Here is a 576,716-nt window from a genome sequence, read left to right as displayed (position 1 = left end):
GATGCAGGGGTGGTGATTCCCACCACATCCCCATTCAACTCTCCTATTTGGCCTGTGCAGAAAACAGATGGGTCTTGGAGGATGACTATGGATTATCGTAAGCTTAACCAGGTGGTGACTCCAATTGCAGCTGCTGTCCCAGATGTGGTATCATTGCTTGAGCAAATCAACAAATCCCCTGGTACCTGGTATGCAGCTATTGATCTGGCAAATGCTTTTTTCTCAATTGCTGTCAGCAAGGACCACCAGAAACAGTTTGCATTCAGCTGGCAAGGCCAGCAGTTTACATTCACTGTGCTACCTCAGGGTTATATCAACTCTCCAGCCCTATGTCATAATATTGTCCGCAGGGATCCTGATCATTTCTCCCTCCCACAAGACATCACACTGGTCCATTATATTGATGATATCATGTTGATTGGACCTAGTGAGCAAGAAGTAGCAACTACTCTAGATTTGTTGGTAAGGTATTTGCGTGGCAGAGGATGGGAGATAAATCCAACAAAAATACAGGGGCCTTCCACCTCAGTAAAATTTCTAGGTGTCCAGTGGTGTGGGGCCTGTCGAGATATTCCTTCTAAGGTGAAGGATAAGCTGCTGCATCTGGCCCCTCCTACAACCAAAAAAGAGGCACAATGCTTAGTTGGTCTCTTTGGGTTTTGGAGACAACATATTCCTCATTTAGGTGTGCTACTCCGGCCCATTTACCGAGTGACTAGAAAATCTTCTAGTTTTGAGTAGGGACCGGAGCAAGATGAGGCTCTGCAACAGGTCCAGGCTGCTGTGCAAGCTGCTCTGCCGCTTGGACCATATGATCCAGCTGATCCAATGGTGCTGGAAGTGTCAGTGGCAAATAGAGATGCTGTTTGGAGCCTTTGGCAGGCTCCTATAGGAGAATCACAACGCAGGCCCTTAGGATTTTGGAGTAAAGCTTTACCATCCTCTGCAGATAACTACTCTCCATTTGAGAAACAACTGTTGGCCTGCTACTGGGCCTTAGTAGAGACAGAACACTTAACCATGGGCCACCAAGTTACCATGAAACATGAGTTACCTATCATGAGCTGGGTGTTATCTGACCCACCAAGCCATAAAGTTGGGCGTGCACAGCAGCACTCCATCATAAAATGGAAATGGTATATACGAGATAGAGCTCGAGCAGTTCCTGAAGGTACAAGTAAGTTACATGAGGAAGTGGCCCAAATGCCCATGGCCGCCACCCCTTCCACCTTACCTTCTCTTTCCCAGCCCACAGCTATGGCATCTTGGGGAGTTCCTTACAGTCAGTTGACTGAGGAAGAGAAGACTCGGGCCTGGTTTATAGATGGTTCTGCACGATATGCAGGCACCACCCGAAAGTGGACAGCTGCAGCACTGCAGCCCCTTTCTGGGATATCCCTGAAGGACAGTGGTGAGGGGAAATCCTCCCAGTGGGCAGAACTTCGAGCAGTGCACCTGGTTGTTCACTTTGCTTGGAAGGAGAACTGGCCAGAGGTGCGTCTGTATACTGATTCCTGGGCTGTTGCTAATGGTTTGGCTGGATGGTCAGGGACTTGGAAGGAACATGATTGGAAGATTGGTGACAAAGAAGTCTGGGGAAGGGGTATGTGGATAGACCTTTCTGAGTGGGCAAACAACATGAAGATATTTGTGTCCCATGTGAATGCTCACCAGAGGGTGACTTCAGCAGAAGAAGATTTTAATAACCAAGTGGATAAAATGACCCGTTTGGTGGATACCAATCAGCCTCTTTCCCCAGCAACTCCTGTCATTGCCCAATGGACTCATGAACAAAGTGGTCATGGTGGTAGGGATGGAGGTTATGCATGGGCTCAGCAACATGGACTTCCACTCACCAAGGCTGACCTGGCCACAGCCACTGCTGAGTGTCCAATCTGCCAGCAGCAGAGACCCACACTCAGTCCCTGATATGGCACCATTCCTTGGGGTGATCAGCCTGCTACCTGGTGGCAGGTTGATTACATTGGACCACTTCCATCATGGAAAGGGCAGCGATTTGTTCTTACTGGAATAGACACATACTCCGGATATGGGTTTGCCTTCCCTGCACGACATGCTTCTGCCAAAACTACGATATGTGGACTTACAGAATGCCTCATCCACCGTCATGGTATTCCACACAGCATTGCTTCGGACCAAGGAACCCACTTCACAGCAAATGAAGTGAGGGGATGGGCACATGCTCATGGAATTCTGTGGTCTTACCATGTTCCCCATCATCCAGAAGCAGCTGGGTTGATAGAATGGTGGAATGGCCTATTGAAGACTCAATTACGGCACCAACTAGGTGGCAATATCTTGCAGGGTTGGGGCAGTGTTCTCCAGGAGGCTGTGTATGCTCTGAATCAGCATCCACTCTATGGTGCTGTTTCTCCCATAGCCAGGATTCATGGGTCCAGGAATCAAGGGGTGGAAACAGGAGTAGCACCACTCACTATCACTCCTAGTGATCCACTAGGGAAATTTTTGCTACCTGTCCCTGCAAGTTTAAGCTCTGCTGGTCTACAAGTCTTGGTTCCAAAAGGAGGAGTGCTTCCACCAGGAAATACAACAATAATCCCATTGAACTGGAAGTTAAGGCTGCCACCTGGCCACTTTGGGCTTCTTATGCCTCTGAATCAACAGGCAAGTAAGGGGATTACTGTACTGGCTGGGGTGATTGATCCTGACTATCAAGGGGAAATAGCACCGCAACTACACAATGGAAGTAAAGAAGAGTTTTCCTGGAATACAGGAGATCCCCTAGGGTGTCTCTTAGTACTACCATGCCCCATGATTCAAGTCAATGGAAAACTGCAACAACCCAATCCAGGCAGTACTACCAATGGCCAAGAAACTTCAGGAATGAAGGTTTGGGTCACCCCACCAGGCAAAGAACCACGGCCAGCTGAAGTGCTTGCTGAGGGTAAAGGGAACATGGAATGGGTAGTGGAAGAAGGTTGTGATAAATATGAACTACGGCCACATGACCAGTTACAGAAACGAGGACTATGATGACATGAATATTTCCTCCTCGTTTTGTTATGATTATGTTTGTATTTGTCCATAAAGAAAATATTTTTGCTTTCTTCTCTGTTTTATCCCCTTATCATAAGGCATAAGCTGTAACGTTCATTTTGAAGGTATGGTTTTAGGTGATGTGTACAACTGCCAAGTTGACAAGGGGTGGACTGTGATGGTTGGGTTCATGTGTCAACTTGGCTAGGTGGCCTAGCTGTCTGGTCAAGCAGGCACTGGCCTGATGATTGCTGTGAGGATATTTGAGGCTGGTTAATAAACCAGCGGGTTGGTTTGTCGGATCATCAGTCAATTGACTGCAGCTGACTGATGACTCATCAAGGGGCGTGCTTCCACAGTGAGAGAATGCAATTGGCTGGATTTGGTCCGGGTGATCACTTGGAGGCTTATAAGCAGGACGGTTAGAGAATCTTCACTTCTTCTTCAGCTGCTCAGTGAAGCATTTCCTGGGGAGCTCATCGAAGTTGCCAGTTCGTTTCCTGAGGAGTTCGTCAAAGTTGCCGGTTCTTTTCCTGAGGAGTTCATCAAAGTTGTCAGTTCGTTTCCTGAGGAGTTCGTCGGACGTCTTCCTTGGAGTTGACAGCTTATTGACAGCTCTGCAGAATTTGGACTCGTGCGCTCCTGCAGTTGCGTGAGTCACTTTTACAATTTGATAATCAGAGACATCTCTCATTGATTCTGTTTCCAAGGAGAACCCTAACTAATACACTTGGGTTGCTTCCATCTTTGGGCAATTGTGAATAACACTGCTATAAACATCTGTATGCAAATATCTGATTGAGTACCTGCTTTGACTTTTTCTGGGTATATACCTAGTAGCAGGATTGCTGGGTGACATGGTAATTCTATATTTTGCTCCCTGAGGAACCACCAAACTGACATTTCCACCAGCAATGAATGAGTGTTCCTATTACTCCACATCCCATCCAACTCTTGTAATTTTCTGTTTTTTTTGAAATAGTAGCCATTCTAGTGGGTATGAGATGATATCTCATTGTGATTTAGATTTACATTTCCCTAATAGCTAGTAATGTTGAGCATAATTTCATGTGCTTTTCAGCCTTTTGTATTTCCTGTTTGGGAAAATGTCTATTTAAGTCTTTTGCTGTTTTTTGTTTTTTGTTTTTTTACTGTTTCAGACTAGTTTGTTTAGGCGTTCCATTTTCACTCTTCAATAGATTTTTTATATTTCTCATATGCTTCTTCACTCATTAGTTCATCAAATTCTGAAGGATTACTCTGTCGTCTTGATCAGCCAACCATCTTCATAACAATGATTTTTAAATTGTGTTGTCTGTCTTTTTATTTTTGAGTTGTAAGAGTTCTTTATATATTCTGGATATTAATCCCTTATCCGATATTTGGTTTCCAAATTATTTTCTCCCATTGAATAGATCATCTTTTCACTTTCATGATGAAGTCCTTTGATGTACAAAAGTTTTTAATTTCAAGGAGGTCCCAGTAATCTATTTGTTCTTTTATTGCTTGTGCTTTGGTTGAAAAGTCCAAGAAACCATTGGCTGCAACAAGATCTTGGAGATGCTTCCCTACATTTTCTTCTAGGAGTTTTATAGTCCTGGTTTTTTATGTTTATGTCTTTGATCCATTTTGAGTTAATTTTTGTATGGGTTGAGATATGGGTCCTAATTCATTCTTTTTTCATATGGATATCCAGTTCTCTCAGCACCATTTGTTGAAGAAACTATTTTTTCCCAGTTGAGTGGACTTGGAAGCCTTGTCAAACCTCAACTGGCCATTAGATGTGAGAGTCTATTTCTGAATTCTCAATTTGATTCCATTGGTCAATCGATCTATCCTTGTGCTAGTACCATGCTATTTTGACCACTGTACCTTTGTAATGGACTTTAAAGTCAGGAAGTATGAGTCCCCCAACTTTGTTCTTCTTTTTAAAGATGTTTTTGGCTATTCAGGCCCCCTTACCTTTCCAAAGAAATTAGATAATTGGCTTTTCCATTTCTCAAAGTAGGCTGTTGGAATTTTGATTAAGACTGTGTTGAGTCTGTAAATCCACTTGTGTAGAAGTGACATCTTAACCATCTTTAATCTTCCAATCCATGAATATGGTATTTACTTCCATTTATGTAGGTCTTGTTTTATTTCTTTTAGCAATGTTTTGTAGTTTTCTGTGTACATGTCCTTTAAATCCTTCGTTAAATTTTTTCCTTCATTTTTGATTCTTTTAGTTTATTTTGTAAACAGAATTTTTCTCTTGATTTCCTCCTCAGCTTGGTCATTAATAGTGTATAGAAACACTGCTGATATGGGGGCATTTATATTGTACCCAGCCACTTTTCTGAATTCATTTAAGAGCTCTAGTAGCTTTGTTGTAGATTTTGGGGGACTTTCTATATAATTTAGGATCATATCATCTGCAAATAGTGGAAGTTTTACCTCTTCTTTTCCAATATGCATGCCTCTTATTTCTTTTTCTTGCCTAATTGCTATGGCTAGAACTTCCCAGTAGAGTGGTGCATAACAGTGGTGACAGTGGCATCCTTGTGTTGTTCCAGATCTTATACAGAAAACTTTCAGTCTTTCACCATGGAGTTTGGTATTAGTTGTGGGCTTTTCATATATGTCCTTCATCATTTTAAGGAAGTTTCCTTCTTTTCCTTTCTTTCAAAATGCATCTTTGAAAGCCTTTTTCCGCAAATTGAGATGATCATGTGTTTTTTCCCCTGCATTTTGTTGATGTGATGAATTACATGAATTGATTTTCTGATATTGAGCCACGCTTGCATACTTGAAATAAAACTCACTTGATCATGGTGTATAATTCTTTTAGTGTATCATTGGGTTTGTTTTCCTAGCATTTTTGTGAGGATTTTTGCATGTGTATTCGTAAGAGAGATTGGTCCGTAATTTTCTTTTTTGGTAGTATCTTTACCGACTTTGGTCTTAGGGTGATGTGGGTCTCATAGAATGAGTTAGGTAGTATTCCTTCCTCCTCAATTTTTTTGGAAGAGTTTGAGCAGGGTTAGTATTAATTCTTCTTGGAATGCTTGGTAGAATTCACCTGTGAAGCTGTCTTTTCCTGGGCTTTTCTTTTTTGGGAGGTTTTTGTTGACTGATTCAATCTCTTTGTTTGTAATTGGTCTGATGAGGTCTTCTGTTTCTTCTAGAATCATTGTAGGTTGTTTGTGTGTTTGGAGGATTTTGTCCATTTCATCTAGGTTGTCTAATTTGTTGGCATAGTTCTTCATAGTATCCTCTTATGATTCTTTTTATTTCTGTGGGTTCATTGGTAATGTCTCTGGACTCATTTGCTTTCATTTATTTGCATTTTCTCTCTTTTTCCTTTGCCTGTTTGGATAAAGGCTTGTCAATTTTATTGATCTTTTCAAAGAACCAACTTTCGTTTTATTTTATTCTTAATTGTGCACTAATCTTTGTTATTTCTTTCCTTCTGTTTGCTTTGGGGTTAGTTTGCTGTTCTTTTTCTAGTTCCTCTGGTGTGTGATTTTACCTCTCCTTTTTTAATGTAAGCACCTAGGTTTATAAATTTCCCTCTCAGCACTGCCTTTGTTATGCCCCATAAGTTTTGATATGTTTTGTTCTTATTTTTGTTTGTGTCAAGATATTTACTGATTTCCCTTGCAATTTCTTCTTTGACCCACTGATTGTTTAAGAAAGTGCTATTTAACTGTCCTTAAATAACAGTCCTCTGCCTGTTATTGATTTCTAGCTTCGTTATATTATGATCAGAGATGATGCTTTGTATTATTTCAGTTTTTCTATACTTATTCAGACTTGTTTTGTGACCCAACGTGTGGTCTATCCTGGAGAATATTCCATGTGCACTTGAGATAACTGTATGTCCTAATGTTTTGGGGTGCAATATTCTGTATTTGCCTGTTGGGTCTAGTTCATTTATCATATTATTCAAGTTCTCTGTTTCCTTACTGCTATTCTGTCTAGATGTTCTATCTGTTGATAAGAGTGGTGTATTGAAGTCTCCAACTATTATTGTAAAGATGTATATCTCCCCCTTAATTTTTGCCGCTGTTTGTCTCATGTATTTTGGGGTACTGTGGTTAGGTGCATAAATATTTATGATTGTTATTTCTTCTTGGTGGCTTACCCCTTTTATTAATATAGTGTCCTTCTTTGTCTCTTATAACAGCTTTTGACTTAAAGTGTATATTGTCCAATATTAATATAGCTACCCCAGCTCTATGGTGGTTAATACTTGCATGGGATATCTTTTTCCATCCTTTCACTTTCAACCATTTTATGCCTTTGGGTCTAAGATGAGACTCTTATAAACACCATATAGGGGAGGCGGGGCAAGATGGCAGACTGGTGACCTGTATGTTTTAGTTACTCCTCCAGGAAAGTAGGTAGAAAGCCAGGAACTGCGTGGACTGGACACCACAGAGCAATCTGACTTTGGGCATACTTCATACAACACTCATGAAAACGTGGAACTGCTGAGATCAGCGAAATCTGTAAGTTTTTGCGGCCAGGGGACCCGCGCCCCTCCCGGCCAGGCTCAGTCCCGGGGGAGGAGGGGCTGTCAGCTCCGGGAAGGAGAAGGGAGAACTGCAGTGGCAGCCCTTATCGGAAACTCATTCTGCTGATCCAAACTCCAACCATAGATAGATGGAGACCAGACACCAGAGAATCTGAGAGCAGCCAGCCCAGCAGAGAGGAGACAGGCATAGAAAAAAAACAACACGAAAAACTCCAAAATAAAAGCGGAGGATTTTTGGAGTTCTGGTGAACATAGAAAGGGGAAGGGCAGAGATCAGGCCCAAGCTCAGGCCCTGAGGCGCATATGCAAATCCCGAAGAAAAGCTGATCTCTCTGCCCTGTGGACCTTTCCTTAATGGCCCTGGTTGCTTCGTCTCTTAGCATTTCAATAACCCATTAGATCTCTGAGGAGGGCCCGTTTTTTTTTTTTTTTTTTTTCAATCCCTTTTTCTTTTTCTAAAACAATTACTCTAAGAAGCCCAATACAGAAAGCTTCAAAGACTTGCTATTTGGGCAGGTCAAGTCAAGAGCAGAACTAGGAGAGCTCTGAGACAAAACGCAATAATCCAGTAGCTGAGAAAATTCACTAAACGCCACAACTTCCCAAGAAAAGGGGGGTGTCCGCTCACAGCCATCATCCTGGTGGACAGGAAACACTCCTGCCCATCTCCAGCCCCATAGCCCAGAACTGCCCCAGACAACACAGTGTGATGGAAGTGCTTCAAATAACAGGCACACACCACAAAACTGGGCGTGGACATTAGCCTTCCCTGCAACCTCAGCTGATTGTCCCAGAGTTGGGAAGGTGGAGCAGTGTGAATTAACAAAGCCCCATTCAGCCATCATTTCAGCAGACTGGGAGCCTCCCTACACAGCCCAGCAGCCCAGAACTGCCCTGGGGGGACGGCACTCACCTGTGACATAGCACAGTCATCCCTCAACAGAGGACCCGAGGTGCACGGCCTGGAAGAGGGGCCCACTTGCAAGTCTCAGGAGCCATACGCCAATACCAAGGACTTGTGGGTCAGTGGCAGAGACAAACTGTGGCAGGACTGAACTGAAGGATTAGACTATTGCAGCAGCTTTAAAACTCTAGGATCACCAGGGAGATTTGATTGTTAGAGCCACCCCCCCTCCCTGACTGCCCAGAAACACGCCCCATATACAGGGCAGGCAACACCAACTACACACACAAGCTTGGTACACCAATTGGACCCCACAAGACTCACTCCCCCACTCACCAAAAAGGCTAAGCAGGGGAGAACTGGCTTGTGGAGAACAGGTGGCTCGTGGACGCCACCTGCTGGTTAGTTAGAGAAAGTGTACTCCACGAAGCTGTAGATCTGAGAAATTAGAGATAAGGACTTCAATTGGTCTACAAATCCTAAAAGAACCCTATCAAGTTCAGCAAATGCCACGAGGCCAAAAACAACAGAAAATTATAAAGCATATGAAAAAACCAGACGATATGGATAACCCAAGCCCAAGCACCCAAATCAAAAGATCAGAAGAGACACAGCACCTAGAGCAGCTACTCAAAGAACTAAAGATGAACAATGAGACCATAGTACGGGAGACAAAGGAAATCAAGAAGACCCTAGAAGAGCATAAAGAAGACATTGCAAGACTAAATAAAAAAATGGATGATCTTATGGAAATTAAAGAAACTGTTGACCAAATTAAAAAGATTCTGGACACTCATAGTACAAGACTAGAGGAAGTTGAACAACGAATCAGTGACCTGGAAGATGACAGAATGGAAAATGAAAGCATAAAAGAAAGAATGGGGAAAAAAATTGAAAAAATTGAAATGGACCTCAGGGATATGATAGATAATATGAAACGTCCAAATATAAGACTCATTGGTGTCCCAGAAGGGGAAGAAAAGGGTAAAGGTCTAGGAAGAGTATGCAAAGAAATTGTTGGGGAAAACTTCCCAAATCTTCTAAACAACATAAATACACAAATCATAAATGCTCAGCGAACCCCAAATAGAATAAATCCAAATAAACCCACTCCGAGACATATACTGATCACACTGTCAAACACAGAAGAGAAGGGGCAAGTTCTGAAAGCAGCAAGAGAAAAGCAATTCACCACATACAAAGGAAACAGCATAAGACTAAGTAGTGGCTACTCAGCAGCCACCATGGAGGCGAGAAGGCAGTGGCACGATATATTTAAAATTCTGAGTGAGAAAAATTTCCAGCCAAGAATACTTTATCCAGCAAAGCTCTCCTTCAAATTTGAGGGAGAGCTTAAATTTTTCACAGACAAACAAATGCTGAGAGAATTTGCTAACAAGAGACCTGCCCTACTGGAGATACTCAAGGGAGCCCTACAGACAGAGAAACAAAGAAAGGACAGAGAGACTTGGAGAAAGGTTCAGTACTAAAGAGATTCAGTATGGGTACAATAAAGGATATTAATAGACAGAGGGGAAAAATATGACAAACATAAACCAAAGGATAAGATGGCTGATTCAAGAAATGCCTTCACGGTTATAACGTTGAATGTAAATGGATTAAACTCCCCAATTAAAAGATATAGATTCACAGAATGGATCAAAAAACATGAACCATCAATATGTTGCATACAAGAGACTCATCTTAGACACAGGGACACAAAGAAACTGAAAGTGAAAGGATGGAAAAAAATATTTCATGCAAGCTACAGCCAAAAGAAAGCAGGTGTAGCAATATTAATCTCAGATAAAATAGACTTCAAATGCAGGGATGTTTTGAGAGACAAAGAAGGCCACTACATACTAATAAAAGGGGCAATTCAGCAAGAAGAAATAACAATCGTAAATGTCTATGCACCCAATCAAGGTGCCACAAAATACATGAGAGAAACACTGGAAAAACTAAAGGAAGCAATTGATGTTTCCACAATAATTGTGGGAGACTTCAACACATCACTCTCTCCTATAGATAGATCAACCAGACAGAAGACCAATAAGGAAATTGAAAACCTAAACAATCTGATAAATGAATTAGATTTAACAGACATATACAGGACATTACATCCCAAATCACCAGGATACACATACTTTTCTAGTGCTCACGGAACTTTCTCCAGAATAGATCATATGCTGGGACATAAAACAAGCCTCAATAAATTTAAAAAGATTGAAATTATTCAAAGCACATTCTCTGACCACAATGGAATACAATTAGAAGTCAATAACCATCAGAGACTTAGAAAATTCACAAATACCTGGAGGTTAAACAACACACTCCTAAACAATCAGTGGGTTAAAGAAGAAATAGCAAGAGAAATTGCTAAATATATAGAGATGAACGAAAATGAGAACACAACATACCAAAACCTATGGGATGCAGCAAAAGCAGTGCTAAGGGGGAAATTTATAGCACTAAACGCATATATTAAAAAGGAAGAAAGAGTCAAAATCAAAGAACTAATGGATCAACTGAAGAAGCTAGAAAATGAACAGCAAACCAATCCTAAACCAAGTAGAAGAAAAGAAATAACAAGGATTAAAGCAGAAATAAATGACATAGAGAACAAAAAAACAATAGAGAGGATAAATATCACCAAAAGTTGGTTCTTTGAGAAGATCAACAAGACTGACAAGCCCCTAGCTAGACTGACAAAATCAAAACGAGAGAAGACCCATATAAACAAAATAATGAATGAAAAAGGTGACATAACTGCAGATCCTGAAGAAATTAAAAAAATTATAAGAGGATACTATGAACAACTGTATGTCAACAAACTGGATAATGTAGAGGAAATGGACAATTTCCTGGAAACAGATGAACAACCTAGACTGACCAGAGAAGAAATAGAAGACCTCAACCAACCCATCACAAGCAAAGAGATCCAATCAGTCATCAAAAATCTTCCCACAAATAAATGCCCAGGGCCAGATGGCTTCACAGGGGAATTCTACCAAACTTTCCAGAAAGAACTGACACCAATCTTACTCAAACTCTTTCAAAACATTGAAGAAAATGGAACACTACCTAACTCATTTTATGAAGCTAACATCAATCTAATACCAAAACCAGGCAAAGATGCTACAAAAAAGGAAAACTACCGGCCAATCTCCCTAATGAATATAGATGCAAAAATCCTCAACAAAATACTTGCAAATCGAATCCAAAGACACATTAAAAAAATCATACACCATGACCAAGTGGGGTTCATTCCAGGCATGCAAGGATGGTTCAACATAAGAAAATCAATGTATTACAACACATTAACAAGTCAAAAGGGAAAAATCAATTGATCATCTCAATAGATGCTGAAAAAGCATTTGACAAAATCCAACATCCCTTTTTGATAAAAACACTTCAAAAGGTAGGAATTGAAGGAAACTTCCTCAACATGATAAAGACCATATATGAAAAACCCACAGCCAGCATAGTACTCAATGGTGAGAGACTGAAAGCCTTCCCTCTAAGATCAGGAACAAGACAAGGATGCCCGCTATCACCACTGTTATTCAACATTGTGCTGGAAGTGCTAGCCAGGGCAATCTGGCAAGACAAAGAAATAAAAGGCATCCAAATTGGAAAAGAAGAAGTAAAACTGTCATTGTTTGCAGATGATATGATCTTATATCTAGAAAACCCTGAGAAATCGACGATACAGCTACTAGAGCTAATAAACAAATTTAGCAAAGTAGCGGGATACAAGGTTAATGCACATAAGTCAGTAATGTTTCTATATGCTAGAAATGAACAAACTGAAGAGACACTCAAGAAAAAGATACCATTTTCAATAGCAACTAAAAAAATCAAGTACCTAGGAATAAACTTAACCAAAGATGTAAAAGACCTATACAAAGAAAACTACATAACTCTACTAAAAGAAATAGAAGGGGACCTTAAAAGATGGAAAAATATTCCATGTTCATGGATAGGAAGGCTAAATGTCATTAAGATGTCAATTCTACCCAAACTCATCTACAGATTCAATGCAATCCCAATCAAAATTCCAACAACCTACTTTGCAGACTTGGAAAAGCTAGTTATCAAATTTATTTGGAAAGGGAAGATGCCTCGAATTGCTAAAGACACTCTAAAAAAGAAAAACGAAGTGGGAGGACTTACACTCCCTGACTTTGAAGCTTATTATAAAGCCACAGTTGCCAAAACAACATGGTACTGGCACAGAGATAGACATATAGATCAATGGAATCGAATTGAGAATTCGGAGATAGACCCTCAGATCTATGGCCGACTGATCTTTGATAAGGCCCCCAAAGTCAGTGAACTGAGTCATAATGGTCTTTTCATCAAATGGGGCTGGGAGAGTTGGATATCCATATCCAAAAGAATGAAAGAGGACCCCTACCTTACCCCCTACACAAAAATTAACTCAAAATGGACCAAAGATCTCAATATAAAAGAAAGTACCATAAAACTCCTAGAAGATAATGTAGGAAAACATCTTCAAGACCTTGTATTAGGTGGCCACTTCCTAGACTTTACACCCAAAGCACAAGCAACAAAAGAGAAAATAGATAAATGGGAACTGCTCAAGCTTAGAAGTTTCTGCACCTCAAAGGAATTTCTCAAAAAGGTAAAGAGGCAGCCAACTCAATGGGAAAAAATTTTTGGAAGCCATGTATCTGACAAAAGACTGATATCTTGCATATATAAAGAAATCCTACAACTCAATGACAATAGTACAGTCGGCCCAATTATAAAATGGGCAAAAGATATGAAAAGACAGTTCTCTGAAGAGGAAATACAAATGGCCAAGAAACACATGAAAAAATGTTCAGCTTCACTAGCTATTAGAGAGATGCAAATTAAGGCCACAATGAGATACCATCTAACACCGGTTAGAATGGCTGCCATTAAACAAACAGGAAACTACAAATGCTGGAGGGGATGTGGAGAAATTGGAACTCTTATTCACTGTTGGTGGGACTGTATAATGGTTCAGCCACTCTGGAAGTCAGTCTGGCAGTTCCTTAGAAAACTAGATATAGAGTTACCATTCGATCCAGCGATTGTACTTCTCGGTATATACCCAGAAGATCAGAAAGCAGTGACACGAACAGATATCTGCACGCCAGTGTTCATAGCAGCATTATTCACAATTGCCAAGAGATGGAAACAACCCAAAAGTCCTTCAACAGATGAGTGGATAAATAAAATGTGGTATATACACACGATGGAATACTACGCGGCAGTAAGAAGGAACGATCTCGTGAAACATATGACAACGTGGATGAACCTTGAAGACATAATGCTGAGCGAAATAAGCCAGGCACAAAAAGAGAAATATTATATGCTACCACTAATGTGAACTTTGAAAAATGTAAAACAAATGGCTTATAATGTAGAATGTAGGGGAACTAGCAATAGAGAGCAATTAAGGAAGGGGGAACAATAATCCAAGAAGAACAGATAAGCTATTTAACGTTCTGGGGATGCCCAGGAATGACTATGGTCTGTTAATTTCTGATGGGTATAGTAGGAGCAAGTTCACAGAAATGTTGCTATATTAGGTAACTTTCTTGGGGTAAAGTAGGAACATGTTGGAAGTTAAGCAGTTATCTTAGGTTAGTTGTCTTTTTCTTACTCCCTTGTTATGGTCTCTTTGAAATGTTCTTTTATTGTATGTTTGTTTTCTTTTTAACTTTTTTTTCATACAGTTGATTTAAAAAAGAAGGGAAAGTTAAAAAAAAAAAAAAAAACAAGGAAAAACAAAAGATGCAGTGCCCCCTTGAGGAGCCTGTGGAGAATGCAGGGGTATTCGCCTACCCCACCTCCATGGTTGCTAACATGACCACAGACATAGGGGACTGGTGGTTTGATGGGTTGAGCCCTCTACCACAGGTTTTACCCTTGGGAAGACGGTTGCTGCAAAGGAGAGGCTAGGCCTCCCTATGGTTGTGCCTAAGAGCCTCCTCCCGAATGCCTCTTTGTTGCTCAGATGTGGCCCTGTCTCTCTAGCTAAGCCAACTTGAAAGGTGAAATCACTGCCCTCCCCCCTACGTGGGATCAGACACCCAGGGGAGTGAATCTCTCTGGCAACGTGGAATATGACTCCCGGGGAGGAATGCAGACCTGGCATCGTGGGACGGAGAACATCTTCTTGACCAAAAGGGGGATGTGAAAGGAAATGAAATAAGCTTCAGTGGCAGAGAGAATCCAAAAGGAGCCGAGAGGTCACTCTGGTGGGCACTCTTATGCACACTTTAGACAACCCTTTTTAGGTTCTAAAGAATTGGGGTAGCTGGTGGTGGATACCTGAAACTATCAAACTACAACCCAGAACCCATGAATCTCGAAGACAGTTGTATAAAAATGTAGCTTATGAGGGGTGACAACGGGATTGGGAAAGCCATAAGGACCACACTCCACTTTGTCTAGTTTATGGATGGATGAGTAGAAAAATAGGGGAAGGACACAAACAGACAAAGGTACCCAGTGTTCTTTTTTACTTCAATTGCTCTTTTTCACTCTAATTATTATTCTTGTTATTCTTGTGTGTGTGCTAATGAAGGTGTCAGGGATTGATTTGGGTGATGAATGTACCACTATGTAATGCTACTGTAAACAATCGAAAGTACGATTTGTTTTGTTTGACTGCGTGATATGTGAATATATCTCAATAAAAGGAAGATTAAAAAAAAAAAAACACCATATAGTTGGATCATGCTTTTTAATCCATTCTGCCAAGCTGTGCCTTTTGATTAGGGAGTTTGATCCATTAACTTTCAGTGTTATTACTGTAAAGGCAGTACTTACTTCAGCTGTTTTGTCCTTTGGTTTTTATATGTCATATCTTTTTTCTGTCCCTCTTTTCCTTTATTGTTACCTCCTTTTCTGTATAATTGATATTGTGTAATGCATCTGCAAGCAGATCTTTTTTGACAGACTCTCAGTTTCTGTTTATCTGTGAATATTTAAAATTCTCCCACATTTTTCAAGGACAGTTTTTCCAGTTTAAGAATTTGGCTGGTAGTTTTCCTCTTTTGAGGCCTTAAATATACCGTACCACTGCCTTCTCACCTCCTTGGTTTCTGATGAGAAATTGGCATTTAGTCTTATTGAGGATTCCTTGTATGCGATGAATCATTTTTCTCTTGCTGCTTTCAAAATCTCTCTTTATCTCTGGCATCTGACATTCTGATCAGTATGTGTCTTGGAGTAGGTCTATCAGGATTTATTTGTTTGAACTTCTTGGACATTTATATTTATGTCTTTCATAAGAGTTGGGAAATTCTGGGTCATTATTTCCTCAAATATTCTTTCTGCCCCTTTTCCCTTCTCCTGGGATACCCATGATGTGTTTATTTGTGCACTTTTTGATGTCACCTGAATCCCTGAAAAACTTTGCAGTTTCTTCTAGGCTTTTCTATCTGTTCTGATTGTATGATTTAGATTTTCCCAAGTTTTAGTTTGCTGATTCTTTCTTCTAACTTTTCAAATCTGCTGTTGTATGTCTCTGTTGTATTTTTATTCTGTAGTATTGTGCCATTCATCCCCATAATTTCTGTTTTTTTTTTTTGTACTTTCAGTATCTTCTTTATGCTCACACATTGCTTTCTTAATATCCTTTATCTCTTTAATCATATTTTCTTTCATGTCCTTGGATTGATATAGATTTGTTTGAGCATCTTTTATTAGTTGTTCCAATTTCTAAGTCTCATCTGAAGTTTTAATTCATTCCCTTGACTGAGCCACTTCTTCCTGTTTCTTAGCATGGCTTACAATTTTTGCTGATGTCTAGGCATCTGATTATCTTGATGATTTAACTCTGAAGGTCCATTTCTCCTTCTTGACTAGTTTTTATTGTTGATTAGCTTTGTCCTAAGATTCTTCTTTGATACTTGGTCTAACTTATTCTAGACATTTGGAATAGCTTATGTTTAACTGTTCAGATTTTCTAAGCTCTTCATCTGATTCTTCCCCTGGATATGCGGTACAATTTTTAAGATTGGACTCTTTTTTTTGCAATTTTTTCTCCTCTGGGTTAGAGCTTACTTTCTTCTGTCCCTTCTCTAGGAATCGTGATCTGTTCTGTTTGTTTTTGTACAGACTTTTGTCTCCAGATTCTATGATTTATTTAAAATTTTTCCCTCATTCAGTGCCCCATTTTCCTTACACTTTTCAGTTCAGGGGCCCATCATATCTTATAGTGGTTCAGTTTACCTACTCCCCCTTTGTTTTCCTGTGAGGATTTTCTTCCTCTGGTTTCTTCCCCATTAGGGTTTCCTGCTCCAGAGATCCAGATTGGGTCAACCCAGAAAGGTGGATCACTTCAGAAAAGTCCATTTTGCCTTTAAGTGTCCAGCCAACTGAAACAATTGAATGAGGGCACACCAGTTCATACCAGCCTTTCTATCATGGGGTCTCTCTCTCTCAATCTCTCTCTCTCTCTCTTGCCCTTTGGGGCCTTTTTATATGTAGTACCCCTCAGCAGCTTCTTTTCTATCCTGGGTTTCTGTGAACTTAGGTCCCTGTGCCTGGATATGCATGGAATTCTAACTCACTGCTGTGAGTTGCTCTAGTCTTAGTCCATAGTGGGGGGACCTGGGCCATCCTGCCTCTGTGTGACTCCTAGGCTACATGGGACTGAGTGAGGGAGAGCAGGAGGAGAACAGGAACCAATTAATGTCCAGGGTGGAATTCTCCTACCAGAGGTTTTTCTGTTTCTTAGATTCACCATTTTTGGAGTCCTTCTCTAGTCTCTACTGTCCTCCAGAGTTCAAAGCAAGTGGGATTTTCCCTCTTATTCACTAACTCTCTGGGGAGGCATTTTTAGGGTGTGTCTTACATTGCCATGTTGATGATATCACTCACAAGACTGGATTTTGTCCTTAATAATAACCTTCATTGATTGAGTGACTACCATATGAGAGACACTACACTATGTACTTAATACACTGCCTCATATACTGTTTATAAAGTTTTTACAGATGAGGAACTCAAGTGCAGAGAGGTTCTGCACCAGTGTCTCCAAACAAATATGAAAAAGAATGCACTTGACATATGATGAAAAATGATGCCACAGTGAATTATGTTGATGGTTGATTAGAATGGTGTTTCCTTTGTGGCATACTCACTTTCCAACAACAAAGCAAAAAGCATTTTCATGGTAAGATTGTCACACATTTCGTAAATTCAGGGATCTTTTGCCAGTGGTGCTTGGAAATTGTAGTTATGACTTTTTGATAACCTGGCAATTGTTTTGTAGATAAGTAGATTTTTTTTTATTATGGAACTTCTGCCTGGAAAAAAACAATCATAATATTTTACTTAAATGCCCCCAAATAAAGGTTAATTATGCATAATTAGGAATAAACACTGACTCTCTGAAATTGGGTTTGCCTTTTCCTTTTGATAATGAGAACCATGTGATTTGCTGTTTTCCTTTTTGCCCTGACTTTGAAAGCCAAATATAGAGATACTCAATAATAAAAATGTTTATTAATCCATATGCTTAGAATATGTGCTTCCTCTTCTTTTCTTTGACTCTGGTTTTTATCTAGTCATTCACTTATTTAATAAATAGTTGAGTACCTAATATATACCAGACCCTTTACCAGGTACTGGTGATACAAAGATGAACACAACTTGGTTCCCACCTTCAAGCACCTCAGGGTCTAAAGAGAAAACTTATATGAGACAATTAATTGTAAGATAGTAGGAAAAATGCTATAATAAATTACAAACCTAGAAAATGGTATAACAAGATAGAAGGTTCTGACTGATGAGGAGTTTTGAGTTGAGTCTTAAAGTATGAGTAGGAGTTTGAAGTATAGGTGGTTAGATGGGGATGAGGGGTTGGGAAAGGGTATTTCAGGCAAATATGTAATCATTTTACTTTTATTTACCTTACTGGATAAATATAATTTGTTGAAAACTACTTTAAATCCTTCTACAAAAGAGATGGGAGGATAGATATAGATAGATAGATAGATAGATAGATAGATAGATAGATAGATATAGACTAGCTGATTCCTGTGGCAATGGAGCCTTAGGCAGTTAGGGAACAAAGAGGCAGGCAGTCTGATCACAGACCCAGGAATGAAAGGTATATTTACCTGTAGATCTAGAGCTCTTAAATGTCTACTTCCTAAGGAATTTTGAAGCTTATCCTGTTCATCTTTCCTCATTGCTGCTTTTCTCAGTGGCAATGCTATTTTTCTCCTCTTTCACTGCTCACAGGGCATTTGCACAAGTCTCAACAGATCTGTCTGTTTTTATTAGTGAAAAATGCAATCCAGTTCAGTCATTTAACCTACTAGCAGTGACTACATTTTTTACTAAGGAAATTGTCTCCCTTAAATGCTGAGGCTGTTGCATTATATTGTTGCTGAGGGTGTACAATTAACTTATCTTCTAACTCTCCCTGTCTTCTTAGTGGTCTCTTTGCTTTGGAGGGAGTGTAGAGTAAAAAGTGTGGACTTTGGCATCAAAGAGCTGACTTTGAATTCTGTCTCATCCACTTACTAGCTATGTCATTTTGGGCAAGTTACCTAACCTCTCTGAACCTCAGTTTCCACATGTGTAAAGTTATGACAATAATGTCAGACTTTCAGAATTGTTGTGGGACTTGCAGGGTGTTCTAGTTTGCTAATGCTGCCGGAATGCAAAACACCAGAAATGGATTGGCTTTTATAAAAGGGGGTTTATTTGTTTACAAAATTACAGTCTTAAGGCCATAAAGTGTCCATCAACAAAGGGTACCTTTACTGGAGGATGGCCAATGGTGTCCAGAAAACCTCTGTTAGCTGGGAAGGCTGGTGTCTGCTCCAAAGTTCTGGTTTCAAAACGGCTTTCTCCCAGGACATTGATCCTTAGGCTGCAGTTCCTCAAAAATGTCACTCTTACTTGCTGTTGGGGTGTTTGTCCTCTCTTAGCTTCTCTGAAGCAAGAGTCTGCTTTCAATGGCTGTCTTCAAAAATGTCTCTGTAAACTGCAGTTCCTCTCTCAGCTTCTGTGCATTCTTCAAAGTGTCCCTTTTGGCTGTAGCAAGCACGCTCCTTCTATCTGAGCTTATATAGTGCTCTAGTAAACTAAACAAAGCCCATGCTGAATGGGCGGGGCCACACCTCCACAGAACCTATCAAATCAGGGTCATCACCCACAGTTGGGTGGGGCACATCTCCATGGAAACAAAGAATTACAATCCAATCAACACTGATACACAATCTTATATATATATACACAAGATTGCATCAAAGATAATGCATCAAAGATAATGGCGTTTTGGGGGACATAATACATTCAAACTGGCACAAAGAATTTCTTTTAAAATCCTCCTTTCCCTCCACATTCCCATCTCCACTTTTCTAGGGATTTTGCCTTCCCTTCTCTCTTGCCTTCTCTCTTGCCTAACTGGCCACTCCCTACCTGCTAAGCCTTGCCCAAGTCAAGATCCTACCCCTTCTGTTCTGTTTGTCCACATTGGAACACAAGCTCCCTAGGGCAGGAAACCTGTCTTTCTGCATGTTTTTTAAGTGCTGTGTACATTTAGAAACTATATAAATAACAAATATTACATAGTCAGAATAAACTTGTTAAGTAAATACCTTAGGTATTATCTCTAGACTCTAATTATACTAAATCAATGGACATGAGATGTGTAAACAGAGGCTGGCTACAAAATAATAAAATTTCACTTTTGGCTGCTCTACATCGGAAATAGGCTGTCAATGTGGATGAATGACCAAGGTGTTTCCTATTCTCCATGCCTTATGAGCAGAGTCTTAGCTACTGCTCACACCAGGGATCATACTGAAAGAGCCAGCAGCAGGTCAAAAACTAGCCCAATGCAATTGTCTCCCACCCTCATCCCCCACCCCAGCCAACACTGCCACTGCCAAATTGCTAAAACCTCTCAGGTGAAATTCCTCCAGCAGGTAGGTGTAGGTTGTGCTTAACAATTCTTTGCTTATGTGTATGTTGTTTCCTGGTTATTTTATAGGTCTGATTCTGTCTCCTTAACTAAACTCTATACCCCTAAAAAGTGCCTTTCCCTTCTTTTTTATTCTCCAATAATAATGGACACTTAATCATTGTCAATAATTACTTGTTTTGACTTGAAAAACTGCAAAAGTGATGGTCCCTTCTTTTATAGTTTTGGCTAATTTCTCATTTCTTTTTTTTAATGCAATTTTATTGAGATATACATCTGAAGTATACAATCAGTGGCTCACAGTGTCTTCACATAGTTGTGCTTTCATCACCATGAACAATCATTTCTTTTAAAATGTTTTCAAATTATTTATATAAAACATTTCAAACATACAGAAAAGAACCAAATATAATATGATACTTATGTACCAAATCCCTCAATTAGACAGATGGTAATATTTTTCCATATTTTCTTCAATGCTAATGTTAAAACACAGGGAAAATCACCCCCATTCCTTCTTCTTCTCCCTTTATCACTCAAAGGAAGATACCTTTCACTTGATCCACATCTTTCACATCTAAAGAAAAACTACTACATATATAAATATCCATAAACAATAGATATTTATTTTGTGTTTTAAAATTTTACATACATTGTATTGTAGATATCTTTCTGCACCTTTATTTTTTCCTACAAGATTATAATTTGAGACTCATCCATGTTGATATTTGTAGATCCAGTTCATTCATTTTAGCTCCTGAACAGTAGTCCATGGTTCTATCCACCTATCCCCCTTTGGAGGGGCAGTTTGGCAGCTCACACCTTTTTGCTGTTCTAAGCAGTGCTGCAGTGAGCATTCATAAACACCTCTCCTTGGTCATGAGTTTTGCTAGGCAGAGAGTTCGGTGGATAACAACAGAAGGCTCTGGAACCTTACTGTCCCAGCTCAAATCCCAGCTCCAACCCAAAATCACAACAGTGTGATCTTGGGTGTGTTACTTAAATTCCCTGTGCCTCAGTTTCCTCAACAGTAAAATTAGGATGATAGCACCTCCTTGGAGAAAATAAGGCAGTAAGAATCTTGTACATAGTAAGCACTCAACATAAAACAGCAATTATTATTATTGGGGCAGAAACCTAGAAAAAGGGTCTGAGCACCTTTGACTTTACTAAGTATAGCCAAATTGATCTGGAATTGGTTATACCAATTTACAGCCTTACTAGCACTGTATGAGTTTCTGTTTCCCCACATACTCACCAGAACTTGGCATTAATAGTGTGGCTTTCTAATCCTTTCAACTTCCAAGAGATCTGTGAATGGGACGAGGGCGCAAAAAGAAAGAGGTATGGTGGTAATGAGTAACCAGAAAGATCAGTTGACCAGCAGGAGAGAAAGAAATTAATGGAAGTTTTGCAAAAGTGGGGAAAAGGGAACTGTCTTTCAGGTAGAACATAAAAGTCATTTAGAGTCAGACTCAGTGGAAACTTTGGAGACAAATAGAAAATAAGGAAGTCTGTTGCTAGTGAATGACAGTAATAGAAGGGAAGAAACTCAGTAGACAGCAGAGGCCTGTTGGGAATCTGTTGGTGACTTAAAAAGGATCTGAGGTCTCTTGGGTAGTTTAAGTAGAGACAAGAAGAATTCTTTCTCAAAAGGGATGAGAGACCAGATAGAACAGAAAAATCTGAGGATTCTAGAGAAGCCAAAGTGAGGAGATGGAGCTTCAGGGAAAAAAAATTAATTGGAAGTGTTATTTTTCTCTGAATGTCAAATAACCAGAGTCCCATCTATGATAAAATGTCAGCCTTTACAGCATCTCACTGATTTTTATCTTCTAACTCTATTTCTGCAGTTACTCTACCCTCCAGATCCTCATTCCCTCACACCTATGTGGCTACAGTGGCTTGCCAACCGTGTGCTGAACCAGACTGGCAAGGCAGGTGTTATGATCCCCATTTCATGAATGAAAGAACTTAGGTTCAAAAATATCCACTACCTTGTTCTGTTCAAGATTGCACATCTTGAAAATGGTGAAATAAGAACCAGAACCGAGGTGTTCTGAGTCCAGGTCCAAGCTCTTTGCACCAAAAAGAATTGAAAATCATCTTAAATCTTTCCTTCTTGGACTCTTAAACTGCAAGAGAATTCTTTTTTTCTCCCAGGACAGTCACAACTCCTTTGTTTGACTTTCAGGACCTTCAATTAGGTGGCTTCAGTCTCTCTCCCAACCCTATTTCTCACCAAGCTCTTAGTAATAATCTTATCTCTCCGCCCAAGGCATCTCTTGGCTGATTTGTGGGCTCACCAAGTTCATTCTTACCCCTGTGCCTTTGTTTATGCCATTCCCCTCTCCTAGAGAGCCTTCTCTCCTCTATCTATGATCCTTCTAGGCCTGTCAGGTTTTGTACATTCTGTGATTGCTTCAAAGCATACTCTCTGAACTGCCATATTGGCTGTTTTGTCATGAAATATTCCATTTTACATTCTCTTGAATTGTTCTCAAATTTCCTACCCTATGCAACAAAATAAAAAGCAAATCACTGTGGGCAGTTGTTTGCTTGCTTTGTATTTTCTTACCAACTACTTGTCATTATATAGATTTTTCAATTATTCTTAGTCTAACCCTAAACATGTATCAGGCTCACAACAAATACTTGAAAATTGATGCGATACTGAAGAATGAGAATAGGAAATAAGTATGAAGACTTGGAAGCTACGATAAAATCATTCATCAAGGTAAAAGACTATCAGGCGTTGTGGAAAACTTAAATGGCAAAGTTGTAAAGCAAAATGGTTTAAAAGATGCTGAGAAAGAGATCAGGAATAGGTGGAACACAGCTTCTTCTGCTTTTCCTTCTATCATGGCTCTGGTCTTCTGGTAGTCTGCAAAAGAAGGGAGGTGACTTCTTATGTTTGCTAAACAAACAAGCACACCCGTTCTCAAAAATAATCAGAATTATTTGCAAATGATGATTCCATCCTGTGCTCATGCAGCTAAAGTTGTAATTGGCATTTTATGAAATGATGAAAAAGATTCTGTTCATGTTCAGTTTTCCAAATTTAATGAGTATTTTGTGAGAACAGAGGACTGTAATCAAGTACTGGTGGAGACATACCAAGAAGGTTTTAATCCTTGGCCTTGGGAAGCTTTAGGAAAAAGCACTCATATCCGTGTACTCACAAAATTAAACAGGTCCTTTGCAGAGCAACATGTAAGCAAAAGAAAGCTAATATATCCATGTTGAGAAGATACTGAAAATGGGAAATAAAAAGAATCAGGCAGAAGACTTCCAGAACAAGGAGAGTAAAAGAGAACTTAATTTTATGGTGAGTATGTACAAGGTCATAGAAATGGAAGCAAATGACCTATCACAGTGTGCCTGGAAAAAGTAGATATTATTATTATCACTATTATTATTATTAGTGGTACTAATATTCCCATTTGGTAATAAGAGACATCTGGGTATTTAAATTAACTTGCCCCAAATCATGCAACAAATTACCGATGTAATTGAAACAGGCATATTTTGGGAACAGTTTACATCACAAAACCCTGAAGCTATATACATTTTTAATAAATGCAAAATAGGTAGACATCCTTAGGTACTTCTTAAACAATGAGTAGAAAAATAAAATAAATTCAAAAAATGCTTGCTTCACAAATATTGCAAAAGACAAGCAAGGAGCCTTTTTTTTTTCCCCTAGTAAAGGAAGTCAGAGAATTTTTTTTTTTTTAATAATCATTAGCAGTATTTCCTGTGGGAGAATATAGATTTCCATGAGCCTGTGCCAGAATTCCACATTACTACCCGAATTCAAAGATTAAGGATGAGTTTTACGCACACCCTAAATTTTTGGGAACACAGGCCCTGCCATTATGTAAGATATACTGGAGAGGATAGTGTGACTCTTCTCCTCATGGAAAGGCCTTATTCTGATCCAAAATATATATAAATTATATTAAATGCACCCAATCCATTAGCCAAACTGACAGATTATCATCCAGATTAACACGCCTCTATCTCTCTGTCTGCATTTACACAAATCAGAGAAGTCTCCTAGAATGACCAATATTCTTGTTTCAATAATCTGCCAAAACATAAAATGGGAAGGATTCAGAATAGAGGAGTAGCTGGTTTCAAATACTATTCAGTGTTCCTCCCAGACGACTTCTGAGAGCCTAGCACATTACTGTATAGTATGGGCCTTTGTTCAGGTTTATATTTCCCACCTGTATTTCTTTTTCTCTTTCCAGCAACAGTCTGCCTTTGTGCCAACTCCTAAATAACCATAAATTTTGTTCTTATAAACCTTAATGAATGCTTGGCCAAGATGCTGTAACTATTGGCTTCTACATTGGAGCATAAATGGAAAGGAAAAAAAAAAGTATGCACTGTGAAAAACTGGATAAAATGGAAAAAAAGATCACAGCAAACCCAAAGTCGCAATTTGCCTTTAATGTGAAGGAAGCCTTGTTTTCACGGTGTGGCAGCCTTCAGGGGTTTTAATCTCAAAGTGGCTGATCAATTTAAGGTAAGTGGCAGGCATTTGGCCTGGTTCCCAGGCTTTGCTCTGCTGCTGTGAGAAAAGAAAGGATTCAGTCAGTCACACAGACAACAGGCATCATCAGCGGCTCCCACATTCCAAGCATTTTAACACAGATTAGGTTGGCATGATTCTACTGTTTACTGAAATCTCCTAGGTGTTGCATTTTTCTTTCTCCTTGCTGTGGTTATCCAAGATGGTTTTCTCAGGTCAAGACCTTCATATGCCAAATAGCTTGCAGGGCTGTGAGGGGGAAAAAAAGAGCATGGGTCAAGACTTCTGATTAAAATGCTATTCCAGTTGCTTACTGCAAAATATGAGACTTCAGACAGCAGGTAATTGAGCACTGAACTTTTGCCTAAGGCACACATCTAGACAGGAACTGTTTTACATGCATTCCGGGGGGGTGGGGGGAGAGGACAAAGATAATTTCTTTAACAAGGACAAATTTAATTCAGCTACAAATACTCAAGAGATTAACAGGATGATTTGTAGCCATTTTCTCTTCAGATTTTATAAGCATGAGCTTTATATATATGTTGAGCAAGATCACAACCAATATACTCCATTTTTAGTTAACATTTTAATATCATATATTTTTGTTTTTTTTCCAAAACTGTTAATATTAAATGATGAGGTTGACAGACACCTTTACCATTCACATTTTCTTAGCAAAAGTGAATTTTCTTAATCCATTTAACCTATAAACTAAGTTAAAGAAAATTGCATTCAATTGATCAGACAAAAAATGGATATATTGTCTGTCTCGTGTTTTTTGGCTGCATAATGCTTCATGGAAAATTTGCATTTTAAAATACATTTTCGCAGTTAAAAAATGCCTAGTCTTACTTCAATATATTCAAGAATGCTTTTTCTTTAGTCATCCGCATGGCTGCTTTCCTCATGTTTTTTTCTCTCTAGGAATTTGGTCAAAATAGGAAACTAATATGGATTTTTAAAAGTAATTTTTCCAGCTATTAGGCTTTTCAAAAGCAAAGTCCAAAGTATTATACTTACTGCACCCAAAAATGCTTTCCTAATATTTACATACATTTTCATATACATGTTTCTTTCCAAATTAACACATTGTTGCACTTGAGTAATTTACATTAAGAATATATGTTCTTGTTTGTAAGGGTTAGCTTAGAAACTAATGCAATTTATTCATTTATTTTAATTTCAGTTGCTATATATACAAGTGTGGTTTTTAAAAAATAATATATGACCCTTCAGTGATTTAAGGAAAAAAAAAAAGGAGGCAGGTGAGACTCAGCCATCCTTCTGCTCCTGCTGGATGTGTGGTGTTGACACGCGATGCCTGGAACTGCAGCAGCGATCTGGCAGCCAGGAAGGGAGCCAGCCCACGAGGCCAAGCTGGTATGCTGAGAAGGGCAAACAAGTAAAATGGAAAGAACCTAGTCCTCAATTATGTCATTGAGCTTCATAGCCTATAGTCTTAGAACTATCCACCTTGGGATTTCCTCTCATGTGAATGAATAGATCCCCTTTCATTTACTCAACAGTATTTATTAAGCATCTACCATTTCTTAGGCCCTGTTCTAGATGCTTGAAATGCCTCCATGAACAAAATACACAAGATACCTGTCCTTGTGGGGCTTACATTCTAGCCAGGAGAGACAGAAAATAAACTGAAAATATAATTAGAAAATTCTATAGTATGTTAGAAAGTAGTAAGTGGAAAAAATTTAAAAGTAGAGCATGATAAAGAGGATCAGAAGTACTGAGATGGAGGGGACAGATTTTGATGTTGAATAATGTGAGCTTGGGGCCTTACCGAAAAACCTGAGATCTGAACAAACACTTGAAGAAAATGAAATTATTCTTTAAGCCAATAGCAGGCAGGTTTTTTGGGTTTTGGTTTCTTGTGCTGTTGTTACCTGCAGCTGAAAACCCTCTAAATGAGAGAGAAAGAGACTGATTTTTTTGGTGTATATCTGTTGCCAGTCCCACTTGGTTCAAATTCTTGAGTAATTTATAATAAGATTAAGATTCCTTCCTTTGCTTAAGTTTGAGCTAGGTATCAGTCACTTACCACTGACAGAGGATAAACTAGTAAGATATATTTTGGACATAAATAAACTATCTCTGGTTCCAGGGACAGCAAGTTCAAATAGATACAGGACCATAATTCTTTCCTCTGTGTAAGAGATTTATTTCCCACATTAGGGTGTCCAGGCAGCCATAAACATATGGCTTGTGTAGTTTCTAGCTTCACAGGTGGAGTAAGAGGACACTCTGGATCCAGATGGAGTTATAGAGAAAAGCTTTGTGTTGGGAGTGGTAGTAAAAACTGATGGACATATTCCAAAAGGGGAATTCTACAGGAAGAAAGATAAAAGAAATAACAGAAGAAGAGGAGATGGATAACTAATATGCTGTACCTAAGAGGTAGAAACAGGAAATACTAGCTAGAAGCAACCCCAGTTTCCCAAAAGATGCTGATGAATTTCTTCAACTGTACATTTGCTTTGGGTAGGGTTTTGAAATATGCCATTCATTTGTACCTCAAAGCCCTAATGCATTTTGTCACTGGCTCATCAATGCAGAAAGATGACCCTTGATCATCTGCATTACCCATAAGACATCCCCTACTAACCCCCCAACCCCACCAATGTAGGGCTGAAAAGTCCCAAAAAGACAGAGTGGGAAAACTGGAACATAGAGTATGTAACTCTCACATCATGGCTGACATTGGGAAATCTTCATTTCATTATTTAGAAAATGGGTCAATAAGAATACCCGCCTAATAGGAATCTCACAGTGTTATTGTGATTAAATGATAGTGCATGCAAAGCATTAGCTGCAGTGCCAGGACTTGATAAGTACTCCATAAATATTAGCTATATACCTCTACTATATCCATTTACTATAGCTGTTTATATTTGATCCTCATTTGGAGACTTATTTTATGGGTTTATTTTTAAACATTGGTGTGGAAGACAAGGTTGTGTGCATACTGTGATAATGTGCATACTGTGTGGTTGTGGGTGTATTCTTTTGTGTGTGAGTTGTTAAGAATTTGGGGGCACTGTGTGTGTGTGCATGTATGTATATGAATGCTTGTGTATGCATATATCTTGACCTCCTCATGGTATCATCTTCTCAACTATCCAACTGGAAAATCCACCATCATCTTGATTTTCCCTCTCATCTTTCTTAAATGTCCAATTAGTCACTGACTCCTAGGAAGGCAGTTGAGGTATCATTAAAAATCTAAGCTGGACAGGAGAACCTAAGAGGGCGGCTAGGTGAGACAGGGCAAAAAAAAACACCTCTGTGAAAAATACTAGATAAAAACCAGAAGGTGACCCAGAATACCGGTTTCAGTGATGCACCAGCTGGACAAAGTCTGCTAGAACCACAGGGGTCATACACTTGGTGAAACCGGGAGTCTGCATTCTGAAATGAGTGAGTAAGCTGACTGAAAGACCTGCAGCTGTACTGAGATGTGGGGAAGCCAGGGGTTGGCGTTTGGAGACGGACTGGTTCCTAAAAAAAAAAAAACGGAAAAACCCAGGAGTGGCTGCAGTTGTGATGGTGAGAACCACGCAGTGAAGCACAGCAGGAACGGGCTGAGCCGGCCTCTCAGTGTCTGGCGTGGAGGATAGCCTGCTGCAGGTTCCCTCAGGGCCAGGGGAGCAGAGGGGAGAGCTGGAAGAAGAAACCCCGTGGCTTGCAGCTGGCTCCCCGGTGGGCTGGAGACACTCCTGCACAGGGCCATGCCCACAGCCCAGAGCCATGCCAGTTATCCCAGAGCTGGGAAGGAGGAACTGTGTGAGGAGTGGGGGAGGGGTTGAGATGCCCCATTCAGCCATTTTTGCATCAGGCTGAGAGCACCCCTGCACGGCCTGGCAGCCCGGGGCTTCCCTTGAGGGATGGTGCACACTTGTGACATAGCACAGCATTCCTTCAGCAGAAGTCCTAGAAGATCACAGCTGAGAAGGGGGGCTCGCTCAGAAAACCCAGGGACTCTACGTCAATGCCAGTGGTTTGTGGGTCAGCGACAGAGAGGGTCTAGGGCAGAACTGAAATGAAGGCTTAGACTCTTGCAGCGGCCTTGAATCTCCGAACACCTGGGGCGGGGGTTGAATATTAAAGCTGCCCTTCCTCCCTAGCCACCCAGACACATGCCCCACATTCAGGGCAGACAGCTCCAGCAACAAGCCCAAACTGAGTTCACCAACTGAACCCCACAAGAATCATTTCCCCACACACCACAAAGACAAAGTTGAGGAGAACTGACTTGAGGGGTAGAGGTGACTTGCAGATGCCATCTGCTGGTTAGTTAGAGAACGTGTATGCCACCAACCTGTATTTCTAAAAAATTAGATTGTTTTTTTTTTTACAACTTGAAAGAACCCTATCAAGCAAAGCAAATGCCAAGAGGCCAAAGACAACAGAAAATCTTAATGCATATGATAAAACCAGACGATATGGAGAACCCAATTCCAAACACCCAAATCAAAATATCAGAAGAGACACAGTACTTGGCACAATTAATCAAAGAACTACAATCAAGGAATGAAAACATGGCAAAAGATATAAAGGACATGAAGAAGACCATGGCACAGGATATAAGGTACATAAAGAAGATCCTAGAAGAGCATAAAGAAGACATTGCAAGAGTAAATAAAAAAATAGAAGATCTTATGGAAATAAAAGAAACTGTTGGCCAAATTAAAAAGACCCTGATACTCATAATACAAGATTAGAGGAAGTTGAACAATGACTCAGTGTCCTAGAAGTCCACAGAACAGAAAATGAAAGAACAAAAGAAAGAATGGAGAAAAAAAAATTGAAAAAATCGAAATGGATCTCAGAGATATGATAGATAAAATAAAACGTCCAAACTTAAGACTCATTGGTGTCCCAGAAGGGGAAGAGAAGGGTAAAGGTCTAGAAAGAGTATTCAAAGAAATTGTTGGGGAAAACTTGTGCATAAATACACAAAGCATAAATGCCCAGTGAACCCCAAATAGAATAAATCCAAATAAACCCACTCCAAGACACATTCTGATCAGACTCTCAAATACTGAAGAGAAGGAGCAAGTTCTGAAAGCAGCACGAGAAAAGCAATTCACCACATACAAAGGAAACAACATAAGACTGAGTAGTGACTACTCAGCGGCCACCATGGCATGACATATTTAAAATTCTGAGAGAGAAAAATTTCCAACCAAGAATACTTTATCCAGCAAAACTCTCCTTCAAATTTGAGGGAGAGCTTAAATTTTTCACAGACAAACAAATGCCAAGAGAGTTCGCCAATAAAAGACTTGCCCTACTTCAGATACTAAAGGGAACCATACCGACAGAGAAACAAAGGAGAAAGAGATATAGAGAATTTTAACAGACATATATAGAACCTTACATCCCAAATCACCAGGACACTCATATTTCTCTAGTGATCACGGAGCTTTCTCCAGAATGGACCATATGCTGGGGCATAAAACAAGCCTCAACACACTAAAAAAAAAAAAAAAATTGAATATATTCAAAGCACATTCTCTGACCACAATGGAATGAAAATAGAAGTCAATAATTTTTGAATTGTAACTCCACTGTTTACTTCCTACATGATATAAAATACACAAACTCTAATGGCAAATCAGTGGTTTTGAACTCAATGTAAAATATGTAATTTTTGACAAGAACTATATAAAGTTGGGGGAATGGAGGAGTATAGGAACTTAGCTTATGTGTCCTATTGAAGTTAAGTTGGTATCAAAGAAAAACAAGATTGTTATGGATTTAAGAGGTTAATTCTAAGCCCTGCAGTAAACACAAAGAAATTATCAGAGAATATGACCATAGAGATGAAAAGTAGAGTATGGGTTAAGAGAAATGGGAGAAGGGGCAATGGAGAGTTAAGAAATGAGTGTAGGGTCGCTGTTTGAGGTGAAGGGAAATTTCTAGTAATGGATGGTGGGAAAGAGATAGCATTACAACATTCTAAATGTGATTAATCCCACTAATGGAATGCTAGGGAGGGGGTGGAATGGGAAGATTTAGGCTGTATATACATTTCCACAATTGAGAAAAAAAAACAAAAGACAGTCTAAGTAGATGACAATTGAATGCCAAGGATGACCCTGGATGGGATCTGAGGAGGGAGGACAGGAGGCTCAAAGGGACACAGTTGAGACATAAGGAAAAAAAAAAAAAAAAAGGAAATATAGAATATAAGCTTTGTATCAATGTTGAATCTTTTGTACTTCTTAGCTGCATTTAATGGGATTGCATAAAAGAATTTTCTTGTTCATGGGAATTGTATATTCGAATTATACTGTTTGTTCAAGAATGTGTGCAGCTAGCTCTCATATGTTCAGAATACAGAGCAGTAGATGATGGATGATAGGGAGGGAGGGAGGGAGGGAAAGAACTAGCGGTGTGACAGCATGTAAAAGTTGGTGGATTGGGGTATCAGGGGAGGGGGGTCAGGGTATACTGGAGTTCTGTGTATGGGGTTTGTATTGTTTTTGCAACTGTTCCTATAACTTTGAATTTATTTCAAAATAAAATTAAAAAAAAAAAATGAAATGAGATTAAAAAAAAAAACAAAAAACCCTAAGCTGGCTTTGGAATCAAAATCCCAGGTTAAGTCTATTACTAGTTCTGTGACACTAAGCAAATCACTTAATCTCTCAGAGTCTCAGTTCCTCCTCTTCAAATCAATGAGAAGACCATACAATCTCCTAGCATGGTACCTGACCCATAGTAGATGCTCAGTGAATTTTGCTTAATCTGCATCTTTCTTCAAGACACTTCTCAAATCTATGCCTTCTTTTCTTTCCAATTGAGCATCCAATTTTCTCTCACCCAATCCAAATTAGGCACTGCCACCAGCTCAAAACAGAAAATAATTTTAACTGTATATGATGACACATTTCTGTTTAAAAGTCTCCAATGGCTTTTTACAACCCACAAGACAAAGTTTGGCATTTTGAGGACTGGGACTTCCTTTCCAAAACTTTATCTTCTGTTTTCTGTCAAAAGCACTCCATTCCAGTCACACTTATCTACTCACTGCCCTGAGAAACATTCCATGCACATATCCCCTCATTACACTTGATGTTGATGCTCATGCCATTTGGAAACCTCTGCCTCTTCTGTCTACCCAACTTTACTGTTCCCCCTAGAAGACCCACCTTGGTTCCTGTTCTAGTTTGCTAATGCTGCCAGAATGCAAAACACCAGAGATGGGTTGGCTTTTATAAAAGGGGGTTTATTTGGTTACACAGTTACAGTCTTAAGGCCATAAAGTGTCCAAGGTAACACATCAGCAATCGGGTACCTTCACTGGAGGATGGCCAATGGTGTCCGGAAAACCTCTGTTATCTGGGAAGGCACGTGGCTGGTGTCTGCTCCAAAGTTCTGGTTTCAAAATGGCTTTCTCCCAGGACATTCCTCAGTAGGCTGCAGTTCCTCAAAAATGTCACTCTTAGTTGTACTTGGGATATTTGTCCTCTCTCAGCTTCTCCGGAGCAAGAGTCTGCTTTCAATGGCCGTCTTCAAACTGTCTCTCATCTGCAGCTCCTGTGCTTTCTTCAAAGTGTCCCTCTTGGCTGTAGCTCCTCTTCAAAAGGTCACTCTCAGCTGCACTGAGTTCCCTCTGCCCGTCAGCTCATTTATATGGCTCCACTGATCAAGGCCCATCCTGAATGGGTGGGGCCATGCCTCCATGGAAATTCTCATCAGAGTTATCACCTGCAGTTGAGTGGGGCACATTTCCATGCAAACAACCTAATCCAAAGATTCCAACTTAATCCCCACGAATATGTCTGCCCCACAAGATTGCATCAAAGAATATGGCTTTTTCTGGGGGACATAATACATTCAAACTGGCACACCAGGTCTTACTAATTCACACTTTCTTTAATATACAGTTGGCCCAGCTCTCCTAAGCGCTAGACATTAATGCTTATTTTCATTTTAAACTACCTGATGGGTAGAAAATGTTTCAACATGCTGCCTAAAACTTCAGTGAAGTTAACTTGAAAACCAAATGGTATTTGGTGCAAACAGACTTTTTGTAGAAACAAGCAAAGGACCTGAGATTGACATTCTAATTAAAATGCAATGAAATAAAAAGAGTTGGGACCCAGGAGCCTTAGGCAGAGAAGAACACAAGAAAATAAAGCTCCAGAAATGTGCATTAATTGTGCAGATAACTTTGGACTTTTCATGAGTTGTGGCACTATGGAGGAAAACTGCATTTACCTGTATGTGTTTCCAAAGAGCTGGAGAAACATTACTGACATTTGAGTTACAAATTAATAAGAAATGTGGAGATAGTTGGCATGGAGTGTCTCACTGCATTGCAATTCATTTGTTGGTATTTTTCACACAAACCACCAAAAACACCAAACTCTTGACATTTCCTTTTCATGCTTATGGTTCTCTGTGCTGTTAATGCAGCCATTCTCTGACCCTAAGGGGATCCTAATTTACTTAAATATTCTTTATTATTCTTTGCAACTTACTGTCTGTGTGTGCTATGTGTACTTTCTCTTCTCACAATCCTTGTGTTCAAATTCTGCACTTATTTATTCATTTAAAATTTATGAAACACCTATTTTAAGCCTAAGCCCTTAGTATGCTAAGATAAAGGGGTTCAAAAAAATTTGGCTCTACAGTTCACTTGACATAATATTGATAAAACTAGTATTTTTTGTGTCTTTACATGGCAGTCTTTTAGACTTTATATATATTATCCCATTTAATCCTCACAACCACCCTGTGAGGCACTCTTACTACCATTTTACAAGTAAGAAAGCTGTGACTCAAGAAGATGAAGTAAATTTCCCATTATACACATAAAAGTGGTAGAGCACTGATTTGAAGCCAAATTAAAGTCGGAACGTTCATGCTCTAAACTATCCTGCCAGTCTTACATACATTCTTAGGGTGAAAAAAAAATGGTTCTTCCATTTGACTAGTTATGTGAGTGAATTAAGACTTGAAAGTGGCATTAACTACTTATAAATGCCCTACTTATTCATAATGTCCTCAGAAATCTTTGCTACTCATTGCGGATAATATAGTCAATGTCTCCTAACTTCAACTATAAAATAGAGATTATAATACCTAATTTATAGCAGTATTATATTATTGCATCCATGTAGGAAAAATGCTAATACAGTTCCTGGCACCTAGTAAACATCATTATATGTTAGTTCCCTTCATCATGTCTTAAGCTCCCCTTAATTAATTTAAATGTTTGCTGCAAAATTTACATTGTTTTCATTTAGTACTCTCTATGGGTAACCTCTCACTGTTACGTTTTCTACTACCGTCTATATGCTGACTCAGAATTCTACATGTCTAGCTCAAATCTCTAACCTGACTCTAGACCCTTAGATCCATCAGCCTCCTGGACATCTCCTGGATTTCCATAGGTAGCCTTATCAGTTAAGATGATTCCCACTGTCAAATGACAGGAAATTCAATTCCAACCAGCTACAGCAAAAAAAGATTTTTACTAGTTCACAATATTGAAAAATCCAGAGCTCCAGATCCATTTATTTGTGAATGTTCTGCTCTGTCCTCCTACAAGTGATGGCTTCATCTTTACTCTGTTTACCCTCGTGGCCACAAGATGGCTACTAACAGCAATCAGGCTACCTATTTCCTTATTCACATGTCAGGAAAACAAGATTGCTTTCCTCATCTATAGAATAAACTGCTGATCCTCACTCTGAAACAATCCTGTACCAATCATTGTGACCATGGAATTGCTCACGATTGACTGGTTTAGGTCTGGATTACATTATGTTGCTGAACCAATTGCTATAACAAGGGATGAGAATGTACTGATCAGCTTGGCCCATTTACAGTCCAGCTCTGAAGCAGAGGGTCAATCTTTTCACACCCAAACCCAAGCCCTCTAACACAATAGGGAGAGCTGAATTAGACGTAGTTATAGATGCCTTCCCAAGTACTTCCATTATTTTATGCATACTTCTACCATAGAATTTAACATGCCATTTTATAATTTTATATTTTCCTTATCTCTAACTTGTACTATAATATATTAAAGGAAAAGAATCACATCCTAGTTGCCTTTGTATTCCAAAGCATAAAAGTATGTAAAAATAAGAATGAATGAATGCATGAATGAACAAACTGAAATCCAAATAAGAAGGTATGAGTTCTACATCAGACTCTGCTATTGACAGACTTGATCTTGGTTAAATCATTTAGCATTTCTGGCCATAAATTTTCTATTCTATAAGATAAGGTTGTTGTACTAGATTAACACTATGTGACCCAACCCAGCTATTATACTGAAACATCATGCCTAGTTTTGGTCAGCATACCAGAAAATTGATTAGAAACTTAAAAGGACAGAGTAGGTCCTATGAATAAAATACTATGAGTGGTCATTCTAGAGTAGACTCAAATAAGGTTCATCAAGTCACTGGAGTCATTGATCATTTTTTCTCCATGCATTCAAAGGAGTAAAGAATAGCAAAGAAGTTTAAAAGTAATTCTACAGATATTTTGATGAGGAACAAAGAAGAATTTATTGATGGAAAAGGAGAAAAAAATGCTTCAATAAGAGAAACATGCTTCAGAAAATCTTTGAAAGATAATGTCTGTCCTAGGTAATTTATAAATGTACCTACCTAAAGCAACAAACTGAGTCAAGTAATTTATCAACATTTCCTCTAATTCTGTTAGTCTAGAGATTGCTTTGCCCTTGATCCATACTAAAGAAAAATATCTCTCTGTGGCAATATAGGATGTTTCTCCTATCATAGAAGTCCAGATTGTGATCCTTGTGTTTATGAGATCATTATTGGCATGCTTCCTGTTTTCTCCTTCTACCATGCTCACACCTTTCACCAACCTAGGCCACCCATACAACTTTTTAATAGAAAAGAAGGAAGTGGGAAAACTTACCCCTCCATTAGCCTTTCTTTCACTGATAATGTTAATAAGGAGTAATAATATATATGTGTGTATGTTTGTGTATTACTGTGTGTATATATACACACATATAAAAATACACATGTGTGTATATATATACATACATATGTATAATGATATAAAATTATCTCATTGATTCCCATAGCAGCCCAATAAAGTAGGTGGTTTTATCAAAACCAGTTTAAAGATTAGGAAACTGCCTAGAATAGGATAGGTGAAGAGTTGGCAAACTTTTTCATAAAGGGTCTGTGATGGTTAAGTTCATGTCAATTTGGCCAGGTTATAGTGTCCAGTTGTTTGGCCAAGCAAGCATTGGTTTGATTCTTACTGTGAGACTATTTTGTGGACTTAAATCATCATTAAATTGATTGTATCTATGGCTGATTACATCTACAATCAACTGAGGAGATTGCCTTGTCATCTAATCAGCTGAAGATTTTAAAAGGAGAAGGTGATGATTTCAGTTGTCACAAGAGAGAATTTCCATCTCTATTTTAGCCAACCAGGTTCTCCTGGAGGATTCAACAAAAACTTTCATCAGAGTTCCTAGCTTGCAGTCTGCCCTACAGAATTTGGACTTGCCCATCCCCACAGTCACATGAGACAATTCTTATAAAAATTTCATAATACATACCTATATCTCCTGTCACTTCTGTTTCCCTAGAGAACTCTGACTAATACAGGGTCAAAGTAAATATTTTTGGCTTTGTGGGCCACACAGTGTCTGTCACAATGTCTCAGTTCTGTTTTTTGTCTCACAAATACAGTAATAGACAATGCATAAATGAATGGATGTGTCTGTGTTCCAATAAAACTTTATTGACAAAAATAGCAGAGTGGACCATGTACCGTAGTTTGCTGATCATTGGAACATATAACTAGATGTGTTTTATTCTGTTAAGAAGGTAGTCAGTCATCAATATCTAGTTTACTAAAAAAACATTTTAGTTAGAAATGATTGTTTATTTTTAAAGCATTTTTTCTATATTTGGTAAAGTGATGTGATGGACTATATTAATAGATTCCCTAATATTAAAATATCTTTGTTTTCCAAGGTAAACTTTATTTGGTTGTATTGTATTTTTAAAAATATATTTTGAGTCATAGGAAAGAGATGAAAGCACAGGCTCTAACAGTCCAGATCTAGGAGAAAAGGGAATTACAGGGAAGTAAGCCCAGCACTCTGTGTGAAATTCTCCTATAAAGCATTTGCTGATTCTTAAGATGAGCACATGGAGCTAGATGACAGAAACCAAGCAGAGAGCAGTTTAAAAGCTCAGCAAAGATTGGGACAATCTCATGGTACCAAAGAAATAAAAATTGGAACTTAGAGACTACCAAGGAAAAGAAGCACTGGTGAACATGCCCAGGCTTTCAGTAAAGGCCTTGAAATGGAAATGCCCTTGGAGAAAGGGAAGACCAGATAAGAGTGATCCGCATATCCTCTATCTATCTTCCAGAAAAAAAGAAATTTGAATCTTCTCTGGAAGAAGACTACATCATCCAGAGACACCACAGTTTTTCATATAAAATTTCTGATATTCAATTAAAAAGTATCCCAGGAAACAGGACAAAGACCAGGAGAAAACAAACAAACAATAAAAACAGAACCATAGGATATTTAGACAATGGCACTATCAAACACTAACTTTAAAACAGCTCTGATTAATATGTTGAAAAAAATTGATATGAAGATAAAGAATTTCAGCAAAGAATTGAAATCTACTTTTAAAACTATGAAATGGCAGCCCTACAATTGGAAAAAACTGAAATTACAAATTGATAGATGGATTAACAGCAGAATATATACAGCAAAAGAAGATTAGTGAACATATAGAAAATATCCAGATTGAAGCTTCAAGAGAAAAAGAAATAGAAAAAGTTAAATAAAACACATAGGTCTAACATAACTGCAATTAGAGTCTGAGAAAAAGAATAGCAAAAGAATAAGGCAAAAAAAAATATGTGAGGAGATAGTAGCCAAAAAATTTCCAAAACTGATAAAAGACAGTAAATCACAGTTTCAGTTTTAAGAAGTGCTGTGCAACCCAAGTAGGATTTAAACACACACACACACACACACACACAAATAATAATAATAATAGTAAACAATAATAGTAAAACCCAAAGATTTAAAAGAGAATAACATGAGCAACTTTATACCAATGCATTTGAAAATTTAGATGAAATGGATGAAAACATAACTCACCACAACTATCATGAGAAGAAAAAACTAAAGACAAAGTGAATGTCTAAAAAACATCCAGAAAATGTTTATTATTACCTTAAAAGCTACAATAATAAGACTATCAGCTGACTTTTCAACATAAAAATGGAAGCTAAAAGAAAATAGTTTAGCAACTTTAAAGGACTGGGGAAAAACCAAAAAGAACAGCCAAACTACAATTCTATACTCATTAAAGATATCCTTGAAAAACAAAAAAAAATCAGGGAGACGTCTGGTCTGGACAAGTTGACATAGTCTCATTTCTCCCTCCTTCTTCCTACTAAAGTGCAACTATAAAATCTAGAAACTTAAGAGGCAAAGGAGAACTTTAGAACGTGGAAAGAGGAGGCAGAAGTGGTGGGGACCCTAGGACAGCATAGGAGTAGGGTGTCTTACAATTTGCCATCTAAAATAAGAAGGTGACTCTGACAGCGGCCCCATATTTGTCAAGTTCTGAAAGAAAAGAACTGTCGAGCACAAATTCTGTATCCGGTGAAACTATTCCTCAGGAATAAAAGGGAAATAAAGAGATTCTCAGATGAGGGAAAACTAACAGACTTTGCCACCAGCAGACTGACCCGTACAAACTGGCTAAAGGAAGTTCTTCAAAGAGAAAGGAAATGATAAAAGAAAGCATTTTGGACATCAGAAAGGAAGAAGGAACAATGGAATTTTCAGAAAATATGAGTTGAGTAAATACAATAGAATATCCTTTACTCGTGATTTGTCTAAATCATATTTGATGATTGAAACAAAAGTTATAACACCGTCTCATTCTCAAGAAAATGACATGTTAAAGCTGGGAAGATAAAGAGACTTAAATGGAAGTAAGGTTTCCACACTTTACTTGAAGTGGTAAAATGTTGGTACCAGTAGCTTCTGATTAAAAAATATGTAACTATATATAAATATATAATTATATATGCGCATGCACACACACACACACATATATATAATCTTAAAGCTGTATTTACCTCATAGCATAGTCTCAGAATATTTAAAGTAAAAACTGAAAAAACTGAAAGAAGACAGACAAATGCACAATCAGAGTCTGAGAAATTAACACACCATTCTTAGTAACTGAAGAACAAGCAGACAAAAAATCAGTTACTTTGAGTAACATAATTAACTTGACATATATATAGCACAGGGTACTCAATAAATTCAAAATATGATTTATCAAGTGTACATAAACTTCTCCAAAAATAGACAATTTTCTAGGCCAGAATGTAAGTTCCAAAAAATATTAAAGGGTTTAAATCATATATACTTTGTTCTCTGATGACAATGAATTAAGCTAAAATCAATTACAAAAAAATAGGTTGAAAATACATGAAAGTTTGGAATTAAGTATAGATTCCTAAATAATGGATAAGTTAAAGAAGAAATCACAGTAGAATGTATTAGTTTAATAGATAATTTATAATTTAATTATAGAATGCATTTGTTTAAATGATAATGCAAAAAAAGAGATGTATCATGACTTATGGGATGATTAGAAGAAACTACATAGCCTTAAGTACATAAATCAGAAAAGAAGCTGAAAATCAGTGATCTAAGTACCCAGCTCGAAGAGCTAGGGACAGAATAGAAAATTAAACACCGAAACAGTAGGGGAAAAGGAAATAATAAATATAAGAACTGATATTAATTAAATAGAAAAGAACTGCATAATGGAGGAAATCAAGAAAGCCAAAAAGTAAAAAGTTGATAAAATCGATAAACACCTAGCAAGACTAATCAAAGAAAAAGAGAGAAGGCACAAATTACCAAAGTCAGGAATAAACCCAAAGACATTTAAAAGATAATAAGAGAATAAAATGAGCAACTTTATACCAATGTATTTGAAAATTTAGATGAAACAGATGAAAACATAACTCACGGCAACTATCATTAGTAGAAAAAGAAAATGTGAGTAGGCCATGTCTACTAAGAAACTGAATTCATAACTTAAAACATTCCCACAAAGAAACCTCCAGTTCAGACGTCTTTACCAGTGAATTCTTGGAAATGTTATTTTTTAATTCAGTAAATAACAACATCTTACACAAATTTCCAAAAAAACAGAAAAAAAAGGGGGGGGGACTCCCAAGTCCTTTGATGAGGCTAACATTATCTTGATATTATCCTAACAAATACATTATAGGCAATATCTCTCACAAATTTAATAGCAATAGTCCTAAACAAAATACTAACAAGTAACAAGGATAATAGATCAAGACAAAGAACAATTTATTTCAGAAAGGCAGTTAGTTTATTATTGGAAATTCAGTCAGTGTGATTCAACACATTAACAAAAGGGAAAAAGACATGACCATCTCAAGAGATGCAAACAGTGATTTTAATAAACCTTTACATTCACTGATTTAAAAAAAGAAACTCTTAGCAAATTAGATATAGACGAGAACTTCCTTAATATGATAGTCTTTACCAAAAACAAACAAACAAACAAATAAAAACAACATAAAAAACCTAGAGATAATGTCATCCTTAATGTGAATTATTGAAAGCCTTTATTCTGTGACTGGAAATGAGACAAGGTGTCCATTATTGCCACATCTAGTCAACATTGTACTGGAGGTCCAAGCCAGTTTAAGGCGGCAAGAAAAATAAATACAAGTTATAAAGATTGGAAAAAATAAAAATACAACTACATATTTTACAGATAACATGATTGTGTATCTAGAAAATTAAAAAGAATATATTGGAATTAATTAGTAGATTTAGCAAGTTGGCTAGATGTAAGTATAGCATACAAAAATCAATTGTAAGAGAGGGGCAAGATGGTGGCATAGAGAGGTATGGAGTTTAGTTAGATCCCCAGAGCAAATAAGAAACAACCAGGAACAACTAGTAAATAATCTGGAACAACTGCTGGGGGACAACCATGACTGTCCACACATTGTACACCAATCTGGATTGGGTGGAATGGCTGAGATCACAGCATAGAATTTGTAAGAAAAAACTGCAAAACCACACTGAGAGCTGTCTCCCCCCATGGCAGGCTGAGCTGCAAGACCTCACTGTAGGAGAAAGCAGCATTCTTGGAGGCAGCAAATATAGCTCAACCCAGCTCCAACTGGGGTTTTAATTAACAAAGTGGACTGCTGAATACAAGCTACAAACATAGACAAACTGCTAGCAAGGAGCAAAGTACCCTGAGGGTGCCCCCAGTAGAGAGGAGGTGGGGCTGACAGAGAGAAAAAAAAATAATTAAAAAAAGAAAAAAAAATACAGAGACTTTTAGAGACTTACCTTAGAGAGACAGAAGGCAACTGTGCCCCAGCAAAGGGAGCCCACAAGACTGGTTGCTGTCTCTGGCCAATGAGCGAAGCTGGGGAGCTGTGGACTGGCTCTGAAAGGGGACTTTTTCTCCCATTTTCTCTCTCTCAACCTGAATGGTTCAGTGAAGAGAGCCTCAGTCATTTTCAGCTTGCAGCGCTCTGACCCAGACAGGGATGGAGTTTAGCAGAGTCAGAGAGACAAAAGAGCTATTCAAATGCAGAAGATAACTCCCAGGGGAGAGTATCTTCCCTTAAAGGAAGGAGGTGCGGCCAAGTTCTAGGACCGGCCCTCCCTTCAGAATTCAGAAGGCCTGGGGGAAAACAATCAATCCAGAAACAACTTAACCTGAAAATTAAAGGGACCACATCTTTTTACACCAGTGGGTAGTGACAGGCTGACAGGCACCACCTTCTGGGTAGGTTAGGAAAAGTACAGTGGCTAGAGGCCTCACAGGAAAGTCTGTCAATCTTCTAAGACACACCTTCAGGGAAAACTGATACTGAATGTTGCCCCCTTCTGAGACCTGAGCCCATTCTGGTCAGGGAAAATCTGATTGGGGCAAACAAGGAAACCAGATGACTAGACAACAGAAAACCACATTTCACACTAGGAAAGATGAAGATATGTTGCAGTCAAAGGAACAAACTTACACCTCAGTCAAGATACAGTTGAGATATTGTTTCACTTTAATGTAACAATCAATTAAAGATTTTCAAAGAAATATACTAAATCAAATAAAAAACCAAATCGAGTTCAGGGAAGATATGGCAAAAGAGATGAAGGATATAAAGAAAACACTGGGCGAACATAAGATAGAAATTAAAAGTGTGAAAAAACAACTGGCAGAATCTATGAAAGGCACAGCACAAGAGATGAAAAACACAGTGGAGACATACAACAGCAAATCTCAAGAGGCAGAAGAAAACACTCAGGAATTGGAGAACAAGACACCTGAAATCCTACACATGAACAGATAGGGAAAAGAATGGAAAAATATGAGCAACATCTCAGGGAACTGAATGACAACATGAAATGCATGAATGTGCAAGTCATGGATGTCCCTGAAGGAGAAGAGAAGGGAAAAGGGGCAGAAGCAGTAATAGAGAAAATAATCAACGAAAATTTCCCATCTCTTATGAAAGACATAAAATTACAGATCCAAGAAGCACAGCGTACCCCAAACAGAATAGATCTGAATCAACCTACACAAGGACACTTAATAAGCAGATTATCAAACATCAAAGACAAAGAGAGAATCCTGAAAGCAGCAAGAGAAAAGTGATCCATCACATACAAAGGAAGCTTGATAAGACTATATGCGGATTTCTCAGTAGAAATCCTGGAGGCAAGAAGGAAGTGGTGTGATTTAAGATACTGAAAGAGAAAAACCACCAACCAAGAACCCTATATCTGGCAAAACTGTCCTTCAAATATGAGGGAGAATTTAAACTATTCTCTGACAGACAATGAAAGAGTTTGTGAACAAGATACATGCTTTATAGGAAATACTAAAGGGAGCACTACAGACAGATAGGAAAAGACAGGAGTGAGAGGTTTGGAACACAACTTTTGATGATGATAGTACAACAATGTACATACACTGAACAAAGATGACTGTGAGTATGGTTGAAAGAGGAAGGTTAAGGGCATGTGGGACACCAGAAGGAAAGAAGGAAAATAAAGACTGGGACTGTATATCTTAGTGAAACCTAGAGTGCTCAACAATTGTGATAAAATGTACAAATATGTTTTTACATGAGGGAGTACAAATGAATGTTAACCTTGCAAGGTGTTAAAAATGGGGTGGTATTGGGGAAAAAATACCATCAATGCAAACTAGAGACTATAGTTAACAGAAACATTGTTTTATGCTCCCTTTAATGTAACAAAGGCAATATACCAAAGCTAAATGCCTATAAGAGGGGTATATAAGGGAAAATTATCGGACTCTTGGCATTGATGATGTTGTCTGACTCTTTTATTGTACTTTATTTTAATTCTATCTTTCCTTTTGTTGCTTTTTAGCTGTTTTTTTTTTCTTTCTTTAACTTTTTCTTTTGTCTCTCTACCTTTTTTGACTCTTCCTCCTCCTTTGTGGAAGAAACGGAAATGTCCTCATATAGATAGTGGTGATGGTGGTGAATGCATAAATATATGATTATACAGGGAACCATCAATTGTTTACTTGGGATGGAATGTATGGTGGGTGAACAAAACCATCTTAAAAAAATGGGTTGAGGAAAAAACCTTGAAGGCAATATGTTGAGTGAAATAAATCAGATACAAAAGGACAAATATTGTATTGCCTCACTGATGTGAACTAATTATAATGTGTAAACTCATAGACATGAAATATAGGTTACCAGGATATAGAACAAGGCTAAAGAATGGGGAGAGGTCACTTATTATGAGCAGAATGTTTAACTAGGTTGAACTTAAGTGTTTGGAAGTGGACAGAGGTGAAGGTAGCATGTTACTGTGAGAATAACTAACAGTGCTGAATGGTTTGTGAATGTGGTGGAAAGGGGAAGCTTAGAGTCACGTATGTCACCAGAAGGAAAGTTGGAGATTTAAATATGGGAATATATAAAACAGTGAATCTTGTGGTGGACAATGTCCTGATTAATTGTACAAATATTAGAAATCTCTGTCATGAACTAGAAGAAATGTATAGCATTATAATGAGAAGTTAATAATAAAGGGATATGTAGGGAAAATATATACCTATTACAAACTATGTACTACAGTTAGTGGTATTCTAACATTCTTTCATCAACAGTAACAAATTTACTATACCAATACTATGAGTCAATAATGGAGGCAGGGGGTGGTTAGGGGTACGGGAGGATTTGAGTTTTCTTTTTGGTTTTTATTTCTTTTCTGGAGTAATGAAAATGTTCTAAAAATTTGGAAAAAAATTAATTGTGGTGATGGATGCACAGCTGTGTAATGGTACCATGGCAACTGATTGTGCACTTTGGATGATTGTATGTTATGTGAACAATCTCAATAAAATTGAATTTTAAAAAAATCAATTGTATTTCTATATACTGGTATCAAACAAATAGAAAAAAATTTAAAGAAGGTAACATTTACAATAGCATCAAAAATATCTAGGAATAAATATAATGAAAGATTTATAAGATCTCTATACAGGAAACTATAAAATATTACTGTCTCACTAAAGGGTAAAATAAAGAAAAACAATCCAAGTAATTAAGGAAGACAGTACTTGACTGTTTAGTGGAATGCAGTGAAAGCAAATAAATCATGAGCTCTTTTGGGGTTTTCTAGTAGTATGGGAAAAGAGATCCTGAAATTATTTTAGATGTCATATAGGATAATCATATCACTAAAAAGGTTGATGTTCTTGGGAGCTATAGAAGGCATACAAATACAGAATGGGAAAGGCAAAGGAGAACCCAATGGAAATAGATTGGAAATGGAAATAGTGCAAATACATAAATTCTAAAATATATATGTATATGTATGTATGCATGTACATATATAAAATGTATAAATCTATGTGTATATTCTGTGTAGGTAAATATACAAGTGTGTGTATATATATGTGCAGTAAACAATGTATATCTTTCCTAGCTCAGCATACTGAAAGGAACTAGAAATAAAGATATCTTGGTAGCAATGAGAACATCTAGCATCCAAATCCTGGTTTCATTAAAATGGACCAGAACTCCTTGGAAAAACACTGATTCCAGGACTGGAGCACAGGAGATATACAAAACGAACTTAAACATCTTGTTTTGCCAGAAAATAAGGAAGTGCTAAAAAACAGCAACAACAAAACAATGAGGACATATCATGAGAACTTGGGGGCTCCCACTTGGCAATTCTGGGACAATTTAAGCATCAAAACAATTAAGGACAGTAATGAATTATAAACCACTAAAAATTAGGAATCTGTATGTTCACCAATAAGAAATTCATAAATAAACAAATAGAGATGGGAGGACTCTTGCTAACAAAATGCCAAGCATTGACTGATAAAAATGAAGGGAGTGCTAAACTTGGAAAATCATCAATTTGCAACCATCATACTACAGATTGCTTAGGCAAGAATAGTCAATGCCTGCTAAATCTAAGAGGAAATTTTCATGAAGAACAGGATATTTGTTGGTCTAACTATCTCCCCACAGATTGCTTATTATAATAATGATAGGAACCATTCAGTAGAGAAATATGACAATACCTTGACTGAGTGATCAAAACCAACATCACCAATGAGGAACAGATGGATTTCATGTGCCTTACGATCAGATACCCCGAGAAGGACACAACACCACTCAAGTAGTATTCTGGCCAGGAATGTATAATGTGGCCAGAAGTCCTCTGATAATGAGGAAACATCAGGCAAACCCAAAAATGAGGACTATTCTATGATAAATAAATAAATACAAATGTCAATGTCATAAAAGAAAATTAAAAAGAAAAGATTGGAAATATTCTAGATTAAAGGAGACTAAAGAGACATGACAAATAAATGTGGCGACTGTTCTTACACTGGATAATGTTCTGGAAGAAAAAATACTTTAAAGGATATCATCGGGTCAATAGGTGATAGATTAAAAATTGTATCAAAGTAAAACTTACTGAAGTTGATAACTTATATAAGAGAATACCCCTTTTTTTTAGGAAAAACACACTGAAGTATTTAGAGGTAAAGGGCCATGATGTATGCAATTGGTTCAGAAAAGCAGCAAGAGTGAGAGATAAGAAAACAAATAGGGTAAAATGTCAATAGGTGAACCTAAGTAAAAGGTATGGGGGCATTCTTTATGCTATTCTTATACTTGCAAGATTTCTCAAAATTTGAATTTTTTTCCAAATAGAATATTAAAAACAACAAGAACAAAAATACTCAGGGAAGTTGAAGAGGGACTAAATGGAGCAATGTACTATGTTTATGGATTGAAAAATCAATGTTGTAATTCTCAAAGCATGGTCCACAGACTGCTGGAGGTCTCTGAGATCTTTCAGGGGATCTACGATATCAAAGCTATTTCCATAACAATAGTAAGACATTTTTTTGCCTTAAATTGTTTGGACAGTTGCCCTGATAGTGCAAAAGCAACACTGGGTAAAGCTGCTGGCACCTAAATGCAAATCAGGGAAGTTTACCAAACTGTATGGGATGGCATTTTATTCTTTACTGCCATGCACTTATAGTTAAAAAAAAATCAAAAGCCAGATTCACTTAGGAATGATAAGCAGTAAAATTATTAATTTTATTAAATATTAACCCCTGAGCACACATCTTTTCTTAAATTCAATTTTATTGATATATATTTACATAACATACAATCATCCATGGTGTACAATCACTTGTTCACAGTGTCATTATACAGTGGTGCATTCATCACCACAATTAATTTTTGAACCTTTTCATTACCACACGGAAAAAGAATAAGAATAAAAGTTAAAGTAAAAAAGAACACCCAAAACATCCCATACCCTCGATCCCTCCCTATTATTCATTTAATTTTTGTCCTCATTTTCCTATTCATCTGTCAATACACTATAAAGGGAGTGTGAGCCACAAAGTTTTCACAATCACACAGTCACACAGGTTAAGCTATATAGTTATACAATCATCTTCAAGAATCAAGGCTACTGGGTTGCGGTTCAACAGTTTAAGGTAGTTCCTTCTAGCTGTTCCAATACACCGAAAACTTAAAAGGGATATCTATTTAAGCATTAGAATAACCTCCAGAATGACCTCACAACTCTATTTAAGAGATCTCTCAGCCACTGAAACTTAATTTTGTTTCATATCTCTTCCCTCTATTGGTCAAAGAAGTTGTGCTGGTGTGAATGTATTATGTCCCCCAAAATGCCATTATCTTTGATGTAATCTTGTGTGGGCAGAGGTATTAGTGTTGATTAGATTGTAATTCTTTGAGTATTTCCATGGAGATGAGACCCACCCAACTGTGGGTGATGACCCTGATTGGATAGTTTCCATGGAGGTGTAACCCCACTCATTCAAGGTGAATCCAAATTAGTTCACTGCGGCACTATATAAGCTCAGACAGAAGAAGCGAGCTTGCTACAGCCAAGAGGGACACTTTGAATAATATACAGGAGCTGAGAGAAGAGCTGCAGATGAGAGACAGTTTGAAAATGGCCGTTGAAAGCAGACTCTTGATCCAGAGAAGGTAAGAGAGGACAAACACTCCCAAGAGCAACTAAGAGTGACATTTTTGAGGAACTGCAACCTAGAGAGGAATGTCCTGGGAGAAAGCCATTTTAAAACCAGAACTTTGGAGCAGACGCCAGCCATGTTCCTTCCCAGCTAACAGAGGTTTTCTGGATGCCATTGGCCATCCTCCAGTGAAGGTACTCGATTGTTGATGCATTACCTTGGATACTTTATGGCCTTAAGACTGTAACTGTGTAACCAAATAAACTCCCTTTTATAAAAGCCAATCCATTTCTGGTGTTTTGCATTCGGCAGCATTAGCAAACTAGAACAGATTTTGGTACCAGGAGTGCGGTGCTGCTGAGTTTGCAAATACCAAACATGTTGGAACGGTTTTTTAAATGGATAAGGGGAAGATTCTGGAAGAATTGTGTGAGGAGCTTGATATAAAAGGCCTAAACTGCTTTGAAGAGACTGTTTGTGGAAATATGGACTCTAAGGATACTTTAGATGAGGGCTTGAGCAGAAATGATGAGTGTGTTTTTGCAAACTGGAAGGAAGGCGATCCTTATTTTAAAGTGGCAGAGAATTTGGCAAAATTGAGTCCTGGCTCCCGGGGATGAATGTAGACCCGGCCTTGTGGGACTGAGAGTATCTTCTTGACCAAAAGGGGGATGCAAAATGAGACAAAATAGTTTCAGTGGCTGAGAGATTTCAAATGGAGTCGAGAGGTCACTCTGGTGGACATTCTTATGCACTATGTAGATAACACCTCTTAGGCTTTAATGTATTGGAATAGCTAGAAGTAAATACCTGAAACTACCAAACTCCAACCCAGCAGTCTGGACTCCTGAAGACGATTATATAATAATGTAGGCTACAAGGGGTGACAGTGTGGTTGTGAAGACCTTGTGGATCACACCCCCTTTATCTAGTGTATGGATAAGTAGAAAAATGGGGATAAAAACTAAAGGACAAATGGGGTGGAATGAGGGGATGATTTGGGTGTTCTTTTTTCACTTTTATTTTTTATTCTTGTTCTGGTTCTTTCTGATGTAAGGAAAATGTTCAGAGATAGATTGTGGTGATGAACGCATAATTATGTTATCATACTGTGGACAGTGGATTGTATACCATGGATGATGGTATGGTGTGCGAATGTATTTCAATAAAACTGAATTCAATAAAAAAAAAATTGAGTCCTGGTGTCAGATGGAAGGCAGAATTTGAAAGCAATAACCTGGACTATTTAGCTGATGAGATCTCGAAGCAAAATATAGAAGTAGCCTGGCTTCTACTTGCAGCTTATAGTAAAATGCAAAAGGATGGAGATAAGCTGAGAAATGAACTAATGGTTTCAAAGAAACCAGAAATTGATGGCCTGAAAAACTCTGGGCTTCCAGGGGGTGAAACCCCAGAAGCTATAGCCCAACATGGGAATGTAACCAAACATGGAACCCAGCCACCATTTTAGTACAAACCAAGATTAGAGAAGGAGTTAAGCAGAAAGGATTTGTGGAAAGTCCTATTGTCTGACGGCTTTGACCCCTGTGTGCTTCATGCAAAGCGGATAGAATTTTTGTGAGCTCTTTACAGACAGAGCCACTGCCGGTTGGGACTGGAGGAGACAGACAAGGAACAAATTGAAGGAAAAATTTCTTCAAAGACAGAGCCATGGAGGTTGAGGTCTGGAATCAAGAGATCTCAGGCTGGGAGAGCGGAGTGGCCCACACGCATGGAAAGGGTGAATTTGCCCCGCAGGTCAAGGGTGGGCCTTCCACCTCGTTGTTCGGGAAAGGTGTTGCGACTTCAGGCCTCAAAGAGGGTGGCGCACATTCCCAGGGGACTGGGGAGAGCCTGGCCACCACCCCACTGTTCTGAAGGGGTTAAGCATGTTACCTGGTGATGGAAGGGATGTTTGAGGAGGGTGAGGCTGAGAAGGTGGTCTCCCCAGTATGTGGATATGTTGGAACACACCCCAGCGTTTGGAGAGGAAAGGGCTGCCACAAGGCCCTTAGGAAGGGATAGACTCCTACTCTCTCAAGCCCAAGGATGCAACATCATTCTGTAAATGACTCTCAGACTTTGAAATCTAATGGAGTTTGCCCTGCAGGTTTTAGGAACTGTTTTGGTCCTGTTAACCCTGTTATCCTTTCACTTTCTCCTTACGGCAATGGAATGTTTACCCTATGTGCCAGTTTGAATATATTGTGTCCCCCAAATGCCATTATCTTTGATGCAGTCGTGTGGGGCAGACGTTTTGGTGCTGATTAGATTTGCATGGAAATGTGCCCCACCGAAATGTAGGTGATAACTCTGATGAGATATTTCCATGGAGGCATGGCCCCACCCATTCAGGGTGGGCCTTGATCAGTGGAGCCATATAAATGAGCTGACAAACAGAAGGAACTCAATGCAGCTGTGAGTGACAGTTTGAAGAGGAGCTACAGCCAAGAGGGACACTTTGAAGAAAGCACAGGAGCTGCAGATGAGAGACAGTTTGAAGATGGCCATTGAAAGCAGACTCTTGCTCCGGAGAAGCTGAGAGAGGACAAATATCCCAAGTGCAACTAAGAGTGACATTTTTGAGGAACTGCAGCCTAGAGAGGAATGTCCTGGGAGAAAGCTATTTTGAAACCAGAACTTTGGAGCAGATGCCAGCCACATGCCTTCCCAGCTAATAGAGATTTTTCTGAACACCATTGGCCATCCTCCAGTGAAGGTACCCGATTCCTAATGTGTTATCTTAGACACTTTATGGCCGTAAGACTGTAACTGTGTAATCAAATAAAACCCCTTTTATAAAAGCCAATCCATCTCTGGTGTTTTGCATTCCGTCAGCATTAGCAAGCTAGAACACCCTATGACTGCCCCTCCTTTGTATATTGGAAGCACATAACTTGTTTCACAGATCCACAGCTAAAGGAAAATTATGCCTTAGGACCGACCATGGCTGTAATTGATTATGATGGGATCTTATACTTAACTATTGTTAATGAAATGATTTAAGTTTCTGTGATATTGTGATGGGATGAATGTATTTGTATATGGAAAGATCATGTCATTTTGGGGTCCAGGGGGTGGAATGTGCCAGTTTGAAGTATTATGTCTCCCAAAATGCCATTATCTTTGATGTAATCTTGTGCAGGCAGATGTATTAGTGTTGATTAGATTGTAATTCTTTGAGTATTTCTATGGAGATGTGACCCACCCAACTGTGGGTGATGACTCTGATTGGATAGTTTCCATGGAAGTGTGATCCCACTCTGTTCTAGTTTGCTAATGCTGCAGAATGCAAAACACCAGAGATGGATAGGCTTTTATAAAACGGGGGTTTATTTCGCTACACAGTTACAGTCTTAAGGCCACAAAGCATCCAAGGCAACACATCAGCAATCAGGTACCTTCACCGGAGGACGGCCAATGGCGTCCAGAAAACCTCTGCCAGCTAGGAAGGCAGCTGGCATCTGCTCCAAAGCTCTGGCCTCAAAACGGCTTTCTCCCAGGACGTTCCTCTCTAGCAAGCTTGCTCCTCTTCAAAACATCACTCCCAGCTGCACTCTCTTTCCTCTTTGAGTCAGCTCATTTATATAGCTCCACCGATCAAGGCCCACCCCGAATGGGTGGGGCCACGCCTCCATGGGAACATCTCATCAAAATTATCACTGACAGCTGGGTGGGACACACTCCAAGCAAATCCAACCAGCACCCAAGGGTCTGCCCCACACAAGACCACAAAGATAATGGCATTTGGGGGACACTCAAACCGGCACACACTCATTCAGGGTAGGTCCAAATTAGTTCACTGGAGCACTATATAAGCTCAGACAGAAGGAGCGAGCTTGCTACAGCCAAGGGGGATGCTTTGAAGAATGTACGGGAGCTGAGAGAGGAGCTGCAGATGAGAGACAGTTTGAAGATGGCCAGTAAAAGCAGACTCTTGCTCCAGAGAAGCTAAGAGAGGACAAACACTCCCAAGAGCAACTAAGAGTAACATTTTTGAAGAACTGAAACCTAGAGAGGAATGTCCTGTGAGAAAGCCATTTTGAAACCAGAGCTTTGGAGCAGACGCCAGCCATGTGCCTTCCCAGCTAACAGAGGTTTTCCAGACATTGGCCATCCTCCAGTGAAGGTACCAGATTGTTGATATGTTACCTCAAACACTTTATGGCCTTAAGACTGTAACTGTGTAACCAAATAACCCCTGTTTTATAAAAGCCAATCCATTTCTGGTGTTTTGCATTTGGCAGCATTAGCAAACTAGAACAGAAGGCTTTCTCAATCCCATAATGCCTGGGTGAAGCTCATCCCTGCCAGTCATGTCCCACATTGCCAGGGAGATTTACACCCCTGGGAGTCATGTCCCACGTAGGGATGAGGGCAGTGAGTTTACTTGCAGAGTTGGCTTACAGAGAGAGGCCACATCTGGGCAACAAAAGTGGTGCTCTCATGGTGATTCTTAAGCACAATTTTAAGTAGTCATAGCCTCTCCTTTGCATTAAAATACTTCACGAGGGCAAGCCCCAATCGAGGGCATGGCCTTCTATTGGTAGCCCCCAATGCTTGTGAGCATATCATTAATTCCCCTGGTAGGGAAATTTAATATTTCTGCATTTTACCCCAGTCCTCAAGGGGGCTTTGCAAACACATTTTTATTTTCTGCCCAAATTACTCTGGGATGTGTTGGGGCTTCACACTAACCTCTACAAACCAACCAGATTTTGCTCCCTGTTCAACATTCCATGTAATTATGTTCTTTGAATAAACTGATCATACAAGTTAAATTATATGCTGTGCTACAAAAAATATATTTTGCACCTAATAAACATATCTTCATTTAGTCTTACAAAAAAATAGAAGTTTTAAAAATCCATCACTATTGTCCTTTATCCTTGTTCTAGTTTGCTAATGCTGCGGAATGCAAAACACCAGAGACAGATTGGCTTTTATAAAAAGGGGGTTTATTTGGCTACACAGTTACAGTCTTAAGGCCATAAAGTGTCCAAGGTAACACATCAGTAATCGGGTACCTTCACTGGAGGATGGCCGATGGCGTCCGGAAAACCTCTGTTAGCTGGGAAGGCACGTGGTTGGCATCTGCTCCAAAGTTCTGGTTTCAAAATGGCTTTCTCCCAGGACCTTCCTCTCTAGCAAGCTTGCTCCTTTTCAACACATCACTCACAGCTGCACTGAGTTCCATCTCTTTGAGTTAGCACGTTTATATGGCTCCACTGATCAAGGCCCACCCTGAATGGGTGGGGCCACGCCTCCATGGAAATATCCCATCAGTTATCATCTACAGTTGGGTGGGGCACATCTCAATGCAAACAAACTAATTCAAACATTCCAACTTAATCCCCACTATTCTGTCTGCCCCACAAGATTGCATCAAAGAATATGGCTTTTTCTGGGGGACATAATACATTCAAACCGGCACATTCCACATTCCACCCCCTGGACCCCAGAAAAACATATTCTTTCCAAATACGAAATACATTCATCCCACAATACCACAGAAACTTAAATCATTTCAGTAACAATAGTTAAGTACAAGATCCCATCAAAATCAAATATAGGCATGGTCAGTCCTAAGGCATACTTTTCCTTTAGCTTTGGATCTGTGGACTTAGAACAAGTTATATGCTTCCAATATACAAAGGAGGGACATTCATAGGATAAACATTCCGATTGCCATAAGGAGAAAGAGTAAGGAAAACAGGGTTAACAGGACCAAAACAGTTCCTAAAACCCACAGGACAAATTCCATTAGATTTCAAAGTCTGAGAGTCATTTACAGAACAACGTTGCATCCTTGGGGCTTGAGAGAGCGGGAGCCTAACCCTTCCCAACGGCCTTTTTGGCAGCTGTTTCTTCTCCAAATGCTTGGGTGAGTGCTCCAACATATCCACACATTGGGGAGACCACCTTCTTGGCCCCACCCTCCTCAAACCTCGGGGCAGCTCCCGGATTCCCTTCCATCTCCGGGGCACAAGCTCAACCCCTTCAGAACAGTGTGGTGGCAGCCAGGCTCTCCCCAATTCCCTGGAAATGTGCCCCACCCTCTTTGGGACCTGAGGTGGCAAAACTCTTCCAGAGCATCGAGGCGGAAAGCCCGCCCTCAACCTCCAGGGCAAACTCACCCTTTCCATGCATGTGGGCTGCTCCACTCTCCCAGCCCGAGACCTCCTGACTCCAGACCTCAACCTCCATGGCTCTGTCTTTGAAGAGATTTTTCCTTTAATTTTTTCCTTGTCTGTCTCCTCCAGTCCAGACCGGCAATGGCTCTGTCTATAAAGATCTCGCAAAAATTCTGTTGGCTTTGCATGAAGCATGCAGGGGTCAAAGCCATCAGACAATAGGACTTTCCACAAATCCTTTCTGGATAATTCCATCTCCAATCTTGGCTTGTACTGAAATGGCGGCTGGGTTCCATGTTTGGTTACATCCTCATGTTGAGCTATAGCTTCAGGGATTCCTCCCCCTGGAAGCTCATAATTTTCCAAGCGATCAGCTTCTGGTCTCTTGGACCCCAAGAGTTCAGTTCTAAGTTTATCTCTTTCCACTCGCATTTTACTATAAGCTGCAAGGAGAAGCCAGGATACCTCCTCCACATGTAGTCTGGAGATCTCCTCAGCTAAGTATTCCAGGTTGTTGCTTTCAAATTCTTCCTTCCATCTGACACCAGGACTCAATTTTGCCAAATTCTGTGCCACTTTAAAACAAGGATCGCCTTTCTTCCAGTTTGCAACAACACATTCATCATTTCTGCTCAAGTACTCATCAGAAGTATCTTTAGAGTCCATATTTCCATAAACAGTCTTTTTAAAGCAGTTTTGGCCTTTTCTATCAAGCTCCTCACAATTCTTCCAGAATCTTCCCCTTATCCATTTAAAAAGCTGTTCCAACATGTTTGGTATTTGCAGACTCAGCAGCAAAAGCACCCCACTTCTCTGGTACCAAAATCTGTTCTAGTTTGCTAATGCTGTGGAATGCAAAACACCAGAGACGGATTGGCTTTTATAAAAGGGGGGGTTATTTGGCTACACAGTTACAGTCTTAAGGCCATAAAGTGTCCAAGGTAACACATCAGTAATCGGGTACCTTCACTGGAAGATGGCCGATGGCGTCCGGAAACCTCTATTAGCTGGGAAGGCACGTGGTTGGCATCTGCTCCAAAGTTCTGGTTTCAAAATGGCTTTCTCCCAAGACCTTCCTCTCTAGCAAGCTTGCTCCTTTTCAAACCAGCACAATCCTTTAGTCTGATTTACCTTAGTCCTAACCAAGTCCATTTTGTTCATATCTCTAATTGAAGTCTGATATCTCTTTCCAGACTCCTTAACATTTGCTGAATGGGGTAATTTTGACATTTATAGCTGCCAGACTCTGGCTCTGAGTCTCAGGTGTCACACAGATACCCAAAGTTCCAGGGACCATCCAGGTTATACAAAAAGAGATCAGCATCTCAGAATTTAGAAATAACCATTACAACTCAGGAATAGATGTAACTGTTGTAAGAGCTTACTATCTAGTAACCTTGACAATAAGCCTTCCCCTGATAACCTAGGCTCTCAGACTCAATTCTCAGAGCTTACACATTATAGATAGTCCAAATTAGTGAGGCCTTATAATGTTTTTCTTTTCATTTCTGGTTAATTTCACTCAACATAGTGTTCTGAATGTCCATTCACCTCACAACTTCATTCCTTCTCGTAGCAGCTCAATATTCCATTGTATATATACACAACAGTTCCCCATTCCGTTCATCAGTCAATGTACCCTTAGGCCACCTCCATTCACTGCAAATCATGAATACTGACACCCTAAACCCCAGTGTGCAAATATCCCTTCATGTCCCTGTTTTCAGTTCTTCCAAGTATATACCCAGTATCTGAGTTGCAAGACCATATGGCAACCCCATGCTTAGCTTCCTATGGAACCACCACACTGCCCTCCAATGGGCTGTACCATTCTACTCCCCCCCCCCAACAGTGATTAGGTACATCCCTTTCTCCACATTTTCTCCAGCACTTGTATCCCACTGTTTATTTTTAGATGGTTTTATTCACACACTATACATCCCATCCTAAGTAAACAATCCGTGGTTCCCTGTATAATCATGCAGTTATGCTACACTACCACTATATATATAAGGACATTTCCATTTCTTCCACAAAGAAAAAGGAAGAGGTGAAATAAGTAAAAATAAAAAAGAAAAAGAAAAAAGTGACAAATAAAAAGCAATAAAAGAAAAAATAAATTTACAATAAAATACAATAAAAAGTCAGACACCACCACCAATGTCAAGAATCCCATACCCTTCCCTTATATCCCCCTCTTCTAGACATTTAGCTTTGGTATATTGCCTTTGTTATAATTAATGGAATCATATTACAATGTTACTGTTAACTATAGACTCTAGTTTGCAATGATTGTATTTTCCCCAATACCACCCCATTTTTAACACTTTGCAAAGTTGACATGGATTTGTTCTCCCTTATGTAAAAATATATTTGTACATCTAATCAAAATCATTGACCACTCTAGGTTTCATTAAGTTATACAAACTCTGGCTCTGAGTCTGAGGTGTCACACAAATACCCAGAGTCCCAGGGACTGACCAGGATATACATGAAACAGCTCAGCATCTCAGGATTTAGAAATAACCATTACAACTCATGAATGCATGTGGTTGCTTCAAGACCTTACAATTCTCTCTCCTACATTTTTGAAGGACAGTTTTGCTGGGCATAGAATTCTTGGTTGGCAGTTTTTCTCTTTCAGTATCTTAAATATATCATACCACTGCCTTCTTGCCTCCATGGTTTCTACTAAGAAATCCGCATATAGTCTTATCGAGCTTCCCTTGCTTGTGATGGATTGCTTTTCTCTTGTTGCTCTCAGAATTCTCTCTTTCTCTTTGACATTTGATAATCTTATTACTAAGTGTTTTGGTGTAGGTCTGTTCAGATCTATTCTGTTTGGGGTATACTGCACTTCATGGATCTGTAATTTTATGTCTTTCATAAGACATTGGAAATTTTCAGTCATTATTTCCTCCATTATTGTTTCTGCCCCTTTCCCCTTCTCTTCTCTTTCTGGGACTCCTGTAACACATACTTTCATGCACTTCGTGTTGTCATTCAATGCCCTGAGACACTGCTCATATTTTTCCATTCTTTTCCTGTTATTTTTTGTGTATGATTTCAGATATTCTGTCCTCCAGGTCATGAATCTTTTCTTCCGCCTCTTCAACTCTGCTGTTTTATGTCTCCATTGTGTTTTTTCTCTCTCATATTGTGCCTTTCATTAGTGTAAATTTTGCCAATTGTTTTTTCAAACCTTTGAGTTCTTTATGTTCACCCAATGTCTTCTTCATATCCTTCATCTCTTTTTCCATATCTTCCCTCAACTTGTTGATTTAATTTTTGAATTGATTTAGGAGCTTTGTTTGATTAATTATTAGTTATTTCAATTCCTGTATCTCAGTTGAAGAGTAAGTTTATTTCTTTGACTGGGCTATATCTTTGTTTTTCCTAGTGTGATTTGTAATTTTTTGTTGTCTGCGCATCTGGTTTCTTTGATTACCCCAATCAGATTTTCCCAGACCAGATGGGCCCAGGTCTCAGGAGGGGGCTACATTCAATTCAGGTTTCCCTGAGGGTGAGACCCAGCAGATTGTGAGACTTCCCTGTGAGGTCTCCAGACTCTGTGCTTTTCCTATACTGCCCAGCAGCTGGTACTTGTCAGCCTGCAGCTCCCCACTGGTGTAAAGAGGTTTGGTTACTTTAATTCTCAGGGGAACCTGTAGTGGCCTGGGGCAGAGAGTGTCAGAAGCCAAGCTTAACTTCTTTCTGGTTTCTTTTTTTTTTTTTCTTTCTCATCCCCCCCCACCACCAAGGTCCTGGGTCTTAATTTTCTGAGAGAGGGCAGCCATTAGAGCTGGGGCCCACCCCCCTTCTCTTGGGAAAGATACACCCTTTAGTGAGTTATCTTCTACAGTTGAATTCCTCCTTTGTCTCTCTGACTCTATTAACTCCACCCTTGCCTGGGTTAGAGCTGACAACTGAAAATGCCTGAGGCTTTCTCTAATGAGCTACTTAGAATGAGAGAAAAAAAAAGGAAAAAGAGAGAAAGCCCCTTTTCAGAGCCAGTCACCAGCCCCCCAGCTTCACCAGTCAACCAGTGTTGGTACCCAGTTCTCTGTGCCCTTTTACCAGTTTTATGAGCTCAGCTGTCTCCAAAAGCCTCTGTTTTTATTTATTTATTTATTTATTTACTTACTTACTTACTTACTTACTTACTTATTTATGTCAGCCCCGCCTCCTCTTTTCGGACCTCAAGTTTCCTTTCCTGCTTGCTCTGGGTTTGCAGTGTTTGTAATTTGTATTCAGTAGTCCAAATTTGTTAATAAAATCTCAGTTGGAACTTGATTGAGTTTCTTTCCCTTGAGCCAAGTAGCCTGCTTCTTTTTTCCACAGGGAAGTGTTACAACTCAGCCTGCTGTGCCACTGGGAAGAGGCACCAGCTTCACCATTTTGGGAACTTTACTTACAGTTCTATGCTGCATTCTCAGCCATTCCCCCCATTTCAGGCTGGTTTACAATGTGTGTCCAGTCATGGATGCCCTCAACAGTTGTTCCAGATTATTTACTAGTTGTTCCTGGCTATTTACTAGTTGCTCTAGAGGACAAACTAAATTCCACACCCCTCAGTGCCACTATCTTCCCTTGCCTCCCACATCCCTCTTTTTTATATATATGTATATATTTTTTATTGAGATTGTTCACATACCATACAACTATCCAAAGATCCAAAATGTACAATCAGTTGCCCACAGTACCATCATACAGCTGTGTATACATCAACACAATTAATTTTTTTTCAATTTTTAGAACATTTTCATTACTCAAGAAAAGAAAGACAAAAAAAAGGAAGCTCAGATCCTCCCATACCCCTAACCATGCCCCCCTCCACTATTGATTCATAGTTTTGGTATACTACATTTGTTACTGTTGATGAAAGAATGTTAAAATACTACTAACTGTAGTATATAGTTTGTAATAGGTATATATATTTTTTCCTATATGCCTCTCTATCATTAACTTCTAGATATAGTGTCATTCATTTGTTCTAGTTCATGAGAGAGATTTCTAATATTTGTATAGTTAATCACTGACATTGTCCACCACAAGATTCACTGTTTTATACATTCCCATCTTTTAACCTCCAACTTTCATTCTGGTGACATGCATGACTCTGAGCTTACCCTTTCCACCACCTTCACACACCTTTCAGCACTGTTAGTTATTCTCACAACATGTGACCATCACCCCTATCCATTTCCAAACATGTAAGTTCACCCTAGTTGAACATTCTGCTCATAATAAGCAACCACTCCCCATTCTTTAGCCTCATTCTATATCCTGGTAACTGATATTTCATGTCTATGAGTTTACGTATTATTAACTAGTTCATATCAGTGAGACCCTGCAATATTTGACTTTATGTGTCTTACTTATTTCACCCAATATAGTGCCCTCAAGGTTTCTTCATCAACTGATTTCTTTTAAGATGGTTTTGTTCACAAACCATACATTTGGTCCTAAGTAAACAATCATTGGTTCCCTGTATAGTCACGTATTTATGTATTCAGCACCATTGCCACTGTCTATATAAGGACATCCCCATTTCTTCCACAAAGATTGAGGAAGAGTCAAAGAAGGTACAGAGGCAAAAGAAAAAGAAAATAGAAAGAGAGAAAAACAAACAAACAAAAAACAAAATTTGATAGCTAGAAAGCGACAACAGGAAAGATAGCATTAAAAGTAGACTAAAGAGGGAGAACCTAAGACGGTAGCTAGGAGAGACAAGACAAAAAAACACCTTCATGAAAAGTACTAGATAAAAGCCAGAAAGTGACCCAGAAGACCACTTCCAGCAATGCACCAGCTGGACAAGGTTTGCTAAATCCACAGGGACCATGCACTTGGTGAAACCAGGAGTCTGCATTCTGAAATGAGTGAGTAAGCCTGCTGAATATCCAGCAGTCACACTGCGGTGTGGAGAAACCATGGGTTGGCATTTGGAGGTGGACTAGTTCTTTTTTAAAAAAACCAAAAGCAGCTGCAGATATGGCAGCGAGAACTGCATAGTGAAGTGTGGCAGGAACAGGCTATGGGTACACCTCAATATCTGGCATGGAAGATAGCCTTTCATGCACCCACTGCTAATTGTCTCAGAGTGAGGAAGGCAAAGGTGAGTCATGAGGGGGAAATAACCACGCCCTTTGCAGCCATCTTCCCAGCAGGCTGGGAACGCTCCTGCCTGGCACTGGCGCCACAGCCCAGAGCTGCGCCAAAAAAAAACACCAGTGTGACAGGAAGTGTTTCCAGCATCATGCACACACACCACAATATCGGGGGTGGACAGTAGCCTTTCACACACACACAGCTAATTGTCCTGGAGCTGGGAAGACAGAGCTGTGTGAAAAAGGGGAAATTAACATGCCCCATACAGCCATCCTTACAGCAGGCTGGGAATGCACCTACACGGCCCGGCAGCCCAGAACTTCCCTTGAGGGATAGCATGCACTTGTGACATAAAACAACCTTCCCTCAGCAGAGGCCCTAGAAGGGCACAGCTTGGAAGAGTGACCCACTTGGAAATCCCAGGGACCACATGCAATTACCAAGGACTTGTGGGTCAGCGGCAGAGACAATCTGTGGTGAGACTGAACTGAAGGTTTGGACTCTTGCAACAGCCTTAAATCTCCAGGAACACCTGGGAGGTTTGATTATTAAAGCTGCCCTCCCTCCCTAACCGCTCAGACACACGCCTCACATTCAGGGCAGACAGCACCAAAAACACACCCAAATTTGGTGCACCAATTGGACCCCACAAGAATCAGACCCCCATGCACCACAAAGACAAAGTTGGGGAGAACTGACTTGACGGGAATAGGTGACTCGTGGATGCCATCTGCTGGTTAGTTAGAGAAAGTGTATGCCACCAAGCTGTATATCTGACAAATTAGAGATTAGACTTTGAATAATCCTACATATCCTAAAAGAACCCTATCAAGTAAAGCAAATGTCAAGAGGCCAAAAATAACAGAAAATTTTAAAGCATATGAAAAAAATAGACAATATGGATAACCCAAACCCAAACACCCAATTCAAAAGATCAGAGGAGACACAGTACTTGGAGCAATTAATCAAAGAACTAAAGACAAACAGTGAGACCAATGGCACAGGATATAAAGGATACTAAGAAGAGCGTGGCACAGGATATAAAGGACATGAAGAAGACCCTAGAAGAGCATAAAGAAGAAATTGCAAGAGTAAATAAAAAAATAGAAGATCTTATGGAAATAAAAGAAACTATTGACCAAATTAAAAAGACTCTGGATACTCACAGTAGAAGACTAGAGGAAGCTGAACAATGAATCAGTGACCTCAAGAACCACAGAATGGAAAATGAAAGAACAAAAGAAAGAATGGGGAAAAAAAATAAAAAAAAATTGAAATGGACCTCAGGGATGTGATAGATAAAATAAAACATCCAAATATAAGACTCATTGGTGTCCCAGAAGGGGAAGAGAAGAGTAAAGGTCTAGAAACAGCATTAAAAGAAATTGTTGGGGAAAACTATCCAAACCTTCTACACAGTATAAATACACAAAGCATAAATGCACAGCGAACTCCAAATAGAATAAATCCAAATAAACCCACTCCAAGACATATTCTGATCAGACTGTCAAATACTGAAGAGAAGGAGCAAGTTCAAAAAGTAGCAAAAGAAAAGCAATTCACCACATACAAAGGAAACAACATAAGACTAAGTAGTGACTACTCAGCAGCCACCAGGGAGGCAAGAAGGCAGTGGCATGACATATTTAAAATTCTGAGAGAGAAAAATTTCCAACCAAGAATACTTTATCCAGCAAAGCTCTCTTTCAAATTTGAGGGAGAACTTAAATTTTTCACAAACAAATGCTGAGAGATTTTGCTAATAAAAGACCTGCTCTACTTCAGATACTAAAGGGAGCCCTACTGACAGAGAAACAAAGGAAGGAGAGAGAGAGATGGAGAAAGGGTCAGTACTAAAGAGATTCAATATTGGTTCATTAAAGGACATTAAGAGAGAGAGGGAAAAAATATATCTGACAAACATAAACCAAAAGATAGGATGGCCAATTCAAGAAATGCCTTCACAGTAATAATGTTGAATGTAAATGGATTAAACTCCCCAATTAAAAGATATAGATTGGCAGAATGGATCAAAAAATAGGAACCATCAATATGTTGCATACAAGAGACTAATTTTAGACACAGAGACACAAGTAAATTGAAAGTGAAAGGATGGAAAAAATATTCCATGCAAGCTACAGCCAAAAGAAAGCAGGATTAGCAATACTAATCTCAGATAAAATAGACTTTAAATGTAAGGTTGTTATGAGAGACGAAGAAGGCCACTACATACAATTAAAAGGAGCAATTCAACAAGAAGAAATAACAATCATAAATGTTTATGCACCCAATCATGGTGCCACAAAGTACATGAGACAAACACTGGCAAAATTAAAGGAAGCTATTGATGTTTCCACAATAATTGTGGGAGACTTGAACACATCACTCTCTCCTATAGATAGATCAATGAGGCAGAAGACCAATAAGGAAAATGAAAACCTAAACAATCAGATAAATGAATTTGATTTAACAGACATATATAGAACATTACATCCCAAATCACCAGGATACACATTCTTCTCTAGTGATCACGGAACTTTCTCAGAGTAGAACATATGCTGGGACATAAAACAAGCCTAAATAAATTTAAGAAAGTTGAAATTATTCAAAGCACATTCTCTGACCACAGTGAAATACAATTAGAAGTCAGTAACCATCAGTGACTTAGAAAATTCACAAACACCTGGAGGTTAAACAACACACTCCTAAAATAAATAGTTTATAATGTAGAATGTAGGGGAACTAGCGATAGAGAGCAATTAATTAAGGGGGAATGATAACCCAATAAGAACAAATAAGATATCATGGGTAAATTTAATGTTCTGGGAATGCCCAGGAATGACTATGGTTTGTTAATTTCTGATGGGTATGGTAGGAACAAATTCACAGAAATATTGCTATGTTAGGTTATTTTCCTGGAGTAGAGTAGGAACATGTTGGACTCTGTTGTTATCGTTTGTTTGAAATTTTTTTTTATTGTATGTTTTTTTAAAATTTTTTTTTGATATAGTTGATTTTTAAAAAAGTTAATTAAAAAAAACGAAAAAAATATGCAGAGTCCCCTTGAGGAGCTGGTGGAGAATGCAGGGGTGTTGGGCTCCCCCACCTCGATGTTGCTAATGTGCTCACAGACATAGGGTACTGTTGGTTTGATGGGCTAAGCCCTCTACCATAGGACTTGCCCTTGCGAAGACTGTTGCTGCAAAGGAGAGGCTAGGCCTCCCTGTATTTGTGCCTAAGAGCCTCCTCCCAAATGCCTCTTTGTTGCTCAGATGTGGCCCTCTCTCTCTAGCTAAGCCAACTTGGCAGGTGAAATCACTGCCCTCCCGCCTTGTGGGATCTGACACCCAGGGGAGTGAATCTCCCTGGCAACATGGAATATGACACCCGGGGAGGAATCTAGACCCAGCATTGTGGGATGGAGAACATCTTCTTGACCAAAAGGGGGATGTGAAAGGAAATGAAATAAGCTTCAGTGGCAGAGAGATTCCAAAAGGAGCCAACAGTTCACTTTGGTGGGCACTCTAACACACAATATAGACAACCCTTTTTAGGTTCTAATGAATTGGAATAGCTAGCAGTAAATACCTGAAACTATTAAACTACAACCCAGAACCCATGAATCTTGAAGACGATTGTATAAAATTGTAGCTTATGAGGGGTGACAGTGTGATTGGGGAAAGCCATATGGACCATACTCCCCTTTGTCTCATTTATGGATGGGTGAGTAGAAAAATGGGGGAAGAAAAAAAAAAAGGCACCCAGTGTTCTTTTTTACTTTAATTGTTATTTTTCACTTTAATTTTTTATTCTTATTATTTTGTGTGTATGGTAATGAAAATGTCAAAAATTGATTTTGGTGATGAATGCACAACTATATAATGGTATGGTAAACAATTGAATGTATGTTTTTTTTTGTATGACTGCACTGTATGTGAATATATCTCAATAAATATAAATTAAAAAAAATAGAATAGGCGGGGCAAGATGGCAGACTGGTGAGCTGTAAGTTTTAGTTACTCCTCCAGGAAAGTAGGTAAAAAGCCAGGAACTGCGTGGACTGGACACCACAGAGCAATCTGTCTTTGGGCATACTTCATAAAACACTCAGGAAAACGTGGAACTGCTGAGATCAGCGAAATCTATAAGTTTTTGCGGCCAGGGGACCCGCGCCCCTCCCTGCCAGGCTCAGTCCCGGGGGAGGAGGGGCTGTCATCTCCGGGAAGGAGAAGGGAGAACTGCAGTGGCTGCTCTTATCGAAAACTCATTCTACTGATTCAAACTCCAACCATAGATAGACTGAGACCAGACACCAGAGACTCTGAGAGCAGCCAGCCCAGCAGAGAGGAGACAGGCATAGAAAAAAAACAACACAAAAAACTCCAAAATAAAAGCGGAGGATTTTTGGAGTTCTGGTGAACACAGAAAGGGGAAGGGCGGAGCTCAGGCCTTGAGGCGCATATGCAAATCCCGAAGCAAAGCTGATCTCTCTGCCCTGTGCACCTTTCCTTAATGGCCCTGGTTGCTTTGTCTATTAGCATTTCAATCACCCATTAGATCACTGAGGAGGGCCGTTTTTTTTGTTTTTTTTTTTTTAAATCCTTTTTGCTTTTTCTAAAACAATTACTCTAAGAAGCTCAATACAGAAAGCTTCAAAGAATTGCAATTTGGGCACGTCAAGTCAAGAGCAGAACTAAGAGAGCTCTGAGACAAAAGGCAATAATCCAGTGGCTGAGAAAATTCACTAAACAACACAACTTCCCAAGAAAAGGGGGGTGTCCTGCTCACAGCCACCATCCTGGTGGACAGGAAACACTCCTGCCCATCGCCAGCCCCATAGCCCAGAGCTGCCCCAGACAACCCAGTGTGACGGAAGTGCTTCAAATAACAGGCACACACCACAAAACTGGGCAGTGGACATTAGCCTTCCCTGCAACCTCAGCTGAATGTCCCAGAGCTGGGAAGGTGGAGCAGTGTGAATTAACAAAGCCCCATTCAGCCATCATTTGAGCAGACTGGGAGCCTCCCTACACAGCCCAGCAGCCCAGAACTGCCCTGGGGGGACGGCACTCACCTGTGACATAGCACAGTCATCCCTCAACAGAGGACCCGGGGTGCACAGCCTGGAAGAGGGGCCCACTTGCGAGTCTCAGGAGCCATACGCCAATACCAAAGACTTGTGGGTCAGTGGCAGAGACAAACTGTGGCAGGACTGAACTGAATGATTAGACTATTGCAGCAGCTTTAAAACTCTAGGATCATCAGGCAGATTTGATTGTTAGGGCCACCCCCCTCCCCGACTGCCCAGAAACACGCCCCACATACAGGGCAGGCAACACCAACTACACACGCAAGCTTGGGACACCAATTGGGCCCCACAAGACTCACTCCCCCACTCACCAAAAAGGCTAAGCAGGGGAGATCTGGCTTGTGGAGAACAGGTGGCTCGTGGACGCCACCTGCTGGTTAGTTAGAGAAAGTGTACTCCACGAAGCTGTAGATCTGATAAATTAGAGATAAGGACTTCAATAGGTCTACAAACCCTAAAAGAACCCTATCAAGTTCAGCAAATGCCACGAGGCCAAAAACAACAGAAAATTATAAAGCATATGAAAAAACCAGACGATATGGATAACCCAAGCCGAAGCACCCAAATCAAAAGACCAGAAGAGACACAGCACCTAGAGCAGCTACTCAAAGAACTAAAGATGAACAATGAGACCATAGTACGGGATATGAAGGAAATCAAGAAGACCCTAGAAGAGCATAAAGAAGACATTGCAAGACTAAATAAAAAAATGGATGATCTTATGGAAATTAAAGAAACTGTTGACCAAATTAAAAAGATTCTGGACACTCATAGTACAAGACTAGAGGAAGTTGAACAATGAATCAGTGACCTGGAAGATGACAGAATGGAAAATGAAAGCATAAAAGAAAGAATGGGGAAAAAAATTGAAAAACTCGAAATGGACCTCAGGGATATGATAGATAATATGAAACGTCCGAATATAAGACTCATTGGTGTCCCAGAACGGGAAGAAAAGGGTAATGGTCTAGGAAGAGTATTCAAAGAAATTGTTGGGGAAAACTTCCCAAATCTTCTAAACAACATAAATACACAAATCATAAATGCTCAGCGAACTCCAAATAGAATAAATCCAAAAAAACCCACTCCGAGACATATACTGATCACACTGTCAAACACAGAAGAGAAGGAGCAAGTTCTGAAAGCAGCAAGAGAAAAGCAATTCACCACATACAAAGGAAACAGCATAAGACTAAGTAGTGACTACTCAGCAGCCACCATGGAGGCAAGAAGGCAGTGGCACGATATATTTAAAATTCTGAGTGAGAGGAATTTCCAGCCAAGAATACTTTATCCAGCAAAGCTCTCCTTCAAATTTGAGGGAGAGCTTAAATTTTTCACAGACAAAGAAATGCTGAGAGAATTTGCTAACAAGAGACCGGCCCTACTGGAGATACTAAAGGGAGCCCTACAGACAGAGAAACAAAGACAGGACAGAGAGACTTGGAGAAAGGTTCAGTACTAAAGAGATTCGGTATGGGTACAATAAAGGATATTAATAGAGAGAGGGAAAAATATGGCAAACATAATCCAAAGGATAAGATGGCCGATTCAAGAAATGCCTTCACGGTTATAACGTTCAATGTAAATGGATTAAACTCCCCAATTAAAAGATATAGATTCGCAGAATGGATCAAAAAAAATGAACCATCAATATGTTGCATAAAAGAGACTCATCTTAGACACAGGGACACAAAGAAACTGAAAGTGAAAGGATGGAAAAAAATATTTCATGCAAGCTACAGCCAAAAGAAAGCAGGTGTAGCAATATTAATCTCAGATAAAATAGACTTCAAATGCAGGGATGTTTTGAGAGACAAAGAAGGCCACTACATACTAATAAAAGGGGCAATTCAGCAAGAAGAAATAACAATCGTAAATGTCTATGCACCCAATCAAGGTGCCACAAAATACATGAGAGAAACACTGGCAAAACTAAAGGAAGCAATGGATGTTTCCACAATAATTGTGGGAGACTTCAACACATCACTCTCTCCTATAGATAGATCAACCAGACAGAAGACCAATAAGGAAATTGAAAACCTAAACAATCTGATAAATGAATTAGATTTAACAGACATCTACAGGACATTACATCCCAAATCACCAGGATACACATACTTTTCTAGTGCTCACGGAACTTTCTCCAGAATAGATCATATGCTGGGACATAAAACAAGCCTCAATAAATTTAAAAAGATTGAAATTATTCAAAGCACATTCTCTGACCACAATGGAATACAATTAGAAGTCAATAACCACCAGAGACTTAGAAAATTCACAAATACCTGGAGGTTAAACAACACACTCCTAAACAATCAGTGGGTTAAAGAAGAAATAGCAAGAGAAATTGCTAAATATATAGAGACGAATGAAAATGAGAACACAACATACCAAAACCTATGGGATGCAGCAAAAGCAGTGCTAAGGGGGAAATTTATAGCACTAAACGCATATATTAAAAAGGAAGAAAGAGCCAAAATAAAAGAACTAATGGAACAACTGAAGAAGCTAGAAAATGAACAGCAAACCAATCCTAAACCAAGTACAAGAAAAGAAATAACAAGGATTAAAGCAGAAATAAATGACATAGAGAACAAAAAAACAATAGAGAGGATAAATATCACCAAAAGTTGGTTCTTTGAGAAGATCAACAAGATTGACAAGCCCCTAGCTAGACTGACAAAATCAAAAAGAGAGAAGACCCATATAAACAAAATAATGAATGAAAAAGGTGACATAACTGCAGATCCTGAAGAAATTAAAAAAATTATAAGAGGATATTATGAACAACTGTATGGCAACAAACTGGATAATGTAGAAGAAATGGACAATTTCCTGGAAACATATGAACAACCTAGACTGACCAGAGAAGAAATAGAAGACCTCAACCAACCCATCACAAGCAAAGAGATCCAATCAGTCATCAAAAATCTTCCCACAAATAAATGCCCAGGGCCAGATGGCTTCACAGGGGAATTCTACCAAACTTTCCAGAAAGAACTGACACCAATCTTACTCAAACTCTTTCAAAACATTGTAAAAAATGGAACACTACCTAACTCATTTTATGAAGCTAACATGAATCTAATACCAAAACCAGGCAAAGATGCTACAAAAAAGGAAAACTACCGGCCAATCTCCCTAATGAATATAGATGCAAAAATCCTCAACAAAATACTTGCAAATCGAATCCAAAGACACATTAAAAAAATCATACACCATGACCAAGTGGGGTTCATTCCAGGCATGCAAGGATGGTTCAACATAAGAAAAACAATCAATGTATTACAACACATTAAAAACTCGAAAGGGAAAAATCAATTGATCATCTCAATACATGCTGAAAAAGCATTTGACAAAATCCAACATCCCTTTTTGATAAAAACACTTCAAAAGGTAGGAATTGAAGGAAACTTCCTCAACATGATAAAGAGCATATATGAAAAACCCACAGCCAGCATAGTACTCAATGGAGAGAGACTGAAAGCCTTCCCTCTAAGATCAGGAACAAGACAAGGATGCCCGCTGTCACCACTGTTATTCAACATTGTGCTGGAAGTGCTAGCCAGGGCAATCCGGCAAGACAAAGAAATAAAAGGCATCCAAATTGGAAAAGAAGAAGTAAAACTGTCATTGTTTGCAGATGATATGATCTTATATCTAGAAAACCCTGAGAAATCAACGATACACCTACTAGAGCTAATAAACAAATTAGCAAAGTAGCGGGATACAAGATTAATGCACATAAGTCAGTAATGTTTCTATATGCTAGAAATGAACAAACTGAAGAGACACTCAAGAAAAAGATACCATTTTCAATAGCAACTAAAAAAATCAAGTACCTAGGAATAAACTTAACCAAAGATGTAAAAGACCTATACAAAGAAAACTACATAACTCTACTAAAAGAAATAGAAGGGGACCTTAAAAGATGGAAAAATATTCCATGTTCATGGATAGGAAGGCTAAATGTCATTAAGATGTCAATTCTACCCAAACTCATCTACAGATTCAATGCAATCCCAATCAAAATTCCAACAACCTACTTTGCAGACTTGGAAAAGCTAGTTATCAAATTTATTTGGAAAGGGAAGATGCCTCGAATTGCTAAAGACACTCTAAAAAAGAAAAACGAAGTGGGAGGACTTACACTCCCTGACTTTGAAGCTTATTATAAAGCCACAGTTGCCAAAACAGCATGGTACTGGCACAAAGATAGACATATAGATCAATGGAATCGAATTGAGAATTCAGAGATAGACCCTCAGATCTATGGCCGACTGATCTTTGATAAGGCCCCCAAAGTCACCGAACTGAGCCATAATGGTCTTTTCAACAAATGGGGCTGGGAGAGTTGGATATCCATATCCAAAAGAATGAAAGAGGACCCCTACCTCACCCCCTACACAAAAATTAACTCAAAATGGACCAAAGATCTCAATATAAAAGAAAGTACCATTAAACTCCTAGAAGATAATGTAGGAAAACATCTTCAAGACCTTGTATTAGGAGGCCTCTTCCTAGACTTTACACCCAAAGCACAAGCAACAAAAGAGAAAATAGATAAATGGGAACTCCACAAGCTTAGAAGTTTCTGCACCTCAAAGGAATTTCTCAAAAAGGTAAAGAGGCAGCCAACTCAATGGGAAAAAATTTTTGGAAACCATGTATCTGACAAAGACTGATATCTTGCATATACAAAGAAATCCTACAACTCAATGACAATAGTACAGACAGCCCAATTATAAAATGGGCAAAAGATATGAAAAGACAGTTCTCTGAAGAGGAAATTCAAATGGCCAAGAAACACATGAAAAAATGTTCAGCTTCACTAGCTATTAGAGAGATGCAAATTAAGACCACAATGAGATACCATCTAACACCGGTTAGAATGGCTGCCATTAAACAAACAGGAAACTACAAATGCTGGAGGGGATGTGGAGAAATTGGAACTCTTATTCATTGTTGGTGGGACTGTATAATGGTTCAGCCACTCTGGAAGTCAGTCTGGCAGTTCCTTAGAAAACTAGATATAGAGCTACCATTCGATCCAGCGATTGCACTTCTCGGTATATACCCGGAAGATCGGAAAGCAGTGACACGAACAGATATCTGCACGCCAATGTTCATAGCAGCATTATTCACAATTGCCAAGAGATGGAAACAACCCAAATGTCCTTCAACAGATGAGTGGATAAATAAAATGTGGTATATACACACGATGGAATACTACGCGGCAGTAAGAAGGAACGATCTGGTGAAACATATGACAACATGGATGAACCTTGAAGACATAATGCTGAGCGAAATAAGCCAGGCACAAAAAGAGAAATATTATATGCTACCACTAATGTGAACTTTGAAAAATGTAAAACAAATGGTTTATAATGTAGAATGTAGGGGAACTAGCAGTAGAGAGCAATTAAGGAAGGGGGAACAATAATCCAAGAAGAACAGATAAGCTATTTAACGTTCTGGGGATGCCCAGAAATGACTATGGTCTGTTAATTTCTGATGGATGTAGTAGGAACAAGTTCACTGAAATGTTGCTATATTATGTAACTTTCTTGGGGTAAAGTAGGAACATGTTGGAAGTTACGCAGTTATCTTAGGTTAGTTGTCTTTTTCTTACTCCCTTGCTATGGTCTCTTTGAAATGTTCTTTTATTGTATGTTTGTTTTCTCTTTAACTTTTTTTTCATACAGTTGATTTAAAAAAGAAGGGAAAGTTAAAAAAAAAAAGAAAAAAGAAAAAAGACAAACAAGGAAGAAAAAAAAAAAGATGTAGTGCCCCCTTGAGGAGCCTGTGGAGAATGCAGGGGTATTTGCCTACCCCACCTCCATGGTTGCTAACATGACCACAGACATAGGGGACTGGTGGTTTGATGGGTTGAGCCCTCTACCATAAGTTTTACCCTTGGGAAGACGGTTGCTGCAAAGGAGAGGCTAGGCCTCCCTGTATTTGTGCCTAAGAGTCTCCTCCTGAATGCCTCTTTGTTGCTCAGATGTGGCCCTCTCTCTCTGGCTAAGCCAACTTGAAAGGTGAAATCACTGCCCTCCCCCCTACGTGGGATCAGACACCCAGGGAAGTGAATCTCCCTGGCAACGTGGAATATGACTCCCGGGGAGGAATGTAGACCCGGCATCGTGGGATGGAGAACATCTTCTTGACCAAAAGGGGGATGTGAAAGGAAATGAAATAAGCTTCAGTGGCAGAGAGATTCCAAAATGAGCCGAGAGATCACTCTGGTGGGCACTCTTACGCACACTTTAGACAACCTTTTTTAGGTTCTAAAGAATTGGGGTAGCTGGTGGTGGATACCTGAAACTATTAAACTACAACCCAGAACCCATGAATCTCGAAGACAGTTGTATAAAAATGTAGCTTATGAGGGGTGACAGTGGGATTGGGAATGCCATAAGGACCAAACTCCACTTTGTCTAGTTTATGGATGGATGTGTAGAAAAGTAGGGGAAGGAAACAAACAGACAAAGGTACCCAGTGTTCTTTTTTACTTCAATTGCTCTTTTTCACTCTAATTATTATTCTTGTGATTTTTGTGTGTGTGCTAATGAAGGTGTCAGGGATTGATTTAGGTGATGAATGTACAACTATGTAATGGTACTGTAAACAATCGAAAGTACAATTTGTTTTGTATGACTGCGTGGTATGTGAATATATCTCAATAAAATGATGATTAAAAAAAAAAATAGAATAAAGAGTCAGGCAACATCACCAATGCCAGGAGTCCCATACCCTTCCCCTTTTGTGTATTGCCTTTGTTATATTAAAGGAAGCATAATACAATGTTTCTGTAAATTATAGTCTCTAGTTTGCATTTATTGTATTTTCCCCCAATCCCACCCTATTTTTAACATCTTACAGTGTCGACATTCATTTGTTCTACCTCATGTAAAAACATATTTGTATGTTTTATTACAATCGTTGAGCAACCTAGGTTTCCCTGAGTTACACAGTCCCAGTCTTTATTGTTCTTTTGTTCTGGTGTCCCACATGGTCCCAGCCTTCCTCTTTCAACCATATTCACAGTCATCTTTGTTCAGTGTTCTATATTGCTATGCCACTATCTCCCAAAATTGTTTTCCAAACCTCTCACTCCTGTCTGTTCCTCTCTGTCTGCAGTGCTTCCTTTAGTTTTCCTGTAGAGCAGGTATCTTGTTGACAAACTCTGCCATTGTCTGTTTGTAAGAGAATATTTTAAGCTCTCCCTCATATTTGACGGACAGTTTTGCTGGATATAAGATTCTTGGTTGGTGGTTTTTCTCTTTCAGTATCTTAAATATATCACCTTACTTCCTTCTTGCACATAGTCTTATCAAGCTTCCTTTGTATGTGATGGATTCCTTTTCTCTTGCTGCTTTCAGGATTCTCTCTTTGTCTTTGACATTTGATAATCTGATTATTAAGTGTCTTGGTGTAGGCCTATTCAGATCTATTCTGTTTGGGGTATGCTGCGCTTCTTGGATCCGTAATTTTACGTCTTTCATAAGAGATGGGGAATTTTCATTGATTATTTCCTCTATTATTGCTTCTGCCCCTTTTCTCTTCTCTCCTCCTTATGGGACACCAATGATACATATATTCTTGCTTTTCATTTTGTCCTTAAGTTCCAAGAGATGTTGCTCATATTTTTCCATTCTTTTCTTTATCTGTTCTTTTGTTTGTAGGCTTTCAGGTGCCTTTTTCTCCAGTTTCTGTTTTATTCTGCCTCTTGACATCTGTTGTTGTATGTTTCCATTGTGTCTTTCATCTCTTGTGTTGTGCCTTTCATTTCCGTAGATTCTGCCAGTTGGGTTTTTGAACTTTCAATTTCTACCTTATGTACACCAAGTGTTTTCATTATACAGTTCAGCTCTTTCACCATATCTTCCCTAAACTTTTTGAATTGACTTATTATTAGTTGTTTCAATTCCTGTATCTCAGTTGAAGTGTAAGTTTGTTCCTTTGACTGGGCCATGACTTCATTTTTCTTAGTGTAGGTTGTAGTTTTTAGTTGTCTATGCATGGTTTCCTTGGTTACCTCAATCAGGTTTTCCCAGACCAGAACAAGCTCAGGTCCCAGAAGGAAGAAATAGTCAGTATCCAGTTTCACTGAGGGTGTGTCTTAGAAAATTGGTATACCCTGTGATGTCTCACGTTACTGTCCTTTTCTGCCCAGCAGGTGGCGCCTGTCAGCCTGTAATTCCAGACTGGTATAAGGAGGTGTGGCCCGTGGCTGTTTTCCCCCAGGCTCTGGTGTCTGGTTCTGAATGGAAGGCAGGTGGTAGGGCTTGGCCCCTCCCCTTTCCTCTTAGAGAAGATAGACCCCCCTAGGGGAAGGTCATTAGCATTTCAATCGTGTCTCTCTGCCTGTGCTATCTCCACCCTTGTCTAGGTCAAAACACTGGGAACTGAAAATGGCTGAGGCTTTCTCCACGGAGCCAAAATAGGGACAGAAAGTCCCCTTCAGGGTTAGTCTGCAGCGACCTTCCAGCTCTCCAAGGTCAGTCATCACCCAAAGCCTCTGTGTGCTTGTTGGGGATTCATAGCTCATAGTTAGCTGTCCACACTTGCTAACTAAAACCCCAGTTGAAGCTCAGCTGAGCTATATTCGCTTGCTGGGAGAGAGCTTCTCTCTAGCACCAGGAGGCTTTGCAGCTCTGGCTATGGGGAGAGGGGTCTCCCAGCTTGGATCTGCAGTTTTTACTTACATATTTTATTCTGTGATCTCAGGCATTCCTCCCAATTCAGGTTGGTGTATGATGAGTGGATGGTCACGTTTGTCCCCCTGCAGTTAGTCTGGATTATTTACTAGTTGTTCCTGTTTTTTTATTAGTTGTTCCAGGGGGACTAACTAGCTTCCACTCCTCTCTATGCTGCCTTCTTAGATCCCCTCTCCCACATCTCTCTCTCTTTTTTTTTTCTCCACATTTTTTTTAATTAAATTCAGTTTTATTGAAATACATTCACACACCATACAATCATCCATGATATACAATCCACTGTCCACAGTATGATAACATAGTTATGCGTTCATCACCACAATCTATCTCTGAACATTTTCCTTACATCAGAAAGAACCAGAACAAGAATAAAAAATAAAAGTGAAAAAAGAACACCCAAATCATCCCCCCATCCCACCCCATTTGTCCTTTAGTTTTTATCCCCATTCCTCCACTCATCCATACACTAGCTAAAGGGGCTGTGATCCACAAGGTCTTCACAATCACACTGTCACCCCTTATAATTGACATTATTATGTAATTGTCTTCAGGAGTCCAGACTGCTGGGTTGGAGTTTGGTAGCTTCAGGTATTTACTTCTAGCTATTCCAATACATTAAAGCCTAAGAGGTGTTATCTATATAGTGCATAAGAATGTCCACCAGAGTGACCTCTCGACTCCATTTGGAATCTCTCAGCCACTGAAACTATTTCGTCTCATTTTGCATCCCCCTTTTGGTCAAGAAGATACTCTCAGTCCCATGTCCCACATCTCTTTTTAATAGTCTGTGTGACAAAATGAGAAGTGCAAAGAAAGTACTTCTACTGGGTCCCAAAATAGAAAGATTGTCTCAAGGAAAAGCACTTGTGCTATTGTTTGGTTGTGAGCTGAAATAGCCTCTTTTTTTTTTAAATGAACACTGTACTTGAAAGAACAACTGACAGACCACTTAATGGTAACTCAGACTTAGCTTTTTGGCATGCATTTTTTTTGAAAATGAACAATGTGAGTCTGTCATTTGAAGGAAAATAACTTACAATATTAATTGCTAATGCTAAAATTTGAACTTTCAAGCAAAAATAATTATAATTTTGGAACACTTGTACCTTCCAGTGTGCTCTTAATAGTTTCTTAAACACTTTTTTGATGAGCAGTAGGTGTTGTTATTGACAAAGGTGGATTTTTAAAATATTATATAAAAAAACTGCATCAACATTTGGAAGATCTGAATAACTTAGTGAACCAATATTTTCCAAATGACTGACGTATGATGTTACAAAATCATGCATGTGTAAAAAGATCCATTCAAAGTGTAAGATCAACCAATATATTTTAATGTAACAGTGTATGAAACGTTCATTGATTGGTCTTACATTTCACAGTGCAACTAAACTTTAAGGAACTAACACTTGTTGAGTTTCATTGTAGTATTAATGAAGAAAATTTACCATTTTCTAATAGGCTATTAAAACACTCTTCCCTGGTCTGAGGCCATAATTTCTTCATACACCTCAATCAAAACAACATGTCACCACAGATTGAATACAGAAGCAATATGAGCATCCAGCAATCTTGTATTAAGCTGGATATTAAAGAGACTGGTAAAAATGTAAAACAATATTACCTTTCTAGTAGATATTTTTTTGTTTTAGAAAATATTATTATTAATTTAAAATATACTATGTATATATTTTAACATGTAATGAGTATTGTTATTTTTAAATGAATTAATAACTAATATTTCTAATTTTCTAGTTTTCATTTCTATTATGATAAATATTGAAAGATATAGCCTAGATACTCAAGAGCTCTTTGGGGTCCTCAATAATTTTTGAAAGTGTAAATGGCTCCTGAGGCCAAAAATTTTAAGACCATCAATCTATAGATTCAAAGCATTCACAATCAAAATCTCAGGAGGTTTTTTGTTTTTGTGTGTATGTGTGGAAATTGGCAAGCTGATTCTAAAATTTTAATAGAAATACAAAGGAAAAAAGACAGCTAAGAAAATAGTGAAGATTAGAAGGCTATACTTGATAAAACTAATAAGATTTATTGTAGAGCTATAGTAACTAAAAGAGTGAGAGAATGGCACAAGGAGAGAGAAGCAGAACAAAACAATAGAATAGAAAATCCAGAAACAGACTCTAAATATATTGTTACCTGATTTTCAACAATAGGGCCATTATGAACAGTGGGGAAAGGATGGTCTTTTCAGTAAATGCTGCTGTATTAATTAGATATACATATGGAAAAGAAACTTGACCCCTACATCAAATTATACACAAAAATCAATTGCAGATGGATTGAAATGTATATCACTAAAGCCTCTAGAAGATAACATAGGATAGCATTATGTTTAAGATTGATAAAAATACTAACTTTAATAGGAAAGATTGATAATTTGGACTTACTAAAATTTAAAGCCTCTATTCATCAAAAGACACCATTAAGAGAATGAAAAGACAAGATATAAAGAGGGAAAAGATATTTGACATATATAAATCATACAAAGACCTTATGTCTAGTATAAATAAAGATCTATAAATCAATAAGGAAAAGACAGGCCCAATTTTTTTTAAGGGGCAAAGACTTAAACAGGCATTTTGTGGAACAGGATATTCAAAGAGCCAATAAACATGAAAAGGTACTCAATATCATCAGTTATCAGGAAAATGCAAATCAAAAACAAATTAAGATACACACCCACCAGTATGGCTAAACTTAAAAAGACTGACAATACTAAGTGCTGGTAAGGATACAGAGCAAAGGAAACCCATACAATGTGCAAATTGGTAAAATGATTTTGAAAATTTTGTTGCCAGTAGAATTGAACATATGCCTATCCTTATGATTTGGCAATTCAATTCCTAGGTACAAATCCAACAGAAATGCATATGTGTGCATGAAAAGATAGTTAAAAGAATATTCTTAGCATATTTTCTTGTTTATTAGAGAAGTTGTGGGTTTACAGAAAACCATAAATAAAATACAGGATTCCCATACACCATTCCACCAACACCACTTCACATTACTGTTGAACATTTGTTACAATTGATGATAGCACATTTTTATAATTGTACTATTAACTAAAGTCCATGGTTTAACTTATGATTCACTAAGTTAGGGTTTTTGTAGTGTAATTCCATGGATTTTTAAAAATTTTTATTCTGTTGCCATACCTACAATCTATCATTTCCCCTTTTAATCATATTTAGATATATATTTCTGTGCTGTTAATTGCATTCACAGTGTTTTGCTACCATCACCACCATCCATTACCAAAACATTTCCATCATTTGAAATAGGGACCCTGTACATTTTAAGCCTTAACTTCCTATTCTCTATTGCCACCCCATCTCCTGGTAATCTATATTCTAGATTGTGACTCTATGAATTTGCTTATCCTAATTGTTTCCAACTGGTGAGATCATACACTATTTGTCCTTTTTTGTGTGTGGCTTATTTCATTCAACATATCTTCAAGGTTCATCCATGTTGTTGCATATATCAGAATTTCATTCCTCTTTAAGTTGAATAATATTCCAATGTATGTATATTGTGCATTTTATTTATCCATTCCTTGGTTGATGAACACTTGGGTTTCTTCCATCTTTTGGCAGTTGTGAATAATGCCAATATCAACATCAGTGTATATGTCTGTTCAATCCCCTGCTTTCGTTTTTCTGGGTATATACCTAGAAGCAAGATTGCCAGATCATATGGAAATTCTATATTTAGCTTCCCGAGGAACCACCAAATTGTCTTCCACATCAACATCATTTTGCATTCCCATCAGCAAATGAATGATTGTCCCTATTTCTCCAAATCCCATCTGTGCCTGTTTGGATATATTACCCCCCCCCCCCACAAAAAGCAATGATCATTTAATCCAATCTTGTGGGCTCTTTGGATTAGGTTGCTTCCATGGAGATGTGACACACCCAACTGTGGGTAGTACCTTTGATTAGATTATTTCCATGGACGTGTGGCCCTACTCATTTAGCATGGGTCTTGATTAGTTTATTGGAGCCCTATAAGAGCTCAGACAGAAGGAGCTCAGTGCTGCAGTTGAGACAGCCATTTTGAAGATTGTCACTGAAAGCAGACTTTTGATGACACTTTGGAGATACTAGCCCAGAGTTTGCCCCAAGAAGCTAAGCCCAGAGACATTTGGAGAATGCCATTTTGAAACACAACCTGGGAGCAAGCAGATGCCAGCCATGTGCCTTCGGAGCTAACAGAGGTTTTTCCAGACTCCAACAACCTTTCTCCAGTGAAGGTATACTCATGTTTATTCCTTGGCTTGGACACTTTTATGACTGTAGAACTGTAAATTTGTAACTTACTAAATTCCCTTTATAAAAGCCAATATGTTTCTGATATTTTGCATAACAGCAGCATTAGGAAACCAGAACACTATACAACACTTGTAATTTTCTGTTTTTGTTTTTTTTTTTTGAACACCAATTCTAATGGGTGTGAAATGATATCTCATTGTGGTTTTAATTTTCATTTCTCTGATGGCTAATGATGTTGAACATCTTTTCATGTGTTTTCTGGCCATTTGCATATCTTCTTTTGAGAGATGTATATTCAAGTATTTCGCCCATTTTTTAATTGGCTTATTTGACTTTTTGTTGTTAAGTTGACAGATCTCTTTACATATTCTGTATATTAAACCCTTATCAGATATGTGGCATCCAAATATTTTCTCCCATTGAGTAGGTTGTCATTTTACTTTCATGATAAAGTTCTTTGAGGCACAAAAGTTTTTAGTTTTGATGAGGTCCCATTTATCTATTTTTTCTTCCATTGCTTGTGCTTTTGGTGTAAAGTCTAAGAAATTACTGCCTAACACAAGATCCTTGAGATTCTTCTCACATCCCTATATTTTCTTCTAGGAGTTGGAAAGTTCTAACTCTTGATGTCTTTGATCCATTTTGAGTTAATTTTTGTATATATGGTGTGAGGTAAAGGTCCTCCTTACTTTTTTTTGCATATGGAGATCCTGTTTTCCCAGCACCATTTGTTGAAGAGACTATTCTTTCCCAATTGAGTGGACTTGGCAGCCTTGTCAAAAATCAACTGGCCATTAGTGTGAGGGTCTATTTCTGAACTCATAATTTGATTCCATTTGTTGTTATATTTATCCTTGTGCCATGCTGTTTTCACCATTGTAGCTTTGTTATATGCCTTAAAGTTAGGAAGTGACAGTCCTGTGACTTCTTTTTCAAGATGTTTTTGGCTATTTGGGGCCCTTTACCCATCCAAATAAATGTGGTAATTGGCTTTTCCATTTCTGCAAAGTAGGCTGATGGACTTTTGATTGGAATTGCATTGAATCTGTAAATCATTTCTGTTAGAATTGACATGTTAACAATATTTAACCTTCCAATCCATGAACACAGAATATCCTTCCATTTATTTAGATCTTTGATTTTGTTTTGCAGTATTTTGTAGTTTTCTCCGTAACAGTCCTTTACATCATTAAGTTTATTCCTAGATACATGATTCTTTTAGTTGACATTGTAAATGGAATTCTTTTGTTGGTTTTTTCTTCCAATTGTTCATTGCTGATGTATAGAAACACCACTGATCTTTTCCTGTTGATATTGAAACTTACCACTTTGCTGACTTCATTTACTAGCTCTAGGAGCTTTGTTGTGGGTTTTTGAGGACTTTCTGTATATAGGATCATATCATCTGCAAATAGGGAAAGTTTTACTTCTTCCTTTCCAATTTGGATGCTTTTAGTTTCTTGTTTTTGCCTAATTGATCTGGCAAGAACTTCTAGTACAATGTTGAATAACAGTGGTAACAGTAGTCATCCTTGCCTTGTTCCTGATTTTAGAGGGAAAGCTTTCAATTTTTCACCATTAAGTAGGATGTTCACTCTGGGCTTTTCATATTTGCCCTTTATCATGTTGAAGAGGTTTCTTTTGATTCCTAGTGTTCTAAGTGTTTTTATCAAGAAGTGGTGCTGGATTTTGTCAAATGCCTTTTCTGCATCAATTAAAATAATCCTGTAGTTTTTTCATTCATACTGTTAATGTAGTGTTCTGGTTTGCTACTGCTGCCATTATTTAAAATACCAGAAATGGATTGGCTTTCATAAAGGGGATTTATTAGGTTACAAATTTACAGTTATAAGGCCATAAAAATGTCCAAACTAAGGCATCAACGAGAGAATACCCTCACTGAAAAAAGGCCAATGGCATCTGGAACACCTCTGTCAGCTGGGAAGCCATGTGGCTGGTGTCTGCTATGGCTTTCTCCATGTCTCTGGGCTTCTGTCTCTCTTAACTTCTCTCAGCTCTCTACTTGGTTCTCCTGGGGCATTTCTCTCTAAGCATTTGGGAGTCCTCTCTTAGCTTCTCTGGGGAAACTCTGGGCTTCATCTCTTAGCTTAGCATCTCCAAATGTCCATCTGTGTGCATCTCCAATCATCTCTGTTAGCTCTTAGCATCTCCCAGAGGCAAACTCCGGATTATATACCATAGCTTCTCTCCAAAATGTCTCTCTCAGCTTCTCTGAGCTCTTTGTTTCTCTGAGCTCTCTTAGAGGAATCCAGTGATCTAATTCAGAACCACCCAGAAACCAGAATGGGCAGGGTCACATCTCTATGGAAATAACTTAATCAAAGGTCTCACCCACAGTTGGGTGAGTCACATCTCCATGGAAACACTCAATCAAAAGGTTCCACCCAACAAGATTGGATTGAAAGATCATGGTTCTTCTGGGGTCCATAACAGTTTCAAACCTGCACATGTGGTAAATTACATTAATTGATTTTCTTATGTTGAACGATGCTTGCATACCAGGGATAAATCCCACTTGTTCATGGGATTTCATAATTTTTTTAATATGCTGTTGGATTTGGTTTGCTAGCATTTTGGTGAGGATTTTTTGCACCTGTAATCATGAGAGATAATGGTCTGTGTTTTTCTTTTTTTGTGGTATCTTTATCTGGCTTTGGTATTAGGGTGATATTGGCTTCCTAGAATGAACTAGGGAGTGTTACCTCTTCTTTAATTTTTTGGAAGAGTTTCAGCAGAATTGGAATTAAGTCTTTTTGGAATGTTTGGTAGAATTCCCCTGTGAAGCCATCTAGTCCTGGGCTCTGCTTTGTTGGAAGATGTTTGATTACTGATTCAATCTTTTCACTCATAATTGGTTGATTGAGATCTTCCATTTCTTCTTGAGTCAGTGTAGGTAGTTTGTGCATTTCTAAGAATTTGTACATTTCATCTGGGTTACCAAATATATTGGTGCATAGTTGCTCATAGTGTACTCTTATAGTTCTTTTTATTTCAGCATTGTTAATAGTAATGACCCCCTTTTCATTTCTGATCTTAGTTATTTGTATCCTCTCTTTAAAATTTCAGTCTAGCTAATGATTTGTCAGTTTTACTGATCTTCTCAAAGAACCAAATTTTGGTTCTGTTGATTTTCTCTATTGTTTTTCTTTGTTTGTTTGTTTTTGATTTTATTTATCTCCACTTTAATCTTTCTTATTTCCTTCCATCTACTTGCTTTAGATTTAGTTTGCTCTTCTTTTCCTAGTTCTTCCAGTTTTGAGATTAGGCATCAGATTTGAAGTCTTTCTTCTTTTTTAATGAAAGCATTTGGAACTACAAATTTTCCTCTCAGCGCTGCCTTCACTGTATCCCATAAGTTTTGGTATGTTTGTATTTCCATTTTCATTCACCTAAAGATACTTTCTAATTTCACTTTTGATTTCCTTTTTAACCCATTGTTTGTTTAAGAATATGTTGTTTAATTTCCACATATTTGTGAATTTTCCATTTCTCCTCCTCTTTTTTTTTTTTAATTTCTAGCTTCATTCTGCTGTGGTTGAAGAATATACATTGTATTATTTCAGTACTTTTTAATTTATGGAGACTTATTTGTGACCTAATATATATCCTATCCTGGAGAATGATCTGTGTGCATTCAAGAAGAATGTGTATTTTGTTTTTGTTGGGTGTTCTATATATGTCTCTTAGGTCTAGTTGGTTTTGAGTATCATTCAAGTCTTATATTTTTTTATTGATCTTCTGACTAGATGTTCTGTCCATTATTGAGAGCTGTGTATTAAAGTTTCCTATTACTGTAGAACTGTCAATTTCTCCCTTCAAATCTATCAGTATTGTTTCATATATTTTAGGGCTCTGCTGTTACATGCATATATATTTATAATTATTATGTCTTCCTGAGTAATTTTCCCCTTTATCAGTATATAATGACCATCTTTGTCATTCATAACTGTTTTTGACTTAAAGTATATTTCACCCAATATTATTATAGCCACCTGTTCTGGTTTGCTAATGCTGCTGTTTTGCAAAACACCAGAAATGGATTGGCTTTTATAAAAGAAGGTTATTTGGTTACAAAGTTACATTCTGAAAGCCATGAAAATGTCCAAATGGAGACATCAACACAAGTATACTTTCACCAAAGGAAGGCCAATGGCATCCAGAAAACCTTTGTTAGCTGGGAAGGCATGTAGCTGGCATCTGCTGATCCCAGGTTGTGTTCCAGCTTCACTCTCAGCTCCTGTGCATTCTTCAAAGTGTCTCTCTTGGCTGCAACATCTCCTTCTGTCTGTGAACGCTTTTATAGGACTCCAGTGATTCAATTAATACCCACCCTTAATGGGTGGGGTAACACCTCCATGGCAATTATCCAGTCAAAGGTCTTACCCACAGTTGATTGAGTCACTCTCCATGGAAACACTTAATCAAAGCATTCCAACCTAATCAATACTAATACACCTGCCCCCAGATGATTGCATCAAAGAACTTGTCATTTTTGGGGACATAATACATACAAACTAACACAACACCCCAGCTCTCTTTTGATAATTACTTGCATGCTATATTTTTTTCCATCCTGTCACCCTCAATCTACTTGTATCTTTGACTTTATGGTGAGTCTTTTGCACACAGCATATAGTAGGGTCATATTTTTTTTCCCCATTTCCCAATCTCTGCCTTTTGATTGGAGGGTTTAGTCTATTTACAGTCAAAGTCACTACTGATAATACAGGACTTTCTTCTGACATTTGCTATTTAGCCTGTTCTGGTTTACTAAAGCTGCCAAAATGCAATATACCAGAAATGGATTGTCTATTACAATGGCGGCTTATTAGTTCACAAATTTACAATTCTAAGGCCATGAAAATGCCCAAATTAAGGCATCAACAAGATGATAACTTCACTAAAGAAGGACAATGGCATCCAGAACACCTCTCAGCTGGGAAGGCTTGTGGCTGGCATTTGCTGGTCCTTTGCTCCTGGGTTGCCTTGCTTTCAGCTTCTGATTACAATGGACTTCTCTTTAAGCATCTGTGGGTTCTCACTTAACTTCTCCAGGGCAAACTCTGGGTTTCATCTCTTAGCTTAGTGTCTCCAAACATCTTTTTGTCTGCATCTCCAAGCCTCTGGGTCTATGTTGGCTCTGAGCTCTCTCTCTCTCCCTGAACTCTCTTAAGGGCTCCAGTAAACTAAGACCCATCTTGAATGGGTGGGGTCACATCTCCATGGAATTAATCTAATCAAAACGTCCCACTCACAGTTGGGTGGGTCACATCTCCATGGAAACAACCTATTCAAAACATGCTACCCACAATAGGTCTGCCCCCAAGGGTGGATTAAAAGAACATAGTCTTTTATGGGGTACATAACAAATTCAAACCAGCAATATTCCACCCTCTGGACCCCAAAAAGACATGTTCTTTCCATATGCAAAATACAGTTATTTTATTACAATAAACAAACACTTAAATTATTTCAGTATAATTGTTAAGTACAAAGTCTTATCAAAATCAGTTACAAGTGTCATTTGTCCTAAGGCAAAATTCCCCTCTGGTTGTGGACCTATGAAATTTAGAACAAGTTATCTCCTTCCAACATACAAAGGAGAGACAGGCATGGGATAAACATTCCCATTGCCATAGGGAGAAACTGAAAGGAAAACAGGGGTCATGGGACCCAAACAACTCCTAAAACCTGCAGGGCAAACTCCATAAGATTTCAAAGTCTGAGAGTCATATATAGAAAGACACTTTATCTTCAGGGCTTCAGAGAGTGGCAGTCCCACCCTTTCCAAAAACTGGTGCAGTGGCCCTGTTCTCTCCAAATGCTGGAGTGATTGCTCCAACACAGCCAAGAATTGGGGAGACCACCTTGTTCTTGGCCCCACCATTCTCAAGCATTGGAGTACCTCCTGGACTCTGCCATCTCTGGTGCTAAGGCTCTCCCCTCTCTGAACAATGGGGTGGTGGCCAGGCCCTCCCCAATCCCTGGGGAATGTGCTCTACCCTCTCTAGAGCCTGGGGCAGCAACAGTCTTTCCAAACAATGGAGAGGCCAAGCTCCCCTCAATTCCCCAGGCATCCAAGATCCCTTAGGCAGCAGCGCTTTTTTTTTTTTTCATTTTTATTGAGATTGTTCAGATACCATACAATTATCCAGAGATCCAAAGTGTACAATCACTTGCCCCTGGGTACCCTTATACAGCTGTGCATCCATCACACTTAATTTTTGTTCAATTTTTAGAAACTTTTCATTACTCCAGACAAGAAATAAAGTGAAAGATGAAAACAGAAAAAAAGAAAAGGAAACTCTAATCCTCCCCTATCCCTAACCACCCCCCCTCAATTGTTGACTCATAGTATTGATATAGTACATTTGTTACTGTTTATGAAAAAATGTTGAAAGCTACTAACTTTAGTATATAGTTTCTAATAGGTATATAGTTCTTCCCTATATGCCCCGCTATTATTAACTTCTAATTGCATTGTCATACATTTGTTCTGGTTCATGGAAGCGATTTCTAGTATTTGTACAGTTGATCATGGACATTGCCTACCATAGGATTCAGTTTTATACATTCCCATCTTTTGACCTCCAACTTTTCTTCTGGTAACATAAATGACTCTGAGCTTCCCCTTTCCACCTCATTCACACACCATTCGGCACTGTTAGTTATTCTCACATCTTGCTACCAGCACCCCTATTCATTTCCAAACATTTAAGTTCATCCTAATTGAACATTCTGCTCATACTAAGCAACCACTCCCCATTCTTAAGCCTCGTCCTATATCTTGGTACCTTATATTTCATGTCTATGAGTTTACATATTATAACTAGTTCCTATCAGTGAGACCCTGCAATAATTGTCCTTATGTGTCTGGCATATTTCACTCAGTATATTGCCCTCGAGGTTTTGTCATCAACCCATTTTTTTTTTTTAATATGGTTTTGTTCACTCACCATACATTCCATACCAAGTAAATAATCCATGGTTCTCTGCAAGGTCATACATTTATGTGTTCACCACCTTCACCCCTATCTATATAAGGGCATCTACATTTCTTCCACAAGGCAGGAGGGAGAGTCAAAGAAGGTAGAGAGGCAAAAGAAAGAGGAAAAAAAAATGACAGCTAGGAAGCAGCAAAAGGAAAAATAACCTTAAATCAAAATAGAATAAAGAATCAGACAATACCACCAATGTCAAGTGTCTAACATGCCTCCCCTATCCCCCCTCTTACCTGCATTTACCTTGGTATGTCACCTTTGTTTCATTAAAGGAAGCATAATACAATGATTCTATTAGTTACAGTCTCTAGTTTATGCTGATTACATACCTCCCCCAATGCCTCCCCATTTTTAACACCTTGCAAGGTTGACATTTGCTCGTTCTCCCTCGTAAAAGAACATATTTGTACATTTTATCACAATTGTTGAATACTCTAGATTTCATCAAGTTACACAGTCCCAGTCTTTATCTTTCCTCCTTTCTTCTGGTGTCTCACATGCTCCCCACCTTCCTCTCTCAACCGTATTCATAGTTACCTTTGTTCAGTGAACTTACATTGTTGTGCTACCATCTCCCAAAATTGTGTTCCAAACCACGCACTCCTGTCTTCTATCACCCTGTAGTGCTCCCTTTAGTATTTCCTGTAGGGCAGGTGTCTTGTTCACAAAGTCTCTCATTGTCTGTTTGTCAGAAAATATTTTGAGCTCTCCCTCATATTTGAAGGACAGCTTTGCTGGATATAGGATTCTTGATTGGTGGTTTTTCTCTTTCAGTATCTTAAATATATCACACCACTTCCTTCTTGCCTCCATGGTTTCTGCTGAGAGATCCGCACATAGTCTTATTAAGCTTCTTTTGTATGTAATGGATCGCTTTTCTCTTGCTGCTTTCAGGATTCTCTCTTTGTCTTTGACATTTGATAATCTGATTATTAAGTGTCTTGGCGTAGGCCTATTCATATCTCTTCTGTTTGGAGTACGCTGCGCTTCTTGGATCTGTAATTTTATGTCTTTCATAAGGGATGGGAAATTTTCATTAATTATTTCCTCTATTATTGCTTCTGCCCCCTTTCCCTTCTCTTCTCCTTCTGGGACACCAATGATACGTACATTATTGTACTTTGTTTCATCCTTGAGTTCCCGGAGACGTTACTCATATTTTTTCATTCTTTTCTCCATCTGCTCCTTTGCATGTAGGCTTTCAGGTGTTTTGTTCTCCAGTTCCTGAGTGTTTTCTTCTGCCTCTTGAGATCTGCTGTTGTATGTTTCCATTGTGTCTTTCATCTCCTGTGTTGCGCCCTTCATTTCCATGGATTCTACTAGATGTTTTTTTGAACTTTTGATTTCTGCCGTATACATGCCCAGTGCTTCCTTTACAGCCTCTATCTCTTTTGCAATATCTTCTCTAAACTTTTTGAATTGATTTAGCATTAGTTGTTTAAATTCCTGTATCTCAGTTGAAGTGTACGTTTGTTCCTTTGACTGGGCTATAACTTTGTTTTTCTTAGTGTAGGTTGTAATTTTCTGTTGTCTAGGCATGGTTTCCTTGGTTATCCAAATCAGGTTTTCCCAGACCAGAACAGGCTCAGGCCTCAGAGGGAAGAAATATTCAGTATCTGGTTTCCTGTGGGTGTGTCTTAGAAAATTGCTCCACCCTGTGATGCCTCGGGTCACTGTGCTTTTCTGCCCAGCAGGTGATGCCTCTTAGCCTATAATTCTTGACTGGTGTGAGGAGGTATGGCCATGCTCCCCCAGGCTCTGGGGTCTGGTTCTGAATGGAAAGGGCCCCACCCCTTTCCTCCTAGAGAAGACAGACCCCCCAGGTGGAGGTCATTAGCATTTCAATGGTCTCTCTCTCTGCTTGTGCTGTCTCCACCCTTCCCCAAGTCACAGCTCTGGAAACTGAAAATGACTGGGGCTTTCTCCACTGAGCCGAAAAAGAAACAGATAGTCCCCTTCAGACCCAGTCCAAGGCGACCCTCTGGCTCTCCAAGGTTAGTCGTCACCCAAAGCCTCTGTCTGTTTTTTGGGGATGCGCACCTGTAGTGAGCAGTTCACACTCACTACTTAAAACCCCAGTTGGAGCTCAGCTGAGCTATATTTGCTTGCTGGGAGAGAGCTTCTTTCTGGCACCACGAGGCTTTGCAGCTCAGGCTATGGGGGAGGGGGTCTCACGACTTGGATCCGCAGGTTTTACTTACAGATTTTATGCTGTGTTCTCAGGCATTCCTCCCAATTCAGGTTGGTGTATGATGAGTGGATGGTCTCGTTTGTCCCCCCGCAGTTATTCTGGATTATTTACTAGTAGTTTCTGGTTTTTTGTAGTTGTTCCAGGGGGACTACTTAGCTTCCACTCCTCTCTATGCCGCCATCTTGCCCTGCCTCAGGCAGCAGCCTTTTAAGTTCCGGGACAAACTCACCTTATGTACCTGGATGGGTGGGTCCACTCTCTTGGCCCAAGTTCCTTGACTCCAGACCTAAGCTTCCATGGTTCTGTCTTTGAAGTAATTTTCCCTTCACTCTGTCCCTTTTCCACCCCTTTTAGTCCAGACTGGCAGTGGTTCTGTTTATACAGATCCTGCAAAAACGCTGTTGGTTTCCCATGCAGCATACAGGGATCCCAACCAGCAGACGGTAGGACTTTCCACAAATCTTTTCTGGATAACTCCATTTCCAATCTTGGCATGTACTGAAATGGCTGACAGATTCCATGTTTGGTTAAATTCTCACATGGGGCAGTATCCTCTGGGGTCTTACTTTCTGGAAGCCCAGAATTTTCCACACCATCAATTTCTGGTTTCTCTGTACCCAGAGTTCAGTTCTCAGCTTATCCCTTTCCTCTCACATTTTACTATAAACTGCAAGAAGAAGCCAGGCCGCACTTTCCACAATTAATTTGGAAATCTCTTCAGCTAAATATCCCAGCTCATTATTTTCAAATTCTGCCTTCCATCTGACACCAGGACTCGATTTTTCCAAATTCTCTGTCACTTTAAAACAAGGATCGGCTGGGAGGGGTGGGGACACTGGGGATGCACTTGGTAGTTTGCCAAGCTGGTGGAGTTGGGTTTCCCTTGGAAGGGGTCAGCCACTTCCCACTGGAACCCCTGGACACAGGACCCTCTCTGCATCCCCACCTTGTAAACCCAAGTCCTCCAAGGTCAGGATCCTGCGGGTGGAAGCTGCATCATTAGCACCCTGAGTTGAACAGAAGTGCTGACACCCTAACCCACGGCTTCAGCCACAAGGGTTACTGTGTTCCAGGTGTTAAATTGCTGACCTTGGTTGTGGTGGAGGCTGGCACAAATGTCTCCTGCCATCACACTGGATCATTCTCCCACAGCTGCAAAGATGCCAGGTGACTCTGGATTCAAGAGACACTTCCAGGCTCTGTAATCTTCATGTCCATGTCCAGGAAGCCACCCATGGCCATCTCAAAGATGAGGCCCATCTTGGTGCCCAAGATGATCTGCTCTACTGGAAGAAGCATTCCATATCACGAGTATCGATGCTAACAAAGTTGCCCAAGTCCATGGCCAGGAGTGTGGACAGGATCACCAGCAGCTCCACCGGTGTCACCACAGTGGGGCAAGGGCTGAGGCCAGGACCAGAAATGTGGCCTCTAGGGCCACTGCCACTACTGCCTCTTCAGCTGCCTCTTCCTCAGACTTCTCTTGCTTTTTTTTAAAATTGAGATTGTTCACATACCATACAATTATCCAAAGATCAAAAGTGTACAATCAGTTGCCCACGGAACCATCATACAGCTGTGCATCCATCACCACAATTAATTTTTTTTTCAATTTTTATAACATTTTTATTACTCCAGAAAAGAAATAAAGACAAAAAAAAAAAAAAAAAAAAAAAAAGGAAATTTAAGTCCTCCCATACCCCTAACCCCCCCACGTCCATTATTGATTCATAGTTTTGGTATAGTTCATTTGTTACTGTTTATGAAAGAATGTTAAAATACTACTAACTGTAGTATATAGTTTGCAATAGGTATATTTTTCCCTATATGCCCCTCTATTGTTAACTTGTAGTTATAGTGTCATATATTTGTTCTAGTTCATGAGAGAGATTTCTGATATTTGTACAGTTAATCATAGACATTGTCCACAAGATTCACTGTTTTATACATTCCCATCTTTTAACCTCCAACATTCATTCTGGTAATATATGTGACTCTGAGCTTACCCTTTCCACCACATTCACACACCATTTATCACTGTTAGTTATTCTCACAATGTGCTACTATCATCTCTGTCCATTTTCAAATGTTTAAGTTCACCCTAGTTGAACATTCTGCTCATAATGAGCAACTGCTCCCCATTCTTTAGCTCATTCTATACCCTGGTAACTTGTATTTCATGTCTATGTGTTTACATATTATAAGTAGTTCATATCAGTGAGACCCTGCAATATTTGTCCTTATATGTCTGTCTTATTTCACTCAATATAGTGCCCTCAAGATTTCTTCATCAACCCATTTTTTTAGGATGGTTTTATTCACACATCATACATTCCATCCTAAGTAAACAATCAGTGGTTCCCTGTATAGTCACATATTTATGTATTCACCACCCTCACCACTATCTATATAAGGACATCTCCATTTCTTCCAGAAAGAAGGAGGAAGAGTCAAAGAAGGTAGAGAGATGAAAGAAACAGAGAAAAGAAAGAGAGAAACAAAACAAAACAAAACATAACAGCTAGGAAGCAACAAAAGGAAAGATATCATTAACCTAAAGTAGAATAAAGAGTCAGACAGTATCACTTATGCCAGGAGTCCCATACTCTTCCCCTATGTCCCCCTCATATGCATTCAGCTTTGGTATATTGCCTCTGTTATATTAAAGGAAGCATAATCCAATGTTTCTGTTAATTATAAAAAAAAATAAAAAATAAAACAAGGATCATCTTTCTTCCAGTTGGCAATGATACATTCATCATTGCTGTCTAAGGCCTCATAGGAAGTATCTTTAGAGTCCGTCTGTATTTCTACCAACAGTGTCTTCAAATCAATCTAGGCCTTTTCTATCAGGCTCTTCACAATTCTTCCAGAATCTTCCCCTTACCCATTTATAAAGCTGTTTCACCATTTTTGGTATCTGCAAATCGCAGCACCCCACTATTGGTACCAAAGTCTGTTGCAGTTTGCTAAAACTGCTGAAATGCAATATACCAGAAATGAATTGGCTTTTACAATGGGGGTTTATTAGTTCACAAATTTACAATTCTAACATCATGAAAATGTCCAAATTAAGACTTCAACAAGGGGATACCTTCACTGAAGAAAGGCTGATGGTGTCTGGAACACCTCTGTTAGCTGGGAAGGCACATGGCTGGCATTTGCTGGTCCTTTGCTGCCGGGTTGCATTGCTTTCAGCTTCTGATTCCAGTGACCTTCTCTTTAAGCATTCTGTGGGTTCTCACTTAACTTCTGTGGGGCAAACTCTGGGCTTCATATCTTAGCTTAGTGTTTCCAAATGTCTTTCTGTCTGCATCTCCGAGCATCTGGGACTGTGTCAACTCTGAGTTCTCTCTCTTTCTCCCTGAGCTCTCTTAAGGACTCCAGTAAACTAATTAAGTCCCACCTTGAATGGGTGGAGTCACATCTCCATGGAAATAATCTAATCAAAAGATCCCACCCACAATTTGGTGGGTCACAGCTCCACAGAAACAACCTAATCAAAATCTTACATGGTGTGACTGTGTAATTGTGAAAACCTTGTGGCTCACACTCCTTTTATCGTGTGTATGGACAGATGAGTAGAAAAACTGGGGACAGAAATTAATTAAAAAATAGGGTGAGATGGGGGAATAGGATATTTCAGGTGTTCTTTTTTGCTTTTATTTTTAATTCTTATTTTAATTTTTTTATAGTAACAAAAATGTTCAAAAATTGATTGTGGTGATGCACAACTATACAATGGTACTGTGAACAACTGATTGTGCACTGTGGATGACTGTAGAGTATGTAAATACATCTTAATAAAACTGAATTTATAAAAAGGAACCCACCCACAATAGGTTTGCCCCCCCCAAGAGTGGATTAAAAGAACAAAGTCTTTTATGAGGTACATAACAGATTCAGACCAGCACAAAGCCTTTGTAAGTCTTATACCTTTTTTGTCTGTCACTTCCATCAATGGAAATTTATCTGAGTTTTTGTGTTGTACCATAGTGAGTGCCTTCTCACTTCTAACTGGATATATTTTTATTTATTTGAGTTTTTGTGTTGTACCATATTGAGTGCATTCTCACTTCTAACTGGATATATTTTTCTTCTATTTTTCTTATGGTTACTGTGCTGGTTTGTATATCTATGTCCCCCAGAAAAAGCCATACTCTTTAATGCATTCTTTTGGCAGCAGACATATTAGTGTGGATTGGGTTAGAACCTGTTGGTTCAGTGTCCGTGGAGGTGTGACCCACCCAACTGTAGGTGATAACTCTGGATAATTTCCATGGAGGCATGGCCCCACCCATTCAGCATGAGCCTTGTTTAGTTTACTGGAGCATTATCTAAGCTCAGACAGAAGGAGCTCATAGCTAGCTGGAGCTGAGGCAGACATTTTGAAGATGGCTGTTGGCAGCTGATGCAGACATTTTGGAGAACAGCATTTTGAAAAACAACCTAGGAGCAAGCAGACACCAGCCACGTGCCTTCCCAGCTAACAGAGGTTTACTGGATGCCAATGGCCTTTCTCCAGTGAAGGTGCCCTTTGTTGATGGACACTTCATGGCTTTAAGACTGTAACTGTGTAACCAAATAAACCCCCTTTTATAAAAGTCAATCCATTTCTGGTGTTTTGTATTCCAGCAGCATTAGCAAACTAGAACAGATTTTTGGTACCAGGAGTGGGAGCTGGTGCTGCTGAGTTTGCAAATAGCAAACATGTTGGAACAGCTTTTTAAATGGATAAGGGGAAGATTCTGGAAGAATTGTGAGGAGCTTGATAGAAAAGGCCTAAACTGCTTTGAAGAGACTGTTTGTGGAAATATGGACTCTAACAATACTTCTGATGAGGCCTTGAGCAGAAATGATGAATATGTTGTTGTGAACTGGAATAAAGGCAATCCTTGTTTTAAAGTGGCAGAGAATTTTGCAAAATTGAGTCCTGGTGTCAGATGGAAGGAAGAATTTGAGGGCAATGAGCTGGGATACTTGGCTGATGAGATTTTGAAACTAAGAGTTGTGGATATAACATGCCTTCTCCTTGCAGCTTATAGTAAAATGTGAGTGGAGAGAGATAAACTTAGAACTGAACTCTTGGGTTCATAAAAACCAAAAACTGATGGTTTGGAAAATTCTAGACTTCCAGGGGGTGGAACCCCAGAAGCTATAGCCCCACCTGAGGACTTAAACAAACATGGAACCCAGCTGCCATTTCAGTACAAGCCAAGATTGGAGAAGGAGTTAAGTAGAAAGGATTTGTGGAAAGTCCTATTGTCTGATGGCTTTGACCTGTGTGCTTCATGTGAAGCCAATAGAATTTTTGCGAGATCTTTACAGATGGAGATGCTGCCGGTCTGAACTGGAGGAGAAAGACAAGGAACAAATTGAAGGAAAAATTTCTTCAAAGACAGAGCCATGGAGGTTGAGATCTGGAGTCAAGAGGTCTTGGGCTGGGAGAACAGAGTGGCCCACACGCATGGAAAGGGTGAGTTTGCCCTGGAGGTTGAGCGCGGGCCTTACGCCCTGATGCTCAGGAAGAATTTTGCCACCCCAGGCCCCAAAGAGGGTGGAGCACATTCCCAGGGAATTGAGGAGATTCTGGTCACCACCCCACTGTTCAGAGAGGGGAGTGCCTTTGCCCCAGAGAGGCAGAGTCCAAGTAGTACCCTGATGTTTGAGGAGGGTGGGGCCAAGAAGAAGGTGGTCTCCCCAGTGTGTGGATATGTTGGAGCACTCACCCCAGTGTTTGGAGAGAAAAGGGCTGCCACAAAAGCCTTTGGAAAGGATTGGACTCCCATTCTCTCAAGCCCCAAGGATACAACCTTGTTCTGTTAATGACTCTCAGACTTTGAAATCTAATCTAATGGAGTTTGCCCTGCAGGTTTTAGGAATTGTTCTGGTCCCTTAAACCCTGTTTTCCTTACTGTTGCTCCTTATGGCAATGGGAATGTTTATCCTATGGATGTCCATCCTTTGTATATTGGAAGTAGATAACTTGTTCTAAGTTTCACAGGTCCACAGCCAGAGGAGAATTATGCTTTTGAACAGACCATGCCTATAACTGATTTTGATGGGACCTTGTACTTACCTATTGTTACTGAAATGATTTAAGTTTTTGTGATATTGTGATGGGATGAATGTATTTTGTATTTGGAGAGAATATGTTTTTCTGGTATCCAGGGGGTGGAATGTGCTGGTTTGTATATTTATGTCCCCCAGAAAAAGTCATATTCTTTAATGCATTCTTGTGGGGGCAGATGTATTAGTGTTGATTGGGTTGGAACCTATTGGCTCAGTATCCATGGAGATGTGATCCACCCAACTGTAGGTGATAAGTCTGATTGATAATTTCCATGGAAGCATGGCCCCACCCATTCAGCACGGGCCTTGTTTAGTTTACTGGAGCACTATAAAAGCTCAGACAGAAGGAACTCATAGCTAGCTGGAGCTAAGATAGACATTTTGAAGATAGCTGTTGGAAGCTGATGCAACCATTTTGGAGAACGCCATTTTGAAACACAACCTAGGAGCAAGCAGACACCAGCCACGTGCCTTCCCAGCTAACAGAGGTGTTCCAGATGCCAATGGCCTTTCTCCAGTGAAGGTACCCTTTGTTGATGGACACTATGGCCTTAAAACTGCAACTGTGTAACCAAATAAACCCCCTTTTATAAAAGCCAATCTATTTCTGGTGTTTTGCATTCTGGCAGCATTAGCAAACTAGAACAGTTACCATGGGGTTGAAATTTAACATCCTAAATATGTAAGAATCATATGTGGTTTGATACTAAATGAACTTCAATAGCATGCACATATGCTTTTCCTATACCCCTTTGTCCCCCCACCATTTTTTTTTTGGTATTTGTTGCCATTTATGTTTCTGTAAGTTGTATGTCTGAAAACCTAGATTGATCGTTACTTTTTATGCATTTGCATTTTAGCACCTGTAGGAAGTAAGAAGTGCAGTTACATACCAAACAATATAACACAATAATATTGACTTTTATAATTATCCAAATGGTTCCCATTACCCTAGGTCTTTATTTCTTTATGCTGCTTTGAACCACTGTCTAATGTCTTTTCCTTTACTTTCTTTAGCATTGCTTGTAGGGCCAGTCTAGTGGGTGATAAACTCCCTCAGCTTTTGTTTATCTGAGGATATCTTAATCTCTCCCTCATGTATTTTAATATTTTTTGTTGTGAAATAAAACATATATACAGAGAAGTTATAACTTTCAAAATATGATTTAACAAGTGGTTATAAAGCAAATTTCAAAGAATGTTTTGGGTCACAGTTCAACAATTTCAGTTATTTCCTTATTGTGAAATAAAACATATATACAGAAAAATGGTAACTTTTTAAGTATGACTTAACAAGTTGTTATAGAACAAATTTAAAAGAATGTTCTGGGTTACAGTTCCACCATTTCAGTTATTCCTTCTAGCTGTTCTAATATCCTAGAGACTAAAGAAATATATTTATATGAAGATTCAATATTCATAATCCTTTGTTAAATCCTATCTTGTCTGTTGCTACTCCTCCCTCTCATTTGATCACTATCTCAATCTTCAGGGATATCTGGGCAGTGACCAACCTAACTTGTTCACATAGAAAAGAGATGTTGACATCATGGTCATCCTCATTTTTGAAAGAAAGTACCTCTGGATATAAAATTCTTGACCAGCAGTTGTTTTCTTTCAGCGCTTTAAGTTTTTCAGCCCACTGCCTTTTTGCCTACATGGTTTGTGATGAAAAACTGGCATTCAATCTAATTGGGACTCTCTTGTCCATAACACATTGCTTTTCTCTTGTAGCTTTCAGAACTCTCTCCTTGTTCTTTGCATTTGATAGTATGATAAGTATATGATGAGTTGTGCTGGTTTGAAGCTGTTATGTACCCCAGAAAAGGCCATGTTCTTTTAATCCATTCTTGTGGGTGCAGATCTATTGTGAGTTGGCTTTTTGATTAGGTTGTTTCAATTGAGGTATGAACCACCCAGTTAAGGGTGGGTCTCAATCCTTTACTGGAATCCTTTGTGAGAGAATAAAGGATAGAAAAAGCCAAAGAACTCAGAGAGAAAAATATCACTCAGAGAAGTTGAATGAGCCACTGAAGCCAGAACCTGAAAGTAATGAAACTGGGGAGAGAAGGACCAGCAGACACCAGCCATGTGCCCTCCCATATGACAGAGGTGTCCCAAATGCCAGCAACCTTTCTTCGGAGGTTGATGCCTTAATTTGGACATTTTTATGGCCTTAGAATTGTGAAATTGTAAGGTAATAAACCCCCTTTGTAAAAGCCAACCCATTTCTGGTATATTGCATTTCGGCAGCTTTAGCGAACTGAAACATGGGGTATATTTTTCTTCATGTTAAATCGTTTTTGGTGTTCTCTGGACTTCGTGGCTGTGTATATTCATATCTTTTGCTAAGTTTGGGTAGTTCTCTGTCATTATTTCTTTGAGTGTTCCTTCTACCCCTCTGGGACTCCCATAATGCATATCTGGTGTCTTGAAGGTGTCCCAGAGATTCTTAGGCTACTTTCACTTTTAATAATTTTTTTTCATTCTATTCCTCAGCCTGGTGCATTTCAAGTGTCTTGTCTTCAAGTTCACTGTTTCTTTCTTCCACCAGCTTTTATCTGCTCTTGCAACTCTCCTGAAAATTTTTCATTTCAGTTATTGTGGTCTTCAACTCCACTAGTTCCTGTTTAAAGGAGTTTGGTTGTCCCCTCTGTTTCCCAGGATACAGACCTCCCTCACCTGGATGTTTGAATTTGGCAGGCCTTTGCCCCAGACTGTCTTGTCTGCTTGTATAGTTTTTTACTCTTCTTTCATTGTCTTAACCTGCTTTTGCCTGCAGGGCAAATTCTGGGATGGGGGGCACATTAGAGAGACTTTTCCAAGGTTAGTCTTTCCATCCAAAACAAGGCCAGGGACCAAGAAAGGGGATGAAGACCAGTTCCAAAGTGCCTGAGAGGGGATCTGGAAGGATGCCAAGAACCTCTCTGAAAGCTCCCCAAAGCTGATCTTTCCCAGCCTGCCCAGCAAATACAGCCCTTCAATTAACTATCTTCTGCAGCCCTGAAGAAGCACAGCACCTTTAAGTCTCTACCCCCACCACTGCAGCCCCTGCCCAGGGAGGGTTGAAACAATGGCTGCCACTGCCTTTGTCTGGAAGGGGTTGAAACAATAGCAGCCTTCAGAAATGGGCCTCCAGTGATTCAAAGTCGCTAATCAAAAGCCATGATCGGTGATCAGCAGTGCCCACACCTGTTATTGGAGAATAGGATTTTTTATGTCCCTTTCTGTCACCAGTGAGGGGTGAGACCCCTTGGGGCCCTGCTGCGAAAGTAGGGGATGGGTGCCAGTAGCCACTACATGGAATTTATTATTCGTTACTGTAATTTATCAGCCTCTTCCTCCTGCTCATCCCTGGATGCTGTACAGTGTTCTTCTGGCTTCTGGAATTTCAAAGTAGTTGTTCCAGACAGTTCCTGCCTGTTTAATAGTTGTTTTGGTGAGAGAACTGAGTCCTGGAGCTCCATTCTCTTCCGTCTTCCCACAATCCTCTTAACATATTGTTCTAGTTTGCTAATGCTGCTGGAATGTAAAACACTAGAAATGGATTGGCTTTTACAAAAGGGGGTTTATTTAGTTACACAGTTACAGTCTTAAGGCCATAAAGTGTCCAAGGTAACACATCAGCAATCGAGTACCTCACTGAAGGATGGCCAATGGCATCCGGAAAACCTCTGTTAGCTGGGAAGGCACGTGGCTGGTGCCCGCTCTGGAGTTCTGCTTTCAAAATGGCTTTCTCTTAGGATATTCATCTCTAGGCTTCAGCTCCTCAAAAATGTAACTCTTAGTTGCTCTTGGGCCATTTGTGCTCTCTTAGCTTCTCTGGAGCAAAAAGTCTGCTTTCAAAGGCCATCTCCAAAATATTCCTGTAAGCTGAAGCTTCTCTCAGGTCCAGTTCCAAAGTGTCCCTCTTGGCTGTAGCTCCTCTTCAAAATGTCACTCTTAGCTGCACTGAGTTCCTTCTATTTGTCAGCTCATTTATATGGTTCCAGTGATTTAATTTAGACTCACCCTGAATGGGTGGGGTAATACCTCCATGGAAATTACCCCACCCATTCATTGAATGATCTCCAAGACTCCCAGCTATCATTCCTAGCCCTAAGACAGTGGTGAAGCCTCCTGATACTAAAATAGATAATCCAATGTTCTTCTTGTGTCCCTCACAAATTAATAAGAAATATAGCTAAATTTGGGTGGCCCTTACTGGGTGTGAGATACCATACTGTTTGCATTCATTAGCATATTTAAGTGTCCCAAGAGATACATACTATTAAATTATTTTACAGGTGAGAAAATAGGTTGAGAAAACTTAAGAATGTTTCCCAAGTTCACTATCAATCAAAATCCTTAGTTGCATTTAAGTGAAACCAACAGCTTGGTTTATGCAACTAGGAATATATTAAAAAGGCATTGCATTACTCCCAGAATTGACAGGGTGGACACACTGAGGACTGTGCTGCTATGAACAATACCTCAAATCAGGTCATGAAGTTCATCCAGTGGGACAAGGCTGTGTTGCTGCACAGTACCGGACACTGTGACCCCCACCTCTGCATTGCCAGCCCTGGATCCAAGACACAGTACCAGAATAGCTGCCACTGCTACCCCAGGGACTAGAGCTTGCTGTAATCTCTTCCACCAACAAGGATGACTCTTTGTCCCCACTGCACCAATCATATTATAAACACATGATTCATTCCCTGGTGTGAAAAAGAATGATACATGGGCTCTAAAATTACAAGTCTGGAAAGTAGCAGAGCAGCGTGCTTGGCTCCAAACCTAAAGGGCTCATCTACCAGGAAGGCTGCCTCCAAATTGGTGATGTTACCTTACCATGTTAAGGACCAGGTAAGGGAAGCGGTGTTAAAAAACCCAACACCACCTCATGCCACCATATCAATTAGATCAGAAAGCTTCCAAAATGTTGCTTGACTAATTTGGAGACACAGAATAAGACTACTAATAATCAAAAAGGACATCTGAAAATCACCAAGCACTTTAATGAAGGAAAGCAGGGAGGATCTGGTATGACAGCTCAACCAAGAGCCATAGCTGCACCATGTGGGTCTGTGCGGCTGCGCACTGACTCAGAAGAGGGGTGGGGAAGGGGAGCCACTTCTGAGTCACCAAGACCACATCCTGCCCCTCCCTCATCTTTTCCGTGGAAGCTGCCCATCAGTCTTCTTGGTGAGATCCCCACCTGAAGCATGGGCCTCAGATATTTGCAACAAATGTCTGTGAACCTAAGAAGTCCCATTTTCCAGGAACCTTTTGGCCCTAGTTCTTTCAGTGGCATCTATGTGTGAAGTTGACTATGACTAAGTGTGAAACTGATAGTCTGTGCCTAAAGACTCAGAGTTCAATTAAGGATGTTTGTTTATTTGTTTTTCACCATGCTTTTTGGGGCACTAACCAATATCTAAAATCATGTAGACTTGCCTTAAAAAATGTTTTAATTGATTTAAACTGAAAGAATATTCTTAATCTGGATACAAAATGCCCACTGGATAACAACTTAGGAGAGATGTTTTCTTTCTGAGAACTGTGCTATAGACACATATTCATTATTGTCAAAGACTAAGCAGGCACTTTATCATACTGATTTATTTTAAACATGGAGCCTACAATTCAAAATCCTCTCTATTTATCTTCAAATAAAGGATAAGGTGAAAAGTCATTTTTAAAATAAAGACTACTTAGTAAAATTATCTGTTGGGAGTTCTTTGTGTTTTGTTTTGTTTGTTTTTTATGTATGTTTATTTTTTGTTTGTTTTATTGGAGATGGTAATAGGAATTGGATTAGAAAGGCTGTGAGGTTGTGGTAGTCAGAGTATAAAGGAATTTGAAAGTTCAGACTAAGGAGTCTAAACTTCATTCTGTAGACAGAGAATAATTCATAAAGGTTTTTTTTTTAATCTACTTTATGTCTAACAATTTTATAGTCAAATAGTACAAACAGAGAAGTGTAGAAAACATGTGAACTTCAATCAAAAATTATAAAGTAAAAATTATGCAACCACAATTTAGGTCATGAAATAAAATATTGCCAACACCCCAGAAAGTTCCATAAGAGGCATTTAAAAAGTAATGAAATATGACCAAATAGAGACAAAGAATAAAACATTCGTGTTCAGTTTAACATGCCCCTACCTACCAGATTAAGAAGTCGAAGACTGACAGAACCACAGAAGTCTACTGAATTCCCCTCCCTAGTCAGAACTCCTTCCTTCCCTGAGAGGTAATCAGTATTCTAACAGTTGGAATAATTTTTTATGGTTTTTATCACCTGGGTATGCATCTCTAATAAGGTAGTATAGTTTTGCCTGTTCTGAAATTTATTTAAATGGAATCATATTTTATGTTTCCTTTGGTGGTTTGCTTCTTTTGCTCAACAATATTATTTTGAGAGTCTTCGGCGTTGTTGCTTGGAATTTATAATGCATTTACTTTCTTTATTTTAAATACTTTATTCCATGAATATATCACAAGTTATTTCTCCATGCTACAGTTCTACGGTGGAAGATATTTAAGGTGTTTCCAGTTTAGACCTGTTGCAAACATTGCTCTGGGATATTGTGTATGTGTGTGTGTGTGTGTGTGTGTGAGAGAGAGAGAGAGAGAGAGAGAGAGATGTGGATAGACAGAAAGAGACAGAGAGGAAGATATATCTAGCAAGTTAGACTCAGGGATTAAAAAATCAAGGAATTCATTTGGGAAGCCCAATCACAAAAGGATTAAAAATTGAACTTGGTGATTAACAAAGGAAGTAAGAGAGGATGGATTCTTAACAGTAGTTCACCAGACAAAAGGGATGCTTTTTTGAAACTTTCATAGATACTGCCAGATTTCCCTTTTAAACATCTTCATCAGTGTATACTCTCACAGAAGTATTTGTGTATGATTGACAGTGCCTATTCTTCTTCATTTTTGTGAACTTTTAATATTATCAATGTTGAGCATCTTTTCATGTGCTTATTGGGCATTGATATATCTTTTTTGAGTAGTGTCTATAGAAGTTCTTCATTCATTTTTAAATTGAACTGTTTGTCTTTTTGTTGTTGAGTTATAGGAGTTTTTTTATAGGTTCAGGATATTAAATCTTTATCAGATATATGATTTGCAAAAATTTTTCCCATTCTTTATGTTGTCATTTATTTTCTTGATAATGTCCTTTGATGCACAAAGATTTTTGTTTTGATGATACCCCATTTATCTATTTTGTTCTTTTGTTGCTCTTGCTTTTGGTGTCATATTTAAGAATCCATGGTCAAATCCAAGGTCATGAAGATTTATCCCTGTGCTTTCTTCTAAAAGTTTTATGAGTTTAGCTCATGTATTTAGACCATTGATCCATTTTGAGTTAATTTTTGTGTATGTGTGAAGGAGGGGTCCACCTTCCTTCTTTTGCATGTGGCAATCTAGTAGTCCCAACACCATTTGTTGAAGGTGATGGCGTTTTGATGTGTCAACTTGGCTAGGCTACAGTCCCCAGTTAGTCAATCAAACACTAATCTTGGTGTTGCTATATTTTACATATATAATTAAAGCTTAAGTAAGTCAGTTTACTAAGTGGGCCTGATTTAATCAGTTGAAAAGCTTTAAAAACAGGGCTGAAACTTCTCCAAAACAGAGAATAAATTCCATCGGTGGACAACAGCTTCAGCCCTACACCTGTGAGTTCCAGCCTGCCCGTGATCTTCCTTCCTGAAGACCTGACCCACAGATTTCAGACTTGCTTAACCAGCAGCCTCCAAAATCACAGAAGCCAATACTTTGTTTTATATCTATATATGTATATAAATATATATGTATGTATACGTATATTATATGTATATGTATTCATATGTACCTTTCCCTTTCTGCTTCTCTGGTTGGATCCTGACATATGGGATAATATTTTTACATAGTCAATCTATCAATATGGTCATTTATAGCTCCTGGATTTTGTGTCTTGCCGGGTTAGGCTTCACGCAAAAGATATATGGCTAAAAATGGAAAGTCCTCCTTTGCTACTCCCTATCACTCCTTCCCCATGTAGAGATAACCATTATCAAAAAATTGGGATGCATTTGTGCAGCCTACTTTTTAAGTAAAAGAAATTAATAACCCTAATATGTGTATGTGTGTGAAAGCCTAAAAAGTGGGTTAGAAGAATACACCCTAAGTTATTGGCAATGATTCTTGTTGATGGAGAAGGGATGACAGACAGGAGTGAAGTAGGACTTTCAGGACTTAGTACTTTTGATTGACTAAATCTTATACAATGAGAATTTATTCATACTTTATTTGGGTGGTATTTTTTAAAGACCAAAGAAAAACTTACAAGAAGTTACCATGACTCCAAGATTTAAAACTTGGGTGATTAGTAGATACTAGTTCCATTGAGAGAAATAAAGATGTCAAAATCAAGATGGTTTACTGCAGTCATCACAAACCCCAAAGCCTTTAGGGGCCAGGCTTAAATGCAGAGTAGGAGATAATAAAAAGGCTGAGTGTCGTGTCTTCCTAGAGAGATCATGCTTGGCCTAAATTTCAAAAGCCTATGGACCAAATAAAACATATCTGCAGGCCAAATTTGGCTTGTGGGCTATAAATGTGTCACCCTTGCAACTTTATAGGAAAAGGTAAGGTTGGTTTTGAAACCAAGAATGATAAAATTTGAGCCTTATAGAGAACTTAAAAATCATAAAAGTTAAGGCTCTCATAAGAACAACATAACTTAGTAGGGATGTTCTTTTCAAAAGGTATATTATAGACATTCATTTTGTGTTTAAGAATTTCATCCTGCTCTGACTCAATTTAGGCAGAGGTGCTATGGGCAATACAAAATCCTATCCATCTACCTTCACATAAAGGGGAAGTGAAGAGACCAGTTTCTCACATTTTCTAGTACATAAAATTTAATAAGAGCCCTATAAAGATTAGGAAACTGAAATGTTGTGAAGTTTAGATTTGACAGTGTGACATTCAATAGAAGATCTCATTAGAAATAATATTAAATTATAAAAAGATGAAGGGGAAAATAAGAGGATCAGCATTATAACTACGTTTCAGCACTGACCTCACACGTATCAAGATAACTCTGAGCTGATCAGTTACAATAATGATGATAGCATAGGAATGCAAGGTTGGTTTACCAAAACTTAATTAATTAACACACCACATCAACAGAATAAAGGACAAAAAACCACATGATCATCTCAATGGATTCAGAAGGAGCATCTGACAAAATCTAATATCCTTTCATGATTTTAAAGAAACGAACAAACCACTGAACAAACTAGTAGAGGGAACTTTCTTAAACTGATAAAAGACATCTGTGAGAAACCAACAGCTAATATCATACTGAATGGTGAAAGACTGAATGCTTTCGCCTAAGATTAGGAAAAAGACAAAGGATATCCCTTCTTGTCACTTCAATCCAACATTGTACTGGAGGTTCTAGGTAGGCCATTCATGCAAAAAATAAAATAAAATCCTAAGGAATCCACCAAAAATTATTAGAACTAATAAACTAGTTCAGCAAGGTTTCAGGATACAAGATCAACTTATCAAATCAATTGTATTTCTATGCATCTGCAACAAGCAATCTGAAATGAAATTAAAAACCAATTATATTTTATCATAGCATCAAAAAGTGTAAAATATATAGGAATAAATGTAACAAAAGAAGTACAAAACTTGTATTCTAGAAACTACTGAAAAACTGTTGGGTGGGTAGGGGGAGAAATGAGGACTGACTGCTAATAGGCACAAAGGTTTTTTTGGGGGGTTGATGAAAAATGTTCTGGAATTAGATAGTGGTGTTGGTTGCACAACTCTGATATATTAAAAAACCATTGAATTGTACACTTTAAATGGATGAAGTGTATGGATGTGAATTACTTCTCAAAAAAGCTGTTGCAATAAAATTTAAGTTATATTAAAAAATGGATGACAGACTGCCCGGCCACAGTCCTACAGTGAAAAGTGCACTCACTTTGGAGTAGTAACTCTAAAGGTGTACTAAGGCCGAATATGTGGAAACTGGTTAACCCTTACATCCACCTCTTTATATAAAGCCCAAAGTGTTCCAACTTTTCCTCCTACAGTTCCCCAATCTCAAATTGAATTCAATATAACACAATTTGGCAGAACCTAAGTTTTGAATGGTTCTCTGGGAGTTTTGGCAGAATAGAAGACCGAACAAGATGATTTATAAAAATCAGGAATGGGGTGACTTTTTGAACAGAGGTACCAGACAAGCTATAAGGCAAAGAGATGATTTCAAACAGTTCCAGCCTCTGAATTTCAACTTTATTTGCAGGTCAAACATAATTTCTATATTCACTTACCACTGAAAAGATTGTCGGTTTTTCCTAATTATTGTGTACTTACTACATGCCACACACAGTGCTAGGTGCTGGAAAGATAACAATGACTAAGGCAAGTTTTCTGCTTCTGAAGAGTTCACAGCTTAGATAATAAAGTAATAAATAAATGCTATAGTGGAGGTCCATACAAAGTGCTGTGGGAGCAGAGAGGAAAGAGCAACTGACTCTGAGTGAGTAAAACTGAGAAAGCTTCCTAGGAAGTTGTCCTTTTAGCTAGATCTTGGAGAATCCAGAAAAGGCCTGCAATGTCATCTAGGCAATTTTCTACTTATGTAAAATTCTTATTATGCTATTAAGCTAGTATTTAGATATATCTTTATGTAAAAAGAGGCAGAATCAAATAAATACTTAGCACAAAGTTACTAAATATGCTAAAAAGTGATCCAGAGAATAATAGAGATGAGTTCGTGGCTTGAGACACTTGTGGGCATTCTTTATTCTGCTTTTTAACAAGGACACATATGATTAAGAAAATAATCTTTTGTCAGCCCTAATTTATCTGACAGTTATGATTCTCCTGTTTTTATTTTGCTCTTATCAAACAGATTCATTTCTGTGCAAAAGATTGTGCTGACCCACAAAATCATTTCCTTGTATGGATGGAAGTGACCCCAACATGTGGTCCAAGCATACTTGACTTTAGGTCAGTCTGGATTTAATTACTTTTGGTTAAACTTTTGTTTTTCCCTTAAAACAGTTTTTAGAAAGATTACCCACAATTTCCCTTGATAATCTGTCTTTTGTCACCCATAGTCTTAGATGTCATCTGTTAAGTGAAAGGAAGTGGCGTTTTAATGTGCAATTGCTAGTAAAAACAAACTGGAAATCCAAAGACTAGTGGGATGAGATTTCTCAAAAGCTTGAATTCCTCTGAAACAGGAGCTTATCAGCAAATGGCCTGTGAACCAATTTTGGTCCCCAAATATTTTATTCTATCTCTTAATGGGCAAAGTGCTTTTATCTCACTATGGTTTGTCAAGCAAAGACACCCTACCATTTGATTTCCAGGCTGACCAACCCCTGCTGTGAAAACTGAAATTTCTTCCATCAGTTTAATGGGAAAGGGGCAGAATCATGATAGTAGGAAGACAGCTTTTGTTTTAGGAAAAAATAAGAAACTACCCTCTCCCTGAAGAGAAGGTTTTCCTTCCTCTCATCCTTGAATTTTATTGCTAATGTTCAAGGAGCAAATGCCCTTTCCCACCTACTAGGTGGGAAAATTTCCTAAGGGGCACAAAAGCAGAATTTTCTTTCTTCTCAAATAAAAGGTTAATTGCAGATGACAGCCTAAATATTGAGTGGAGAATTGGAGTGGTGGCCCAATATAATTGATATTAAGGATCAGCAGGCTTCTGGCTTCCGTCCCCAGCATCTGTGTTCCTACGAGAATCAAACATTAGTCAGCTATCATCAAACCGCTTCCCAGGAGCCTTTGTGCCAAGACCCTCGAACCCAGAGCCTCTTTCAGAGTAAACCCAGACTAGGCCTTCAGTCTATCCTGGCCAACACCAACTCTTTCCAGAGAAGCCTGAGGTAGACCCATCTCTGATGGGCCCATCAGAGAGGCAGCCCAGCAGATTGGCTAAGAGCTAGAACTCTAAACTTAACTGCATCATCTTGTGCAGTGAGATAACCTCTCTATGCCTCAGAGCCGTCATCCATAAAATGGGGATAATAATAGTACTTACCTCCTAGGTGGTTATGAAGAGTGAATGTGGGCATACATGCAAAGTGAAGGAATATTATAACTTAAGAACAAAGGACATTTATTTAAATTGAGTATATTTAGCTGTATGAAAAACTCCCTACATTATCTGCATTCTTGTCATTTAACCTTGAATGAAAACTTCCTCTTGTTCTGTCATTTGGGAATCACTTCATCAAGTGATTGTCAAATTAACCCTGTGTATTTCAGATTTGATTTCTTTTGCAAAACATTGCTTCTTTCTTACTTATTTTCCCCACCAATCACTAGTTCTGCATGCCTAGATGATGATTATGTGCAAGAGAAATGGTACTTCTATCTTGCTCATTGTAGGGAACAAATGGTAGTGACAGGAGGAACAGACAGGGAAGTGTAAGGGCCACTCCAGACATATATCTTGCCCTGTAAACACATCTCCATGCTGCTCTGGGCAGTTTCTACTGACTTCCCTTTCCCAAGCTAACCGCTATATCCTCTGGAAATTCTGGAAATCGCTTATGTAATAAAGGAACACCCTCTCTTTCCCCCAACTCTTCTCTAAAAGTATACCACCTTGCCTTAATTAAGACATGGTTTCCCTCGAGGAGGCTACAATTTCCTAGGCAGTCTCTCAAGTAGAGGTTACTCATTTCCCCCTATTCTGTCCAAGGTAGAAGGTGGGCCAATGTCTTGTACATTCCAAATACAATTTCAAGACCCTTCTTACTCCGTCTTTGTATAAAATTGCTTGAAATACTCTCTTCCCATGTTCTAGAATCCCTCTCCTGATTTTTCTCCCACCTCTCCTGCTTCTCAGACTCTGATCAGATCCTTTGTTCACCACCCCTTCAAGTATGGCATTCCCTGGTTAAGTACCAGACCCTACTCTTTCTCACTTTATATACTTCCCCTAAAAATTCCCATCCACTCTGTAGTTTCAAATACCATTAATTTTCTTATGAATCTCAAATTTTTACCTCTTCCCCAAAACTCTTCTCTGAGCTTCAGACCTATTTGTCCAACTGCCCACCCTCCCCTTGCATATCCCATAGTATATTCGTAATGGAACTCATTTTCCTCCCCCAAAACCCATGTTTCCTATCTCAGAGAATGGACTATCACCCATTGCTGAAACCTAAAGGGACACTTAAACTCTTCTTTTCCCTTCACCTTCCCAGTCTCCAGAGCCAAAATCCAATTTCTCATCTAGATCAATCAATTTTACTTTCTAAGCATCTCTAGAAATCTACCATTGTTCTTTTTTTGTACCAGCCTCTACTCTTCTACAAGTCCCTATTATCTCTTGCCTGCCATAACTCAACTCCAGCCTTGTCCCCTCAGTATTCTCTCCCCTCTGCAGAGTGATCCTTTTAACACTCAAATCAAATTACAGTATTCCCAGGCCTAGAACCAATCTGTGGCTTCCCCTACTCAGACTCCTTAACATGATGGCAAGGCCCTTCAGGATCTGGTGCCCGCTTCCATCTGCCGCCTGTGCTCCCCTCCCTGCACACCCAGTGACTGACCCAGTGACTGTCAGTGTCCTGAAAAAGCCACACTCTCTTAGGACTCTAGGCCTTTGCGCATGTTACTCTCTTGTGTAAAACACTGCCTGGCTCATTTTTTTTCCTCCTTCAGGCTTCAGCTTTCCCTGATGTCTCAAGACTGAGTTAAATGCCACTATTGCATGCTCTCTTAGCATGCTTTATTATTGTAGAATAATAATTGTTTGCTTAATTGTTTATATCTGTCATCAATCTGTAAGGTCATGAAGACAGGAGCCACACTGTTTTTATTAACCATCATACCATACCCCTTGGGCCTAGCACTTGGCCAGCTCACAACAGGCACCCAATAGTATTTTGAGTAAATGAATCAATGCAGTTGATGAATGTTTTGGATTTTCAGCATTCTTAATTAGTAGATGGACTGCTTGGGTCCCAACAGGAAATGGATAGCACACTCAAATTATTAATTTGGGGATACTTTGTTCACAAAGGAGTTATATACAAATGTGGAGTACAGGCAAACCACTAGGAATGGTACAGTAACTTGTGCTCTTACCGCCCTTAGGCCAGAGGCGGTTACAAGAACAAAAAGGAGAAAGAGTCATGTATGAGTCAGCAACTTGAAAGGAGCCTTTGGTTAAGAGATACAGCCAGCTCAAGACTACTGTATCAGGCTGGGTTCAACCAGAGAGGCAGAACCAGTAGGAGATACATATTAAGAGATTTATTGCAAGGGATTCACTTACATGATTGCGGGTACAAAATCTGTAGGTGAGGCCATCTAGAACTCTTGGGCACCAGGTGAAGCTCCTTCCACAGATGGAACTTCCTCTTCAGGGAAGCTTCAGTTATGTTCTTAAAGCTTTTCAACTGACTGACTCAGACCTGCCCAGATTATCCAGGATAATCTCCCTTACATAGAGTCCGTTGATGACGAACTCTAATCACATCAACAAAGTCTCTCACAGCAACACCTACATTAGTATTTGATGGAATAATTGGGGTCTATTGCCTAGCCAAATTGACACCTAAAACTGACCATCTCAGCTACCTTGAAGAAAAGGATCCAGAGGAATTACCCATCCTGTCCTTACTCTCCCCCCTCCTTCTGCTCCCCTTCCAGGGTTCTCTGTTGGCTGAGCTCAACCAGTGGTCAGAAAGTAGGGAATCCATTGATAGAATCCTTACAGGTTACTGGAGTCCAAATTGCCTTAGTGGGTGGCAGGGGAGTAGAACCCAGCTCCAGACCACACTCTGTGGGTTGACAGTGAGATTTCTCAGAAAGGCGGGTGAGAATTCATACTGTGCAGTTTTGAAGACAGACACCCTTTGAAAGGGAGAGGAGCCCCAAAATTATGGAAGGAGGCTAGAAATGATGAGTATTCACAGAGGGCTCCCCTGTGAAAGGTTTGACTGTTTTTGTGCTTTTCCTTTGGGCTATGGAGACAGACCCATGTAGTATATAATTTCAAATGTTGCCCTCTTAAGTCAGAATTCCCATTAATTGCATCATTACTTCCTGATTATTTGGATTTACCTTTACAGGCTCATGTGGTAGGTCGTGAAGAATCAAGAGCCAGGCAGTACTTAGGGATGTGACCTAGTCCAGATCCTCTTTCCTGCAGGAAGCCATGTAGGGAAGCAGGGGAAAGAGCTGCCAGGTGGACAACTCAGGTTCGATGAGGTATACCCACTTGCCAGTCTTTCCCAAGTGTAAAAGTGACACTGGCTAAAGGTAGACTATCTCCTGAGTGATACTTACTTTTCATGGTTAAGAGGGCATAGTTTGGAGTTACACTGTTAGTGTGCATATCTCTGCTTCATCACTTGCTGGCTATATGATCTTGGACAAGTTAATTAACCTATAAAAAGAGAATTGGGGTTAGTGAGGGTATTAAATAAATTAATAAAGATTTCAGAATAGTACCTGGCACATATTTCAATAAATGTTAGCTATTATTATTATCATTGAAAGCAACTTGATGTTTTTGATTTCCTAAATATAGTAAACTTCAAAAATTCCCCATGAACTTAAAGCACAACTTGGCAAACCATGCCTGTGAGCCAAATTTAGCCTGTTGCCTGTTTTTGTAAATAAAGCTTTTTTGGAACACAGCCATATCACATCATTTACATATTGTCTATGGCTGCTTTCATTCAGCAGAGTTGAATAGTTGCCACAGAGCAAGTATGACTACAAAGCCTGAAATATTTACTTTCTGGCCCTTTACAGATCAAGTTTACCAACCTCCAGTTTAGAAAATGAAAGTGATAACTTGAAAAAATATTAAATGAAGCTGCTTTACATTCACAAAAATATGTGTAAATACCATGCATAAAACTTGATTTTTTCCCAAACCTTATCAATCTTTACTCCATAATTAAAAATAAGGGCAAATTTGTTCTCCTCCGTATTCCTCAACCCCCACCATTTTTACCTTGACTAAAAAGAGAAGCTTGAGATAAGACTTCAAAACTAAACTTTAAAAATGAAGAGTAGGAAAATTCCTTTTCCTTTGGTTGAGTATGCGCAACTTTGATGACCATCTGTCTATGGTAAATTAGTCCAGTAGGTTAGAGAAGGGTGCTACTGAAGCCAAAGTCAAAACTTTGACCCCTAACTGGGTGCTGTATACAATGACCTTTAACACAAACTAATTCCAGTCATCTCTCTCACCAAGGCATGTAGGTGTTCACAGTGATATTCCAAGAGACCCTTCAAAATTTATCATCACTGGTGGTACAGTCAATCAATAAACAGTCTTATATAGTGGTTCAGATACATCCTATTTACCCACGATGGATGTTGTATTCATGCACCAAGCTATTATGTGTATTCAAAGAAACACATGGGCTGCCCAAGAAGGGGTTAATCTGAAAGGTAGGGTCAGTTGATGATAGAAGAATTATTAAGCTACTTAAACTCACCCCACCATCACTGCCAGCAATCTGCCTATCCTTTATTGCAATGTTTCCCCTATTTTCCCTACTTTATTACTATATGTTCTTGACCTTGATTTGGCAACCTTGCTTTCTTAAGTCCTGTTTTAAACTCGACAACATGTTACTCATCTCCATCTTTCCTAGATTTTCCTTTCCATGTTTTTGTTCAAACCTGGTCATTTGACCCTGAATCAGTGTTACTTCCTTGGTTACTTGATTTAGGAGAGATGGATAAGCTCCTCCCACACACATAAAACAGTCCTCCAACAGCAACAAAAAGCCTGTCACTGGAAATGAAATCAAATGCGGAGAAGGTCAAGTACTAAGGATTGTATTTCCTAACTTCATACTGTCATCAGTATTATATCCATAATCAATCTGCAATAAAATCTGCATGTGAACTACATTTATGAAAGGTATACAATTGGGAAAATGCTTTATTTCTAAAACACAGTGTCTTGTCTCTTAGCCAAGCACACTTATTTTAAAGGGTTGGTATGCAATTAATGTATTGGAACACATGACTGATTAAAAATAGCAGCACTGATAAGTTCTAACTTTGTTCTTTTGCCAGTTTTGAAGTTCCATGGGAGCAAAGGATTTAACAATCATAGTAACCAGATAAAACCATTGCATATGTATGTTTGTCTGCTTTGTCTTATTGAATATGTCCAAATGTGCATATGTAATACAAATCAGGTACTGCTACAAGCATGCATTCTCAGTTCAGTATAACATTATGACATTATGGCACTTGCATCACTTAAGAGTTTCTTATAGATAGATAGATAGATAGATAGATAGATAGATAGATAGATAGATATACAGTTTTATCAGTACACCACACAATCCATCCTAAGTGTACAATCACTGGCTTTTGGTATAATCACATAGTTATGCATTCACCACCACAATCAATATTAGAACATTCTCATTTCTTCTGAAAAAAAAATCCCATAGCCCTTATATCCCCCTATTATTGACATTTAGCTTTGGCATAGTGCCTTTGTTACAATTTGTGAAAGAATATAACAATGTTACTGTTAACTATAGACCTTAGTTTGCATTAATTGTATTTTTTCTCATATAACACTATTATTATCACCTTGTAATAGTGACATACGTTTGTTCTGGTTCATATAAAAACTTTATTGTATTTGTACAGTTAACCACCACCATCGTCCACTCTAGGTTTTGCTAAATTATACAGTCCCAGGTTTTCTCTAGCTTTCCTTCTGGTGACATACATGACCCTAGCCTTCTTCTTTCAACCATACTTACACTCAGCTTTGTTACTTACACTTACAGTATTGTGCTACCATCACACAATATTGTGGTATCCATTTCCAAACATTTACAATCAACCTTATTAAACATTCTGTACTCCTTAAGCATCAATTGCCCAATCTCTACCTCTTTCTATCTCCTGATAACCTATACTCTCGAATTTAACTTCCAGAGTTTTCTCATTATATTCAGTTCATATTAGTGAGACCATACAATATTTGTCCTTTTATTTCTGGCTTATTTCACTCAACATAATGTCCTCAAAGTTCATCCACATCATTGCATGCATCATGATTTCATTCCTTCTTACAGCTGCATATTATTCCATAGTATGTATATACCACAGTTTGTTTACACACTCATCAGTTCATTGGTGTTTGGGCTGTTTCCATATTTTGGCAATCGTGAATAATGCCACTATAAACATCGGTGTGCAAATGTCTAGTCATGTCCCTGCTCTCAGTTCTTCCAAATATAAACCTAGTAACAGGATTGCCAAATCGTATGGCAATTCTGTATTTAGCTTCCTGAGGAAATGCCAAACTGCCTTTCGGAGCAGCAGGACCCTTCTACATTCCCAGCAACAGTGAATAAGTGTACCTATTTCTCCATATTCTCTCCAGCACTTATAGTATTCCGGTTTTGTTTGGTTGGTAGCTTGGTTTGTTTGTTTGTTTTGATAACTGCTATCTAGTAGGTGTGAAATGGTATCTCGTAGTTTTGAATCGCATTTTCCTAATAGCTAGTGAAGTTGAGCATCTTTCCATAAGCTTTTGACCCATTTGTATTTCCTCTTTGGAAAAGAGTCTATCCATAATGTCTTTTTGCCCATTTTTAATTAGGTTGTTTGTTCTAATATATATTTGACATATTGACTTACTCACGCACACTGATTTTCGGTGGGATTGGTGTTGATAATAATGATAAAGCATAATTCACAGGATGGGTCAAGAAAACGAACTGTATTCCTCAAGTTTGCCATAACTTAAACTTTATGCTTCCCCAAGTTCTTTTTGAATTTTATTCTCTATAACTAAAGTTTTTTTCCAAAAAAAAATTCTTGAGCTGTTGAATTTTATTTATTTTTTTTGCCCATTCTTTAAAAACCATTTCTACCTTGCCAATTCCCAAAACCAAATGTACCAAAATGTTCATTTCCTCTGCTTCTGAGCTTCTAGAGAAATTAAATTAAATTAAATAACTGTGTTAATTGTTTGAAATAAAAAATGTGGGGGGGGGGGCCTTCATACTTAACCAAATATGCTTCTACTATCCTAAGTCAGCTCCTAGTTATCTTTCTTGGCTGCTCTCTTGGGCTGAAGTTATAATAGAACCTCCTGCTTCAGAAACAATAGCCTTCACATTGCCTCCAACCAACTCCAGGCTCCTATACTCACTTATTCCCTCACCTTTTCAAATTCTCCCTATTCATTTTCTCCCCTCAGGCTACAAACATGCTTAAGTCTTTGGATCCTAAAATTAAAAAAATAAATAAATAAAAATAAATTGAAAAGGAAACAATGTTTATGCTATGTACCCTCCCTCAACTAACAACCCTTTCTCTAAAAACTTTTTTTTTTTAAACTGGCATACCTCTTCAAATAGTCTATGGAGATTATCTACACTTCAACTCTGATTTCTTCCCAGTGTTCTGCAGAAATTATTGTGGTCTCTTCCTAGTTGCTCGTTTCTATGATATTTGACATGGCTGAATACTTCTCAATGTTGAGGGGAACCTCCTTTTTTTCCTGGCTTCATGTTTTCTGGTGGAACAAGGGCAACTAGAATAGCATCTTCTTTGCCCTCCACAGGGAAGAAGTGCATTTTCTGGCTGTTGAGCTTGGGAAGAGGAACTGGGCTTGCTTTTGCTTCCTCAGCGTCTTGCATTCTTCCTTGCCTCTCCTTGCTGTAAGATGGTTCAGACTGACACCATTAAGACGTCTGTTTCTGTTAGCAAGCCTGCTTGCCTAACAGACCTAAGGCAGGTCCTCCAACTTAACCTTTATTAGTAATGAAAGCGATTGTTTTGATCTCCATCTGCCTCTCTCAAATGGTTCCAAAGTCTGTAGGATAGAGGGGTGTTATTTCTTGGCTCCTCCCCAAAACTCCAAAACATGCTTTTTCAAACTCTTCCTATGGCTTTGTTTTCCTTCTCCCTTTGCAAATACCTGTAAATTAACAATGTTACGCAACCAACACCTTCTCTCCTTTCAAAACATTTTCATCATTCCAAAATAAACCCTGTACCCATTAAACAGTTACTTCCCAGTCCCTTCTCCCTACCCCCAACCCCACCCCCACCCAACACCTGGCAACCACCAGTTTGCTTTCTGCTTCTATGGTATTAATCTATTCTGGATGTTTCATATAAAAGACAGTATGTGAGCTTTTGTGTTTGGCTTTTTCATTTAGCATAATATTTTCCAGGTTCATCTGTGTTGCAGCATTATCAGTACCTCATTCCTTTGTATGGCTGAATAAAACTCCATTGTATGTATATGTCACAATTTGTTTATGCATTCATCTGTCCATGGACATTTGGGTTATTTCCACATTTTGGCTATTGTGAATAGTGCTGCTCTAAACATTCATGTACAAAAATTTGTGTGAGTACCTGTTTTCAGTTCTTTTGGGTATATAACTAGGTATAGAATTGCTGGGTCATAAGGTAATTCTATGTTTAATATTTTGAGAAACTGCCAGAGTGTTTTCCCAAGTGGCGGAATCATTTCACGTACCCACCAGCAAGCAGAGTAACAGGGTTCCAATTTCTCCAAATCCTCACCAAAACTTATTATTTTGCAGTTTTTAAAATTATAGCCATCCTTGTGGATGTGAAGTGGTATCTCATTGTGGTCTTGCTTAGCATTTCCCTAATGACTAACGATGTTGAACATCTTTTCATGTGCTTGTTTGTACACTGCATTTTTATTGCATTTTTTTCTAATTATAAAAGCAATCCTTGTTATAGAAAATACCTAAAATAAAACAAACATAAAGATAAATATAAAAATCTACATGAACAACTGATTATACACTGTGGATGGTTGTATGTTATGTGACTGTATTTCTGTAAGATTGTAGGAAAAAATATAAATAGAGGTAAAAGTGCTGGAGAAAACATGTACAGAGGGATGTACCTATTTACTGTTGATGAGGAGGCAGAATGGTGTAGCCTTTCTGGAGGTCACTGTGGTTGCTCCACATGAAGCTGAGTATGTGGGGTATTGGGGTCCTGCAACCTCATTGTGGGGTGTGTATTTGGAGGATCCGGGAGCGGATACATGGGTGGACATTTGCACACTGGTGTTTGTGGAGGCAGTGTTCATGATTTGCAGTGGGAGGAGGTGGCCTAAGGGTATGCTGACTGAGGAACAGAATGGTGAACTGTGGTGTATGCATACAATGGAATATTGAGCAACTACAAGAAGGAGTGAAGCTGTGAGACACGCAATGAGGTGAATGGATCCCGTAGACAACAAGTTGAGTGAAGTATTGTCAGAAACCAAGGCAAACACTAATGCCTCACCAATACGGACTAACTACAATGTGTAAACTCAGAATTAAATCTTAGAGCACAGCCTAACAGGGAAATGATTATTGTAATGGTCCCTAGATTGTAAGCTCTTACAGCAGTCAAATCTATTCCTGAACTGAAATGGCTGTTTCCAAACTCTGAGATGTTGATCCCTTAATGTATAACCTGATTGGTCTCTGGAACATTGGGTATCTGTGTTACACCTGAAACTCAGAGCTAGATCAGCAGATATGACTATCACTATTTAAGCATATAGCAACTGTTAAAAAAAAAAAAAAAGCTGAAACAGAGCCCAGACTTCAATTAGAGATATGAATAAAGCAGATCTGGTTAAGACTAGAGCAAATTGGGCCAAAGAGTAAAGGTTGAAACTGACTGTGTTCAAACCTCAACTTCCATGTGAGACCAAGGGAAGAGATGTTTATTTGGTGTAGGATCTGTATTTTCTAAACAATATAACTTCTACAGTCAGTTTGTTTAAATTACATGGAACTTTGAATAGGAAGTGAGCTATGGTAGGTCTGTATAGATTAGAATGAAATAGCAACACATCCTAAAGTAATTTGGGTGGAGAATAAAAATATATATTTGGGACCCCCTGAAGAGTTGGGGGGAGAATGCAGAGGTGTTGGACTTCCTCACCTGGATTGTTGCTGATGTTCTCACAAACATCAGGGACTGACGGCTTGATGTGCTGAGCCCTCTGTCTTGGGGCTAGCCCCTATGAAGCTTGTTGCTGTAAGGAGAGGCTAACCCTGCTTATAATTGTGCCTAAGAGTCTCCCCCTGAGTGGCTCTTTGTTGCTCAGATGTGGCCCTCTCTCTCTAACTAAGCCACCTTGGCTGGTGACCTTGCTGCCCTCCCCACTATGTGGGGCCTGACTCCCAGGGGTGTAAATCTCCCTGGCAACACAGGATATGACTCCCAAGGATGAATCTGGACCTGGCATCCTGGGATTGGGAACGTCTTCTTGACCAAAAGGGGGATGCGAAATGAAACAAAATAAAGCTTCAGTGGCTGAGAGATTTCAAATGGAGTCAAGAGGTCACTCGGTGGACATTCTTAACGCACTATATAGATAACACTTGTTAGGTTTTAATATATTGGAATAGCTAGAAGTAAATACCTGAAACTACCAAATTCCAACCCACTAGCCCTGACTCTTGAAGATGATTGTGTAACAATGTAGCTTACAATGGATGACAGTAAGTGTGATTGTGAAAACCCTGTGGATCGCACTCACTTTATCCAGTGTGCGGATGGGTGAGTAGAAAAATGGGGACAAAACCTAAATGAAAAATAGGGTGGGATGGGGGGGTGATCTTGGGGGGTATTTTTATTTTTATTTTTTATTCTGATTCTGTAAGGAAAATGTTCAAAAGTAGATTGGGGTGATGAATGCACAACTATAAGATGGTACTGTAAACAGTTGATTGTACACCATGGGTGATTGTATGGTATGTGACTATTTCTCAAAACTGAGTTAAAAAAAATCTATAAGCCTGTTACTCAGAGATATCCATCTTTAACATTTTAGTGGCTTTCCTTCTAGTCCTTTTTTCTAGGGGTATAATAAAAATTACATACTTTTAAAATATTAGAATCAAACTTCATGTACTCTTGTATTCTCATTATTTCATTTATAGTGAATATTTTTCCATATCATTAAACAATTTTCTAAAATTTTATTTTCAGTGGCTGCTTAAGATCCATCATATGGATTCATCAAAATTTATTTAAACCACTTCCTATCATTGTTTTTATTTTTCACTGTTAAAAATACTAGCTACACAATGCAGGAGAAGATGGCAGCATAGAGAGGAGTGGAAGCTAGTTAGTCCCCCCTGGAACAACTATTAAACAACCAGGAACAACTAGTAAATAATCTGGAATAACTGCAGGGGGACAAACGTGACCATCCACTCATCATACACCAACCTGAATTTGGAGGAATGCCCATGATCACAGCATAAAATCTGTAAGTGAAAATTGTAGACCCAAGCTGGGAGCCCCTCCCCCCGTAGCCCAAAATGCATAGCCTCACTGTGCTAGAGAGCAGCATTCTCCAAGCAAGTGAATATAGCTCAGCTGAGCGCCAACTGGGGTTTTAATTAACAAATGTGAACTGCTCAATACAAGCTATGAATCCCCAAATAGCAGACAGAGGTTTTTGTTGACGACTGACCTTTGAGAGCTAGAGGACCTCTCTGGGTGGGAAGGGAAGCCCAGAGGACCTGGTGCTATCTCTGGCCAATGGGTGAAACTGAGGGGGCTGCAGACCAGCCCTGAAAGGGGGCTTTCTGTCCCTTTTTCAGCTCAGTGGAGAAAGCCTCAGCCATTTTCAGTTCTCAGCTCTCTGAACCAGACAACAGTGGAGATAGCAGAATCAGAGAGACTATTCAAATGCTAATGACCTCTCCCTGGGGGATGTATCCTCCCTAAGAGGAAGAAGGTGGTGCGAAGCTCTACTACCTGCCTTGCATTCAGAACCAGACCCCAGAGCCTGGGGGAAAACAGCCACGAGCCATACCTCCTTACAGCAGTCTGGAATTACAGGCTGACAGGCACCACCTACTGGGCAGAAAAGCACTGTGACTTGAGGCCTCACAGGGTGTATCAGTCTTCTAAGACACCCTCAGGGAAACCAGATACTATAGCCTCCTTCCAAGACCTGAGCCCATTCTGGTCTGGGAAAACCTGATTAGGGTAACCAAGGAAACCAGATGCCTAGACAGCAGAAAACTACAACCTACATTAAGAAAAATGAAGTTATGGCCCAGTCAAAGGAACAATCCTACACTTCAACTGAGATACAAGAATTGGAACAACTAATGCTAAATCAATTCAAAAAGTTTAGGGAAGATATGGCAAAAGAGAAGAACCTTATAATGAAAACACTGGGCATATGTAAGGTAAAAATCGAAAGTTCAAAAAAACAACTGGCAGAATCTATGGAAATGAAAGGCACAACCCAAGAGATGAAAGACACAATGGAGACATACAACAGCAGATCTCAAGAGGCAGAAGAAAACACTCAGGGACTATGGAACAATGCACCTGAAAGCCTACACACAAAAGAACACATAGAGAAAATAATGGAAAAATTTGAGCAATGACTCCAGGAATTGAATGATAACATGAAATGCAGGAATGTATGTGCCATGGGTGTCCCAGAAGAAGAAGGAGAGAAGAGAAAAAGGGCAGAATCAATAATAGAGGAAATAATGCATATTTCCCATCTCTTATGAAAGACATAAAATTATGGATCCAAGTACAGTGTACCCCAAACAGAGTAGATCTGAATAGGCCTACGCCAAGACACTTAATAATCAGATTATCAGACATCAAAGATAAAGAGAAAATCCTGAAAGCAACAAGAGAAAAGCAATCCATCACATACAAAGGAAGCTTGATAAGACTATGTGTGGATTTCTCAGTAAACAGGGAGACAAGAAGGAAGTGGGGTGATATATTTAAGATACTGAAAGAGAAAAACCACCAACCAAGAATCTTTTATCCGGCAAAACTGTCCTTCAAATATGAGGGAGAGCTTAAAATATTCTCTGACAAACAGACAATGACAGAGTTTGTGAACAAGATACCTGCTCTATAGGAAGCACTAAAGGGAGCACTACAGACAGATAGGAAAAGACAGGGGTGAGAGGTTTGGAAAACAATTTTGAGAGATAGTAGCACACCAATGTAAGTACACTGAACAAAGATGACTGTGAGTATGGTTGAAAGAGGAAGGTTAGGAGCGTGTGGGACACCAGAAGGAAAGAGGAAAGTTAAAGACTGGGACCGTATAACTCAGTGAAACCTAGGGTGCTCAATGATTGTGATAAAAGGTACAAATACATTTTTACATGAGGTAGAACAAATGAATGTCACCATTGCAAGGTGTTAAAAATAGGGTGGGATTTGGGGAAAAATAAAATCAATGCAAACTAGAGACTAGTTAACAGAAACATTGTATTATGCTTCCTTATTATAACAAAGGCAAATATCAAAGCTAAATGCATAAGTGAGGGGGACATAGGGGACGGGTATGGGAGTCTTGACATTGGTGATGTTGTGTGATTCTTTATTCTACTTTAGATTAATGTTATCTTTCCTTTTGTTGCTTCCTAGCTATCATGTTTTGTTTTGTTTTTTCTCTCTTTCTTTTTTCTTTTTCTTTTGTCTCTCTACCTTCTTTGACTCTTCCTTCTTCTTTGTGGAAGAAATGGAGATATGCTTGTATAGATAGTGGCGATGATGCTGAGTACATAAATACGTGACTATACAGGGAGCCATCTATTGTTTACTTAGGATGGAATGTATGGTGTGTGAACAAAACCATCTTTAAAAAATGGGCTGAGGAAGAAATCTTGAGGGCACTATATTGAGTGAAATAAGACAGACACATACGGACAAATACTGCGAGTCTCACTGATATGAACTAATTATAATATGTAAACTCATAGACATGAAATATGAGTTACCAGGATATAGAATGAGGCTAAAGAATGGGGAGCGGTCACTTATTACAAGCAAAATGTTAAACTAGGTTGGAGTTAAATGTTTGAAAATGGACAGACGTGATGGTCACACATTATGAGAGTAACTAACAGTGCTGAATGGTGTGTCAATATGGTGGAAAGGGTAAGCTCAGAGTCTCGTATGTCACCAGCAGGAAAGTTGGAGGTTAAAAGATGGGAATGTATAAAACAGTGAATCTTGTGGTGACAATGTCCATGACTAGCTATATAAATATTAGCAATCTCTCTCATGATCTAGAACAAATATATGCCACTATAACTAGAAGTTAATAATAGAAGGGCATATAGGAAAAAATATATACCTACTGTGAACTATATACTACAGTTAGTATTTTCACATTCTTTCATCAACAGTAACAAATGTACTATACCAATACTATGAATCAATAATGGGCAGGGGGAGGGTCAGGGGTATGGGAGTATTTGAGTTTCCTTTTTTTTCTCTTTTTTTCTTTTCTGGAGTAATGAAAATGTTCTAAAAATTGAAAAAAAGGTTAATTGTGGTGATGGATGCACAGCTGTATGACAGTACCATGGGGAATTGATTGTACACTTTGGATCTTTGGATAATTGTATGGTTTGAGAACAATCTGAATTAAAAAACAAATTGCATACAATGAAACAGAAAAAAAAATACTAGCTACCATTTATTCATGTTTATTACCTGTCAGTAACTATCTTGTGGCTTTTTACAAAGATTGTCTCATTATTTATCACAACTCCATAACGAAGTTATGCTATCACCATTTTACAGGGAAGCAAATTGTGGATCAGAGACTTGATCAACTCACACAACTAACTGGCAGCAGAGTTTATACCCCAATCTGACTCTAAGCATGTGCTCTGAATCACCTTTCCATTATTCCTCTGTAAACAATAATATGATAATCATTATAGCACATACATCATTATATACAGCTCCCATAATTTGTTTAGAATAACTACCTAGAAACAGAAATGTTTGGTTAAAAAATGTTCAATAACCATTTTAAGAAGTTTCGATCATACCAGTCATCCTTTTTTTGTTATAAAAAAAAGTCAAAAAATCAGGTAAATTCACATTTTTTAAGGTTAAATCCTTATATTACACCATTCTCAACAATAAAGTCCAGATTAATTAGAGCTAAGTATTTTTAAAATAAATAAAATTTGGAAAGTAATATAGGAGAGTACGTTTGTAATGTTAACATTATATGAGACCAGAACTTCAGATGCTATAAAGGAAAAGGTGCACTGAATTAACTACAGAAAAATTAACAATTTTATTCAATAAGAGGTGCCCATCAATGAACATTGGTTGAGTTAGGCTACTCAGAAACTAATTATCCTGCTTTTATCATCAGCTCTGGATTCCTGTTTGGCCACCCACTCTCCCCCTACTCACAGCTATTGTGGGTCCTGTGCAGTTGACTCCATCTGTGGCTCTAGTGAGGTCAGCTGATCCATGCCGTAGTAATAAAAGCAACACAGTTACCTGACAGTGATTGTTTCAGAAATGGGCACATGATCCAAATCAGAGATACCAGAGCGAAATTCAATTTTTGGCTCCTGTTTGAACTGTTCAGGAAATAGATCTCCCCTCTTCTACAGGACTTAGTGTTGGAATCATATGCATTGGGAGCTATAAAGTAGAACCTGAGAGTGAAACCATAATGCTAAAGACAGAATGAAAACTCCATAAAAACAGGAATTTTTGTCTGTTTGGCTTAATGATGAGTCTTCATTTCTTAGAGCATTGCTTGTTGTGTAGTAGGCACTTCTATCTTTGTTAAATGAACAAGTGACCTGAGAGAGAGGCAGAAACTACATTTTTTTTTAATTCAGTTTTATTGAAATATATTCACAAACCATACAGTCATCCATGGTATACAATCAACTGTTCACAGTATGATCATATAGTTATGCGTTCATCACCACAATATATTTCTGAACATTTTCCTTACATCAGAAAGAATCAGAATAAGAATAAAAAATAAAAGTGAAAAGAGAATACCCAAACCATCCCCCCATCCCACCCTATTTTTCATTTAGTTTTTACTCCCATTTTTCTACTGATTTTTTTTCAATTTTTTAACTTTGTTTATCAAAAAATTAAAAACAAACAGGCAAACAACAACCAAAAAAACCCCACAACATTTCAAACAAAGCAATGGATTAAGGAAAACAAATAACCTAAAATAACTACTTTGCTTCCAATATGTTCCTATCATACCCCAAGAAAATTAATAAACCATGTCCGAACAGAGGAGTAAGAAAAACAAATAATCTAAAATAACTACATTGCTTCCAACATGTTCCTACCATACCCCAAGAAAATTAACAACCCCTAAGAAAACAAAGGAATAAGAGAAAAAAAAAACCTAAAATAACTCTATTGCTTCCAACATGATCTTACTATATCCAAGAAAGTTTACAAACCATAATCATTCCTGAGCATTCCCATAACATTGAGATTACCCTCCATAGTTTATCTGTTCTTATTAGATTATCATTCCCCCTCCCCTAATTAGTATCTCTAGGTCCCCTACATTCTACAGTATAAAACATTGTACATTTTTCACACAATTCACATTAGTGGTAACATACAATATCTCTCTTTTTGTGCCTGGCTTATTTTGCGCAGCATTATGTCTTTTTTTTTTTTTTTTTTTAATCTTCATTTTATTGAGATATATTCATATACCATGCAGTCATACAAAACAAATCGTACTTTCGATTCTTCACAGTACCATTACATAGTTGTACATTCATCACCCAAATCAATCCCTGACACCTTCCTTAGCACACACAGAAGAATAACAAGAATAATAATTAGAGTGAAAAAGAGCAATTGAAGTAAAAAAGAACACTGGGTACCTTTGTCTGTTTGTTTCCTTCCCCTATTTTTCTACTCATCCATCCATAAACTAGACAAAGTGGAGTTTGGTCCTTATGGCTTTCCCAATCCCATTGTCACCCCTCATAAGCTACATTTTTATACAACTGTCTTCGAGATTCATGGGTTCTGGGTTGTAGTTTGATAGTTTCAGGTATCCACCACCAGCTACCCCAATTCTTTAGAACCTAAAAAGGGTTGTCTAAAGTGTGCGTAAGAGTGCCCACCAGAGTGACCTCTCGGCTCCTTTTGGATTCTCTCTGCCACTGAAGCTTATTTCATTTCCTTTCACATCCCCCTTTTGGTCAAGCAGATGTTCTCCGTCCCACGATGCCAGGTCTACATTCCTCCCCGGGAGTCATATTCCACGTTGCCAGGGAGATTCACTCCCCTGGGTGTCTGATCCCACGTAGGGGGGAGGGCAGTGATTTCACCTTTCAAGTTGGCTTAGCTAGAGAGACAGGGCCACATCTGAGCAACAAAGAGGCATTCGGGAGGAGGCTCTTAGGCACAACCATAGGGAGGCCTAGCCTCTCCTTTGCAGCAACTGTCTTCCCAAGGGTAAAACCTGTGGTAGAGGGCTCAACCCATCAAACCACCAGTCCCCTATGTCTGTGGTCATGTTAGCAACCATGGAGGTGGGGTAGGCGAATACCCCTGCATTCTCCACAGGCTCCTCAAGGGGGCACTGCATCTTTTGTTTTCCCTTGTTTTTGTTTTTTTTTTTTTTAACTTTCCCTTCTTTTTTAAATCAACTGTATGAAAAAAAAAGTTAAAAAGAAAACAAACATACAATAAAAGAACATTTCAAAGAGACCATAACAAGGGAGTAAGAAAAAGACAACTAACCTAAGATAACTGCTTAACTTCCAACATGTTCCTACTTTACCCCAAGAAAGTTACCTAATATAGCAACATTTCTGTGAACTTGCTCCTACTATATCCATCAGAAATTAACAGACCATAGTCATTCCCGGGCATCCCCAGAACGTTAAATAGCTTATCTGTTCTTCTTGGATTATTGTTCCCCCTTCCTTAATTGCTCTCTATTGCTAGTTCCCCTACATTCTACATTATAAGCCATTTGTTTTATATTTTTCAAAGTTCACATTAGTGGTAGCATGTAATATTTCTCTTTTTGTGCCTGGCTTATTTCACTTAGCATTATGTCTTCAAGGTTCATCCATGTTGTCATATGTTTCACCAGATCGTTCCTTCTTACTGCCGTGTAGTATTCCATCGTGTGTATATACCACATTTTATTTATCCACTCATGTGTTGAAGGACATTTGGGTTGTTTCCATCTTTTGGCAATTGTGAATAATGCTGCTATGAACATTGGCGTGCAGATATCTGTTCGTGTCACTGCTTTCCGATCTTCCGGGTATATACCGAGAAGTGCAATCGCTGGATCGAATGGTAACTCTATATCTAGTTTTCTAAGGAACTGTCAGACTGACTTCCAGAGTGGCTGAACCATTATACAGTCCCACCAACAGTGAATAAGAGTTCCAATTTCTCCACATCCCCTCCAGAATTTGTAGTTTCCTGTTTGTTTAATGGCAGCCATTCTAACCGGTGTTAGATGGTATCTCATTGTGGTCTTAATTTGCATCTCTCTAATAGCTAGTGAAGCTGAACATTTTTTCATGTGTTTCTTGGCCATTTGTATTTCCTCTTCAGAGAACTGTCTTTTCATATCTTTTGCCCATTTTATAATTGGGCCGACTGTACTATTGTCATTGAGTTGTAGGATTTCTTATATATGCAAGATATCAGTCTTTTGTCAGATACATGGTTTCCAAAAATTTTTTCCCATTGAGTTGGCTGCCTCTTTACCTTTTTGAGAAATTCCTTTGAGGTGCAGAAACTTCTAAGCTTGAGGAGTTCCCATTTATCTATTTTTTCTTTTGTTGCTTGTGCTTTGGGTGTAAAGTCTAGGAAGTGGCCGCCTAATACAAGGTCTTGAAGATGTTTTCCTACATTACCTTCTAGGAGTTTTATGGTACTTTCTTTTATATTGAGATCTTTGGTCCATTTTGAGTTAATTTTTGTGTAGGGGGTGAGGTAGGGGTCCTCTTTCATTCTTTTGGATATGGATATCCAACTCTCCCAGCCCCATTTGTTGAAAAGACCATTATGACTCAGTTCAGTGACTTTGGGGTCCTTATCAAAGATCAGTCGGCCATAGATCTGAGGGTCTATCTCCGAATTCTCAATTCGATTCCATTGATCTATGTGTCTATCTTTGTGCCAGTACCATGCTGTTTTGGCAACTGTGGCTTTATAATAAGCTTCAAAGTCAGGGAGTGTAAGTCCTCCCACTTCGTTTTTCTTTTTTAGGGTGTCTTTAGCAATTCGAGGCATCTTCCCTTTCCAAATAAATTTGATAACTAGCTTTTCCAAGTCTGCAAAGTAGGTTGTTGGAATTTTGATTGGGATTGCATTGAATCTGTAGATGAGTTTGGGTAGAATTGACATCTTAATGACATTTAGTCTTCCTATCCATGAACATGGAATATTTTTCCATCTTTTAAGGTCCCCTTCTATTTCTTTTAGTAGAGTTATGTAGTTTTCTTTGTATAGGTCTTTTACATCTTTGGTTAAGTTTATTCCTAGGTACTTGATTTTTTTAGTTGCTATTGAAAATGGTATCTTTTTCTTGAGTGTCTCTTCAGTTTGTTCATTTCTAGCATATAGAAACATTACTGACTTATGTGCATTAACCTTGTATCCCGCTACTTTGCTAAATTTGTTTATTAGCTCTAGTAGCTGTATCGTCGATTTCTCAGGGTTTTCTAGATATAAGATCATATCATCTGCAAACAATGACAGTTTTACTTCTTCTTTTCCAATTTGGATGCCTTTTATTTCTTTGTCTTGCCGGATTGCCCTGGCTAGCACTTCCAGCACAATGTTGAATAACAGTGGTGATAGTGGGCATCCTTGTCTTGTTCCTGATCTTAGAGGGAAGGCTTTCAGTCTCTCTCCATTGAGTACTATGCTGGCTGTGGGTTTTTCATATATGCTCTTTATCATGTTGAGGAAGTTTCCTTCAATTCCTACCTTTTGAAGTGTTTTTATCAAAAAGGGATGTTGGATTTTGTCAAATGCTTTTTCAGCATCTATTGAGATGATCAATTGATTTTTCCCTTTTGACTTGTTAATGTGTTGTAATACATTGATTGATTTTCTTATGTTGAACCATCCTTGCATGCCTGGAATGAACCCCACTTGGTCATGGTGTATGATTTTTTTAATGTGTCTTTGGATTTGATTTGCAAGTATTTTGTTGAGGATTTTTGCATCTATATTCATTAGGGAGATTGGCCGGTAGTTTTCCTTTTTTGTAACATCTTTGCCTGGTTTTGGTATTAGATTGATGTTAGCTTCATAAAATGAGTTAGGTAGTGTTCCATTTTCTTCAATGTTTTGAAAGAGTTTGAGTAAGATTGGTGTCAGTTCTTTCTGGAAAGTTTGGTAGAATTCCCCTGTGAAGCCATCTGGCTCTGGGCATTTATTTGTGGGAAGATTTTTGATGACTGATTGGATCTCTTTGCTTGTGATGGGTTGGCTGAGGTCTTCTATTTCTTCTCTGGTCAGTCTAGGTTGTTCATATGTTTCCAGGAAATTGTCCATTTCCTCTACATTATCCAGTTTGTTGACATACAGTTGTTCATAGTATCCTCTTATAATTTTTTTAATTTCTTCCGGATCTGCAGTTATGTCACCTTTTTCATTCATTATTTTGTTTATATGGGTCTTCTCTCTTTTTGATTTTGTCAGTCTAGCTAGGGGCTTGTCAATCTTGTTGATCTTCTCAAAGAACCAACTTTTGGTGATATTTATCCTCTCTATTGTTTTTTTGTTCTCTATGTCATTTATTTCTGCTTTAATCCTTGTTATTTCTTTTCTTCTACTTGGTTTAGGATTGGTTTGCTGTTCATTTTCTAGCTTCTTCAGTTGTTCCATTAGTTCTTTGATTTTGGCTCTTTCTTCCTTTTTAATATATGCGTTTAGTGCTATAAATTTCCCCCTTAGCACTGCTTTTGCTGCATCCCATAGGTTTTGGTATGTTGTGTTCTCATTTTTATTCGTCTCTATATATTTAGCAATTTCTCTTGCTATTTCTTCTTTAACCCACTGATTGTTTAGGAGTGTGTTGTTTAACCTCCAGGTATTTGTGAATTTTCTAAGTCTCTGGTGGTTATTGACTTCTAATTGTATTCCATTGTGGTCAGAGAATGTGCTTTGAATAATTTCAATCTTTTTAAATTTATTGAGGCTTGTTTTATGTCCCAGCATATGATCTATTCTGGAGAAAGTTCCGTGAGCACTAGAAAAGTATGTGTATCCTGGTGATTTGGGATGTAATGTCCTGTATATGTCTGTTAAATCTAATTCATTTATCAGATTGTTTAGGTTTTCAATTTCCTTATTGGTCTTCTGTCTGGTTGATCTATCTATAGGAGAGAGTGATGTGTTGAAGTCTCCCACAATTATTGTGGAAACATCAATTGCTTCCTTTAGTTTTGCCAGTGTTTCTCTCATGTATTTTGTGGCACCTTGATTGGGTAGAAACTACATTTTAATGTCATGATTTGAACCCTGATTCCAGTTGTACCTGCCAACAGTCCACTCCTGAGCTTTTTAGATATATAAGCCAATAAGTATCCATTTTTATTTAAACCAGTTTGAGTTGAGTTTTCTGTCACTTGCAACTGACAGAGTTTTAATTGATATAACCAAGCTCAAAATTAAAAGACAAATAGCAGACCAAGTGAAAATATTTGAAACATATATAATAGACAACAGAACAAAAAACAGATTCTTCAAATCAAGTTAAAACAACTATAACAACTACTAACTAATGGGGAAAAATGGGCAAAAGTAATAAATAGGCAATTTACAGAAATAATACAAATGGAACATATGAAAAGGAGTTCAACCACACAAGCAATCTGAGAAATGTACAATAAAACAATATGGTGTAATTTAAAACATATAATTGGCAAAATTTAAAAATATTGATAAAATACAATATTTGCAAGAATGTGCACAAACAGAATCTTTTCTATGTTGACAAGAATAAACTTGGCAAAGCCTTTTTTTTTTTATCATCATTTTATTGAGATATATTCACATACCACGCAGTCATACAAAACAAATTGTACTTTCGATTGTTTACAGTACCATTACATAGTTGTACATTCATCACCTAAATCAATCCCTGACACCTTCATTAGCACACACACAAAAATAACAAGAATAATAATTAGAGTGAAAAAGAGCAATTGAAGTAAAAAAGAACACTGGGTACCTTTGTCTGTTTGTTTCCTTCCCCTACTTTTCTACACATCCATCCATAAACTAGACAAAGTGGAGTTTGGTCTTTATGGCTTTCCCAATCCCATTGTCACCCCTCATAAGCTACATTTTTATACAACTGTCTTCGAGATTCATGGGTTCTGGGTTGTAGTTTGATAGTTTCAGGTATCCACCACCAGCTACCCCAATTCTTTGGAACCTAAAAAGGGTTGTCTAAAGTGTGCGTAAGAGTGCCCACCAGAGTGATCTCTCGGCTCGTTTAGGAATCTCTCTGCCACTGAAGCTTATTTCATTTCCTTTCACATCCCCCTTTTGGTCAAGAAGATGTTCTCCGTCCCACGATGCCGGGTCTACATTCCTCCCCGGGATTCATATTCCATGGGCAAAGCCTTTTTTGAAGACAATTTGTCCATTTCCAGAATTTCTAAGTCTAGGTATCTGTCCTGGAGAAGCACCCATATATATGCTCAGATGCAAGACCAAAGGTCTTTACTATAGCATAGGTTGTAATGGCCCTAAATTGGAAATTGTCAAATAAATTACCATAGACCTCTATGCAATATTTAAAAAGATTGAAGCAAATTTTTGTATACTAACTGGCAAAAAAAAAAAATCTCCAAAATATATATTTAAAATAAAAACATATAATTACCCAATAATATGTTAAATTTTACAGAAAATGTGAGTAATATCTCATTTGTGTAACAAAAGAAAACTATGTTGGTAAATAAATGTACCCATATTGAAAAAAATCAGGAAGGATACCCACCAACTCTCAACAGTGTTTGCAACCAATATCAAGAGGTGGTTAAAGTGGAACATTTACTTCTCACCCTGTATACTTCTGCACTGTTTGAAATTTTACAATCATTAATGTATTAGTATTACTAATGTATTATTTATGCAAACTTATGTTTTAAGTATTCCTCATCCTACTCCTACTCCTTTTTCTATTCTTCCAGGCTTTTTCTAAGCATACATAACTCAAATAACACTGGGCTCAATAGTTCTGTGTTTCTCCTTAGCTTGTTAGTACCATGTGAGAAAATGTAAGAACATGTCAGAGTTGCCCTTATGCCCCAGGGTCTGCACTGCTGGGGTCACTAATCTTTGCAAAGCTCTGCTCAGGCTTCGGCAGCCTACACACAGTCATGGCTTCAAGTTTGAGCCACATCCCGTTGCTCCACTTAGGCACCCCAATATAACTCCTTCAGCAACTTTTAGCACCCACCCCAATATAACTCCTTCAGCAACTTTTAGCACCACAACTCATTCTTCCTCCTTCTTCTGGGTTGGGCTCTTTTAGGGGGTCCCATAGCAGGAAGGCATATGCCCTGAGGTGTTATAGCCCCTTTTGGCTTTACACATACACAACCTTTCTCCCACCAGAACGCATCCCCATAGAGAGAATAGCTGGGTGGTGCACTGTGCCAGTTTGAATGTATTGTATCCCCCAAACGTCATTATCTTTGATGTAATCTTGTGTGGGCAGATGTTATCAGTGTTGATTAGATTTCTTTGAGTGTTTCTTTGGAGATGTGCCCCACCCAGCTGTGGGTGATGACTCTGATTGGATAATTTCCATGGAGGTGTTGCTCCACCCATTCAGGTGGGTCTAAGTTGAGTCACTGGAGCCATATAAATGAGCTGACAGGCAGAGGGAACTCAGTGCAGCTGTGAGTGACGTTTTGAAGAGGAGCTACAGCCTAGAGGGACACTTTGAAGAAAGCACAGAAGCTGCAGATGAGAGAGAGTTTGAAGACAGCTGTTGAAAGCAGATTCTTGCTCCGGAGAAGCTAAGAGAGGAAAATACCCCAAGTGCAACTAAGAGTGACATTTTTGAGGAACTGCAGCCTATAGAAGAACGTACTGGGAGAAAGCCATTTTGAAACCAGAACTTTGGAGCAGACACCAGCCACGTGCCTTCGCAGCTAACAGAGGTTTTCCGGACATCTTTGGCCATCCTCCAGTGAAGGTAGCCGATTGCTGATGTGTTACCTTGGACACTTTATGGCCTTAAGACTGTAACTGTGTAACCAAATAAACCCCTTTTCGTAAAAGCCAATCCGTCTCTGGTGTTTTGTATTCCAGCAACATTAGCAAACTAGAACATGCACCTTCAAATAACAAAAGCCACTAAAGATTCAGTGTCACTTTTGGAAGAACTAATGGTGCAGATATTCATGTGAAATGATGAGAAATGGCTTTTGTGCAAAGCTATTTATTATAGCATTGTTATAATAGCCAAGGATTGGAAACAACCCAAATGTCCATCAAAGGGAACTGGTTAATAAATGATGATATATCTATACCTTAGAACATTAGGCAGCTGCAAAAGAGATTGAGGAAGTTTTCTTTATACAGATAGTTGAAGAAGACATGTTAAAAACAAACAAAAAAAGCAGGGTGCAGAACAGTATGTAAAATATGCTACTTTTTGTAAACACATGAAAAATAAGAATCTCTATTTTTTTTTTGGCTTGTATACGCATGAAGAAACCATGGAAAGATATATAACAAATTAAGAATGGTGGTTACCAGTGGCAGGGGTAGAGTGGGAACTAGGTAGATGGAGGACGAGGATGGTCAGGAGACCTTTCATTGTGTATGTTTTTGTACTTTTTGGCTTATAAACCATATTTATGTTTTACCTATTCAACCGCTCAGACCGTCAGATTTTCTTCTCTTAAGGTGGAATCCTTTCAAGGGGGACATGAAGCCTTGCAAGTGAGATTCCTGAATCCAGTCTTTGCTATGTTTTCCCCCAACAAAGATCTTCTGCGGTATTGTAAATTCAGTCAGTGTAAATGGGAAGAGAGGGAAACAGAACACTGGCCTTAAATACCTAATTTCCCTTACTGTATATACCCTATTTTACACAGCAACAAAGACATGTATACATGATAATATGTATCATATTGACATACAAGGAATACTCCTAGGATGACAAATATCATAAATTTACTATATTGATTATAATGATCTACGATTTCCCAGAGACACCATGGCCCAGAAGGTACTTAAGCCTCTGTAACAGGCTGGAAGCACAGGGTATGAAGCTATCAGGATTGCCTCTAACATGTACCTGTGTCATTTCTCTCTTTGTACAGTTGGATTCCAGTAATTCTCTGGTCCTTATGGTGGGAAAAGGCTACCAATGGCTCTTGGAGTGTGTCCTTGGTCTTGCCACACACAGAGAACCTGGTATCTTTCTCCTTTTCACTTATACTCTGGCTCCTGCTCCCACGCTTGCTGTTTTCTAAACTTCCCAGGCAATGCCTTCAATCAGCTGTAGCCTCCTAGACAGTTACATGGTAGCTCCAACTCAATTAAGTGGAACAAGACAGGAGAAGGGGCAATCAAGAGAAAAGTCTTACTTGGAGGCCAAATTGGCAGGTTGGTATCCTTTACAATACTACACAACTTACTTAACCTTGACTATTCCTAATTTTAATGCAATGAAAGCCCTTGTTAATATACTTTTGCACATTTGTCTGGTTATTTCCTTGCATTAAATCCTTGATACATGATGGTTATTTCCTTGCATTAAACCTTGATACATGATGAAAAAAGTGTTTCCCAGAAAGATGGTATAAATGTACACCAATAACAGCAGGGTGTGAGCATGCCCATCTTACTGCTCTCTCACCGTACTTGGTATTGTAATTTTTCAACTTTTTTAAATTTGATTCCACATTTAATTTTAACTTTCATTATTTTGCATTTTCCACATTTGGAACTTACAACTTGCTGGGTTCTGATCTCCTCCAAGTCCAATGTAATTATATTATTAATATCATAATCATTTACTTCTTTGTAATTCAGAAAATGCTTCTCAGATCAAGCCACTTTTGGACTTTATGAAGCTTCTACTTTATTCTTTGAAGTACAATAAATCATATTTAATCCTAACTAAGTAATTTATACTTTAATTTATACTTCGTCCTATTACTTTCTTTTACTTCAGGGATTGTGTTTCAGTCATCTTTGAATCCTTTGTAATATTTTATTTAGGGCTTCGCATAGAGTACATGTTCAATAACTATTTATTGAGTTTAAGTTAATTAGACTCTCAGAGATGGGAAAATTCATTCTCCTCCAAGACCAACTATGAAATAGCAAAAGGAAGGTAAGTGTTTGGTCTAACAGAAGCTCAACCCTTAAGAAGTCAAAAAAGTGATTTGTGAAAATCTTTCTAGTCTCTTCAATATAAACATTTCCACCAGTGTAGACAGTGCTATGTGACTCCTTACATTATTGCCGATACACAATCACTCTTCCTTTGAAATATCTCTGATATATATTCCTTTTTTTCCACTCTTAATGACATTGTCTTGGTCCAGGTTTTTCTGATGATATTGATCTACTCGGAGTAAGGAAATAGACACATATATGTAATTTACATATAATCATATATTATATTGTGTTGCATATTTATTTATATATACACATTTATATATGTTTTGTTTTGTTTTGTTTTTTACATTTTGATACATGGAGGGATTACTTATGGAGATATTTTTTCTTGTTGTCCTAGTGTTCACCTCCAGGAAATAACAGCATTCACACCCTCAGGGGTCATTTGTTTGCCCTAGAGGAGGGAGGGCCCAAGTTAACTCAGGAAAAACAAAAGAAATGCTTAGATTTTGAAAAAGTCACAGCAGAAGCCATAGTTTTGACAGCCCAGGGGCTTCTGATTTGGCATAGCCAAGCTTTTTGAAAAAGAAAAGTGTTTTTGAGTGTTAAAAGTTTAACTTTGAATATAAAAAGCCAAAACCCTGAAGGACTTGGGCCAGGAACTTTATAGCATGAAGATAAGAGTAGTGCCTGATGATAAAAGCGATTGCAGGAAGGGCTGGTGAGAGAAGAGCTGGAAAGGAGCCTCGCCTCACTCCTCCTGGGTTTCAAGCTAGAGAGTGGAGTAATAGTGGCTATGTAAGGTGGCGCTTAGGAGCAGCCCCAAGCACCCTCCATGTGGTGCCAGAAGAACGACTGAAAATACCCCAAAGAAAGGAGCAAATGTGACTGAAATGAAGCCAAGAGACTCCAGAGTCATAATTGGCAAAAGGACTATGAAGTTTGTGGTCTTCATAATCAGGGATTCTGTGAGTTTGGGGTCTTCCGAGCAGGAGCCAAAGGGATAGAGACAGACAATCAAAAATCATATTGAATTTCTCAGCAGATAACAGCAGGGGATGAAGAACAAATGAGGATCAAACACCCCCTTCCTACCATAATATTATCAAAAACCTCCAGGAACTCAGATGTAACTTGGGTAGAAAAGGGACAGGAATACATTTTAATTGACAAAGTTTAAATCTTAAATAACTGAGCTTCCTTAAAATCAATGAGATTAATTTTTCCACCATAATGTGGAATAGAGGTTTAAAATAGAGATTTAAATGAGGAGAAAGAGCTACATTTACAAAATATTTGTGCATAGTATATAATATACTTCAGTATGTAATTATGTAATATTTAATATATTAAGGTATATATATTGAGTATAATATATAAATGAGTATAATATATATATTGAGTATAATGAAAAAATTAAAAATTATCAATACCAAAAAGTATACTTTGAAACAAAGAGATAAAATATTTGTGAGATACTTATATATATATATATATATATATATATATATATATAAATTAAATATATATATAATTGGTAATGACTTTTTTAATCCTGAAAAGATGGTATTAAATAAGTAGTGCATTTTATACTTGGTGCCTTAGAATTAAGAAGCCATAGTAGTATTTGGATGACCACACTCACTAATATATAGACATTCTTGGAGAAGAAGAATGGCATATGGCATAGGATTGAGACTTGAGAATCTCAGCTCTGCCACTTCTGAGCTGTGTGACTAGGGCACACAATAAAAATCCTAATTTCTAGGGTTGATAAATCAAATAAATTCATGCACATAAAGAACTTAAGTCTTGCACCTACTTCATAGTAAACAGAAACTAAATGTTAGTTATTATCATTGTGTGGACATTTTAAAGCATAATATTTGCTTTTCTGTGCTACATATCTGAATATTATTTATAAATGTGCATGATCTATTATACAAGTTACAAAGAAAGGCTTGGGTTTTAAGGTTAGTCTTTTATTTACATGCAAAAATATCTATAGGGCAAGGAAAAAAAAGAAAAGCTGGCTATGAATTTTGAACTCTAAATTTTTAAATGATTAAGTTTAATTCAAACTTTCAAGTGAAATTGAGACCAAAAGCCTATGAAAATGCCTAGTAAGAGAAAATAGGGGATTCCAAACGGTGCTTGACAAACATTCATTCAATACTGCAAATACTTAGATGGGGAAAGATGAATGACTTGGTTGGGCAGCAGTCATTGTTAAAGGAAAATAAAGTGGAAGAAACTGAAATATTTAGGTACCTATCAAGAAGTGATGAAAGCCAGCTGTGGAAAAAGATTCTGTAAGGGAGAGTTTCTGTATTACAAAGGAAATAGCTGTTCTATGTCAAGAAGGAATCAGTGAGATGGAAATCAAGGAAACCCACCACAATAAGATGTCATATTCACAAAAGCATTGTTCACATAAAAACACAACATCTTTTTCTACTGTGCAATGATTTTAAAATTTTTCTTCATCACTGTTAGGAATTTACCACCAAACTTTTGTGGCTGTCTCAACTTTAATATTCATCTTAAAAAAATCTCTTGGGGCCCCAAGAATATATTTGCCATGTCTTTGGTCCTTCACATGATATCTATTTGGTTGGATCAGGATGGGAGAAATATCTATGGCAAATTGTTGTCACAAATATCTAGATTTCTAAACATTTGCGATAACAATAACCAATGAATCTGAATGATTCTTAACACATTTAAATATGCAAGAGTATTTAAATACTGTCAGATATACCTGTTGGCATCACCTTTCTTGTAATAATAATACTGGTGATGCTGATGATGACAACAACCACTTATCATCATCTAAAATATCTTGAGATTTGGCTCTAAGTAGTCCGCTGAAATGCTTTTCTAATAAAATGCATGACAACCAGAAAATGAAACTGACTATCAAAACAGCCACTGTTGACATTTGTGTTCCTCGAAACTTCTGATGTTTTAAAGGAGCATTTAAAACAGAAAGCGAATGAAAAGCAAACCGAAAGTAGCTAATTTCAGATATTCTTCAACAACATAAAATACTTTGGGGTCTTAAATTCAGGCTAGACATCTTGAAGGAACAGACCGTCTTGCAAGATTTCCAGGACTTCCTGTGTTCAGTTAAGCCAGCAATGCCACGAGATGAGCCTTTCTTGTTTATTTTCGTACTTCCACTTCCTGTCAAAGTACTGTTAAACAGCAAATTCAGAGGTGCATGCACATTTAAAACAACTCCAAGTGTGCACAATTATGTGTTTAATTACCTCCAACAGGTTCAATGTCTTTAGAGATTTCTGTGGTTTTCACTGTACTCAAATTGGCTGATGGAATTTTAATTTTAATTCAAAGGTGATTATCACTGACTCTCTCATTCCCTAAGGTCATCTAAGTAGTAGTGTTCTTCTTTCTTGAAGAATAACTGTAATGACAAAAACAATAATGCCACCCATCAGAGCAGTGCCTTGTGGCTTATGCCAGTTGTTCTCAGGTTGTGGTCTCCAGACCAGCAGCATCAGCGTCACATGGGAACTTATTAGAAATGCAAATTCTCAAGCTCCACCCAGACCTTTTGAATCAGAAACTCTGGGGGTGAGGACCAGCAATCTGTGTTTTAGCAAGCTCTGCAGGTGATTCTGATGCATCCTGTACCAGTTTGTATATATTATGTCCCCCAGAAAAAGCCATATTCTTTGATGCAGTCTTGTGGGGGCAGATTGATTAATCTTTTTGATTAGGGTGTGACCTCTTGATTGGATGTTTCCATGGAGATGTGACTCAACCCAACTGTGAGTAATACCTTGACTAGATTATTTCCATGGAGGTGTGGCCCTGCCCATTCAGTGTGGGTCTCGATTAGTTTACTGGAGCCCTATTAAAGCTCACAAACAGAAGGATCTCAGAGCAGCTGCAGCTTAGAGAGACATTTTGGAGAATGCCATTTTGAAATGCAACCTAGGGGCAAGCCAACACCAACCACGTGCCTTCCCAGCTAACAGAGGTTTTCCAGGCACCATCGGTGTTCTTCAGTAAAGGTACCCTACTGTTGATGCCTTTGTTTGGACATTTGCATGGCCAAAAGACTGTAACTTTTTAACCAAATAAACCCCCTTTATAAAAGCCAATCCATTTCCGGTATTTTGCATAAAGGCAGCATTAGCAAACCAGGACACACCCTAAAGTTTAAGAACCACTGGCTTACACAATTATTTAAAAAATATTATCTCACTGAATCCTCAAAACGTTGTGACTTTGGTACTCATCCCATTTTACAGAAGAAAATAAGGCTCAGAGAAGCTTAAATGGCATCCAAAGATCACACTGGTAAAGGCTTGAACTACACTGGCTGAGGCTTGAACCAAGTTCTTGTGCCCCAAATCTACTGCTCTTTCTATAGTATCATAGTTATCTTCTCAAATAATTCAGGCATTTTCCTAACATGTAACCCCACCACCATGTAAGTCTTGAGATACTTCACAGAATTGCCCAAGATAATGGAAATATGCCTAACCTACTGAATAAACAACAGGAATTGGCCCTCTCTTGGAGCTCTGCATGTTTCATAGCAGTGGAACGCAGAGAGAACCAGAACCTAAAAATGTTCCCATCAGGTGAGAACAATGGTTTGTTTGGTCCAACGCTTTTATCAGGAGGTATTTGTGTTGGTCTTTCCACTCAATGATGCAGTATAATTCGTAACAGTAGAAGAGTGCAAACAACTGAAATGCCCTTGAGAAGGGAATGATTAATTTAGTTTTGCAGCCATTATAAAGAATAAGGCAGCTGTATATGTACTCACATGGAAAGATCTCAAGATACGTTGGTAAGGGGAAAAAGTAAGGTGCAGAACAATGTCTAGTATGCTATCATTTATTGGTGAGAAAAAATAATAACACACATACATATGTTTGTAAATGTATAGAATTTCTCCAGAAGGACAAATAAGAAATAGATAATATTGGTTTTGCCCAGCAAGGGGAACTGGTGGGGGCTCTGAATGAGGGGGAGGGAGACTCACTTTCATTGTATAGTCTTTTGTGTCTTTTGAATGTTTTAAAACCATAGTTAAAATTACCTATTTCAATATACATTTATTATACTTATTTATTCGTTTCTATTTATTATATATTGAAAAGAACGATTACAAACTCTTAAATATCCTGTCTTTCCTCGATAATCCATTATGGATTTCTTCCCCAGAAAGCTTATAAGTTTGCCTAAGCTACCTTAGTTCTCTAAATTTCGTCTTAGTGGGTGAAGCTGAATTTATTCCTTTTAAACTTGAAGCACTGCTTCCAATTCTAGTATACTAGGATTAAATAGGAAGTTGTTCTTAGGTCTACATTTCAGTTTTACAGAATGCATAAGAAAATCCATAAATTGTCTCATTAACTTTATCAGCCCTACTAAAATCAAGTACCTATAACACAGACATTGTCACAGTTCTCATCCTGATTCAGTTCTGAAACACTACATAGTACTTCACTGGCTTCTCTACCTTCCCTTGTCCATAAAAGTAAAAGTAAAGTTTTGACTCCATGATCATGAGTGAGCAATGGTGATTATGCTAAACGAGGAGGTGGTTTAGATTCTAAAAATCCCCACTGGATTTTTCTTTCTTCTCTCTCTGCCTCTGTCTCTGTCTTTCTGACTCTCTTCTGTGGCGTGCACTCTCTCTCTGGCTCTCTGACTTTCTCCATTCTTCGAAAGCTGTTAAAAACTCCCAAATCCAAAATCTTTCAGCAGGTCTGGGTCATACCCTGGTCCTGGAGCTCTCTGCCTCACTTCTTTTCTAATGCAGGCAAACTGCTTTCCACCCTGGATCCTCCAACCTTGCATCCCTATGCTGTAAGTACTATTAAATGAGCAAATGTCCAATAGATAATTAATGAGTTGTGAAGTGCCCTCACAGTTAGGTGACTTCTTCTCACAATCAGAAACTCTTCCCCCACTCTTTACCCCTTCTAATAATAAACAATAAAAAGATGAGCAAGGGGAAAAGAAAGAAAAATAAGTCTGTATAATTAGTCATAAGAGCCAGTTATAACTAAGGAAACTGAGATGAGCAATGGTGAGTTCATTTAGGAGGGATGTTAAAAATTTTTCAAGTAAAGGAGTAAGAGAGGGTGCTATATACTGAAAATTAATGTGCAATTTCTGAAATATGTAAAATTTTGAATGATTCATATATAAAGCTTAGTAGGCTGTAGGAAGCAGGATATGGGCTAAGTGGAGATGTATGTACAGGAGCTGGTGATACTGGGAAATTCCCATAACACAGCACAACATGACTCAAGAAGAAAAAAAGAAAACAGTGAAGGGAAATAGGTTGTGATGGTTTGGTGTATTGGGTTGGCTGAAGCAGCCCTATTTTTAGAGGACGCACCATCCTAAAAGAAAATATGAAGTTACCTAATTTACTAGTTACCAACTAGTATTACAAATGATTTAAATCATCTAAACTAAATAGGTAAGGGAAGTTTCAAAAATAATTCACAGTTTGTTAGCATATGACTACTGGGGCTCTGAGACCAGTCTCACTCAGATAAATATTCTAATTTATAGCCAAAGGGCTTATCCATGTTGACTGATTTTTCTACAGTGAATGTACATTATGTAAATCTGCAAGGATGAGGAAATGTAGAATAGAGAAGAGCTGGTTCTTCTGCTCTTCCCCAGCTCATCCTCAAACCCACTTCAGCTGATCAAAAATATTATTATATTTTCCTCTGTCCCATAACTTGCTTATTACAAGGAAAACAGTAGTAAGAAGGTACTCTACAGAGGTATTGTGGTTCTTAGGGCTAAGGGGATTTTTAGTTTTATCTTGGTTTTTAGCATGAATTTTTAAAGCAACTTCATTTACCTTCTTTTCTATTCTCTCTTTTCTATTAAATGGGGTTATTAATGATAAAAAATAGCTCCAGGGTGAAGGATGTTATAAGTTTATTGGCATTCCAACATCAAGAGTACAAACTATGTATCGTTCTATGTGTTCCCTCTTTCCTTTCAGTTTCCCACAAATCAAGATTGGTTTCTGCCAACTTAATATGATCATTCTCTAGCAACTGAGGTGTTTCAATTATCTATGCAGGTGATGGTCTTTGCAGGTGAAATGCTCATAGTAAATAAATAAGCACTTAGTAAAATGTATCCTACTTAGTTGCTTAAAACAAAAGCACTATTTGACAACTAAAAATAAACAAAGAAAGGCTTAGGGTTTTGACAGTTTATTTAACAAACATTTAGTTAGTACTTATTGTGTGTTTGGCACTGTACTAACCACTTTGGATGGCAATATGAATAAAATAAGGCTCTTGTTCTTGAGAAAATCTCAGTCTAGTGGAAAGACCTGGAAAAGTGAACAGATAATTTCAATGCAGTAAGTGCTGCAATAGAGGAATATGAATAGAAAATTGTAGGAGAGTAAGGGACTACCAGTTCTGCTTCAGGAAGTCAGCTTAGGCTCTCAGTTTCATCTTGAAGAGAGAGTCAGAGTTTGGGGGGCATATCCTTAGCATGGGGGAAATGTGAACAAGGCTTTGTAGAAGCTGGTATTCTGGTTGGGGAGGCTTACCAGCAGGTAACTATAATACAATAAGAAAAGGACTTTCCATGGAACCACACTTGGAAGGCTCTGGCAACACCAAAGGCAGAAGAATTCATTTTGTTGAAGGTATGGGGGAGTAAGTTGGAGGGCCATGGTCAGTGAAGACTATTACAGCAGAAAGGAGGTAACACTAGAGCTCCATGTTACAGGAGAAATAGAGATTTGCCAGACAGAAAAAAAAAGGGTAGAAGAGAAATGAGCATTCCAGAGAAAAGGAGCACTTTGACCCCAGTTATAAAGTCACGAAGGGAGAACACTCTGGAATGTAATGATATATGGGAGTTGAAGACCAGGTAATTAGAAACTAGCCTTGGCCATATTATGGAGATCATATGACACACTAAGGAGTTTGGACTAAAGTATATCCTATAGGCAGCTGGGAATCCAAGGTCTTTAATCCTGAAAGTGACATGTTAGAATCTAGTTGTAGAGAGATGGCTTGGTGAAAATCTGGATTCAAGCTTCCAGGTGTGAGTTAATGAGCTCCCATCTAGACTGGTGAAGTGGAATGAAGAATGAAGGACAGAAGATGACTTTTCAGGAGGTAGGACAGAGAAGAAGGGAGGAGAGATGAAAGGGGGTCGCTGTTCACTCCTGGGCATTGGAGAGGATGATGGGGTTCTGACTGAGCTAGAGAGAATGGAAGAAGAAATCTGTGTTAACAATCCAGAGGAAGAGCTCTGTGTGTTGAATTTTGAGGTACCTAAAAGACAATTCCTATGAGCAGGTAGAGATGCAGATCTAGAGCTAGAGGAGTTGCCAACTTGGAGATGGAAATGGGACTCATGAACAAATGAAGGCCAAAGCCCTAGGAATGCATGAGATTGCCTGGGAGAAAAAACAAGGGAAGGGTGAGAGAGGAACCCTAAAGAACCCCCACTTTTAAGGGATAAGCAGTGAGAGAGGAAATAGGACAGGAAGACATAGAATACTCAGAAGGAAATGAGGGACCAAAAGAGGAAAGTGGGATAGAGCTCAAAAGAGAAGATGCTTTCTTGCAAAAGAAACTAATCAATGGCAAATGGAGGAAAATTTAACAGTGTCCATTGATCAGAGGCAGAAATCAGATGATAGTGGATTAAAAAAATAGGAATTGATGAATAGAATAAGTCATATGGACTTCTTAAGAATTTGTTGAAGAAGAAAAGGAGAAACGTAAGCCTTTAGCACTTTATTAAAGGAAGCTGAGCTAAAGAAAGTGGTTGTATGTGTAGCTGTTTCTTTATTTCTTTAAAGTCTGGAGAAGCCAGAAGAGAAGGATGGGTCAAAGATAACATAAGAGGAGGGGAGATAGCTGATAAAGCCAGATCTTTTGAGCACTAGGTTGAAGGCTGAGACTTGGAAAGGGGTAGAAATTTTTCTTCTGGGGTAAGAGGGAAGAAGATAAGAATTGGTTCAGGCCTCTAGAAGTCTGAAGATGGTGAGGGAGGTAAGCTCAGGGAGTTTATGTGTGATGACCTCTCCTTTCTTGGAGAAACAGCTGGCTAGGAAATCTATGAGAGTGAAATGAGAGTAAATAAGCTGAGAGAGAATGTTGCTAATAAATACCAGTATCTTTCTGGTTCCTTTAAAAACACTGCTTCACTTTGTTTAGTGAAAAATACCAAAGTCATATTCAAGAAAGGCACTTAAACATGACTGGAAAACTGAGTACAAACTTCTAGATGGCAGCATCTTTGCAGAGCAGAACCTAACACAAAGGTTATACAGCTTTGCCTGAGGCTCAACAAATGATCTCAATAACATTTCCTTTAAGCAACTTTGGGGCAAATAATGGGTTTAGAATTTAGAACTTGTTTGGAATAAAATGTTCTGGTACTTCTTATCCTGCAAAACAAAACAAAACAACAACAAAAAGCAGGCCTTTCCCTAGTATGGAAAAGATGTTAAGCCTAGCAGAGAACTAGCACGTCTCTCCAGCCTTATTAGCAACTTAAACCACTGATTATCAGGTCTGCTGTGTGCTGCACGGTTGCCCTGAACAAATGAGCCACAGACACAATTATGAAAGAAAGACATCAGACTAGACAAACTGTCACTTAGAAAGAATTAAGACAGCCATATTATATGCTAATCTTCAGCTGATCTACCTCTGCCCTGGTGTCACTACTCTCCAGAGGCTACCTAATCTCATTGAGACAAGAAAGCCAGTCTAATTGTTACAGAAAATGAAAGCCTTTGATCTCGTATCAGTCAGACTAAGAGAAGGATCCAGCAGGCATGAGGACCCTCTTCCAAAGGAGAGTTACTACTGCAGGAAGGAAAGCAGGAATAGCAGGAATATCTAACTTTGGTAGTCCATGAACCTGGTTTACGTAAACAAGGATTGAGAAGTATTAAGTTCATCCCAATGAATGAATAAGATTTGTTTGCTTTTACTTATAAAACACAAACAGTACTATTGCTATGAAATCCTTTCAAATTATCAACTTTCAGATATGTATTATATATTAGTGCTGGAAAGCACAATGGAAGTCCAATAAATGTAAGAACACCTGCCTTTTAGCATATAACTGTAAAGGGCAGGTGTTGCCAATGCCAACCTACAATATATTGCCCCTAGTAAAGAATTTTCTTGGAATGGTTTTATATTGTGATTTAAATAGCGTTTGCTATGCTTTGTAAAAAATTAGGTAGCTACATGTGCAAGAAACTGGCTTTGCAATAATCAGAATATCTAAGAATATACTAGTGTTTCTGTAAAATTATCAGACCATTATTCATATGTCAGGAAAATCATAGAAATTTATGATGTGTATTCTAATGTAGAAGGTACATGTTTCAATAATTATATCAGTTATATTTTACATACTTAATATAATGATCATTGCAAAACTAGTCCAAGACTATGAATATATAAGCAAGATTAAATTAATTACAGTATTTAAGGGAGAAAAAAATTAGGAATAATACAGTGCTTTCCTTTTAGGTACAGAGGATTGCTTTGAAAAATAACTAGTTTAGTGGTTCAGCCAACTGGATCTCATTGGAGGTAAATAGCCTGTGGTTGGGAAAGTGCATCCTTCCCACTGTTTGACATTTTTAAAGCTGGGGAATTATGAAGAAACACGCCAAAAGCAGTGTCCTAAATGAATTGAGAAAGATATAAAATAATATATCTTTCTTACCAGAGACAGTATCCATAATGATAAATAATGAAATAATGAAATGGACAACAACAAATTAATGTTGATTTGAATGAGTCTAGAACAAGTTGTGGTTGTCTAGAAATATATAGTGAAGTCTTCAGAATAAATTATGGCCCTATTGGGAGTTTTCTTCCAATAATTTACAAGCATAGACCTCAAACTTTTGGACTACTCAATTGCCCACTTCTTTTTCCCAACCATTTAAAATTTATACCAGTTCTGTGTTCCACCATCTTAAAGGCACTGCAGCTGTTATTTACTAAACTCTTATGAGGGCTACTTCCACTTTTCTGGAAGAACACAGCACCTGGCTTATGAATTTCCTCCACATCCTCATTCCTTATCATCATGCCAGCAACTTCAAAATTCATGCTGTGGACCCATCAAATACCTCAACTATATAGTCCCATAATCTTGCTAACTGCAGTCCTCCAACTCCACCTGCCTCAGCCATGCACCAGCAAGATCACTTCCGAATTTTAATCATTATAGGTCCATTCTCCATCCACAACCCCTCCACCACTCCACTCACCCACTCTCTGCTTACCAAGTTCAGTAAACACTAAATCCTTCATTGTTTAATTCATCCATGAATCCTCTTCTCAGCCCCTTTTGCCAGTTCCAGTAACACCGAGGCTCCCGTCATGTTCTTGTGACCCAACATGTCAGTGGACAAACCCACATCACACCCCTTGTCAACTTTTTCTGTTCATGCCCAAGGACATTGCTGGAAAAACCTGGAACTGCACTGACTCACTATAACACACTTGTTACTATGCACTGGGAATCCTGAAAGCAATCCCATGATTCATTGCCGGGAACATTCTCCCAATAGCATCTACACACATAATTCTTGCCCACCATAGCCTCCTCTGTCATTCCTGTATCATTCATGACAAAGACTTCCTGAAGCAACCAAATATAACAGGCTCATCTCCCCTCCAATTCTTTTCACATGTCTGCATGCTTAATCCAAAGCTGGCAAATGGTAGACACTCAATAGATATTTATTGAATGAATGAATAAATAAATGAATCTATACCTGGATGCCCTACTTCCAAACCAACTCTAGATATGTTGAGTTACGGAAGGAGAAATAAAAAGGGTCATCAAAGAGAAAGACTCTTTTCTTTGGGGATGGATAGGAGCTTTCCTGTTCTTTCTACTCCAGCTGTCACTATTACCTTCAACTCTAGTCTTTGTGTGTTCTATTGATTTTTCAACAAAAAGTTTTTATAGAGCTATTTGGAACATGAAATTGGTCCCAGATACAATTACTCTAAATAAAATTTTTAAATATAATATATATTTAACTGTTGCCCTTTAAAATGTTGTGTATGTAATCAAGTTGTATTTTTTATTTAGAGTAATTGTACATGGCCTGATTCCATGTTCTAAATATCTACCTTTATAAAATCAGAAGGGGCGTAACATCATTCCCAAACTATCCTGGTCATTAGCATTTTTTTTTCCTACATTCAAATTCTAATGGCCTGGTGGCTACTCTGTTTTTTCCCTTCTTCAAATATATAGGATCCTTATGATACTGTTAAAAAAATGGGAGGCAGGGCAAGATGGCGGCATAGAGAGGAGTGGAAGCCAAGTAGTCCCCCTGGAACAACTACAAAAAACTGGAAACTGCTAGTAACTAATCCAGAATAACTGCGGGGGGACAAATGAGACCATCCACTCATCATACACCAACCTGAATTGGGAGGAATGCCCGAGAACACAGCATAAAATCTGTAAGTAAAACCTGCGGATCCAAGTCGTGAGACCCCCTCCCCCATAGCCTGAGCTGCAAAGCCTCGTGGTGCCAGAGAGAAGCTCTCTCCCAGCAAGCAAATATAGCTCAGCTGAGCTCCAACTGGGGTTTTAAGTAGCGAGTGTGAACTGCTCACTACAGGTACGCATCCCCAAAAAACAGACAGAGGCTTTGGGTGACGACTGACCTTGGAGAGCCAGAGGGTCGCCTTGGACTGGGTCTGAAGAGGACTATCTGTTTCTTTTTCGGCTCAGTGGAGAAAGCCCCAGTCATTTTCAGTTTCCAGGGCTGTGACTCGGGGAAGGGTGGAGACAGCACAAGCAGAGAGACAGACCATTGAAATGCTAATGACCTCCCCCTAGGGGGTCTATTTTCTCTAAGAGGAAAGGGGTGGGGCCTTTTCCATTCAGAACCAGACCCCAGGGCCTGGGGGAACACAGCCATACCTCCTCACACTAGTCAAGAATTATAGGCTAAGAGGCATCACCTGCTGGGCAGAAAAGCACGGTGACCTGAGGCATCAAAGGGTGGAGAAATTTTCTAAGACACACCTGCAGGGAAACCAGATACTGAATATTTCTTCCCTCTGGGACCTGAGCCTGTTCTGGTCTGGGAAAACCTGATTTGGATAACCAAGGAAACCATGCCTAGACAACAGAAAATTACAACCTACACTAAGAAAAACAAAGTTATGGCCCAGTCAAAGGAACAAACGTACACTTCAACTGAGATACAGGAATTTAAACAACTAATGCTAAATCAATTCAAAAAGTTTGGAGAAGATATTGCAAAAGAGATAGAGGCTGTAAAGGAAGCACTGGGCATGTATACGGCAGAAATCAAAAGTTCAAAAAAACAACTAGTAGAATCTATGGAAATGAAAGGCACAACACAAGAGATGAAAGACACAATGGAAACATACAACAGCAGATCTCAAGAGGCAGAAGAAAACACTCAGGAACTGGAGAACAAAACACCTGAAAGCCTACACGCAAAGGAGCAGATGGAGAAAAGAATGAAAAAATATGAGCAACGTCTCTGGGAACTCAAGGATGAAACAAAGTACAATAATGTACATATCATTGGTGTCCCAGAAGGAGAAGAGAAGGGAAAGGGGGCAGAAGCAATAATAGAGGAAATAATTAATGAAAATTTCCCATCTCTTATGAAAGACATAAAATTACAGATCCAAGAAGCGCAGCGTACTCCAAACAGAAGAGATATGAATAGGCCTACGCCAAGACACTTAATAATCAGATTATAAAATGTCAAAGACAAAGAGAGAATCCTGAAAGCAGCAAGAGAAAAGCAATCCATTACATACAAAGGAAGCTGAATAAGACTATGTGCGGATCTCTCAGCAGAAACCATGGAGGCAAGAAGGAAGTGCTGTGATATATTTAAGATACTGAAAGAGAAAAACCGCCAACCAAGAATCTTATATCCAGCAAAGCTGTCCTTCAAATATGAGGGAGAGCTCAAAATATTTTCTGACAAACAGACAATGAAAGACTTTGTGAACAAGACACCTGCCCTACAGGAAATACTAAAGGGAGCACTACAGGGTGATAGAAGACAGGAGTGCGTGGTTTGGAACACAATTTTGGGAGATGGTAGCACAACAATGTAAGTACACTGAACAAAGGTAACTATGAATATGGTTGAGAGAGGAAGGTGGGGAGCATGTGAGACACCAGAAGAAAGGAGGAAAGATAAAGACTGGGACTGTGTAACTTGGTGAAATCTAGAGTATTCAACAATTGTGATAAAATGTACAAATACGTTCTTTTACGAGGGAGAACAAGCAAATGTCAACCTTGCAAGGTGTTAAAAATGGGGAGGCATTGGGGGAGGGATGCAATCAGCATAAACTAGAGACTGTAACTAATAGAATCATTGTATTATGCTTCCTTTAATGTAACAAAGGTGATATACCAAGGTGAATGCAGATAAGAGGGGGGGATAGGGGAGGCATGTTAGGCACTTGACATTGATGGTATTGTCTGATTCTTTATTCTATTTTGATTTAAGGTTATTTTTCCTTTTGCTGCTTCCTAGCTGCCATTTTTTTTCCTCTTTCTTTTGCCTCTCTACCTTCTTTGACTCTCCCTCCTGCCTTGTGGAAGAAACACAGATGCCCTTATATAGATAGTGGTGAAGGTGGTGAACACATAAATGTATGACCATGCAGAGAACCATCGATTATTTACTTCGGATGGAATGTATGGTGAGTGAACAAAACCATATTAAAAAAAAAAATGGCTTGATGACAAAACCTCGAGGGCAATATACTGAGTGAAATAAGCCAGACACATAAGGACAATTATTGCAGGGTCTCACTGATAGGAACTAGTTATAATATGTAAACTCATAGACATGAAATATAAGGTACCAAGACATAGGACGAGGCTTAAGAATGGGGAGTGGTTGCTTAGTATGAGCAGAATGTTCAATTAGGATGAACTTAAATGTTTGGAAATGAACAGACATGTTGGCAGCAAAATGTGAGAATAACTAACAGCGCCGAATGGTGTGTGGATGAGGTGGAAAGGGGAAGCTCAGAGTCATACATGTCACCAGAAGGAAAGTTGGAGGTCAAAAGATGGGAATGTATAAAACTGAATCCTATGGTGGGCAATGTCCATGATCAACTGTTCAAATAGTAGAAATTGCTTCCATGAACCAGAACAAATGTATGACAATACAATTAGAAGTTAATAATAGAGGGGCATATAGGGAAGAACGATATACCTATTACAAACTATATACTACAGTTAGTAGTATTTCAACATTTTTTCATAAACAGTAACAAATGTACTATACCAATACTACGAGTCAACAATTGAGGGGGGTTGGTTAGGGATAGGGGAGGACTAGAGTTTCCTTTTCTTTTTTTCTTTTTTCATCTTTCACTTTATTTCTTGTCTGGCGTAATGAAAAGTTTCTAAAAATTGAACAAAAATTAAGTGTGATGGATGCACAGCTGTATGAGGGTACCCAGGGGCAAGTGATTGTACACTTTGGATCTTTGGATAATTGTATGGTATCTGAACAATCTCAATAAAAATGAAAAAAAAAATCTATATTTTCTGTAGAACAACAACAACAAAAAAAGGTCACCCAGATTGTTCTTTATGCTTTTTTCACAGGCTGTTTCTATTATGTATACTATTTTAAATTTCTTATGATCTCGTTTAAAGTATGTGTTTATAAATTGTAAATTGTGTTTTCCTGGTTTCTTCATCTATGGCTTTTTTTTTTTTTTTTTAATGTCTAATATGGATGAAGTCCAGGAAACTCAAACAATATCTAACAAGATCTGGGCAGAGGAAGGAGAGAAATGGCAAATAAACATTTTCCAGTGTTGGGTTAGGATGATATTCGATCTTTCAATGTGTTCAACAAATGGGTTTAATAATGCACATTTCAATATAAAACAGTTCACAACAGAAATATTTGCTACTCAGCCCATTTATCCTGGGAATTACACAACATGGACCATTTTCAATAACTCTTTTCATTATAATGATTTCCTCCTGCTCAAGCAACAGAGATGTACAAACCATTTTGGTCTAGAAATGTAATATGTTTAAGATATAAATGTATTAAAGAAAAATTAAAATGTAATCATTTTCATCCCTTTGGGGCAGTGTTATACTGTCTTTCTCAAGGTAATTAGCTTTCTTAAAAATTTCCAACGAGAATATAAAATAGGCTTTTATTCAGAATACACACAACTAGACAACTTGAAAATGTCTGTTTGTTTTAAAGGCTTGGTAATTTACTGGTAGGTCAAAACAAAAGATGAAGATATACTTTTAGGAGATCCATTGGTTTCTCTTAAAGTAGCTTGAAAGTCTTGAAGTGCCTCTTAAATCATAAAAAATAACATTTTAATATAATTTTATACTTAATATTACTTTCTAATGTTAATCCATGTAGATTATATAGATGATATCTTTTACTTAATAAGTACATTCAAATATGTAAAACCTCTTCAAGCATTCTGAATGAATGGAAGTATAAAGTCGTTCATTTGATCATTCATTCATTTATTCAGCAAACAGGTATTGAAAGTATATGATGCATAAGATTCAATACAGAATTAATTCCCCAAAGAGTTTTAGAAATAGTAGAGGGAATTATGATATATTTCCGTATCAGTATAATTTATAGCAATGACCACAAAGGAGATGCTATAAAAATGCATAGTACTATGGAGATTTGTGATCATTATTTTACAAGTAAACAATTGAGAATTTAGCACTTTGAATTTTGTTTTACAAAGCTGCCTGAATGATAATCACATAAAGCACTGCCCTTATTCACAGTTGTATTATTTTGGGCTTTATGCACTCGGAAAATTTTACCACCTTTGTCTAATTCATGGGGATCAAAAATTCAGGGAACATTTATTTACTGAGCAACATTGTGAATAAGGCACTAAACTGTGCACTAGCAGTATACATTAAAAATGAATATGGCATGCATGGTCCCTTCACTCAAGGAGTTCCTAATGTAATAGGAAAAGGGAAAAACCATGTTTCCACTGAATGTGCCTTTCATTCCTCTCCACATTCTCACCATCACTGGAGTTTGAACTTTATTGGACACCAAAGCAACCACATTATTTCATGGATGTCCCCTAGGAGCAGCAAGGAAGACAACTGGTTATGGTTGATTTTACGGTTAGCCCATGATTGTTGATAAGACCAGTCAGTGTTTTCTAAAGCAATAGGCACTGCTGGTATGACCCACACACGGGTTAGAAGTGCTGAGATGGCATTTCTGATCAACTTGAGCAACCAACAGTCTTTGATAAAGGGCCTCTGATCTCTAAAGGAGGGGCTGCTTCAAAGAGCAAAATTCTACCCAGGAAGTGAGAGATGTGAAAGATCACTTCTTTGGGACTCTTTCTGGTGACATGACAGGTCCTTTGCCTCCAGAACTCATTTTGTGAATGAGAGCAGAAATAGCAGAAGAATGGAGGAAGAGACAGGGAGAGCTAATAAAGAAAAGTCTGTGAAGTGAATGAGAGAGGTAGTATAGAAGAAAGATAAGAAGGAAATGTAGAAATTATGAGCGAGAGGGAGGGAGAAAAGGAAGAAGGGAAGGAGGGAGGGAAGGAGAGAAAGAAGGGAGGGAGGGAGGAACGGACAAAGGGAGAAAAGGAAGAGACTCAGCATATACTACTAATAGCAAGGGCTCCAAGAGTGTGACAGCTGTACCGGTTGGACACTAGGTTCTGTGCCATAGGAAACAGTAAATCCTGGGCCATATGCCTGGGAACATGGACAGTAAAGTGCTAAGAAGTGAGAGCTGTTTTAATAGAAGAAATATTAGTAATAAACATAGCTAACATGTACCTTCTATATGCTAATCTGGTAAATGCTTTACATGAATTAGCTCATTAAATCCTCACAACAACCCTGTGAGGCAGGTAATCAAACAACCCAAATAAAGAAATTGAGACTCAGAGAAGTTAAGTAATTAACACAAGGACACAAAGGTAACAAGTGGCAGAGTACAGATTTGAGCTATCAGAGTCTGTCTCCAGTACCCCTGTTCTTAACACCATACTACCCATCAATGCCTCTCATCAGGCATGTAAGAACTTGGAATAATAAAATGATAGGTGTGCTGGTTTGAATGTATTACGTCCCCCAGAAAAAGCCATATTCTTTGATGCAATCTTGTGGGGCAGACATATTAGTGGAGATTAAGTTGGAATGTTTGGATTAGGCTGTTTGCATGGAAATGTGCCCCACCCAACTGTAGGTGATAACTCTGATGAGATATTTCCATGGAGCCATGGCCCCACCCATTCAGGGTGGGCCTTGATGAGTGGAGCCATATAAATGAGCTGACAAACAGAAGGAACTCAGTGCAGCTGTGAGTGATGTTTTGAAGAGGAGCTACAGCCAAGAGGGACACTTTGAAGAAAGCACAGAAGCTGCAGATGAGAGACAGTTTGAAGACGGCCGTTGAAAGCAGACTCTTGCTCCAGACAAGCTAAGAGAGGACAAATACCCAAGTGCAACTAAGAGTGACATTTTTGAGGAACTGCAGCCTGGAGAGGAACGTCCTAGGAGAAAGCCATTTTGAAACCAGAACTTTGGAGCAGACACCAGCCACGTGCCTTCCCAGCTAACAGAGGTTTTCCAGACACCATTGGCCACCCTCCAGTGAAGGTACCCGATTGCTGATGTGTTACCTTGGACACTTTATGGCCTTAAGACTATAACTGTGTAACTAAATAAACCCCCTTTTGTAAAAGCCAATCCATGTCTGGTGTTTTGCATTCCAGCAGCATTAGCAAACTACAACAATAGAAAAGGAGCATTATGGACTGAAACATAAATCTGGCCACCTCTGGCTTCCAAACTGCTTCTTAGTCCTTAAATGAGGAGAGAAAAATGGTTTATGCAAAACACATATTTGTTACTCACTCATCCAGTATAAAAGATATTTTCAATTAATTGAATATAATTACTAGATAGTCTTAGTAATTTTAGATATAATTTTATCTATGGTGTGTAAGACAAACTATTCTTAAGTAATACCTTTCTGAACAATCCCAGCTGAAGTACCCTAGGAAGGAATTGGCTGGGTTAAAAAATACCTAAATTTAGGAGGATTATACTAAGGTATATAATATAGATTGTTATTCTTAATTCATAAATGGTCACCCAGCTAAGGACTGGCTAGTTGTAAGCCTGAGTAATAGGAGGGGAGTTCATTTATTTATTCATTTATAAATGTGTTATTAAATAACATTTACTAAGATGGCAGACTGGTGAGCTGTATGTTTTAGTTACTCCTCCAGGAAAGTAGGTAGAAAGCCAGGAACTGCGTGGACTGGACACCACAGAGCAATCTGACTTTGGGCATACTTCATACAACACTCATGAAAATGTGGAACTGCTGAGATCAGCGAAATCTGTAAGTTTTTGGGGCCAGGGGACCCGCGCCCCTCCCTGCCAGGCTCAGTCCCGGGGGAGGAGGGGCTGTCAGCTCCGGGAAGGAGAAGGGAGAACTGCACTGGCAGCCCTTATCGGAAACTCATTCTACTGATCCAAACTCCAACCATAGATAGACTGAGACCAGACACCAGAGAATCTGAGAGCAGCCAGCCCAGCAGAGAGGAGACAGGCATAGAAAAAAAAACAACACAAAAAACTCCAAAATAAAAGCGGAGGATTTTTGGAGTTCTGGTGAACATAGAAAGGGGAAGGGCCCTGAGGCGCATATGCAAATCCTGAAGAAAAGCTGATCTCTCGGCCCTGTGGACCTTTCCTTAATGGCCCTGGTTGCTTTGTCTCTTAGCATTTCAATAACCCATTAGATCTCTGAGGAGGGCCCGTTTTTTTTTTGTTTTGTTTTGTTTTTTGTTTTTTTTTTAATCCTTTTTTCTTTTTCTAAAACAATTACTCTAAGAAGCCCAATACAGAAAGCTTCAAAGACTTGCTATTTGGGCAGGTCAAGTCAAGAGCAGAACTAGGAGAGCTCTGAGACAAAATGCAATAATCCAGTGGCTGCGAAAATTCACTAAACACCACAACTTCCCAAGAAAAGGGGGGTGTCCGCTCACAGCCATCATCCTGGTGGACAGGAAACACTCCTGCCCATCGCCAGCCCCATAGCCCAGAACTGCCCCAGACAACCCAGTGTGACGGAAGTGCTTCAAATAACAGGCACACACCACAAAACTGGGCGTGGACATTAGCCTTCCCTGCAACCTCAGCTGATTGTCCCAGAGTTTGGAAGGTAGAGCAGTATGAATTAACAAAGCCCCATTCAGCCATCATTTCAGCAGACTGGGAGCCTCCCTACACAGCCCAGCAGCCCAGAACTGCCCTGGGGGGACGGCACTCACCTGTGACATAGCACAGTCATCCCTCAGCAGAGGACCCGGGGTGCACGGCCTGGAAGAGGGGCCCACTTGCAGGTCTCGGGAGCCATACGCCAATACCAAGGACTTGTGGGTCAGTGGCAGAGACAAACTGTGGCAGGACTGAACTGAAGGATTAGACTATTGCAGCAGCTTTAAAACTCTAGGATCACCAGGGAGATTTGATTGTTAGAGCCACCCCCCCCTCCCTGACTGCCCAGAAACACGCCCCATATACAGGGCAGGCAACACCAACTACACACGCAAGCTTGGTACACCAATTGGACCCCACAAGACTCACTCCCCCACTCCCCAAAAAGGCTAAGCAGGGGAGAACTGGCTTGTGGAGAACAGGTGGCTCATGGATGCCACCTGCTGGTTAGTTAGAGAAAGTGTATTCCACGAAGCTGTAGATCTGATAAATTAGAGATAAGGACTTCAATTGGTCTACAAATCCTAAAAGAACCCTATCAAGTTCAGCAAATGCCACGAGGCCAAAAACAACAGAAAATTATAAAGCATATGAAAAAACCAGACGATATGGATAACCCAAGCCCAAGCACCCAAATCAAAAGACCAGAAGAGACACAGCACCTAGAGCAGCTACTCAAAGAACTAAAGATGAACAATGAGACCATAGTACGGGAGACAAAGGAAATCAAGAAGACCCTAGAAGAGCATAAAGAAGACATTGCAAGACTAAAGAAAAAAATGGATGATCTTATGGAAATTAAAGAAACTGTTGACCAAATTAAAAAAATTCTGGACACTCATAGTACAAGACTAGAGGAACTTGAACAACGAATCAGTGACCTCGAAGATGACAGAATGGAAAATGAAAGCATAAAAGAAAGAATGGGGAAAAAAATTGAAAAAATCTAAATGGACCTCAGGGATATGATAGATAATATGAAACGTCCAAATATAAGACTCATTGGTGTCCCAGAAGGGGAAGAAAAGGGTAAAGGTCTAGGAAGAGTATTCAAAGAAATTGTTGGGGAAAACTTCCCAAATCTTCTAAACAACATAAATACACAAATCATAAATGCTCAGCGAACTCCAAATAGAATAAATCCAAATAAACCCACTCTGAGACATATACTGATCACACTATCAAACACAGAAGAGAAGGAGCAAGTTCTGAAAGCAGCAAGAGAAAAGCAATTCACCACATACAAAGGAAACAGCATAAAACTAAGTAATGACTACTCAGCAGCCACCATGGAGGCAAGAAGGCAGTGGCATGATATATTTAAAATTCTGAGTGAGAAAAATTTCCAGCCAAGAATACTTTATCCAGCAAAGCTCTCCTTCAAATTTGAGGGAGAGCTTAAATTTTTCACAGACAAACAAATGCTGAGAGAATTTGCTAACAAGAGACCTGCCCTACTGGAGATACTCAAGGGAGCCCTACAGACAGAGAAACAAAGAAAGGACAGAGAGACTTGGAGAAAGGTTCAGTACTAAAGAGATTCGGTATGGGTACAATAAAGGATATTAATAGACAGAGGGGAAAAATATGACAAACATAAACCAAAGGATAAGATGGCTGATTCAAGAAATGCCTTCACGGTTATAACGTTGAATGTAAATGGATTAAACTCCCCAATTAAAAGATATAGATTCGCAGAATGGATCAAAAAAAATGAACCATCAATATGTTGAATACAAGAGACACATCTTAGACACAGGGACACAAAGAAACTGAAAGTGAAAGGATGGAAAAAAATATTTCATGCAAGCTACAGCCAAAAGAAAGCAGGTGTAGCAATATTAATCTCAGATAAAATACACTTCAAATGCAGGGATGTTTTGAGAGACAAAGAAGGCCACTACGTACTAATAAAAGGAGCAATTCAGCAAGAAGAAATAACAATCGTAAATGTCTATGCACCCAATCAAGGTGCCACAAAATACATGAGAGAAACACTGGCAAAACTAAAGGAAGCAATTGATGTTTCCACAATAATTGTGGGAGACTTCAACACATCACTCTCTCCTGTAGATAAATCAACCAGACAGAAGACCAATAAGGAAATTGAAAACCTAAACAATCTGATAAATGAATTAGATTTAACAGACATCTACAGGACATTACATCCCAAATCACCAGGATACACATACTTTTCTAGTGCTCATGGAACTTTCTCCAGAATAGATCATATGCTGGGACATAAAACAAGCCTCAATAAATTTAAAAAGATTGAAATTATTCAAAGCACATTCTCTGACCACAATGGAATACAATTAGAAGTCAATAACCATCAGAGACTTAGAAAATTCACAAATACCTGGAGGTTAAACAACACACTCCTAAACAATCAGTGGGTTAAAGAAGAAATAGCAAGAGAAATTGCTAAATATATAGAGACGAATGAAAATGAGAACACAACATACCAAAACCTATGGGATGCAGCAAAAGCAGTGCTAAGGGGGAAATTTATAGCACTAAACGCATATATTAAAAAGGAAGAAAGAGCCAAAATCAAAGAACTAATGGATCAACTGAAGAAGCTAGAAAATGAACAGCAAACCAATCCTAAACCAAGTAGAAGAAAAGAAATAACAAGGATTAAAGCAGAAATAAATGACATAGAGAACAAAAAAACAATAGAGAGGATAAATATCACCAAAAGTTGGTTCTTTGAGAAGATCAACAAGATTGACAAGCCCCTAGCTAGACTGACAAAATCAAAAAGAGAGAAGACCCATATAAACAAAATAATGAATGAAAAAGGTGACATAACTGCAGATCCGGAAGAAATTAAAAAAATTATAAGAGGATACTATGAACAACTGTATGTCAACAAACTGGATAATGTAGAGGAAATGGACAATTTCCTGGAAACAGATGAACAACCTAGACTGACCAGAGAAGAAATAGAAGACCTCAACCAACCCATCACAAGCAAAGAGATCCAATCAGTCATCAAAAATCTTCCCACAAATAAATGCCCAGGGCCAGATGGCTTCACAGGGGAATTCTACCAAACTTTCCAGAAAGAACTGACACCAATCTTACTCAAACTCTTTCAAAACATTGAAGAAAATGGAACACTACCTAACTCATTTTATGAAGCTAACATCAATCTAATACCAAAACCAGGCAAAGATGTTACAAAAAAGGAAAACTACCGGCCAATCTCCCTAATGAATATAGATGCAAAAATCCTCAACAAAATACTTGCAAATCGAATCCAAAGACACATTAAAAAAATCATACACCATGACCAAGTGGGGTTCATTCCAGGCATGCAAGGATGGTTCAACATAAGAAAATCAATCAATGTATTACAACACATTAACAAGTCAAAAGGGAAAAATCAATTGATCATCTCAATAGATGCTGAAAAAGCATTTGACAAAATCCAACATCCCTTTTTGATAAAAACACTTCAAAAGGTAGGAATTGAAGGAAACTTCCTCAACATGATAAAGAGCATATATGAAAAACCCACAGCCAGCATAGTACTCAATTGTGAGAGACTGAAAGCCTTCCCTCTAAGATCAGGAACAAGACAAGGATGCCCGCTGTCACCACTGTTATTCAACATTGTGCTGGAAGTGCTAGCCAGGGCAATCTGGCAAGACAAAGAAATAAAAGGCATCCAAATTGGAAAAGAAGAAGTAAAACTGTCATTGTTTGCAGATGATATGATCTTATATCTAGAAAACCCTGAGAAATCGACGATACAGCTACTAGAGCTAATAAACAAATTTAGCAAAGTAGCGGGATACAAGGTTAATGCACATAAGTCAGTAATGTTTCTATATGCTAGAAATGAACAAACTGAAGAGACACTCAAGAAAAAGATACCATTTTCAATAGCAACTAAAAAAATCAAGTACCTAGGAATAAACTTAACCAAAGATGTAAAAGACCTATACAAAGAAAACTACATAACTCTACTAAAAGAAATAGAAGGGGACCTTAAAAGATGGAAAAATATTCCATGTTCATGGATAGGAAGGCTAAATGTCATTAAGATGTCAATTCTACCCAAACTCATCTACAGATTCAATGCAATCCCAATCAAAATTCCAACAACCTACTTTGCAGACTTGGAAAAGCTAGTTATCAAATTTATTTGGAAAGGGAAGATGCCTCGAATTGCTAAAGACACCCTAAAAAAGAAAAACGAAGTGGGAGGACTTACACTCCCTGACTTTGAAGCTTATTATAAAGCCACAGTTGCCAAAACATCATGGTACTGGCACAAAGATAGACATATAGATCAATGGAATCGAAATGAGAATTCGGAGATAGACACTCAGATCTATGGCCGACTGATCTTTGATAAGGACCCCAAAGTCACTGAACTGAGTCATAATGGTCTTTTCAACAAATGGGGCTGGGAGAGTTGGATATCCATATCCAAAAGAATGAAAGAGGACCCCTACCTCACCCCCTACACAAAAATTAACTCAAAATGGACCAAAGATCTCAATATAAAAGAAAGTACCATAAAACTCCTAGAAGGTAATGTAGGAAAACATCTTCAAGACCTTGTATTAGGCGGCCACTTCCTAGACTTTACACCCAAAGCACAAGCAACAAAAGAAAAAATAGATAAATGGGAACTCCTCAAGCTTAGAAGTTTCTGCACCTTAAAGGAATTTCTCAAAAAGGTAAAGAGGCAGCCAACACAATGGGAAAAAATTTTTGGAAACCATGTATCTGACAAAAGACTGATATCTTGCATATATAAAGAAATCCTACAACTCAATGACAATAGTACAGTCGGCCCAATTATAAAATGGGCAAAAGATATGAAAAGACAGTTCTCTGAAGAGGAAATACAAATGGCCAAGAAACACATGAAAAAATGTTCAGCTTCACTAGCTATTAGAGAGATGCAAATTAAGACCACAATGAGATACCATCTAACACCGGTTAGATTGGCTGCCATTAAACAAACAGGAAACTACAAATGCTGGAGGGGATGTGGAGAAATTGGAACTCTTATTCACTGTTGGTGGGACTGTATAATGGTTCAGCCACTCTGGAAGTCAGTCTGGCAGTTCCTTAGAAAACTAGATATAGAGTTACCATTCGATCCAGCGATTGCACTTCTCGGTATATACCCGGAAGATCGGAAAGCAGTGACACGAACAGATATCTGCACGCCAATGTTCATAGCAGCATTATTCACAATTGCCAAAAGATGGAAACAACCCAAATGTCCTTCAACAGATGAGTGGATAAATAAAATGTGGTATATACACACGATGGAATACTACGCGGCAGTAAGAAGGAACGATCTCGTGAAACATATGACAACATGGATGAACCTTGAAGACATAATGCTAAGCGAAATAAGCCAGGCGCAAAAAGAGAAATATTATATACTACCACTAATGTGAACTTTGAAAAATGTAAAACAAATGGCTTATAATGTAGAATGTAGGGGAACTAGCAATAGAGAGCAATTAAGGAAGGGGGAACAATAATCCAAGAACAGATAAGCTATTTAACGTTCTGGGAATGCCCAGGAATGACTATGGTCTGTTAATTTCTGATGGATATAGTAGGAGCAAGTTCACAGAAATGTTGCTATATTAGGTAACTTTCTTGGGGTAAAGTAGGAACATGTTGGAAGTTAAGCAGTTGTCTTAGGTTAGTTGTCTTTTTCTTACTCCCTTGTTATGGTCTCTTTGAAATGTTCTTTTATTGTATGTTTGTTTTCTTTTTAACTTTTTTTTCATACAGTTGATTTAAAAAAGAAGGGAAAGTTAAAAAAAAAACAAAAAACAAGGAAAAACAAAAGATGCAGTGCCCCCTTGAGGAGCCTGTGGAGAATGCAGGGGTATTCGCCTACCCCACCTCCATGGTTGCTAACATGACCACAGACATAGGGGACTGGTGGTTTGATGGGTTGAGCCCTCTACCACAGGTTTTACCCTTGGGAAGACGGTTGCTGCAAAGGAGAGGCTAGGCCTCCCTATGGTTGTGCCTAAGAGCCTCCTCCCAAATGCCTCTTTGTTGCTCAGATGTGGCCCTGTCTCTCTAGCTAAGCCAACTTGAAAGGTGAAATCACTGCCCTCCCCCCTACGTTGGATCAGACACCCAGGGGAGTGAATCTCCCTGGCAACGTGGAATATGACTCCCAAGGAGGAATGTAGACCTGGCATCGTGGGACGGAGAACATCTTCTTGACCAAAAGGGGGATGTGAAAGGTAATGAAATAAGCTTCAGTGGCAGAGAGAATCCAAAAGGAGCCGAGAGGTTGTGGGCACTCTTACGCACACTTTAGATAACCCTTTTTAGGTTCTAAAGAATTGGGGTAGCTGGTGGTGAATACCTGAAACTATCAAACTACAACCCAGAACCCATGAATCTCGAAGACAGTTGTATAAAAATATAGCTGATGAGGGGTGACAAGGGGATTGGGAAAGCCATAAGGACCAAACTCCACTTTGTCTAGTTTATGGATGGATGAGTAGAAAAATAGGGGAAGGAAACAAACAGACAAAGGTACCCAGTGTTCTTTTTTACTTCAATTGCTCTTTTTCACTCTAATAATTATTTTTGTTATTCTTGTGTGTGTGCTAATGAAGGTGTCAGGGATTGATTTGGGTGATGAATGTACAACTATGTAATGGTACTGTGAAGAATCGAAAGTACGATTTGTTTTGTATGACTGCGTGGTATATGAATATATCTCAATAAAATGAAGATTAAAAAAAAAAATAACATTTACTTACTGCCCACCATGTGCCAAATTATTTTAGTGATACAAGAGTACATAAAACAAATTTCTATATTCCTCTAAATTATGTTCAGTGGGTGGAATGGAGACTGACACTAAACAAATAAATGTATAATGTGTCAGGTGATGAGGTGGTTTGGAGCTGCACATACCCCCAGAAAAACATGTTCTTAAACTTAATCCATTCCTGCAGGTGTGCACCTATTATAAGTAGACTTTTGATGAGATTACTTCAGTTAAGGTATGGCCCACCTCAATCAGGATGGGTCTTAATCCTATTACTAGATCCCTTTATAAAAGAATGAAATTCAGACAGGAGAGAAAGCCACAGATGGAGCAGCCGGGAGTTGAACATCAATGGAACCCAAAACAGAAGGTAAAGACCAGGATATACCACTATGTGCCTTGCCATGTGACAAGTTAAGGCCCAAGGATTGCCAGCAGCCAGTCCCAGAAAGCCAGTCTTTGGGGAGAAAGCATCACCTTGATGATACCTTGATTTGGACATTTTCCCACCCTCAAAACCATGAACTAATAAATTCCCATTGTTTAACCCAACCCAGTTCATGGTATTTGCTTGAGCAACCAAGGAAACTAAAACAGGTGGTAATAACTATTAAGAAAGAAAAACAAAGTCAAGTGATGGATAGGGAGAGGAGGTGTATGCAATTTATGTAGGGTGGTCAGAGAAGGTCCTTCTGATGACTTTTGAGTGAGACTTGAAGGAAGTGAGGAAGTCAGCCATGCAGCTCTGTAGGCAAAGAGCATTTTGGCCAGAGGGAATAAGTGCAAAGGCTCCTGAGGCATAAGTGTGCTTGGAGGATTGAGGAACAGCAAGGAGACCAGTGTAGCTGCAGCAGAGGAAGCAGGAGGGAGAGTGAAGAAAAGAATCAGACTAGTTATGGAGTAGGGTCAGATGATGTAAGGCCTTGTAAGCCGGAAAGGACTTTGGATTTTACTGAATGAAATGGGGTGACACTGGAGGGTTTAGACTCGGGAGAGTGATATGATCTTTTTTTAAAAAGGATCACTTGGCTCTGTGGAGAAGGCTGAGGGGTAAGGGTGGAATCAAAGAGACCTGTTATAAGGCTCTTACAATAGTCCAGGTGAGAGAAGAGGGTGTTGGCACTATGGCTGGGGTGTGAAGGTACAGCTGAGGGGATTTGTTGATAGATGGCATGTTGGGTATGAGTGAAAGATGAGAGCCAATCTTGACTGCTAGGATTTGGCCTAAGCACCTGGACAAATGGAGGGTTTTGTTTACTAATATGGAGAAAACTGTGAGAGAAGCAGGTTTGGGGAGAAAAATGAAGAGTTTGGTTTTAGACGTGTTAACTTTGAGATGCCTATTAGACATCTATGTATTTATCTGGAATTCAAAGAGGATATCTGGGTGAAGTTATAAATTGTAAACTATTAGCATGCAAATGATATTGAAAGTCATGGTACTAGATAAGGTCACCTTGAGTGTGAGAGTGGCAAGAAATGAGGTCTAAGGTCTGAGCCCTGGAACACACCAACCTAGAGTTTGCAAAGATAAAGAGTAACTGACAAGGAGAATGAATCGAAGTGGCTGTGAAAGAGGAGGGAAGTGAGAGAGTAGAGTTCTGGAGAGAGTGAAGAAAGCAGTCCCTGATTTCTTCTGTTTGCTCAATAAAATACAGAGCAAGGGCATCATGGCAGTGAGGAAGGGAAGAAGGTGCTGAAGATTTGTGAAGACAGGTGAAGGTATAAAATAATCTTCTGGAAATCAGGATAGAGAATTAAATAAAGTAATATGATGTGCTGCTTAGAGGTAGTAGGGTTGTTCAAGAAAGCTACTGGTTTGGCAAACACATGGGCAGAAGATAGATGGGTGGGTGGCTCTGGGATGCAAAATTCAATTTCACACTTGTTCAGTTTCAGTGTTAGACAAAAGATTTGCGAAGCAGGAGAGAGAACACCAATAGAGTTAAGGCAAACCCAGTGGGAGCATCAGCCTCTAGTACTTGGTCAGATGAAAGATCAGGGAATAGGGCTAGCCTAGGCAAAGTATTTCCCAGGGTGGCCTAAAACAATAGGAAGTAGGAAAAGCCCTACCATGGACTGGTGGTTAAGTAGAGAAGCCAAAGGTAAAGGCTAACTGAGTGAAGAAAGGCCATAAATCTAAAAGAGTTATGAAGTCAGTAGGTAGAAAAACCAAGAACAGGTAGAAAAAAGGAGAGTGAAATAGGTCAGGTACGTGGGTAAGGTTGAGGCAGGACATGCTACAAGGATGATAGAAATCCATGGAGAGGAGTACACAAGCTCACAGAAGAACATTTCAACCGCAGATTTTGTGCCTTGGAAGTTACCTCCAGATGTTGAGCAGGATGAAGAAGAAAAGCTAATAATGAAAGGCAAAGGAACATCAAATCAAGAAGTGGCAGAAGTCAGAAGTTACGATAGATAAAAGAGGAGAGAATTTTAAGAAAAGACTGAAAACCAGCGGTAGAAGAGCACAACCTAACAACTAAGAAGACCTACCCCTGACTGCGTCAAAGATGGTGTTGGAGAGAACAGCTGTATGGAAGCAGAGAAAAGAGCATACACCCCTTAAGGGTAAAGGAGGCCTGAATTGTGACATGAATGACCAGATTTGGAGTGTCCATCCTAGATGTTCCATTAGGTAGGCATGCCCAGAAGCATAATTTGTGCAGACCACTCCAAAATGGCAATGCAGCGCCCCTTGTTAAAAAAAAAAAAAAATTAAGAATTTCAAGATGATGACAGCAGAGCATTATACCAAGCATACCATGCATGGTGCCCTTCTGTGTCCTGTGTGAATATGATAGTTTCATGGCCACGAAGCCGTCTCTGAAGTTTGGAAAGAAGAAAAGCCAGATGTCATTTGAAAATAGCTGTGAGTTTCTCCAGGATGGAGGATCTGGGCATATTTTAAGACAGAACCAGGCAAAAGTGAAAAGTAATCTACTCCTTGTGTTCACTAGATATTTTTACTTGGCTGTCATCACAAATTCAAAAGCAGAATTCCTAACCTTCCCCAAGCCATCTTTTTTTTTCTTTAAACTTTTTATTTTGAAATAATTTCAAATTTACAGGACAGATACAAAAATAATACATACCCCATACTGAGAACTCCAACATACCACTATCCTTCCCGGCCCCTCACCCCAATACCCAGATCCACTAATTATAACATTTTGCATTTTGCCACTTTTGCCTTCTCATTCTATCTATCCATCTATCAGTATATGTATGTATGTATCATCTATCTATTTTCTGAACACTGTTTTTGAGAGCAGGTTGCAAACTTCATACTCCTTTAAGACATCACACTTCCATGTACCTTTCCCAAGAATAAGGACATTCACTTATGTAGTACCTTTCCCAAGAATAAGGACATTCACTTATGTAGTCACCTTAAGTGCAGTTATCAAGTTCAAGAAATTTAATATTGTTATAAAGCCTACATTGTGTATTCCAATTTTTCTGTATGTCCCAATAATGTCCTTTTGAGTCTTTTCTCCTCCATTCTTAGATCTCATCCAGGATCATGTATTGCATTTGTCATTTTCTCTTTAATTGCTCTTTCTTTCTTTTCTTATTTTTTAAAAATTGTGAAAATATATATACAATGTATCTTTTCCCATTCCAAAACCTCTCAAGCTTAACATTCAGTGGGGTTTATCACATTCACAATGTTGCAGTACTCTCATAACCATCCATTACCAGAACATTGCCTTTACCCCAAAAAGAAAACATGCACCCATTTTGCATTAATGCCCCATTCCCTTTGCCCCCTACCCATGGTAGCCTGTACTTTACTTTCTGTGAGTTTGCTTATTCTCTGATATTTTCTTTGTGGTTAACATGGAGCTTAAATTTCACAGCCTAAATCTATAACAGTCTCATTTGCTTTGATACCAACTTAACTTCAATAGCATACATAAACTATCTTATGGAGAATGACCCACGTGCACTTGAGAAGAATGTATATCGTGCTGTTTTGAGGTGCAGTGTTCTGTATATGTTTGTTAGTTCATTTATCATATTATTCAAGTTTTCTGTTTCCATATTGATCCTGTGTCTAGATGTTCTATCTATTGATGAAAGTGGTGTACTGAAGTCTCTACTATTATAGAGACTTCTATTTCTACCTTCAGTTTTTCTATTGTTTGCCTAACGTATTTTGGGGCATCATGGTTAGTTTAGGAACATACATATTTATGCTTGTTATTTCTTCTTTGTGGTTTGTCCCTTTAAAAAAATATATATAGCACCCTTCTTTGTCTCTCATAAGAGTTTAGCATTTAAAGTCAATTTTGTCTGATAGTATAGCTACCCCAGCTCTTTTCTGGTTACTATTTGCATGGAATATCTTTTTCCAACCTTTCACCTTCAACTTATTTATGTCTTTGGGTCTAATGCAGGTCTGTTATAAACAGCATATAGTTGGATCGTGCTTTTTTTATCCACTCTGCCAATCTGTATCTTTTGTTTGGGGAGTTTAATCTATTAACATTCAATGTTATTACTGTAAAGGCAGTACTTACTTCAGCCTTTTTATCCTTTGATTTTTATATATATATTTTTTGTCTCTTTTTTACCCTTTTAGTTAGCTTTTCTGATAATCTTCATTTCTACACTCTCCTTCAAGCTTCTCTCTCCTATCTTTTTCAGCCTGCAGAACTCCCTTTGGTATTTCTTGTCGGGTAGGTCTCTTGTTGATGAACTCTTTCAGTTTCTGTTTATTTGTGAATATTTTATACTCTCCCTTATTTTTGAAGGCCAGTTTTACTAAATAAAGAATTTGGGGCTGACAGTTTTCTCTTTCAGTACCTTAAATATATCATATCACTGCCTTCATACCTCTATGTTTGCTGATGAGAAAATGGCACTTAGTCTTATTGCAGATCCTTTGTATGTGACAAATCACTTTTCTCTTGCTGCTTTCAGAATTCTCTCTTTATCTTTGGCATTTGACATTCTGATTAGCATGTGTCTCACAGTAGGTCTATTAGGATTTATTCTGTTTGGAGTATGTTGAGCTACTTGGAAATGTATATTTATGTCTTTCATGAGTTGGGAAATTGGAGCCATTATTTCTTCAAATATTCTTTCTGCCCCCTTTTCTCTTCTCCTTCTGGGACACCCATGACAAAGATGTTTTGTGCTTCATGCTGTCATTTAAACCTCTGAGACTCTGCTCAATTTTTTCCATTCTTTTCTCTATCCCTTTTTCTGCCTATAAGATTCCAATTGTCCTGTCTTCTAGTTCGGTGATTCTTCTGCCTTTTCAAATTTGCTTTTGTATGCCACTAGAGCATTTTTAATCTCTTCTATTGTGCCTTTCATCCCCATAATTTCTGTTGTTTCTTTTTATACTTTCAAATTCTTCTTTATGCTCACACATTGTCTTCTTAATATCCTCTATCTCTTTAGCCATATTTTCCTTCATCTCCTTGAATTGATGTAGATTTGTTTGAACATCTTTGATTAGTTGTTCCAAATTCTGTGTCTCCTCTGAAATTTTAACTTATCTTGATTTGGTCATATCTTCATGTTTCTTAATATGACTTGTCATTTTTTGCTGATGTCCAAGCATCTGATTACCTTGATGAGTTTACTCTGAAGGTCTGTTTCTTGCTCTTGCCTAGGGCTTTATTGTTGATTGGCTTTGTGTTGAGGCTCTTTTTTGACACTTGGCTCAACTTATTGTAGACCTTTGGAATAGCCCGTGTTTAACCAATCAGATTTTTTCAGCTTTTCTTCATCTGATTCTTGCCCTGCAATTGTGCTATAGTTTTTAAGATTGCATTTTTTGTGTGCACATGTTTCACCTACAGGAAGCTTCCTTTCCTTTGTTCCTTCTCCAGGAACCTTGAGCTGTTCTGTTTGTTTTTGTTTTGTCTCTATAGTTTTTATTCTCCTTTCCTTGTATCTAGTTGCTTTTGCCTGGAAGGTAAATTCTAGGAGGAGGGTCACCCTGGAGAAGACTTTTCCAAGTCAGTATTTGCCAGCCAAAACAGGGCCAAGAACCCACGAAAGGGGTAAGGATAGCCTCCTGGGGAGGGGACCAGGAAGGGTGTCAAAAGCCTCTTTGATGGCTCCCCAAATCTGTGCTTTCCTGGCACAGCCTTTCAGCTGAATGTTCCCTGCAGCCCTGAGGAAACACTGCATCTTTAAATCTCCCCCATCTCTGCCTTGTCTGGAGCAGGGTTGAAAGAATGGCTGGTGCCTTTGTCCCAGGAGGGTTGAAACAGTAGCTCAGAGCCAGGTCAGCGATCTGAATTCACTAATCAAAAACTGTAATCAGTGATCAACCATGCCCACCCCTGTTCTTGGGAAAGGGGATTTTTATGTCTCTTTTTGTCTCCAGTAAGCTAGCCAGGGACTGGACTCCAAGCTGCCCACCATGAGAGTGTGGGATGGGTGCCAGCAGCCACTGGGCAGAAAGAGCAACTCACTCTTCTTTACTGTTGTTTATCGGCCTCTTCTTCCTGCTGTTCCCTGGATGGTGTACAGTGTTCTTCTGGCCTCTGGAGCCCCAGAACAGTAGTTTCAGGCAGTTTCTGTCTGTATAATAACTGTTTTGATGGAAGGACTGAGTCCTGGAGCTCCCTACTCCACCATCTTCCCTGGAAGTCCCTTCTAAATTATGTTCTTATACCTTTCTGTCCCTCTACCTTATGTATTTCTTATCATAAATTACATATTTTTATATCATGAATCCAAAACCATTGATTTTTCATTACATTTTATACATGTGCCTTTTAGATCCTGCAGGAAGTAAGAAGTGGAATTACAAACCAAAACAACAATAATGCCGGTATTCATATTTCCCCATATCATTATTTTTACCAGAGATCTTTATTTCTTCTTGGGCTTTGGTCAATTGTCTAGTGTCCTTTCCTTTCAACCTTTAGAACTCTCTTTAGCATTTTCTTGTAGGGCTGATCTAGTGGTGACAAACTCCTTCAGCTTTTGTTTATCTGGGAGTGTCTTAATCTCTCCCTAATTTTGCTGCTTTCAGAATTCTTTCTTTATCTTTGGCATTTGACTGTTTGGTTATAATATGTCACAGTGTTGGTCTAGTTCAGTTTATCCTCTTTTGAGTTCACTGAGCTTCTTGGATGTCTGTCATTAAATTTGGGAAGTTTACAGACATTATTTCTTTGAATATTCTCTCTGACTCTCTCTTTCTTCTCCTTCTGGAACTCCCAAAATGCCTATATTGATATGCTTGATGGTGTCACACAGATTCCTCAGGCTCTATTCACTTTTCTTCATTCTTTCTTCCTTCCACTCCTCAGACTGAATGATTTCAATTACCTTATCTTCAAGTTCACTGGTTTTTTTTCTGTTGCTAACTCTAATTTGTTTTTGAACCCCTTTAGGAAATTTTTATTTCTGTCACTATGGTCTTCAGCTCCATTTGGTTATATTTCATAATTTCTACCTCTCTATTGATATTCTCTTAATCTCTTTAATTGTTTTCCTAATGTCTGTTACTACTTTGTCCATGTTTTCCTTTAGCTCTTTGAGCATATTTAGGACCATTTAAAAAAATGTCTTTGTCTGGTATTTCTCAGGTCTGGTCCTCCTTGTTGATGGTTTCTAATACTTTCATCTTCTCCTTTGCATGAGCCATTTGTTTCCTCTTTGTATGTTTTTTAATCTGTTGTTCAAATCTGGACCTTCTGATATTTTAATGTGCTATTGCTTGGATTTAGACTCTGGAGCACCTCTTCTTTAACTTGTATCCAGGTAGTGTTATGACAGAGATTTTCTTGAATGCGAGGAGCTAACTTTATAAAAACAAAAAATAAAAAATAAATAAAAAATAAGGAAAAAAGAAAGCACGTTTCCCAGTCTTTGCAGAGTGACCTGTGTGAGTGTTCTCCTTCAGAGCTTAGCCATACAATGAATTTGAAGACTAGCTCTAGGCAAAGACATAGGGTCTTCCCTGGTCCTTTCTGCACATGTGTCTTGTCTCAGGCACACATGTGGCCCTAGGAATTCCTATGTTTACACAGATACAAATGTCTTGTCTCCCCTAGGAAACAGCATCTTCTCACAGTTCTGGGCACTGCACTGTATGTTCTATACCAAGCAGTCCCTTGCCCCTGGCAGCCATGACTTGATTGCTCTCCTATAGCATCCTGTAGAAAAGCTCTGTGAGCTGCCTGAACATGTAGGGCAAGTTATGGGATGGCGAGCCTGCAGCAAGTGTCCTAGTTGAATCCTTCAGGCTGGCACAAGACAGACTGGGCCAAACATACATGCTTCCTGCACACACATGAGGGAATTAGCACCAGGGACCTGAACTGGAAGTACGGGCCAGCTCTGTACTGAACCAGTGAGGGTATGGGGCAAAGGCCAGCCAGGAAGCCAGTAGATTCTACTGCTTTTAAGATGTCTTTTCTTTTTTTAATTTGGTGCTTGCCCTGGTCTGCAATTCCTTAACGATATTCTGGAGCTTTGAGGAAGATGTATCTGCCAGTTCTTCCTGGTTGTTCAAAGATTCTGTGGGGGATGGAGCCCTGGTGTCTCACTCCACCATCTTGATCGGGTGGGGCCTTAACCTCCCAAGTCATCTTCTTTTGCCATCTTTTATCTATTATTGGCTGCACCATTTTTAAAATCTAGGACCCAAAGCCTGGTTAGAAGTTCTGTCCTGTGTCTCAGTTTCTTTGTCTTCAAAATGGAGATAATAATATTACATTCTCATAAATTTATTAGGAATTTTAAATGTACTAGTTTATATAAAATTGCTTAAAGCTATGCTAAGCAGCCCATATACATGTTATCTCGTCTCTGTATTCTGTTTATCTCTTTATTAACCAAATCTTGCCATGTTTCCTTTCAATTCTCTCTTGTAGCCATTCCCACCCTCTCCTTGCCCCATCTACCCCTCCCATTTCTAGACTATCACCCAGCATCTCTTTGCTGTTTCTTGGACACTAGAAGGAGCCTGTGCATTTTCCTCCCTGATTGCAGCCTCCAGCCTTACATTATGAAAGCCATCTGCCTTGCATACTGCTTCTGTCCTATCACTGCTCCAAGAGCTACCTCCTCTGCCTGGGAACTTTAAATCAGTTTTCTTTTTTTGCCCATTAATCAAGTTTATACTTCTTTGTCTGGATTTCAGGGCTCTTCCAGACTAGTGTAATCCCAGGTAGGTCAAACCAATTCAGCTTCATGAGTTTTCTATCAAACCTTCATAACACTGGCTTCTGTCAAAGGAAGCTGTGTTGGGGCAACCCAACTGGGGAGGATGGAACAGCCAAAATGGAGATTTTTGTTCACCCTTAAAAAGAAAGCAGTGAGAAGGAAATAGGTGAGGAAGATGCAGCTTCGAAGAGTACCCAGTGACTTCTGAGGGGGAAATTATCTGATGGCACCTATGTTTCTTACGATAGCATATCTTTCATTCAACCTACATTTATTTTTCACTGACTCTGTGCCAGATGCTAGATATGAAGAAATAAAAGCCACAGACCCTGCCTACAAGTTGTGCATAATCCTTTTGGGGACCTTCATAGGAGTCAATGCAAAGAAGCCTAGGAACTGTGTGGCCAAGGTATCTGATTGCCCATGAGGGGGGATAAGAAAGCTGTGAGGAAAAGAGCTGAAAGGGAGGCATTTGAGCATCAAAATACAAAATGATGAGGAACTGTGGAGATATCCTTGGGAAGTTTAAAAAAAAAAAAGAAAGAAAGAAAAAAAGAGGGGAGGCAGGAGCTCCCCTTGAGTTTTGCTAGGGAGAACGTGTAGGGTGGGAAAAACAGGGTCAGCTAAGGACAAGGAAACTTATGCTAAGCCAAGAAGATAAGGTGGAAGGGTGGGGAAGAGATTGATATGAAAAGAAACAGGCCTGTGAGCAGAAGTGGGGGGGGACTGAGTGCCTGTGGAAGAGTAATCAATGGGGGTGCTTTTGGAGAGGCAGCCAGGTGCAGGATTTTTAAGACAAATAACAGCAATATGAGGTACAAATTGAAGGGGCATAATGGGGTGGTCTTCGGGCCATACCAAAGCAGTAGGCAAAGGAAGAACAGAGCCACATGGGAGGAAGAGGGTGAGGAAGACAATGAGGAACAGATTCAGGAGATTGAGCAGTCCTGGGGTAAGATCTGGAGAAGAAAGAGAGGTGGAGGGAAGTCTCAGATGAGACAACTTACCCTCTCCCTCATCCCCCACATACTTAGAGGCAGTTGTGGTTTTGTCAAGGCCCAAGATAATTTTGGGTGTGCTCTGTTTCCCCGGTTGTTCCTCCTGCAGTGAGTAGATGTTTCAGTAGAGTTAAAGAGAAAGACAAATGGTTAGTAGTCCCTAAAAAGAGAATAGGAAATATGATTTCATGTAAGGGATATTGATTGCAAACTAATATATTTATTCAGTGTCTACAAAGTGCCAAATGCACGTAGTACATAGTAGGCACTTATTTAATTCTCCTACCAACCTATAGAAGCAAATATTTGTATCCTTACTTTACAGGTGAGAGAAACTGGGAATCTGGAAGTTTAAGAACCTTGCCCAAGGTCACCCAGTAGAGCCAGGCTTCTAATCCAGGGCCATGTGGTTCCAACTGCCTAAACTTTCCCTCCCTGTAATCTAGAGAGAACCTTGGTACCATGTACATGGGCCAGTGTGGTGGAAAATAAGAGCACAGGTAACAGCCTGTTCCTCTACACACATTTCAATTATGGCTTTTGATCAGCAGCTCTAGGAATACCTGATAGTACTGGAGCCTCTCAGATTCACAGCATACTACTTTTGACCCTCCCACCCTGAACTTCCCCAGTGCCTTCATAAACTACAACTGCCCCTGATGTTTTTAATGGTTTACAGATATATCACATCTCCCAAAGTTATGTTTCATAATATCTTTGAAGTTTCTCTGTTCACCCAAGATTTCTAAACTTGAGCATACTGGTTCTGTGGGTACGGCTATAATTTATTTATCACATTTTATTATTGAGGGTTGATTAATTTAATTCATCGCATTTAGTTTAATCAAACATTTAATCCCTGGCTCCTCCATTCCTGTCTCTAATGGAAACACCAATGAATTTCCCTAATATTTTTCTAGAAGTCTTCACTTCTAATCAGCCTTGAAAATCCAGGGGTTTAATTTAGAGAAAACCCTATATAATTCTCCTTTGAAATCCAGACACCTCTCTGGATTGCTGACATCAGAGTTCCATCCCCTGGCACCACCCTGGTTAAGGGATGTATAAAAACACCCGTATAGTGATGAGCCTGGAAGAGCCTACTGAATGGTACCATAGCATTTTTGAGCTGCAGCAGCTATAGAAATCATATAATCTAATATCTCTTTTACTAATGAGGACCTAAAGACCCAGGGACTTAACTGTGTTGCCCAAGGTCACACAGGTAGTTTGTGGCAGGTACCAGGTTAAATTTCTGGTCTCCTGACACCCAGACCAGCTGCCTCCATTATACCTCCATACCTTCTCTTACGAAGTTAAAGCTCTTTGTTGTCTCTCTTCAAACTGTTTTCATAACATCTTCCTGAATGATTAGCAATCCGATTTAATAGGCACAGACACTGAAGTTCCTAAAGATTAAATGACTCATTCTTGAGGGTACAGAGAACATTAGAGAGAGGAAGAACTAGGGAAAAAAAATACACACACACACAAGTCTCCCGACTTAGAAATCAAGGGTTCTATTCTTTAGGATATACCCACATAGATATAAGAATATTGGCATATAAAATTAGCGGTCTTTTCGGGTTCCAGGCTACTTAGTATCTCATTTACCCCCACAGTTTAGCATTTGCTCTTCTTAAAGAAAAACTATTTTATTGGGATTTTCAGAGGACTGGGAGAAATTTATCTAAGCATATTTTCTTTCAGACAAGATGTCAGAAATTGGTCTTTAGAAACTCATCTACTTAAATGATAAATATCTGCAGTACAAGAGAAAACATACTAAATTCACTCAAAGCAGCAGGATGACCTGGTTCTTCCCTATTTAAGCAAAGTAGAAGACCTAGGTCCCCAACTTTTAAATGATATTCTAGTTATGTCACATCTGTTCCAGCCCTTCTGTGCCTGCTTGTTTTAGTAGCACTCCTGGAGGGAGACTAGAACCACTGCTGCATTCATTAAACACCTATAATGTCCAGAAGGCAATAGCCAGGTGCTGGAGGATTGCCAAAGGGAACAAGGCATAGTCGATGCTCTCAGGGAGCTCAGGGTGGTGTATAACAGAGCATCAAGCTTTAATAAAGCAGAAAGCGAAAGGTCCTAAAGAGTTCAGAGCAGGAGGGATTCTTCCCAGCTAAGGGAAATCTCAAAAGTTTTATGAAGGAACTGGGCCTTGAAAGAATGGTAGGATTCAGAGAAGAAGGCTAAAAATGGGGAGGAAAGGCAATTACAAATAGAGGAGGCATGATTTTGGGGTCCTGAAGTCAGCATACTGATTCTTAAATGTCATTAAAATACTTTTTTGAGATTATATAAAAAATTATTGAAACACATCCCCTGAAGTAAATAGAAAGAAGTAGCTCCAAACAAGAGGGACTAACAGATCAAAGTCAACTTTTCTGTTGACAAACATTTATTGAATGTAAAATATTTGTCAGTTACTAAGCAAGAAGATACTAGGAAAGATATGAGTAACTTTGAACAAATGTATAGGAGGACCTTCTCTTCAATTTCTGGTAACATGCTTGATCCACAGAACTATGCTATCATATACTTTCTTCTAGACCATCCAAGAATGCTCTGAAGAATTTCATTCCATATTATTTTCAGGAAAAACCCATAATAGGACAACATAAAACAGAATTGCATGAATATGGATACATGTACTATAATCTCATTTACTAAGACAGACATAATTGCATAAGGACAGTATAGAATGCAGTTCGTTCTGAGAGAATCAGGTTGTCTGGATACGCCACACCAGAGAGCACCAAGGCTGCTTCTCTTGGCCCCACAACCTCAGGATGTGCTTCCTTCACTTGCCCTACTTGTTCAGAGAAGCCTCTACCCAGGGTATCTCTCTTTTTCTTTCCTGGTAACTCCCAGAATCCACCTTAACATCATTCACCCTACTGTGTTGTTCCTTCATTGCTTCATCTGAATGGTCTCTGTGAAGCGTGTACACACCTTTTAGCTCAACCCAAAGCAGGTATGGCAACATACCTGTTAGGCCAAGTGGACAGTCAAGATACAAGTATCATCTTAAAAAAAGAAATTTTAGAAGACAGTGAAAATTACAGGACAGTATATACTGAAAAGGAATGTAGGTATTTTAATGTGATAATCATCTTTTGTAAGTATATTCCATAGTTATTTTTCTGGTTACTCAAAATTCTAATATAGATGATCAAAGGATCTTAAGAACATGTTTTGAACATGTCATGACCATATCCCAAGATTATACAGCTATTCACACAGAAACACACACAGGTACACAAAGGAAAATGAAGATATGGATGTCTATCAAAAGGGAAAAAAGTAGAAAAGATGATGACAATTAACTATGAACATAGTAGTGACATGTCACATAGTAATAATTATAGAGCAGAACTCATGAAAACGGAATGTTCTGAGAGATAATAATGTCTGTTTTTTCCTCCTTAAATTTTACAAACTACTACCCTATATATTATTTTCCTTCACAGAAAATATCTAAATCTTTTCAAGTTTTACTGCTTAACTGCAATGTAATAGATCACATGCAGCTTAGAAAGTGAAAAATTCCAGGTCATTTCCAAATTAACAGAAAGTAATTTATTTAGAAGACTGAACTTGAAAAACCATTTGGAGTTCAGAATTTTAAGATTGGAAAAAGATAATAAGTATCCTAAGATACTTAGCAAACTTTTGATATATTTTGAGGTAAAACCTAGAAAACACCTTGGAAACATTTAGGGGGTAAAAAAAGAATGCACTGAAATGCATGAAATTATATTATACCATTTATGTTAAAAAGTTTTGTATTGTAATTACTTAACAAAGATAATATTGAAACACACATGTTAAAATGGGGGGAAGTCATTTCAAAGTTATTAATCCAAGGATATTTTTATCAAAACAATAAATAGGAGATCTTTATAGACAAAAAGTATACATTTACATGGTCCTCCAATTAAAACTATTGTATAGAAGATGATAGCAAAACTGCATTTCCCAAGTTTCTGAAAAATATATTTTATAAAATCTAATAGCCAATAAAAACCAGACATGCTATAGAATTAGATGTACACCAATATAAATAATAATTTTAAATAAATTACTAATTTTTTAAACAAGGTTATTAATTTTGTACCAGCATTTTAAAAATTTATTTTAGTAAAACAAAAAGGTAAAGATATTTGATATTAAAATGTTCAAACATGAAATACATCCGTTGTGTGACAGTAGGAAAATTTTCAGGGTAAGCTACAGTAGCATGTTTGAAGATACATCGATGAATTCTAATTTTTAAAAACCTGTAAAATGATTTGCAACTTTAGAGTATCTGTTATGTAGTATGGAAATACTGGTGCAAAGCATTATGCTTGAATGCTATGTATTCATTCGTAGAAGACCTACAACCAAGGGGGTCAGAATTTGGTTTAAAGTTTGTAAACTTTGCACAAATTTTGTTATGATAACCTGTTAACCACAGAGGAAGTTCTCCATAAACAAAAACAATCTGGTGGTTACTAATTTTATACAATCCATTGTAAAACCTCCTTGGGTCTGAAGCTTTAACTGGGATTTCATGTGAACCACAGCCAGGGAGAGTGAACAATAAGAAATTAGCATGAAATACAAGCAATATCAGAAAAAGCAGAAGACAGGAAGAAAATCAACACTGGGTATTAACATATATACATGAATAAAGTTTCATTGGTTTTTCACATGTCCAAGTGTCCTAGTAATCTAAATCAGGGAATTTCCAATCCAGCTACGGTTGTTGACAAATTCAGTTTTTGAAAAATGGAATCCACTGTAGAAAAGATATTTTTCTGTTAATTTTAAAGATATTTAGAGTTTACTATTTTTTTAAACAAATCATTTACTGATACATTCTTGCAATCATGTGTGGGTTCCTATGACTATTGACAATTATTTGTGGATTATATAAATGTCTTAATTATCAGCAAGTAAATTTTGTTTTAAAAGGCATTGATAGATGTGGGCAATTATCAAAATGGAGGATTCCCATTTGTGTCTAGTGATTAATATTGATCCAACATTTTATATAAATACAAAATCTAATAACTTGCTTTCTTAAGTCTATAAGGTATATGAGACTATAGAGATCTTTATAAATACCAATTTTGTTCAGAAATTAGATTTCATTTTGAAAGATATGGTCCCAAACACAAAATGTATTTTATGAATTAACTTAAGCTTAAAGAAATGCCATTATTCATTTTCGTTATTTAAGAAAAATTATTATAAAGCATTGCAAAATGTTTGTTAATGGAAATACATCAATTTTTATTTACCTAACCTGTTATCCACACTAGTATAGAATCAATTTTACCAGGGCAAAAAATCTGATTTACTGTAAAATTAGTAACATGGTTTAATCCAAAAAGTCAAAAGATATTTATAGAGGTAATATTTCCAATTCAAACAGAATTTTTGCACTTTAATTTTTCCATAAAGCACTGAAATATCTTTTTTTAAAAATCTTTTTTTAAAAAGATATTTGTTTAGGAGAGTTTCAAGTATTCTACAAATATAGATTTTGGGAGAACAATGAATTCTTTCCAAAAAAAAAAAAACAGCTATATTTTAAGTTTTTTTTTCACTCCTGTAGAAAGTCTCCCCCCCGGCCAAAAAAAAAAAAAATCTCATTTTCACCTGAAATAATGGTACTAAGGTTTTCTCAGCAGGTAAAGTACACATTCTTCGTTTCTTACCAGGTTTCAAATTTCAGAATTCCAATAATGCAGTTAAACTGAGAACCCACCGAACCACGTTCTCTCCTCTTTGTGTGTGTGTGCCTATTATGTTGCAGTTCTGTTATTTGCACTAAATTCTAGTCTTTTTAGCTCCTCAGGAATACTTTAGTGACCCTTCAGGAGTTGCTAACCACTTAATAATTATGAACCAGGCGGCCCCGTCAAGTAGATCGTTAACCACAAGAGTGCCTGACAATTTCCAAACCATATCCTTCGTCCAAAAGGAAAAGATAGGGCTTTGTGCGGCCGAAAGGAAGCGAAGGAAAACAAATGTAGCTCATGCTGAAAGTGAAAAGTGCTTGGACAGATTAGTATTTTCTTTTCTGCAAGGCGTCCTGCCAAAGTTTTTTTTTTTTTTTAATAGAGAAGAAGAGTTATTTTTTTGGTCTGATTTTTCAGTTTCTTGGGAAGTGTTAGTATTTACCATCCTCACAATCTCTAGTAATTACTGTTGGTTGCTTTGTGTTTTTCTCATCCGTCCACATCACGGACTGATAATATCCCCGTTTCACCGTGTCAAAGCCCCAATTTTGGGAGACCCTGGGTTTAGTGACTCTGGACGACACACCCCACCCTCTCCCTCTCCCGCCTCTTATTTTAATCGCTGGATCCCCCACTCCAGTTTCAGTGAAAGCCGGAAATTTTCGTCACCCCCACCCCCACCCCCCACCGTCACTACCATCGCTACCGCTCGGAGCCGAGGGCTGGGGAACCCGGAGGCACGGAGCACAACCGGGTCTCGGCCACCTCCCCTCCCTCCGAAAGGCTTTAATTTGCACCCTCGCTTGCCACGGCGCCACAAACCCCCAGCCCCGCCGCCGCGTGGGTGTCCGGCAGAGGCGGCCTCCTGGGTCCCCACCCAGTCGGGTGGCCACCCTTCACTTTCCCGACTCTGTTCGCGAGCCCGGGCCAGAGCCCTGCGGCCCCCGTCCGCCCCCAGTGAGCTATGCGGGCGGTGCCCTCCGCAGTCCCTCCGCCCTCCGCCTCTGTGCCCACCCCCTCGCCAGAGAAAGTGCTGGTAACGCCTTCCCTGCAGCCGGGTTACCTGCTCCGCGCGGCTGTGGACACGTGCGGAGGTCGGACTGACACACGCAGCTCCCTCGGCCGGCCTGAGGCGGCTAGGCCCCTCAGGTGAGGTGCTGTGCACTCGGGTGGGTGGGCTGCGGGTTAGAGGGTCCCAGGGAAGATATCCGGCCTGGGGCCAGTGTCGGAGGCTAGGGAGAGAAAGGGTGGGGGTGAGGGGGGAGGCTGTGTGTCCTTGGACTTGCTTTGGTTAACCCCTTCCGAACCGACACACCGAGTAGGTTCGGGGCTTTGAAGGTTCGAGAGGAATTCCTCCTAATCTGGCGAGAGGGGAACAACTCACACTAGGGATACCCCCCAACACCGACATCGTGTGCTTGTGCATATCCGTGTCCACAAACACCCACGTAGACACAAATTTATCCAAAAGGAACTCGAACTCCACTCCGACACACATGATAATCCACATGTAAAGATTAAAATGCTGTGCCTCTGGGGGCTCCATGCGGGAGAGTATGCTTCTATACCCCATATTTATTTCCCCACGAAGGCTCTCCAGCTCACGGAGGTGTGGGTTCCACCTTCCCCACCAAGAGATAAATGTTAACGCAAGCTTCCTGTTGCCAGCCCCTGCGGGCTTGTTGTGTACACTTAGACGAGTGCACGCAGCCGGCCTGTATCCAGGCCTTTTGCTTTAGTTTCCAAGTTTACTTTTATAACTTAAAAAAATCGGAGTTAAAACGCAAGCTCCAGGGAGAGCAGCACTCGGACCCCGCAGCGCGCTCGTCCTGTGCACGTGGGCGCATCTGCGTGTGCGCACGCGGGAGTCGCGGTCCCGGGTCTGCCCTTTTGTCGCTGCGCTGGTGGCGACCCTTGCGGTACTTGGCAGGCTACGGGAGAGGCACATGAAGGATTTCATTGAGTGTGAAGACAGAGAGCAGAGACAGAAAGCAGAAGGAGGCGGCTGCAGCCTTTGTAGTCGCGGAGGAATGCGGAAATGTTGAAGCACTATGTCAAACTTTTTTGAAATGGGGTCAAGTCACATTCAGCCAGCGTGGGAAAGCAACAACAACAACAAAAAAAGTGGAGGAGAGGGGGGAAAAAGGCACTGTTGCTCCTGTTTTTCTCCGCCGGAGCCGACGGCTCGTGGAGCGAGGGGGACAGAGCCAGCGCGCCGGCTGCGGGCTGTGCGGATCCGGGCGGGGGCAGGGGCTCGGGCTCATTTTCCTGCGGGGGTGGGACCTCCCGGGATGCTTCCTTCGCTGCTGAGCTTCTGGCTGGACTGGGAGGGGGTGGGGAGGTTGCGGGAGGGATTGACTGGGCGGCCTGCGGCGGCTCACTTACTACCTGTGTGGCCCTCGCCCTCGCTCTGGCCCCCGACCGGCTCTGGTGGTTAGTTCCTCGGCTCCCCCAGTATTATTCTTCACAGTTTCAGGAAAGCTCTGGATGGCGCGAGGGTGAGAGGCTCTACCCTGGCCTCAGTCAGCACCGTACGCACACCGTGTGGTCGCGCGGTTTGTTTCTTTAATTCCCGGCGGGTGATTGAGAGGCAGGTAATTCTGAGGTGACCCGGGAATTACGGGCACGCGACTGGAATGTTTGACGCCGCCGCGATGGTGGGCAGGGAGTACCCTGTACCCGGATTTGCAGCTGAAGGGGAAGGGAAAGTGCGGTGAACCCCCTCACCTCCACCCCGTGCTTTGCTGTGCCGAGGACTGCGGGGGTGTCCGGCTGCAGACGGGACCGGGCCTCAAGCCCAAGGGGAAATGGTGCAGCCCCCTCCACTACTTACATCAGGGACGGTCCTGGGAATGGGGAAAGATCCGCGATTCCCAACCTGCGCCTTACCCCCAGCGCCGCAGCATTAACATCCCACCCCACCCCCCTTTTAGGCTGAGGTGGGTTGGAGGTCGAGTTTTACTCTGGTTGAAATCAGTTGAAAACTTAAGGGCGAGTCACGGTTATGCTACCGTTCTCCTGAAGTTATTCTTTAAGAAGGCAACATGCCAAAGTGTGGGCAACACCCCTTTCTCCCACCCTTGGGGCCTCTGAGCGACTTCCCCTCCAGGGCCCCTTGCTCGCCCACTCTTAAGTAGCGGGAGCTCAAGTCTTCCCCAATCTGATGGGTTGTCCTCTATGGGTTTCCACCAGGGAGGTCCTCTGAGTTGAAGGAAGAATTCGTTTCCAGCCGAGACTCCTTTACCCCCAAAAGACCATTCATGTGTGCGAGTCGTTTTGAAATGTCTCCTCATAGAAAAACTGAAAGTAGAAAGGAAGCAATTTCCGAGCAGATGTCTGACCACCCCTTCTCGCTCACTCCCAGCATCGGGTTACAGGGTCCTGGGAGCCCCCACCCACATTCTGCGGCCCCATACGGGTGGACCCACAGTCTCTTCATACCAGCTTGTGCATGACCCCTGAACGCCCTCCGCCACCCCAGGACCCCCTTTCCCTGCACGTCTCAGGCCTCTGGAGGTGGGGACGGTAGCAGTATAAACGATGATATAGAGATAAATATTAAACCGTGACATTGGCGAGCCTGACGCCTCCCCTCCCCCGCGCTCCCGGCACACTCTGGGCTGCTCGGCACGCCCCCTCCCGTTCCACTGGGTCCCGCGCGGCGCGCTCATCCCCGAGGGGCCCCTGCAACCACTCCGCGCGAAGACGGCTTCAGCTCCGCAGAGAATTCTATTAAAGTAACTTCGCTTTCCTCGGAGGAACCAGGAAGGATTAAACGGCCTGGGAGAGGGCAGGAGAGCGCGGAGGGTAGCGATGGGGGCTTCATGAAGGAGGAGGAGGGGGAATCTGCAGGAACCCCGAGGAAGGCGCCTGAGATGTTTGATCGCACTTTCTTCTTGTCCTGCCATCTCCTCTTTTAGGTGAAATAAGTTTGGACTGAGAAGCGCTCAGGCAGAGACTATGTAATCGCCTCGCTGTCTGGGCAGAGGACTGCGCTTCGGGGAGGAAAGAGGAGGGATCGGCTTGCTCCTCCGGCGGCGGCGACGACTCGGCAGGCGGAGTTTCGCGGCGGCGGCACCAGGGCTGCGCCCGCCCGCGGGGAGGTAGTTCCATCGAGCCCCGGCGGCCGCGAGAGCTAGAGTCCCGGAGCCGACGCGGCGAGGGAGAGGTCGATCGAGTTCCGCGGCGCGAGGGAGTGGGCTAGGGAGCCCGGGAGGAGGTGAGCGGCGGCCGCGAGCGATTCGAGCGCGCCTCTCACCCGCCCCAGCGGCGCCTCTCGGGCCGGCGTCCGGGCGGCATGGAGAAGGACGGCCTGAGCCGCGCGGACCAGCAGTATGAGTGCGTGGCGGAGATCGGGGAGGGCGCCTATGGGAAGGTGTTCAAGGCCCGGGACCTGAAGAACGGAGGCCGTTTCGTGGCGCTGAAGCGCGTGCGGGTGCAGACGGGCGAAGAGGGCATGCCGCTCTCCACCATCCGCGAGGTGGCGGTGCTGAGGCACCTGGAGACCTTCGAACACCCCAATGTGGTCAGGTGAGCTGGAGAGCGGCGCCTGAGCCGTCCGGGGTCTTGAGCCCAGGGAGGGCTGAGGGTCCTTAGCCCAGGAGTGTGCAGGGGAGGAGGGTGGTGCCTGGGGAGACTGGGCGCGACCCATTGACCTTACAGAGTGCGAGTAAGTTTTGTCAACAGAGCCGCGAGCCAGCGCCGGTGACCTTGCCAGACAGATCCGAAAGACAAGTCAGAAAATGCACAGCCTTCTGTCGCTGTGCAAGGTCTGAGTGTTTTCTCCCTGCACCCCGAAAAGGAGTCCGCGAGAGTTAGGTGCCTTATAGGGATAGAACGAGCCAATCTAAGACACCACTATCGCCACGCATTTTTCTTTGGTTATTGGGGTATTTTTGAGAGAATGAATGAGAGAGAGGTAGCAGGATGAGGTCTGATAGTAAAAAGAGAACTTCACTAGTCGGGTCTGGTATAAATAAGGTTAAAAATGCAGAAACTTTCAAGAAGATTTTTGCCAATCATGCCCCTAGTTTTGTTTTTTTTTTCTTTCTTAATGATACATAATGATGAGTAATTTTTGATGATCTAAGGAAGTTCATTGCTGGGCTCAATTTCAAATAGTGTCGTTTAAAAAAATGTTTTCCCCGAGAATGTTACCTCCTTCTCATTATTCCTTTATATTTCTGTCCTGCATAGTCTTTAGACTATTCTAAAAGGTCAGATGTGAGTCTAAGATGTGGTTATCTTCTAAAGATTCTGAATGTTCTGTCCTTGCTTTTCCTGGATAAGTTGTGCAAATGGGTGGGAAGACAGCAGTCCTTGAGAGTCTTGCCTGCTTAGTAACGGTATTAAACGAAAGTGTGTGATTTAAGATAATGGTATTTTCTAAGTGATAGCTGAATTTCCTCATTGTGTGGTTGTCACTGTATAGTGTGCCATCCTTTTTTTCTTTTTCCTTTTTTAAACAGAGATGTCTAGTTTAAAGTTGAAAAGGAATGCACAGAAACTTCTACAAATCAGACTGTGATTTTACCTTTCTCAACTCTTAAGATACTCTGTTGGAAAAAGGAAGTCTCATGGTCTTCTCCCTATTCCCTCATCCATCTGGGGATTCTGTTCAACAAATACATGCCTACTGTGTGCACTGGGATGAAATTATGTAAATAAGCACAGCTAAATATTTTTGTAAAAGCCAAACAATTTAACATTAGTCATCAAAGTGAAGAAACCCAAGACTGACCTTTGAAATATCAAGCCCTCTACAGGCTCAGGGAGCCAAAGTGTCTACAAAATCTTCCTGGGAGGTTTTAACTTGACTCCTCCTATCCCAGGCTGGGTGATTTGTGTGGTGCTTTGTTGCCTAGACAGTTAGATTCAGGCTATGAAAGGCAGCAAAGAATCATAAATACATAAATAAGGTAGTAAATGATTTTAAAGATACGATCCCATTATACCTCCACTTCAGCCAGTAAAGGAGGGAGGGACAAGAGGTAATGAGATTGGGAGAAGGAGTGTTTTTACAAAGGTGGGATTATATATAAAATCTGTACATTACCTTGTATGTGTGGGTGTGTCTTTTTCTTTGTTGAAAAACAACAAAAACCTTGCTTGAATAAGCAAGATCACAGGGTAAAGGAGAGGGTACAGTTAGCACCCTTAATTATCTTTTCAAAGTAATCACCTAAACACTTCCAAAGAATGAATTCTGCCACTAGAATTTTAAAACAAAAGTTCTTGTTCTATTTGTTCCTACATATGGAATGTCCAGTTAAAGTTGATGATTGTGTATGTGAATAAAATAATATCCTAACAAGAGGCACCTCTCTGTAACACTATAGTTTACAAAGCACAATCCATTCTTGTGACTGAAGAAGGTTGAGTTGTTTTTGCCTTTGTGCTGGTAGATTTTGGCTGATCCATTTTATTATCTTGATTTATCTTCTTGAGATTGGTGTGTCTTCAGAGATTGCTAATTGACCCATGACTTGTATTCTGTATTGTGAAATTTCAGGATATACTTGTGTACTGAATCAAAGGCATCATTTTCTAAAATTATTTTTATAAAGTGGTGATAGTGATACCTGTCTCATGGAGTTGTACGTAAAGTAAGAGTGTATATGAAAGCACTTTGTAAATATAAAAGTAGTTCACATGTCTTAAGTATTGTTTGTATTCAGGCAGGTTAGTGGGACCCTTGCCCAGCAGTAAATTTCCAGGAAGGCATCAGTTCACCTGACCTTTTAAAGAGCAAATCATATTCAAATCCAGACATTCCAGGTTCCGGAACCTAGAAAGTACTTGAGTATAATTAGCTTTTAGTTTGACAGAAAAGACTCTCAGGGAATATGCCAGGAGGTCAGTGACACTTGAGAAAATTATTGATAATGGTGTCACTCTTACAAGTTTACAGATCTCCACTCCCTTTTCATTTCCTTCCTGTTTCTTCCCTTCCATCTTTGCCTGCAGGCAGCCACTGGCCTCTGTGACTTTCTTAGCCAGACTAAGGAGTTCCGGATTTGAGTGGTTGCTAATATTTATTCTAACAGGGTCAGGAAATCAAGGACAGGTAACAATTCTTTTTCTTCCAAGAGAGAGTTGTCAAGGTTGGGCCCCCAAACCTGTGATTTATTGTTGCCCCACAGAATCAGTTTTACAGACCTATGCCTGGTTTTTTTGTTTTTTTTTTTAAATTCAGTTTTATTGAAGTACATTCACACACCATATATTCATCCATGGTATACAATCAACTGTCCACAGTATGATCACATAGTTATGCATTCATCAGCACAATCTATCTCCGAACATTTTCCTTACATCAGAAAGAATCAGAACAAGAATAAAAAATAAAAGTGAAAAAAGAACACCCAAACCATCCCCCCATCCCACCCCATTTGTCCTTTAGTTTTTGTCCCCATTTTTCTATTCACCCATACACTAGATAAAGAGGGTGTGATCCACAAGGTCTTCACAATCACACTGTCACCCCTTGTAATCTACATTGTTATACAATCACCTTCAGGAGTCCAGACTGCTGGGTTGGAGTTTGGTAGTTTCAGGTATTTACTTCTAGCTATTCCAATGCACTAAAACCTAAGAGGTGTTATCTATATAGTGCATAAGAATGTCCACCATAGTGCCTATGCCTGGTTTTTAAGGTATCTTAAAAGGGCACATCCCTTTAAGTCGTAAGTAAGTGAACCTAACTATAGACTTTCCCCACAGATAGTTAAGCCTTGAAACTTGAAGGAAGCATATTAAACATTAGTTTCCTCAAAAATTTGAGATTTAATTTTGATGCATTTGCTAGAAAAGACTGACTACTGCTGACACTGGCACGTCTTGCATGCACAGGGATGATGACTAGAATTATTGCTTACCTGCACTTTATGTGTTCCAGGCCCCAGGCTTGACCAGCCAGTAAATGTCTAGGATCATCAGTATTTGGGATCTAAATTCACTGTTATTTTACAGTTGGTATTGCCAAAGTCTGTGGCTTTTGCCAGAAAATCTGACATCATTGTGAACCTGTATTAGAGCATCTGCACTCCACAAATAGATCCTGTTTTACATCCCAAACTAAAGAAAATATAGATAAAATAATAACATGTTTTATCAACAGTTTGTTCATTCACCAAATGTTTATTGAGTGCCTACCATGTGCCAGGCACTGCTAGAAGCTAGGGATACAGCAGTGAAAAAGTTGGAAAATGTTTCTGTCCTTGTGCAATTTACATAGTAATGGGATAAGCAGTGTTTTTTCCTCTTTTAAGAATTTGCTTCTCTTTATATGGAGTGGCTCGTTTTGCAATATTTCACCTAACCAGTTTTGTTGAGCAACTAATATTTGTGATAATTTGGTTACCAGGAATTGGCTGATTTAGTAGACAAGATAACCAAAACACTAATCAGAATCAAATGCTTTTTGAAGATTAAATTTTACCTTAGGGACATACAAATACATCGATGTAAGAAGGCATTGACATGTAACTAATATAGATGAACATTTGAGCTTTGCTTATTCAACAAATATTTAGGAAGTCCATATTCTTTAGAAACTACAGGGCTAGGTTCTGGGAAAGAGACCTAAGTAAATCACACCTGACTCCTGCCCTCCAGTAGTTCCCCCTATGTTTGAAGGACTGCATATGTTGAGCACCATAAACCAAATAGGTAATAGAAAGTGTCATATGCCATAAGATAACACGTATGTGCTACCTGTATTGTACCCAGGGATTAAATTTTTAACATTGCAGTTGCATCCTTTTTATACAGCTGTTATAAACATGGAATCAAGGACAGAATAGTCTGTAAAAGGAAATGTGTATAAACTTGGATATCTTTTGGGGTATCTTCTTATGTTTAAGTCATGTGTGAATAAATATCGATGAAAACCAACCTCTTTGTTAAAAGAAAATTATCCATTAAAAAAAACACTAATGATTCCTCAGGATTTTTTTTTAATAATTAAAAACCTGATACTTACGCCATGTTATTGTAAAATCACAGGATACTAGTGTTAGAAGACATTTTGGAAGTCTTTCAGACCTTTTATGTTATAAATAAAGAAATTGAAGCCCAGAGAGATCAAGCAACTTGTCTATCATGACATTGAAAGTTATTGACTTGTTCATAAATCTGAGTAGCAATTAAAAGTTTTGCTTGATGGAAGAAGTTAAATTAAGTGAGTACATTTCCATTTTGGAAATAATGAACTATATGTAGGCAAAGGTGATGATTGCCAGGAATAAGTGACATATCAATTCAAGAAATTCCTGAATTTTCCACTATTCTCTACTGAATTATATCTGTAAATAGTATTTTGATTATTCCATTAGATTCTGTTTTTAAAGAATGTGGGTTGTAACTATCCTTTAAACTTGTCTGATGAATGAAATATTAGATAGGGTGTTTCTGGCACCTATTATTTAATGAAATGAACACCGTAACACTGAAAATTAGGCAACCTAAGAACCTCCAAATATATAAGCAAGTATGTGTTAACTCTGCTTTTTGAAGAACTAATCTCACTATTGCTAATTTTTTTGAGGTCCAGATGGGATTTCCTATTTCCATAGGAAGTAAATTAATTGGAGCCTCCTGGGTGCAGTGGGACATGGCAGAGGTGAAATCTGGGTGTAGGTAAATTGGAAACAGGAGGTGGTCATGTGTGTGATGTTGGGCTTTGGCCTAAGCCTAAGAGGCAGCAATGAAGATGGGCACCAGAGGTTGGTAATAAGCATTTCTACATTAAGGTCACCATTTCAGTGATGATCCATTTCTCTTAAGTCTGGTGGGCCAGCAGGTCATCATCCAGTGGGAGGATTTTGTAAGAGCTGCTGGGCAGTTCTTGTGAATATTGCTGATTTTTGTTTTACCAGCTGTACGTGTAGCTCTTGTCACCTGAAAGGTGCAATAAAGGCACCTTTAGGCATGTGGCAGGAATCTGGATGTGGCAATAGCAGCCTGGAAGTCCATTTGAGACACGATAATTATTAAATACTTTTGACCCAATTTTTGCCTGTAGTAGTTTACTTGAATTTGGGTAATTACTGATTTTGTAATTTAAGCAGCCATTTTAATGATTGATTCCAATATCCAGCCTTCCTAAAGAATTTGGTCCAGTAGAATGAGAATCATGGTATGAGCATTTTTGAATTGAAAAGGTTCTTAGATTTAACTTAGTCTAACCCCCTTTGATCCGTGTAGGGAAGCTAACAAATTGTTTTATTTGTAGTCAACTGCTTTATTCCACAGTATATGCATTGTGCATGCATATTGAGGATAGCTAAGGTTCAAGCCCAAGCTTATATCCAACATGAGCAGGACAGGATTACTGATAGTCGTTGCGTACCAGAAAGCATTCCCTTGAGATGTAAAAGCCTTTTCAGTTTATTAATTTTTGTGTTTGTTGTCTTGATGACAAAGAGTTTGCCTTTTATGTCCATAAATAACATTATTAGTTGTTTAGTATGTATGTTATGTATGTATGTATGTATGTATGTATGTCCTGTATGAATGAATGAAGTAGAATAAATTAAGCAGTAAACCCTTCAGATGAGGACGTTTTGTCCTTTTAGAATTGCACACTGTAGTAGCAAGTATCTCAGGCTAATGTTGACATGAGATTATTGGGTGTATTGGCTGTTAACTGCACCCAATACACATATGCACATAAATTCCATTTAGTAAGAGCCTTCAGGTACTAATAATATATTTAAAAATTTTCTGCAGCTGTCCAAATTTGTCATTAATACTATCTTTGGCTTTGTTGAAATTTGCTTGTACTCTTTGCATTTGTCTATTACATGTATCCTACAAATAGACCGCTCCATTTCCCTCTATTATCCTGCATACCATCCACCTCTGTGACTTTAATTTGGACTGATACGGATTGTGTGTCTGGGCCCCCCTCTACACCACCGTTTCCACCTGTTGAAATGCTACCAATCCTTCAGGGCCAAGCTCTAATGCCACCTTTTTTGTGGTATGCTCCTTAATACCTCCATTTGGATAAAATGTCTGTTTCCTTTGAACCTTAACAACTTTAGACTTCCTTTATAGCATTCAGTTACTCCTGCCTCCTTATATTACTTCTAACCCCACCCTCCACCCCACCACCCTTTTTTTTACTCTCTCACAGCCCAGTTGTAAGCTTCTTGAGGCAGGGAGTGTCTTGTGATCCTTACAACCTTATTCAGTTGAAATAAAATGAATACATGAACAAATGAAGTTTTTAAGGAGGGGACTGCATGGATTTCCATCATGTGAAAAAGTGTTAATTCTCCAGAGTGTCAGATAAAGAAGGAGAGCGAATCTGTATATTGGATTAAACATGTTGAGTTTCCTAGGAAATAATTTTTAAATACTGAAAAAAAAGTTTCATTTCTGTTTTATTATCTTTTATATAGTTTACACTAAAGAAAGTGAGTTTTAAAGTTTAAGTAAGTAGTTCTATAGTTCACTGTACAGTCTTGGACTTAATTTATATATGATGAAGAAGGCATTAACATGAGGAAATTTGCACGCATTCAGTAGAACGATTTGAACATTTTAAAATGTAAGGTGGTGTAAATAATTATCAATTGCTTGAATTCTTTTGCTTTTTCACATTAATATCTTTGACTTTCTATACTGGAAAAACTATTAGAGGGAATAGAATTAGGTAAAATCTTCCTAACAGTTCCTAAACGGATGTCCAAATTTTGAATTCCATTCAGACTTTTTCTTCTACTCTCCCCATAGTTTGTGTACAGAGAATTTGGATTACACCTTGAAAAACTGGTAGGTTTAGTTAAGAAGTATTCTTCCAGCCTGAATTAATTCCAGTTCCTTAAGACATATGTAGTTGAGTATGTATCTGTGTTCAGAACAGTTGAACATAAAATCTCTGAAAGAAGGGATATGTTGTCTTGTTCCTTGTATCCCAAGTATTTAGCATGGTGCCTGGCATCCTGTAGGCACAGAATAAATATATGTGAATGAATGAATGAGTGTAGCATTTAAGAATTCAGAATTTAATTTAAGTCAGAAAGGGGTAATGTCTGAAAGCATATATGAGGTTACTTCCTACATGGATTATCCTGATTGATATCTAGCATTTAACAAGCATTTATTGAACATCTGCTATATTCAACACAGATCTTGTGATTAAGACAGTGATCACAAAAAGTATCTATATATTAAAAAGTTTATGAATAAAATTATATAAGGTGTGGAATTTGTTTCAAAATGGGGTATAGGTGAAACAGAATTGGGCCATGAGATGGTCATTGTTAAAGCTGTGGAGTTTTGTTGTACAATTCTCTTTTCGTTTCTGTATGTTTGAAATTTTCCATAACAAGTTTCAAAAACATTCCTGGTTGTGGGCTAAGAGTCAGAATAGTTTGATTCAATCCTGACTCTGCTACCTCAGTGTTTCTTGGTTGCGGTTTCCCCTACAATAAAACATAAATTACTACTACTCTTTGGACCTTAGAGGGTTACTATGAAAAAGTGAAATTAAGTATCTGAAAATCACATTTTGTACAGGGCATTAACAAAACTAATTCCTGCCCTCAGGTAATTTATAGTTTGATGGAGGAAGCTGAAATGTATGTGTGTGTGTGTGTTTGTGTGTGTATATATACACATATATATATGTGTGTGTATATATGTATATATATGCATGTATACGTGTATATATGTATATACATATGTTGCTGGCTGGTAGTATTTTCATTTTTCCCTCCACAATGTGAAAGTATGAATGGAGCTAGGTATTTCTGAAAAGATGTCTATTGGATTTATAGTAGTTATAGTAAAATACAATCTTTAACCTGGATGTTGGAAATTGGTGTCAGGCTTATCAAATGGTAATAGGTTCATGAACAGATTTTATTATGGGAGGGTCTGAGGGCACAGTGCTCCTGAAAACACATTGTCAAAACTTACTGAGTTTTTTAGAATTATACTATTCAAATGAGCTCAAAGAGAGGTTGGATTCTTTGCATATTCTTTCTCCTCTTTTTTAATTTAAAAATCTTAAACAGAATTATTCATTTTTATGTCACACATTGAAATAAATTTCTGCTTGTTTATTTTCTGGGGCTGTTCTTATGGTATGACTGCCTTATGACATTTAAAATTTTGTTCCATGTACTCTGTATGTAAATCATTAAGAAGTTATATCCACAGCAAGGAAGCAGTTCTCTTTCAGGGACACTAATCTCTGGTGAATTAATCTTCTTTGCTGCCTTTTCTTGCTAAATAATCTCATAATTTCTGTGTTAGAAATCCGTAACGATTCATATAAAACATTTGTTTTTCCTAAAATGCTTTTATTTTGAGAAAGAATAAAGGTATAACTTAGGAAGCTGGGAAGACTATTCAGCAACAGAGTAAGAAAAACAAAAGTGATCTTTGTATTTCAAGGGCAGACTTTTAAACTTTAGGTTATTGACACTGACCAAACATTTTAAAACTTATTAGTGGCAACCAGCAGACCATCTGAGTAATTTCAAGTTGGGAGTTGTAGATGATGTAGTCTACATTCCAACCATGTAGGATCACTTAAAGAACTTATTAAATGGCTGTGGGTAAAAATGGGGTATTTTTGTGGAGAGCCATGAGAAACCAAGGGACAAATTTAGAAGGGACTTTTGGTGCTAATCATAAATGAAGTGCATTTAATTATATAAGTTTCCTTAACTGGGAAAGTGTTAACTTCTGAGAAATAACACTTTTAAACACTAAGACACAAAAGAAAAGTTTTGACATCCTGCCAGTCATTACAAATTATTTTGGCCCCCATGGGATTTAATTAGTGGTAATCAAGCTAAGTACTGGTTCATTGTACTATAACTTGGAGTCGATGATGCCTTTATTACAGCTTAGGCTCTCAATTAGTTTTACAAAGGAGAAAAGTATTTCAAAGGCATTACTCTGAGTGATGGAATTGATCGCAAGGGGGCTTTATAGAAGAGCATGGTTGACTTGAGTGGTACCAATTCTTGGTCGTATAAAAACAAAGACTTTTGAGACAAGTCAAGAGAACCATCTTTCATAAAAGTTTTTTTTTTCCCCCCTTTCATTTTAGTTGATAAAATAAAAACTAAGAAGTGAATCCATCACTAGGTAAATAGAATGGTCTAGAGAAGATGTATCCATGATATGAAAGGATAGCACACTTTGAAAGAAGGGAAGAAGGTGACACAAGATGAGCTAAGTTGAGGTAAAGGTGAAAGATACATAAGGCGGGAGAACCTCAGATAGCAAGTAAATCTGAAGTTTCTTAGGCTTCAAAGTGAACTGAAACCTGGTGATATGAAAGTAGATGTAAATTTTGGCATGTTTAGAAAACCTTTAGCCAGTGCTTGTTGGATGAGTAAACTCAGGATACCCTTCTTCTATTCCAAAATTGTAAAGTAGCATAGTTGCCTGATTGCTTTTTCTTGAGTACCTTATTTTAATCATTCTTATATTGCCTACTATGCATAGCACTTACATATTTGCTGAAGTAAAGCATGAATTAGCATAGAATGCAAGCTTCCCATTAGAATATAGTAAATCCCATGAGAGCAAAAATTGTTTTGCTTATTGCTCAATCTCCAGCCTCTAGAACAGTGCCTTAACACATAGTTCAATATATTGAGTGAATGAATGAGTGAATTAACAGCTGAATTGTGACTAAAGATTTCTGTTTTTACAGCAAGTATATTGACAGTACAATGTAGTTTAACACCAAAAGTTAGCCAGATATTTTATTTTTGCATTCACTCATTAGAATTGTGTTTAACACTCTTTAGGATTATATAGTCTCTAATAATTACAGTATTGAATTGGATTCTGAGTAATTAGATAGGAGTTATTTAATAATTTAATGATTAGCGAGTGGATTGGACACTGAGGTATATCCTTCCTATGCTAATTCTTCCACTAATGCTTTCATTAAATTATGAACATAATTATCAAGATTGTTAAATATTTTAATGATACTATGAATAATCTATCATTTGTGGCGGAATTGATGTTTTGATGGAAATTTTACTACATGGTTTCAGATTCTCTAGATTGTAAATTTTTATAAAAAGTATTGATGTATATCCTCCTAAAGAATTTAAAATATGCTCTGCATACTGGTATAAAGGTCCTTATGAACCATGAGGCCTGAGGCTAGTCCCATCATTGATCTTGCCCTATCACTCTTACATGTTGCTACTATTCCAGGCACCTTCTTTCTCTGCTTAGAATAGCTCGTTCTGGTGATATTATGCATCATGACATCACTTTGTCAGGACCAACTATTTAAAAAAAATGAAAAAGGAAACGAAATGAAAGAAGGAAGGAAGAGAGGATGGCAGGGAGGAATGGAATGCAATGGAATGGAATAGAATAGAAAATGTGCAGTGTCCTAAGTCAGTTGTTGGGTATGCTGCAAGGAAGTTATTACTAAAGTAGAACACCAAAGTTTGGGGAGAAGGGAGTTGTTTGCAGTTTTTTTGTTTAAAGTAATTTTTATGATCAGTAAATAAAGTAGTTGTTCTGGTTAATATTGCTATGTAGCAGATTACCACCAAATTTAAGGGTTTAAACAACCATTTTCTTTTGCTCATGGAATCTCTAGATTAGGAGTTCAGAAAGAGTGTGTATCTCTGGTATATCTTTGCTCCAGAAGGTCTGTGCCTTCAGCTGGTGATGCTAGCAGCTGGGGGTTTGAATCATCTGATGGTTTCTTCACTCTCAAGTATGGGGGTTCATGCAGGCCAGTTGATGTAGGTAAGACCTGGGGCTGTTAAAACACAGAGCACTAATATCTGCCCTCTACATGTGGCCTAGGCTTCCTCTCAGGGCCAAGGCTTCAGCATAGTGAACTCCATGGTGGCTCATGGCTCCAAAAGCCATTATTCCTGGGCACAGGGATGCCACTTCTGGCACATTTTATTGGTAACGAGTGAGTTCAAAGCCCCACAAATTCAAGGGGAGTGGATATATACAACCTCTTAATGGAAGGAGTGTTAAAGAATTTGCACACCTTCCCTTTTCTTTATAATTAAGACATTCATACTTGGTGATTAGAACAGAAGAATTTATGATAAAAAAAAACAGGCTCCTGCTCCAACTCTCTGTACTTTGTATTTAAACTTCAGATAATATCTGTTAACCTCGTACTCTGAAAGATGAGGATTTTGCTCATTAATATCTATTTCTTGTTCCTTCACTTTTTGGCAGTATCTCTTGATTCTGGTTAGTGAGAGAAGAATTATCTTAGTCCCCTAATCTTTCCTCTACCTCTATCTTCCCTTAAACATCATAATTTCTATCTGTTACTTTTCTGGGGTTGTTAAACATTCTCTTTCTGTTCTGCAGCCACAACAGAGCCTTCCCTGCTTTGTTTTAAAGGATGACCCTTAGAAGCTGAATGCCATTAAACAGTGCTTACATTATTCTAACTATATAAACAAGAGTTCAGTGCTAGGCTAAATAGTGGGCCTTTACATTTCCTTCTCTGCAGGTCCATTGTCATAACCCTCTGAGGCAGAAGGAGTCCTTTCTTTCTTAAATACGAACATCTGGATTATCTTATTCTTATCACTTGTTTAAAATCATTCCCTGTTTTTAGTGTACTTCTTATTCAGACCATGACTTTCCAGTATATTTTTTTTTCCTGGAGTTTTTAATTGCCTTTCTTTTTTTCTTACGTCATTTGTTTTTATCAAGTATAAATTTTTTTGTCCAAGCTCTTCATCATCCCATCTCTTTTTCTTGAATTTCCACATTTCCTGAAGTTTTTTTCTCAGAATGCTTCACCCTTTTGGTCCACTAGGCCTGCTGAACAGTTGTCTTCCTGATACTCTTGTTTCACTGCTCCCTAGGTTGAATCCACATGTTCTGCATCTTGGCTTTTCCTCTTTAGTGGTTTGCTCCCTTGTTTTGCTAGCCTATTATCTGTGAGTAACGTCCTAAAAATATGCATATGGGAGATAAACCTTATAAATCCTTATCTATTTGGAAACATCTTTATTCTGCTTCACATTTAATTATGGTTTGACTAGTTATAAAAGTCTAGGATGAAAATAATTTTATCTAAAAATTTGAAAGCCATTGTTTCTCCTGTAGGCTAGCATTCAGTCTTGCAAATGAAAAGTGACCTGCCAATCTGATTCTCATTTGTTTTTTTCCTGAAGTTTCTAGGATGTGTTCTTCAGAAATATTACATGTCTAGAAGTGTTGCTTTTCTTTTTTTTTTTTTTCTTAAATTAAGTATTTAAGGAATGCCCAGTATGCTGGGCACTCCTTGATATCTTTCTACATGAAGATTTGTTTCATTTATTTTTAAAATTAATTTCATCCTCTCCATTTGTTCTGTTCTATCTTTCTGGGGCTCTCCTGTTAGTTAGGTATTTGAACTTTCATTGGTACCTCCATGCTTCTTGAGTACAGTTCTGTCCTACAGAACGGGCCTCTGTGTTCCTTACCTTCTTTTCCATTTTCCAACTATTCTATTTTCCTTGTTTTTTTTTTTGTTTTTTTGTTTTTTTTTAATTTTTCTATTTTATAAGAAATCCTCTATATTACTTTCCAACTTTCCAAATGTTTTGTTGAATTTACTCCTTTGGTGTTTATATTTTAACCTCAAGACTCTTTCTTTTTTTGTTCTCTGCTTGGTTTTTTTTTGTTGTTGCTGTTGTTGTTGTTTGTTTTTAAGCAACCTATTCTGGTTTTATGAATATAATATTTCCTTGAATTGCTCTAATTTGTTCAGAAGGTCTCTATATAATCTCTGTTTCTGTCAGTGTTTTAAATTTTGTTTATCTTTGTTTTTCATACTTCTGGATTCCTTAAAGATTTAATGAACTTTGGATATCCTTTAGATTTTGTTTTTTAAGTCAAGTTTATTAAAGTATAATTTATATACAGTAAAATGCAGCCATTTTAAGTGTATTTTTATGTGTTTTGACAAATTCATACACCCATGTAACCACCATCGCAATCAAGATTTTAAAATGTTGCATTACCCCCAAAAGATCCCTCAGGCCCCTTTGTAGTCAATCCCCTCTCCCTTCCTGGACCCTTGACAAACACTAATCTTTCTGTCTTTATAGATTACATTCTTCCTTTTCTGAAGTTTCAAATACATAGAATCAGACAGTGTGTGTTCTGTTTATATGGTTTCCATAGTTAATATTTTCAAGATTCGTAAATGCTCTTGACTGTATCAGTCGTTCATTCTTTCCCACATTGTAGGAATTTACCCCATTTTGATTATCTGTTCATCAGTTGATGGTCGTTTGTGTTGTTTTCAGTTTGGAGCTATTATGAGTAATGGTTCTATGAATATTCGAATACAGGTTTTTTTGTTGATATGACATATGCTTTCATTTCACTTGGGTAAATACCTAGAAGTGAGATTGCTGGCTTGTGTAGCAAACATTTGTTTAATTTTTAAATAAACTGCTAGACTTTTCCAAAGTGATTGTACCATTTTACATTCCCACCAACAATGTATCAGGGTTCTATTTGATTTGCATACTCTTCAGCATTTGGTATTGCCATTCATTTTAATTTTAGCCCTTCTGTATTGGGTATGCACTGATATGACATTGTGGTTTTAATTTGCATTTACTGGATGACTAATGATATTGAGCATTTTTTCAATTGCTTATTGGCCATTCTGATACCTTCTTTTGGAGATGCCTATTTAAATATTTTGATCGTTTTTTAAAACTGAGCTTTCTTATTGCATTATAAGGGTTTTATATATTCTACATATATTCTTTTGTCATATATATGTATTAAAAATATTTTCTTCAGGTCTTTGGCTTGCCTCTTCGTTTTCGTAATGGTATCTTTCAGAGAAGATTTTAATTTTATCAAAGTCTAATTTTTTTGTTTTTTTTTTTCCTGAATGATTTGTGCCATTTGTAGCCTATCTAAAAAATCTTTGCTCACTCCACAGGCAAATAGATTTTTCTCTTGTTTTCTTCTCGAATTTATAGTTTTTGCTTTTATCTTGGGTTTATGATTCATTCAAGTTAATTTTTACATGGTTTGAAGTAAGAGTCAAGGTTCATTTTCCCTTATATGGCTATCCAACTGTTCTAGCACCATTTGTTGAAAGAACTATGCTTTTGTCATTCCCTTTGAATTACTTTGGCCAAAATCGATGGACGATATAAATGTGGGTCTATTTCTGGACCCTATTCCAGTCATCTATTTATCTGTCCTTTTGCCAGTGCCATGATATGTTGATTATTGTAGTTTTATAGTAAGTCTTGAAATCAGGTAGTGTAAGTCCTCCAACTTTGTTCTTTTTCAAAGTTGTTTTGACTATTCTAATTCCTTTGCATTCCCATATAAATTTTAGAATCAGCTTGTCAGTTACTCTGAAGTCTGCTGAGATTTTCAAAATTGGGATAGAATTTAATCTCTGTCAGTTTGGGGTGAATTGATATCATAAAAACCATTTTAGTTTCCCAACTGCTAAAACAAGTATCATACAGTGGGTTGGCTTAAACAGCAAGAATTAATTAGTTCATGGTTTTGAGGCTAGGAGAAGTCCAGTATTGAAGTATCAGCAAGATAGTGCTTTCTCCCAGAAGACTGGCATTCTGGGGCTGACTGCCATTGATCCTTACTTTGTCTTTGACTTTTCTGTTATGTGGCAGTGCACATAGTAGTGTCTTCTCCTGTCTCTTCTGGGTTCCATTGTCTTCCAGCTTCTGGCTGCTTCCTGTGACATCTCCTTGTCTGACTTTCACTCTGCTTATAATAGACTCCAATAATCCTGGTTAAAGCCCAAGCTGATTTAGTTGGACTACACCTTAACCGGAGTAACATCTTAAAGAGATCTTATTTACAATGGATCCACACCCACCAGGATGTGGACAAATACCAACAACATGTTCAAACTAGGATACACAATTCAGCCCACTACATAACACTGTTGAGACTTCTGATCCATGAACATGGTATATCTCTCCATTTACTTGGTTCTTGTTTAATGTTCTGTCATCAGTGTTTTGTAACTTTTACTGTAATAGTCTTGCATGTATTTTGTTAAATTTATCCCTGTGCATTTCATGTTTGGGGTGGTATCTTATCTTTTTATTCCAGTTTCCAATTATTCATTGCTAGTATATAGGTATACAATCAATTTTGTATATTGACCTTGTAGCCTGTGTCCTATCAAACTCATTTATTAGTTCTGGTAGCTTTTTTGTAGATTCCTTAGTATGTTTACATACTTATCATTTTGTCTGAGAATAAAGACAATTGTAACTTTTCCTTCCAATATTTATGTCTGTCTGTCTGTCTCTGCACTGTGTAAGACCTCTAAAACAATGTTGAAAAGAAGTGGTGAGAACAGTATTTTTGCCTTGTTCCCAATAATGAGAAAGCATTTAGGAAAAAGTATTCAGCCTTTTGCCCTTAAATAATGTATTAGCTATGGATTTTCATAGATGTCCTTGACTAGTTTGATAAAGTTCCTTTATGTTCCTAGTTTGCTGAGGGTTTATCATGATTTGGTATTGAATTTATTCAGTATTGTTTCTGCATCATTGAATTGATGATATGGCTTTTCTTTTACTCTGTTAATATACTGTGAATTACGTTGATTGGTTTTGTTTTTTTTTTTTTTTTTTTAAATGTTAAGCCAACCTCCTATTCCTAGGATAAACCCCACTTGGTCATGATGTAGCCATTTTATATATTGTTGGATTTTGTTTGCTAAAATTTTGCTAAGAATTTTTGCGTTACGTTCTTGAAAGATGTTGATCTGTAATTTTCTTTTTTCATTTTGGGGTAATGGTGGCCTCATAAAATCAGTTAAGAATTGTTTCTGCCTCAGTTTTCTGAAGTATTTTCTATAGGATCGACATCATTTTCTTCTTAAACATTTGCTTTACGGGGAGGTCTTACTACAAATTCTGTTTCTTTAGTGAATATAGGGCCATATAGGTTAAATCAGTTTTTGTAGTTTATGTTTTTCAAGGAATCTTTCTGTTTCATCCAGGTTTTTGAGATTACTGGTATAAATTGTTCAAAATGTTGTCATCATTTTAATATCTGTAGAATCTCTAGTAATGTCCCTTTCTTTTCTGATGTTGGTAATTTGTATGTTCTCTCTTTTTTCTTTGATAATATAGGTAGAGTTTTGTTAATTTTGTTTATGATAAACCAGTTTCTGGTTTCATTAGTTTTCTCTATTGTTTGTTTTGTATTCTATTGATTTTTACTTTGTTCTTTATTTTTCTATTTACTTTGGGTTTAATTTGCTCTTATTTTTAGCTTTTTAAGATAGAAGCTTAGATCATTGATTTTAGAATTTTCTTCTCTACTAACAAAAGCATTATGCTGTTTAATTTGCTTCCCACAGATTTCAATATGTTGTGGTTCCATTTTCATGCAATTCAAAATATTTTAAGTGTTTTTGATGATTTCTTCTTTGATCCATGGATTATTTAGATTTGTGTTAATTTAAAAATATGTAGGGGGTTTTCCAAATAACCTTTCTGCCTAATAAATTCTATGGTCAGAGAACAAGTCTGTGATATTAATCCTTTTTAAATTTCTTAAGACCTGTTTATGGCCCAGATACAGTCTATCTTGATACATGTTCCATTTGATTCTTTTTTTTTTATATTTCCCATTTTTCTCATGTTCATGGTTTCTTTTAACTCTTTTAGCATATTTGTAATATTTATAATAGCTAATTTAATCTTGTCTGCTAGTCCATAATCTTTCTCATTTCTGGATACATTTCTATTGAGTGATTTTTCTTCTGGTTATGGATCACATTTTCCTTTGTTTTCATGTATGATAACTTTTTATTGAATGCCAAACGTTGTGAATGTTGGACTTTATTCTTGTAGGAAGTAATGTTACTTGGCGTTCAGTTTGATCCTTCTAAGGCTTGTTTTTAGTTTTTTTAGGGGTGGGATGGGGTGAGAGATCTAGCATAGGCTTTAATTCAGAACTAGGTTAGCCCCACTAATACCAAGGCATTACCTTTTTTGGCTTGTCCTTTTTGTCTGGTGGGATCTTGACAGATCCTTTGTCCTGTAAATGAGTTCAGAGAATTACTCAGTTTACAGCTCCCTGGGAAGCTGCTCTTTGCCCAGCCTCACGCAGGTCCACATGTGCAGGTTGATATTCAGCCAAGGACTCACAGGATCCCATGTAGATTTTGGAAGGTATTTTTCTGGGTAGACGTTTCTTCTCTATTACTCTGTCTCACACATTTTAGCCATCTCAGCCTTCCTGGATTCCAGTCTCTGTCTTTTTAACTCTAATCTCTTGTGTACTCAACTCAGAGAGGCCTCAGATCTTTGAGATCCTCCTCCCTGCACCTGTGGTCCAGAAATTGCCTCCAAGCAGAAAGCCAGGGCATTCTCAGATTCACCTCTCTTCTTTCATTTTCCTTCTCTGGGATCACAGTCCTTTATGACCTATAGTTCAATGTCTGAAAACAGTTGTTTTATGTAGGTTGTACAGTTTCTAGTTATTTGTTGTGAGAGCATAAGCCTGGACCCTCTTGTTCCCTTATTGCCTCGTGTTCTGGTTTGCTAATGCTGCCATTTTGCGTAACACCAGAAGTGGATTGGCTTTTATAAAGGGGGTTTATTTGGTTACACAGTTAGTCTGCAGGCCATAAAGTGTCCAAGGTAATGCATCAACAGTCAGGTACCTTCACTGGAGGATGGCCAGTGGCATCTGGAAAACCTCTGTTAGCTGGGAAGGCACGTTGGCTGGATTCTGCTTGCTCCCAGGTTGCATTTCAAAATGGCTTTCTCCAGAGTGTCAAGTTTCAGCCTTCAACAGCCATCTTCAAAATGTCTCTTTAAGCTGCAGCACTGAGTTCCTTCTGTCTGAGCTTATACAGTGCTTTAGTAAACTAGTCATGGCCCACACTGAATGGGTGGGGCTGTACCTCCATGGAAATTATCTAATCAGAGTTATCACCTACACTTGGGTGAGTCACATCTCCATGGAAACAACCTAATCCAAAGGATCCAACCTAATCAACACTAATAGGTCTGCCTCCACAAGATTGCATCAAAGATAATGGAGTTTTGGGGGCCATAATACATCCAAACTGGCACACCTTGTATATCCATTAGTTTATATAAAGACTGGGCAGTGGTATAGCTGTTAAATAGGACCTTTTCTTCCCTGCTAGATTCCATTTGTGGGTAAAATTTCTGGGAGGATCGTTTGGAGTAGGGCGATTTGGGGTGGGAGTATGCTTTAGCAGACTTTACTTTTGGATGAATAGGGAAATTGGCTGTCAGGATGTAGAGGAACCTATGGCATAAAAAGAAAGATTTTACCCAAATATGGGGATGCTAACTAGTGCAGTTTATCCAGTACACAGACTTCAGTGGATTGGCCTCTTTGGGCTGCATTTTTCACTCCCTTTTTCTGTGTATCTGCTCACCCTTATTCCTGCTCTTACTGCCTTCACAGTGCCCTCATAGCTTATTCCAGGTCAGTGGCCTTCCTTCCAGTAAAAATATTTGAGCATGCCATCAATATTCACTTACATATAAAAATTATAAATTATACATATGCATTTACAGCTATACTATTATATCTGTTAAAATATACAAAAATAGCAATTTTGAAAGGAAGAGATAAAAATATACCCCGCTTTCTCTATGGTGACTTTCTCCATGAATTTCCTCAATCAACTTGCTTCTATTTATTTTCAGTCACCCAGATTATTTACTAAACCCATATTTTTGATGACACACCACCCCCCTTCTTTATTTCTGGGTCTATTCCTTTTAGTTACGCCGTGCTGGAAAAGACTAGAAGCAAATGTTTGTAATGAGTCTGCCATTTTGAACTGAAAGTCCATCCAATATATTTCTTGAAATAATTTTTGAATAATTAAAATTTCATTGTTTCTTGTAGTGCAGTTTCCTTTCCTGAGTGGGAGCAAGAGTAGATTTAAAGATAGTGGCCTGAGAATTGCTTATAACCTCTAGGAGGTTTTATTTATGCAGCATCCTTTAAATTTGGGTACGTCAAAGGGAGTATTAGAAATTTAACCAGGACCCAAAAAGTTTAAGAATAGCCACTCCAGAGAAATATGGGGATCTTGTGAGGTATACTTCTATTTATTTCACATTCCTTAATTTTGAGGACATTATCCTCCTCTGGAGAGGAACAGTAAATGTGGAACGAACCTTGTCTCATTGTTCCATTTGCATGTTGCACCTGGTTATCTAAATTCATTATCATATTCTAGGTTTTCATACTGTTAATATACCATCCCTAAGCCAACAGCTGTTGTAAACTGTAGCATGCAAAAGCTACTTTGACATCATATTGAATGTTAACCCATTGATTTTTCTTAAAAGAAACAAACTGAAAAAAATCCCACTATAATTAATTTTTTGCAGGAATTTCCCGTGTCTGATGATCTAAAACAATAAATTCAGCATGTAAATGAGTCATTATAAGCTTAATTGAAGCTTGTTGGATACTCAAGATTACTCACTGTGGTGTGTTTTTGATGGAGACAGGAAGTGAAAAAGCAAGGTCTATAAGGTTTTTTTTCTTTCTGTGAAGTCGTAGCCAGTCTTTTAATGTTTCTCATTGAGGCTTTGGTCGCTAGGGTAGATGACTCAAGGTATCTATTGCTGCTTAGCTGTTTTTAAGGGGGGAATTTCCCCCAACATTCCTCCCCTCCCCAAAATAGTTAATTATATACTGGAAGTTTCAGTACATTGTTCAGTTTGTGAAGTCAGCGTATTTCTGGAAGCTCACTGTGAATGTAGTTCTTAGCTGTACTGATGCTTTTGTTTCTCCATCTCTGGAGCCAGGACTCTACTGTAAGGACACAATTCTATCGCTATTTTTTCCCTCACATTTGATGTGGTAGTTTGCATACAGCTGCAGAGTAGACAGTTACCTTTGAAAGGAACATTTGGCTGCTCTAATTTGATTAAAGAAAACCACCTCAATCATTTCTAGACTGAGAACGTTTTCATTTTAACTTGGCAGTAGGAGTTGGGAATGTACTCAGTGCACTTAGATATGTGGGGGAGCAGTTAGGAAACAAAACCAACTGCTCACATGAAAAAAGCTTTGGTGCAATTTTTGTTTTTATTCAGGCAGTGTTATATGGGATTGATTTCCTTCCTCTTTCCTTCCCAAATTTTCTACCACCTTGATTTTCATCTCCATCTCCTTTTGTAGTTATATACTTAATTTTTCCGATGAACTGATTCTGGCAGGCGTAGAATGAATTCCCTAGTAATTTGAAGGACTTCGAGGTCCTCAAAATTGTTCCAGATTAATATAGAAATAAAATCCCAAAACATCCATGACTATGAATTGCATGCACTTTCTTGGCCACTGTTGGGAATGGTTAAAAACGTTTTTGGGCCATAGGTACTGAGTCCGTGGTTAGAAATTTAGAAGTCGTAGCTTGCATAGAAGAAAATTGCTACCTGTCAGAAGCCTGCAGCTCTAGTGCTAGGCAGTTAATCAGTTATCTCACGTATGTGTACTTCACATCTGAGATAGCAGGACCTATCACCAAGTTAGTGGAACAGTTAAAAATATATTCTACTGATTGTGAGTTGGCATCAACTTCATGCATTTGTTATTGAAATGATTGAACTGGGAGTTAATGTCTGTAGGGTAAACTGTGAACAAATTCATGAGCCTCAGTTCAGTAATTCTATATATGGTGTTCTTATGAAGACTAATAAGCTGGTTTCTTAAACAAGTTTGAGTGTGAAAACATAACTAAAAAAGGGTGATAGTGCACATGAAGTCTTGGAAATGCAAGCACATTACTATTTATTGATCATTCATCATTGTTCATAACCTAAGAGTAGAGATCAAATGGAAATTCACATTCTAACTACATGACAATGTGACTTGGCCATAATACCTTCTTACCTTTAAGCTTTAGTGTCTTCATTTGTAAAATTAGTCCATGCATTAAATTATGTCTCTAAAGAAGTCAGGTACAATTACATGCTTGACACTTGGCAATAGTAGTTACCTTTCTGCCTTCGCTTCTCCTTGGTATAGCCACTCAGTGGGAATGTTTTGAGTTGGGTGGTTTTGTTCATAGACTGGGTGACTATATTTGATAAAGGTCTCTTAATATTTTAATATTATGTGCGTCTCTTACTCTCTTGGACAAAATGACTAAGTCCAATAGGAATCTATCAGTTCTGCCTAGTTTTCTCCAGATAACAGACCTTGAGGCAGACATCATGTTAGGTAGTAGTTTCAAGGCATGGGCACCATGGACATGGGAACTGTTCAGTAAATGTTTGTTGTTTGATGGAGCTATGTTGTCATTTTGAATGCTTTGCCATCTTTGAATATCTTCTGCCATCCTCAGGTGCTAGAATGATTTCCATATTTAATCTCAGGATTTATGCACTTCAAGCCACACTAATCTGTTCTTTCTGAGAGTCAAGGGCCAAGAAGGAATCTTCCTATTTGTTTTTACACACGCTAGGGAGAGGGCATTCCCATCAGCCACACCTATGTGATCCAAGTGTACATGACAGTAAAGAGATTCTAAAGATGATTGCCCAAAGGCCACTGCCAAATCTAGATTTGAAGACTCAAGGTTTCTCTTAGGTACCTTTGTAAATGTAGTTGATCCCAGGTAAGGTCACCATGCTTATATATTCCGTAATATATACTGTACAGTGCAGTAAAATATTGCAGAACATGATGTTTGCTGTTTTTGTTCATTTACTGCTATTATAACATTAAACAGCATTAAAAAATTAAATGCTGGTGATTGAGGAAAAGTTAGTTTAATTTGAATAAGGTGTTTGGAGACCTGTGGGGATGCTGCAGGAAAATACTGGTTACTGATTTTTTATGCACCTCCAATCTTTCTTTTTCCTCAGTAGACAAATATTATTGTGATAGTTCTTATATATAATTACCTTTTTAAAAGTGTACTTTTCTGTAATCCAGAATTCTTATCTTCCATGCTTCTATTACTGTCCCCAAGTTTATCTTTGTAGGTCACTTTTAAACTGATAATTTATACATTCAAATTCAGTGAAATTATTGAAAATTTCTGATGAAATGCATAGGAGTTTGCCTGAGACTGAGGTTTTTGTTTTTGTTTTTTAAATAATAAATGCTTCCTTCCCTTCTGAATGGCAGTTGTCTACTTCTTAATTGCTGTTTTATAATTATTCTCACAACAGCATTGAGGGGTTGGCAGTAGATTGTTATTCCCATTTTACAGATAAAGAAACAGACAGAATTTAAATGACTTGCTCAAGGTCACCTGCCTGGTTGCAGAGTCTGGACCTCGACCACAAGTCTTTACTAATTTCATTGTTTTTCTATCTGATAAGGCAAGTGTTTCAGTCATGCAAAGATCCTTTGGGTTTGTCTTTGATGGATCCTGTTTGGGAAATTAAATGCACATAAACTGCATACTGACAAAGGCATGCTGATATTTGAGGAGGAAACTATCTTCTATAGCTCTAAAATTGATTAATTCTGAAAGGTATTAAATGCCATATATATGTGTATATATATACTCGCCAGTGTATTATGATCTATTTTAATAGCTATATAGGGTAAGAGATGCACCTGGAATCTGGATTAAGTAGTGTTATTTGGTAGGGGTCATGCTGCTCTTCAACTTAGTGGTAATCAGCTTGCCTTTACCTACCCTTGGCTGGCCAGTGAGAAATGGAAGGAGGGGTGGCAGGTCAACGGAAGTACACTCACCTTTGAATCTGGCACCAGAAGTGCTGACAGCTGTGTCACATAGGCTCACGTTGACTCAGCACTTCCTGGTTTCTCTTTGCAGCCTTGGTCTGGCTAATAATATCAAATGACCTTGGTCCGAACTGAGGGTTTTAGGGACCCTTTGGTTTCCTCATCAAAAATTTGAAATAAAAAATCATTTTTTCCTTTTTGTTTTTTGATTAATGACACTGGGTATGAACCATTGTACTGTGCACTGGATTAGATGCTTCTTCTTAAGAAAGTCACAATCTAAGGAAGTATCTTTGTCCCTGGACTATATATATATGTGTGTATATATATATATGTATATATATGTGTGTGTTTGTGTGTGTATATATATATCCTTACCTCTCAGCTTAAGGCAGTACTGTTGTAATTCACTTGGCCTTTTTATTGTTTCTGTGCAGCCTAATAACTAAGGCAGGAGTGAAGGGGAATAGAGCTCATACTATAGTTAGTTTGCTTGATACTTGGATTTTAGGCCAGGCTTAGTGAGCAAAGATGATGAGAGAGGGAGGGAAATCCTGAGTTCTCTTCATTGGGCCCCTCATCGTTTTTTGAATGGTCCAGAACAGACCCACTATGTGAGTGAAGTCAGATGGTGTCTGTTAACTATTTTTTTATGTTTAGTTTTATATTTAGGACTAACCCAAATTGTTAGTCTCTAAAATTATTAATGTTGTACACATTTGAAGATGAAAATATTCAGAAAACCTTATAACTTTTTAACCTAAGTTTTCCTGGGCTTTAATAACATTAATTACAAGACATGTTTGATATTTTATCTGTTGACAATCAATTTGTTTAAAAATTTATGATACTATTTAAAAGCTATTTTATAAACTATTGAAACATAAGCTTTCATTAGAAATTTATTTTTATTATTGAAGAAAATCTGGTTTACAGTGAAGAAATAGCTATTGATAGCAAAGATATGGCTATATTTAAAACAAGTATTTATTATTGTGTTTTCATCTTTAGAGAGGCTTCTAAATAGCAGGAATTTCTGGCCCTTTAACAGTCTCCAAATCAGCAAAAGTAAAAATCCCTACGGAAAACATAGTCCTGACCTTTTTGCACACGTAATCCAAATGAAAATTTAGCTTTGATGTGGTGTTTTGTTATGTAATCATACTGAAAATATGCAATAATATATTCCTTTGAATATCTTTCATTCAGAAACATATTTTTGTTTATTTGACGATCCTACCAGCTGAAAATGGATTATGTCTGGTTGTTCATCTAACCACCCAACCTCAAAATACTTGAGAAATTACATGAAGAGCTTCATTCCAAAGCATAAGATACTCAGAAAAGTTCAGGCGTTGAAAAATTGAACATGGAATTCACTCTGTGATGATTGAAATAAAAACAAATAATGGGAGCAGGTAAAACAGTTTACAGACCTAGTATTTACCAGGCAGGATACCTGTCAAATCAATAGTAAATATTTTAAACAACATTTACTTTCTAGAAGGTGCTTAATGTAAATCATTGTTTCAGATATGTCTGTAGCATTTCTTCCAAACTATTTGGCCAACTCAGCCTTAGGGTATAGAATATTGCTAAGCATTACAAATATTACCAAAGGTGTGAGAATAATGATCATTATAGGCAAAAGCAGATGAAACCCCTTATTTGCTTGTATGTCCTCTGAGATGCTGCTGCAGAGGTCTGAGAATTGGTTGCCTGTGCCTAAGAGTCCAAGCTTCCGATGGTGTCCCACAACACAAGAACTGATACTTTGATACTTTTCGCATTTTATCCATCTTTTGCTGATTTAGTGAGAATTCTGCATGTTGAGCTGTAACAGGAAATTCCCTTAATTATTACTAAGAAAGAAAAATACGGGGTTTCTATTTTTTTAATTTCTATTTTTTAAATTGTTTTTTAAACACTTACGGGAAGTTTTCCTTTTAACTTGTGTAATTGAGGAATAGAGCACTCTAGTTAATAAGAAAATCTGAGCATTAAGTTCCATGTGCAAAGAATTAGAATATGTTAAAATGGACCTAATATCAAAATTCATAAGTTAATTTTTTGATTATTGAGAAGCTACTTCAAGATTTATCAGTGCTTTGTTATAATTCTTACAAACTGCAGTTATCAATGACTATGCCTGCTTTTAGAAAACTATAGGTAATAGAATTTTCACTGGATAAACAAAACTGAGTGCTGTGTTGTGTTTTAGTTAAACATAATAAAATATCAGTCTTTAAATTTGTGGATAAGGAAAGGGGGGAAGGGTTGTGAGATTGAGATAGCAGAAGTGAAAGACCAGCAGGGAGTTTAGATGGAGAACAAAATGTGGAAAATAAAAAGAAAACTGAAATATTTAGGAAGAAGAAATTCTTTAAAGTCTACAGATAGGTATGATAGAAAATAACCAAAAAACATTAGAAGAGAGCAAACCAAAGAAACAAATGGATCTCTTAAAGTTTGGAAATATTATTAAGAGATAAAAATAAGCATGATGATATTTGTTGGCTCGAGGTCTAATTTTTTTTTAAAAAGTAGCATTCTGTCTAATGTTGATAAAGTGCACAAATCTGTACGGAAGTAAGCCTAGAAAATGAAAACTGTAGATTGGATAGTAATCTAAATCTTAGAGGAGGGGAAATTTTGGTGCCATAAATTCTCCCTTCATGGTGTTGTGTTTAAATCAGTTGAAATGTATTTCTGTACCACAATTTATGCTTCAATAAAAGTTTGCTTAATTTTTTAAAAAATCAGCATGACAAAAAACTTCTGGTTCTGAGAGAGACTTTCTAGAGTAGACACAGAGAGAAAATAAAATTAAAGGGGGACAAAAAAGAAGGAAAAACAAACCTATAAGTGTAGCTTTGTATTACAGAATTAAAGTTAGTTTGCTTCAAAAGTTGGTAGAAACCACAACTTGAGTATGGTTTCTCTTAAATTGTTGACCTGTTGCCCAGAACCTAAACAAACATGCATTTGTTATGTGTCTTGTGGGAAACATAAGGTAGATTCATCTTGCATTATCCAGCTTTTGGTCTTATAGCAGAAAACTGTGGGCAAAAGAATTGTTATATTTGACATGCAAACAAAGGTTTTTGGTCTGTTCCACATGTTGTAAAATTCCTGTTTTGATTTTCATTGTTGACATTGTTATACATGGTATCTGGTAACAGAAATTTTTGTCATGCTATGTTAAAACATGAACTGACTGCTTTAAACATACAGATAAGGGGTAATCAATTTAGGAAGATAGGTTCTTCATTCTGCCCTCGCTTCCCCCCCACCCCGATCCTCCAGTTCTCCAGATTTTCCTCTTCATGTGGGTATGTGCACATCTTTTTTGCATTTAATTGCTTAGTTTTATAAAGATGCTAATAAAGAGGTAAGTAGTGATAAAAGTAAAGGAATGGCGGAAGGTTGGGAATCACTGAAAAACAAAGGGTTGCTTCAAGGTCTGCATTTGTTTACTTTTTCATGGGGCATTTTTTTTTAATTCAATTTTATTGAGATAGATTCACATAACATACATACCATGCAGTCATACAAAGCATTACAATCAGTTGTTCACAGTACCATTATACAATTGTGCATTCATCACCAAAATTAATTTTTGAACATTTTCATTACCACACACACAAAAATAATAAGAATAAAAATTTAAGTGAAAAAGAAAAAAGAACAAAGTAAAAAAGAACACTGGGTGCCTCCCCCCCCCCCCCCCATTTTTCTACTCTTCCATCCATACATTGGACAAAGGGGAGTGTGGTCTATATGGCTTTCCCAATCACATTGTCACCCATAGGGGCATTTTTAACAGTCCTAGATAAATTCTCAAAATACTTCTCTGAATTTGGGGGGATTTTGTATAATACTTTCACATTTATTCTACAAGTATAAGGGGAAAATCCCCAACTATCTAGTTTTACTCAATGTTGAGGATTAGAAACTTCTTTACACAGGATATTTTAATCATGTTTTTTTTTCAAGAAGATAGATTTTTAAATGACACTTTAAAACCAGGAGATAAGAACTAAGCAGTAGTTCATGCCATAACCAGTAGGCGTAGTATCAAGATTATAAAAAACAGAGACCCACTGAAGCTGGCTTAAGAAAAAGGGATTTTATTGTAAGGAAACGGTTCTCATGAGAATCTTTATACACTAGGCCTTCTGGGACAGGGGTTCTGTATTCCAGGAGTCTCTAAGGAGTGCTCATTTCTCTCCTTCCAAAGATTGGTCCTCTTCTTCTCCCTGGGTGTCTGCCCTGCATGTCTCCTCCTTGCTTTTTGTGCTTCTTCATGGCTGAGGCTCCCTTATAACCTCTACTTTCTTGGGGCCCTCATGGTCTACACAGCACTGATTCTGCATGACATTCTGTAATTCCCAAAGTCAGTACCTTCCACTGCCATCATTGGGTGCCCCACATGGACTTGCAGCTGCTGTTCCTTAGTTTATATTCTAGAGAGTCTAAGGCTTGTCGTATTGAGAAAAGCCTGGGAAAGACTGGACTTTGGTCTGTCCCAGTTTAAATGGTTAAGAAAGTTGATTGACATTTGACGTTTATTCTAAGTAAGGTCTGAGTTTTTAAGAAGCAAAATACCAGTTTTGTCATGAAAACAGTATTTTTAGATACTTCTTAAATCATTTTGAAGTTTAAACATTCCAAAGCATTTATGTGTTACTAGACAGGTTTAAAACTGTATGCCAAGACTTAATAGGAGTTTTGTTGTTGTTTTTTTGGCCATAAAATCCTCTCCAATTTCAACCATAGCACATCTTCAGAACACTGAAGGAGTTCATGAAGAGTAGGTTGCATGGATGAGCATAAATCAGTTCCTGACCTCAGTGTTGTCTTGGGCTCACTCATTTTGATGGGAAAACCGTGTTCTTCAGAGTGAAAAGTTGGACCAACATTACAGAAAATGGATTTTTATTTTAAGCTGTTGAGAAGACATGCTGCTTGGCTTTATGATAATTAGAAGACACCGTCCATATAATTAACTCACTATCTGATGCTTTCCCCAACAAACCCCAAAGCAGCATCGCTTTGATCCTGAATGACTTGAGCCAACATGGTGGTGGTGGTGGTGGTTGTGGAACAGGCAGCTGCATGATTCAGTCTCCGACTCTTGCCAGGTTTGGCCATGCCATCCTTCGTTTGCCTACTTCAGGGACATAGGTTATGTGACCAGTTTTCTTGCACTGGGGCTTCAAGCTGCCTTATATTTATCTAAGTGCTCTTGAATCAAGAGAGCAGAAGAAATCATAGGCTTTCCAAGTTCATAGATTATATAATCATTGTACTCATTTGTTCAGTCTTTGACCCTGGAATATGCAAGCACTACTTGACTAGTATTTGTCTTCCCCAATATCACATTACAGTGGCGATCTTCAACCAGCAGCGATTTTGCATCCCCAGGGGACATTTGGGATTGTCTAGACACATTTTGTTTGTCATAACTGGGAAGGAGGAAGTGCTCCTGGAATCTAATAAGTAGAGGTCATGGATACTGTTAAGTATCCTACTATGCAGAGGACAGCTCCCCACAACAAAGAAAATTCATAATGTCTATAGTGCAAGGATTCAGAAACCTGGTACTTCAAGAAGGGACTAGTTGGTATCAATTTGTAGGAGATGGAAAATAATAAAGATCTGTGGAAAGCACACGGGTCCCGGACTATCCAGTATTAATAAGCCAACGTTCCTATAATGAGCATTCCCAAAGTCAGTACCTTCCATTACCATGTTGGGTGAGAAGAGGAAAACCAATATTAGGCATAACTTTTTTCCTTAATTGTTTAATTGAAAGCAAGGTGAGATGTTTGAGATGGATGTAAGAGTTAAAGGCAGCTGGAATATTTGGGATTTCTTTTGAGCATGGCTTAAAACTGGAACCCATGATGAAGGTAGAGTGGCAAAGGAAAACAGTTTATTGAATTTTTGAGTTAGTTGTCTTTGGAGTTGGTGAGGAAATCAAAGGTTTTATAAAAGGAACTTATCAGAGTGAGGCCTCAGGAAGTGGTTTGGCTCGGTGACTGGTTCTTACAAAAGGAGACACAGACACCCACTCAAGTGAAGATGCTCCATGGTAGTCCCAGGCAATTTATATTGCAGGTTAGAGTTCCCTCCAAATTATGTTATGCATTCCCTCATCTCTGCTCTTTATTGGCTTGATGTATATCCATTTGTAAAATGTCATTAACCCATATGAGGTGATTCAATAAATGTCTTCCCGTATCACTTACATGCTCAAAATGGCCGTTAACGTACCACATCATGTTCAGCTTTCTCTGCCTGTCTTTCACAGCCCTCCAAAATCTGGCTCCGTCCTACATATTCATGCTCCATCATCTCTATATAAGCACTTTGCAGTAGTCAGGCACATCCCTGGCCACAGACAGAGCTGATTGGGAAGAGGACAGTGTGGTAGATTGAATTACCTACCCCAGCAAAGGCACATTCTTGATCTTAATCCACATTCCTGTGGGTATAAATAGTATCTTTTGAAGATGCATTTTCAGTTAAGGTGTGGTCCTTGGAGTTGGGGTGGGTCTTAATCTGCATTACTGGAGGCCTTGTAAAGAGTAGAAACCAGAAACCAGAAGTCAAGAGAAATACAAGAGAAAAACCACATAGGAAGAAGCTGGAAGTCAAGGGAAACCAGAAGAGCAGGCACAGCAGGAAACCAAGGACAATGGTTATATTTTGTCTGGTAATGTTCATGGTTATTTCATATGTGCACATCTTCTTTGCTCAACTGTAATGAAAGCACCTTGTGAGCAGAACCCACGACTGTATTCTTTTGGATGGTTAGCTTACAGTTAACCATACCGCAAGTACTTAACGACACTTATTTTGTTGATGTGAGATTATTTTTCTTTAAAAATTACTTTGAAATACTTTGCACAAATACAGTAACAATTAGAGTATATAAGAAAATTTGAAAAGATAAATTACTACAAGTTTTCCTAACATTGGGTTTACATGGGAAGGGCATGTTTTAAAAATTCAATAAGAACATAGCATGAACTCTTCCCTCTATAGCACTGATTCTCAACTGAGGGCAGTTTTGCCCCAGGGGATGTATGTCAATGTCTGGGGACATTTTTGGTTGTCACAACTTGGGGGATACTGCTGGCATCTTCTGGGTAGAGGGCAGGGAGTCTGCTAAATGTCTTATAATAAACAGGATAGCCTCCCACAACAAAGACTTATCAGGCCCCAAATGTCAGTAGTGCCGAGGTTTGGAAACCATAAGGATAGCATTCTGTGGACACCAACATTAACATACCTTACCACCTAATAGATTGAAAATATGCAAAAAGCAATCTTTCAAGTAGTACATTTTACATGGAGGAAATAATCATACACTATAAACTCCTAAGTGCTGGGAACTGCAGCTATGTACATAAACCAGAATAGCATGACAGTTAAAAAGATATGTGATAACTACTTGTGTAACAAATGGGGACTTTATGTCTTTGGTCATGCCTTCGGGAGGGGAGAACAGTAACTAAAAAGAATTTTCTCACTACAAGAAGGCTTGTAGTGCACAATTTTAGAAAACGAAGGCATTCCCTAACCCAGAAGGATATATTGGAATAGATCAAATTTTTTATGAACTGGAACTCCTCCAAAGGGACTGAGAGTTAGAATATTGAAACATACATCCTTCTATTTTTCTAAATATTTTGAAAGCTTCCTTGAAGAATACTTGATACTTTTTAAATGTAAGAATATCATGCTTTCCCTCCTGCAATTAAGTTTGGGAGGTACTTTTGCTACATTTCATGGCAATATAGTTGAGAGAATTCACAGAGAGATCCTGGATGGGTCCGTGCCTCAGTTTCTTCATCAAAAAGGAACTAACACTTTCTGACCCCTAGTTCTAGAATTACGTTTTCCTTTAATTTCAGTTTCAGGTAATAAAAAAGGAGAATGCTTATGCAAAGCCTTTGTGATTGAAACTTAGAAGGCATTATTCCAGGCTGTTTCTTAGAAACTTCATAAACTTGTCCATAAAGGATTGCGTCTAGTGTTTAAAGAAAGGAATTCCTGTTAGAAGTAAAAGTTGTCCCCACCCCCAAGCAAAATACAAATAGTCCAATGAAATTTACACTCATTCAGAAGTGTCATTGTTAGCTAATTCTGAAAATTCAGTTCATTTCTTTTATGTATGTAATATTTAATATAAAGAAAATATTTTAAGTGTATGAATAATATTGACTTTTTCACAGAATTCATGTTAAACTGCATGTTTCCAGATAGGAGAAAATTCCTGTTTGAAACACATTGGAAAGCCTTATTAAGGTTTTTAGTCCACCATTTAGTAAGTTATTGGGCTCTGAACAACATGGTCAAACTTTCCTGTCTGCTGGATGGAAAATTAAATGGAGCCTTGATAATTTTCTTCTTTTTTTCAATCCCAAAGTTGTGAGTTCAGATATTCACAAGGGTGGGGATATTATGTCATCAAGAAATGAAGCTTGCATCTGTGATGTCTCTATTCTGAAAACAGGTGAGAGGTTGTTTCTGGCATATTCCAAATTCCCCAGGGCCCATTCTAGAACTTGGGTAGCAGGATTACCTAAAGTGAAGATATTTTTAGGATAAGAACAGAAATGTTAACTACAGTTTGTATCTTGTTGGAATTAATGTTGCTTACAGGCTCATAAAAGAGAGCCTTTGGTGACTTTCTATTTAGCAGATACTAATGAGCATCTCCTGGATGCTCTACAGACAGTATGCAGAGCAGGGAATCAAAATGAGTAGGACCCAGATGCCTGCTTTCAGTGAGTGAGAGGAGGAGGGAGAGAGAGAGAGAAGACCTTGGCAAATTTCTCTAACACAAAGGATAAAGTAATAAGGGTCATTCAGAGGTACAGATACAATTCTAGGCCAAATTAAGAAATCTACATTATGGGAGCAAGAAAGGTGGGCGCCGCAGGAGAGGTAAACAACACAAGCAGAGTCACAAAAGTCGAGATATATAACAGATGAACCTTAGGAAATGAAACAGTCTGTGGTGAGAGAAAAATGGTGGTCTAAATTAGGGTAGTGCCCTTGAAATGAGAAAAAAAGAATTGAAAAGCATAGTTAATTTAGCAGCAGAATTGGCCAGTGTGAGTACGTGGTTGGGTGTGTCAGTGAACAGAGTTCTGTGGTCACCAAAAGGAATCACATAGTTTAAAGTTTGAGTGAGAGAGGATGGTGGTACTCCTGTTAGAAGTCACATTCACAGGGTAAGAAGCAGGTTTAATGGGACAATGCTAAATTCAGTTTTGAACATGTTGTTTTAGGTGCTTTCAGGAAATAGCCAAGGCGGAGTATTAGTTGAAGTATTAGGTGAGAGCACCATAGAGGAGTGCAGAAAACCTGTGACATCCTTAAAGGAGACACAGAGATCTTTTTCAGTCCACACATTTGGAATCCCATAATGCATGTAATTTGCCCCACAATGGGGAGCAAACCACAAATGCCCCGATGTGTGTACTGAGCACGACTAGGCTCAGTCACCAGCTAAGTGACTTGTTCATATACACCAGCCTTTCACAGCACAGGTGGTTCAAATCTGTGCCTCAGTCACTAATTGCTGTTTGTCTTGCATCTTCAGGGCCACTGGCAAATTGGACTTTACTTATTAAACCAATGAATGAGTAAGAACTCCTACATCTGAAAAAAAATAGACTGAGTATAGAACCTTGAGTCCACCTGTATTTAAGACGGAAGGAGAAAAAGGGCCAGAGAAGAAGGCAGAGACGAGAGAATTGGAGGGAGAAATAGAAGAAAACTGTCAGGAAGCCAAGGGAAGGGAGAGTTTTGGGGAGGAAGAGGCATCTCATTCAGGTATCTCAGGTACACATGAGGGTGAAAAGACCGAAAACTGCATTTAGTTAGTGGGAAGTTATTGTTATCCATCTGAAAGACAAATTTTGCTGGAAGAGAGAGGGGAAGTCAGTTATATAAATAAGCAGTGAGGAAGTATAGCAGAAAGTGTAGACTGTCATTAAGTAAATTGGGGGTAATGGAATGTGGTTGGTAGGATGACAACCAGATGGAGGTAAGAGTGGACTTTCTTTTTCTTATTATACAAGGGAAATAGGAGTGTTTGGAAGTGTATGCGAAGGAGCCAGTAGAGAAGAGATTGAGGGAGAGTAATGGGGAGTAAAAATTAAGACTTAACAAAAGGTGGAGGGCACAGTTGGATTCATGCAGGACAGGGGGGACACTGAACTATGAATCAGGAGGGGCAGAAGATCCATAAAAGAGGCTGACCATAAAAGAGGCTGATGGCTTTGCAGAGAGAGGGAAGTTGTTGGGACCCCTAAGTGTGAGTGGAGGGATGTGTTAGGAATTAGATGGAGAGGATGGGAGGAGGAAGAGCCAGGTGTTGAGGACAAAGAAGCAGAGGTTTGACTGTCCTAAGAGGGACCAGAATGTGTGGAAGAATCCAAAGTGGTCATTCCCCTTGAAGTCAGCCACAGAGAGACCGTTCCCTCATTCATCAATAAATGAAGGCTTTCTAGTGGTCCAAAAGAATGCATCTAAAGGAAGCTTTGTGCTTTATTAAAGACTCTTAATAAGTGAAGTAAAATTCTTAAGAATGAGTCATAAAAATTGTCAGCATCTCACAACTAATACTTAATTGTGCACTTCACATGTCCCACAGCCTGATGTTTGCCTGTGGTAAATCATTTCATCCTCACAGCATCTCTACTGTATAGGTGAATTTGCCTTAATGTAAGGAGTTTCCTTGTCTCAAGTTCTTGTCTTTTGTTTAGAAGCTCCACACATGAATACATATATGTAAAATTTTTTTGGTATGTACCAAGAGTGGATTAATTCACTGATGTATAGACTTTGTTAGTTGACATATTTTATAAAAAACAATCACTGTTATATAGCGTATCTGTTAAAATTGTTGTGCTTAATCGGGCTTAGTAAAAGCTGGGCACACCGTCCATAAAACAGTAACTATTTGTCATATTCCTTTTTCATGAAAATCTTAACTTACAGTTGAAATGCAAAAAGAAAATACTTGATACAGCATTTTGACATTTGACATTTTAAAGTAATTTCATTAGATCACCAAACAATAAGTTATTAAAGATTGTTCTGTAAACAGGTTTTTTTTTTTTCCCATTATATTTCTTTGAATTAGAAACAAGTTGGATGCCATTTGCCTGGAAGAAGATAAATGTATTTTGTACTAAAATGTACAAAGATTTTGGCAGTATTTTTTCTGCTCTTTATTAATGAATGCTTTTGTTTAGTCTTATGTTAGATGAATAGAACGAATTTCTGTTTTGAATAGCTAAAGCCAGGAACAAAATTTGTATAACAGTGTTGGCAAAATTCAGTGACAAGTCAGGTCATCGTTCAAGACAAGTTGTTTTCAGTCTTTTTTCCAATGTAGCACACCTGAAATAGGAAGCACATTATTAATCAGGTAGCTCCCAGCACAGTGATTCAAATAAGTTTTTGAGTTAGCAGTTTTGCTCACTGCCGTATCTCCAGTGTTAGCACATTCCAGGTGTCCAAGTACCTTTTGTGGATTACTTGGCTGATTCTTACTGGAGGGTGAAGAGAAGGTATTTCACAAGGCCACATAGGGGGTTTTGATATTATCTGGGCCTCACCCTCCAGCATTTCCCACCCCATGAGGTAATTCATAATCAAAATACTTCAATGTAAACTAAGTCTAAGAATTAGCCTTTTCAAAAGTGCTTATCTGTGTTGCCCAAACAAATGGTCTCTTTCTTCCAACAAACCTGGGTAAATATGTCCTGAGTCATTGTCTGTATTCCTATAGTTTAAAAGTTGCACGAGTTAAAAGTCAAAATGCAGAAACATTCTATGTGAAGAAAAGGTGTGTCTCAAGTTCCAGGTAACCACTGTTGGCTTTTCTTGAGGCAGTCAGAATAATGGCTGGCTTCCCATACACAAGGACCAGTTCTCTGGTGTGATTATCTTGTTCCAGGATTTGCCTGGCATTGAAGGCTGAAAGCCTGATTTTATTAGTCTCCCTCCAGAGATTGAGAGTTCCAGGGATGACAAACTCAAGCCAACCTCATAAGAAACCAAGGTTTGAACCAAAATGTTAATTTACTCTTTTCCAGTGAAAATTGTACTTCTCAAGCATGCTTGGATCTGCCTGCCAACTAGTGCATTGTCCTCCTCGCATACTTTTCTATGGGAAAATCAAATTGTAGTGGGACAGTTGCATAGTCAGCCTGGAACCAGGAGAGGGAGTTGGTGGATGATCTCAACATCTGATGGCCTCAAGCTCTAATGCCCAATGCATCCATTTTGACTGTAGGGAAGGAGGTTCCATTTGTTGTACAAACTCCCTCACCTATGATAGAGCCGGAGCCACATGGCTAGGTTGTGTCTTTCCAGAATTTGCTTTTATATAGCTAATATATAGGCTTCTTATAAAAGTACAATTTGATTGACTACATTGAGCTTTGTGAATTGCTTTCTCAGCCTAGTACATTGGATTTTGGGCAGGAGGCATAGTTTCTTGGGCCTTTTCTACTCTTAGCTCCTCCTCATCACCTACGTTTTAATTTTTTTCCTACTTCAGTCTTTGAGTTTGTCCTTAAATTCAGTTCAGGGAATGCCATGTTATCTATCCCAAATCGTGCCTACAGATGCTTTTGTGTGTGTTCATTGAAATAACATTCCTGACCAAAACTAACCCTTTGGAAATAGAGTAACTTTTGGTAAATCATTTGATAGTGGTATTTAAGCATTGTTTTACTAGTGTGAATGGAGTATTTCAGAGTTCTTTGTTATTTTATTTACCTTTATAGTTAAATAAGTTCTAAACTATAAATTGTATTCTTACTTTAAGGTTTTAAAATTTTGTTGAAGAGATTATTTTCTTTTGCATATCAAAAAATATCATGTGTATTTTTAAGGGGAAAAATGTCTTACTGTTACCAACTCAGAGTCTTCCTTTAAGAAACTATTTTAATTTTTGAAAGAGAGATTTACCATACATCTGAAAAACAAAGAAAAGAGAAGTTGAAATATCAAAGAAAGGTCAGAAACAGTACACTGTTATTTATGCATTTAGCTACTTTTTAAATATAATTTTCTCTCAAATTATTCTATGGAAATGATTTAAAAAACTAAAAGGAGACTGTGAAAACTCTCTAATTTATTATTTTAGCATCTAGAAACAAATCAGTAAAAACTGTGATCTCATATCTCATGTAACTATTCATCTTCTAATTTCTCTGTCAGTTACAGATGGCTTTGTAACTGGCTTCCTTTTTGGTTTTACTTCTAACTAAGACATGCAAGCCAAGAGGGCAGTGATTGAATAACCATGTCTAACTCCAAAAAATTTTTTTCCTAGGGTTATGTTTTTAAAAACTCTGTTGTTCATTACCAAATAAACAAACAAACCCCTGAAATATTCGAAGTAGACCTCTTTTGGGGTTTTTGTTAGGATGGGTTTTCATTTTCAAATTAATTTTAGCTACTGGTGATGTTACTTTGTGTTCTCTATTTGATAGCACTGCTCTGTGTTTTCTGTGTCCCGTTTTAGTTCCAGTGGGTATTCTGCAGAAAGTGATCATAAAACAAAAAAACTCCTATATGTAAGATAATATTGAAAGTATTAATAGCGTAACATTCTACTAGCTCAGTAACACTAGTAACTGACATTAGCAGAGATGTGTACTTAATGGGCTAACCTTTGTATATACTAACCAAATGTATAATGTAAAAATTTGTACATTTCTGATATAAGAAAAACTGTTTAAGTTAAGATATATGGATATTTGTACTTCAAGGATTGGACATGATCTTTGAAGGAAAGTTAAACACAGATAGGCATATTAGCATATCAAGATTTAGACTTGGAAGAAGCAGCATGATAGAATATGGGCTGTGGCACAAGTTATTTATCTTCTCTTGTTTTGATAGTGGGTAGAGTTGGGGTAGAGTTTATATAGGATGTGATTTAGTATATGAGGTTGTTTCTTTCAGGAAGCTTTCTTTCTGTATTTCCTGAGAAATTTCTCAAAATGTTGGAAGAGTGAAACATGCTGTTGTTCTAAAATATTTTGTGACCTAGTTTTGGTCTAAGTATACTTTTGTACTGGCAGGATACATGGGGGATTTGGGCTTTACTCTGACAGCTAAATGAACTCAAATATATACTGAATGTAAATTGCTTTGAAGGCTGTGGATCACAAGTTAATAGATTCTGGACCTTGTTTTTTCTTTCATGAGCCAGATATTCCTTGGATTTATGGGTAGTTTAAAATTAAAGAGTAGTAAATTGCTTCCCTCTTTGGAAATAAGCAACATCATCCTTCTGATAATAAAATATTTCTTTAACATGTCAAGACAGTTACTGAGGAAAGAAAATACGAGGGGAAAAAATGGGGATAATTTACAAAGAGATGTTTACTCTGTAGGAAATAGAATATATTTAATGAAAGTATGACTGCCTTGTACTGTATGACTTGAAAATAATAAGACAAAGAAAAAAATGCAAGTGCTACATTAGAACTTATATGACCAAATAAATCTTGTCCCTCGGGAGGCAGTCCAGTTTTTCTAGGTCTGCTCTAATTGAGCAAAACATTTTCAAACTCTTCTGGAATTGTCTTTTGAACTGCTCTATGAGCCAAACCAAAACATCAACATCTTTACTTTATTATTACATCTCTTTTTGAACCCAAAGAATATTACTCAGCTTGGTCCCTGACTTAATTTATCAGACTTGGCGCTGAATAACTTTAGGCCATTTCCAAAAATGCAGTGCACTCTCTTACAAGACAACTGAATATTTGTCATTTACTTATTCCTTCAGCAATCATGGACTGTGAGACAGATATGTTATGATAACGCCAAGAGTTCTGGCTCTGAGAGTGGGAGGGTTGGAAGGGAGACAAGTGAGGATCATGGAGGATGTGTGCCCTGAGCGGTCTTTGAGGATGAATAGGAGATCACTAGATGGACAGGGAGGAGAGCTTCCTAGGCAGAGGTAACGGCTTGTGTCAAGTCACAGAAGCACAGAAATCATAGCATCAGTTGGGAACCACAAGTATTTTGGGATGGAAAGAATCCATTTAAAAGATGAGGGTGGAGTGGTAAGTAGGAGCAGAATCATGAAGGTTCTAGTAAGCCATGGAATGGAATATGCAGTGGTTAAGGGTGAGGGTTCTCAAGCCAGAATATCAGAGCTCAAATCCTGACCCTTTCATTTACTAGCTTTATGGTGCTGGACAGTTTTATCTTCTATGTTTTAGTTTTTTCATCTGTAAAAGAGAGATGATGATACCTACTTTGTCGGGTTAAGAGGTTTAAATGCATACACATAAATAAAGTTCTTTGCACCCTGCCTGCCACATAGTAAGCACTCAATAATTGTTAGCTATTTCTGCAGCTACTTTTTCCTATGGATAAACAATAGAAGGATTTTAAAGAGCAGAGTATGTTTTTTCATCTTAAATACCGTTGACCACTTCTTTCTTCTTGACACTGTTCTCTTCCCTTTTTTTAAAAAAATAGCTTTACTGAGATGTATTTGTACTATAGATGCACATGCCATGCAATCCATACTCATTTAAATTGTATGATTTGGTATTTTTATATGTTCAGCCATTGCCACAATCTACTTTTAGAATATTTTATTACCTCAATAGCAGTCTCTTCATTAATCTCACCCCCCACCCCCCGTGCGCGCGCACACACACGCGCGCACACACACACACACACACACACACAGCCCTAGGCAACCACTACTCTAGTTTCTATTTCTATAGATTTGCCTATTCTGGGCATTTTGTATAAATGGAATTATATAATATGTGGTCTTTTGTAACAGGTATCTCTCACTTAACGTGTTTTCAAGGGTCAATCATGTTGTAGTATGTATCAGTCCTCTGTTTCTTTCTATTGCCAAATAATATTCGATTACAAGTATATACCACATTTTATTTATCCATTCTTCAGTTGCTGGACATTTAGATTGTTTCCACTTTATACCTAAGAGTAGAATTGCTGGGTCAACTCTGTCTTTAACATTTTCAGGAACTACCACTTTTCCAAAGTGGCTGCAACATTTTATGTCCCCATCAAAAATGTATGCTGTTCCACTTTCTGTACATCCTCAGCAACACTTTTTATTTTTGCCATCCTCGTGGGTACGAAATGATATCTCATTATAGTTTTGATATACATTTCCCTAATGAATGATTTTAAACATCTAATCATGTACATATTGGCCCTTTGCATATCTGCTTTGGAGAAATGTCTATTCCGGTTCTTTGTCTGTTTCTCAGTTTGAATTATTGGTCTTTATTATTGAGTTGTGCAAGTTCTTTCTGGTTACCAATCCCTTATCAGATATATGATTTGCAAATATTTTCTTCCATTCTTTGTGTTTTCTTGTCACTTTCTTGATGGTGTCATTTATAGCACAAACATTTTTAATTTTTATGTAAACCAGTTTTTCTTTCGTTGCTTGTGCTTTTGTTGTCATATCAAAGGAGTTGTTGCCTAACCTAAGGTAAAAAAGGTTTACTACTATGTTGTCTTCTAAGTTTTATAGATTTAGTTCTTACAATTAGGTCTATGATACATTTTGAGGTAACTTTTATGTATGGTGTGAGGCAGGGATCCATTTTCATTCTTTTGCCTGTGAATATCCAGTTATCCCAGCACAATTTGTTGTAAAGATGGTTCTTTCCTCCATTGAATGTTCTTGGCACACTTGATGAAAACCAGTTGACCATAAATAGAAGGTTTTATTTCTGGACTTTAAATTCTATTCCACTGATCTTGTAAGTATATCTGTTCAGTTTGTTAATTCTGCTAGAATGCAAAATGCCATAAATGGATTGGCTTTTATAAAGGGGGTTTGTTTGGTTACAAATTTATAGCCCTAAGGCCATAAAAGTGTCCAAACTAAGGCATCAACAAGAGGATACCTTCACTGAAGAATGGCCGATGGCGTTCCGAACACTTTTGTCAGCTGGGAAGGCCACGTGGCTGGCATCTGCTGGTCCTTTGCTCCCAGGTTGCGTTTCAAAATAGTGTTCTCCAAAATGTCTCTGGTTTCTCTTAGCTCCTCTCTCTCAGCTCCTGTGTGTCCTTGCTTCTTTCTCCCAGGACGTTTCTCTCTAAGCATCTGGGGGTCCTCTCTTAGCTTCTCTGGGACACACTCTGGACTTCATCTCTTAGCTTAGCATCTCCAAACGTCCTTCTGTCTGTACCTCCAAGCATCTCTAAGCATGTCCAAGAATCAGCAAGTGTCTGTGTCGGCTCTTGAGTTCTCTTAAATACTCAAGTGAACCAATCAAGACCCATCCTGAGTGGGCGGGGTCCACACCTCCATGGAAGTAATTTAATCAGAGGTTCCACCCTAATCAATAGACCAAGCAGTCTGCCCCCACAAGATTGCATTAAAGAATATGGCTTTTCTCGGGAGCATAATATATCCAAACCAGCACACTATCCTTATCCTTGTTCCACACTTTCTTAATTGCTGTAGCTTTTAGTAAGTTTTGAAAAGAAAAGGGATAGTCCTCCAACCTTGTTCTTCTGTCCAAGTTTGTTTTGGCTATTTGGGTACCCTTCCACTTCCAGATTAATTTTAGGATCAGCTTGCCAGTTTCTGCAAAAAGTCCAGGTGGGATGTTGACAGGGATAGCATTAAATCTGTAGGTCAATTTAGGGAGTATGACCTCCTAACAATATTAAGTCCTTCTGATACATTAACATGGGATGTCTTTCCATTTATTTAGCTCTTCTTTCATTTCTTCTAACAAAGTTTTGAAGTTTTCCATATACAAATCTTGCACTTCTTTTGTTAAACTTTTGCCTAAGAGTTTTGTTCTTTTTGATGCTATTGTAAATGGAGTTGCTTTTTTAATTCCCTTGATTTTTTTTTATGGCACCATTTTCATCACTTGTTTCCAGGCCTTTCTGCTCACAACATGTACAGCCTCCAGGATTCTTTCTCACCTGTATGATGATAACTCCCCAAAATATCACTTGACCTGTGTCCAGAGCTCCAAATAGATATTTACAATGGTCCACTGGATATCACCACCCGAATGTCACAAACATCACAAATTCATCTCTCCTGGGTATTTATGCCCCAAATCTTCTCTTCTTCTTTTCTTTTAGACTTTGGGAATAGCACCACCATACGCCTAGTTTCCTAAACCGAATATCTGGAAGTCATTCTAGGCTTCTTCCCCTCCTTCGATTTTAATATTCTGGTTGGTCACCAAGTCCTCTGCAGTCTACCTCCTAAATATCATTATGGGAATAAAAATTGGTGCAATCTTCTGAAGGCAATTTGGATTAAGGACTTTTAAAAAGTGTATATATTTTGATTCAGATAAAGTGCATATCGTTTATTTTGCAATGCCACTTCTAGTAATTTATCCTAAGGGCATGATGAGCCAACTTTATAGGAATGTGTGTACAACAGCAAAACATTAGAAATAATCTAAAGTCTAACCGTAGTAAATGTCATCCATAATCTATTGCAGTACAACTTAAAAATGGTAATAAAGGTACATTCTTTGACTTGTGAAAGCATTTAGTGCATTGTTAAATTTTTTTAAATTGTAAGATATTATGTGAAGTATGATTCTATTTTTGTTTAACAATAACAATAGAAAATAAGGTCTAAGGGAGCAAGAATCTTGTCTCATTCACCTCAATATCCCCCAAAGAGTGTAGTTGCTCAGTAAATATTTGTTAGTTGTATTGGTCTCTGCTGCTCCTATTTCTCTATCCAATATAGCTATGTATATTTCTATCTATAATATCTATATTTCTGTCTGTGTCTAACTATATTTTACCTGGTCTTTTGCAGATGCTTTCTACCTATTTCCTCACCTGCAATTTCATTCCATCATAATCTGATTTCCATTCTGCAGCCAAAGGAGTATTTGCAAGTGGCAAATATGACTGTGGAATTACCCACTATAAGTCTTTCTGTTCTTCTCAAATGCCCAAATTCCATACTTCTTAGCCTGGATTATCAAACCCTTTGTAATTTAGCTTTTGTGTACTTTTCCAGATCTTCTCTTGCCATTTTCCAAGACATTCACCAAGTCATGCCAAAGTACCATCGGTTCCCCAAATATGAATTTTCTTGTGTACCTACATACTTTTGGACATACTGTACCTTCTACCAGGACCATGCTAAACTTCCTTTGTTTATCTGGCAAATTCCAGATGATCGTTTGAAACTCAGCTCCCCAGCCACATCTCTTCTCAGTTTAGTCACATGCCTCTACTTCAGGGTTTCTATATCCTCTTGAACTCTTTACGTGCTTTACATATATGAGATAGACTAACTAGAGTTAGTGAGGACAGAAACTATATATTATTTTGCCTTCAACTCATCAACTTATTGCTGAACCAACTTATTCTCCTGTATCTTCATTTTAGGGCTTCCCAGTGTTGGTCTGAGACCTTGTACCAATTTTTCCTTGTCTGTGATGAAATTAGAAAAATAAGATAAAATGAAAAAAGAAAAGTTATTTATAATGCTGACTATATTCACTTTTTGGTGTTAAAAAATGCTTTCTTTATGAAGTTATGTTGATAGTAGATTGCAGAGTATGTTTATGTGTTTAGTTGGCAACTTTCTCTCAGAGCCTTAAGTTTGAGGGAAATTTTACAAGTCCCTGAAAACCAAAGGTCTGGAAACACTCATGGGTGGCACCAAGTCCCCAAAGTCAAAAGCCTGTGAGTCATCCTTGGCTTCTCTTCCCCCCCCCACTACCACCCCCCCTGCCCGCCTCCGCCACCACATTCAGACACTTAGTAAGTCCTGCCAATTCAACCTCCTAAATATTTCTGGAATCTGTACTCTCCTCTCCATCCTTGCTGCCAATTCCTTAGGACAGGCCCTCTTTATTTTCCCTGTACTACAGCAACAACAGTCTCCTTACTGGTCTTCTTGCAACTATTCCTCTCATATCCATGTCCATCAGAATGAGCTATTGAAAAATTAATACTAGATCCTCATTTTCCACAGGATAAAAGTTTCTTATGGCATACAAGGCTCCTTCCAGTTGGACTCTTGCTGTCCCCTTGCTTACACTTTATCTTGGTCTCAAGTGTCCTTTCTTTGCGATTTGCATGGATAACTCCTGATACTCTAAGACAGTTAAATTGTCACTTTACTCTACAGATCTTTCTCTACAAGTCTGATTTAGGTCACTTCTTTACTATTCTTCTAATACTCAGTATATCTCCACCACAGCATTTCCAGATTAGTTGATACGCATCTTTTGAAGCTTGCTTTCCCCACTAGTCTCTGAACAGCTTAAGAAAATGTATTTTATTATCATTTTATCTCTAGCATACAATACAGTGCTTGGAAAATAATAAATATTTTAAAAACGTTTGTTGGTTAAATGCATTTGTTCATTATTATGCTGAAATGTACGCTGTAGGAGGTTTGTTGACTGGAAGTGAGGGATGGGGCAGTGAGTCTCCATGAGGCAGGAAAACCAGTTAAAAGCCCTCTGTAGACATCTAGGCAAGAGTGATGAGGCCTGAACTCAGGCACTGACAAGGGAGGGAGAAACATTTAGGTGATGGAATTGATGATTAATTGGATACGTGAAAATGGGAGAATGTAGGATTACTTGTATGTTGAGGGGGACGCTTAGAAAATTGGTTGGATGGTGGTGTGTTTCACCAAGGGAGACAAGCTCTGTTATAGACACTTTAAAATTGAGGTGCTTAGAATATTGGTTGAAGTTGTCCAAGAGGTAACCAGTTGTAAAGTTTGGAGAGAGAACTGTTCTGGAAAGAGATTGGGAATTCATAAACAGTTTGGTACTATTTCAGACCATGGCCATGAATGAGATAATTATCTTTTGTTGTTTTTTATGTTTTGGTGGTAGTGGTGGCAAACAAGAGAACAGGCTGATTGACTCTAGGTATTGAAGGTACAGACCGAGGAGGAGAGAGAGGTTTGTGAAGATTCTGATTCTGCCTATTATCAGTTCCATGACCCTAGACAAATGACCCTCTGAATCTCGGCTCCCATCTGTAAAATGGGAACAATAGTACCCACTTTATAGGGATGTTGAAAAGATTCAGTGAATTAGCATATAAAATCCCGAGTGCAGTCCCAGACTCACTGTAGAAATGCATAAGAAATAGATTAGTGAAAATATTCAGGAAAATATTCCTCAGGATATTTCAAAACAATTTATTAGAGGTTACCCTGGGTATTATAACATGTTAAAAACTGTAACCAACTAGTTTGAATTGATACCAACTTAGTTTCAATAGTATACCAAAACTGCTCTATACAGTGCCATCTCTCCCTCTTTTTGTTATTATTGTCACAAATTACTGCTTTATACATTGTAGCCATTAGCATAGATTATGATTATTGTCATACATTTGTCTTTTAAATCATATAGGAAAAAAAGGAATTACAGACCAAAAATACAGTAATAATGGCTTTTATATTTACTGTTTGTGCTAGCTTGGATATATTACATTCTGCCAAAAGCCGTATTCTTTAACGCAATCTTGTGGGGGCAGACAAATTAGTGTTGATTAGGTTGGAACCTTTGGATTAGATTGTTTCTGTAGAGATGTGACCCACCCAACTCTAGGTGATAACTCTGAGTAGATAATTTCCATGGAGGTGTGGCCCTGCCCATTTGGCATAGGCCTTGATTAGTTCACTGGAGCCCTATAAAAGCTCAGACAGAAGGCACTCACTGCTAGAGCAACTGAGAGGGACATTTTGAAGAGCAGCTGCAGCTAAGAGATGACAAAACTCCCCAAGAGCAACACTTTGGAGAATGCCATTTTGAAACACAACCTGGGAACAAGCAGAGGACAGCATGTGCCTTTCCAGCCGACAGAGGTTTTCCAGATGCCAGTGGCCTTTCTCCAGTGAAGGTTCCCGATTGTTGATGCCTTACCTTGGACACTTTATGGCCTGCAGACTGTAACTTTGTAACCAAATAAACCCCCTTTCTAAAAGCCAATCCATTTCTGGTGTTTTGCAAAAGGGCAGCGTTAGCAAACCAGAACACTGTTGTAGTTACATTTACCAGTGTTCTTTATTTCTCCGTATAGCTTCCAGGTACTGTCTAGTGTTCTTTCATTTCAGTCGGAAGGGACGCCTTTTAGTATTTCTTATAATGCAAGTCTCCTGGGGACAAACTCCTACAACTTTTGTTTATTTGGGGATGTCATCATTTTCCCTCTATTTTTAAAGAATAGTTTTGCTGAAAATAGAATTCTTGATTGACAGTTTTTTTCCCCCCAGCATTTAAAATATGTCATCCCACTGCCTTCTGGCTTCATGGTTCCTGAGGAGAAATAGGTTGTTAATCTATTGAGGCTCCCTCGGATGTGATACATTGCTTCTCTCTTGTTGCTTTTAAGATTCTTTGTCTTTCTTTTGACAGTTTGATTATCATGTATCTTGGTGTGGATCTCTTTGTGCTTACCTTACTTTGAGTTGTTGAACTTCTTGGATATGTAGATTCATGTCTTTTATTTCATTTGGGAAATCTGGGGCCATTATTTCCTCAGATATTTTTTCTGCCCTTTTCTCTCTCTCCCCTCACCTTCTGAGATTCCCATTATGTGAATGGGAATGTCCCACAGGTTACAGGTTCTGCTCAATTTCCTTCATTTTTTTTTTCTTGTTTGCTCTTCAGGCTATCTTCAGGTTTGCTGAGTCCTTCTGCCTGCTCAAATCAGCTGTTGAGCCCCTTAAGTGAATATTTCACTTGTACTTTTCAGCTCCAGGTTTTTTATTTGGTTTCTTTTTTAGAACATCTCTTTTTTTTGGTATTCTCTACTTGTTGAGACATGGTTCTGGTTTCCTTTAGTTGTTTGTGGCTTCCTTTAGCTCTTTGTGCATATTTAAGACAGTTGCTTTGAAGTCTTTGTCTAGTAAGTCCAATGTTTGTGCTTTTTCCGGGACAGTTTCTGTTAATTTCTTTTTTTTCCTATGAATGGACCATAAGTTTCTCGTTTCTCTGTATGCCTCATAATTTAAAAAACAAAAGAAACAAACAAACAAAAAAAACTGAACATTTTCAATATTATGATGCAGTAACTCTGAAAATCAGGTTCTTCCTCCTCCCTAGGGCTTGTAGTTTTTGACTGCTGAGAGTTATAATTCATTGTTAGCTTAGAGACTTCTAAACTATTTTAGTAAAGACTGAATATTTTGTTTTGTGCAGTTTCTGAAAATCTGTTTCTTTAGTTTAGTGAATAGCTAGTGGTTTGACAGATTTCTTCAAACACCTGGAACCAGAAAAGAAAGAAAGAGAGAAAGAAAATGAGAGAGAGGAGATGTGACCACAAAACATGAGAAGACAAGAAAAGAGAAAGTGAAACGCTCCATAGGACTGGCAACTCCTTCAGTGCTTAGCAAGGCTATTTACAACTCTGCCTTAGCCTTCGCTTCCTGCTTGTCCTGAGCTGAAAGATCATATGGAAGTGAAAGCACAGGGTCTTCTCAGATCTTCTCTGAGTATATGTCCTGTCCTGGGCATACATGTGGGCTTCTAGAGTCCCCAATATACATAGGGGTCATTCAAACCCTGTGCCCCTCAAAATAGCTCACTCCCCAGCTTTTCCTCCCAGGTTTTCCATGTGTCTGTTTGCCCCAACTGTTACCTTTTGCCCCAGGCAGTAGCAACTTGCTCATTTATTTTTGTTGTTTTCAAAGAACACTCTTTGTGTAACTGCTTTCCCACCCTGAGAAAATAAAAAAGGCAGACTCTTTGTGTCAGTCCTTCAAGGAGCCCCCAGTCAGTTCAGAACAGGAAATCTGAAGGCCTGAAGAACAAGGGCTACTCTGTTCCCTCAGTCCCCGGGTACCCACACCTGGAGCACAGGTGGTTGCTTTCAAGATGGCCACCATGTAGGGAGGGGGTAGGAAAAGGGTAAGTTAAAACACCACCAAGCTCTCCTACTGGGTTATGTTTTCTTGGTTGTTGTGAACCTTTGACTCTTTTCCTGAGCCCTGACAAAGTTGATTCCAGTAGTTTTGCCCATTGCTGTGGAGGGATGGGCCCTTGTAGCTCCCTTTTCCAAAACAAAGAAATTTTACTGGCATCACTTCCCCAAAAGAAAGAATATAAAAAACAATTTTAGCAGCAAAGAGTAGTGCCTTTGAAATGAGTATAGTCTCTCATGGTTTTATTTTACAGGTGACAATACAAATTTGAATGTGTGAGTTTTGTTTTATCGTATTTGTATTGCAGATCATATTATTTTTTGTCATAGATGACAACATTTAAGTTCTACCAGTAAAGCACACCATTTAAGTGCCTATGTTAAAGTCCTCCAAATACAATAGCAATTACCATTATTTTTTTGAAGCAAGAGAAGTGTACATAGAATCCATGAGTGGAATAACACATTGTATCAGTCATCATTTGCCTACAGTCAGTCTACAGAGGAGCTCTGTTTAGATTTAAAAAGAAAATGGTACCAGAGATGTGGTTAAGTCTCAGGAAGCAGAAAAATAGAGTCTCTCCTCCCTTCCTCAGCATCCTTTCCAGCCAACTAGGTTAGTGTCACTCATGTCACCTTCCAAATTGAAGGCAAAAAGATTATTCCTGGCTTCTGAGATCAGTTATCTCTGGTAAACCCAGACATATGCTCAGGTTATTGTAGTTCTTCTCTGTGCAATGTACTGGGCTGACCACATTATTTATTCCTCAAACTTAACTCTAAATAATTCACTGCCAAGTTTTTTAGTAATGATATTTACTATCACATAAATGCTCACTCTTTATTGCCTATCAACTACATTCCAGGCCTTTTACTAAGAATTTAATATATGCTGTCTTTAATTCTTGCAGTAATCCTGTAAGTTAAGAGTTAGTGTCCTCATATGACAGATAAGGAAGTTGAAATTCAGACTATTTTAGGAACTTACACACTTAGAAGGAGGTAGATAAACAATAGGTTCAAAACTTAAGAAATCCATGATAGAATCCAAAATAGGAAACAATTTAGGAATGATCTTTTTACCTTCAATTTGGAAGGTGACATGAGTGACACTAACCTAGTTGGCTGGAAAGGATGCTGAGGAAGGGAGGAGAGACTCTATTTTCCTGCTTCCTGAAGTTAGTCGTACAGCTTATAAATGGGAGAGCCAGGATTCAATTCACTTTACATCAGCCTTCTGTTGCTAAAATTCCTTAGCTGCTCATTTATTTTCTCTTTCAGATGAGTTTTAGACTTGGCTTCCCTAAATCATTGAAAAGACTGTTATATACAGTAGTACAGAAGAGTGCTGTGTCTTGAACAAGAAAATCTAGTCCCGTGAATATCTATACATTTTAGAAATTTAATAACCAGAACAAAAACTTTCATGTTGTATTAATGTGCTGACCTTCACGTTTATAGTGATGAGACTCTTGGCCACATGTCACACTTGGACAAATGGCATTTTTTTTTTCCCGAAACGGTACAGTTATTTACCCATTCACCCCCGCTCTTCTCCACGCTCTTCTTTTACAGATGGGCACATGTTTAGTTTTGTGGCATGCCTTAAATTATACAGCCTGCTTGAAGCCAGTTGGATTGAATGGAAATCAAACCTGAGAGTTTGGCTTCATTCTTAGAAAGATGTCTGTCCAACAGCAGAAGGAGATAGATAGCTTCAAAACTTAAGAAATCCATGATAGAATCCAAAACAGGAAACAAGCTGAAAGGAAAAAATAGTCTAGTCCACAGGAGTTGTTAGAGAGTATATTGTGAAGGTTTATTTGCAAGATGGCTCTTCACTCAGAATTTATTTTGCTCTTATTTTAATTAGAATTCTGATAAGCTTGGCTGTCTGGTCTCCCTTCCATCATCAACTTAGAAGCAAAATATAACATGGAGGAAATTCACAAGAAACAGACACACTGCTAGAAATACAGAGTGGCTGCGTGATAAACCTGATAGTTAAAGAGAACCAAAAAACTGGAAATAAATCCTAAAGGCTGCTGTCTCCTTGAGGGTACAAATCAGGTCTGCTTCATCTTCATTACACCGAGTAAGCACCAAATAAATGATCATAACAATGGCCCTGATTTAAATGATTATAATTTAGTGGCAATAATAATGACCACGAATCATCCATCAGTAAAACATGATCAATATATTGTGCTTAAAAAGTCAAGAAAATATTCAATACATACTACAAACAATTAAAAACTTTAATTTTTAAAAATAGTTCAGGGCTTTAAATGAGTAGGAAGATGGTATCTGAACTATTCACTTGTGTGGATTGCCTAGTTGTCTAACATTTACTGGTCTCAGGTGTTCCAGTAGTTTTGCAAAGTCTGTCTTGGAGGAGATGCAGTTTCAGATACATTTACAAATTATCTCCCTGAATTATCATTTACTTTTAACATCATAAAATATTTACCTGAAATATTCCTAGAGCAAAGGTCAAACCCATTTAAAATAAAATTGATCTATAGACATATCAAATAATAAGATAATTTTTAAAAATTTTTACCCCTGAACAAAACAACGTAATTTCTGATCCTTAAGTTTAGTAGTTGATATAGATACCAGTTCTTTTAACTTTTCCAACTGTGTTAGGTGTTTTCCAATCTTTTAATATAGTTTTCTGGAGGTGTTCTTAAAATATATTCTTAGAATTTTTCACAAGATTTTTTTACAATAGTTCCCGGAAATTTTGATGGACTAGATCTAACTTTAAAATGTAGGGTATTATGTGTTAATTTTTATATGGATCTTTTTTTAGCCATGTTTTAATTATTTTGCTTTCTTTTCCCTAATCCCTGCACTGTCTCTCTCACTCTGTTAGTCATAGGACTTGGGTGTCCTGTTCCATTATTTAGCTTTGCTGTCTATACTCTCTTGACCTGTGTTTCCTTATTCGTAAAGGAAACATACAGAACTAGGTCATCTCTAAAGTTTCCTGTATTTATAAAACTCCGTAATTCTACACTGCAGAATGTTTCTTTGGCTTTTATAATGAACATTAGTGTAATTTGAAGACTTTGTGATCTGTTGTCTCCTTTGTTTGATGATAATTCTGTTACTTTTGATCTATTACCTATGTATAAGAAAAATAATTTCATTTTTCCCACATTCTTTTTTATAGAGTCAATCCATTTTGGGAAAGGATTGTAAATTACTTGCCTTCAGTCATTCAATAGTACATAATATATATATGTGCTATTGTTTTTCTTCTAGAACAAAATTAAGAATGTAAGTTATTAAATATTTAATTTTAAAAACTATCAGGATTTGAAGATAAGGATTTTCTCATTAACTAAGAGGAGCAGATTGAAGAAAACTACCTGAGTGATAGAAGGGAGAAAACTTGAATGAGAAAAGAAGCTTTTAAAAATCTTGTTTATAAAATGGTGATTTTTTTTTCTTATTAAAATCAATAAATTCTCAGTAGAAAGTTCAGATAAGCAAATAGCAGAAAACCCAATTCATCCATTATCTCATCACTTTTAGCATCTTGATTTATTGTACATTTTGTGCACATATATTAAATCAAACTCTATATTATACTCTTTTGAAATCTGTGTTTTCTTTTAATAATATATTATGAATGCCTTTCTGTGTTCAATAAATATGCATCTGTATCATCATTTTAAGGACCACATAGTATAGACAGATAGATAGATTGATAGATAGCCAGATTACTCTCCAGAAAGCATTTAACCAATTTGTACTCCCATAGTGATGAGGGCACAGTTTGAAAGGCTTAGAAAGTACACCAGTGATGTTTTCATTTGTTTCTTTAAGTTACTAGTAAGGTTTAACATTTTCTCATATGTTTATGATCATTTGTGTTTCCTAAAAAGGAACTAACTTCAGTGATTTATTAGATAAGAATCTAATTGTAAGTACCCGAGTGAGTTAGTGCTGGGATAAATTTACTCACATACTAAAGATGTGATTATGAAAGAGTTTGGGCTCATGCGGTAGGTAAAACTTGGTTGATTTTCTTCTAAGACCCAGCAGACAGTCTTCATCACAGACGGCTGCCTCGTTTTGGCTGGTTATTCATTTTTCCTCAAGAGAGGCCCAAAGCTAGAGAACAGGGTTTTTACAGGTCAGAAATGGAGACAAAACTGAATGTTGAAAGTTGTCCAGAACGTTCCCGTACTCTATCTGACTCAAGCCAGAGCTGTTCACTCTGCTTTCAAAAATATCAATTAACTCATGTATTTTTGAGATGAGAATATCCTTTTCAAGCCCTGTTGGGTGACTTACAACCTGTCATTTTTCTACCTGGTCTGCTGAAGGACCTAAGAGGATTTAGGAGATCACCAGTCTTTATTTTATTTTTTTTCTGTGAATTTTCTGAACATTTATTTTTTTCAGTCCAGCATATAAAGAATATATACTGGGATGTCCAAGCTTACCAAAGGCATTTGGGGATTGGCAGGCCTAAATGCCTGTTTGCAGGGTGCCTCATTTGCCACAGAATGTCTCTGCATCTTGGCCTCTGCTTTATTGCAGCCCCACGGGCTGTGCTACATACACTGGTAGGATTGTAGAGTGGTTAGAAAATCAGACTCTGGAGCCAGACTGCCTGACTTCAAGTCTTCACCTCTTACTAACTATGTGCTTTAGGCAAATTACTAATTCCCTCTATGGCTGTTTTCTTTCCTCCTCCTCCTCCTCGAGATATAATTTACTTATCATAAAATTCACCCATTTAAGTATATAGTTCAGTAGTTTTTAGTATATTTACTGAGTTGTGCAGCCATCGTGATGATCTAATTTTAAAATGTTTTCATCACCCTAAAGAGGAAACTTACACCCATTACCATCATTCTCTACCCTCCTCACCTCAACCTTTTCTCCCCAGCCCTGGAGAAGCACTAGTCTACTCTTCACCTCTGTATTTGTCTGTCCTAGAAATTTCATATAAATGGAATCATACAATATGTGTTCTTTTATGATTGGCTTCTTTTATTAGCATACTGTATTCAGGGTTCACCCATATTGTAACATATCACAGTACTTCATTTCTTCTTCTTGTTGAATAACACTCCATTGTATGGCTCTGCCACATTCTGTTTATCTATCAATTGTTGGACATTTGAAGTGTTTCCAGTTTGGGACTATTACGAATAATGCTGCTGTGAAAATTCATGTATCCACGCCTGTTTCTTCATCTATAAAATGAGTGCCATCTCCGAGAGATGTAAACAGTGGCTAGTAGAAAGACAGTAAACAAATAAGTATTACCTAACAAATATAGTATATTAGTGTTTGAGTCTTCGTTTAACATCAGATTGCCATGCTTTCCTAATGACATCTCTAAATATCTTCTTTTACTTTGCCCCTGTCTTTTTACAAAGTTATAATTTTGAAAAACTTCATTAATTCAGTGAACATTTTGTGAACGCCTAACTATGTCAGACACTGCACTGGGTGCTGAAGAGGATTCAAAGGAAAGAACGAACAAAAGTACCAGATTTGTTTACAGTTTATGTCTCTCTTTAGTTTGCTAATGTATGACCTCTGACTTGCCAGCAGGGCATGGAACTCAGGGTCTCCCCATTCCTGTTCTCGTAACAAATGCCACAGGTTTTGGGGTCTCTTAATCCATTCACTATTGCCTTGTCTTGCCCTTTTTTTGACCAGCATATCTATATTTCTGATGTGGCTGGTTGAAGTTAACTGTTCTGTAAGGAAATGGCTAAACTCATTTCCAGGTAGAGACCTCAGGTGGTGAAAGGGTAGATTCTCATCTCCTTAGCTGTAGCTGGGGTTAGTGAATTAGTATTTATTCTAATATAGACCAGGTAGTCCTTGATTTTCTCAACTGGCAGGTTTCTTCCTTGTTTAGAGTTGGCTATATGTTCTTTTACAACTTCCAAAACTGTTGTTGAACTGGACTGGTAGAAAATATCAACCCATTGTTTAGCTGCCTGTGTTTTCTTTCTCTGTCTTTGGGAAGATAATGATTTCCATGGTGGCTCAATTCATTTATTGAATATTTTGTTCTTGCTATCATTCTCTTCCCTGTAAGAGAAAAAATAATGTTTTATGATTTTCCTTATTTTTTAAGCACTAAAATAATGTTTCTCTTTTTCTCACAATAGCATGTAGTTAACATAACAGAGTGACGCTACTGTGTGTGTTTTTTTTTTTTTTTTTTTTTTTTTTTTAGGTATTAAAAACTGTATTTAAAGTCTATACCAACAAAAGATGTCATGATGACACCCAGTCAGGGACAGGTTACTATGTGATATCTTATTTCAGTTTTTCATTGAGATAAAATGCATTAGCAGTTTCAAGAATCATACTTGATAATGTAAGAGGGCCTCCAGTACTGTGAAAAAATTTGAGTTCTATTAGTTAATGTCCATTTCAGGAATTCATCTCAAATAGGAGCAGAGAAGTATATAGACATCCTATATACCCACAAGGACATCCTGTAGCTTATTTGGAGCATAGTTAGTTGTACACCAATTTTGTTGCTGATAGGGGTGTGTTTCCATATATACAGGTTTTATTGTTTGCTCTGTTTTTAACATTTACTGTACTGCAAGTCACAGCTTGTAAACCTGGCCAGTTTGGAGGACTACCATTTAATCCATAACGTTTTTTGGTTAATGCATACAGAACTCATAGAGCTACAGTGCCAGGTGTATGTAACTAGACGCTGAAAGTAGATTAATAGCAACTCTATGGATGTACTGGAAGAAAATTAACTATGAAACTTTATTATGAACACTCTCTTTAAAGCTATCAGAGTAAAATTATTGAGTAAGTGAAAGATACTGACTTTGTTCACTAGTCAGATTTTGGCAACCTTAAATTTAACTATATAAACACAAAGAGGTTTTCCCTGTTTTAGAATTATTGTTGATTTGATGTGCATTTTCAGTTTTCAGCAATAGCTAGTAGGGAGGGGGGTTATTTAATTGAGCATTGCAAGAGAACATGCAGAGAACCATTGGATTCAACCGTTAAACAAATTGAACACTATTGTTGCCTTATTTTTAAGTATTTTTTCCCCTCACTTCCTCCTACCCTTTGAGTCCTTCCCTGTTGTAGGTTCTACATTCCTGTTTGTGACAAGCCTATCTTTCTTATTCCTTTCTCTGCTTTTTCTCCGTAAAATTTCTCTGTGTCAGACCAGGAACCTTTAATAGGAATGGGAGGAAGCTGTATGGCTCCTTGGGACAGGTGAATTAGCCTGCTCAATTGTTGTCATTTACTTTTGTCTAGCAAACATGATAATGAAGTAACCCTTTAAGGTAAATATTCATTCTCCCAGCGAGTCAGAGGACTATTGCTGCCCCTTGTGAGGACACCAATACTGCTTAGCTAAATTCACTTTGTTTGATATATAAAATGTATTTGAGGTCAAATATTAATGTTTCAGAATCATTTAATCATTTCAAAATATCTGTAAGTTTATTAGGATGACTTTTTTTGTTGTAAGTAATAAAAACCCATCTCAGACTGGATGAGCAAAAAAGTAACTTTACTGCTCACGTAACTAATAAATCCAGGGGTAGATAGCACAAGTGAGCCTACGTGTTTAAACAGTCCTGCAGAATCTCTTGCCTACCATCCATCCCTCTGCTGTGGCTCTGTTCTGTGTTGGCCACACATTCCATGGTAGTCTCACTGAGGTGAAGGCAAAGACAACCATCAGCAGCTGCAGGCTTACACTGTGCCAGTGTGGTAATCCCAGTATAAAGAGTGCTCTACTCTCCCAGAAGTTCCAGCAAAATTCCTGGTACCAATTCTCACGGTCCTCTCCATCCCTGAACCAATCATTGTGACCTTCTTTGTCCAGCCTAGGTCAGGTGCCACCCCTGCTCTCTACCTCCAAATCATATTTCCTGACTGTGGGGCAGGAGTGGTTCCTCCATGAAAAATAAGGTTTCCAGAGGAGGTAACCATGAATATGGCACCTGCACATGGTAGGCACTCTGTAAATATTTATGAATGGTACTGAAATGGTGATTACCTTCTAGCAGTATGTTCGTTACTGTTGGTGGCAAATACTCTGGATTGAGAATAGGTACATATACAGTCCACATTCAGTGAGCAAAAAAAAGAACTCCCTGTCCAGTATCCAGTAGGATAGAACTAGTGGGATGTGTATACAAGCTATAGCCACAGAATGTGCTTCCTAGAGTGTAGAGGAAGAGATTAAAGATTAAAAAACATTCTTCTTAATTCCCAAAACTGGTTCTAGTTCAAATAAAATTTTGTTTAGCTCCTTAAGGTAACTGTGCCAAATGTCTCTTGGCTCTTGAACTATTTGATGTCCAAACATTCAAGAGTATGGAAAAAAAAAGTGACAGGAAAAAAATCCTCATAGAACTTCCTGTGATAGGTCAAAGTTTAATCACGGCAAATAATGCAGATTTCCCTTTTATTATAACTACAATAGAAAAGCAGGCCTTGTGTTTATAAAGCATGTTGTTTGGGAGACCTTTGTAAACTGTAATCTTTGGAAATCCCAAACCTGTTGGATGTAATCCATCTATTAGATGAAGGCAACTTGCCTATGCAATAGATCCAGAATAGCAAGTTAAATAGAGAACATGAACAGGAAGCAGTCATTAAGAATTACAATGGGTAGGATGCAGAGTTAATTCACAGAGATATTTTGTTATGAGATAATTACATCACTGGGACAGCTGGAAAGCAGAGGGCTGTGCTGGATGGCAGTGCTTGTTCTCTGCCCTGAGGCTGGGGGGTCAAGACAATCGAAACAGCAAGAGAACTTGCTTTATGGGATAGTTAGGGGCTTGGCTGACTTAATTGTGAAATGATAATGACATATCTGCCTTTTTTGGATTGTGTTTTGCACGGCTAAATTGGATTCAGAGACTGAGTAAATGCTAAGAATTACTTTCCATTCTACTTTTTGAACAAACACTTGCTTTAGACCACATTAAGCAAAAACGTAAAAGATAAATATTGAATGATAATTTTCTTTTCTTCTAAAAGTCATCTTAGATTTTTTTTCATATTCAACACAGTGCAATTAACTTTTTTCTTTTGGAATTGCAGTTGTGCAGACATTGAAATAGTATTTTTGCCAGTTTACTGAATATCTGGCCAAAAATTAAATAAGAGTTTTAGAACGTTTTAGTATTTTAAACTAAAATTTTATTTTATTTATTCCTAATAATTTTAGGAATTATTTTCTGATGTTTGTGTTCACATGTTTAGACCTGTTTGGTACTTGTGTTTTGCAAATGTAAGGGTTAGAGGCAGCCTGGCCACATTCCTCATTGATTTATATAAGTAAATTACAGATTGTTACCTTCAGCCAAATACCAGGGATTTCAGTTGTTGTTTAGCTCATTTGCTTTGTGTGAGACTTATTTGTTATATTAAAGCATTGATTGGTCTTCTCCTTATTGGTCCATTAAAGTCACCATTATTTGATATGGGGGAATTCCAGAGGGAGTCGTTGTAACCAAAAAGCATCATACATACTGTATTCTAATTCCTAAGGTTAATATATTCACAACTGTTAATTCAAAATGCATTTCCTACTAATTATGACTAATATAACTTAATTTTTACTGTGATAATGTTTACTAAACAATTAAGTCAGACAGAATTTCATATTTTAGTGTAGAGTAGTGTTTCCAAAATGTTTTCCATGGAATACTGGGTCTGTAGGACACTGATGGCCATCATTAGGCCAAAATGGGTGGTATCTTTTAGTGCCTTTTAGTACCTTTAACCTTAGGACATTAGGGCCTTTAAGGAACCTCAATGTCACTTGTGAATTTTTAAGAAGAATGTAATACACTCCATTTCCCAAATATAATTAGTAGTGACGCTTTAAAAATTATAAAAAGGATTATCTCCTTGAACCAGGATGTGCCAGTTCTACCAAATACCATTTTTTATAGCCTACGAGAATTTGTAATTATATACATTAAAATGCACACAAGAATGTTCTGCCCTTGCACTGTCTTAAAAATTCCACTTTTTAAACATTGCCGTTTAAAATTAGTGTTCTTTCTCCATGACTTATCATTTAGGAATGGTTAGTAGTAGCTTCAGTGAGCTCACCTTTGCAAATCCAGAACATCATTTGGAAGTTAGAGTGTGGGGTACAACTTCTTCAGATGGCATCAGTGAATCTTAATATTTTGAAGAGAGTGATAGAACTTTGAGGAAAATAACTTGGTGAATTAGATATTATTCTTGAATTGTGTCATGGAAAATGTGCTTGAAAGCAGTTTCAGTGGGTTGAAGCAACATAACATATGGCCAGGCTGTTAGGTAACTTGTAAGACAACAGTTTGGAGAGCAGGTGACCTTTTGGTTCAGCAGTGTTTTATGATTCCTCCATTCTTCAGTTATGTCCCTGTCAGAATTTTTTTCCTTTTGGAAATTACTAAAATGTCTTATATATATTACAAACTATTAGTGCAGAACTGGAGTTATCGAAATCATTGTTGACCCCAGGCAGTGAAGAACATTGTATTTTTTCATTAAGGAAAGCGTTTTTAAAGTAATATTTAAGAATCACAACTGTAATGGTGCAGAGTTTGACCTAGTTCCCATGTTTGTACTTGATTTTACTGCATGCCATTTTTGGTTTTGCTGTTTTATTTTATTGCAAAAATAGAAGCAACAGATGTAAAGAAGCTTGATGATTGCAGAATTCCTTTTCCTTCTGAAAAAAGGAAGAAAAAAAATGAAGTTGTCAAAGTATGTGGGTTTCATGGGAAGATGGCTTAAAGTTACCTAGAATTACCAAGTTGAAAGAGTTGTTTTAATAAACTTCCCAGTTCTCATCTATGCATGATACCAGTCATAATTTTTCATAGCGTGGCACTCATATGATCTGTGGTACTCTCTCTAATAAATTTATTAATTTGGAATTTTCACTTTATCAGAACAATTTTCCAGAATAAGTCACATTAGTGGAAAAATTTAAGTTTAAAAGGAGGTGATTAAAATTCAGAAATAAAAATGTTTGAAAGTACAAAAATGTGTGAGGGGGGGAAAAATCAGTTGATTTTAATCGGTTTTAATGGAATGGCAGAACTCACCCCAAACTGCCCACAATTCAAAAGTAGTTTGGATCTGGCTGTGAATTATATATGGTTATTGGTATTCTGTTGTTCACTCCACCTGTAGGTTTAACTTAATTATAGTGTTATTTAGCATATTTTAAAGTTTATTTTAGATTCCTAGAGAAATACCAAATGTTGGGAGCCCAAATAGTCCAGATATATACCTAGGCAGCATGTGGAAACAGCTGGGCATTAAAAGTTTAATTCAGGTAATATACAAAGTGGATGATAGAGAGTCAACCCTGAGTTTTAGTAATTGTGTTGTTTGCACGTTTGTAGTTAAGTTTCTTTGGAGAGGGTGTTTATTCAATTTAAAAACAAATGAAAGAAAATAATATGAATAGCGTTTTATTAGCCTATTCATAGTATTTACATTACATTCTTATCAGGAAGTTTACTTTAAAAAGACGTGTTTATGACTAGTTTAATTCTTCAAACATTTGGTGAGTACCTTCATATGTCAGATACCATGCTATAGCTGAAACTAAAGGGAAGTTTGTCCTTCGACTTGAAAATTCTTTTTATTACTGAAGGTTTTGATTTTTCAAACTTAAATTTTGACTTAGTTTTAACATTTTATGAAACAAATAGGGTTTGCCCATCCAAACTTAATTGTAATGTTGTTAATCTGGCTTTATCATTTCAGGGCAATTTGGTTACCAATACTGGGTTGGTTGGTTTGTTTCCCAAAAAAAAGGAATGTTAAAATTCTACAGTTTTGATTAACATTGCATTTGGAATTTTGAAACTAATCGAGGAGTTATGCCCTTTCCAGGAAATGACCTGATTCACCAGGATGGGAAGGCTGTCTTGGAAACAAACTAAATTTAATTTCTTCATATTCCATCAAACTTATTCTCACAGGCATGTTTGTAACACCTTAAGTTCCAAGAAAATCTTCATTTCAGGGTCTGGCATCTTAAAAAGATGCTCACTCTGTCTCTAATAATTCCCAAACTGCAAGCTAAAAAGCAGCATATTTTGTTTAGGTTGCAGTTTTTAAAACTGTCTCCATCAGCAAGTTCTATCTGGTGTCTTTAATGAAGGACATTCTCCAAGCCAACATTCTCATGCTCCAATCATGTTGCTTTCTTTTTGCTAATGTGGATGTTATTGCCATTTAACCAAGTGCTTCAGGTGCTCCTCCCCTGAACTTCTCTGTTGATATTAGAGTATCAGATCCGATTAGGTACCTTCACCTGTGATCACAAGGAATGATCAAGATTAGCCTTTTTCCCCCCTACCATGTGATAAAATTGAGGGATATGGATAAAAGATACAGATTATTCTTTATTGCCATCTACTTAACATGTCTTTCCTTTTTTTTCTAGGTTGTTTGATGTATGCACAGTGTCACGAACAGACAGAGAAACCAAACTAACGTTAGTGTTTGAACATGTTGATCAAGACTTGACCACTTACTTGGATAAGGTTCCAGAGCCTGGAGTGCCCACTGAAACCATAAAGGTACTAAGAATCCTCTCTGCCTCTTCAAGCAGTCACACTGTTATAATGTATTAAGCAGCAGCATTCTTTGCTTAAGAAAATTGCCAGAACTAGAGCTTTTGGAACTCTCTATATAGGTAAAAATATCAAATAAGTGGAATGTTCAAAGAACAGGATATATTCTAGTTCTTTAATTTTAGTGCTAAGTGAAAAAAAACCTCTTAACTTCTAATACGTATAAAAATTATTGAAAATTATCTATTTGTATGGTTATCTTGTCTCAACCTTAGAAAGTATAGTGTAGTAAGTATAGTTCAGTCTTTTTCTGATGGTTCCAGATCTCTGAGGGATATAATTTGAAACTTCCTTTTCTGAGCACATTGTATCTCATAATTGTATGCAGAGTCCAGGATATACCTGTGCTGTTTTTTTAGTAAATCAGAAATACTGGTTGTTAGGCCTTTCTTTCTCCATTTATTCTCATTCATAAAACATGTATAGGGGCTCTAAGTGCCAGGTACTATGCCAAACTCTTGGGCTTCAAAGGTTACTAAGGCATACCTTCTGTCCTTAGAGGTCAGTAGATTAAATGCAGTGTATCAGCCAGGAGTTCTTTCTTCCTTTAGGTATAATGGAAAATAGCTACTTGTAAGATTTTGTTGGTCTTACCTGTGTTCTGCTTAACTGAACTTCCCAGTAAATATTTTAGATCTGTGTACATCTTGCAAGGTCTTCATGAAGACTTTTTTGTCCATGTGAGTTAAGTGACTTAATTAAACAAACTCCCTATCTCATCATTCATTGTTTAGAAATGTGTTACAGAATTCAGCATCATTTTAGATAGGTATTATAGCTGAAAATAATTTACTTTCTGAACAGAGTAGGAAATGGCTGTTAGTGAAGCAAGGTGATGTTCGCTAGATACCGATACATTTAGAATTCAGTATATTAAATAATTTATTCCCTTGATTTTAGACTAATATAGGTCATATTTTCTCCCCTCTGACATTTCTATAAAAATATGGAGCACTTTCAAAGACATTAAGGCCCTCTACGTGTAGGTCTTCCCAATTACCTATTCTTGGCCCTCTTCTCTTTTATCTCTATACCCCACTTTTCTCTGGTGTTCCATTTTAGTCCCGTGACTTCAATTCTCTCCTTCATGTATTTGTCCAAAACCCTGCTTTAACATGCAGGGCAGGGCACATACCCCATTCATATACTCTGTTTTGTGGTGAAATCACCATTCTTTTGGTATGGCCTAATCACCATTCTCTTAGTAGGGCCCATGATTTCCCACCTCTGTGTTCCTGCTACTCATGCCATTTATTTTGTTCCCTCCACCACCAGTAACTATAGATTTTTCAAGGCTCATCCCAGATAACAGTTGATCGTCTTTTACAGCTGGAACTAATTCGTCTTATAACACCTGTTGTAGATACCTCTTTATCATGTTTGCTACTTTCAACTTTGATTATTTATGTATATATCTCATCTGCTCATTTATCTTTGTGTCCCAACAGTGCCTTCCCCAATGATTTATACACATAGGTACTCAATAAATAAGACAAAGTATTAAGCTTTCTTGGTAATTATTATTCAAATGATTATTTCAAAATTATTTTCAAAGTGACAGTCTAAGTGTAGACTGTCAAAATAATCATTGACTTTTTCTGAGATACATTTCTTATTTCAAAATTATCGTCTTTGGAGAGGTCATGTTTTTTATAAACAGAGGGACAGTTAGGGTAGCCATGTATTTATACCATACATTGCCACCTATATAGATATTTTGAGGTTTGCACTAAATTCTCCTAGGATATTAGATGGCTGCCTGAGTGGAATCATTTGCAGGAGTATCTGTGTAGTTAAAATGATTGACAAGCCAGAGTGGTATCTGAGACTAAGGTTTGATCAGGTAGGAGTAGAAATGAAGCAGGGGAACAATCTCCATGGGTGGGAGTGGAAAGGCAAACAGGATGGAAAGAGAAATAGGCAGAAAGGAGAACAAAAACGTGAGATAAAGAAGGAGAGAAGGTGAGTAGGAGAGTGACTGACTGGGCCAGAGTTGGTGGGTGGGTGAGCTTGTCGATGTGTGTTTTTAACAAGCTGACTTATTAAAAGTTAAAGTTTTTCTCAGTGTTTCGTCTGTCTCTGGGGAAGGGGGATTGCCACTTCATTCTGCGTTGAACAGGAGCTTGTCCCAGAGGCTGTTACATTTCTTCAGTCATCAGGGCCAACAGTGACACTGATGCTGTAGGAACCAGTTGGCTGGTAGGAGTGGAGATAGGGCAAGGGGTTCTGGTTATTTAAGGTTTGTGGTTAATGGTATTGATGTTTTCATAGTAAAATAAAACCATGGTCAACTGAAATATTTCAGGCAGTTAATTTGCATGTTAATGGTTAATTGTACGTTTTTTGCTAACTAAAGGCTAACCAGAGGTCCCTTTTTGTTTTCATCCTTATTTCTTTTTTTAATTTTCTAAACTATACTAATTTACTTTTCTTCCTTATCAAATACTGTAAGACAGACTTTTTAAATAAGTTGAGGATCTGTGATACTTTGTCATTATTAAAAACATGAATAATCATTTAAAAGTATTACCACACTATAAAGAATATAGTTTTAGGCTGAATATGTCATTGATAACAATTTATTTTTAATAAGTCATCATATCTTTTTGTCTCTGTGACTGACTTATTTTTAAAACTTGGAATGCAGGGCAAAAATCTGCTGAGTGGGAGGTTGGGGCTAGTTGAATTTGACTAATTGAAGTTTTCAAGCAAAAAACCGGATACCAGAAACATTTTGTTGTTGTTGCATAGTCTCCTTTATAGGAAGTCTCAAAACCTAGATTGAGAGAATATTGTTATTATAAATAATCTATTGGGAACACACAAATGGGTTCTTTGTATGGAATGTTGTGTTGTAATAAGATTTTTCTGAATATACTGGTACAAACATTTATTAAATATTTACTCTGCAGGGAGAGTTCTGTGCTAGGCACAGAACTGAGTTATAAAACTGAATTAGGCTTGAACTTTCTCTCAAAAGCCTTATAAAGCATTTGGTTATATATTCTCTTTGGTTATTTAAATGGTCAGGGGATGTTTTCAAGTAAAAAATAATCACTTATTTATGAGTAGACAAAATCTGTAGATGATTTACATTATAGTCCCAAAATATCTTCTAAAATATTTTCAAAAGATCTAAATCATAGATATTAGTATCATAGACATTGGTATTGACATTGCAAAGATCAATACATGCTGTGCTTCAAAACAGTTATAAATACGTAAAATATTTTAACATAAAATAGATGTAAAACAGAAAGACAAAAAAAAAAGTCCTCATATAAGATCATCTAGGCTAAGGGAATTTTCCTCACCCAATTGTTGAATAGTTGTTTCTCTTTCTTTTCTGTTAACAGTTCACTGAAATTCAGGATATTCTAGTGCATGTCCAAGACATAATTCACATTGCGTGAGCAGTACTTGGATAAAACTGGGATGCTTATGGTCTCTGATTAGATATCATAGGGATTTAATCTTTTTGTTCAATATCATAGTTGAAAAGAGCCCATCATGGGCTTATTTTCTCAGCTTATATATATAATGTAACATTTTTTCAAATGCATTCAATCACTGTTTGTTTAAAAAAAAAAAAAAAAAAAAATTAAGGCAGAAAATGACCCCTGAAGCCATAAATAAATTTGTGAAGGTTGATAGTTGGGTGAAGTCATCAAGGAAACCCTGTAATTATTGTATAATACCCATATCAAACTTTGATAAAGTAAGCTGAGGGTATAGGACTGAACTGAAAATTGTCATTATCTCTTTTCTTGGTGTCTTAAGATTTTTTAGACATTCATGGATGATAATATTTGCATAAAGGATCCTGTTGACTTCTGCACTGTGAAGACAACAAATAGTGAACTTTTATCTCATAGGCTTGTTATTGCCATGTCTTGCTTTCCTTTTTCTGATTCAGAGTATTATTTATGGATTTATTTTATTGTGGAGGAGTTCAGTGTCATCTTTAATTTTTATTTGATAATTTGAAATTTTTTCTTTTTGAGTTCATAATAAGTTTAGAGTGTCTGTGCTTATATAGAACTTTCCGTTTATGAGGGCTTTATGAGGGGAAAAAAAGGAAGTTTTTGTTTTTCTCTTTCATGCTTTCATGTGCCACCCTATGAGAGGGGGTCAGAAAGAAATAAATTCCCTCACTGTGTTCCTTAGACATTTGTAACTGCTGCCCAGAAGGAGAACAATATGGCAGAATATATATATGGGGAGAGACTGTTTTGTAAAATATTGTACTGTATAAAAATCAGAGCATAATGACCTCTTTTACCCCATACCATTCCTTTGGCACTTAGGCTTCTTGTGTAGTAAATAATCTTTCCTAGTGTATGACCTGGCTTTTCAAGTATCTTGTTATCTCTTTGAGAACCTGGTATCCTTCCTCAGACATTCAGTGCATGTCACATTTTGATGTAATTTTCAATATAATTTCACAAATAGAAATTTGAGGCACTGAAAGGTCACACAGAATGATCAGTAGCCTCTATTAAAATAGGACAGTGTTCTTTTAGCTTAATACCATATGGCCTCTTTTTGATAGCTCAATCTTGGAATAAAAATTATATTTTATTTATATATCTCTTATAAATGAATTCTGTAGAGCTTGAGAGAGCCAGAAAAGTTCAATGTTTGTATGTTTGTGTGGATCATTTTCTCTGTTAATTAGATTTCACTTTATCTTCAATTGAACGTTTCTTCAAGATTTCTGTGGAATGAAATCTTTTTCAGTAAGAGATAAGATATACTATTTGGTTTATTTTACAAAACCCAGACTTCGGAGACTGACCCCCATTCTTAATAGCACCTGTTTCCTGCCTCTGGGAGAGAGCTGTTTTCATGAATAATATCTGCTTTTGGTAAACAGTGGCTATGATGTTAGGGTGGGATGCCCAGGGTTGATTCATCTTTGCTGATTTAACATAATGTAAAGTGACTGACGGGTCCCCTGTACTGCTGATGAGGAAAGTCTCCCAGATACCCCTCTTACCCCTGAAGGAATCAAGTCCTGGCCCCTCTTGGCTCCTGGTGGTCTCCACTTTGCCTGAATTATGAGCAGGTGATTTGTCTCATCTTTGCAGGACACAAAGCAAATTAACATGAAAATATCGCTTCTCAGAAAACAAGGCAGGCTTCAATGCCCTGTCGCTGCTGGTCATTAGCCATCTGCCACCGACACTCATACTCTGTTTATCACATTTGAAATTCAGAGCAGATGTTGCATAATAAGGTGATTCCCCAAAACAAGGCAAGAAATTCAAAGAGCAAATACTCCACAATAATGATAAAGAAAGAGAGAGAGAAAAAATTTTCAACTTAATATCTTCATAGCTGGACTAATTGAATAAACCTTAAAAAAAAATTTCTCTCTCCTGGTGTTAATGCAAACTACTTTTCATAGTAATGTTAAATATTTTTAAAAGAAAGCACATGTTTGAAAGATACCTGAGAGGACTGTTTAATAAAATTTCTTTTAATAAGCAAAGGGAATGTTGTTATAACACTATACCTAATAGATGCTTCATAGACCAGTCATGCCAGTGATGACTTTACTGTAAGATAGGCCTCAACTTAAAGCAATCTGACTTAAAATAGTTCACTCCTACAGCACAGTTGCATCTCTCAGGGCTTGTAGCTCACCAACCTGGCTCTCCAGTCACTTCCTTGGTACTCAAGACTGTGTCTTGCCATACCCTCTCCGTTCTTTGCACCTACCCCACCACCATCTCCCCTCTCCACTCTTAGCATCCCTTAGCTCCAATAGATCATCCCCAGATTTCTCTTCAGTCCCTGGCTTTAAACACTTTACATCCTGATTCTTTCATTTTAGTTTCACTAGCCCTCCACCTTGAGGTAGCATTTTATTGGGTAGGTTATTGTAATGTTTTACCTAATTGATTTATGTACATTCCAGACCCTTACGCCTTATGAAGAGTATGTCATTCATAGTATATTAATTGTTGTGTTTAGAGTCATCTCTGTTTTTTTTTAAAACAGGCATCAGAACTTTCATCAAGAGTGTAACCATGTATAATAGTTTTATTTTTTCCCTGTGGAAAAGTCAGCTTCAGGTAACTCAAAAGAAGTGTTTTCTCCCAATAAATCCTCCTATCTGCACATTGACATACTTTTTTCTTTTTGGATTATCAGACATATTGCTAAGCAAAAGGTGAGAAGCCAGCCTCACAGAAGACAGAGGGTTAAATCAAAGTACCACTAACAATTGGCTTATTAACTCAAATAAGAAAGATGCTTGGAAGGGTAGTGAGTTGACACTAAAGTGTACTCCAAATTTAGGGGGAAATGTTGAATGGTTGTTAAAACATGGTTGAGTAACAACCATGATACCTTTTCTCCTAAACTATTAAGCCCAGATCTGAAACTTGGAGAGAAACGAATCGTTAGTGCAATCACCATCCTTCACTTACTCACTAGTAATTTCCATTTGCTGCCCCTCCCCTCCATGAGAGACATACATATTGTGCTTTAATTCCATATTGTGTTTTTAATTCCAAGTGAAAACTTTTAGTAACTTAGTGACTTCTTCAGGGAGAACATTTTTCTAAAGATAATCTAGAAACTGAGGACTCTCCCAGAAACAAATCTTTTTGCAGTTTCCCAGCCTCTTGTATTAGATGAAAATACCATGAGGAAAAGAGGACAGAAATAAGCAAATATCTGATTATCTGAAAGTATGTAATAACAAGCTATAACAGATTTCTTCAGTGTTTTTTTCCCTGCAGTAGGAAATATGGGTTAAAGAAAAAACAAGCTAATGTCTTTCTAAAGATACTGTAAGACCTACTCACTAAAATAAATACTGATTCACTAATAAGATAGAGCAAATGACACTTTGATTAAGCTAATAGCAGTAAATTGGAATCTCTTTGGAAAATGCTTCCTTGCCTTAGACAATGAATGTGTTTATAGAGCCCATTAAAAAGTTGCAGGCAGTATATACCCAGTGTATATCACCATGGTGACAGATAGAGCAATGCTCTGCCTAAAAGAGGGATATTCCTCACCTACATTTAGCTTCTACCTAAGGTACCTGGTTACAGTCTCCTTTTCTGGTTCTTCCTCACCTAAATGTTGGAACACCGAAGACTTCATCCTCAGCCTGCTGCTCTTCCCTATCTGAATTCTCTGACCTGGTGATATCATTCAATCCAGAATTTTCAAATATTTTTTAATATATCTAAAAGATAATTGAATAGTTACACATTTTACTATTTTTTTAAAAGTTTCCGTATATCCACCATTGTATGTATGTAAACCCCCCCAATCCCCAACATGAAATAGTAGCTTCAATAACATGAAATAGTGGCTTCAAAGGGTTAATTTTTTTAAAAAAATTCATTTAAACCACTATCCTGTATTTATTCATTTGGATTTTTATCATTCTTATCCAGAAATTTCAGATACCTGGAGTTTAGAAGTTAAGAAAGCACCATTCTATTAGAGTAATTGCTAACAATTTGCAGTATTATTGTCACTAAGTTGTAAATCAGTGAAAGGCAGATAGAGGAGGTATCCATCAATTACTTAAGAAAGTATCTTATTCCCTATGCCTAAACAAGTTGGAGGAGATTAATCAATCAGGTGACCATTCCATTGCAGTCAAGAAAGTGATTATTGGTTCTAGTAAATTTTGTGGAATGAATAAGTGCTTTCACAAACTGTTGTGTAATGAAGACTTGCAAACCCCATGGAGGAAAGGATGAGAATCAGATGTCACCAACCAACAGATGAAATGTTGTTGTGATTACTTTTGTTCTGTTCTTCCTCTGCCACCTCCTCCTCACCCCCAAAAAGCAAAATTCTCCAAAATTAAAAATTAATTTGATGGAAAATTAAATGAGGAAAAAAGTTGACCGGAATTTGGATTCATGTCTCTAAATCAGGGGCTTGATGTCAGGAATCTGGGCACTTGGACATCTGAAGTCTTAGGAAATAAAAGAGAATTCCTTTAAGATTAGAGATGTTGAAGTGTAACTCTAGTCTCTGAACCCCCTGGATACTACCATAGACTGTTTTGCTTGATTTGGATGCCTGGAAAATAGACTAAACTCAAAAAATTTTGCAAACTGAGTTACCTTCTAATAAAGGGCTGATAGATGTAGGTTTAGATAAACACTATGGCTGTGTTTCTCCAAGTGTGGTCATGAATCACCTGCAACCCCCCAAGCTGGGGGTGCTTATTTAAAATGCACAGTTCTGCCCCAACTGAAGTTTTTAATAAATGTCCACTGATGATTATTATAGACACTTGAAGTTTAAGAAATAGTGCCCTACAGTTTATATATGACACAACCCAGAAATGAAAAGTGGCTCCGTTACATTCTGAGATGACTCAGACCTATGGACTATTTGCTTGGATTGTGTGTAGGTAACACCAGCCATTCAGAAAGCTCTAACCTAAGCCTAGCTGAAGTCAGGTCTGGCATTTTAACTAAAGTCATCTGTATGTATGATACTTATTTAAAACACTGACATTTTATTCCCTAAGATGTTCTATTGTAAAATGCTGACTCATTAATAGGAGATATGAATTAAAGAGAAGATGCTTACAAATAGAAGAGTTCCTAAATAGAAACTCCTAAGCCACCTAGAAATCTATCCTTTAAAAAAAGTGTTCATGACACACCATGATTTGACCTTTGAAAAGTGATTTTTTGTCTCATGTACATGTGTGCTATCAACAGTTCTCTGTGGTCTTAAATTAATAAACAGTGACCAGACTTGCAAATGTAATTACACAAAATTCCTAACCCTGTTTTATAGGTGAGGAGCCCAAACCATATGAAACTTACGTGGTTCATAGTGACACATTTTTAGTGCTGATACCAAATTGGCCAAACACAGTTTTCAGGTTCTCCCTTTCAAGTTCACCTATTAGATACTTGTGTTGGTTTGGATGTATTATGTCCTCCAAAACTCCATGTTCTTCAGTGCAGTCTTGTGTGGGCAGACATATTTAGTGTTGATTAGGTTGGAACCTTTTGATTGAGTGTTTCTGTGGAGATATCACCCACCCAATTGTGGGTGATGACTTTGGATAATTTCCATGGAGGTGTTACCCCAACCATTCAGGGTGGGTCTGAATTAAATCACTGGAGCCACATGAATGAGCTGACAAACAGAAGGAAATCAGAGCAGCTGTGAGTGACATTTTGAAGAGCAGCTAAGAGTGACATTTTGGAGACCAACTGAGAGTGACGTTTTGGAGCTGCAGCTAAGAGAAGACAAAATGCCCCAAGAGCAACATTTTGGAGAACGCCATTTTGAAACACAACCTGGGAGCAAGTGGACGCCAGCCACATGCCTTCCAAGCTAACAGAGGTTTTCCGGATGCCAATGGCCTTCCTTCAGTGAAGGTACCCTATTGATGCCTTACCTTGGACACTCCATGACCTTATTAAGACTGTAACTTTGTAACCAAATAAACCTCCTTTATAAAAGCCAGTCTTTCTGGTGTTTTGCAAAACGGCAGCATTAGCAAACTGGAACAACGCTGGTATCATGCTCAGAGTAAAATTTTCTTCAAGAAGCCTTTAACAAATATAAACTAGTAGTTTTGTTGATTTTTCTATTTATCATTGTTCTGTGCTGTCTCTGACCATACTTGTTAGTTTCTCCTTACTTGGACAAAACCAAAGAAATACATTTTATTCTAGTGTAGTCACATCATTTTTAGATGGAAGAGCTAAAATGGAACATTGCAGGAAATTGGGAAACACGGCATAGGAGGTTCCACCATGAATTTAGCATAGGAACTGTAGCATTAAAGGTTGTCTACTTAGAGCAATGAGATATTGATTGATCTGGAAACAGGTATCCTCAATTCAAGATGTTCTATGAATATGGTTAGTATAGAATAAATAGTTGAAGTGCTCTTATCAACATTTAAATTTCACTAATCTATCATATTATAATGTTCAAATCTGTAACTAAGACATTTACCATCACCTATAACTGAAGACTTGCAATATTTGTTGAGACTAAAAATGGGCCCTACCTCCCTCTGCCCCCTCCCTCTAGGACTATATATTCCAGGTCAGAAGAATGGAGTACAAGAAGAGGGAAGAAATAAGTTGGTGGTAAAAAAAGAGAATTGATTGAATGGTTCCCAGGAAAAAAGGAGAAATTTATGAATCCTGAAAAAATAAAATAGCCTTTTGTAAAGTCTGCAGTTATGCTGAGTATAAATATCTGAAACATTACATTGCTAACTCTTGTTTAGCATTATGATTATTACTCTAATCATGGCAATTTATCTTTTAAACCTGAAGCCCTTTAATATTTCAACCAAACATAAAAGATAGGTTGATTTATGTCTTTAGTTCAAAGCTATATTGATCCAAATAAATTCCGTGCAAGTACATAAACATTAAGTTTTGTCTTTGACATCATCTGTTCTAAATGTAGCCTCTGTACTAATAGCCCTTGACGTGCATCTCATCAGTGCTGTAAGATCTTGATTAAACAACAACAACAACAAAAACGCTTAGGAACTTAGAAGAAAGTAAAATATAAATTACATTAGAATGAATTAAGAAAAGAGCTGCATTTTGGTTTCCTCCCAAGTGGGAGAGATTTATGAAAGCATCACACACCAAGAGAAAGGACTTCTTTGCTTTTCTGTTTCAAGTCCACCATCACTTTCACCACCACAATTTCACAGACTTCTTACTTTATTTATCACCAAGTTCCATAATTAACATATGGTTCATGTTATTGATTTCTCGGATTTCAAAGTAAAATAAATTGAGCTTTCTTCCACATTTAGAATATACAGTTTTTTTTAAGGAACTCTAAACAAAGACACACATTATTTGTAAGTTAGAGAGCAGCTGCCAGAAAACAGAAAATTAGGAATGGAGTCATGGGTGAAATAATGGAGATACTGTTCAGAGGTAACCCTTTGTACAGCAGGAAATTTTCCTTAGAAAAGAGACAGCTGAGTTTGCTTGTAAATTTTGCTAGAAACAGGCCTGATTTAGTAACATTTAGTGCTGGTTAGGAGGCTGAAGACACACTTTCAGCATTGGATACCAAGCAAGTGCTCTCGTTTATGGTTTTATATAAAATATAAATACTTTATAATTTCAAATGTGTGTATGAGGGGAGCTATTATTCATTTTTAATAGACTGAAATATTAGAAAATATTTATCAGATCTGAGTAGAGAAGGATTTTCTAAACATAAAAACAGTAGAAGATATCACAAAGGAAAAGATCCATAAATTAGATTCTAAAAATTTGAAAGTTAAAATATTATAAATAAAACTAAAAGGCAAATGTTGAAATACTTGCAAAAAAGCTGCAAAGGTTTAATATCCTTAATATATAAAAAGTTTTTATAAATGAATAAAAAAAAGAAAACTACCAAATTTAAATATGAATAAAGAACATAAACAGATAAAAGTCACAAAGAAATACATGTACACAGAATGCCTGGTAGGTATATGGGGGAAATGTTCAGCTTCAAAAATAACCAGAGGAAGGTGCATTAAAAATTACAATGTACCATGATAGGAAATGTATATTATATACTATCCTAATTTTGTAATATGTTTCAAATACATGTGTTTAAACACTAGATGGAAATATACTAAAATAGTAATGGTGTTTATCTTTTGACGTACTACGAGTTGTTGATATTTGTCATCTAAAATGAGCTTGTACTACTATTACAGTGAACCATGTGAAACTGCCAAGAGTCTACTATTTTTGACCTTCAAAAATTGCAATTTCATATGATTTCAACATAGACCTTTTATAATCTATCAAAAGGGCATTTTAATGTACATTTTAATGGGGAGGGCCGTCTATTACAGAGAAATTAAAGTCCTTACATTTGACTCTTTTATTTATTTCCATTATTATAGCCCAAAATAAGAATTAACAGGGTGGTATCACTTCTTTTGCTATTAATAACACAATAGGAAAGATTTTAGATTTTGTAAAATAATGAATGTGTATACACTAAAAACACTCAGTACATGTTTATTATTATTGACAATGACATTGATAAAATGCAAATCTTGAAAGACTAGAAGATTTTCTAATAAGACTTACTGATACTATTATTATTAACTCCTTTAATCTTACTAACATTTCTCATTAAATAGTATAGTTGGGCTATCATGGAATTTCACTTAAATAGAAGCAATTGCTGGTGAGTATTAAACTTAAAATACTGTGTGCATATTGAATAAAGATACTAGCCTGTTTTTACTGTAGTGGTAAGCACTGGAACACGTTTCTGTAACAACCTCTAGGTTTTCAGTGTTTTTTTTTTTACTTGAAATTAACTTTCAGTCTCCTCATTGTAACAAACTCATAGCAATGATGTTACATATCTGAGCAAAGACTTTTTATGATGTATGTATTATTCTTTGCCTAATAAAAAAGGAAAGGTCCCCTCCCCGCCCAAACTTCAGATGGCTGTACAGGGAGAGTGCTTGCAAGTAGGTATTATGAATGCAAAGTTGGTTTAATGAAGGAATGTCAAATGCCTTTCTATTTTTCCTGAAGTAAAATATTTAATTTGAGGCTTGAAGTGGTAACAGTGCTCTTTGGAACATGCGCTTGCTCTTAAAACATGTTAGTATGTAAGTCCACTTTCCACTTAAAAGCAGCCTACATTTCTCCAAATTAAAGGGGAGAAAAGCACTTTAAAGTGATACCAAACAAAGGGAACTTAGATATATATTTATTATTTTTCAGCATTCTTTTTTTTGCCTTCCTTTAAAATCTGTCATCCCTTTTTATTGAGACCCTTTGAACATACGAAGATGAAAATAGATCAGTGATGGAAACTGCTGAGGACACATCATTTATAGAAAGATAAATTTCTGCAACTTTGGTAATCCTTTTGTTGAATTTAGAAAACTGGTATCACCAAACATATTACAAATAGTTTTTAACCCCAGACTGAATCATCTGTACATTAGCTAAAATTGCTGTCTTCCATCTTAGCCCTGTGAGCCTCTGTGCCATAAGGCAGATAATATTAAGGTGGAGGCAGCAAGCCCTTGATGATACCCTAAAGCGTTGATTAAGATAGTCCTATTTCAGTGGCGTAGAAATCACCAAGCTTTCCTTCAGCAGTAATAACAAAGTCCTATCCTCTGGTGATTGATGAGCATGTTGCCAGAGAAATGGACTGGAAAATCATCGCCTTGTCTTTTACTTGCCTCAGGAAAACCATAACAGAGCATCTCTATTCTTCTTCTGATAAGAGGCCTAACAAAGCATCAAGGAGGGATGTGAAGCCTGGAAATGTGTTATGTCCAGCTGCTTGCTGGATGGTCTTTTAAAATACGATTCTTAGTTCCCTAATACACTAATAGTACATGTGTGCAGTTGGAGGGCCTTTGTTAAGCCATGAAGTTTCTTTATTATTATAGTGTGGTGTTTGAGCTGAGAGAAGGCTATTTTAATATTTACAGGTATTCCCTAATTAGCCTAAAAGTGTGCATTTCTGAAAAAGTATGTAGGTAATCATAATCCATATGTAGAATTCTTTTCTTCCTTTTGGCATTTTTAAATGGGAGATTTATATTATGGAAAAACTTGGCAGCACAGAGACGGAAGTTGCAGCGAAATTCGTAAATGCAAATAATGTTTCAGCTAATGAGAAATGATTCCAGAAGCATGCTTTCCAGCCCCACCCCCATAGCAGACCTCCTGATAGAGCCATTGGTGATAAGTGCCAAAGCTGATGGAGCTGTGGGCATTACACTTCAAGCCAGGAGGCACTCGGGATTTCACATCTGCATGTCTTCAGTAATATCTGTAAAATCAGTTTTGAGAAATTTAATTTCAAATCATCTGGTTGTCATGAGAGGGATGTCTGAAGTTGAATGGGATTCCTGTTTATTAATGTATCGACACTGGTCTTAAGCTAAAAGGATCTATCCTTTTATCAGTGTGTTCTCAGCACTGTCTGGATTGGAGTGTTTGAATTTTCATTAAAAATCACTATTATCAGAAAGCAGAGATTAATTAAGAATATATCAGTAGTGAACATTAAGAATGTTCAGTTTGCATTATATGGTTTATTTTGAAAATATGTTTGCTTAAGAGATTAGTTTTTCCTATGCATGATTTTTGTCTTGTTTTACTTTTTGATGCATTAAGTATTTCTTTCGCTTTTGTGACTTCTTCATTTGTGTTTTTTCTAGACCTGCATTTCAGTTCTGAGTTAGACAATTTTTTAACTTTTCCTGAATTCAATAGATCGCTCACAAATTATGTTTACAAAAATGCAGCCCATCCACTAAAGTTATTCCCAGAGCTGACAGCCATTGGAGGTGGGCATGTATACTCTGTTTTATTCTCTCTCTGGTCTTGTGCTTCTTGCCGGAGTAAGTTGGAGAGTTTTGTTAATTTTGTTGTTTTTGGTGCCAAAAGATAGATTACCTGTCCCTGTAACTAACTCTCTGTGTCCAAAAAATGACCATCCTAAGGTTGCCATTCTAATGTTGTCTTAGAAATGCCCCTTCAGAGGTTGAAATACACTTCCTCTTTCTGTCAGTCAACCTGGTAACTCTCTCAGTTATTGCATTCTGTTCTCCCCACACTTCCCCACAAAAATAAGAGCCCTGCCTGAGTTATTCCAAATCCCACACATTGTTCATTTGCTGAATTCCCTGGATTCTGTGAGCGTTCCTTATTTTCTCAGAAACTGGCTGTCTCCTTTATGTCCCCTTCACATCAACTAGTATCCTTTAAAACTAGAAACACACTTTAAAACTGGATGGAAGAAAAAGTGAATTAAATAGATTCCTGTTTTTATGAGAATATCCACTAACTTCAGAGCATGAAAATTTCACTACATGCCATGCCGAGCCACAAAATTGAGGTGCCTCTTTGTTGTGCCTTTTTGAAATGCCCCCAGGACTTTCCAGATTTGTTATAAAACTCTTACCAATGTAATTTTCCTATTAGAACTTTTCATCTTTTCTCCTTAAACTTGACTTTTGAGTCTTACACAAGATCATGATTAGGTGACTTTTCTGCTATGACTTTTAAAAACTTATTTATGTGCCTTTATTTGTTCCCCTGCACTGAAGTCAGCAAGGCCCAATCTGTAACAGAGCCACCCTTTTAAGTGACCACCGGCTGAATTTGATTCCTGGCTATATTAAGAGGAGAAAGATTCTGCCAAGGTTGGGGCAGATTTCCCCACCTTGTAAAAGGTTGCAGGCAATTAATGGGCTTGAGATTCTTTTGTGTATGTGATTATACGTGAGAGAAGGAGTGAAAGAGGTACCCCATGCATAGAATTTTTAAACTGGGCAGCACCATGGTAGTTAGCTAGAGGCAAGAGATACCTTCTTGGCTCCCAGACCTTCCTGGAAGCTGGCTGCTGGAAAAGCCTCCTTGGAGATGAATCTCATGTAGCTTCCTTTTGCCCGAATGATCTTTCTATCCTAGCTTATACCTTACAAGGCCTTGGAAGAGAAATAACATCTTATACCCAAAGCACTTTGGAGATTGGATTTATGCAATTTGCCGCTCAGGAAAATAAACCAGCAAATGCCACCTCCTTGGTTTGAAGCAGTTTGTAAAGCGTTTTCTTCCTGGTTTGTGCATACCACATTGTTTCGGCTCCTCTCATCACTGACCAGCTGGCTTGTTGGTGAATAGAACTGTGGGCCCCTCGCCATGTTTCATGTGAGGTCTTGGCTGGGTGGCAAACAGGCAGCCTGTGGCCAGTGTCAGCAATTCAGGAGGAATTGGCACAGCAGTGTCCTCATTAATTTCTGCTTGTCACATACTGTCATGCAAGTTACACCAGAGAGGAAATGACCGTTAAAAAAAAAAAGGTACCCTTGTGGCACTGGGTCCCCTCCAGACGTTCCCCGAGGTTAAACAAGTGGATACAATTAGCTGTACACAGACAGCTGCGGGGAAGGGAAAGCCTAGACGTGGGCCCCACAGCTATGTGTCTTTCCTGTTAGTAAGGAGTGTCAGCTATCAACATCTGCCATATTTTAACCCTTCAAAGGGACCGGTAAATTATGGGGAGCTATTATCCCACGCTCTGCTGATCATTATCAATCATAATGCCTTGGGAAATTACTGCAGTGTTGCCGCCTTGGAGGCAGGTTTTGTCCTCTGGGGGTTGGTTTTATGTTTTTGCTGGGAGCTGAGAAGAGTGGTGAGGGCAGAGGGTGAGAGGAAACTGGCCCTTTAATCGTTGGTAATTTACTGTCATGGGTCCTGGCAGGGAAGGGGACTACAGCAGCAATAAACTCCTCTTCAGTTTAAACTGAAGTGGTTAAAATTGGTGGGCCCCAGACGGCTTCCATTTCCAAAGAGATCTGTCTTGCCGACTGACTTTGTCAACCTGTCTTCACCAAGAGCTGTGGTAGCTCGTAGAGAGTACAAACAACAAGCTTTAGGAAATGAGAACAGTTTCTGAGGAGAAAGGCAATCCTAGATGAGAAAAGAAACTTTAAAATAAATAAGAGGCTTCCAAAAACTGTTGTTTTATTTTTTAAAGATTGAAATGATTAAACTGCTGTTATCCAAATTGAGTGCCTCACTAACCTTTGTAAGCACATACTGTGCTTTGGGGTGGATTTGGCTAGTGAAAATCCGACTGCCAGCCCAGAGAGGCAGATGAATGAGACAGCCCCGTGTTAGATTATGTTTGTCGAAATTTATTTGCTTAAACTAATCATTAGAACTGTTGAGAAAAAAAGAATGGTTTCTTACCATGTTTTAATTCCAGCAGGTACTGAGTTCATATCTGTGTACTTGGAACCTTCTCTACGGAAAAAGATACCATTTTGCTTGGGGGCATGAACATTTCTTGATAAGACTGTTCTAAAAATGATCAGTAATGATGAGTATAGGAGACATGAACTGATTTTCTGTATGGCTGAGCCAGGACTAAACATTGGAGACAATAATCTTACCTAGGTTTTAGTGAGTTCTTATTTAATGTTACTCGGGAAGATTCTGGTACCATATAAGATAACTTTAAATGAGGGATGAAAGCAACCATTAGGTTAAATTGAGTAGAAGTAGTACCATATCATATTCTCTGGATTTCATCTCTTTCCAATATGGAAAATGATCACCAAGGAGAGCTAGGGGATAACATCAATGATGGATGTTAGGACTGTTCAATCCAATGACATCATTTTATAGATTAGAAAACAGATACTCAGGGAGGTTAGGGGCTTGTCTAAGATCCCACAGTGAAGCAGAGGTAAGACTCATGCCTCCTGGCTCCTCTTCCCAGGTAAATTGTTTACATCATTCCATGAACTGACTCACTCCTTTGGTTGCTACAGCAGGAGTTAGCGGCCAATCCCAGCAGCTACAAAGGGGCACCCCTCCCCATTAACAGCAGGTAGTAGGAAGGACCACAGATCTGGGGTAGAGGTGACTGTCTTCCATAGAGGCCACAGTTGATTTCTGCCATGTTGTCAGGCTGTAAATTTGAAGCACAAATTTTAGTTGGCCATATTAGAGAAAGAGATGGCAGTTTTAAAAGATGGTCTTCTTGTCCAATTTTAAATATTTCTAATACTATGTAGAAGTATTTCTAAATTTTTAATATTAAAATAATATGTGGATTTAGAGAAATTTATCTATAGTTATTTATAATCTTTTAAATATTAGATCACAGAAGATTTTCTATAAAGTATACCTAAATGTGGGCCCACATGAATTTATGCTAAGTCCTTAATTACGGAATCTCTTCTTGTCTTGTAGATTAGATGAGTAGACTACGTGTGATTTTTCTGTTACATGTTACTAATTTCTGATGTTAGGGCATAATCAGTAATTAATTTCTATTTGAACTTAGGTGAATATTGATGTGTATAATTTAATAAGTTAATAAATGTCACAATTTGGTACGCAGAGTGGATTTATTCACCATATAGTAGATTCTTAGTTCAGTTAAATATGAAAACATACAGAAACTATAGAAACTGTATTTACTGTTCAATTAGCACTATTTTCTCAGCATTGATTCTTGGGCCTGATTTCAGAATCTGTCATGTAATGTCAGGCTTTATTTGAAGCACATACCTGAATATTTTGTAGGCTCCAGAGGAATCCCAGATGACCGGAAACAGGAATAGCAGAAAAAAATACCAATTTAGTGAATAACGGCAAGCCAGTTAGACAAAAAAACGTTGGCTTGAAATTCATGTGAAGGCACCGAATCATTACTAACTCCTGTGGTATTCAGAATAACATCAATCATGATGATCTGCTTTAGTAGTTGTCTGTCCATAATATGTAATTCCATAAAAATCCTCGTGGCTTTGGCATTAATTAATAGGGACTATATTTTATAAAATGGCACATTTCATTGAAATCACTTACATTTAAATATTGCATCTAGCAACTTGAAATTCTTTCCTAACATTCATTAAGATTATAGTTGCTGAGTTCTCTTGGGAAAAAGTAGTTCTCATTTTAAGTCCTGAAAGTTTCGACAGGATTTGGTATAGCATTTCATTTCTCTTCTAGTCTTAATGACTCACTGCATTCTTTTCCCCAGAACTTATCCCCTGTTTACCCTCAGAGTTTTCTCTCCTGTAGATACAAGCCTAAGACTATTTTCATGAGCAGTTGAATAGTTCAACACTGTAATGCCACTGGAAGCCATTGTCTAATCTGCACTTTAAGGAAAATTAACATATCTTATACTTTTACATCTTGATAGGATTTGTTTTTTAAAACAGATTAAATTCTGAGGTAAACTTCTCAGGGCTAAGCCTGAGGCATTCACATGCGTTGAGAATTAGCACTCCTCATTTTACAGATGGAGGCAGCTGGCATAAATAGCTAATTAATGACTTGCCCAAGTTCACACAAGTAGAGAGCCAGGAGCTAGATTTGTGACTTTCACAATCCATTAGACTGTTTTCATCTAAATCACTATACTAGAATTAAATATAATTTCTGTATCTTTGTCAGTGCTATTTAATGAGTAAGTCCTATTTACATAAATGTTTTAGCATTTCCAAGCCCTCTGGGCCTTTGAGGTAATTTATTTTTATAATTTTAATTCTTATAAGCCTCTAAGTGTACAAAAATAAATTCAGAAATGAAATAAAGACACACATTTAGTTTTATTATTATTAAACTCTGTAGTAATGATAGGATTCAGAAGCAAATCTTATCATTAGTTGTTGGCTGTTCGTTACATACTGTGTCTTATTTAACACCTCTATATTATATTCAGAATTAGGGAGAATATACTATTATTTCTACAGATTTACTTTAAAACCATTCAGGGATATATACAGTTTGCTTTACAAAGATATGCAGCCTTGTTTCTTTAGCATAACTAACCTGGGAAAAGTTAATAGAACCATCCATGTGATTATAATTTTAATGATAGTTCCTCACAGATTTGTAAATATTCACCTGTTTGGAGTTGCTGTTGACATACTGTTGTCATTGAAACAAGACTCCATATTAGGATGGTCTCTAGTTAATCTAGCTAAATTCTCTTCTCTTGAAGAAAAAGACCCTGTTTTTTCGTTTGTTTGTTTGTTTTTGTTTTTGTTGTTTAATTCTGCGAGAATGATCCCTACAGGAACTTGAACTCAGTTGTCAATTAGAGCCCAACTTACTTCAAGACAAAAATTTATCCCAAGCACCTCTTTTCTCCTTAAAATATCAGCAGTAATCTAGCATCTAAAATAGGAGATTTATCACCACCATAAGACTTACTGCAGTTTTTCCTGTGTGGCTTAGTATTTTACACCTTTAATTTATCTTAGAACAAATGAAGGTTGTGAGAGACCAATGAAAGTAGAATTTTAATATTTTGAAGGAATTATTGTATTACATTATTCTCCAAGCGGCTTGGAAACCACTCCTGGAATTTGTTTATTTAGTGTTTTATAGCTATTAGACTCTGTATTGGCTTGCTGTGTAAAAAATAGGAAGGCCATCTAGGCTGTAAATTTTGCTATTGAATTTCCTCGTGACCTTTCAAATATAACATCCCTATAGAAAACATATCTTGTGATTGTGTGGTAATCTACATTCTGCCTCAAAACCTGGAAATGATTTTAATAAAGTTATAAACTCTATCATTGAATATCCTTTTTTTTTAACTTCATTCATGTCAGGCAAATTTTTATATTATGAGAGCTGGATTAAGCCAAAGTAGGACTTGTAAAACTTGATGAGAATAATTTGAAATTCACATTGCACAATTAACAGGACAAATATTCAAAGTTAGCATTCTAGAAAGTCCAACTTGAGTGGCATTAACAAGTAGAACTAATATTCTGTGACTCAAAGCCATAATTTTATCGCTCAGATTTGGGTGATGGGATCTCACAGATTTCTTTGCCCCTTAGCCAGAAAGAAGTCATTGTCAACTTAATCAAGCGTTATTAGCTTAGTACCTACTATGTGTAGGGTTTGGGAAAATAGAGGCAGTCTTTGCTGTTTAGGAGTCTTAAATGCTGAGCTCTTAATTACAAGGAACTAAGCTTTCCTATAGAGGGAGTGGGGTATCTTTTCGGTAGGGTAAATGGGATTTTCTGGGGTTTGGGGAAGGTAATATTACAGACAGAGATCAGTATTATAAAAACACAGGTGTAGAAAACATATAATAAAGTCTGGTGAGGGCTACCAGTTAAAGTCTACCTTGTATAGACTGTCACAATCTACAACATTCATTCAACAGATGTTTATTAAGTACCTATTCTGTGTTCATCCCTGTTCCAGGTGGTTACGACAAAGTCCCTGTCATCACAGAGCTCATGTAATTGCAGGGAGACAGATACTATACAACCAAGAAAATACATATTTAATATAATTTCAAGTAGTGAGAAACGTATGGCAAGGTTTAAGGGGTTATTCTAGAAACCATGGTCAGAGAAGACTCTCAGAAAAGGGGATGTCCAGACAGGATTGAATAGCACAGAAGCAGGTACGAATGAGTTTTGTGTGCTGGGAGAGTAGCGACACACCTGAGTGGCTGGAGCATCGTGGGAGGAGGGAGGATGGTAGTGGATGAGATCAGAGAGGTGGGCAGGGCTAGATTGGGCAGAAGCCCAGAAAGCTACAGAAAGCAGTTAGGTCTTTATTTTAAGTATTTTGATCAAGGGTGTGAACTGATTTCCCTTTTAAAAATATCATCTGAAAGCAGTGCAGAGTCCAGACTGGGTTATAAGAGTAGATGAGAATAGAAGCAAGAATCCAGTTAAGAGGTAAGCGGTAGTTCATGTGAATGACCATGGGGGCTTGATCAAGGGTGATGAGGGTAGTAAAGACAATTGTAGTAATAATAGAAGTGGTGACCTTCATAGTAATAGTAGTAGTAGTAATAATAGTTGTAGGAATAAGTAAGTGATACATTTGTTGAGCTGTTTGGCGTGGCAAGTCTTGTTTTCAAGGCTTCACATGTATTAACTGATATAATCCTCATAACAGTCTTACGTGGAAAGTACTATTATCATCTCCATTTTTCAAATGAAGAAACTGAAGGTTGTGAGAGACCAATGAAAGTAGAATTTAAAATTACTTGTACAGAGTCATAAACAATGATTTGTACCAGGATTTGAACCCAAACAATCTGTCTCCAGAGTCCATATTCTCAACAGTTACTTAGTGAAGGTGAGAAGTGATTAGGTTTACAAGGTAGCTGAGCCTGTATCAGGGACTTGTTCATGGATTTGGTGTTCAGTGTGGGAAAGAGAGGAATTGGGGTGGACTCCTAGGCTTGACAGTGAGGACCAAAGAGGGGTCCTTTTAACATGTGAAGTTCGAGATGGCTGTTAACTATCCAAATGGTTGTGTAGAGTAGGGAGTTGGAGCCCAAGCCATTCTTATGTGAGAATCCAGAGATTATTTGTGAGTCAACAATACCATATAGGATTAAGACTATAGATTAGATGCAGTCACCTAGGGAGTTGGTGTAGCTAGAGAAGAAAAGGGGGCTGAGAACTGAGCCAGTCCTCTAACATATAAAGTAGGAGAAGGCCACAAAAAAGAATCGAAATGAAGGTATAATATTCCTGAAGCCATGTAAGGAGAGTGTTTCAGGAAGGAGGGATTGATCAGCCATGTCGGTTGTCATCGGGAGACTGGGTACAGTATGAGGGAGTAGTGGGAGGCAAGGCAAGCCTGATAGCGTGGGCCCACCATGCACAGCATCCTGACTCCCAGATTTAGAAGTTTAGGCTTGATTGTGTAAGCACTGGGAGATAAAGCTGGGCTTTTGGGTGGGTGACTGAAAGCATCATTGTAGGGTTTTTTCCCTTGCTGATAAAATAAGCATCAGACTGATTATTTTGTCATCACTTGGATCTCTCATTTCTGAGCACTTTAAAACTAGGCTTATAGAGGCCTTCCTAGACTGTTTTGGTAATTCATGATATAGAATCCAAACATTCTATACTGGTGTATTTTAATTCTCGAGTAAGATATTTTTAGCTGCAAACTAAATATGTATGATAGATAGTGAAGTCTCTTGGGCTTTTAAATGTTAAAAACTTTCAACTTCCAGTGTTCATTTTGTCTGCCCCCCCCCCACAAAAGCTGATAATACAACACCAGAAGAGAAAAAGAAGAGCTTATAAACTTTAAAGAAGAAAACCAATTCTTTTAGCTTATCCTTTGTGCTGCTTTATTAATGATTAGAGTTTGACTGTGTATGTGTATGTGTGTGGGACGGGGGGTAGGGGCATACATACTCTGTGCCTCTTAGATGTATTACAAAATAAAAGCAACTATTCAATTATAAGCTATTAAACACAAGTAAGAACTGACTACCCTGGTACCTCTTGGCAAATCATCAGGTAGCATGTCTGACAGAGTATGAGATGATCCCAAAATCTTTGCTCAAAAGTTTTTTGGCATAGAGCCGTAGAGACCAGATAAAAAGTTTCAGAAATGGTTTTAAAAGGCTGTATGCTGATTCCAACAAACTGGAGGAAAAAAAGCGGAGACTGGAAGTATTTAAGGCAAGATTTAGTACAAACTTTGTTGTGATGGATGTTCCTTAGGGTTTTTACATCGATCGTTTTGCCTGTAAACTTTTAAGCTTTATAGTTTCAGCCCAAAGAAAGTTCAGTTTTGTTCTGAGGGGAGATTATTGATTTAGTTTCCATTCTGAAATATTTTATAAAACATTTTCACAAAATACGAGTCAAAAACAACCCCATACTTGTTTGTATCATACCTCCTCTCTAAAATGGGTTGCTGTATTGTCATTAGAACCACCTCTGGCTTTTACTTTCCCTTTTTTATAGTTTTTATACTTTAATATTAAAAGTATAAAATTTGTTGAGCATCTATTCTGTCCTAGGATCTATGCCAGGAGAAGTGGAGGTTAAAAAAAAACAAAACCTGAATAAGTTGTCTTTCCTCTTTAAGTTGCTAAAATCTGTTGAGGACATAAAATGACACTGTTAACTACATTTTAGGAAATGATGTGTTATTTCTTAGAAAACTCTGACACTTTCTGCTTTCTGCTATGGAATACTTTTGAAAATGTTGTTGTAGGATTTTTCTTGTTTCAGGAACTTTACTGGAGACTTCTTACATTTTATATTTTCAAAAGATTGCTGATTACTAAAAGGGAATTGGGAAATTTAGAAACCCTAAAGATTTTAAAAATCATCCACAATTCTACCACTTTAAAACCTTGAGATAAAAAAGAAGTCTCTCCTTTTGGCTCCCCCAACTCTGTTGTCTTCCTCCTTAACATCCCCTCCCTACCTCACCCCCAACCAGGGAACAATCCTTAACTGTAGCTATAGCTCCTTCCAAATGTTTTTTTTATATATACAGAGCAGAGTTGCCAGATTTAAAAAATAAAATTATGGAACATTCTGTTACATTGAATTTCAGATAAAAAACAACTAGAACAACTAATTTTTCAGTAAAAGTATGTCCCAAATATTGCAGGGGTCATACACTAAAAAATTCTTGTTGTTTATCTGAAATTCAAATTTAACTGAATGTCCTGTATTTTATCTGGCAACCCTAATATGATAAATCCATAGATATATAAATATGTATACCCATTTTTTCCTTCCATCAAAATACAGGCAAGCTATACCTATTACTCTAAGGCTTGCTCCTTTTGCTATTGATTTATCTAGTTTACATGTTAGAATTACCCGTGTTCTTTCTAATGACTACTTGATATTGCATTGTAGATGAATCATAATTTATTTAACTATTCCCCTATGGGTAGACATTTTGAATGTTTTTGTTTTTTTACTCTATCAAACAAAATAGCATGCACCTCTTTGTACTGACTTGTTATAAACATGTGCTGTTGGTTCTGTAAGATGAATTCCTAGAAGTGGAATTGCTAGGCCTTAGCATATTTTTAAAACAGAGGTTGTTCATTCCTCTCATGCTATTCAGTGCGTGAGGCCTGAGGCGTGAGAAGCTGAGGGGCCCAGCGCACCCGTGGCACATGATCCGGCGGAACCAGGCCTCCAGGTAGAGCAGGTGTGGCTTGGGGTAGGCACCTGGCTTGACCTCCCAGAGCCTCCTGCTCCTCCGTCATCTGCTCCATGGGGCCAGGCCCTGTTCTCCAGCCTAGCACAATGCCTGCCACAGAGTTGGCCTGTGACACAAATTTTGAATAAACAGATATGAATGTATTCAAGGGGTTGCTATTAGACTTAAATGAAATAATGTAATGTAATATTTAAAGTGCCTGGAATGCCCTTTTATTTTCCTCTCCCCACCACCATTTCCAGTTCCGTCCTTAGTATTAGGGGACTATTGATTCTAGTGAGGGAGACTCTACTGTTACAGTACGGTGGGATGAACTCTGTAACAGAACTGTGCTCAGCGTGCTGTGGAGTTATGTAGCAGCGGGGGCACCCAATGTAGCCTGCATGTGTGAGGAGAATTGCTCAGGGCTGGCCCAAGGCTAACTTGAAGTAACTCCTGAGAGACAAGTTGGAAGGAGCCAAACAGAGAAAATGTGTGTGCTGGGGGTTCAGGCAGTTGAGGCAGCATTCTAGGCAGAGGGAACAGCATTGCGAAGGGACAAAGGTGTAACAAGGCATGCTTCCTTCAGGCGTAGTAAGACGGATGGGGGAACATCTAGAAATGAAACCAGAGGTAATTATGGATCCGACCTTAAAGGACTTTGGATAGCAAGCTAAGTTTTACCTTTGTAGGGAACAGACTTAAATTTTAGAAATATCACTTGTTTAAATTTGTGGAGAAAAGATTAAAGAAGGGTAAATTTAAAGACCAGGAGGTATCTGCGTTGGAACACTATTGGAATAATTCAGGTAAGAGATACTGGGGACTTGGCCAGGGCTCTGGAGATGAGAAAGAAGGGCTGATTTGAGTGATAATTTAGGAAGTATAATTACCAAGACCTGGTGACTGATTGATTAGCTTTGTGGTCAGAAGGAGAGAAGGAATCTAGATTTCTGGATTGATCATTTGGGTGGATGATGCTATCATTATTCAAGATAGGAAATACTGGCTAAGGCAGGTTTTAACGGGAGTGAGGAAACTGTTATTTTGAGACATGTGGAGATAGCAGGTCCTGTGGAATATTTTAGAAAACAAGCAGAAACCATTGAGATATTTATGGCTTACAATATGGCTAAATATTGAAGCCAGGAGAGATAGAGGTGAGGAGGTAGAGGTGGAATTTAGAATTTAGGATAGGTTTTTTTTTTTTAATATGGAATGCTTCATGAATTTGCATGTCATTCTTGCACAGGGGCCATGCTAATCTCTATAGAATGTAGGATACTTGTAAGAAGCATAATTGCAAAGGAAAGGAGACGGGGAACTCAAACAAATGGTGACTGTTTGTGGTAGCCATGTGGAAACAGAAAAAGGAGCTGACCAGAGACCCAGAGAAGGTCATACGGGAAACCCAGCTGAGATGGGTCTTCATGTGGTGATTTTCTCTCAGCAGTCTAATTGTGGTTCCTAACATGAGGCCTTGGTGGACCAGTGGAAGAGGTGGAAGAACACTTTGGGTGCCTGGAAAGAGAACAATCTAAGAAGCCAACTGGGGGTTTTAGGTGGGCCAGGGAAACATTTGAAGGCAAGAAGCGCATGTTTAAGAGACCAACCTGTTCAAGAAGCTACAGAACCCTGCATTTGGGGAGGGGCATCTTAAAGCCCCTGCTGCATGCACTGCATAAATGTGTCTGTACCAGCATACTTGGATCTTGAGTTTCCCTGTGGTAATGCGCATCTTTCCCTGGACAATTCCTATTCTGATGCCTGTTTCAGTGTTAACTTGCTGGATTCTTCTAAGATATTCATTAGATTATCAACCCAGTTATCATTTTTGCCTTAGTGAATAGTGCTGAAGATGTGCTTTTCCCTTGACTTCTGTACTTTTCCTGACTAGATGTGGCCACCCAGATCCTCTTCTTCCTGTAGATTGAAGAGGTTACTAGTGAAAAACATATGTTCTTCCTCCCCCTGGAGATGCATTTGCTGTCTCTACCCTAACAGGCTTCAGCTTAAAAATTCAGTCCTTCCAACAACACGAAACAAAAACTGCTGAAGTGCTGCCTTTTCTGAGTCCGCATAAACAGCTGTGCATGCAGCTCTAACCGAAACAGATAATATGCACAGATGTGTTTATGGGAAAGAGACGAGTACTCTCAGTTGTTTTCAGCTTCTCACTACTGCAAGGATTTCCTTTCTTTTGCAAGGAAGAGGTACATTGTGGTAAACAGTGTTTTATGACCTATAATAAAAACTCTTGTAAAGATCATTTTTTGACCAAATGAAGCTGAGTGTTTTCAGAGTCCTCATTTGCTCCTCTCCCTCTCTCTGTATTGGAATGCACACAGTTCAGCATTAATGGATAACATAAGGTAATAATGTCACACATACCAGTTCTTATTTGTTAAGCTGGGAAAGCAACCAAAATCATTTATGTAAGAAAGTTCATTAGTAATGTTTTTCCCTCTTCAGTGGTAGCTTCTGAATATATGTATTGATTAAGTTAAATTATGTATCACATTCTTATGGTGTACAGTTATTACCCCATGAAAGCACCCTAGAATAGTTTGAGAGAACCTTGACAATTGGAAGGCCCCCATGGAAAAATCAGCTGAAGTTCACATATAGGAAAAAAGCAACTTAGAAAGCTGGGTTATTTACAATAAGAGACATATGAAATATTCAGTGAATAATAACAGATGATGTCTAAGGAGCCTCCCAGACTTAAAATGCTAGAAACCTTCAAAATTAAGAACAGGGAACATAAGACTTGCTTTAATTAAAATAATAGATGTTTTTAAAATTGTATCCTCAGTATGTACACAGTTGTGTTTGTTCGTCTTAATAATGGGGAGACTGAAGACTATCAATGTACTAACTGGAAAAAACTAAGTGGATTCAGACTTACAGTGGTGCCAGAGCCCCTTCTTGGTTTAGTGGCATCAGTGTTCACTGTTATAGGCCTTGGGGGTGTTGTATTTCTCAAGGAATGGACCAAAGGTCTTAACACATATGAAGATGTATGAATACTGCTATACATATCATGCCTCTTTGATCTCTATCCTCTAATCCAAACCTACTTATTTGGATTCTTGTGGAGTTTTATCACCTGCCACAGTATTCTTTTTGGGAAGGAGTCAGGGAGTTCTTTATAAGCTAACAACTTTTATAGATTTCATGGCCATTTCCAAATTAGTTTGCCTCACTTCTCTATGAAAAGTTATTCATTTGTTTACATCAGTCAAATCTGTTAATACAGTGCACTGAGAATCCAGTATATCTGCAGGAGTGATTAAAGGCAGACCTTTTCTCAGAAGATGGGGGAGGTGGAGCAGCAGGAGTAATGGTGAGGGGATTCCGCAGAGTATCGAAGGCAAGGTGGGAGCTATGTGGGCTTCGTAGGAGGGTGTTGAAGCGGGACGGTGACCTGACAGGATCAGGCTTGCTTGTTTTAAAGATCACCCTGGCCAGAGAGTAAAAATTAATTCAAGAATGAGATCAGGGGGCAAATGACTGCCAGAGTACACGTGAGGAAGGATGAGGCCCAGGCCCACTTGTAGTGTGAGTCTCAGAGGTATCAGAACTTATGAAAAAAAATGACAGAGCTGTACTGAGGGACCCCCAAGACTTGAATATAGAGAACACACCATGCTTTGATAAAGAAAGGCTCAATATTGAAAAGTACTTGTTCTCTCCAAACTGAATCTATGAATTTCAGAAAATCAGTGAAAATACTAAAGGAATTGGAGGTGGGGGTGGGGGGCATGGAAATTGAATAAAATAACCCTAAAAATAGTCCAGGTGAAAAATATGTGAGAATATGGAAAGAAGAAACTGTCCTGCCAGATACTAAAATATATTCTGAATCTCTAATAATTAAAGAAGAGAGGCGCTTCAGAGGCAAAAGAGCAAAACTCCAGAAAACAAGTTCACATAATTTAGAACTTGATCAAAGTGACACTTAAAATTAGTGCATTATTTTTAAAATACCTAGAAACCATTGGCTATAGATAGTATAAATACAAATAGAATAGTACACAACTGTTAAAAATTGAGCAGTAGACTGATATTTATTGACATGCATATTAAGTTCGTATACATTATTATGTGCAAAGGGAATTACCAAACAGTTTGCACCAGCATGTCATTTATAAAACAGAGAATAACTCTATGAGTATATTTGTATATAAAAATACTTGAAGGAGTTAGTTGTGGTTATCTCAGAATGAAAGAATTGTTATTTATTTACCTCCTTTTTCTTGTGTTCTGATTTTTTTTTTTTTTTTTTAACTTAGCAGTGAATATGTGTTACTTTTCTAATCAGAAATGTAGAAGGTCCTTCTCTTTTAGAAAAAATCAAGAGGGCAGAGTCCAGGTGAAACACCATGGTGAGGTTAAGCCAGTAGAATGTCTCTTTCGTTGTGGCAGGCAGGTAGTTTTGGTGACCTTGCAAGAGCTACTGTATTTCCATTTGGTGCGGGGGTGTAAAGTGGTTGAGAAATGAGAAAATGTGCACGTCTCTTTAAAGACCATTGGCTGAGAAGGGAATGGGACTGATGCTTGAATTCATTTATTGGTTAAGGGATTAGAGAGAGGGAAGAGGTTAATGGCACATGGTGAGGTACTTGAAGATGGAGAGAATGGGATCTAGAGCATAGGAGGAAGGAAATCTTTCCCACCGAGAGACAAGAGAGGGAGGATGTTTGCTAGAGCATATAAATTTATAGGTAGAATACAGGGAGTTGTCAGCTTTCCACTTATGGTTGCTGTTTCTCTCTGGAGTAAGGTATATACTAGTCTGCTAAGAGAAAGAAGGTGGGTGATGAGATAGAGAGGACTTAGCCATCAAAGTTTAGACCAGCCCACAATGACAGCCAAAGGGCTGATTAGGAACCCATAAGATTGCGTGGTAGCACTGAGATGGTCAAGGTTGGAGACTGACTTCATAATGATAATGATACTTAAAACCCAAATATAAGAGCTGACAAGGAGTAATTGGAGTAACTGAGGATTAAGTTTTGCATGGAGGGAGGGTAAGGTAGAATGACCATAGAGCAAGAGAGTTGAGGGAATTGGCAGACCTAGCAAATGATGTGTAAAGAAAGAAGTTGCTGTCCAAATTTAATTAATTATGCTGTGTGCTAAACTTATTTAAGTAGCATTTTGATTTTCAAATAAATGTAATTAAAGTACCTCAAAAAATTTCAAATTAATAGGAAAAAATGGTCAGAGATAAGTTATTAAAACATTCCTGGTTTTGGCCATAGGAGTAGATGACAAAAAAGGAAATGGGAGTAAAGGAATCAGTTTTCCGAAGTTAAGGTGTTAACTGGGAGGCATCCAAGGATGTTAAAGGTCGTGCAAAAAAGATGGTGAATGTGGGGTAAAGAGGATGAGCCATAGTCCTGATGAATATAGGGGATTGACAGATGATAGATATTGATGAAAAAGGAGGATGTCATGAATATTTATGGAGGGAGTATAGTCTCAAAAGATGACCATTTGGGCTAGATAATTGGCAAGGAAAAAAGATTATTAGTACAAGGAAGGGGGAGAAATAAAAGGTAGTGCCCTTAACAGGTTTTAGTTAATTTAATATAATTTTAGTTAAGTTAAATTTTTTAGAATAATTTTCAAATTAATTTGCAAATTTTGTAACACTCAATGAAAAAAAGTGGCTTTAAATAGGGCTTATTGTTTTCATAACTAGAAGGCTAGGTGGGCAGTCCCAGAGTTGACTCGCTGTTCAATGAAATCGTCAGAGACCCAGGCTCTTTCCCTTATTACACTCTGGCATTTTATGTACAGGAATGATGTCTCCCTGTTCTAGTTTGCTAATGCTGCCAGGATGCAAAACACCAGAAATGGATCAGCTTTTATAAAGGGGATTTATTCAGTTACACAGTTACAGTCTTAAGGCCATAAAGTGTCCAAGGTAACACATCAGCAATCAGGTACCTTCACTGGAGGATGGCCAGTGGTGTCCAAAAAACCTCTGTTAGCTGGGAAGGCACGTGGCTGGTGTCTGCTCCAAAGTTCTGGTTTCAAAATGGTTTTCTCCCAGGACATTCCTCGCTAGGCTGTTGTTCCTCAAAAATGTCACTTTTAGTTGCACTCGGGTATTTATCCTCTCTTAGGTTCTCCGGAGCAAGAGTCAGCTTTCAAAGGCCGTCTTCAAAATGTGTCTCATCTGCAGTTCCTATGCTTTCTTCAAAGTGTCCCCCTTGGCTATAGCTCCTCTTCAAAATGTCACTCAGCTGCACTGAGTTTCTTCTGTTATGTCAGCTCATTTATATGGCTCCACTGATCAACTTAGACCCACCCTGAATGGGCGGAGCAACACCTCCATGGAAATTATCCAGTCAGAGTCATCACCCACAGCTGGGTGGGGTGCATTCCAAAGAAACACTCAAAGAACTACAGTCTAATCAACACTGATAACATCTGCCCACACAAGATTACATCAAAGATAATGGCATTTGGGGGACACAATATATTCAAACTGGCACACTCCCCTTTTGTTACAAGATGGTTGGCACAGTTGCAAGTTCATGCCCCTAAGAAGTAGCATTCAGTATTAAGTGTGGGTAGGGGATAGAGGTGAGGAGGGAGTGCAGCAGTTGAGCTTTTACTGTGCTCTTCTTATCAAGAAGGAAATTCCTTCCCAGAAACCTCTGGCAGGTTTGCCCATATGTCACGTTTGCCAAGACTGGGCCTCTTGTCCATCCTTGGATCAAATACTAACAAATAAGAATGTGATTGCCTTGTCTTGGACCAATCCTTCATGACTGGCAACCAACAATGTATGTTCCAGTAGGCAAATAATAATAATATGCTCTAGTCTGTGGAAAACCAGCTTCTCTGAATGCATTACCTCATTTGGAGAGCAGGGAGGTATGGAGGGCGGGGGAAGCCTTCAAAAGAGGGAATTGAAAGGAATATGGGAAAAGATGAGAAAGTATGTTGTCCAGTTGTAGCCAATTTAAAAACCATATTGTCAGGTTTTTTTTATAATATTTGTATATTTTTTGAACTGGGAAAATGTTCACAGTATGTTAAATTTTTTTAAAAGGGTCACAAAACAGTATATGCAGAACAGCCACCATTTGGGTCATTAGCCAGCAACCTAGGCACTTGTACATCATATCTTCTTCATTATTTATGCTATGCTGAATTTTATATCTTGCTCTGAGGAAGTTAGAATTAACATTGCATATTTGTAGTTTCAGTTCCTGATGACTTTCCACATTGGGTTATTAATAGCATTGATGATGAGGTAATGTTTCCTTCTTTCAGATTGTCCACTTAATTATTATGTTGTCCCTTAAATACCAACATTTCCAGGCTTGGTAGAAATCAGTTGTTGTTTTTTTTTTCTAGTTAGTTGAGCCAGATTCTTCACTTATTCAGCATTATCACCATTTCCAGGAATAAATATATGGATTCTTTTAATTTTCTCTTCAGAATACATATTTTATTAATAAAACTTATACATGAAACCATATTTATTATGCTTTTATCCACTTGCCTAGAGGCAGTAAAATACTAGACATTTCCAATTGGGGGTCTTGCCTTTGTTTGTTCTGAGAAGCCTGAAGGTGATGTGTTGCCTTACTTCTTTTCCTTCTCCCCCTCACACAGTGGCAAAGTAATGAGCGTTACGGCACTGCTCCACTGTGTTCTTTTTCCCCTTTGGGAACAAAGCTCATGTGTGACTCTCTTAGTTGGTCTCCCAGGTCCTCCAGTTTATTGCTTGCTTTGAATAAAAATTCACCAAGTGACTTGACCATTTCAAGGGACTCCTTTTAACTGTCCTCTTGCCTCATCCTGAGGAATTGCTCAACTTGGATTTATATTTCAGTTTGTTTTGCCCTTTGTGATTTTGGAGGAGGCATTCTTTGGGGACTCCAGATGGCCAGAACGAGAAGTAGGGGAAACCTACTTTGTAAAGCAGGCTTTGAAGCACATTGTCATCATTGTGGGCTTCAGTGAAAGCTTGAAGGAGGGCCTGCATGTTTTGAGGTGAAGTAAAAGTAGAATGCTGAAACAGTAAGCTTGGCTTGTTGTTTTACAGCACAGAATCTTGCTCAGAAGTAGGAGTGGGCGAAATTGCCAATGAGAGAACCCACCTGACTGACTGTCCAGGATCTTAACATGGCTTTGTTATTCACTACTTCATTGCTTATGTAGTAATGTTATGTCACATTTTATGATTTTAGAAGATCCTGGGACTGTCCATTCGTTACTGCCAACAACCCTCTTCTACTTTCTTTATGAATCCACCATCACCTTTTATTGGTTCAGGTGATCTTTTATCTCTACTCCTATAATCATAACCCCTACCTTAATTCAAGATACTGTTATCAGTTCAGTTTAAAAACCTTGTGTTATATGTGATTTATCTTAGTCCATAGACTCTTCTAATACCTGGTGGTTAAGAGACTTTCATAGGAAACAAAGAAATCATTGCAAAGATGTTCTGTCAAAACTTGGATAGCAAATTTGAAGACTGTGGTTTACACATTATAAGGAGACAAAATGATTATTTTTGTCTACAAGTTGTATATGCCTTATTTTGATTTTTTAAATAGATAAACCATTGACATACATTTTTGGTGCTAAAACATTGATGCTGTGAATGTATCACTCAGATTACCTAGATATATCCAAATATCCGGAATTGTCCATTAAAGTTGTCATTTCTGTGATATATTATATTGGTACAATTTGGATGTTTTCAATATCTTTTGTAACTAATGGTGCTTTTTTTTGTAGTTGGGAAATAGAACCTAATGATAAAATTTTTTCCCATTAGAAAGGCTTGATATAGGGCTTTTGTTTGCTTATTTCTTTTGTTCTTAAAGAAATGAGAGGATCAGAGCTCTAGAACTTATAAAAGGAGCACTTTTCCAGGCTTTAAAAAGGTTTCTGGTATTCATATGAGGTCCCCAGTCTTTTTAGGGGAATTGCCAAGGACAAAGCCCCACCTAAAATTGTTCTGAGCCAGACTTCATTCCATGATGGTATCCTGTTGAAACATGCTTCCAAGTCATGTGGGCTGTTTTTCAGAAATACAGACAATGAGGGCCCCAAGTGACTGTTTATCATAGGTATGACTAGATGTTCAAACCTTTTATACCAGAATTGTTCATTGTAACATGAAAAGGGAAACTTTTAAACCTGTATTTAATTTAAAAAATGTTAATTGGTAGTATCCATAGTTTCACTGCATTGTGTCCCTAGGATTATTGTGAAACATTTGAATCTTGTATAGGACAGATAAATTTAGATAAAAATCTTGAGGAACTAATTTAGAAGTGTCTCTCATGATACCATAAATTGAGATAGAACAGATAATAAGCTTAAGAAGAGAATCCTTTGAAGCGTCTTTCATCAGAACACTTTTAATGATTCTGAAGGAAAGGTGTTTTTTCTTACCTTGTTCATTATTGTTATTTATTCATTCATACATAATTATGTGGAATTAGACCAGGTCTTATTCTTGTTTCTGACCAGAGTTCTTGACATAACTGGGTGTACCTCCTTTAAAATTAGGTGTTCTGAGGAATGGTGATGAAAGATTTGGGGGAGGCATCCCCGAATCAAACTTACTATAGGTCTGTTATTGCTTATCAGCCTGACTTACAGTTGAATTACTAAAGGTGATTAATGGGATTGGGGGCAAGATGTATTTTAAAAATCATTAATTCAAAGCTCACTAATTCTGAACTCTTAAGTGTACTAAGATATTGGATATTTAAAAGGAAACTCTGCTTGCTAAACAAAAATATTATAAAGTAGCTTGCTACAGTCTAAAGAATGGTAATTCTTATGTAGAACCAATTCTTCATACATCAGTAGGCTCCTTTTACATGAAATCAGTGTTAGTATGGGCATGCGGATTTATACTGCTTAAACCATATTTTGATTTGATGTTAGCAAGTCCTTTTAATCTATTCTAGCCTTTAAATAAAGAAGGACTAGACCTATAGTATAATGATTATGGTCTTTTCCTGGGAGGAAAACCATGCAGCCATTAAAAATCATATTGTAAAAAAAAAAAATTATATTGTAGAAGAGTTTTGTTGAAGTGGGAAAATGTTCACAATGAATTGTTAAATGTTTTCTAAAGGACCACAAGTAATGTGGACAGAATAACTATATTTATATAAATATTGTTTTATTTTAAAATTATGCAAATATAATAAATAATGTATGAGTTTTTTAAAAGCCTAACTAGAAGAACAAGCAAAAATACTTATTTAACAATGACGTTTTCTCTAGTTTCTGAGAGGTAAGATTTTGAGTGATATGTGTTCTTCCTCTGGATTTTTTTCCCCTAGTTTTATAAGTTTCCACATTAAGCAAGTATTTTATAATTAAGGAAAATGTAATGTATGTTGTTTAAATAAATACATAAAAATATTACACATAATCTTTTTTCCCTCTAGTTCAGGCTTTTTATAACTTTAGATGGGCCTTATTAATAATTTTCATATTTTTATTCTGCTAATGTCTGCTTAAATTGTTTGAACACTGAGACATGAACCAAGCAATTTATTCTTCATATGATTTTAAATGGTTGGTGCTTAGCGTATAGTAAAGTTAAAGATGACGAACCAGCATAACATTGCTTTAGGTTAGTCATGCTATTAAAAATCCAGTGCCTACAAGTTGTGTGCATGTGTTTCCAATAAAGGCATTATTTGCCACAGCAAAAGACTGCTTTCTTTAAAATTTTGTGATTCATTTTCACACTACTGTTTATTAATTGCAAGTTGTTTGACCTGTAGTGGTTCTCAAGTCTTGAAGTGCCATCCTTCACCAGCGTGCTGTCCAAAGTTTTCACTTTTGGAAGCTTAGAAAGCAACCCCCTGCCATTCAGACTATCCATTTAGGTGGATCTCAGAAACAATTCCAGGACACCTTATATCACTGCATGCCTCCTCATAGCACTTTGCTCACACTGACAGTGTGGCATTGGCCACATTTTCATATAGTTGTTTATGAATCTGCCTCCACTAGGAAACATGACACTAATCTTGGCAGTAATCGTCCTAATGGTTACCATTTGTTGAATGCTTACGTGCCAGAAATTGCACTAACACTTTATATACATTACTTCATGAACCTCATAATATTATTTAAAAGAGGCATTATTTTCTCTACTATATAGATGAGAAAACCAAGGCTTTGGTTTTAACAAGCTAGAACTCACAACTCTGAAGGAAGAACCAAACCATAAACTGAAAACCAAGTATGCTTGTTTCAATGAGAAGGTTTAGTGATCCAGCTGATGACCAAGTGCATCTCACAGCTCTTTCCAGCTCTGAAGTCCATGATCCTGCCTGTTCCGGTTTGCTAAAGCTGCCATTATGCAAAATACCAAAATGGATTGGCTTTTATAAAGGAGATTTATTAGGTTACAAATAACCTAGTTCTAAGGCCATGAAAGTGTCCACACTAAGGCATCGACAAGAGGATACCCTCACTGAAGGAGGGCTAGTGGTGTCCAGAATACCTCTGTCAGCTGGGAAGGCACATGGCTGGCGTCTGCTGGTCCTTTCCTCCTGGGTTGTGTTTCAAAATGGCTTCTCCAAAATGTGTCTGGGCTTCTGTCTTCACTCCTCTCTCTCAACCCCTGTGTGTCCTTGCTTCTTTCTCCCAGGGCATTTCTCCCCATGCATCTGGGGGTTCTCTCTTACTTTCTCCAGGGCAAACTCAGAGCTTCGTCTCTTAGCTTAACATCTCCAAACTTCCTTCTGTCTGCATCTCCAAGTGTCTCCAAGCATCAGCATCTGTGTTGGCTCTTGAGCTCTCTTAAGTACTCCAGTGAACCAGTCAAGACCCACCCTGAATGGGCGAGGTCCACACCTCCATGGACATAATATAATCAAAGGTCTCACCTACAGTTGGGTGAGTCCCATCTCATGGAAACACTCAATCAAAAGGTTCCACCCAAAAAGATTGGGTTAAAAGATCATAACTCTTCTGGGGTCCATAACAGTTTCAAACTGGCATGCTGCCTGTGCTGGTTTGAATGTATTATGTCCCCCAGAAAAAAGCCATATTCTTTGATACAATCTTGTGGGGCAGACGTATTAGTGGCGATTAAGTTGAAACGTTTGGATTAGGTTGTTTGCATGGAAATGTGCCCCACCCAACTGTAGGTGATAACTCTGAAGAGATATTTCCATGGAGGCGTGGCCCCACCCATTCAGGGTGGGCCTTGATCAGTGGAACCCTATAAATGGGCTGACAAACAGAAGGAACTCAGTGCAGTGCAGTTGTGAGTGACATTTTGAAGAGGAGCTACAGCCAAGAGGGACACTTTGAAGAAAGCACAGGAGCTGCAGATGATAGAGAGTTTGAAGATGGCCGTTGAAAGCGGACTCTTGCTCCGGAGAAGCTGAGAGAGGACAAATATCCCAAGTGCGACTAAGAGTGACATTTTTGAGGGAAGGTATCTAACTGCTGATGTGTTACCTTGGACACTTTATGGCCTTAAGACTGTAACTGTGTAACCAAATAAACCCCCTTTTATAAAAGCCAATCCATCTCTGGTGTTTTGCATTCCGGCAGCATTAGCAAACTAGAACACTACCTAATCATTTTTCTAACTCTTGTATGAACAAAATAGCTCCATTCTCCCTTATACACAAAATTCTCACAATATTTTGGGGGGTAGGCCACTCTTACTGGCCCCAGATTTCAGAGGACCGTGATCAAGGTCTTAAGTCCCTACTTTCAGACACTATTTCTGAGTTTTAAATTTTATCTCTAATATATTGGTCCTAAAATTAGGAAAAGATATGACATTGGTTTATTTTCTGAATGTCCCCCTGTTCCATGCTGATTAATAATGATAACTTTGATAACTGCCATTTACTGACCATGTAGTACTGTGCTGAGTACTTTATAAATGACTATCCTGTGAAGTAAGTTTTGTTAATTTCCCATTTTACAGATGTTTATTTTCCTTTTTTATTTTATTTAGGATATGATGTTTCAGCTTCTCCGAGGTCTGGACTTCCTTCACTCTCACCGAGTAGTGCATCGTGACCTAAAACCACAGAACATTCTGGTGACCAGCAGTGGACAAATAAAATTGGCTGACTTTGGTCTTGCCCGAATCTACAGTTTTCAGATGGCTCTTACCTCAGTGGTGAGTGAGAGAGTGCTGTTCTTTCATTAAAATATTTTCCCTCTTTTGGATGATAAACTGCCCCCTTCCTTGCCTCTCCTGTTGTCAGTGGGCAGAAGGTCTTTGCACTTTTTTCCCATAGCATTTGGGTAGGAAGAAAGCATTCAGCTTACAACCACGGACACATGAGGCTGGGCTTGTTGTGGACATGACCCATTGCAGAAATAGCCTGTTACATCTTAGCCGCTAGAAAGGAATCAGTTACAAGTTTCCAAATGCTCTTTGCCATAACCACTATTTCTGAGCTGCGTATATAATGTCTGGTGGAGACAGTGCAAAGTTAGGGAAAAGAGAGCAGTAGGAACTTCACCTGACCTGTCTACAGCATCCTGGTTTGAGGAGCAGCCAGAGTTCCTACCCAGGGGCGTGAACACACTGCCCTGAAGCTATAATGCCGATTGTGAAGAAGAAATTAAATTTACAGTGAACTTGGATTCAACAAGTAACACTGCCCTGCTGGGTGAAGGCTACATCCAAGCCAGAATAGAAAGAGTAATCCCAAGGGCCCTGTTTTGGCCAAGAATGACAATTATGATATCCTATTCTTTGTCTTATTCAGATGCAAAACCATATTGGCTGTTTACCTTAGTTAGCTTCTATTTCTCCTTACAGTTCATTGTTTCTGAGATGAATTTTGTTGAAACTTTGTACCTAAAATATAGTGAGAGGTGACTGGAAGTAGGTACTAATAACCTTTCTCTTTGAAAACCTGGTTTACATACATTTAATTCACACATAGATACAAAAAGCCAAAAAATCAGTAGCACTTTTATGCTACTAATTTGGGGCAGGAGGTTAGAGTGGAGAATCCCTTTGATTCGGTGAAGACTACAGAAATATTGCCCTCAAAGGCATTAAATTAAGCCTTAAAGAAAGGAATCCTCTTGGATCATTATTACATTTTTCACATATAGTCCGTCTTTTAGCCTCAAAGGTAGTTCTCAGTCAGCAACAGCGCTACCCGGGAACACAGGATTGTTGAGAAATGTATAAGGTCATCTTTGATTTTCACAATAACTCAGAGTGGGGGGGATGGCTATTACTGGAATTTAGTGGCTGTGCTTCAAGGAGGCTAACAATCTGCACAACAAAGAATTTCCCCCAAATTCCAGTAATGCCTCAGCTGAGAAACCCTAGGGGTAACAGAAGTAGAAATTAGGGGATATGAGTTGCAAGTTATCTGACATAGATAACTTGCCTTAGAAAACAATCCAGTTTTCAGGAAGTATCCTGTTCCCCACCCACCAGAATAGGGATACCACAACCTGGACTTGTAAGACCACTTTCCCAACATTATATACCTTGCTCAGGACTTTGGAATTTTTACAGAGAACTCTTAGAGTATATTGCCATTGTTTAAAGAGAAATCGTGCTTGTTTCCTCTTTTCCCAGCACAAGCCATCTCTTTCTAGAAGACAGGCACAGACGATTAAAGGATAGGCCTCAGCTTTGGGATGGGTGGGTCAAGTGAGCCCTTGTGTGCTTAACTTATCGTGCCAGAAAGGGTCTGTGTTTCCCCAGTGGGAAGGGTGAGGTAGGTTGCAGGCTTCCCTAGGAAGTTGTTGCACATGTTGTTTTGGGGCCCTGGGGAGAAGCTTGAATAGGCTTTGTGATACAGAAACTCATCAGGGGAGCGGATGGAAGAAACTGGTCTCCTTGGGTACATTAATTAAGGGAAGGATGAGCAGTAACTGAGACATTTTATTTTGATCCCCCCAAATGGGGCACTAAAGACCATAAATAAAAACAGGAAACCTAGTTGGTTTATTGTTCTGATATTTTTTGCCTATTAAATTTGAGGAATGATAGCCCAGCTTGTGCGTAACATCAATTAACATTCCATTCTTGCTGAAAGTTGATATGTTCAGACAGGAAAATGTAGACAAATTATTTCACAGACAGAAAATGGGAGAGGCAATCATAAATACAGGATTTTTTGGTATTGAGTTTGTACTGCATGCGTGCTCTATATTTCCTGTGGTGTTATAAAATAAAAAATAGTAGCAGCTGGAAAAAACGCTAGAACAAATTCAGACATTATTTGGAATTAAATGGCAATAATAAAGGGTATGTTTCCTATGGGATACTGCATTTGTGATTTGCCCTGCTATTTTAGTAAATCTTGATTTCGTATTTTTCTGCTTAAAGGAAAAACCCATTTGGGGAATTGAGGCACTGATTTACATGTACAAAGCAATATATAAAGACTTGAATCACAGTTTTTCAGACTGAACTGGTACTTATTCTTAGTATTTCTTGAAGAGAAACAGACTACTTCCTGGAAATGCACATTTTTTTTAATGTGTTATGTCATACAGGAACTGGGACTCGGTTTAATTTGTGGAATGTTAAAGGAATTACAATTCAACTGATAGACAACCAACATTGTACAGCCATGAGAAATTCCAGTATGTTACTTTCTTTCAAAGCCTGACTCAAATGTCCTCTCTAATATTCCCTGAAATTAATTCCTCCTCCTCAGTGTTCCCAGAATGTTCCAACATCTTATTAATACCTTCCACAGTAGGTATTATCATAATACTTTTCTGTCTTACTCGTAGTTATTTGGGGGTTATATCATACTCCTTTATTAGGCTGTAAGCACCTTTGAAGACGGACATCGTGTCTTCCTCATTCTGTGTCCATCTCAGCCCTAACACCTTGCTTATTGTGATAGACACTGAAGAAATATTTTTGAATGAATGAATTGGTCAATGCTGACATGTATAATGAAATTAGAGGAATTATTTTATATCTTTAATGGTAGCATTTGATGTGTTTCAGTATTCCTACATAGCTACCTGGGAGTGCTGAGATAAAAGGACTTATTAGAACAGACTTTTTAAACTTCTGAGTCCATTTTGCGCCTCAGTCCTGATTAATTGGCAGATATCCATGTTCAATGCAATGAAAGCTACGCTCTGAAGTTTGGATCTCATGTTAGAATTCAAAGGATGATGTGAACCCAGGTTGACAGTCTGTGCATTGTATTTATGGGTATCCTCTTTGCTGCTTTGCAAGAAGTATGTCTTGAACTGCCTGCCGTGAGCAGAAAGCTGTAGAGATACGAGATATTATTGTAATTTGTGTACTTATTTGAAGACTTCTCTTTTAACCCAGAGTCGTTTGCTATTAGCAAGCATTAGAAGGGGGATATCTTCTAGAAGAATAATTAACATTCTCCAAGTGAAAGTATGGGTGAAATATTAAATAGCCTTTTCTATCTATGTATGTATATTTATGTAATGTTTATATGTGTGTATGTCTGATATTTCAAGTAAACCAATGACAATAGCTTTTATTCTCAGCTTCTTTCTGAAAAACTCAAAAAGTTCTGACAGAAAATCTAGCCTTTTAAGGTAGCAGTCAGCAGTACAGTATTTATTCTCACTTTAAGGTCATGGCATGATAGATCCTGAACTATTGCTTCAAAATTCCTGGGCCAGCATTCTCTTTGCCAGTATTCAAGAAAAGGTATCTTTTATGGCTTACTTTTATTATTAACTATTCTAGACAGATGAGCTTTTCAGGCATCTTAGTATTTATACTCTGATCTTTAGTAACTGTATATGCTTTCTAATAAAAGCCTCTAATGGAAAGAGATTCTGTTTCACTCTTCATAAATGGGATATGCTCAATGTTAGTTGGTCTTTTGGGTAGAAATTAATTTATGGAAATCATTTTTAATTTAAATTGTAAGTCTGGACTGTAGCTGTAATAACATACGGTCAAATAACTTGTCCCTGTCTGATCAGGGAGAGCAAGTGCCCTTTAGATGCCTAACTTTACTGGCCTGCCTCCAGCGTGGCACTCAGGTGTTGGTCTCTAGGGGCTTTGAGGTTCTTGTTGCTCAACATATAGTTGTGCTTGCCCAGGTACCCATACAGAGTAGGGCTGTTTATGCCTGTTTCTTTAAAGGTTGTAGAATTAAGCTGCAGGTGGCTCTTGTGTATGCCTTAGACCCAGACAAGAGGGGCTACTGCCCTGGGTTTCACACTTTACAGGAGCTGGAACCGGTCTGTACTCCAGCCATGCCTCCCTTGGGTGTGGAGTCCAAGGGGCCAAGGGGACATGCCACCTAGAGGCTGAGTCACTCACCCCAAGACCACACTCAGGGTCTCTAGGACACTGGGACTCTGACTGAAATGGCCCTGAGTATACTTCTAGGATCGGCCTGGGTTCTTCCTAGAGCCTTCCTCCTAATGGTGGTTTGTGCCGTCTGTATGTTTACCCCTTACCTAAGGGGCAGCTTTTGCAGATACATAGGCAGAGCCTGGAGTGTTCATAAGCAGGCATATGAGGCCCTTCACAGTGCAGGAAGGAACCCTTCCTTCCTTATACTTATACTTATAGGCCCCTTATACTTAGCACTGACTTGAGTTGTTTGTTGTTGTTGTTTAACCAAAAAAGCTTCTCTGAAACCATGAAAAATAAACTTCCGTGACCTTTATTGAAATGCTACGTTTGTAGAAAACCAAAGAGAATAGGTTACAGGGAGGTTCTGTCCTTTGCACAGAAGTGATAAATAAGAATCATGACTCATGTGGTTATATAATCTTTCTAGCCGAAGTATTTCAAGAATATACACATATTCAATAGAATGGCTGTAAGACTAGCTAAAATTATATTTAGAATCATTCTAAAGTCAACATTTCTAAATACTTCCCATGTCAAATGTGGAGTATGGTGCAACTCATTTTGCCTGTCAAGATAAGGGACATAGAGACCAACTGCTCAGCCAGCAGTTTTAGCCATACTGGATTGTGCACCCGGGTTTGATGTAAATGTCTCAGAAGCAGAGCCAGGAAGTCCTATGACCAGCAGCTCAGGAAAGGAACAGCCTTCTCTTCTTTATGATGCAAAATACCGTCTCCCCACCCCCAAGCCAGAAGATACAGCACTCAGGGTAAATCCATTGCCATTGGATTGTGGAATTTGGGGAACTCCTTATTCACCATCTCATTTTTAAAGTGGGGAAACTGAGACAGGCACTTTGTGACCTGGTTAAGTTCAACTTCACCAAATAGATTGTAAATAGCTTGGAGAATTCTAATGTTTATATGTTGGCTCTCACCCACAATCCCCACTCCCTGTTCTCCTCCCAGCTGGAGGCTCCAGTACCTCAGAGGGTGTCAAACTATGTTCTGTGGAACTCAGTTACTATGAAGGTTATCCAGAGATTCATTCCATAGATGTTCGACAGTCCACTTGAAAAAATATATTTCAAATCTTGCTGTAAAATTGTAATTAAAAACACAACCAGCTCATACCACATTTTGACACGGTGGCAGACACTGAGGCATGAACTTACCCCTCCTGATTAATTTATTTTTTTATACAAACTGCAAAATAAAACTTCCATGCTTTTGCACAATTGAACGTCTTGTAAATGTATCATCATTGTTTAGGAAATGAAGTGTTCTCCTGACTTCACTACTATGTGTGTCCATTCCCTTAAAATCATCCAAGTGCATAATCACAATGCCACGGACATTGTGCTGGGCTCACTGCATCTGAGACTTCTCTGAGGGCCATCAGGGCAATGCCAGTGCTGATGTCTTTATATCCCGGTGTACTTGCCAACACCTGGGCAGTTAGAGCCAGTCATTCCCAAGGACAGTCACAGTAAAGCCTTCCCGAAGATAGAGAGAGGTCTACACCTTAAAATGATGTTGTTCCTTTTGGTACTTCAGTAACTTCACCTCCTGGGATGAAGTCCAAGATTGGCTTGCCTTAAGCCAATTGCTGCTTTTCAGTGAACAGCATTACTATGATTTGTCAGCATATTTAGAGGGCCTTTATAAAATCTTTGGACAAAAGGTAGAAGTAGCATTTTTCTTTTAAATGCCTGTGCCTATTACACCCGTAGTTTGGAGTAAAATTCCATTGTACCATAATGGAGAGTGGGAAAGTTCTCCTGACTTTTTAGTGACTTGATAAAATTCCCACTTAGTGAATTACATTTTCCACTTTTCCAGAGGTCTTTTTTCCACTTCGTTTTCCCTATTAAAAGACACGTATGTCCTGAAAACATCTTTCACTGTGTAGAAATCACCACGAGACAGCAAGTAAATAGAGAACAGGAAAAGACTTATTAGACAAGCTCTACAAAATACAACATTGATCTGGGGATATTTTTGACATGGAACTGATAAGATTCCTGAAACTGCTGTTTTCTTAAGGTCATTAATTTATTTAATGCCACAAGTATTACAAAAATCAGATTGCTTACATTCCCTTATGCCTCTGGCAATAGATGGTTTCCTACTCTAACCCCCGTCTTGGTAGCATGCAGTAAACACTGAAGGAACCCTGTGGATTCAGAAACTTTTTTTTTTCACTATCCATTTGAGAAACTTTTTGATAAGCTTAGAAGAGAAAATGAATGAAATGAAGATGTAGCATTTGTTCAGCAAACAATTACTGATCACCTTCCGTTTGCCAGGTGCTGTCATTGAACTTGAGAGACTATGGTGAATGGAAATGGACAAGGTCCTTACTCTCAAGAGTTTACCATCAAGCTGGGAAGACAGATCTTAATTAAATAGTCACACAAAGAAACGTAAAATTAGAAACAGAGAAAAGTGCAGTAAGTGTTAAAGGATACAGTTCTGTGAGGCCAACCTGCAGAGGCTGGGGTCAGGGAAGCCTTCCCTGCCCACTCATGCAAGGATATATGGGATGCTCCAAGAGATTACCAGCATCCTCCTCTCAGAGCCCACCTGGCTGTTTGTCCTATGGCTGTATGGGTCATGCAATCTGTGCTTGTTTTCTGTGTATAGTTTGGAATAGCTCATTGTACAGAACCCAGTTGGCACCATCAGGTGACAAAATGAAGCAGGACCAGAGATTGGAGAACAGTGTCATCTTTTACAGGAAAAAGTAAATTGTTGATGCTTGTTTCCTCTTCGTGCATGCTGTATTTACTAAGGAGACCTGGCTGGGTTTGTACCACGGCTTGGGCAGCTGAGTTGCTCCCACAGAAGCCTCCAAATGCTGCCAGTGCATACTGAATAAATCAAACCAAGAGCATTACACAAGCATAATGGAAAAAACCCAAAGCCTTGTCGCCTCAGCACCTCAGCAAAAGTGCAGGACACACCTCTGAAGCAGGAAAGGCTCCTGTAACTCCCTCCCTGCTCAACATCTCCTTGCCATGACACAACTAGTTCTGTTTTGTTAAAACTTCCAGTTGCCAGTACATATTTCATAGTTAACAATGGAGTGTTTGTGCCAGTTTCGTTTTCACTTTCACCAGGGAGGGAAGTGGAACACAATGGGGGCAGTGCACAGAGCTGGGAACAGGACACGTTTTCTTTAGGATTCATTCCCAGGACTGGGTACGTGGAAAATGCCAGAGCCAAAACAAACATAAAAACCCATCCAGGTCCCCAGTTGCGCATTCTCAGTAGTAATAAAACACATTTTGAATTACCGTCTGATAGGTTCACTCTGCCTCAGCAGAGAAGGCAAACATTGATGACCACTGTGAGAATTTCTCCCATAAAGAAAGAAAATGTATTCATTACTGTACAGAAAGCCACCTTAGATGTGTGTGCTGCATATGGGTATTTAATTGCATCAGGTATATTTGTGAAGTTAATCAAATAACTGCTTTCCTTGTTTTTAAAAGATAGCTATTCATTTGACTCACCTATTTCCAGCCCCATCATAAGTGGTCACTGTTGTAAATTAGTTTTGTGCTAAAACAGTTTAACTGGAATAATGCTGCATGGTGAAGTCAGTATGGACAGGATGGTCTTTGCTTCCTCCTTACATCTGTTCTATCAACATGTCTTATCAAGGTATGCTATAGATAGGGTCTGGTTGTCACCTGGTTTTTATATCCCATCATATAGACCCTATATGATGCCATTCAAATTTCAGAAGCCTGGGGTCAGGTTTGAAGTGTAAAAACCAAGCACTGTCTTAAGGTTGACAAGACCAAATGCTTTTAGAGAGGTTTTTCAAGCAAAGGGTTTCTCAGGGATCCAGAAGAAGAAAAAAAATTGGTGCCTATTACATCTGACATTCTTATGGGACTACTGCTTCTGTCCTTGGTTAGCGGCTAGTCTGATAAACTAATGCAATAATTCCATCTCTCCTAAATTTATTTAACTCAAGTGTTTTATGGGCATTCAAAGAAGTATGAAACATGGACCTTGGAACTGAATCTAAAAGGGTGTTTCTATGACTTGGAATTTTACATCCTCTTTAATTTTGTGGATACATGTTGTTTTAGTATCCACAAGTAAATACTGCTCAAGTAAGTACCATGTAATGGGTCAACTTAAATAATGGGAATTTATTAGCTCACAGTTTTGAGACTAAAAGAGAGTCCGAGTCAAGGTATCATCAAGACAATACTGTATTCCCAACACCTGGCTTGCTGGGGCTGCCTGCCGGTGACCCTTGGTCCTTGGTTCCTCCGTCACGTGGCAATGCACATGGTGCCCCCCCCTCCCCCCCCCCCCCCCCCCCCCCCCCCCCCCCCCCCCCCCGGCCTCTCCCTTCTCTTCCGGGTTCCACTGAATTTCAGCTTCTGGCTGCTCCCTGTGGCTTTCTCTCTGTCTGAGTTTCATTCTGCCTTTAAAGAACTCCAGTAATAGGATTAAGACCCATCCTGGGCCACACCTTAACTGAGGGAACCTCATCAAAAGGTCCTACTTACAATGGGTTCATACCCGCAGAAATGGATTAAGTTTAAGAACTTGTTTTTCTGGGGTACATACAGCTCCAGACCACCACATGTATGCTTGTGTTTTCCTCCTTGTGAGGAAGGGAATGGTGGTGGTATCTTCATTTTGCTTGAGCTTTGAAAGTCTCGTAGTGTAAGTTCCTAAGCCTAAGGCATACTATAGAAATTTTTCTTTTCCTGCCTTGGGCATATCCAGTTTTATTCACTCAATCCAAATATTGTACTATTTTAGTATTTTCCCACATTCCTTCCTTGCACATGGTAGGCACTTGATATTGAATGAATGGATCCTATGATTCCCCGTTGCTTAAAGAATGAATTCCAAATTCTGTGACATGGTGTACAAAGTTTTTTGCAGTCAAGCCACAACCTACCTCCCTATCCTCTTGTCACCACTCTCACCCAGAGACTGCCTCTGTACACATAATCACATATTCCTTGTGATCTAACATCATCCAGTTTCTCACTGGTCTTTGAACTTAATTAAATTCTTTCACAACTCCATGCTTTCACAAATTAATCGATGAATGAATTTCCAACTCTGCATTTTCCATGTTGCTGTTGGTGTCATTGCATCATCTATTATAGCATCTAAAGATTTCTCTATTTGTTTTAGACGCAAGTTTCAGCTAATCTTCCCAATTGCCTGCGTCATTCTCTGATAGTAACTTGAACACTGAGGGAGTAACAGTCTACACTTTGAATGTCTGTCTGGGCAACCATTCCTAACCTTCAGATAATTATTGTGCCTTCTCCTCCTTATTCAAGATTACAAACCTTATCTCCTTCCCCAACTTATACACTTAGATTTTTTGTATGGTATGTTTTTATTTAAAAATTAAGATCTCTTGGGATCTTTGGAGGAACTACAGTTTCACAGGAAAAGGTTGAAAATGTTTGAGTTGTGGTTTCTTTTAGTTATTTTATTTAGTCCACTGCAGTCCTTGAGAAGATTAAATACGTCGTTCTGTTAGTCTGGACTGGTCTCTCCAAAAGTTAAGCTCAAATTTTACTATGTCATTACTTTGTAATAGTGGATTTTCTTTCATATTTTGTTGACTTTTTTATTAGTATTCCAGAATTCTTTCTAATGATGCTCCTTGACCTGCTTGAACCATTCCTCTTGTTGCCCCTGCTTTCTTTTTTAAAAACATGTAGTAAGTGACATTGTTGCATCTAACATCTATAAGGATACAGATGATTTTTAAATCCCTCATAAATTTGAATATTACACATTACAGTCTCCAAAAGAGAAAAGGAGGGAAAAGTGTAAGAGAATTTACTTTAGTGCTGCTCATATATTTATTTTGAAGCCTGGCAGAATCTAAAAATGGGTCTGCAAATTTAACAGCTCAACCATAAAAACCCCAAAGTAAGGGAGAAAAATCACTACTGCTTCTAGATGTAGACACTAATGTAAAGTTAAAAGATTTCTTTTCTTCTACTGGCCTCTTTTGTTGTAAAATTCTTTTTTTTTTTTTTTTTTTTTTTAATTTCTAAAGCTATTTTTCCCTTTCTTCTTTCCTGTTTTTATTTTGATTAATTGCTTTTTAAAGGTTACTGATGTTTTGAAATGTATGGAGGTGTTTTCAGAATAACTTAGCTGGCATACTTCGTTTGATAGATCTCACTGATGATGTTAAATACTATCTTTATCTTATGTAACGCTGGGTGGGGACTGCACATGGTATCAGTTCTTGTGGGAAAATATGCTTCAGTGGCTTACTGGCACTGGTTTAGGAATGTGGCATTTAAAAGTACCTTTTTACAGTGGGAAAGAATTCTGTCAAGAATAAACAGTCTGACCTTGTTAAATGGGCCAAAGTCTGTCCATAACCTAGTTCCAGAAAACTAGCTTTTACTAGTTTAGAAAAAAGCAGATTAGAAAAAAATACAACTAAATTTTCTGAAGAATGGAAAAAGTTACTATCAGGAATATGGGAAATAAATTCCCAAAATGATGGTCTTCACATATATTCATAAAAATTTCTTTACCTGACTATAAAATCCTCTTTTTGCAGAGTGCATGAGAGATGAGGAAAGTAGATTTTTTTTTTCCTGGAAAGACAAGACTGGCTTATAGAAAGGAGATGTGGATTCAACCTTGGGAAGCCAGCAGGCCAAAGAGACAGTGAAAGAATAAAAACTGTCACTGATTCCCCATTGCCCACAGGTTAAAGTGTATATAACATGAACTCTTGAAGGCACCAGTCTGTTCCTAACTTTTCTTTCCATCTCTGCTTTCCTGCACCCACCCCAACACTGGCCACAGATACCCCATGATTTTGCTCTTCCAGATCTCTCTCATCCCCCTTGAAATGACGTGCCATTAGACTTTGTGCCTCTGTGCCATTAGACATTCTTTGTCTCTACTTGGTTTGTCTTTCCTCATCTCAGCCAAACAAATTCCTCCTCATTCTTCAAGACTCATTTCAAATGTCATCTCCTCCCTAAAGTCTGCGTGACTTTTCAGGATAAAGTCAGGCACTTCCTTTTTTGTGCACTTTTGATTTATCTATAATATGGTAGGAGCCATCATATGATAATGTCCTCATTTGTTTAGCTTCTATCTTCTCTTTTTAAAAGATAACATCGTGAAATATCAGTTTCAGCACTCAACAGAGCATACAGGCACGTGGCAATCGCTCAGGTAATTGTGTATAGAATATGTGGATAGGAATAAGAGGATTCTGAGTAGAGAATAAAGGGGAGCTGGGTTGGAGGGGGACTGAATGAATCTGGGAAGGGAAACTATCTCCTAAATATTGGCTGCCCTGAAAAGTGCCATTATAGCTTGTATCTTCATCCATTTTGAATTTCGGCACCAGGAGCCAAACTCATTTTATTAGCCACTTTCATTGTTAAAATCTTGTGTTTGTATTTAAATGATATTCTGGAAAACCAAGATTTTACTGCTTTACCCTGGTGCATAACCAGTTGGTTGGTTGGTGGATTATCATAGAGAACGCTAGATCTCTTTGATGCTGGTTCTAATCCTAACCAATTTTAATGTTAAACAACTAATTTATCAGTAATATGTCAAATTGGGGAATATTTTTGATAGAGTTACAGTGGAAACCAAATTGGGTGGTCCAAAAAACCAATATAGCTTTTAAGAAAACCGCCTAAGTTTAAAAAAAAAAAAAAAAAAGCAAATGTGTAAAATAAATAAATAACCAAGTACTTTGCAGAGGGATTTATCGTAAAATTTTTCAAAAGCAGCCCGTGGAATTTAAAAAATGATTTGCTAGATTAAAATGCATTTTCTTATACCTTTTCAAGAGTATATATATTTTGTAAAGCTACTCTGTCTGTAGCCACTGTAGTTCTTACTGGTTGTACATACAAAGATATCGTTAGTTGAAACGCCAAAATAGTCTGTTTTGAACTTAAGACTGTCAAAGTCAAGAAAAAAAGAGAGAGAGAGAGAAGCTCACAAATTTTTGTTATACCCAAACACAAACTGGCCACAATAATGCCTTTGACAGGCAAGTAGAGGTTAAACATGCAGCACGCTGTTTCATTTTGAGAAAATTCAGTAAACAATCCATTTGAAGTGAGATAAGCCTCTTGAAGTATGAACTTGCTTTAGAAATTTTAGAGCAGTTCAATATAAACTACTATCTTTACTTTCTGACATCTCTTTTTTTTAATATTTATTATTCCATCTTTTTATATAAGGATTCCTTGATTTAAGATGAAGGATTGAAATACCACGTTTAAATTATATTATTAAATTATACCTACAGTATAATCCAGTTTGCTTTTTCTGCAAGGTTTCTTTTTCATTTGTGTTTTATGTGCTCCTGATTAAAGGCACCAAATTTTCTTAATATTTTATTATAGTTTACAGATATTGCTAGCCCTGTAATGTTTTAGAAAAATATGATACTCCTCATCAATTGCTTTAAAACCCTAATAGTTATATCATCCATTTACTCTGTAAGTTCAGTTTTTGAAATTTGACATCAGGGGACAACTTATTAGAAAGAAATACCAATATTTCTAAGATATAACCCACCAAATTGATGTCTATTTCTGCAACTTCTACCTTCTCTTTGTAGCTTTGTCTACATGATTCCCTCCCTCAAAATCTCTCATCTCTTTTTAATTTACTTTTTTCTAAATCTGCACTTTTCTAATTGCAAAATTTATTTAGAAGTTCAAACATTCCAGAAAAAGTAAAAAAAAAAAAAAAAAATGGAAAGGAAATCCTCAACAATCCTTCCTTCCAGAGAAAACTACCATTAACATTTTGGTGCATGAACTTTCGTATCTTTTTCTGTTTGTATACAACCCAGAGTATGTGTGTATGTGTGTCTGTGCATATGCATGTAAGTGCTTATAATATACATATGGGTTTTGGTTTGGATTGAGTTTTTTTCATTTACTTTTTTCCATATCTGACAAATAATGTTTATTTCTTTTTCTCACCTTCATTGTATGAATTTACCATAATATATTTTTGCAGTCTCCTAGGGTGAACAGTCTGCTAGTTTTTACTTTTTTTACTGCAGTGAACATCCTTGGGCTTATATATTTTTCACCCAAATACTAATATTGTTTTCGGGTAAGTTTCTGGGAAAGGCATCACTAAGACAAAAGACAGAGAGTATGCACATTTACAAATTAAATGGTTAATGCCAAATTTTCTCCAAAGGGTTTCACTTTACACTCCTGCTCTCCTCTTAACAGAGGGTGAGGAGCTCTTTCTTCAGTCGCTTCTGAGTGTTTCTGCCCATCGCCTTTGCTGGCCCTTCCTGCACCACTCCTGCTTACCAATAAAGTATCCTAAATATTTGTTCCAACCTCAGCCCTTTCTTGGGCCTCGCCTGTGTCCAGGACTTTAACTTTCACCTCTTTGTGGAGCCTCCCAAGTCTTCAGCTCTGCTTGGGGTACCTCTGAATGCTAGACCCTCATTCCCACTGGTCTTTTCACATCTCCTCCTGGTGTCCCTTGGGCAACAGAAACATAACATTAAAAAAATGTTCCGGGATTTCTGGGAAGACAGCAGCATAGAGAGAAGTGGAAGACTTAATCTCCTCCAGAACAATTCATAAATGAACAAAAAACCAGTAAATAACCTGGAATAACAGTGGGGAGACAAACATGACTGCCCACTCATCATCCACCAACCTGAATTGGGAGGAATGCCCGAGATCACAGCATAAAATCTGTAAGTAAAACTGTGGACCCGTGCTGAGAGCAGAGAGCCTAGAGCCGAGAGCCCCTCCCTCACGGAAGCCGCACCGTGCACTCTCTCAGCCCAGCTCCAAGTGAGGTTTTAATATTAACTGCTCAATACAGACAGCGAATCCTCAACAAGCAGACAGAGGCTTTTGGTGACAACTGACCTTGGGAGAATCAGGGGACATATCTGTCTCAGGATAGGGAGCCCAGAGGATCGGATGCTATCTCTGGCTGACGGGTGAACCTGGGAGTTTTTCTCTCCCTCTCTCTCTCTCTCTCTGTGGAGAAAACTTCAGCTGTTCTCAGCCCGCAAGGCGTTGCAGTAAAGACAGTCTCAGACATTCTGCATTCTGAAACGAGCTGGGAGCACGCCGCGGCACGGCATGGCGGCCCAGGGCTTCCCTTGAGGGACAGCATGCACTGGTGACGTAGCACGGCATTCCCTCGGCTGAGCTCCTGGAGGATCGCTGCTGGGAGGGGGGACCTGCTTGGAGAACCCAGGGGCACTACGCCAAGTCCGGTGGTTTATGGAGCAGTAAGAGGTCTGGGGCTGAACTGAAATGAAGGCTTAGACTCTTGGGGCAGCCTGGAATCTCCTGGAATCAGGGGGATTTGAACATTAGAACTGCCCTCCCTCCCAGGCCACCCGTACACATGCCCCACATTCAGGGCGGACGGCTCCAGCAACACACCCAAACTGAGTTCTCCAACTGAACCCACAAGAATCATTTCCCCACACACCACAAGGACAAAATTGAGGAGAACTGACTTGAGGGATATAGGTGACTCACAGATGCCATCTGCTGGTTAGTTAGAGAAAGCGTACGTCGCCAAACTATGTCTCTGAAAAATTAGATTGATATCCTGTTTTTGTTACAACTTGAAAGAACCCAATCAAGCAAAACAAATGCCAAGAGGCCAAAAACAACAGAAAATCTTAATGCATATGATAAAACCAGATGATTTGGAGAATCCAACTCCAAACACACAAATCAAGATTTCGGAAGAAACACTCTGCCTCGCACAATTAATCAAAGAACTACAATCGAGGAATGAAAACATGGCAAAGGATTTAAAGGACATCAAGAAGACCATGGCCCAGGATATAAGTGCCATAAAGAAGACCCTAGAAGAGCATAAAGAAGACATTGCAAGAGTAAATAAAAAAATAGAAGATCTTATGGAAATAAAAGAAACTGTTGGCCAAATTAAAAAGACTCTGGATAATTCACAATACAAGACTAGAGGAAGCTGAACAACATCTCAGTGTCCTAGAAGTCCACAGAACAGAAAATGAAAGAACAAAAGAAAGAATGGAGAAAAAAATAAAAAAAATCGAAATGGATCTCAGGGATACGATAGATAAAATAAAACATCCAAATTTAAGACTCATTGGTGTCCCAGAAGGAGAAGAGAAGGGTAAAGATCTAGAAAGAGTATTCAAAGAAATTGTTGGGGAAAACTTCCCCAACCTTCTACACAATATAAATACACAAAGCATAAATGCCCAGCGAACTCCAAATAGGATAAATCCAAATAAACCCACCCCAAGACATATTCTGATCAGACTGTCAAATACTGAAGAGAAGGAGCAAGTTCTGAAAGCAGCAAGAGAAAAGCAATTCACCACATACAGAGGAAACAACATCAGACTAAGTAGTGACTACTCAGCGGCCGCCATGGAGATGAGAAGGCAGTGGGATGACATATTTAAAATTCTGAGAGAGAAAAATTTCCAACCAAGAATACTTTATCCAGCAAAACTCTCCTTCACATTTGAGGGAGAGCTTAAATTTTTCACAGACAAACAAATGCTGAGAGACTTTGCCAATAAAAGACCTGCCCTACTTCAGATTCTAAAGGGAGCCGTACCAGCAGAAAGACAAGGGAAGGAGAAAGAGATATAGAGAATTTTAACAGACATATATAGTACCTTACATCCCAGATCACCAGGACACTCATTTTTCTCTAGTGATCACAGATCTTTCTCCAGAAGGGACCATAAGCTGGGACATAAAACAAGCCTCAAGAAATTAAAAAAAATTGAATATACTCAAAGCACATTCTCCAACCACAATGGAATACAAATAGAAGTCAATAATTTTTGAACTGTAACTCCACTGTTTAATTCCTACGTGATAAAAAATACGCAAACTCTAAGGACAAATCAGTGGTTTTGAACTCAACATAAAATATGTAATTTTCGACAACTGTATAAAGGTGGGGGAATGAAGGAGTATAGGAACATAGTTTATGTGCCCTATTGAAGTGAAGGTGGTATCAAAGAAAAACAAGATTGATAGGGATTTAAGAGGTTAATTTTAAGCCCCACAGTAAACACAAAAGAAATTATCACAGAATATAACCATAGAGATGAAAAGTACAGTTTGGGTTAAGAGAAATGGGGGAAGGGACAATGGGGAGTTAAGAAATGAGTGTAGGGTTGCTGTTTGAGGTGAAGGGAAATCTCTACTAATGGATGGTGCAAAACAGCATTACAACATTCTAAATGTGATTAATCCCACTAATGGAAGGCTGGGGTGGGGTGGAATGGGAAGATTTAGTCTGTATATATGTTTCCACAACGGAAAAAAGAAAAAAAAAAAAAGTCTAACTAGACGACAATTGAATGCTAAGGATGAACTTGGATGGGATTGGAGGATAGAGGACAGATGCCTCAAAGGGACACAGTTGAGACATAAGGAAAAGGAAATATAGAATGTAAGCTTTGTATCATTGTTGAATCTCTTATACTTCTTAGCTGCGCTTAATGAAATTACATAAAAGAATGTTCTTGTTCATGGGAAGTATATACATGAATTATAGTGTATATTCAAGGATGTGTGTAGCTAACTCTCATATGTTAAGAAGACAGAGCAATAGATGATGGATGATAGATAGGGAGGGAGGGAAGGAAAGAAATAGTGATGTGACAGCATGTTAAAGTTGGTGGATTGAGCTATCGGGGGAGGGGGGTCAGGGTATGATGGAATTCCGTGTATGGGGCTAGTATTGCTTTTGCAACTATTCATGTAACTTTGAATTTATTTCAAAAAAAAAAAAAAAAAATGTTCCTCACCAGCTTTTCCTGCCCCAGTAATTCTGCTTCATTTTCCTTTCTTTAGTCATTAAAGCCAGTATCCTCAGATATTTTTCTGGCTCCATTGTATCTGCAAGTATTTGGTTACAAGTACAAAATACCCAATCAAAAGTTACTTGAATAATACAGTTTTTTTAAATAAGACATAGGAGGTCTGGAGATAGGTAATTCTGCAATTAGTACAGTTGCCCTGTGGTGTCATCTTGGCTCCTATTAATCGAATATTGAGAAAATCCGTGTTTCTCTCCTAAGTGAATTGGTTGTCTTTCCTGGTAGTCTCAAGGTGGTTGCTGTGGCTGCAGGCCTCCCATCCTCACACGACAGTGTTCTACACAGTGAGTGAGGAAGCAGGGCCCGAAAAGGGTTTTGCTGCCTCTTTGATGAGGGTGGACAAGCTTTTCCCCTCCTCAGCCTCTCTCTTGCATTTCATTGTCCAGACCCAGACTACACAGACCAATTGCTGAAGAAAAGGGATGATTACCATGATTACAAGCCATTCATGCTGCAGTTGGGCACTTTGCTCAGGATTGTGAAAATCAGGGTATCTTAGCCAGAAAAAGGCTGTTGTGGTGGTGAGCAGTGCATCTTGGGAGAAAATGATCAAATGGTCTCCCCCACCCCACCCCAAAAAGATCACTCTGATGCATTGTGATGAATGGGTATGTTGTGAATTAAGAAATTGCTGGCACGGAGGTTAGTCAAGAAGCATTTCAGAATGTATTTTGAGGGTCTGAATGAAGGCAGAAGAGAGAAGAGATAGAAACAGGAGATAGTTAAACGTAGCTCCAGAAAAAAAGTTTGGAAAAACACTCCATGCCGAAGTCTCCTAGGAAAGTTACCTTATGGGAAAAAAAAGAAAGAAATAATATTCCTTTAAATAGAATAAGTAACTATAGTTAGTCATAACTCTTCATATAATACTGTTATAGATGATAAGGTAGACATATGCCCAGGACCTAGTGGCTATCACTGATATAATCATTATTATTTTTATTGGCATTTTCATGAATACATATCGTAATATTTCTCTTGACACAATTAACATTTCCATTCAAAGTGGAACACATCTTACAGAGTCTGCATGAGACTTCTCACGGATAGTTACATGAACCTAAATTTTCTAATGGTTTTATGTTCATCCTGATTGTAATTAGGTGAATTCATCATAAAGTGATTTTTTAATTTTGAATTTACTAATAGACCTTGTTCTAAAAATACTTCTTTTCAAGGCAGATGCTTTACCTTACTGGCCAAAAGTGCCAGAAACATGATTATGTTCTATCCAATTAGCCACCTGTCTTTCTGTGTCTCTTTTTCGTCCCCATAATCCAGTTTTTGCTAAAGTTAGCAAATCATACACGTCACACATACATGGTCATTATATGACTTAAAACCCTAATGAGGGTTATGTAATGTAAACAGCCACAAAATACCATAATTTACTCTTGTCATTAGACAGCATAGCAGCTTGAGGGAAGAAATGGGCCATCACGTATATTATGCCTGGTAAATAGTAATTGATAATAAGGTACTTTTAAGATGTTTATGTTTATTGTAAAAGTAAAATATACTCCTTAGAGACAAATTTATGTGGTCTTGGTTTGTCTCCACATTTCAGCTTATCCATTATTTTTAAAAATGGTAAGATGCATTTGTTTTTCAGTTTCCGAAGTCAAGAGAATCAAAGTGGGGTTTGAAAGCAAGATGCAAATAGATACAGAAAGGTGTAGAGTATATATACACCCATTTGTCAGATTTTTCTCTCCTTTGGCTATTTCCCTTCACTTTTCTCTTCCCTCTAGTGCTCCTAAAGAATAACAAGTTACAAAAATTAGATATTTGATATAATTCCAGTAAGAGCCTGTTTTATGTGAGTTTTTGAAAAACTAAATATGCCAAAATTTTTTCTGTCCTCCTGTGCGCCCTCTCCCCCATCCACTGTAATGTCATAACCTGATAGTGGCAGTTCCTGTTAAGAGAACATGTCACTCTCTTAAGGGCACATATTGCTAGGTTGGGAGGACATCAGAATTTAAAACACTCTATACCTGCTGTTCTTTCTAATACTGCGTTTGTTTATCTTGTGTGTGAGAGAGAGTATGTGTGTTCTCTGTATCTCATCAGGTATTGGTGAATAAATAGTTCACACCCTCTGAAGAGAATAAGTCCTTTCTTTTCATGAAACAGTGACTCTATTGATCCTGTTTTAGAATTTCTTCCCTTGTTTCTCAGTTCCCTCTTGGCAGCATTGTTTTTGAAGTCTTAAACTGATTCTAGTGTTCTAGAATATTGCTTTTTCTCTCCTTCCATTTTCAACTATGGGCAATGAAATGATTTTGCCAAAAATCTTTTTCATTCAAGAGGTAGTACTGCACAGCACATTGGTTAAGGGACAGACTCTGGTATCAGACCTTAAATTTGAAGCTTATCTTGATACTTAACAAGTGTGTGACCTTAAGGAAATTCTTTAGCCTCTCTGTGTCCCTCCCAGGCTTCATATCTATTAAAATGGAGATAACAATGATACCGTACCTATAGGATTGTTGTGAGAATTAAATGAATTAATTCATGAAAAGAGTGAGTACTTTGTAAAGTCTTGTAATTGAATTACATTGGAGTAATAATCATCTTTGCACCAGAAGGTGAAGACAGATACAGAAATGAATATAACCAATTAAACCATTTTATTACTGCCAACTCTGGTAGGGACCACTGATACTAGAGTTTAGAGTTGAGGTTATGTAGGGAGACTCTTCTCTTCTTTGTCAGTATTATTTTAGATGTTTTCTCAAAAGAGAATGTTTCTGGCATTCCTGAAATTAGTGTATTTGAGAAACCTTTCCACTCTCAGAATTCTTTAAACAGAATTGAAGTTTGGAGTAAGTAAAATATATTTTTTCCTAGAGTATACATATATTTGTATGCATATATTGTATTTGAATATGGGAAATTGAATATGCAAACCCAAACAGTTGTAGACTTTTGACTAAGAGTGGGTGAACATGTGATTATGAATAAATGTATAAACTGTGCAGCTTTCAGGGTGATCTCAGTGTGAGATCTGATCCCTAGAAACCCAGTGCTGTTTCTTCAGTCCTTCTTCCTTGCTTACTTTCCCCTGCTAGCAAAGTAGGTAAAAAGGGTGAGAGAAGCTAAATTTGGGCCCTGCATCACACACCTTCATGATTGTACTTATGTTCTTCTTTACCACCTACAGAACCAACACTAGAAAGATAAGGAAAGAATTTTTCAGGACGGATATATTCCATCTTTAAGTTCTGTAAGAAGGAAGAGAGATGACTGAAAAGTAACAATTCATAAAAATATAAACTTAATTTCCTGTCCTTATTTTAGTCAAACTGAGTCTTTTAATCTTATTTCTAAGCTGAACTATTTTGCATTCCCGTTTTCACTGACTCTTGGGGATAGGTACTTGGTAGTTAATATTCAGAAAGTTTCATTTCTCAAATAGGTTAGATTCTTCCCCAGTGAATAAGTGACTCATTATACCGTGGATTAGGAATTAATGTCACAAATAACATACATTTCTTTCCCATAGTCTGCTTAAGATGTGTCACATAAGAACTCTTCCAACTATTAAGCTTTCAAGAAAATGAGTTAAAAGAAATTCCTGAGGCTTTCAGCCCAACCCTTGTATAACCTGCACCGTCTTGTTTTCTTTTACAAAGCCGTAAGGAATGCCCCCCATTCACAAAAGGAGTTGGTACCTAAGCTAATAATTCAATGGCACATTCAACCTGTCATTCTGGAAATGTGTGTGTGGCACTTTATATAATTTACTCTAATTTGGTTTTTAAGAACATTTGTCTTAGTGTCACTATTATCTACCTATTGCCCTGATTCAGAATCCAGATTAAACCACAAGACTTTCTCTATGAAGAAAATGTACTCAGGCTTTTCTTAGATTCAAGGTAAAGGTGTAGTTTGGCCACATAAGCTGTGTTGTATGGAAGTGTAATTTAGGAGCCTCTGCAACATGACCTGACTGGGATCCAGCTCTCTTTTGGTACTTCCTGCTCTGAACTCTGCAGAACTTCTTAAACCACCTTATTCAGTCTTGACATGAAGCCTTTCATCCTGTACTTGTGTTTCATGTGATTTCCTTTTTCCTCAAGCTGCTCAGAGCTCCTTGACATCAGGAATAATGACTTGTATTTGCTAAGCATGCCGAGCACCAGCAGTGTGGGCCACAGAGCTGCAAAATGGTTGACTATTGGGTGAATAACTGCTTGTTATACTCTTCCTTTTTTGGTGCCTGGAGAACATTGTGGTGGAAATGCCCTTACTAGTCTCATATTTTATTATTATGTATGTGTATATGTGGAATTCTAAACACAGAGTATACTCATGAGACAGAAACATTTTCAAATACGTAAAAACCAAGAGAACTTACCACTAACAGACCCTTCCCTAAAGGAACTTCTAAAGGATGTACTTCAAAAAAAAGGAAAATCATCCCAAAGGAGTGTCTGAGATCAGTAAAGAATGGCGAGTATATAAATTGGTAAATATGTCCAAATGAATCATTAACTACAATGCATGTAAATGTAAAAAAAACTCAAATTTAAAAGACAGAGAATTTTGTATTATATATACTTATAAATTTTTATATAAAAATCATTATATATAATTATATTTTTATTTATATATTTTATATATTTATATAAAAAATCAACTCTGTGCTTTTTCAAGAAACACATATAACTTTGATCCATGCTGGTGAGAACATAAAATGGTACACAACTTTGGAAAACAATAAGACATGAACTCTGAAGTTGAACGTGCCTCTGCCATGTAATCCTGCAATTTCATGCCTAGTACATTCCTTAGAGAATTCTTGCACTTGAGCAGCAAGTTGTATTCAGAAATATTCATGGCAGCATTGTTTGTAATAACAAAAAAATGAAACAGTCAATGTTGACAGACAAGATAATGGATAAATAAATTCTGGTATATTCACACAATAAAATTATATAGCAGTGAAATGAAAATGAATGAACAATAGCTACAGGCAACAACATGATTGAATATTAGAAACTGTGTTGAGTGGAAAAAACTAATTGAAGAAAATTTCTGAGTGTATGAAATATTTATAAACTTCAGAACAAACCATACTAATTATTATTTAGGAATATTTATGTGATAAAACATTTTTTAAAGCAAGGTAATGACAAACATGAACTTCAGAATGGTGGTTATCTCCAGGGGCAAGGAAGACTGAGGAAGTAGAATTAGAAGGAGCATAAAAGAACAAAATATGAAGGAAGGCTCTGAGTTCCCACACGCTGTAACATCATTAAAGCTTTGCGTTTACCTCCCTGGACTCTTATTTAAACTCAAAATCTTGTTTAACGTGATTTTTTAAAGTTTTGCTATATGGGTTCTGCTGGCCAGGCACTGAATTGAGAGTTCAGAAGTTGACAGATACAGTCTCCCCTCATTCTTGTGGAGAAGATGAGTAATAAACAAATGTTATATAATGTCATATAATATGTTATATAATGTCATGTAGTGGTAAGTGCAGTGAGGCCTGGTGAGGGGATAGTGTGCAACAAAGCAGGAATCTATTTTAGAGAGGGAGGAAATCAGGGAAGGTCTCTTACAAAGCCAAGTGAGGGAGGGAGGGAACTTGCTTAGATCTGGGGAAGAGCATTCCAGGCAGAGAGGATATACCTCAGGGGTCTCAGGTCAGGAAGGAGTATGGTCTGTCCAGGAAAAGCAAGAAGGGCAGTGAGGCTGAGGCAGAGTGAATGAGAGGGAAAATGGTCAGGCCTGAGATCAGGAGGATGGTCCAGCGTCAACTTCAGCGGGGAGAGGGGCTAGTAAAAGAGTGAATTCATTTTTAGGTATGATAGGAAGCCATCAGGGGCTTTGAATAAGGAGCCTCATCGATATTAGAAACAGGAACTTGGAGAGGAGTTAGGCTGATAAACACAGGCTGCCTTAACAGCAGGAAAAATGACAATTAATAATATAGGACACAAGAAAAAAATTTTAATGATTGAAATAATTGGCTTTCTGAGCTTGAAGAGAGAAACAGACAATCTGGGAAACTCAGTTAAAGCTAAGCCTTCATTCATTCATCTTACCTGATAAATGTTAAAGTATTAGTTTCACATACATACCTGCACAGTAACTTCCATGACACATTCATGTCATAAAAAGGTAACAGTTTTATCCAGGGAATTGAGAAAACTTATTTTGTGCTTTAATTACTTAACTGTAAATGATAAGTTGTGATGATTAATGAGGTCATTTGAAATGTATTTTCACTCATCCATAGATTTGCAGCATGTATATGAAAGAAGTAGTACCATTAATTATTATGGGTATATTATTCATGATCAGAAGCAAATTTACAGTGCCTCATAATGTTTAAGTTTCAGAGCTCCTCACTAGCACCACCACACACCCACTAAGGCCATGGGAGAGACTCTAGCACTGTTTTCATATGGCCTTTTTTTTTTTTCATTGCAGAAGTGATCTATTTTAAACTCAATTGATTAACTCCCACCATCACACTTCCCTTCATATCAGGTGGTATTGGAATAGCCATAGGCATTTTTGAGATCTGGCTAAGTGGATGTTGAGTTAGTTTGGGTTTTGTGGGCTCTATATGGGGGTCACTGTGACTTACATATGTATCAGTGATTCTCAACTACAGGGTAATTTTTGTCCCCCAGGCAACCCATATGCCAGTGTCTGGAGACATTTTTGGTTGTCACAACTGGGGGGCGGGGTGCTATTGACATCTAGAGACCAGGGATGCTGCTAAACACCCTACACTGCACAGGACATCCCCCCACGGTAAAGTATCATCTATCATTAGCAGATGAAAAGATAAACAAAATGTGGTATATACATATAGTAGAATAGTATTATTCAGTCATAGAAAGGAATGAAGTTTTGATACCTGCAACAACGTGGATGAGCCTTGAAGGCATCATTTTGAGTGAAATAAGCCAGACACAAAAGGACAAATATTGTATGATTTCATTTATATGTGCTATCTATAATAAGCAAATTCATAGAGACAGAAAGTAAATAACAGGTTACCTGGGGGGGGGGTGGTAATGGGGAAATGGGGAGCTATTTCTTATTGGGGATAGAATTTCTGTTTGGGGTGTGAAAAAATTTTGGTAATGGTCGTATGATACTGTAAATGTAATTAATACCACTTAATTGTGCATGTGAAAATGGTTAAAATGGGATCTTTGGGGTTGTGTATTTGTTACCACAATAAAAAAAATTTGAATAATAATTATCCAACCCCAAATGCTGATAGTGCCTAGGGCAAGAAACCCTGATGTGTGGGTAAGTTATGACTGGCTACTCCAGTGTAGTGGCTTCCAGGTATGTTCACCACTGTGCTGACTCACCTGGCGTTGAACTTGAAGGTGCAGTCCTAGGTCATTTCACAGTGTGAACATATGCTGTGGCATCAGGCACCGTTAAGACTGGGGGCAGTGGAGGAGAAACAAGGTTTGAAACATACAGGGCCAGAAGGTAGTCTCAGGAAGATTCTTCCAGGCAACAGAGAGGTAAATTGTAAGCTGAAGATTCTGTTCTCATCTAACACATTTTTTGATCAACCATATTGTCTTCCTATTCTTTTCTGTAGAAACTGTTTCAGAAGTGTTGTCAAGTCAAAATGCAGTGCAAGCATGTGCAGCCAAAAAAAATGTAGGACAAATAAGTTTTATAGAGGAGTGTCAGTTTATTAATAAAAATACTGCAATTTTATTTCTGCATTCTGTGCTGTTTGTGGGATTTGTCCGTTTTTTAAGATTGTGTAAGCTTTAGGCTTCACCAAACAGCGATCTGCCCGTTCCTGATAATATTAGATCATATTTATCACGTGAATAAGACTTTTGTTGTGAACTCCCTTAGCTTTCTGTCTCTCACACACACACACACACACACCACTGCAAATTAGTGTTTTTTATCTGTGCCCACCCTTGCCTTCATGATTGTCACCTTAGAGGCAAGGGTCTTCTAATTTCACTGCCTGGGGGCTTGATTGCATCCACTTTGGTCTCCTCTAGATCCTGGTTCTGTTGGATCTCTGCCTCTCCAATCCTCTCAGTCACCACCTGCCTCTGTCTTCAAGAGAAGAGCCTTGAAGAATGGGTCTAGGAGGTTCCTGAGTAGAAGTAGAGGGTGGATCCAAAAGGCCACAGGTGGCAGAGAGAGCAGCTTTGACTCTACTGCATCTGCCTCTTTTCTTCCATAACCAGGGTGGCCAGGGTGGCCGTCACCCCGATGCCATTATCCGTTCAGTGTTATGCAGGCAGTCTTTTGCTCCTCCGTTACTGTAGTGGATACTCTAAAGCCCTCTTGCTGCTCAGCATCTTCCTGTACACGTCTGCTTCTCTCTTCTTTTTTTTTTGTAAATATCCTCCTTGGCTTCTGTGATACCATAGACATTGTAAATGTTTGTTAGCTGCATGAGAAGTGATATTAAGACTGTGGTGATAGAGTAGCTATATATATGTATTTCACCTGCCTTCTATATAGCCTATATGAGGACATAAATGAAGTAAGAATGTCACTACTGCCTTTGAGGAGAGTTTGATCTGGCCAAGAAACTTATTTGAAAGAACTTACATTTTGAACTTTAAACACCATTTTTGTCACTGATACCAATGGAATTATTAATATTTATAGGAATCAACTTATCTTTTTAAGGGCTCATTATGTGCTAATAGCTAATGGCATCAGCAGGTTAATTATTGATTTGGGCACGATCTAAGGGAGTCTTTGAGAACTGCTGGCCGCTTCTCATGTCAGCTTTGGTTTGCAGGGGATCTTAAACTAGTGAAAGGTCTCTGTCTGTCTGATGCAGAACTGGTTTATCAGTTAATGTGGAAGGGAGGCTTCCCAGCCACAGCAGTTGAAGTTGGCAAGAAGATTATTCATTTTACATATATCAAGTTATATGCAAAAGAAAATCTTCAGTTACTATTTTAAATGCAAAAATAATATGCTTTAAATATAGGTATGGGCATACTGTGGTTTCTGGCACTGTCCTCATGGAGAACTGTTGAAACATGGCCTCTGATGCTCTTTATAATAGTAGCACACTTATTTCATAAACCTGATCCCACATAGGAAAAACCTTTTTTCCCCATGCAAAGGCTTATAACCGAATGAGAAAAAATAAATTAATTACATGAATATTAAGAGGTTACTTATCTATTATAACATTGGACCACAAGTTGACTAATTAAAAGGAATGCAAGTTGGAAAGCTGCCACAAATCTGCTCCTTTCATTTAGAGGGACACAGGCTGAAGCCAGTGATTGTGCGTGACAGACTCTGGGAACAATGGTGCAGCGCAAAGACCGTCCAGATGAAGCATGCTCTTCTGAATTACACCGACAACGGGGTGGCCTACAGGCAAACAAAATGGTTAAACAATACATAATAAAGTTTTTATTTGGTATTTCCTGCGAGGCTGTGCCAGTTGCCAGGGAGTGTACTGTATTTTTTCTTTGGCTGTATTAATTGTTGACCATAGCTGGCAGAGCACCAGACAGGGACAGATAAGGGGGAAAATGGCATCTGGACATTAAAAGGTCCAAGTGTACTGGGGGGGGGGGGGGGCGGGGAGCAGCACAAAAAATTACAGCATATATCTGGAATTTTCCAACTAACGATGTGCGGATGTGGTAGCACGAGGGAAAAAGAGCCAAACTGAGCTTGCTTTGTTCACTAAGAGAGGCCCCCCTGTAACATTCCTTTTAGCTGTGCATATTTTGGCTTCATTTGTACAGTTTTAACTTTATACTGTGAGTGGAGAAGCTCAGTTGTAACTAATAATTCTGTTGCAATGATTAAAGTTCATGGATAGCTGCTATGCTGTTAGTTATTTTAGAAGCTGCTTCAAAAACCAAGTCTAAGCCGAAAACTTTTTCTGTGGAAGGTCATTACTATATAAAAGAAGGCAACAATTATTTTCTTTGATTTCGCAACAGTTTTTGTTTGTATTTTAAAGACAAACTTCATTTATGGAGATAAACAAGAAATATGTCTTAAAAGCTTGGAGTGGGAGTGGGGGCTTCATCCTGGGATTGATGAGAATACAGATCCTGAACCCTGTCAATAAAATATTCTGTAATGGGTTTGTAAAACATGAAGATTTGTGAAAGAAATAATCCCATTTGCTACTTTTAAATTCCATATAAAATATAAAAGTAATACATAATTATTAATTTGTAAATCTGTTGCAGAAACAAAGTATTGCAGTTTCTCACCTTCAGTGGAGATCATATGTTAACTGTTTTAATTCAGTAATACAATGAAAATTCTTCAAGTGAATACTGCTTCCCTTTTTTTTTTCTGTTGTCAAATGATCCTTTATTGAAATATTTTCCTTTGTAGTTCTTGACTAGCTGGGCATTCCCACTGGACCACTGCTGATGTAATCTGTGATGTCAGGAGTGACAACCATGAATGTTGCCCCCAGACTGGCAGTCCCCAGAATCGCTTTAATGGTTCTGTTTTTTCGCTCCTTTAAGGGCTTGATGATCAGGCTGGAGGCAGAAGGTACCACTGCAATCTGGGCCTATATGTTCTGAATGGTTAGTTTGACCATAATCCTTAGACCCTTGCAATCACCAATTGCCTTGACAATGTCATCACCTACCTTCATTGGAGACAGACCCAAGGAGCCAACTTTGGGAACCAAGGTAGACATGGCACCAGCTCCCACAGGTGCACATGGGGTAGAGGACTTTGATCTCATTGGGGTCGAACTTGGGCCACATGGTGGAGGCAGTTGGTGCTGAAGAACCCGACTGCAAGGCGACCAAAGGAAACTGAGCCAAAAGCCAGAAGGAGGACAAGCTCTCTGCTTTCAAAGGCTGGAGAGCTTTGGAGTCCCTAATAATAGTAATTGTACTGTATAACAGACTATTAGAGCTGTGAAATATGGTTTGTGGGAGCTTCTTTTGCCACGGTAGTGATCTATCTGTGTGTATAGCTGTCGTGTTTAGTGGTTAGTGTGAAGGCTCTGGGGTTACAGCTAGGCTTGAAATTTAGCTCCCACGCTTTCTTAGCTGTGGGACTTTAGTACAGTTATTGATGTGTACTGAACCTCAGTTTCTTGCCTAGAAAATGGGTAAAAATGCAATGCCTACCTCACAAGTTGTTGCAGGATTTAAACGACATAAAATTTTAAGTCTTCAGTGATGTGCCAGGCATATAGAAAACCCTAGAGAAATTTGGATGTTATTACGTCTCCTCTTTTGTGAAGCTCTGGGGTTTCCTTTAGCTTCTCAAAGTATTATTTTTAGTCAGTGTCTGCATTAGAATTGAATGCATTTACTGAATCACTATTAACTTTTATACTAGATAGCAAGTAATGGGTTAGTCTGTATTAAAGTAAGGCCAGTGGTTTTAAGCTTTCTTTGAGAAGCTGAAATTTAAATAACTTTTCAGAGCACTTATATAGAACCAGTTATTAGTCAAGAAAAATTGAAAAAGTGCTTTCAATAGCCTCATGCTTCCTGAGATGGGCTTCCAAACTACAGAATACATATACTTAATTACATTCTAGACAGCTGACTGGTACAGGCAAGCCAAATGTTAAGAGAAAATCCTCTCTGTCTCATTACTGTCTTTATTTAATCAAGCAATTTTCATAAGACTTGTCAATTATTTTTTGTGTATATCAATTACATTTTCTGTTATATATTGTCTTTCATTTTCTTCTCCAGAAGTTCTAACCTTCTTAAAGGCAGGAAACACATGGTAAGGGTTCCTAGACTCTGAATATCTGAATTGCACTGTTCATTTTAACACTGCAGGAATTCGGTGCACTGTCTGTTCAGTAAAGGGGTAAACAGTATTAATGTAATCAATGTATAGATCCCAAACATCTTGAAATCTACAACTTCTCATAGACCAAAAAGCATTTCTTTAAATATATGTGAGTCCCTGACTTCAGACAAGTTTTTCTCCAAGTAAATCATGTCCTGGAAACATTTTGAGACTTTAAATAATATTACTATTGAATAACATCTTTTGAGTAATTTAGCAAATACGGTAATAAAACATACACATTAGGTGGTCAATTTTTATTTGCTCTTTACTTTTTAGCATTAGGAATAAAAAATTATTAATTCTCTACCACCAAAACAGTAACAGTAATAATAAGCTAAATGTGGTCAGCTTTTACTTCCTTTTGATTTCTACAATTGGCTTTTTCTCTTCAGCTGCTTTTTAAGTTGGGCTGTTAGCAATTTAGCCTGTCTTTAATTTTAAGAACCATTCTTCCAGTCAGGAGATCCCTATAGGAAGCCCCACTACTGTTGCCTTGCCTCTCATTGGCTAGCTGGGAAAAGAGCATTTCTGCATAAATTGGATGCTTCCTTCTCCCCTGGAGACCAAATATGCTCATGTTTCACAATCCCCTGGTTTGTAAGCCTCAGACCAATGCCTGAAGCTGGAAACTTTCACTTTGTAAAACTCAGTGCACATCGAAATCCTGATCCAATACCCTTGATGTGCGTATGGGTCTGATAGCAGATTGAATACATACTTCTTAATCCAGTGTTTCTAAACTGCTGAGACTGAAATCAGAAACCGATGTGTATGAGAGAGGTGTCCTTCAAAGAAAGGTATTTCCTTTGTGCAGCTCCAGTGCACACAGAACCCAAGGGGTTAACCTGAGAGCTGCTTTGAAAACAGAGGCGAAGGTCACTGGCGGCAACAGCAAAGACTTTTAAAGCCTGCCGTCCTGAGCCTTTCACCCTGCCTTTCCCACCCAGGGGATTGTAAACATTGGCTCCGGGCCACCTCATCTCACAGCACAAAACTTCTCTGTGCTTTCAGCATATGCATTTATGCTTTTTTATGGCAACTGAAGCAAAAGGCGAGTTATTGCTCTGAGCCCAGAGAACATGTTTCTGTTCATTGAAAGGGAAGGAATCCTGTCCTGCTGGAATGTGAAAGCATGCAGATACGCTTATTTAGTGGCGTTTCACATGTAACTTAGCCTCTGCTCTTCGTCTGACTTTCTCAAGTCAAAAGAATGTGTAGAATGCTGTCACTTAATCAGAACCCAGAAGAGCTCTTTTATCTACCATTTGTTAGTAACTAGCAATATTGCTCTTATCTCTTTGTCCTTTAGCTCTATCCAGTGCCCTCGGATATGAGAACTGGTAACATGAAAGCACTTATTACCTTGAGCATTGCTTCTTGTTTATTCCTTTTTAAAACTCAGAGTTCTTTAATCACCAACAAAGAAATTGTGGGGTTTTTCTTTATTTTAATAAGTTGGCTTAGTCTTAGGAACATAGCTGTTTGATAATGTTTAAACAAAACATTCATATATTAATGTTGCCACTTATACCTGATTCTTCCAAAGTCTGTTATCCACATAGTAAATTATTATTATAATAACCTTCATTGATTCAGTTGTATGAAAACAGAATGGAATTTCCAGAGATACTCTGTGTAGCTTCAAATTTCTTCTTAGAGGTTTTTAATATGTTATGATAGGTGAATATCTTTCTGTCTATAAGTAATTTCATTAATTTCAATCATTTGATAAAATATTTTTCTCTCTGGTAATTTTTAAAGACAGGAATAGAGAATTTGTTTTGACAGGTCCGTATCTTAAAATTGGTAGGGGCAGAAAAAATATACCCATACCACTCCTTTTTGCAATGGTCTGTTTTTAGAAGTGTCTTTATTTCAGGCTTAGACATATAAAATCCTATCTCTTTCTTTTGAAATGGCTAGTAAGAGCATATTTTGTAATAAATTTGGATGCTGGCCTACAGAAAGCTCAATCAATTGCTATACCTTCCTATTTGAAAAATGATGCTTGATTCTGAAAGGAATACATGACCAACAATAGCTCCTAACCATATTGCACAGACATGATTGTTCTCTAGCCTGTAGCTGCAGTTGATAAGAGATATATGGCTTTGCTTTTTTGCCTCTCAGTCTAAATGATTCTTTTAAAAGTTTTTCACAGACTTGTGGAATTGCAGTTTTGCTTTATGGAATCACAAATTCTATTTGGTTCTTATTAATGACCTTTAAATTTACCTCTTGATCAAAGTTCCATTTCTTTAATGTGAAGTTTCTATAGATAGCATCACTGACCTGGATGTATTGGTACACAGTGCAGTGGCCAGGGAGTGTCACTGAGCATAAGGAATTTTTTCTTAATCTTAGAATTCTAGGATTGGAAGGACTTAAGCATTAATGTAGTTGACCTCGTAATTTTATAGTTGAAGAAACTGGGATCCAGTGATCTAAAATTACTTTTTTTGCAAGATATTATGCACAGGTTATTAGTGGTAGATCTAGAACTAGAATCCAGGTACCCAAATCTCAGTCTAGAGCTCTTTCCTGACTCCATCTAGTCCCCCTGTACTGTGTGATGAGGTCATTAGTGACCGATGATGAGATTAGTAAATGGCTATTTCAATCGTGGGTGTTCTTCAGGAGGTGGAAGACCGCATAGTGATTATGAGCTGATATTTTGTAAGTGACCCAGGAGGTAATGTGAGGTCTTGGTCTTTACTCGTTCTTTACATGTTCTCAAACCATCTACTGTCTAGTATTTCCACCCCTCAGTGATCAACTTGTCACACCTCAGTTCTACTATGGTAAGTTTCTCAAGATTTATGTAAAATCTCCTTTTTCTTTTAGTTATTTAACACGGCCTCAGGTAAGAGTGACTTCACATTACAAGTAAGAGTGACTTCACATTATATCAGAGCTTACAATATGACCAAAGCTGTGCACAGAGGCTAGTTCATGACATTAATATTTTTATGACCAGATAAGAAAGAGTATATAAAAATTAAAAGCCTTCAATCCAAGAAGCGTAAAAGAAGAAGACATTTTTTTCCAACAGGCATCTATTGCATTTATTGTTCTTTAAAGATAAACATCATGTGTGTTCATTGTGAAAAACAAAAGCACTGTTGAAATATATAATGATAAATTTATTAGAAAAAATACCTTATCAACTAGGATACAGGAATAAAGTTTAAAACATAAATGAATGAACTAGAAAACAGAAAAACAGTAAACTGAAAAAATATACCTTAAGAGTTGGTCCCTCTCATATATAGTATGATCTCTCTGATTTGAAGCAATTAGAATACGCAAACTCATAGAGTCAGAAGCTAGAATATAGATTACCAGGGGATGGAGTGGGGATGTGGAATGAGAGATCAAGGCTTAAAATATACAGGGTTCCTATTTGGAATGATGGAAATGTTTTGGTAATGGATGGTGGTGATTGTAGCAAAATATTGTGAACACAGTTAAGAGCACTGAAATATCTATATAAATGATTAAAAGAAGAAATGTTAGATTATATATATTTGTTAACAGAATAAATTTTTTTAAAAATCCTGAAATTACATTATGCAAGCAGTGAACCCTAAGTTAAACCATGGACTTTAGTTTATAGTACAATTATGAAAATATGCTATCATGAGTTATAGCAAATGTTCCACACCAATGCAAGTGGTGGTGGTGGGGTGGTATATGGGAATTCTGTACTCTGTGCACAATTGTTCTATAAACCCACAGCTTCTCTAAAGAAAAAATATATATTAAAAAAAAAGTTGGTCCTCCATAAAAACTAATAACAGAGACAATCCTCTGGCAAAGCTAATCAAGGAAAAAAGAGAGTCATGGTATGAGGCACCATCAACTTTGCTACTGGTCAGCAGAACCTTAGGAAGAACTTGTGGCATACGAGGCAGGGTCAGATGGAATGCTGAAGCTCACACAGACCTGGGAATCTATTATAACATTCACTAAGAATTTGGGGTCCCAAGTTAGGGGCTTCCATTCTCTCAATAGGTACCAGATTCTTAGTCTTAGAAATTGAGGCAAAAATGTACTGTGATTAGTATATGTGAATTTATCTTTGGAGTGAAACTGGCACTCAGCAGAGCTCTTGCTAATTAACGAATGTACTATTGTGATTCCTTCCTAATAATGCCAGTTTAGTTAGAGTTTGTTGTGGGATGTGTTTTAAAGAAGTTTCTGATTGCTGAGGCTTTCAGATGGGAGAGTTCATAATTTCAGCCGTGTCTCATTGGAGCAGCAAAATGGCATCCTTAAGTTTAGTAAATGACTGCTTGTTAATCTCTTGCAATTAAGGAATTTTAAAAATATAGTTAAATTACTTAACTGTGTTTGAAATGTTTCTGCCCCCAGGTTCTCTTCTATGTCAGAGACTTATATTTCTCCATATATATTCCAGGCTTTTCTTTGAAGAGGTATACTCCCTCTGCTGGTTCTAACTATGAAATGAAAGCATGTACAAATACATTTCTAATTACAAATCCCAGGGATTGTTTGTATATGATGTTCTTTGCCTTCGACCTTTTCCGAAGTGTAAAATTAAACTTCAGTTTGGCTCCCCATAATTCTGGATTTAAAGTCGCCAAGAATCTGAGAGATATTTTACATCACCTATTCTGTTTCTTTGCCTCACTAGACTATGAACTCTTTCGGGACAGACGTGGTCCATTATTTATCTTTTTGTCTCAGTTCTTATCATGGTAGGTTACCTAGTAAATGTTGGTGAACTTCAACATTACACTGAAATAAACTCTTCCCAAATTGTGTACAAACAGCCAAAAAGTTTAAGTGACCGGATTTTTTTCTGCATTCTACTTTCACCATAGATGTAATTGAAAGTTAAGTATGGCATTTATTCAGAACAGCCACGTTGTAAACAAGAGCCTGTTTGTGCTAACTTTTACAATTAGTATAGTTAGTACAGCTATGGCAAGGCCACCTATGTCTATAATAATGTATAGTGGTAATTGATGCCCTTATTGGGATACTAAAGCCCTGAACGGCACTTTTGCAACTTTTATTTTGTACCTTTATTTTACTTTGTACTTTTATTTTTAATGCAAAACCAGATATTCATATATATTACTTGCTTAAAGCAAGATATGCCAGCTCTTATTTTTCAGAACTATATTCATTAAGAATGTTAAATTGCATGCATGCATACATCAGAAATTTATTTTGAATTATTTGTATTCCTGACCCTGTACATTGTCATAGACTAATGATTTTCAAAGCATTTGCTAAAGAATACTATTCTTGTAGGATGGTATTGGGTGTTGTGTGAAAAAAGTTCCTTGGGCAAAGTTCGATAAATGCAGAATTAAATAGGATTTTTTTAAACTGCAGGACCTCTTAGCGCCTTTAATGTATCAATGCATACAACATGAATATTAAAATTGTCGATTCAGTGTACTCTTATTCCCAATTTTGTTTGATTTAGAACTTTTTTCACAGAGCTTTTCTGGGCATTACTGTCCTCTAAACTCCCTTTTAGAAACAGGCATATAGACACGAGGACTTAACAGTATAGCCAAGTGGGTTCCTCCTCCATCTTCTTCAAGCTGCTCCCAATATTCCTCTCTTATCAGAAGGTTCTGTATTAATGGAAAATATTGATGGAATCACTGTGAATCTGTTTCTCTTTGAAGTTTAACAAAAAAATCTCCCAGGATTCCCTTTGTTTTCCACAATATGCGTAACTTCCAGGTCTGAGTCACAGTACTCCTTACTATCTTTGCTCCTGCGTTTTTGGAACCAGTCAGACTGTAAGCCCCATAAGGGCAGGACCTGGGCATTCACCAACGCTGAATGCCTGCCACAAAGGAGCACTCTGTAAAGTAGTAGACCTTTACTGACTGGATGAAGAGAATCATTTCTGCAGTCTTTCAGAATTTCTCAAGTATAAAGGAAAATAATATCACAAGTCCACGAATCAGTGTCCTTCATTCCGGCCCTCTGAAGTACTTGCTGTGGTTTCACATGTTTACATTCCATGCCTGGGTGAATGTGAACACAGGCTCACCATGGAGGGAACCGTGACCACATGACCTCTTCAGAAGGAAATGCAGCAACAGGAGCCACCAGTTTTAGGGTATGCTGCTTAACCTACAGGGCTAAATACTGGCAGGTATGGTGCTGTATTTTAGTTTCTAGTGATGTTTTGGAATTTTTGTCCATTGAAGAAATCCAGCAAAAATCACAACTTAACAGCTTCTAAAAGGTTTCTATTATTAATATTTTAACTTAGAATCTTTCTCAAACATTTCAAAATACTTTTCACTTTAGTTTCACTGTTCAATGACTAAATTGTCTGAGAACTCTGTATAAATATGTAATTTATACATCTCCAGAGAAGGACAGACAGAGTTGGAAATCTACTAAAAGTCAGACATAGCAGGGACAAAAGTGAGAAGAGAAGACTTATCATTTTAAAGTTGTCTTAAACTATTGAGTCCTATGTCTGCACTCAAACAATAGACATCATTATTTATTGCATCATTCCAAAAGAGTCTAGTCAGTGCTTTAATAAATCCAGATTATATTATTTACTCTTTTAGAACCTTACTGTTTCAGTTTGCTAATGCTGCTTAAATGCAGTATACCAAAAATGAGTTGGCTTTTACAATGAGAATTTATTAGGTTACAAAATTACAGTTCTTAGGCTGTGCAGATGTCCAGCTCAGGGCATCGTCAGGATCATACCTGGACTCTGAAGAAAGGCTGCCGGCATCTAGGGCCCTTCTCTGTCACAGGGGAAGGCACATGGCAGTATCTGCTGGTTCTTTTCTCTTGGGTTTCACTGCTTCCAGCTTCTGGCTTCAGTGGCTTCCTCTCTCAGCTTCTGGGTGTGTCCTTGTCTCTCAGCTTCTCTGGGGTTTCTCTGAACTCTCTGGGCTTTTCTGTGTGTCCTTTATCCTCTCATAAAGGACTCCAGTAAGGAGATTAGGACCCACCTTGAATGGGATGGTTCACATCTCAATTGAAATAATCCAATTAAAAAGTTCCTACCCACAATAATTTACAATTCTTAGGCTGTGAAGGATCCACAGGAATCGATTAAAAGAACATGGCCTTTTCTGGGGTATATAACAGCTTCAAACTACCATACTTATATTCTTATAAATTGCTTAGTCAAAAGAATAGGAAGTACCGCTACACACTAACTTGAGTTGTTGGGAATATCAAGTGTTGGCAAAAATACAGAAAACCTGGAACTTTCATAAATTTCTGGGGGAGTATAAACTGGTTGAGCCACTTGGGAAAACTGCTTGGTACTATCTACTAAATTTATGCCTAATCTATATATGTACCCAAGAGAAATGTGTGCCTTTGTCCAGTAAGAGACACGCAACAACATTCATAGCAGAATGTTTATTCATTATTGCCAAAATTAGAAACAACCATCAATCAACTGAAAAATGGGTAAATAAATTTTGGCATATTGACACAATGGAATACTCCACAAAAATAAAAAGGAACACAACCAGATGGACATGGACGATTCTTAAGTCTTATGTTGAGTAAAAGAACCCTTTTATATGAAGTTCAAGAACCAACAAAACTAATCCACAGCGATATTAAGTCAGAATAGTGGTGCAGGGGTGGGATTGACTAGGAAAGGTTTAAGAGGACCTTGTGTGGTGATATAAAAATGCTCTATCTTTATCTTAGTATTGGTTACATAGGTGCATACATATATGAAAATACATAGTATGCTTTAAGGTTGTGTAGTTATGCCTCAATATAAATAAACAATTGAGTGCCTTAGATAAATAGAAATAAATTGGCAAGAACTAATTTGCTCTTTACAAGAAATTTCCTCTAAGGTATGATGTATACATTTGATTGTATTGCCATGTTGATGAATCTAGAACAGTTTTCATATCTTCAGAATAATCCAAAGACATGGATTTTTTTCCCTCTCTGGTACAGTGTTGTTGTGGGGTGTGTGTGTGTGTGTGTGTGTGTGTGTGTGTGTGTAGTTTAGGGGGCAAATTTGGAAGAACTCTTTGTCAGCGAAGGTATTTTTCTTGATCATTAATATTTAACAAATAGTCAAAGAATTTCTGCTATCTGCCAGACACTGTGCCAGGCATTGGGGATCCAAAGATAATTAAGTCCCAGGCCCTGCCACTGTAGTGTCCACCATTCTGTGTGGCAACAGAATGGAAGCAGATTCTTGTGGTCACATCAGGAGAGTCTGAAAGAGATAGCTTTTAGAGGTGCAGAGCAGGGAGCCACTCCCTCTCAGAATGTTTGGGAAGGCTTTTAGAGGGCATTAGTAGGCCCTGCTTCCATTTTTGCTGTACTTCATGTTAAGTATCCACCATGATAATATAAGATACTTTTTTGTTATTTTAAGAATATTTAAAATACTTTGTATAATCTGTGTTTTATTTGTCATCTTAATCACTTCTTAGACCATTTATCAACATCCTAGCAGTTTCAATGATAGAAATTGTCTGCCACAGATTTCTAGAAAGTAGCACCATTCTTTGAAATGTTTTTACATGGAAAGGTAGTGTTTCTTTGAATTGGTTCTGAGTTGAAAGCCAAGTTTTACCCAAGCTGGAGGGTTACTTTTCCTTTCCAGTAGTGTTTGCATGCAGCAGCCACACCGTCTGAACACATGTACAGCCTGCGTCCCTGAGTCTTAAGTGAGAAGCCTTCCGCTGGTTTTATGTTTGCCTATGTGTCTCTCCTGATAGCGGATGTACCTAGAAATACTCTGTAAGTCCTTGGTATTAGTGTGGTTCTTCCTAGAAACAGACAATTTTAAGCGAAGCATAGCAGCTCATCAAGAAAAATGAATTTATATATTCTCTATTTACTAATTAATAGAACTATATTATCTTTCAGTGATCCTTTCCTTCCCATGAACTCATAGAAGATATAAAAATACTTACAATTCTATAAATATAGAAAGGCGCTTTATAAAATAAAGAAGGGAAAAATTAAACAAAGGGCTAGGACCACCTATTACATATCAATTTTTTTCTTAGTAACTTAGAAAGGAGTCAGTAAAATCAAGTGATGTCATCAAGTCCATACAATTGCACTGAGTCTTTGAACCCAAAAAGTTCTTATTCCCAGTAATGTGAATTTTCTTTTACTTAGGGGACTATGTTATAAAATAGAGGCTGATAGTATTCAGGTTCCCCAAACTGTGTTCTCCATTCTCCTGTGTTCACGACTCTAGGCCTTTGTGTGTTTTGCTCTTTTGTCATGACAGGAAGGTACCTTTTTACACTGTGTCTACATAAACAGGTGAGGGGTGAGTTTGAGGAAGAGTCTGACTTGAAGAACTGGTTAGGTGGTGATTTCATTTGCAGAGATAAGGAAATCAAAAGGAGAACAAATTTGCGGGGAAAAGATGGTGCATGCAGTCCCTAGGGATGGGATATTCTGAAGGGACAGCCATGAAATATTTTCCAACACAAATGGGCCAGTGCACAAGACTGCCAGACCCCTGGTCCCCGTGCAGGGCAGTGTGGGTAAGTAGACTTTCCCTTCCCTCCATCAGGACCCAGCCATTTGCACATCCGTGTCCCCCGATCCCTCAGTTGGTGGTCATCGTGGTGAAATACTTTGGGATACCATTATCCTAGGAAAATAATTTCTTCTGACTTGTTGGCTTTTCTGGTAAACCTTCATTGCCATGAAATGTTGACTGTTTTGAAAATATAGACATTTCCTATTATAATTAGAGTTAAGACAAAAAAAGACCTAAAGCCATTTAAACTCCACAGTGAGAAGAATGACCTGAGTCAGAATAGCCCAGTTTCAAATCCTGCATCTACCATTAATTAGCTGGTTTGTTCTGGGCAAGTTACTTCCTGAGTCTCAGCTTCCCTTATATGTAAAAATAGTCTGTGATACCCACCTGACACCATTATAAACTGAAAAGACAAAGCCAATCCAGCACAGTAACTGACATCTTTGGTACTCTGTAAATGTTTTCTTCCCTCCTTCCCTAGCCCACTTTTTTGATCCCAGATAGGATAAAAATTAAAATATTTTAGTGAAAAGAAAAGATCATAGAATCTCACAATAAACCCTTCCAATATTTAAGTTTTTGTCAGAAAATACTTCCTTCTGTGTAACCTAAATTTCTAATGCTGCAGTCTAAATCCTTCTCTTGGTTGTGTCCTTCTTTATTGTTTCTTGTTTCAGTTTTGCTAAATGAATATCATGAAGCATCCTAACTTTTACAAGCCTGTTTTCTTTATTTCTCACCTTTTATAGCTGGAAGCATAAAACAGAGTAAGAGCCCCCAAATCCTGTATAGACTTTAAATTCATTTCTGTTAGGCCAGGTTAGTTGCAAAGTGCATGGCTAATTTTCTTTTCCTATGTGTATCCCTGTGAAACTTGATAGATAAATATGTGTAGTGGAAGATATGCAGAAGCCAGGGCTGCAGAATGAGCTATACCTTGGTAGCTCCTTCCAGCTGAGGATCTTGAAATCCTTCCCATTTAAGGAAGACCATGCCCACAGAATTTTAAGTTGTTCAGGAATGTTTGTGCCTGAACTTAGATTTAAACAGTAAGCTTCCATTTCCCTTGTTGCTTGCACTAACCAGATAACCTGATAGTACTCATTTAATAGGCTTACATGCATCTATTAAATGAAAAATAAACATAGTAACCCAGGAGAAAGAAGGCATGGACTTTAGAGGCATTTGACTGTTTTCATAACAAAAAAATTCAGTTGCTAAATTCTCTTACAAATCTGAGTAATTATGTGGGCCTCCCAAAACATATAGATTTTCTTAAGAGTGGAAACGATGAGCTGTGCAGCCTGCCATATCCTGTGTTCAGTATAATTTTCATTTCTACTTATCTGTGAAGGTTGAAGGAATGTCTACAAATATTTGCTTGGTTTCTATGGTGAAGGCAGAGAGAGATCAAGTGTGTGATTGTTTAGTGTCAAAATATACTATACTATACTTCTAAAAAGAGAATGAGTTTGTTGCTTGAAACATAATAGACATTTAGCAAGTGGTAACTATTTTAAGTTTCACAAGTTCAAGATGAAATTTAAACAATACAGCCTGAAGGAAAACTTGGGCCCTTAAGGTATTTTAAAACTTCATTTTTGCAAAAATAAAATAGTCCTCACACTTTATTAAAAAGTCAGCCGACTAAAGATAGTATTGGTAGACTCTCTGAATGCCTAGTGTGTGTATGGGCAAAGACAGAACATTCTCTGACCATGGTCTATCAATTCATACTATAGTAGAAATATCCTGCTTCCTGCCCTAGGTTATCCAGCCTAACCCTGTGGCCCTCCATCCTGCTCTTTTCTGGCTCCCTATGCATTTATTTGAACATAGTATTTTATGCCTGCTAAATGTAGCATTCAGTAAGATGTTGGTGATAAAAAGTCAGCTTAGAAATGGGCTCTATACTCAAAGGGCTGGCTTTGAATCTAGTAGGCAACAACTACATAGTGAATGGGATACAGTGTGATAAGTGCTGTGATCATGTGTGACTGGGGAGAGACTAAAGCAAGTTTCACAAGAAGTACAAATGCAGTTGGGAGAAGGATGTTCCAGGGAAAGGTCTCAGTGTATAGCAAGGTCATGAGGCATAACATAGCATGCATGCTTAAAGAAACTCACAGCCTTCTGAGCAGACTGAGGAAATGCCTCGTGTGAAATGAGGAGCTGGAGATAAAGCCAGAGAGCAGATGAGAGCCAGTTGGTGAGGCATCATGGGTTAAGCTGGACTTAAACTTGACCCTAAAAGCTCTGGAGAACGGTTGAAGGGTTTTAAGCAGGAGCATGGTGAGCACAGATCAAGTTTAGAATGATTGATTCTCTGGCAGCAGAAGATAGGACAGAGTATAAGGAGGCTGACCGATGGGAGAAGAGCCCAGAAGAAGCTGTGGTTGGCAGTTCAGGAAGGGACAGATTCACAAAGGAATTATTAGGATTTGGGGGTGAGGCAGGAACCTGGGTGGGTGGGGATTTTGCCTGCAGAGAGAGGGAATCTGAGAGGAGAAGCAGCAAGTTTCAAAGGAAGACATGCATGCATTTTGAATTTGAGGTACCTTTGGGAGGACTTAAGTGGTGATGCCCAGGAGACAGTTGGCTGTGTGATTCAGAACACTGTGGAGTACTGGGTATGCAATATGGACTTGGCTGACATCCACATGTAATGCTCCCAAAGATCATGCATCACGTAAGAAAAGCTGCCTGGGGATGGAGTCTTAAAGAAAATAACTGTTTAAGGGATTTGGGGAGAAAGAGGCTGCAAAGGAATCACTAAGAAGATGGGAAGAAGCCTAGGACTCACATTCTGCCCTGAAGTCACTTCTTAGACCCCAGGTGTCCTTCAGCCAACTCATTTCTCTTGCCTGCTTTCCTCCTCTGTGACCACCTGTCCAGGACTGGCACAGTGCCTCTCATAGGGCACTCGTGATGAATTGAATTGAAGCTCCCTTCAACTCAAAGGCCTGACGTCTGGCATAAAATCTTTTTTTAGGTAGCTCTGTCTGGAAATTAACAAAATGAGAGTCATAAGGCTTGGAAAGAGGTAAGAACTACTGATATCACAGAAGCTTGGATCCCTGGACCCACCTCCATTCATCTTTTAATCCATCATTGTCATTCCTCCTCAGACACAACACATGGGTCCCTCTTTCCTAGGTGGCTCAGTTTCCCAAGATTCCCTTCTTTTGTACCTGAAGGAAATAACACCGATCTCAGTTCATTTTCTTAAACTTCCTCTGAATCAAATCAGGGTCAGCCCCACCTCCATTTACAGATCCAGTTCCTTTTTTAAAGACAAATGGTCATTCAAAGGTACTAAATTGTTCTTGGATGTTATTGTTCCCATACTCTCCAATCTAGCAAATTGACTGTTCTTTTAATCATTGCAGTAGACATTCCCTGAGTGCATTCATGTATCCAGCCATCAGATAATTACTGAGCACCTTGCATAAGACATTATATATACAATGAATCAGATAACTATAATGGAAAATAGAAAGGGCTGAGTGCTGTATGCCTGCAGTGAAAGCTCCAGCTGGGAGCTCAGAACAGGCTTTTTGGGAGATGTGATATGGGAGCCAGGCTTTCAGAGGTGGGAAAGAGCATCCCAGAGAGAACCACACAAGCAATGGCCATGTGGTAGGAAATCAGTCTGTGTGGGAGCCAGTGATCTCGTGGTATCCAGGGTAGCTATGGGTGCAGGGAAGGACAGCTCTTCCTCTGGTAAGGGATGCATCAAAACAAAGGATAATGGAGTTATTGGTGCAGTGCCCAGTGCTCTGAGTGTCATCCATTTTTTGTCAAGTGTCCAAGCATCTCTTTCTTGCCCTTAGATTATAAATGAGTGAATTTGAGGTGATGCCATTATTATTTGTTTGCATAGTACTTTGTGTGTTAATTTTTATTGACGTTTCTTTCACTCTTAATAGTTTCCATTTAACTGGCCTGGTGATGAGAAGACTGTGCTTGGCAGAACCAGAATTCTGATTACTTATAATATTCTTAATTTAAATGTATACTTTCAAAGAACTGAATTTTTGATGTTCTTTATGAAGAGCCATCAAAATTACCACAAGTTTTTATTTACACTTTGCAAAACCATAACAGTCTTCTGTAGAGAAAAAAAATCTACATCAGAGAGTTTTGTAACCATATGAAGTAAATAACCATTTGAGCACAGTTCAGAAAGCCTTTACTTTGACAATATAAAGATTTTGACATATTTCAAGGATTACATCTGCATTCCTCATAAATCATGATCTAAGTATGCATTTGTGACATGTCATTGAGGGAGAATACAACCACACTGATACATTCCACAAGTAATTACTACCCGTCCCCCCCCCCCCGCCCAAAAAAAAAACAGGCAGAAATGTCCTGTTCTTTCTATCTATATTTTTAAAAATCTTCATTACCATTGCCTTGTCATTTAGGGTCTCATGCTACAGGGGCACCTTAAGATTCCTGAAGTCCAAATGTCTTTTTTTTTTACAGATGAGAAAACTGAGGCTTAGAGAAAATTTGCCACCCATGCTCATTTCTTCATCTGTAAACTAAGCATATTAGTCAGAATCCCAACAGGAAATAGATGACTCACTCAAGATGATTCAAGGAGGGTTTGTTTATAGAGGCACAATTTACAAAGATATAGTAGGGGAACCTCATGGGGACAGTGCTGTAACTTGAGTCTTAGTCGCAACTGAGCTGTTACCATTCCTGTCCAGGCTTGAAGGCAAGAGGAGACAGAGAAAAAGAATCTTGCAAAGTGGGTTACCCAGAAAGGGCACTGACTTTGTGATGACAATACAGCCAGCTCTAGGTAACCTTGCTGAGAGGAAATCAAGGAGTTAAGGATCCTGGCCTCACTCTTTTCCCTGCCTCTGAACCCCTGCCTGGGCTCCCCATTGGCTAAACCCAACAGGAAGTTGGGGGCATGTGGTAGATAACAGGTCCATCTCCCAGGGCAGAGAGCAGGATGGAGACAGGTGGAAAGACCATGTGGAGAGGCAAAAAGAAGGGACCCAGCACAATGGTCATAACATGTTTTTAAGGATGAATCAGATATCTAGCAGCTGCAAAGTTTTTCTCAGGATCTTGGTGAAAGGGTACATGAATAAAAGACTGTAAAATTGAATACTGCATGAGGGCAGTTTATCTGACGTGTATTTTGAGCCAGAGTTGGCCTTGGCTCTCCTTTATCTTATACTGTTACTGAACTGGTTCAAAAAGTTGTGAATAGAGATCAAAGCAGTTTAAATAGATACATCCACTTCGGTAAATATCCTTGAGGTCTCCCACCCCTCTTCCACTCCCCCTCCTGTTGCCAATTCCATTCAGCACCTCTAGAGGCTGTTAATACATGTAATGATTGTAATAAACATGCTATTTGCTTTGGTTCCAGCTGGCTCCAACCGCCAAACTCCATCCGTATCTTTGCTTGCTAGGCAACTGCATTGTTATCATTAGGAGCCACCTTTGCCATAGATGTCTAAATGTTGATCTGTATATATTGCATTCATTGTTTCCCTCTCTAGGTTTTTAAATTTACCATTATATTCTGTAAGGATATTTAGAATTACTAAACATAGAGCACTTTTAGATAGAAATTAGCTTATTATATTGTTGAGAACTTTACTTCATGCATTAAAACCTAGAAATACTTTTATCGATATTGTCCATTCTTTATAAAAGTTTCAAAATAAAAGTGAATAAATCTGTGCTTATGTTCGACTAAAACTGGTTAAGTTAGGCAGCCTTCCTTCAGAAGGTTTTAGTGGCACAGAGTGTAACAATTCCTAAGCAGAGGGAATTACATTTTACTCTCAGGAAAATTTTTGTTTTGTTCTCAAAAACTTGGAAGCAGATTTAGTTATAGTGGATATTTTAAATCCTGTGGAATTGCAGAAACTTACCATTTAAGATTTTTAAAATTACAGTGATTTATGAGGATTGAAGGACTCGAGGTCAGAGTTTGTAGAACAACTCTGTGAATTAGCAAGTTAAAACTGGGAAAGCTTTCTTGATATATGGGATAATATTACATAACCTAGGAAACCATTGTTAGAAAATGCTATTCTTTTATATTCGATTACAAAAAGTAGTAATTTGTTATTTTTAAATATAAGTCCTTGGCCTTGTTGGGATTATTTTATTAGAGAATTGACTAGTAATGTATATCTTATATAATTCACACTTTCAAGCATGTTGAATTCCATAAAATCAATAAAGATTAAACCACAAAATTCTCTCTCCATACAAATGCTGATAGTTCAAAATGGAGTATAAACATTAAACCGAAGTAATGAATCTACCTCCTTTCACCTTTCTAAATGATTTACATATAGTCCAAGCATGAATTTTAGTGACAAATGAGATTTTTAAATCTTAGCTTTAGTTGATGTTATTAAATGAGAATCAATGAGTAAATATCACCGCCAGAGACAGCACCATCATGGTTCAGAACTGAATTTTGAAGTAATAAAAACCTTTGTTAATTTGTTAAAAGAAAGTCGTTTAACCTCCCAAGGGTAGATGAGTTTTTGAGATTCATAAACTCTTTAAAAAGTTCATATTAAAATATTCCAAAGTAAATTAAAATTTTTTTCCTGTTGATCATTTAATTATGACCAGCATCTTTGCTAGTTGATGTGTGGATGTTTGAAATGCTGAATTTAAGGTGCTGTGTTGGATTTTAAGGAAGGACCACAGTTTTTAAATCAGACAGTCCTGGTGAGAATCCCAGCTCTTCTACTTCTTGGCTACGTGACTCTGGCCAGATTGCTCAACTCTCTGAAATACAGTATTCCCGGTTATAAATTGTGCTTACTGACAGTAAACTGACTAAATTCATGCCCTTAAGATCATCATCCTGCCTCTCTTTTCCTTCCCACTTTCCAACCCCTCTCTGTACGGCCATGTTTTTGTGAAAATTGCCCGCTTAAAACTTGATGTGTCTGTGTCCTATCAGAGATTTTATATGCGTATACGATTGTGTTTACACCCACACATAATCAAAATTGGAATATGGTTCACATTGTTCCAAAACTTACTTATTCATGTAAATATTGAGAGCAAAAATGAGCAGGATGGATAAGAATCCTTTTGATGGCTGAGTAGAAGTCCCCTATTTGTAATTCCTGTGTAGTAAACATCCTTGTGAATATCTATTTGTATGCTAGTAGGAATATCTCTCTCTATAGGATAAATTCCGGCAAGTGGAATTCTTGTTGAGGACATCTACACTGTTAATTTTATTGATACTTTCAGATTGCTCCCTAAAATAGTTGTGCCAATTTGCAATTTAAAACAGTTTTCCCATTCCCGTGGACATATTCATGGCCAACCCTGAATATTGTCATTCTGCTCATTTCTTCCAATCGGGGGAGAAAAAAACCTTTTAATGTAATGGCTTGCCCTTTTCTTTCTCTCTCTCTCTCTCTCTCTCTCTCTCTCTCTCTCAGTTGGGTATCTTCAGTAGTTTTTTCCTTCTTGTGAATTGTCTTTTCATATTCTTTCTGTTGTATTTTATTTCATATTGATTTGTACAAGTTCTTTATGTATGATGGATATTAATTCTTCGACTTTATATATGTTTTAGATGGCTTCTCCCAGGTTGTCACTTGTCTTTTGCCTTAATTTATAGTATTTTTGATGATGAGGTTTTCAGTTTTAAATAGCTGGATCTGTGAAGAAATCTTTTCACTGAAGACTTCTAGGCTTTCCAACATGCTGAAAAGGCCTCCACAGCCCAAAGTTAAAAAATGTTCTCTTCTGTTTTCTTGTAGTACCTTTTTATAGTTCTACTTCTTAAGTTTAGATCTTCCACATATGTAAAATTTCTTCTTATAAATGGTTTACAGTAGGGATCAAACTTAGTTTCTTCCATATGGATGCTCTGTTGTCTTGCTTCCCATATACTGAACGTCATTTTTTCCCTCATTGAACTGAAATTTAGCCATCTTTCAGAATGTTAAACCCATATCAATCTCTTTCTGGGTGTTATTTTATTTTCTTCTTAATCTGTTAGCACCTATTTTATTGGCAGTACCTTAGAATATATTTTGGTAGCTGAGAGACCAAATCTCCCTCATGGTTAGTCCTCAAACTATTCTTTGCTCTTCTCAAGCTTTATTCTGCCCGAGGAACTTTATTGTCAAAGTTAAATTCCTCTCAAAAATCATTATCTTAAATTTTTGTGTTAATATGGGGATGATTATTATCTTTATAACTTGGCTTTTTCCCATCTTAGTCATGGCCTGTCTCACTACATGGATACAGCAAATTTCTTTGTCAATGTATTTTTATTCCTTTACGTTTTTGTTAGCATTGTGAATGGCCTCTTTTTCTGTTATGTTTTATAACTGATTTATAAGGATTTTGTATTTACTCTATATCTTACATCTGCTGTCATGTGAATTCTTATGATTTAAATTGTATTTTTATCATAATTTTTATTAACCAAAAACAAGGCCAATGTGTATGACTATTAGGCAGAAACCCTTAGAAATATAAGGAGATTCTGGGAGAAGGAAAACAAAAACTCAGTATTCTTTTACAGTTTGACAAATAAAGTAGACAAAAAGATATGTACATGAGGCAAACTTTTCAATAAAGAACTTTACATTTAAAATACACTACCTAGTCTCCCCTTACATTTCATATAACAAAAACCAGTTATATACATAGTCATAAAGAAAACCATAATAATTTTACAATATAGAAATTGTACAGGGCACATTCTCTGGCTGTGATGCAGTAAAAATAGAAATCCAGCAATTAAAAAGTGATTAAAAATAACCCTGACCATATGAAAATTTTAAAACACTTTTCTAAATAATTTATACTTCAGTGTAATTTACTCTTGGATTAAAGAGAAAATTCAAGATAAGTCATATATTATTTAAAGGTTAAGAAATGAGAATGGTTCATTTAAAAATATGTGGGATTTGGGAAATGTAAGATCCAAAGAAAAATTAATAGCACCTAATGTTCTATTATCAATTAAAATTGAAAATAAATAGCCAAACTTCAACTGGGGAGGGGGGAGACCAAATAAAAGCAAAGAAACTAGCACAGGGACATTTAAAAAGATGAAAGTAGAAATGAGAGCAGAAAATAAAGCTACATCCTTCAAAAATGTAAGTAAAACTCCATATCAGCTTTTCAAAAAAAAAAAAAAAAAGTATATACAGCTAATCTCCTCACAAACTTGACTAATATAAAGAGAAAACAAAAATTAGAAAAGAGAAAATCAGTACAACCAATATGCCAGTTTGTATATATTATGTCATCCAGAAAAACCATATTCTTTGATGCAGTCTTGTAGGGGCAGACATATTAGTGTTGATTAGATTGTAATTCTTTGAGTGTTTCCATGGAGATGTGACACAATCAACTGTGAGAGAAGTGTTTGATTGGATAATTTCCATGGAGCTTTTGCCCCACCCATTCTTGGTGGGTCTTAATCGAATCACTGGAGTACTTTAAAAAAGAGCCGCACAGGCCCAGATGCTTGCTGCAGATGAGAGACAGTTTGAAGATGGCTGTTGAAAGCAGACTTTTGCTCCAGAGAAGCTAAGAGAGGACAAATGCTCGAAGAGCAACCGAGAGTGACATTTTGAAGAGCAGCTGCAGCTAAGAGAGGATAAAACACCCCAAGAGCAACATTTTGGAGAACACCATTTTGAAACACAACCTGGAAGCAAGCAGACGCCAGCCATATACCTTCCCAGCTAACAGAGGTTTTCTGAATGCATTTAATGGCCTTTCTCCAGTTAAGGTACCCTTTGTTGATGCCTTACCTTGGATGCTTTTTGGCCTTAAGACTGTAACTATGTAACCAAATAAACCCCCTTTATAAAAGCCAATCCATTTCTGGTGTTTTGCAAAAGGGCAGCATTAGCAAACGGAACAACCAAGAAAACATGAGATTAAAATAATTATAAGCATTACTATGTACACATTTAAGCCAATACATTTTAAAATCTAGATTAAGATTTTCCTATGGAAATTCTTTATATTTACTAAAATTGCCTCAAAGAGAAGTTGAAACCTAAGAGACCAATTACCAAGAAGTTCAATAGATTGCTAAAGATAGACTGCTAAAAATAATCCAGACCCAAATGGTTTCACATGTGAGTTTTTTTCAGCCTTCAAGGGACTGACTATTCTGATGTTGTAAATACTATTCCAGAGTATAGAAAAGGATGGACAGCTTGCATATCCCTGAAATCCAAGCATGAAAAATTAATACAAAAATAAAATAACAAATCAGCTTCACTTATAAATTTGTTAGTATCCTAAATAAATATTAGCAAATATAATCCAAGAGTTTATTAAAAGAATAACATACCATGAGCAGGTATGGTTTATTCCAAAAAGGCAAGGATGGTACCATATTAAGAAATATATTAATGTAATTTAGATAATATTAATAAAATAAAGGAGAAAGTTCATATAGTCTTTATTAATAGACATGTTAAAAAATTGTTTATCCATTTTGAGTGGTAACTAAATTTTACAAGGAATAGAAGGGAAACTGTATTGTTCTTATCATTTTGACTCTATGAACATTCATTTGATGATCATAAAAGGTATCACTGATTAAAGCTTTGAAAATAAAGAGTTCTAAAGTTTTTTTTTAAGGGATAGTCAGTCAGAAACCACAGACTCTTAGAACAGTTTAAAATAATTATGTGTTCAGATTAAACTTTTCATCTACTGTGGTGGTAGAGTTTATTTTGAATAGGGATGAGACGATAAATGTGTGGCCTCACAGTGCCTGTGTACATCTGTAAACCACTGGAGTGGAACTTCACGAACAGTTGGCACCTGCACTTTTGTTTACAGTGTATTAGAGAAGCAAGGAAGCACTGCTCCTGCTAGAAATATTAATAAAACAGAAATAAGTTCTTTAACTAAAAACTGATGTCCAGAATTACCTTAGCAAACACAGTACCTTCTTTTTAGGGAATGACTGGTAGTTGGAAATTGTTCAGTTTTCTTTCCAGGAATGACTGCCTTAAAATCTTTCATTATGTGTTTGTTAAGCCCCTATTGTTATGTACATAGTATTGTGATAGGTATTAACAGACATAATTGTTGATAAAATCAAGTCCATGTCTTTAGGAAGTAACCATATTGTGAACTATTTTACAAGGTATGATTTTCAGTAGGTTCAAGAAGGTTATGGTATCACAGCTAGATCTTTTGTAGGACAAGTAGAACTTCCACATGTAGAGAAAAGAAAGAAAAGTTTCCTGGGCTTAGAGAACAGTGTGAGCAAAAACATAGAGGCAGGAACTGTAGGATATATTTGTATAATCCACTGGTCATCAATCCTAGTCAAGTATCATGGTACTTGAAGAACTTAACAGAAAAACACCAAGGGCCTCATCCATGAAGAGATAATTCAGTGGGAGTGAGAGAAGGCCCAGATATTCTATACTATTCTAAAGGTCCTATGACTGATTCTGGAGAACAGCCAGGTTTGAAAACCACTGATGGAGTATAATATGTGACTAAGATGTAACAAATTTGTGAATACTGTGAGAGATGATGCTGTAGAGGTATACTGGACTAAATGATAACTGAACTAATATTGTTTTGGTATTGTGGGTCTTTTTTTTTCCCCCCCAATTTCTATTAAATCACCAACCCTCCATTAGATAGCAGTAAGCAATCCTTTAAACAAAACGTGACCCCTTGTGTGAATCCAAAGTTAAATACGTTAAGAATCAGGTGAAGAAGAGCTGAAAAAATCTGACCAAACTCAGGATGTTCTAAAGGTCTAGAATAAGTTGAACTAAGTGTAAAAGAGCCTTAACACAAAGTCAATCAACAGTAAAACCCTAGGCAAGAGAAGCTGACCTTCAGAGTAAGCTCATTGAGATAATCAGATGCCTAGACATCAGCAAAAAATTATAAGCCATACTAAGAAAAAAGGAAGATACAGCCCTGTCAAAGGAGCAAATTAAGACTTTGGAGGAGACACAGAACTTGAAACAACTAATCAAAGATGCTCAGAGAAATCGATATCAGTTCAAGGAGATGAAGGAAAATATAGCTCAAGAGATAAAGAGATTAAAAAAGACACAGGGTGAGCATAAAGATGAATTTGAAAACATGCAAAGTAAAATAGCAGAACTTAATGGGAATGAAAGGGATAATAGAATAGATTAAAACTACCCTAGAGGCATACAACAGCAGATTTGAACAGACAGATTTAAAAATCAGCGAACTAGAAGAGAGGACAATCAAAATCTCACGGACAGAAGAACAGATAGAGAAAAGAATGGAAAAATATGAGCAGGGTCTCAGGAAATTGAACAGCCGCATGAAGCACACAAACATATGTGTCATGGGTGTCCCAGAAGAAGAAGAGAGGGGAAAGGGGGCAGAAAGAATACTTGAGGAAATAATGGCCAAGAATTTCCCAACTGTTAATGAAACACAAAAATATACATGTGCAAGAAGCATGGCGTACTCCGAATACAATAAATCCTAATAGACCTACTCCGAGACACATAATAATTAGAATGTCAAATGCCAAAGATAAACGCAGAATCCTGAAAGCAGCTAGAGACACACAATTCATCACATACCAAGGGACAATAATAAGATTAAGTGCCAAATTCTCATCAGAAACCATGATGGCAAGAAGGCAGTGGCATCACGTATTTAAACTACTGAAAAGAGAAAACTGCCAGCCAAGAATTCTTTATCCAGAAATACTGTCCTTCAAAAACTAGGGGAGTTTAAAATATTCATAGACACATAGAAACTGAAAATGTTCGTCAACAAGAAACCAGCCTAACAAGAAAAACTAAAGGGAGTTCTGCAGGCTGAAAGGAAAAAACATGAGAGAGGGACTTGGAGGAGAGTGTAGAAATGAAGATTATTGTTAAGGATATCTAAAAGGATAAAAAGATAAAAAAATAAGATGTGACATATACAAAAAGTAAAGGATAAGATGGTTGAAGTAAGTGCTGCCTTTACAAGTAGTAACATTGAATATGAGTGGATTAAACTCCACAATCAAAGGACAGACTGGCAGAATGGGTTAAAAAATAGACTTGCTCTACAAGAAATACTAAAGGGAACACTACAATCAGATAGGAAAAGAAAGGAGAGAGAGAGGTTTGGAGATTAGAGTAGAAATGAAGATTAACAGTAAGGGTAAAAAGAGAGGAAAAAATAAGATATGACTTATGAAATCCAAAAGATAAAAATGTAGAAGAAAGTACTGCATTAACAGTAATAGCATTAAATGTTAATGGATTAAACTCCCCAATCAAATGACATAGATTGGCAGAATGGATTAAAAAACAGTACCCATCTATATGCTGTCTACAAGGGATTCACCTTACACCCACAGACGCAAATACATTGAAAGTGAAAGTTGTAAAAGGATATTCCACATAAACAATGATCGAAAAAGAGCTGAGGTATCTATAGTAATATCAGACCAAATAGGCTTTAAATGCAAAACTCTTATAAGAGGCAAAGAAGGACACTATATATTAATAAAAGAGGCAATACAAGAAGAAATAACAAACATAAATATTTATGCACCTAACCAGTGTGCCCAAATATACATGAGGCAAACACTGGCAAAACTGAAAAGTCTACGTCCCTGTAAGAATAGTTGGTGATTCAATATATCACTTGTTCAGGTTTGCTAATGCTGCCAATATGCAAAATACCAGAAACGGATTGGCTTTTATAAAGGGGTTTATTTGGTCACAAATTTACAGTCCTAAGGCCATAAAAATGTCCTAACTAAGGCATCAAAAAGAGGGTATCTTCACTGAAGGAAGGCCAGTGGCATCCAGAACACCTCTATCAGCTGGGAAGGCACATGGCTGGCGTCTTCTGTTCCTTTGCTCCCGTGTTGTGTTTCAAAATGGCTTTCTCTAAAATGTTTCTGTGCTTTTGTCTTTGCTCCAAGCATCTCTAGGCATCTCCAAGCATCAGTAAGCATCTGAGTCTGTGTCAGCTCTTTGTTTCTCTCTTAAATACTCCAGTGAACTAATCAAGACCCACCCTGAAGGGGCAGGGCCACACCTTAATTCAGTCAGAAGTTCTACCCTAATCAACAGACTAATCAATCTGCCCCCACAAGATTGCATTAAAGAACATGGCTTTTTGGGGGACATAATATATCCAAATCAGCATACCAGTCTCATTGATAAGTGGAATATCAAGACAGGGGATCATTAAGGGAACAGAGAACTTTAACAATATGCTAAGTGAAATAGACCTAAAAGACATATACAGAACATTGCACCGCAAAACATCAGGATATATATTCTTCTCAAGTGCTGTTGAATCATTTCCTGGGATAGACCACATGTTGTGTCACAAGATAAGTCTCAGTTAATTTAAAAACATTGAAATTATACGGAGCACCTTCTCTGACCATAGTGGAATGAAGCTGGAAATCAATAACAAGAAGAGAATTGGAAAATTCACAAATACATGGAGGTTAAACAACACACTCTTTTTTTTTTTTTAATTTTAAATTCAGTTTTATTGGGATATACTCACATACCATGCAGTCATCCATGGTGTACAATCAGCTGTTCACAATACCATCATATAGTTGTGCAGTCATCACCCCAATCTATTTTTGAACATTTTCCTTATACCAAAAAGAATCAGAATAAGAATAAAAAATAAAAATGAACACCCAGATCATCCCACCCTATTTTTCATTTAGTTTTCGTCCCTGTTTTTCTACTCATCCATCAATACACTGGATAAAGGGTGTGCGATCCACAAGGTTTTCACAATCATACTGTCACCTCTTGTAATCAACATTGTTATACAATCATCTTCAAGAGTCAAGGCTACTGGGTTGGAGTTTGATAGTTTCAGGTATTTACTTCTAGCTATTCCAGTACAACTCCGAAATCTCTCAGCCATTGATGTTTTATTTTGTTTTATTTCATATCTCCCTTTTGGTCAAGAAGATGTTCTCCGGTACAACTCTGCAGTCAGTTTGTTCAGACACCACAATTGCATGGAACTTTGAATAGGAAGTGAGATACGGTAGGTTAGTATAGGCTGGAGTGAAATAGTGACACATCCCAGAGTAATTTGGGCAGATAGTAAAAAATATATTTACAGCCTCCCCCTCCCCAGCCCTGAGGATCTGTAGGAAGGTGCGGAAGTGTTGGACTTCCCCACCTGGACTGGTGTTGATGTTGTCACAAACATTGGGACTGGCAGTTTGATGTGCTGAGCCCTCGATCATGGGACATGCCCTTATGAAGCTCGTTACTGCAAAGGAGAGGCTGAACTTGCATATAATTTTGCCTAAGAGTCTCCCGCTGAGTACCTCTTTGTTGCTCAGATGTGGCCCTCTCTCTCTCTAACTCAGCTACCTCTACAGGTGAACTCACTGCCCTCCCCCCTACGTGGGACCCGACTCCAGGGGTGTAAATCTCCCTGGCAATGCAGAATATGACTCCTGGGGATGAATGTGGACTCGGCATCGTGGGACTGAGAGTATCTTCTTGACCAAAAGGGGGATGCAAAATGAGATGAAATAGTTTCAGTGGCTGAGAGATTTCAAATGGAGTCGAGAGGTCATTCTGGTGGACATTCTTATGCACTATATAGATAACACATCTTAGGTTTTAATGTATTCTAATAGCTAGAAGTAAATACCTGAAACTACCAAACTCCAACCCAGCAGTCTGGACTCCTGAAGACAATTATATAATAATGTAGATTACAAGGGGTGACAGTGTGGTTGTGAAGACCTTGTGGATCACACCCCCTCTGTCTAGTGTATGGATGAGTAGAAAAATGGGGATAAAAACTAAAGGACAAATGGGGTGGGATGGGGGGATGATTTGGGTGTTCTTTTTTCACTTTTATTTTTTATTCTTGTTCTGGTTCTTTCTGATGTAAGGAAAATGTTCAGAGATAGATTGTGGTGATGAACTCATAACTATGTTGTCATACTGTAGACAGTTGATTGTATACCATGGATGATTGTATGGTGTGTGAATGCATTTCAATAAAACTGAATTTAATTAAAAAATAATAATAAATAAATAAATAAAAGATGTTCTCAATCCCATGATGCTGGGTTCAGATTCATCCCTGGGAGTTATATCCTGCATTGTCAGGGAGATTTACACCCCTGGGAGTCAGGTCCCGCGTAGTGGGGAGGGCAGTGAGATCACCTGCAAAGGTGGCTTAGTTAGAGAGAGAGAGGGCCACATCTGAGCAACAAAGAGGCACTCAGGGGAACTCTCAGGTACAATTGTAAGCAGGTTCAGCCTCTCCTTTGCAGTAACAAGCTTCATAGGGGCAAGCCCCCAAGACAGAGGGCTCAACACATCAAGCCATCAGTCCCCAGTGTTTGTGAGAACATCAGCAACAATCCAGGTGAGGAAGTCCAACACCTCTGCATCCTCCCACAGCTCCTCAGGGGGGCCCCAAATATATATTTTTATTCTCCGCCCAAATTACTTTGGAATGAAACAACACACTCTTAATCAGTGGCTCAAATTAAAAATTGCCAGAAAAATCAGCAGACATCTCTAGATGAATGAAAACAGGAACACAACATATCAAAACTTACAGGATGCAGCTAAAGCAATGGTGAGAGGGAAACTTAGAGCCCTAAATGCTTACGTTAAAAAAGAAGAAATATCGAAAGTCAAAGACCTAACTGTACAGCAGGAGGAACTAGAAAAAAAAACAGCAAACTAACCCCAAAGCAAGCAGAAGGAAAGAATAACAAAGATTAGAGCATAAATACATGAAATTGATAATAATAAAAAATGCAGAGAATCAACAAAACCAAAAGTTGGTTCTTTGAGAAGATCAGTAAAATTGACAAACCCTTAGCTAGTCTGATAGGGAAAAAAGAGAGAAGATGCAAATAAATAAAAGCAGAAATGAAGGGGGACTATTACTACTGACCCCACAGAAATAAAAAGGATAATAACAGGATACTATGAACAACTGTAGACCAACAAATTAGACAACTTAGATGAAATGGACAAATTCCTAGAAAAACACAAACAACCTACACTGACTATAAGAAATAGAAGACCTCAATAGACCAATAAAAAGGTGAATTAGTCATCAAAAATCTCCCAACAAAGAAAAGCCCAGAAGCAGACAGTTTCATAGGTGAATTCTTCCAAACTTTCCAAGAAGAATTAATGCCAGTCCTGCTCAAACTCCTCCAAAAAAGTTGAAGATGAGGGAACACAGCCTAACTCATTCTCTGAAGCCAATATCACCCTAAAAGCAAAGCCAGATGAAGATAGTACAAGAAAAGAAAATTGCAGACCAGTTTCTCTAATGAATATAGATGCAAAAATCCTTAACAAATTACTTGCAAATCAAACCCAATATCTCATTAAAAGAGTTATATATGATGGTCAAGTGGGTTTTATCCCAGGTATGCAAGCATGGTTCAACAAAAGAAAATCAATTAATGTAATACATTGCATTAACAATTCAAAAGGGAAAAATTTTCCACATGATCATTTGACAAAATCAAGCATTCTTTCTTGATAAAAACATTTTGAAAGCTAGGAATATAAGGAAACTTCCACAAAATGATTAAGGGCCTGTATGAAAACCCACAGCTACCATCATACTCAAGGTGAAAGGCTAAGTGCTTTCCCTCTAAAATTGAGAAAAAGACAAGGATCCCCACTGTCACCACTGTTACTCAACATTGTCCTAGAAGTTCTACCTAGAGCAGTTAGGCAAGAAAAAGAAATAAAAGGCATCCAAATTGGGAAGGAAATACAACTTTCATATTTGCAGATGATATGATTCTGTATATACAAAGTCCCTAAAACTACAATAAAGCTACTAGGGGTAATAAACAAGTTCAGCAAAGTGCCAATCTACAAAATCAATATGCAAAAATCACTAGTGTTTCTGTGCAGTAGTAATGAGCAATCTGAGGAGGGAATCAAGAAAAAAATTCCATTTACAATAGCAACAAAAGAACTAAATACCTAGGATAAATTTAACCAAGATGTGGTTGGGCGGGGCAAGATGGCAGACTGGTGAGCTGTAAGTTTTAGTTACTCCTCCAGGAAAGTAGGTAAAAAGCCAGGAACTACGTGGACTGGACACCACAGAGCAATCTATCTTTGGGCATACTTCATACAACACTCATGAAAATGTCGAACTGCTGAGATCAGCGAAATCTAAGCCCAATACAGAAAGCTTCAAAGAATTGCAATTTGGGCACATCAAGTCAAGAGCAGAACTAAGAGAGCTCTGAGACAAAAGGCAATAATCCAGTGGCTGAGAAAATTCACTAAACACCACAACTTCCCAAGAAAAGAGGGGTGTCCGCTCACAGCAACCATCCTGGTGGACAGGAAACACTCCTGCCCATCGCCAGCCCCATAGCCCAGAGCTGCCCCAGACAACCCAGTGTGACGGAAGTGCTTCAAATAACAGGCACACACCACAAAACTGGGCGTGGACATTAGCCTTCCCTGCAACCTCAGCTGATTGTCCCAGAGCTGGGAAGGTGGAGCAGTGTGAATTAACAAAGCCCCATTCAGCCACCATTTGAGCAGACTGGGAGCCTCCCTACACAGCCCAGCAGCCCAGAACCGCCCTGGGGGGACGGCAGTCACCTGTGACATAGCACAGTCATCCCTCAACAGAGGACCCGGGGTGCACAGCCTGCAAGAGGGGCCCACTTGCAAGTCTCAGGAGCCATACGCCAATACCAAAGACTTGTGGGTCAGTGGCAGAGACAAACTGTGGCAGGACTGAACTGAAGGATTAGACTATTGCAGCAGCTTTAAAACTCTAGGATCACCAGGGAGATTTGATTGTTAGCGCCACCCCCCCCTCCCCGACTGCCCAGAAACACGCCCCACATACAGGGCAGGCAACACCAACTACACACGCAAGCTTGGTACACCAATTGGGCCCCACAAGACTCACTCCCCCACTCACCAAAAAGGCTAAGCAGGGGAGAACTGGCTTGTGGAGAACAGGTGGCTCGTGGACGCCACCTGCTGGTTAGTTAGAGAAAGTGTACTCCACGAAGCTGTAGATCTGATAAATTAGAGATAAGGACTTCAGTAGGTCTACAAACCCTAAAAGAAACCTATCAAGTTCAGCAAATGCCACGAGGCCAAAAACAACAGAAAATTATAAAGCATATGAAAAAACCAGACGATATGGATAACCCAAGCCCAAGCACCCAAATCAAAAGACCAGAAGAGACACAGCACCTAGAGCAGCTACTCAAAGAACTAAAGATGAACAATGAGACCATAGTACGGGATATGAAGGAAATCAAGAAGAGTCTAGAAGAGCATAAAGAAGACATTGCAAGACTAAATAAAAAAATGGATGATCTTATGGAAATTAAAGAAACTGTTGACCAAATTAAAAAGATTCTGGACACTCATAGAACAAGACTAGAGGAAGTTGAACAACGAATCAGTGACCTGGAAGATGACAGAATGGAAAATGAAAGCATAAAAGAAAGAATGGGGAAAAAAATTGAAAAAATCGAAATGGACCTCAGGGATATGATAGATAATATGAAACATCCAAATATAAGACTCATTGGTGTCCCAGAAGGGGAAGAAAAGGGTAAAGGTCTAGGAAGAGTATTCAAAGAAATTGTTGGGGAAAACTTCCCAAATCTTCAAAACAACATAAATACACAAATCATAAATGCTCAGCGAACTCCAAATAGAATAAATCCAAATAAACCCACTCCGAGACATATACTGATCACACTGTCAAACACAGAAGAGAAGGAGCAAGTTCTGAAAGCAGCAAGAGAAAAGCAGTTCACCACATACAAAGGAAACAGCATAAGACTAAGTAGTGACTACTCAGCAGCCACCATGGAGGCAAGAAGGCAGTGGCACGATATATTTAAAATTCTGAGTGAGAAAAATTTCCAGCCAAGAATACTTTATCCAGCAAAGCTCTCCTTCAAATTTGAGGGAGAGCTTAAATTTTTCACAGACAAACAAATGCTGAGAGAATTTGCTAACAAGAGACCTGCCCTACTGGAGATACTCAAGGGAGCCCTACAGACAGAGAAACAAAGACAGGACAGAGAGACTTGGAGAAAGGTTCAGTACTAAAGAGATTCGGTATGGGTACAATAAAGGATATTAATAGAGAGAGGGAAAAATATGGCAAACAAACCAAAGGATAAGATGGCCGATTCAAGAAATGCCTTCACGGTTTTAACGTTGAATGTAAATGGATTAAACTCCCCAATTAAAAGATATAGATTCGCAGAATGGATCAAAAAAAATGAACCATCAATATGTTGCATACAAGAGACTCATCTTAGACACAGGGACGCAAAGAAACTGAAAGTGAAAGGATGGAAAAAAATATTTCATGCACCTACAGCCAAAAGAAAGCAGGTGTAGCAATATTAATCTCAGATAAAATAGACTTTAAATGCAGGGATGTTTTGAGAGACAAAGAAGGCCACTACATACTAATAAAAGGGGCAATTCAGCAAGAAGAAATAACAATCGTAAATGTCTATGCACCCAATCAAGGTGCCACAAAATACATGAGAGAAACACTGGCAAAACTAAAGGAAGCAATGGATGTTTCCACAATAATTGTGGGAGACTTCAACACATCACTCTCTCCTATAGATAGATCAACCAGACAGAAGACCAATAAGGAAATTGAAAACCTAAACAATCTGATAAATGAATTAGATTTAACAGACATATACAGGACATTACATCCCAAATCACCAGGATACACATACTTTTCTAGTGCTCACGGAACTTTCTCCAGAATAGATCATATGCTGGGACATAAAACAAGCCTCAATAAATTTAAAAAGATTGAAATTATTCAAAGCACATTCTCTGACCACAATGGAATACAATTAGAAGTCAATAACCATCAGAGACTTAGAAAATTCACAAATACCTGGAGGTTAAACAACACACTCCTAAACAATCAGTGGGTTAAAGAAGAAATAGCAAGAGCAATTGCTAAATATATAGAGACGAATGAAAATGAGAACACAACATACCAAAATCTATGGGATGCAGCAAAAGCAGTGCTAAGGGGGAAATTTATAGCACTAAATGCATATATTAAAAAGGAAGAAAGAGCCAAAATCAAAGAACTAATGGATCAACTGAAGAAGCTAGAAAATGAACAGCAAACCAATCCTAAACCAAGTAGAAGAAAAGAAATAACAAGGATTAAAGCAGAAATAAATGACATAGAGAACAAAAAAACAATAGAGAGGATAAATATCACCAAAAGTTGGTTCTTTGAGAAGATCAACAAGATTGACAAGCCCCTAGCTAGACTGACAAAATCAAAAAGAGAGAAGACCCATATAAACAAAATAATGAATGAAAAAGGTGACATAACTGCAGATCCTGAAGAAATTAAAAAAATTATAAGAGGATACTATGAACAACTGTATGGCAACAAACTGGATAATGTAGAGGAAATGGACAATTTCCTGGAAACATATGAACAACCTAGACTGACCAGAGAAGAAATAGAAGACCTCAACCAACCCATCACAAGCAAAGAGATCCAATGAGTCATCAAAAATCTTCCCACAAATAAATGCCCAGGGCCAGATGGCTTCACAGGGGAATTCTACCAAACTTTCCAGAAAGAACTGACACCAATCTTACTCAAACTCTTTCAAAACATTGAAGAAAATGGAACACTACCTAACTCATTTTATGAAGCTAACATCAATCTAATACCAAAACCAGGCAAAGATGCTACAAAAAAGGAAAACTACCGGCCAATCTCCCTAATGAATATAGATGCAAAAATCCTCAACAAAATACTTGCAAATCAAATCCAAAGACACATTAAAAAAATCATACACCATGACCAAGTGGGGTTCATTCCAGGCATGCAAGGATGGTTCAACATAAGAAAAACAATCAATGTATTACAACACATTAACAAGTCAAAAGGGAAAAATCAGTTGATCATCTCAATAGATGCTGAAAAAGCATTTGACAAAATCCAACATCCCTTTTTGATAAAAACACTTCAAAAGGTAGGAATTGAAGGAAACTTCCTCAACATGATAAAGAGCATATATGAAAAACCCACAGCCAGCATAGTACTCAATGGTGAGAGACTGAAAGCCTTCCCTCTAAGATCAGGAACAAGACAAGGATGCCCGCTGTCACCACTGTTATTCAACATTGTGCTGGAAGTGCTAGCTAGGGCAATCCGGCAAGACAAAGAAATAAAAGGCATCCAAATTGGAAAAGAAGAAGTAAAACTGTCAATGTTTGCAGATGATATGATCTTATATCTAGAAAAACCTGAGAAATCAACGATACACCTACTAGAGCTAATAAATTTAGCAAAGTAGCAGGATACAAGATTAATGCACATAAGTCAGTAATGTTTCTATATGCTAGAAATGAACAAACTGAAGAGACACTCAAGAAAAAGATACCATTTTCAATAGCAACTAAAAAAATCAAGTACCTAGGAATAAACTTAACCAAAGATGTAAAAGACCTATACAAAGAAAACTACATAACTCTACTAAAAGAAATAGAAGGGGACCTTAAAAGATGGAAAAATATTCCATGTTCATGGATAGGAAGGCTAAATGTCATTAAGATGTCAATTCTACCCAAACTCATCTACAGATTCAATGCAATCCCAATCAAAATTCCAACAACCTACTTTGCAGACTTGGAAAAGCTAGTTATCAAATTTATTTGGAAAGGGAAGATGCCTCGAATTGCTAAAGACACTCTAAAAAAGAAAAACGAAGTGGGAGGACTTACACTCCCTGACTTTGAAGCTTATTATAAAGCCACAGTTGCCAAAACAGCATGGTACTGGCACAAAGATAGACATATAGATCAATGGAATCGAATTGAGAATTCGGAGATAGACCCTCAGATCTATGGCCGACTGATCTTTGATAAGGCCCCCAAAGTCACTGAACTGAGCCATAATGGTCTTTTCAACAAATGGGGCTGGGAGAGTTGGATATCCATATCCAAAAGAATGAAAGAGGACCCCTACTTCACCCCCTACAGAAAAATTAACTCAAAATGGACCAAAGATCTCAATATAAAAGAAAGTACCATAAAACTCCTAGAAGATAATGTAGGAAAACATCTTCAAGACCTTGTATTAGGCGGCCACTTCCTAGACTTTACACCCAAAGCACAAGCAACAAAAGAGAAAATAGATAAATGGGGACTCCTAAGCTTAGAAGTTTCTGCACCTCAAAGGAATTTCTCAAAAAGGTAAAGAGGCAGCCAACTCAATGGGAAAAAATTTTTTGAAACCATGTATCTGACAAAAGACTGATATCTTGCATATATAAAGAAATCCTACAACTCAATGACAATAGTACAGACAGCCCAATTATAAAATGGGCAAAAGATATGAAAAGACAGTTCTCTGAAGAGGAAATACAAATGGCCAAGAAACACATGAAAAAATGTTCAGCTTCACTAGCTATTAGAGAGATGCAAATTAAGACCACAATGAGATACCATCTAACACCAGTTAGAATGGCTGCCATCAAACAAACAGGAAACTACAAATGCTGGAGGGGACGTGGAGAAATTGGAACTCTTATTTATTGTTGGTGGGACTGTATAATGGTTCAGCCACTCTGGAAGTCAGTCTGGCAGTTCCTTAGAAAACTAGATATAGAGCTACCATTCGATCCAGCGATTGCACTTCTCGGTATATACCTGGAAGATCGGAAAGCAGTGACACGAACAGATATCTGCACGCCAATGTTCATAGCAGCATTATTCACAATTGCCAAGAGATGGAAACAACCCAAATGTCCTTCAACAGATGAGTGGATAAATAAAATGTGGTACATACACACGATGGAATACTACGCGGCAGTAAGAAGGAACGATCTGGTGAAACCTATGACAACATGGATGAACCTTGAAGACATAATGCTGAGCGAAATAAGCCAGGCACAAAAGGAGAAATATTATATGCTACCACTAATGTGAACTTTGAAAAATGTAAAACAAATGGTTTATAATGTAGAATGTAGGGGAACTAGCAGTAGAGAGCAATTAAGGAAGGGGGAACAATAATCCAAGAAGAACAGATAAGCTATTTAACGTTCTGGGGATGCCCAGAAATGACTATGGTCTGTTAATTTCTGATGGATATAGTAGGAACAAGTTCACAGAAATGTTGCTATATTATGTAACTTTCTTGGGGTAAAGTAGGAACATGTTGGAAGTTAAGCAGTTATCTTAGGTTAGTTGTCTTTTTCTTACTCCCTTGTTATGGTCTCTTTGAAATGTTCTTTTATTGTATGTTTGTTTTCTTTTTAACTTTTTTTTTCATACAGTTGATTTAAAAAAGAAGGGAAAGTTAAAAAAAAAAAAAAAGAAAAACAAGGAAAAAAAAAAAGATGTAGTGCCCCTTTGAGGAGCCTGTGGAGAATGCAGGGGTATTCGCCTAACCCACCTCCATGGTTGCTAACATGACCACAGACATAGGGGACTGGTGGTTTGATGGGTTGAGCCCTCTACCATAAGTTTTACCCTTGGGAAGACGGTTGCTGCAAAGGAGAGGCTAGGCCTCCCTATATTTGTGCCTTAGAGTCTCCTCCTGAATGCATCTTTGTTGCTCAGATGTGGCCCTCTCTCTCTGGCTAAGCCAACTTGAAAAGTGAAATCACTGCCCCCCCCCTACGTGGGATCAGACACCCAGGGGAGTGAATCTCCCTGGCAACGTGGAATATGACTCCCGGGGAGGAATGTAGACCTGGCATCGTGGGACGGAGAACATCTTCTTGACCAAAAGGGGGATGTGAAAGGAAATGAAATAAGCTTCAGTGGCAGAGAGATTCCAAAACGAGCCGAGACATCACTCTGGTGGGCACTCTTACGCACACTTTAGACAACCCTTTTTAGGTTCTAAAGAATTGGGGTAGCTGGTGGTGGATACCTGAAACTATCAAACTACAACCCAGAACCCATGAATCTCGAAGACAGTTGTATAAAAATGTAGCTTATGAGGGGTGACAATGGGATTGGGAAAGCCATAAGGACCACACTCCACTTTGTCTAGTTTATGGATGGATGTGTAGAAAAGTAGGGGAAGGAAACAAACAGACAAAGGTACCCAGTGTTCTTTTTTACTTCAATTGCTCTTTTTCACTCTAATTATTATTCTTGTTATTTTTGTGTGTGTGCTAATGAAGGTGTCAGGATTGATTTAGGTGATGAATGTACAACTATGTAATGGTACTGTAAACAATCGAAAGTACAATTTGTTTTGTATGACTGCGTGGTATGTGAATATATCTCAATAAAATGATGATAAAAAATAAATAAATAAATAAAATCTTCCCTAAAAAAAAAAAAAAAAAAAATTTAACCAAGATGTAAAGGATATGTACACAGAAAACTACAAAACGTTGCCCCAAAAAATCAAAGAAGAACTAAACAAATGGAAGGGCATTCTATGCTCATAGATTTGAAGACTAAATATTGTTAAGATGTCAGTTCTACACAAATTTTTATACAGATTCAACACAGTCCCAATCAAAATTTGAACAGCATACTTTGCAGAAATGGAAAGTTAAGCAGCCCTGAATATGAATAGTACTTTTGGAAGTTTAAGGGGCCCTGAGTAGCCAAAAACATCTTGAAAAGAAGAGTGAAGTTGGAGGACTTACACTTTCTGATTTTAAAGCATATTACAAAGCCACAGTGGTCAAAACAAGATGGTACTCTCATAAAGATCTATTGACCAATGGAATCGAATTGAGAGTTCAGAAATAGACCCTCACATCTATGGCCAATTGATATTTGACAAGGCTACCAAGTCCACTCAACTGGGTAAGAATAGTCTTTTCAACAAATAGTGCTGAGAGAACTGGATATCCATATCCAAAATAATGAAAGAGGACCCCTATTTCACACCATATACAAAAATTAACTCAAAATAGATCAGACTTACATATAAGAACCAGGACTATAAAACTCCTATAAGAAAATGTAGGGAAGCATCTTCAAGAGATTGTGGTAGGCAATGGTTTCTTAGACTTTATACCCAAAGCATAAGCTACAAAAGCAGAAGTAGATAAACAGCATCTCCTCAAAATTAAAAATTTTTGTGCTTTAAAGAAGTTTGTCAAGAATATTGAAAGGCATCCTACTCAATGGGAGAAAATATTGGGTAACCACATATCCAATAAGGGTTTAATATTCAGAATGTATAAAGAAATCAACAATAAAAAGACAACAACCCAATTTAAAAATGGACAGAAGACTTGAATAGACATTTCTCCAAAGAGGAAATATAAATGGTTATAAAGTACATGAAAAGACGATCAACATCACTAGCTATTAGAGAACTGCAAATCAAAACTACAATGAGATGTCCTTTCACTCCTACTAGAATTGCCACTATTTAAAAAAAAAAAAAAGAAGACTGTAAGTTTTGGAGAGTGTGGTGAAAGAGGAACACTCATTCATTACTGGTGGGAATGTAAAATGGTGCAGCCACTGTGTAAGACAGTTTGGAAGTTCCTCAGGAAACTAAGTATAGAATTGCCGTATGATCTAGCAATCCCGCTGCTTGATATATACCCAGAAGAACAGACATCTGCACATCTGTGTTCATAGTGGCATTCACAGTTTCCAAGAGATGGAAACAACCCAAATGTCTGTCAACCGATGAATGGATAAAGAAAATGTGCATATACATATGATGGAATTATTATTCTGCTATAAGATGGAATGAAGTCCTTATGCATGCGACTACATGGATGAACCTAGAGGACATTATGTTGAGTGAAATAAGCCAGACACAAAAGAACAAATACTGTATGATCTCACTGATATGAACTAATTATAAGAAGCAAATTCATGAAATGTAGAATATAGGTTATCAGGGGATAGAATGAGTAGAAAATGGGGAGCTAATGCTTAATTTGTGCATGATTTCTGTGTAGGTTGATTTAAAAGGTTTGGAAATTGGCAGTGGTGATATTAGCATATTATGTGAGTGTAATTAACAGCTGAATTATGTTGGTGTTTGTTGTTCAAAGGGGAAGTTTTAGGTTGTGTATGTTACTAGAAGGAAAGTTAGAAGATAAAACGTGGGATTGTATAACACAGTATATACTCTTGTGGATGATGGCCTGTAGTTAATACTACAAATATAAGGATGTTCTTTTGTGAGTTATAACACATGTATGACACTATTACAAGGTGTTAATAATAAGGTAGTATATGGGAATCTTGTATTTTAAGCATGAGTGTTCTGTAAACCCGTGACTTCTAATTTAAAAAAAAGGAAAAAAAAATGAGTTCAAGATTGGAAACAAATACTGTTAAGAATCTTGTTCCAGTTAAATATTGTAAAACCACCCAAAACTTAAAACACCAACATTTTATCACCACTCACAATTCTGTGAGTTTATTGGACGCAGCTTGGCAGTTTTTCTGCTCTATGTGATGTTGACTGGGGCTGCAGTTGTCAGGGGAATTGATTGGATTTAAATGTCCAAGATGTCTCACTCCCATGGCTGGTAGTTGATTCTGGCTGTCACCTGAGAGCTTCTTAATGTCATGGCAGCCAGGTTCCAATGGGAAGCATCTCAGGAGCAAGCATTCAAAAGGCCCAGGCTGCAAGACTTCTTATTCTTATGACCTAGTTTTGGTAGTCCCAGGACATTACTTCCACTATATTCTATCAGACAAGCAAGTCACTAAGGCCAACTCAGATTCAAGGGAAGAAAAATGATCAGGGCCATTGTTGGAGACTTGCTACCAAAATCTTTGTGCTCCAAGTAAGATAGCATTAAAATACATAAAGCAGAATTTCAGGAAATTTAAATAGACATTAACAGAAATACAGTTTGACAAAATAATAAGGATAAAAGGAGTATGAATAACATAAAATGCTTATATAAAAGATTTATGTGTTGAACTCCTTACCTGACAAAAAAGAATACATCCTCATTTCAGGCATCCATGGAGTATCTGCCTCCAGCCTAAAAGTACTTGAACCCCTATATACTTCATAAATTTGAAGTCTCAACAGTTGTATGTTTTCCTCACTTCTCAACCTGGCAGAAATAATTAGAGATTTGTTTGTTTCATCTGTTATTATACAGATTTCTCACTATTTTGAAATCTGTTTCCCCAGATGAGTTTTTTACACATGGTTTAAAAATTATGGGTTACACATTCTCTCAAGTTCTTCCCCATTTTTGAGTTGTTTTCTGATTTCCCACAGTCTCATGCTATAAGTAGTTTGACTTGTCCCAGGTGTTCTGTAGCCTTCGGGGTCACCATGCAGCTGCCACGAATCATCTTCTAATTTCCCAATAATACTGATCTGGGAATTGACCTGGAATCATTGCCATCATGTTTATAAAATTTTTTCCATGTTTATAAATTTTTAAGCTCTTTAGGAAAACAATAATAGTTTTAAGATACTATTTTGTTAGTCTTTGCTTTTCTTTCTGAAACTCAAGTCATTTTGCCATCCTAGTCAGATGCATACTGAAGTGGTATACCAGGTTGTGGGGATGAAGTAATTTCCTGGCCTGTCAGCGATGAGTGCTGTTTACTTATTGCTTCTACCTCAGGGTCCCCAAATGATTATAGCAGTTCTTTCCTAACTGGATCTTGGCTTTAAACCACCTGGGATGAAGGGTTTAAGCAGACAGCCGTCTTCTTCAGTAACGCTCGTATCTGCTTGCCATTGCAGGTTGTCACGCTGTGGTACAGAGCTCCAGAAGTCCTGCTTCAGTCCAGCTACGCCACCCCCGTGGACCTCTGGAGTGTTGGCTGCATATTTGCAGAAATGTTTCGTAGAAAGTAAGAAATGGATTTTGTTTCACTCTGTTTTTCCTTGAAAAGAGACTGTGGACCACTGGTAATTTAAGTGGAAGCATACCATTTCTATTTCAGGTAGTGTTGTGATACCCAAATCCATCTGTTATCAGGCTACTGCTTCCAGGCCTATTCTGGAACTGCCTTCTAAGTCTTCCCAATGTAGTTTTGTAGGATTGTAACTTCCAGCTTTCGGAAACTATCTGTTGGGAAAGGAGCACTCCACTATCTTTACAGTTTACATTCGTTTTTGTCAGTGATGATAGGACATTGTGAGCATGCAGCATATTATGATTTATTTCATTTTTTTTTTACTGAAGGAATATCCTCAGGGTATGAATTTTGTCCACAGGAGAAGAGCCAGGACTGTTAAATATATGGAAATTTTGATGGTGAGAATATTTTAAAAGGTTTAAATAACCTAAATGTTTAGGTTGAAAAGGAAATAGACAAGGAGGATGTTGGTGCTATTTTAGAATACTTTAAATTCCATCATGTGGAGGAGAGATTAGACATATTTAAGACACTAGAGAGGGCAAAAACAGGACTAGTGATACAGAAATTACAAAAATAAAGAATTTTACTCAGAAGGGGAAGCGTCTACTGACTAGACAGTTATCTAAAGAAATGATTAGGGTCTCTGAACATAGTGCATTCTTCTCATGGGCTGTCAGAGGCTGGACCACCACACATGGAACATGTTTTCAGAGGCATTCATAGAGTAGTTGGGTGGGCTGGATGACCTCCAGGACCCCCTGATACCGAAAGTCTGTGATTCACTTTGTTTAATTTTCAAGTCACAAGAAATAGCCAAGCAATATAATGAAGATATGCTTGGAAAATATCCATATCCTGGTACTATTCAGCCTGGTCAAAATTAAACAGAGAACCTAATTATAATCTAATCTCTCTTTTTCCTTTTCTGTTTTTATTTGCATGGGGGAAAATGTGAGTTGGGAAACAGTATATTCACACAGATTGGACACATTATATTCAAAATGTAGCTATATTGATAGCTCACAAGGAAAAGGAGTGATCAGTCATTTCTTGTTTGTTTGTTTATCTGTTTGTTACTTTTAACCAAATAAAGCTTTGTACATGTAATACATTTAGGGAACCATTCTACAACTCAGTTAATTCATCTTTAGCTTACAATGGAAGACTCCAGAAGGGGATCATGGCAAAGAGATAGAAGTACACAGGGGTTTAATGTGGGCCTACAGTGTGCCAAGTACAGGTGCAAATCCCTTCCCTGAAGCTACCTTAGTTAACCCTCTCATTAAGAGGAAACTGAGAAGGTGTAGTAGATTTATTGTCTAAAGATCAGGCAGCTAAAAGGTAGCAGGGATATGATTCTAAAGGAAGCTTTGGTAATCCAAATCCAGTGTTGTTTTTCTACAGGGAGGGGAGGGGAAAAGTTAGTATTGAATTCAGCTGCAGTGTTTGCCAGACATTCTAGATGGTTCTCAAAGTGAGATCCCCAGATCAGCAGCATCATATCACCTAGGACTTGTTAGAAATGCAAATTCTCAGACCTCACCCCAGACCTTTTAGATCAGAACTTCTGGGGGTGGGGCCCAGAAACCTGTGTTTTAACAAGCCCTTCTCCAAGTGATACTGATAAACACACTGTGAGAACTATTGGTTGAATGGCAGGGATCACCCAGGTACTTTTTAAAAGTGCAGCTCCCAGGCCTCACCCTTGAGATTCTGAGTCATTACTGGATTGGGGCCAGGATTCTTGTTTTAAAAGGAACTCAAGTTATTGTTTTCATAGGGCAACTGTGGGAAACACTGGGTTAAACGCGTATGGTCAAAACCCGGGATCATTTACTGTCAGTAGAACAGGATGGGAGTTGGGTCAGTCATTCCATTTTACCCCAGGAATAACAGTGCAGCTGAGCAATATTTATTGGAATTATACTTATGTTTAATGTAATGTAAAGATGGAGTCCTTCTTTTGGTATGTAGTTGGGGAATAAATTATTTTTCAATAGTACAGACTTTGAATACCAGCCATCATTGATGTTAAAAGAAACATAGTTTTGAATAATGTTGAAAGGTGAAATTTAAGATATGTAGATTTAAGCATTCACTATTAAGGAAATTGCTGTATTTTTTAAGTATAGGCAGTCTCCAGTAATGGAACAATTGTGACCCCAGATTTCATTTTAAAGCATTAAAAACATTTTCCCACTGAAGTGATAGTGTTATTGGTAATCCAGTTCCTAGCCTAGCTTGTAGAATTCTGAAATATCATTCAAATTGTGCTAATTCATCAAAATCTATTCTGTATTTATAACATTGTGTCTATGGAAAAACTCATTCTGTGTTCTATCCAAGACGGCAGGAATACTTCTCTCTCTACCCTAGCATTAGGACTGGGAAGAGGGGCTCAAGTGTTGGAGGCTCTGAAAAAGGCTAGTTTGACAATAGTGGCAACAGTCTTGCTTCAGTTTGCTGGAAAAGTGAGATATTGGGGAGTGACTCTTTGGCTTTTCAAGTGTGTGTACAAAAGAAAGTGCCTCCTTTCCTGGACTCTTGCACAGAGGTAGTAAATTGAGAAAAATTGCTCCAAGAGGCACAAGCAATATCAGAATCCAGGACCATGTTCCTTTAAGGCTGAAGAAGAATGAATTCAGGTCAACCACACGACCTTCCTATGGTGGGTGCCAGTCTCCAAGGTGGATCCTGCTGGTTTGACTGTGACCTTGAATACAGCCACAGGATCTGACCTTTGTTCCTGCTCAGTTCACATTTGGTATTTCCTTTGACATTACCCAGATAATCTGACCATGACATGCCCCTTATTTATGTCAGATGTGTTCTAGGGTTGAGCTCCCAGCTTAACCTGGTTCTGACTTGACTCTTCCTTCACTATTGCCCTGCCTTTTTTGTGGTGCCCAGCTGAGAATTCATAAGCCATGGACTTTAAAGCAGACTTTCTCATTACCTCAGGCTAATCCTAAATCAGGGAGTCCTGGTATGCATCCACTCTCTGTTCTTACTTGTTCCCAAGGCATTAGTTCCCAAAATTTTCATCATCTCTTTTGTTTATCTGTTTGTTAGTTTTAACCAAATAAAGCTTTGTACATGTAATACATTTAGGGAACCGCTTTACAATTCAGTTAATTCATCTTTATCTTACAATGGAAGACTCCAGAAGGGGATCATATTCCCCTTACTTTAGCCATATTCTTATACTATGATTTACTTAATTTTTAGCTATGATAAGTAGGTTCATTTTTAAAATTTAGCCTCATCCTAAGCAAAAATATATAAAATCACAGACTTGATGAGCCAGTGATTTATTTTTCTGATACACGTTAAGATAAATATATAACTATTAAAATTATTTTTAAATAATTCAACCCTGAAATCATCTCCCATAACACCAGTGGTGTAGGTAACATGTTGGAAACCCTGTAAAGGGCGTTTTAATTCATTACACAAATAACTCATTGAGTGGCTACTATATGCCAGGCCTTCTTCTCTAGAGATAACTTGAATCCTAGTGGCGAAGAGAGGTATTATTGCACTATTAGTTAATTAACCAGAGCTGTGGTAAGTGTTATGAAGAAGTACAGGGTACTGCAAGCAGATATGATAAGACCATTTTCAGGGCATGAAAGAAACTTCTCAAGGAAGTCTAGAAGTCAGGATTAAACTTCCTTAGAAGTCACATGTTATTTGGATATATAAAAACCTTTGAGGAAGAATAGTTTATGCATCAGTAAGGTTCACCATCCTGCCATAACCTAGGGAGAAGAAAGAAGCAAAGGGAGTTAACACTTGTCTGTTGTCACTTGTATTATCTCGTTAAACTCACATTGTGAAGGCTGTTATTCAGAGTTTACAGATAACCAACCAGAGTCTTCGGCATAGAGGGTAAATAGTTTGTCCATTGTCACACCACTGTTAACGTGGTTGCATGACTCTGTAGCCTTCATTCTTCTACTTTTCCATGTTACTGCCTTTGCTGTTGTTTGACCTAATAGACCTTTTTTTTTTCTGGAATGTTTTGTGCATTATTGTAACATAGCAGCAATGATATTTTAGAAAGGGCAAGAAACATCCCACACTTTAATAGCCTTGATTTCCAATGTCTACTTATACAGGAAAGGTTGACCAATTCTCTGTTGTAATATTAAGAAGTGCATTCCTTCTGTTCTAAAATCAAATATGTAGTGTTATGGCCCAAGATGGCTTTTGCAGCTTAAGGACTGAAGAAAGCACTGGACACATTCTGAGACATGAGCTTTGATTTTGGGGCTTACCTACAGGGTGGGTAGTCAGCTACTCCGAATGGCTGCGGGTTCAGAGCTTGGTGTATAAGGTGCAGAAGCAGGGGGTGCCAGAGAGTGGTTTATAAGGATTAGGACAAAGACATTCAAATGGGTATGAGAGGAGGGGGTCTTCTGACGTAGGGAGGGATCAATTGTAGTCAGAAGAGAAGAGGGAAGGATTATAGGTTATCTTGTAGATAATAGTACCTCAGGGAGTTCAGGGAGGAGGTAGTTTTGGGAGGGAGGTAAGCTGTCCTAGGTCACGCAAGCTGCTGTGTGCAGTCTTCAGGGCACTTGGGGAAGGCCCTGGGCCTGGAGCTCCCAAATGTAGGAAATACGAACTCAGTAAAAAGAGTTTTAGGGCAGATGGTTGATAAAGAGCCAGGGAGTTTAAATACCATTTCTCATTATGATATAGTATTAATAATTGTCCACACTGACCTACAGAAGCATTCTACACAATGGTTAAGAGCTGGATTTTTATCTTCCTCTATTTAACCCTCCATCCATGTGTAATCCATCTTTATTCCACTTTAAATTTTATTTTAACACTAAAAAAACATTGTCATGAATTTGATCAGTAGCAAACTCTCCAGATTAATGGATGGGTTGGAATGGTTGGGTGGGTGGATGGATGGATGGTTGGATGAATGGATGAATGGATGGAAGGATGGATGGATTTTAAAATCCCACTAATTAGAAGTTTTACTTCATAGCAAAATAAATTTACACTGTTAACTGTCTGGTATCTTTTGGTTGCCTTGTGGTCCTTTTCAGAACTGTTGCCTGTGGTTTGAAAATTATGGGGTTTTCAGATTACAGCGAAGTCATAAAAAGAAAATGCATATTTTAAAAAATAAAACATTCTGCAAATTCTTTGAATGTGGAGATTCTGGTAAACAAATAGTAATTCTTAGAAGTTCTGGGTTGCCAACTCTACTGATCCCTAGCTAAGAAATGCCAGATGCCACCAGGAAGAATGTAACAAATACAGTCACTGTTAGAAGGAAACAAGCAAGACTTCATGGTTATATTGCTCCTTGTATGATAGCCTCTCTAGGCTTGTCGTCATGATTTCTATGAATTAATACCCAGTAGCTGAGAAACTGATGGTAATACTGTCCTTTGTGGCTAAGTGGTCCATGAGCAGATGTCTTTAAAATGTCACTGACTGCCTTGCCAATTTTCCCATTGGTTACTGTGTTGGCGTTTCCCCATACTTGAGCCCTCTCTTTAGTGACATCAGGGAAATAAGGTCCTTAACTGGCTGACTAGGACACCAAGGCACCAAAAGGCAAGCCCAGCCTAAGGAAGGAAGCCCATCACCTTGGGTAGGTCAGAATACTTGCGTGGAAACCAGAGCACTTGGACTTTCAGATTTCTTATCACTTCTTGGATATTTTCCTAGGCTTTTTTTTTTTTTTTTTTTTTTTTTTGCCTTTCTTTAAGGAACCAGTCAGATGGGAAGTACTCTAAAGGAACATATTCTTGAACAAGGAAATACCCAAGATGTTAATCAGGAAAAAGACAGCTCATAGTTGAACAACGTGTACAGAACAGTTCTAAATAAGAGCAGAGTACTTTTTTTAAAAAAATCATCTTTTTTATCTTAGAATATACCATGTATACATAGAAGTGATAACTTTTCAAGTGCAATTTAACTGATAGTTGGAGAGCATATTTCAAAGAATGCTATGGGTTACAGTTCCACAGTTTCAGTTATTTCCTTACTGCAAAATATAACATATATACAGAAAGTATAATCTTTCAAAGTATGATTTAACAAGTAGCTATATGGGAAATTTCCAAAAATGTTAATAAAATCAAATATTGGGTTTTTTTGTTTGTTTGTTTTTTAGTTCTTAATGAGTGTCTTTAACAAGACTTTGAAAAATGTATCTGTTGTCACGACATATATTGAGAAACCACCATCAGGCCTGGTCTTCCCCTGAGCTCTTCAGCCTTCTACCACACCACCCCAATACCTCCCAGTTCTGGCCCTCTGGGTCTGCATATTTTGCGGTATTCTCCACAAATTAATTTTATCTTCTTCCTCCTCTTCCTACTTTTCTGCCATCGTGCCCTTCCCACCTACTTCTGAAGTCATTGCTTCCCTCTTGCCAGCAATTACTGGTCCATTATTTTTAGTTCCCGTGTTCCCATCCCTGTTCCGAGTGGCCAGCATCCCCCTTCTCTGGTTCTCTCTACCTCTTTCTGTTAATCCTTTCTACTGTGCCTCTTAGAATCCCTGTCCTATGGCAACAATTTTCCTGCTTCCCTGAACTTTTGCTCAGTCTCCTTTTTCACCCCCCCCCCAAGGAAATTGAGATATTCGTGGCCACCTGCTGTTTGGGGCATTATTCTGCAATGGCCTCTCAATTTCTTTTTACTATCCTATTACACTCCCTTCTCCCCAGTCTTAATTGCATCACCTGCTGAGTTTCAGGACCAATGTTTTTTTTTTCCAATATTTTTTTTAAATAATTCAATTTAATTGAGATGTGTTCACATACCATAGTCATACAAAGCATACAATCAGTTGTTCACAGTACCACCATATAGTTGTGCGTCCATCACCAAAATTAATTTTTGAACATTTTCATTACCACACACACAGAAGTAATAAGAATAAAAATTAAAGTGAAAAAGAACAATTAAAGTAAAAAAGATCACTGGGTGCTTTTTTTTGGCCCTCGTTTTTCTACTCATCCATCCATACACTGGACAAAGGGGAGAGTGATCCACATGGCTTTCCCAATCACATTGTCACCCCTCATAAGCTACATTTTTATACAATCGTCTTCAAGATTCAAGGGTTCTGGGTTGTAGTTTGATAGTTTCAGGTATTTACTGCTAGCTATTCCAATTCATTAATACCTAAAAAGGGTTATCTGTATTATGTGTAAGAGTGCCCACCAGAGTGACCTCTCGGCTCCTTGTGGAATCTCTCAGCCACTGAAACTTATTTCATTTCACATCCCCCTTTTGGTCAAGAAGATGTTCTCCATCCTACGATGCTGGGTTCAGATTCCTCCCTGGGAGTCATATTCCACATTGACAATGTTATTTATACCCCTGGGTGTCAGGACCAATGATTTTTGAGCGGAGAGCACGTCTCAGTGCAGAGTAACCACATTTCAAGTGCTCATAGCTACGTGTATTGCATTAGACGATTCAGGTCTCAACTATCAAATAAAAAGTTGAAGAAAAGGACAACTTGTATTTATTGGGAAAAAGAGAAAAAAATTGGTCAGTGCCCTTTTACCCTTGCCTTATTATTTTCTCACTCTTCTGTCTCCTACGTTGTCTTTTTTAGTTTGGGTGGGGGCTATAGAAGTTCAAGTTCTTGTATCTTGAACCAACACTGACCTGAGGTTGTTGAAGCCACCTGGCCTTCTTCCCCTGAGTTAGTTGTGCTAGAGCACCAACCTGCAAGTTTATCAGCACTGACAAATCTTCCGCAATGTATTCTGTTTTAAAAATGTTTGTCTCTGTGATCTCTCAATCCACAATGCCACTTTCAGGGACAAGAATTGCTGAAGGAAGGAACAAGTTAAGAGATTTAGATGCCAGTTAGCTTTATTTATTTATTTTTTTAATTTTAAACCAGAAATTAAGGGTCTATTTGTAAAAATGTCAAAATGGTACAGAAGTATAAAAATTGAATATTGTCCTTCCTATAGTCCCATACAAAATCTGCTTCCCAAAGATAACCCCCTGAATATACTTTCATATCTTCTTTATTGCAAATCCAAATGTGTTTGTGTTTATAAGTACATGTACACATATGCATATACACCTATACATTTCTTCTGTGCATTGCTTTATTTGCTTTATTTTATTATAATATGATTCCATGTCAATACATAGACATCGCACTTGCACTTTTAAACTGATGAGTAAATTGTCAGTTTATTTGTTTCATAATTCAACTAATTCCCTGTTAATGGCCATTAGGGTTGGTTGCTTGGTTGGTTGGTTTTTGGTCCTATTACAAAGAATGTAAAACCTTGTCCTTATTTTGTGGAATATTTAACCAAGTATTTCTGTATGGTGAATTCCAGATGTGAAATTACAGGGTCAAATACCATGCATATTTAAAATTCTGCTAGCTGAACCAAATTACCCTCCAAAAACTTCAAGTAAACTGTTTTCAGTTTAAGGTAGGAGGTAGGATTGAGATTATCAAAGATTAAGAAAGGTTGTCAAGGGTAAAACAAGACAAGGACTCATGTAAGCCTTGGGTACCTCTTCTGCCCCTATTTTAAAATAATATCAAGGGAAAACCGTGAGTGAATATGGTAATTTTATAAAAACTGTTGTTGAACTCAGTTTGAAGCATTAGAAGCTTCTTTCCCTGCAAGTTTCCTTTTTAATAGTTGGATAGCAATAGGGAAGGAATCACCCTAATTTTGTCAGTTAAAAACAAATTATCTTAAGATAAAATCCCCAGCAATTTTTTAGACTGCACAAGCAGGGCAAAAATCATTCTGCAGCATTCCATACAGCCTAGACTTGGAGAATAATGTGTTACTGAGTTCGGATCTTTCTTCCACAGACAGGACGTGGGGCCTGGGAATTCTCTTTATATCATCCTTCCTTCTTATTCGCCAGAGCTCATGCTTCTTTACTTCAGATTTTGTATCTTTTGACCTTTAGGTCAGGTAAAAAATATTTGGTTTGTGGCCAAAAGCCACCCATTTTTTATGTAAAACACTGGCAGAGAAAGTAGACATTTTAAACCTTGAAAATCAGTTTTCAGCAGACCAATCTTTAAAGAAAAAAAAAACTCTTCATTCGGTGGTAAACTTCTCATCCTTGTCTCCTTGCTCTCGTGAACATGATATGCTTCCAGCCCTACAAAATAACAAGTACCAGGCCTGCACAAAATTGTTTTAGCTGGACCTTGGACCTCTGATTGAATTGATTCTGGCTTTGGTAACACCTTTTTCAAAGCATGATTTAACTTTCACATTTGTTGTTTTATAACAGTCATGCAAATTTACTAGACAAGACAATATAATGAATAATACAAGATCTTTCCTATAAACGTAAAATCATATGAAATTTTATTGTATGTCTAAATTACTCTTCACAGGTGCTAAATGGCAACAAATGGTAAATTAAAGATGCGGCAAGTTTCCACTTGGTCTTATACTAAAATGATAGGTTGTGGTGACAATCTATTGGCAACTCCATGAGGTCCACTGCTGCAGGGTGGCGTTTGTCTGTCTGACACCCATGCCCCATTGTTGTGCCCTGAATGAACTTCTGCCTCCCATCTGGCCTTCCCATGGTGGCTGGAGGAGCTGGTGTCTGCAAGACCCAGCACTTGTTTTAACCAAGAAGCATTGTGCATTTTTCCTATAGATATAAAAGATAGTCCTAGTTAATTTTCTTTCTCTCCTTCCTTTTCCCCTCTTGTCTCCCTCCAGACTCCTCTCCCTCTCCTGTCCCTTTTTCCCTCTCTCCCTATATCACTCTCCCTCCACCACCTCCCATTTTAACCATGGGAAATACGGAGCATTCAACATGGCCTTCTATATCTACCTTCTCTGGTAATATGTAGTATATTGGGTTTCTGATTTATTGCCCCAGTTTTGTTTTGCTAAATTAAATTTACAGGGATTAGAATTTACTCAAAGGTAAGATTAGAGGCTGTTAGCTTTGGGCTGTTGTGTACCTGTATACATAAGCTTTTATAAAACCCAGAATCTGATAAATATATTTTGAAATCTTCTGTTTTTCTTATAAACATTTTACAAAGTCTTATTATAAGAAAGAGAAAAAAAGATGTGATGGCGATAGCTATAGACATGTGGACTGTATTTACTTGCAAATTGAAATAGTATAAGCAATGCAAAATGACAGGTACCCAGTGGAAATTAGATTTTTACTACAATCTGAGTTGGATATTACCAGTTCTTCTCTTATCACTAGCACAGTCAGGGTTTGTTGAACATTCGCAGTCCAAACCCTGGGAGGAGCTCCAAAACTTTGGGAGTTAGGCATCAGGAGCCTGCCAAGTATGTCTCTGCTATGTTGTTTAGCCATTTAATTGGTAATAATTTGACATACTGATATTTCAAGATGCAGAAGTAATTTGGAAGCCAATTGCTATATCTGTTTTTCCTTGTCCGAGCCATATTGAATTCTCTAGGTATCAGCATACAATAAAGTTAATTTCAAAGACACTCAGTTAAGTGGTATATAGTCCCCCCAGAAAATGACACTGAACTTAGTTAATGCTTAGACACTTCTCATTTTTTTTCTTTAAACTGGTACCTTTTCTACAGATTGTATATTAACAGTGTTTTGTTGCATTACCTCTGTCAGCCCTTATTCAAAACTTATTAAAATATGAGGAGCTTTTAGTTTAAAATGATATCTAGTTAAGAGCCCCTACTGCTCCTTCTTCAATTTTCTACTTAGGACAGAAATGTCCAGTACCAAAAACTAAGGCTGGCAGTGAAACAATTATCTAAATTATTTGGAAGAATTCCCATTTAGCCAGAATTGAATTTAAAAACCCATTTGGTGACTCATTTGGTGACCTGGAGATAGTTAGGTTGACCTTTTTTTCCTTCCCTCACTCCTCCTCGTTTCAGAAATGCAAAGTTGATTTCAATTTGAAATTTGGGCAGCTCTTCCCATTACTGTTCCTATTAAGTTCTTCACAATGTTCCTGACCCTCTGCCATCAGTATTACATCTCTTCTCTCAGATAAGAGACCACAAATTCCTAAAAAACGTAAGTGGAAAAATGTATGTAGGGAGCAGGGAGTAACTAGTTTGGGTGGACAGAAACAGGAGATAAGAGAGCGATATTAGATGAAAGCATGTTAGATTCTTAAAATTGAACTACAAGCTATTTAGACAGCATTAAATCTTTACAGAATGAGTTCAAGGTATTGTGTACATTGTATTGAATAGCAAACTTTGTCTGGATAGGGACTGATCTTTTAGAAGAATGAGAAAACATACTAAAAGAAAAAAAATTCTTGTGGCTTTTGAAAAATACTACTGAACCAAGATGAAATATCATCCAAAAGACTCAAAAAAATACAAAACTCTGAATATGATTAACAAAACTAGAAGAAAATTTCTAGAACTTTTAGACTAACTGAAAAGAATACTGGAAGACATACTTTCTAAATGTAAAAACAGTAGACTGAGACAGAAAGGGAGATGAAAGAGATGAGGAATTGTAAGGAAAAAAGTACAGTAGCATAATTAAAATCTGACAGGAGGGGGAAAAAGTAGAATTATCACTGTAGGAAATTGAATCATTGATATAAAGGAAAAATATTGAAAAGTTCATACAGAATGCTGAGGAAAAGAACAGAAGGATTAAAATGAGAGGAAATGACAAATATGAAAGGGATAGAGAATGGAAATCTGGCCTAAGAAATCAATGGTCCTGAAATGCAATAATGAAAAATGTAATTAAAGAAAAATGTTCTTAAACTCAGAATAGACTTGTGTGTGCAGATTAAAATATAGCAACAATATTTGGGGTAAAAATGAATGAAAAGAGATAACTAGTAGTTAGGATGCTCAGAGCTGTAAGTACAAAAAACTCAGTTCAACCATCTAAAGATAAAGAAATTTGTTGGCTTACTCTAGGAGCTGCAGCTCTTTCTCTGAGAGTGCCTTTTCTGTCTTGGCATCTTCTAAAGACAGTCTCCCCTCATGGGAAAGTAGCTGTAGGAGTTCCAGGTTTCACATCTCCATACCAGGATACTCAGGGAAAGAATACATGCTCTGTACCAGGATTCTAAGCAAGAGTCCTGAGGGTCATCCAGATTGGACTGCTTAGGTCATGTGCCTAACTTTAACCAGTAACTAAGGACAGAGAAATGGAATTTGTTGATTGGATGGTAGTCTGAATGACGTCAGGGTTCTGTTACTAGGTAGAAGGGAGAAAGGGATTCTGGGAAGACAACACATGAAATCCACTACAAAGCCTGACATAAAATACATCCTGGCAAAACGTTTGCATTACATGGAGAAGGGAAAAGCCTCCAAGGAGAAAGAAAAACCCTTCAAGGATCAAATAAATTTATTTTAAAGCTATACAAAAAAAGAAAGAATGTCAGGCTGGCCTCAGACTTCTCTTTTGTTTAACTAAACGCCAGAAGAGAATAGAGGAAAATCTATAGCTTGGTGGGGAATAGGCTGCGACCCAAGAACTTTCATTCAGCTGAATTGTCTTAAATGTATGAAGGCAACAGAGAGTTTCAGACATGCAAGAATTCAGTTACTGTCTGTTTAATACCAGTTGGGCGTACTTGAATTAAGCGAGAGGGATATCAAAATTAGCACAAGAATGGGAGGTCATAGAGTATAAAAGGGACTTCTTATGGGACTGTCCACAGACCCAATACCCAACTCTTCACAGAAGTTCGGAGAACTGTATTTTTAGCCCACCATACCTGTTTGAACTGGGTACGCTAATGACCCTACAGGAATGTGGTTGGATTAGTATATTTTTCCTAACAGCATCTGGATGATGCTTAAAAGCAAATAATTTCATTATGAACTATTAGTCCATATTATGAGAATAGCCCTGTAATTAGACTTCAGAAATTCCCCCGAAAAAGCTTCAGGGAGAGTATACCATCAGACTTAAAAGTCTAATTAAACATGATTAAAATGTTTTATTTTAGCCCATCTGTGACTAGAAAAAGATGATCTCTAAATTTTAAAGTACCTAAAAAGAAAAAATAGAAAAGAAAAGGTTAAAATGAAAAACTGAAGATGAAATGGAAGGAAGATGAATGAAATACGAGAATTATAAAGACAAATTGGAGTAGCCTGAGGAGAATTGAGGCAGAGATTGATGCAAAAGGCACATTGGGTTAAACTTTCAGGTGGGTGCTCTGTTTCTTCTGATACTATAATTTCTTCCATTTCCCTGTTTTTCTTTAATACTTTGAATTTCTCTATTGAAGCATTACCTAAATTAATTAAAAAGTGAAATTAATCAAATGTTCAGCATTAGTGAAAATGCTTCATAAATGACAACCTTTCAATACAGATTGTGAAGAATGTTCAATATGAAAGTATCTGTGCTATAGTGTCCTTCCCTTAAAAGCGTGAGTGCTAGCTCTTGTGTTATTCGTGTCGTTGGATGTCTTGGTGTTATTAATATTATGGCATCCCTTACCTATCCTTACCTGTTGATAAAATATTGAAATATGTCCATACCCATTGGTTAAAAAGGCCACCATCCAGAGTACCCCAGCTCCCTAGATGCCCCTTTCTGTCTGCAGGATCTCCAGGCACTCCCTAGGATCTAGCAACCAAAGGAGTAACAGCTGGCTTACAGGGTTCTCCAGAATCCTGCTCCAGGCCTTCCATGTTAATATATATATATATTTTAATATCACCTCAGGCCATGGAAGTACATTCCTGGGAATGTACATTTACAGTAATTCCTGTATTCTCTTTAAGTCCCCTGAAGTCATGCTGTGCTTCTGGCAGCAGTTTCTTCCAGATACCCTTTAAACAATTACTGGTCTAGGGCAATTCTGTAGGCCCTTTATAATATCACAGACCTATCCTAACTGGCTGCTGATCTTTATCCTGTTTTCAGGACCTTAGAGGCTTTCTAAAAAGAAGTAAACCTTGGAATTCACCATCTAACTATAAAATTTTTCTTTAGGTTTTTTGAGACAGGTATAACATTATCTTTCACCACTGTCAGCCATTGTGGCACTGAAATGTTTAGCAAATATAATATTCAGAATGACCACCACCACCACCCCCAAAAATGTCTTCACCACATTCTCTGTGAATTTGTTACATGGCAAAGAGGACTTTGTAGATTATTAAAGTTATAGACCTTAAAACTGGGGAGATTATTCTGGATTACCTGGGTGACTCAGTCTAGTCATTGAACCCTCTAAAATTAGAGAACTTTCTCAGACTGGAGGCAGAAGAGATTGGCAAAAGGTGAAGCCAGAGCAATACCAAACATGGGAAGGATTCAGCATGCCACTGCTGGCTCTAAGATGTAGGCTCTGAGACAATCCTACAACCACACAAAACTGAATTCAGCCAACAACCTGAAGGAGATTGGAAGCAGATTCATCCTCAGAACCTCAGACACCTTGACTTGAGCTTTCTAAGACTCTAGGCAGAAAACCAGCTGAGCTGTGCTTCACCTGGACTTCTGACCTTACAGAACTATGCGATGGTAAATGATTGTTTTAAGCTGCTTAAATTCATGGTAATTTGTTAACAACAGTGATAAAAAATTAAGGCACCAAAATAATTGGGGAAAAACAGCACATAGTGGGGGGAGGGGGGCAGTAAACAGTGCAGAACACAGTATTCCGAATGTTGACTAGAGTGCTCTGCTGCTGAGAATGCCTGCACAGTAAGGAGCCCCAGTGCCAATGGCCAAAAGAACCCAGTAGGAGCCTGCACTCCGTATTTGGCTGAGAACATGCAAGATGATTGGGAGTTTGGGGAAAACACACTAACATGTATATATCTATATGTTATTTTATTGTAAGAAAAATATTTTAGAGACAAATCATTTTAACAAAGTGGCCTTGCACAGTGCTGTGGTTAACAGGGTGTGCGTACTGTTTGTTGCTTCTTTATTGTTTACTTAAAGTTAATGCTGTATAGAGCGACAAACTAGGGAGAGGAAGGAATTGTGCGAAGGGAAGATGCTTTGGGAGGGGATACATGATGATCCATTTGTATTTATTTCTTCGGGTACAACTGTAAAACTTTGACAATCTTTTTAAGATGTGTCCTCAAACTTTCTGGGTGTTAATTTATGGTCTCTAAGCTCTAAAGGCTACTTTCATGAGGCTTCAACCAACTATAAGGTACGACAGTGCATTGCTTTGTGATATGAATTGTGCTGGCAATATGTTAGCATACTAACATATGCTGTAATTTCAAAGGTAGTAAAGCAGAGCAATTGACACTAGAGCCAGGCTTCCTGGATTTAAATTCTAATTCTACCTTGGGCCAATTTCTTAACTTCTGTGTGCCTCGGGGTTTTTTGTTGTTTTTTTTTTCTTCTTCTGTAAAAATGGATATAAGACTACCTCTCTCATAGTGTATTGTAAGGATTTAATGTTAAGTACTCAAAATAGCACCCGGCACATTGATTGAAAGCAATAAATGTTGGCTATAATTATGATTACTACACCCCAGGAATTGGGGCTTTCTGACTCCTTGGACCCAAGAAACAATTGATCCTAAAGGATCTGTCCAAGTGGAGAAGACCTGACCTCAAGTCACCTGTCATCTCTTACTGTCCCCACACCACTGTTATTTTCCACTTTGAATTAGTGAGACTTTTTAGATACGATGTCATTATAGTAGTATATTCTTTACCACATATCTTCATTTTTAAATCCTTAAACAAACATTTTTCTATCAGCTGTTGTCATGGAATGGTGCTTCCTGAGACAATAATAGGCATGCTATGAAATCATTGAATACTAAAACAATTCGGGAAATTCTTGGTTAAACAAGGTTTCCTTACTTAGGATTTATCAGAACCTTTTGTTGTTTTAATGTAAATTTTCAGTTTCCTAGGATATATAGTGTATTGCTTCCCAAACATATTTGATTATAGAACATTTTTTTTCAAGATATGCCTCTTAAAATTTCTTGGAAGTGCTCTGCACATCCAGTTTGGGAAACATTGTCCTAATATATGAGCATATTTTTGCTAGGACTGTTTAATATTTATGAATTAAGATTATTATGAATTATAATTTTTTCTAAAGAGATTTTAAAGTTATAGATCCCAAATAAAATAGTTGAGTCTAATTCTTATTTCAGAGATTAAAAATGGCCTTTGCTAGGTCAGATTAATGATTTTTGTTGCCCCAAAGTCCTTCTCTAATGAAGATAATGAGAATCATATCATAGAAGGGCATGATCCTCCACTTGGCAAAGACGGAATCATCAAATACGTATTAAGTTGAATATTCTAGGGCTGTCATCCATAAACTTGGCATTTTACAGTCAGAACCTTTTATTGAGATAAGTTCTGTAAAGTTAGTGTCCTCCATGTGAAGCAATTCCTTTCTTTTGTCCTAAACTTATCTGTCTTGGATGTCAGGGATTGACCCCTTGATTTGATATTCAAGATATGTGAACACGGCCACTTTTAGTCTTCCTGATCTTACGCACTTCAATCTTATCACTGTCTTACTCTTTGTCTCTAAACTAAAAAGACAAAAAAAGAGAAAGTTTATTGCTTGAAGTAATAGCAGTAGCCAGAGTACCATTTGCACCAGTTCCAAGAGCCCCAGTTCCCACAGGCAACAGAAAAAGGGCCTGATGACTCATGCACAAGCAGTGAATTACATTAGAGGAGGGGAACCCAAAGCTTGGGTAACTCAAATCTTTTATAATGGCCATTAAATATGCCGGACATTTGCCTCAGAAGGAGACTGTGGTAGATTGAATCATGCAGCCCAACAGAAAGATGTGTTCTTAATCTTAATCCATATCCCTGTATCTCAGAACCCATTTGTAAATGGCACCCTTTGAAAGATGCATTATCCATTAAGGTGTGGACTCATTTGTAATATGATCTTCTAAGATGCTATTTGGGTGTGGCCATCTGAATCAGGGTAGGTCTTAATCCAGATTATGGGAGGCCTTATGATGAGAAGCCAGGAGTCAAAACCAGAAAAAGATGGCAGAAGTCACCAGAAACCAGAAGAGCGGACACAAGGAGAGAGAGATTGTCCAAAAGAGATCTCTTGGAGAGATGCAAGCGTGGAACCCCCCAAGGTGTGTAAGGCAGTCAGCCTCAGAACACTACTGCCTTCAGGAAAAAGCATGGCCTTGCCAACACCTTGTTGTTGGACTTCCAGCCTCTGAAACTGAGAGCCAATAAATTCTTATTGTTTAAGCCAACTCGTGTGGTATCTGTCATAGCAGCTCTGGCAAACTAAGACAGAGACATTATATTTATTATACTGGATGTTAAACAGATGCACCTTCTGCTCTAGAGAAGGCACTATCTCTATCTTCCAAGGCCATTCACTTGAAAATATAGTCCAAGACAAATGCAGTCAGTGCCTCTACTCACAAGGAGCCCATGGACAATTGTCTCCCAACAGGTGGCAACTGTCCCCTCCATCCCCTACATAACTGTTCCTTCCTCTAAAACTGTCCCAGTTTCATAATATACATACTCACGTCTGTAGCCATACCCACAATATTTAGATGAATATAAATTAATGCTTTTATTTCTCATCATCGAGTATAAACTTCAGGACAGGGATCTTTGCTTTGTTTACTTAGGTATCCCAAAGGCATAGAACTGTGTCTGGCACATAGTCAGCATTCAATAAATATTTATTGACTTAGTGTATTACTTTCCTGTATTCTTTCTGTTGGGACCCGTATGTGTATTGGCTTTGCAGTGCAAAAGCAGCAGTTATATCAGTATCTTCACAAGACTGCCTGGAGTGATTCTAGAATCCTCGCCTAGAACAGTCTCCTCCACCCAACCCCAAATTCCTCTCCTGACTGGTTCATCTCATCCTTCAGTTCTCATCTTAAATGTTATTTCCTCAGAGAGGCCTTCCCTAACCAGAGTGAAGTAGGTGGTACCCTCTGGTATTCACTCTCATAACACCCTGTCCTTTCCTTCGCAGTACTTGCCGCAGTTTGTAATTACATGTTTATTATAGTGTTTTCTGGTTTAACCCTGTTTGCTCCAGTCATTCCATGAAGCTAGGGACCATATTTATTTTGCTCACCTTGTATACCTAGTACCTAACAGGGCATGGCACGAAGTGGGCACTGAATGAACTCATGGTGAATGAGTGAACATATTACAGCCTATAGCTCAAAGCCTATCATTCTAGGAATAGCTTTGGCATAAAGTGGGCCAAATGCATTATTTGCTCTTTGCCTTCATCAAAACAATTTTGTCATGTTTCTCCCTAGTTATACAGTCTTCCAGATTTTTCTTTGGTGGAGGCTTAACATTTTTTATTTTACTTACCCAGAATATTTATACATTTGATCCACTTGCCTCATAAGGAAATGAAACTTATTGAAACCAGGGACTCCTATGGTATTTTTCTGTCAATTAATGAATGTATAGATATTCTTTGAAAACTTGCCAGGTGCTTAAGGTTATTCTGGGCACTGGGAGATAGTGAAGAAGTGGAAGACCAAGCTTCAAGGAACTTAGAGCAAATTAAAAATACATGCATGATGTGTTAGCATGAAATAATTAGCAAGTGATATTAGACTGAATATGTAATTGCTGCACTACATGGTACAGATTTCTCATACCACAAGAGCTCAGAAAAATTAATTATCCTGAACTGGACTAGAATAATAGGGACTCCATGAAATGAGTCCCAAGGTGGATTTTAAAGGTGTTTAATTGGATATTTAACTAGGACTGCATGAGGCAAGCCACAGAAATAGCAGCGTATTCTTGGAAAAGCAAGATCTGGCTGGACTGGAAAGTATAAATTGGGAAATAGTATCTTTTATGCACAATCGCCATTGGACTGTAAAAGAAACACATACAGTATTTATGACTCCTTTTCCATTCAGTTAAACAGAGTACAGAGATGAAGCCACACCTTCAGTCACATATAGCTGGGATAAGGAAGGCCAAAAGATGGAGCCCTTCTGCATCCTTGAAGTAAATAAAACTCTGAAGGAAAGTCTTGGAAGGTCATCCAATATACTCATAAATTCGAGCTGTTACCAAAGATGAAAGGGAACTGAGACGCATGAGGAACAATAGGAAAGAGTGTTCCCCCATCCCCACTAACTGCCTGTTTACAGTACGGGAGGAGCAGCAGGGCTGCCCAGATGGCAGAGCCAAAGTTAGAATGACGCTTTCTTGCCCTAAGACCTCTTTAGGAAATCCTGTTTGTGATGGTGGCTTCACTATGGAGTAATCAGGAGCCCTCCCTGTGTTGTTGAAGCACAATCCTTTATTGGACCATGATTTGAAATCTTATTATTATGTACACTTAGCAAGATAGAGACTGATGATCAGGTGAAATCTTATTTTGCAAACATTTTCTTATCTTTCTAGTGCCATTTCAATGCTGTTAACACAATAGCCTAAAAACAAGAAAAGCCTCATCTTTTTTCCTGTACCTGTATGTTAGGGAATATGACTTGGATGGCCTTTAGAAAGCAAGAAAGGGCAAAACCCTGTGATGCCGTTTCTTTGGCATTGCATGACTTAATTAAGAGAATTAGATTAAAAGCCTGGGAACTGTAAATACAGCTTAAAGTTGATGGGAGCTGGGTGTAAACAGCATAGAACCCAAACGACATTATTCAGAAGAAGGTTCATCCCAACAGGATCCACTTTTATATCCACTCTTGGGGTCTGCACTTTTTTCCTTTTTTCTTTCTGCCACTCAAGTGCTTTTGGAGGCAGGGGTGGACAATTTGCTTTCCATGCTAGACCTCATGAAATGAAATTTGTCTTCCCATGCAGACAGGTGGCCAGGCTATTAGCAAGAGGGCTCTGCATGGCTTCTGGCCCCTTTGGACATCCAGCACTGCAGCGGCACAGCGCCAGGCCACATATCTGACCCTGCAGCCTCACAATCTGGAAGCCCACATTGGCAGCCCAGGGTGGTAGCAGCTTAGGGTAGTTGGTGTGGAGTTCCACTGACAGACAAAGGAGAGCAGGAGAGTGTGCTGATCTGTTTCATTTCTGTGTGATAGAAGAAACCTTTAAGGTCCTGGATATTTGTGAAACAATAGAAAAAAAAATGAATGGCTGCTCCAACAATTTAGATGGGCTTTTCTCCTTTTTTTTTTCCCCAAGATAAACTTGGATTAGGAGAAGAATTCCAGCCTTCTCAGATGGTATACATTGCTTAATGTGTCCTTATGCACTTATTACATGCACTGGAGCAGATGTCAGAAGCCTTTTTCCTAGGAGACTAGATTACTCCTTAGGATTAATTATTCAGTAGTTAGACGAAATATTATGATGGGGGGAAATAGATGTCTAGAAGCCTGTAAGTAGAAAGTCTTCAGAAATTAAGTTGCTCTTTGAAGAGAGCATGCTACCATTATATTACAGTCTTTGAGCATAAGAAAATCATCATGATTTGAATTCTCTAAATACCCTAAAGTATTCCCTTCATAGCTATCAGTGGCCTCTGGCTCCAACCCCACATATCTTGAGGGAGCTTCTGTTCTCCCAGACAAAATGCAGTTAGATTGTAGCAAAGAAGGACTCTAGGTCTTCTGTGCAGTTGTCTTAAGCTAACCTGCCAGGGTCTTTTTTTGTGAGGTGATAAAATCACCATTTGCAGAAACATGAAGAAGGTAGGTCAGGACTCATCAGTGCTGCTTCAGAAAGCCCATTCGTTTAGAATCGAGTGCTTTATCTGAACACTACACAGACAGCATTAGTAGAAAAAAATTGGAACCAATTCACTGCCTTTGCCTCCCACTCTCCCACTAAGGGCTCGCGTGAGTAGTAAGTTTGGCTGTGTTTTCTTAGGACCCTCTGGGCCAATTTCTTTTCTTTGATCATCTTTCCTAAAGTTGATATGAAAATTCCACAGGGAAGAAACAAATAGTTCACTTGGATGAACTCGGCAGAAACACACAGACCTTTCCTCTTATCCCTGATTCTGAAGTGATTTTCTGTATTTTAGAAAAATAAGGACACTACTAAATTGGATAGTAAAATCTGATTTGTATCGTATCTTTGATGTTTTGAACAGGAAAGCATTAGTGATAAAGCATGTGGGTTATAAAAGTAGGGGTTGACCTGCTTAAGAGAACCCAAGTCATAAAGTACCTTTGAAAAGTACTCAAAAATTCCATCTACTACCACAGATGAATGAGAAATGAATAGGCTCAGTCAGCCTTGCCTCCTGTTTCATCCTTCAGGTTAAGTGCCGTGTCTTTACAGACACCTTTCCTGACCACTCTGTTCTTCATCAGAGCAAGTGGTAGGAACACTTATTGTTTATTTCTTGTTTTTCTTTTTCCCTAAACTGTAAGCCCCCAAAGTCAGAGACCATGCCAGCCTTATTTATCATTTCTGTGTTCTCTGCACTTAGCACAATGAAGAGCACATCACAGATCCCCAAATTTTCTGAATTAGTGAATGAAATACTGAAGTTTGCTGTTTGGTAGACTTGTTCCAAGTTCTTAGTGGACTTGTGGGCTCCTTGTGATTTTCTTTTCTCTTAGAATTGACTAAAGAACTAAACTTACCAGTGTTGTTTCCATTCATTGATTTATATTTTTAAAGGAAACTTTTGCTCAGGCTGAGTCTCAAGTCCACTGACAGTTCCACAGTCATATCTAAAGGACTCAATGTAGAAAAGTGGTTTGGAGAACCCACTGTGGAGTATCTAGCTATGCCGCCATCACTTCTGGTTAATGGTGACTCATTATTAATCATTGCTCAAACTCAGTTTCCTCAGCTTTATAATAAGGGTATTAATATATCCCAAATGAGGGAGGATCTTCTAGGGAAGATGGTGAAATAGAGAGCTCCAGGACTTAGTCTTTCCATCAAAACAGCTATTAAACAGGAAAGAACTATCTGAAACAACTGTTCTGGGGCTCCAGAGGCCAGAAGAACACTGTACAGCATCCAGGAAAGAGCAGGAGGAAAACACTGGTAAACTAAAGTAAAGAACAAAGAGTTGCTTTGTCCGTTCATCAGCTCCTGGCACCCATCCCTCACTCTCAGAGCGGGCTCCTTGGGGTCCACTCCCTGTCTAGTTCACTGGGGACAAAAAGGGACATAAAAATCCTCTTCCTCAAGAACAGGCAGATTCCTGATCATGACTTTTGATAAATGAATTCCAGTCTCTGGGTCCCAACTCTGAGCTAGTGTTTCAGCAAAGGTGGTGACAGCCATTGTTTCAGCCCCACCCCTGGCAGGGGTGGAGGCAGTGGAGATTTAAAGACAGATCACTTCCTCAGGGCTCCAGGGTATGGTTAGCTGAAGGGATGATTTTCTGGGCAGTCCAAGAAAGCACAGATTTGGGGAGCCATCATAGAGGTCTTGGGTGCCTTTCCTGATCCCCTCCCCAGGGAACTTTGGAGCTGGTCTTCACCCCCTTCATGGGTCTGTGGCCCTGTTTTGGCTGGGAAATACTGACTTGGGAAAGTGCTTTGTGGGGTGATCCCTCCTACCAGAATTTGCCATCCAGCAAAAGCAGCTAGAGATAAGAAAGGGATTGTAAAAAGCTATAGAGGGAAAACAAAAACAAACAGAACAAGATTCCTGGAGAAGGAACAGAGGAAAGAAAGCTTTCTCCTGAAGGTAAAACAGTTGCACAAAAAGTACAGTCTTAAAAATTGCATTACACATCCAGGGCAAGAATCAGATGAAGAACTGAAAAAACCTAATCAGTTAAGCATGGGCTATTCTAAAGGTATAGAATAAGGTGGACTAAGCAACAAAGAAGAGTCTTAACACAAAGCCAGTCAGTAATAAACTTCTAGGCAAGAGAAAGAAACTGACATTCAGAGTAAACTCATCAAAATAGTCAGATACCTAGACATCAGCAAAAAATTACAATCCATGGTAAGAAATGGGAAGATATGACCCACTCAAGGGAACAAATTAAAACCTCAGAGAAGACACAGAATTTGGAACAACTAATCATAGATATTCAAGCAAATCTCCTAAATCAATTCAAGGAGATAAAGGACAATATAGCTAAAGAGATAAAGGATATTAAGAGGACAATGTGTGAGCATAAAGAAGAAATTGAAAGTTTAAGAAGAAACATAACATATGGGAATGAAAGGCACAAAAGAAGAGATTAAAAAGACACTAGAGGCTGACAATAGCAGATTTGAACAAGCAGAAGAAAGAATCAGCAATCTAGAAAACAGAACAATCAAAATTTCATAGAAGATAGAAGAACAGATAGAGAAAAGAATAGGAAAAAAATTGAGCAGGGTTTAGGGAATTGAATGACAGCACAAAGTGCACAAACATATACATCATGAGTATGCCAGAAGAAGAAGAGAAGGAAAAAGAGGAAGAAAGAATACTTGAGGAAATAATGGCTGAGAATTTCCCAACTCCTATGAAAGACATAAACATACATGTCCATGAAGCACAACTTACTTCAAATAGAATAAATGCTAACAGATCTACTCTGAGACACATAGTAAGCAGAATATCACATGCCAAAGATAAAGAGAGAATCCTGAAAGCAGCAACAGAAAAGCAGTTCATCACATACAAGGGAACAGGAATAAGATTGATTTCTCATCAGAAACCATGGATACAAGAAGGCAGTGGTATGATATATTTAAGGTACTGAAAGAAAAAAACTGCCAGCCAAGAATTCTTTATCCGGAAAAACTGTCCTTCAAATATGAGGAAGAGTTTAAAATAATTACAGATACACAGAAACTGAGAGAGTTCATCAACAAGAGACTAGCTGAGCAAATACTGAAGAGACTTCTGCAGGCTGAAAGGAAAAGACAGGAGAGAGAGAAATGATGATTATCAGTAAGGGTAACTAAAAGGGAAAAAGAGACAAAAATAATGTGTGACATTTAAAAAGCAAAGGATAAAATGGTTGAAGTAAGTACTGTCTTTGCAGTAATAACATTGAATGTTAATGGATTAAACTCCATAATCAAAAGACACAAACTGGCAGATTGGATTAAAAAAAATGTGATCCATTTATATATACTGTCTACAAGAGACTCAGCTTAGACCAAGGACACAAATAGGTTGAAAGTGAAAGGCTGGAAAAAGATATTCCACACAAACAGTAACCAAAAAAGAGCTGGGAAAGCTGTACTGATATTGGTCAAAATAGACTTTAAATGCAAAATTCATAAGAGACATAGGATAGTGTATATTAATAACAGGGACAGTCCATCAAGAAAAAATAACAAACATAACTATGCACCTTACCAGGGTGCCTCAGTACACACGAGGCAAACACTGGCAAAACTGAAGGGAGAAATAGATGTCACTACAATAATAGTTGGAGACTTCAATATACCACTCTTATCAATAGCTAGAACATCTAGACAGAGGATCAATAAGAAAACTATTGAGGTGGCCATATAGCCACTATTATTGTAGTTCTTATTGTTAAAGTACCTTTGTGTATCTTTTTTCTGGAACAGGATAAAGGTAGTTTCTTTATGTCTCCTCTTTTAGACTTTACATCTCTCCTAATCTCTTCTAATTGAATTTGCATCACCAATTGCAATTTGAATATGGTGCTCTGTGTGTCATCTCATCATTGCATCACCTGCCCTAAGCCTTTGCCCTACTTCTTCCTTGTTCTGGCTCTGAACAAGCTAACAATCTATCATTTCTTCATGTTTTCATTAGATTTGGTTCATTTGGAAGACATTAGCATTTCTGAAAGGTTTCCAGTATAATTAGCCTTTTTCTTTCTTTCTTTCCTGATTAATTTATTTTAATTATATGTCCTTCCTTCAGTCTTCTGAACATGCTCTTTTTTTTTTTTTAATTCCATTTTATTGAGATATATTCACATACCATACAATCATCCATGGTGTACAATCAACTGTTCACAGTACCATCATATAGTTGTGCAGTCATCACCCCAATCTATTTTTGAACATTTTTCTTATACCAGAAAGAATCAGAATAAGAATAAAAAATAAAAATAAAAAAGAACACCCAAATCATCCCCCCCATCCCACCCTATTTTTCATTTAGTTTTTGTCCCCATTTATCTACTCATCCATCCATACACTGGATAAAGGGAGTGCGGTCCACAAGGTTTTCACAATCACACTGTCACCCCTTATAATATACGCTGTTATACAATCGTCTTCAAGAGTCAAGGCTACTGGGTTGGAGTTTGGTAGTTTCAGGTATTTACTTCTAGCTATTCCAATACATTAAAACCTAAAAAGTGTTATCTATATAGTGTGTAAGAATGTCCACCAGAGTGACTTCTCGACTCCGTTTGAAATCTCTCAGCCACTGAAGCTTTATTCGTTTCATTTCACATCCCCCTTTTGGTCAAGAAGATTGAACATGCTCGTTCAAAAAACACTTCACCTGTTTCCAATCATCAGTTGAACCTTAAATTCATTATATGGAATAATGTTGTCTTCAGTGCCCTCCCTTCCTGTTCCCTCCTCTTCTTCTTGGAATAATTCATGGCAGTAATGGTAAGATTTCAGATTACTTTCATCCTTTTTGGACAGTAAGTCCTTTTTAACATCTCTGGCCATTGGACAACACCTTTTTAAAAAAATCTCCTTTATCTTGCACTCTGGTTCACATGTCTGTAAAAGTTTCTTTCCTTGCCCATTAGCAATGCTAAGGTACATTGGTTAAACCAGTGCTTCTTAAACTTTAATGTACTTAAAAATCTCTGGGTAATTTTCTTAAAAGGCAGAGTCTGATTCATTAGGTCCAAGATGGGGCCAGACATTCTGCATTTTTCAGGATCTTGGTTGGTGCTAATGCTGGTCCAGGGATGACAGTTGGGTAGCAAATTAGGGCTGTCCCCCAAGTTAACCAGAATTGTTTTTCCTTGTTCATCAGAGTTTAATACAGAGAAGCCAGTTCCTTTCCTTAATCCTTCAACCCTGAGAGATGAACTTACAATGAAATAAGTCAAGATTCTGCTTTTTGCAGAATTATATTTACAGAACTTTCCAGATAGTCACTATTTTGCCAATTATATGTACCTAAAGTTATTTAAATTCTATATTTTCAAATTATTTGTTATTCCAAATAATTCAGACTATTTAATGATTCATACCTGTCCCCTGGTTAATCCTAATTTGTCTTCTTTGCAGTGAGTTCCTGAAAATCGTATCTTAAAGCAGGTTGTAGTTTCCTTAGGAACAGAGTTCAAATTGAAGTTAAATTCCTGACATGAGCTGGCATCAAGTAAATCATGATTATGACCAAAATCCATTACAGTGGGCAAAGATATAAAAATGCAAACAATCTCTGCAATCAATTAAAATACTAAAAAAATAGTCAGCAGAGCTAGGTGTCTATATCTGAAGACAGGCTTGACAGCCTCCTTGGACCATTTGGACCAACAACATATTCAACAGCTTATAAGATTTTACCCCATACCATAAGTATTTTTCTCTCTATTATTTCTCATAATCCCTACTTACTCCTCATCATTCCCCCAAATGTCCTATTTTTCTGCCTCTATGCCTTTGTCCATGCTGTGCCATCCACCATCAGTTCCTTTCGTCTTTTTTTTTTTTTTTTCTCCTGCTTGTCTTGCCTTTATCTGGTTCTTTCCTCAGAGACTAAGTTAAAATTCTCTCCTCCTAAGGCTTTCCATAAAACTTTGCATTCCGTTTTTCTCATATTGTAGGCTTTTGTGTCCATGCCTTGCCTTCCCTCCTCTTAATGCTTAATCTCTTTGAGGACAGGGTAGCATCTTGTTCATCTTTCTGTACCCCACATGGCACATAGCAGGCATTCATTGCATGTGATTCAGAGGTCACTTCATTTAGAGATGAGCATGAGGCATTTTAAATACAGGCTTCAGAGCAGGATGGTCCAAGGTCCACACTGGATCTCAGACCCTATGCGTCCACCACAGAAACAGGACTGGGTCAGGCATTCTGTAGAGGTCTGAGCCCTAGGTCATCGTCATAGGTAACATCAAACCTGAGAAGAATTCAGAGTCAGAAGCCTAGGACCTGGGCTACTGGAATTCTACATAGAACCTCAAGCCTGGGTGCAAAGCTTGAACTTAGGTCACAGCAAACTGGGCAGCATGGCCAAATGACTCAATACTGAAGTAATGACTAATTGTCATAGGGCCCCTTATGTCTCTTCCCTTCTACACCACCACAAGCACCACAAAGGCTAGAACCAGTCCTGGAGTGTAGCAAAAGACTGAACATACAAGTGAGCTGCAATGAGAGAAACTGGACAGGGCACTCTGGGGAAGGGTCTCCTAACTCCACAACAGGGAGAAATTGGGATCTTCTGCCCAGGTTTTCTTTGCTTTCCATAGTAGCTCACAGAATTCAGAGTGCTCTCCCCTCTCTGTGTTGGCCCTCATAGACAGTCTTGTTCTGAGCCACAGGAAGAAGTATCTCACACCAGCTCACAGGGAAACTCCAAACAGTCAGCAGTAAGAAACTCAATCGCAGATGAAAATGATTATGTCTCACCATTCATCTATGCACAGTTTTCTGAGAGGGAAACCAGGAGACATTTGATTATAAGATATTAATTGAACAGAATGTCCTTTTAACTGTTCCCTTTCATATCTGGTGCTGTGTCACCTGCTCACTGGTTTAGATCGAGAAGAGAGCAATGATTTATGCATTTAATGATCTTCCGGATGTAATCGCCTTTTGTATTTCTTTGTAAGGCAGTCCCCTCCCACCCACCCCACCCTCATTCCTCAATCTCAGTTAGAACTCAAAGAAGACCTCCATTTGTTTTGATATTTCTGAACCTTCTAGGGTCAGTAATCTGGACTTTTAAAATAATCCTACTTTTTATATAATGTTTTTTTTAAAAAATAGCATGTATCATGTTCATTTAACAAAAGTAATGCATGGTTATTGTAGAACATTTTGAATATATAAGTAAAGAGTACAAGATAAGCCTGTAGCATCTTGTTGTACTAGAAGGTAAGGAAATGAAAAAAAAAAAGAATGGGAACGTATCAAAAGGACTCAGAATTTAACTTCAAAGAGCTCCCACTGGACAAAAGTGAAGCAATTTGAGCATCAAAATAAATAATGGCAGTAATGGATTATAATCCATTGACTATCAAAATCTGTGAGTCTACAATAAATAGATAAATAGGACAGAAAACTCTTTTATACTGTAGAATGTCCAGAAATAAATGTAGAATGAATGATGGAGTTAGAAAGTCATCAATGGATGCTAAAACTAGTGAGTGAAAGTATGACAAGGATCAGAATATTTATATAGTCTCAAAATATCTCCCCACAAGATACTTATAAAGGGGAGGAGGGGGCACAAAGAAGAAGAAAGGAAAAACCATATGCCAACATCCAAGTGATGACCATTATTAAAGTTTTAAATGGGTGTCTTTCTATTGTTTTTCCTGTCCATACAACATTTTAATTTTCTTACAAAAATGGGATCATACTTCTCTGTAAACTCCTTTTCTCATATAAAAATATATCATGATCTTATTTGTATTTAAATAATCCCCAGCACATAATAGGAATGTAGTAAATAAACATTTGTTGAATGAATGAAATTTGCAAGGCTGTTTTAAACAAGGTTTTTGTATATACTCTTGTAATTAAAGTTTTCCATGTTCCTTTGATTATTTCCTTAGTACTAATTCCCAAAGTGAAATGATGAGGTAAAGAATATTCAAGATCCTGAAACCTTTGCTACATGGAGCCAAATTACCCTCCAGAAAGATTTTTCTACTTTATCTTCTCAGAGAGTGGTGTAGGAAAAGCATGCCTTTCAATACATTTTTAAAGAGAAGAGTGAGATTAATGGGTGTGAAACATCTAGCTTAGGACCTGGCAGTCATCAGTCAGTAAATAATAGTTATCACATCCTCTTCTTTGTGTGTAGGTTAGATTTTGTCAGGACCAAAACCTGGGAATAACTAACAGTTTATGCTATATAATGGAGTTTTTGTTAATGCCGAAAGCTGTGAGTTGGAATAGAATCTAATTTTAGGTGAGCCAGTCATATACCATATCATATACCATACCATCCTCTTTTTATATCTACTGAAATAGCCTGTCAGCCTCACTAGGCCTGGAGTCTGCTAGTGTCAAGGTAAATGTTAAGTGAAAACCTGGTTTCCATTTGTAATAAACCAGCATTGAGCACCACTGTTACCTGCACAGAACCTCCTAAGAGGACCTGCTCCATTTGAACCTTGATGCTGGATAACACACTTGAACACCAGCCTCCAATGCAGTTTCCACAAGTGGATGCGGCAAGGTACAGGATACTTACACACCCCATGGGCAGCTGAGCAGTTAGCCCTCTTACGCTAACTGGTACCCGTGGCAATCCTTAACAGCTGCCTTAAGCCTCCATCTTGTTGGGGCAGGGGTGTATTTTATCTCCTGAACCATATACTATATGGATTATTAAGGTGAATCAAGAAGAGGCTATTCGGAGAAATAACCTTTAGATTCAAAAGAAGAGCAGTCAGTAAAATCATTATTTGAATTCGCTGATATTTTCCCTTTTGTCTTTCACTGGCTAGCATGTCCTTAAGTAATGACAGTTGAGCTGATTGAGAGACGTTAGTCAAATCCAGTCACAGTATTAATCTGTGGTTGGAAATGACTGTTAAAGTAAGTGCCAGGCTATTCAGTTGTGGTTTTTCTTCTAGCTTCCAATCCTGCCAGGCTTCCAGCAGGAGGAATAGAGGCTGTGGTAAAGGAAACCGTTGATAAACGAAAGAAACCAGAAACTGTCACTACCCATAACAACAAAACAAAACAAAAAAAAATTTAGACAAAAGAAGAGGAAAAAAAGGAAATTGTACAAAGCAGTTTAAACGTGCAGTCTGATGTGTTCATTGGTAGATGTGGCTAGCATGGTGGTGCCCCAGGCACAGACTCCAGTTTTCCAATGAGAACAGGAAGGCTCTAAGGACCAAATCCGTGTTCTCCAGTTATACTGCTGAGCAAGGAAGCTTTTCTTGAGGGAAGAGAATGACTGGAGTTTAATTGAAGCTCTTTTTGTCAATTTTCCAGCATGCTCCTTACACCACTAATACACAAAGGAACCTGGGGTCTGGTCACCAAACTATATCAAAAGACTCTACCCCATAATACTCTTCACTGAATTTTCCAGAACAAATGTTCAATAATGTTATCAAGAAATGCATGTTTTAACCAAGATGTGCTTAGCAGTAAATCTGTCTCCTATTTGCTTGTTTTATTTCAAGAACTTTGGACCAGCAGCTCTCCATGTGTGTTCATCAAAGCTCTGAGAATTTTTTTATACTTAAAGACCGTTCAGCAAATCTGTATTCAGTGAACTGAATAATTAAATGGATCTATAGAGAGAGAGAAGATATAAGATCCAGTGGTGCATCCAGGAGAGTCTAAACATAGTACACCTGAAGCGTTTTGATACCTCCCAACATGAAAATAGCTCTTTTATCAACAATTCTACCATATTTTGGTATTTCTAAGTTGTGCATTTTTTTTCACATTTTATTATTCTATTATTTCTAAAATCTAGATGTATATTGCAATCAATTGGTAGCATCTTAGATTTGATGAAATATGGTGTTCTCCTTGAAAAGCAAAAGTTAGTAATTTTGTGGTATCCAATGACTAGTTAATTCTGGGTGTCAAAAGACATTTTCAAGCACTGTTAAGGAAAAATGCATTTAAATTGTGGACATGTTAGTATGCTAAGTAGTGCTTTTCCTTGGGATCATTCAAGGAACTTCAACTCTGAAAGTTAGCGTTGCCCTCACGGATCACAGCCTGTCAAGGGCAGAACAGGACTGGAGCCCATGCCCAGCCGGGAGGGTCAACACAGGGTGCATTTTCCTGTCCCCTCTCAGAACCCTGCCTTACAAAGCAGGACTCAGTGAGGCAAACCCCACATTCGCTCTGAAGCATCCTTCTATCTGGGCATTGGCAGAAGTCCCAAACAAGTGGGTAAAAGTACAAGGAAAGTTCAGCCTCAGATGAGTGGATCAGTAAAACATGAGACAGTAAAACCTTGTTCAGTGTTGGGACATGGGATTGGTGGGACAGTGTTACTCAGAGGCTCTGAGCTCTGGTATCAAGGTAACCTTCCTTCTTTCAGGTGCCAGGTTTATCTTTCTAAATATACCATTTAAAAAAAATAATATTGATACTAGTAACATTATAATGCCAAAGGTATACTAAAAGTTTAGTTTTAAATATTTTTGGTAAATTAATTTAAAGAAGCAGTTAGATTACCATATTAAAAATTGAAGTGTCTATTATACCTTTTACCATGCAAAAGTGAAGAAATCTAAAATGTGTGTCAGGTGCTAAAGTTATACAAACTTTTTTTTTTTTTACACAAACAATTTTAAAGTGTATTTTATGAGCAAAGCATACAATACGTATTACTGAATTATACCAACACTGGTTATTTGTAATAGTAAATCCTTTTACCTGTAATGCTTTGTAAATTTTAAAGGGCTCTAATTAATTAGCTAAGACCAGCATAGTACAGACTTCTAATTTTTAAAAATTTATTTTGAAGCTCATTTTGTGCTTTCTCAAGTAATGATAATCACCCTGTATGTGTACCATTGTGTGTTCTCTTGGCTGCTAAGAAGTAGATGTTAGAGGTTTAAAATTTGTTCTTAATTTAACTTAAGCCTCAGTTCAAACCTTTACAGTGAGGATAATGAATTAAATAAGACTATATACATACATACATACATATATATATATAGGTGCTTGATAAATTTTGCCTACTATTATCAATAGCTGTCAATGTTGAAGATAAGTTACCTACTCAACATTTTTAATGTTACACTGGTTTTTATCTACAAATTTCTTATAAATAAGGGCCACAAGATTAAAGTGTAATATACTTCCTTAAAATTTCTTTCGGAGTTTTAATCTAGCGCAAAGTAGTCAGAAGTTCTTTGATATGTTGAAAGAATTTAAATCCCATTTTCGAGGAAATTGTGTCCTCGGTTACAGTGCCAAGGCTACCAGTGACAATCAGGAATTCTAGATGTTCAGTAATTATCCTTTATGTTAGAAAGTAGACATTTGTTTTCCTTAAAATCTAAAAACTGACCAGAGTGTTTTTTGAATCCAGAAGCAATGTTTGGGTAAAATATTCAGTTGTCATTTAAATCTTAAATTCAGTTAAGAGGTATATGAAACCTCATGTAAACTGACAGCCTCCTCTGGCAGCATAGCCTTAAGTATATAAGAAATGGCCCCGCCCCCCAAAGTTTTTTTTTTTTTTAACTTGTCTAGAGAATGTAATATAAATGGATTACAAATATAATCATATGCTCAGAGCCCACTCATTCTTATACATTCATTTGTTTAATAAGTAAATGAAGTATTACTTTGTCCTGAGACCAAAGATTGACTAATATTTGTGTTGTGACATTTTAAAAATGTGCTATGATAGATTGCATTTAAATATATGATAAAATAGTATTGATAAGAGATCATGATTTACGATACTGATTCCAGCTCCAGCACATCACATTTATCATGTATGATTGTGTCTGTGCAAGTTACAAAAATTTCCTGATCCGTAGTTTCCCATAAAATGAGGATTAATCCTGTGTTTCAGGGTTGTTGGTAAGAGTTAGAAAAAATGAGTATTTCCTATAATTCATTAACCAAAATTTCATTAAGGAAAGCCATCTGGCTGTGTTGGAAATTGAGAAGTAGAAATTCATAGAAGTATTAACAATGATAAACGTGAATAAAAATGTTCAAACTCATTACTGATTGTTTGAACAATAATTTATCAGTGCATTGGTGGGGGGGTATAATTTATTTACTGCTATATTCCTAGCATCCAGAGCAGTGTCTGACATAATAGGCACTCATTAAAATTTCTCAGAATGAGGAAGGAGTGAACAGAATACAAAACCTCAGGCAAGTCATTTAATATCTCAGGATCTCATTTTTTTCATCAATACAAGGAAAAGACCACATTCAAGCTCAGTTGATGGAGGAGAGGGGGAATGGGGTAACCGATTCGCTTCACTGCCCTGGACACTGAATTGGGTAACACATTTTTCCCGTATTTGTCATTTTCCTGACTGCATCATCTTTCAAGTTTCCTGACTTAGTGATCTTTGTAAGTAGCACTGCAGAATATCACAGTTAAATTGAATCCATAGATAGGACCAAAACAATGGCATTGAATTTTCCTTGCTTATTTAGATATAGTGAAACAAGAAAAAGAATACACAAGTGGGGAAAAGAAAAAGGTGGTATAGTGTAGAGCAAAAATGACTAACTTTGGAATAAGATTCATTATACTTGCTGTATGGTTGGTGACATTACCTTGAGCAGGCTAATTTTACTTCTCAGCAGTTCTGTTTCATTCACATAGTTTATTATTTTCATAGCGCATCCATGATATAGAGTGGAACAGAAGCTATGGTATGTTTTTTGTTTTTTGTTTTTTTTTTTAAACAAATGAGCACAGGTTAAGTAGCTGGCTTGCACTCAGTGACTTGTTAATCAGTTACAGAGCCAGCATTAAAAGCTGGGTCTCCTGACTTCTGGTTTATATTCCTTTCCATTACACATAGCTAAATCCTTCTATTTTATTCTAAAGTCCCTGTAGGGGACACAACTAGATTCCTGCCCTGTTCTAGAAATTGCATTGTTACCTGACAGGCTGGTCTGCCAGGGTAACCATTTTTGTATATTTTAGGACTGAGTTTAATCACTTTTTTTCCCCAAGGGGAAGTGGCAGTAAATCATCCACCAAAAATGAAGCCTTAACTGCTAAATTCTACTTGGTCGGTGCTTTCCCAAGGATGATCCAATGCGATGAGTCGTCTCTCTGAGTGCTTATTAACACATTATTTCTCTTTTTTACGAACCCTTAATGCTTTTGGTTACATGTTTTTTAACCTTCAGAGTGTTCCTGGGAGTTCAGTCTTCTCACTATGAATATAAAGCAGACTCTACTTCATCCCCTAATGTCCTCTTTCCCTTTTGCTTCCTCCATTCACCAACATGATGGATCTAGCTTCCAAGAAAACACAAAATTAAATGATTTTGATTTAATACAACGTTTGGTATCTGGATTCCGAGCTCTTAGAAGAGAATTCTGAATTGTTTGCATGGGGCATTCATGGTATGAAACAGTAGACTAATGTAAACAAATGCATGGGACCTATATCAAGAAAACTATGACACTTGATTGGGAGACATAAAAGAGGTATGTAGAGGTAGAGAATATTTGATTACTTGTTCCATTTTCCTAAATGAGAAAATTGAATATTGTAAAGATGTAAGAGTTTATAAATTAATTTATAAGTTAATGCAAGTCCAGTCAGAATCTCAGTGGAATTTTCCAAATGCGTTTGGAAGAGTTAAATTGGTGAAAATAGCCAAATAGTTTTTGTGAAAGAAGAGTTATGAAGGGAATCTTCCACCACCAGCCACTAAAATGAGTTGTGCAGTCACACTAATAAAAACAAGGTAGGACCATCAGAAGGGACAACATTAATGGAACAGAATAGAAAGACCCCAGTTTAGAAAATAGTGTTATTCATCATAAATCACAAATCTGGGAGAATATGATAGCTTGTTCACTAAATTAGATAGGATACTTGGTCACCTTGATGGAGGAAAAAAAAAAGACAACTGATGAGATTCTCGCTATTCCTTACCAAAGAACAAGTGACAGATAGCTTAAAGAGTTAAATATTAAAAATGAAACCATAAAAAGATAAACAAAAAAACTGTAATAAATATTTATGGCCCTAGAAAAGGGATAGACTTTGAAAGCATTAAAAAGTCACAAATAAAAATATTAATATAGTTGATTATATATAAAAAATGGAAAACTTTTTTTCATCAATAACAATGAAAATACTATAGACAAAGTTAAAAAGTATATGGTAATCTTGAATAAAAGCTAATAATTATGACAAAGGTATAATATCCTTAATGAATAAAGAGCTCTTAAAATTAATCGGTAAACTACTAGCACAACCAGTATGCCTGTACCACTTTTATAGCACATCATGTACATGTCTCAGTGCTGAGTGGGTTTTGTAAACAGACTACATGTCAAATGACACGAGAGTGAAAGAAATTCAGATACTAAGTTCCATTCACATATTCTTTGTTCAGAGGCGGTTAAGGAAATTACACATTATGTTATAAATACTCAGGACAGTTTGTCCACAATGACACTTCCATTTCCTAAAATGAAACCCTCACTGGCTCACAGGGAGGAAAAAAGGCTGGCTTTGTTAAGCAGCTTTATTTCAACAAGTACATCCATATGGTCAGAACCTTCTCTGATGAGTCATCCACAGTTGTCAAACACCATCTTTCCTTTGTTTGACCCATGCAGAAATAAGGTCTGTGGAAGCTAAAAGTGCAAGAGTCTGAATCATTTAATTGTATTTTACTGTTCATATCTGAATCTACATCCATCACAAAATTGCATTCTTCACTCACATATCACTGAAAAAAATCCCAATGGGTCTGTTTTGCTTAGATAGTCTGTGAAATTTCTAAGGAATGTTGTGGTCTTTGTTTCCGGTACTAAATTGTTGTGTTATCAGACATTATTGGTTTCCCCCCAGAATTTACGGGTAGGAATATTTATGCATACAGACTACCAGTTGTCTTTACATTCATTTTAAAAAGAAAGAGCTTACCACTGCTCTCTGTCATATAAACTGGCAGGTGAAAATGTGTGTGCAAATAATGTTTTAATGTGTCCTTTTTTCAAAGAGGCTTGAGTTGTATTGTCACAGCTTTTTACAACTGCTAACCACTGGCTGTCTCTTTATGCTTTTTTCAAACCAAGAACTACTCAGCCAGGATTCACATCCTGCTGTGGGTTATGGTTCCATCTTAATTTGTTTGAGCAAGAAAAGATCCTTAGAGATACCGTTTCATCCATTTGTATATAAAAAGAGAAAAGAATGAAAGTGATGCCACATGATTTCTTTCTATTTACTGTTCTCTGTTTTTCCAGTTTTCTACAATGCATTTTGTAATCAACCAAATATTTCATTATTTTTTAAATACCCACCCATCATTAAAAATATAAATAAACCTTTTTAAAAATTAAGCTGACTTTTGGGTCAATAAAATTTTATCCTAACAAAATAAATGCTAACTTTCGTTGATTGATTTCTACACTAATCTCTCAATACTAGAGACATATGTGGGCAACATCATTGACATTCAAGGGCCAGCACATTTGTATGCTTAAGCAGATTTTTCTTTCTTTTTTTTTTTTTTTTTAAGGAAAAAATGAAGAAGACGGTCTTCTACTGTTTGGACTATTTTTAACCAATGATTGAATTCAATTTGAGGATATTTTTGGATCATTTGTAATACCCTATGAGTGATATTTTGGGTTCCCTTTTAAGCAGAGCTATTTTTTTTAAATACTTCAAACACTTTCATTTCAGAGAATTCTGATTAGTTTTCCCCAAAATGAACAGTAAAACCTTCAACCTTGGAAAGATGTCATTTTGATAACAGCTGACTGATGTCAGTATTATGCGATGTTTGCAAGAGAACACATACGCATGTGAGCATCAGGAGAGATGATCATATAATTATTTACTTGAAGACTACACACACAAAACAGCCCATAAAACTCCCTGTGGCAAAAACATTGTGTCAAGGACAAGACTAAGGGATTCAGAAATGAGTAAGTGTCTCTCAAAATAAAAAGTGACTTTGAAAGCCACCATTTTGTTACTTAATATATGTAATATTTGCTATTGGGGTATGTCTCTATTAAAAATGTTCTGGCTTTTATTCCATTTGTGTTGCTTTGATATCAGCTTCTCAGAAAGAGAAAACTTGATTTCACTTAGATCACCTTGACTCACTTGGTTAGTTTGTTTTCAGTGTGATACATTGCTGGTTCATCTCAACATGCTCTCCTGCACCTAGATGGTGCTTCAGAATCTTCCAGAACCCAGCATGCAGCCTGTCACTACCAATCACTCAGACTGGAGAACAGATGATTCTGTTTCTCATCCTAGATATGTAGGTAGCTCTGCTTCTAAAACACTTTATTGTTGATGCCTCTTTAAATCGTATACTTCCTCAGGCAGCCATGTAGGCTAAGATAGGCAAGGCTCTTTCTCTGCAACAGAGGCAAAAAGGACATAGTTTTAGAAGATTGTTTGCCAATTTTGAGTAATAACATCTTGAATTATGATATGAGGAGGGAGCTACCTTGGGTCTTAGTCCCTTTCATAATAGCAGCAAGTTATTAAGAGTAAAGAGAATGAAATCTCTCCATTTCGACCACCTTGGGTCTTAATGGTTTGAGAGATGCTTGTCTGATTTTTTTAAGAAGCCCTTGGAAATAACAAAGAATTCTCTCTCTGTCTCCCCCCACCCACCCTTTTTTTTTAATTCCCTCTTCTACAACCTCCTATTCTGGGACTCCTGGACACGGTGACCAACCATCCCACTTTGTCCAGGACGGGGGGTGTCCCAGGTCACAGTGCTAAAACCAGGACCACCCCAGGTAAACTGGGTTGGTTTGCACCCTACTTCTGGGCACTACCCTAATGGCTAGGTATTGAGGAACCAGATGCTAAGGTTCTTACTCACAGAACTATTGGAGCCTTTCTTTCAGTCCCAGGGAGACAGACCATGAAACAGGACTAGGAGTTGTGAAACAAAATGATTTTATTACAGGGGATGATGAGGGTCCAGTTCAGTTGAGTGATGTCTCTAGTTCACAGTTCTTCTGCAGAGTAAAGGTAATTGATGAACCCTGAGCCCAGTTAATAATCAAAGCCTAACTACTAAATTTCCAGCACTGATTTTGCCAGATGTCCATGATAATCTCTGACAATCTATTCTGTGTCTCCACACACCACCATCACCCTTGCCAAACCCACCTTAAAATAAAGTGGCTATTACAGCTAGACATTCCACAAGGCAGGAGGAGAGTCATCCAAGCTTGGTGCTTTTATGAAGGGACAGAAGACAGTATTCCCCAGAACGTTGGGCCTGGGATATCTGACTATTAAAGAAGTTTATTGTCTGTGGTGAGAAGGGTGACTCCCTTGACTTACCTCCGGTTTCTTAGTAGTAGTAAAGGTTTCAGCCATGTAAAATATAGCTTCTTAGATTTTACTTAGATTTCTTTGCTATCAAATGCAAAGTTGTTCAGTACTTGCTAGTCATCTGACTTTAGAGTTAAAATTAAAATGCAATAATATAGTTAGGAACGCAGCCCTTAGAAAGTGCTTAATATGTGATAATTCCTTTCCCTGCTTTAATAATTCCCCTGAGAAGTATGACTGGAGAGGAAAAGATAGGGAGGTTTTGGGGGAGTAGCAAGAATTATCAGAAGGTTTGTAAAACGAATCCTTGGATCTCAGACACACACAGAGACAAAGCATGCTTGTTTCTGCTGTGTGGACAAGAAAAGTGCCAGCAAAGCTTTCTAATTTTAAAGGCATGGAAAGTATATTGTATTCAGTAATGTGAGGAAGGATGAGATATCACTGGGAGAACAGAAATGAAATTCTTTAATTAAATAAGTATTTAAGAGGAATAACTATGCCTGGAAAATATTAGATACGTATTAGATATTTGTTGTGGTAGTTAGAAATGACTTTTTTATCTTAATGACTACTTAGGCTTCTTTAGTCATCTACTATATATAAAATTGACTAAGTCAGTCAATATATTAATTTGTAAGTTTTGTAATGTTCTCAAAATTTCGGGTGGTTTGCTGAGCTCTAGTTTAATTTTAATTCTCAATTTTGAAATGAAAAGTGGTGGGTTTTGTTTTGTTTTGTTTTGTTTTTCCCTCTCTCTCTCTCTCTCTCTCTCTCTAAAGGAAGTTACTCATAGTCCAGTAAATATGAGCGCTCTGTGGAGAAATAAATTATTCACATCTGGTAACAAGGAAGAATTAATTCAGCCATTTATTTTTAAGGAAATTACCAGACTCATGGTCCCCTTCTATGGACAGACAGGCCAGCACATTCTCTGATGTTTGTCATCCCATCTTTCCTGTCAGTGGCACCTCCTTTCCCTGGTAGAGGTTTACTTTGATTGGTCTCTGTCTCTGACAGAACTTCACCTCAGATTCTTCTCCATGCCACAATCCTTCGCCTTTATTACTTTGCTTTTTTCTTTCTTTCTGTGACCTTTCCATCCAGCCTTTCTTCCTTTCTTGATTCCTTTGTTTCTAGTGCCTCTTTCCCACTCCACACCCTCTTACTCTTTGTTTTACCTTTGCTACACCTTTTCTCAACACTTCTCTTTCTTTTTCTTCCAATGAGCCCATCCCTATCCTGCATACCTGAATGAAGTAAACACCTAGGGCAAAGTTCCTATCTTACATGCCTCTTGCTGCTTCTGTGATGGTTTGGGCAAGATGTTAGACCTAGGGGACTGTGCTGGTTTGTATGTATTATGTCCCCCAAAACACTGTGTTCTTTGATGCAGTCTTGTGGGGGTAGATGTATTAGTGTTGATTAGATTAGAATCCTTTGATTGAGTGTTTCCACAGAGATGTGACTCAATCAGCTGTGAGTGAAATGTTTGATTGGATAATTTCCATGGAGGTGTTACCCTGCCCATTCAGAGTGGGTATTAATTGGATCACTGGAGTTACATAAAGGAGTTCACAGACAGAAGGACCTCAGAGCAGCTAAGAGTGACATTCTGGAGAGCAACTGAGAGTGACATTTTGGAGAGGAGCTGCAGCCTAGACAGACATTTTGAAGACGACCATTGAAAGCTGATGCTCTGGAGAATGCCATTTTGAAACACAACCTGGGAGCAAGCAGATGTCAGTCACGTGCCTTCGCACCTAACAGAGGTTTTGCGGGTACCAATGGCCTTTCTGCAGTAAAGGTACCCTATTGTTGATGCCCTACTTTGGACACTTGAAGTGTTCAATTTGCTAATGCTGCCCTTAAGACTGTAACTTTGTAACCAAATAAACCACCTTTATAAAAGCCAATCCATTTCTGGTGTTTTGCATAATGGCAGCATTAGCAAACCAGAACAGGGACTAATTATAAATCAGCCCTGGTTTTAAAATACCCTTTCTATGCAGGCATATATTGTCAGGTGCCACAAACTATTTAAAACATAAAAATATATACAACCATTTAAATCAACTCTTGTTTTGGCTCTGTGTATGTATCGATTCTGTGTATGGATGTTTATTGCAGATAAACAAGCTGGCACTTGATTTCCTCAGGGATGAACCATGGAAGTGAATTTTGAGGTGGGAGGGACTGAAGTTGATGGGAAGAAGAGAGAGAAAGTCTTCTCCATAGGAGGACCACTAACTATTCAGTATGTATTGAGTGCCAATCACAGACAGACTGTGTGGTGAGTTACAGAACCAAGTAAGGGTTAGCCCTTCCTCAGAAGACTTCTAGTTAGGTTACAGAGACAAGTAATAAACATTGGGTTAGTATTGGAGTAGGAAATGAAGAGGTTAAGTGAACAGATCTTATACATGTAGTATATGGCAAGTAGTAATAGTTTTTTTCACATTTTAAAATAAGTGCTTATAAAATGATGAGGGCAGAAAAATAGAAAAATGAAGAAAACAGGCAAATCACCCATCCAGAGGAAAGCATAAGTAGTGTTTCATACATTGAAGTTTTTTGGCTTATTGTTTATTCCTAGTCTGATAAATTGGGTATTTGGGGAAATTTGAATCACATTGATAGGTTATTCAGAACTTTCAGAGCACATGCCTCCAGATAAGTACTTGATTGAATATATGGTAAAATAAAAACTTTTGTCACTACACTTTAATACCATTTACTTAAGCCTTTCATAAGACTAGGTTTGTTAGTAGTCTTTACCTGTCCTTCTGAATCTGTAATGTTTGCTTGGAAATACAATTTCTTAACTCTTCCTTTTTAACAGCTTTATTGAGATATAATTCACATACTGTGCAATTCACCAATTTAAATTTTGCAATTCAGTTGATTTTAGTATATCGATGGAGTTGTGCAACCAGCACAGTCAATTTTAGAATATCTTTTACCGCCCCAAAAGAAACCCCATAGCCATTAGCAGTCACTCCCCATTTATTCCCACACCCCCAGTCCTAGGCAACCAACAGTCTACTTTCTGTCTCTATAGATTCACCTATTGTGGACATTTCATATAAATGGGATTATTCAATATGTATTTGGTGACTGGTTAGCATAATGTTTTCAAGACTCATCCATGTTGTATCAGTACATTATTCCTTTTATGAGTGAATAAATATTCCATTGTATGGATATTCCACATTTTGTTTATCCATTCATAAGTTGATGGACCTTTAGGTTGTTTCCATCTGGGGTTATTATGAATAAATACTGCTATGAATATTCATGTACAAGTTTTTAGGTTGACATATTTCAACTCGGGTATATAGCTAAGATTGCTTAACTACCTCTTTTGCACATATTTTTCATTCTCAAATTTCAAAGACTTGTTTTGTGCATTAATTTTTTATTATAAATTAACATGTTTAAAACCAAACTGATTAGCTTCCACTGTCCTCTCCCTCCCCCCATCTTGCTTCACTTTCTCCGGCTATCTCATTTAGCCTGGCTTTCCTAATAAAACAAACTTAAAATCTTAACTTCTTCCGAGTCATGTTCAGTCTTTCTGATCATCTTCCCTTAAATGTTTTTGCATCTCTTCCCGTTACCTAATCCTATCTAGTTTAGGCCCTTGTCATCTCACTCATGCACCAACCTCCCAGTCAGCCTTCCTGGCTCAGTCTCCATCCATTCTGATTCACTCAATAAATCCTTGCTCTATTAATCTTTCTGAAGCACTGCTTCTTCTTTAATGCCTATTGGAGTCTGCCAGACCTAATTCAAAGATCAGCATAGCCACTTACTAAGCTGTATTTCCTTGGGCAAGTTACTTTACTTCTCATCTGTAAAGGGAAATTAATCAGACCACCTCCTAACATTGTAGAGAAGATTAAGTGAGGTGATGTAGGTAAAGTGCCTAGTATGGTTCTAGACATATATAAATAGAAGCAGTGATGATGATTAATAAGGAGAAGAAAATGATGATGAACAAACAATGAAGTGAATCTGAGCAAATTCTGTGACTGTACTGGGCTTCTATCACCACCGACCAGCAAAGTGAAATAAACTTCTCTATTTAATGATTCTTTGATCCTGGGTTCATATATCTACTCTCCAGAGAGGACGGAGTCGGGTCTTTCTTCTCTCTCGCTCGGTATCTCTCTCTCTCTCTCTCTCTCTCTCTCTCTCACCAGCACCCAATGCAGCCTTATATGTTTATCAAGTGATCTGTTTGCTAAGTATATTAAATGATTTTCCACTTAATCTGGTTATTTGAGTAGGTGGCAATTGTAAGATGGTAAGTTAACTTTTTTAACTTAACAAATAATCCTAGAACAGAACATGGGACTGAGAATAAAATCATACACATTTCCCTAAGTAATATTTTTGATGGGAGATTTTATGAACATGGAAAATTCCTCTGCTAATGAGAAAGTGTCTAAAGCATAGCTACAGGTCAAATGCAGGTTTTAGAGGGAGGTGTTCTATAGGATGACCCAGGACTTCCTTACCTTTTTATAGTACGATGAAAGTATTGTAACTAAATGGAATCTTTAATTTTCCATTATGCAAGAAGCATTTCCTTTCTATAACAGACATACCAGTATACATTGTTTATCTGCTAGATAATATACCCTACTTCTAAGTGCTATTTTCCACTGTTCAGTGAGATTATGAATGATATTTATATCATTGTTGTTTGTATAAAAAAATCATATAATCTGAAACCTGGTCCCCTTTGTAATTTGACACAAAGAAAATCCCTTTCACTGATAACAGGCTTTAATAGACTGTAAATACATATTTTTGCTTAAACTACATTGAGAAGAAAAAATAATATTGCCAATTAAGAATTAATTAATCTTTATTGAAAATTTTGACATTCATTCTTTAGAAAAATCTTTTCTTGATAAAGTTGCAAGAGTTGGAACAGGTGTAGTATAGGGAATATTTATGATTTGGGAGCCCACCGCATAGTGACAAATGGCCCCTTCCTTTCTTGTTCATATGAAATATGTTATCATCTTTGTGTAATTGTGGCCCAAGAACAAGGGAAATGAGTAAGCAAGTGAGTAAGAGAGAAAGAGTGTACATAGTTACCACTAGTTGTAGTGGTAGTCATAGGCATATTGTAGAAGATGATTTATGTTCATATTCTCACTTTAAGTTGAACCTGTGAGGTAGGTGTCATTATCTCCATTTTACAGATGATGCATCTAAGGTTCAGAGAGGTTAAGTGACTTTCCTAAGGTCATTCAGGGAGAAATGGCTGAGTAGGAATTCACGTCTGGGTCCATCCATCATCGAAGTCTGTGCCCTTTCCACCAGTCAACAAACATGCTGAAAAATGAGTATGTTAACCAACAAGGAATAGACAAGGGGGAAAATATTTAGGTTTAATATCTATTCAAATCCACAAGAGCATTAAGGAAAATCCTTGCTAAAAAACCACAAGAAACATACGTGTTTTGGTATGACAGTGTGTAAGGTAACATGAGAAGAGAATTCACCTTGCTATGGTTTGAAATGAATTCAATTTTGCCATTGTAGTCTGCAGTAATCTTCTAGTTATGAAAAAAATGCTATGTATAAATCAAAATGCATTTCTTTCATAAAGAGTTTATCTTATCAGCATTAACTATTATCAAGTATAATGTGAAGGGGGATATTTAAAGGAAATACTTGGAAATCACCTAAAATTCTCTTTCATTAAAACCAACAGCAGTGTTCAGTTTTCAGATATCCCCCCCTCCCCCAAATTGTTTATCTTGTCAGATAAATTGGTTTCAAAAGGGTGGCGTGGCAAAAGCCTTCCGGTAGTCTCCTCTGCAGTTTATGTGGGACTTCAAAATGGGAAGAGGCTCAAATGAATGAGAGTCAGAAAGAGGGCTCATACAATGAGGTATAATACTTCTAAGAAGGGAGTATGGAGAAAATCTTCTAAGGAAAAGGAGAATCATAAGCTAGGTGATGAGATTAGAAACTTGGATATCCAAGATTTAAAATGGGATCCAAGAAATTTAGATGCATCAAAGATCTTTAGCAGATAAAGTTTGTGCGCCATGACCCCCAAGCTCTTGGCTAAACAACTGGAAAGTCATGTAAAGTAGGTCATTAATTGTAGGTTTTGATACAGTAACAAAAAAATGTTCGAAAGCCACTGATATCAAGTAATGTCCTTGTGCTGGTTTGAATCTATTTTGTCCCCCATGAAAGCCATGTTCTTTAATGCAATCTAGTGGGGGCAGATGTATTAATCTTTTGATTAGGGTGGGACCTTTTGATTAGGTTGTTTCCATGGAGATGTGAACCACCCAACTGTAGGTGAGACCTTTTGATCAGATCATTTCCGTGGAGGTATGACCCCACGCATTCCAGGTGGGTCTTAATTAGATCACTGGAGTCCTTTGAGAAAGCTCATGGAGAGAAGGAGCTCAGAGAAGCTGAGAGAAATATTTTGAAGAGAAGCTAAGAGCAAACACAGACCCAGATGCTTAGAGACTCTGGGAGATGCAGACAGAAGGACATTTGGAGATGATAAGCTAAAAGATGAAGCCCAGAGTTTGCCACTGAGAAGCTAAAACAGGACTCCCAGATGCTTAGAGAGAAATACCACAGGAGTATTAAGCAGAGAGCTGAGAGAAGCTAAGAGAGACAGAAGCCCAGAGACATTTGGGAGAAAGCCGTTTTGAAAGGCAACCCAGGAGCAAAGGACCAGCAGACACCAGCCACATGCCTTCTCAGCTGACAGAAGTGTTCCGAATGCCATTGACCTTTCTTCGGTGAAGATATCTTCATGTTGATGCCTTAGTTTGGACACTTTTATGACTTTTTTGACCTTAGAACGGTAACTTTGTGACCTAACAAATCCTCTTTATAAAAGCCAGTCCATTTCTTGTATATTGCATGCTGGCAGTTTTAGCAAACTGGAACAGTCCTGTATAATAAGAGGATTTTTTTTTTTTAACATACTAATACATTAAAGCAGGTGCACAGTCTTTATTTTGGGATGTTCTTGGTGGGTGTAACCTTTTAACTGTATTATTCAACACCCCCCCCCCATGTGCATATAAAGAAGAAATATTTTTAAAGTATAAAAACAGGCTTCAGATTTACTACCCTTAGTAGAATATATATATAGCTAATTTTATATTTAAATAATTAGGTAAAAAGAATTAGTAAGTATGTCACCTAGTGGGCTTATGTCTAAAAACATGATACTGCTTAGTGTGGATCCTCTCCCTGCACTGACTCAGAAAAAAAAATGCATGGCTTTTGTCTTTTATGAGCCCTTGTCTTGTGGTAAACAGAGCATTCCTCTTCCATCCTCAGCCTTCTGTAAATATGTTCTAGAAATTCAAGGAAAGGTTGAAACAGAATTCAGAATTATCTTGGAACTCCTCACATTTTCTCTCTCTCCATCTCTACCTCAGTTTCAATCTTCCATTCTTTTTGTTTCTTTTATTATCTCCCATTTTGTTCCTTCAACCCTCTACTTCCTTCCAGCTCAGCTCTATGTCATGGTAATAAGATACCAGCCCAGTCCAACTCATGTTTTTTATGTATTTTTTAGCTGAATCATTCCTACAATTATAAAACTATTCAAGGCAGTAGAATTACACCCTCCCTCATCACTAAACCAAAGAAAATAATTGAAAATTTTGTTCATATTTGTCCACCTACAATATGCCATATATTATATGAATTTAAGGCTATTTAACTCAGCTAATAAGAAACGGGAATAATTACCCAAAATAACCTCAAGTATAATACAGTCCTGTGTATTTCCTCAGTACATGGTGTACACAGGTCACAGAATTGTTAAAGCCCAGATTTTTTTTACCATTGAGCCTTATTTAATAAAAGATTGTATCATATAAGGTCCCTGTGGTTGTCTAACTCTTACATTTCAGTATCCACCTACCAAAGTACACCCAAGATTTTATCCTGATGAAAGATTTCATTCTTCTTTGCATACATTGTACCTCTCCATGCTCATAATGTACATAGCATCTTCAATCATAAAACCAGCTCATACAGACTGCAGAATTTTCATCCAAAAATTGGATAAATTGTTCTAAGAGTTCGATCACATTCATGACCAACCTCTTGGTCAACTGAGAGTACTGGTTCCAGTTAGGCCTGTTCTAGCCGTTCATATGACCCATATCCATTGTCTTGTGACCATGTGTTTATGTCCCAAGATCCATTTTATAGGAGTTATTTACATGCAGTTAGCCAGATTAGTAGAGCCCAGAGTTGCAGGCCAGGTCTTCCTAAGGTGGTGAAAGTCATTCTGACCTATACACTGAATTGCTACCTCAGAGTTTCTGGTATTCCCCATAGCTGGTTTATCTGACTGTTCACACTTGCTTGCCATATTCCTTGTAAGTTAAAGGAGGTCGAACTGATGGGCCGTTTCTCACTTGAGTATGGTAAGCACATTTCATTTTGTGACCAAGTCCAGCCAGTAGGTACAGGTAAGGCTTCTGATTGCAGCATTGTGGTAGACTAGATGACCTGAAAGCCTTCTGCTCAGTCAGCTAATGTTAGATAAAATAAAACAAACATTTGTTTAAATGTATAGTGGAGCTAGCAAGAAAGTTAAGAATGTAATATTGCCAGGGACCAGAAATGAAAAGTGAGTTGAAAACTAAAACAAGTACTTGAGCCACTGATGTCACTGGGGGGCCGGTTCTCAGTGCCCACCTAGGGACAGGAAATGATCCTATGCCTCTGCCTAGGAGAAACATCCCTTCAGGTTAGGTTAGTCTGCTTTTGGTTGCTTACAGTTAGCCATGGCCTACCATATTTTTTATTTTAAACTGCTCCTTTATACTCAAAGGTAATTTCACCCATGCTTCTGTGGACACCAATCTTCATAAAAGGTGAGGGAGTTGGGATGGTACACAGGCATTTAACCAACTCATCAGATTACCTGACATGCTATATTCCCTCTGTGAACTTACTGACTGATGATGTACTGACTGACCACACGCTAATGCTCCAGCCATTTGAGATACATGCTCAACAAGCAGGAGTCAATTGTTTCTGTATCCAAACCTCATTATGCCAGTTATACTTTGTTTTTAATTTCATAATTTAATTTAATACTATGGAAACAGATGTGGAAAGTATGAAAAAGAAAGAGAACTATTGCTTCTGTGAAACCTAAGTTGAATTCTTTGGAAAAAGTAAAAAATTGTGTGTTGATTAAGGTGTGGGTAAAAGCAATAGAAAATTGGGCTGGGAGGAGAAATTAACGATCTAGAAGGGCCATCAGTCACTAAGTTTACAGAGAAAATAAAGAGTATCAGTTGATGTAGTAAGTTGCATTGTTCCTTGACAATATAATAATGTTAATTATTATGTTAATTAACAACACAATAATGAAGCATACAGACTCTGGGGCAAGACAGACTTGTTTTGCATTTCTTTCTACAATTTTTTAATGTGTCCTTAGGTTAGTCATCTCCAGTCTTCAGTTTTCTCATTTGAAAATGGGGGTAATAACTGGTACGTTTCCTGTAGAGTTTTTGTGAAGGTGAAATGAGATCATGTTTGGGGAGCAATTAGGACCAACCAAACATAAAATTAGCTTTTGAGAAATGGTAGCTATTAAGGTTCCATTTTCTGCCATTTCTTTATCAGTTTGTCTCTATTAGTGATGTTCTGTGAATTGCCACAAATAAATTCTTTTCCATTGCATTTGAAAATAGTCATTTTCAGGAATAATAATCTTAATAGAAACTAAGGTCGAGGAATTTTAAGATGTCTTCTAACAACTGAACTGCTATGAGTCTTCACAGGATTCTCCATGTGTGACCTATAGAGCAAGTTCATTTATTCATTGGGCATAGAAAATGTTCAAGAGGTCAGGTTTAAGGCTCTGTAAATTGATATGAAATATAAAAAACAAATGGGCTCTGATAATAGGCTATAAATATTTTTAAAAACACATTTGTTGTTGAAGAATATCTGTTTATGTCAGTCATTGAGCAAGAAATTAGGGAACATTTACTTGTGTACCATAGTTGTATATGGAATCAAAGAAAATATTTGTTAATGGAGCACCTGCTAACGTAAAGCAATAGACTTAAGAGTTAGGGGAAAATCTAGAGAAGTCCCTGCCCTCAAGAGGCATTAATCTACTTGGGGAAAACGCCAGAAATGTCACAAAGCGGGCTTGGTTAATTGCCAGTTAAATATTCAGTGTAGATGATGAGGACTATGCGTTCAGAGGAGGACACAGTTGCCTCTAAGCCCATAGTTAAGATTCTGAACTTGTAATGATTAACTACCATAAAATGGGGAGAAATGAATGTGGCATAATCAGAGAAATAGACCCAGAGGCTGCTCACTGCAGCGAGAACTAATTGACTGAGAAAGACCCATAAGGAAGTACTGTGATACTGAATGGTGAGGAAGGGGTGCTTTAAGGCCTGAGAAGGATCTGACTGAAAATGATTTCATAGAATTCCACATACCCATGATCCATGATCTCAGACAGGACAAGTGATGCCTTCCACCATGTCAGTGTGGTAGTAGAACTTTTAAACTTGAACCCATATATAATGTAGTTTTAATGATTGTGAATAGTATACCCATGCTTATAAAACCTGGGAGTCAGCTACCCCCAGGTGTTCATAAGAGATCCTTACCAGAAGTAAAATGAAGTAAACCTTCATTTACCAAAGAAAAGACATCTTAACTCGTTCCTTCTTCCCTACCCACAAATAATATTTTGCTTCCTGTTACAGGATAATAATGACAAATTTAATTGAATGGTCACCTGAGAAAATACCTTTTTTAAATGTATCTTTATTCCTTTAGGCCTCTTTTTCGTGGAAGTTCTGATGTGGATCAACTAGGAAAAATCTTGGAGTAAGTAATAACTATAATTTTACATCAGTGTCCGTAGTATTAAAACATTTACAGTGACTTTCCTCTGATGCTCATATGTTTATCTCTTGTCTTTCTTACCCAAGCTTCTGCTGCAGACAGTGTTACTATTTGTGTGGTGAGTGGGGACAGAGTAGAGGCACTGTTTTATGCAGAGCCCATCATGACATGTGGCCCAACTGCTCTGCTCTGGAAGCTTGTATGTTGCTTGTGTGGATCCTTTTGCTGCTCTTCTTTCTTCGCTTGGCTGAGCTCCAGTTCTATAGTTCAGATATATTGTCTGCCTGTGGTCACTTCAGATGCTCCTGCCCTCAGAGGTGGGCTGCTTGGTGACCTGAGAATCCAGTATGCTTTGTCCAGTGGGCTTCTGGTACTCATTGCATATCCTCAGTCACCCAGGATGGTATTGCATTTTGTTTTCCTGGGTGAAGGATGGTGTGCTACCCAATCTTACTTTTCTTTGGAGCACTGAAATAATGAAATGAAGATCCTAGTTTTAATCCTAGGTTTGTGACTAAATAAATTTGCAACCCTGAGCAAATCACTTAAAACACCCTGTAAAGGGTTTATACAGTGCCTGGCATGTAGTAAGTGCTTTAAAATATTAGCTATTACTATTACTGTAATTCATTATTGATTATTTAATCTTTTTGTTCCTTAACTCCATCTGAGAAATGGAACTTTGGACTTACATTTTCTTTAAGATCCTTTGTTGTGCTCAAATTCTTTGGTTTCAATTGTCTGTTACATAGCCCCTTGACAACTGAGGATATGTATGCTTTCATGTCTCTAGAATGTAGCAAGGCTTTTTTTCTCATAAAGCATGCCGTAGAGCATCCTTTTTGAATTCGTGCCTTTGCCAAGTCCCATCAGAATTGGGGTCAAGTAGAAAGAAAGTGGGAGTAGTAGACCAAAAGTAGCCCTGATCATTGCTCTGTGATACTTCACAGGAATCCCAGTCGTTTTTAGGATATTTGCAGTCTGTAAGGCTGCAAATAAATGCCCCTAAAAAAAACAGAATTATGTCTTTACACTATCTACTCCGGCCTGACTACTTAGAATAGTTGGGATAAAACTGAAACCTGACTTTGTTCTTTTGGTGACTGGAAGCAGTTCTAGGAGACTTCTGTTAATGCCAGTGCCACTGCTGAGTCAGACACCAGTAGCTTTAAGGCCTGCAAAACATTTGCCAGTTTTATTGTCAGAGGCTTCCCCAGTCCAGGGCAGCTGCCATTTGCTGCTGCTACTATGACCACTCCTGTAAAATAGATGAATTCCCCACAAAGCCTTGATGCTACTCCTCTGCTTCTGCATGTCAAGTTCTTTGATCATCCAAATATGAACTCCCATCTCTTCTTCCCCATGACCTGACCACTGACTTTGTTTTATGGCCTGTGATCTTGAAGATGGAACTGTGAAAGTTGGGCATACCAGTGGCCCTCTCTTAAAAGGAAAAACAGTCTTTACTGACACCAGCTTGCCAGACCTTGAAGGCAACCACCTGCTGTCCCTCACCAACACCACCTGGAAGTTCTCTCCTGCTCCAGCAAACTTACTGACATCCTTAGTACCCCTTAGTACATGAAGCCAGGGATACGGACCAGAAGCAACATTTGAAGAGCAAATTGTCTTGCTTCCAAGGGAAAGCCAGTTCCACTTCTGGCAAAGGCTTGGTGATCCTAAGTTGCTAGCAAAAAAGCAGCCAAGAAGTTGTATATATTTTGTGTCTTTAGAGCATCATTTTGCTTCTTGGTTTCTGGCAATGTTCTCTTTCCACTGAATGCATTACCTTGCCAAAGAAAAGGGACAATGCTGCACCCTAGTGCCACTTTTAAGGTACTTAAAAAAAAAAAAATGTCTGTCCCTGCCATCACTGCCATTTATAGGTTTTGTGCCATCGTCAGTCTTTCCAGTGTAAATGTCAACTTTTAAAGCTAATATTCGGCTATCCAAATAGTGACGCAAGCACTTTTTAATGGACCTATCAGAATTTCACAGCGCTCATATATGGACCATAAAAGTTCATTCTGGACATTAAACTGAATTCTTTTTTAAAGGGAAGCCATATTCACATAATCTAAAAGGGAAAAAAATTTCCGTGTTGAAGAAAGTTTATACTTTCAAAAAAGAGCAACACTTTGAAAACAAAATTGAATGCTTTTAGACTGTAACATTTTAGAACATTTTTAGAAGCAGTATCATAGTTAAATGGAAATTAAATATTGGATTTGGAATAAGGAAAACTGGGTTCTCTCTGCACTCTGTGGCCAAACTTGCTGCGTATGACATTGGCAGTTCATTTCATTCCTCTTTTTTAGTTTCCTTATCTGTAAAATGGCAATAATAACACCAGACCTGCCTATCTCAGGATTTTGTTTCAGGACTCAAAGTAATAGGATTTAAAACATATAAATATGTATAAATTTAAATATATGTAACAGATACATGTATTTATAGACACACAACATATACATACAGGGACATGATATTTCTCTGAAAGCTTTTGGCATTCTATTGCTTATATTGTAAGGCTTAATTCAATATAGATATAGTCAAAACTTCAAATAAAATATTCTAAATTGTTACTGAGAGTTGATGTAAACAGTTTTTAAGTGCCTGGTGATGATAGCAAAAACATTGATACAAAATAGCTAAAAGGATAAAAATGCATGAAAGAAATATAAAAAGGTCTTTAATAAGTATTCTTTTCCTTCCTTTGTTCTGTCCTAGTATATCTAAACATAGTCATACATTTATCTTAATAATTAATAGTGGTATATTTATTTTCTTCTTTTTACTCCTATTCTGGGTCTTGCTACTAAAACAAATTTTCATTTTGCTCAAGTTGTCGTTTCTTATTTGTTTGTTCCTGTACGTATGTCCGTGAGTCCATGAGTCTGTGTTTGACTCACTAATGTGGCTTTTCCAACATGCCCAGCAGAGGCAGGATTGGGGTGTCTTTACTCAGACACCCAGTGACAGATGCACTTATGACAGATGTCTGCTTTTCCCAGGTAAGATCTGTGACCTGGGCTCTATTAAGTAAGGAAAGAGGGAACAAAGTCCTGCAGAGGTCTTGTTCATTTGTCACATATTCCCGAAACCTGGAAATATATTCATGAGAACAGCCCTTCTAGACCCGCTTCCTCGCAAGTACATACCATGGAGAAGACCCTAATGTGGGCCAGCACCATTTCTAACTCTAGTTAAAATACTTTGGCTCAGTATTCGAGTAGCCATATATGCAGAACATTTACTGTCCACAGAACTATGATTTTTTAATACATTGTTAACCAGAGTCAATGTGGGATATAAGTTCTTGTATCCCCTGATCTCCCTTGTTCAAACCTACCTGCCACTTTTTTATTAGAAACTAAATAATAGCTATATAATGTGCAAATTATGTAGGGCCACTGACCTATTAATATTTCTGAAGAATCTTAAGTCACACATCAACAGGACTCAAGCAATTTATATTTTTAGTGTGTTAGTGATGCATTTTAGATAGACAATAACATAATTTTCTTATTGTGATAATAGTGGGTAACATAATGATGTTGATAGACACTGTGTGTCAGGCACTGTGTTATATATTAATTATTACTGATACTTGGATAGCTAAAGAACCTGAGGCTCACAGAGGTTGGGTAATTTGGTACAACTAAGGAGTTGTACAGCCAGTAAGTGACAGGTACAGAATTTGAACCCAGGTCTGCCTATTTCCAAAGCTTGTGCTCTTTTTAATCACTTGATGCTTTCTCCACATTTCTGGTTCCAGAATGATTTTCAGGGGAACCATAAATTATATTGTTTTTATTTATCATTTGCTCACTTTGGAATACCATAGATTTCCTTTATAAAATGGGTTTGCAGAGCACAGAAGTAACATATCTTTTAGTTTCACTTATTCTGTAATTCGAATACATGTAATTGCTGTTTGGAGAATTATTGTTTAACCAAAAATGCAACCAAATTTATGTGTTAATAAACCATGTTGGATGAGAATGATAAAAGCATGTCACTACTGGTGTGGGTGTTCAAGCAAAACACAAAAGCATTCTTGGGCATGAAGGCAAATATTATGGGTCTGTGTGGGTTTCCTTTGAATTCATAGGTCCCGCTTGGTCAGTTATGTCAGGGCTTTTGCCCTTGTAATGCAGTATTTTCCATTTCCACCTTATGTCTTACATTTATATCTGTACTGCCAGGGTGATCTCTCATCTCTTCCCAGTGAAGTTTATGATTCTCCTTCGAGATTGCCCTCTATCCCTTGATCACCATATTGCAATAGGACAGAGATAAAAGAAAATTCCTGTGAGTCATACAAGTGAGGGACTCCTGGGGCTCTGCATCTCCTTGCCTGCCCCTTGGACTTGGCCTGCATCTAGAATTTGGTGGGAAAACTGCTTCAGCTTAGCAGCTAATGCTTGTGTTCATGTGTGGTTCTTTTGTAGCGTAATTGGACTCCCAGGAGAAGAGGACTGGCCTAGAGATGTTGCCCTTCCCAGGCAGGCTTTTCATTCAAAATCACCCCAACCGATTGAGAAATTTGTAACAGATATTGATGAATTAGGCAAAGACCTGCTTCTGGTAAGTGTGTGTGATGCAGAGTTGATCTGTGCTGTGCTAATGAGAGACCTGCCCTATAGAAACTCAGCCCGGGACGTGAATGTCAGTTTAGCGACTACTACAGGCAGCACATGCCACGACCGTTCAGAACCACCGTCCTCCCAAATTTCATTTCCACACCTGTAGAAGCTGGTGGCTTTAATTCTGGAATGTCTTCATTTCCTATCCAAAGGGAAAGATTCTGATCCATGTTCTTTAAATCCACCATCTTTGAACATTCATTTGAATGCAGCCTTAAAAGCGTCTTGATTCATCTGAACATACGCTTCTTTGAAACAGTTTCATGCTTCTTTTAAACAGTTTGTTTGTTATTCTTATGTACCTTTTCTTAAATAGGCACACCTTTGGGAAGATGTTTTTCCATAGGAACTATATAGCAATCCTCCTAGTTATCCATTTATTTAATAAGTATCTAGTGTGCCCTGCATGTATACAGTACCTCACTGAAAATAAGGTCTTCTTTGCCCTATTTGAGATTCAAACTCATAATCCTCGGCCTTGTCAGAATTCCCTAACTGCGGAGGCCAGTATAATAGGTAGAATACCCACGTAGGCTTTTCTCCTTGTCTGGGACCGCACTGAGTAATTAGTGGTTAAGCTTTACCTACCAAATTAACAAACTTTGATATCTGTCCAAGAAAGTGTTCATAGACACACACTCTGTGGAAAATATATTTGGCTAAGGAGTTCTGTTCCTCTTCTCCCCACCAGGTCCCCAGCTCTAAGCCACCAGTGTTCCTCCCAAATAAAATTCTAGGGGCATGTCTCTATCTTGAACACATTCTCACAACTCTTTTCTCTTCTTTTCTATATCCTGGTGGTTAAACTAGCTGCTTCCCTTTCTAGTGTTTTCTCCTTCTTGGATTCTGGTTAGAAGAATCCTCAGGCTCAAGAATTTTGCCCCTGATTTCCTGTCCTTTGGGAATTCGGCCCTTGTAATGAGCCCCTAAAGATTTTTATTGCCATTGAAGCCTGCTGACAAGCTCCTTCCATTATTTGTCGTTTGGCTTTTAAATTTTCAGAAGACCCCTATAGGGAGGTTGGCTTCCATGGACTAGTAGGGAGCTCAGGACAAATAAGATACGTAGAATTTTCTATTTTATGTGATTTTCTAGGCCAGTAGCTTTCAACAGGGTATCAGAGAGAGGGGTCCGTAATCCAGCAAGGACCTAACTGGGACTCTGAGCTCCTTAAGGGCAGGGGCCCAAATTAAGTGGAAGAGGTCTACCTATGATAAATTTTAAATCTTTAGATTACCTAGAGGTATTTCAAAATACCAAACTAACTTCATTGGGCATTGCATCACAAAACTGAAGAAGCTGATCTAGGTCATCTACTTGTGACCACTGAGTGATCTACCCATCGTTAATTAGTGCTTGCCACATGCTGGGTAATCAGGAGATGTTGACAAAAGGATAGGAGGAAGAACAGGGACTGTGATTTGAAGATGATTCCCTGAGATTGGAGTATGTGTGGCACTGAAAATGGGACTGAGATTAGGGAAACCTTCTGAATAATTTATTATGTATCACTCATTGGGGAATGAAGATTGCTGCCCCAAAGGTTCACCTTTCCCTCCTTTCACTTTTCTACGTTAGTAGCCCAGCCAAATTAAGCAGAGGAGCTCCTTAAGCACAGGGACTAGCTCATTTATCTCGGTATCTCTGTGTTTGATTTTACAGCCTGAAATAGAGTTTATTGATTTGAATTGTATTTAATGAATCTAATGGACTCCTTCTAGGGCTACTGCTAGCCCTTATAGTACCTTGACGTAAACTAGACATCAAGACAGCTCCCTTCCCCTGTTGGGTGCAGCCCTAGGGTAGGGTGCATGGCTTGCTAGTGGAATAGGGACTAGGATTTAGTCCTTACTTGCCTTCTCCACTAGGCATCTTTGTTCAGTGATTATCCTTTACAACTGAACAAGGCAACCCCCTTCTGTCCCCTGCTCAATAGCAAACCTTGGGACAGGATAAGAAATTAGGGTGAAGATCTCTGATTATAGAATTAATTTTGCTAGCATTAGAAGAATCACTATCCAAGTGAAGCTATATGCATACCATAACAACAACAGTAAGTTAAAATATCTTGTAACCTGGGGTGGCTTGGAGAGAAATCCTGGGTGGCCACACCAAAAGGTGTTGGCTTTTCCTGAGAGGCAGTTTATACATTAGGGGCATATAAAAACTGAGTATTGTCTAGATAGAATTTAGTGTTCAGAGGAATAAATATTAATTCTCATTAGAGACACACTTAGTCCATGGCAGTGAATAGATGTCAATGTATATAATGTGCGTATAGTTAAAAACATGTTTTATGTCAATCAATTATTTTTTCTTTAACACAGAAGTGCCTGACATTCAATCCAGCCAAAAGAATATCTGCCTACAGCGCTCTGTCTCACCCATACTTCCATGACCTGGAGAGGTGCAAGGAGAACCTGGATTCCCATCTGCCTCCCAGCCAGAACACCTCGGAGCTGAACACAGCCTGAGGTCCCAGCGGCTGCCTTGCGCTGATGATACACAAGGAGGCCCTTGGTGGCTGGCAGGTCCCCCAGGAAAGCCCTGCAGAGCTGTTGAGGATTGCTGTCTGGAGGCCTTCTAGCCACCATCTTCTGGACGGGCTCTGCTTCTCCAAGGAAACCACCTAGTTTACTGATTTGAAATCAATGCAAAAGTGATTGCAGCTTTATGTTTTGTTTGTTTGTTTGTCTGTCTGTCTGTCTGTTTCAAGAACCTGGAAAACTTCCAGAAGAAGACAAGCTGCTGACTAATTGTGCTGCCATTTCATTTTTCTAACTTTGAACGCTGCCAGGGTGAAGTGGGCAGTCCAAGCACAGCTGAGCTATGATGTAATCTCTCTGCAGCTGCCCAGGCCTCATTTGGTACTTTTGAGAGAGAGAGAGAGAGAGAGAGTGAGAGAGTGTGTGTGTGTGTGTGTGTGTGTGTTTTGTGATCTCTTAAAGTGTTACTTTTTGTAAACAACATAGAATAATTGCATTTTAGAGACCAATAAGGTGTTTAAAGGTGACAGATAAATAACGGGCGTCTGTTGACTAAAGGTGATTCACCAGAATGGGCTTCTCAAATTATAGAACTTTGAGCCTTTGTCCTCAGCATTTCTTTTCTGGCCAAAAACAGTAAATTTGCTAGCAGTAAAAGGTTCACTACCTAGATGAAGTTTTATACACACAGCAAAAAGAAAAAAGAAAAAATCCTGATATCTTTTAAGAGACCTGTTTCTAAAAGCACACAGTCTGTTTACTCTTCGAAAAGCTGAATTTACTTATTTTAAGTTGGTTTTAGCCTTGTGTATAATATCATGCTTTATTGTTTCTTTTGGAAAATTACCCTGTAAGCTTTTTTATTATTTACTATAGGTTTAGGGAATGTACCTCAAAAAGTTTAAAAAAAAAAAGTTATCCAAAAAATAGAAAATGCCTTTATTTCCTGATTTGGAATTTCTTTATTTCCTTTTGGTTTTTGTTGTTATTTTGTTTTGTTTTTGTTTTAAGAATTTGTCAGAAACTGTTTCCTGTTTTGGTTTGGAGAGTAGTTCTCTCTGACTTGAGACAGGAGTGCCTTTTAACTTTTCCCTGCTTTTTACACTGTACGTTCCATCATGCACTGCCTTATTTGCAAAGTATCCATTTTGTCTGTCCCCCAGCACCTATAATATATGTTGCTACCATTACATAACTAATAACAGATTGCTTAAACTGTTCATGCACCACCTGTTTTATTTCTTTCAATGAACATTTCATAAATACACAGAGTCAGGTTTTGGCTCGCGGTCTCAACAACACAGTTTTAGCAAGGTCCCATATGTTCTCAATTTAATGCGATTATCCTATGGTGGTGTTCACAGTTATTACCTAGGAAATGAGTAGAATACTTGTTCTGCTCCATCACCAGCACATAGACTACTTTAAACTGTTACTTAGTGTTTTACATTTTTATAGAATATATTGTCAGTGCAGTATCTAAGAGAATGTTTTTAACTATTTTTTAGAGACATTATGTATATTTACTCTATAAAATGATCTTTCCCCCATCCCCCAGGCTGTGCTCCTTCCTAGTGCCTTGTGCATATCCCTGCTTTCTGCAGAGCCAGCCTGGCCCAGCCATCCTGAACAGCTTCACTCTTTCTCTTGTTGTTTTCTTGCCTTCTATAGTCTTTTCTATTCCAAACCATCTCTGCCGTATACACGGTTCAGTGTTCATTCGGCTCTCATAACCAGAAAATACAGAAATGAAGTATTGGGGTGTAAGTTTAGCTACCTGTACTTTTTCTGACTCATGTTTTGAGAGCGTGAAACAGTTAGACCATGTTCAGAGTTAGGATTTTGAAAGAATGGAGAATAATTACCTTGTAGAAAATGTTCCAGATGATGTTTATGCATTATAAAGCCTTACTAAATTCTTGAAAGCTTTATATTGCATATGACTGTTTTGAATAGAGATAAATTAGATGATGTTTCTCCTGAAAAGTTTTTGGATTGGGAACCATTCTCTTTTTAAACATATATTGTTGAACATTGTTCTAATTCAGTAGTTTGAAGGACAGAAAATTTTTCTAAAGCAAGATACAAATGATAAGATGGGCCATAAGAATGTTTTACACTTTCTTCATTGTGACAGTGCTGATTATGTTTTGTCATCACTGTAAATGCTTGAGATATAATTAATCCAGAGATTGAGGGTAAGTCATACTCTCAGTCTCACCCAGAAAGGTGAGTTCTGCCTTCCCTTTGATAGAGGATCAAACTACAAAGATTTGCTGGGGCCTAGAAATTAATTCAAAAGCTCAGTGCACTGATTCATCACTAGCTATTTGGTCAGTATCCATGGTTAGAGTAAACATAACTTTAGTTTTTGCTTTTGTAAAAGTTTATCATAAGTCAGCTCAAGAAAAATGCATCTGTTCTAAACTGGAATTTTCAGCATTCTTTAGAATTTTAAATGAGTAAAGAGCTCAGCTTTTCTTTATAGAATATGCTTTTGGTTTGTTTCTCTGTACTGTTTGTAAAGAAAAATAGAGCACAAGCATTTTGGCATTAGAGACTTGTCAAATTATGCTCTGATGATGCAGGAGAGGGCGTCTTGGCCTCTCTGAACTTTGTCAGGGGCTGGCCCCAGCTCTTCCATCCTTGTGGTTGTTGCACTTGAGTGATCACCCTCTGGTTTCATGTCTTTTACATCCGTGCTCACCACTTCAGGTCCATATCCCACACAAGCAGCCTTGCCTTTGGGACACTTTGAAGCATTATACCAGAGTAAAAACTTAGTGAATACCACTTATTCTTCTGTGACATGTGGTTTCAGACATCTTTGCCAAAAACTGGGCAGTGATTAGAAAGGTCGCACTATCAGGGTTATATAAGCTTATAAGAAGTAGAAATATGGTAGATTTGAAATCACAATTTGAATTTCTTACTAGGATTGGTGCAAGAATATGCCTGATAGTTTCCATAAGAGGTTTGGTTCTGGTGGCCCAAATATTGTGGGAATTGTTGTGCATTTAAAAAGAGAAAGAGAGAAGCCTGTCCATTTACCCATCGTTAAACTGTCACGTAAACTGCAATAAGGACCTAACCTTTAAAATACAATTCATGAAAGCTTCTAATAAGAACCCAGTGGGCTGGATCCTCCCACTTTGTCCCTCCTTTGAAGTGGATGGGAATTTAAGGTGCAAAAAACCTGTCCTGGAAGAAAGCTCAAGGCTGTTACAGACCCTTGTACTTCTTGATAGGCACACACTGTGAATGGCAGGCTTTTCGTTTAGCCCCAGGTGACCTTCTGGAATTGTTCAAAATTATTCACCTAAGAATGGAATCTCAGAATTTTATTTTTAAGTAAAATAAAAATTGCAGTATGTACATGATGTTACTATCTTAAAGAAAATGCATTCCTTTTAATAGAAGAATCTAGTTTGACTCCAGAATGTGGTACTGTCTTTATGAGATAACTCTTAAATAGTACCATTACATATTAAATCTTAAATTATGTATTTGAATTCAGTTTTTAAATAACTGTAGCTGCTTCTCTTAAAAATTATGCCTGTTAGATTCAGAATAGGAAATCTTGTTCCATTGTGGAAATTAAATCATGTAAGCTTCCTAACTTCATAATTATATTAAAATTCATCTGTGCAAAGAATTACTTCCTTTCTTTTAAGTGACAATTGACTATTGTTATGATAAGCACATGAGAGTATCTGACATTTTTCAAAAGCAGGCTTTTGTTGTATAGTTGTGTATAAGAAAGAATAATGTGAAAAGTTAATATGCCACCATAAATACTTAATTGCATTAGTTTAGCAACTACAAAATATTTACTTGGGGAAGAAAATATTAAAATATATATTCTTAGATATTGATGGAATTCAAAAGAATACATGTTTTACATTGTTACAGGTAAAAATAAAGATGTTATCTGATTTCTAAATCTTTAAAAATTATTCATAAAATAGTAATCAATGGATAGGGAAAATTCAGAATAAATGAAGGTATTCAAAGGACAGTTTCAAAGTTATTGTTGAAGGATGTATATATTATTAACAAATATGTTATAAGAACTTATATGAAAATCACTTGACAACTATGGACTTCATATGTTCAAAAACAAATTTTATGGAGAAGATATTCCAAGCACAGTTACCATTTCAAAAGTTGGGCTGAACAAACTAAACCATCTATATTCCTTCCTCATTTCATAGGGAAGAAGCAGTCACATGAACCTACACCAATAATGCATGACTAAGAATGTTCATTGTAAAAATTAAAACAAATTTTTAAAAGGCATATGTTTCTATGCCACCAGGATTTTTTAAAAATTGTGAACCTTACCCAAAACAATTTATCATGTGCATTAAATACCTTTAGATATATAATTAGCTATATATTTAACATGTTCCCTCTCCACAATGGAAAAACTTCTTGAGGCTACCAAAAGCCTGTCAATGTAAGTCCTCAGATAATTAGTAAGTGTTCTCCAAAAGCATGGGAAACAGCATTTTCATTTCTTACCGGCTCCCTTTTTTACATCAATGCCATTTTTAACAGTTTTGGTGGCCATTGGGTACAGACCTATATCTCAAGCATTTCTAACTTGTACTTTTCCAGAAAATAAACCAAAAATATTCTTTTGGCCTTCTTTATCTTCTTACCTTTGTAAACAACAGAAATACAGAAACGGAAAGGGTCTGGGGTATTTTTTCCTTTTTTTTTTAAATGAAGTACCAATCGGCTTTTCAAAATGTTTTCATTATTAGCATTCCCAGGAAGTTAATTCAGATAAATGAATATATTTAAGTCCACATATTTGTTTCCTTAACACTGGTGCTCCGTCCTTCAGCAAGAAAACTGAAGAGCCACCTGAAAATGAGCATAGGCTTTTTTCAAGCATCTAGTACAGCAATTTGAAGTGAATATAAGGTAAGAAAGGGAAGTGTTTTGTTTTTGTTTTTGTTTTTGTTTTTTATTGCAAAAGCATGTATGTTAAATTCACACTGTCCTTGTTTTATTCCATTATATTCCACAAGATGGCACTTTCAGGGAGGTAAACAAAACAAAACAAAAACCTTAAAGACCAAGGTCAAAGAGGTACTTCTAAAGACTTTATTCTAATTTTATTTTTCTGCTTATATTTAACTCTTTCGGCCTTTCATTTATGGGCTCAAACTGTTTTTCACTTGTTTTTCAAGGTGACTGATAGCCTTCATAATGTTATATAACTTACAAGTTTTAATTGTTTGCTAGTTTCTGGACAGTTTGTTATAAAGTAAATTTGCTTGAGGGTGGATAATAGACCCATTTTGATCATTTGAGTGAAGAAAGCCTAGTCATTCAGTTCTTCCAGGCACATTTCTTTTAAAGGTACCTGATTACCTGACACTTTTCAAGGTGCAGAAGTTAAAAAAACAGACAAGGCTTGCTTACTGAGAAATCAACCCTCAGTTGTGAACAGGACAGTTTAGTAAGGCGTGTAAAATTCCTATGGTGTCCTCAGGCAAAATACCACACCCCAGTCTGCTGCTTTCATATCCCCTACATGGCAGCCGTTAAGACATGGAAGCACACATCTTCATTTAAAAAGATCCGATGAAGCAAGATAATTAATGGATCAGAAATTAAGTAGACAAAACTACTTTTTTCTCAAGGACTGCTATCCTGAAACAGAGCCCTAAAATACTAAAAAACTTGGTAATTTTTACATGTGTGTATATATATGCTTATGTTTTCAATCACAGGTCTGCTCAGAGACCCATTATTCTCCAGAAGGTTTAGTTAAGTTTGGAAGTCACTTTCCTCAACAGAATCACTGGAATTTAGAGGGAAGGAAATTATAGTATTTTTCAGTTTCCTCAGCACAGCACAAGAGAAGGCAGTTTATTCCTTCCGAGTGGTAGAAACTCGATATCGCCTGCTTAACTTAAAAGAGTAACAGGCAGCAAGTCTCAGTAATTCATACTGAATCAAAACATACACACTAGGGCTAATAAAATGTGCCTTGAGAAGGCATCAGTCTCATCCTTCTACTCAAAACCCACCGTAGCAAATTCCAGTTTGAGCCCATAAATGAAAGGCCGAATTAAAACCCAAAGTTGGTTATTAGTGGGCCAGTTTGAATTCCATTTGCTCGTGACTCCCACGTGAAAACTTCGTGGATGTGTTGCATCTTCTCCCAGCCCTTCTTGGGCAGGGGAGGGGCAGTGAGCGGAGCTAACCCAAGACCTGCCTGCCCCGCTCACCTGATAGTGTCTGAAATGATGTACGGACCCGGCAGGCTACTGGCCGAGGTCTAAGTGTGCCCTGCTGCTGTCTCAGAGACATCTGTTCTGCACTCTTAAGAAGAAAAATGTCCCTAGAAGTAAACAGATGTCTTCTGTGCATAAACAAGTACAACACAATTCTCCAAAAGTTCGGGTATAAAGAGATGTAGTAGAGGCTGCTCTGTGTGAAGCTGTCTGCCAGGCATCTCTCAAGCTCTAAGCTCAGCTTTTTTTTTTTTTTTTTTTTAAGAGAAGATGTATAATTACAGGAAAGATGTTTTTATTTTTTTATTTTCTATCATTCTACATATATGATGGCAAAAGATAGCCTGGAAAGGTTTTGTTTTGAAAAATTGTTTATTTTCTGCTTCATCTTCAGTTGGCAAAGGCTCCTAACTCTATATATAGTTTCAAAACTCTTCTCTCTTTCTTTGTCAAGTAATTGAAACTATGTAAACAAATTATCTCATGTATGAAGGGATGTTCCTGTTTAGAGGAACTTTTTGTGTGAATTACTTCATGCAAATAACCCCTTCTCTATTTTATGAGTGTGGATTGTCAAGTGTAGGTTTTTTAAATGGGGACACATTTCTGTACATATTGATTACCATAAACTATGACTGCGTAGCACTAATCAGCAAGCATAGAGCCACACAATTATTTAATTTCTAAGTTTGTGGTTTCTAGCCAAATTCCGTTGGTGTGCTTATGTTAAAGTTCTGAAGATACCTTTGTACCCTTACTTGAAAGTTTCTAATCTTAAGTTTTATGAAATGCAATAATATGTATTAGCCAGCAATATTTCTGAGAGCACCAGCAATTTTAAATTTGACCTTGAAGCCTCTGATTAATGAAAATAGGTTCCAGCAGTAATAGATTTCTTGAACCCCCCAAGTGCCTCATAATCTTTTCGTTCTGGTCCTGTATTTGCAATGATGTACACATGTTTATTACAGTTCCTCACTTATTTTGTACTCATTTTCCTGTGACCAGTAATAAACGTATTAGTTAGCTCATGGAATTAATGGCACCAACTACCCCTAGAATCAGCACTTAACAAGTTGGGGAATTTTTATTTCAAGTTGTTCTACATTTACATAAATTATTTCTATTATTATTCGTGTATATTATTTATTTCTGAATCACACTAGTCCTGTGAAAATGCAGCTGAAGGCAAAAAGTGTAGAACTTGCATTTAATGTTCATTATCATAGTCTGGATGGATGTCTTGATGAAGCTAAGAAAATAAAAATTAGACTAAGCCCCCTAATAAGCTGCATGCATTTTAACGTGATTACTAGAATTTAAGACTGTAGATGTAGCCTTTTGGGTGTCTTGGTCTTTTATCATTGTATAAAGGAGTTAAAGGCAGAGGACTTTTATAGTTTTGCTTTTGTCAAATATGCATATAGTGTAGTATAAAAATATAGCAAAATAGAAACTAAAGCTAGACAAGCATTTCAAATACTGCCTTCATTTAGAAACTTTGCCAGATGACCATTGGCGTAGATGCCAATCAGAGACTGGTGCCTAGGTGATACCTCCCCTGCCCTGGCTTTGTGAAGAAGTTTCCTTCTCGTGAGCAAGTGCCCTCGTAGGTATTGTGTGTGATAGTGGGAACAGGTAGAACTGTTGTAAAGACAGCAACCTGAGAGCTTTCTGTAGAAACAGAATTATGTCAGCTTGTGCCTTGAGGCTTCCAGGATGTGTCAGATAGAGGAGTCTTAAGTTTCTGTGCTTCAGGCAACTTGAGTTTTGTACAGAAGCGATCCAGTCTGGTAAGAAAAAACAAGGATTGCATGTACAATATTCAAGAATGGGATTTTAACAACTAACAATGCCCAACACTATGAAAGTTTGTTGCATTTCTGGTAATTTAGGTTTTGATCTGAAGGTTAAAGGGCAAGTGTTTTCGTTCAGAAAAGCAGTATGTGTTAAGAAGAGCAGAGTATCGGTTCCCATAGAGTGCAGCTTAGAACTAGAGAGTTTTATAGGATTATCATTTCTGAGATGTAAAAGCATGTTTTCACTGTAAAAGGTATTAGTGTTTCTGCATTCCCATAGTGTCTAGTTAAAACTTTCTTCAAGGTTTCAGCAAGGGTGTCACCCACAGTAAACTTTTTTGTTTTTCAACTTATTCTTATAATAGAAAATGTTTTAAAAGTAAAAAAAAAAAAAAAGAAAGAAAGAAAGATCCTAATTTGGACATTTAACTTGTTGGTTTCTGTGTTTGAAGTCACAGTTTTGGAAACGTAGAGGTTGTGCTTGTCAGATAATAATCTAGACTGCGCAAGTCCGCCCAGGATGACTGACTCCCTTCCCCAGCCCCTGTGTCTCTTCCCTCCTTCTAAAATCCTCCCTGCTACTATCCTAGCTACTCCACGTGATCCCCCATCCACCTGTGCCACTCACTGGGTATCAGACACGTGATGAGAGATACTTTAGGCACCATGGGTGTGCTCGCCTAGGCCAGGCCAACACCCCACTTGACCTTCAGTTGAACATAGTCATCTTGAGAAGGTTCCTGATGTGGGCACAAAGTGTGCTCATGGCACCAATTACATATCCACTCTAGCTTCTTTGCATACATCTTGATTTTTAAACCAAGTCATTCTGCAGAGCATTTAGTTTGGGCTGTTGTGGTACAAAGAGAAAAAATAAGCAAGAATACAAACCACATTCCAGGCTGCTGTTTTCAACCCAATCGCAAGCTATACTTCTACTGTATTTCTTCATACTTGAAACTCATTCTGCTATATTCATATCAGGGTACAGACTTAAAAGGGTGCATGTTCCTTAAAGGTGCATAATTACTCTCATTCCGTTTGCTCATATTGCTACAAAATGCTCTGTTTTGGTGCTTCGGGTTCAGCAGGTTAAAAGAAGCAGGGTAGAAATTCACTGCCTGGAATAGTCTTAAAAGAATTTTGGCAGATGACTTGGTGTTTGATGTTGTTTCTGCTTGGTTCTCTGTACACGAGATTGAGGGTAACTGCACCGGCCTGTTGGGTCCACTCGGATGTCGGCTGTATAAAACCTGTGCTCTCCCAAGTGTGGGTGCAGTCGGCTCTCTGAAAGCAGAAACCTTCCTACATATCTGGATTGTTTAGCCCTCAAAGAAAAATGGCCTTGGGTATAAACAGGAGCAGAATAGGAAGGGCCATCTCACTCTACTGACCATCCATCCCTCCATTCCACATAGAAAGCCCTCCCGAGGCAAGAAAAAATAATAATAATAAAGCTTATCTCTAAGCTTCCCCTCCTCATAGCCTCCTGAGCTGAATGGTCTTGCTTTGTTCCCTTGAGGCAAATGAAAATACAGGTCAGTTTATCTAGACCCTTCCTGCCTGAAGAGAATACAAAAGTAGGTGTTTAGTCAGGCAAAATATGTAATCCAAGGACCACAAAAACTTACATTAAATACCTCATCACTAGAAATCTCTCTGTTAAAAAAAGTAGTTCAAGTAAGGGATGCCTTATGACCCTGAATTTCTGAGGTCAGTTGTAGCCTTTCTAGCATGCGCCTTACTCGAGGACTTCTTTGGAGAGAGAGAACTGCAGTGGTGACTGTTGCCATCGCAAAGGTAGAATGTCAGAAAATTCAGAGGGTTACAGAAGAATGATCCTTTGGAAACTGGATGTCTTACTGGGTGCTAGAATGCAAATTTAGGTATTTATTGTCAAATAATGGAATTCATTTTTTTTTTTAATTGGTGTTGAAATGTCACTGTCAAGTTAATTGTGTTCACTTATGCACAAGCTAAATTGGAGCAAACAAAATGGTTTGTACCTTTTGTACAACTTCTTACAATAAAAATATCGGTAGCAAATAAAAATAATAAAAACAGCAATTTCTAACTGCTTTCTTGGAGATGAGTTACTATCCTGGCTATTTTTTTTTTCTTTAGTTTAATGTAGGTGAATATAACAGCAGTGGACAATGTATAATTAAATAGCAGGCTGTAGCAGAATGTGTTTTAAACTTTTATTTTAAGAGACTCCTTTTCAGGCTTCAAATGTTTAAAGAAAAAAACAAAAGAAAATGAAAAGACAAATGATTATCTTATTGAGCTTAAAGTTCGTTCAACAAATATTTATCAAGCCCTAATTAGTTGACTGTGCTAAACCTTAATCAAATGAGAAAGGCATGACCAGTCCTTTCCAAAGCTTACATACTATAGAAAGAAATATAATCTAACAGCGTGATCTGGTACATGCATACATATACAAACGTCAGAAACTTAAGTTTCACAAAACGATGCTAAGTGCCCCTCACATATTATCTATTCAATTTTTTTCTGCTCCACTCAAAATACTGGTGACATCCCACTAGGTTGATTTCAAAGGTCATGACTTAACAGTTTGAAAAACACTTGGCAGGGGTTTAGGGGGTTGGGGGTAAAAAGGAGGCAGGAAATGAAGTCAAGAAGGGCTTCATATACCGTATCGAGGAGTTTGGAACAACTGAAGGATTTTAAAGAGGGACAGTATTAATGTTTGCCCATTTTTGTTTTGACCACTTATGTGTTAGAACCAGAGTGAGGAGGAGACAAAGAAGCTTTGGAGATCCTACCTGATAAACCAAAAGGGAAACTTGGCTGCTGTCTAACACATATTTTCCCCTCAGGTATTTTTTCAATTAGTCCTCCAGAATTAAGTGCCCCTTAGAACTTGCCTTTGGTTTTTTGGTTGTTTTTTTTTTTTTTTTTTTTTTTATATAGGCCCTAAATTGCGTTTAAATTTTTAAAATTCATCCGAAGTGTTCAGGAGATGTTTGAACAAAATGTGTGACTTGAAGCCTGTGCACACAGCAGCTTGCTTAACTGACCTAGGACAGTTGAGGTTTGACCTATTCTCCTTGTAGTATCACGCCTCCGGAGCTAAATGTAATCTATCCTGAAATTACCCCCTCCCTGAAATTTCCTGAGATACTATTATCTACAAGATAATCTATAATCCTCCCCTCCTCCCTGTTGATTACAATAGGTCCCTCCCTACTTCACAAGACCCCCGCCTCCCGCCTTATAGTCCCATACCCATTGGAATGTTGGGCTTGTTCAACCACCCCAAAGGGTGGAGTATCTTCATATTGAGCTCTGAATCTGCCGCCATTCAGAGCAGCTCCTGAATCCAGGCAACGTGACCGACTTCCATTTCTTTATAAGTAAGCCTTGAATAAAAAGTTAATGCCTTTGAACATGCCCGTTATTTTCTTTGGCCTCTTAGCAGCAAAGGCCCACATTGGCTGTGACAGGAGGGATAATACAGAGTCAAGAATTTCACCTTTATTAAGGACTTGAAAACTTAGGTTTTAAGAGAACACTTACAACTACCCATGTTTCAACAAATCATAGGCATCTACAACCAGATTGACTGGACAATTTCCTTAGAAGCTGTGTATGAAAATATCCTTCTGTTGTTTCTGCTGTACTCAGAGCCATGTTCCATTAAGAGCCTGGTAGGCCCTGCCATTGATTTTTCCATTTGGCACATCTGCCCAGTTTATACATCCCTATGCCCTGGGAAAGAACTCCTGGTTGGGGCCCAGGAGGCCATATTTGTTCTGCAAACTTCCTTCTCCTGGACATAGCAAATAGAGCAACCAGACTCTCCCCATGGGTTTTGGGACCAAGAGACTGTGTTAATCTCTTGTATGGCTGGAAATGCTACATGTAAATTCATGGGCTGCAGGTAGCTGTATTCCTTGTGTGCAGAGAAGCGTGGGAAGCTGACCTGTACAGAAAGAAGGAAACACAGACTAAGGCCAGACAACCTTCCTATTCCTGGATTCTGAATTCTTTATAATGAAGTCTGCCTCCAGCTTTTCATTTTTTTAACTTAACTCAATTAAATTTCTATTAATTGCAGCAAAAATCCTGATACAACCCCCTTCTCTCCACCAGCCCTGCAGCTAACATAAAGTTAGGGCTAACATAAAGTCCCACAAACTGGGTGTCTTAAAACAACAGAAATTTATTGTCTCCCAGTACTGAGGCTAGAAGTCCAAAATCACCTGTAGGGGAGAATCCTTCTAGCCTCTTGGAGCCTACCCTAATCCAGTATGGCCTCATCTTCACTTGATTACATCTGCAAAGGCCCTATTTCCAAATAAGGTCATATTTACAAGTGTTGGGGGTTAGGACTTAAGTCTTTGGTGGGGCGCAATTCAACCCACAAAAGGGCCCCTCTCTGCATTGTAATTTCAAGCAATTGAAAAGCTAAGTGGGGGAAGAGTATCGATGAGAGCAAAAATAGAGCCTATATTTTTCAAACCTGGAGTATGTCAGGAAGAATGCAAAGTGAGGAATGAACGAGGTATATGTTCCTTGAGCATCAATTTTATTTAAAGTAAAAATGAAAATAGCATTTTATGACTTTGATAACTGTGTAAGTGTCCGGCGCTTCTCCGCCCCGCCTCGAGTCCTCGGTCGGCCGGCGATGGGGACCAGAGAGATAAGGGGAGAGAGGGTGCGGACAACGTCTTACCCGGAGCACTTGTGATCACTCAGGACTCGCGGTGGTAAAGCAAATAAACTTTTAATGGGACTAGGCAATCATCATCTTTACAGGTTCCGCCCGGGGCAAGACGCCTCGGGGGAGAACAACCTCGATGCGGCCGTCAGGCGCGGCTCCTTGTGGGCTGTCTCCCCGAGCTTTGCCCGGGAACTTTCTTATAAACCTTGCGTGTATCCAATGGGCTAACGCCACGCACACAAGCATGATTGGTGAATACAGCGGGTGGTTACATACATCAGAAGCCGGAAGCAGGATGTGGGCGCCATCTTGGCACCACTCGATGGGCGGGGGGACTTTGGAGCAGGTTTACAGCGCATGCGCTATGCCCGTCCCGGGAGACGGCTCTCCACACGTAAGGCTACACAATCAGATCCCTTTCAGTGCTTTTCACTCTTGTGGAAAATTTTGAGAAGCACTGAATCAACCAGAGGAAACATTAGCACTTGGAATGGGGCCTGTTCTTCTAAGCACTGTACCTCCTGTCATCTCCAGGATTTCGCGTTAGAAAATGGCTTCTATTCTGATGGTATATTCAGAAGGCTGATAAGGAAAGTAAAGTTTACCCATATTTACTGAACACTGACTATGGGTCTCAGCTTTCAATGAGCATCTGACACAAAGAGGCAGGAGTGTCCAGAGGCATCAGGTAGTTTATTGGCTGAACAGGGATGGTGTGTGATAATGGACTTTCCCTCCTGCAGGTTGGGTTTATGGTGATAACTTGGGTGCAGCAAAAACAGCACTCGCAAGAAAAGGGAGTGTCTTAGTATGCTAATGCTGGAGAATGCAAAACACCAGAGATGGATAGGCTTTTATGAAACGGGGGTTTATTTCACTACACAGTTACAGTCTTAAGGCCACAAAGCGTCCAAGGTAACACCTCAGCAATCGGGTACCTTCACTAGAGGATGGCCAACGGCGTCCTCTAAACCTCTGCTAGCTAGGAAGGCAGCTGGCGTCTGCTCCAAAACTCTGGTCTCAAAACGGCTTTCTCCCAGGACGTTCCTTTCCAGCAAGCTTGCTTCTCTTCAAAACATCACTCCCAGCTGCACTCTCTTTCCTCCCCCCGAGTCAGCTCATTTATATAGCTCCACCAATAAAGGCCCACCCTGAATGGGTGGGGCCACGCCTCCATGGGAACATCTCATCAGAATCATTGCCCACAGTTGGGTGGGGCACATTCCAAGCAAATCCAACCATCACCAAAACGCCTGCCCCACACAAGACCACAAAGATAATGGCATTTGGGGGACACAATACACTCAAACCGGCACAGGGAGGAAGTAGCATTCAGTGAACCCCACTGAGTGCCACACATTCTGGTACATACCTTACAAACCATTTTATTTCGTCTATCAATTCTCACTTCCAAGTGAGGTTAAGTAGATGGTGTGTTCAGCTCCAAACAGTTCTGGAATAATGTTACGTACAATCATATAAGAAAGAAAGTGGATATTGTGTGGATATTAAATATTTATACAAATTATCCCAGATACTTAAATTCACATTTTGCATATTCAGAAAGCTGCTTAAATTCTCACCATTTAAAAATACTTAAACAATACAAAACTACAAAGGAATAATTACAATTACCTAAAATCCTACCACTTAGAGAATATCACAGCTAATACCTCAATAAATAATTTCTAGACAACTAGCTTTACAGAGAAACAAATAAGATGTGAATATAATTTTACATCACCACTAAAAGGCTGTGCACCCCACTCAATAAGTTGTGCTTTGGGATTTGTTTGCTTTACAGTTATCCTGGATAACATCGTTTCAGTAAACATAAATTTATATCATTATCTGTTATGGCCATGTGGTGGTTTGAAGTTGTTGTGTGCCCCAGAAAAGACTCTGTTCTTTTAATCCATTCCTATGGGTGCAGACATATTGTAGGTATGACCTTTTGATTAGGTTATTTCAATTGAGGAGTTGCCCCAACGTGGGTCTTACCCTTTTACCGGAACCCTTTAAAAGAGATGAAGCCCAGAGAGCTCAGAGAAGCACACAGAGAAGTTTACAGAAAAAGCCACAGACAGAGAAGCAAAAAGCTGAAGTAAGGAAACCTGGGAGAGAAGGAACAGCAGACCTCACCGTGTGCCTTGCTATCTGATAAAGGAGTCGCCAGTAAATGGTCTTCAGAGAAGGTATCATCCTGTTGATGCCTTAATTTGGACATTTTCATGGCCTTAGAACTGTAAATTTATAAGCTAATAAATCCCCATTGTAAAAGCCAACCCACTTCTGCTATATTGCATTCTAGAAGCTTTACCAAACCTTTAACAGGCTATATGGTATTTAAATGTGCCATGATTTACTTAGCCAGTCCTCTTTGATAACTATAGCTGCCTACCCCACCCCCCAATTAGAAAAGATGCTTCCATGAGCAGTCCTGTGCAAACATATATCTGTGCATGTCAGCAGTTGCATTTAAGCATCTGGTCCCTGGAAACTCATTCATTCATTTATTCATTCAACATTTATTTGATCCTCTACTCTGTTCCAGGCACCACTAGACCCCAGAGATACAGAAATTAAGCAAGACAAACAAGGTGCTTGCTCTCCTAGAGCTAACACTTTAGTGTGGGAGATAGACAATAAACAAGTATGTGCATGAGATAATTACCTTACAAGTGCTATGATGGAAATAAACAGGTAATAAGATGGAAAGTGCTTGAAATATGGTAATCATAAAAGGTTCTAAGGAAAGCTTTGAGTTGAGGCAGCAAGGGAGAGCAACTGAAAGACCAAAAGATGTGAAAGGCCTGGTTTGAAGTAGGAACAGAAAGGAGGCCAGTATGCCCGGAGCATAGTGAATGAGGGAACAACAGTGATGGCAGATGAGGTTAGGAAGGTGGATAGAGCCAGAGAAGAGAGGGCTCGATAGGTCAGAATAAGAAATTGGAATTTTAAGGCATTTAAGAATAGGAATCACATCATAAGGTCTACATTTTTAGAGGGACTGGTGAGGAAATTACTGACGGAGTCTGGGTGAAGGATGATGGGGGCTCAACTTAGAGTGGTGGCAGTGAATGGATTTGAAATGAATTTGGAGAGTAAAACTAACAAGTATTGGTGATGGATTGATCTAGGGTATGTGATAGAAAGGAGACCAGAATGAGTGTATGGATGGATGGTGGAGCCTTTTCCTAAATAGGGAGGAGTTTGGAAAAGTGTGATCAAGTGTTCCTTTATGGACACAATAAGCATTGGGCATTCATGTATTAAACATTCATATAGAATTGTCAGTACACATTTAGATATTTTATTATTTTGTATGAAAGGCTATGAAAAGAGACTAAAGTTGCGTTCACTTAAAGAACAAAGAAGTTTTCTTCTCCCTCCCTCACATAACAGTAGGGATCAAAGCAGCCCATCACCCAGACTGGACTCCCACTTCTGGCCTGGTCCTTCATCTATTGCAAGTGTACTCCCTGCCCTGCACCCCCACTTCCCCTTCCCATGATCTGAGATGTAAACATGCCTGGGATCCAGATTTAACCATGCAGAAAAGGACAACACTCTTGAGAGAAAAACATAATGATAGGATCTAGGGACCCTGCATGACTGTGTGAAACACAGGCAGACTGCTTTACCTGCCCTGGAATTAAAGAAATAGAGACAACCTATCTGAGAAGCCTAGCCATGAAGCAGACCAGAGCAGTGGAGTTACAGCTTGAAGAGGATAATCTGTTGAAAAGACAGAGGGATTGAGGGCAAAAGAGAGAATGAATAAGAGCAGGAGCAAAGTTCTGGAGAAGCGGGGAGAGGTGGGAATCAAGAACACAAGAGGTAGAGTTGAACTTTGACAGAGAAATATAGAATTACCATATAACCCAGCAATCCCACTTCTAGCTATATACTCAAAAGAATTGAAACGGGTCAAATAGGTTTTCGCACACCCATGTTCATAGCAGCATTTTTCACAATTGTTGAAATATGGAAGCAACCCACGTATCTATTTACGATGATTGCATAAACAAAATGTGGTAAATAGATACAAAAGGTTAATATTCAACTGTAAAAGGGAGTGAAGTTCTGATATATGCAACAAGATGGAATAACCTTGATAACATCATGTTAAATAAAATAAGCCAGACACAGTAGGACAAATGCTGTATGATCTCCCTTATAGGGTATACCTAGAATAAGCAGATTCATAGAAACAGTACAGTACAGGTTACCAGGACCCAAAGCGGGGGGGAGGGTGAGTGGAATGGAGAAACATGCAGATTTTCTGTGTGAGGTGATGAAAAAGTTAGGGGTGATAGATTTGGTGATGGTAGCACAATATTGTGAATGTAATTAAAACCACTGAATTGTACACTTGAAAGTAATTAAAATATGAACTTTAGAGTTTTATATATATATAATTACAATGAAAAGTTTTTAAGAAAAAGTGAATACTTAAACAAATTGCAGTTTATCTAGCAATAAAAAGGAACAACTATTGATACGTGCAACAACATGGGTGAATCTCAAAAGCATTAGGCTGAGTTGAAGTCAAACACAAAAGGGTAGCTATTGTTTGATTCCATTTATATGAAATTCTAGAAAAGGCAAAATTATAATGACAGAAAACATAGTGTTTTCTGCAAAAAAGCATGAGGGAACTTCTTAGAGGGATGAAAATGTTCTGTATCTTGATTGTGATGTAGGTTACATGACTATATACATTTGTCAAAGCTCACCAAACTGTATACTTTTAACCGCTGAATTTTATTGCTTGTAAACTATACCTCCATAAAGCTAATTATTAAAAAAAAATTAAAGGTGTTCTCTTTCAATGCTAACAAAAGTCAACCTGAAATAGTTGGCCAATAAATTTTATAGTTTATGAGTCACCTCAATGGGGATTTAAAAAGAGGAAAATTATAGTGAAACTATAACCCATTGATTCAGTTTAAGCTCTTATGAACATCAGGAATTTTCCTTTCTGACTCACTTTACTTGGTAATTTCCACTGTATTCATCCATTAATAGAACTCAACCTGGGGTTTACAAAAAGGAAAATTAAAGTGAATGGCTGTTTGGTTTCCATGATTCAAATTCTTTTAATAAGTGCTATGTATATTGTTTTACAGTGAGAAATATTACTTTCAAGAGCACAAGATTTTCATGTTTACTGGTCATTTTCTCTCATTTTAGGCAAAAATATATCCAGAAGTTACATGGTGAGTGTGGAAGTCAGAGAAAAGGGAGTTAATTACATGATCAGTCTTTCATAAAATAAAATAAATCAGAATATAAGAGGAGAGTAGCAACACGCAAGATTGAACAAAGGTGTATGAATACTGAAATCTGATATAATTATATATATATATATATTTTTTTTTTTGAATGCTGGTGTGTTGCAATGGCTGGAAGGAGGTAAATGACATGGTGGAACTGTAGCCTATAGCATCCCTTGGGATTTGCTCTTTAGCTGCTCGTTGAATTGTGCCTTGAAGGTCTTCCTCTTTCTGTATATACCTTGTATTGCATAATAAGGAAAGAACTAAAATTGTGGAATTTCAGTTGTGGAAAGAACTGAAATTTTTGAAATTACCTATATGACTGCTGTTGAGCAGTACATTGAGAGATGACACCTTTCTGTATGTATGTTATATTTTACAATAATGGAAATGGCTGAAGTTGTGGAACTGTGACCCATGACATTCTTTGAGATTTGCTCTCTAACTATTTGTGAAATTGTACATTGAAAGTTATCACTGTGATGTATAAATATTAAAGTTCACAATAAAAAAAAAGAATATAAGGGGAAAGATGGGAATAAAAATTCCTATCCCCACTCTTTTATCTCACTAATACTCTTCCCTGAAGTAACCAACAGTAGAGGTTTATTGTGTAAACTTTTCAGAAGTTTGCTGGACATATGCAGGCATATATTTCTAATAAGTTGAAACACCATATGAAGTTATCATTCTTATAGGTTAAAAAATTGCTGAATGCCAGTAATTTCATATAGCTTAATATATCCTCTCGTTTCTTCCCATGCTATCATACTCTATATACTGTGCTATAATTTTTACTTTCTCTTAATAATGCATAGTGGCTATATCTCCATGTTAACACGCAGAGCTCTACATCACTCTTTAAACACCTGCATAGTTTGTCATTGCATATATATGCACCACACTTTATTTAACCAGTTCCCTTCTGATGGATTTTTAATTTGTTTCCTGTGTTTTGCTCTTTCAGTTAATATAGTTGGATGATCACAAAGGCTTTTGTCTTTAAACTTGAAAGCTCGATGCTTTCATCTCTACTCTAGAGATATGTTCATCCAAATACCAGATGCTTGGGTTTGTGGATTTTGTTTCTGTGTCTCTCCCCGTGATTGAAATTCTCAAATACACATGTAAGAACAATGAAAAATGCATGAAATTTAACTATATTATTAAATTTGGATATAGACCCAAGGTCTTCTAAGTGTACTTAATCTTAAAGATGTCATTTGACTTATAAACTTTGAATGTCATTCAAGTTTTAAGTCCCTTCCCCAGTGAATTATCAATACTCATAAGCCCTTTGACTTAGGTTCTTTAGAGATGTTTAACCACAGTAGTCGTTAGGGAACTGCAAATTAAAACCACAATTGTACAATAAAAAATAAGATTTTAAAAAAAGAGTTCAGAATACATAACTTTGTCACACTTTAAGTATGTATTCCATAAAGATGATATTCGTTAAAAAAAAAAAAAAACACCACAATTGTTCCTTAGCAATGCTCATGTTGCTCCTTATTCAAAAAGATTTTTTGCAGAAGAAAATGTTGCAATATTGTGTTTTGCACATCCTCTCTACATGTCTGATCTGCTAATAAACATACTTTTCTCCTAGCAATGGACCTACACACCTTCCCAAATGTTCTAGGCATAACCAAGGTATTACATTCCACACAATATTGCAACAATATTGCAATGAATCCAACTAATCCAGTTAGATATTACAGATTAGTATTTAAGTTTGTCCTTTGTATTCACGGCCCTTTGCTTCTAGCTCCAACATACTTTTCCAGCCTTATTCTTCTCTGCTACCTTTGATCTATGCTATCACACCTGAATGAGTTCCTTTTTTTCACTTGGGCAATTCCCTCTGTTTGGTATGCCCTTCTCTCTCAGCAACTCCATGGAAAGTCTGCCCATCTTCACAGTCTACCTGTAATGCCATGTCTCAAACCCCTCCCCCAAAGGCAATTGTGATGTCATTAGAAAAGCACATGATTTCAAGTTAGTCACACCTACTTTGTGTGTGCGTGTGTTGTGTGTGCATGTGTGTGTGTGTGTGATTTAACTTGTTTTAATGTAGTATGCTATAAAAACGAAGACTTCTGCATGGTACATCTTGCTTTACAAATGATAATGACTAGTTAACGCTTGTATTATAAGTTGCACATCATTATAATCTGATGACCAGTAACATAGCTTTCACAACATGGGTTACATGTTTTACAGTGTAATATTGGGGTGGGGAAATGCAAAAGATTTGTATTTTTGCTAGTTGCCTATCTTCTGAGATAAAGAAGCACAATATTGCAATGAATGCAACTAATCCAGTTAGATATTACAGATTAGTATTTAAGTTTGCTGTAGATTTTCCATGTGTGCTAGGTAAAAGTTTCAGGATTCACAGTTTGGTATTAACCCACACCTACTTTTGAAACCCCAGCTTCTCAGCTTTCTTGCAATGGGATCTGGAGATAATTTCTTTGGTTTCTCTTAGCCTCAGTTTTCTCATCGGAAAAATGGAATGTAATACCTTGGTTATGCCTAGAACCTTTGGGAAGGTGTGTAGGTCCATTGCTAGAAGAAAAGTATGTTTATTAGCAGATCAGACATGTAGAGAGGATGTGCAAAACACTTCTTTACTCTTCCCGTTGAGTCACTGTGACACATATCCTGGGAATGCCAGGCTTGATCTAGTGTTTACCAGGTCCACTCATGAGCTCACAATGGCTCTGGATTCATTCTTCATTATCCCACAGTCTTCTCAGTCATTTTCCTGTTTCTCTGTCCTCCCCTGGGGTCCATGCTTCATCCAGGAGAGGCTGTATACACTACCATAGAAAACTTCAGTTTCTTTGGGGTGACCTCTAAAGAGAACACAAACCTTTCTGTTGACTCACAGAATTATTACATTTGGAAAATCTCTGTATTTTGTAAAACCAGTGAAAGGATAAGGAAGGGAAAGATAAGCAGCACTAAAGAGAAAAAACAATTATGATCTCCCACAGATGTTATAATGGTTAGTATTATAATGCTTATCATGATGGGGGTGTGTGCTGGTTTGTATATATTATGTGCCCCAGAAAAAGCCATATTCTTTAATGCAATCTTGTGGGGGCAGATTGATTAATCTTTCTGACTAGGGTGTGACCTCTTGATTGAATATTTCATGGAGATTTGGCTCTGCCCACTTATGGTGGGTCTTGATTAGTTTACTGGAGTCCTTTAAAAGAGCTCCAGGCCCAGACATTTGCTGACTCTTCGAGATGCTAGCCCAGAGTTTGCTCTGGAGAAGCTAAGAGAGGACAAAATGCCCTCACAGAAGATGAGAGAGACATTTTGGAGAGAAGCCAAGAGTTGATACAGACTTAGACACTTGCTGATGCTTAGAGATGCTTGGAGTTGTGGGCAGAAGGATGTTTGGAGATGCTAAGCTAAGAGATGAAACCCAGAGTTTGTCCTAGAGAAGCATAGACACCAGCCACGTGCCTTCCCAGCTGACAGACGTGTTCCAGATGCCATCGACGATTCTTCAGTGAAGGTATCCTCTTGTTGATGCCTTAGCGTGGACACTTTTATGGCCTTAGGACTGTAACTTTGTACCTCAATAAATTCCCTTTATAAAAGCCAATCCATTTCTGGTGTTTTGCATAACAGCAGCATTAGCAAACCAGAACAGGGTGTTAGAAACATCTGTAAAGTGCCAGGAACATTAAAAACACTATAAATGTGCCAAGAAAAAAACATAACAGAATATTTAAAGATTTTCTTTCCTCCTCTTCATATAGATATGCCTGTCTTTGGTCAGAAAGTCCCTGGTTTAAAAAATTGATAATGGGGTAGGAGAAGAAATGAGAGTCTGGACACCTGATTTACATTGAAAAGTGTACTCAAGAATTAGTAAGCACCAAAGGGCTGCATTTAAGAGTTTGGGAAAGTTTTGAGAGATAAAATGGTATTTTGGAGCATCTGTTTTGCAATGCAGTATCAGAAAATGAGAGAGGGAGACAGATTGGGAAAGATAATTTTAAGGGATTTTCTTGTATGTAATCAGTGTAAGCTCCCTTTTGTCATTTTCCATGAGTCCAGAAAAGATCCAAATTGATTTTCAATTACTTTCTAATGATATTGTGCTAATAAGGGCCCAGTTCTATAAGTGCATAATACATATGATTTATTCTTTTCTGGAGCCCAGATTACCTCCTTTGGCAAAAGGATGCCATGCCATGCAATAGAATTGGCCCTGTGTATGTTCATCTCACCTACCAGTTTATAAACAGGCCCTTTAAGGGTAGGGATTGAGTCTTTTGTTGGGGTGGGGCTGGGGGGATTGTGTCTTAATCATCTCTGTATTCTATCCCAGCTCAGTTTCCAGTTTCCCAGCAAGTGGCTTGCATAAAGCAGATGTTCAATAAATATCCATGAAATGAATGCATGGGTGATGGATGAATGGAACTGAACTAAAGGCAGATTTCATTAGCTACATCTATGGCAGTCTGACTTTCTCCCTCACCAGCTGATGGATTCTGTGAGGGACCACGTCTGCTCTGATCCTCACTTTTTCCCCAGCATGTGCACAAAGCCAAGCTATACAGATGTTGGAATAAATATTTGTATCCCCTACAATGAGTACTTCAGTGGATCAAGAAAGGAAGAAAGCGAAATGATCAAAGTTCAAACAGAAGTGAGTTGCCTTGATGAGGCTGAGGGAAGTACAGAACAACAGTGTCTGCCTGATTTCCGAGGGGTGATAAAGAACAAATTCCCGCGCGACCCTTGGAAACTTCGGGTGATCACCAACGCCACCTGTCCTCCAAGGCGGCAGGGGGCGTTGTGGCCGGGCGCAGCCGCCCTGGTCCGCGCGGCGCCGCTCTCCGGACGGGTTGGGGAGGCACAGAAGGATCTGCGGTGGGCCTGCTTCGGCCAGCTCTCGGGCCTGGTCTCTCTTGGCTTCTGACTGTGCACTCCGCTAGCCGTCGGGCACCATGGGGAAACGGGACAATCGAGTGGTAAGCACCCAGTGGGGAAACCAGTGGGGCGACGCGGGGCCCAACGGCAGGAGAGTGGGACCCGTTTCCCTTCCTGAGGACCGGCGGCCGCTCCGACCTCGGGCTGGGAGACTCGACACCCTCCCACCGCAGGCTCCGGACGCGCGTGCGCCGCTCGCGCAGTTGGCGGCTTCGTGCTCCCGTCTCTGTTCGCATCCCACCGATGCCTCTAGCGCTGCACCTTGGCTCCCTTCCCGCCGCACCCAGGACGGCAGTGCGCAATTTTTAGAGCCGTAGGGGCTTGGAGAAAATCTGTCCCCTCGGTATGTTATTACAAAGTCTGAGGCCCAGGGAGGTGCCAGGACACGTTCGCGCCGCGGGATCGCCCATCCCCGCTCCGTGCCTCTTATGCACACGCAGGTGGGTTGGAGACGCTTTGCGCAGCGCCCCGCGGCGACCTGGAGTCCTCGGAATACGGCCCTGCACCCGGGGCCTGCAACGTCCCCAGTTCTAGCGTCACCCGACCTCCAACATTCTCCAGAACCGTGATCATAATATCTGGTTTTGCATCCACAGCATGCAGCTCTGCCTGGCACCTGATAGGTCCTGTGAAGGAAGGAAGTAAAAATAGTTGTCTTTGCAGTTAGGCACAGACTGGAATGTCAGTTGTAGTTCCTTGGGAGTTGGGTGGCCTAGGACAAGTTGCTGTTTTTCTTTGAGTTTCAGTTTATATGTAAAAAAGGATCAGTGTTTTACACAATCTTCGAGAATAGTTGAGAACACATAAGGCAAGTTGTCCAGGCGACTGCTTGGCATGAAAGTTATTATTATAGTAAATCAGATAAAAGAGACAACGTAAATAACTAATAGCAAAAAGAGTAAGAGATGGGACCTGGTTAGAGAGTCGAAGTTCTGAGAGGATTCAAAAAAGATGGTTCTTTTGACAGGTGGAGATAGAAAGAAGGCATTCCAGAAGCAGAGATCGCTGGGGAGAGGCGGGTGGTTGGTTTGGAAAGCCCAGGTTATGAATCATACTGGATAGTCGGTAAACATAAGAAGTAGGTTTCAGCCTTACAGCTTCTGAGCTTATTTATGACGGTTTTACTTACTTAAAGATAAGTAAAATAAAAGCAGTTAAAAGCAATGTACTAAATAGAATAAACTAGCTTCTTTATTCAGTGATTTTTTGTGTATGTGTGTTAAAAGAGCTGTATTATTATGAAATGATGACATTTTCCATCTTAAAAGGTTTGTTTTAATCTTGCATGTCTTCATGTTTGAAAATGTCAAGGAACCACCTTGTGAGCAAGCCTTGATTACAAAGTTGAAGAATGTTCTTTTCTCCCCCTTTCCCGGCTGCAGATAGATGTCCTTGGCCTTGAATGTTTAAAAATCACCTAACTTTGGATGTAGTTTCATTAGGAGGCCTAAAATGTTTTGTTTTAATGGGAAAAGTATTGGTTTATGCATCCCTTTAAAGCATTTGTAAAACTTAAAAAATTAGCTTCATTTTCCAGAACATTTTGATAAGAACTCTGAAATCTACTTATTACTTTGGGTATGCTGCCTTAGCACAGAGTGTTCTGGTAACATTTTGTTTCTACTTCAAAGGTAGCGGGAATGAAAAACATGAAATAAAGAGGTGGAAGACAAAGATCATCTAATTCAGTCTCCATGCAAAAGAATTCCTGATGGAATTGTTAAAACTGGGACCAAAACTTGGGTTATCTGACAGTACACATTACACCTCTTGATATTTAGTAATAAAATGGATGTTTGCCTCAGAATATATTGGCATTTTTCAGAATTGTGCCCAAAACAATTATTATTCTTTCTTAGGTAGTTTTAAAGATGATAGAATAGCTTTACCAAAAAAAAAAAAAAAAAGAAAAAAATTATATTTCCCGTTGAACAGTTTTTTAAACTGAATGTTTTAATTCTCAGGATTTGTAAAAGACACTTAAATTCATGGTTGCCAACCTCTGTTACATTGTTTTCCAGAAGTTTCCTTCATGATCTTTTCTGTTACACTGTGCTCTCTAAAACAGATGCATCCTCTAGTTAAAAATAGGTAAAGTAACAAATGAAATTCTGCACATCATGTCCTTAAGAGTTTCACTTCATTGCTCTTTTCGTACCTGCCCACATATAATCCCCAGGGCCCAATTTGCCATTCTTAGTTTCAAACACAATCCATTTTCTGTTACCCAATTTCATGCAGCAGTTTGGAGCCACAGACAATTCTGGCTACATACGAATGTAGAGGAATTGATTTATATGGTCACAGTTCTTAACACATTTGTCACAGTGAGATGTTTCGAGAAGTTGCACAATTTCTGTATTTTAACTAATGCCTAATCACCTGACCTTTTAATGTTAGGAGCATTACTTTTTGCACTGATGCATAATAAAGTGGAAAAGCCTTACTTTTGCTGTGCCTAGTAAAAAGAAGCATTGTTGCTTATTAAAAGCACAAACTGTCAATTGTTTTATGTGGAGCCTAACATGTCACAATTCAGTTAACAGATACTGCTATTAGAATTGAAATAAATAATGGAGATATTGGAGTGTACTTAATTAAGCAGACTGAGGGTAATGTTTTTCTCAAATACTTGAAAGGAAGCTACAACCGTAGCTCAGGTATTTGTATCATAAATTGCCTATCATTAATAGTCCTAGAATGAGAATATACTGCTTTACTATTTTATTTTCCTCTTAAAAGTAAGCAGTAAGTTGGCATATACTTTGGAAAAGCAGTTTGACAGTAAACATTAAGACATAAAGATGTTAATATACTTTTAAGATATGTGGTAGAAAAGTTGAAGACTGTAGAAACATGATAAATGTTTTATTTATAATTTTTTTTTAATTGGAATGAAAAATTTCCACTGTAGTCTTTTTTGGTTTGTTTTTTTTTTAACATGAGGATAATTCCACTCTCTTGAGATGGAGTGGCAGAATTGTGGTTGAGTTTTTCTCATTTTGGTTATTATTAATATTATTATAATGTTTGTGCAGTTATTTGGTTTTTCCCAGTAGTAATGAGTACTCATCTAAAAATTTTTTTCTTTGGTGTATGAAATGATGAAAGAGGATGTCTTTCACATTTTAGTGCACATCTAGATTTCTAAAAATTGTTATTTATTATAATGTTTTCTCTAAGTTTTTTTGCAATTTGTTTTTGTTTTTTACTTGACAAATCCTGTACATCTATCCATATTAGTAACTATAGACTTATTTCATTGTTTTAAATGACTACATGGTATTTCATTTGGGGCATGCACTTTAATGTATTTAATGAATTCTAGGTTGATGGTTATTTGGGTGTTCTTGGTTTTTCACTATTTTACTAATTTAGTCATGAACATCCTTGTGTATATTTACATTATTTGGAAATAAATAATTTTTGCAATTTTTAACTTAAAATATTTTACATTAGGTACTGCTAAAATTGTGACATGAAATTACCAAAGAAATCAGAAGGTAACATGAATAATACTCTTGTTTTACAAATGAGGAACTTAGCTTGCATGTTGTGCTTGTTTCTCGTTATTAGGATTATCAGTAGTGTAGTTAGTGGGACTGACAACTCCTCTATCTGCAGCCTCCCTTGATTAACGTCATATTTCCACACGAACTGATTGAGATTCTCAGCAAAGGCAGTTGAATGAAATATTTGAGGGCATAACAGTCTATATACAAATGTATATATGCCTCTGTTTTAGCATTGCATTGATAACCACATCTAACCTTGATTCTATAAACATCCTGGACACTAGGGACTCGAGCATTTATTTCCGCCTGTAGAAAAAGTATGTTAAAAGTTTGTCTTTCTCATTGTAAGTAATTAGGCAAGACCCAGTTGAATGAAAACAGTTCTCAGTAGCTTTATATTGTTTATTTTGCCAGAGAAATCTGAAAGTATATAACATATTTGTCATGAAAGTGGGAAATGGTCATTTTTACAGATTTTGTTAAATTAAAATGTAATATATGCATTTATATACATTTATATGTATTTTTAAATATAAGATTAACCTTAATAACAGTCATTTTCAACCAGAACCATTGATGTTTAAAAAGTAGCTGTGTTTTTGAAAATATTTGTTGACTTAAATTTGAGAAAACCAGATATGAGATCAAGAGGCTGAACTGAATTAAAGACCAGATTTTATATCTTTAGCAAAGTGAATTTTAATAGAACATCTCTTTGCTAGACACTATCATCAACAAAGAAGCCTTTGAAAGAAATTTCTAAAATGTAGTGTTTTCTGCTGTACTAAATACAGTGTAGAGAGCATAATTTAATTATTAATGTTTTGACAATTTGCAGATAAAATTGCCAACAGCATGGCAGAGTATTTCCTGGAATTGAAAAAGACAGTTGAATAAGCAATAAATTTAGAGTTAGATCATTTTGAACTTCTTTGGAACTGTGTTCCTTCATTTGCCAATGAGCACAGTGTTATCAACCTCATGGGGTCATTGGCCTTTATGAGAAGGTACTTTATAAAGGATGCTCTCCAGAAGTAAGATATCATTACTATTTCCATCAAATCCTTGGTAGAAGCACAGTTTCTATGATATAGTGGTATTTCTTACCTCCTAAACTTGTGAAGCTTAGTGAGTTAAATTTTTGTAATGAAGAATTATTAGTTAGATTGTTCTTGATTATTTGGACATAGTATGCATTTGTAATAAAGATTGCTTGATGAATGCTTGCCTTTTTAGTGCTTATGTTAATGGAATTAATTTTTGTTCTTTCCTCAAGGCCTATATGAACCCAATAGCAATGGCCAGATCAAGGGGTCCAATCCAGTCTTCAGGGCCAACGATACAAGATTATCTGAATCGACCAAGGCCTACCTGGTATTTGTGAACCAATTTACCTATTTTTAAGCTTCTTATAGACTTACTAAGGCTTACTTTTAAAACTTTATTGATTGCCAAACAATTGCTAGATAAATTAAGTAATTTTTAAAGTAATATTTGAGTGTTTTTTCTTTTGAATATATAAAACACATGCAGGACTGTAAAACAAACATTTGAGAATCCATCTCCCGATATAGCTAAAACAATGACAGATAACTTTTTCATGTCAGTCTCTTCTCTATCCCCTAAGAGAGTTCTTAACCTTGCAGATAGTGTTCTAAACTGTTTAAAATGGTGGGTTTGGAATAGTCTTGCTCTTCATTGAGGTATAGCCAGGTGTTGGAAAGGATAATGTTTGGTCTTGTTTTCCAATGCGTTAGAATGCCCCATTGTAAAATTTTTATTTTAGACTGGCCTTTTTTGTCCTCATTGAATGACTCTGATCTTTCCTAAATAAAGCTTCATAGCACTTGACTTTATTATTATTTTAGTATGTCTTTCCTCATTAATACCATACTCCTGAAATGACAGAGGACATGCTTCAGATTTATCAGCTTCAGAATCCTAAGTACCTCTAAAAGCTGAGCCACTATGGTTGACAGGTGTGCTTATATATATAATAGGGAATCTTTCCTTCGAGTAGATAGGAAGTAAGCCTTGCCCACCTCTGACAGTTTTTATCAGTGCTATTGTTAACTGTTGCCATATACCAGAGAATAATCCCCAAACCAAGTATATTTATCTTTAAAATTGGAGAGAGAGAATGATCTTTAAAGGGGAAATGTTCAAGCAAGTTATTACATGTGTGTTGGAGGTCCCCAAGATGACCCTCAAGTTCAGTAATTTGCTAGAAACATTCACAAGACTCAGCTTGTAGTTACACTCATGGCTAAGATTTATTACAGTGAGAGGATACCATGCACAGTCAGCAATGGGGAAAGGTGCATGGGGCAAAATCCAAGGGAGGCCAGGCACAAGCTTCAAGGGTCCTCTCTCAGTGGAGTCACACAATATGAGCTTAATTCTCCCAGCAATAAGTTAAGACAACACATGTGAGATGTTACCAGCCAGACTCAGTTCCCATTGTTTTTACTGGCAGCTTGTCACATAGGCAGCTTCTACCTAGCAAGTACCAAAATTCCAGACTCCCATGAGGAAATCAGGTAGTCAGAGTAGGCCTTATTATTTATACAAACATTTAGGCACAGTGAGCTACTCTTACCAGGGAATGGTGAGAACTTTCCCAAAATCTAAGTACCCAGATGCCATTCAAAGGCCAACCATACAAGCGGGACTTTCTAGGGATAATTCCTGTTATATTACCTCTTTTCTGCATATCACATGAAGAATATTATAATATAGGTAGTACACTAGAACTACTTACTAGTAGAATAACCTTGGTCAAATTTTTTACATTCTACAAACCTTTATCTGTAGAATAGAGCTAATTAATACTACCTTTCCTCACATGACTGTTGTGAAGATTAAATGAAAATGTATTTAAAACCGTGCCTGTTGTACAGTATATTCTCAGATGTTAGGTGTAGTAGCTTTTATGATCCATGTATAGGAGTGATTAGTGTTATCTGGTGAGCTTGATAATGATCACTGGTTTACATGAAAGTGAACAAAGAAATCTGAAATGTATTAACGCAGAAATGGAGGTTTACTAGAATAAGAAAATATCATTTATAAAGCTTTTGTGGTCTTACTTAATAAAATATTTTCCCACTGTTAAAAAATGCATTATGTTGCAGTTCATGCATTTTTGTATTGCATTTTTTTATTGGCACTAAATTTAAAGCATCCATTTCTAATTTTAATTCCTTGAAAATGTGTACGTTCTGTTTTTTAAGGGAAGAAGTGAAAGAGCAACTAGAAAAGAAAAAGAAAGGTTCCAAGGCATTGGCTGAATTTGAAGAAAAAATGAATGAGGTTTGTTAATAGTACCTTTTAAAAAATAGTCTGATCTTTTTCTCTTATAATAAGAGAAAATGAAATCATTTTTATATGTTTAATTTTTTAATAAACTGGGAATAGATTTTTACAGCATTGAACTGTTTACCAAGTCTAACAATATTATACCCCTTTCTCTCCCCATGTTATCAATTTTACATTTGAGTCTTACAGATATCCTCTCTCACTATATTGTTGATGCTGTGGGTGCCATTTTTTTAAGGGAGGATCCATTTGATTTTGAGGGGGTAGAACTCTCATATATTTTGTTTTTATTTCTCACCGCCCCCTCCCCCCAAAGCCAACACTTTTAGGAGTCTCATAGTTTGTCAGTGTCACAGAAGGCCCTGTTTCCACCAGTTTTTATTTTATATTTTTGAATCTTAAGCTTTTCCTAAAAGAATTCCTGAGAAGAAAAATGATATGAGTTTAAAAAATAAGTGTCCTGCTAATTTTTAAAAGTTAAGGTCCATGACTTAAGGAATTTCTGGGTATGAATGCTTGGCCCCAGCAGTTTCCCATTCAACTTTTCTGTTTGTGGTTGCCACCACTGTTCCTTTTCCTCCTTTTCCGTCACCTACTTTATCTAGAATGGCTTTCCTTCTTGAGGTTACTGTATTAGTCAGAGTCTTAGGGGCACAGGACAGAAAATCAGCTTGAATTTGTATAAGCAAAAATAGGAATTCTTCTGGCACACAGAATCAAAAGGTGAGAAGGACAGGATGATGCTGGGCTTAGCATACTGCAACCAGGGATGTAATACCCCATCAGGAGACCCTCCATTTCTTAGTTCTCTGCTTCTGTCTGTATTTCACTAACTCTGCTACTGTAGACTGGGGTGCAGGTGGTGGAACATGGTCCAAAGGGAACAGCTCCCATCGTCTCCAGATTATTGTCTTTAGAGCTTTGATTCCAAAAGGAAAACAAACCAAAAAATCAAAGCTTTCTTTTTCGAGCTCAGTTTGCAGTTTCCAGGGAAAGACTCTTGATTAAACCTTGCTTGAGTGTCAGGAGGGCATAGGTAACTGGGGCTCCAATAGAAGGTATGTGAGAAGTATTAAAATACAGAGGGAAGGAAGTAGTGACTGTCACTGTATATTAGGTGTTCTGTAATTGTTTTCAGAAGGGATGGATAGCGCCTAATGGTGTTTATAATCTTTTTTGCAGAACTGGAAGAAAGAACTAGAAAAACACAGGGAGAAATTATTAAGTGGGAGTGAGAGCTCAGCCAAAAAAAGACAGGTAATATCACTTGTAGGTTTATTGCAGTTCTTAATCTCATAGTTTGATTTTCCTAATAATTCTGTGTAACTACCGTTAGTAAATACTACATTTAAAAACTCACTTCAGTTTATTTAGACTTGTACTTTTGTTTTCATTTAGAGAAAGAAAAAAGAAAAGAAGAAATCTGGTAGGGTGAGCAAAAGTTTTCCATTTTTCTAAATGTTACGATTAAGAGCCTACCAAAAAAGTAAGAATAATTTATTTAGCTTTTATGCTGAAGGGAACTTAGACTCTAGATGAGTCAAGGAGCCTGAAGGTCCTTCAGTTGTGGTGGTGGTTTCATTCTATCAGTGATACAATAGAAAAGTGCTAACCTTTTTGTAATCTAGAAATACCTCTTTTGCAGTTAAAGGAGGAAAGTGACTAGCATTTGCCACATATGTTGTTAATTTGCTAAGATTTATTATTTCTTTTCTTTTTTTTTTTTTTTTTTTTGTGAGGGAGTGTGACATTTTGCAATTTAGTATTTAAATATTTTGCTAAGTATTTGGGAGACTTAGTAAAAGGAAAAAATTCCTGCATCTCACAAGCTTTAATTGTTTTGTGCTTGGTCAAGTATTCATCTTCTTCTTCATCAAGCTCTGATTCTTCCAGCAGTTCTTCAGATTCTGAAGATGAGGTAAGATGTGCTTGTAATGATTCATGAAATAATAGATCTAATTTTTTTAATGTCAAAAGGAAACCCATTATGAAAACTCTATTAGAATTGTTTACTTACTGTTTGATCAGTTATCCATTACTGACAACACTGATCTGAATAAATAACTATATTTAAATAGTGGTATATAAAAGTTCTTAGTTTCTAAATTTGTTTTGTTCATTTAAAAATATCAGTAGAGGAAATGGATTTGAAAATCTGAAATGCTATTTGACTAAACTCAAACCACTTGACTGTTTTTATAAAATAGCAAAATGATGTATTGCATTTTAAGTGCTAATTTTTAAGGAAAAAGTTACACGTCTATTTACAGGATGGTCCTTAAGGTTTTGTCATCGATAAAAGGTTTATTATTAATAAAATTAATAAAATTTATTTTTGAAACAGAAATTATTATTAAAATGTATAAAATTTATTTTTGAAACAGAAAGCAAGTATTTGTAAAAATGTTTTATATAGGATAAGAAACCAGGGAAAAGAAGAAAGAAAAAGAAGAACCGTTCACATAGATCTTCAGAAAGTTCCGTGTCAGAAACTGAATCAGACAGCAAGGTAAAATTATTTAAATTTGCCACTTTTTGGATAGCAAATATTTAATTGCGTTTTTCTTTTAATTCTTCCTGTCTTAGATTGTTCTCAGTTTAGAAATATTTTCTGTCTGCTTTTTCTATATTGCTATTCTATCCCATTTAACTGATTTACTTACAAATATCTTACATGTAACACTTCATAGTTTTCCAAGTACTTTCACATGTGACCTCCACCTCTGAGATAAGCACAGCAGTCATTATTTTTCCCGTTTTTCAAAAAGTACTTCACAGAATAGTTCACATGTAGTTCAGCGAGTAAACACTCTTGCTTAAAATTCTTATAGCTATTGTTAGAATTGCAAGTTGAACCTACATCTTCTAATATTTGGTTAGAAGTGCCCTTCCTAATATATTTAAATTTGTTCTTTATTACCCAGATTGTCAGACACAGTTAATTCTCAAACTTTAGTGGTCATAAGAAACATGTGATTCTTATTGAATATATAAATTCCTGGGATTCTGATTTAGTAGAGCTAATGAATCTCAGAAGTCTTCATTTTTAACAAATGTCCTTCGTGATTTTGACGTAGAGTGTCAGGATTACACTTTAACAAATACTGTTAGAGTTCAGGAGACCAAACTGACTTCCTAGGTTTTATTATGGCAGATGTCTACTTGCCCTAGTGAGATTTTTTCAGAGAGAATGACTGGTGTCCAGAAATTACTCTCTATAAATGTTGGTTTTCTCTGTCTTTTAAAGCAGAAGATTCAGCCTCATGATAGTGATACATTTATTGAAACCTACCATATTTTAGGACCTGTTCTAAGCACTTGATATGTTAATTCATTTAATTCTCTCAACAACCCTGAGAAGTAGATATTTGTTACCTGATTTTATTAGTAAGGAAACTGAGCTCAGGGAGGTGAATAGCTAGAACTGAGGGATTTCAAAAGCAGTAATTCTTGCCTTCCCTGATGAGGAGAGTAGAGAAATCAGGTTGGTCGATGTCTGAACACAGTGTCAATTAGAACTCCAGAACATGTAACCTCCACAGAAAAACACATGCAATGCATAAAGTCCCTACTTTAAAATAAGCCATGTGAGTAGTATAGACAATATCTCTCATTTTAGATGTACACAGATTTGATACACAGCCAGATAAATGAAGAAGCCTCATATCCTTATGTGCAAATAGACATAAAACACATTATTTCTCTTATACTTTCAGAATAAAATGCCGGTATTGGAGTAAACTTTTTTCAGCCACAGAGCAAATTACTCTTTTGGTATTCTTGTTTTTATTCTGTAATGCTCTCTCCTTTATATTTAAAATTGATACATTTGTTTCTTTATTTAGGATAGTTTAAAAAAGAAAAAGAAGTCAAAGGATTCAACTGAGAAAGAAAAGGTAAAATATGTAATTTATTTTTTTTTACATCACCTTGAGATAGACTAGAGTCTTGTCATATAGTACTTTATTTACTTCAGGAAATTAACAGTAATATGTACCCCTTTTGAACATATCGGACTTATTCTTTAGCGTTTATGGAATTTCATGTGGATTGAAGGAAGTTGTTTATTTGGATTCATTATTAAAGGTTAAAAATCAGAAGGGTATTCCTGCAGAGTTTGAACTGGTATAGATTAAGGACTTAGCTTAGGAATAAAAAAATAATGGAAGTTAAACATTTCCCTTGGGTTCCTTGAGTCATTTTAAAGAAGGCCCTTATAATTAAAGAACATGGACTTATGTTTCAAATTGAGTGTATTATAGATGAAGTTTGAAAAATATTTTACTACTGTAATTAGATGTTTTATTTTCATTTATGATTTATCTATAATTAATTCTGTATTCACCCCTAAATTTGTGATTGATATTTTAAATTTTTTTTCTGATTTTTTAAAAGAAAAGAAGAAAAGTTTAAAGAAAGCAATTCCTGATGAAGGAAAACTACAGACCAACATTACTATACTTTACTCAGTCTTTTAATATCTATTTGCAAGTAACAGTCCATTAAGACTCTAAAAAAGGAAACCATCGTGACCAAGTTGGGTTAATTCCAAGAACTCAAGGACAAGAAATGTATGAATAGAATATGCCATATTAACTAGTCAAAAGAAAGAAACCATATGATTGTTACATAAGGGTTGACAAAAGGGTGTGATGTGATTCTCAGTAATTCCTGATTTTCAAAATCATAAAATAAGAATACATGTTAACTTTCATGTTAAAGAAAAGTGCACATATAAAACTAAAAGCTGGTAATACACAAACATGAAATCAACTAAAACAATTTTATTGTGATTTTGAAGTACTTCAAAATAATATAAGGTACAGAGTATAATTCAATAAATACCCGTGTACATACCAGATAGAGTTAACATTTTGTCGCATGTGCTTCAGGTTTTGTCTTTTTAATCCCTCTTCTTCCCCAGAGGCAGCCACTCCTGATAGTGTGTATCCTTCCCATAGACACTTAAAAAAAATTTCTTTATTAGAGAAGTTGTAGGTTTACAGAAATATTCACCATAAAATACAGAGTTCCTCTATACTCCCCATTATTAACACTTTGCATCAGTGTAGAACATTTTTTATAATTCATGAAAGAACATTTTTATAAATTGTACCATTAACTATAGTCCATTGTTTATAATAGGGTTCACTGTGTTGTACAGTCCTATGTTTTATCTTTTAATTTTTATTCTATTGACATATAAGACCTGTGTAGTATATTCCCCTTTTAACCACATTAACCTATATAATTCAGGACATAATATGATTATATTCACAATGTTGTGCTACCATCACCGCCATCCATTACCATAACTTTATAATCAACCCAAATAGAAACTCTGTGCAATTTAAGCATTAACTCCCCATTCCCTACCCTCACCCCATCCTCTGGTAACCTATGTTCTAGATTCTACATCTATGAATTTGCTTATTATAATTAGTTCATATCAGTGAGCTCATATAATATTTGTCCTTTTATGTCTGGCTTATTTCACACAACATGATGCCTTCAGGGTTCATCCATGTTGTCATATGTTTTATTTTATTTTATTTTTTAATGCAATTTTATTGAGATATATTCACATAACATACAGTCCTTCAGAGTGTATAATCTGTTGTTCATAGTTGTGCATTGATCACCACAATCAATCTTTGACCATTTTCATAACTCCAAAAAATAAATTAAAAATTAGAATAAAAAAGAACATCCAAAACATTCCATTCCCCTTTTCCCCCCATTGTTCATTTACTTTTTTTTCACAGTCATTCATTGTTTTTTTTAACTTTATCAAAAAATTAAAAAAAACAATAAGAAAACATTTCAAACAAAACCAAAACAAAAGGATAAGAAAAAACAACCTAAAATAACTACATTGCTTCCAACATGTTCCACCCACCCCGAGAAAATAGACAGACTATAACCCAACAAAGGAATAAGAAAAACAAATAACCTAAAATAACTACATTTCTGTGAACTTGTTGCTACCAAACCCCCCAGAAATTAAGAAACCATAGTCGTTCCTGAGCATTCCCAGAACATTGTTTACCCTCCATAACTTATCTGTTCTTAATAGATTATTGTTCCCCCTTCACTATTTGCTGTCTATTGCTGGGTTCCCTACATTCTACAATATAAACCACTTATTTTACATTTTCCACAGTGTTCACATTAGTGGTAACACAATATTTCTCTTATTTCGCTCAGCATTATGTCTTTAATGTTCATCCACGTTGTCATGTTTCACGACATTGTTCCTTCTCACTGCCACATGGTATTCCATCGTGTGTATGTACCACATTTTATCTATCCACTCATCTGTTGAAGGACATTTGGGTTGTTTTCATCTTTTGGAAATTGTGAATATTGCTGCCATGAACACTGGCTTGCAGATATCTGTTCATCTCACTGCTTTCAGACCTTCCAGCTATATACCGAGAAGTGCAATTGCTGGATCAAAGGGTAACTTTATATCTAGTTTCTGAGGAACTGCCAGACTGTCTTCCAGAGTGGCTGTACCGTTATACAGTCCACCAACAATGAATAAGAGTTCCAATTTCTCCACATCCTCTCCAGCATTTGTAGTTTCCTGTTTGTTTAATGGCAGCCAATCTAATTGGTGTGAGATGATATCTCATTGTTGTCTTGATTTGCATCTCCCTAATAGCTACTGAAGCTGAACATTTTTTCATGTGTTTTTTGTCCATTTGTATCTCCTCTTCAGAGAACTGTCTTTTCATATCTTTTGCCCATCTTATAATTGGACTGTCTGTACTATTGTTGAGTTGTAGGATTTCTTTATATTTGCAAGATATCAGTCTTTTGTCAGATACATGGTTTCCAAATATTTTTTCCCATTGAGTTGGCTGCCTCTTCACCTTTTTGAGAAATTCCTTTGAGGTGCAGAAGCTTTTAAGTTTGAGGAGTTCCCATTTATCTGTTTTTTCTTTTGTTGCTGGTGCTTTGGGTGTAAGGTTTACGAAGTGACCTCCTAATACAGGGTTTTGAAGATGTTTCCCTACATTATCTTCTAGGAGTTTTATGGTACTGTCTCTTATATTGAGATTTTTAATCCATTTTGAGTTAATTTTTGTGTAGATTGTGAGGTAGGGTTCCTCTTTCATTCTTTTGGATATGGATATCCAGCTCTCCCAGCACCATTTGTTGAATAGACTGTTATGTCCCAGTTCAGTAGTTTTCAGGGCCTTATCAAAGATCAGTCGACCGTAGATCTGGAGATCTATCTCCAAATTCTCAATTCTGTTCCATTGATCATTATCCATTGATCTTTGTGCCAGTACCATGCTGTTTTGACTACTGTGGCTTTATAATAAGTTTCAAAGTCAGGGATTATAAGTCCTCCCACTTAGTTTTTCTTTTTTAGAATGTTTTTAGCAATTCAAGGCATCTTCCCCTTCTATATAAATTTGATAACTAGCTTTTCCAGGTCTGCAAAGTAGTTGTTGGACTTTTAATAGGAATTGTATTGAATCTGTAGATGAGTTTGGGTAGAATTGATATCTTAATGACATTTAGCCTTACTTTAGATGAACAAGGAATATTTTTCCATCTTTTTAGGTCCCTTCTATTTCTTTTAGTAAAGTTACATAGTTTTCTATGTATAGGTCGTTTACATCTTTGGTTAAGTTTATTCCTAGGTACTTGATTTTTTTAGTTGTTATTGAGAATGATATCTTTTTCCTGAGTGTCTCTTCAGTTAGGTCATTTCTAGTGTATAGGAACATTACTGACTTATGTGCATTAATCTTGTATCCCACTACTTTGCTAAATTTATTAGCTCAAATTAGCTGTGTCATCGATTTCTCAGGGTTTTCCAGGTGTAAGATCATATCATCTTCAAATAATGACAGTTATACTTCTTCCTTTCTAATTTGGATGCCTTTTATTTCTTTGTCTTGTCTAATTGCCCTGGCTAGCACTTCTAGCACAGCCACAGTGTTTTGTAACAGTGGTGACAGTGGGTATCCTTGTCTTGTTTCTGATCTTAGAGGGAAGGCTTTCATTCTCTCGCCATTCAGTACTATGCTGGCTGTTGGTTTTTCATATATGCCCTTTATCGTAATGAGGAAGTTTCCTTCAGTTCCTACCTTTTAAAGTGTTTTTATCAAAAAAGGATGCTGGATTTTGTTGAATGCTTTTTCAGCATCTATTGAGATGATCATTTGATTTTTCCCTTTCGATTTGTTAATATGTTGTATTGCATTGATTGATTTTCTTATGTTGAACTATCCTTGCATGCTTGGAATGAACCCCACTTGGTCACGGTGTATAATTTTTTTAATGTGTCTTTGGATTTGATTTGCAAGTATTTTGTTGAGAAGTTTTCCATCTATATTAGTTAGGGAGATTGGCCTGTAGTTTTCCTTTCTTGTAGCATGTTTACCTGGCTTTGGTATTAGAGTGATGTTAGCTTCATAAAATGAGTCAGGTAGTGTTCCATTTTCTTCAGTGTTTTGAAAGAGTTTAAGTAAGATTTGTGTCAGTTCTTGTTGGAAAGTTTGGTAGAATTCCCCTGTGACATCTGGCCCTGGGCATTTATTTGTGGGAAGCTTTTTGATGACTCACTAGATCTCTTTGCTTGTGATTGGTTGGTTGAGGTCTTCTGTTTCTTCTCTGGTCAGTCTAGGTTGTTCATGTGCTTCCAGGAAATTGTCCATTTCCTCTGCATTATCTAGTTTGTTGCATACGTTTGTTCATAGTGTCCTCTTATAATTTTTTTAATTTCTTCGCCTCTCTCATTTATTATTTTGATGATTTGGGTCTTCTCTCTTTTTGATTTTGTCAGTCTAGCTAGGGGCTTGTCAATCTTGTTGATCTTCTCAGAGAACCAGCTTCTGGTGTTATTTAGTCTCTATTGTTTTTTTGTTCTCTATGTCATTTATTTCTGCTTCAATCCTTGTTATTTCTTTTTTTCTACTTGGTTTAGAATTAGTTTCCTGTTCATTTTCTAGCTCCTTCAGTTGTTCTATTAGTTCTTTGATTTTAGCTCTTTCTTCCTTTTTAATGTATGTATTTAGAGCTATAAATTTCCCCCTCAATACCGCCTTTGCTGCATCCCATAAGTTTTAATATGTTGTGTTCTCATTTTCATTCATCTCTATATATTTAGCAATTTCTCTTGCTATTTCTTCTTTAACCCACTGATTGTTTAGGAGTGTGTTGTTTAACCTCCAGGTATTTGTGAATTTTCTAAGTCTCTGTTGGTTATTGACTTCTAATTCCATTGTGATCAAAGAATGTGCTTTGAACAATTTTAATCTGTTTTGATCTATTGAGGCTCATTTATGGCCCAGCATATGATCTGTTCTGGAGAAAGTTCTGTGAGCACTAGAGAAAAATGTGTATCCTGGTGATTTGGGATGTAATGTTCTATGTATGTCTGTTAATTCAAATTCATTTATCAGATTGTTTAGGTTTTCACTTTCCTTAATTGGTCCTCTGTCTGGTTGATCTATCTATAGGAGAGAGTGATGTATTGAAGTCTCCCACAGTTACTGTGGAAACATCAATTGCTTCCTTCAGTTTTGCCTATGTTTGTCTCATGTATTTTGGGGCACCTTGATTGGGTGCATAGACATTTATGATTGTTATTTCTTCTTGTTGAATTGTCTCTTTTATTAGTGTATAGTGACTTCTTTTGTCTTTTATAACATCCTTGCATTTAAATTCTATTTTTTCTGAGATTAATATTGCTACCCCTGCTTTCTTTTGGTTGTAGCTTGCATGGAATATTTTTTTCCATCCTTTCACTTCCAATTTCTTTGTGTTCCTGTGTCTAAGATGAGTCTCTTGGAAGTAACAGATATGGTTCATATTTTTTGATCCATTCTGGAAATCTGTACCTTTTAATTGGGGAGTTTAATCCATTCACCTTCAATGTTATTACTATGAAGGCATTTCTTGAATCAGCCATCATATCCTTTGGTTTATGTTTGTCAGATTTATTTATTTCACCTCTCTCTATTTCCTTTAACCTACCCTTACTAAATCTCTTTAGTTCTGAACTTTGTTTCTCTTCTGATAAGGCTCCCTTCAGTATCTCAAGCAGGGAAGGTCTCTTGTTAGCAAATTCTGTCAGCATTTGTCTGTGAAAATTTTAAACTCTCCTTCAGATTTGAAGGAGAGCTTTTCTGGATAAAGAATTCTTGGTTGGCAATTTTTCTCTTTCAGAATTTTTAATGTCTCATACCACTGCCTTCTTGCCTCCATGGTGACCACTGAGTAGTCACTACTTACTCTTTTTTTTTTTTTTTTTTTTTTCTGTTTTATTTAAAAAAAAATCAAGATAAGAGAATTCTTTTTGTCCGTATAACTTTACCACAAGCATTCAAGGCAGTTTTTTTTTATGTTTTTTTTTTTTTTTTCATTTTTATTGAGATTGTTCAGATACCATACAATTTTCCAAAGATCCAAAGTGTACAATCACTTGCCCCTGGGTACCCTCATACAGCTGTGCATCCATCACACTTAATTTTTGTTCAATTTTTAGAAACTTTTCATTACACCAGACAAGAAATAAAGTGAAAGATGAAAAAAGAAAAAAGGAAACTCTAATCCTCCCCTATCCCTAACCAACCCCCCTCAATTGTTGACTCGTAGTATTGGTATAGTACATTTGTTACTGTTTATGAAAAAATGTTGAAATATTACTAACTATAGTATATAGTTTGTAATAGGTAAATAGTTTTTCCCTATATGCCCCTCTATTATTAACTTCTAATTGTATTGTCATACATTTGTTCTGGTTCATGGAAGTGATTTCTAGTATTTGTACAGTTGATCATGGACATTGCCCACCATAGGATTCAGTTTTATACATTCCCATCTTTTGACCTCCAACTTTCCTTCTGGTGACATATATGATTCTGAGCTTCCCCTTTCCACCTCATTCACACACCATTCGGCGCTGTTAGTTACTCTCACATCTTGCTACCAACACCCCTGTTCATTTCCAAACATTTAAGTTCATCCTAATTGAACATTCTGCTCATACTAAGCAACCACTCCCCATTCTTAAGCTTCATCCTATATCTTGGTACCTTATATTTCGTGTCTATGAGTTTACATATTGTAATTAGTTCCTATCAGTGAGACCCTGCAATAATTGTTCTAATGTGTCTGGCTTATTTCACTCAGTATATTGCCCTTGAGGTTTTGTCATCAACCCATTTTTTTTTAATATGGTTTTGTTCACTCACCATACATTCCATCCCAAGTAAATAATCAATGGTTTTCTGCATGGTCATACATTTATGTGTTCACCACCTTCACCACTATCTATATAAGAGCATCTACATTTCTTCCACAAGGCAGGAGGGAGTCAAAGAAGGTAGAGAGGCAAAAGAAAGAGGAAAAACAAATGACAGCTAGGAAGCAGCAAAAGGAAAAATAACCTTAAATCAAAGTAGAATAAAGAATCAGACAATACCACCAATGTCAAGTGTCTAACATGCTTCCCCTATCCCCCCCTCTTATCTGCATTCACCTTGGTATATCACCTTTGTTACATTAAAGGAAGCATAATACAATGATTCTATTAGTTACAGTCTCCAGTTTATGCTGATTGCATCCCTCCGCCAATGCCTCCCCATTTTTAACACCTTGCAAGGTTGACATTTGCTTGTTCTCCCTCGTAAAAGAACATATTTGTACATTTTATCACAATTGTTGAATACTCTAGATTTCACCAAGTTACACAGTCCCAGTCGTTATCTTTCCTCCTTTCTTGTGGTGTCTCACATGCTCCCCACCTTGCTCTCTCAGCCATATTCATAGTTACCTTTGTTCAGTGTACTTACATTGTTGTGCTACCATCTCCCAAAATTGTGTTCCAAACCACGCACTCCTGTCTTCTATCACCCTGTAGTGCTCCCTTTAGTATTTCCTGTAGGGCAGGTGTCTTGTTCACAAAGTCTCTCATTGTCTGTTTGTCAGAAAATATTTTGAGCTCTCCCTCATATTTGAAGGACAGCTTTGCTGGATACAGGATTCTTGGTTGGCGGTTTTTCTCTTTTAGTATCTTAAATATATCACACCACTTCCTTCTTACCTCCATGGTTTCTGCTGAGAGATCCGCACATAGTCTTATTAAGCTTCCTTTGTATGTGATGGATTGCTTTTCTCTTGCTGCTTTCAGGATTCTCTCTTTGTCTTTGACATTTGATAATCTGATTATTAAGTGTCTTGGAGTAGGCCTAGTCATATCTCTTCTGTTTGGAATACGCTGCTCTTCTTGGATCTGTAATTTTAGGTCTTTCATAAGAGATGGGAAATTTTCATTAATTATTTCCTCTATTATTGCTTCTGCCCCCTTTCCCTTCTCTTCTCCTTCTGGGACACCAATGATACGTACATTATTGTACTTTGTTTCATCCTTGAGTTCCCGGAGACGTTACTCATATTTTTTCATTCTTTTCTCCATCTGCTCCTTTGCGTGTAGGCTTTCAGGTGTTTTGTTCTCCAGTTCCTGAGTGTTTTCTTCTTCCTCTTGAGATCTGCTGTTGTATGTTTCCATTGTGTATTTCATCTCTTGTGTTGTGCCTTTCATTTCCATAGATTCTACTAGTTGTTTTTTTGAACTTTTGATTTCTGCCGTATACATGCCCAGTGCTTCCTTTACAGCCTCTATCTCTTTTGCAATATCTTCTCTAAACTTTTTGAATTGATTTAGCATTAGTTGTTTAAATTCCTGTATCTCAGTTGAAGTGTACGTTTGTTCCTTTGACTGGGCCATAACTTTGTTTTTCTTAGTGTAGATTGTAATTTTCTGTTGTCTAGGCATGGTTTCCTTGGTTATCCAAATCAGGTTTTCCCAGACCAGAACAGGCTCAGGTCCCAGAGGGAAGAAATATTCAGTATCTGGTTTCCCTGCAGGTGTGTCTTAGAAAATTGCTCCACCCTTTGATGCCTCAGGTCACTGTGCTTTTCTGCCCAGCAGGTGATGCCTGTTAGCCTATAATTCTTGACTGGTGTGAGAAGGTATGGCCATGTTCCCCCAGGCTCTGGGGTCTGGTTCTGAATGGAAAGGGCCCCACCCCTTTCCTCCTAGAGAAGACAGACCCCTCAGGTGGAGGTCATTAGCATTTCAATGGTCTCACTCTCTGCTTGTGCTGTCTCCACCCTTCCCCGAGTCACAGCCCTGGAAACTGAAAATGACTGGGGCTTTCTCCACTGAGCCTAAAAAGAAACAGATAGTCCCCTTCAGACCCAGTCCAAGGCGACCCTCCAGCTCTCCCAGGTCAGTCGTCACCCAAAGCCTCTGTCTGTTTTTGGGGGATGCATACCTGTAGTGAGCAGTTCACACTCACTACTTAAAACCCCATTTGGAGCTCAGCTGAGCTATATTCGCTTGCTGGGAGAGAGCTTCTCTCTGGTACCACAAGGCTTTGCAGCTCAGGCTATGGGGGAGGGGGTCTCACGACTTGGTTCCACAGGTTTTACTTACAGATTTTATGCTGTGTTCTCAGGCATTCCTCCCAATTCAGGTTGGTGTATGATGAGTAGATGGTCTCGTTTGTCCCCCCGCAGTTATTCTGGATTATTTACTAGTTGTTTCTGGTTTTTTGTAGTTGTTCCAGGGGGACTACTTAGCTTCCACTCCTCTCTATGCCACCATCTTGCCCAAGTCCCCACTACTTACTCTTATGTTGTTTCTGTTGTAGTAGTGAATTGCTTCTCTCTTCCTGCTTTTAGAACTTGCTCCTTCTCTTCAGCATTTGACAATCTGATCAGAATATGTCTTGGAGTGGGTTTATTTGGATTTATTCTGTTTGGAGTTTGTTGGGCATCTATGATTTGCATATTTATCTTGTTTAGAAGGGTTGGGAAGTTTTCCCCAACAGTGTCTTTGAATACTTTTAGACCTTTACCCTTTTCCTCCCCTTCTGGAACACCAGTGATTCTTATATTTGTGTGCTTATGTTGTCCATCATATCCCCGAGATCCATTTTGAATTTTTCTATTTTCTTCTCCATTCTTTCTTTTGTACTTTTACTTTCCATTCTGCACTCTTCCAGTTTGCTTAGTCTATCCTCAGCTTCCTCTAATCTAGTACTGTGTTTATCCAGATTCTTTATAATTTGATCAATATTTTCTTTTATTTCCGTAAGGTCATCTATTTTTTTATTTACTCTTGCAAATTCTTCTTTATGCTCTTCTAGGGTCTTCTTCATGTCATTTATATCCTGTGCTATGATGCTGTTATTTGTTATTACTTCTTTGATTAATTGCTCCAAGTACTGTGTCTCCTCTGATTTTTTTATTTGGGTGTTTGGGTTTGTGTTATCCATATCTTCTGGTTTCTTCATATGCTTTCAAGTTTTCTGTTGTTTTTGACCTCTTGGCATTTGCTTATCTTCATAGTGTTCTTTTAGGATATACAGTCTTATTTGAACAATTATTTATAATTTGTCAGAGCTGCAGCTTGGTGGAGTGCACTTTCTCTGACTTGCCAGCAGACGGCACCCCCATGCCACCTATTACCCTCAAGCCAGTTCTCCCCAACTTTGTCTCTGCACCTGTTGGGGGTCTGAATCTTGTCGGGGTCCAGTCAGTGCACCAAATTTCCGTGGGTAGTTGGTGCAGCCAGCCCTGATGTTGGGGGCTATGCCCTGTGCGGTTAGGGAGGAAAGGCATTAAAGCTCAAATCTCCCAGCTGTTCTGGAGACTTAAAGCCGTTGCACAGGCCCAACCCTTCGGCTCAGACACCGCACAGTATCTCCCTGCTGTGGGCCCACAGTCCCTGGTATTGGTGTAGGGCCCTTGGGACTTCTGCATGGGACCCTGCGTCCAAGCTGTGTCCTCTGTGGGCTTCCACGGAGGGTAGACTGTGCAACATCACAGGCGAGCAAAATACCCCTAGGGATGTTCTTGGCTGCAGCACAGCGCGGGGGCATTCCCAGCCCGCTGCGAACTTGGCTGTACGGGGCATGGTAATTGCCCCCTTTCATGGACCTCCACCTTCCTAGCTCCCGGACAATTAGCTTCAGGTGTGTGAAAGTCTATCATCCATGCCACATACCGAGGTGGGCACCCAGGGCATGGAAGGCATTCCCCACCACACTTGACTGTGTGTCTCTCGCTGACAGATCTGCAGCCACTTTTGGGGTTTTTAAACTCATCTGTCTCTGAATGCTGACCCCCAGTTTCTTCCAACAGTGGCATGGCTGCTGTTTTCCCCAGCAGCCTCACTTACTTGTTTCTGAGCACAGACTCTCGGTTTCACCCAGTGCACAGTCCCTGTGGATTTAGCGGACCTTGTTCAGCTGATGCAACGCTGGAACTGGTATTCTGGAGCACTTTCTATCTTTTATCTAGTGTTTTTCACAGAGAAGTAGTTTGCTCTGTCTTTCCTAATCTGCCATCTTGGATCCTCCTGTTGTGTGTTTTAATGCTGTTTGATAAGAAGGCTTACTTGGTAAAATGTGATTCATGTATGGGTGACACATAAGACACAAGATCTTGAGGGTGTTGCATAACTGAGATAATCATTAGGGTGAAAATCATTTGGTCTTTGATTTTGTCATTAATATTAGGTAAAGATTTTATATTCACATATAAGGATTGTTCATTCTATTTCAGTGTTATTTTTAATAGCAAAGAACCCATATATCTGCCCTCCAGAAAGAGATGGGTAAGGTAAATTATGGTATATACTTAGAATGAACATCAAAGGCAGCTATAATGGTGATGTAGTTGGCATAGAAAGATACTCATGACATATTGGGTAAAAAGAACAGATTCCAAAAAACCAAGTATTTATCTAAAATTGTATCTATATACACAGAGAGTTTTTATATATACGCAAACATCTTAATGATATTTACTATTTGGTGGTCAGATTTGGGTGAATTTTCTTACAATAAACATTTATTATTTTTACAAAAATAATAAAAGCTGTTTGCAAAAAACAAAATAAAGTCTCCTATAATCCAACACATAGAGAGATGTTCAGTCACTGTTAATTTTCTCCATGATTTTTTCCTGTTTATATCTTTTTTTCTTCAAAAAACAAATTGGGCTTATTCTCTCTGAAAAAGTTTTCTAGCCTGCTTTTTCTCTGTAAGATTAGAAAGTGAATATCTTTTCCATTGTGTGGTTTTTGTTGTTTTTGTTGTTGTTACAAATTACTTTAGACATATAGAAAAGTATGTAGAGAATAACGAAATGAAAACCAGCATATCCACTGTGCAGTTTTATTTAATCTTAGTATTTTGCCATACTTGGTTCAGATATTTTCATAATGTTTTGTTTCTGAAAATATATATTTGAAGCCTCTGAGTACTTCCCCAATCTTCCCCTCTCCTTCCCCAGAGCTGTTCATTTTCTCATCTTTAACCATACCTAGAGATTAAATTTTTAAAAATACAACCTTAACACTTTAAATGCACTGAAGAACTTACTTTGTAGAGTTTTTTTTTTTAGATATTCTCTGATTTTCTTTTTGCAGCGCTAGACCTGTTCTGAATCCAATCGTGTGTAGCACAGATTACAACACAAGGGACCCAAATTTTATACCAAAAGAAAATAAGGAAGATATTGAATCTAAATGGATATGTAGTTATTTCTTTTCAAGTTATTTAATAAAAGCATGGTTTTATGGAATTAAAGACTAAATCCTGGTTAATTGGACATTTCTAAAATGAAAATGGGTAATTTTAGTGATAATTGGAAGAATTGTTAAATGGAACTTAGAAACATTAAAAAATTCTGTTGCATGGTGTTATGGTATCTTATTGAGTCAAGAAATTTGTATTTATTTTTCATAGGATAATAAAGGACTCAGCAAAAAAAGAAAGATGTATCCTGAAGATAAACCTTTATCATCTGAGTCCTTGTCAGAATCTGATTATATTGAGGAGGTAAGTTAAGTAAATTTTCTCCACTTCAAAATGTTATTTAATTTAACAAATATGAATTAGTAAAAAGAAATACTTCCTTGATTTATTCACTTCTATAACATGAGGTAATATGAAAAAGAAATGGAGGTTGTTCTGTTTCAGAATTAATTTTGCATTTTCCAGAAGAAAATTACATGACTATTATTTTGATGATTAACCATATTTCCACATCTTGCTAATCTTAGATATATTATTTTTACTCCTCTAATATTTTCCTTCTCTTGTTTTACCATTCTGATTATATGAAAGATGCTGTATAATGTACAGCATATTGAAATCCATCATCCCTTTATGTGGTTAAACTAGAACACTGCATTGTATGGTCTCGATTTAGTTGACATTATTCTTGTTTTTTGGTTTGAGCGACTATTTGGGGAGTGGAAAGGTAATGAGGGAGATGGAGTAGGTAATCTCTACAGTCTTTTTTAGGTATAACAATCCCTATCTTAGATTTTGTACTTTGTTGGAATTAGAATCTGTTCTTAGTTGATTTGAGGTAAGTTATCTTTTAAGTGTTTCTCTCTTGATGTTGGTTTCTTCATCTGTAAAATTAGGAACCTATCATATTACTTTATTGTAGAACTAAATGAGATGATAAATTGTAAACACTTTACATATGCCTGGGTCAGAGTAAGTGATGAGTAAAGTTTGCATAATTCTTATTGGGTTATTGTATTAAAATCTAAACCAAGGTTTCAACAGAATTACTGATATTTAAAGCTGCAACTTCCTTCAGAGATCAATATAATCAACCCCCCAACAGTGTAATATAGAGGATCTTACACTTGGTTTCAAGAGTCTTGGCAGGTTGTCACAAGAGCTGTTGTTCTTGATTCTATCTCCTTTCTGTGTTGGCCTCCTCCCACCCCAGCACCACCCAGCTGTATCTCTGTGCACTCTGTTTTCATCTCCACCCACCAAGACTTGTCTTTGTTGTTTGTGTCTGTTGACATCTTCTCTGACTTCATTGTACTTTGTAACAGTGGCCCTCAGTCCTCAGACATTTTGCCTTATTTTTGTAGCAATATTTTGTAATATCTCCTGAAATAAAATTCATAGCTTAAGGTAACCTATCTATAACATGTTTTTAATATTATAATCCCCTAACAGAAATATAAAGGAGAAATAAAAGAAAATAATTTTTAATTTCATAAGATTATATTTCAATATGTAAATACTTGCTTATGATAACACTAGAAGACATAAAATCTTAAGATGTAACAAAATTTAGAGTGTGGCATGTGTGTTCTATTGGCGTTCAAATACCATACAGTAGCATTGCCTTCAGTATATTTTCCATAATGGTGGACAATCCTTAGTAAAGCTCTGAATGAAACAGAAAACAGTCTTCCCTCTGTTGACTTAATATTTGCGCTTCCGGGACATTCGTGTATCTTAAAACCCTGCACAAAACACCTTGTGTTCAGATTTACAGTAAATTTAGTTTTTGCATTTATAAACAGGTTATATGAATATCTAGCATGCTATTCAAAAGTCTTGCAGGATGTGAGTCAATTCTTCATTTTGCAGGACTGTTCTGGGCATTGCATGACAGCATCCCTTCTTTCAGTCTGCCTAAATATGGATAACACACAACTAATACCATTCCCAATTCTCATAACAACAATAACAAGAAAAAAAACAGTATTTTCTTAAGTGCTCTCTTAGAGTCAGCTGCTGCCCCTGTTGAGAGCTAATGGTCTGAAGCTTATGTGTTTTATTGCTTTAGTCCTTTTGCTTCCTTATATTGGTAGTTCCTTTTTTTAATGTATTGTGTTCTTATATTAATATGTAGTCACCTAGCAGGTAAACCACACAATTAATAAAACATTTAGGCAATTTTTATCCTCTGGTATTATGTTGTGTTAATTATGTTTACCTGCCACGTGGTAACAAATAGGACTTAATATAAAACTTGTTACATTTGGACTTAACATTAAATATACATGAGCTTTAGCAACTTACCATTTAATTAATTGCATACTTTAAAAGATTGAAATGAAATATTAACGGGGTGATATTTGCTTTTTAAAAGCTCTTCATCAGTTGGCTTATACCAAATGTATCCTATATTTATAGCTACCACTTATCAGGCACTATAGATTAAGAAATACCTACTATATTCCAGGAAGTTCCCCTTGAGGGTAGATATTATGTCCATTTTACAGATGATAAAACAGACTAATAAAAAGCAGAGGTAAGAATCAGATCTTGTCTATTTCAGAGCTCTTGGGTTTTTTTCCCACTGAACCACACTGCTTTTTTTAGGTGTCGAAAGGGAATACAAGAGAAACAACAACTCTCTTGGGGTTTAAAATCTTAATTTTCATTGAAACCTTATTGAGATATAACAAGGGTTTGAAGTATAACAAGGCATTAAGATGTCATTTGATTGTCAAAATTTTAAACTTTTATAGGTACGAGCGAAAAAGAAGAAAAGCAGTGAAGAACGAGAAAAAGCAACAGCAAGTATCACTTAATGTTTTTATATGACAACACTATAGCTGTTTTTATTTTTTAATATATAATGAGTCATGGTAGAAGTATGATTGGATTTACTGGAACCAAATGGCTATTTGTTGGGAAAGGTATGATCTTCAGCAGTCTCACTTCATAGATAGGAAAAAGATAAACTTGCCAGGAAAAAGGAAAAATACACTGATAATAAACTTCTATTTCTGTTTCAGTATTTCACTGTTAGATATGTAAGCTCAAAGATTTGTTCGACTTTCTTAAACTCTAGTATAAAATATGAGACTAAAGTATGGTGATTCCTTCAAGTTTTGATACTAGTTACTTCCAGATCAACCAACAACCTGGTAATAAAAGAAAAAAGCTTCTCTAAATTCAGGCTGCAATGAAAAATAAGCAGGAGAATGACAGCATAAATGATTCTAATAAAGGTGATTCTTTTTATAGTTTTTAAAGCCAGGCACTGCCATTATGGAAACTAAGAAGTAGGAAAGGAGAAAGAAGGAAGAGGAGAGGAAGGAGAATGGAAGTGGTATCCAAATGAGAAGCATACCAACTGAGGGAAAGTGAATAACAGAGATAATCAAAGAATAAGGTGGACCATATAAGCAAAGTAATTTAGGAGCACTCAATTTAAGTGTTGGCTGTGGCCTTGGAAGGCATTTTCTTAGGGAGAGGTAAAAGAAAAATGAGAATGGCATCGTTTGTAGGTTTTGGGGTACCAGAATTTTCCCTAGGTCTTAATTTGAGAGACCTCTGATTAGAAGGTTCACCTGATAATATATGATTTAAGAAATCACATTTTATGTTTCAAGACTACGGTGACATGAGAGTTTTTTCTAAATGGGTGTTCTGGTTTGCTAATGCTGCTGGAATGCAAAATACCAGAAATGAATTGGCTTTTATAAAGGAGGTTTATTTGTTTACAAAGTTACAATCTAAAGGCCATAAAGTGTCCAAGGTAAGGCATCAACAATAGGGTACCTTCACTGAAGGATGGCAGATGGCATCCAAAAAACCTGTTAACTGAGAAGGCACAGCATCTGCTGATCCCAGATTGAGTTCCAAAATGGCGTTCTCCAAAATGTCAGTTTTCAATGACCATCTTCAAAGTGACTCCCTCAGTTGCTCTCCAAAATGTCATTCATGGCTGCACTGAGTTCCTTCTGTTTGTCAGTTCATTTGTATGGCTCCAGTGATTTAATTCAGACCCACCCTGAATGGGTGGGGTAACACCTCCATGGAAATTATCCAATCAAAAGGTCACACCCTAATCAAAAAGATTAATCAGTCTGCCCCTACAAGATTGCATCAAAGATAATGGCATTTTGAGGGCCATAATACATTCAAACCAGCACCATAGGAAAATAGTTCAAATGAAGTCTACCTTGGTCTTTTGTTCATATGTTAATTTTGGATAATTCTGATTTGTACTTGGATACCTTTACTATTTCATTCATTCACCTGGTATATATTACACATCTTTATGCAGGCACTGTGCTAGGTCCTAAAGATATAATGGTGCAAGATAGAGAGATGAGTGTGAAATGTGAGTGATTGTGGAGAGGGTAAAGAAACCCTCTTTGAAGAAGTAAAATTAAGCTGAAATCTAAAAACAAAGAAGAAAAGTATTTTAAGAAGAGTAGTCAACTGCCCTTTATGAAAAAGTAGCCCATATCCAAAACTTAGTTTTAAAAGCCCAGATTATAAGATATTGGGCTCTTTGTGAAATTCCCCATGTACTTTAACCTTGTAATGAAAAGGGAAATGATGAGAATTCGCTTAGAGCCACAAATTAGTAGGGTCCGTTGAAAGAGGAAATTGTGAACAGTGCTAATAGATGAGGAAATGGATGGAAAGCTCTGCTTTTACTACTCTCTCTTCTTTCTTGCTTTTCATGTTTTGCTTATAAATATCAACATTAGCAGTAGTCTGTCATTGATACCACCTTTCCAGGTATCTGTTTTTCTAAAAGTTTCTCTTCTATTCCACAAGAGAAACAGAAGAGTCAGCAAATTCTAGCTCCCTTTTATCCAATCACATTGTTTTAAATAACTTCTTTTTTTTATCATTTTTTTTTATTGTGGAATATATAAATACAAAAAGGTGATAACTTTCAAATTAGAATTTAACAAGTAGCTATAGAACAAATTTCAAAGGATGCTATGGGTTACAGTTCCACCATTTTAATTCTTTCCTTCCAGCTATTCTAATACCCTGGCAACTAAGAAGAAGAAAATTATATAGAGATTCAGTATTTATAATCCTTTGTTAAATTTCATCTTGTCTGTTGCTACCCCTTCCTCTAGTTTATTCACTTTCCTGATCTTCAGGGATGTCTAGGCAGTGACCACCCTAACTTGTTCATGTTGAAAAGGGGTGTAGATGTTATGGGAAAAGGGGACATAGCTGGTTGATGTTCTTGAAGAGGCTTATTGCCTCTGGGCCAATCACAATTTGACTACTTTTACTAGGCTTCAGTGGCATTCTAAATACAGCAAGTTATAGCATGGTTCAATTGAATTTTCTACAAGAAACTTTATTAGACCCTACATTAATGTGCTAATGATATAATAAGAGTTTTTCCTTAACTTTAAAACTGACAAGCACTCTCTTAGTCCTCACATGACATTGGTTGTTTGAGACTTTTAGAGAAGTGGAATAGGGCATACTCTTCGTCTTTATTTTGAGTAGCTTATTTGATTGTGTGTATTGTTTAAAATGACTGTGTAGTAGCTTATGGTACCATGGTGAAGTTGTTTTTAATTTGCATTTCTTTAGGCAGTAATATCTAACATGTAACTGTCTTTACAGGAAAAAACAAAAAAGAAAAAGAAGCATAAGAAACACAGTAGGAAGAAGAAAAAGAAGGCTGTTAGTTCAAGTCCTGATTCTCCATAACGTTAAGAAAAATCAGGATTCCCTTAAAGAGAAAGTGCAATGTCTAAGGAAATTTCAGCTGTGAAAATTATGACGTATTTACTAAAATGCATGATTTTTCTTGTTTTTAGTATTATTCCTGAACTTTCAGTAGCCACTCAGATGCCGCGTGTGAAAGGGCCATAATTGTTGCCTGCTGCTTGAACATCTTTTTTTTTCTCTTTCAGTGCTTAATTAATGGCTCTGGGAGATAATACACTGCAGTCGTACTAGTGGTTCATATAGTTAGGGATAAAGTGAATATTTTTGACTATAATTACCTAATTATAAATCAACGGAAATTGAATCTGAATACATCTTTAAGATGGTATCAGAAATATCCAGACAACTTTAGTTAGCATTTTTGAGGTAGGGATTACATTGATAATCCAAAATCCTGATTCTGTAGATAAGTGTACTTTAAATTTTTTTTCCCTTGTATACTTTTTATTTACCTGGGGAAGCAACTTTTAGGTTGGGGGGAGGGGGTTGCTATCTCTTTAGCTAGCAGAATAGTGTGCCTTTGATTCTCACACATCCTATTTTTGTGGATGCAGCAGCCATGCTTCCTGGGGAGGTCAGAGCTGGATACCAGCAATCTCGCCCTTTATTGAGCTTAGTGACATCCTTGGACTCTGTCATATGCTGCCTTGAATGAACCATCGAAATAGCCTTGTGCAGCATGAGATAGTCCCAAAAGCTCTGCAATTTACCTCCACTTCAATAATTCAGAATATTTTTTAGCATTACAATGTGTTATGTCACATGAATTAATTTTGACTACACTTTGGCTTTGGAAAGAAATCATTTCAAATAAACACTGGTACTTTTTGAACTAGATAGTTAAAAGATTCTAAAATGCATGTTTTATACTGTTAAGTTTTAACCAGTCAGGAAGATTTTATGTAACCAGTGCAGTTATATTTTTTTTGTATAAATTTTGTTTAGGCCGAAATGTTTAGTTTTTGTAACTCCTTACTCTTGCTATCTTAAGTTCATTACTGTGTTTAATGGCATACTTGCTGAGATATTTAGCATGTAAAAAGCAGGTTTTGATATTTTTCTTTGGCAGCTTCATATTGAAGCTGAGACTCACCATAAACAAGTTGAGTGGCAGTCCTGGTATGCCGTGTCTTGTTACATAAAGCTATTGCCAGAATCTTAGTAAATATAATGTTTTAAAAGTTTATTGTATTTGCATATTAATAACAAACTATGACAAGTTAAATTTAAGTGAGAAATACATTATTGCTCTTTCTGTGTCATATTTTACTAGGGTTTTGTGCCTCATATCTCCCACTGAATTGTTTATTAGTAATGTTAAAATGAATTGATAAATACCTTTCACTTTACATTTTTATGTAATCAGGTTACATGAAATTTTAATTTGATGTACAACTGTGCCTGTTCTAGAGGGTGTGCTAATTATAATGCTATATGCCCAAAACATTTTGACAGGACAAGACACTGAGTAAATAGATATTTTTCTTAAAAAATAACTGTGTTCTTACCAGCTTCCTTTGGGTCACAAGCATAGTTACAAGGATAAGAAATACTACTAGATGTCAAATAATAGATAAGTTTTATCCCCAAGTGTTTAGCTGTAAAAGTAGCACATTCCTTTTATATTTTTAAATTTATGTTTCTTTAAATTTTACACTTAAGAGTTCATACTTTTCTGTATGCTCATAGCAAATTTGATGGACATTTTGTATCCAAAAGAAAATTTCTAAGAATTGTTCATGAAAATGCTAAAAGATAAGTTTATCAGGGTATTTGTAGATTAGTTTTGCTATGAACATGAAAGTGAGGCTTGCAGACTGGTCCAGTATATATTGCAAGTTAGACTGGGGAAGAAGGTGATCTAGCCAAAAAAAATTCTTTCAAGTGTTGACTGGGAAACATCTTTTTCATTATTCTTCTGATTATAACCATAACATCTTCCAATAGGTTATAGAAAGAAATGATAGGGTTATATGTTACCAGTTTTTAGTTAATCCCAAACTTACTACAAGCAAGTTAATAACATCTCTTACTTTGTCCCCCCAATAATCCAAATCCACCCTTTTTCTTGAATAACCTTGCCACCAATTTTATAACACAAGTGTGTTATTTGGATATTGATGCCATGGTAACTGAAAGAAAACTGTTTTGTGTCTGGATAGAAAAATTGGCTTTATACCAGTGCTACTTCTTTCTGATTGTCTTGGATTCTTTCAGTTACCCTTAGTATATTTAGGTGTTTTAACTACCATAAGAGTGTCCTGAAATTATTTTTTCCAGGGTACAGGCTCATATTCCTTCAGTCAAGATGTCCTAAAAACCTGTCACCTTATTTTCTTTTCATTATATGGAGAACAATAGACTTGCCTCAGAAAAACTGACAATAGCTATTCAGACTTTAGTAATAGGTTTCACACTTTAAAAATTTCCAGTTTTCAATTGAAAATTTATAAACACTCATCTAGCATTTCTTTAAGAAAAAGTGGGAAACCTTTTTTATCAATTGTATTTGTCTTATATTAAAGCACATTTATATAATTTAGAAAACGTTTAGCAAGAATATAGTGTCCTAAATTCTGAATATCATTTTAGTACAGGTTTCCTTCCTTAGCACAGGGAAGGTCAGCAGATGGACTGGAAGATGTTTGTTCTTTCTACTAGGATTTTACAATAGTTGGCATTTTGGCCAGCTTTGTTATAATCACACTGTATTTTCTACCAGTCAAACCCAAGTTGGAGAGGTAAAAGTGGGGTTTTGTGTCTCTTCCTAGCAGCTTCCAGATTGAGACCTTTGTTTAGATATCAGGAGGTGCTTGGTTAAGAGTTTAAAGGAGGTTATAACCTTTGAAGTCGTTGTTTATAGGCTGGAAAATTATTTAAACTTGAAGAAGGTTTCTGGTTTTATTTAGTTATTAATGGTGTGTTTAAGTTGGAGGAAAATCAACTTCAACGTAGAATTTGTGTTGAGGAAATGTATGTGGCAACTGGTGCTTATACCCCCCCACCAAATGTAGGAATTGGTATATTTCAGATCACAATAACCTTAATGAATTTACTTAATTTGTTCTGGATGGTAGGAACCATCTTTGCATATTTTTCCAATTACTTGAGAACCTTCTATGTTTGGTTGCTGGGATATTGCCATGGTCACATTCTGTGTTGGGTCTAGAGCAGTGACTGTGGAATTGGTGGCAACCAAGACGCAAGGCTTGGAGCTAGGCTGGCTGTGAAGTCTGCTGTGTGGTGAAGCCACTCATTGACATGGACCAGAAGACTCTCAAGAAACTGGTGGAATCTGTAACTAAAACTGTGAAGAGCTGTGAGTACTGAGCAGATTTCCAACATTGCCTGAACATTTTTATTCAGTCGAATATAAACATTGGTTGAGATACTAGTTAGATATTAGCAAGTGTTTTATAACCCTAAAATAGAGCCTTTCTATTTCCTATCTAATGTTTTGGCCATTTTAAAAGTAGATAAGCAAGTGAATGATTATGCCTGCACTTACACAAGAAGACTTTTTAATTACCAGGTGTCCTAAAATACATTTGGGTATGTGAGAAGAATAGTTGAGAATTTTCATGACATCTTAAATGCTAAAGAATATCTACTACCCAATGACTGATTTTATTATAGGCTGAAATTGAAATTTAATCAGAAACTCAGCTCCCGGAGTTGTTGGCTTTTCACACAAAGCCATTCTGACATGATTACTCTACTTAAAGGGATTGATTAAGATACATAAGATACTTTTGGTGTTGAAAAAATAGCATGGTGCTTTGCACTTGGCAAGTGTTTTTTAATAGATTTTTTGGAGTCCCTGCCCAGATTAGAAAGTAATCTTGTGAATTTTATGTCTTAGGCATGAGAGTCAATCCTGATTGATAATTGTCAGAGAATGTCTGTTTTTAGATGAGGCATTTACTTTATTTTAGCCGCTGTTCCCTAGTCTCATTATTGGGCATTTCCATTTTCCCTTGTGTGGCCCTGGGAGAACAGGCACCACTTCATCCAACAGGTGCCTCATTGTAGACTTAATTTCGTTTTCTCTTATTCCAGCTGGTATTTGAATGATTTCAGTTCTTCAAGCTCTTCTAGAGTCTGTTTTCCTATCCTACTATCATATATCCCTTAAGTTATATAGTTCACATCTGTCTGCAGATTTGGCCAATGCTGAATTTATCTACTGTCATTTGCTTCTTTCGTAACTGAGCCTGGGTTTTATAACATGCAAACGAAAACTCGGAATGCTTTTAACCTCTAACTTTTCTCCCCATCCTAAAGAAATTATTTTTGCAATGTCTGCTCCCTTATATGTGTTTAATATAATTTATTAATGAAAGCAATTTCCTGAAATAGTCTGTAGGCATGACTATGTAGTACTTGAGTAAGACCATGCCTCGTATAGTATTCTACAAAGTAGATATTTATTATTATTCTAATTATTGTTTGAAATAGGAGTAAGTGGCAATTTTTTTTCCTTTTTCCAAAGCTTTTGAAACATTAATTCTTAAGTTATGATTAAAAGTTAAGGCCCTGAATGCTTAAACATAATAGTTCACTCAGAGTCCTACACCAATGTAGCCAGATTTCTGTTTTACACTCAGATTACTATCAGCTGATGTTTATTGAGCTCTTTATTAGCCAGCCATTTTTCATCATTGTTTATTCTTAGTTCAAACCCAGTCTTCCCTATTTTTGGATGAGGAAACCAAGTCTTAGGTTAAGTAGTCTGTCTAAAGTCATACAGCTAGTGAACCTTCCTGGTGGAGGCTGTTAGAACCCAGATTGTCTGCTGCTTGAGTCTGCATTCACATAATCTTTATTTCTCAAATTAATCATACTGACCAGCGTCCTGGACAGCCCTCATGGTCTTTCCCTACAATGCATTTAATTAAGTGCACAGTGAAAATTTGTTGAATTTAGCTCAGTCCTTGCGTTCCTCTAGAAGAGACCAGGTAGACAGACAGCCATCCTACTTCCAACCAGAATTTGGCTCTTAATGGGTAGGAGTGGCAAGGACTAACAGAGCTAGTGCTGTCTTGGCCTTCTCAGGAAAGGTCTGTCTTTTATTTCTCTTGGTGTACAAAGTGCTAAAGTGTCCCAAGTGGTGGCAGAAAGTTAAAGTGTTTTTTTCCTAGGCTTTAGACCCCTTAGGAAGAAATCTTAATAACTAACTAGGCTCTGATATGCTAAGGGACCTCTTCTCATCCAAATGACTCAATTCTTATACCCTCATACCCTCAGAAAGCTGGTTACTTCCAGTGGCTTCACAAAGGAAATTCATTACCTCACCAAGTGGCTGATACCATTTTTTTTCCAGACTGCTTTCAAATGTTTTTTATTCTAGAGTTAGTATAATTTCTATTGATCGTCATACTACTCTGTAGAGCTTCACTGTCCATTATGGTAGTCACTAGTCACATGTAGCTATTTAAATTTAAATTAAATAAAGTTAAATATTAACTTTCTTAGTCACACCAGCCAAATTCCAGGTGGGTGGTGGCCAACAAAGTGGACAGCTCAGATACAGAACATTTCCATCATTTCAGAAAATGCTCTTGGACAGCGCAGCTTTAAAATCACATGTAATAAATCCGGTCCCTTTTCAAATAATAGCCCTTAATCTGGTGGGGGAGGCAGACCAATAATTATCCTCAAGGTATTATAAATGGGATTGTGCAGGTAGTACAGGATATAGAGAGAAGAACAGTGGTCTGGGCTAAAATAGGGGCCAAAGGAAGGTTTTTCAAAAGAGGTGGTATCTAGACCATTTGGAGACATGAACTGTTGAGGCAACTATGTAAAGACATGTTTAAAAGAAATAAAGACATGGTGTTCTAGGATATTGTTGGTAGTTCAGTATTGGAATGTAAAAAGGAGGCAAAGATTTGAGAGGTGGGCAAAGGCAGAAGGCCTGCATTCCACATTGAGGAGTTGCTCTTTTTTTTTTTTTTTTGGTACAGGCATTGGAGATACTGACAAGATAATTAAATTTAGAATGCTCACTTGAGCAGTAGCATGGAAGAGTACTGAAGATAGTTGTAATGAATGTCAGCTTCAAGGGCAATGCAACCTATGCCATCTGACAGCCTCATGCTTGGTTTAATGTTTTGTTATCATTGAACTTAAAATAATTTTTTTAAAAGGGGTCTGCATTTTCATTTTGCACTCAGCTTTGCAAATTACATAGCTGATTCTGACTACCTCTGATTCAATGTGTGGTAGAATAAGTTTCTCCACCATCAGAATCACCTAAAGGTTTGTGTTGAAAATGTGGATTCCTGAGTACTACTCTAGACTTACTAAAAGTCACTGGAAGTAGGGCCAGGGATCCACATTTTAGACTCAAGGTATTCTTAGACACACTGAAGTTTGAGGATTCCTGACCTAAATTGTCTTTTTCTGGTGAGACTTCAGTTCTTCTAACATAAAATCAATTCCAGCTTGATTGATAATTGTGCTGGGAATCAATCCATTCTTTTTCAGGTGTACTGTCATTTAGCCATAATTTTTACACTTTTATAAATTAGTGAACTTTTTTTTTTTAGCTAAGTGAATTTTAAAACTATTCCAGATAAGTTTCATGTTTGATTTGACTGATCATTTTGGCATCTAGAGGTCATTTTGGATCATCTCATCCAGCATATTCCTTAATCTCTCCAATTTCACATCCTCTAAATTTGACAAGTACTCCAATATATCAATGGTTGATAAATATTTTGTCAATTATTTATTCACCAGATGTTTACTGAGAGACTATTGTGTGAGGCATGACTGGATATTTAATAGATAGTAACCTGTTAAATAGCATTTTCTGAATAAAAGTGTTCATGCAGCTGTGTCTGTCCATAATCTTTCAGCCTGCATTTTTATTTCTTGGCTAAAATCCAAATGTTTTGTTAACTGCATTTCTCTGATCCATCCTATCAGAGGGAGGAAATAAGTTAAATCTAGTATAATTTGCCCTTGTGAATCCGTGAGTTCTTCTTCCCTGAATTTTTGTAAGTTTTTAATACAGCTGGTTATCTGTCCTGGCACTTGACACAGGACCACTTCAAGATCCATTAGTTCAATGTTTGGCATTCACTTTCTACATGAGACAAATAATGTGGGTCAATATGTGTGTATACGTGGGTTAGTATACATACTTCCTAGCTCTGTCCACTGAGAGGGCCTAGAAGCAGTGACACCTTGATGGCAACAAGCACACCCAGCAGCCAGATCTTGGTTTCTAAAGACTGTTCTCCAGTAAAAAGAACCAGGGATCCTTGGAGAAATGGCTGAACTGGGAAAATACAAGATAACCTAGAACATCTTGTAGTGTCAGAAAGCAAGGAAGTGTTCAAAACGCAAAAGGATGGGGGCATGTCAAATAGACACTCATCAACATGAAAGCTCTCAATGGCCATAGCTGGAAATATTTGAGCAACAAAATAGTGTAGCATTGTAATATAATCCATAGTATAAAACATGTGAGTCCATAGTAATATGAATAAATGATTGAATAAATAAGTGGAAGACTAAGGGATATATCTTCCTTACAGAGGAATTCTAAATAATATATATCAATACCCCTCCCAGGAAATGGAGGTGAATTCCTTTCTTGACTGTAGGATCACTTATTGACTTCATTTCTAAAGAATAAACTGGAAAAGGAAAAATAGTAACTACAATGGAGAAAACCAGTAGACTGAACAAGTGATCATGGTTAACATCACCAGTAATGTCATGTTGATGTATGTATCCCTGATTGGATGTGATGAGAATGGCCCTTTACTTTTGTGATAATTCTTCCCCAAAACAGCCAGCCTAATGAGAAAAATATTAGCAAACCCAAATTGGGGAACATTCCACAAAATAACTGACCAGTACTCTTCAAAAATTGTCAGGGCCATCAAAGACTGAAAAACTTAAGCAGATTGGAAAAGACATGACAAACAAATGTGGTATCTTAGATTGGATCCTGGAACAACAAAAAATAGATAGGTGGAAAAACTGGTGAATTCTGAATAAAGTCTAGTTTGGTTAATAGTAATGTACCAATGTTGATCTGTTAGTTTTGAGAAATGTATCATAATTAGGTAAGATGTAAACATTAGGGAACTCTGGACTATCTTTGCATCACTTCTATAAACCTAAAGCTATTTTGAAATAAAGTTTAATTAAAACTGTAATAACATGCCCTTCTCTTGCATCTCAGTCCCATTCCCATTATCTGTGATTTCTCCAAATATTCACAATGTGACCACATGTGTAAGGCCTTTAGGTATCGTGATAAAATTCAGAAAAGGTTAAATTATTACCTGCTGAAGATTGTATCTAAAATCTTTGATTGCTTTGTTGGACAATTTGTCAACATTTTTTCAGTGCAGCTGGTGACTCTTAGAACCTCACTTTTCTCAGGCTTTCATTTTCACGCCACTGTTGGTGCTGACATTTCCATCAGGTGATTTTTCTGCATCAGAGTTGAACAGGATTACCTTTAGGCAAGCATTAACATACTATGCAAACCATTAAGTGCACTCACTCACACCTGATTTTCCTTTTCTTCATAGTCTAAAGTAACAAGCAGGCTTTTTTAAGTTTCTGTCCCTTTATGGTTTCTCTTAATGACCCATTTTCTTCAAGTCTGGGCCACCCATACTTTTCCTTGTTTCTGTGTCCCTCCTCATATCCTAAAATTGGAGCTCTGTCAGAGAACACACTCTGGGTTGGTTTGCTGCTTTTGTATTACCAAAATTCCATCCTCTTGAATTATGTCTTCATCTGAGGGTGAGGGATGGGTGTTGTGTTCCCAATAAGGCAAGTTCAACTTCAACCTCAATTCCACCTCTTTACTGATACTGTTCCATTTCCCTGGAATTCTCCACTTCTTAACTACCCCAACACTTTCCTTATTATATAAATACTACACATTCTTCAAGGCCCATTCAGAGTCAACTTCTCCCAAGAAAAATGGCCCAACTGCGCTTTCCCATACTGATATCTCTTAACATGTCTACAGTGGTGACCATTTTATTACATAATTTATCAATTATATATTGTATTAAGAGACTTGAGTGAAGCCTACTTAATTGTAAGCTCTTAAGTATATCATATATTTTTTGTATTCCAGAGCACTTAGCATCACAGGAACAAAATAGCTGCTTAGTAAACTGTATTTAATTGGGTTGAAGAACTCTGATTACATCTAAGTTGTATTTATTTGTCTTTTCATTTGACAGTCAAAAAAAGTGAAGTAGAGTGTCTCATAAAGCTTTTTAACAGCTTGGTAGGAAAAACTCATGAAAGACTTGATAAGATTGGGCTAGATCGTAATGCATTTCGAGGGATCCTGTACAGTGTTTTTGGAATGACTGATGATATGCTGATGAATAGAGGTAAGAAGTCATGAGACTGAAATGGGTTAAGCTGAGATATGCCAAATATCTGTTATATAAATTTTCTATATATACGTATTGAATTTTTTGTCAAATATTTTTTCAGTGCCAAACTAGAAAGGCATTATTCTGATAGTGGTACCAATAAATAGTGGTTTGTTTGATTGTAAGGATGGTTTTTAACATAAGCTCACTCATAATTTCACATCTTTGAGGGAGAACAAGTAACTAAATATGCTAGTAGTATTACATTTGTTTTCTTGATTTTTTTTTTTTCTTTATTAGAGAAGCTGTGGATTTACAGAACAATCATGCATAAAATACAGGATTCCCATATACTGCCCTATTATTAACACCTTACATTGGTGAGGAATATTTGTTACAAAGCAGTATTGTTTTTTAAGAGATAAGCATGTGGCTTTTAATCATGATATATTTGGATTTACATGCTTGTAGACATATAAATTATAAAATGCCTTTTTCCTCATAAAAATGAAGAACCTATCTGTATATCATTATATAGCAAAAATTCAAGGAAAATGAATATGATTCAGTTGGTATAGTAGTGGATTTTTAAATTTTATTGTGGAGATATATATATATATAATATATATTTTTATATATATGAATATTTCCATTTTGACCATTCGTACAATTCAGTGGCATTGACTACATTTACAATGCTGTGTTACCATCATCACCACCCATCACCAAAACCTTTTCATCACTCACCACAGAAACTCACTACCTATTAAGAAATAACTCTTCATTTCCCCAGCACCAGCCCCTGGTAACCTCTAATCTTCTGTCTCTGAATTTGCTTATTCTAGTTATTTTATGCAAGTGGAATCATACAATATTTGTCCTCTTGTTCCTGGCTTATGTCATTTAACATGATCATCAAGGTTCTTCCATGTTATAGCATGTACCAGAATTTTAATTCTGTTATGGGCATGTAACACATTTGGTTTATCTATTCACTGTTAAGTTGTTTCCACTTTCTGGCTATTGTGAATAATGTTGCTATGCACATTGGTATATAAATAACTTCAAGTCCTTGCTTTCCATTCTTTGGGGGTATATAGCTAGAAGTGGAATTGCCAGGTCTTAAGGTAATTCTGTGATTTAACTTTTTGAGGGACTGTCAAACTGTTCCACAGCAGCTGTGCCATTTTATAGTCCCACCAGCAATGTACTGTGGTTCATATTTCCCTGCAATATCACCAGCACTTGTTATCTTCTGATTTCTTAATAGCCATTCTAGTGCATGTGAGGTGGTATCTCATCATTTTAATTTGCATTTCCCTAAAGGTTAATGATGTTGAGCATTTTTTCGTATGATTATTGGCCATTTGTATATCTTCTTTGGAGAAATATCTGTTCAAGCCCTTTGCCCATTTTTTAATTGGATTCATTATCATTTTGTTGTGAGTTGTAGTTCTCTATGTAATCTGGACATTAAACCCTTATCAGATAAATGGTTAGCGATTATTTTATCCCATTCTGTAACTTGTCTTTTCACTTTCTGAATGCATATATATATTTTTTTTTCATTTTGATGAAGTCCCTTTTATCTATTTTTTCTTTTGTTTCTTTTGCTTTGGGTGTTGTATCTGAGTCCATTGCATACATAATACATGGTCCTGGAGATTTTCTCCTATATTTTCTTTTAAGAGTTTTATGTTTTTAGTTCTTCGAGTTAGGTCATTGATCTATTTCGAGTTAATTTTTGTATGTAACGTGAGGTAGGGATCCAACTTCATGCTTTTGCATGTGGATATCCAATTTTCCCAGTATCATTTGTTGAAGAGACTATAATTTCCCCATTTATTGAACTTAACACCCTTGTCAAGTATCAGTTGGCCAAAAATCTATGGTTTATTTCTGATCTCTCAGTTCGATTCCATGGGTCCATATGTCCTGTCCTTGTGCCAATACCACACTGTTTTGATTACGGTAGCTTTGTTACACATTTTGAAATCAGGAAGTGTGAGTCCTCCAACTTTGTTCTTCTTTTTGAAGACTGTTTTGGCTATTTAGGGGCCCTTGCCATTACACATGAATTTGAGGACTGGCTTTTCCATTTCTGGAAAAAAAAAAAAAAAAAAGGCTGCTAGGATTTTGTTCAGGATTGCATTGAATCTGTAGATTGCTTTGTGTAGTATTGCCATCTTAACAATATTAAGTCTTCCAATAAATGAACATGGGAAGATGTTCCAATTATTTAGGTCTTCAATTTCTTTCAGTGATGTTTTGTAGTTTTCAGTGTACAAGTCTTTCACATAATTGGTTCAGTTTATTTCTAGATATTTTATTATTTTAGATGCTGTTATAATAGAATTGTTTTCTTGATGGATTTTTTTGATTAAATGTTTTATTTGGAAATATTTCAAATTTATAAAAAGTTTCAGGATAAAAATAGTATACAGAATACCCATATACCTATTAGTCAGATTTGCCTATTGTTTATGTTTTACCCTATTTGCTTTATCATTTGTTCTGTCTGTAATATTTTTTTAATCATTTTTATTGAGATATATTTACATACCATGCAGCCATACAAAGCGTACATTCAGTTGTTCACAGTACCATTATATAGTTGTGCGTTCGTCACCAAAATTAATTTTTGAACATTTTCATTACCACACACAAAAATATAATAAGAATAAAAATTAAAGTGAAAAAGAACAATTAAAATAAAAAAGAACACTGGGTGCCTTTTTTTTTTTTGCCCCCATTTTTCTACTCATCCATCCATACACTGGACAAAGGGGAGTGTGGTCCATATGGCTTTCCCAATCACATTGTCACCCTTCATAAGCTACATTTTTATACAATTGTCTCCAAGATTCATGGGTTCTGGGTTGTAGATAGATAGTTTCAGGTATTTACTGCTAGCTATTCCAATTCATTAGAACCTAAAAAGGCTTGTCTATATTGTGCGTAAGAGTGCCCACCAGTGACCTCTCGGCTCCTTTTGGAATCTCTCAGCCACTGAAGCTTATTTTATTTCCTTTCACACCCCCCTTTTGGTCAAGAAGATGTTCTCCACCCCACAATGCCGGGTCTAGATTGCTCCCCAGGAGTCATATTCCACATTGCCAGGGAGATTTACTCCCCTGGGTGTCAGATCCCACATAGGGGGGAGAACACTGGGTGCCCTTTTTTTTTTTTTTCTTGATGGATTTTTTTAATTAATTCAGTTTTATTGAGAAATATTCACATACCATACAGTCATCCATGATTTACAATCAACTGTTCACAGTACCTTGATGGATTTTTAAAGTATACAATTTGTTAAGTTTTTACATATGTAGACACCTATGAAACCCTTCACCACAATCAAAATAATTAACATGCCCATCACTCCCCAAAGAGTAAATATTCCATCTTATTTTCTATAGGAAAATACTAAGATTTCATTGATAATTTTTAAAAATAATGTGTTATTTTAATAACTTAACTTTATTATTATGGTATTATGCAAAACTTTTTAAAAAAGAATTGCCATTCTTTGTACAAGAAAAAATGATATCACATTGATTAGCTCCACTGTTGATCTTCTTGGCTTATAATAACTGTACAAAACACCACAAATGAAGCTCATCATCGCTCATGGAGGAGAATGACTCTTTTTTTCCTCTTAAAAGCTAGGGCAAAACACATTTCTTCTGATAACTTTGGGTCTTGCAAGAAAAATGGTGCCAAAACCTTTGCATCCCCTCATTTTGGGAGAAAAGTTTTTCTATCAATACATACATAATATTGAACTATAAAATAGCTCTAAGTTACAACACTTTTTTTTTTTTGTTTCAGTGTTTTTTGCATTTGATAAAGACAAAGATAATCGCATAAATGTAAAAGAGTGGGTTAAAGGATTATCAGTGTTTCTTCGAGGGACTTTTGAAGAAAAGCTGAAGTGTAAGATTTCTATATGTATTACTTCCTTAGTAAACATATCATCAATTTTGTATTTAATGAAAGCTTAAATATTTCAAAAGTATAAAATTAATGTTTTCTAAAAGAATCTTGCAACAACAGTTGATGATGGTTTCAAAGAAGATGTGAAATAGGTGGCCCAACTGCAAGGTCTTTGGAGATTCCCCAGCCCAGGCTCACCAAACACTTCCCTCAATGGTCACTTCCCGATTTTCACCAGGGTACTCCTTTGGCTTAAGGAGCCATGGGGCATTAATACTCTAGTTTAGTGGTGGTTTTTATGAATGAGGAGGAAAAAGAGGAAGCAAGAATGTTCAGAACAATGGAAGCCCCAAAGAGAAGGTGTTCATTAATGGAGCTTCCTACAGAAAAAGAAGGTTAGGAATTCCAAAAATGAAAATCTCCCAATTCACAATTTTGCCTACAAATAGTTTTGTAGGCAAAACTCAACTGTACAATTGGTGTAATATATATTTCCTATGCTTTGGTGTCACCTATAATTTCTGGTGTCAGGATCTGGGTGGGGAACCCTGGAAAGAGAATAGGAACAATTATAAACAGTTTTCAAGGAAACAAAACGCTTAAGGTGTCAAATTGCTTAAGAAAAGACTGCAGAGTTCTGTATAAATACAGTGCACATTTTTATCCCTTGTTCTTTCACTTGAATGTGAATTTGGGACATTGAAAATGAAAATTCCTGAATTAAATGCACATTTTTAAATGATGGCAGCATTTTAAAAAATCAACTTTGTGACATTTAATTTTTTGTTTATTTGTTTTGTGTCATTTAAAAATTTTTAACTTCTTTCCTTTGGTCTATTTTTCCTGGCATGACATTCAAATATAGTTTACATTGAAGTTTGTTGCAGTGTTTTTCTGCAAAGTCTCACTGAGAAGTTAAAAGCTAAGTTTCATGGATGCAAATTTGTTGTGGCAATGATGCCTTGAGAAAGTGGTTGTGAAGTTAATGCAACTATGCTTTGTTGCACAGCATTACATTATAAAAAAAAATTCCTTCTCTAATTCCACTTACTAAATATTGTTCATATAGATTTAAATATGTTTATTTTGGGAAAATATTACTTCTAGTAGGACTGTGTTGCAAATACATACTATGCTATAGATTTGAGAAACTCCACAGAAAGACACAGCTAATCTGATACCCTGGAGTTTTATTCCTGGCCCTGTTGCTTTTGCTAAATCATTTAACTGGACTAAAAACTCCATGAGAGTTCCTTCACTGCTATATTCCCAGGACCTGAGTAAGGACATTTGTTGTACAAATGAGTGACCTGGGGTAACACTTAAACACAGTGAAATGGAAGACATCCACTCTCCAGGGAGAGATGATATAATAGTTTTGAAATATGCAGATGAGTAGGCCCTAAGGAAATGATGGACTTACTTTCCCAATATATTGAAAAATGTTCTTTATCAATAATATAGTGAATGTGTATTTCCTTTTTGTACTCTATGTAAGAAGAAAATCATATTGCTTAATCCATATATATGTGGTATGTATACATGTGTACATGTATATGCATAGATGTATCAGAAGACCAAAGATTTCAAAAATATGTTTCCTTTATTGAAACTTCATAACATTTTAAACCCTAAATTTCAAAATCAAGAAATCATAAGCCTTTCTTTGCACCTTCCAAAAGGTATTTAATCTTGTAGAAAGAAATAGAACAAAGGGAGCTTTATTCTAAAATTTTGCTACCATATAGCAGATTAAACCAGTAATCGTATGCTTTATAAATCGTTTTTAACCTTTGTTATCATATATGAAATAACTTAAGGAGAAGACTAATGACATTTTAACTGTTCTTATAAAAGTCATAAAACTTTTTATGCTTTTAAAAGTCTGTTTTGAAGTTTATTATTGGAATGGTGACGGTTATATTTCTCAAGAAGAAATATTTGACATGTTGAAGAACAGTCTACATCAGCAGTCATCTGAAGAAGAGACTGAAGAAGGAATAAAAGAGTTGGTAGATATAATACTGAAGAAAATGGTAAGGATGAAAAGCTGCAATTCATTATACTCATTATGTTGAGTAAAGCTAAAGAGGAGGAAATGATTCCTTTTCTTCTATAATGAATGTAACCTCCATGAGGGCAGGAGTTTGTTTATTTGCTGCTCTATCCAGTGCCTAGAACAGTGCCTGGCTCATAGTAGGTACTCATGGGTGTTTATTGAATGGATGATTAAGTGAGTCCCTATACAAAATGAATTTTAATTTTTTTATTTTATATTTTACTGTCATTAATTTGGGGGGAGGCCAGAATTAATTAATGTAAAAGGGATGCTATGTTAGTCTGCCTTCATGACCTCATCCCTCCAATCCATCTAAATACTCATTATAAACAAAATAACATAATAAAAATAGCTGACCATTATTGAGTGCCTCCTACGTACAGGCCTTCCAAGGAACTTTAACGTATGAACTCATTTTATCCTCAAAACAACCTGATGAAGTCCAAAATATTAATCAACTTTTGCAGATGAGAAAACTGAAGTAAGATAGGTTAAGTAATTCACTCAAGGTCACACTAGAAAATGGGGTGCAGAGTCCATCTTTCAATAAAACCTAGAATACCTCTTTATTATGGACATAGTAACTTCTGCTCTTTTCTTACTATGGCCCTAAATTGCGTACCAGTGAGGTTTTTTGGGTCTAGGGCAGCCCAGGCCAGGCTCACCAACATTATTCTGGGGTTCAGGAAAGAAATGAAGTTGGTGGGGGTGGAGGAGGGAGCAAGGAGGGCTATCTCCTCAGGGTTTCAGTATCAGCTAACACAGACTCCAGATATCCACTAGGTGCTGCTAGGGCTGAGGAAAGACTCATGAGAGACACTATGTTTCCAAGTACCTGCCCCCATTTTTGTTTGAAAGGAAATGTTATGGAGTGAATCTTTTCATGACAATTACTCACACCTTTCTCTAGATTAGACTCTCAGCAACCCTTACTTAGTTATGTCCAGAAGTTAAAAAACGAGGACTCATCAAATCCAAATTCAATTAAGCAGTTAAAAGCATTCATAATCTATCCTCCATCCTGCACCCTATACTTAATCTCCCAGAGTCCATTCCAATTTGCTCCACTCCAAGCAGCTTCCTATTAACTTACACACCTGCTTATTCTCAAAAACTCAAGGTTGACCGTTCTGCATTTCTTCCCCGTACATCTCCACCTAAATGGATCCCAACCATCCTTAAAAACCCAGCTGTGCAACCTGAAAGGTGAAATCACTGCCCTCCCCCCTATGTGGGATCAGACACCCAGGGGAGTGAATCTCTCTGGCAACGTGGAATATGACTTCCAGGGAGGAATGTAGACCTGGCATCGTGGGATGGAGAACATCTTCTTGACCAAAAGGGGGAAATGAAAGGAAATATAAAATAAGTTCCAGTGGCAGAGAGATTCCAAAACGAGCCGAGAGGTCACTCTGGTGGGCACTCTTACGCACAATTTAGACAACCCTTTTTAGGTTCTAATGAATTGGGGTAGGTGGTGGTAGATACCTGAAACTCTCAAACTACAACCCAGAACCCATGAATCTTGAAGACGACTGTATAAAAATGTAGCTTATGAGGGGTGACAATGGGATTGGGAAAGCCATAAGGACCACACTCCCCTTTGTCTAGTTTATGGGTGGATGAGTAGAAAAATGGGGGAAGGAAACAAACAGACAAAGGCACCCAGTGTTGTTTTTACTTTAATTGCTGTTTCTCACTTTAATTATTATTCTTGTTATTTTTGTGTGTGTGGTAATGAAGGTGTCAGGGATTGATTTTGGTGATGAATGCACAACTATGTAATGGTACTGTGAACAATCAAATGTATGATTTGTTTTGTATGACTGCGTGGTATGTGAATATATCTCAATACAATGAATATTAAAACAAAACAAAACAAAAAACCCAGCTGTGGTTTGCAAGGCTTTTCTTCTTGTCATTCTAGTCCATCCTGAACTGTTACTGTTTTAACTCCCAGTTCCTTGCTCCTTAACAAAGCAACTTCACTTTTATTCTTTTTATATGAGACTCCCAAGTAAGAGATCCTTTGAGGAACAAGTTCTACTAAAAATTAAGCTTGAAATGTATTGCCCTATTGCACCTATTTGATTATAAAAGTAGCAATATTATAACAGGTTTCCAAGAGTCAAAGTGCTTTAAGAATGGGGCAACATTTAAAACTTCTAAGATAACTCAGGTGTGCCTATTACAAAAATAGGAATAGAATGGCCTCTGTAAAAAAAAAAAAAAACTTTTGATTTATGAAAATAAACCTTTTTGTCTAGACAGCTACTTTCTATGCAAAATTAAAAACAACTTTATTATTTACCAAGAAAGCCTCTTCCCCTGTAGGATTATGACAACGATGGCAAGATATCTTTTGCAGACTTTGAAAAAGCAGTAAGAGAAGACAGACTTTTGTTGGAGGTGTTTGGACCATGTTTACCAGAAGAAAAGGTAATAGTTAAACAAGTGCCAACAGCTCAAATGGTTGAGGGAAATTTAAACAACTTTATAACCATAAGATAAGAGTCGGGAAAGTAATACCTGCTAGAAGGCTTCTCTGCAGGGTTTCAGCCCACTGGTTTAGATGAAATCCTGGCAACCATGAAGGGCTCGAACCCATCCTACTATTCATGCCCCAAGACATTAGTGAATATTTAAGTGACTATACTTAACAGACTTTCATTGAGCTCACAACCTCTAGCTACACACAATTCTTGACCTCCTATAAGTATGGTGATGATATTTTCCCAAACCAAAAACAGGATATATTGCCTTGCTTTATGGGACAGAATATGAATGAAGTCAAGTCATGTAGATATAGCAGGTACCAGGATCTCTTTCAATCTAGCTGATGTCAAATAATGAGAATAAAATAAGTTTTTAGAATTTTGGATACAGGTATAGTATTTTATTTGTATCATAATTTTTCATTTATGAATCTGACAAAAATTTTCTGAGCTGGAAGGGTTGGCCTAATTGATTTGGCTCATAAAATTTCCTTCCTAATTCCTTCTTTGATCAACTGCTTTGTAAACATTTGATACAGAAACTTTTTGTTCCATAGTAACTTGATTTAGATGGTGGTTTGGTGAATTAACTTGCAGGATTTAAAGATGGGGCCATCTCAGCCCCTCTAAAGTTTGCCATTGTAGTTTATTCCCTGAATTCCACATTTTAATCCTTTCTAGAAATGTGTGGTAGAAAAGCAGTATGTGAAGGGACTGATGGCTGAAAACAGTGCAGAATAATGGATTGTATTGGAGTACTTACCTACTTAGGACGGAGCAACCAACATTCTTCAGCAGCTCTCAGAGTTCATGTGCAGCCCAGTCACCTAGAGCCTTGTCACTCAAGCAGGAGTGGCATCACTTGGGAGCTTGTGAGAAAAGCAGAATCTCGGGTCCTATCCAAAACCAAGTGAATCTGCATTTAACAGGATCCTGAGGTCATTCAGGGCACCTTAAAGTTTGAGAAATCCTCATTTTGACAGGGATGCTCCTTCCAATTCCATGCTCTAATATATCTTTTATATTAGATATCAGCAAAAATATATATTTTTAATTAGCTCGTATGCAGGTAAGGCCTAACCTCTTGCCTGCAGCTTCTTTTAGTACTATCCATCACCTAATGCCATCCTAGCAAATCTGGATTCATACATCATGAAAACAGGAAATTTAATCTTATTAACTGATACTCTCAAATTCAATCCACTAGGCAACAGGCCCTTAAAGACAGAGAGAAAAGAAAAATAGATACACAATTGGTATGGGCATTCTCAAATTACTTTAATCAATTAAAAAAAATGGAAATAGCCCGGAGAGTTGGATTTCCAATTATGTGGTCCACTTACAGAAAAAAAGTAGATGTGTCAAAAGAAGTAAAATAAATTTAGCATTTACAAGTACTGATTTGCTTTTGATTGCTATAGCCAAGTAAATTCTTCTTAGGAGTTAACCAAAGCATGTAAGATTCTAATTTCAGCTCTGTTTTAATAAGTTTATTAACTTTTTTATTTTACAGAATTGTCTTGATTTTGAAGTTCTGGCATTCAAAAACGTCCTGACTTCTAATTTTTGAATGTGAATCACAGAATTCTTGTATTAAGAAAATCAGAAACAGAGCCTGGTTGTCTAACTTATTTGTATTGTAAAGTTTTTATATTTGATTCAATTAGTTTACATATAGTTACTGTAATAAGAGCAGTAATGAAAAAATATGAGAGGTAATGTTATATGACAAGACAGTTTCTGTAATTTTAAGATATGGATCAAAATAATATCTATAATAAAGAATAAACTATAATTTTTAAAAAATAATATTAGACAAATAGCATGAATGAAATTACAAAGAGGCGTGCATAAATAACAGCAGTAAAATTTCAAGAATTAAAACAACAGACTAAAAATAAAAAATAGTTTACTGCTGGCGATCTATATTCTTCTTCTTTGTTTTAATGGATGACTTGTATGCACATCTTCTAGGTTGTCCTTTGAAGGCTCTGGCACAGAAGAAATTACCTAGTTTAAAAAAAGATAACCACCAAAATTTAGTTTTTGTAGTAAAGGGTAAATAAGCTGTTAGAAGAGGCAGGAGATACATCCACTAGTTCAACCCTTATTGTTACATTTGAACCAGAGTTGGCCCAAGAGTATAATCTAGGTGTAAAGCAAAGTTTTCTGCCCAAACATTAATGGGAATAAAATTTCTAAAGCCATTTAACAAGAAAAAAAATTGGGGGGTGATCGGGGTGGTGGAAGTGAACATATCCTCTATTTTTATAGATCTAAAGATAATTTTATTTTATGGATACAGATTTCTTGGTTATGTATAGCCTGAATGTTATATCAACATATAAACATAGATGTATGTTTGATATATTTAGAGACATGGAGGACTGAGAGGGAGAACTATAAAATTTGGAGAAATAAGTAGTAAATTGTATAATCCTTCATTTTCTTTGGGAAAAATGAAAACCAAAACATATTTTCAGAAAAAAAGAGTGGACAATAATCAAAGCAGAGTAAGATAGTCTTCATTTAAAATAGAGAATTATTAGAAACTGTAGTAAACTGTGTTTAGTATCTCTCTTTTTTTCTGTATTTAGGATTTGGACCTCACTTTTTTTCTTCAAAATGCAATCTGCTCTGGCTGAGACAGCTATATATATCTATGCCTCAGATCACCTGTATCTGAAGGAGATAAGGGTACCAGCACAAACTAAAAAACTTAAGAAAGCATAGAAATTGAGTCCAGGGATTTTTACTATTATAAAACAACCCCTCATCCTTAATCAGATCATAAGTTTCAGGTAGAAAACTTAAACTACCCTATAAATATGGCCTCTTTATAAATTACATTAGAAAATATATGTACACTATATCAATAAAATGCACTTTCTAAGCCTTGCAGTAAAAATATGAGAATGCTCTTTCACTTCAGTTTATGATTTCCCAGTGCCCTGGCCTGCAACAAAAGCTGTCATTGAAAACTAATTTAAATATTAACTAAATATTAACTTTCTTTTACCTGTGCTTAGGAAATTGAAAGTGATTATGTATATAATATAAACAACAGTCACTACATAGGTAGCACAATCTAGTTCTAATTTTTTAAATTTATATTTGAAATGTAAAACTTAAAGCCCAATCTTTAGAAATCTCTCCATCTATGGCTGTCTTTCTTATAGAAGCAAAGTAAGTATTTTGCAATTGATGTAATTTGTGAGAACTTCAAATTTAGAAGAATAAATAATTTGTAATAATTTTCTTTTAATACAAGAAGGGTTCTCAACTTTGGCTATTAGAACCATCTGTGGAGCTTTAAAAGAGAGGGGGCTTGGACTCTATCCTCAGAGACTGACTTAACTATTGAAAGCACAGCTTTAATATTTTACATCTAAAGTGATATAAAATATATTATGTTCATTTTTTAAAGCAAGGATTAATGGTACCAAAGCAAACTTGTTAGTCAAATTCAGTTAGTTCAACAGAGACTTGTATAAAAACATATCAAAAAACTAAAAATTGAAAGAAAAGAAAGCACAATACTAAAATTCCCTCAAGTGATTCCATTTAGTTACTTGTTAGCCTTATAAACAAGTGGTCTTTTACAACAGTCTCTTGTAAATGATCTTACCTCTTTAAGTTTATTCCGAATTAAATTTGCTGTTGTATTCAACGAGTCATCATCCATATCCACTTTAGCTATATCTGGTAATAGAGGCCCAATCAAAACATCACTACTACTCGTGCTTGTTTCAAGAAAAGTTCCAAGTCTACGATCATTTTCTCTTCTTCTTTTCCGCTCTTGCAACTGGGTTGTCCTAGGCATAAATCTGTCAATTGCCTCTGAAGAAGTAACAACCTTTTGTGCATCAGGGCAGGCTAATGACTTTTTAAAAGTTTTCATCTGTATTTTCTGCAAAGAGTTATTGTGGTTATCATGCTCCACTGTTTCATCATGGTTTCTACCATCCTGAGAGGCAACGGATGCTTTGTTCACATGCTCCCCTGATGAACATGTACATTTTGAGGAGCAATAACATAAAGGCAATTCACAAGAATAAGGAAGATAAGGATTTGAGTTTCCAGAAGTGTTCAACGTAGCTGCACAAAATCCAGACATCTCTGAGTGGAAGTCCTGTCTAAAATCTTTTGTGTCTTTATGCTCTGTAACCAGTTTCTTCTTTGTCATGTTATGGTCTTTATATTAAAATTTAAAAAGGGGAGAGAAATAGAAACGGTTCATTTATTGTTTGCATCTTCAGAGTAAGAGTTTTAAAAACAAATATTTGTCATTTAAAAATGTTAACAAATAGCACTCTAAAAAATTGTTTCTTGAGCAGGCAATACATTTATATGTTTTAAAAGCTAAAAGCAGAAAAATGGGATATAGTATCCAGGTGACCCTTTTCTTGTTCCCCATCTGCACAATTTCTGCCTCCCATAAGTAATCACTATTCTTAGTTTATTATTTATCTCTCCAGTACATCTTTTCTTCCTCCCACCCAAACCTCTTTTCCTCCCCAGTCAGAAGGTAAACTGTAATACCCATTTCTCTGTACCTTTTCTTTTCCCACTTAACTTTAGATCTTGGAGAGTTTTTCCATGTTGTTACATAAAAAGCTGCTGCTTTGTGGTACAGTTTCAGAGTATTCCACTATATGGATGTATCATGCTGCTTAGTTTGTATTTATTAGTTTTAAAGGAGGCAATATGCTGGGCTTACTTTCAGGACCTGCACAGGCCTCTTCCCTGGTCTATCCTCCCAAATGCAGACTGTGCTACAAGATTAGAGTGTGGAAGATGTGGTAAAAATGAAATAAGACTGGCAACAGATTCATAATTGTTGATGTTGCTAATACATGGAAAGTACATTATCTTAGTCTTCTACCTTTGTATGTCTTAAGTTTTCCATAATAAAAAGTTTTTAAAAAGTTTGTAAAATATAGAATACTGCAGATGAAAGCTTAATTGAAACATCAAAAGCCAAACAAACCATAGTTTAAAAAAAAAAACCAAAACACTAAGTGCCAGGTCCACTCAATGAGGAAAGAACAGTCTCTTCAACAAATGGTGCTGGGTCAACCGGATATCAACATACAAAAGAATGAGGGTAGACCCCTACCTCACACTATGTACAAAATTAACTTTCAGTGGGATCAATGACAAATATAAAAGCTAAAACTATAAAAATGTTAGAAGAAAACAGGGAACTATCTCAGGACTTTATAAAAAAACTGAAAGACAATAGATAGAATGGAAGAAAATAACTGCCAACCATATGACTGATAAAGGTTTAATGTTCAGAATTTATAAAGAACTCTTGAAATTCAACAACAAAAAGACAAACAATCCAATTAAATATGGGCAAAGCACTTGAACAGATGTTTCTCCAAAGAAGATTTACAGATGGCCAATAAGCACATGAAAAGAAGCTCAACATCATCAACCATTAGGAAAATGAAAATCAAAACAATGAGATACCACCTTACATCCACAGGAATGGCTATTATTTAAAAATCAGAAAATAACGTGCTAACAGATGTGGAAAAATAGAAGCCCTTGTACATTGTTGGTGGGGATGTAAAATGATGCAGCTGTTGTGGAAAACAGTTTGCTAATTCCTCAAAAAGTTAAGCATAGAACTAACATGTGACCCGGTAATCCCATGTCCAGGTATTTACCCACAAGAACTGAAGGCAAGGACTTGAACAGATATTTGTGCTCCGGTGTTCACAGCAACATTATTCACAATAGCCAAAAGGTAGAATCAACCTAAATGCCCATCAATAGACAATGGGTAAGCAAAATGTGGTATATACATACAATGGGATATTATTTAACTGTAAAACAGAATGAAGTTCTGATAACATGCTATAGCATGGATGAACCTTGAAGACATTATGTTGAATGAAGTAAATCATACACAAAAGGCCAGAAATTGTATGATTCCACTTATATGAAATAATTAGAATATGCAAATTCATAGAGACAGAAAAGAGAGATTACCAGAGTTTGGGGGAGAGGCAATGGGAAGTTAATGCATAACAGGTTCAGGGTTTCTGTTTGTGGTGATGGAAAAGTTCTAGTAATGGATGGTCGTGAGGGTGGCACAACATTGTGGTTGTGATTAATACAACTGAACTATATTCTTGGGAGTGGGTGAGATGGGAAACTTTATGTCACATATATATTTCCACAATTAAAAAAAAAACAGAGACTAAAGAGATGAGAATTAAATGCAATACATGATCCTAGACTGGATCTAATAATGGAGGAGAAAATGCCTAAAAAGACATTATTGGAACAATGGATAAAAATGGAAGAGACTACATGCTTTATAACAGTTTTATTTCTTGAACTTGATAGCAGTACTTAATGAGGCTATTTAAGTGAAATCTTTCTTATGAAATGTACAATGAAGTATTAAGTGCTTAAGGAGTATGATATGTGCAACCTACTTTCAAATGTTTAGAAAATAGAAAGAATGATATAACAAATGTGGCAAAATATTAAAAGTTGACAAGACAGACAGACAGAAGAAAATGGTGGCATAGAAAGGAGTGGAAGTTAGTTAGTCCCCCTGGAACAACAAATAAACAACCAGGAACAACTAGTAAATAACCAGGAACAACTAGAACAACTAGTAAATAATATGAAGTAACTGCTGGGGAACAATCGTGACTGTCCACACACACCTGGACTGGGAGAAATGACTGAGATCACAGCATCAAATCTGTAAGTAAAAACTGTGGACCCAAACTGGGAGCCCTTCCCCCCACACCCTGAACTGCAAAGCCTTGCTGTGTTAGAGAGCAGCACTCTCTGACCAAGCAAATATACCTCAGCCCAGCCCCAACTCAGGTTTTTTTTTTTTTTTTTTAATCATTTTATTGAGATATATTCACATACCACGCAGTCATACAAAACAAATCGTACTTTCGATTGTTTACAGTACCATTACATAGTTGTACATTCATCACCTAAATCAATCCCTGACACCTTCATTAGCACACACACAAAAATAACAAGAATAATAATTAGAGTGAAAAAGAGCAATTGAAGTAAAAAAGAACACTGGGTACCTTTGTCTGTTTGTTTCCTACCCCTATTTTTCTACTCATCCATCCATAAACTAGACAAAGTGGAGTGTGGTCCTTATGGCTTTCCCAATCCCATTGTCACCCCTCATAAGCTACATTTTTATACATCTGTCTTCGAGATTCATGGGTTCTGGGTTGTAGTTTGATAGTTTCAGGTATCCACCACCAGCTACCCCAATTCTTTAGAACCTAAAAAGGGTTGTCTAAAGTGTGCGTAAGAGTGCCCACCAGAGTGACCTCTCGGCTCGTTTTGGAATCTCTCTGCCACTGAAGCTTATTTCATTTCCTTTCACACCCCCCTTTTGGTCAAGAAGATGTTCTCCGTCCCACGATGCCGGGTCTACATTCCTCCCCGGGAGTCACATTCCACATTGCCAGGGAGATTCACTCCCCTGGGTGTCTGATCCCACGTAGGGGGGAGGGCAGTGATTTCACCTTTCAAGTTGGCTTAGCCAGAGAGAGAGGGCCACATCTGAGCAACAAAGAGGCATTCAGGAGGAGACTCTTAGGCACAAATATAGGGAGGCCTAGCCTCTCCTTTGCAGCAACCGTCTTCCAAGGGTAAAACTTATGGTAGAGGGCTCAACCCATCAAACCACCAGTCCCCTATGTCTGTGGTCATGTTAGCAACCATAGAGGTGGGGTAGGCGAATACCCCTGCATTCTCCACAGGCTCCTCAAGGGGGCACTACATCATTTTTTTTTCCTTGTTTTTCTTTCTTTCTTTTTTTTTTTTTTAACTTTCCCTTCTTTTTTAAATCAACTGTATGAAAAAAAAAGTTAAAAAGAAAACAAACATACAATAAAAGAACATTTCCAAGAGACCATAACAAGGGAGTAAGAAAAAGACAACTAACCTAAGATAACTGCTTAACTTCCAACATGTTCCTACTTTACCCCAAGAAACTTACATAATATAGCAACCTTTCTGTGAACTTGTTCCTACTATATCCATCAGAAATTAACAGACCATAGTCATTTCTGGGCATCCCCAGAACGTTAAAAAGCTTATCTGTTCTTCTTGGATTATTGTTCCCCCTTCCTTAATTACTCTCTACTGCTAGTTCCCCTACATTCTACATTATAAACCATTTGTTTTACATTTTTGAAAGTTCACATTAGTGGTAGCATATAATATTTCTCTTTTTGTGCCTGGCTTATTTCACTCAGCATTATGTCTTCAAGGTTCATCCATGTTGTCATATGTTTCACGAGATCGTTCCTTCTTACTGACGCGTAGTATTCCATCGTGTGTATATACCACATTTTATTTATCCACTCATCTGCTGAAGGACATTTGGGTTGTTTCCATCTCTTGGCAATTGTGAATAATGCTGCTATGAACATTGGCGTGCAGATATCTGTTCGTGTCACTGCTTTCCGATCTTCCGGGTATATACCGAGAAGTGCAATTGCCGGATAGAATGGTAGCTCTATATCTAGTTTTCTAAGGAACTGCCAGACTGACTTCCAGAGTGGCTGAACCATTATACAGTCCCACCAACAGTGAATAAGAGTTCCAATTTCTCCACATCCCCTCCAGCATTTGTAGTTTCCTGTTTGTTTAATGGCAGCCATTCTAACCGGTGTTAGATGGTATCTCATTGTGGTTTTAATTTGCATCTCTCTAATAGCTAGTGAAGCTGAACATTTTTTCATGTGTTTCTTGGCCATTTGTATTTCCTCTTCAGAGAACTGTCTTTTCATATCTTTTGCCCATTTTATAATTGGGCTGTCTGTACTACTGTCATTGAGTTGTAGGATTTCTTTGTATATGCAAGATATCAGTCTTTTGTCAGATACATGGTTTCCCAAAATTTTTTCCCATTCAGTTGGCTGCCTCTTTACCTTTTTGAGAAATTCCTTTGAGGTGCAGAAACTTCTAAGCTTGAGGAGTTCCCATTTATCTATTTTCTCTTTTGTTGCTTGTGCTTTTGGTGTAAAGTCTAGGAAGTGGCCGCCTAATACAAGGTCTTGAAGATGTTTTCCTACATTATCTTCTAGGAGTTTTATGGTACTTTCTTTTATATTGAGATCTTTGGTCCATTTTGAGTTAATTTTTGTGTAGGGGGTGAGGTAGGGGTCCTCTTTCATTCTTTTGGATATGGATATCCAACTCTTCCAGCCCCATTTGTTGAAAAGACCATTATGGCTCAGTTCAGTGACTTTGGGGGCCTTATCAAAGATCAGTCGGCCATAGATCTGAGGGTCTATCTCTGAATTCTCAATTCGATTCCATTGATCTATATGTCTATCTTTGTGCCAGTACCATGCTGTTTTGGCAACTGTGGCTTTATAATAAGCTTCAAAGTCAGGGAGTGTAAGTCCTCCCACTTCGTTTTTCTTTTTTAGAGTGTCTTTAGCAATTCGAGGCATCTTCCCTTTCCAAATAAATTTGATAACTAGCTTTTCCAAGTCTGCAAAGTAGGTTGTTGGAATTTTGATTGGGATTGCATTGAATCTGTAGATGAGTTTGGGTAGAATTGACATCTTAATGACATTTAGCCTTCCTATCCATGAACATGGAATATTTTTCCATCTTTTAAGGTCCCCTTCTATTTCTTTTAGTAGAGTTATGTAGTTTTCTTTGTATAGGTCTTTTACATCTTTAGTTAAGTTTATTCCTAGGTACTTGATTTTTTTAGTTGCTATTGAAAATGGTATCTTTTTCTTGAGTGTCTCTTCAGTTTGTTCATTTCTAGCATATAGAAACATTACTGACTTATGTGCATTAATCTTGTATCCCGCTACTTTGCTAAATTTGTTTATTAGCTCTAGTAGCTGTATCGTCGATTTCTCAGGGTTTTCTAGATATAAGATCATATCGTCTGCAAACAATGACAGTTTTACTTCTTCTTTTCCAATTTGGATGCCTTTTATTTCTTTGTCTTGCCGGATTGCCCTGGCTAGCACTTCCAGCACAATGTTGAATAACAGTGGTGACAGCGGGCATCCTTGTCTTGTTCCTGATCTTAGAGGGAAGGCTTTCAGTCTCTCACCATTGAGTACTATGCTGGCTGTGGGTTTTTCATATATGCTCTTTATCATGTTGAGGAAGTTTCCTTCAATTCCTACCTTTTGAACTGTTTTTATGAAAAATGGATGTTGGATTTTGTCAAATGCTTTTTCAGCATCTATTGAGATGATCAATTGATTTTCCCCTTCCGAGTTTTTAATGTGTTGTAATACATTGATTGTTTTTCTTATGTTGAACCATCCTTGCATGCCTGGAATGAACCCCACTTGGTCATGGTGTATGATTTTTTTAATGTGTCTTTGGATTCGAATTGCAAGTATTTTGTTGAGGATTTTTGCATCTATATTCATTAGGGAGATTGGCCGGTAGTTTTCTTTTTGGAGCATCTTTGCCTGGTTTTGGTATTAGATTGATGTTAGCTTCATAAAATGAGTTAGGTAGTGTTCCCTTTTCTTCAATGTTTTGAAAGAGTTTGAGTAAGATTGGTGTCAGTTCTTTCTGGAAAGTTTGGTAGAATTCCCCTGTGAAGCCATCTGGCCCTGGGCATTTATTTGTGGGAAGATTTTTGATGACTGATTGGATCTCTTTGCTTGTGATGGGTTGGTTGAGTTCTTCTATTTCTTCTCTGGTCAGTCTAGGTTGTTCATATGTTTCCAGGAAATTGTCCATTTCTTCTACATTTTCCAGTTTATTGCCATACAGTTGTTCATAATATCCTCTTATAATTTTTTTAATTTCTTCAGGATCTGCAGTTATGTCACCTTTTTCATTCATTATTTTGTTTATATGGGTCTTCTCTCGTTTTGATTTTGTCAGTCTAGCTAGGGGCTTGTCAGTCTTGTTGATCTTCTCAAAGAACCAACTTTTGGTGATATTTATCCTCTCTATTGTTTTTTTGTTCTCTATGTCATTTATTTCTGCTTTAATCCTTGTTATTTCTTTTCTTGTACTTGGTTTAGGATTGGTTTGCTGTTCATTTTCTAGCTTCTTCAGTTGATCCATTAGTTCTTTGATTTTGGCTCTTTCTTCCTTTTTAATATATGCGTTTAGTGCTATAAATTTCCCCCTTAGCACTGCTTTTGCTGCATCCCATAGGTTTTGGTATGTTGTGTTCTCATTTTCGTTCGTCTCTATATATTTAGCAATTTCTCTTGCTATTTCTTCTTTAACCCACTGATTGTTTAGGAGTGTGTTGTTTAACCTCCAGGTATTTGTGAATTTTCTAAGTCTCTGATGGTTATTGACTTCTAATTGTATTCCATTGTGGTCAGAGAATGTGCTTTGAATAATTTCAATCTTTTTAAATTTATTGAGGCTTGTTTTATGTCCCAGCATATGATCTATTCTGGAGAAAGTTCCGTGAGCACTAGAAAAGTATGTGTATCCTGGTGATTTGGGATGTAATGTCCTGTAGATGTCTGTTAAATCTAATTCATTTATCAGATTGTTTAGGTTTTCAATTTCCTTATTGGTCTTCTGTCTGGTTGATCTATCTATAGGAGAGAGTGATGTGTTGAAGTCTCCCACAATTATTGTGGAAACATCAATTGCTTCCTTTAGTTTTGCCAGTGTTTCTCTCATGTATTTTGTGGCACCTTGATTGGGTGCATAGACATTTACGATTGTTATTTCTTCTTGCTGAATTGCCCCTTTTATTAGTATGTAGTGGCCTTCTTTGTCTCTCAAAACATCCCTGCATTTGAAGTCTATTTTATCTGAGATTAATATTGCTACACCTGCTTTCTTTTGGCTGTAGCTTGCATGAAATATTTTTTTCCATCCTTTCACTTTCAGTTTCTTTGTGTCCCTATGTCTAAGATGAGTCTCTTGTATGCAACATATTGATGGTTCATTTTTTTTGATCCATTCTGCGAATCTATATCTTTTAATTGGGGAGTTTAATCCATTTACATTCAACGTTATAACCGTGAAGGCATTTCTTGAATCAGCCATCTTATCCTTTGGTTTATGTTTGCCATATTTTTCCCCTCTCTCTATTAATATCCTTTATTGTACCCATACCGAATCTCTTTAGTACTGAACCTTTCTCCAAGTCTCTGTGTCCTTTCTTTGTTTCTCTGTCTGTAAGGCTCCCTTTAGTATCTCCAGTAGGGCAGGTCTCTTGTTAGCAAATTCTCTCAGCATTTGTTTGTCTGTGAAAAATTTAAGCTCTCCCTCAAATTTGAAGGAGAGCTTTGCTGGATAAAGTATTCTTGGCTGGAAATTTTTCTCACTCAGAATTTTAAATATATCGTGCCACTGCCTTCTCGCCTCCATGGTGGCTGCTGAGTAGTCACTACTTAGTCTTATGCTGTTTCCTTTGTATGTGGTGAATTGCTTTTCTCTTGCTGCTTTCAGAACTTGCTCCTTCTCTTCTGTGTTTGACAGTGTGATCAGTATATGTCTTGGAGTGGGTTTATTTGGATTTATTCTATTTGGAGTTCGCTGAGCATTTATGATTTGTGTATTTATGTTGTTTAGAAGATTTGGGAAGTTTTCCCCAACAATTTCTTTGAATACTCTTCCTAGACCTTTACCCTTTTCTTCCCCTTCTCGGACACCAATGAGTCTTATATTTGGACGTTTCATATTATCTATCATATCCCTGAGGTCCATTTCGATTTTTTCAATTTTTTTCCCCATTCTTTCTTTTATGCTTTCATTTTCCATTCTGTCATCTTCCAGGTCACTGATTCGTTGTTCAACTTCCTCTAGTCTTGTATTATGAGTGTCCAGAATCTTTTTAATTTGGTCAACAGTTTCTTTAATTTCCATAAGATCATCCATTTTTTTATTTAGTCTTGCAATGTCTTCTTTATGCTCTTCTAGAGTCTTCTTGATTTCCTTCATATCCCGTACTATGGTCTCATTGTTCATCTTTAGTTCTTTGAGTAGCTGCTCTAGGTGCTGTGTCTCTTCTGGTCTTTTGATTTGGGTGCTTGGGCTTGGGTTATCCATATCGTCTGGTTTTTTCATATGCTTTATAATTTTCTGTTGTTTTTGGCCTCGTGGCATTTGCTGAACTTGATAGGGTTCTTTTAGGGTTTGTAGACCTATTGAAGTCCTTATCTCTAATTTATCAGATCTACAGCTTCGTGGAGTACACTTTCTCTAACTAACCAGCAGGTGGCGTCCACGAGCCACCTGTTCTCCACAAGCCAGTTCTCCCCTGCTTAGCCTTTTTGGTGAGTGGGGGAGTGAGTCTTGTGGGGCCCAATTGGTGTACCAAGCTTGCGTGTGTAGTTGGTGTTGCCTGCCCTGTATGTGGGGCGTGTTTCTGGGCAGTCGGGGAGGGGGGGTGGCCCTAACAATCAAATCTCCCTGGTGATCCTAGAGTTTTAAAGCTGGTGCAATAGTCTAATCCTTCAGTTCAGTCCTGCCACAGTTTGTCTCTGCCACTGACCCACAAGTCCTTGGTATTGGCGTATGGCTCCTGAGACTTGCAAGTGGGCCCCTTTTCCAGGCTGTGCACCCCGGGTCCTCTGTTGAGGGATGACTGTGCTATGTCACAGGTGAGTGCCGTCCCCTCAGGGCAGTTCTGGGCTGCTGGGCTGTGTAGGGAGGCTCCCAGTCTGCTCAAATGATGGCTGAATGGGGCTTTGTTAATTCACACTGCTCCACCTTCCCAACTCTGGGACAATCAGCTGAGGTTGCAGGGAAGGCTAATGTCCACGCCCAGTTTTGTGGTGTGTGCCTGTTATTTGAAGCCCTTCCGTCACACTGGGTTGTCTGGGGCAGCTCTGGGGTATGGGGCTGGCGATGGGCAGGAGTGTTTCCTGTCCACCAGGATGGTGGCTGTGAGCGGACACCCCCGTTTTCTTGGGAAGTTGTGGTGTTTAGTGAATTTTCTCAGCCACTGAATTATTGCCTTTTGTCTCAGAGCTCTCTTAGTTCTGCTCTTGACTTGACGTGCCCAAATTGAAAGTCTTTGAAGCTTTCTGTATTGGGCTTCTTAGAGTAATTGTTTTAGAAAAAGAAAAAAGAATTAAAAAAAAAAAAAAAAAAAAAGGGTCCTCCTCAGAGATCTAATGGGTTATTGAAATGCTAAGAGAGAAAGCAACCAGGGCCATTAAGGAAAGCTCCACAGGGCAGAGAGAACGGCTTTTCTTCAGGATTTGCATATGCGCCTTAGGGCCTGAGCTCCGCCCTTCCCCTTTCTGTGTTCACCAGAACTCTAAAAATCCTCTGCTTTTATTTTGGAGTTTTTCGTGTTGTTTTTTTTTTTCTATGCCTGTCTCCTCTCTGCTGGGCTGGCTGCTCACAGATTCTCTGGTGTCTGGTCTCTGTCTATCTATGGTTGGAGTCTGGATCAGTAGAATGAGTTTCCGATAAGAGCAGCCACTGCAGTTCTCCCTTCTCCTTCCCGGAGCTGACAGCCCCTCCTCCCACGGGACTGAGCCTGGCAGGGAGGGGCGCGGGTCCCCTGGCCGCAAAAACTTACAGATTTCGCTGATCTCAGCAGTTCAACATTTTCATGAGTGTTGTATGAAGTATGCCCAAAGACAGATTGCTCTGTGGTGTCCAGTCTACGCAGTTCCTGGCTTTCTACCTACTTTCCTGGAGGAGTAACTAAAACATACAGCTCACCAGTCTTCCATCTTGCCCCGCCTCCCCCCAACTCAGGTTTTAATGAACAAACATGGACTGCTCAATACAAGGTACGAATCCCCAGCAAGCAGACAGAGGCTTCTGGTGACAACTGACCTGGAAGAGACAGAGGACCTCTCTGGGAGTGAGGGGGAGCCCAGAGGACCAGGTGCTGTCTCTAGCCGACAGATTAAACTGAGGGGGACTGCAGACTGGCTCTGAATGGGGGCTGTCTGTCCCTTTTTCAGCTCAGTGGAGAAAGTCTCAGCCATTTTCAGTTCACAGTGCTCTGACCCAGACAAGGATGGAGATAGCAGAGCCAGAGACTATTCAAATGCAAATGACCTCTCCCTAGGGAGTGTATCTTCCCTGAGAGGAAGAAGGTGGTACCAAGCTCTACTACCTGCCTTCCTTTCAGAACCAGACCCGAGACTAGGGGAAAATAGCCACGGGCCATACGTCCTTACACCAGCCTGGAGCTACAGGCTGACAGGCGACACCTGCTGGGGAGAAAAGCACAGTGGCTTGAGGCCTCAGAGGGTGTGCCAAACCTCTAAGACACACCCTCATGGAAACTGGATACTATTGCCTCCTGCTGAGACCTGAGCCCATTCTGGTCTGGGATAACCTGCTTGGGGTAACCAAGGAAACCAGATGCCTAGACAACAGAAAACTACAACCTATACTAAGGAAAATGAAATTAAGGCCCAGTCAAAGGAACAAACTTACACATCAACTGAGATACAGGAATTGAAACAACTAATGCTAAATCAATTCAAAAAGCTTAGGGAAGACATGGCAAAAGCGATGAGGCATATATGAAAACACTGGGCATAGAGAAGGTAGAAATTGAAGGTTCAAAAAAACAACTGGCAGAATCTATGGAAATGAAAGGCACAACACAAGAGGTGAAAGACACAACTCAGACATACAACAGCAGATCTCAACAGGCAGAAAAAAACACTCAAAAACTGGAGAACAAGATACCTGAAAGCCGACACACGAAAGAACAGATAGGGAAAAGAATGGAAAAATAGGAGCAACATCTCAGGGAACTGAATGACAACATGAAACACATGAATGTACGTGTCATAGGTGTCCCAGAAGAAGAGAAGGGAAAGGGACAGAAGCAATAATGAAATAATCAATGAAAATTTCCCATCTCTTATGAAAAAAATTACAGATCCAAGAATCGCAGTGTACCCCAAACAGAATAGATCCGAATAGGCCTATGCCAAGACACTTAATAAGCGGATTATCAAAAGTCAAAAAGAGAATCCTGAAAGCAGCAAGAGAAAAGCAATCCATCACATACAAAGTAAGCTTGATAAGACTATGTGCAGATTTCTCAGTAGAAACCATGGAGGTAAGAAGGAAGTGGGGTGATATATTTAAGATACTGAAAGAGAAAAACCACCAACCAAGAATCCTATATCTGGCAAAACGGTCCTTCAAATATGAGGAAGAGCTTAAAATATTCTCTGACAAACAGACAATGAGAGAGTTTGTGAACAAGATACCTGCTCTACAGGAAATACTAAAGGAAGCACTGCAGACAGAAAGGAAAAGACAGGAGTGAGAGGTTTACAACACAATTTTGGGTGACAGTAGCACAGCAATGTAAGTACACTGAACAAAGATGACTGTGAATATGGTTGAAAGAGGAATAAATCAATGAAAACTAAACTATAATTAACAGAAACATTGTATTATGCTTCCTTTAATGTAACAAAGGCAATGTACTGAAGCTAAATGCATATAAGAGGGAGACATAAGGGAGGGGTATGGGACTTCTTGGCATTGGTGATGTTGTCTGACTCTTTATTCTACTTTAGTTTAATGCTATCTTTCCTTTTGTTGCTTCCTAGCTGTCATTTTTTTCTTGTTTTTTTTCCTTTCTTTTTTGTTTTTCTTTTATCTCTCCACCCTTTGACTCTTCCTCCTCCTTTCTGGAGAAATTCTTATATAGATAGTGGTGATGGTGGTGAATACATAAATACGTGACTATACAGGGAACCATCAATTGTTTACTTAGGACGGAATGTATGGTGAGGGAACCATCAATTGTTTACTTAGGATGGAATGTATGGTGTGTAAACAAAACCATCTTAAAAAAACTGGGTTGATGAGGAAACCCTGAGGGTACTATATTGAGTGAAATAAGACAAGACACATAAGGACAAATATTGCAGGGTCTTACTGATATGAACTAATTATAATATGTAAACTCAAAGACATGAAATATAAGTTACCAGGATATAGAACAAGGCTGAAGAATAGGGAGTGGTTGCTTATGAGCAGAATGTTCAACTAGGGTGAATTTAAAAACGTTTGGAAATGGACAGAGGTGACGGTAGTACATTGTGAGAATAACTAACAGTGCTGAATGGCGTGTGAATGTGGTGGAAAGGGGAAGCTCAGAGTCACGTATGTCACCAGAAGGCAAGCTGGAGGTTAAAAGATGGGAATGTGTAAAATAGTGAATCTTGTGGTGGACGATGTCTGTGATTAACTGTACAAATATTAGAAATCTCTTTCATGAACTAGAACAAATGCATAACACTATAACTAGAAGTCAATAATAGAGGGGCATATAGGAAAAAAAATACCTATTGCAAACTATATACTACAGTTAGTAGTATTTTAACGTTCTTTCATCAACAATAACAAATGTACTATACCAATACTATGAATCAATAATGGCAGGGGAGGGTTAGGGGTATGGGAGGATTTGAGTTTCCTTTTTTTGTCTTTATTTCTTTTCTGGAGTAATGAAAATGTTCTAAAAACTGTAAAAAAAATTAATTGTGATGGATGCACAGCTGTATGATGGTACCATGGGCAATTGATTGTATACTTTGGATCTTTGGATAATTGTCTGGTATGTGAACAATCTTAATAAAAAAAAAAATAGTACAAAAAAAAAAGTTCACCAATCTGGGAATGAGAGTAGAGGAAATATTGGAGTTCCCTGTTTCGGCTTCTGTATTATTTTTGCAACTCTCCTGTAGGTGTGAAATTATTTCAAAATAACAAGTTAAATATCATGCTGCCACTCAAAGCTGGAGCAACAGAATAATTCTGAGATCAGTACAGGGCAAAAGGGTGTTAAGAGGAAAGGGAGCAAGAATAAAGATAATGCTAGGCTTCTATCCCCAACACTTCGATTAACAAAGCAGTTAAAAAAAATAAGCTCTGGACAGAGAATCCAAAGACTTGGGTTTTAATCCCTATTTTGTCCCTAATTTACTCTAGAGATATAGGCTAGCCAAAACTATCTGAGCTTTAGTTTCCTCACTTATAAAAAAAATAGGTTATAGGTCAGATAATCTCAAAGCTTTTTCCACCCTAATATTTGTAATTTCCTTTGCCACACACACACATACAAGTTTTCTTTATGCTGTTTTTTTTTTTAAACATATCCCATAATTTATAGTTCGGTGTCTAAAAATGACCAGGGACTCTCAACAGCTCTCCTCAGATTTCCAAATAAGTTTTCCAAGGATCTTCCCACCTTTCTTCTTGCCCATTCATTTCTCTCTTCACTAGTGTCACATACTACTCCTTCAATCAGCCATAAACTCATTATATTGATTAGCCGTATGGACAATGACTTTGCTTTCAACTAACAGATTGAAATGTGGTAATTTGAGCCTCAGATTTCAAATCACACAAATTAAGAGAATTCTGACTTCTCGAATCCTACAATCTAGGTACCAGATCCCATGACTCCATTCCAGGCACTTGGAATTTGCTTCTGGGGAAATTCAGTTCGGCACATAGGGCATTTGGCCATCTACTGGCAGAAACTGTCTACTGGCAGAAACTGTCCATGATGATTAGTAGTTGGTCACTGGTCTGCAAATTATAATTGCTTCTCACTGCCTTCACCTCAAAGTCTTAATTCCTCAGCATAGGACACAAAGCCCTCATGATTCACTTCCTGTTTGCTTTTTCAGTCTTATCTCTCACCAAAGCCCCCGTGCTTTGGTTATCCTGTACTACTTAGTTCCTTATGTTCAAGATACTCATTGATCTCTCTTAGCCTTTAAACATGCTGCCTGGCTCACCTTTCCATCTCTTCCTTCCCCCTTTTCGCTAATGTCTACTGACTCATCAAAACTCAGTCACCATCACATCCTGTAGGAAGTCTTCCACAAACCAACATTTCTCCCTTCCTATCCAGATTTCTTAAAGTGCTGCATAGAACCCTGAACAATATTGGATAGTGTAATCATTTTCTTGCTTCTCCTTCCACTAGACTGGGAACTCCATGACAGCAGAGTGTCTGACACATAGGAGGTGTTTAATATCAGGCTTTCCATACCTTTACTTTTAGTAGTTCTCATTATATAAGCCTTTCTCTCTTGTAATTTTTTTCTAGTTTCTTCAATGGTCTCAAATTCTGGAGCATAGCACACATGAAGCAATCCACCAAAGAAACTCTGTTCATCCATTTTCCTCTTGGCTGTCCTAAACAGAAATACATGATAGCATGGTTTATTAATCTATATTTACTTAAGATGAAAGCTTGACTAGTATACAAGATTGATCTAAAGAGCAAAGTCTAACTTTTGCTATGTGTATATACATCCTATGATTTCGGAATTCAGTTAAAATGTACTGCTTGTGGGTGGTATGGAACCTAGTGATCCAGTATTGTGGTAATACTTTAGTGCCTTTCTTCTCCTTTTCCCAATAGTGTTAAAAAATATTGAGCTAAGCCATCCACACATATCCAGGCTCCGTTTAACCAATTTAGGCTGGCCTGAGGTACACAATGTGTGGCCATGAAATAGAGATTTTCTATGTGATAAGCTAAATGGCCCTCGAGAAGTTAGTTCATGCCAATTTAGCCTTTTCAGCATGTGTTCCTAAATTGGTATTCATACATTAAAAGTTAATAATTAAAAATATAAATCCAGTTAGTCACAGAAAAAAATATATTTTTTTATAACTTGAATAATTTAAGAAATATTGGATATGTGGCAAACTGGCAATGAGAAAACAAGAAGGATGGTATTCACTCAACAGATACTTATTGAACATCTGTGTCTGGCTAGGCCCTACTACAATAAATACTTAAGTACTTTTTCTGTGCCCAGGTATAATAATAAGAAATATTTACTGAGAGTTTATCATGTGCCATGTTCTAAGTACTTGCTTTACATGAATTAACACTTCACAACAACCCAACAATGAAACTGAGGCACAGGGAGGTTATATAACTTGACCAAGGTCACACAATTGGTTTGGTAGAGCTAGGATTCAAATCCAGATGTCTAACTCCAGAGCTCAGTGTACTGAGTCATAGCTTTAGAAAATACGGTTCCCTAACCACTGGGAACTGGAAAGCTGGTTGGAGAAGTGAGATTGCATATAAGAAAAACACATGACCCCATAAAATCATGTGCTTTTGTGGAAGACTACAAGTGCTACTGGTAGCACAGACAAGAAAATATTAATTGAAATAACCAGGAAAGGATGGTTTGTGGAGCAGACTAGTGACAAGAAGAGGAGTTAAAAAAATGGATACGGCATTTCACACTTCAGCCTTACTGGAATGAGAGTTTGTATTATTCAACAGGCTACATAAGATGGGGACAATTTATGTAGGGCTATAAAAATAAGAACCTCAATAGCTGAAATTTATTGCATTCTGAATGGGAGATACTATGTTAAGTCCTCAAATGGACCACTTCATTTCATCCTAATACAACCTCAAAAGGGAGTCCTTTTACCAGACGGGTTTTACAGAAGGAGGAAAAACAGGTTTAAAAAGATTAAATAACTTGTGCAAGGTCATGAAGCTAGTAAGCAGGAGACTGGAAAACTTACTCCAAACCCAATTTTTCATCTACCATACTACACAACAGGTAATTGTTAAGCATAGGAATGACATGATGGAAATAGTTTTGATAAGGTTAATCTTTTTAAAGCCTGGAGGAAGATAAGATAAATATAGCTATGTTACATTACTGGGTAATTCAGGTACAATGAGGGAAGCCTGGGGCCAGACTGATAGCAATGGGGATGGAGAAAACGAGACACCACTTAACATGCGTATTACCTTGCACTTTGTAAATTCAGAAATTTAATAAGATAAACTTCTGTAAATTCTTCTGCTGGGTATTCATCTAGAGCATTATACTGTTCAATTGCACCATATAAAGCAAATCGCTCAACTAATTCCTTCATCGCTCCCACTGCAGGAACTCCTTGTATTATTAAGTACCGAGATTCCAAATTGATTGTGTATACCTAAAAGAAATGCAGATTCATCAAACGTATTTCACAAATAAGCCTAGGGCAAATCTGTCCCTATTTTTAAGAACAGGGCTTTGAAAATAAAAACTATTCTGTTTAACCCAGTTCTCAGAAAATATACAAAATTTTTAAATTTGCCACTCTTCCTACATAAAAAATAACTAGTCCCACGTGTGAGGGTCTCTACCCAGACTACCTTCAGTCGACCTTTTTCCAGACGTTGAATCGTTAAAACGGTTCACGTTAATGGGAACATTCACTCAACAAATATTTACTGAATATTTACCATGTGCCATGCACTGTTGTAAGCACGTGAAATACAAAGAACAAAACAAAGCCCTGCTCTCATAGACATGATGTTCTAGTGGTTGATCAAAAGAGTCGGGACAATCTTTGGTGCCTCCCTGCCTCTCGGTTCCTTACAACCATCTCCAATGAGAGACGTGTTATGACAGCATCCTTGTCTTTATTTACATAGGCTAAGAATGCGGAGCTAACGCTCAAATAAAGCTACCGATGTTGGCGAATGGAACCAAAATCACTTTACCTTGACAGCGCGAGGCCGTCTGCCCTCCCGATATTTGGCTCGCGTGTCGCATACCGCCCTCTGCAAGTGATGGTCGAATGAGCCCCCAAGCTCCCCACCACTCGACGCCATCTTGCCAACTTTGAACCCCGCAAAGACAACAACATCCGCTTTGCTGAGCTCCTGTGCATCCAATAAGAGAGCATATGGGTCAAGGAGCACCGAGATTGGCTGGAGAATCGACAGCGTAGGCCATCGTTTCCTGCGAGCGAGGGTTTGGTGAACGAGGTGCCGCCCCCAGCGGCGCGGAGGACAGGCCCGGAAGGTGAGTGGAGGCTTTCTTGCCTCCCCTGAAGGAGTCGCGTTGAGACTCGCCGTGAGGAGAGGGGGCGGGGCCGATCGATCTTCTCCGGGTCCGACGACCTCAGCCTGCCGCGGTCCGGGTCGGCCGCGGCGATAGGTTGGGTGGCCTGGGAGCGGCGCTAGCTCACGATGTGGGGTAGCGATCGCCTGGCGGGCACGGGTGGAGGCGGGGCGGCCGTGACGGTGGTCTTCACCAACGCCCGCGACTGCTTCCTCCACCTGCCTCGGCGCCTCGTAGCCCAACTACACCTGCAGCAGGTAACGCGCCGACCTCGGGCGAGGGCTTCCAGCCCGGACGCCGGGACGGCCGCCTGGGGCCGGACATGGCCAAGATCTTAGGGACGCGGCGATAGCTCTGGCCCTTCCACGCGGCGGGACACCAGCTATCCTCCTGGCGCCGCCGGACCGTACAGAGACCATTCTAGGGCCCCTCGAGGGCAGGGCCGACTTGGGCAGTCTTTGCAGCCCACACCACGTCTACTGCCACCCGGGCCATAAAATTTACGTGCCTTATTCCAGGTCTTCTCACTTGGTGAAATTAAGCTTTCAAAAATCCTAAAATTCTACCTTTGCATTCACAAATACTCCTCACTACAGTTTGGGCACTCTCCTGAAAAGTCGTTTAATTTTTTATTGTAAGAAGTGTTTTTCCTGTCACCTATTTCCAGGTGTCTGCACCGTTGCCGACCGGGCCTCTAGAGCGAAGGGCAGCCTTATAGGTTAACAGGGACTGAGCACCTCCCACGAGCGGGGGAGGTTAATGAAATGATAGCTCCTCCCAGCCCTCCTGTCCCTGACAGCACATACAAGGTGTCCCAGGAACTTCCAGTGGAATTATGCATACTTCGAAATGCGTACTTAGGAACCTCTGCTGTCATTCCCTCTTTTGGACGTTGTGCCTGTTGTGTTTTACAGCTTTAACCACAGGCAGAGATACAGCATCCATATTTTCATAATAAAAATAGAGGCACATGATCTCACGAGTATGCTTATGGGAGCAAAAGGAGAGAATATTTGAAATCTTCGAAAATCTTGAATGCATGATTTCCACAATGGCTAATCCATGCAAGAAATTTTGAAGATTTTGCAATAATTTCAAGTATCTCAGGTTTCCATTTTAGTTACTTCTCTATAACTTTCCTCCTGGATTGCTTTTGTCCGTTTTTCAAAGCATACGGCATTCAACAGAATCCTTCTGTTAATCCTTTTACCAAAAAGTAGACAATCTTCTGGCCCTGATAGGCTTCCTTCAGGACTGGAGACAAATTAGACAGTCATCCTGTCCCAGGAAGGCCTGTTCAGTACTCTCAGCTTTGATGGAGATTTTCAACCTGCTTTCAAATCCCCAATTAATCAGTTTATAGGAATGCTTCTTTACAGTAACTCGACGAATTTGATCCTAAGATGTGAATGTTATGTTAAATTCATCACTATTTAAGAATTTAGTGGTCTTGATCTTTGTTTTAAAATTGAGTCTTCCGAATAGTAAGTATCAATGAGTATTCATAAGCATTATTTCATGAGTATCTTTTTGAAATTAAATGTCTTCAACCTTAGAATAAATTGCTGTTTCCATCCAGCCCGTATCACTTGTATAGGCCAACTTTTCTCCCTAATTATGAAAGTAATACATGTGTTTAATAGAAATTTTGGAATGTATGGAAAATTATAAACAAGAAAATAAAAGACTCATAATCCCAGCACCCAGAGATAACTAATGTTAACAGTTTGAATCAATCTTCCTGTTTTGTTTCTAATCTTTAATTCTTTCTAACAGAAATGAGGTCCTACACACACATATACATATAGTTTGTTTCCTGCTGTTTTCATATAAAATTTCAGCATAATCCTACCTCCTCCACAGAGCTCTCAAATTCTCTGTTGCCCAAATTTGTCTCCTTTTCAAAGCTTTACTACTGTGTTTATATGACACGTCTTATTTGTTAGGCTCTGTTCTATGTTTCAGGTTTTGTCTTCTCTTGTTTACTGAAGTCCCTATTTCAGGACTAGATATCCAGTAGATGCTTTAACTCCACTGTTTCTCAGCTTGGGTGCTGTTGACATTTTGGGCTGAATAATTCTTTTTGTGGGCAGCGTCCTGTACATTGTAGGATGTTTAGCCGCATCCCTGGCCTCTGCTCTCTAGATGCTAGTAGCACCCCCCTAGTTGTTTTGACCAAAACCGTCTCCAGATATAGTCACATATCCCCTGGGGGGCAAAGTCACCCCCAGTTGAGAACCACTGCTTTAACTCAGTTACCTAGTTCTGTGCTCAGAACTTGCTATGATAGCTAAGAAGGGAAAAGGATTCATATCCATACTAAATGTAAACTTATGAACCTAAATTGCCTCCCAGAGAAGGCCACCTTCAGGTTTGTCTTTTCCTTTGTGTTAGCAAGAGATACCCCAGGTGTAGGACCTGAGCAGTCTTAAGGCACTGCAACCTGTAGATTCGAATGAAAGTTCCCTTCTTGCTGATACTGATAACCACAAATTTGAGCAAAAGTAGGTCATCAGTTGCTTGTTGATTAGGTTAAACTCCTGGTAAAAGGGGCTCCTTTTTTTCCAGTCTGTTTCTTCACTCTACCTGAGTGGGTTTAATAATTTTGGAACTTCCTGAGATAAGTCTTGATCTTGATTGCTATTAAGTAAATCCTTTTTATTAAAAAACAATGTATATATGAAAATGATTATGGTACAGTGTTAATTAGGAAAAAGGATACTAAATTGTGAATATACTATACAATTATAGTTTCCGCATTGAAAGAAGAATGAGCCAGAAATAGACAAAATTGTTCACATGGTTGTTTTTTGTAATTCCTTTTTTTTTCCCCAAGTTTATATATTTTCCAAAGTTTCTATAATGAATTTGTAATTCTTTTAAAATAGGAAACATTTTCCATTTTTTAGTCCTTGGCTACAAACTTACCTATTTTATATAACTGTTCTTTTAAAGAGAATATATTTTACATTTGCTTTTTTTTTTTTTTTGCCATAAATGTTTCCATAGTCCTATAAACCTTTTCATGTATGTGTGTGTGTGTGTGTGGTAACATACATGTAGTGTAAAATTTCCCATTTTAATCATGTATAAGTGTACACTTTAGTGGTATTAATTATGTTGACAATGTTGTACTACCCTCATCAACATCTATTACCAAGATTTTGTCATTACCCCATACAAAAACTCTGGACCTTTAAAGCCATAACTTTCCATTCAGCCCCTGGTAACTTCTAACCTACTTTCTATCTCTATAACTTTGCTTATTCTAGATATTTCATATAAGCAGAATATACAATATTTGTTCTTGTATCTGGCTTATTTCACTCAATGTAATGATTTCAAGGCTTGTACATGTTGTAGCATTTGTCAGAATTTAATTCTTTTACAACTGAATAATATTCCATTGCATGTATTTACCGCATTTTGTTTATCCATTCATCCATGGATGGACATTTGAGTTGCTTTTATCTTTTGGCTATTGTGAATAATGCTATCTATAAACTTTTAAAATTGTCACTTAAGAAGCTATATACCGTAAAATTTCTGAAGGGATAAACAAGAAGCTATTAACAGTAATTGCCTCTGGGAACAGGGACTTGCCGTCAAGTTTTACCCTTTTTTTTTTGAGCTTTTAGCAGGTGCATTTATTACTCTTCCAATAAATAAGGAAATGTGGGACTACATATCTGTTGGTGTTTCATAATTTTAAAACTATGTTATATTTTTAAGATTATGATACATTTCCACCTGTTGACTCACACTTTAATAAAATAGTAAATCTATGGCTTATTTAGTAATTTCTGTATTAGACTTCTAGGACAGTCCCAAGTTTTCACTATTATAAATAATACTACTGAGATATCTTCTGATGTTTTTTTCTTCTTTAAATTGTTAATTTAGAATAAATTCTCAAACAGGTATATATGGTTCAAATGCTATATAAATTCATTGGTTACATATTGCTATTTTGAATTTTGAAATGGTTGAATCAACTTTTAATGCCATCATAAGAATGTTAGAGTATTGGTTTCACCCACAGCATTGCCAGAATTGGGTGTTGGAAGTTACAGTTTTTGAATGCTGTGACAAATGTGGGTAACGGAGAGCTATCACCTATCTATAAGTACTCTTTTTGTATGTGTGGATTCCCTTTTATGTAAATTATCTTTTATATGAATTCCATCTAAATATGTGAAAACTTTTAAAACCTTTCCCTCCCTATTTCTTATTTCTTAAATGAATAGAATCAAGCTATTGAAGTAGCCTGGTGTCACCAGCCTACATTCTTGAGCTGGGTGGAAGGCAGGCATTTTAGTGACCAAGGTGAAAATGTGGCTGAGATTAACAGACATGTTGGTCAGAAACTTGGACTTTCAAATGGGGGACAGGTAAGCACAAAATGGGATGGCAATGAATTTCTTCTGATGTCACATAATACAGCAATTGAAATTAAATTAAAAATTCAAATTTGTTTTTAAGGAGGTAAGAGGGCACCTATTTGATGGTCTAATAACAAGTCTAGGGTAGTCAGTGCTCCCTAGTTGATTTTCTGTCCTACTGTTGTATTTTATTCACTTTCCAGGTCCCCTAATTTTTTTGTGTGCAGTTATTTTTCCTTTATGGGATTATTTATTTTTTACCAATATTGAACTTCATTTCATTGTTTCTGACCAATTTTTAACCTTTCATGGTCATGATTGATAAAACAAAATCTACAAAAGAGAGTTATCTGTTTTCCAACTTTGTATTGTCTGTGAATGTAATGTGTTTAAATTGTCAATCCCAAAGTTTAAGAACTCACATCTATTTTTTCCTTTTTTACTGTTCCCCAATTTATTCCTTTAAAAATTTTAAACTACAGAAATAATACATATTTGTTATAAATATTTTACAAGTGAAAGTAGAAAATGAGTTTTTCCCTTTCCTCAACCCCAGCCCTCATTACAGTCTTCAGAATGAGTGTTTACTGATTGTTGGGATCTCATTAGACCTTTAGGATTTAAAGAGATTATGCATATTTTCTGCAGTTTTTTCCCAAAAAAGGTATGTCAGTAATAGCTTTTCATGCATTACAGACAAGATGCATTGAACATCTGTCTCTGAATATATTTTTGCACACTTGTACTTACATGGAATGAAATATTAAAAGTTGAATTGCCTGGTCTGGGGGACTGTACATTTAAAAATTTGATAGATGGGGCTAAATTGCTCTTTATTACCAAACTTCTACAACAATTCATGGGAGTTCCATATCTTTTAACTTGTTTTGAACACAGATTAATTTTATTCATGCATGTTTTTGATAATGAGAATAGGACACTGATGAAAAATCTATAGACCTAGCAACTAGTCCCTTGTTTACCTTAAATTTTTTCTGGAATCTTAAAATTTTAGTGCCAAAGGCACCTTAGAAATCACTAACTTTGGCCCCATGCTTTACAAACCCGGTGAGATGGAATATTTTGTCTATGATTACGTAGCAAGTTACAGTTCTGCTCTTGTGTACATGGTACTTTCTTGAAGAAACATCAGCACTTGATGTCTTAACCAGCACTCTGAACAATCCTACTTGTTTTTAATTCCCATTTGCTTCTAAATGAATTTTTGCCTGATTTCCTACAGATGCTCTGTATTTTAGCAATGCCACTATTACATTGACTCCCCAAAAGACATTGAGAGGACAGGAAATAGACTAGTTCCCAGGATTCCTTAGCTTTTGTGGGCAGGAGTTGCTTTCGTGCTTCCTCAGAATCATCCCATTCAAATAGAGTGTAAGGAAGGTACTAAAGGGAAACGCTGGGGAGTATGAGGTGAAACACCCACGGAATTCTGCTAAAATCCACAAAGAGCAGAGGAGAGACTTCCTACCTAGAACATTTAATACTTGGTGGCTTTGGATTTTACTCTCCTAGTCCTCAGAAATGCTCATAGAAGGGGAAAGGAAGTAAGATGGTGGGCTCCAGCTTCCTGAAATATACTAACTTTTCATATATCTGTGGACTGGCGTGATGGGGTATTTGTTTTACTTTATATTTCTCTGTATAAGATTATACTTCTAAATAATTGGCTCTGATCTCTATATCAGTGTTTTTCATTTTTCTAGAAGCAGCGTGGTTTGAAGTTAGTTATAAAACTAATGGTTGCAAAACACATAGAAATAGTAAAGAAAGTATATTACTAGATTAAACCATGACTTGATCACATTGTCATTTCTTCTTGCATTTCATAGTTATAATTTTTCAATGGTTATCTTTATTTTTTTGAAAAATGTGTTACCCTAGAATGTATTTTCCTTAGCTATAATTAATTGTGAAACAGTGTTTCCTAATATGCTTGGTTTATCAAGGCTGGGCTCAGAATAAGTGCTTAATAAATACTTGTCAAATGAAAGACAATATGCATATATAAACCACTGAATTACTTACCTAAACAGAGAATTACGTGTTTTCTAGGGATGAAGAAAGTGGGTTAAAGATAGTTTTAAATTTTTATTTTTTCCAGGTGTTTCTCAAGCCATGTTCCCATGTGGTATCTTGTCAACAAGTCGAGGTGGAACCCCTTTCGGCAGATGACTGGGAGATACTGGTAAAAAAAATAACAATAATAAAAATTATCCTCCTTAAGTTTAAACTACTTCAAAATATCAGTGTCTTTAAATTTCTCTTTTCTGGGCTTCATTATGTGTCCTAGATTGTTTTGAATTTTAAGAATGAATTGATATTTTCTTTTTAGACATGGAGTAGCCAAATTGTAAAGTGATTTGATCTTTTTGTCTGTTGGTTCTAGGAACTGCATGCTACTTCCCTTGAACAGCATCTTCTAGATCAAATTCAAATTGTTTTCCCAAAAGCCATTTTTCCTGTTTGGGTTGATCAGCAAACTTACATATTTATCCAAATTGGTAGGTACTATTGTAATATTCGTTGTCCTACTCTATACCATAGCACTGTGACCAAAGGATATGTGAATGTGCACTAATGAGCTTTATTTCCTACACAGTTGCATTACTGCCAACTGCCACTTATGGAAGGCTGGAAACTGACACCAAACTCCTTATTCAGCCAAAGACACGCCAAGCCAAAGAAAATAAATTTTCAAAAGTAGATGATGGTCATGGAAAATTTCATAATTATGAAAGAAATCAAGAAGGAATGACAAAAGAACTGCAAACCAACCAACTTCAGTCAAATACTGAGGGAGTCCCTGGGTCTAATAGAACAGATTCAGAGATTACATTTGACTCATCAATACCCAGCTTATGGACTCTGATAGGAAGTATTTTTTCTTTCAGATCTGAGAAAAAACAAGAGACATCTTGGGGTTTAACTGAAATGAATGCATTCAAAAATATGCAGTCAAAAGTTGTTCCTCTAGATAATATTTTCAGAGTATGTAAATCTCAGCCTCCCAGTGTGTTTAATGCATCCAGAACTTCTGCATTTCAGAAGCACTGTGCCATTCATGTATTTCCTTGGGACCAGGAATATTTTGATGTGGAGCCCAGTTTTACTGTGACCTATGGAAAGCTAGTTAAACTGTTTTCTCCAAAGCAACAGCAAAATAAAACAAAGCAAAATGTCCTGTCACCTGAAAAAGAGAAACAGATGTCAGAACCACTAGATCAAAAACAGATTAGCTCAGATCATAGACAAGAAGCTGGTAAGACCTGTGTGCTAAAAGTAGTCTGGAATGGACTTGAAGAATTGAAGAATGCCATAAAATACACCAAAAATGTAGAAGCTCTCCATCTTGGGAAAGTCTGGGTTAGTGTAAACTTTATAAATAGGGGGAAAATATTTTTATGTTGCTTTTAACTTCCCAAAATTATGAATCAGAATAACAATTTATATATAAATTGAAAACTACTATAATAAGAAAAAGTGTCCTAAGTCCCTGTGGGGAACACATTTCTGATTGCGGGGTAAAGTCGTTTGTGTGTAGATTGTGTATTTCTGACCAAGGAAGCTTGGACAGGTACAGTAAAGGTATACCCTTACCATTGGCAGCAGAGGAGTCAGTTTTAATATCTCATTTAATGAAGATGTGTTCTAGGAAGGTACCTATATAAAATGAAATCTAGTGAAACAAATGAACGGAGTATCAGGTACTTTCTGGGTGTCTAACATTGGCACTATTACAATGTCTTTTCCCTTTTGACTTAGTTGCTGAATTAATTGCATACATTTTGGTCCCAGGAGAATCCTTGTACTAACAGTGATAATTAGAGCTAGCTCTTGTATAGCACATAACTGTGCATTAGGCATTGTTTTAATCATGTTACACATATTAACCCCTTTAATCCTCACAACAACCTAGTGAAGAAGGTACTATTATCTCCATTTTATAGATGAGGAAATTGAGGCCCAGAGAGCTCAAAACTGTTTTCCTGAGGTTATATAGCTAGGAAGTGGTAGAATTAGGATTCAGACCTGGGCAGCCTGGTTCTAGAGTTCATGCTCAGCATGGAGTGCCCTACAAGGCCTCACATTTTCAATGCCTGCAGAAGATTTTTCCCAAGTTTTGGGGAAATGCCCAGTGTAGGGTGACACCCATGGCACAGATAGCCTTTCTGCTACCTTTAATGACTTCTGGATTATATGACTCTGCTGGTATCAGCCCTTTAACTTGTGTGTAACTGGTACAGGAAGTGGACAGAACAACTAATATTCAACCACTTTGTCCTAGCCTCAAATCTTAATGCTGAATTTATGTGAAATTAATCACTGGCCCCATTCATTTGAGCCTAACTTTGAACCATTTTGTAGTGAGTCATCATGATGAAAGAGGGAGGAAACTGTAAGGGAAGAGAAGAAAAGCAGAAAGAGAAATGGATCTCCTCTGTAAATCTCTTTTCCTCCCACAATTTTACCCATGACCTTTATATAGGCAACTTAAGAAATTTTAATCCCTTTGGCCTACATCATTTGCTAAAGCCCCAGACTACTGCCTTACTCTTTTCTATTAGACAGCTCCTTTAGGAGATTTAATTACTCCCTCTAATTCAAAATTTCTTATGCTGAACTTGCCATGATTTGTCTGTTTCTTTTATGGTTCCATCATTAGGCAGGAATACCCTTTCATTTCTTTGAATGCATGGTAAGCATGGGGTGAAGAAGTGTTGATGGTAAAGTCTTGGGGACCAGATAAGGTAGCAGTGAAGAATCTGAACTTCCTACCTTTCTTTTCTAGTTGATGAGCCATAGGCAATGAGGAGTGACAGTAGTTGCCATAAAGTTCTCAAATAGTCTTGACCTGATCAAAATTGATCACTTGGGGATATTTAAACTAATGAGTTAATGTTGATTTGAACCTTTCTTACCCTGTGAATGGAGGTGATTTATTTTAAACAGGAGGCTTGATTGTTAAATTTCTTAGTTTTTAGAGTGGAATATGTACCTTAGAGTTTTTATTTTATCCTTTATCTACCAGAAATGTGCCTGTACCTAGTCTTTAGAAATCAACAGACATAGTGAAATCTTCCTTATGTCTTTCAATGTTTACTAGTATTTAGGAATGAGAACCGTTTTTAACGTTCTTATTGAGATACAAAGTGTACAAGTCAGTGGTTTTTAGTATATTCTCAGAGTTGTGCAACCATCATTACAATCTAAGTTTAGAACTTTTACATCAGTGGAGGTGAAAAATGTTACTCTTTGCCTTTTAGATTAAGTTCCTATCTGGATTTAATGGGGCCTGTGACAGATCATCAGTGATTACCTGTGATCAGCTTTTTCAGAAGATTAATCAACTATGGCAGATTTACATTAATTTTAATTTAATTGTACCATAGTTTAAAAGGTGATTCTTGTGGATAGAGTCAAATACATCCATTGAAAGCTCCAATTCTAAAGAGGATGTAAAGTATAGGGGAGAAAATAAAATGCTTGTTGTGTAACAAGACTTGAATATCTATATAGTTGTGCTGTGAATAATTGTGATAGCTTTTATAATTTCACCTGAATTCATAGAAGTTAGTATTAATATTCTATAGAATTTTAAAAATCAAATTTTGGCCATTTTTTTTGGCTTATTTATTTTTATATTTCAGATTCCAGATGACATGAGAAAGAGACTAAATATAGAAATGCATGCTGTAGTCAGAATAACTTCAGTGGAAATAATCCCTAAAATTCCAAGATCTCTAAAACTACAACCTAGAGAGAACATAGTGAGTTCAAATTTATATGTAATTGAAATTCTTTTACATGAATTATAAAATTTCTGAAGTTGCTTTAGTTAAGTAATAAGAATGTTGTATTCCTTTTTGCTAGAAGGGCAGATAAGTCTTTAATAAGCAGTACACCTGTTATGTATATTATGCTGATGCAAATATGGATAATTTTGACTTTTAAAACACTGATATTTTTGCTACATCCATGTAATTTCTTTTTAAGTTTTTCCATGTTATTCAGTATTAATATTGTAGCCTAAGAGTACTAGCCTGTTTTACTTTTCTACTGTGTTAATTCTTTAGAAACTGGTCAGGAAATTAGGTATTGAACTTTATTAAAAATTCTTTTTAGTAGCATTTTATCATCTATGCTATATTCTGGTTACCAGTTCTTAGAAAATTAAAATACAGGAAAATTACTGTCTTAAATGTTCAAAAAATTCCAAACATAATTTAATCTTTCTCTGATAATTCAGATAGTACTTTTGAATCCTCAGGATCATCATGTTTATATGTCATGGAAGAACCAATTTAGCAGGACTTTCTAATTGATGAAAAACCAGATAAGATAACTTATATTATGTGACTGGAGAGGAGGAAAATGAACAGAATAAATGCCTTTTTCATAACAGTATATAATTGGGTATTTAACACTTTGGTTTTTCAGTGCACAATAGTTTGTAGTTTTACTTTTTAACATTTTGGTTATAGATTTTGGTATTTTCTCAAAGGTTAGGTCCCTTACATAACAAAACAAATATACACTCAGCATTAGATTATTTTTGTTGGTGGTGGTGTTTTGTTTTGTCTTAGTGATGGGTTATTACTACAAAATTCCTTTCCTATCCTAAGCTGCATAGTTTAGTAGGAAGCTAATGCAGGAAGCTTTATGGCCTTTGGCAGGTTTCTTTGGGCTATGATTATGTCATTTGGGACATGAGGATGTTTAACTCTAGAGGAAATCTAAATTCCTCTCTGATTTTAAATAGTTCTCATTTTCATTTTGTGATTTCCTTTAAGTCTTTATTCCCATAGCCCAATGATATCCAACAAAGTAAAAAAGATTTCTATGCTTTTTAAGAATGGAAAGTGATGCATTTTCTTGGTTTAGCCTGCTTTTAATAGTGATTAAGTTCTGAACAGAGCTTGATCAGCAGATCTAAGCTTTACTGTGGATGAAGAGAGATAACACAGACAAGGACCCATTTGAGAAATGATAGAATAGAGGCTTATTTTCCTGGGCAGATACTGGTCTATCACTCCTATCCAAACTTTTGTTATTTTTAATTTCAAATAGATTTTTAAAATCTTAGTAATTATCATTTAAAAGTTTTGAAACTTAGCCTTGTTTTTCTCAGAATTTCTTCATAACCTTTTGAATAATCCATTAATACTCTACTAATGGCTATGTCAGGATTGTGGTCAGCTCTAACAGAAAAAAAAAAAAAAAGAAACAGTGGCTTAACCATATAAAGGGTTTATTCTCATGTACAAAGAAGTGAGGAGGCACTTACAGGTGTTCAAAATTGTCCTTAAGCATCTAGTCGTCTTCGATCTTTCTCTTTCACCATCCTTAGCCTGTGACTTTCATCCTCTTAGACTAAAGTTATTTGCTGGCATCAGGTCTGTATGCCAGGCAGAAGAAAGACAGACACAAGGCAAAAGCCTTCTTCTTGCAGGGTTTCCCTACTTTTTAATTAAGAAGAGAAGCCCTTCCTAGGAATTGCTGGCTGCATGCCACTAGCCAGAGTGGAGGCACATGCTCAGGTCCAAGCTGGGAACTGAGTATTCTGTTTTCCCACCTCTTTAGTAGAAGAAGGTAAAGGAGAAGGGGCTTGGCATGGTTGTTCAGTGGGCTGAATAATAGTTTATCACTAGACAGAGAAAAAGGGAGCGTTTAACACTTGGCCTTTCCATAAATATTTCTTCAGGCTATGTAGTACTCGTACTAACTGTGATGTCAAATCCTGAATTGAAACAAGAATGTTAAGGTTAAGATCAGGTACTAGGATAATTCATTACTGTTCTTTCCTTTTTTCTGGCAGCCTAAAGATATAAGTGAAGAACACATAAAAACTGTGTTCCATTCATGGCTACAGCAGTCCACTACCACCATGCTTCCTTTGATAATATCAGAGGAAGAATATATTAAGCTGATAATTAAAGACGGTGGGTAAATTTGCTACCTATTTTGATTTATTTTTTCCATCAAAATAGTAATAATATTCTTGTTTTTCTAACTTGTGACACGTATGAACAGTGAAACAATAATAATTACACAGTAGATTTTAAATATTGAAGAAAAGTACCTACTTGAAGCTGCCTTTATTTACATTTAAGTAAATTTGATATTTAAAATTCTGAATTATTTTATCTTAGGTTCAGTACTAATGCTACATTTATTACTTTCTTTTCAATAGAATTGAAGGAGTTTTCTCTGAATATAGTTCATTCTTGGGAAAAAGATAAAGCAAAAAATATTTTTCTATTGAGTACCCATCTGCTGCAGAAGACCACAATACAAGTAAATATTATATACTATTGAATGTTGAATGAAGTACTGTTTGTCACCTGATTGATAATAAAGTATGAATTTACCCATAAAATTTTGTATCTTGAAGTGTAAATAGAAATTCAAATGATAAAAATAAGGAATAACTTGATTTAAAATATTTTATTCCATAATCTCTAAATTATTTGTACCAATTATTGATTTATCTTAAATTTAAAATCAATGCCTCAGCACAATTAAGTTTCAGGAATACAGTTGATTGTGTTCACTGGGAAATTGATCATGATTTTAAATTCTTACAGTATTGAAAAAAAGGAAAACTCAGTTTTAGAGGTTTGATTTTTAAAATTCATATTTTTATTTGCAATTTTGCTACATAACTCATTATTTTGGTTTCTCCTAAATTCTCAAATTTTCACAAATATTATCAGATCTCTTTTCCTCCAGATGTATTTTTAAAATGGTCTTTTTAGACTATTATATTTTAGTCGGGATATTCACTCTTGCCATTATAAAATGGAAGAATGATCTAGTAGGTTAGAATTTCAGTGGCTAAGAACTAGGCATTGTTTCATTACTTATAGAATAGAATTGAAGGAATACCATTCAGAGAAGATAAAAAGTAAAAATTGGAAAATACTAAATTTGACACAAAACAAAATTGCAAATAAAGATATATCAATAGAATGTATTAAGGAGCTGACATTCTTTACTGTTGATCATAAATATTTATGTTCCCTGAATGAGTAAATCTTTATTGTCAAGGCTGTTTTAAGTAATGATCTTGCATGCACAGTATGTCTTTTCTCTCTGGTGTAACAAATCAGCAGTTCACATTCCTGGGACCCAAGAAAAACAGGCAAAATACTTGACTTTGAAATGTAAAATTGATTTTTCCTTGCTACTGTAGGTCCTTCTAGATCCTATGGTAAAAGAAGAAAACAGTGAGGAAATTGACTTTATTCTTCCTTTTTTAAAGCTGAACTCCTTGGGGTAAGAAGTATTGGCCAAACTAGCATGTTTATAGACATATGTTTTGACATTATCTCTGAGAGGGTTTTTATGTATAAATATTAAAGTAGATGATAAATTCAGTGAATAATCTTACTAACAGATTAATAGATGCCTTTTCAAGGATTGTCTTTGTCTCAGATCAGGTCACACCTAGCTTAGTAATTTACCTTGTCTTCTTAGATAATAAAAGTCTGCAGTTCATTAGAAATTTTACTCTGAGAGTTGATTTGGGAGAAGAAAACAACTAGTTATGACCTGGATTATGTGTGCTTGAATAAAACAATTAATAATTCTTAGGGCAAATAAATACATTTTAAAAGTTACATTCAGAAACATTAGTTGAATATTTTAAAATATTTCAAATTAAGTTATTCCTTCTCTATCTTATTAATGTAATAACCAGGATTATTTGTGTTTTCCTAAAGTTTTAAGACAGCCAAATCTTAAAAAAGAACCGTCTCTTAATTTCTTTATCTCTTGTACAAACATTACCTCTTAGAATTCTTTACAGGGGCTTTTGGCAGTTATGGTAATAGTAATTTCATTTCCTGCAATAGTATAATCTAAATGTCTTAGTAAAAGGATTAAAGTAAAAATGTTTAACTCCAGCATAATATTCATTAGTATAAGTAAATCTCTTTAGTTCAGACTCTAATTATTAGGAATTTATGATATTTCTGTTATCAGAAATAAGCTGGCTACCAAAGTCAAGAAGTAGGTTGAAGTACATGTTTGCATAATCTATGGTTTGAAACTGAATTTCAAAAGTGATGTTTAATTTAAGAGAAAAAAGGCAACTTTCCTATCCAGTCCTAAAACACTCATATATGATTGTGTTAATTAGCAAACTGAAAACCATTTTTGGGGGTATTATGTGTGTCTGTTAAGACAAATTCATTAAGGACTCCTATTAGAGAAAAAATTTTAATTGCTGCACATCTTGGAAAGTAATAAAACTAAGTTTAAAAGCTGTGAATAAGATTTTACATTAATTGATACACTTTTTTAAAAAAGTTGTTAACTAGACTGGGAAGGAAAGTTTCAGGATTTTTTGTAGCTAGTGTTCATCCTGCGTCAGTGTTTTATCACGTAACAAATTATATATTTTGCAGAGGAGTGAATTCCTTAGGCATGTCCTCCATGGAGCACATCACTTACAGCCTTCTGGGGCGCCCTTTGTCTCGGCAGCTGATGTCCCTTGTGGCGGGACTTAGGAATGGTGCCCTTTTACTCACAGGCGGAAAAGTATGTTATTCAAATGTGCTCATTTTCACCAAATAATAGCTTCTAATTCCTCTGTTTCTGGGTTTTGATCATCTATACAGGGTTGTTAATACAAGATAGGAAAAGCATTAATTCATTCACTAATATTTTTGAGTGCCTGCTCTTAGGTATTGGGGAAGTGGTGATGAATAAGACTGATGCTCTCTGCTCTTTTTCTCTGTCAACTGTTAGGATTATATGATTTTTCTCTTCTAGCGTTTTTATGATGGATTATATTGACTGATTTTCTGATGTCGAACCAGCCTTGCATACCTGAAGTAAATCCCAGTTGATTGTGATGTATTATTATTTTGTACATTGCTTGGTTCAACCTGCTCCTATTTTGTTGAGGATTTTTACACCTAAATTCATGAGAAATATTGATATGTAGTTTTCTGTTTTTATATAATCTGTTTGGTTTTCCTGTCAGGATATTACTGGCCTTATAAATTGAATTGCAAAGTGTTCCCTCCTCTTCTAATTTCTGGAAGAAAGTATGTAAAAATGATGTTAATTCTTAATTAAATGTTTGGTTAAATCTCCAGTGAAACCATCCGGGCCTGGAGATTTCTTTTTTAGGTATCTTTTTAATTCAAATTCAATGTCCTTAATGGTTATAGTACTATTCAGGTTATCTATTATATCTTGACTGAGTTTTGCTAGTTTGTGGTTTTCAAGGAATTTATCAGTTTCTTCTAAGTTGTCAAATTTATGAGTGTAACATTGTATGTTTCATTACCCTTTTAATGGCTGTGGGATCTGTTGTGATATACCCTGTTTCATTCCTGATGTTGATGATTTGTGTCTTCTCTCTTTTTTCTATTTGTCAGGCTTACTAGAGGTTCTCTGCTCTTTTAAAAGGGTCTTACAGCCTTATTCTCTATCAACACAAGGTTGTTTCCATGAATGCAGTGTGGTCTTTGTGGATCTTTATGCTTTTTTCAACTCAGAAGTTTCACTTCCATTCACTTATAACTCCAGCATAATTTTTTTCCTGTTAATATCCTGTTACTTTCTTCTAATTCTAATTTTAAATATAGCAACTCTTCTATGTGGTTTCTGGATTCCTATGTCAAGTTTCAAAATCATCATCATGGTAGAATATTTATTTTGAAAAACAATATCCCACCCACTCAGAAACTATGCTTCCACAGTCTCACTTGGGGCAGCATGAAAGAGTAAACAAAAGACCTGGATTTGAGTCCCACCTCTGTCATGTGCTAGCTATGACCTCAGGCAGTTTAAGTTTTTGTTTCGCATCTGTTGTTTTTAGGATTAACCTTATTTAAGGAAGATAATATATATGAAAGTGCTTTGTAAGCTGAAAAGTGCTATACAGGTGTGATTTATTTTCTTAAAGTGGAGAGAAACAGGTCTTCAGGGTAGGCAAAATGATTACAGCAGGTAGGGTAAGCGCCCCTGATTTCTTGACTCTTTGAATCCCATTGACTTAAATATATATGTGATTCTATGGACTATAATGATGATCGTGTTTGTTGAGTGCTTGCTAAATTTCAGGCTTCACATAACGAGCCTGGCTGTTTTTCCAGTCTGTAGTAATGAAAAACAAAACATTAGAATTGATGCAGGGCTATTAGGGCTAGACACAATGACAATGGTAAAAAAATAATAGATTGAAGGAAGAAACTGATGGTAAAAGAACCCTAAAAACCTGCTAGTGTATAACCTTTTTTAGGGGGCACTATAGAAATATTTAGCAATATTTTAAAAATGTATACCTTTGGATGTAACAGTTTCACTTCTAGAAATTTATTCTAAGGATATAATCTGACAAATAAGCAAAGTTATATGTATATAGTTATTTATTATAACTTAGTTAAAAGTTGTAAGCAACATAAATAGACACTAGGAAGGGATTTGTTAAAAACATTATGGTTCAGTAGATTCCACAGTGGCAGAATAGTAGGGAGCTGATGCAGCTCTGTATTTGTTGGCATTCAGAGAAGACAATTATTTACTGTTAAATAAAAAATCAGATTGTAACACTGCATGGATATTATTATCCTGTCTTTGAAAATGTACATACCATGTGTAGAGTGTGTCTGAAGGATGATACATCAAAATGGTTGACAGTGGTCGTTTCTGTGAAGTGGAATGGTTACAGAAGATATTTTTTACCTTTCTTTACTAAGTAGAGTTATTTTGTATTTTTACTTATTAAATTTATATTCAGAAAAAAATAAAGCTTTTAGTTGAAAAAACAGTACATCAAAACCCTATGTAGTCTAGGTAGTTCTAGCTATCTTAATAGTCTCTGAGGGCTGCACTATACACTAATTGATAGTCACAGTAATGACCTTGAATCATTAAGAAACCTCTAATTAAAATAACAGTTAATTTCAGATAATAGGTAAGTAGGTATTAAATTTTAGACTTTTCTCATTAAAAATAGTTAAAATTAAATAGGATTAAGTTGTATTTATCTAGAAAATTTGTTTAAGGTTCACATTAGAAATTCTTCCCTAGTAACAAATAATAAATCATTACTTTTGTAAAGATATGAGATTTAAAAATTAATGACCATTTAACTAACAAATTATAAAAATAAATTAGATGTTTATTTCCTTTCTGTTCACTGTAATGAAGAGTATCTTTTCTAAAGGATACAGGCAGCTCTGAGTATATTAATAGCTTGAAGGAAGAGTCATATTTTAGTAACACCTCCATCTCCCACACAGCAGCTAGATTGATATATTTACTTACTGATTGATGAGGCTGAATCTTAATGGTTGCCACAGTGACAGAAGCTACTTTTGTAATTGAATATCTTATGAAACAATTATTTTCTAGGGGAGTGGAAAATCAACTTTAGCCAAGGCAATCTGTAAAGAAGCATTTGACATATTAGATGCACATGTGGAAATAGTTGACTGTAAAGCTTTACAAGGTATGTATATGATAAAACTCTACATAATCCCTTTTTGGTAGATAGAAATGTTGTTAAATGCTGTTAATCTAAAAAACACATATATTATCTAATCTTTAGCTTCTCTGTTTATCATTTCGTCATAGAAATTCTTTAGAGGTTTTAAATCTTTGGCTTTCTAATCTTTTTGATAAAATTTCTGAATCTCTTCATATTTTATGGAGACCTTTTTTTTCCTAGCCATAACCTTTGTAGACTGTGTTGGAAATGCCATCTTAAACCACTCTGAGAAAGTTAGTATTTGCAATATACTTTAATGAGTATAAAATATCTGAAATGCTATGGAAAAACTGGTAGAGTAATTGCCTCAGGGGAGGGAAAGTGGGTGGCTGTGGGCAGCAATGGGAAGGAGAGATACAATTCACCATATACCATATACATTTTTGTACTTTTCAAATTCTTTAACATTTACATTATTATCTATTCAATGAAAAAAAATGAGATTGGAAAGATTTTTACTTTGAGCAGTTCATTTTTTTTTCCCCTTGGTTGCCACCATCCTGTAGTTCTAACTGGTCATTATACTCTCAGTTTTTATAGCTAGTGTACTGTAACAAACTAAGAAATAATCTTCAGAAACCCATTACTTCATTTGTTATAGAGGTAGTTGTAGAGACATTGTCCATCTCTCAGAGTCTGGCTTGAAGCATTCTGTGAAAATTTTAATTTAGTAAGTAAATGGAAGTATGTATATCCTCTAATGGACTACTATAGTATGGTTCCTAGTCTTGGAGAATTTAAAATCTGTAACTGACCAGATAGCTTGAAGCCAAACCTGTGATTTGAATATAGCAATAGTAGGATCTTGAGGCAGCTACATTTATATTCAGTTTTACCCAAATCTTAACCCCCACTCTCATTTACATTTTGTTACATCCTACATTTATTTTACTATTTTATTGTAAGCTATCTGAAATCCTCTGTGGAGTGAGGCTGGGTATATATAAATACATAAAAACAGAAACTATAGTAGCACATTCCATTTTTCAGTTTTGTAAAACTCAGCACTTCACTGAGTCTCTGGAGGCTGTGTTAATTGGACCGTGTTAATGATTAACAAGTTTTAGTGATTGGCATATTAACAAAATATGGATCCAGTTTTCATAGTTAAATCAGTATTTAGCTTTTCTGATGATTTCACGTGGCAACCTGATCTTTCCTCAGCCCTGAAATAACACTGAAACCATTTCTTCTCTTCTGTATGTAGGAAAGAGACTTGCAAACATACAGAAAACTCTAGAAATGGCTTTCACAGAAGCAGTATGGAGGCAACCATCTGTTGTTGTGTTGGACGACCTTGATCTCATCGTTGGACTGCCTGCCCTTCCTGAACACGAGCATAGTCCTGATGCGGTTCAGAGCCTGAGGCTTGCTCATGGTAATGTGCCCACTTACTGCTTGTGGCCTTCTTCTTTTGTCGGACAGCATTTTTAGTCTTAATGGTAAATGGACACTCTAACAGAGAAAATGTGTGTGTGTATGTGTGTGTGTACATATATATACACACTGAGTTTTGTGTAGCCTTTGAGGCTTCTGGTAGCATTCTACAATGATCCTGTATTAGCAAAAATGGTTGTGCAGGTTCAACGTGAAAATTATGCACCTTCACAGTTAATCTTTTGGGACCTTTTCATTCTTCTACACTTATTAGGGATTGTTTAATAGGACAGATTTGTTTCTGTTTTTGTTTATTTGGACAAATATTTATTAAATATTTGTGCAAAATCCTATGTTATCAAAGTCTAGGCGAGGACAGAAAAGTAAACAATTGAATAAAAAATAATGACACAAACGATAGCTATCAGGTATTGAGTGCTCTGTTAGGACTGAGGATTGCTTTGTACTTTACATGCAAGTAGTCTCATGGTTTTACAGGTGAGTAAATGATAATTCAAGGAGACTGAGTAATTTGGCCAGGGTCACATAACTAGGAAGTGGTAGGGTATGCTGTGCTAGAAATTGATGTTGGTACTATAGAAACACATAACCTAAATTGGGGATGGAGGTGGGAGGTAAGTAGTTATCAGAGAAAGTTTCCTGGAGGAAATTGAGCTGAGTTTTTATGGAGAAGTAGAAATTAGCCAAATGAAGAAGTGAAGGAAGTGTAATCCCCAGGCAGCGGTGCAGAGGTACAAGAAAGCAGAGTATGTTGGGGAAAACACCATTGGCTGGAACTTAGAATGCCAGGATAGGGACTGGGGAGAGGGAGCTGATGATTCTTGACAGCTGAAATATTTACTAAATGCAAACACAGTAGCTTGGGTTTATTATAAACTAGTGTTAAGCTTAAATTTTGAATCCTTTAACATCTGCAAAACTTATTAGCCTACCATTTAAGGGAGTGCTGCAAATTTCTAGGTCTGACACAGATTACAGTAATGCCTGTTTCTGTTCTAACCTTCTCAGACCAATCAAACCTTGCAAGACCTAGGGATAGAAAGAGATTGTTCAGGAAGTCATAGGAACTTGAGCAATAAACAAAACACAATATGGGAAGTTATCCCTCTACAATTTTCATTTCAGAGAACCCTCTTTACTGTTCATTTACTGTATAAGGTACAGTAATGGGAGACTTCAGTTAGGCATTGATCTGAGTGTACAGATTGGGTTTACAGTCTGTCCTATACTGCCTCTTAATCTATTCATTAGATTAATTAGACCCTGTCTCATGTTAGGGTCTCAATAGATAAATTAATGAATGAACTGATGAATTAATTTTAAAAGGTATGATGGAACCATACCACATATACTCCACCTTAAAACTCAACTTTAGGTTATCATTATTTTTAATGAATATATAATTTACAATTTTCATGTTTGTGTTTCGTAAGCCTTATATTATACTAATGAAGAAATATTGCTTACTTCTAGCATTGAACGATATGATAAAAGAGCTTATTTCCATGGGAAGTTTGGTTGCACTGATTGCTACAAGCCAGTCTCAGCATTCTCTACATCCTTTACTTGTTTCTGCCCAAGGACTTCATATATTTCAGAACTTCCAACATATTCATCCTCCTAATCAGGTAACATATTATTTGTGAAGGTGGTTGAAATATATCTCTCTATAGAAATTATTTTTCAGTGTTACTCATAATTTATGGCTTTAAACTAAGCTTGTTATCTTAAGGAGATTTAAAAGTCAATATTCAGTGCATATTGTGCTTGATGCACAATTATAATTTATAACCATCTGAAATGTTTCTAAGTACTTTCCAAGGAGAGGACTTTTTTGAAAACAGTATTTCTTCTTAATGACAAAGGGCAGTGAGAAATGCAGATAGATGTCTTTTTAAAAATTGATTAAACATTTTTCCACTAGCACATATGGCCCATAGTCCCCTTTAAGGCTCATGCTCATGATGCTTTTAGTGGCAGTGAGCTCAGAGAAGTATCTTCTGGGACTGACAAGCTGTTGTGGTTTGCTAAAGCTACCAGAAATGCGACAAACCAGAAATGGGTTGGCTTTTAACAATGGAGATTTATTAAGTTACAAGTTACAATTCTAAGGCTGTGAAAATGTCCAAACTGGGGCATCAATAAGAGGATACCTTCTCTGAAGAAAGACTGCTGGCATCCGTGGTTCCTCTGTCACATGGGAAAGCACATGGTGACATCTTTTGGTCCTTCTCTCCTTGATTCTGGTTTTAGTGGCTCTCTCTGTGTTTCTCCCTTTTATCCTTTCATAAAGGGATCCAGTAAAGAATTAAGACCCACTTTGAATTGGGTGGGTCACATCCCAATTGAAACAACCTAACCAAAGGTCCCACACAGAATAGTTCTGCACCCACAAGAATGGATTAAAAGAAAATGGCATTTTCTGGGGTACATAACAGTTCCAAACCAGTACACTCCACCCTCTGGACCTCAAAAAGACATGTTCATTCCATATGTAAAATACATTCATTCCATCACAATATCACAAAAGCATAAATTATTTCAGTAGCAATAAATAAGTAAAAAGTCTTATCAAAATCATTTACAGGCGTGGTCTATCCTATGGCAAAATTTTCCTCCAGCTGTGGACCTGTGAAACTTAAATCTAAGTTATCTGCTTCCAGTGTACAAAGTTGGGACAGTCATAGGATAAACATTCCCATTTCCCGGAGAAATTGTAAGGAAAACGGGTCAGAGATCCCAAACAGTTTCAAAAACCTGCAGGGCAGACTTCATTAGATTTCAAGGTTTGAGAGTCATCTGAAGAATGATGTTTTATTCTCAGGGCTTGAGAAAACAGCAGTCCCACCCTCTTTAAGGTCTTATGCAGCAGCCCTGCCTTCTCCAGACACTGGGGTGAGGGTTCCAACATCTCTAAGCATTGGGGAGACCACCATGTTCTCAGCTCTACCCTCTTCAAGCATCGGGGCAGCACCTGGACTCTCTCCCATCTCCAGGGCACATGCTTAACCCCTTAAGAACAGTGGGCTGGTGCCAGGCTCTCCCCAATCCCCAGGGAATGTATTCCACCCTCTCTGAGGTCTGGGGTGGCAGCATTCTTCATGAACAACAGGGCAGCCAAGACCCCCTCAAGTCCCCAGGCATCTGAGAGTTCTGGGTGATAGCACTCTCCCTGAACAATGGGGAAGAAGGCCCGCCCTCTGCAAACTTCGGGGTAAACACACTCTCTCCACATGCATGGATAAGTCTGCTCTCCTGGCCTGAGGTTTCTTGACTGCAGACCTCAGCTTCCATGGTTCTGCCTTGTTTTTCCTTCAGTCTATCCGTTTCTGTCCCTTTTAGTCCAGGCTGACAGAGGTTCCATTTATACAGATCCTGTAACAAACTTGTTGGTTTAGCATGCAGCACACAGGTCCCAACCATCAGACAGTAGGACTTTCCACATATCCTTTCTGGGTAACTCCATCTCCAATCCTGATTCTCACAGAGATGACTTGACTGGGTAAATCCTCACATGGGGCTCTATTCTCTGGGGACTCACTTTCCAGAAACTCAGAATTCCAAACCATCAGTTTCTAGTTTCTTTGTACCCAAGAGTTTAGTTCTTGGCTTATGCCTTTCCTCTCGCATTTTACTATAAAATGCAAGGAGAAGCCAGGCCGTGCGTTTCACATTTAATTTGGAAATCTCTCCCAACTCGTCACTTTCAAATTCTCTCTTTCATCCAACATCAGATCTCAATTTTTCCAACTTCTTTACCACTTAAAAACAAGGATCATCTTCCTTCCGGTTGGCAATGACACATTCAACATTTCTGTCAAAGGCCTCATTGGAAGTGACCTTTAGCATCCATATCTCTGCCAACAGTCTCTTCAGAGCAATCTAGGCCCTTTCTGTCAACCATCTCACAATTCTTCCAGAGTCTTCCCCTTGCTTATTTATAAACCTGTTCCAGCATTTTTGTTATTTGCAAATTGCAGCACCCCACTTTCCTGGTACCAAAATTCGTTTTGGTTTGCCAAAGCTGCCAAAAATGCGGTATACCAGAAATGGGTTGGCTTTTAATATGGGGATATATTAAGTTACAAGTTACAATTCTAAAGCTATGAAAATGTCCAAATTAAGGCATCAGTAGGAAGATACCTTCTCTAAAGAAAGACTGCTGGCATCAAGGGTTCCTCTGTCATATGAGAAGGCACATGGAGGCATCTGTTGGTCCTTCTCTCCTGGGTTCTGGTTTCAATGGCTCTCGAAATTTCTGTGGACCCTTCTTGCTTCTCTGGGCATTTCTCATTTCTCTGCCCTCTCTCTCTGTGTTTCTGCCTTTTATCCTCTCATAAAGGGATCCACTAAAGGATTAAGGCCCACTTTGAATTGGGTGGGTCACATCCCAATTGAAACAACCTAATCAAAAGGTTGCACCCACAGGAATGGATTGAAAGAACATCAGATTTTCTGGGGTACATAATAGATCCAAACCAGTGCACAAACATATTATAAATTCTTGTTTAAAATTCTCACTTAGAATATTTTAATAAGTTTCACTAAATGACTCACTAAACATTCAGATCCTGTGCTAATTAACAGTTACTGATGAAAAAAAATATATACCTATTATTAAGTGTAGCAAAATGGTGGTGATACTGGTCATTGAATATGTTTTTAGAAATGTTTTATAGGAACAACAAAAAATATTCTTAAAGGAAACCATATGTACTTAGTGGAGAAAGAAATGACAATCATTTCTCAATCTTACTTTTATAAACAATTTTATTGAGGTATAACTGAAGTAGACCAAACTCACATATTTAAAGTGAACAATCTGATCAGTTTTGACCTATGTGGACACCATGACACCATCACTGCAATTAAGGTAACAAAGTTTCCTTCATTCCCCAAAGTTTCCTAGGGCCCCTTTGCAATGTGTCCCTCTGCAACTTCATCCCCAGGTAGCTGTCAGTCTGCTTCCTGTTACTATAGATTATGTCAGTCTGAATTTTTTCAAAGTGTATGTACTAAAATTTGCACTTGAGTAAAATTAAAAATTTGAATACTGTTTTTTTTTTTTCTTTAGGAGCAAAGATGTGAAATTCTGCTTAATGTAATAAAGAATAAGCTGAACTGTGATATGAACAAATTCACTGATCTTGACCTGAAACTTATAGCTAAAAGAACGGAAGGATTTGTAGCTAGAGATTTTACAGTGCTTGTAGATCGAGCCATTCATTCTCATCTCTCTCATCAGAGTATATCCAGCAGGGAAGGTATGTTTTCCTGTCAGAACCTAAACTTGGGAATCCTCCTGCCATTTTGGAAAAGTATGATTATAGTAAGGCAAGAATTAAGTTTATACCATTTTAATATTTGACTAAACATTACTTGGGTAAAAAATTGGTATCTCCAGCTAGGATGATGGTACATTTAAAAAAATCAATATGACTACCAAAAGAAATTTTATTTTTAAACAGAATTAGATTTAACAACGCTAGACTTCCAAAAAGCACTCAAAGGATTTACTCCTGCATCTCTGCGAAATGTAAACCTGCATAAACCTAGAGACCTGGGCTGGGATAAGATTGGTGGATTACATGAAGTTCGGCAGATACTAATGGATACTATCCAGTTACCGGCCAAGGTACTTGAAAAAAAAAAATACTTGTTCTCAGAAGAACTACTGAGTCATTGGCTTTAGTTTTATATGTTTCTTGGCTTGCCTGATCCCAGTTTGATTCAACAAGTATTTACTTTGACTTACCCAATAAAGGCCTAGCACTGTTTTAGTTATTCTAACAGATTTTGAATCTATTTGATACACTCTTTGCCCAGAACAAACTTACAAGGAAATATAGAGTGATATTTACAGTTAATACATTTTTAAATACATTTTTAATTGTGAAATTTAGCATATATACATAACAGTGATAACTTTCAAAGTATGATTTACAAGTAGTTAGAGAACAAATTTCAAAGAATGTTACGGGTTACAGTTCCACAAATTCAGTTGTTTCCTTTTTGTGAAATACAATGTATGTTCTGGTTTGCTAGAGCTGCTGTTACGCATAATACAAGAAATGGATTGGCTTTTATAAACGGGATTTATTTGGGTAAAAATTTGAAGTCCTAAGGCTATAAGAGTGTCCAAATTAAGGCATCAACAAGAGGATACCTTCACTGAAGAAAGCCCGATGGCTACTGGAATACCTCTGTCAGCTGGGAAGGACATGGCTGCCATCTGCTGGTCCTTTGCTCTGGGGTTGCATTTCAGAATGGCTTTTTTCAAAATGTCTCTGGGCTTCTGTCTTTGCTCCTCTCACTCAGCTCCTGTGCGTCCTTGCTTCTTTCTCCCATGGCATTTCTCTCTCTAAGCATCTGGGGGTCCTTTCTTAGCTTCTCCAGGGCAAACTCTGGGCTTCACTTCTTAGCTTGGCATTTCCAAATGCGCTTTTCTCTTCATCTCCAAGCATATCCAAGCACCTCTGTCAGCAACTTCAGTTTCTGTGGGTTCTGGCTTAGTGTATCCTGGGGAGTTTTGTCTTTTCTCTCTGTGTGAGTTCTCTTTAAAGGACTCTAGTGATCTAATTAAGACCCACCCTGAATCGATGGGGCCCACACCTCCATGGAAATAATTCAGAAGTTCCACCCTTATCAATAGACTAATCATTCTGACCCAAAAGATTGCATTAAAGAATAAGGCTTTTCTGGGAGACATAATATATCCAAACTGGCACAACTTACAAGTAAATACATTTTTAAAGGTTAAATGCTTTAATCAACTATAATCAATGAGTAAGAATTGTATACTACATAAAATTCTGATTCATGCATCGGATTTCATAAATTATATAATTGTCACATTGTACAGTGCTTACATTATTTTGAGTTTGTACCTCCAAAATGTATGCAAGTTTCTAGAGCATTTACTTTTTAAGATAAGTAGAATATGCTTCAGTTATAAGTAATGTTTGCTTCTTTCAAATATCTGGTAAATATTTGAAAGAAAATACAAGCCATCTGGAAGCTTTGACTATTAATAGGTCCAAATGTATCATTTGTTACAGATTTCAATTCCATTGTAAGGGTAGATTTTTTGGCATAGAATATAGATGAAATACAGTTATCCCTTCCACATCGTGGGGGTTAGGGATGAGGTGCCACCATGGTCTGGAAAATCCACATAAAATTTTTTTTCCCAGAGTTTCAGGAAATGCCCTAGCTGCCTCTTTATTGGCAGATACTGCCTCTCCTTTTACTTTTACATTGAGTAAGCTAAACCTTTTTAAAATTTTTCAAACCAGTTTTTTCTGGCCTGAAATCCGTAGGGGTAGACCCTTCACTTTCAGTTTCCTTTAGGGAATCATGTGAGGACTTAGCCTTTTCTCATATGATGCCAGGGTCTACCAGAATGCCTTTTTTACAACAATCCTGCACATTTCCAAACCTCAGTGTCATCTGTGGCTTCTGCAAAACTCCCCCAAAATTCCCATTTAATTTCTTGTGCCAACCTGCAATACATGGAAATCATGATAGAAGGGACAACTGTAAAACATCAACTCTAGTTTAATGCTGAAGAGCTTCTACTCTTCTTATTTAATACATCAGAAGACCCTTCATATGCAGATTAATTAGTTTAGGTGCTATGTATTGCATGTTAAATACTTCTAATCATTGCACCTGGATTATTAAAGTTGTGAATTTGTGAAAATGGGGGCTTTTAATGTGTGCTGACAGACCCTTAGATCTGCCATCATGAACCAGTAGCACTGCTATGCTTTACCTCCTCCTTCAAAGAAATTGAGTGAATGTGCATGCTTTATACTTCACTTACACATACCCAAATGACACCTACCATATCTGTAAGACATATGAATATGAGTACATGAACATCAAAAAGTTTCACCTTCATTTTCAAATCCGAGGTAGGTTGCTTTTTCTGAAAAGCTCACAGGAAATAAAATTTCTAGTGTAAAAATTACCATAGATATGTTAAATGCAGCAATTTTTATTTCCTTTAAGATTCTCCTTGTTAAAGAATAAGCATCCTTCTTTTTGGGGGAGTGGGGGCATTGGTGAAGGACAGATGTGAGGAAAGCAAGCTTGTCACTAATGAGCTTAGTTTTTATGGTAAATACATTTTGATGTGAATTTCATAACTCTGTTGCTCGAATCATTCAGATTATCTGTATTAAAGCCAAGTGAACTATCAGCTAAAATTTAAACAAAAGCATAGGAATAAGCTGGAAAGTGAAAGAGCCCACTAAGCCCAAAGGATTGATAGATTAAGTAGGATTTGCAGACCTGGGTATTAGTGCTGGAAAGGCAGAACCAGACAGATGGCAGAATAAAGGTGGCAGATAGTAGAGTCTAGGAAGTAGTAGTATGGTTGAATCTGAGACCTTGGAGTTAAGGATGCATGAGATGCATAAGATCAGGAACCCATGCAAAGGGATAAAGAAATGGATGAGTTAAGGACCTCTGCCTGCATTGTGGTCCTGGGAACCATGGCTGTATGATAGAACATAGGCATGGAAGTATTCACCAACAGGATCATGACTCCAAACGCAGGGTCTGGGCACCAATCATTATTTTTGGCTCACTTGAAAAAAATTTTTTACTTTGAGCAGTTGGTGATTTAGAAGATAATGTAGAAACAATCAGCTGTTCGGCCTGGAGACTGTTGGGAGATTTTACTGTCTGTTACCTTTATACATGCTTTGTTGTTTTTTCTTCTTTTGATTGAATATGTTTGAATATGTGCAGCTATCATAACTTGCCCAGTGAACAATATGAGTGGAAGGCAATATACTTGTTATAAGATTGGTTTTTTTTTTCTTAATGTACTACATTTATTATACTTTTTAAAAACACAGGAAAGATGTAAAGAAGTTTTGATGCAATTGTATACATTTTATAGAGAATGTACTCCATGGTATTTGTTTCTTTATGTCCCTTTCAGTATCAATTGAAAAAAATTCTGTGTTTCTTTGAGTTCATTTATTATTTTTAGTAGTAATATTATTTACTATTGCTGTGCTATTAAAAAAGAAAAATGGCAGTTATAATTATGTGAGTTTTTTTTCTGTAAATTGATCTTTAGTTGCTGCTTGGTCAGTTCTGTTTTAGACTTCAGCTCTTTGTCATTTTTTAAAATTTCACAGTACCCAGAATTATTTGCAAACTTGCCTATTCGACAGAGAACAGGCGTACTGTTGTATGGTCCTCCTGGAACAGGAAAAACCTTGCTGGCTGGGGTAATTGCACGAGAGAGTGGAATGAATTTTATTAGTGTTAAGGTATGTTGCACATTTATCTTTATTGTGGGTTACTCTCATATTTGTAAAGCTGATGGAAGCAATGCTCCAACTATTAGTTAAGGCTGTGTGGGCAATTGAGTAAAGAGCCACCTTTCTCTTTTAGGGCTTGTTTTGTTCTTGCTTTAGACAAATCTTCATGCATTGTAAATAGAATTGCATGTTAAGTATTCATATGAAAGAGCAAACTATGACCTTAAAGGGGGACAATAACCTAGGAAACTAGAGGCTAGAGACCAGGAAGTTGAGATTTTGGCTGTATGTCACCCTTGATTGTGTCATTCTGGATCTATGTTTTTTCCAGGTATAAGGTGACAGGAATATGTTGGTAGATCATTTTGGGTGATGCCTCACAGATCATCACTGGTGTGTTATCATGATCTGAGGTCTGATATCTCAGATGTACAGTTTCAGCACCTCAGCAATATTAGTTTAACAAAGTGTGATTAGATTCTAAGGCAAAAGAATCATGTAACTGGCCTTATTCAAAATTGATTAATAATCTGAAACCCTGTTTAGTAATTTGCAATTGGGTTATGACTACCCTCTTTTTACCAATGATTTTTTTGTGAACTCATATGAGTACTCTGGCGATGATGGAGAAACACTAAAACTTTTTAATTTTCTACCTTTCTTTTTCTGAATTCTGGGATAGCCCTAAACATAGTCTTCTTTTTATACTAGTCACTAGACTCTAGTTTCACTGTTTTCTTCAACATAAAATTTTTGAGATTAAAGCTTGTGAATATTGTTATATTTCAGATTGTTCCATTAGGGAGGATACCTTCTCTCCTTTAGTAAATATTTCCCAGTGGAGAAGTTTCAGTAGAGAGCTGATTCCAACTGGGTGGGTCATGGTAGATTTTAGGAGGCACATATCAAAGTCAGGGGCCCGTCTCTGACACAGTTATGTTGTACTGTGTGTAATTTTTGCCTTAGTTCTTGTTCTGCCCTCTAATTCCAGAGTTCTTTGGCCAAACTGAGGAAATTTAGTTAAATACTAGTGTATTAATAGATATCTAGATGGCTGAGTATTAGAAATTCTTTATTTTTGGTCATATATCCTGAACAGTATTTGGTCTTTTGAAGGTAGTGATATTTCAATGAGATATTTGGGGACTTTTCAGTTTTAAAGAATTCTGTTTCGTAAATGGTATCCAAATTTAAGGAAGGATTAGTCTCATTATTGATTTTGCTATATGTAGTGAAGTTTGTTTTGAAAGTTTTTTCAGTTGACTTTTAGGAAAAATTACATATTCTTCAATTCCTGTACAATAAATCAGTTTTATTAATTAAAGGTGCTGATTAAAATAATTCATGTCTCCTTACATTTTTTTGGAGTCCCCAAAGATTTGAGATAGGTGGGACTTTTTCCCTTTCTAAGCCATTCATTACTTCACTAAATAAATAGTTATTGGATACATATTATGTGGTGGGCATTGGGGATTCAGCAGGAAACAAAACTGCCTTTTTGAAGATTACATTCTACCAGCATAGAGAGTTAATAAACAGACACATAAATATATAATATGGTGTCAGGTGATGGAAAGCGCTACATAGGAAGAAAATCAGGGGAAGGAGATGTAGAGTAACTAGAGTGAGTCATAGTTGAGGCCTTTCTGAGGAGGAGGCATTTTAGCAGAGCTCTAAATGAAATGAAGAAACAACCCATGAGAATATCTGAGGGACAAATGTTTCAGGCAGAGGAAACAGCACATATAGAACTTAAGGTATAATGTTTATTTCAGCACATTAATTTTTAGAATGTATTTAAGAGACATCCATTTAATCATATTAAAAATGTTCTGTTGACTGCATTTAAACTTAGACATAATCAAAACTTATATTTTGTTTTTAAATAATTTTATGTCTACTCTAACAATTTTATTCTGCTTAATAGGGGCCAGAGTTACTCAGCAAATATATTGGAGCAAGTGAACAAGCAGTTCGTGATATTTTTATTAGGTTGGTTCCCTATGAATATTTTTTAAGTAACTGACTTCATTATTTTTGATCAGTACCTAATGTTTTTTGGTCTCCTCTTGTGTTTTGAAAAGCTGATTTTTGAAAAATGTAATTTATATGAATTATTAATAAACTAGAGAACAATGATTCTCTGTTTCACCAAATACTGCTCACATAAAATGTACATATAAATTTTGGAAATTATTTACTTTAATATTTATAATAGAAATATTCCCAAAAGGCTCAAAGTAGAATCATAAGTGGTTATTTAAAGGAATCTCAGGGTAGAGCCTTATATGCAGCAAATAATTACCCCTATTTTATCTTTTTTTATGAATCAAGATTCCTGTGGCCAATTTAATTTAAATAGAGTATATTATTACTACATATATAAAAAATTCTTATACAGAAGCTAATATTTAAGGATAAAAAGAATTATCCAAATGTGCTGGGATTATGAGGATTTTTAAAAATAAAACCACTTTGTATCTATTTTATTTATAATAAAATATACAACCAAGAGAATAAATATAATGTATATATATTTAAAGAATGATGATACAATGAACACTTGAGTGTCCACTACCCAGTTAAGAAATATAAATTACCAGGATTAAAGCACTATGAGAGATTAAAAAAAAAAGTCACTACTTAGTGATAGAAAGTTCATTCACTGGGAAAATATTAATATTCTAAAATTGATTGTACCTAATAATATAACTTCAAAATATTTAAGGCAAGATTGACAGAACTACAGGGAGAAATTGACAAATTTACCTTCAGTGTAGATATTTTTTTCCTTTTTTTAAATGCAATTTTATTGAGATATAATCACATAGCATACAATCATTCAAAGCATACAATCAGTTGTTCACAGTATCGTCATATAGTTGTGCATTCATCACTACAATCAAACTTGGAACATTTTCATTATCTAAAAAAATTAAATAAAGATTAAAATTAAAAAGAACATCCAAAACATCCCATTCCCTTCCTCCTTCCCATTATTCATTTACTTTTTTAAATACAGTCTAATTGAGATATATCCATACACCCTACAGTCATCCACAGTGTACGATTATTCACAGCACCATCATACATTTGTGCATTCATCACCAGAATCCATTTTTGAACCTTTTCCTTACTCCAAAATAAAAATAAAAGCAAAAAAGAACACCTAAATCTTTCCATCTCCTTTATCCCACCCTATTCTTCATCTAATTTTTGTTTCCATTTTTCCACTCATCTGTCCATACACTGGATAAAGGGAGTATGAGCCAGAAGTTTTCACAGTCACACAATCACACCATGCAAGCTGCATAGTTGTACAGTCATCTTCAAGAATCAAGGTCACTGGGTTGCAGTTCAACAGCTTCAGATATTTCCCTCTAGCCATTCCAACACACTAAAATCTAAAAAGTGATATTTATATAGCACATAAGAACACCCTCTAGAGTGACCTCTTGACTCTATTTGACATCTCTCAGCCACTGTAACCTTATTTTGTTTCATCTTCCTTCTCCCTTTTGGTTAAGAAGATCCTCTCAGTCCCACAGTGCTGGATCCAGACTCAGGCTCCAGGAGTCATTTCCCACCTTGCCAGGGGGATTTACACCCCTGGGTGTCATGTCCCATGTAGTGGGGGACAGAGTAGATTTTAACACAATTCTCAGTGATTATTAGATCACGGAGGCAAACATGAGTTAAAATTTAGATTTGAACAACATAATTAACAAGACTGATCTGATAGATGTATTTAGAATATGTACCCAACAACTGGAGAACAACCCTGTTTTCAAGCGCGCTTCAAACAATTTTGAAAATTTACCACATATCAGGCCTTACATAGAGTAATTGCAGTAAGTTTCAAAGAAACAATATCATACAGACTCTAGCTTCTGGCAACACAGTTAAATTAAAAATTTAATTTAGATTTTTTTTTTTTTTAAAGAAAACCTCTTCTAAGTAAGTAATGAGTTAGAAAGAGATCATTGATGGTACTGTGAACCACTGATTATGAACTTTGGATGGATTGTATGATAAGTGAATATATCAGTAAAACTGCTGAAAACAAACAAAAAAGAGCTCATAATGGAAAATACTTTAAACTGAATGATAATGAAAATATATGTACTAAAATTGTGAGGTGCTGTAGAAGAGTTATTTCAAGGAAAATTTGTAGTCTTAAATATTTAGGAAAAAAAGGGGTTAACTACTTATATATCCATTTCATGAAATTAGAAACATTATAGAAAAATTAAAACAAAAAAGGAAAATCATAAAGATAAAAGCAAAAAATAATGAAATAGAAAACAATTCAATAGAGAAGTTCACAAAGTCAAAAGTTAATTTTGGTTGATAGACCTCCAGAAGATTGATCAAGAAGAAAGAAAGATGGCATTAATTAACAGTATTAGAGATGAAAAAGTGGAAACAACTGAAGATATCCCGGAAATTTAAAAGATAATAAGGAAATATTATGAAAAACTTTATGCCAATAAATTTGAAAACTTAGATGACATGCACAAAAGCATAATTGACCAAAAGTGACTGAAAAAGAGACAAAATCTAAGTAGTCCTGTAATAGTAGTAGAAATTGAATCATTAATTTAAGTTTATGAATTCTTCTTTATGGTCAGCCAGTGTCTTCTTTATATCCTTCAGCTCTTTTGCTATATCTTCCTTCATTTCATCAAATTTATTTAGCATTAGTTGCCTCCACTCCTGTGTCTCAGCTGAGCTATTAGTTTGTTCCTTTGGCTGGTCCATGTTTTCGTGTTTCCTGGTATGGCTTGTTATCTTAAGTTGTCTAGGCATCTGATTCTCTTGATTAGTTTATTTTGGAGCTTGTTTTCTGTCTTTTACCTAGTGGTTTGCTTGTTGGTTGGCTTTGTTTTCTGGCCTCTGTTATTCAGTTCAACTTATTCTAGACCTCTAACTTAGGTTCTATTTAGTTGATCAGAATTTTTCCCCTCTTGTTTTTTCTGTTTCTTGCTCTGCCTCTATGTAACCTTTTTGTGAGTGGGTCTCCTCAGATATGGTCGACCCTAGTCAGATTTTCCCAGTCTAGTGAGGCCCAGGTCTCATTGGGAGGGTATGGAGTTTTCCTGAGAATGAGACCCTCCTATGAGGCCTTTAGAATTGGTGCTTTTCCTCTCCTGTCCAGCAGGTGGCGCTGGCCAGCCTGCAGCTCCCCCACCTGTGTAAGGAGGTATGGAACCTTTAGTTCTCCTGGTGACTCTGATCCTGTCAGGGGCGTGGCTGACTGAAGCTGGAATCTAAATTCCAGCCCCTGGGGTCTGAATTCCCGGAAGGTGGACTGCCAGTTGAGCTGGGCCTCCCTCCACTCTCCCAATCCTCAGAATTCCAGTTGTCTCTCAGGGGCACTATTCCCTTCTCCTCTCTCCTCTTTGGGGCTTCTCCAGGTAGATTCCTTGGTCAGCCTGAGTTGCCAATTAAAGACGGGGGTGGAGGCCTTCAGTAGTGAATAGGAACTCAAAGACACTGTGGGTACTCTGTCTCACCTCAAGCCCAGCCTAGTCCCTCAACCTGGGCTTTCCGATAGAAAATAACCACATATATTTCTTTTAGATTTAAAAAAAAAAAAAAAAAAGAAAAGAACTCAAGAAAAAGAAAAAAGGGGAAAAAAAAAAAGAGTCTCTTTTAAAGGTCTTTCCCCAGCCTGGAAGTTTTGTCAGTGTCAGAATAGAGCATTTAAAGATATGTTTTGGGCTATTGTCTGATAATTACTCTCCAACCGCTTCAGTTCCACCCCTGCCGGGGACTATTGAAATGCAAAAAGATAAGGGATCAGTGAGAAGCCAGAAGGGACAAAATGTAAGGGAAAAAAAAATGGCTTTTTTGGAGTCTGGGAATGGGTGCCCGCTTTTACGTGCCCCCACTTCTTGGAGTCCAGCCCTTCTTTAGCACCCCAGCTCCCAAAGTTAGTTAATTAATTTGTTAATTAATTCTGCAGTTGAGGCTGGTTTGAGCCTCCCTTCTTGCCTTCAGCAGATTGCTGTTTTTTGGTTTTTTTTTTCCCCCCCTTTCAGGGAGCCGGCAGCAAGACAATCTGTGAGGTCTGGGTGGGGAGGTGCACCAGACCCCTGGTCCGGGGAACTTACAGTGTTCGCTGCGATCTCAGCTTTTCCTCCAATTCCAAACTTGTGTCCAATGTGTGACTGGTTACTGGAGACCCCGAAAACACTGTTTCATATAGTTCTTGGGTAATTGCCAGCTGCTCTAGGGGGGAGACCTGAATCATTAATTTAAATTGTTTACACAAAGCAAACTTCAGACCCAGACATTCAAGGAACAACTAGTTCCAGTCTGTTTTTGGCCCCAGAGAAAAGCTCTTCTTTGCCATTCATTTAATAAGATATTTCTCATTATTTTCCAATCAGCACAACAGGTGTTTTGTACTAGAAGGGATTCTCCAGACATCTATACCACCTTGTTGCCAGAGATGGAATTAATGTTCTCTTCTTTTTACTTAAAACAAAATTAATTAAATAAATTAAAATAAAAGTAATATTAGAAAAAAGTAATATATGTAACAAATATATTTTATGGAGAGCTCTTACAAAACAATATGAAAATAATGAACTTGCCAGATTTTGAATTGGCCAAAGACATAAATAGACAATTCACAAAAAAGAAATAAAAGTGGCCAGTGAGCATTTATAAAAATATTTAGTTGTACTAGGTATCAAAGAATTGTTTTCAGTTATTGAATTGACATAAATTAGAAAAAATGATACCCTGTGTTGTTAAGGGTTCTCTAGGGGAGTAGTTTAAATTGTTAAAATCTTACCACAAGACATTTTGGCTTCTATTCAAGAGTCTTGGACATATTCCTGTGCTTGCATCCAGTACTTTTCATTGTGGTACTAAAGAAACATAGACAATAAATATTAACCCCAAATTTTAAATGCTATAAATTTCCTCATTCTTGTGTTCTTCCTTAATTCATCTTGTTCTTTCTTACTTTTCTGTCACTTTGTTAGTGTCAGTGAAACAACAGTGGATTTAAGATTCCAGAGAATGGTTTGTTTTTCCCTACCCATCTATATGTTTTTTATTTGTGCCCAGGCAAAACAGATAAACTTAGAAAACTATAAAATGGGAAAAGAACTTTAAAATTACTCACATATTATGATTTACCAACCATGATAGCATAGAATCAGGAATCTTGTGTTAATTTATATCATACTTTTATGAGAAGTACTAATCATAATTATGTTTTTCGAGTGAGTGTGGTATGGTGGCAGGTGCACTGGATGATTAGTCAAAAAAAACTTGGGTTTTTGTTTTAGTCTCTGCTAATCTATCCAAAAGTAGGGACTAAGACAAACCCTTTGACCTATCTAAGGCCCAATTTCCTGAAAACAAGGATAATAACATACTTCTTGCCTTCTTTAAGAGTTTGTCATGAAGAAGACTAAAAAATATGTGTGTGTTTATATATATGTATAAAATTAATTTGTGAACCCTGAAGCCCTATTCAGATATGAAGTTCTATGTGTTTGTTTTTCCTAGAGCACAGGCTGCAAAACCCTGCATTCTTTTCTTTGATGAATTTGAATCTCTTGCTCCTCGAAGAGGTCATGATAATACAGGGGTTACTGACAGAGTAGTTAACCAGTTGCTGACTCAGTTGGATGGAGTAGAAGGCTTACAAGGTAGTAATTGTAAATACAAAAATGTTCTGTTAACAGTAACACTTTATCAGGTTTTAGTAAAACAAAATTATTTTTCCCCCAGGTGTTTATGTATTGGCTGCTACTAGTCGTCCCGACTTGATTGACCCTGCCCTGCTTAGGCCTGGTCGACTAGATAAATGTGTATACTGTCCTCCTCCTGATCAGGTGAAAATTTCATGTTTAGAGTTCAAAACCCAACAAGTGCTACACTGTTTCCTTGTAAACTTTACTTCTGCCAAGTAATAGTTGTCCTTAAAAGAACAGCTTTCTTAGACAAGTACCTTAGACACTGTTTGCTCTTAGCATAAAAAGATTCTAAATTAGATGCAAAGCATTTATTCAGTCCAGCCCTTTCCATGCAAGTCTAAAACTTTCTAATCCTTCAATATTGGCTAATTGTGTAAAAGGGAGGAAACATGTAGTATTGCATGTCCACATCTCCTCTATGTTCACGGATCACATACTGTTATGCCGTCAAAAAAGCTATGACACAGAATCAAACATGAATAGTAAGCATGTTAAGTAGGTTATATAGAGAAGTGCTTTTTCAACTGTTCCTCATTCTGTATTGTTCCAACTCATATTCTCATATTTAGAAACTAACAAATGAATGAAATAATGAATAGATGAATGTTCATCACAATATCTGAATGTATGTCACATGTAGCTATTATGTAATTTAATTTTCCTTTTGAAACATTTTCTTGACACACTATATCTAGAAAATAAGCACTCTTAATAAGAAATTATTTATATTGACTAGTTGACAATGGTGATTTTCATTAATTTTCCTATCTATGTTCCTTCTGTTAGGGAAAAATTCAGTGAAGATAGGTAGTAGACTGATGGTACATTTCTCAACTTATTTGTATAGCTTATTAGCTATATAAAGCTAATTTATGAAAAATCCTAAGATACACAATTTAAGATCAATATTTACTTTTATTCTTTTGTGTTTACTCAATTAGTTTTTCTCTCTCCAGATATCACGTCTTGAAATTTTAAATGTTCTCAGTGACTCTCTACCTCTGGCAGATGATGTAGACCTTCAGCATGTGGCATCAGTAACTGAATCCTTTACTGGAGCTGATCTGAAGGCTTTACTCTACAATGCCCAGTTAGAGGCCTTACATGGAAGGCTACTCTCATGTGGACCCCACGTAAGTTATATAAGAAGACAGTTACTGTGGCACTTTATGGTAGATAAGAGCAGTTTAATGTCAAACTTTCAACCTGGAAAAAATACTATTTTTAACAACTGTGGTGACACTATATAAAAATTTCAATTTACCTTTAGTTGATTGTTCCATATTGGAATATTGTTTTTGCATAGAACTTTGAATTAGGAAGGGTTTGATGTTTGTTTCTTTAACATTACCTTAAATGTTACAATATAATGTTACAAATTATATTAATAGTATATCAAGAGGAAACAGGCGCTCTTTCGTCTTGGCTGCCAGCATGCCTTCCAGATTGAGAAAGACCCGGAAACTCCGGGGCCACGTGAGCCACTGCCATATTGGCAAGCACTGAAAGTATCCTGGAGACAGGGGCAATACTAGTGGCAAAAGTATGTTGTTTTGAAAGATATTATTTAAATCATGATATCATGAATTATATAATATAAGTAGAAAAAGATTTGAGATGCTTGGTTTGGTTTTACTTTGCTTTTTTTAAAAAAATAATCAATCACACTTGTTATTTCAGTGCACAGATTGTCCCAGATCTGACCCATAAAGAGTCCTTTCTTATGATACCTCTTTTCTTTCTTTTTTTTTTCTTTCTCTCTGTCTTTTCTTTCTCTTTCTCTCTTTCTCTCTCTCTTCCCTCCTTCCTCTCCCCCTCCCTTTCTTCTTTTATATTGGGTCAAGTCTAAAATTCTAAAACTGAAAACCTGTAGCAGATGATTATTTACACCGAGACACCAAGATCTCTAAGGGTATTATCTGCAAACAAGCATTGGTCATTATCATGGTTTGGCTTCAACAAGAAAAGATATAAACTCTACAAAGCCTGATTGAGTTTCTGGCCTTCAGGGTTTCTCAATTTTCTCCACTAGATCCATTAAAAAAAAAGGCGTTTTTTTTTATTGTGAAATATACATGCAGAAAAGTGATAAATTTCAAAATACAGTTTAACAGGTAGTTATAGAGCAAATTTCAAAGTATAGTAGCATATGTTACAGTTCCACAATTTCAGGTATTTCCTTCTAGCTCATCTAATACACTAGAAACTAAAAAGAAATACCTATATAATGACTCAGTAGTCATAATCATTTGGTAAATCCTAACTTCTCTGTTACAACTCCTCCCTCTCTTGAGATCATTTTTTCAGTCTTCAGGGATATTTGGGCATTGACCTTTCTAACTTCTTCATGTTGAAAAGAGGTGTTGACATTATATGGTAGGGGAATGCAACTGGTTGATGTTCTGGGAGAGACTGGTACCTCTGAGTTTCAGGGCTTATCTAGCATAGTAATAATCGGGAGGTTTTAAGTTTCTGGAAAATAAGCTTAATAAGTAAAACTTTTATAGGGTCTTAACATAGAACCCTGGGTTTTCTTAAGGGTCGGGATTTGACATACCATGGCAATTTGTAATATCTGGCTGAAGCTTGCATAGTAACCTCCAGAATGACCTCTCAACTCTATTTGAAATCTCTTAGCCACTGAAACCTTATTTTGTTACATTTTTTTCCCTTTTTGGTCAAGAAGGCATTGTTGATCTCATGATGCCAGGGCCAGGCTCATCCCTGGGAATTATGTCCCACATTGTCAGGGAGACTTACATCCCTGAAAGTCATGTCCCACATAGGGGGAGTGTAATGAGTTTATTTGCAGAGTTGGGCTTAGAGAGAGAGGCAACATTGGAGCAACAAAAGAGGTTCTCCGGAGGTGACTGTTAGGCGTGCTTATAAGTAGGTTTAGCTTCACCATTACAGAAAAATAACAGATACACACAGCCACACATAAAAGAAAACCCATGTATGGGGTTAAGTAAAGTAAGTTATTAAAAAAAAAAAAAAGAAAGAAAAAGAAAACCCAAAACAACCCATATCCCTCATCCCCACCCCCATCCCCTCGCACATACATTATTTACCCCTAGTACTCGTTCCACTAGATACATTTTTGACTAGACAAAAAATTATTAATTCTAGATTCTTGTTATAACTAGAATGGTTTGGTCCAAGACAAGGGACCCAGGAGGAAACCCTTAGGGTTAGGAATTTAGCCCTATAGAACTGCCTCAACTCTTTTCACTCTGTCCTTCTGTAGAATGTGACCCATTAGAACTGAGTCTTCTCTTTTGATCCCTATGGAACAGATAAGGGTACATTCTCCCACCCACTGTAAACAATGCAACAGGTGTTCAAACTAGTATTTTATCAACAGGTATTCTCATTTCATGAATTAAAGTAAGGTTCAAGTTTGCTAATTGGCTAAGGCTCCCCCCACACCCTTAATCTTCTCCTCACCTCTTCTGCTGAAGAATTTGATCTTCACAATGACAGCTGCCCTGGGAGCTTTCCCATCCCCAGAACTTTGCAGTAGCCCGTTTGCACCACATCAATGATGGGAGCAGGGGCAGTCTTGTTTTTGGCAGCATTTACCCATGTAAGGTCCACAATTTATCAAGGCTGGTAGTTGGTCAGAAGCTCTCATTCGTCTTCAAGTGATAATGTCTCGTCCAAACCTTCCCAAAGTAACCTGGGTGATATTTTTCGAAGCTGATCCTGTGGTGATGCTTGCCACCAGTATTACCCTTATCTCCGGATACTTTCAGTGCTTGCCAATATGGCATTGCTCATGTAGCCCCGGAGTTTCCGGGTCTTTCTCAATCTGGAAGGCATGTTGGCGGCCAAGATGAAAGAGCGCCTGTTTCCTCTTCAGACATCCCTGTCATTCTTTGATCACTTCCTTACTTTCTGGTATAACAAGATGTTCTAGGTTTATCTTTTACCTTCTTGTACCCCTGCCCTAGAATCAGCCTTTTCTCTAAGAATAGTGTTTTGATTTTAATTATTACAGTAGATAATTTCAATTTTGCTGCATTTATGGACTTAACCATATATTTTCTGCTTACTCTATTTTCTGCTTACTCTCCCCCTCTCTCTCCCTCCATTTTGTTGGCGAGTTTTTGGAGATCCCAAAGTTCCCAAATCAGAAAACTACCAAGATTTGGCTATTTATTTTAGCAAGCCATTGAAGTTCTTTTATTTTTTTCCTTTTATTACCTGAAAAGATGTGTATTTGTAAAGCACTCTGTAATGAAAAATGCTATTAACATGATTGATTCATCATTTCAGAGTAAAAAAATATGAGTGGCAGAAGAGCATGTTAAAATAAAATCTGCTCTGTCTCTCAGCCGACTCTGTAAATAAACTCACTACCTTTCCCCCTTCGTGGGACATGATTCCCAGGGGTGTAAGTCTTCCTGGCAATGAGAGACTGGACTCCCAGGGAGGAGCCTGGCCCTGGCATTGTGGGATTGAGAAAGCCTTCTTGACCAAAATGGGGAAAAAGAAATGAAACAAAATAAAGTTTCAGTGGCTGAGAGATCTCAGATAGAGTCAAGAGGTCAATCTGGAGGTTATTCTTACACATTTTGAAGATATTCCTTTTTAGTTTCTAGTGTATTAGAATAGTTAGAAGGAAATACCTGAATCTGTTGAATGATAATCCAGTAGACTTGATTCTTGATGATAATTGTATAATTATATAGCTTTTATTGTGTGACCATGCGATAGTGAAAACCTGGTGACTGACACTCCCTTTAACCAGTGTATGGGCAAATGAGTAATAAAATAATGACAAAAATATATATAAATAATGGGGGGGGGATAAGGCATATGGGATAGTTTGGATGTTCTCTTTTATTTCTTTTTTTATTTATATTTTTTCTTTATTTTGGAGTAATGAAAATGCTTGAATATTGAGTGTGGCAATGAATGCACAACTATATGATGATACTGTGAGCCATTGATTGTTTACTTTGGATGATTTATATGGTGTGTGAGTATATCTCAATAAAATTGCATTCAAAAAATAAAAAATACATAAAAATAAAATCCAGAGATCACAGTCTTACTTTTGTTACAGACATTTTTGTTGGGATGGTTGGAAAATTATTTACACAATCCTTGTTTTCTTGCTTTATTTTAATGGTTAAAATTTTACTGTGTGCCTCAGAACCATTAGAGAATTAAGATCTTTTTGAAAAATGCCTTTATTTTCTTTATATTGCTCTAATTTAAATGCTGTCTACATTGTTATTTATTTACAAGTTATGTATTATTTTGATTTTTACAACTGATTGTCCTTTTTTGTATTTTAGGATGGAGGTTCCAGCTCTGATAGTGACCTAAGCCTGTCTTCAATGGTTTTTCTTAACCACAGCAGTGGCTCTGATGATTCAGGAGGAGATGGAGAATGTGGCTTAGAGCAGTCTCTTGTTTCTCTAGAGATGTCTGAGCTGATTCCAGATGAATCAAAATTTAATATATACCGGCTCTACTTTGGAAGTTCTTATGAGTCAGAACTTGGAAATGGAACCTCTTCTGATATGGTATTTTGTACAGTCATCATTATCCAGTTCTGAAATACAAAGCTGTATGTTGGTGTAGCGTTGGACAGTGATTTTTCTCCTACCAGCCACACATGTTCTTTCTGGTTGGTTGGTTCTTCAGTAAAATAGTCTTATTTTTCTTACTTACATGAATTAGTAGTTTTCATTCCTTGTTAAGAACTTTAAGACAGGGCTGGCAGCAAGCAAGAGCAGTAGTAGCAAGTAACTGTGATTATTCTTTGGTTTCTTAAAGACTTACACCCCTTAAGTAAAGATTTTAAAACATCTTTAGTAGCAGATCCATTTTATATGACAAATTCTGTTGTCATACAGCAGCTGAGGATTATACAATGAGAAGTTTGATACAATGTGAAAAGTTTTTGACAACGAAATGTTATCTATTTGTAATACCTTTATTGGAAAGTATAAGCACAGTGAAAAAGTTAGTAGTAGTAGTGGCATTTTTAACAAAGAAAATGTTCAGGTTAAAGGTGTACAATATCATTTAATAAAATAAAACAATCTACACATCTCCCCCCCAAATTAACAGTGATTCACTGTTATTTTATTGGTATATAAAACATTTTTACATGAACTTACATTTTTCTTTTTTTTTTGTAAACTTGTATTAATACAGGCTTTTAAAAATATAAAAATGACCCATTTTTATAGCCAGTAATAATAAGCTGTTATATAATTCCAGTCTTTAATTCTGTTTTTTGTTTTTTAACTTCTATCTAAAAGTATCCCAGAACCTTGGTATAACTATTTGCTGAAAAGTAAAAGTAAGGCTCATTTGGAACATATCCCTGAGGCTTCAGTGTGAGGCTTTACTGTGGTGGATTTATGTAACAAAGATGGAAAAAAACACACTATAGTGGCTCTCCAACGTAGATATAAATGAACTTTCATAAAATAAAATTTGAACCGTTATGTTAAGGGTTTATTGCTTAAAATTTTTAGTTTTATCTTTGGTAAATATGTTTTGTTTTTTTCTTTTCCCTCATTCCTGTTTTTCCATTATTTCTTTTCTTCCTCTTTTCCTTCTTTCTCTCATCACTATACCTACCCATGCAGAGCTCACAGTGTTTGTCTGCACCAAGCTCCATGACTCAGGATTATCCTGGAGTTCCTGGGAAAGAGCAGTTACTTACACAACCTCCAGTGTTCAGGACAGCTTCACAAGAGGGTTCCCAAGAACTTACACAAGAACAAAGAGATCAACTGAGGGCAGATATCAGTGTTATCAAGGGCAGATACCGGAGCCAAAGTGGAGTATGGCTTGCTCCGTACCCCCTCCCCCATTATAATTGTTAAAACTTTTTAAAAGTTGTTTTTGCCTCCTTTGATATATGTTTATTTTATTTGTGAATGAGCTACATTTATAAACAACTAAAACATATTGATTCATCAAATTTTATGTGCTTCCTTGCTTTCAAACAATTTTTAGTAATCTTGTGAGAGAGGGACTATATAGTCTCCTGAAAAACTGACAAAAAGAAATAACATCTTGAACTGCTGCTTTTCTACAGTATGTCTCCAAGTTAACTTTTTGTTATTTTCTTCTTTATTTAAGGAGGATGACTCCCTTAACCAACCAGAACCAATCAAAACCAGTCTGGCTATTAGTCAATCTCATTTAATGACTGCACTTGGTAACACAAGACCGTCCATTAGTGAAGATGACTGGAAGAATTTTGCTGAGCTGTAAGTAAAAGATTCTGAGTTGGAAGTATAAATATTCTTACAGGTAACATAGTGTCTTAGTTTGCTATAGCTGCCATAACAAAGCACCACAAATTAGGTGTCTTAAGACAAAATAAATCTATTGTCTTACATTTCTGAAGGCTAGAAGCCTGAAACCGGTAGGTGTTGGCAGGGCCACACTTCCTCTGAAGACTGTAGGATTCTATCAGTGGTTTGCTGGCTGGCTGTGGCATTTTTTGGCTCATGTCATAACTCATTCTCTGCCTCCATTACATGGCTGCCTTTTCTGTCTGTCTGTGTCCAGTTTTCCTCTCCTTTTAAGGACAGCAGTCATGTTAGAGTTCACCTGATCTAGTCTGGCCTCATCTTAACTACTAAAATCTTCAAAGATAACTATTTCCATATAGGATCGCATTCATGAGACCAACGTTGGAGACTTGGGATTTTTTTTTTTTTTTAATTTTTTTAATTAGAGAAGTACATTTACCTAAAAACCACATATGAAGTACAACATTCCTATTATACCACCCTGTTATTGATACATTGCATTAGTGTGGTATCTTTGTTACAATTAATGAAAGAATATTAAAATTATACTATTGATTATAGTCCACAGTTTACATTAGGTGTATTTTTTCCCCATATACCACCCTATTAACACCTTGCATTAGTGTGGTACTTTTGTTATAATTCATGAAAGAACGTTTTTATACTTGTATTATTAATACAGTCCATCATTTCCAGTAGGGTTCACTGTACTATACATTCCTATGTCTTATCTTTTAATTTTTATTTCTAGTAACATATAGAACATGTATTTTGGGGGGACACAATTCAATCCATAACACATAGTTATTCACCTAACTTTTTAAAGTTCTTGCTAAAAATCACAAAAAATACTTTATTTAAAAGCCTATTCAAAAAATTGGGTGGGCAGCTATGCATTTAAACATACAAGAAATTCAGGAGTATAAAAATCAATAACAAAATCTCATTAACCAATTCACTTGATTTTATTTGAATTATTTTAAATGAACTACTTTAATTCTGATTACTTTGAAGAAATTAGAAAAAAGAGAAAATTAAAAGCTCAAAAAGGGTCCAATTTATAATGTGCAAAAATGTTATATGAAAAATATACCTGTTTTGCTTTCAAAATAATTTATATTCAGTAATTTTAGAATATTTAAATACATTAAAAAATAGTAGCATTCACTTTCAGTCAACCAAGATGGCTGTTTAAGATGCTCCAGGGTTCCATTCCCCAACAGAATCTTTGAATGACTAGCAAAAACTAGCAGAACCATCTTCCTCAAAACTCCAGAAAACAGATAAAGGATTGTAGTAACTGAACAAGTGCTGAATCAAGAAAATGCAGCTTTAAAAACACCAAGAGAAGCTCAAGACAACCTTGCCAGCCCCTCCTCCACCCCCTTCCCAGCATGGTGGCACCGACCTGCATGCCCATTGTGGATTCCTGGCATTGATTTATTTGGTTTTGTTAGCGTCTGACCTTCAAGAAAATCTCTGTCATGTCACCACCTGGATACAAACTCAAGAAACAGAGAGCTCAGGAACCAAATCCCAGAGTTAACATCTTAAAATATTGTAAGTAAAAAACTGTTCATTAGGGACAAAGAAGTTTATTTTATACTGATAAAGGAGTTAATTCAATATGAAAACATAATCTTAAGTGTATATGCACCTAAAAGCAGAAGTCCAAAATATATGAGGCAAATATTGACAGATTTGAAGGAGGAAATAGATGATTCTACATTAATAGTTGGACACTTCCATATACCACTTTCATTAACGGATAGAACATCTAGACAGAAAATAAGTAGATGACTTGAATGATACTATAAACCAACTAGACCTACCAGACATATATATAGAACACTTACTTAACGCAACAGCAGCAGAATACACATTCTTTTCTAGTGCACATGGATCATTCTCCAGGATAGACTATATGTTAGGTCACAAAACAAGTCTTAATAAATTTTAAAATAATGAAATCATATAATGTATCTTCTCCAATCATGGTGGAATGAAGCTAGAAATCAGTTAACAGAGGGAGAACTGGAAAATTCACAAAGGTGTGGAAATTAAACAGTATACTCTTAAACAACCAGTGGCTCAAGGAGGAAATCACAACGTAAATTAGAAAATATCTTGAGGCAAATGAAAATGAAAACACAACATACTATAAAGTATATGATACAGCAGAGGCAGTGGCAAGAGGGAAAGTTATAGCTTTCAATGCTTACAGTAAAAAACAAGAAAGATCTCAAATTGGAGGCCACCTTCACAACTGGAGGATCTGGAAAAAGAAGAGCAAAATAAATCCAAAGTGACCAGAAGGAAGGAAATAACAAACAGTAAAATAGAGATAAATGAAATAGACAGTAAAACAGAAAGAAACAATAGAGAGAATCAACAAAACCTATAGTTGGTTCTTTGAAAAGAGCAATAAAATCAACAAACCAACAAAGCAAGACTGACAAAGGCAAAAAGAGAGAGAATGCAAATAACTAAAATCAGAAATAAGGATTATAAGACGATACTATGAACAACTATGCCAACAAATTAGATACCTAGATGAAATGAACAAATTCCTATAAACACACAAACTATCTTTACTCAAGAAGAAATCAAAAAACTCAACAGACCAATAATAAGTAAAGAAGTCAAGTCTATCATCAAAAATCTCCCAACAGAGGATTGAAGATGGTGGTATAGAGAGGAGTAGAAGCTAAGTAGTCCCTCTGGAACAACTAAAAAAAAACCAGAAACAACTAGTAAATAATCTGGAATAACTGCGGGGGGACAAATGTGACCATCCGCTTACCATACACCAAACTGAATTGGGAGGAATGCCCGAGATCACATCATAAACTCTGTAAGTAAAAACTGCGGATCCAAGCGGGAGACCCTTTCCCCCACAGCCAGAGCTGCAAAGCCTCATGGTGCCAGAGAGACCCTCTCTCCCAGCAAGCGAATATAGCTTAGCTGAGCTCCAACTGGGTTTTTAATTAGTGAGTGTGACTTGCTCACTACAAGCTGTGAATCCCCAACAAGCAGACAGAGGCTTTGGGTGATGACTGACCTTGGAGAGCCCGAGGGTCCCACGGACTAGCCCTGAAGGGGACTTTCTGTTCCTTTTTTGGCTCACTGGAGAAAGCCTCAGCCATTTTCAGTTCCCAGTGCTCTGACCCAGAGAAGGGTGGAGATAGCACAGGCAGAGAGAGACCACTGAAATGCTAATAACCTCCCCCTAGGGGGTCTTTCTTCTCTAAGAGGAGAGGGGTGGGGCCCAGCTCTACTACCGGCCTTCCATTCAGAACCAGAACCCAGAGCCTGGGGGAAAACAGCCACACCTCCTTACACCAGTCAAGAATTATAGGCTACTCTCTCTCTCTAACTGAGCCATTTCGACAGGTGAACTTGCTGCCCTCCCCACTACGTGGGACCCGATTCCCAGGGTTGTAAATCTCCCTGGCAATGCAGAATATGACTCCCGGGGATGAATGTGGACCCGGCATCGTGGGACTGAGAATATCTTCTTGACCAAAAGGGGGTGCAAAATGAGACGAAATAGTTTCAGTGGCTGAGAGATTCCAAATGGAGTCGAGAGGTCACTCTGGTGGACATTCTTATGCACTATATAGATAACACCTCTTAGGTTTTAATGTATTGGAATAGCTAGAAGTAAATACCTGAAACTACCAAACTCCAACCCAGCAGTCTGGACTCCTGAAGACAATTATATAATAATGTAGATTACAAGGGGTGACAGTGTGATTGTGAAGACCTTGTGGATCACACCCCCTTTATCTAGTGTATGGATGAGTGGAGGAATGGGGATAAAAACTAAAGGACAAATGGGGTGGGATGGGATGATTTGGGTGTTCTGTTTTCACTTTTATTTTTTATTCTTGTTCTGGTTCTTTCTGATGTAAGGAAAATGTTCAGAGATAGATTGTGGTGATGAATGCATAACTAGGTTATCATACTGTGGACAGTGGATTGCATATCATGGATGATTGTATGGTGTGTGAATGTATTTCAATAAAACTGAATTTAATTAAAAAAAAAAAAAGAATTATAGGCTAACAGGCACCTCCCGCTGGGCAGAAAAGCACAGTGACCTGAGACATCACAGGGTGTACCAATTTTCTAAGACCCACCCTCAGGGAAACTGGATACTGAATATTTCTCCCTTTTGGGACCTGAGCCCGTTCTGGTCTTGGAAAACCTGATTGCAGTAACCAAGGAAACCATGCCTAGACAACAGAAAACTACAACCTACACTAAGAAAAATGAAGTTATGACCCAGTCAAAGGAACAAACTTACACTTCAACTGAGATGCAGGAATTCAAATAATAAGTCAATTCAAAAAGTTTAGGGAAGATATGGCAAAAGAGCTGAACCGTATAATGAAAACGCTGGAAGTACATAAGGTAGAAATTGAAAGTTTGAAAAACCAACTGGCAGAATCTCTGGAAATGAAAGGCACAACACAAGAGATGAAAGACATAATGGAAACATACAACAGCAGATCTCAAGAGGTAGAAGAAAACACTCAGAAACTGGAGAAAAAGGCACCTGAAGGCCTACACGCAAAAGAACAGATAGAGAAAAGAATGGAAAAATATGAGCAACATCTCTGGGAACTTAAGGACAAAACGAAAAGGAAGAGTTTACGTGTCATTGGTGTCCCAGAAGGAGAAGAGAAGGGAAAAGGGCAGAAGCAATAATAGAGGAAATAATCAATGAAAATTTCCCATCTCTTATGAAAGACATAAAATTGTGGATCCAAGGAGTGCAGCATACCCCAAACAGAATAGATCTGAATAGGCCTATGCCAAGACACTTAATAATCAGATTATCAAGCATCAGAGATAAAGAGAGAATCCTGAAAGCAGCAAGAGAAAAGCGATCTATCACATACAAAGGAAGCTTGATAAGACTGTCTGTGGATCTCTCAATAGAAACCATGGAGGCAAGAAGGAAGTGGGGTGATATATTTAAGATACTGAAAGAGAAAAACCACCAACCAAGAATCCTATATCCAGCAAAACTATACTTCAGATATGAGGGAGAGCTTAAAATATTCTCTGACAAACAGACAATGACAGAGTTTGTGAACAAGATACCTGCTCTACAGGAAACACTAAAGGAAGTACTGCAGACAGAAAGGAGAAGACAGGAGTGAGAGGTTTGAAAAACAATTTTGGGAGATCGTAGCACAGCAACGTAAGTATACTGAACAAAAATGACTGTGAATATGGTTGAAAGAGGAAGACTGGGACCATGTGGGACACCAGAACAAAAGATGAACAATAAAGACTAGAACTGTGTAACTCAGGGAAACCTAGGTTGCTCAACGATTGTAATAAAAGGTACAAATATGTTTTTACATGAGGTAGAACAGATGAATGTCAACATTGCAAGGTGTTAATAATAGGGTGGGATGAGGGGGAAAATACAATCAATGCAAACTAGAGGCTGTAATTAACAGAAACATTGTATTATGCTTCCTTTAATATAACAAAGGCAGTATACCAAAGCTAAATGCATATGGGGTGGGGTGGGGTGGGGAATAGGGGAAGGGTATGGGACTTCTGGCATTGGTGATGCTGTTTGACTCTTGATTCTACTTTAGGTTAATGCTGTCTTTCCTTTTGTTGCTTTCTAGCTATCAAGTTTTTTTGTTTGTTTGTTTTTCTCTCTTTCTCTTTTCTTTTTCTTTTGCCTCTCTGCCTTCTTTGACTCTTCCTCCATCTTTGTGGAAGAAATGGAGATGTCCTTATATAGAGAGTGGTGATGGTGCCCACATGACTATATGGGGAACCAACAATTTACTTACTTAGGATGGAATGTATAGTGTGTGAACAAAACTATCTTAAAAGAAATGGGTTGATGAAGAAACCTTGAGGGCACTATATTGAGTGAAATAAGACAGACACATAAAGGCAAATATTGCAGGGTCTCACTGATATGAACTAATTATAATATGTAAACTCATAGACATTAAATGTAAGTTACCAGGATATAGAAATGAGGCTAAAGAATGGGGAGCAGTTGCTTATTACAAGCAGAATGTTCAACTAGGGTGAACTTAAATGTTTGGAAATAGACAGGGGTGATGGTAGCATGTTATGAGAAGAGCTAACAGTGCTGAAAGTTGTGTGAAGGTGGTGGAAAGGGTAAGCTCAGAGTCACACATGTCACCAGAAGGAATGTTGGAAGTTAAAAGATGGGAAAGTATAAAACAGTGAATCTTGTGGTGGACTGTTTAACTATATAAATATTAGAAATCTCTCTCATGAACTATATAAATATTAGAAATCTCTCTCATGAACTAGAATAAATATATGTCACTATAACTAGAAGTTAATAATAGACAGGCATATAGGGAAAAAATATATACCTATTGCAAAGTATATACTACAGTTAGTAGTATTTTAACATTCTTTCATCAACAGTAACAAATGTACTGTACCCAAACTATGAATCAATAATGGAGGGGGTGTGGTTAGGGGTGTGGGAGGATCTGAATTTCCTTTTTGTGTGTGTGTTTATTTCTTTTCTGGAGTAGTGAAATGTTCTAAAAATTGAAAAAAAATTGTGTTGATGGATGCACAGCTGTATAGTGGTGCTGTGGGTAATTGATTGTACACTTTGCATCTTTGGATAGTTGTATAGTATCTGAACAATCTCAATAAAAAAATATTAAAAGAAAAAGAAAAACAGTAAAAAAAACAAATAGGGTATTGCTTTCCAGGTATTTTAGGAGACTGAGCTGACAGAGTAACAAACTCTGCAAACAGGTGTTGTGGCAACATATTACTACAGCTTCTTATTTGCATAGTGCATGAACATTTATAAAACATTTTCATATCCTTTACTTCATCTCATCCCCAGCTGTGAGGTTAAAGGAACAAATATTGCCGGATCCAACCTCACAGAAAAGATATTTCAGATTAAAGAGGTTAACTGACTAGCCTTGGTATCTGTGCTGGTTTGGATGTATTATGTCCCCCAAAACACCATGTTCTTTGATGCAGTCTTGTGGGGACAAATGTATTAGTGTTGATTAGGTTGGAATTCTTTGAGTGAATCCATGGAGATGTAACTCAATCAACTGTCAAGATCTTTGATTGGATAATTTCCATGGAGGTGTTACCGCACCCATTCATGGTGGGTCTTAATTGAATCACTGGAGTCCTATAAAAGTGTTCACAGTCAGAAGGAGGTGCTGCAGCCAAGAGAGAGACACTTTGAAGAACACATAGGAGCTGAGAGTGGAGCTGGCACACAACCTGTGATCAGCAGATGCCAGCCATGTGCCTTCCCAGCTAACAGAGGGTTTCCGGATGCCATTGGCCTTCCTTCGGTGAAGGTATACTTGTGTTGATGCCTTCATTTGGACATTTTCATGGCCTTCAGACTGTAACTTTGTAATCAAATAAACACCCTTTATAAAAGCCAAAAAAAAAAAAAAGAGGAAACCTCCCAACAGTGAAAAGCGCAGGACCAGATGGCTTCACTAGTGAATGTTATCAAACATTCCAAGAAGAATTAACACCAGTCCTGCTCAGACTCTTCCAAAAAACTGAAGTGCAGGGAAGAATTCTAATTCATTCTATGAGGCCATCATCACCCTCATACCAAAGTCAGATAAAGATACCACAAGAAAAGAGAAGTACACACCAATATCCTTTATTAATATAGATGCAAAAATCCTCAACAGAATACTAGCAAACTGAATCCAATGGCACATTAAAAGAATTATACACAATGATCAAGTGAGATTCATCCAAGGAATACAAGGATGGTTCAATCTACGAAAATCAAAGTGAAATACACCACATTAACAAAACAAAGGGAAGTATCCACATATCATCTCAAGTGATGCAGAAAACACATTTGACAAAATCCAGCATTGTTTCCTGATAAAAAACACTTTGAAAGATAGGAACAGAAGGAAATTTCCTCATTGATAAAGGGTATTATGAAGAACCCACTGCTTACATCATACTCCATTGTGAAAGACTGAATTTCCCTCTACAATCTGGAACAAGACAAGGATGCCTACTGTCATCACTGCTATTCAGCATTGTACTGACAGTTATAACCAGAGCAATTAGGTAAGAAACAGAAATAAAAGGCATATAAATTGGAAAGGAAGAAGTAAAACTTGCACTATTTGCAGATGACATGATCCTATTTAAAGAAAGTCCTGAAAATTTTACAAGAAAGCTACTAGAGCTAATCAACAAATTCAGCAGAGAGGCTGGGTACAAGTTCAACAAGCAAAAATGAGTAGTGTTTCCGTACATTAGTAATGAGCAATCTGAAGAGGAAATCAAGAAAAAATTCCATTTACAATAGCAACTAAGAGAATCAAATATCTAGGAATACATTTAACCAAGGGAGTAAAGGACTTATACATGGAATGCTACAAAACATTGCTAAAGGAAATTAAAGAAGACCTAAATCAATGGAAAGACATTCCATGCTCAGGGTTTAGAAGACTAAATATTGTTGATATCAATTCTACCCAGAGTGCTTTACAAATTCAGTGCAATCCCAATCAAATTCCAACAGCCTACTTTGCAGAAATAGAAAAGTCAATCATCAAATTTATTTAGAAGGGTAAAGTGCCCCAAAGAGTCAAAAATATCTTAAGAAAGAATGAAGTTTGAGTTTCATGATTCTGAATTTTAAAACTTACTACAAAGCTACAGTGGTTAAAACAGTATGATACTGGCATAAAGATAAATTGATCAATGGAATAGAATTGGGAATTCAGAAATAGACCCTCACATCTATGGTCAATTGATTTTTGACAAGGCTATCAAATACACTCAACTGGGACAGAACAATCTCTTCAATAAATGGTGTTGGGAGAACTGGATATCATATCCAAAAGAATGAAAGAGGACCCTATCTCACATCTTATGCAAAAATTAACTCAAAATGGATTGTTCTGGGGCTCCAGTGGTTGGAACCCGGTTCTTTGGTAACTTTCTCTGAGCGCAGGGTCCTCTGGAGCACGTGGCCAGGGTGCTCTCTGTGCCTCCTCCACATGCCCCGCTCCTGCCATGGACCCGTGCTGCTGGAGCCAAAAGCTGGAAGCCCCTGTGAGGTGCATCGTGAGCACGACCCCCATCATCTGAGGCCGGGCACCCCCTCAGGCCCTTCCTTCTGTCAACTGGTCGGTAGAGACATCAGATTCTGAAGGAGATCTGAAAGCTTCAGAAGAGCACAGATATATTGATAAGGAAGCAGCCCTTCAGCCTCCTGGTAAGAGAAATATGTATAAAATTCTCTTACAGTGTGGACCTTAATTGACAAGCCCAGGCCCTGTTGGCCCTACAAGAGGCAGCAGAAACTTTTCTAGTTCATCTCTTTGAGGACGCCTACCTCCTCTCTTTACATGCTGGCTGTGACACTTTTCCCAAAGGATGAGCACTTGGTCAGGAGGATCTGAGGCATTGAAGAGAGACATGGCTGATGACATCCTGCAGCCAAGGTCTCTGTAAGCTTTTCCTGCTCATCAGAGAGCAAGTGTTTTTTGGAGGAAAAGCACTTAGCTTCTCATCTGGAGTTGGAGTTTCTCTGAAGGAATTTTCCTTCTCCATCTTTAGTCCCTTGTTGTCTTGCCTTCCCTTTGTTCTTTAGAAAAGGCTGGACCTGTTTTTAACTTTATGCTTGGGACAGAATGGCTAAGGCCTTTTTGTACAATGTTAAATAAAGATATTTTTCTATTAAGTGATGACCAGATGACTGGAGTCTCTGACACAGTTAAGCTTCTCCATATTATAAGGAACAGATGATCTCATTTTGATTAAGAGAAAATACCTACAGAACCAGTTAAACTTTCTAATTCTTTGTCTTTTTTATGTAGCGAGTTAAAAGCCACATGTATTTTTAAGACTTTTGCTAATTCAAATTTTTATTTATAGATAGATCATAATATTTTAGAACACTGTTTGCTTAAGTATAGTTACAGTACTTATTAAGAATGCATCTTTTTGGGTGATGGTAAGTATATAATTTGCTCCATGTTATATTCATTACCTTCACTGAAGGAAGGCCAATGGCGTCTGGAACACCTCTGTCAGCTGGGAAGGCATGTAGCTGGCATCAGCTGGTCCTTTGCTCCTGGGTTGCATTTCAAAATGGGTTTCTCCAAAATGTCTTTGGGCTTCTGTCTCTCTTAGCTTCTCTCAGCTCTCTGCTTAGTTCTCCTGGGGCATTTCTCTCTAAGCATCTGAGAGTCTTCTCTTAGCTTCTCTGGGGTAAACTCTGGGCTTCGTCTCTTAGCTTAGCATCTCCAAGTGTCTTTCTGTCTGCATCTCGAAGCACCTGGGTCTGTATTGGCTCTTAGCTTCTCCCAGGGGTAAACTCTGGATTACATATTTAGCTTCTCTTCAAAATCTCTCAGCTTCTCTGAGCTCCTTCTCTCCATGCGCTCTCTTAAAGGACTCCAGTGGTCTAATTCAGACCCACCCAGAATGGGTAGGGTGACACCTCCATGGAAATGATCTAATCAAAAGTTCTCACCTACAGTTGGGTAGGTCACATCTCCATGAAAACAACCTAATCAAAAGGTCTCACCCTAATCAAAATAAGTCTGCTCCCACAAGATTGCATTAAAGAGCATGCCTTTTGTGGGAGACATAATAGATTCAAACCAGCACATGGATCAAAGACCTAAATATAAGAGAAAGGACCATAAAAGTCCTAGAAGAAAGTGTAGGGCAGCATCTTTAAGATCTTGTGGTAGGCAGTCGTTTCCTAGACTTTATACCCAAAGCAGAAGCAAAAAGAAAGATAAATGGGACTTCCTTAAAGTGGAATATTTCTGTGCTTCAAAGGACTTTGTCAAGAAAGTGAAAATGCAGTTTACTCAATGGGAGAATATATTTGGAAGCCACATATCTGATAATATATGAAGAAATCCTACAACTCAACAATGAAAAAATGAACAACCCAATTAAAAATGGGCATACAACTTGAATAGATATTTGTCCAAAGAGAAAATACAAATGGCTAAAAAGCACATGAAAAGATGCTCAACATCACTAGCTATTAGGGAAATGCAGATCAAAACCACCGTGAGATATCATTTCACACCTACTAGAATGGCCACTATTCCAAAAACAGAAAACTATAATTATTACAGAGGATGTGGAGAAATAGAACACTTACTCAATACTGGTGGGAATGTAAAATGGTTCAGCCATTGTAGAAAACAATTTTTTGTGATTTCCTCAGAAAGTTAAATATAGAAATATACCATTTGACCTAGCAATCCCACTTCTAGGTATATACCTGAAAGAATTGAAGGCAAATAGATATTTGCACACTGTTGTTCAAGGCCCCATTATTCACAGTTGCCAGATGGTGGAAGCAACTCAAGGGTCCATCAAAGATAAATTGATAAACAACATGTGGTGTATATATGCAATGGAATTTTATTCGGTCATACAAAGGAATGAAGTTCTGATACACGTGACAACAGGGATAAAACAGACATCATGTTGAGTAAAATAATTTAGATACAAAAGGGCAAATATTGTATGATTTCACTGATATGAAACAATTATAATAATAAAGTCAGATTTAGAATACAGGTTACCAGGGGCTGGCGTAGTTGGTACAGAGTTTCTTTTTGGGGTGATGAAGTTTTGGTAATGGATGATTGTTATGGTAGCACAACATTGTGATTGTAATTAACACCACTGAATTAAATATTTGAATGTGGTTAAAGGGGGATATTTTAGGTTGTATATTTGTTATATAATAATTAAAAAAAAACGTAGGACTGTAGAACACAAGCAGTGAACACTGATGTAAACTATGGACACTAGTTAATAGTACAAGGTACCACAAGAATGCAAAGTGTTAAGGGAAAACTGTGAGGAACGGTATGTGGAAAATCTGTATTTTCTGCATGATTTTTCTGTGAATTTACACCTTTTGCTAAGTTCAAAATAGCATTTATTCATTTTGCGTACCATGATTAGTCCACATTTGATATACAGGCCTCTTGGTATTGACTCTGTGGCCACCCATGAGTCTGAGGCCCATAGACTGAACCATTCTAGGTTAGTGATTCAGCCTGATTCAAGAATGTTTGTTCCTGGTCTTCAGAAATTGCAGCTGTTCCTTGTTTAATATTGCAATACTTTGCTCTATGTGTGTGTGCACATATGTAAGTAATATGTACTTATTGTAGAAAAATTAGAAAACAAAAATAAGGAAAGATAAAAAAACAAAACCCTCTCACTGCCTACCAAAACATATTTTGTTTGTATGCTTACATATTTTTTCCTACTAAAATAAGAACATGCTGTACATATTGCTATGTAGCAGTCCATTTCACTGATCCATACATCTTGAACACTCTTTCACATTAAATATTACTATTTTATTGTTTTTCATGTAATTATAGTATAGCTGTGCAACAGTCTCCAATTTTTAGACATTAAATTGCTTCCAGTTTTTCACTATTACAATATGCAGTGTGATAACAATGAACATTTGCAGAGCTGAATGTTTGCATACATCTTTAATTATTTCACTGAGATAAAGGTAGAATTGTTGCATCATAGGGTGCTTACAATTTTTAAGGCTTTTGAAATATATTGCCAAATTGCCTTCCAGAAGTACTGTACAATTTGTATTCCAAAAGCAGAATGAGAGTGCTTTCACCACAACCTCACTAACATTCCAATATTTTTCTAAACTGCCAATTTGTTTGAAGAAAAACTATATCTCATTTAAATTTTTATATTTTTTAGATTGAAAATATTGAGGTTATAATTCTTCATATTATTCATTGCTATTTGTATTTTATCTTTTTTAACTTGCCTATTCATCTGCTTTGTTCCTTTTTCTATTGGATATTCAAGGTTTGAAATTTTAGTTGTAAGAACTTTATGTAAGTTATTAGTCCATTCTCTTTATGTTCTGTTGCAAATACATTTTCCAGTTTCTCTCCTTTTGTTTTAAAAAATAGTTCTGTTTGCAAACAATCTATTCATTATTTTTTGTTTTTAATTATAGTATTTACATGTATTATATATTATCTCTCTAACTTTTTTAAGGTATGAAAGCTTTCAAAATCCAAAGAAGAGAAAAAATCAAAGTGGAACAACTTTTCGACCTGGACAGAAAGTAACTTTAGCATAAAATATACTTCTGATTTTTTTTTTTTTTGGATGGGTTGTCACTATGTTGTAACAATGGGTTCTGTAAATTTCTTTTTAATTTAACAAATCAGGTTAATTTATAAAATCACAGATGGGGAAATACTGTGATTATGTGATGATCAGGATTATTTGAGATTACTACTATATAATAAATTTGGGTATTTATAACAGATTCTGTACTTTATTTCCTATAAATATATATCTTTAATGAAATAATATCAGCCAATTGGTATAATTAAACTATTTCCCCTTAAAAAAAATAATAAGAGTATGTAATTAAATACATTTGTTAGAACTGACTGATAGTTGCATATTCAACATCTTTTTAGTATTTGACAAGTTTTATGCTTAGCAACTTAAGACTGTTCTAGAAAGAAAATATCTTGTTATTTACTGATCAGATTATCTACTCTTTTATGTCAGAAGATGAAATTGTTGGGTTAAAAAGATATGCATATTAAAAATTGTCATAAGCACTGCCAGATCCCTCTAAAAAGGCTGGCCCAATATATACTTCCACTAATGGTATCCAAGAGTACCTGCTTTTCCATTTCTTCACCAGTACTGGACTTTATCAAAAAGTTAAATTTTTACAAAGTTGCTATGTCAAAAATCTGTTTTGCATTTCCCTGATTCCCTGGTAAGTTTGAGCATCTCCATGTTTTAAAAATTATTTATATTTTAATTCTGTGATCATCTGTTGATATTATTTGCCCATTTTCTTTTGGGGTTTTTTTTGTGTATGTGTGTTTAGTTCTTTATGTACATATATATTAATCATTTTGCAAATATTTTCTTAATTTTATCTTGGGTGTTCTGGTGTCTTTTAATTTTGATGTTTTTAAACATACCAGTCTTCTCCAGATATTCCTTAAGGCTGCCACTACTGTGGAATTACAGAAATTAAAGACTAAATAGAATATATAGGCTTCTAATTATTTTCCTAAATTGCACAAACACAGGATGGTATCAGATCTCATTATTCGCTATGTAGAAATTGAAACCTTTATCAGCTGATTTTAGATGCTAAGAGAAAGGTAGCATAAGCAGTAGTTCTCAATTCTGGCTGCACATTAGAATCACCTTGAGAGCATTAAAAAAAAAAATTAGATTTTTAAGTTTTAGTAGATTTTTTGGAACCTAGCCAGCCTCACTCCTGAAGATCCTGATTTAATTGTTCAGTTGTGGGACCTGTGCATCAATATATATATTTTTAAATTAGAGATGTGCATTAGGATGTCTTTCAGGCTCTTCAGATGATTCTAATGTACAGACAAGTTTGTGACTCACTGTGGTAAAGGGAGGGGATGGGGGCAGATAGTGTGCGATGGGATCTAAGAACATTTTCAAAATCCAGGTGGCTTTTAATCAGTTATTGAACTATAAAATGGGGATAATTAAATGAGAAAATGTTTGCGAAAGTGCCAGACACAAAGAATTGATAAAGTGCTAATGGAGGGAATTAACAGAAAGTGAATTTCCCTTTGACATAGGGTTACTCTTGGCCTTTGTAAATTCAGAACCTCTTAGCCCTGTTAACAATGCTGCAGTGATGAGGAAAGCATCATATGGTTGTGCAGGTTATGCCCTGCCCAAAGATTCCTGGGTGAGTTGAGGCTGGAATCCAGCCCTCCTTTTCATCAAGCCCTGTGCGCTCTGGCTGGGTATTTGATGAGCTCGGAGAGATGAGCCTGCCTGGGGTGGCTGACATTTTGAAATCCTTACAAAGGTTCTGTGGGTACTAATAGCCCTGAAATGAGGGTCTGAATTAAAAGGCTATCACTTTCTACCTTTTCCAAGTTTAGGGGAGGCACCTTCACTTTTTTAAATTCTAGAATCAAGTGTCTTTTTTACTCACACCATCCCTGACCATGGGGAGATAGATTTAAGATAAAAGAGTTGTTGTTACAAACCTTCTCTCTTCCATCCAGCTTCTGTTAAACAGAAACGACACATAGAAGCTAGAATAATTAGAAATGGGGATGATGCCACAAGAGGTTGAGGTTATGATTGTAGCTTTTCTGTTGGAAGTTGGGAAATTAGTACATGCCAGTTTGTTATATTGAATAAGCAGCACTGGTCAGTGGTTTCCACTTCTTTGATAGGGGAGAAAAATACCATGTGCAGAGATTTTTTAAAAACAAAATTTAGACTTATAAGTTTTATTAGATTCTTTGGAACTTAGTATTTCTTGCAGAAGCACTTTCCCAATCTCTTGTGGGATCGTATGAATTGCAGTTCTGTGGTAACACTGCAGTGACATTTCCGCATTTATTTCTTTAGGCCTCAGTTTCTTTATCTGTAAAATAGGGGAGTTAGATTAGTTGGTCCTTAAATCCATATGTCCACAGAGTATAAATCTTTCAAAAACTATGTTTTCCTGATACGGATCAGAAGCCCCAGTAATATCTATGATAATTTGCACTTGAGTTGAAGAAACTAGCTTTCTTAACAAAATCGTATTTGCCCAGAAATTTTCAGTTCATAGAACCTAATCTGAAGTCTTTGGAAGTTCACCCATCACAATATTCTGATGCTCAGGGCATCAACATGCAGGATGGTTCCATAGCCTAACACCTGTGCTCAGTGGCTCTGCCTGAGGGCACTAATGGGATTCTCTAGCTTTCTGTGAAAGAGGATGCCTTTACTGTGGTCACTTTTGGTTGTCTTTTCTGTCAGCCTGCCCCCATTTCCTTTGCAGCAGCTGTAGCAGTTTTACCATTTTTCTCAGTTCCCAAGGCCTTTTCCTAGACTTTTATCCAAGACAGGCAAGCACTATTTCTAGGGTTGGGACATTTGTGCCAGAGGGCTGGAATTGACAGAGGAAAACTTAGCTGTGATGGGCCTGAATCGATTTCAAGTTTGGGCATGACCTCAGTCATAACTGAGGTTGGCCCTGAGGCTGGAGACCCAAGAACTGCATGGCTGCCTGCTCTACCCATCTGATTCACACAGTTTTGTTCTATAAAAGCAATGGATTAAGAGACAGGAATCAACTGAGCACAGTGTTTTGTTTTTGTATGCCTCTCTCCTGTGCTCTAGTACCCATATTTCCAATGACCTATTCAATACTGAAGTTCAGGAGATGTCTCATAGTTCTCGTGTTCTAAAACAAAACAGAACAAACAAAAAGTCATATGAGGTACATCTACCCAGAAAGCTACTGCTGGTTTTTATCTTCCACAAAATAACTCATGTCTTTTTTAATTCATCCTTCTCCCTCATTCTCTATGTGTATTTGTTTTACAAAACAAGAATCATATTGTTTATGAGTTTCATATTGGTTTTTCTAATACTGAATATTTTTATAAGTATTTTCTCACTGTTACTAAGAATCCCTTATAAACATTTCTGATGATTGTATACAATTCTATTATGAATATTTCAAAATTCATTTTCTTCTTATTGGCTTTTTAGGTGGTTTCTGGTTTTTCACTATTTTGAACAATAATGGAAATAACCTCCTTTACACTATTTTTGCCCACATTGCATATTTTCTTAGCATAGATTCCTAAAAATGGAATTATTTGATCATAAGGTATAAATATTAAGGTTATTTATACACACTGCCTTTCCAGAAAGATTATGCTAATTTACATTTATACCAGCAGTATATCATGTCTCTCTGAGCCTCTAAGATGTTCCCCAGTGGTCCCCATCTCCTGGAATTCACACCTATCTGGTAGAGTTCACATACCTGGCATGAAGTTAAAAGCATAGTTCTTAGAACTTGAACAGGGCAGCAAGATAAAATCCACAATTATGTCTCTCCCTTTTTCTGGTCCATGATAGAAACTTCATTCTGAAGTTTATGTGTAATATGTCTTTGTCTACTATATATATTATGTCTGTCTATCCATGTACCTACCTACTTATCTATATCTGTACGGAAATACAGATGCACATATGCATATATGTATGTAAAATAATTGCTATTTGTTTTACTACATTGTTCATTTGATTTCACTTACTTATGGCTGAAATAGAATTGACTCACATTTCTTGATGGAGAACTTATTAGTCCAAGAAAAGCTTTTCACAGCCAATAACCTAAATGGTTTGGGATAATTTATTCAGAAACTCATGTTAAGATTTATTTGTATAAGTGAACTATTTAAAGCTCATCTTTCAGACATCCTGATAAAACAATCTTAAAAACAAGCCAGTGTTTATCTAGATTATAACAATTTGAATATTCTGTCCACAATAGAATTTGAAGTTTACTATCAAACATTTTAGTTAATAGTATTTAACTTGGACTCTACACTAAGCATCTCCCATAACCAAGGACCTGGATTACGTACCGTGAGAGTTACGAAAATGAGTGAATAGATACTCCATCCCTGCCCTCCAGGGAATCAGGGACGTAGGGGTGGGCACAACAGGAGTAAAACTTTAAATGCAATGACAGAATGGGATCGAGATTGATTTCAAGGAGACGTGGGGATCTGGAAAGATCTCATGGAGGATATCTAACTTGAGGGCTTTAAGAATGGATAGGACTTATGGAGTTGAAGGGAACAGTGTGAATAAGGGTTTAGAGCCAGGAAAATGAGAAGGGTGTTCTGTGGAAACACTTTGTTTTTGGTATGAAGGGGGAGACAAGCTGGGTGGACTGGGGCAATATCAGGATGGGCCTTGGGTAACAGTAGGAAAGGTATAAATTCTACCCTATGAGCAATGGGAACCATTAATGTTTTATGAGGAGGGGAGTGAAAATTCAATCTTTATTTTAAAAGCCAATTTATCAGAACTGTACAGGCAATGTTCAGCTCTGTCAACACCAGGCATCTCTTTTTCTATCAAAGAATTTATTGCTTTACTATTGACCTGGGATCAATGTATAACAGCAGAAATTGGGAGAATGAGTGAGTTCAGTCCTCCCTAAAAAAAAAAAAAAAAATCACGGGATGATAGAAACAGGTGCAGCGGTAGCTAATTTCCCTCAGTGTAAAGCTGTGTCCCACAGGGCCTCTCATTTTCACAATTCATTGATAAAACAAAGTTTAAAAGTTTTTATATGAATAACATGCAATTAAAGTGAATTTTAAAACATGCAAGCACAATTTCCATACCAACTCCAAGAACTTAAAGAGGTGGTCTCTTTGGATGATGAAATCAACACACCAGCAAATCAACTTCTGAAGCAAAACCTCAACTGTAGAAGTTTCATTTTTAAATGTGGAAATAAATAAGTACATATTACTGTTGGACACACATTAAACCATACCAGAGCTACTTACTTAACTAATTGGACAAATAATATTACTTTGCTGTATTTCCTTTAACCACTAATTTGCTAATTTATAAACTGTAATAAATTGAACATCCTATTTTCAAAGTCCTTATTGATGTTATAGGGATTGCTTCTTTGATTCTTAAAGGTTCAAATACTTTTTATCAAAATCATTGTCAGGCAAGTTTTAGTAAAAAACTAATTTCTGAACACATTTGAGAATATAAACTCACTCTTGTGAATGCTATGATCAAGTTTCTAAAATTGTTTTTCATACCTGCGCTACCACACAAATATCTACCAATTTATAAACAAATGATCAATATATATGCAGATTTTTTAAAATTTCTTCATCCTTAGAAGTACCTTATTTTGCATTAAGTGTTCATTGCAATCAGTATGATAGGCTGAATAGTGATCCCCCAAGATGTTCACATCCTAATCCCCAGAACCTGTGAATGTTCCTTTATATAGCAAAAAGGACTTTGGAGATATGGTTAAGGATCTTGAGATGAGATTATCCTGGAATATCCAGGTGGCCCCCAAATGCAATTACAAATTTCCTTATAAGAGGGAGCACAGGGAGATCTGACACAGACTGAAGAGAAGGCAACATGACCACGGAGGCAGAGTGATATGGTTGGGAGCCGACATATGCCAGCAGCCACCAAAGTGGAAGAGGTCAGGAAGCTCTCCCCTGAAGTCTCCACAAGGAACTAGTCCTGTTAACACCTTGATTTTAGCCCCTTAAGACTAATTTTGGAGTTCTGACCTCAAGAACTATAAGAGAATAAATTTGCACTGTTTTAAGCCACTAAATGTGTGATAATATTTTACAGCAGTGTGGTAGGTTGAATTATAACCCCAACAAACACGTTTTAAATCCATGACCCTGGATTTAAAGATCCATTGTAAACAGGATCTTTTGAAGATGTTACTTTTAGTTAAGGTGTGGCCAATTGCATCAGGTGGGTTTTAACCCATACTACTGGAGGCTTTATAAGGAGAACCTGGAAGTCACAGAAGGCAGAAAGGAGAGGATGTCACTATGTGATGGGAGGCAGAGATACAAACCAAGGAACCCCAATGAATGCCGGCAGCAAGCACGAGAAAAGTACAGCTTCTGGGAGAAAGACAGCCTTGTTAATATCTTGACTTTGGACTTCTATAGCACCAAAACCATAAGCCAATAAATGCCTTTTGTTTATTTGTCATAGCAGCCTGGAAAACTAAGACAAACAGCAATAGTAAACTAAAACAATCAGCCATTCTTTGATTTTCCTAAAATCTATCCTATATGTTGTTCCAAATTCTGAATGCATATTACTAGTGTTTCCTATTTATGCCATTTTTGGGTGGAAAGCCCTATTTAAATTATTTAAATGAAATAAACCCAAAATAAATACATTGTGAAAAATACATTTTAATCCAAAAGTTGTGAATATTAGCATTTAGAAAGTTATCAACAATGGTATTTACAATCAATTTATTATACCCTTTCTTATATAGCTAACTATGTACATGGAACAATTTGAGACCTATCTATAACATACAAATCATAACTGTGTTGAAAAAGAGTAATAGCTAATACTGCTAAATCTTAAAATTAAGATTAAAATAGATTGACTTATTTTCCTGGGGTTAAAAAAATGCTGGTTAAATCAGGACAGAAGAGGCAGCAAGTGTGTGCAGTCTCCACTTTCCTCATATTCTACACTGTTACCCCCACACTTCACTGATATGCACTTGAAGTAAAATCTGTACCTGAATTCTGGACAGTTTCATACACAATAAGTCTTCTACTTCAAGACATTGTTTTGGGTCTACTATTTTGAGTCCATAGCAGATGGTTTAACTTTGAGGCAGAAACTAGCAAGTGGGATGCCTGAACAGCACATTTTTCCTGTGGGATTGTAGTGAAGCCATCTGCACTATAAAATCTTTTGGTTTGACTGGAATCCTCATTTTGAGTGAGGAGGCAGGTGAGAGCAACAAAGAGCAGCTATACTAAAATCAACTCAATGATTCTGAATGCCTGTTTGCTACTGAAGAATTAGATGAAAGTTTTAAAAAGAGCCAATAAAATCAACCCCTACTTTCTTTAAGGTTAAAGCAGCAAACAATGAATTTTGAACTTAGAATATCCGTATGAGGAAATAAGGATTATGTGACTTTATGACACTATTGGTCACATGTACCTCTTATTTGATTGTAAGCCCTTGCTCAGAAATCTTAACCTTAATTAGTATTTTGTACTTGTGGAAAACTATAATCTATTTTGACAATTTCTAGAAATAAATTAAGGAGAAAAATGGACATTACCTGTTCCTAATGGTTATACCTGCAAAGTACAGCCTTTGCTTGGGAGGATACACATATAGAATGTAGTATTTAACTTCAAAATAAAAATATTTCATTCTTTTTATACCCTTTACTTTTCCAAGTGACTAGTAATAAAAAAAATTAACAGATTACTGGATAGTAGGGAAAAAACTTTTCCATTTAAGAGTTTTTTTATAGTGGTATGAATATAAGATAACCTGGAAATCCAGTTTTAATTTTCAAACTACAAATGGTTGGCAACTGTTTCCTTAATGGTTATTGCAGGAGTAGGTCCAACGTGAGTCCATATGTAGCCCTTCTCTGGTCTGGTAGGAACTGTGGGAAACGGTGATGATCGTGACTTGAAATATTCAGAAGGTGCATGACAAACAAATTCCAGGTATTCCATTTTCCTTGGAAGATCTTCCTCTGGTCCTAAAAGGTAAAATGAAGAGGTTAAATACATTTTTTAACATATGTATCACTTTCAGACTTTCAAACCAAAGCTAGTGACCTAACATAAACTGTGAAGTTGTTCTCCATCAGTGGTTCTCAATTTTTTCTACTTTAACCGGCTTAGGAATATGACTGTCTCCCCCAAATACTACTCAATATAGAAAGGATTCTAAAAATATTTAACATTTGTATGTTGTTTGTTATGTGCCAAGCACTCTTCTAAGCACTTTACACATAATACTTAGAATCTTTACAACAATCTTATGAAGTAGAGACTGTTATTATACTCATTTAACATATGAGGAAAGTAAGGCAAGAGAGAGTTAAGGAACTTATCAAAAGTCACAGTGAGTGGCTGGGCTCTGAGCTCAGTTAGTCTGGCTCCAGAGTCTACTGCTCTTAACCTCTACATTATGCTGGCTCCTCTAGAATAGGAACACCTACTGGAATCGGCAGATTAGGTAAAGTAGGAGAGTTCTGACATCTCTGCCTCTGCTGAGAAACCTGTCGTATATAAAAGAAAACTGAAATTCTACTATTCTATGTACTATGCAGGAGACTTAAACTCTGTGGTCATGTATCAAACGTGATGTGTAGGTGAGAATAATATGGGTACATTATTTGTCCCTAAGTTCTCTCTGAAAAAATCTTTTATATTATTTTCTCAAAATAAAAAATAGTGCCTGATCATTGCACAAAGGTTAAAAAATTCAGGATCATTAAAAAAATCTGAACACTTTCAAAACTGTATTAATCTAATTTCTTGTAAGGCTTTATCAAGTACTTTTGGCAGCCTATGATGGCTGCCATTTCAATCATCAACAATTATATGCTACAAAGGGTATCGAATGACGTGTAACATAGAGGGAAACATTGAAAATTCGTAAGACTTTAGAAATAACCGTGATGTTTCTTTAGAAATTATTTTTAACTAGATTTTTATAAATAAACTAAATAACCTAGTTCCTGAGGAATATATTTTTGAAAGTGCTCAATTCATTTTGAATCATCCTGTTTTAAAAAAAAAACTAAAGGGAGGAAAAACAATCTTAGAATTCCAAGACTTGTAGTACAGTTTAAGCCTGTGTCACGCAGAAAAATCTCATCCACCTCACTTTCAGTAGGTGCACACTGCTCTAACTCAAATAACCAACAGTATTCAAACTAAGGCTATATAAAAATGTCTTTCATGTTTTCTATAAAGCCTCTACTTTTTTCATACTTGATGATGCTTATGGTTTTTTCACACAATAACAGAGAGTTAACTGGGTTCAAAAACCTATGCCATTTGTAAGCTCACCTATGATATATGATGCAGGATCAAACTGGTCTCTGGGGCTAGAGAGGGTGGGGATGAGCCAGGTCAGGGCTGCACTCTTCTCGCAATACTGATCCTGGATGAAACCCCTGATCTGAGCATAGTAGGGTTTTCCATCTTGTTCATCAATCACAGAAACAACATCTCCAATTTGGTAATATACTCCCTGGAGGAAATAGAAGATAACCCCATATTTAAAATAAAAATAGAATAGCACTAGAGCTATGAACTAAAATTCACTTACTATGAAAGCAAGTTTTCAAAGTGGTCAGTAAAGATCTTCAAGATGGTCCATTGTATCAGTGTTTATATGGTCAATGCCAATTCTAAAGTTGTTTCACTTTTGAATGAAAAAATAGATCATATCTATGTTTATGACAACCTGCATGTGGAGAAAAGATTTGTTCATAAAAGCACAGAGATGTTACATCCCAACAGTACTAGCCCCATTTGTTTTAGTCAGAGACATGGAGCTGTAGAGAAATTAAAGGACTTGCTCAGAGCCTGCAGCCCAGGCTCCTGCAACAGCTCAGTGCTCTTTCTCTGTACTATCTTGAAAAACAGTAGTTAACTGGTGAGAGTTTGCATGACACACTACCCTCCTTTACCATCCTTAAAAGAAAATAGATACTACAAATTCAAACTGAAAGAAAAGACAGACGCTTCTGACCATATGTCAAAAGATATGCTTACCCCCAATTTCCCATACATTAACCCAGGCTCACTGACGCTTGTCTCTGCCCCGTCCCATTCCGTTTTATACCCTCCCACAAGATTCCTTCGGAGGCACAAACCTGAACACACATTTTCCAGAGCTCTCTACTATCCACAGAACGGAATACAATTACTGGCATTACTGGCAGTTGAGGTGTTACATTTTAAGTCATTTCCTGCTCCACTTTATACCCAAATAATCTGAACATGGCCTGTGTTAAACTCTCCCTATGCCTCTCCTCTCCCATCCCATGCCCTTATTCTTCAATCTTGAGCTGGAAAGAATCTCTCCCTGATTTGAACACCCATAATTACTGATCCAAATCTTTATGATGCTCAGTACGGCCTTAGGTGGTATAGTTCTCCCTAGCCACACTCTCCCTGATTGCAGGAAATGGATCTGATTCATCACTGCTTCCCTCAAAACAGGGTCTTGGCAGCAGGTAAAGCAGCTGACAGATGTCCCTCAGCCATAACAATTCTGAAGAAATAATTCCAGTCATTGAGCTGCAACATATGTACTGTTAGGGAAGGGTGTTCTCCTGGTGGCATCCTTATCCATGTGTCTGAGAGTGACTGGACCACAACAGAAGGGTATAGTCAATGCAGGCCATGGACCACTACTTGCTAGAACATATCCATTACCAGCTCATCTATCCTCTCATCTCCTACTCAGAGTTCTAGGTTATTTATCATATAAATACCATGCACTTATTGTTTGCTTTGTCTACATGTATATTCACTATTCCTGATTGTAAATTATATTTGTTCATAAGAAACATGGCTTTACTTATCATAGGCACCCAAATACATGCTGAAAGCTTGAAAGCTAACAGTATTACAAAAACACTGTTTTAGGGAAAGATTCCAGTGGCAAGCAGTGCCCAGCACATAGCAGGTGTTTAATAAATATGTGCTGTGCTGTGTTCATATACCAAATGAGACTGAGGCACTTGATCTAAGGAGTCCCCTCATTTGCTGGGAGGTTTCAGAGTTTCTGGCAGAAAGAAGGGGGATCAACATAATACAGTGAAGAATACTGGTTTGGGAGTCACTAGACCTAGGTCACTTCACCATTCTGGGAAGTCACTTAACCATCCTGAGTCTTCGGTGTCCACAATTGTGGCCATCACAGCCACTTCCCACTCAGCTCCCTCTCACATGCCTGATCTGGGCTCCAGCTCTGGAGCTGGCAGTGACCTCTTGAGCTTGTCCACAATGGTGCTGCCAGTCAGTGGCACTGCTATGACAGCCGCCGCAATACTGCAGCATTATTTGAATATTTTGTTGCATTTTGTTCTTATTGTTTAATAAACATGGGTGAGAAACAGCAATATCAAAGCACCAATACTTGTGATAACAGGTCCCATATACCTTTCCATTAAGACACTCCTGAAAATCATGAATATACTAAATCCTTACTTCAACCCGTCACTTCTGAATGTTCAACTGTGAAGGTAATGCATGTATTTAAAGAAATGATGATGAGAATTTGTACCATACCCTCAGTGCTTACTCGCTAAGGATTTAACATACATGACCTCATTTAACCTAATGAGGTAGCTACTATTTACAATCCCTATTTTACAGATGAGAAAACTGGCTTAGAGTGGTTGGTCCTAGCCCAGTCAGATAGCCACTTGCCCAAGTGGTGGAGCCAGGATCAGCCCTAGGATCTGAGCTCTGGGCTTGGGCTCTGGCATCAGACTGCCTCACTCCATGAATTGCTGGCTGTGTGCCTTGGATAAATTAATTAGCCTTCTGTGCCTTAAAGTCCTCATCTATAAAAAGGGGATGATTGTTCCCACCTCAAGTGCTCACCTCAATAATACATGGAAAGCCTGTAATAAACTTAGACGATCTTATCTATTAACAATGAATGAAATGCTGGAAATATAGGAAGGATGTTTTCTTGTGTATAGCTTGTTATAGTCTATACAGATTTGGGCTAACAAAAAAAAAAATTTACTCTTGGAACATAATCACTTTAATTTCACAGTATTCAGTCTGTTTAGATCAGGTATAAAGTACTAACTCACACCATTACTCCCTAAGTGACAGCTCAGACCTCAAGGTGCCTATAACAGTCGCTGCCTGTGCTAGGACTGCCAGGCCTTGATGGTCTTGTCGATGATTTGACTCCTTTGCTAGAGGTTCTGGTTCAAAAACAGTGATATGTCACTTCTTCTTACTGAGGTATCAGATGTCCTTGGGCTTTGGTCCTAGGAAACATGACCTCCTTATTCTTTTATAAAACGTTTGGACTCTCACCACTGCCTTCTAGTGGGTATTAATCCCCCCTACTGCCTTTATTCCTCTCACATTCTGGTGCAAAGCAGAGAATCTCTGTGCCCACTCTACTCACTAGACAGCACAGGTCCTCTACTAGACCAAATGCTGGCTCTGTCTTTCTCACCCTTCAGTGCTACCACAGTGACTTAGGATGGTTCACTCTTTCTTTCATGGTTCCCTGCTATACATTTGCACTTCAAGAACAATTCCCATAACCTATATACTTAAGACCTCCTCATCATATTTCAATACGCAACTTCCCCTCTCACCTCAGCTCTGGATGAGATGTTTTATAACAGCCATCTATGAGGGAAAATAGCTTAGAAGGGAACAAAAGCATAATCATACCTTATACAAATACAGAGTACCAGAGGCCTTTAGACTAACCCAACATTTTAGTAGCATATTAAAGAATCTTCCCCCAGTAATTACAAATTCTCACCTTGTAGAAGATTGATTCTGCAGTGATTATGGTGGAAACTGACTCAGGAGCTTTGATGGGCTATGAAAAAAACAAGTAAAAACATTAGCACAATCACAGTGTTATGAAAGGCATTTTTCCAGTCATAAATGAGTTCTGCAATTTGAAAAATATTAAAATATGCTGTTTGGTGGCAAGAACTGGAACAAAAAGATAAATGATTTTTTGAATGTTGTGGAGAGGCAGAGCCTGAATAATTTCCAGTGCTATTTCTGCTATCATTAGCTTAAAATTTTCTGAGAACCAAAGGACAAGCTTATTCTGCTGCTGAGGTCTAACCTAAAACCCACTCAGATCTTTATTACATATTAACATTCCAAGTATAAAAATACATTGGCTCTAATAGTCTGAGCATGACAAGTGGAAGTAGTAAAAAATATGTAGGTGGAAAATGAACACAAAATGAAAAAGTATCTACTTGAGGATATTTTCTGTATCCAGCTACGGAACTAGCTATGAAACACAATGGCATCAGTACTAATTTTCCAGTAATCCTGAACTAAACCTAAAAGAAACTTTCTTGGGAGTGCTAAGTAATTTGCCGCCATCCAATTGAAATAATCCCTTAAACTAGAGTATGCACTTTTATGCCACAATAAAGAAACCAGCCCCCTCCCTCAAATCTGTCTTGGTACCATTCTCAAAAAAAGGTGTTGCCAGATAAATTAATAATGAAATAATTGCAGAAAACATGTTTCATTGTACTAAGGAGGAAAAAATGTGTATGTGATACCAACTATAAGGACCCATTATACTTTATAAATGAATATGCCCAACTTCAGATATATCTTTCCTACTTAGTGAAGGATGTCCATTCTGAAATGAAAGAAAGCCATACAAAGATTTGCCTAGAATGTGTTGTCCATTGTATTTTACCCTATTGCTTCCCTTGTGGTTACAAAAACAGTGAGAATTTACTGCAACAAAAATATCCTTTCTACTACTCCAGTACAGGTCTTTCAACAGTCTTATTTTCTTATAGCAGAAGAGGAGGTAAAGAAGGAAGGTTTAGTAAAATTTTTATTCCTAGCCACCAAATTTGTCATAAGTTAGTAAGATACATTTTCTGAGGGTTATAACAACAAACGAATATGGAAATGAATGAGGTCCAGTATTACTTAGGTCTTTAAAGAAGGAAAAAAAAAGTTTTCTTAGTATATCTAGCCATACCAAGAACCGTAATTCTTCCTCTTCCTTTGCAAACAAAACCCAATAAAATGAGTCCAAGGCTTATGCTCCTTTAGACCCATATTTTATGTTTTCCTGAGGAAAAAAATAAAAGCTAAAAAATGAAAAAGTGTATTACTAATTTTATAAACAGTAAGCCTCCTGTAAGAGCACTCACTTCCTTTTAGAGAGTCTGGACCACTCCCCAGAATACAGCAGAAGGGTCCCCAAGAGTCAAGAGTCAAAATTAAATGGTTAAGAAATGAAGACAATGGCAGGACACACTGCACATACAATGTAATTACAGGAAAAGAGATTGTCCACAATCATCTTACATTTTTTAACTTAAAAATATGTCTTCTCCCTTTTCCTTTAGTGGAAACTTTCTTTTCAGCAGCTGGAGCAGACTTGTATTTAGTATTTCTGAGCCGAGCAGACCTCCTGTGAATTTCCTGCTTACTCTGTTACATACACAATTAAAGAACAAAAAGAGAAAGAAATAAAAACTGAGAAAGTTGCTGTCCCAACACAACCATCTTACAAGGACCTCAGTGTACACTTTTCAAGAACAGTCAAAAATTAAGTACAAGTATGCCTTTTCTTTTTTTCTCGGCTTGATTACACAAACCGGGCCAATTAACACAAAGCGGACCCTACATAAGAATCTCCAGAGCCTCCCAAACATCAAAAAGGTGTGAACTGATGACCACAACAGCACAAGGGGCAGGAGAAGGTCTAGACCAAGGCAACAACTATTTGTGATGTTTATAATGGAGAAAAACCCTTAATAACTTAACGCCAAAGAATAGGTTAAGTTGTAACATCACCTATAATGGAATGACTTATGCTGCCATTCAATATACTGACATAATCTTAATAACATGAAATAATGACAAAGTAATCTTTATTGACAGGGAAGAGTTCCAGGACGTACAATACATGTAGCATGATCCCATTTACGTCTCCGTGTATACGTGCGAATACTGAGATGTCTGGATACGCTCCCAAATATTATTACAGTAGGAGGCTTTCTGAAGGGCTTTTAATTTTCTTGCTTCTTTAGACTTTGACTCTCTTAGAATAAGAAAAGGTGCTTGGAGCGGGCAAAAACCAAGGAAGATCTTTTCATTTGGGGGTGGGGTGGGGGGCGGCCTGGCCCAGCAAGGGCGCAGCAATCCTCAGAGGCCCGCGCTCGCCCCCTCCCCGCGGACTCAGCCTCCGACCTCCTCGCGCCCGGGGCCTCCGCCGGCGACAGGGGCCGGAGGAGCTCACCTGCTTGGCGCCCCCGCCCCCGTTGCTCTGCGGAGGGGCGGCCGAGGTGCTGGCGAAGGCCGCCGCGCCGAAGCCGCCGCCGCCGCTGCCCCCAGTCCCGCCGGCCGTCCCCGAGCCGACGCCCCCGCCGCCCGCGCCGCCCCGGCCCGTGCAATGGTGGCAGAGGATCTCCCCCTGAGGGCCCTTCTTCCACATGGAGGACGAGGTTGTCTTGCAGACGCTGCAGGTGGGCTTCAGGCCCAGCGGCATTGTGGCCGACTCGGGCGGCCCCCGCGGGCGCAGCGACACGGGAATGGCGACTCCGGGCCCCGGCCACCAACTGGTCGGCACGCCGCTCCCGGCGACAGGAAGAGCGGCGAGAGCGACAGCGACGGCACCACACGGTCCGCGTCGCGTCCACTGGAAGCCGGGAAGCGGTCCCGGCGCCAGGGGCAGGGACGCGGGCGGGGCGAGGCCTGGCAGGGGCGGAAAGCCTGGCTGCGGCCCAGAGGTGGCTTCCGGCGATGAGCAGGCCACGCCCGCCCTCAGACAGACCCGCTGACCGGAAGTGCCTCGCCCGGAATAACTTGCGGAGTGCTGCTGTTCCGCCTTCTGTCTCCTACTTGAGGGCTCTCTAACTTTTTGATTTCATGCCTGTGATTGCCAGGTACAATACAGGACACCCAGTTAAGTTTAAATTAAGATAAACAGTGAATAATTTTTAAAATTCCAATGTGACCTTTGCAATATTCGTTGTTTATGTGAAATATCAAATTTCACCGGACATCCTGTATTATTTGCTAAATCTGGCAGTCCTACTCAGGACTCCATTACATGCTGCAGAATTATTATTGTTATTACTTTGTTTATATGGGTTATTCCATGGACACTTATGTATTAGAACTTAAAACAGACATTTGAAACCCCTGAATGTCAAGCACACATTTGAGTGAAATCATCGTACATCATGTGGTCTCTGGAAAACTTAACCGAGAGAAAGAGAGTGGAAAAGGCTGAGCATTGCTGGGAAACAGCTTTGACCCCGAGGACTCCCTGAAAGGGTCTCGGAAGCCCGCAGTCCCTGGACACACTTGAGAATAGCTGCTCTAGGATGTGTGCATTATTAGAAGCCAACACAGGCGAGGCCCAGAAACCTAGTAGAGTGGTTGCACATGCCGCTTCAGGATCCTAGTTTCCACGTTGGTGGCACGTGGGGGGAGAGGAAGAAGAAAAATGTATTGAACGCTTATGATGTCAGGAAATCTCAGTGCTTACGACAACTCTGCCGAAGAGATATTTAACTGTCGAGTTAACTGATGATCAAGGTAGGTACCTAGATTTGAAATGGCCGTCGCAGCTGCTGCTCGCCCGCTACTTCCCGAACAGTGTTTCTGAGAGGCCCTGGGGCCTGGACTGTGGCTCAGTCATACTCCTTCTGAGACTGGTTTCCCCAATAGTAAACGAAACAATATTAACTACTTTCCAGGGCCATTGTGGGGATTAAGACCGACTTCCAGCGTGGTTCAGGAGAGTAGCTACATAGTGCTGTCTTCTCGTTTTAGAACGGTGCACTGTGAGTAGGAATCTGGGCACTAAATTCTATGCTAGCTAATGTAGCCTGTCTGGTTCTGGCTACTTATATTAGCACCTGATCTCGAAGTTACTTTCCCTCATTCACTGAAAACTTTGGTCCCTGGACTTGCCAGCTTCCTCTCCACCACATGATATTGTCTTCGGTCATGTCAGCACCCACATGTATAGCCACCCAACACCCTGTATTCCTCCTTCCCTGCCCATCTCCATCTCCTATCCTTGTCGGATCTCACAGCCCCTGGCCATACCCTCAGCCCTCCTGAAATCATCAGGGGGAACTACTCCATTTTTTTTAGCTTTATACAATTTTCTATGACTTTTAAAAATAAAACATAATATACTATGAAGTACGAAACTCATAAATGTACAGCTTAGTTAACACAAATAACTACACTAGCATACCCACCAAACAAATCAAGAAATCAAACATTAATGCCCCCAAAGTTTCCCTCCTGTCCCTTACCCAGAGAAAACCAGTACGTTGACTTCTAACACTGTGGATTTTGTACATTCTCTTTATCAGGTTAAGGAAGTTCCCTTCTTAGTATCATAAATGTAGAATTCTATAAAATGCTTTTTTTCTATCTATTGAGATCGCAGTGCTCTTTTTGTCTTTATTAATGTGTGAATTACATTGATAGCTTTCTGAATGGTAGATCAACATTGTAATTTCTGGAATCCATTTTGGTCATGAATATATTATGCTTTTTTTAAAAAAGCATAATACATAGCTGGATATGGTTTACTAATAATTTTGTTTAAGATTTTTGCATCTTTATTTATGAGTGAGGTGGGTGTATTATAATTTTCCTTTCTTGTAATATCTTTGTCAAATTTTGACATCAAGGTTATATGGCCCCAAAATAATTTAGGAAGTGTTTCCTCTTTTTCTTTTTTCTGGAAGAGTTTGTATGAGATTGGTGTTATTTCTTCCTTAAATGTTTAGAAAAATTTACTGGTAAGGAGTTCTAGGCTTCAAGCTTTTTATGTAGTAAGGTTTTAAATGATAGGCTTAGTATTTTTATATTAGACTATTAAAGTATTGGATTTGGTAAGTTTTTAGGAATTTCTCCATTTCATCTACATTTTCAAATGTATCGGCACAAAATTATTTAAGATATCATCATAGGATCTTTGTAGTATTTGTCGGATCTGTAAAAATAATTGCCTTTTCATTCTTGTTATTATTTGGGTCTTCTCTTTTTTCTTGCTCTATTTCACCAGACACTTATCAATATTTTCAGTTTTTTCAAAGAACCAACTGTTTTTTACTAAAAATGTTTTTTACTAAACTTTTTTTTGCCTTTTTTAATAAATTATTGAGATGAATGTTTAAATCATTGATGTCAGCCTTTTTTCAAATTTATGTGTTTAAGGCTATAAATTTCCCTCTAAACATTACTTTAGTTACATCTCTTAAGTTTTGACTGGTAGTATTTTTGTTGTAATTCACCTCAAAATAGCTTAGAATTTTCATTGTAATTTTTTTCTTGACCCATGGACTAATGAGAAGTAGATTTCTAATTTCCAAATATAAGGGGATTTTCTAGTTACTTTGTCTGTTTTTGATTTTTAGCTTAATTCCACTGTAGTCAGAGAACAGACTTTGTATGAGTTCAGTCCTTTGAAATTTGTTGAGATTTGCTCTAAGTCTCAGCATATGGTCAGTTTATGTAAAGTTCCATGTGCACTTGAAAAAGAATGTTTGTTCTTCAGTTGTTGAGGCAATTTATTCTATATATGTTATTAAGGTTAATTATGTAATTTGAATATTCTGTATTCTTTTATACATATTCTGTTATTGAAATGTGTATTAAAATCTCCCGCTCTAATTGTGGCTTTGTTTATTTCTTATTGTACTGGTGCCTATTTTTGCTTTATTTTGAGACTGTGTTATTGGTCACATGCAAATTTAGAATTGTTATATTTGTCTGGTGAATTGAATAATTTATCATAAAGAAATGTCCCTAATAATACCGATATTAGTGTAGGTACATCAGTGTTGTTTTGGCCGTGAATAGTTTCAAATTCGCGGCCTAGTAATAGTTTCAAATACCTACAGACTAGACTACGTCCAAAACCTCAACCTTCTACAATGCTAAAGCTTATTATCCCCACAATCATATTAATCCGCCTCACCTGATATCTTTTCCCAGATCATTTTCTACTCTTAGGATTTAGCTCTTGGGGTCCCCCAACACCAGAGTAGGTTTTTGGCTGACCTTGCACTCCATTTTCCCCCTTGGCTCACCAGCGAATCAAAAGCTGTTTTTAGCTTCTCAGCTCATCAGCTGCCTCTATTACGGTCAGCAGATGTCACTGGGGAAAAATGTCTCCAAATATTGAGCTTTTGTCTTTGGATTTTTGTTGTGGATCTTGGCCCGATAATTCTTCACTGTCTTAGTTCTCTGATGCCTTCCTAGAGACGATTTTAGATTTTTGCTCCCAGTTTTTCTACTTGTTCTCTCTGGGAGGATTAGTTCAAATGATCCCAGTTATCCCATTCTGGCATCACTATCCCTCCTTTAAGCTTTTTTTTGTTTAACTGTTTATATCATGGTTAGGTTCCTGTGTCACCTTGGCCAGGTGATGGTGCCCAGGGGTCTGGTCAAGCAAACACTGGCCTAACCATTATTGCAAGGACATTTGTGGCTGGATAATAAACCAGAAGGCTGGTTTATTAAATTATCAGTCAATTGACTGTATCTGTGGCTGATTACATCAATGAAGGCCGTGTCTTCCGCAATGAGAGAATTCAACCAGCTGGATTTAATCCAATCAATTGAAAACTTTTAAGGGAGAAGAGAGAGAACCTTCACTTATTCGGCTAGCCAGCATCTCCTGGGGAGTTCATTGAACACCTTCATCAGAGTTGCTAATTCATTGCCTGCCCTACGGAATTTGAACTCATGCATCCTTGTGTAAGACACTTTTATAAAATCTCATATTTACAGATATCTCCTGTTGGTTCTGTTTCCCTAGAGAACCCTAACTAATACACCTAACAACAGTGAATAAGTGTTCTTATTTCTCCACATCCTCTCCAACACTTGTAGTTTTCTATTTGTTTAATATTGGCCATTCTAGTAGGTTTGAAATAATATCTCGTGGTTTTGATTTGCTAGTGATGTTGAGCATATTTTCATATGCTTTTTAGCCATTTGGACTTCCTCTTTGGAAAAATGTCTATTCGTGTCTTTTGCCTAGGTAATGTTGGCCACCTTTTGATCCATGTTTCAGCCAACTACCCAAACAAAGTGTTAATGCCCTTTATAACCCCTCGAGCTACAACATTGAATCCAGAATCTCTGCTGAGTGGGCCCATATCAATAAATTCAGCCTGATCCAACTTTATTTTCTTTCCACCATTATCCCACACCCTAAATATCCATTCCCATACATATTCCCCTGATTTCTGTCTATGTAAATTGGAAAACTCATGCAGTTCTTTTGGAGTATGGTGTACCTCCTCATGGGTCACACTTTGTACCTCACCTTTCAGGGCCTGTTGGGACTTTAGTTTTAGGTCTGGAAGAAAAGGGTAGTGGGGGTGGGTCATGAAATGAATTAGAAGTCTTTCAAGCTAACTATCTCAGGGCATTCTCTTGCAGTTTCAAGGATTAATCTCTCCAGACAAAGGAGTGAGGGCTGTTTCCTCGGGGGAAGTGGTTGCAGGTTTAGAAGGCTCTGAAGGGTTAATCTCTTCAGGTGGAGGTTGGATGGCAGACTTCTCAGGGCAGACTGGAGGTCAGGGAGCTGTTTCCTCAAGGCAGGCTGGAGGTCAGGTAGCTTCCTCCTCAGAGCAGGCTGGATTAGAGTGACTGTCTTCTCAGGGCAGGTTGTGTTGTGTAGGGGGGCATTTCCTCAGAGCAGAACATTACAGGTTTATCTAGCAAAGACTCAGCAGAATCTAGGGTTTCAGTGTCCCCACTGCCATCATTATCAACCCATCTATCCCCATCCCAATTTTCAGGACCCCATTCCTTTCCAATCAATGCTGTCACTTTAACAGCAGACACCCTGTTAGGTTGAGAATTTAGCTGATGTTGTAAATCTGCTACTCGCACAATGAGACTCTGGGTCAAATTTTCAGAGATCTCAAGTCTTTGGCCACAGGAAGTAAGATTTTCTTTCAGGGCACACATAGAAACTTTTACATTTTTTATACATTTTACATTTTTCAAAATTTTACATTTTTCAAATTTGAAGACTTTAGCACCTCCCTTTCTTTTAGAACTCCATCCAGCTTATCTGGGAGCAACCAGCCAACATCATTAAACCTTTTAACTCCACAAAACTGTGTTAAGGTGTCAAAAACACTGTCACCCAGAGCCTCGCCTCGTATAAGCATATGATTAGCAGAATCAAATGGTGATATTTTGTGTATCTCTATTGCCAAGTGATGCCATGGACTGTCAATGCCATCTTGATTATTGGAAATGAGTCATTAGTATTTCTGACTCTAATCAGAGTAAGAAACTGATTGCAAAAATACCATTTTTAGAGTCTGTTTCTCAAGAATCATTCCCAGTAGCAAAGCTATTAGTCAGGGTTTTCTAGGGAAACAGCCAACTGGAGATATTTGCAAATATGAGATTTTATAAAAGTGTCTCAGGCAACCATGGGGATGCACAAGTCCAAATTCCATAGGGTAGGCTGCAAGCTGGCAATGCCAATGAAGTTTTTTGATGAATTTCCAGGAGAGGCTGGCTAGCTGAAGTAGAGATTAAAATTCTCTCTTCTGACTGCTGAAGTCATCAGTTCTCCTTTTAAAGGCTTCAACTGATTGGATTAAACATCTATCATTGCAGAAGACACTCCCCTTAATTGATTGTAGATGTAATCAGCCATAGATGCTGTTCTGGTTTGCTAAAGCTGCCATTATGCAAAATACCAGAAATGGATTGGCTTTTGGGGGATTTACTAGGTTACATATTTACAGTTCTAAGGCCATAAAAGTGTCCAAACTAAACTTCACTGAAGAAAGGCCAATGGCATCCAGAACACCTCTTTCAGCTGGGGAGGCACGTGGCTGGTGTCTGCTCTCCTTTGCTCCCAGTGGTTTCAAAATGGCTTTCTCCAAAATGTCTCTGGGCTTCTTTCTCTCTTAGCTTATCTCTCAGCTCCTGTGCATCCCTGCTTGTTCCCCAAGGGTGTTTCTCTTTAAGCGTCTGGGGGTCCCCTCTTAGCTTCTCAGGGACAAACTCTGGGCTTCATCTCTTAGCTTAGCATCTCCTAATATCCTTCTGTCTGCATCTTCCAGTGTCTTCAAGCATCTGGGTCCATGTTGGCCCCTGAGCTTTCTTAAAGACTCCAGTAAACTAATCAAGACCCACCCAGAATGGTCAGTATCACACCTCCATGGAAATAATCTAATCAAAAGCTCTCACCCGCATTTGGATGGGTCACATCTCTATGGAAACAACGTAATCAAAGGACCCACCCATAATCAGTCTACCTTCACAAGATTGCATTAAAAGAACATGGCCTTTCCTGGGGTACATAAGAGTTTCAAACCAACACAGATGCAATATCCTCGCAGTAGCAGTTAGGCCAGTGCTTGCTTGAGCAGACAACTAAGGCACCATTATCTGACCAAGTTGACACATGAATGTAACTATCACATCTCCTGAGAATGCTCTTAACTAGCATATAGAAGCACTACTGATATATGCATATTGATGTTGTATCCTGCCACTTTGCTGAACTTACTAGCTCTAGTAGCTTTGTCATAGATTTTTCAGGACTTCTAAACATAGGATCATGTCATCTACAAATAGTGAAAGTTTTACTTCTTCCTTTCCTATTTGGATGCCTTTTATTTCTTTTTCTTGCCTAATTGCTTTAGGTAAGACCCCTAGCATGATGTTGAATAAAAGTGGTAACAGTGGGCATCGTTGTCTTGTTCCTAATTTAAAGAAGAAAGTTTCAGTCTTTCACTACTGAGTACAATATTAGCTGTGGGTTTTTCGTATTTGTGCTGTATCATATTGAGGAAGTTTCCTACTATTTCTGTCTTTCAAAGTGTGTTTATTAGGAAAAGATGCTGGATTGTGGGGAACTGAGTCTTCATGTTGCCTGAGGCATATCTGGGGTGGTGGCTTAGAATGCTGAGTCACAGGCCTGCATAGAATGCCATGCAGGCCCGCCCTGTAAAGATTTGTGTCTTGTGACTATCATTGTCTTAAACCTAGATTGTATGCACCTTATGTAAACATAGGTCTCTGGTGGGCTCTCCCCCACCTGAGCACCTTTAGCATATACACCTGATCTTCTGAAATAAATAGCTGGAGCAAGGCTGCATTGTCGTCCACGTAGTAAGAGATGCAAGTGGGCCCCCTGCTCCCTTAATTCTTAGCTTTGTGTCCAAGTGGGCCCCCTGCTCCCTTAATTCTTAGCTTTGTGTCCGTGTCTCATTCCTGTGTCGCCCTGTCAGCAATAAGTGGCGCCCGAACAGGGACTTAAGAACCGGACCTGGTTCCTGACAGAAGAATCACTTGAACGAAGGAGGTACAGCGGCGCTGGAACTCGGGTGGAGGTAACGGCTGTGTTTGTGTGCGTTCCATTGTAGAACAACTCCCGAGCATTTTAAGCAGGGTAATGGGTAATGTTGAAGGACACGATAAATATGTTTCCTATATTTCCCTCTTATGGCAGCTGCTGCCGGCCAGCGGTGTCAAGGTGGGGGAGTCACAAATCTTAGAATTGCTATAGGTTATTGAAAAATACTGCTCTTGGTTCCCTACCCTTGGCTCCCTTGAACTGCACGACTGGGAGTGGGTAGGTAAGGAATTGAAGCAAAAACATGCAAGTAGTTGATTTACCTGTTACTATTTGGTCTACATGGTCTTTAATTAAGTCTGTTCTTGAGACTTTAAAAACTGATGATGAGGAAGAATATGAGTCTGATGACAATACTGGTCCCAATCCTCTTTCTGATGATGATAAGGGTAAAAAAGATCCAGTAAAATCTCAAGTTTTTTATTCTTGTCAATGCCCCAAACCTCCTTCTGCGCCTTGCTGGGAGGAATGGCCCCCGCCTCCTCTGCTGCCTCTTCCTGCACATAGCTGTACCCCGGTAGTCAAACCTGCCCGCCTCTCTGGCATACAGCAGGGTCTGGCAGAAGCCAGGCAGCAAGGAGATTTAAAGGCCATATGTTGTCCTGTTGCCTTCCCTGTTACGGTTCGTGAGGAAGTGCCTCCTGGACAAGACGCTAATTATCCTGATGGAGTTTATACTTACTTCCATGAGCATGTCCCATTTGCAGTTCTTAAAGAATTGAAAAAAGCTGTACAAACGTATGGGGTTCATTCCCCTTTTTAAGTTGGCATATTGCAAAGTTTAGCTGAAGGTTCTCGTCTAATTCCTATAGATTGGACCACATTAGCCCTTACAGTCCTTAGCCCAGGAGAATATCTACAATTTAGGACTTGGTGGACTGAGCATGCAGAACTACAGGCTGCACATAATCGGCAACAGAAAGTAAATATAAATTTAGATCAATTACTGGGCCAAGGAGCTTATTCCACTGTTGAAAATCAGTCTGTTTATAATGATCAGGCAATCGAGCAGATTCGCCGTTGTTGTTTGCAAGCTTGGAACAAAGTTGAAGCTAAGGGTAAAGCTGCACAATCCTTCCAAAAGGTTTTAGAAGAGCCAAAAGAATCGTATCCAAATTTCATTGCCTGGCTCCAAGAGGCAATACACCGACAGGTTACTAGTTCAAAGGCTGCCAATACTATTTTGCAGCTGCTAGCATATGAAAATGCTAATAAAGATTGTCAACAAGCCATTGCCCCATTTAAAGGTAAAGTTGCCTATACTGGCCCTAAGTCCAAAGTTTTAGATCTTCCTCATTTCTCTGCCCAGCAAGCTGAACTGGCTGCTGTAATAGCCATCTTAACAGATTTTTCTGAGGCTGTTAATATTTTATCTGATTCTGCCTATGTTGTTCATGTAGTTAGTAAAATTGAAACAGCATCCATTAAGCAACAGTTGCCTCCTTGTTTATTTAACCTTTTTCATGAGCTACAATCAGCTATTTGTGCTCGTGTATCTCCTTTTTATATTACCCATATTCGTTCCCATACCAACCTCCCAGGCCCTTTAGCAGCTGGCAGTGCTGCTGAGGATAAATTATTACTGCCTGTTATTTCAGAAGCTTCTCATTTTCACTCGCTTACTCATCTTAATGTGCAAGGATTCATGACTCGATTTTCCCTTACTAGAAAACAAGCTAAAGACATTGTTTCTTCTTGTCCTAATTGTTAACTGCTTACTGCTCCACCTTTGCAGGATCCTGGTGTTAACCCTCGTGGTCTAGCCCCTAATGATTTATGGCAAATGGATGTTACTCATATCCCTTCCTTTGGCCGCTTAGCCACTGTTCATGTCAGCATTGACATGTACTCTGGCTTTCTTTGGGCCACAGCACAAACCGGTGAAACATTTCGACATGTTCGTACTCACCTTTTTGCCTGTTTTGCCTCTATGGGCTTGCCCCGTGCTTTAAAAACCGATAATGGCCCAGCTTATACATCTGCAAAATTTGCTACTTTTACTACGACTTGGGGCATTCATCATACCACTGGTATTCCTTATAATCCTCAAGGACAAGCTATTGTTGAGCATGTCCATTATACTTTAAAAATTATGTTAACAAAACAAAAAGGGGGAGATGATGGAACTCCCCATGAACGATTATCAAAAGCTTTATTTACTTTAAATTTTCTAAATTTTTATGAAAAACTGGGTGGCACTGCCGCAGAACAACATTTTCCAGCTGAAAAAACAACACTGAAACATTATTTCCAGAAAGCACCTCCTATATGGTGGAAGGACATGCTAACTAATGAATGGACAATGGGTACTTTATTAACATGGGGAAGAGGTTATGCTTATGTTTCCCCAGGTGACGGACGAGCACCACTTTGGATACCGGCCCGACGACTGAAGCCATACCATGAACCCAGCAAAGAAAAGAGAATTCCTATGGGACGTCGAGCCACCAGTGATGCACTTCCAGGGTCTGACACTGAAGACAACAGTGATCGGGCCAACACCCCAAACTAGGGAAGCCCAACATCCAACTTGGGGGCAGATAAAGAAATTATATCTCCGGCATGTGCTCATTCTGAAAATTATACCTATTGGGCTTATATTCCTAACCCCCCATTGCTGCAACAAGGCAACAGTTCGTTCAGTTTTCCCTCCTCCTTATTTTGGCTGCCTGGGTCCAAACCATTGTTGGGCATGGGGGCCACGGGGCATAGGCTGTCAAGGAGACAAAACTAACCCTCTTGCGGGGCATTGCCTCTCCCTTACATCACCCTGTACGGCCCTGGAGGATGGCTGGTTAGCCAGAGACGGGTAAGATTCCTCAGGAAGGAACAACCTAAGACAGGCACAGTCGCAGAGGGGCCTTCAGGAGAAAACTTGGGGGCCAACAGAGGTGGGGCACAGAACCTCACCCCCCCAGCTTTGTGAGGGTCTGAACCCTCACCCCTTTTTAAGGGAGGTCTCCTGCCCCCGTGGCTACTTTGTTTCCCATGCCCGGCTCAGATCGGAGCCCCAGTGGCAGACAGAGATCTAACCAGTCGCTAAAATAAAAAGGGGGATATGTGCGAAACTGAGTCTTCCATGTTGCCTGAGGCATATCTGGGATGGTGGCTTAGAATGCTGAGCCGCAGGCCTGCATAGAATGCCATGCAGGCCCGCCCTGTAAAGATTTGTGTCTTGTGACTACCATTGTCTTAAACCTAGATTGTATGCACCTGATGTAAACATAGGTCTCTGGTGAGCTCTCCCCCACCTGAGCACCTTTAGCATATACACCTGATCTTCTGAAATAAATAGCTGGAGCAGGGCTGCATTGTCTTCCACGTAGTAAGAGATGCAAGTGGGCCCCCTGCTCCCTTAATTCTTAGCTTTGTGTCCGTGTCTCATTCCTGCGTCACCCTGTCAGCAATACTGGATTTTGTCAAATGCCTTTGTTGCATCAATCAATATGATCATGTGTTTTTTCTGCTTTGATTTGTTAATGTGGTATATTACATTAATTGATTTTCTGATGTTGAATCACCCTTGCATACCTGGAATAAAACCCACATGATTATGGTGTATAATTCTTTAAAGTGCTGTTGTATTCGATTTCCAAGTATTTTGTTGAGGATTTTTGCATTTAAATTCATTAGAGAGATTGGTCTGTTATAGTATCGTTATCTGGCTTTGGTATTAGGATGATGTTAGCTTCATAGAATGAGTTAGATAATGTTCTCCTTCAATTTTTTGGAAGAGTTTGAGCAGGATTGATATTAACTCTTCTTGGAATGCTTGGTAAAAGTCACCTGTGAAGCTATCTGGTCCAGGCTTTTTGTTTTTTGGGAGGTTTTTGATGATGAATTCAATGTCTTTACTTGTGATTGGCTTGTTGAGGTCTTCTATTTCTTCTATAGACAGTGTAGGTTTTTCATGTGTTTCTAGGAAGTTGTCCATTTCATTTAAGTTGTCTAATTTGTTGGCATATGGTTGTTCATAGTATCCTCTTATGATCTTTTGTATTTCTGTGGGTCAGTAGTAATGTCCTCCCTCTCATTTCTAATTTTATTTATTCGCATCTTCTGTATTTTTTTCTTTGTCAGTCTAGCTGAGGGTTTGTAAATTTTATTGATCTTCTCAAAGAACCAAATTTTGGTTTTGCTGAGTCTAATTTTTTTTTTTTTTGTTCTTGATTTCATTTATTTCTGCTCTAATCTTTATTATTTTTTTCCTTCTGATTGCTTTGGGATTAATTTGCTCTTCTTTTTCCAGGTGTGCAGCCAGGTCTTTAATTTTGGCTCTTTCTTCTTTTTTAATATATGCACTGAGGGCTAGAAATTTCCCTCTCAGCCTGCCTTCACTGCATCCCATACATTTTTTTTAATCTTCATTTTATTGAGATATATTCACATACCACGCAGTCATACAAAACAAATCGTACTTTCGATTGTTTACAGTACCATTACATAGTTGTACATTCATCACCTAAATCAATCCCTGACACCTTCATTAGCACACACACAAAAATAACAAGAATAATAATTAGAGTGAAAAAGAGCAATTGAAGTAAAAAAGAACACTGGGTACCTTTGTCTGTTTGTTTCCTTCCCCTATTTTTCTACTCATCCATCCATAAACTAGACAAAGTGGAGTGTGGTCCTTATGGCTTTCCCAATCCCATTGTCACCCCTCATAAGCTACATTTTTATACAACTGTCTTCGAGATTCATGGGTTCTGGGTTGTAGTTTGATAGTTTCAGGTATCCACCACTAGCTACCCCAATTCTTTAGAACCTAAAAAGGGTTGTCTAAAGTGTGCGTAAGAGTGCCCACCAGAGTGACCTCTCGGCTCGTTTTGGAATCTCTCTGCCACTGAAGCTTATTTCATTTCCTTTCACATCCCCCTTTTGGTCAAGAAGATGTTCTCCGTCCCACGATGCCAGGTCTACATTCCTCCCCGGGAGTCATATTCCACGTTGCCAGGGAGATTCACTCCCCTGTGCATCCCATACATTTTGATATATTGTGTTCTCATTTTCATTTATCTCAAGAT

At 37.7% G+C, this 576,716-nt stretch overlaps 6 protein-coding genes and 1 pseudogene across 13 annotated transcripts; 4 read left to right on the top strand and 3 right to left on the bottom strand.

Annotated features, from left to right (window-relative positions):
- Positions 1-175,268: 175,268 nt before the first annotated feature.
- CDK6 (cyclin dependent kinase 6) lies at positions 175,269-409,819 on the top strand. Of its 3 annotated transcripts, none has more exons than XM_037836667.1 (8): positions 175,269-175,602; positions 178,374-178,983; positions 238,571-238,706; positions 276,231-276,398; positions 343,528-343,637; positions 392,496-392,546; positions 397,019-397,154; positions 399,541-409,819. In XM_037836667.1, the coding sequence occupies exons 2-8, from the start codon at positions 178,751-178,753 to the stop codon at positions 399,685-399,687; spliced, it is 981 nt and encodes a 326-aa protein (XP_037692595.1). In that variant the 5' UTR covers positions 175,269-175,602; positions 178,374-178,750; the 3' UTR covers positions 399,688-409,819. The 3 variants fall into 3 exon arrangements, with proteins under 3 accessions (XP_037692595.1, XP_037692596.1, XP_037692597.1); XM_037836668.1 differs by lacking the exon at positions 175,269-175,602 and adding an exon at positions 178,131-178,260; XM_037836669.1 differs by lacking the exon at positions 175,269-175,602 and adding an exon at positions 178,173-178,190.
- Positions 264,441-264,533, bottom strand: LOC119535603 (annotated as a pseudogene).
- Positions 409,820-422,594: 12,775 nt separating the features above from the next.
- FAM133B (family with sequence similarity 133 member B) lies at positions 422,595-453,072 on the top strand. 2 transcript variants are annotated; one of them, XM_037836664.1, is made up of 11 exons: positions 422,595-422,727; positions 427,478-427,575; positions 429,435-429,513; positions 430,702-430,776; positions 430,918-430,950; positions 431,375-431,437; positions 431,936-432,028; positions 433,365-433,415; positions 446,307-446,399; positions 448,856-448,903; positions 451,725-453,072. In XM_037836664.1, the coding sequence occupies exons 1-11, from the start codon at positions 422,704-422,706 to the stop codon at positions 451,809-451,811; spliced, it is 744 nt and encodes a 247-aa protein (XP_037692592.1). In that variant the 5' UTR covers positions 422,595-422,703; the 3' UTR covers positions 451,812-453,072. The 2 variants fall into 2 exon arrangements, with proteins under 2 accessions (XP_037692592.1, XP_037692593.1); XM_037836665.1 differs by lacking the exon at positions 422,595-422,727 and adding an exon at positions 422,747-423,126.
- Positions 453,073-453,216: 144 nt separating this feature from the next.
- On the top strand, positions 453,217-474,645 carry LOC119534382 (EF-hand calcium-binding domain-containing protein 1-like). Its single transcript, XM_037836666.1, has 6 exons — positions 453,217-455,151; positions 461,060-461,215; positions 465,032-465,136; positions 467,021-467,172; positions 469,530-469,634; positions 471,204-474,645. The coding sequence occupies exons 1-6, from the start codon at positions 455,094-455,096 to the stop codon at positions 471,258-471,260; spliced, it is 633 nt and encodes a 210-aa protein (XP_037692594.1). The 5' UTR covers positions 453,217-455,093; the 3' UTR covers positions 471,261-474,645.
- RBM48 (RNA binding motif protein 48) lies at positions 470,948-491,339 on the bottom strand. Of its 3 annotated transcripts, XM_037836660.1 has the most exons (5): positions 491,166-491,339; positions 490,422-490,612; positions 488,679-488,824; positions 473,319-473,884; positions 470,948-471,700 (listed from the first exon to the last, which is right to left on the bottom strand). In XM_037836660.1, exons 1-5 carry the CDS (start codon positions 491,274-491,276, stop codon positions 471,614-471,616), a joined length of 1,101 nt encoding a protein of 366 aa, XP_037692588.1. In that variant the 5' UTR covers positions 491,277-491,339; the 3' UTR covers positions 470,948-471,613. The 3 variants fall into 3 exon arrangements, with proteins under 3 accessions (XP_037692588.1, XP_037692589.1, XP_037692591.1); XM_037836661.1 differs by lacking the exon at positions 490,422-490,612 and having other exon boundaries at positions 491,166-491,299; XM_037836663.1 differs by lacking the exons at positions 488,679-488,824; positions 491,166-491,339 and having other exon boundaries at positions 490,422-490,544.
- Positions 491,340-491,445: 106 nt separating this feature from the next.
- On the top strand, positions 491,446-548,465 carry PEX1 (peroxisomal biogenesis factor 1). 3 transcript variants are annotated; one of them, XM_037836659.1, is made up of 24 exons: positions 491,446-491,469; positions 495,756-495,899; positions 498,013-498,096; positions 498,298-498,412; positions 498,511-499,274; positions 501,560-501,679; positions 503,728-503,851; positions 504,103-504,206; positions 505,105-505,187; positions 506,321-506,453; positions 509,283-509,379; positions 510,626-510,796; positions 512,290-512,444; positions 515,891-516,080; positions 516,285-516,451; positions 519,972-520,106; positions 522,025-522,089; positions 527,628-527,770; positions 527,853-527,956; positions 528,775-528,951; positions 533,125-533,355; positions 534,433-534,630; positions 534,932-535,062; positions 548,191-548,465. In XM_037836659.1, the coding sequence occupies exons 5-24, from the start codon at positions 498,663-498,665 to the stop codon at positions 548,273-548,275; spliced, it is 3,225 nt and encodes a 1,074-aa protein (XP_037692587.1). In that variant the 5' UTR covers positions 491,446-491,469; positions 495,756-495,899; positions 498,013-498,096; positions 498,298-498,412; positions 498,511-498,662; the 3' UTR covers positions 548,276-548,465. The 3 variants fall into 3 exon arrangements, with proteins under 3 accessions (XP_037692587.1, XP_037692586.1, XP_037692585.1); XM_037836657.1 differs by lacking the exon at positions 491,446-491,469 and adding an exon at positions 491,556-491,765; XM_037836658.1 differs by lacking the exons at positions 491,446-491,469; positions 534,433-534,630; positions 534,932-535,062; positions 548,191-548,465 and adding exons at positions 491,552-491,765; positions 529,210-529,361 and having other exon boundaries at positions 533,125-533,263.
- A 6,469-nt stretch (positions 548,466-554,934) lies between these two features.
- Positions 554,935-563,943, bottom strand: GATAD1 (GATA zinc finger domain containing 1). Its single transcript, XM_037836656.1, has 5 exons — positions 563,554-563,943; positions 562,617-562,742; positions 561,076-561,135; positions 557,610-557,793; positions 554,935-556,288 (listed from the first exon to the last, which is right to left on the bottom strand). The coding sequence occupies exons 1-5, from the start codon at positions 563,800-563,802 to the stop codon at positions 556,098-556,100; spliced, it is 810 nt and encodes a 269-aa protein (XP_037692584.1). The 5' UTR covers positions 563,803-563,943; the 3' UTR covers positions 554,935-556,097.
- Between the last annotated feature and the right edge of the window lie 12,773 nt (positions 563,944-576,716).

The sequence above is a fragment of the Choloepus didactylus genome, chromosome 5 (assembly GCF_015220235.1).
Source record: "Choloepus didactylus isolate mChoDid1 chromosome 5, mChoDid1.pri, whole genome shotgun sequence".
Lineage (NCBI taxonomy): Eukaryota > Metazoa > Chordata > Mammalia > Pilosa > Megalonychidae > Choloepus > Choloepus didactylus.
The sequence above is the reverse complement of the archived record's forward strand: the minus strand, read 5'-3'. Positions and strand labels throughout refer to the sequence as shown.

Excerpts from the sequence above, each read along its gene's own strand:
- GATAD1 (XM_037836656.1), bottom strand. The coding sequence starts at position 563,802 with ATGCCGCTGGGCCTGAAGCCCACCTGCAGCGTCTGCAAGACAACCTCG. Across the intron at positions 562,743-563,553 it reads GGGGCGGGGGCGCCAAGCAG|AGTAAGCAGGAAATTCACAG; the intron begins GTGAGCTCCTCC and ends TGTATGTAACAG. Across the intron at positions 561,136-562,616 it reads ATATTTTTAAGTTAAAAAAT|CCCATCAAAGCTCCTGAGTC; the intron begins GTAAGATGATTG and ends TTTTTTTCATAG.
- CDK6 (XM_037836667.1), top strand. The coding sequence starts at position 178,751 with ATGGAGAAGGACGGCCTGAGCCGCGCGGACCAGCAGTATGAGTGCGTG. Across the intron at positions 178,984-238,570 it reads GAACACCCCAATGTGGTCAG|GTTGTTTGATGTATGCACAG; the intron begins GTGAGCTGGAGA and ends TTTTTTTTCTAG. Across the intron at positions 276,399-343,527 it reads AGATGGCTCTTACCTCAGTG|GTTGTCACGCTGTGGTACAG; the intron begins GTGAGTGAGAGA and ends TTGCCATTGCAG.
- LOC119534382 (XM_037836666.1), top strand. The coding sequence starts at position 455,094 with ATGGACCAGAAGACTCTCAAGAAACTGGTGGAATCTGTAACTAAAACT. Across the intron at positions 455,152-461,059 it reads AACTAAAACTGTGAAGAGCT|TCAAAAAAAGTGAAGTAGAG; the intron begins GTGAGTACTGAG and ends TTCATTTGACAG. Across the intron at positions 469,635-471,203 it reads CATGTTTACCAGAAGAAAAG|AATTGTCTTGATTTTGAAGT; the intron begins GTAATAGTTAAA and ends TTTATTTTACAG.
- RBM48 (XM_037836660.1), bottom strand. The coding sequence starts at position 491,276 with ATGGCGTCGAGTGGTGGGGAGCTTGGGGGCTCATTCGACCATCACTTG. Across the intron at positions 473,885-488,678 it reads GAGAACTACTAAAAGTAAAG|ACCATAACATGACAAAGAAG; the intron begins GTATGGAAAGCC and ends TTTAATATAAAG. Across the intron at positions 471,701-473,318 it reads TTCGGAATAAACTTAAAGAG|GTAATTTCTTCTGTGCCAGA; the intron begins GTAAGATCATTT and ends TTTTTAAACTAG.
- FAM133B (XM_037836664.1), top strand. The coding sequence starts at position 422,704 with ATGGGGAAACGGGACAATCGAGTG. Across the intron at positions 430,777-430,917 it reads GCTCAGCCAAAAAAAGACAG|AGAAAGAAAAAAGAAAAGAA; the intron begins GTAATATCACTT and ends GTTTTCATTTAG. Across the intron at positions 431,438-431,935 it reads CTTCAGATTCTGAAGATGAG|GATAAGAAACCAGGGAAAAG; the intron begins GTAAGATGTGCT and ends TGTTTTATATAG.
- PEX1 (XM_037836657.1), top strand. The coding sequence starts at position 491,637 with ATGTGGGGTAGCGATCGCCTGGCGGGCACGGGTGGAGGCGGGGCGGCC. Across the intron at positions 498,413-498,510 it reads TTACATATTTATCCAAATTG|TTGCATTACTGCCAACTGCC; the intron begins GTAGGTACTATT and ends TTTCCTACACAG. Across the intron at positions 512,445-515,890 it reads ATATTCATCCTCCTAATCAG|GAGCAAAGATGTGAAATTCT; the intron begins GTAACATATTAT and ends TTTTTTCTTTAG.